A 576,716-nucleotide genomic window follows, 5' to 3' on the forward strand; every position below is an offset into this window, starting at 1 on the left:
TGGATGGCAGCACCAACAGGAGCGGGCACCTCCCAGATGGCATCCTACAATGCAAGCCCAAGAATGGAGGTGACACTACTGCCTCGCCACTTGTCTTACTACTTCACAAAGGACGCAGGCCTGCGGCAATCAATGTCCAACAGGGTCTGGTGATCACAAAAGACAGTCACTCACGGTTTCACAAATGCATGCAATCACATTTTCTTTTCTGGTTTCTGATGTGGACAGTGTTAATAAGGTGGAGTTTGTAATAATTTGTCTGCAGATTTTAGAACTGGCTTATTCGCCCTCTGTTTATTGAAGAAATGATTGATTCACCTCGTTGAATTCCAAAGAAGCAAAGGGAGTGAAGTGCAAAAGAACTGTTAATTCATTGAAATCAGAATGGCTCAATGAAACAGTAAAAACTGCTACACTGAAAGCTCATGAGGTCAGGAACGTGCAGCTATGAGAAATATTCATGAACAATACAGAAAATGGTGCTACCAGCATGTATTGCTGTGGTGCAAAAGTTGCTGGAGAACTTGCAAGTGGGAATAAGTGGAGTGATATTTGGAAACTTGACTTTTGAAAGCGTCATTTAGCAAGCAAATCACATACGGATGGTGGGCAAAAGCTCCAGCGAGAAAATCCTTCATTACTCACTTTCGGCCTGATACACATGTTTTGTGAGAGTGCAGATGAGCGAGAGTGAAAACGATAAACCCAGAGGAGATCGAAGTTTTTTTGACAGTGTTTTGTGGGCTGTTAAAATGATTACCTCTATATATAAAATTCAGTGCCCACATATTGTTGTTACTGGGCGAAACATTGCACAGCACAAGATTTTAATGTGTCTAGTCACTACAAATTAGAGGGGACATTGCTCCCCAGGACTGTGTGTTCAGCCTATTGCTGGCACGTGTACTGCTAGGTACTGCTCAAACCAAATCATCAAGTTCGTTGATAATATAACAGTCGTTGGACTCATCAATGACAACAATGGGACGGAATACATAGAGAAGGTACAGCGGCTGGTTGAGCACAACAACTTGAGTCTCAGTGTGGGCAAAACCAAAGAGATGATTGTGGACTTTAGGAAGGTACAGACGGACTACTCCTTACCGTTCATACATGTCTCTTCTATGGAGAGAGTCAGGAGCACCACGTTTGTGGGAGTGCAGATAACAGACTGTTTCACCTGGTCCCTCAGCACCACCTGTTTGGTCAAGGCAGCACAGCGGCGCCTCCATTTCCTGAGGAGACTGAAGTGAATGAGGCCCGCCCCAGCAAATTCTAACCGATTATTACAGGAATACCATCAAGAGTGCCCTGACCAGCTGCATCACCATCTGGTACGGGAATGACAAGACATCTGACCACAAAGGATTACAATGACTGCTGAGTGGATCACTGGGGTATCTCTTTCACCCATCAGAGATATTTATCAGGAGCGCTACGTACGCAGGGCCCTTAGCATATTTAATGATCCCTCCCATTGATTGACAGGAGGTACTGTAGCATTAGGTCAAGAACTGTTAGGATGGGAACCAGCTCTACCATAGGCCGTAAGATGACACCCAAATCTCATCAGGTACAAAGCGCCAATGGTGATATGGTGTTTTCTTTTTAACGTGTTGTAAGTGCGCCTGATTATTTATTAATGGTAGTATCACCTTATGTGTTATGTGTGTGAGCTTTATGTTCAGTGGTGTGTACCTTGTTGTGGAGGAACGTTATTTTGTTCGGCTATATGCATGTGCACAGCTGAATGACAATAAACTGAAAGTTGAACACAAAGGACGCGTAAACTGTTGTTTTTAAGAAGTTCAAGCTGATCAGTTATGAGAATGGTCGTAAATCCATTCTTGTAAACATGTCCCTGATGCACCATCAATAACTCTCTGAGACGAGAGGCGAGATATAGGCTTTTATTGGCTGGAAGAAAGAACAAGTAGCAATTGACCACCACACTGCATCCTGGAGACTGAGGCCGGGGCGGTGTCTCCAATTGCCTTTATACCGGGATCCGTGGGAGGAGCCATGGTCACTGGGAGGAGCCACAGGAGCAGTCAGCGGGGGGGGCGTGTCCAGACAGGTATATGTAGTTCACCACAGTCCCCTTGTTCGTAATGATATCGCTGATTTCCTTTACTTTTAGAAAGAGAAGCAGTGGAGTATATATAATTTAAATTGTAAAGGTAATTGTTACTTTCAGGAAGCTACTGGTGTCACATGGTCAACTGTTCCCTGAGCTGTAATTATGTATGCAGAAGCCTCCTAAACAAAGCACTTGCCACTGTGGGTCAGATTTCCCCTGATTGTTTATATATAAGCTTTTCTCAACGCAACCAAAACAGAAATTTGATCCAGCCCTTCTGTTTCTCATGTTGCTACAATATAAATTCCCAATATTATCATCTTTAAATAGTCTATCCATTATTCTCCTATTCTTGATGGGACTCATCTACTCATATGCCTCCTTTCCTATTAACTCATCCAAAGTCATAATGCCATCTTATTACCTTAGTTAAAACCTTCAGTGAGATGCATATTTACTAACCCAGATTCAAGAGTTAATAGTTTCCTGAATGCCTCATTATGTTTGACATTTGTTTATCCTGTGGAATCTGCTTTCTTAATATATTCACGGGGAGAATGCCTTCACTTATGACAGCTGAAGCACAGAAATGGTTCACTTCATCCATCTCTCCATAGTAATTTGTGAGAAACTAATCAACGTTGATGAACATTTTACACAAATATTTTATAGGCTGTCAAATATTTAAGAAGTAATTTGAATCATATTAGACTGTTCGTGACAATAAAGCCCTTATCAAGTATGATTCATGACACTGGGGGAGTAAACCAATTTACTGTCCAGATTACAATCCGTAACTTCATATAATAGGACCTGCCTCATATAATTGCTTCATTTGTGTTTTTAATCAAGGATACAAAACATTTACTCTTATGTTAACTTAGCTAAATATGCACTCTGTCACTTAAGTTCACAACAGTGGTCTTAATTTCATTTTCCACATGGTAGTAAATCAGTGAAAGTAGAAAATAATTACTTTTGTGGTTAATACCTGTACATATAATCCTCTGAGATGATGATGGGGATGGAAGCTAGTAGTGGTAAAAGAACGAAATAGTGTTGGAGACAATTTCCTGCCTGCCAATTCAATATGTTGCTTATGAGATTCCTGCAAGTGGTGACACAATTGAGCCCAGTGGTGGAGAAGGCATAAGTCATGCCTGGTTTCAGCATTTGAGGCATTAAGTTGGAATGGAATATTACAGCTGCACAAGGCACTGATGGAAGAATGCGTGCTGTTCTGGTCACCTAACTGTAGGAAGGATGTGATTAGGGTAGAAATTCACAGAAAAGATTCATAAGGATGCTGCCACGGCTGAGGCCTAGAGGTATGAAACAAAACTGGGTAGGATGAGGGTTTTTCCTCTGATGTGTAGAAGAATGAGAGATGACCTTATCAAGCTTTATAAAATCATGTGTATTGGTAAGGTACTGTAGATGGCCATGGTCTTTTTCCTAAAACAGAGTCTAAAAATCGAGGACTTACATTTAAGAAGAGAAGGGAAACACTTGTAGGTGACTAGAGGAGCAGGCTTTTCTTAAAGAAGGTGGTAGGTATATGAAATGAGCCCCCAGTGAAATTGATAGATGCAGGAACAATGTTCAAAAGACTTAGGGAATGGTTCATGAAGGGCGCTTGGCTGGCATGACTAGTTGGCCCAAAGGGCCTGTTTCTGCTATTTAACTCTGACTATAAATAAAGCCTGCCGTGGCTCTGGAAGTCAAGGCAAGTACCCTTTCAGCATTTAAGGGGCGTCAAGGCAAGTACATGGGACACCAAGGTATGTGGTCCAATTTCTGGAAAATGGGATTGTTGCGCATAACTTGTCAACATGGGCTTACAAGTTGGTTTGAGATTGTATGACTCCATGATTCTATGGCCTTCAGTATTGCCTGAATAAAAGAATAATGAGAATACTGTTGATCTTTGAGCATCATTTAAATGTTGTGCTTGAAAGTTTTGTATTTAAAACTTTAACATCAACTCTCAATTGTTATTTTGATATTTAAAAAAAATTAATACAATTCATTTTCCTCAGTGAGCTCTAGAATTGCTTTTTCAGAAGAGGTGAATACATTATGGTTTGGAGAATTAAGCTGGAGCAACATCCCAGGTGATTGTTTGGTTGCGGACAAAGCAGCGATTTCAATGTAACTCAGCTCATAAATGATTTAAACAAAAATCTCTCTCCACTGGATTGCAAACATTTAAATGTACTAATTGGGAACTACAATGCCAGCATTCAATTAAAGTTGGCATTACACCAGAGGTACAATTATATGTAATTTGTAAATATTTGTAAGAAAAGAAAACTTACAATATTCCGAATTTCAAGAAGTATAATAGTGTCTTTTCAAAAATAATGTTTACATGTTAATCATTTTGGAAGCTCAACTCGACCAGCTGTGATTAGTCTCAGCACGATATTCAACATTATAATTTTCTATATATACAGTAATTTTCCACTGTTCTTTGCCTGTAGGTATGGTGACAAAGGAGTGGAAGGTTGTTGATGCTGTAACAATGTGAAAAAAAGAATATAGTGACGAGGTAGTTTCTGACCTTTACATTGGGAAATTTGTTGGGAAAAGTTCTGAAGGACAGAATATATCAGCATTTAGAGAAATATGGGTCAGCATGGATTTGCTGAACAAAGGATTATCTGACTAACCTTAACTGCATTTGTTGAAACATTAGCAATGTTCCGACCATGAAGATAGAGCCTTTGTTCAGAATGAAGTACAGAAGACTCTAAATGTTTTTCTGAAGCAAAAAATGCTAGCAGACAGGGCTAAAAGGTGTTTAAAAGGCAAAATTCATACTGGCCTTTATTGGAAGGGTTGGAGTTCAGAAGTAGTTATGATTGTCCAGTTGCTAGTGGACTCAATCACAAGCTGCTGTAAAAAGCCACCTTGTAGACATTCTACAAGTTCCTTCCCTTGGGTTTCAGCACCAACCTGATTTTACCAATTGACCCACATATTGAAATTCCCCCATGAACATTGTAACATTTCTCTTTTTATACATTTCTCTCTATCTCCCGTTATAATTTGTACCCCACATCCTTGCTTCTGTTCAAAGGCCTGCATACAAGTCCCATCAGTCTCACTGCGACTAGTGGTTTATTTTTATTCTTACGTTTCTAATGACACAAAATGAGACCAGTCCATTACGTCTACTCCAGCTCCCTTAATTTTTCTCACACATGCCCATCTTTCAAGTTCGATTTAGTAATCAACAGGTCATATTCGAAAGACAGACCAATTAGTGTTGTTTTTCTTTCATTTCTTGTGTTCATGACTTTGGATTATTTTAAACTTTTGGCTTCACAGTTGGCCTAATTCTTAAATGCATTCTGCATTTTCTGGTCAGGAAGGCAGGTAAGTCATGTGACTTTGTGGTCAGAGATGGGCAATAAATAAAGGCTCAGATTCAGAGATAATTGAACATGATATCTGCAAATCATAAGGTCTCATTTTGTTTCGGTATTTTGGAATGAACAGTTTCTGCTTATTAGTCTTCCTTTTTCACAATGCATCTCACTTGTTCAAGTGTTCTTTTTTCATTTCTGATTTTACCTTCCTGGTCTGTTCAAGTTGTTGATCATTGTCAGTGAGAGAAATACTTCCCAATGCTCTTTCAACTTGCCCTTCATAACCTGAACTTGCTGCTCTGGTGTATCCAAAAGAATTGTTCTGGGTTTATATTCATTATTCCGTTATGTGTCTTGAATAACTCAATAATTTTTTTCTCTAAAATAACCCTTGGCAAACTGATCAAGTTGTATCACACACCTCATCCCTCTTACACTAGGGATCAACCTTGTTCTGCTCTGCTGCTCTGCTGCAATATGTTTCCTTATGTTGCTATGGCGAAAGCTTTATACCCTGTGGGTACAGCATTACTGCTGCATCCTAGAACTTCATCATGACTTCTGATGATTTTGACCACTAATTTAGGGAGTAGTTTCCTGCTGCTTTACCAGCTAGTTAACTTCCCAAGCACTTTACCCTGTCAGAGAGGATGTGGGTTCCTAAAGCACAGGTGTCTGTGTTGAATTTTGTTTATCATTGGTTATTTTGATCAAAAACTCATTCGTGTCCTATGTTTCCTCCCAGACAGGTACCACCTATAAGTACTTGAATTGAGTTCATACCATTAATGCACTACTGAATTCAACAGATAAGTGTAGCCTTTCGTACTTCTGCTGATTTATCATCCACCCATCTGTAACATTAGTTCAGTTTTTCTCTCTTCATAGATGCTGTCTGATCTGATGAGTATTTCCAGCATTGTCTAAGAACTGATGCATTTCACAGTTCCATTGTGTTCTCAGAATCAGAGAGCACTACAGCACAGAAACATGTCTTTCGGCCCATCTAGTCTATGCTGAATTGTTATTCTGCCTGGTACCCCTCCCATCCAGGTTCTTGTCTGAACTTATCCTGAACATTGCATTTGAAGCTGCATCCACCACTTACATTGGCAGTTTGTTCTACACTCTCACCACCCTCTGAGCAAAGAAGATTCCCCTCAGAATCCCCTTCAATATTTCAACTATGACATCCAGTTCTAGTCTTAACCAACCTCAGTGGAAAAAGCCTGCTTGCATTTACTCTATCTATACCCCTCATAATTTTGTATACCTCAATCAAATCTCCCTTCACTCTTCTGTACTCCAGGGCATAAAGATAGAATTGTTCAACTTTTCCCTATAACTCAGGTCCTCAAGTAGCAATGTCTCTCATTTCTCTTTTTTCTAGCAGCCAGCACTGAAAACAATTACATTATCTAGAAAATCTTCGTCTCTGCTAAGTGAGAGATATTTTCTTTCAAACTTTCCCACTCTCTACAAATTAAAACATACTCTTCTTTCTCATTTACGCAATTCTGATAAGTTTATTGTTTAGGTCATTCACCGTTTAAGTCAATTTTCTCAATTGACCTAAATGTTTCCTCTGTTTATGCTTCTATAGGTGTTCCCTGATCCACTGACCTTTGCTGACATTTTCTGCTTGCCTTTCTTGTTAACATGCTAACAAAACCTTGGATTTGAATGTGAGAGAATCAAGCCACAATTTGGACAAATTACCCTTAAATCTACTTTTTTCTTCAATTCCTTTTAGGCCCTACAATGTTAAACAAGTAGAACTAGGAATCTACTTAGGAAGGAGCAATCTCAGACCTGTTCTTAGGGAATGGGGTGGCAATCGTGGAGCACCTTGGCTCCAGTGACCACAATCCTATTAGTTTCATAATAGTTTGGGGAAAAGAGGGAATGGGTAAATAGGTTGGGCACATCTGCATAAGTTTTGAATCCAATAGGTGGCTTCCTTTCTCATGTTCTAAAAATAAATGTCCCAAAAAATGTTTTTTGTAATTTAATTTATGTAGTTTTTAAAATTAATTATCTTGGGATTTTCACGATTTTTGCATTCTAACTTAACTTTCAATGATTAGTTTCACATATTGGCATCAAGTTTAATACTGCTCTGCACATTCCTGCTTGTGACATTATCACATAAATCCAATGTAAATTGCATGGAAGCTGCCACAAAGCACAAAGTACTGATGTTCTTCAGCTGCAGCACAGGCTGCATGTGGGAAAAACGGCAAAAGCAGTATGCAACAGACAGCTGAACAACTACCAGATCAGATCAAAGTCGTGCAGCCTGCTGCATCTTGTGGAGAACAATTAAACAACTTCTAGGAAAGAAAAGGCTTGGTTGGTATTTCCTTCTCAGAACTGGCTGTTCCTCTGGCTAAGCTATTCCAGTGTAGTTACAACACTGACATCTAATCAGTATTGTAGAATATTGCCCATGTCTGTCCTGCTCACAAAGAAGCAGGTCAAAACCAATCTTACTAATGAATGCCCAACCATTCTACCTTCAGCCACCGTACTCTATGATATAAGAAGCACAGAGCTGCACTGGACAGACTGCAGAGGAGATTCACCAGGATGATGACTGAATTGGAGGACTTTAGTTATAGGGAGAGATTAGTTAAGATCAGCTTGTTTTCAATGGAGTGAAGGAGGATGCGTGGTAACGTGATGGAAATATATAAGATTATGATTAGGGTGAATAAGTAAAAACTTTTCACCCTCCTGATAGGGGAATCAGAAACAAGAGGGCTTAGGTTTAAAGTGAGAGATAGGCACTTTAATGAAATCTGACTAAGTTTACTACACAACAAGTCTTTGATATCTGAAATATGCTGCCAGAGGAAGGGGTTGGATTGAATACATTCACCATTTTAAAAAAAGTATTTTAAAAAAAGTAATGATGCAGCTCTATAAAACTCTAGTTAGGCCACACTTGGTGTACTGTGTCCAGTTCTGGTCGCCTCACTATAGGAAGGATGTGGAAGCATTGGAAAGGGTACAGAGGAGATTTACCAGGATACTGCCTGGTTTAGAGAGTATGGATTATGATCAGAGATTTAGGGAGGTAGGACTTTACTATTTGAAGAGAAGAAGGATGAGAGGAGACATAATAGAGGTGTACAAGATATTAAGAGGAATAGACAGAGTGGACAGCCAGCACCTCTTCCCCAGGACACCACTGCTCAGTACAAGAGGACATGACTTTAAAGTAAGGGGAGGGAAGTTCAAGGGGGATATTAGAGGAAGGTTTTTTACTCAGAGAGTGGTTGGTGCGTGGAATGCACTGCCTGAGTCAGTGGTGGAGGCAGATACACTAGTGAAATTTAAGGGACTATTAGACAGGTATATGGAGGAATTTAAGGTGGTGGGTTATATGGGAGGCAGGGTTTGAGGGTCAGCACAACATTGTGGGCCGAAGGGCCTGTAATGTGCTGTACTATTCTATGTTCTATGTTCTTGTATTTAGAGGGATACTTGAATAGGCAATGCACAGAAGGGTGTGGTCCTAATGTGGACCTATGTGATTAGTGTAGATGGGCCAATAGGTCAGCATAAAATGGTGAGCTAAAGGACTCAGTTCCATGCTGTCGAAATCTATGATTCAAAGTGTTGGAATATGACATTTACAGTGCAATCAAGTGGCACTCGCTCACCAATAATGTGTTTATCGATGCCATATTTTATCATAGCCTTGACTCAGACATGGATCAAAAAGCTGATTTCCAGAGCTAAGCTGAAAATAAATGCTCTTGACATCAATGGCAGCTCTTAACCGAGTGTGGTGTTAAGGCATCCTGTTAAAAATGAAATCAATGTGCATCAAACATTCCAATAGATGGAGTAATTTCTCACATCAAGGAAGATGCTATAGTTGTTGGAAGTCAATTATCCTAGCCCCGAGACATCACTACAGAACTTCCTCAGAATATCCAAGGCCTTTTCATTTTCTGCCACTTTCCTCTGTTATAAGGTCAGAATTGTGAATATTAGCTGATGATTGTACTGTATTCAATGCCATCTGCAGCTCCTCAGCAAGATGTACAGCCCACAGCTACAAGCAGCAAGATCTAAGTAATACATTTGGACTAATAAATGGTATGCTACTAAAGTACCTGGTAATCACTACTTCCAACAAAAGAGAAATTAACATTCAATAGCATTACTATCCCTAAGCCATCACCATCAACTAACAACTCAGCTGAACGACTGTGGCTGAACATCCCGTGGTGAGTGACTATCTGAAGCTCCAAAGTCTTTCCAGAACAGCAATGAGATAAAAGTCCTCCACATCCCTGAGAGTGCATCTCCAACAGCACTCAAGTAGCTTATAATAGCCAAAACAAAGTAGCCAGCTAGATTGTCACCCTGTCTATAACCATAAACACTTATTCCTTCCATCGTCAATGCACAGTAGTTAAAGTATATGCCATCTATAAAAGGCACCGTTGATACTCACCTAAGGAACTCTATCAACACATCCTAAGCCCTGATCTCTATCACCAAGGACAAGAGCAACAGCACATAGGAACACCATTATGTCCTGATTTCCCTCCAAGTCATACATCTTCTGGGCCTCTGTACTTCCCTTAAGAGGGTTAATGACACCTAATGGCGCCTGTTCCATCATCGTCCACACGAAGCATAGGGGTCGCTCTCACGCGATGCTGATACCCTGGCCGTGGACCTCCCTGTCAATACCACCCACTCCCAGAAGGCACATGAGGGATGCTGCCAGTGTCACAGTAGTTTGATACCTCACGACTTTGGTGGGACTAGACATTGTCTTCCCCAGACGTATGCAGCCAAGGAAACCAGGTGTTTCACTTTACATTCCAACTCTCATAGAAGAAGATGGAGCTTAGTTATGATGTCACTAAACAGTGACTCCTTTGCTTGCAGCTTCGGGAACAGTTCTATTTCCAACTTTAATATCTCTATTTTTCCCTTTCAAAGTACTTTTGAAGACCCTGACCCGGAGTTACAAGCTGATCACGGTTCTTTGCGGGAATGGGACCTGCTCTCGGGGTTCCATAACTGGCCATTGTTCGGTACGCCAAAGGTTCGGCCTAAGATTCCGTCTCAGATTTGAAGCATAGGATCTCGGGGCTCTGGAGATGGGCAGATCGAGGGTCAGTGTCATGACAGGCGACCCGTGTGTCATCGGGGGAGTCAAAATACATATGGCCGTGTGCCTGGAGACCCAGGACCTATTCAGGCACAGAACTCAAAAAAAAGCAATGTAACGGATTTTTAACATCGTAAACCAGCGAGTTGTTTGTTATGTCTCCCTGCTCACTGGGAAAATGAGGACACCTCTTTCGCCCTTATTAGGGAGAGAGAGAACCTGCGGTATGTCAAATACCGGATGAAACGCCAAGTCTTTGGGGTGACTGCAAGTCTGTGTCTTTGCTATTGCTTTGCTCACGGTTTAGTGCTCGGTGGCAGTGCCGATGCTTTTCCTTGCCAGTGGGGGAAGGGAGGATCATTGCTTGCTGCCGCTTATGCACAGAAGGGAGAGGAGTTGGAGCGGGGGGACCTTGGGGTTCTAACATTTAACTGTCGTACATTCTTTGGAGCACTCCTCTGTTTTCATGGATGGTTGCAAAGAGAAAGCATTTCAGGATGTATCTTGTATACATTTCTCTGACATTAGATTGTACCTTTGAACCTCTGCAATTGGATCCTCAGCTTTATAAACGGAAGACACAATCTACAGGGATTAGTGATAACACTTCCTCCTCGATGATGATCAACACTGGTGCACCTCAGGGATGTGTGCTTAGCCCAGTGCTCTACTCTCTCCATACCCATGACAATGTGGCTAGGCATAGTTCAAATCTCATCTATAAATAAGCTGATGTTACAACCATTGTTGCCAGAGTGTCAGATGGAAACAAGAGGGCATACGTGAGCAAGATATGCCAACTAGATGAGCGGTGTCACAGCAGTAATCTTGCACTCAACGTCAGTAAGACCTAAGAACTGATTGCGGATTTCAGAAAGGATTGCGGATTGCGGATTGCGGATTTCAGACAATAGACAATAGGTGCAGAAGTAGACCATTCGGCCCTTCGAGCCTGCACCACCATTCTGAGATCATGGCTGACCATCTACTATCAATACCCGGTTCCTGCCTTATCCCCATATCCCTTGATTCCCCTATCCATAAGATACCTATCTAGCTCCTTCTTGAAAGCATCCAGAGAATTGGCCTCTACTGCCTTCCGAGGCAGTGCATTCCAGACCCCCACAACTCTGGGAGAAGAAGTTTTTCCTTAAGACGAGGGAACATGAGCCAATCCTCATAGAAGGATCAGAACTGGACCGCGTGACCAATTTCAAGTTCCTGGGTGTCAATATCTCTAAGGATTTAACCTGGTCCCAACATATCGATGCAGCTACGAAGAAGGCAAGACAGAGGTTATTTTTAATTAGGAGTTTAAGGAGATTTGATTTGTCACCTAAAAGACTCAAAAACTTCTGCAGATGTACAATGGAAAGTATTCTGACAGGCTGCATCATTGTCTGGTGTGGGGTGGGGGCTACTGCCCAGGATCACAAGAAGCTACAGAAAGTTGTAAAATTATTCAGCTCCGCCATACCTATCAGCCTTTGTAGTATCAAAGGCATCTTTAAAAATGGCGCCTCAGAAAGGCAGCGTACGTTATTAAGGACCGCCATCGCGCAGAACATGCCCTCTTCTCATTGTTACCATCAGAAAGGAGGTACAGAAGCCTGAAGGCACACACTCAGCGATTCAGGAGCAGTTTCTTCCCGCCTGCTATTTAATGTCTAAATGGATATTTAACCCATGAACACTACCTCACCTTTTTAATATTTCTGTTTTTGCACTACTATTTTTAATTTAACTAGTTAGCATACATAGACAGTACTTATAAAATGTATTCACCCCCACATGGAAGTTTTCATGTTTTATTGTTTTACAACATTGAATAACAGTAGATTTAATTTGACATTTTTTGACATTGATCAACAGAAAAAGATTCTTTTGTGTCAAAGTGAAACAGATCTCTACAAAGTGACATAAATTAATTACAAATATAAAACACAAAATAATTGATTGCATAAGTGTTCACCCCCTTTAATATGACACAGCAAGTCATCACTGGTGCAGCCATTTGGTTTTTTAGAAGACAAATAATTAGTAAAGGTGACCAAGCTATAAATAAACCTGTGTGCAGTCAAAATATTTAAATTGATTGTAGTAAAAATACACCTGTATCTGGAAGGTCCATAGAAACATCGAAAACCTACAAGACAATACAGGCCCTTCGGCCCACAAAACTGTGCCGAACATGTCCTTACATTAAAAATTACGTAGCGTTAACCACAGCGTTAATCAATGCTCCATGTACCTATGCAGGTGACTCTTAAAAGACCTTATCATTTCCATCTCCACCATTTGCGTCGGCAGCCCATTCCACGCACTCACTACTCTCTGCGTAAAAAAACTTACCTTTGACAGCTCCTCTGTACCTACTTCCAAGCACCTTAAAACTGTGCCCTCTTGTGCTAGCCATTTCAGCCCTGGGAAAAAGCCTCTGACTATCCACAATCAATGCCTCTCATCATCATATACACCTCTATCAGGTCACCTCTCATCCTCCGTCGATCCAAGGAAAAAAGGCCGAGTTCACTGAACCTATTCTCATAAGGCATGCTTCCCAATCCAGGCAACATCCTTGTAAATCTCCTCTGTACCCTTTTATGGTTTCCACATCCTTCCTGTAATGAGGTGACCAGAACTGAGCACAGTACTCCAAGTTGGGTCTGACCAGGGTCCTATATAGTTGCAACATTAGCTGAACCACCTCACACTTATCTGGGTTAAACATCTGCCACTTCTCAGCCCAGTTTTGCATCCTATCAATGTACTACTGTAACCTCTGACAGCCTTCCACACTATCCACAATACCTCCAACCTTTGTGTCATCAGCAAATTTACTAAACCATCCCTCCACATCCTCATCCAGGTCATTTATATAATTCACAAAGAGTAGGGGTCCCAGAACAGGTCCCTGAGGCACACCACTGGTCACCAACCTCCATGCAGAATATGACCCATCTACAACCACTCTTTGCTTTCTGTGGGCAAGACAGGTCTGGATCCACAAAGCAATATCCCCTTGGATCCCACACCTCCTTACTTTCTCAATAAGCCTTGCATGGGGTACCTTATCAAATGTCTTGCTGAAATCCATATACACTACATCTACGGCTCTACTTTCATCAATGTGTTTAGTCACATCTTCAAAAAATTCTATCAGGCCCATAAGGCACAATCTCCCTTTGAAAAAGCCATGCTGACTATTGCTAATCATATTTTCCCTCTCCAAATTTTCATAAATCCTGACACACAGAATCTTCTCCATCAATTTACCAACCACTGAAGTAAGACTCATGGTCTATAATTTCCTGAGCTACCTCTACTCTCTTTCTTGAATAAAGGAACAACATCCGCAACACTCCAATCCTCCAGAACCTCTCCCGTCCCCATTGATGATGCAAAGATCATCGCCAGAGGCTCAGCAATCTCCTCCCTCTCCTCCCACAGTAGCCTGGGGTAATCTGTTTCTTTTTAAATCTTTTTATTAATTTTCAAACATAGGCATAACAACAAAGGTAATACAGAGAGATTGGGAATACATAGTTAATGAACAATATATACAAGTATAAGCTATAGGTAACACAAATGTATTAAGCATCCCAAACTCTTAATGTAGTTAATATAATGGGAAAAATATGCCAAAAAGAAAAACCCCAAATCAAAAATTTAAAAAAACTAAACTAAGCAAACCTAAACTTGACACTATTGATTATATCTGTTGTAATATAATAGCCCAGCTTTGTTTAGTTTAGGTAATCTTGTCCGGTCCCGGTGACTTATCCAACTTGATGCTTTCCAAAAGCTCCAGCACATCCTCTTCCTTAATATCTACATGCTCAAGCTTTTCAGTCCACTGTAAGTCATCCCCACAAACACCAAGATCATTTTCTGTAGTGAAGACTGAAGCAAAGTAATCATTAAGTACCTCTGCTAACTCCTCTGGTTCCATACACACTTTTCTATTGTCACACAAGATTGGTCCTATTCTCTCAAGTCTTATCCTCCTGCTCTTCACATACTTGTAGAATGCCTTGGGGTTTTCCTTAATCCTGCCTGCCATGGCCTTCTCATGGCTCCTTCTGGCTCTCCTAATTTCATTTTTAAGCTCCTTCCTGCTAGCCTTATAATTTTCTAGATCTCTATTATTACCTAGGTTTTTGAACCGTTCATAAGCTCTTCTTTTCTTCTTGACTAGATTTACAACAGCCTTTGTATTCCACGATTCCTGTACCCTACCATCCTTTCCCTGTCTCACTGGAACATACCTATGCAGAACTCCACGCAAATACCCCCTGATCATTTGCCACATTTCTTCCGTACATTTCCCTAAGAAAATCTTTTCCCAATTTATGCTTCCAAGTTCCTGCCTGATGGCTTCATATTTCCCCTTACTCCAATTAAATGCTTTCCTAACTCGTCTGTTCCAATCCCTCTCCAATGCTATGGTAAAGAAGATAGAATTGTGATCACTATCTCCAAAATGCTCTCTCACTGAGAGATCTGACACCTGACCAGGTTCATTTCCCAATACCAGATCAAGTACAGCTCTTCCTCTTGTAGGCTTCTCTACATACTGTGTCAAGAAACCTTCCTGAACACACCCAACAAACTCCACCCCATCTAAACCCCTCACTCTGGGGAGATGCCAATCAATATTTGGGAAATTAAATTCTCCCACCACAACAAACCTGTTATTATTACACCTTTCCAGAATCTGTCTCAATATCTGCTCCTCGATGTCCCTGTTACTACTGGGTGGTCTATAAAAAACACCCAGTGGAGTTATTGACCCCTTCCTGTTCCTAACTTCCACCCACAGAGACTCCGTAGACAATCCCTCCATGACTTCCTCCTTTTCTGCAGCCGTGACACTATCTCTGATCAACAGTGCCACGCCCCACCTCTTTTGCCTCCCTCCCTATCCTATCTGAAACATCTAAAGCCTGGCACTCAAAGTAACCATTCCTGCTTCAGAGTCATCCAATTCCAAGACACTGAATATTCCTCAGAGTACTGTTCAGTTAGTCATCAAGAAATGGAAAGAATATGGCACAGCTGTAAATCTGCCTAGAGCAGATCTGTCCTCAAAAACTGAGTGACCGTGCAAGAAGGGGACTAGTGAGGGAGGACACCAAGAGACCCATGACAGCTCTCGAGGAGCTTCAGTAACTGAGATGGGTTGAGACTGCACATGGCAAAAGAAAAAAACTTCACATGAAATCTTGGCTAAAATTTGCCAGAAGGCTTGTGGAAGACTCTGAAGACAGCTGGAAGAATGTTCTACAGTCTGATGAAACTAAAATTGAACTTTTTATCATCAGAATAAATGCTACGCTTGGTGTAAGCCAAACACCGCACATCACCAAAAACACACCATTCCTACCATGAAGCCTGGTGGTGGCTGTGGGAGTGCTTCAATGTAGCAGGTCCTGGAAGGTTTGTGAAGGTAGAGGGTAAAATGAATGCAGCAAAATACAGGGAAATCCTGGAGGAAAGCCTAATGGGGTCTACAAGAAAACTGTGATCTGGGAGAAGATTTGTTTTCCATCAAAACATCACCCCAAGCATAAAACCAAAGTTACACAACAATGGCTTAAAACAACAAAGTTAATGTTCTGGTTTGGCCAAGGCAGAGTCCAGATGTCAATCCAATTAAGAATTTGTGGCTGGACTTGAAAAGAACTTGAGCAGTTTTGTAAAGAAAAATGGGGAAAAATTGCAGTGTCCTGATATGCAAAGCTCATAGAGACCTATCCACACAGATTCAAGGCTAAAATTGCTGCCAAAGCTGCACCTGCTAAATATTGACTTGAAAGGAGTGAGCAGTTATGCAATTAATTATTTTCAGTTTAATAATTGTAATAAAATTAGATCAATTTGTAGAAATTTGTTTTCACTTTGACAGGAAAGAGTCTTTTCTGTTGATCAGTGTCAAAAAGCCAAATTAAATCCACTGTGATTTAATGTTGTAAAACATTAAAACATGAAAACTTCTAGGGGGAGGGGAATACTTCCTATAGGAACTGTATATACTTACTGTAATTAATTAATTTATTAACTTTCTATATTTATCATGGATTACGTTGTACTGCTGCCACTGTGTTAACAAATTTCACAACATATGCCGATTATATTAAACCTGATTCTGATTCCTTGAAATACATTATTAGTCCTACATGATCACTGGATCTATATCCTGCAAGTACTCCCATGGTGACACTGTGGAACTACCTTGAAAAGAAGCACTGCAGCAGCTCAAGAAGATAGTTCAACACCTTCACAAAGGCGGTTTGAGATGGAGAATAAATGCTGGTCTTCCCAGAGTTTTTTTTTAAGCTCTACAAATGAATAAAAATACATCATAAACCAAAATAACTTTGCTTTTCCTTCAGCAAGGAAGCGAAAGAATAAATAAGTTAGAAGTTGACTCTCATAATATCTTTATGCAGCTTGTAAAGCATGAATCATGATTTGTGAAAGTTAAAAATCTCCATCTTTTGCATATCAGAGTATTAGGTTTTGTTTCAGTGTCTGTAAAATGTGAATCTCTGTGAAGCCAAAAGCCAAAGGTTGATCTTGACTTCTTGATCTAAGAGAAGAGTGAACATCAAAATAGCTTCCTGTTATTCTGCAAAGAATACAGATTTATTCTAAGCTCTTATACTGCTGAATGCCAGCTTCAGTCACTACTGCAACAAAGCTACAGGGTGAGAACTGTGGATAATGTCAACTGTTCTGAGCAGAATGTCTCATCTGTTTAAAGGAAGGTAATTCCCATGTTGTTACCTACATACTGATAAGCATGAAAGTGTTGTACAAACTGACCAATTCAGAAGGCTCAGTCTGTCAGTTTACTCTGCTACTGGCTTCCACATGTTCCAACCTTATCTTGTTGAGATTCCTCATCATTGCCCCTGCATCTTGTCCCACTTTAGAATCTGACACTGAATCCAATACCTCATCAATTTCAAGGGGTATTGTACTGTTTCAGATAAGGAGATAAAAAGTTCAATAAATTAACAGCAAATTGTTTTATAATTGTTTAATTTTTATTTATTATTTATATCCTTTTTGTGTCTTCAGTTAACTTGTTAAGGTGTAGATATGGGCTACTCAGTAACTGGAACCCACTCCACCATCAAATAGCTGATCTGATTATCAATAACACTATATCCATTTGCTTATCAAGGATCAAGGATCATATAAAACTCAAAGGTTTTGCTTTCAACAACTTTTAAGGAAGAGGCTTCTAAAGAATATTGTCTTTCTGAGAGAAACCATTTTCCCCTCAAATCCTCCTTAAATGAGTTATCTCTTACTTTTAAATAGTGACCTCAAGTTCTAGATTCTCCCACAAGAGGGAACATCTTCTGTACATCTCCCCTCTCAAGATCCATCAGGATCCGATATGCTTCGATCAGAACCCCTCTCATTCTTCTACGTTCCAGCAGTAAAATTGCACTTTGTCAGTGTGGTAAACTATGTATACCTGTCTGGATACGCCCCTCTGCTGACTGCTCCAGTGGCTCCTCCCACAGACCCCTGTATAAAGGCGATTGGGGCACTACTCCTCCCTCAGTCTTCGACATGTTGTGCTCCCTTTTTGCTGTTAATAAAAGCCTATTGTTCACTTCCAGTCTCCTAGAGTTATTGATGGTGCATCAGTCAGCCTTTCATCTTCAGATAACCAGCCCAATCAGGCAAGAGTCTAGTGAACTCTCACTGAACTGCTTCGTATGTGTGTGCATCTTTCCTTAAATATGTTCAAGTTCCAGTTTGAGTTTATTGTCATTCAACCATACACATGGTACACTGGAAAAATAAACAACGTTCCTCCGGACCAAAGTGCACAACACTGTACATATAGCTCATGCATGTAATACATAAGTAATATTACCAGAAATAAATCAACAAATAATAATGTATATTTACAAAACAAATAAAAATGTAAACAGTATAACGCAACTGAGATTATGTGAAGGAAACCGAACAGGAGAAACAAATAAGAAGACTAAATGATGCATATAGTCCTCCAAGAGCCCTATGTAACTTAAACATGACATTCACATTTTTGTATTCACTGCTCCCAGGAATAAATAATAATATTTTGTTGGCTGTTTAAATGTTCATATTTAATTAGAATATTGGACATAGAACAGTGCAACACAGGAACAGACATTCAGCCCACAATATTCCGTTCAACAAATTGCATAATGAATCAAATGGTTAATGAAACTAAACCCCTCTGCTGACACAATGTCTACACCCTTCCATTTCTTGCACATCCATGTGCCTACCATAGAGTCTCCTGATTTTTCCCTGTGTCAGTACACTACCAATCATGTACAAGGACATCCTTTGTTTCTCAGAAATCTGCACTCTCCCACAATTTAGATCATATGTTTATATTTTATTTATTCCAGCCAAAATGGACATTTTCATGTTTCCCTCAGTTCTTTGCCCATTCTCTCTGTCTATATCTCCTTGTAGTCCCCTTATGTTCCTTTCTCAGCTTACTTTCCTGTTTTGAATGTCTTCAGCGAATTTAGTAACCATGCCATAGATTTAATAATCTATATAACTTGAAAAAAGTTGAAGCTCCAGCATTGATCCCTGTGACACGTCATTTGTTACATCATGCCAATCTGAAAGAGACCCATTTATGGCCAGTGTACGTCTGTTGTAGGACAAGCAATTTTCTATCCACCTCCTCCTCGAATTTTTATTTTCTACAGTAAACCTTGATGTGACACCTTATCAAATGGCATCTGGAAATTTAAGCATCAAGGCATCTACCTGTTACTTTTTATCACTTGTGAATGTTACTTCTTCAAATAACCCTGATAATCAATACTTACTTGTAATGATTTTCTTCAATTCAAAGGTTCAAAGGTTCAAAGGTTCAAAGGTCCAATTTAATGTCAGAGTAATGTATAGAATATACATCCTGAAATGCTTTTTCATTGCAAACATCCATGTAAACAGAGAAGTGCCCCAAAGAATAAGTGACAGTTAAACATGAGAACCCCAAGGTTCTCCACCCCAGCTCCCCCCCCCCGTTTGTTGTAAGTGGCAGCAAGCAACGATCCCACCCCAGCAAAAAAAAAACAACAACGAGCACAAGCGTGAGCTAGGCGATAGCAAAAACGCAGACTTGCAGTTACCCCAAAGACTATCACAATTCATCCAGTATTCTCCCCAGGTTCTCTCTCTACCTAATCAGGGAGAAGGAGGTGTCCCCCATTTTCACAGCCAGTGGGAGATATAACAACAACCTGCTGGTTACGATGCTAAAACGTCCGTTTTGTCGCTTTTTACAGGCTCTGTGCCTGAAGATTGCAAAGATCTCGGGCCTTGGAGTCCACAACATAAGATTTTCCGGCCTCCACAACGACAAACGAGACTCCTGTCAGGACACCGATCCTCAATCCACCCGTCTCCAGAGTCCTGAGATCTTAGGTTTCCAAATTCAAGCCGGACTCTCATGCCAAACCTTTGGCATGCTGAATAACAATGGCTGGTCCCAAAACCCCAAGAACGGGTCCCATTCCTGCAAAGAACCGAAGTCAGCGTGTAACTCCAGGTCAGGGTCTTCAAAAGAACCCTGAAAGGGAAAAATAAAGATATTAAAGATGGAAATAGAAGTGTTTCTGAAGATGCAAGCAAAGGAGTCACCATTTGGCACCATCTTAACTCCGCCTCCAACTCCAATTTTAATAGTTTTTAGATGTGATTTTAGTGTTTGTTGAGACTGCGCACTGGAATCCAGATTCTTGAGTCAGCAAGGTTGTCTTCTGCATTTGCATTGGGTATACGGATGCATAGAAAGAACAGGAGCAATTCCATATGGAAGTGGGAGATAGGGAAAGGACCAGGCCAACAGAAATATCTCCATAGATTAAGATTAAACAGATCAATGAGCAGAGAAGACCCAACGGGGAAATGGTTGCTCAATGGCACTAATCTTCTCCTAATTGTTGACAGAAATGCCCTGTCACTATTACACAATGCAACACAACAAAAATCTCTCATAATTGCCAAGGTTTCAGCTGAAGGTGATGGAATCATTTTTTTCTTGCAACATTATATAAAAGAAGTTTCAAGTTAAGACTTGTGGCTGGGTCATTTGAGATACATGTTCTCCTACCATTGATCCCATGGTACAAAACACAATCTGCTGAAATAACTAGCGGGTCAAGCAGCATCTGTGGGAGGAAAGAATTTTTCAACATTATGGGCTGAAACCCTGTATCTGGACACCTGATTATTTGATGCTCCAGATTCTAGCATCTGCCGTCTCGTGTATCTTCATTGACTTCATGGTGTTAGTCTTCTCCCAGCTAGGTTCTGCTTTAAGACCTCAGAGTGGATCCTTGTCTCTGGATTTTCATATGCAAAGATTGTTCTATTACATGCTACATCTTGACAAAGAATATTTTGTTAGTGGGTAATGCAGACCTCCTGCACTGCGTCACTTTAACAGGACTCGAGGTGCTAGAGAATGTGTCATTCAATACTTCTTCTACCAATTACTGCAATAAGAAACCATGATCAAGTACATGACGTGTCATGAATGTTTGAATCATGCAAAATAGATTGTCATAGGATCCCTGTAAAAATCATAACAGTTTCAGCTCAGATCTTCACTTCAAGTAGTTCACTTATTCAGTAGCCCCTTAGATCATTTCTAATAGATCCAAATTCCAAATCAACATTACACAGAAATCTTTATATTCTACTTCAACTACAGCCTGAATTTGTGGCTTCATTTTTTCAGATGATGTTTAAATCATTTTCTTCTCTGCTGGAATGAAAAGTTCCCACAGCATTATTTTAAATAAGAGCAGAAGGATTAACCCCAGAATCTCTCAGTTTATTCAATGCTGAATACTCCTATTGTCCAGTAGATTATTTGGTTATTTTTGCATTGACATTTATAGTGCAGATGTTGTTGCTTTTCCTACTTTGCATCAGTGACTTCATTTCAAAAGTTTACAATTGGAAATAAAGTGCCTTCGGACATCCTAATAGAGCACTGAAGGGTGCTAAATTAACAGGAGTTCTTTTCCATAAAGGATTTCTGCTTTGTCACAAAACTTTATTGCTTAAGATTTGTCTTTCTTTATTTAATACTCTTAAAATGTAAGCAATAACTTCTATTGATTCTGAACGCATAAGTATGTCTCATACCTATATTTCATTTGGTATGCTGCAATGAATGCTTAATGTATCTTTAGTTAAACATCCAAGCTTTGGTAGTTCTTATTACTCACTTTTACTATTGCATCTGTGTGAGCAATATGGTATAGGACTTACAGAGAAATGGCTCAATGTATGTCATATGCTGTATGTTTCAATGACCCTTGGAAAATCATCCATGTCTATGAGAAACAGTATAATAATTAAGGTGTGCTTGATATAATGATTGGGAATGCCATATCACATATTCTGGGAATGCAATAAAGATACTTCATATATATTTTCTTTGTGCACAGCTTTTGATGCTTTAGAAAGTGTTTGTTGGGTCAATGCTGCAGGAAGATCCCCTTACTTTCTTTTCATGACTATATACTACAAGTGAACAGTTGTCATGGTGAAATTTCTATGGAATGTTCAGTTATAACATTAATCTTGCATGATGAACATACTCTACTTTTTGAAGGAGGTGGTATTGGAATCTCAATGTTCTTGTTTCTCAAGAGAATCAATTTTTTGGGAGTGAAGTAGAGTAATGATTGCTTCTGGCTTATAGTATCCTCACTGTGGAAACCACCGCAGCACTGCTGACATAATTTCTACCATAAGGAGAGATAGAGGCATGTAATAACACCATGTGAATTTTGGAACATTGAAAGGGCTCTAGGGCCATGTTACCCCGAGGATGCCCATTACTGGGTACTTCCAGGCCAACACTATCTTGCAATCAAAACATTCTGTGTGTTTATCATGGTTTTCCATCAATAAAGATTAATTCAAAATGTCCTTGTCTCTGAAAATTAATTACAAAGGAACTATCCTTTGGAAACTATCAATTTCCAATTTTCATATATGGTCAACCAATGCAATTTTCCCAGTCTCAAAACCACAGTCATGCTGAGGAAATAATACATTTGAAGAACTTCTGCAGCAGTCACTCTATCTCACCATTTGATAAGAATGTGTGGAGTGAGCAACAAAAATGAAAACTGTATCACCTTTGCACTTGATGTACATAAATTGTACACATTTCCCCATTGGACATGGGAGTGCTAATGCATGAGCTTTCCTTCGGGGCAATTTAGTGAGCTTGCAGTTTTTCCTGAAAATGGTTGTGGTTTTTCTGATGAGAACATGAAGCTCTTCATCCTGGGAGTGGTGTAACCTGCATGGCAGAAGTTTTGATTGCTTTGAACAAGTTCTCATTTTGAGTGATTAATGGATCATCAGAAAACCTAAATCCCAAATATATCCTTTGTACTATGAGTCAAGTGATATGCTCTTCAAGGCAATCCTTCGGTTTTTGTAGTCAATCTTTATCATGAAGTAAATGGCAACAACATCAATAATTAATTCTGAAGTTCTGTTGTTGTGAGATAAGAAATTGTATGGTTGGTATTAGAATCATTTTAAGAAAATAATAGGTTGGAACTTTTGTAACATGAATGTTGTCTTATCAGTAGGTGAGGAATAAAGATTTTGAACATTCTGCGGTAATATTGCTGAGATATTAGAGTTGTTTGGACAGTTTATTCCACTGAAGAAGAAGAATGGTTTTGGAGCTCTATTGTTAACAATCTCTTTTTCTATTGTTGGTTGATAAGAATTAAGAATGCTTATATTGTGAATATTTCAATTGATTTTTAAAGACTTACCCTGTGAAAACCATTCATTGTGATGAATTAATACTATTAATTCATATAATAATTACACTTTATCATAATGGTTCACATCCACATTTATTCACATACCGTTTTTTTACAGAGAGGCTATACTCACCCATTGTATTGTGCTTGAAATGGAATTACTGCTGGATTCATTTAACATTTTCTGGTTAGCAATCAAAACTAGTTTTCTTTTCTGTTGTATTGATTACCTCTACCTTGGCAAACAATATTATTTGTAGAAAGAGAAGAAAATAAACTAGGCTATTGATAGATTTCATTGCATCTCCCAACTAATTGCAAGTTACAATGATAATGGACTAAACATATTTATCAATCTCTAGATTAATCAACCTACATTGATAAAATCACAGCAACGGACTGAAGTAAAAAGTTGCAATTAATCTGTCAGGACAAATCTTTTTCTAAATGGTGTGTGAGAGAGTCTAGAGTGGTGACTTCCCTCCTGCTGGACAATATAACCCATAGTGTATATCTATAGAAGGATTAGAAGAACAGAGAGATTTGGTGGTAAACGCGACAATTCTTTAAAACTGACTGAATAACTTAAAAAGTGAGTTAGAATGATGAATCCTGGGCTTTATAAAGAAAGAACTAAAAATGATGAAAAATTAATGAACCTTGTAAAACTGAGCACAAAAAGAGTACTGAATCCATTTCTGGACCCCTCACTTCAGGAAAGATGGAAGGCTCTTACTATGTTTTGTAACTCCAGAAACTAATCGACAGAAAAACACGGGAGCTGCAGATACTTGTTTCTTTCCGTCCATGAAGCGCGCACGTATGAAGCAGTGGCATAATGCCAGACAGTGGTGAATCTGTGAAATCCTTTGCCACAGGCAAAGTTGAGGAGGGCAAGACTTTATGTATATTTAAGCCAGAGGTTGATAGGCTCTTGATTGGTCAGGGCATGAAGGTATACAGGGAGAAGGCAGTAGATTGGGGCTGAGAGTAAAAATGGATCAGCCATGATGAGATGGCTAAGCAGACTTGATCGGCTAAATGGCCTAATTCTGTTCCTATATCTTTTAGTCTTATAGCCATTCATGTACTTCTTACATATAACCCAAAATCAATTAAGTAAGTTGTTACGAACCCCGTAGCTGGCTCACTTACCAGCAAAGATAGAGAGGTCCGCTGAAGTCTGATGGTACTATTTTTAAACATTTTTATTTATAAAGGGGCACAAAAGTAAGGTTAATACAAACATTCAGATAATCTACGTCGTCAATACTCAATCTAAAGCGCGGGTATAGTAATAATCATCGATAAGAAGTGGCTCTATCATTTTGTCTAGGGGTAAAAATATTGTCCAATGGAAATATAAAAGTCTCGCAAGTTCATGCAGGCTTTAGCCTTTTGGGGACTGCTGGGTTTCACTTGTTGGAGAGAGAGAGAGATTTTTGGTGAGAAAAGAAACTTGCCCAATCTTTAGGACGCAAACCGTTGAATCGGGAACGTGGGTTCCCCGTTGTTAGTTGGAAGTCCTTTTCGGTGTTATCAGCCACCCGTTCCCCAGGCCAGGGGAAACGGAGCACACGTGGCTTCCGAATAGCTTCCCGTTATCACGGGAGCGATGAGCGATGGTGTCTCCTTCTGGTGTGTCGCTAGGGGACTGCCCCCTGCAGCCCCTCTTTTATCTTGACTTGCAGGGTTGTAGATGTCAATCAGGGTGGGGTGATGCAATCCCCCCGCCCACATTGCCCGAGGGTGTGCACGTAGCCCAGTCCACAAAGGTGTCTCCAAGAAACAATGGCCAAATCCGTTGCTTTGTCCTGCTGAGGATTCTCTCTCATTTCCTGGGTCCAAGACCCGAATTAATAGCGATCTTGCGATTCTCAGGAAGGAGGGGGCTGGGATCATAACAAAGCTAAGAAATCTTTATCAAACAATATATTTACAATATTACTGAAATATTAAATACACTCCACTCCACCCTGCTTAGCTATAAATATGCTAGAAATATAGAATGCATCTCAACTCAAACATGTAATGTATTTCTCTCTAATCATCTGTATATACCCTGTATACCATACAATACGACTAAGAGATGGCCATCCATAGCATAGCAAATTTTAAATGGTCCCATCAACTGGCTGTGGAGGATTTCTTACTCTAGTGAGATAACATCTTTTCTGACAAAGAGGATTACTCTGCTTGGCAGGTGAGACTTGTGGCTCTGCAAACCTTGGTCTGATGGAATGCACCCTCGGGTTCTGAAGGAGGTAGCTGCAGAGATTGCGGAGGCATTAATAATGATCTTTCAAGAATCAATAGATTCTGGCATTGTACAAGATGACTGGAAAATTGCAAATGTTACTCTGCTATTTAAGAAGGGTGAGAGACAGCAGAAAGGAAACTATAGACCTGTTAGCCTGACATCAATGGTTGGGAAGATGTTGGAATCATTAGTGATGAGATTACGGAGTACCTGAAGGCACATGATACAGCATGGTTTCCTGAAAGAAAATCTTGCCTGACTTACCTGCAATTTTTTGAGGAAATTACAAGCAGGATAGACAAAGGAGATGTAGTAGATGTGGTGTACTTGGATTTTCAGAAGGCCTTTGGCAATGTGCCACACATGGGGCTGCTTAGCAAGATAAGAGCCCATGGAATTACAGGGTAGTTACTAGTATAGGTGGAGAATTGGCTGATCGGCAGAAAGCAGAGAGTGGGAATAAAGGGATCCTATTCTGGCTGGCTGCTGGTTACCAGCGGAGTTCCACAAGGGTCAGGGTTGGGACCACTGTTTTTTATGATGCATGTCAATGATTTGGACTATGGGATTAAATTTGTGGTTAAATTTGTCAATGATACAAAGATAGGGGGAGGAGCAGGTAGTGTTGAGGAAACAGAGACCTGCAGAGTGACTGAGATAGTTTAGGGGAATTGACAATGAAATACAATGTTGGGAAGCGTATGGTCATGCACTTTTGGGGAGGAAATAAACGGGCAGACTATTATTTATAGATGGGGAGAAAATTCAAAATGCAGAGATGCAAAGGGACTTGGGAGCCCTTGTACAGGATACCCTAAAGGTTTACCTCCAGGTTGAATTGGTAATGCAGAATGCGAATGCAATGTTGGCATTCATTTCTAGATGTATAGAATATGAGAGCAGGGATGTGATGTTGAGGCTCTATAAGGCACTTGTGAGACTACACTTGGAGTATTGTGTGCAGTTTTGGGCTCTTTATTTTAGAAAGGACATACTGACATTGGAGAGGGTTCAGCGAAGATTCATGAGAGTGATTCCAGGAAGAAAAGGGTTACTGTATGAGGAACGTCTGGCAGCTCCTGGGCTGTATTCCCTGGAGTTCAGGAGAATATGGGGGGGATCTCATAGAAACACTCCAAATGTTAAAAAACCTGAACAAATTAGATGTGGCTAAGTTATTTCCCATGGTAAGGAAGTCTAGCACAAGGGGACATGACTTCAAAATTGAAGGATGTGGAGAAATTACCAGTCAGAGAGTAGTGAATCTGTGAAATTTGTTGCCACGAGCGGCTGTGGAGGCCAAGTCATTGGGTTCATTTAAGGCAGAGATAACCAGGTTCTTGATTAGCCAGGGCATTAAAGGTTAAGGGAAGAAAGCCAGAGAGTGAGGATGACTGGAAGAATTGGATCAGTCCATGATTGAATAGCAGAGCAGACCCGATGGACCGAATGGCCTACTTCTGCTCCTTTATCTTATGGAATGGTGTTAAAACAATCTCAGATTCTGGGGCTTCCTCTGTGGTGGTTGAAGGGTGCCAGTACCTCCAGCTGAACTCTGTCTTTTTGTGTGTTTTCCCCTAGCCGTCACACTGTGTTTTTGTATTGCCATGCGCTCTTTTCTGTTTTCATGCCCCATGTGCTCCTGCTCCTGTCCCTGCCCCTGCTCTACTCTGGCCCCTGTATCATTGAGTACTCCACCCCTCACCTGTTTCTCATTATTACCTGTATTGCTGCCACCTGTGTCTCATTGTGCTCCACCTATCATCTGCCTCTCTGTTTATTGCTCAGTGTATTTTAATCCTGTGTTTTCACCTGCTTGTTGCCAGAGTGTTTTCCTGAGCCTATCCAATTCATATCTAAACTCTGTCTTTCTGAGTATTAATCCTGCTTGTTTATCTCGCATGTTCTGGCTTTTGATTCTGATTTTTGGATTTTTTTGAACTCTGCCTGAACTTTGACACTGACTTTGTTGCCTCTCTGGATTTATTACTCAATAAATATCACAGTGTGCACAGTACTTGGTCTGCAATAGGGTCCCTGCTCCAGTGCCCTGACAGAAGGGGTTTACTCTGGGACTGCAGGAAGTGGTTCTGAACATGTTGGCATTCAGAAAGTGCATGGCCAGCTGCTTGATCTGCTGATTTACCCCAGGCCACCAGACAAAGCTTCAAGCCAATGCTTCAATCACTCATAACATGTGATATGACTGCACCTATGCCATAAGGCAAAGTGTCACAGACAAGCTTCGTTAGATGATGTGGATCATAATGTGTCTGTTGTGTGTCTGCCATCACCTTTTGTTTTGCCTTTTGGGAAGCCACCTCACACTGCTTTGGCCATTACTATTTCTTCTCGATCTGTAGCAATGGGGTGTGGCACAATAACCAGGTTTAGTAGGAAACTGTTATAGTAATTGACAAATCCTAAAAAGGATTGTGATCCTAAAAAGGGCTACAACTGAGACATCTCCTTTGGCATTGGGGCATCCATCACTGCTTGAATTTTTCTCAGTACACTTGTGAAATTCTTGTGTGTCAATGGTGAGACCACAGTAAGTGATGCTTGGTTTAAAGAATGCAGACTTGCTACATCGTGCTCTGAGCTCATAGTGTTCCAATCGTTTTAACATTGTCTTGAGATTTTGGAGATGTTCCTTGACATCCTCAGCTGTAACAATGATGCTAGACAGGTAACATTGAGTGCCCGGACAGCCGAGCAGCACCTGGTCCATAGTTTTCTGCCAGAGCAGATGCAGATGTTATTCCAAAAGTTAGCCTATTATAGAAATAATATGGAGTAAGTTTTGGTGAGAAACACTGGACTGTTTTTCGATCTCGAATTGTAGGTAAGTCTCAGCTAAGTCCACTTTGCTGAGGTGTTTCCCACTAGAAAGTTGGCAAAGTTGACCTTTATCCTGGGAAGAGGTTGTTCATCAACTTTTAGTCTTGAGTTGATGGTGACGTTAAAATCAACACAGATCCTAAAAGACCCATCCTTCTTGGCTACTGGGACCACTGGCATTGCCCATCGGCTCCACTCAACCATGAAGAGAATTCCTTCAGCCTCCATGCAATCTAGCTCACTGGCTACTTTATCATGTTGGTATAAGGAACCAGATAGTTTTGTAAAACTTGAGTGTACACTATTTTACCCTTGATAAGTTTGAGTTTTCCAATGCCATCCTTGAACACTGCTGTACATTATGTAGTACCTTTCTTAAATCACTTTCAGCTGACTCTACTGCAGGGGATGTGGCATGCAAATGTTGGATAGATCTTGAATCAAGATGTAATTGTCTCAGCTGATCGCAGCCCCACAATGCTGGCTCTCCTGCTTTTACCACATACGAGTCCAATGTGGCTTGTTGGTTATTGTATCTCACTGTTCAAAATGTCTTTCCAACAGAACTTATCTTTCTCCAGTATAAGCGCATAGTTGGATATCTGCAGGCTTCAGTTCAGTGCCTTTGAAATGCTGTTCAAACTCGTTTTGTAGATTGACTGAAAGTGTCCAATTCCATTTTAATTAATTAGCTGTTCACTCCTGGTGTAAGCCATATTGCTTGTCTCCTGTTATCTTTCACATTGTAAATCTTAAGGCTACACTGTCCTGTATCATTCTCAGTATTATCAGAATTTTCATCAACAGCATGTAGATTAGTGCTCGTTTTGAAATTGCAACTTGACTTTTTTATCTTTGTCTCTTCCCTGTGCAGTCTATTTATTTTTGTCTGCCCAGCATACTCTTTGTATGTGTCCTACTTTGATGCATTTTCTGCCCGTTTTTTCCTTTAAACCTATATTCATCTGGTGTGCATGAGCCCCTGCCACAACAGTAACACATTTTGTTCAGCCAGTCGTATTTCAGTTTAGATGATACAATTTTGATCACACTCACTTTCATTCCTGACTTCAACTCACTTGTATCCCCAGCTACTGTATCCAATGATACAGCAATTTAAACTGACCGATTAACTGAGAGTTGTGCTTCAGTTAAGAGCTATTTTTGGAAGTGTTCTTGTAAGATTCCACAAACTAAATGATTTTTCAGTGCATCATTAAACCCATCACTGAACTGACAATGCTTGGACAATCTCTGCAAGTCAGCCATATAATCTGAAATGGACTTCCCTACCTTTTAATTTCACTTATGAAAACTAAAGTGTTCTGCAGTCAGCTATGTTTTTGGTTCTAAATGTTCCTGTAGTACATTCAAGATATCAGCAATGCTCATTTTGGCTTGTCTGGTTAGAGTAGTTAAACTTCTGAACAAACTGTTTGCTTTGCCATCTATTATACTCAGGAACATTAGTACTCATTTTCCATTGACTATTTCATTTGCTTCAAAATACTGTTCAATTTGTTCAGTATACATTAACTAGTTATCTCTTGTGCAATCAAACGTGTCCATCTTTCCAATGTAGCCAGCCATTTCTGCTTTTTTTTGATTATCATCACCTGGTGCTCTCTGTTTATGAGCGCATTGCTTGTTAATTTCGTCCCTTTTCTGACTTTTTTTTTCTACCCGGCAATCTCTCTTGCCTTCCGAAGAAACACATGCTGCCTTATTTTTTTAACTCAAACATATCTTTCCCCTTTGAAGAAAAATGTGCTGCACTTCAATATGTAGTTAGTTGTTATGGGTTTGTTTTAAAACTTACTCTTCACTACTGTTGGAATTTGTAATTCTAGAAAGTAATTAAAAGAAAAACATGGAAGTCAGGTATACTTGTGTATTTATTTTATTTATTGTGGTGCGCACATATGATGTGGCAGTGTAATGGTGTATACCATTCACATACTTCTCACATATAATCCACAATGAATTATGTAAACAAACAAGGAATGCTTAATCAAACAATATATTTATAATATTACTGAAATATTAAATATACTACAGCTTTAAAGAAACTCTGGAAGGCATTTACCAGAACAACTTCTGCAACCAGGGGCTTTCGTTGTACAGAAAAGCTATAAAAGCTGGAGTTTATATCCTTGGAAAGTTGTGAAGAGATCAGATAATGGTATTAGTCATGGTATCAGATAATGGATGGCACAGTAGCATAGTGGTTAGAACTATGCTTTATAGTGTCAGCAATCAGTGATCTGGGTTCAATTCCCACCGCTGTCTGTTAGGAATTTGTACGTTCTCCCGTGACCATGTGGGTTTCTCCTGGGTGTTCTGGTTTCCTCTCACATTCCAAAGACGAATTAGTAAATGTGGACATGCTACGTTGGCGCCAGAAGCATGACAAGAATTGTGAGCTGCTCCCAGCACATCCTTGGATTGTGTTGGTCATTGACACAAACAATGTGTTTCACTGCATGTTCCAATAATTCAACGTACATGTGACCAACTAAGCTGATCTTTAAATCCCTAAAATTGCAAAAGGTATAGATAGAATAAAAGGAGTTTGATATAAACTACCAAGTTTAGAAGTGGAAGCAGATTCCTTTGTGGTATTCAGAAGGGAACTGAATAAATATCTGTAAGGACAGAATTGATGGGGCTAAGGTTAGAGGCCAGGGGAATGGTATTGGTTAGATTGCTTTTGACAGGTGAAATGGCCTCCTTTGTCTATAGCTATTCTGTGATTCCCTGATTCTATTAATGTGAATTAAGATATACAATGTGAAGAGAAAATGCCAATCATGTTGTCAGGTTCCCTATGTTATACATTCATTTGCTTTCTTTGCAAATGGCCAATGGATATTAACTAAACTTGCACTAATACCCCAAATATTATGATGCCCAGGGTGATTTGCAACAAAAACAATTCCAAATAGCATTCCCATTGTCCAAACAACAGACACCCAAAGAAAACTGATGCTACTGATCCGATTTCATGTACGCCATGACTCATATTAGCACATCACAAATTATTATTTTCTGAATGAAATTAAAATAATTTGTAATGGAATTTTTTAATCCTGCCTCTTTCAAAAGTTTATTCCATAGATTGACCTCACTATATCCTCACTCAGACATAGTCTTCATAGAATGGACTTGAATTTCCTCCCTTCAAGTGGATGTTATAAACTTAGCTTCTGTTTTCTGGAAAAACAAAATAACTGTCACAGTCTATATTATCAAGTCTCTTTAGGATCATAAAAATAGCAATCATAACTCCCCTCAGCATTTCCAGTGAAAATTTGTCCAATTTATAGAATTGCTCCACATAACCCAACATCTCCATCACCTCAATCATTCTTGTTGCTATTGTCTATATCCTATCAATAGCTTCAATATCCTCTTCACACTGTGGTAAGCAGAACTATATACAGCACTCCCTAAACTGAGCAAAATTATAATGACCAAAGTGTTCCTGGGCTCAAAATGACTGATTGGTGTCAGAGGGCCATATGTTTGAAAATGCCAAAAAAAAAAACAAATCAATTTGCTTTTAATACACTGTAATGTGTGGAAAACAATGAATTATATTTATAAAAGATCCAAGTTATAAGGTTAATGCTCATTGTACTTTGGAACAGCTTTGCAAAGCATTTGAAGAACAGTGTGGGAGTGGAATAAGAATTTCAAACTGAATTTCTGTGCATTTTAGCAACTGAGAGCTAGCCAACAGAGCTAGTTTGAGCTGTTATTTGGAAACCTCTGTAAAATTCATTATGAGTTCAGCATTTGAAAATAACAGATGCTAACAGCCAGCTGATTTTTACACATAGAATATTTATAAATTATTATGAACTAATATCAGGAAATAGTAGCATATTCACTTCTCAGCCAATTTATTATTGTGCTTCCCTTCCTGAAAATTTTATAAATGTTAATTTTCACCAATTTCTGCAATTCTTGGACTGCGCTATACTGTAGGAGAAGGTAATTATTGTTTTAATTACCCCAGAAGTTGATGGAATGGAAGCTAATATTTGATAGGTGATGACTGTTAAATCAAATAACACAATGAAATTTGGAAATAAATTTGTTAAAAAGCTGTCAAAATTCTGATGTGTTGTTAATATATTAGATATACATGTATCTTTCTATATGCACCTGATCGTTCCAGTGATGGATTGTAATTCCACCATATTACTCCAGAGGGCAGCTCTAATCTCATTGCTCTGATTATTACCTGTTACTCATCGCAGAGCTACAATTGTTTGTTAATTTTCCTTATGAACACAATTGAATTTACAAATATTGCTGTGTAAATTTAGTCATGTTTGAATTTTTTTTTATATTTGACAGATCAGAATGGGTTTCAAATATTCTATTATTTCAGAACTCAAAGAAAGACCATAATTTTGCAGAGCCATCTGCACCAGTGGCACTGGTAATATGCTGTTAGTCTTTTGGTAAGAATCAATAGCAAAATAGCCTTTAGATTTGATCCACTTCTACAACATTAAAAATAAATGAATTTACCCTTCATCTGGATTCAACTGATGCCACCTGGGCCTTGTTCACATTCTTCAGTCGAGGTAAAAGCAGCCACAGGGCTTTTAACTCGTGATACCCAAAAACTCCTCCCATGCAATACAGAAAAAGCTGCCGATGATTGTAAATTGCCGAGCATCAAAAATAAATCAAAAGACTAACTCACCTGTCTCCATTTCTGTTTCTCCTACTTGGAAAATGAGTGCATCGCTGTTGGAAGGAAGAGGAAAATTGACTCTTGTCCATAACATTGACTTTCTCTGTGTTCTTGCTTGGGATGTAATGTTAAAGTTGTACAAGGCATTGGTAAGGCCAAATTTGGAGTATTGTGTACAGTTCTGGTCACCGAATTATAGGAAAGATGTCAACAAAATAGAGAGAGTACAGAGAATATTTACTAGAACGTTACCTGGGTTTCAGCACCTAAGTTACAGGGAAAGATTGAACACGTTAGGTCTTTATTCTTTGGAGCGTAGAAGGTTGAGAGGGGACTTGATAGAGGTATTTAAAATTATGAGGGGGATAGATAGAGTTGACGTGGGTAGGCTTTTTCCATTGAGAGTAGGGGAGATTCAAACAAGAGGACATGAGTTGAGACTTAGGGGGCAAAAGTTTAAGGGTAACATAAGGGGGAATTTCTTTACTCAGAGAGTGGTAGCTATGTGGAATGAACTTCCAGTAGAAGTGGTAGAGGCAGGTTCAGTATTGTCATTTAAAGCAAAATTGGATAGGTATATGGACAGGAAAGGAATGGAGAGTTATGGGCTGAGTGCAGGTCAGTGGGTTAGGTGAGAGTAAGCATTTGGCATGGACTAGAAGGGCTGAGATGGCCTGTTTCCATGCTGTAATTGTTATATGGTTATATGACTTCTTAACTAGAGGACGCAAAAGAAAACTGCATGGTGACAGGGAGAATACATAAACTCCGTTCAAAGCCAGGACTGAACCCAGGTCCCTGGTGTGGTGAGGCAGAAGCTCTAGTAGCTGTGCTTCTATGCTGTCCAGAAGGGAAAAGGAAAGGTTGTAGCAAGTTTTATTTCTTTTTAAATATTTATACATTGTTTTAGGCTTTTTTCTTATTGAGAACTGTTTTATTTATATTTTAAGACTGCTTCTTACTTTTAAAAATGTGTAACAGTTTAAAAATTTTTTTTGCACATAATCATTGTCACAACCTTAATAATTTTGACAAGTAAGGATGATGGGAACATGCAAACTGAATGGGAGTTTTACAAGTGAGGGAGAAGGGGTGGGAGTGTGTAAACTGAGGAGGATTTCGATAGATGAGGCTCCTTCTGATCTGTCCACATCACAACCTAAAAACCTACAATCAATGTTTTAGGAACAGCTTCTTCCCCTCTGCCTCTACAAGAAGAATTTTTAAAATTTTAAATAACCAACCCCTTCCCTTGAAACTATGTGCCTCTGTTAGAGACCCTTGCACTAGTTAAATCATCCCAACATCTACCGTTATGTTTAAATTAGATCAACCCTCATTCTTCCAAATTCCATAGAATTAAGACCCAACCTTCTAGACACCTTAATAGAAAATTCCTCTCATCCCAGGAATTAGCCTGGTGAATCTCCTCCGGACTAACTCCATTGCTGCCATGTTCTTTAAAAGATAAGATAATGGAAACAGTGTGGAGAACTCCTCACCTGAGCACAGGCAGTGGACCCCACTCAGAAATATTGAGGTTATAATGTTAATCATAGTACAACACTGACATGAAGTACACCAACCTAATCTCAAAGTTTCACTCTGGAACTCCCAGTTCTGGAATAATTCCCTTCTGCTGAAATCAACCAATGGTACTTTCTGTGTCATTTTGAGGCTCCTGTGTCTACTTTTTTTGCTGCTTTTGCTTCCCCCCTCCCCCCAAAGATTGAACAAGATGACTTTGTTAAACATGCAGGTCTTCACATTTTCCGTCCTTAGCATCTTAATAGCTATGAAATGAGCTTCAAGATCACTCCTTATATGAAGTTCAGATGCAGGATCTTGTTGATTCTTGCAATGTTTTCTGCTTTCATTTTTCTAATATATGTCTGCATTTTAAAGTGGTTTGCATTCTGCAAAACTTATGTAGCACTGATGCAGCGTCCTCAAGCAAAATGTGTAAATATTGTATAAATTGTCTCTGATGTTCACATATCATAAAAGATATTTTGTTCTAAATTTTCATTACAGATTCATCTGAACTTACATTTCTCTGAGTCCACTGAAATAGTTTGGAGCCCATGGCTTTTAATATAATTTTCATGGACCCAATCAATAAGTGGCCAAGAATAACTACTCTTGGAGAGCACTGAAGTATGGCTGCAGATGCTAGTAATGCTTCATGTCAATATGTTAAAATACTGTGCTTGCTTCTGTTGCTGGTAACAGTTTCATACAGAAATGAAACACACCTAAAATGAGAAATAAACCTTAAAAAGCTGTAAGTGCAGAGTAGCTCAATTAGCAACTGTTCAGAGAAAAGGAAACAAAAAATGCTTTATATGAAAAACCCCAACTAAACTCTACAAACCTCTCCAAGCAGACTTTTTTTCTAATGACCAGTAAATTCACACTTCTCTGCTTTCTCTACAGGTTTCCAACATTTTCTGATTTCTGTATATTTCTTCACTACGTTGTTGATTGGATTGAATTGATTCTGATAAATGTGCAGTAAAAATACACTCATTCTGCTATATTAGATACAGGAGCTACTGAGTCGCCACGGAGTGTATTTCTGTATGTCGATGGTTTTCTGCTGCTGTAACCCATCCACTTCAAGGTTCAACATGTTGTGCATTCAGAGATGCTCTTCTGCACACCACCGTAGTAATGTGAGGTTATTTGAGTGAATGTCACCTTCCTGTCAGCTTGAACCAGTCTGGCCATTCCCCTCTGACCTCCCTCATTATCAAGGCATTTATTATCCACAGAACTGCAGCTCACTGGATGTATTTTGCTTTACACACCATACTCTGGAGACTTTAGAGACTGTTGTGTGTGAAAATCCCAAGAGATTAGTAGTGTCGGAAATATTCAAACTGTCCCATCTAGCACCAACAATCATTTCACGGTCAATGTCACTCAGATCACATTTCGTTTCCACTCTGATGTTTGGTCTGAATGATAACTGAACCTCTTAACCATGTCTGCAAGATGTTTTGCATTGAGTTGGTGAAACATGATAGGCTAATTTAGATTTTTGCATTATTGTGCAGGTGTACATGTATACTTAATAAAGAGGCTACTGAGTGTCTTAAACAGAAAATAAGTTGTATGAAAATCTAAAGGCACTGCTTGTTGTCTTCACATTCATCTGAAAGTGCATTGAGGAAGCAGTGACTCAGAGCTATGTGTAACACACTGGAGTAGAGAGAGCTGGTAGACTGGCAGACGGAGTGGACTTGGAGCGAGGGTGGGCTGGTCAACAACGCTCAGAGGAGAAGGTCGATGGGGAATGAGTGGATGGAACCGTGAGCTCCAACATGTGCATTAGACTGTTTATTAAAATGGGCCCTTTTACTTTTTATTTTCTTTACTAACCCTATAGTCTGATTAAGATTTATAAAGTTCAATTGTTTAATTGCATATGGTGTACCATCTCATATTTTGCAGTTCGGATTTGTAACCAGGCAACATGTCACGCAGCATCCACACAAATGAGATTCCTCAGTTTGGCTAGGCCAGAGGCTGTCTTCCCCTAGACACATGCATGCTGGCCAAACCTGAGGGTGTGGTGAACTACATATACCTGTCTGGACATGCCCCCTGCTGACTGCTCCTGTGGCCCCTCCCACTGACCGTGGCTCCTCCCACAGACCCCGGTATAAAGGTGATTGAAGCCTGAGCCTGGCCCTCAGTCTCCAGGATGTAGTATGGTGGTCAACTACTGCTTGTTCTTTCTTCCAGTCAATAAAAGCCGATGTCTCGCCTTCACGTCTCAGAGAGAGTTATTGATGGTGCATCAATTTTATTGACTGGAAGTTTTAAAACATGGAAAGTATTTTACGTCCGGAAAAATTGGATTTGGACCCCCAAGCCCCTGAAGCAGCGCTTGCCTTTGAACTCTGGCTTGCATGCTTCCAATCATACTTGGAGGAGGTTAGTGCAACTGAACCCGCTGTTATGCATCGAATTCTCCTCTCAAGGGTCACCCCGAAAATTTACTCACTTATCAGGGACCTGCCGACCTACCAAGGGGCACTGGACGCCCTCAAAAGACAGTACCTGCGGCCGGTGAACACCATCTACGCAAGACATCGCTTAGCTACGCGATGACAGCGGGCTGGAGAGTCGAGCGCCGAGTTTCGCTGAGTCCTACAGACACTCGTGCGAACTTGCGACTGCAAAACTCTCACGGCAGAACAGCATGCAGAGCTCCTCATACGAGACGCCTTCGTTACGGGGATCAGGTCAGTGTACGTGCACCAGCGGCTGCTGGAAAATGCCGATCTTACCTTACGCTCAGCGATTGAGACGGCTGACACGCTGGAGGCTGCTCTGCACAACGCTGACGCTGTCCAGCCGCGTGATCCCCCACCGGTTCTGTGGACACCTCAGACCCCGTCGCCACCGGTTCCCGTGAGCGAATTCGCCAACACCGCTGCCAGTCGTGATTCCATGAACTCCCCGAACCCGACCACAGCTGCTGCCAGTCGCAAGCCCGCGCAGTGTTACTTCTACGAACTCGAAAAGCACCCCCGAAAATGCTGCCCGGCCCGAGAAGCGACCTGTTCCAGCTGCGGGAAGAAGGGCCATTTCGCCAAGGTCTGTAAGTCTAAACCACGAGCGGGGTTGGGCAGCGCTGCGTGTGAGGCATGGGGGCCGCCATCTTGGTAGCCGCCATCTTGCCTGCCCACCTCGTGCGAGGCATGGGGGCCGCCATCTTACATGCCCGGAAGGGGGCAGCCATCTTTGTCGGCGCCAACATGCCCCGCCCCCTACCCACCGGTGCTTACCGGGCACCAAGACGGCAGTTCAACTCTGGCCTCCATAACCCTCGACCAAAGCGCCCCACACCAGCTTGCAAGGTCAATGATGGACATCCTGGTGGAGGGGCACAGGACTAGCTGCCTGTTTGACACGGGCAGCACTGAGAGTTTTATTGACCCAGACACGGTGCAACGCTGCGGACTCGTGACACGGCCGGTAAGCCAGAGGGTCACCTTGGCTTCTGGGTCGTATTCCACAGACATCCGGGTGGGTTGTGTAGCAACATTGGTGGTGCAGGGCACAGAATATCGGAACTTTGCGCTACTGGTCATGCCTCAACTGTGCGCACCTGGGCTATTGGGGCTGGACTTCCAGAGCCACCTTGAAAGTGTGACTATGACATATGACGGGCCCCTCCCACCACTCACTGTCAGGAATCCTCAGTTTTGTGAGACTTCGCCATATACCCTGCTACTGACCACACCCACACATCCCACCCAGCACCATGCCGACAGCTGCGTTACCGACACCACTTGCAGCCTCTCCACCCTCAAGATCCCTCCCCCACCGCTGTTCACCAACCTGACCCCCGACTGTAAACCTGTGGCAACTAAAAGCAGGAGGTACAGCGCGGGGGACAGGGCCTTCATTCAGTCAGAGGTGCAGCGGCTGCTCAGGGAGGGGATCATTGAGCCAAACACAAGCCCTTGGAGGGCCCAGGTGGTTGTTGTTCAGACCGGGCAGAAAAATAGGAATGTCGTGGACTATAGTCAAACCATCAATAGGTTCACGCAGCTTGACGCGTACCCCCTACCCCGCATCGCGGATATGGTCAACCAGATAGCTCAGTACAAGGTGTACTCGACAATAGATCTGAAATCCGCTTATCACCAGCTCCCCATCCGCCCAGAGGACCGCCCCTACACCGCCTTCGAGGCGGGCGGCAGGCTCTATCACTTCCTGCGCGTCCCATTCGGTGTCACAAATGGTGTCTCGGTCTTCCAGAGGGAAATGGACTGGATGGTGGACTAGTGCCAACTGAAGGCCACATTTCCCTATCTGGATAACATCACCATCTGTGGTCACGACTGGCCGAATCACAACACTAACCTCCAACAATTTTTCCAAGTGGCCAAAGCCCTGAACCTTACTTATAACAGGGACAAGTGTGTGTTCGGAACCACCCGACTCGCTATCCTTGGGTATGTAGTGGAGAATGGGGTCATTGGCCCTGATCCAGACCGTATGCGCCCCCTGTTAGAACTCCCTCTTCCCACCACCCTCAAAGCCCTCAGACGGTGCCTGGGCTTCTTTTCCTATTACGCCCAATGGGTCCCTCATTACGCAGACAGGGCCCGCCCCCTGGTCAAGTCTACCACTTTTCCTCTCTCTGCCGAGGCCTGCGCGGCCTTCAGCTGCATTAAAGGGGACATTGCCAAAGCAACGATGCATGCGGTGGACGAGACCATTCCCTTCCAAGTAGAGTGTGACGCCTCCGATTTCGCGCTTGCCGCTACCCTCAATCAGGAAGGCAGGCCAGTAGCATTCTTTTCTCGTACCCTTCAAGGCCCTGAAATTCGGCACTCGGCGGTGGAGAAAGAAGCCCAGGCCATAGTGGAAGCTATTAGGCACTGGAGGCACTATCTCGCCGGCAAAAGGTTCACCTTGCTGACCGACCAGCGCTCGGTTGTGTTCATGTTCAGCAACCAACAGCGGGGCAAAATCAAAAATGATAAAATTTTGCGGTGGAGAATGGAACTCTCCACCTACAACTATGATATCCTGTACCGGCCTGGAAGGCTCAATGAGCCCCCTGATGCCCTATCCCGGGGAGTGTGCGCCAGCGCACAGCTCGACCAGCTATACGCCCTCCATGCACATCTTTGCCACCCGGGGGTCACCCGATTTTACCATTTCGTGAAAGCCCGGAACCTGCCGTACTCCCTGGATGACATCAGGACGATGACCAGGGACGGCCAAGTCTGCGCTGAGTGCAAACCGCACTTCTACCGTCCTGAAAAGACGCAACTTATCAAGGCCATCCGCCCCTTTGAACGACTGAGTGTTGACTTTAAGGGCCCCCTTCCCTCCACTGACCGCAATGTCTACATTCTCAATATTATCGACGAGTACTCGCGGTTCCCCTTTGCCATCCCCTGCCCCGACACCACTACCACATCCGTCATAAAAGCCCTGCGCCAGCTCTTCACTCTGTTCGGATATCCCTGCTATATCCACAGTGATGGAGGGTCCTCCTTTATGAGTGACGAGCTGCACCAGTGCCTGCTGGCTAGGGGCATTGCTACTAGTCGGACCACGAGCTAAAATACCTGGGGAAATGGACAGGTGGAGAGGGAGAATGCCACAGTGTGGAAGGCCACACTTTTAGCCCTTAAGTCAAAAGGGTTGCCGGTCTCTCGATGGCAGGAGGTCCTCCCTGAGGCACTCCACTCTATCCGCTCCCTGTTATGTACATCCACCAATGCCACCCCTCACGAGTGCCTATTCTCTTTTCCCAGGAAGTCTGCCACTGGGACCACCCTACCAGCTTGGCTGACGTCTCCAGGGCCAGTGCTGCTCCGGAAATGTGAGGAGCAATAAATACTCCCCGCTGGTCGAGAGGGTTCACCTTCTACATGCGAACCCCCAGTATGCCTATGTGGTCTTACCTGATGGGCAGGAGGACACGGTCTCCGTCCGCGACCTGGCGCCCGCAGGAGCAGCAGACCACTACCCCGAACACGCCACTGTAACTATGAACCCTGTACCCGAGGTGACACCACGCACACCGAGCCCTACACAGACTCCTCACGACACTCCTATACTGGGCGTATATTCCAGGCGCCTCGCACACGCATGAGGGATCACTGATGCCTAGTGGGCTGACACCTCCAGTTAGGCCAGAACCAGCACAACCACCGTCTCCGGTGCAATCACCACCGGCACCTGTGCAATCACCACCACCGGCACCTGTGCAATCACCACCGGCACCTGTGCAATCACCACCACCGTCATCTGTGCAATCACCACCACTGGCACCTGTGCAATCACCACCACCGGCACCTGTGCAATCACCATCGGCACCTGTGCAATCACCACCACCGGCACCTGTGTAATCACCACCACAGGCACCTGTGTAATCACCACCACCGGCACCTGTGCAATCACCATCGGCACCTGTGCAATCACCACCACCGGCACCTGTGCAATCACCACCACCGGCATCTGTGCAATCACCACCACCGGCATCTGTGCAATCACAGCCGGTGCTACGTAGATCGCAGCGACAGATTCGACCACCTGATAGACTTAACCTGTAAATATACTTGTAAGAAACTTCGCCCCATGGGGACTCTCTTTTAAAACAAAGGGGGGCGGTGAATGTGGTGAACTACATATACCTGTCTGGACACGCCCCCTGCTGACTGCTCCTGTGGCCCCTCCCACTGACCGTGGCTCCTCCCACAGACCCCGGTATAAAGGCAATTGAGGCCTGAGCCCGGCCCTCAGTCTCCAGGATGTAGTATGGTGGTCAACTACTGCTTGTTCTTTCTTCCAGTCAATAAAAGCTGATATCTCGCCTCACGTCTCAGAGAGTTATTGATGGTTGGCTAGGCCAGAGGCTGTCTTCTCCTAGACACATGCATGCTGGCCAAACCTGAGGGTTAATATTCCTTTGCTTTCTCATCCTTGCACCTTCAGAATCAGGTTTGCCGTCAGTGACATACAGTAAGCCATGAAATTGGTTGTTTTACAGCAGAGGTACAGTGCAAGACGAGAAACATTGCCACCAGATACAAAAACAAACAAAATGAGAAAAAGGGGATTAGAGTTCACAGGTTCATGGACCATTTAGAAATCTGAATGTTCTGAAAATATTGAGTGTGAGTCTTCAGGCTCCTCTACCTCCTCCCCAATGGTAGTAAGTAGAAAAGGACATGTCCCTGAAGGTGATGGATGCCACCCCCTTGATGTTCTGCCTCCTGAAGATGGTGGGAAGGGTTGTGCTCATGATGAGTTTAAGACCCTTTGCAACATTCTTTGATCCTGTGCATTGAAGGCTACATACCATGTGGTGATGGAACCAGTAAAAATGCTTTCCACTGTACAACTGTAAGCAACTGCAAGGGTTTTTGGTGACATACCATATCTCCTCAAACATGGAATGAAGTGTAGCCACTGCCGTGCTTTCTAGTCAGGATAAATCCTCTGAGATGTTGACAGATTCTGCTGTTGGTGAACTTATAGAGGGCATGCATACTGTGCCTAGCCACACAGCCTTGAGTGTAGCGATAGTAGAGTAGTGGGCTGAACACACACCCCTAATGTGTTCTTGTGTTGGTTGTCAGTAAGGAGCAGACTTTATTACCAACCTGTACTGACCGTGGTGTCACAATAAGGAAGTCAAGGAATCAGTTGCAGAGGGAGGTGTAGAGGCCTGGGTATTGAAACGTGTTAATTAATAATGAGGGGATACTGGTGCTGAATGCCAATCTGTAATCGATAAACTGCAGCCTGATATATGAGTTCCTCTTGTCCAGATGGTTCAGAGCAGAGTGAAGAGCCAGAGAAACTGGAGCTGCTGTTAATGGCATTTGGAAAATTGTAGTGGGTCCAGTTCTTGGCACAGGCAAGAGTTAATTATAGCCATGACCAAACTCTCAAAGCACCATTAAAGTTGATTTAAGTGCGACTGGGCAAAAGTCATTGAGACAGCTCACCCTTCTGTTCTTGGGCACGGTGACGACTTCTGTCTTTTGAAGCAGAAGGGAGCATCCACCTGCAGCAGCGAGAAGTTCCAGCTGCACCCTGTTGCTCAGACATAAACAAGACCTAATACCTAAAATTAATATGGACATCTCAGCAGAGAACCTGCCAGCCAGCTGCCAGGTCATTTGAAGAAATAATTTATCTGAATGCTGCATTGCTCTTTGAACATCAAGCTCATTTTTGTATTTTACAGCCTGTTTCTGCTTATTAATTCTTTCCTGACAACTGCGTTTTCTACAATAAAGCCCAAGTACTTTTTTATAAACTATGATTATGGCGGTGCCCTTCTTTCTGGTGATAATAGGCATGCAGCTGTTATAACTGAGTATTTTTTATGCTTTTCAATGTATTTGCCAAGAATGAAAAGTATGATCGGGACTACTCAGATTGAGGACTCATGACTGCGCTGCCAGATCCAGCTCAACCCACAATATCAGGATTACTGATAATACAATGGCTTTTGACCTCATCGGCAACCATGATGAGTCAGCACACAGAGAGGCTTGTCAAACGGTGTGAGAACAACAATCTGAGTCTCAGTGTGGACAGGACAAAAGAGATGATTGTGGACATCAGGAAGGCACAGGCTGACCGCTCTACATTGCACGTCAATGGCTCTGCCATGGAGAGAGTGAAGAGCATAAAGTTACCTGGTGTTCACATAATGGACCATCTAACCTGGATCCACAGCACCTCCTCATTGGTCGAGAAGTCACAGCAGCGCCTGGACTTTCTGAAGAGATTGAGGCACGCAAGGCTCTCCTCACCATTCTAACAACTTTCTGTAGGATTTCCATTGAGAGTGCCCTGTCTGTGGTACGGAAGCTGCAAGGCATCAGACTGCAAGACCTTACAGAGGTCAGTAAAAACCGCTGAGGGGATCACTGGGGTCTCCCTCTCCACTGCTTGTGACCTTTACTGGGAGCATCATATACAAAGGGCCCAAAGCATTCATGAGGACCCCAACCACCCATCCCACTATCTCTTTGACCCCCTGTTGTCAGGAAGGAGGTACAGAATCATCAGGACTAGAACAGCTGGATTGAATAACAGCTTCTTGTCTCAGGCTGTTGGACTAATGAATACCTTGCACCACCAAAGGTTTGTCACTAGGAAAGTGAGCTATATACTGTCTACCGTTTACCTGTGCCGTGCACCACATGCAATTTGAATTATATTTTAATGAACTTATTTGAGGTGATGTTTTGCGTGCTGCTTGTGATTTATATTTTGTGGGCGCACCGTGGTCCAGAGGAACAATGTTTTGTTTGGTTGTGCATGTACAGTCAGGTGACAATAAACTTGAACTTGATTCTGATCACCTTTGGGAGTACAGTATGTTGCTAGGCTATCTTAGTTTCACATTTAATCCATTATTTAACATAAATGTATTATAATTTGTAAAGGACCTTACTGGAATAGCTTTCTGATTGGCATTTTATCTAAACCTATAGTAGCAAGTTAAACCAATTGAGTTACCCACATTGCTGTATTTACTTTTGAGTTTCAATGATGACTATTTACAGTACCCATCAAAGAAGGTATCCAGTTCCAATTACTACCATCAATAATTCAATATGTTTCATTTGTGACATTCAACACTGTGTTATGAGCTCGACACAGCCTCTTTAACATTGCACTTACTGTCTGGTTGCTGTGATCACGGAGTTTCTTTTTAATTACTTTAATTTCTTTTCTCGTCCTCGGTGTAAAAAAAATTCAAAATTGTTTTGGTACTTCAGACCTGTGTCTAAATGTGGGATTTTTGAGATAAGAAAGTGAAAAGTGCCACAATGTTTCCAGCTGAGTTACATTAGTTCATTCTCAGCATTAGGAGTATTATCCATTTTAAGTCAAATTTAAGGCACTGAATTATTTCTTCACAGGACAGGGAGGATGTCAGGACCACTTTAACTGAGAGGTACAAATCCTGTGTCTAAAGAACTGAAATGAATGGGAACTTCCATCACCTTGGCCGCGTTGCATCCTGCCAAAAAAAACCCATGAGCTCAATGAGGAGGGCTATTGGTCGGCAGATAGGATATTGGGCAATAGGAGACATTAAATATGGAACCTGAATGGTCTCTATTACTTGAAAGTGGTTGGAAAAGATAATATCTTCCAGTGGAGGAAAAAAATATGAAAGCTATGGTTCCAGAGGAAAATCCTTAGTTCTTCTTGATGAAAAAAAACTGGAAAAAAAATGCTGTGTAATGTTTCAGAACGCTCCTCGGATTCTGGTTAGCTCTGCTCAGGCTGTCAGCTGAGCCCAATTAAACCGCTGGATAAAAAATTCAAAGTTCTAAGTAAATTTATTATCAAAGTACATATATGTCACCACACCCTACCCTGAGATTAATTTCTTATGGTAAATACAAAGAAATCTATTAGAATCAATTAAAAAAACACACACAATAGAGACAGACAAACAACCAATGAGCAAAAGACAAAAAACTATGCAAATACAAAAAGAGAAAAAAATATCAATAATAGATAAATAAGCAATAAGTATCAAGAACATGAGTTGCAGAGTCTTTGAAAGTGAGTCCACAGGTTGTGGAACCAGTTCAATATTAAGATGAGTGAACTTGAGTGAAGTTACCCCTCTGGCCCAAGACCACCCAACTACTTGCTAGCAGCAAACAAAACAAAGAAAGCTACTAATTTCTTTATTGATTACACTTTTTCTGATAAATGATCACTGCAATCAATAGCCTGCAACTTCCCTTTTGGAGTTGAGATTTTGAACCACATTTACAACCTGGCATGATTGTGGAGTGAACTGCAGTCTGGCGGATGCAGCATGGCTGCGATGTGGCATGTATGGGCTGAATCAAAACGGTTTGGCCCAGGCATGAGAGCGGGGACTGAGCCAGTGTTTGGCCGTTGCTGAAGCAGACTTGGAGGTGATTTGGTGCAGCAAGGTGTGTGGAGACGAAGTCTGAGGGAGAGGAAAGACGCGAGGTTTGATCAATTTAAGTACAGGGCCGAATTGGGGAGGCAGGGTCCAGGCCTGAGAGCCAATTGAACCAGCAGGGCCTGGGTCTGAGAGCAAGGAATGACTCAGGACCTTGGACGTTCTAAGCGCTGGGCCAGAATGAAAAGGTCAAGGCGTTGGGGCCAGAGACAAGGGATGGCTAGTTCAGCTTGCAACTCCGTGAGGTTTACTTGATTCTGTGCAGAGCTGAGGCTGTGACTTGCAAAGAACAGACTCCTGAATTGGCTGTGGACTCACTTTCATGAAATTCAGTTCTGAATGCTATCTGCTACTTCTATTATTTGTAAGATTTGTTTTTTTTTTGTATGCACATCGGGTGTTTGACGGTCTTAATCAATTTTTAATGGGTTCTATTGAGTTGTTCGTTTTGTGGTGCCTGTAAGGAGACAAAGCCCAAGGTTGTATATAAATACATACATTGATAATAAATGTACTTTGAACTTCGATGGTTGAGGGTAAATAACTGTTCCTGAACTTAGATAATTCAAAGAGTTTTAATTTTAATTGAAAATTTGTTAACTATATTCCCATCATTTTATTCTTAATATCCCTCTGGTTCTTTATGTTACGACTTTTAGATTAAAACTCTTTCATCCAAGCCATTAGTGGTAAAAATCAGCAAAATCAAATGACTCAATCATCTTGGTTGTACCTTACGCTTTCCCTTGAACTGTTTACATTGAGTCAAGTTGCAACAGCAATAATAGAGTAGCAGATGACCTATCCAATGGATTTGGGTGAAATTAATCCAGGAAGACTTGATGCCAATATGACAAACCCACGATGGATGTAATTTTAACATTAAGACATTTAACAGTCAGTTAAGTTTGAACTAAGATTTTAGCATAATAACAGCACCCCCACCTCTAAGTGGGAATGTAAAGTTTCAAATCTGCCATACAGACTATCACTCAAATGGGAGTCAGGAGACCAGTTTTGAATTCTGGGTCAGTATTAAATGATATATCTGCATCTGGTTAGTGTGATGTTTATGGGTGTAGATGTTTATGAGGACCTCCAATGTAGAAGTTTAATTCTCCTATTGATAAAGGAGTTTTTTTAATCAGTCTGTGAATCCTTTGCACTGCTCCTGAAGGTGAAAGTGCAGAATCGTAAGACACGGGGACAGAATTAGGCCATTTGGCCCACTGACTCTGCTCCGCCATTCCATCATGGCTGATTTATTATCCCTCTCAACTCCCTTTTCCTGCTTTGTAATCTTTGATGCCCTGATCATCAAGAACCTCTCATCCCCTGTCTTAAATATACCCAATGACTTTGCCCCCACAGCTTTCTGTGGCAATAAATTCCACGGATTCACTATGCTCTGGCTAAAGAAATCTTTCCTCATCTCTGTTCTAAATGGATGGTCCTCTGTTCTAAGGCTATGCTCTCTAGATTTAGACTCTCCCATTTTGGAAACATCCTCTCCACATCCACTCTATCTGTCTGGGCATTTCAATATTTGATAGGTTTCAATGAGATCCCCACTCATTCTTCTAAACCCCAGTGAGTAAAGGACCAGAGCTACAAAATGCTCCTCATGTTAACCCTTTCATTCCTGGGATCATTCTTGGGATCCCCTTCTTGACGCTCTCCAATGCCAGCACATATTTTCTTAGATAAGGGGCTCAAAACTGCTAACAGTACTCCAAGTGCAGTCTGGCCAATGCTTTATAAAGCCTCAGCATCACATCCTTGCTTTTGTATTCTAGTCATCTCAAAATGAATGCTAACATTGCATTTGCCTTTCTTACTACCAACTCAACCTACAAGTTAACCATTCTTCCAATCTGCCCAAGTCCATTACCTAACCCTCCACCTATCTTTAGTCTACCAACTTGGCCACAAAGCCATCAATTCTCTCAATCCAAATCATTGACATATAATGTAAAAAGAATCAGTCCCAACACTGACACATGGGGAACACCACTAGTCACCAGCAGCCAACCAGAAAAGGATCTCTTTATTCTTACTTTTTGCCTCCTGCCAATCAACTGATCTTCTACCCATGCTAGTATCTTTCCCATAATACCATGGGCCCTTACCTTGGCAAGGAGCCTTATGTGCAGCGCTTTGTCAAAGGCCATCTGAAAATCCAATTCATCAACATCTACTGACTCTCCTTTGTCTATGTAAACATATGAAGTGACATCTATTTTATTCAAACAGCAATCTGAGAGTGACCTCAAATATCCATGCCAATTTCTCAAGCACTTTATTATGCAGATAGATCATGGAACTGACTGTAAGTAGGGTGTACTTATGCAAATATCTGCATGTGTGTCAGTATTTACCTTTGATTCCATTTGTTCCCAGATAACAAAATTATGATCTGAAACTATGTCTATAAAGCTAGTTCTGTAAACAGAACCCAGGAGGTAAATCAAACATAAATCATACTGAAAAATTTAGACCTCTGAAATATTATTGATGAGTAATAGTCTGCCAGAAGTGAAAGAAAGATGTAGTGTAATATAAGCTGTTTTTCTGGATTAAAGATCTCAGAGTACTTCACACATTAATTGGTATGAAATAGAATGACTTTTTATGTGTCTGTCACAGCAACCAATCAAAACACAGTAAATCTCACAAAATCTCATTTAACAGTGTTTTCAGTAAGATTTATTAATCATTCATCTAAATATGCACTACCTTCCCCCTTCCATTCCCCACCATGCCTTCCAACCAACCATTCCCCACATTGGTTGACAGATCCTGCTATTTACATGCAGCTGTGCCTTTTTGTGATTACTGGGAAGGGAAGAAATTCATTATTACCTGTCAGCCAAACAGCTTCCTTTAATAATGACCATTTTTATAACTAATAAAATAAGGATACTGAAAAAAAATTCAGGCTTTCTGCCCCTTCTCTCTCAGTCCTGAAGATGGGTCTTGGCTGAAAATGTCTACTGTTACTTTTTTCCATAGGTGCTGCCTGACCTGTTGAGTTTTCCAGCATTTTGTGTGTGTTGCTGTAAAAAACAATATATTTATGATGATTTTTTGGGCTGGACCCAAAAATGCCTAAAAATTAATTATTGACTCTTGGATCTCAGGGTAACCACTGGCAGATTTGTCTAGGTTTATGGATCAGAATTTGCCAAGTACTTAAAAGACCAGAAATCGTTAAGACAAAGACTTCAGGTAATTGCAGAGAAACTCAGAAACAGGTCGAGTTTTCCTGTCATTGTTCAAGTGTTGGCTACACGCCCACAACAAAATCAGAAGCCTGTTGGTTTAATCTGCTGTAGAGTAAATCAGCCTGACATTTCAGAGTGCTGCTCTTAGAGAGTTGCACTGTTTGGGTAGTGTCTTTAATGAAACTGCAAACTGAGTGCTTATCTGTCTTCTCAAGAAAGATCTACTGTCACACTTCAAAGATAACTGGAGAATTATTCATATTCTCAGGCAAACATTTATCATAAAAGCAGGTAACATGACACTCCCTGCCTTAACAATACCCAACTTTGACTCATACATTGACTCCTACCGCCTTCCTTGTTAGAATTGTATTTCTCTTCTATTACCAAAATACTTCAGAGGTACCTCAATGACAATAAAGCACATCAGGATGTACTCTTGACACATAAAGAGCTGTAAATATGCAAATATTTTGCTTTAATTTAGTGCAGAGTGAAAAACTGCAATTTATGCTAATGCCTTTATTCTGATAATATTAGCAAATTGGAGAAAAGATAGCCACATGGCTAAATTACAGATGATTTATATTAGAAGCTGCTGCTAGATTTTTATTTTATGTTGTATATTATTTGTTTCTGAAATGTTTAATTTATCATCATTTGATTATGCTGTTCATTTTTGTTATGTAAAATGCTCCTATATAAATCGCAGAGTCTGTGTAATCATGGAAATGTTAATTCAGAAAACAAAATGCTTTCTAAACAATGAAGTATCAAAGAACAAAGATGTTTTATAATTGGGTTAAATTGGCCATTCAACTGGAATGGGAAAATGCAAACATTAATATGGATGGCTAAACTCTTTTTGTTATTCAGGGTATAAAAATGATTGAGGGTTATTGAAGTGGATTTTTCCAGCTCTCTCTCAAATGCACAAAATAGTATTACCAAAATGTCACATCAGTAGCAAGTTATTAACTCAAATTGATCTAGTTAAACAGAAATTAGAGACAGCTGAAATACGAAGTATAATCTATGAAGGCATAAAGGTAAAACAGTCAAAAAGAATAGTGTTAAATGAATTAAGGTATTTGATGGAAAGGTCAGTCAAAAGGTTGAGAAGACGTATCTTAAAAATTATAATGGTAGCCTTAGTATTAATGTTACTTATTTTGTTTTACAGAGTCAAGATTAGTCTGCACTGAATACACATTTATAACTTTTTATTGCCACTGTAGGTAAACTAAAACATTTAAAACTTCTGCAGTCACTAACAGCAGTAGGTGGCTGAGCTCGACAGATTAGTAAAATTGCAGGTTAGATTTTTCTAATTTGCTTTGAATTAGTTGATGTTCATTGAAGTGACTTGCCCCTTAGAATTCATGACTGGGAAAAGACAAATTGTATATTGTACTCATTCCTGATTGCTCTGTGGCAAACTCAAGTCAACTGTGGTTGTATGGTTGCTTTAGAAGAACTAGGATTTCTTGCCAATATGCCAACCCTACCCCAATACAATTTCCCCCACCCAACACAGACACAGACACACACACACACACACACACACACACACACACACACACACACACACACACACACACACACACACAGCTACAACATAGTAAAATAATGCAAAATTGTGAGTACAGTTATCACCTTGATAGTCCTCTTCAGAATGCCTTAAAGGTTAACTTGAAGGTTGAGCCACTGGTGAGGGAGAATGCAAAATTAACATTCATTCTGAGAGGACAGGAATATTAAAGCAAGAAAGTAATGCTGAGGCTTTATAAGCCATTCGTCAGACCATACTTGGAGGATTGTGAGCAAAATTGGTCCCCTTATCTGAGAAAGACTATGCCGGCATTGGAGAATGTCCAGAGCAGCTTCACAAGAACGATCTCAGGAATGAAAGGGTTAACATATGAGGTGAATTTGGTGGTTCTGGGCTTGTACTCACTGGTGTCTAGAAGAGTGAGGAGGCAGGATCTCATTGAAACCTATTGAATACTGAAAGGCCCAGAGCAGACATGGAGAGGATGTTTCCTAACAGGAGTGAGTCTAGGACCAGAGAGTACAGCCTCAGAATAGACATCCCTTTAGAATGAAGATATGGAGGAATTTCTTTACCCAGGCAGCGTCATATCTGTGGAATTTATTGCTGTAGATGGTTGTGGATGCCAAATCATTGGGTATATTTAAAGCAGAGGGTGATTGGTTCTTGATTAGTCAGGTTATCAAAGGTTATGAGGGGAAGGCAAGAGAATGGGGTTGAGAGAGATAATAAATGAGCCATGATGGAATGGCCCCGAATGGCCTAATTTTCCTTCTATGTCTTATGGTCTTATAAATTTTGGACTTCTGTCAAATGTTAAATGAAATTACTTAACCATCAATCCTCAATATTATTGTAACATAGCATACAGGAGGAATGGATTTTAACAATTCAGTGCTATTGCACTCTATGGCAGTTTGCTCAAGTTATTCAGCTGACCTTCACTGGGTGTACTTTAGCGTTCACTTGTCCATCGTCAGGCCAAATAAGAGGGCTTTATATTGCATCATCTCTGCAGGAGGCAGCACTTTGCATATGTTATTTGGCAGAGCATTTGGCTTCCTTACCACCAACTCAACCTGCAAGTTAACTTTTAGGGAATTCTAAAGGGACGCCCAAGGTCCACCTCACTGCTTTGCATTTCTCCAAATAGACTTTGGGGAACTGTACATTGAAAAATCCAATTAATCACATCATTCAACGATTCAAAGATTCAAAGCACATTTATAATCGAAGACTGTATAAATTATACACCTTGAGATTGGGTCCCATTTCATCACACCAGCAGGGCAAAGACACACAACAGCCAGATCAATTCACAACCTCAGAGCCATGGAGAGCGGAATGAATATTTGTGGGAAAATAAGCGAAATCAGCCTGAACTTCACCTCCGTCCATGGCACTCAACCTTCCAGTCTATCAGTATCAGCGTTAAAATTGTCCAAGCACCAGGTAGTGCCACTCTCTAGGTCCTGGATCCTGGCACCACTATAGGTTTGGGCCGTACAGTCTGAAGCCGCTATCAATCTCACCAAATCGTTTGGAGCGATCCAACCTCGTACCTGGGCTAAGTGGACGGGCATCAAATCTTCTGCATTGTCTCCTTTCCAAAGCACTCACCCCACGTCTGGCTGCAACACCACCAGCTCTGTCTGTGACTCTGGTTTGAACATGTTGCGCCTTGCAATGCCCCAGCATGACTCTTTCCCCAAACCAGCCTCACCTCCACCTGCCTCCTCACTGTCTGTGGCGATAGTTCCCCACAATTTGCTTCAGAGGAAATGTTACAAGTAACGTTTATAGTCAAATCTCTAGCCTTATGATCTACCAGTAAGTTGCCACACATCTTCAGTGGTCCCATCTTAAACCAGCAGTTTCACTGGCCTGATGAATGTGGACAATTTTAGGGCAAAGGACAGTTGCAGTGACCAGATAAGGTTAACGTCAAGCAGTGTGGCCTGGACTGTGGTCAACTGAGCAAAATACTCATGAAGATGTCTTCTGGCAGTGTCTTTGGGGAGTCTTGTTCTCCAGTCAGCAGCAAGATATTGAAGCCCAAAGAAGGTGTAGGAGTCCAGGGTGGACTGCAATTGTGAAATCCGTATGAAAAGACAAGTGCAGAGGCCATTGGCATTGTGGGTTTCTATTTGGATTATTTTCTGCTGGAATAAATTTTAATAAATAATATAAATTTTGTCATTTAAATTATATAATTTGCACAGGTGATCATAAGGACTTGACATTAGCTAACAATAAGATAATTTAATATCTTATGTGAAATATTGCAACAATAAAATCATGTAAGTGAGTTTTACAACGGAACTTAAAGGCAGCTTTGTAAATGTGGCCAGCATTAATCAATTGGAGAAAATCTAACTTTTGTCATAATGGCAATAAGCCATGAAACAATATTAAATCCATGAATTAAATAGCTTTATAGCCTCTATCTTAAAATTATTTTCCTTGTTTTCAAATTTCTCCTAAAACTTGACAGTCTAAATTTCTCCAGCTCCCATTCTGCAGGATAAATATGTCATTGATTTTAAATTGCTCAAGCAATTTTGACTTTACCTGCTTTTGTATTTCTGCATACTCACCATTCTCTGTGTGATTACATTGCCCTTTTCATCTTTTCCCTGTCACCTTAAATCTCTGCCCTCTAGTTTTAGACTCTTGTACCCTGGGAAAAGACTGTGACCATTCAACAAATACATGCCCCTCAGATTTTACATACCTTTCTGAAGTCACCTCCCAGGGAAGGTGATGCAGGGAAGAAAGCCCCAGCCTACCTGGTCTCTCCTTATGACTCAAGTCCTCCAGTGTACCATCATCTTTGTGAATCTTTCCAGCTTAATAACATCCTTCCTTCAGCTGAGCATCCACAAGCACACACAACACTCCAAATGCAGTATCACAAACATCTTATACTGTCCTAACATAATATCCCAACTCTTGTTGTCAATACTCTGAATAATCAAGACAAGCATGCTGTTGTGACAAACTAAATGGACCTAATCAGGAGATAAAACAAATCTCTATTCAATACTGCAGCCTTCCTGGAGAGCATCACGAATAGTCACCTGACACATTTTATACTTTTTAAACACAAAGGTAACAGTAAACAGTTAACTACTGTTTTACAAACATGAGAAGATCTGTAGGTGCCAGAAATCCAAAACAACACACACAAAATGCTGGAGGAACACTGCAGGCCAGGCAACATGGATGTTTCAGGCTGAAACTCTTCATCAGAACTAGAGTTTTAATGGCAATTATCACCTACTTAACTTTAAAATTTTGAATATAGACAGGTTGCTTTGCAGAATTACATAATTACAATGGTAACAAATCCCAACTAGCAGACCCCCTTTGAATATTCATGTACTGGTTAATAGTCTAAGAATCAAAATCAGAATCAGGTTTAATATCACCAGCACGTCTTGTAATTTGTTGTTATGTGGCAGCAGTTCATTACAATGTATAATAACAAAAACTGTAAATTACAGTAAGAAGTGTGTGTGTGTGTGTGTGTATATATATGTTAAATAAGTAGTGAAAAAAGAGAAAAAAATAGTCATGTAGTGTTCATGGGTTCAACATTCATTCAGAAATCTGATAGCTGAGGAGAAGAAGCTATTCCTGAATCATTGAGTGTGTGCCTTCAGGCTCCTGTACCTCCTCCATGATGGTAGCAATGAAAAGAGGGCATGACCCGGGTTATGGGGATTCATAAAGAAGGATGCCAACTTTCTGAGGCATCACTGTTTGAAAATGTCCTGAATGCTGGAGAGACTAGTGCCAATGATGGAGCTGACTGAGTTCGCAACTTCCTGCAGCTTCTTTCAGTACTGTGTAGTGACCCCCAAACCCAACACATCGACTTTCCCTTTGTAGATGCTGTCTAACCTACTGAGTTCCTCCAGCATTTTTTGTGTGTGGAAGTATCTCTTTGACTCTGTTGTAATGACAGATAGCCTTAGATAACCTCCTAAATAAAGTGGTGGTGGAGAAGGCTGAGGATGGATCAGTGTGGGAATGGGGAAAGAAATTGAAAAGGCATGAAACGGGGAACCCAGGATGGTCTTTGCAAGTAGACTGTAGACAAAGCAAGGATTCATGCAAACCTTTTCTAACCTCTCCTAACCTAAAAGAAAGGATGCAATGCTAAGGCTTTATAAGACATTGATTGGACCAAAATGGAATACTGTCAGCAGTTTTGGGCCCTTTATCAAAGAAAGGATGTGATGGCATTGGAGAGGGTCCAGCAAGGTTTTATGAGAATGATCCAGGAATGCAATTATTAATATGAGGAGCATTTGGTGGCCCTGGGCCTGTACTTGCTGAAATTTAGAAGAATGAGGAAGGATCTCATTGAAACCTATCAAATATTGAAAGACCTAGATAGAGTGGATGTGGAGAGGATGTTTCCTATAATGGCGGAGTCTAGGGACAGAGGTCATAGCCTCTGAATAAAAGAATGTCTTCCTAGAACAAAGATGAGAAGGAATTTAGGCAGAGGGTGGTGAATCTGATGATTCATTGCCATAGATGGCTGTGGAGGCCAAATCACTGGGTATAATTAAAGTGGAGGTTGATAGGTTATTGATTGTGAAGGACATCAAAAGCCATGGAGAAAAGGCAGGAAAATGGGTTGACAGGGATAATAAATCATCTATTGTGGAATAGTGGCACGGACTGGATGGGCCAAAGGGGCTAATTCTGCTACTATGTCTTATGGTCTCATCAACTGCATTCTGTGCACCCGTTGATCTATATCAGCAGACCGTGTGTCGACTGTGCAACTGTGTTGCAGAGTACCTCCACTCCCTTGGCCACCCAGAGCACCCAGCTGCAAAGTATTTCAATTCCACACTAATCTGTGAGTCCCTACACAAATAACACCTCGTATTCCATCTGAGTAGTCAACATTTGGCTTTCCAACTTTAGGTAACACTTGCACCCAGTGTGTTTTCCCTTTGCTTCCAACCCCCACCTCTAACCTTCCATTTCTGTTCCCTTTTCCACCCACCCTCCAGCTGTGATGATATTGGGTTTGCTGACAGCAAAGTTCTAAACTCAAACAAAGACCTTAAGCCCCATCGTGTATAAATAGCCATGAGTGCCCTTACTGAGGGGAGATTACACTGTAGCTATCCAATCTTCAAGACTAGTTCACTTCCCTGTTTATTCTCCATGGTGGGTTTAGCTGCCAAGACCCACTATTTGAGTGAAGAGTCCCTCCTCTCTACTAAGGAGAAGATACTTTCAGCTAACAAAGCAGTTTAAAACACAGTTCATTTATTTTCAGTGATTTACATTTAAATCCAATCAACACTCTTAAAACACATTTAAAACTCACAGAGGAATTCTATCTTAAATGTTTCCAAATTACAAACAATTTCTAAAACACAAAACAAAATGATTTCTGAAACTCAGGTACAATTCCTATGAACTAAGAAGACATACCAACGATGCAGGCAAAGAAATCGTCTGCTATTGAAATCAAAACCAGAGGAATGAATTCTAATTCACCATGTCTCTTTAATGTTTTTTGATGTTCCTTAACCATTTCTAATCAGCCTGAATTGCTCTCTACATTTACACAGTTTCTCTTCCATGTGACTGACTTCACACATATGATATTTTCTTAGATGCCCTTTTTACACAAACGGTCTTAAAGCATCTTGGAGACATAGTCACCAGCTAATGCTGTCAAGATAACTTCTTTGAGTACATAAAACTTCAAACAATAAACAGCTGCTGTGTTTAGAAAGCGAGCTTAGCATACATGAGCAAGAGGCATAACAGGTCTAAAGAAGAAAATATGTTTTCATATTTCTAATTCTGTGTAGAGAAGACTTATATTCTCTGTCTAATTACAAGAGAAAATAGGAGAATCTGGTGGAAACCTGGCAGATCTGCAGAGGTAGGCACCTCCCAGACTCCACCCAACTAACAGGAGTCACCTGTCACTCATTTCCAACTCATCACCTGCAGCCTATTTCAACCCAGCTCTCATCCACAGGCCTTTGTTCACCCATCGATCAGTTAGCCTCAACCAGTTGCTCCTAGCCTTCAGTTATCTTGTTGTATGTGGTGTTTAGTATCTGTTCTCTCTCCTTTTGTGGCTGCTTGTGGCTTGTTATTTTTACTGAACTGTCTGCTCTGCTTGGCTTTTGGGACAAGCCTCCTCTACACTTCCTGACAGAATGGGTAAGCCAGCGATAGATACAGCACAGTTTGCTTACCTAAAGTAAGTCGTCCACTGACACAGGTACATGATTCAGAAGCACTGGGAAACTATTATTTGCTTGTCACTCTCAATCAACTCTCCATCTCAGTACAGCAATCCCACGCCAGTTAACCTCCTCCCTTGGAGGCCTGATTCCAGTGTCCAAATGGCTCAATGGATCAACCAGATGCCACATCTCCTGTCCCAGTGTTTCATATACTTTGAGCTCCAGTCATCCCTGTACTTTATGGACCAAGCCAAGGTTGCCTTTCTCATCTCTCTCTTGACTGAGTGAGCTCTGACGTGGGCTGCCACTAACTGGGACAGTAAGATCCCCATTTGCAACAGATATGAGGATTTTACCACTGAGATGCGCCAGGTTTTTGACCACCTGGGAAGTGGAAGGGAGGCAGCAGATCGCCTGTGCCAAGGCTTACCCTCGGTAATGGATTACACTGTGGTTTTCAGGACCCTCGCAGCGGAATGTGGCTGGAATGCAGAAGTGCTGATGGCACATTACCATCCCAGACTCTTGGAGCATTTGATAAACAAACTATATACAAATACATTGAAAAATATCTAGCTGGGAAATGCCCACTGACTTCGAAAGCCTCATCACTCTGGCCCTCCATATTGATAAGCGTCTTATGGAATGACTCTCCAAATCACCAACCAGCACCCTAGTTCTGTTTCCAAAACCATTTCAGGTCACAGGACTCAGACTCCAAAGCCCATGCAATTAGTGTCCATTCAATTCATCCTTAACAATTCATCTAAAATTCTTCTCTTCTTGGGTTACCCCTGACTAGCTCTCCACTCACAACCATCACACTGCCTGTTCAGGCGGTTCACTGCTGAGTTGGAGACCCACTTGCCAGACCACCTACCTGCAACCTCACCGCATAAATCCATGGAGTTTTCAAATATCTCTCCTCTTCTTCCCACTTGCAAATTCTCCAGCAACTTTTGCACCATGACAATACATGCTGATAACACCAGTTTCTATATTGTACATGAATCTTTCTCACGGTTACACGTTCCTGACCTCATGAGCTTCTGGTGTAAAAGTTTTTACTGTTTCATTAAGCCATTCTGCTTCAAATGAACTCTCAAACTCAACCTCAGCAAACTCCCAGATGAATACTGCAACTTAGCCATTGCCTTCAGTGAAAGGGAAGTCAGTACCCTGTTGCAGATCATCACCCTGATCATCCTGTATCTTGAGAACCAGAACCAGATCCACCAGGACCTTCTCCAACCAACGCACCTGACCTGCTGCACTCTGAGGCACTTCAGTCAGTTCTCCTCACCGCTCTCTGGCCATCTAGGTACACGACGAACTCCGGACCTTCTGCGATGCAAGGCCCACCATGATTGCAGAGGTCCATCATCTCATCACTGTCTGCCTTCACTGTGTCCAGTCTAATATTCCCTCTAATTTGTAATGACCAGTGTGCACAATAATTTTGTGATCTCCTCTGGGTTTGATCAATTACACTTTCATTCATCTGCATTCTTACAAAACTTACGTAGCCAGCTATAGCGGGTAATGAAGCAATTTCTTACCGGAGCATTTGCACACCGTCTATATGTGATTTGCTTGGTAAATGATACTTTAAAAAGGCAAGTTTCCAAATGTCACTCCTCTTTTTCCCACTTGCAAATTCTCCAGTAAATTTGCACCACGACAATACCTGCTGATAACACCAGTTTCTGTATTGTACATGAACATTTCTCGTAGCTGCACGTTCCTGACCTCATGAGCTTTCAGTGTAGCAGTTTTTACTGTTTCATTGAGCCATTCTGATTTCAATGAATTAGAAGTTCTTTTGCACTCGTGCCCTTTGTTTCTTTGGAATTCAACATGGTGAATCAATAACTTCTTCAAAAAGCACAGTAGAAATAAGCCAGTTCTAAAATTTGCAGACAAATCAGTACAAACTCCATATTTCCAACATCATCCGTATCAGAAACAAACTGGAAAAGGGAATGTGATTGTGTACAATCATGAAATACACTTAACATGCCAAGAAGGTAGAGGGTGACAACCTGTTGTGCACAGTTTAAACTCCTTTGTGTGCTAGTAGCAAAAGATGTGTGCATGTGTACACCTTAGAGGGAATGTTGCTCCAAGCCAATTCCTCCAACCAGTGGAACTCTGTCCTCCTGCAGCACCTACCTGTCCCTCGAAGCCCATGGTCCCAAATTGCAATGGATTTCATTTTGGGGTTGCCACCTTCCAATGGAGCCATGGTGAACATGACGGTGGTGGACCGGTTCTCCAAGGCAACCCACCATTGCCCTTCCCAAGCTTCTGTCAGCCACTGAGATGGCAGTCCTGGTTCTCCAATATGTAGTTCACCTCCGCAGTTTCCCTCAGGACATTCTGTCCGACCAGGGCTCACAACTTATCTCCCGCTTCTGGCAAGCTTTCTGCTCCCTCCTCCACACCTCATTGAGTTTGTTCTCTGACTATCATCCACAAACCAAGAGAGCTAATCAACAAGAGGGAAGTTCCTGCGATGTTTCACCACCTTTAACCCTTCCATATGGAAGAAGTATTTTCTCTGGTCCAAACAGTCCCACAATCTACACGCCTCCTCTGCCAGGGGAATGTCAACCTTTGAAGTGCTTCAAGGCTACCAAAACCCATTGATACCTGTGAAGGAGCAAATGGTGGAGGCCCCATCTGCTAGTGCCTGGTTTGCTGCTGCTGGAATGCTTGGAAGAGGGCACAGAGGGCCATCATAGCTACCAGCTGCTCCTACTGCTGCCAGGCAAAATGCCATTGTTGCCCAGCCAGGGTACTCTGGCCTGGGGACTGCATGTGACTGTCCACCATGATCTGCCCCTGTGCACTGACTCCCGCAAGTTCTTGCCCTGGTTCGTTGGGAGATGAGGCTGAGTACAGGGCTATGGTGGGAAACATTGTCACATTGTCAAACTTTTTTACAGTCATAAAAACTGACTGTAAAAGCTTTTATAGATACGTGAAAAGAAAAAGATTGGTCAAGACAAATGTAGGTCCTTTACAGTCAGAAACAGGTGAATTGATCATAGGGAACAAAGACATGGCAGACCAATTGAATAACTACTTTGGTTCTGTCTTCACTAAGGAGGACATAAATAATCTTCCGGAAATAGTAAGGGACCGAGGGTCTAGTGAGATGGAGGAACTGAGGGAAATACATGTTAGTAGGGAAGTGGTGTTAGGTAAATTGAAGGGATTAAAGGCAGATAAATCCCCAAGGTCAGATGGTCTGCATCCCAGAGTGCTTAAGGAAGTAGCCCAAGAAATAGTGGATGCATTAGTGATAATTTTTCAGAACTCCTTAGATTCTGGATTAGTTCCTGAGGATTGGAGGGTGGCTAATGTAACCCCACTTTTTTAAAAAAGGAGGGAGAGAGAAACCGGGAAATTATAGAACGGTTAGTCTGACATCGGTGGTGGGGAAAATGCTGGAGTCGGTTATCAAAGATGTGATAACAGCACATTTGGAAAGAGGTGAAATCATCGGACAAAGTCAGCATGGATTTGTGAAAGGAAAATCATGTCTGACGAATCTTATAGAATTTTTTGAAGATGTAACTAGTAGAGTGGATAGGGGAGAGCCAGTGGATGTGTTATATTTAGATTTTCAAAAGGCTTTTGACAAGGTCCCACACAGGAGATTAGTGTGCAAACTTAAAGCACACGGTATTGGGGGTATGGTATTGATGTGGATAGAGAATTGGTTGGCAGACAGGAAGCAAAGAGTGGGAGTAAACGGGACCTTTTCAGAATGGCAGGCAGTGACTAGTGGGGTACCGCAAGGCTCAGTGCTGGGACCCCAGTTGTTTACAATATATATTAATGATTTAGACGAGGGAATTAAATGTAGCATCTCCAAGTTTGTGGATGACAGGAAGCTGGGCGGCAGTGTTAGCTGTGAGGAGGATGCGAAGAGGATGCAGGGTGACTTGGATAGGTTAGGTGAGTGTGCAAATTCATGGCAGATGCAATTTAATGTGGATAAATGTGAGGTTATCCACTTTGGTTGCAAGAACAGGAAAACAGATTATTATCTGAACGGTGGCCGATTAGGAAAAGGGGAGATGCAACGAGACCTGGGTGTCATTGTACACCAGTCATTGAAGGTGGGCATGCAGGTACAGCAGGCGGTGAAAAAGGCAAATGGTATGTTGGCATTCATAGCAAAAGGATTTGAGTACAGGAGCAGGGAGGTTCTACTGCAGTCGTACAAGGCCTTGGTGAGACTGCACCTAGAATATTGTTTGCAGTTTTGTTCCCCTAATCTGAGGAAAGACATTCTTGCCATAGAGGGAGTACAGAGAAAGTTCACCAGATTGATTCCTGGGATGGCAGGACTTTCATATGAAGAAAGACTGGATCGACTAGGCTTATACTCACTGGAATTTAGAAGATTGAGGGGGGATCTTATTGAAACGTATAAAATTCTAAAGGGATTGGACAGGCTAGATGCAGGAAGATTGTTTCCAATGTTGGGGAAGTCCAGAACGAGGGGTCACAGTTTAAGGATAAAGGGGAAGCCTTTTAGGACCGAGATGAGGAAAAACCTCCTCACACAGAGAGAGGTGAATCAGTGGAATTCTCTGCCACAGGAAACAGTTGAGGCCGGTTCATTGGCTCTATTTAAGAGGAAGTTAGATATGGCCCTTGTGGCTAAAGGGATCGGGGGTATGGAGAGAAAGCAGGTACAGGGTTCTGAGTTGGATGATCAACCATGATCATACTGAATGGTGGTGCAGGCTCGAAGGGCCAAATGGCCTACTCCTGCACCTATTTTCTATGTTCCTATGTTTCTATGGTGCGAGCAGAATCATCTGCAGCTTAATGTGAAAATGACTAAGGAGCTGGTGGTGGACCTGAGGAGGGCTAAGGCTCTGGTCACCCCTTTTTCCATCCAAGGGGTCAGTGTGGACATAGTGGAGGATTACAAATACCTGGGGATACGAATGGACAATAAACTGGACTTGTCAAAGAACACTGAGGCTGTCTACAAGAAGGGTCAGAGCCATCTCTATTTCCTGAGGAGACTGAGATCCTTTAACATCTGCCGGATGATGCTGAGGATGTTCTACGAGGCTGTGGTGGCCAGTGCTATCATGTTTGCTGTTGTGTGCTGGGGCAGCAGTCTGAGGGTAGCAGACATCAACAGAATCAACAAACTCATTCGTAAGGCCAGTGATGTTGTGGGGGTGGAACTGGACTCTCTGACGGCGGTGTCTGAAAGGAGGATGCTGTCCAAGTTGCATGCCATCTTGGACAATGACTCCCATCCACTCCATAATGTACTGGTTAGACACAGGAGTACATTCAGTCAGAGACTCATTCCACCGAGATGTAACATTTAGCGTCATAGGAAGTCATTCCTACCTGTCATTCCATCAAACTTTACAACTCCTCCCTCGGAGTGTCAGACACCCTGAGTCAATAGGCTGGTCCTAGACTTATTTCCACTTGGCATGATTAACTTATTATTAGTTAATTATTTATGGTTTTATATTGCTATATTTCTTCACTATTCTTGGTTGGTGCGGCTGTAACAAAACCCAATTTCCCTCAGGATCAATAAAGTATGTCTGTCTGTCTGTCAATACAATCACTCAGTTACTCCAGCTGCTGCTGTCCCTCGGGATCACACCTACTTTCCACGTGCTCTCCCTCAATCCCATTGTCCACGCTACCCACCTGAGCCTGCACCTCCAGAACCAAAGATGGTGGAAGGTGGTCCAGTGCATATGATTCACCAGTTGATGGATTCACATCATCGTGGGCAGGGTGTGTAGTATCTGGTCGACTGGGAAGGGTTTGGATCGGCAGAGAGGTCTTGGGTGCTGTACTGCTTAATCCTGCATCGACTGCTCATTGAGGAGTTCTACGCGGCCCATCCAGATCACCCTGGGCCATCGGGTGCCGGCCGTAGGAGTGGGGGTTCTGTCAAGCAGGCATCTCCCAGTCTCCACCCAGCTGACAGGAATCACCAGCCACTTTTTTCCAACTCACCATCTGCAGCGTGTTTAAACCCATCTCTCATCCACAGTCCTTGCTCACCCATTGAATCAGTCAGCCTCAGCCAGTTGCTCCTAGCCTTCAGTTACCTTGTTACCCGTGGTGTTTAGTATCTGTTCTCACTTATTTTGTGGCCCCTTGTGGCTTGTTACTTCTGCAGTCTATTATTTAAGTTAAGGCTCATTGCTGGATTGTCTTCACTGCTCTGCTTTTGGATCAAGTCTCGTCTATATTTGCTGACACAACCTGAACAGTCACCAACAACTCCACCAGCCAGCATCTGATCAGGACTGAATCTGAGTCCCTGTCATTGGGAGCTAGCACCAACTGCTGGACAACTGTTCTCTCATTTGCCATTTTCAAAGAGGTAAGATCTTTAAGAATTTGTGTCACCAAACATCCTACTCAGATCCTTAAGCTCTGTTGTTTCTGTGACATAACATCATTAACTGAAACCTTGATCCAAACTTTCTCTTTTCTGTGATACTGGCTGACCTGCTTCATGTTCAAATGTTAGAGCTCCAACATTTGCTGTGTTTGTCTTTCTGTTTTATCTCTCATATTTTCTACATTTCTCTCAAAATCGTTGAGGTGTTGCTCTATTATCTTGACAGATATTTCAATAAGTTCTGCCTGAACTCTTTGCTTCCGGCTCAGAATTTGTCCAGTTTAACATGGACAGTGTCTAACTCTGCCTTACTTTGCTCAGTGACTATTTTGTGTCTATCCCATTCAAATACTAAACTGAACTTGATCCAATCAGGATCACAATTAGATTTATGCACTGTGATGCTGTGAACTAAATACTGAAAGCTATTAAGAGCATCAAAAGTATTAGAAGATCCATTAACCATTCAAAGATATCAGTGGAATCAATAATAGTGAGCAGATCATGGTGCACTGTCATCACGAGTTTGCTTTCTATATATGTAATTTACTATCATAACTTTTCACATAATATCTTTCACTAATGACTTAATGGAAGTTGGAAGTTATTGCCAAAAGAGATTCTCCAGATGCTCAAAACTTTGAGCAATCCATCCAAAATACTGTGGAACTCAGCAAGTCAGACAACATCTATGGAGGGAAATTATCGGTTGATATTTCTGGCCTGGATCCTTCATCAGGACTGGGAAGGAAGGAGGCATATGTCACAATAAGAAGGCAGGGTACTAGCTGGCAGGTGATAGATGAAGCCACATGAGGAGAATGATGTAAGAAGCTGGGAGGTGATAGGTGGGAGAGGTAAAGGGCTAAAGAAGAAGGAGTATAGTAGGAGAGGATAGCGGACCATGAAATAAAGGGAAGTTGGTGAGAAACCAGAGGGAGGAGGTGATGGGCACATGAGCATATGGGAGGAGAGGAGCAGGGGAGAGAGGGTTACAAAATAATAAGTTGGAGGTTATTATTTAGTTATATCGGACATCAAAAAGGAAAAGAAAAAGAAAACAGACCCAGTCACTCGGAAAATGGAATCATAAGCTGGTACATTTTTCAATCTGCTACAATAGCCTCTTCACATCATTGGACTGGACACAGACCTGTGCATGGGCCAACAATGACAGCTTGTAGTTTTGTATTTTCCCACAATGAAATAAAATAGTCTTCTCATTAAACCGTCTTTCGGGTTTGAGGATAATTGCTTCTACTCTATTTCTGTGACAACTGGGGTGACTGATTTGGACAATGCACAAATCCCAGACTCTTAAAGGGCAGTAATGATTATGTCAATGTCAAAGCATCTGAACATACCAGCAATGACAGAAGAGCAATAATCAAATCTGTTATTACTGGAATTGTTCATGAAGATCTTTATGTTCTACATGCTGGACTTCAATTGAAGAGTAGAAGTTGCTTACATATACCATAGGAGACATCAATGCTTTTCTATTGATGGTACATGTATGGGCACTGGTGGCATTCAATGTTTGGGCACTAGACATGTACACTCTTGCCTTCTCTCTTTCTCACACACATACACACCAATAAGCCTTTGCTGACAGCTTCTCCTCGCTCTCTCTTTCACAGTATTTTTATTCAGAAGAAAAAACAAGATTTACAGAGTGCAACACATAGATACATCTCAACATAAAGTGTTTACATTCATATATTATAATAAAATTAATCAAAATATTATAGCACATCACATAAAGGTATACCACTCCGTAATCAAAAATTTGAAGATAGATCATACATCATAAAAGAAATTTTTTATATTAAAAAAAATGTCAACCCCCTACCAACTACCAAAGAAAAAAGCTAATGGATGATAATGGATAATTAGAAAAAACACATATTCGCTTAAGAGAAGATAGAAATATACAACGTTTGTGCATAAAGGTCTGCACTGTTAAGCTTTATAAATTGGAAAAGTAATTTAGGAAAGGTCCCCAGATATCATTAAAAGATTGTTTCGAATTTAAGACTGAGCGTCGGATCTTCTCTAAATTTAGATAAGACATAATATCACGTGCCATTGAAGATGTGTAGGAGGGGTAGACTCCTTCCATTTAAGCAAGATTGCTTTCCTTGCTAAAAGAGAGGTAAAAACTAAAGCCTGTAGGTTAGGAGTATTTAAAGCTATGTCTTCATTTGCAATAATACCAAACAAGGTGGTAAGGGGATTTGGGTCACCTTGCTCTCTCCACTTCACCTTGACAAGATGTACTACAGACCACCACTTCATGGTCATACAATAGGCCCTTCAATCCTGTGGTGAACTACATATACCTGTCTGGACTGCTCCCGTGGCTCCTCCCACAGACCCCTGTATAAAGGCGATTGAGGCCTGCGCCCGGCCTCATTCTCCAGGATGTAGTGTTGTTCATTCTTCCAGTCAATAAAAGCCGATATCTCGCTTCTTACGTCTCAGAGTGAGTTATTGATGGTGCATCAAATCCACTGAGCCCACACCATCAACACCTATTCAGAACAGTTCATTTTTTTATTTTCCCTATGTTTCCATTAACTTAACCCATCTGTTCACCTCATATTCTACTACAGGCTGGGGACAATTTGCTGTGGCTAATTAACCTAACAATCTGAATGTCTATGGAATGTTGGAAGCAACCAGAGAACCACACAGAATCACAGAGAGAACAAGTAGACTCTACACAAACAGCACCAGAAGTCAGGTATTACTCTTGGTTGCTTGGAGCCATGATACATTCTAACAGGAACCAAATAATGTGCTGGGGATTTTATCCCAGTTTAACTCGTCTGGCTTGGAGTGTCGGATGTACTGAATTTGTGTTCACAGAAACAGGTGAATGCAGAGAAAAGTAACACAAATCAAACATTTATTGCAAAAGAAACAAACTGCTAAAGCTGGAGGAAATCGGGGGGGGGGGGGTGGGGAGCAAAGTCCGTGGGGCAAAAGGGGCGTTGACATTTCGGACTGAAAGCCTGCATCAGGAATCCACTGTCTCCGGTGTCGCCACGAACGTTATTTTGAAAGTGCTCGGAACTGCCCAATTCACGAGCCAGTTTGGACCGAAGTCAAGAGGTTGGGTTTGATGTGCGCAAAATGCCGGTGGACGGCGCTGTCGAGATTCGATAGGCTGAAGGCGCCTCTTGCATGTGCGGCACATTCTTTGACGGGCGTTTACACTAACCAACCGGCGACGGGAAGTGGTGCGGCGTGGCGCGGCGTGGCGTGGCGTGGCGTGCGGATTGTAAGTGGAGGGGGCTGCTGGAGCGGGGTGCTACCGGAGGGGGCTGCTGGAGCGGCGCGGTGCTACTGGAGGGGGCTGCTGGAGCCGCGCGTAGCAATGCAAGTGAAACAGGGAGACAGAATGTTTTGGGATCTCTTTTGAGTCGAGTGTAGGATCTGGAGTGTCGGGGACCACCCCCCCCCCCCACACCTGCAATAGCAATAAAAATGAAAAATATATGCTGGCGAATGAGTCCTAGCGTTGATTCTTTATGTACACTTTGCACTGACAGTCCTGCTCTGGAAATTATAGCTTGTTCGTGATCTGTGACCCTCAGGTGCATCTCGGAGTGTGCATTTCCTGATAAGTTACTGGTGAAAGTGCACTGCTGGCATTCCCTGCAATGTGCCTGCTGTTGTCCCTTAGTTTTGGTCTCCCGATAAGGAATTTACACAGTTGGTACCGTTTTTAGACCTTCCCTTAACTTGCTGAACGTTGCATTAATTCATGACACGTTAAATTTCTGCTTTTATAAAACTGGCAAAAGCAAAATATTCCAGTTATAGCCGATGGCCGATGTGTTTGTCGCCTTTTATTAAACTAACATGTTAGTGTTTTTTGCATGTGTGAAGCATTATCTAACGTAATGTGTTTAGAATGAACTTAGTGTGTTTGTAATGAGCACAATATTTTATATGAATTCCTTAATCACATTATTGAGGGACAATAGAAATTTACTTATAACACAGATTTCACTTTCTGTTCCCTTAGTTCTGCCTGACTTCGAAGAATCAACTTGTCACTTCATTCCCTGGCTCAGCTCAACTCCAGAACTCTCTCCTTCTTGCTTCAGGTCTGCTTATTCTCATAACTTAATTGTTTAAGTACATGGTGAAATTGTTTTCTGACAAGGTTTTAATGTCAAGATTTAGATTTGAGATTTATTGACAGAAGTCAACAAAACTTTAATAAAACTTTTAACTTTAAAGTTAAGTGAGTTTATTGCCATGTCCTTGAATATGGTAAGGTATTGATACAATCAAAAAATTACTTTCAACCATATCAAGGCACGTGGGTTCAGGCATCACCAAATAAATTACTCAGGACAGTGAATAAAGACAAGTCCATAGTATTATAAAAATAAAGACAAGTCCATAGTATTTGAAGAGGTAGTGTTGCACAAGTGGGATTAAGATTGGAGAGGTTGATCCAAGTCTCATATAGCTGTAGGAAAGTGGTGATGTGGGACAAGTCTCCTGCTTGTGGTGAGATCTGGGTGATGGATGGAGGTCCTTGATGATTGCTGCCACCTTCCTCGGGCAGCACATCTCATAGATTCTGTCAGTGGTGGGGAGGGCCTTGTCATGATGCCCCCGACTCTTGGTAGCCTCCTTTGTTGCTGTGTGTTGGAATTGCCTTACCAAACTGTGATACAAACAGTCAGAAAGCCTTCAACAGTAGATATTTGTTAGAATATTTGGTGATAAACGAAATCCTCAAAGTTCAAAGTAAATTTCTTATTGAATGTATATGTCACCATAAGACATTCATTTTTTGCAGCTGTTTACAGGAAAATGAAGAAATACAATAGAACTCATGAAAAACTATGTATAAACAAAGACTGACAAATAACCAATGTTCAAAATAAGTCAAATTGTGCAAATTAAAATAAATGAATGAGACTGAGACATGGGTTGTAGAGTCCTTGAAAGTGATTCTGTAGGTTGCAGAGTCAGAGTTGAGCTGAGTAAAGTTATCCACGCTGGTTCAGGAGCTGAATAGTTGAAAGCTAATAACTGTTCTTGAACTTGGTGGTGTGGGACCTAAGGCACCTGTACCTCCTGCTTGATGGTAGAAACGAGAAGAGAGTGTGGCCTGGAACGTGAGAGTCCTTGATAATGGATATTGCTTTCTTGTGGCAGTGCTCTTTATAAACATGCTCAATAGTGGGGAGGGCTTTACCTGTGATATCCTGAGCTGTATCCACTACTTCCTATACACCTTTCCATTCCTGGGCATTGCTGTTTCCATACCAGGTCTTGAATGCAACCAGTCAGAATAGTCTCCGACGTGCATTTATAGAAGTTTGTCGAAGTTTTAGACGACATACAAAATCTGTGCGAACTTCCAAGAAAGTAGGTGATAGCTGAAGCCAGGTGAAGGTGAGATCGGTGGGGGAGGGGGGAAATTTCTTGCTTTGTGGTTGCTTCTGTGTGCTTGGCCCAACACAGATCATCTGACATGTTAACATCCACAAACTTGGAGCTGCTTATTCCCTCCAACTCTGATCTACCGATGAGAACTAGCATGTGGCCTCTCAACTTCTCCTTTCAGAAGTGAACAGTTTGCAACTGCATGTAGCCTTTATATTTTTTCTAGTTATGTAGGTTAGGCATATAAATTACCAGTGCTGAATATTTGCTGTTTTGTAAGTCACTAGTCTTTGGATTTAAATTAGTGTGTTCACAAACAAGAGGGAAGTGATTTCTTTGTTCCAAGGTGTTGTTGTTGACATCTGCATGGGCCACAGCTATGCCTGTCTTTTCACTGGCTGTGTGGAATGGTCCATGTTCCAAGCCTTCACTAGTAATGCTTCTCTGCTCTTTCTGTGCTCAATTGACGACTGCTTCATGCACCCATGTTGAGCTTGTCACTTTCATCAACTTTGCCTCCAATTTCCCTCCTGCCCTTAAATTCACTTGGTCCATTTCCCAATCTGTCTTTCTCCATCTCTAGAGATAAACTATCCACTGATATTTTGTATAAACCTACTCAATCTCAGAGCTTTTATGATTATACTTCCTACCACCCTGTCACCTTTAAAAATGCCAGTCTCGTTCCTCAGTGCTGCAAGTGTATGAAGTGACACACTTGTCCATTCAGCTTCTCCCTCACCTCCATTCAGGGCCCCAAACTGTTCTTCCAGGTGAGGCAATACTTCACCTGTGAATCTGTTGGGGTCATCTACTATACATGATGAAAACCAATGTGGATTGAAGGACAGCTTTGTCGAGTAACACTCTATTTGCAAAAAGCAAGATTTCCTGGTAGCCAACCATTTTAATTTCAATACCCATTCCCTTTCTGACATGTTGGTCCATGGTATCCTCTACTGCCTTGGTGAGGCCACTCTCAGGTGTTACGTACCCCGTAACTGGGTCACTTACCAGCAAAGATAGAGAGGTCTGAAGTCTGATGGTACTATTTTTAAAAGTCTTTATTTATAAAGGGGCACAAAAATAAGGTTAATACAAACATTCAGATAATATACGTCGTCAATACTCAATCTAAAAGCGCGGGTATAGTAATAATCATCAATAAGAAATAGCTCTATCGTTTGTCTAGGGGATAATATATTGTCCGATGGAAATATAAAAGTCACTCAGTTCCTGCAGGCTTCAGCCTTTGGGGACCACTGGGTTTTCACTTGTTGGAGAGAGAGAGATTTGTGAGAAAAGAAACTTGCCCGGGTCTTTTGATGAGGCCAAACCGTTGAGTCGGGGGAGTTGGTTCCCCGTTGTTAGTTCAAGAAAATCGTTTCTGTGGTACCCGCCACCGGCTCCCAGGCAAGGGAATCGAACGCACGTGGCTTCCTTCAAATGGCTGCCCGCTATTACGGGATCGCTAGCGTGTCTTCTGGTGCGTCTGAGGGGCCGTCTCTACAGCCCCTCTTTTATCTTGACTCGCAGGGTAGTAGATGTCAATCGGGTTGGGGGTGATGCAATCTCTGTCTCAACCAGCCCACTTTGCCCGAGGGCTTGCACGTAGTCTAGTCCCCAATCCACAAATGTGTCTCCAAGAGACAATGGCCAATGTCGTGTTATTGTGCATCGCCGGGGAACGAGGCATCCGGCACGTCTCTCTCCCATTTCCTGGGTCCACTGACCCACCCCCCCCCTTAGTACTCTTGCGATTCTCACAAAGGAGGGCGCTGCGGGCATAACACAGGTTAGAGGAGGAATACTTCATTTTTGCCCTTTACTATTTATCTCCCAACTTCTCACTTCATTTCCCCCCTCCCCTCGCCTCTTGTTCTGGCTTCTTGCCCCTTCCTTTCTAGAGCTGATGATGGGTCTTGGCCTGAAATGCCAATTGTTGATTCCTTTCCATTGGTGCTGCCTGACCTGCTGAGTTCATTCAGCATTTTATATGTGTTATTCTGGATTTCCAGCATCTGCAGAATCTCTCGTGTTTATTGTTTGTCTTAATTTTATTTTGACAAACTTACAATTTGTGTAGTAGCATAAAACATTATTTAAAATGTTAAAGCTTTGAATGTAAATTTAAAAGCTTTAATGTGCTGTTTTAAGAATGAGCTATCATACTGCTATTCAAAATACATTCGTTTTGAATATTAATTCACCGATAACGTATCTCCTTTGGAGATGGTAGCATTTGGAAGCCATGCCGTTGATTTTCTTTTGTCCTCAATCGTTGATGTGAAAGTGGGGGAAATGGTAGTTGTGTTGCTTATGACTTCTGACTGTAAGTATGCTGATTCTGTTCAGGATTCTAACATGATGTTTGATTTCTAATAAGTACCCATTGAGCCATTCAGTCCAACCATGAAGTAGCGGTAAATCACAATTCATCATGCCTCTGACAGATCCAACATGTGTTTTTTCCATTACAGTAAAATGAACCATTTCATTTAACTGTTCTCTTGCTACTAAGATCGTGAAAGAAATTTGGAATCTCAGAATGCTTCAGCATAGTTAAATCTAATAACTATATGATTAAAATTAGGTTTAAGTAATATAGTTTTTAATCCAGATTATTTTAACATCCTGTTAAACAATAACTGCATACTTACAGTCAGGATATTAAGCCTTCCGCCGTTCCATGGAATGCGTGGGTTTTCTCTGGGTCCTCTGGTTTCCACCCACAGTCCAAAGACATATTGGGTAGATGAATTGGTGGTTGTAAGTTGTCCTATGATTAGGTTAGGGTTAATTGGGTTGTCGGGGGTTGCTGGAGTGGTGTGGTCAAAGGGCTGGAAGGGTCTACTCAGTGTTGTATTGCTAGATAGAATGGCCTACTCCATGTTGTATCGCTAAATAGAATAAATAAGATGAACTTTTGAAAAAGTATGGCTTAATTAGGGAGAGCCAGCATAGCTTGGTGTGGGGCCAGTCATGTCCTACTAACTTGATTAAATTTTTTGACAGGGGTGATTGATGAAGGTAAAAATGTAGCTGTTGTGTACATTGATTTTAGTCATGAGATGCTCATCCAGAAGATTAAGATGATGGGATCTATGATGAATTGGCCATGTGGGTTCAAAACTGGCTTGCCCATGGAAGACACAGGGTAGCAATTGAAGCTGGAGGCCTGTGATTCGTGGTGTTCTGCGGGGATCTGTACTGAGACCTCTGCTGTTTGTGATGAATATAAATGACCTGGATGAAAAAGTAGATGGGTTGGTGAGCAAGTTTTCAGGTGATGCAAAGATTGAGGGTGTTGTGAATGACCTAGAGGACTGGCAAAGAATACAGCACGCTATAGATCGGTGGAGAAATAGCAGATGGAGTTTTACTCGGCCAAATGTGAAGTGTCGCACTTTGGTCAGTTAAATGTAAAGCGAAAGACCGTTAACAGTGTTGAGCAGAGAGATATTGGGGTCCAAATCCATAGCTCCTTGAAAGTGACTACGTAAGTTGATCAGGTGGTTCAGAAGGCATATGGCAAGCCTGCATTTGTTAGTCAAGGCGTTGAGTTCAAAAGTCAGGAAGTTTTGTTGCAGCTTTATACAACGGATTAGGCCGCATCTGGACTGTTGCATACAGTTCTGGTCACCCCATTATAGGAAGGATCTCAAGGCTTTGGAGAGGGTGTTGAAGAGGTTTATCAGCATGCTGCCTCAATTAGAGGCATCTGCAATAACGAGGTTTTCCTTGGAGTGACAGAGGGTGAGGGGAGATCTGATGGAGATTAATAAGATTATGAGCTGCATAGACACAGGTGACATTATCTTTTTTCCAGGGTCTAGTACCAGAGAGTATGCATTTAAGGTGATGGGTAATTTCAGAGGAGATGTGAGGGGTAAGTTTCCTTATGTGGAGAGTGATGGGTGGCTCGAGTACATTGCTTGGGATGGGGCTAGAGGCAGATACATTATGGACTTTTAAGAGACATTTAGAATAGGCACATGAATATGAGGAAAATGGAAGAGCATGGACATTGTGTAGAGATTAGTTTAGCTGGGCTATTTGATTTCTTATTTAATTGGTTCGGCACAAGGTTGTGGCCGAAGAGCCTGTTCCAGTGCTGTACTGTTCTGTGTTCTAAGCCAGCAGAACTAGTAAGGAATAAGGTAGCATGTTTTAATATATTGTTCTGGGGCTTCGGGGCACCATAACCATCAAGCAAACCTGAGACAGAGGGTGAGACCACTGATGTCTCATAAATCTTTAATAAACCTATTTGCTAGTATTTGTAATTTGACTACATTTAAATAGAATTTCTTTTCACTAAGTTTTGGAGCATGCTTTTCGTGTTAATGCTTTTGCAGCTTCGCCTGACGGGGATTTGTCAGCATTGAAATTGCTGTGGTTCTTTTTGCAGAGAACACACAGTTCCCTCCTTGGGGCACAGGAGAAAATTGGAAGAGGCAAACTCCAACAAATCAGATGGGATGATACTGATACAGAACTTGATGACTTGTTGCTGAAGCAGTATCTGCACAAGCGAAAGAAGCAATTATTATTAATCATCCAACTTTGTGGACAATTATCATAAATATGAGGCCTTGTGTATCGGCCAGTGATGTATACAGCCACCATTTTGGAATGATGCTTACAAATTAAAAAATGGAATGAAGTTTTCTGATCAATCTATGCATGCGTCTGCCTCATTGACAAGTATTTCCATAATTCACTGGCTCCAGGCTGACTGAGTGAATCTTTTCTTCAGCTGTGAAATGCTGCCTTTCATTGACCACTGCCAGTCAGCCATGATGGAATCACCCTGGGAGCCTTCCGTTGTTCATGAATCCACTAATTAGCACAATATGTTCCCCTCATTCTATTTATTTAATACTGCTATCATATTCTTCTCCAAATTTCTTCTTCTTGCCATCAATTAATTCTTTTCTGACAGTTTCCTCCTTTTCTTCCCTCACTGTTTGCATCAGATCATAACATTGATTGATGATACATCGATACATTTTGGATGTTAAGGGAATTGAGTTGTATGGAATTACTGCAGGAGGGTGGTGGTAAGATAAGAGATCAAACGGGATTCTAATTGGGTGGTTGGTGACATGATCTTTTTTAGCTTCTATTTCTGAGATGCTCTCATAACTAACCTGGGCAGCCTTGCACTTTGAGTAGGTTAAAGATACAAGAGAAGTTCAAATGAGAAAATAGGAGTGGAGTTGAGAAGCATTGATATTGAGAGCCCTTGAAGGGGTAATTTTGAATTACAGGTTATAATTGGAGAGGATAGATGAACCAAAGACTTTATTGATATGTTAAACTGTAGGTCAATGCATAATTTATATATATATATATATATATATATATATATATATATATATATAAATAAGTATATGGTTCTGAGAATATTGGATGTGAAGATTTTCTGCATTCAGTCAGAAGTTCAGAGGATCCCAGTTTAATTGGGACATAGGTTAATCAGGGTGCCCATTTATTTGACAACTCTTATAGAACAAAAACTAACTGAGAAAATATCCAGGATTCCCCTTCATTTATTTAGGATTGTATGCCACTTAATTGGGTCAGGAGAATATTGCCAAACACTTTCTAACTAGCATCAGCCATGTGAATTTGTGTGGCTGTTTGACATTACACTGTGCTTAGAGCGAACATTCTTCAAGTTTTGTCAGTTACGTGCATTTGAGTTCAAAAAGCAGTGATTTTGTCATTGATAGTTGGCAAGAAATAAGCAGCAAGACAATTCAGAATTGTTGTGCTCTCTGTGGTTTTAAGCATTCAGGCTTGGAGAAGCCAGAAACAATTTACCGTAGATTCCGGATTTTAAGCCGCTACTTTTTTCCCACATCTTGAACAGCTTTGAACTCTGCGGCCTTTAATACGGAGCGGCTAATGCATGGTTTTTTTTCATGCCGCCAAAAACATTTTGCCTCGTAACAGTAGACCAATAAAATTGATGAGTAGTTCACAGAGGTCCAATGAAATTGTACGATAAATCAAGCGCACTTTCACAATTAAATTATTGTAAATCAGTCATTTGTACTCCCCCTCATCAACATGGAAAACACTCGAAGAAAAGCATTGTGCTGCCTTTATGGCAGTTATTTAGTTTATAATATTTTCGCTTAGTAATTCATTTGTTAGTTAAAGTTAGAACTGTTTTAACTATATTTGTTTTCTGTACTACATCCCGGGATGCTATGACGTCACACCCGGTTTCGCCGCGTCTTGTGGGAAAAATGCCGGTTTGCGATAAACGGGAAGGCGGGGGGCGAGCGGCGGAGCGAAAACGCTGCTTTTAAGTTAAAGGCGATCAATAACTTTTCCTGGTAGGCTGCAGTATATATATTTTTTACCAGTCGTTAGGAGATATTGGAATGTTGTTCAGTAAAAAAGTATACGCAACGTATATTTAAAAGTAGCCGCGTTACAGGCACGGTTCGAAAAAAAGCATTTGCAATATGTATTTGTTTATGTTACCATATGGATTTAATTAAAAGTTAAAAAATCCTCACGTGTAATATCTTTCTGTGTAAATATCTCATATCACAACGTGGGACACCTGCGGCCGAAAATCCGGTGCGGCCGAAAATCCGGTGCGGCCTGTACAAGTACAAAATTGATTTTCTTTCTAAAATTAGAGCCAGCGGCTTTTAATCAGGTGCGCTCTGTAGTCCGGAATCTACGGTAACCACTTCCACAAGTTAGGACCAATGAAGAATTTGAAGGTACTGCAATCATTTTGAATGTTACAATGAAAATGATGATTTGGAGGATACAATAATTGAAAACATTGTATAAAAGCAGACTATTATCTGCACTAGGTGTCTGTGCTGATTTTATTTACAATTAATCAACACAACGCTGCAGTACACTGGATGAATTCCTCCATCTATAGCTATTAGGAACTAATGTTTTATAGTTCTATAGTATTATTGATAGTGTTCTAATTTGTACTGTATTTCATTTAAATACACAATTTGTTACTCAGTTAAATGGTAGTTTGTCTTTTTTGTACGTTTGTAACAATTTCCATGAAATTAGAAATCGGGACGGCTGTTTAATTGGGCCAAAATGTACTGGTCCCAATGTGTCCCAATTAACTGGAATTCGCTGTATTTTAAGGAAATTTTAACATGGCAGAAGCATGGGATGTAAAGTGCTGCTTATGATGTGCAGTATGTACCATTGGAGTATCTGTGTTACTCGTCTGTTTTATCTTCCTGTTTCTTAAGCGCACTTCTTTGCTGGCTGGTCACCAATATGACATATTTCAAAATACTTCATAAGCACTGCTCGATAATGTTCAATTAAGTACTTTACCTTTATTTATGGAATAAAGTTGGTCTCATTTGGTAAATCCTCTGCTTGAAATGGAGAGCTTCACAAAGTTTTTTTGCCCTTGGCTAAAGTTAACATTTGAGATTCCATAGATGCTGCCTGACCTGCTGAGTTCCTCCAGCATCTTGTGTGTGTTTGGATTTCCAACATTCGCAGATTCTCTCTTGTTTGTAAAATATATAAGAATTGGGTTTATTGTCACTGACATTTGTTGTTTTGTGGCAGAAGTACAGTGAAAGAAATAAAAAAAATCCAGTGATATACAATAATAAATAAATAATGCAAAAGAGGAATAGTGAGGTGGTGTTCACAGGTTTATAAACTATTTAGAAATCTGATGACGAGGGGAAGAAGCTGCTCCTAAAATGCTGAATATGCATCTTCCGGCTCCTGTACTAATGGTAATAATGAGACGAGGGCATGCTCCGGATGGCGGGGTCATTAATGATGGGTGCCACCTTGAGTCACTACATTTTTGGAGGTGCCCTCGATGGTGCCCATGATGGAACTGGCTGAGTCTACAATCCTCTGCATACTCATTTGATCCTGTGCTTTGGAGTCTCCATGGACTGGTGATGCAACCAGTCAGAATGCTGTCCATGTATTTCTGTAGAAATTTCCAAGAGACTTCAGTGACATTGCAAATCTTCTCAAACTCCTAATGGAGTGGAGCTGCTGCCATGCCTTTGTGATTGGGTCAATATGTTGAGCATAGATAGATCCTCAGGTCTTGACTCTCAACAGGAAGCTGTTCATGCAGACACCTCAATGAGGGCTAGTGTCTGTCCTTCGGTGAATTTATAGATGGTGTTTCGGCTGTGCCTAGCCAAAAAGTTTTGAGAGTAGAGCAGCAGCTAAGCACGCATTCTAGATGTGCACCTGTGTTGACCATTAGCAACAAAGGTGTTGCCCATCAATACTAACTCTGATCTCCCAAGGTGGATGTTAAGGATCTCGTTGCAGTGAGAGGTAGAGAGACCTAGATTTTAAGAATGTAAGGACATATGTTCTGAGGCTTGTTGATTAATACTGAATGGATGGTGTTGAACACAGCTGTAATCAAACAGCAGACTGACATATTGCTGCTGTTCGAGTGATCCAAGGCCAAGTGGAGAGCCAGTAAGATTGCATGTGATGTAGAGTTGTAGAGGTAAGCAGATTGCAGCAGTTCCAGGCTCCTGCTCAGGCAGGAGTTAATTCCAACAAGGATCAACCTCTCAAAGCACTTTATCACAGTAGATATGAGTCATTTAGGCAGCTCACCAGTATAATTGATGCCCTTTTGAAGTAGATGGGAAACCTCTGATTGCAGCAATGAGAGTTTGAACAGTGCAGCCATTTGGTTAATGTATACCAACAGACCTGATGATAGAAGTCAGATCACGGTTGAAGTTCAAAGTTCACATGGCTCTGGTAATGCAAAGTGGCAAAAATACTTTGGATTAGTGATATTAAGGAAAACTGCTGTTAAAATAGGATGTCCTAGCTTCAGCCACAGAGATTACCCTTACCTATGAAAGTAAGTACAGTTGAATTACTATATCAGGTTATTGTGGCGCTATTTGATTTATAAATACCTGGACACAGCTTGCTTTGTTGTATATTGTGGGTGTGAATGCTGTTTGTTCTGGTTATTGCTGTTTTGCATTATGAAAATATAGAAAAAGTTGCTGTTTATTCGTGACACCCGCCAAGTGAAGGAAGGAATCTAATTTTTATTAAAGGTCTTTTTGTTGGTGTTCCATCTTTTATGGCCCAATATCTGGAGGAATGTCAGTTAGATAACCTTAACTTAGCATAATAATAACCAATGCACAAACACACAAAATGGAGGAGCACTTCAGGTCAGACAGCATCTAAGGAAGTGAATGAACAGTTGATGTTTTGGTCCGATTCTTCAGGATGCGAAAGGAAGGGGGAAGATGCCAGAATAAAATGGTGGGAGGAGGGGAAAGAAGATAACTGGAAGGCGATAGGTGAAGCCAGGTGGGTAGCAAAGATAAAGGGCTGGTTGGGAGGGAATCTGATAGGAGAGAGGGAAAGAGATGTGGACCCAGGGAGAGGTGATAGGCAGGTGAGAAGAGATAAGAGGCCAGAGTGGGAAATAGAAGAAGAGGGGAGGGGGAGGGAATTTTTTTATATCGGAAGACAAAATTGATATGCATGCCATCAGGTTGGAAGCTACCCAGATGGAATATCACGTGTCATTCTTCCACTCTTATAGTGGCCTCATCTTGGGCCAACAGAAGGCCATGGACCGATATGTTGGAACAAGAATGAGAACTGGAATTAAAATGCTTGGCCTCCGGAAGTTCTGCTTTTGGCGGATGGAGCAGAACTGCTCAACAAATCGGTCCCCTAATTCTCGATGGGCCTTATCAATGTAGAGGAGGCCGCACTGGGAGCACCAGACACAATAGATGTCCTTGCAGATTCAGAGGTGAGGTATTGCCAAACCTGGAAGGACTTTTGGGGCACTGAATGGAGGTGAATGTGCACTTTGGTCACTTGCAGGAATAAGTTGGGGAGGGACGAATGGACAAGGGAATCCTGGATGGAGGGACCCCTGTAGTAAGTGGAGGGGTGGGGAGGAGGTAAACAAATGTTTGGTGGTAGAATCCCTTTGAAGATGGTGGAAATTGCGGAGAATGATGTGTTGGAAGCGGAGGCTCATGGGGTGGTAGGTAAGGACGAGGAACTCTATCACTTAAGGCGGCATGAAGATGAGGTGTGCATGGATGTTAAGGAAATGGAGATGTGTGTGAGGGCAGCAAATTTCTTGCATCTGCAGACTTTCTCATGTTTATAATAATAACCAATGTATACTTTTCTTATCAATTTTTAATATTGGTGAAGTTAGTGACAAATAATTTAAATCTGTCCTCATTGCCTTTTGAATTTACCAGGTGAAATAATGAAGTCAGAAATCTGAGGAATTGAAAGTCCAGTTTCCTGTTGCATTTGATGTGTTGGAATACTAAAGGTAGGCATTTGATAAAGGTCTTCACCTTGAACCCATGTTTGGATGCTCGTGGCAAATGGTTGCCTGTGGTTTTGTTGCCATTCTGCTGTAGCCTTTAAACACCATAGAAATGTAAACAGTATGTGACTGGGATGGGAGGAGAAGATGGAAGTAAAATCCAGGGTAGACAAGAATTAACGCTGTGAAATGTTGTCAGCTTCATTTGTTTACTGAAGTAAAATCTTTACCATTGAGAAAATGCTTTTAGCTTTAAGTAGGGTTACTCTGTTCATTTAAAGAAAAGTCTGTTTTTCTCATGGCTTTGACAGTATAATAAAAATAACATCCATCAATCCAAAATGTATGGCAGTACAGTTTATTAACAAAACAACTTTGTGTCATTTGTACCAAAAATATAGAGACTTGTTTTTGCTCAGAAAAATCTTATTATGTCAAACTTTTTAAGGTACAAATCTGATGCTGAGCTTCAGCCTTGATGGTTATCCTGTGGGTTGTAAATAGTAACTGTTGCTCAGCTCTCTGCCTTTAACTACTATTCAAAATGTGTAACTGGACATTTTGCAATGCAGCTACATATGTTGCATTTGTTTTCAACTTGCATTGTCCTGCCATGGCTAAATTCAATAATTTGAATATAATAATGCATCACTCATAGAACATTGAAGATAGAAATCTACAGCACATTACAGGCCTTTGGCCCACAATGTTGTGCCGACCATGTAACCTACTCTAGAAGCTGCCTAGAATTTCCCAAGTGCATAGCCCTCTATTTTTCTATTTTTCACGTACCTATCTAAGAGTCTCTTAAAAGACCCTATTGTATCCTTCTCTACCACCTGGTAGTGCATTCCACGCACCCACCACTCTCTGTGTGAAAAGATAACCTCTGACATCCCCCTTGTGCCTTCTTCCAAGCACTTTAAAACTATGCTCCCTGTGTTAGCCATTTCAACCCTGGGAAAAAGCCTCTGGCTATCCACGCAATCAATGGCTTTCATCATCTTATACACCTCTATCAAGTCACCTCTCATCCTCCTTTGCTCCAAGGAGAAAATGCCAAGTTCACTCAACCTATTCTTTTAAGGTATGCTCCCCAATCCAGGCAACATCCTTTTACATCTCTTCTCTGTAGTATCCACATCCTTCCTGTAGTGAGGTGACCAGAACTGAACACAATACTCCAAGTAGGACACAGCACTCTAATTAATGCTACTGTTTTGTTTTCCTGAGAAAACATGCCGGGAGTTTTTGTAGGAAGATTCGAAATGTGTCATCTCTTAGGTTCCTTACTCATGGCTGCATGTTAGGATTACAGGGTATCTCAGCAACACTATATTCTGCAGTAACAAAATCCAGTTGAGCATTTAGTAAATTTCCTTGTTCAAACATTTTTGCATACCTGTTATAACTCGGCTCTCCTTAAGATCGTGAAAGTGATTTTTAAAATTCAGTATCTCATATCATTTAGTAGTGAGTTGTGAATTTTATAGGGGTAAATTTCTTTTAACTGTGCTGTAGCATGGAGATTGCTCTGTATCTAGTTTTAAATAAATGGTAGGATTACTAGCCAAGCGACATGCCCTCAAAGTACTTAATTGTTTTTCTATTAGTGATGATCTACTGATGTTAAGGTCAGCATTAATTGCCCATTCTTGATAGTGAACCTTTCGACAGTGCAGCCTGTACAACTTGGTTGGGTTGTACCATAACAGAGTTGCCAGAGCTGTTGGGAGGGTTTAAACTAATTTGGCAGGGGGATGAGAACTGGAGTGATGGGGCTGAGGTATATAAGTCGCTACATAATGTAGTAAGTCTGTGAGGAAAGACAGGCAGATAATAGGGCAAAGTTCCAGTCAATGGGATGAATTGAAGTGTAATGTGTGCAAAATTGAATAGGGTGACTGAAGGTGTTATATTTTAATGCAGGAGAATATGGAATAATGTGGATGATCTTGTAACATAGTTAGAAGTTGGCAGGGATGATGCAGTTGGCATCACTGAGTCATGGCTGAAAAAGGATCATAGTTGGGAGCTTAACATCCAATGGTACCCTTTGTATTAAAAGGACAGGCAGGTAGGCAGAGGAGAGGGGGTGGCTCTTTTGGTAAAAAATGAAATCAAATCCATAGAAACAGATGACATAGGATTGGAAAATGTAGAATCTTTGTGTCTAGATTTAAGGAATTCCTTGGGTAAAAGGACCCTGATGTGGGGTTATATTTAGGCTTTCGATCAATAGCCAGGATGTGGGATACCAATTACAATGGGAGATCGAAAAGGTATGTAAAAAGGGCAATGTAAGAATAGTCAAGGGGGATTTCAATACACAGGTAGGTTGGGAAAGTCAGGTTGGTGCTGGATCCCAAGAGAGGGAATTTATAGAATACCTGCAGGATGGCTTTTTAAGAACAGCTTGCGGTTGAGTGCACTAGGAGAAGGGCAGTTTTGAATTGAGTGCTGTATAATGAACCAGATTTGTTTAGGGAGCTTAAAGTAAAGGAACCCTTAGGAGGCAATGAACATAATATGCTAGAATTCACTCTGCAATTTGAGAGGTAGAAGATACAGTTAGATGTTTCAGTGTTCCAGTAGAGTAAAGGGAATTGAGAGAGGAGCTGGTCAAAGTTGATTGAAAGGGGACACTAGCATGGATAATAGCAGAACAGCAATGGCCTGGATTTTCTCGGGCAGTTTGGAAGGCACGAGATAGATACATCCCAAAGATGAAGAAGTATTCTAAAGGGAGGTTGAGGAAAAGAGAGTGCATATAATACCACAAAAATTTGTGGGAAGTTAGAAGATTGGGAAGCTTTTAAAGCCAAGTGAAGGAAACTAAAAAAAAGTCTCATGAGAGAAATGATGAAATATGAAGGTAATAATATCAAAGAGGATACCAAAGGATATTTCAGATATATAAAGAGTAAAAGAGAGGTGAAAGTGGATACTGGACCATTGGAAAATAACACTGGAGAGATAGTATTGGGATACAAAGAAATTTCAGCCAAACTTAATAAATATTTTGCTTCAGTGTTCACTAGAACACTAGTGAACACTGCAGTACGCTAGAAATTCATGAGTCGGGGGCAGAAGTGAATGTTGTTGCTGTCTCTAAGGAGAAGGTGCTTGGGGACCTGAAAGATCTGAAGGTAGATAAGTCACCTAGATCAGGCGACCTATTCTGGTTGGCTGCCAGCGACCAGTGATGTTTTGCTGGGTTGGTACTTGGATGATGGGATTGATGGCTTTGTGTTAAGTTTGCAGATGATAAAAAGATAGGTAGAGAGGCTGGTTGTGTTGAGGAGGAGGGAGTCTGCAGAAGGCCTTAAACAGATTGGAAGAATGGGCAAAGAAGTGGCAGATGGAATGTAGTATAGGGAAGTGCATGTTTGTGCACTTTGGTAGGCTGTTTTCTAAATGGGGAGAAAATTCAAAAGCCAGAGATGGAAAGGGATTTGGGAGTCCTCGGCTAACTTCAGCTTGAGTCAGTGGTAAGGAATGCAAATGCAATGTTAGCATTAATTTGAGAGGGCTAGAATATAAAAGCAAGGATGTAATGCTGACGCCTTATAAGACATTGTTGAGACCATATTTAGACAATTGTGAACAGCTTTGGGCTCCGTATATAAAAAAAGATTGTTGACATTGGAGAGGGTCCAGAGGAGGTTCGTGAGAAAATTTCAGGAATGAAAGGGATAAAATATGAGGAGTGCCTCTGGGCCTGTACTCACTGGAGGTTAGAAGAATGGTAGGGGGAGGGATGCAGAGTGGGATGTGGGATCTCCTTGAAATCTATCGAATATTGAAAGGCCTCAATAGAATGGATGTGGTGAGAAGTTTCCTGTAGTGGGTGAGTCTAGGACCAGAAGGCAGAGCCTCAGCACAGAGGGACATGGAACAGAGTTGTGGAGGAATTTCTTTAGCCAGAGAGTGGTGAATCTGTGGAATTCATTGCCATGGATAGCTGTGGAGGCCAAGTCACTGAGTATCTTTAAAGTAGGGGTTGATAGGTTCTTGATTAGTCAAAGGTTATGGGGAGAAAGCAGGAGAATAGTGTTGAGAGGGGGGGTAATAAATAAGCCATGATGGGATGGTGGAGCAGACTCGATGGGCCAAATGGCCTAATTCTGCTCCTATGTCTTATGATCTTACAGTCTTATGGGACCAATATGCTTACAGGGTGATTTGCTGGTACTATTGACTAGAGTTTACACCAGTTTGGCAGGATGACAACAACCTCAAAAGGTCATTTGGGAAGGAGAGAAATAGAGTGGAGAAGGGAAGTTAAAAAAGTAGTAAGCAAAATAAATAGATGGCAAAAATAAATTCAAGAAGTCAAAGAGTGCTGAAGTACATAAAAATGTTACAACGAGGTAGATGGATTAATGGCACAAATAAAAGTAAATAGATGCAGAATATCTCATTGTTACTTTAGAAATACAGTAACAAATGGAGCAAAACTGAGAGTTAAATATAAAAACTGTTTTTGTATATGAATGCAAAGGCGTCGCAATTTATTGCCATCATGACTCTGCCTCTGCCTACGTCAACTCCAAATGGCCTTTTCGTTCTGTTTAATTTTGTGTGAATGTCATTAATACACCTAAAAGGCATAGCAAATTAGTTTCTGTGAAGCAAGATAGGGAGCTCCAGTACTTTTATTCCAGAATAATAAAGGAATAGTGTAATGTAACTTACCATACACATGCTTCCTTGACTTTGGTTGGTAGAAGCCGGGGGTTTGGACTCATGTTAAACAACACATGATACACACTGGCTATCAATACTACTAATATTTAAGATGGTGTGTGGGGTCTCATCAAGTGAGCTACTTCTCCATTCTAAAAGTAGGCTATATCCTTTGGTCTTACACTCTCCCACCATAGGAAACACCTCTCCACATCCACTCTATCAAGGTCTTTCACCATTCGATAGGCTTCAGTGAGGTCACCCCTTATTCTTCTGAATTCCAGTGAATACAGTTAGAATACTTTTCCACTAGTGGATTAATGGAAAGAAATAGGTCCATAGCATTTTTCGCAGGCATTTCAGGAAAGTTAGGAATTAAAGGAGCAATAAAGTGTCGGATTTGGAGATATCTGAAAAAATGAGCGTTAGGCAGGTTGAACTTAACAGAGAGCTGCTGAAAAGAAGCGAAGCGATTATCAATGAAAAGATCTTCAAAATGTCTAATGCCCTTCCTATACCAAACATGGAATGCTGAATCGTACGTGGTAGGTAAAAAAAGGTGATTATGTGTGACAGGGCTAGAAACGGAAAACCCCTGGAAACCATAGCATTTCCTGAACTGAGCCTATATACGCAAAGTGTGTCTAACAAGAGGATTAGCTATTGATCTGGGCAGACTACTAGGGAGTGCAGAGCCAAGAAGTGCAGAGATAGATAATTCTTTAGTGGAGCTCAACTCCATTGCCACCCAGTTAGGGCACTCGGGTTGGCCGTGGAAGAAAGACCAGAAGGTAGCACAACATATATTAGCTGCCCAATAATATAAGCGAAAGTTAGGTAAAGCCATGCCACCCTCTTTTTTAGATTTTTGGAGGTGGATTCTATTAATTCTAGAGTGCTTATTCTGCCACAGATATGACAAAATAATAGAGTCTAAGGAATCAAAAAAAGATTTAGGAATAAAAATTGGGATAGATTGAAATAAGTATAAAAATTTGGGGAGAACATACATTTTAACAACATTAATACGACCTACCAAAGACATAGATAGAGGTGACCATTGTACCAGACTCTGTTTTATAGCATATGAAAGTTTGACAAAGTTTTCACGAAAGAGATCTTTAAACTTCCTTGTGACTGTAATTCCAAGATAAGTAAATTGATTATGGACTACTTTAAAAGGGAGATCATGAAATATTAGTTCTTGTGCTTCTTTATTAATTGGGAAAAGTTCACTCTTATGTAAATTGAGTTTATAGCCAGCGATCTGGCTAAACTGGTCAAGAAGTGAAAACATTAGAGGTAAGGATGTAGACGGATTTGAGAGAAAGAGTAATAAGTCATCAGCATAGAGAGAAACTTTATGCTCAACACCCCCTCTCCAAATCCCGGTCAATTTAGGACAGTTTCGAAATGTTATCGCCAGAGGTTCTATAGCCAAATCAAAGAGAAAGGGACTTAAGGGGCATCCCTGACGGGTGCCACGTTTGAGATTAAATACTTGGGATTTCTGAAAATTAGTTAAAACAGAAGCAGTAGGACACAGGTACAGCAATTGGATCCAAGAGATGAAACTTTGGCCGAGGTCAAATTTTTCTAAGACTGCAAAAAGGTAGTTCCACTCTATATGATCAAATGCTTTCTCCGCATCGAGGGAAATAACACATTCAGGAGTCCCAGTTGGAGCTGAGTATAAGATATTAAATAGACGCCGAATGTTAAAAAAAGGGAGACGGTTTTTAATAAAGCCTGTTTGGTCATCAGAGATAATGGGGGGAATAACGGTTTTTAATCTATGAGCCAACACTTTAGCTAAGATCTTTACATCAACATTGAGCAGAGAGATCGGCTTGTACGAGGAACACTCTGTTGGGTCTTTGCCCTTTTTTAAAGGAAGAATAATAGATGCCTCATTGAAAGAGGGTGGCAATTTGCCGTAATTAAACGAGTCAGATAATACTGAAAGTAACTGAGGAGAAAAAAGTGAAGAGAATGATTTATAAAATTCTACAGGGAACCCATCAGGTCCAGGAGATTTCCCTGAGGACAGTGCAGAAATTGCAGAAGATATTTCTTCTGATGATATAGGCGCATTGAGTTTGGCTTTGAAATCAGATGAAAGTGAGGGGATATTCAGATTCTGTAAAAATTGATCAACAGAGATATTGTCATTCAGAGATTCAGAGGAATAAAGCCGAGAATAAAATTTTTAAAATGCGTCATTAATTTCTAAATGATCCGATGTAAAGTCTCCATTCTCCTTCCGGATCTTTGTAATATGTTGTTTGGCTTTGGAACGCCTCAGCTGATTGGCTAGGAATTTACCAGACTTATCCCCATGAATGTAAAAGCGACTCTTGCTTTCGAGAAGTTGGCGTTCGACAGGTTGAGTGGACAGAAGGTTAAATTTAGTTTGGAGTTCAACGTGCTTCTTGTATAATTCAGGGTTCTTAGTTTGGGCATATATTTGATCCAAATCTTTAATCTGGTTAATGAAGTCTGACCGATCTGCACGGGATCTTCTGTTGAGATTTGCTGTGTAAGAGATTATTTGACCCCTCAGATATGCTTTCATGGCATCCCAGACAATCTGGGATGGCACTTCAGGTGATGTATTAGTGTTAAAATAAAAGGTTATCTGATCCTTAATAAATTTTACAAAATCATCATCCGATAATAAAGTTGAATCAAACCACCAGTGTTTATTCCTCTGAGGGAGACCAGGAAAGTTCAGAGAGAGGGTAATTGGGGCATGGTCAGAAATCAGTATACTCTGATAGTTACAAGAGTGGGCAAATGGGATAAGTTGGTTATCGAGTAAGAAATAGTCAATTCTAGTGAAGGTATGGTGAACATGTGAGAAAAAAGAACAATCGCTCTCCGTAGGATGGAGGAAATGCCATATATCAGAGATACCAAAATTAGAGAGAAACGATTGGATAGCTAAGGTAGATTTAGTAGGTGATCTGGTAACAGAGGATGATCGATCCAGTTTAGGATCCAACCAACAGTTGAAGTCACCACCCAGTATAAGAGAGTATGAGTTTAAGTCTGGTAGTGAGGAAAAAAACCGTTCAAATAAGTTAACATCATCAAAGTTGGGGGCATACAGGTTTGCTAGTGCAACTTTAGTGTTATATAGTTTACCAGAAACAATAATAAAATGGCCATTTGTATCAGATATTTTATTATGGAGTTCAAAAGGAATATTTGAGTTAATAAGAATGGAGACTCCCCTAGCTTTAGCAGCAAAGGATGAATGAAAATGCTGACCCGCCCACTTTGACAGAAGCCGGGAGTTATCAAAACAACAAATATGAGTTTCTTGAAGGAAAGCAATGTCAGCTTTGAGTTGTTTGATATGTGATAATACCTTCCTCCTTTTAACAGGGTGATTCAATCCCTTTACATTCCAGCTCACGAATTTAAGTGCACTAGCCATTATCAATTACTAATGCATAAAAGGCAGCAGGCATATAAAAAGTCAAGCAGTACAATAGCAGTCTGGGAGCAGAGATGTAAACATAGATTCGTAAAATCAAAACATATACATGTCCTGAGCAATAAAGAGAAACAATAAATACAGTGAGTGATGTTGGAACTGGAAAATCCACCCCATCCACACAACCCAAAACTAGACGGCTACCAAAACAAGTAGCTAGCTCTACCAAAAAAATTAACCTAAATACAACTTCCAGATTTGTGTCATTAACAACAGTTCCGTATAAATACTATAGCAAATAGTAACTAGTTTATGCACTAGAAAACATAACTACAGATTAGAACACCTTCTGCAGAAATATAAAACTTAATACTGAGAAAATCGGAAGAAAACCAAAACTAACCTACCTGCGAAAAATTATAGAAGAATAATGTAAGAGAAAGGGAAAAAAAAGGTTAAAAAAAAGGAGAGGAAGGGGAAAATTATAAATTCAAGACAAGTATTTATCAACCATTTACAGAGAGGAGAGAAAAAAATTCAGAGATTAGAAAAAAGGGGTGAAGAAAAGAAAAAAAAATATTAAAATATATTTAAAATATATTAATATATTAAAAAAGGAAAAATAAGTCAGCAATTAAACTGTGAACCAACAAACAGGGAGGCCTTCACTAAAGACTTCGAACCTCCAAAACAAGTTAGAGTCAGTTGTAGAACTCTGTAGATAAAGTTATACAAGAATAAAAATAGATTACACACACACCAGATTGTCAACAACCCTTAGAGTTTCAATGAATAATGTCTGAGTGATTCAAGTAAAGTCTGAGTCCAGAGAAAGTAATTTTACTACAAGGAGTACTTATCCACCATTTTAGGAGGTCCGATCGGGTTCCGAAGATGACTGGATAGCCGGAAGACTTGCCACAAATGCTTCAGCTTCCTTCACTGATTTGAACCACTTGTATTTTCCAGTATTAAGCTTGATTCGTAGATCGGCAGGGGTACGAAGAGAGGGTTTGAAACCACGTTCAAAAAGCACTTTCATTGCACCTTTAAACTCAGCACGCATCTTTAAGGTCTGGGGTGCAAAATGTTCCACAAAGCGAATGGTTGTATCCTGGAAAGTAAAAGACCCCCTGCGACGTGCCTCTACAATCAGACTGTGTTTTACCTGGTATTGATGGAAGCACAAGATTACTGGTCGCGGACGGGAGCCCAGAATTCCGGGGGGAATGTAGACTCTGTGTGCCTGTTCGAGCTCAGGCGGGTTCGGAAGCAAATCTTTCCCGAATATCTCACAGAGAAACTTGGCGAAAAACTTCACGGTTGGTCCATGTTCGGTCGCCTCTGGCAATCCAAGAATTCTAAGATTGCAGCGTCTGCTGCGATTTTCGAGATCCACCATTTTGGAAAGGAGTTTGTTACATTTTTCCTCTAAGCTGGAACAGAGAGTCTCCAAGTATCGAACACGACTTTCTAAATCTTCAGAAGTCGAATCGATACGAGATAGGTGTTCGGCATGCTTGTCCACTTTATCGTTGATCTGATCCAGTTTGTCTTCCAACTGTTTGAAAGCGGTTTTAAATTCCTTTAAAATTTCGTCTCGGAGCTTTCCGAGCGCAGCCAGGGTCTCGTCTGAAAGAGCCGGAACTTCCTTTCTCCCGGATTTAGAACTCTTGCTAGACATTGTAAGTTAGATATGTTCACAGGCAAGTAAGAGATACCGAAAAAATTCCTAACTAAGGTTTAAAAAATGGAGACATTTAGTGCAAAGATAGCGACAGTAACGGAACAAAAGTTCGGAGCAGCTAAACAATCGCCATCTTACCGGAAGTCTCACATGCTCTAAAATTAATTGCTTACTTTGCTGTTTAAACCTATCTCGGTGAGAGCACCATGAGTAGAAAACACTAGAAAAGAGGTTACTTTAGAGACTTTGGCTGAAATGTCTCAACAAATGTCAGAGAGACTTGAAAAATTGGATAAACTGGATGACTTGGAATCCAAGTTTGACTTGTTACAGAATACCTTCGACCTGGTTAAATCTGAACTGAAAACGCTTGATCGGAAACTTGGAAGTATACAGCAAACTGTGAATGACCATGAAATTCGTATTAAGCGACACAAAGAATCTCTGCCGGTGTTGCAGAATGATATCGAAGGTTTCAAGAAAATTTCTAAGGAACAACTTAAAAAATACGATGCGTTACTGAAGAAGCTGACAGATTTGGAGACCAGGAACCGAAGGTGCAATATCAGAATTGTTGGGCTTCCTGAAAAACTGGAAGGTAATCAACCTATCAATTTTTGTGCTCAAATGCTGAAAGATTTATTCCCTGATATACTATTGGAACTACCAAAATTTGAGCGCATTCACCAAGTTACCCCGCCTAATTGGGATCCTGCCAAACCTCGCTCTATTATCATTCGCTTTTATGACTATCAGATTAAAGAACAGATCCTTCGTGAATCAAGGAAGAAACGCATATTGCAATTTCGTGATCAACAGTTTCGGATCGTTCAAGATTATCCACCGGAAGTTTTAAGAGCTAGACAGGCTTTTAAAGAGGTCATGTCTGATCTTTTTAAGCTTGGCTGTCACCTTTCTCTCAGAGATCTATGTAAACTCAAGGTTACTACTTCTGATAATAAGGTTTCTTGGTTTACGAAGCCTGAAGAAGCTAAGAAATTTTTACATAGTCTCCATGCTTAAATTCAACCTTGAGTTGCTTTATGCTAAATGTTTTAATTTCAGGTGTTCAATTAAGTAATCGGCACTTTGTTGATAACAAGGTTTCTTGGTTTTACGAAGTCTTAGTCATTTGTTTGATTAAGTAACTGGCACCTTGTTATCTTTCAAACTATGCAAAACATGCAGGCAGACTGCAGCCATTTTCTCTCTTGTTGTTTTCCGCCTTTATATGGGTCCTGTAATGTTACTTTCTCGCAGCTCTTTTTAAACAAAACGTTATACTCTCTCAGTGTTATTTTTATTTTTACCTTCCTTTTAGTAATTTGACTGAAAGTAATTATGTAGGGTATACATGTAGTAATTACTGAGGAATGAAACTATAGGGTGTTTTGCTTTACTTTAAATTCATTCAGATTTTTCCTATCTTTTGATTATTTATACACTTTTCGATCTTTTACTGTTTTTCAATAGTATACAATATTCTATTGCTGGTTTTTGGGTTTTTTTTTCATTATTTTACATTTTGTCATTTTGTTTTTTTTTCTCCCTTGAATGCCTTAAATTAGTCATGTAGGAAGTTAACTAAACCGCTTCCCTTTCTAATTATTTTCTATTTGTTTCTTTACTCATTTTTTTTGCACCCGCGAGTATATGTTGTTTTACTTATTGAGTTTCCTTATTTGATTTTCCTTATCTGTCTTTCCTCTTTACCGAGACTAATACTTATATTTTCCCATGGTTTTTTCTCGTAAATAGCGAACTTATTTACTTTGATATTTTGTTTTTGTATACATATATTTACAATCGTTTATTCAGCACAGCTATACATATATATTTTTTGGAGCCACCGGAGTTTTGAGTTGGGAACGTTAGAATTAGTCTTCAGCCTCCCTTGGCCGATTTTTCTCTTTGGGGGGAGGGAGGGGGGAAATGGGTTCTTCCAGAAAGCTGATCAGAGGTTTTTACTGTTTTATTTATTCACTATCTACGTGTCTCTGATTACCTTTTATACATTACTAAAGGATACTTTTAATATACTCAGCTTTAATGTGAAAGGTCTAAATAACCCTGTTAAACGAAATAAGATTTTCTCGTATATCAGGAAACTTAAAACTCGTATAATCTTTCTCCAAGAAACCTATATTCGTAAAGATGATATTTCAGGCTTTTTCAAAGAATGGAAGGGTATACATTTTCACTCACCCTCTCAATTTAGATCGAGAGGCGTCTCTATCCTGTTTGATCAGAATGTATCCTTTATTCAACATAATATAATTTCTGATACAAATGGGTGCTTGGTTATTGTTTCAGGTAGTCTTGGGAATAAACTAATCGTATTTACGAATGTATATGCTCCAAATACAGATGACTCCTTGTTCTTTGAATGTCTTTTCTCTTTTTGCCTGATTTGAATCGGTATTCCTTAGTGATGGGTAGAGATTTTAATTTTTGGCTTGACCCTATATTAGATCACTCTTCAAGTAAAACCCCTGTCACTAATAAATCAGTCCTACTTTTTAATTCTTTTCTATTTCAATGTGGTATTCTCGAAGTGTGGCGTTTTTTACACCCCCAAGAAAAGGAATATTCATATTTCATTCAGGTTCATCATATGTACTCTCAGATTGACTACTTTTTTATAGATGGAAACTTGCTTCCACTGGTTCGATCCTGTGATGATAAGGAGATTGCTTTGTCTGATCATGCACCTGTGCTTCTGGCTTTACGATTACCTGTTTACTCTGTACCAAATAGAAGTTGGCGTTTTAACTTATCATCGTTATCTGATAAAAATCTTCTAAAGTTTTTGGAAAACCATATTACCGTAGATTCCGTACTACAGAGCGCACCTGATTAAAAGCCGCAGGCTCTAATTTTAGAAAGAAAATCAATTTTGTACTTGTACAAGCCGCACCGGATTTTAAGCCGCAGGTGTCCCACGTTGTAATATGAGATATTTACACAGAAAGATATTACACGTGAGGATTTTTTAACTTTTAATTAAATCCGTATGGTAACATAAACAAATACATATTGCAAATTCTTTTTTTCGAACCGTGCCTGTAACACGGCTACTTTTAAATATACATACGTATCGGTAACACACAAATTACGTTGCGTATACTTTTTTACTGAACAGTGCACGAACAACATTCCAATATCTCCTAACGACTGGTTAAAAAAATATATACTGCAGCCTACCAGGAAAAGTTATTGATCGCCTTTAACTTAAAAGCAGCGTTTTCGCTCGGGTCTAATGCGCTCCCCCCCCCACCTTTCCGTTTATCGCAAACTGGTATTTTTCTACAAGACGCGGCGAAACCGGATGTGACGTCATAGCATCCCGGGATGTAGTACAGAAAACAAATATACTTAAAACACTTCTAACTTTAACTAGAAAATACTAACAAATGAATTACTAAGCGAAAATATTATAAACTAAATAACTGCCATAAAGGCAGCACAATGCTTTTCTTCGAGTGTTTTCCATGTTGATGAGGGTGAGTACAAATGACTGATTTACAATAATTTAATTGTGAAAGTGCGCTTGATTTATCGTACAATTTCATTGGACCTCTGTGAACTACTCATCAATTTTATTGGTCTACTGTTACGAGGCAAAATGTTTTTGGCGGCATGAAAAAAAACCATGCATTAGCCACACCGTATTAAAGGCCGCAGTGTTCAAAGCTGTTCAAAGCGTGGGAAAAAAGTAGCGGCTTATAATCCAGCATCTACGGTACTTTTTTCTTTAAAGAAAATTTTAAAGGAGATACTACTGGTACTATAGTCTGGGATACTTTTAAAGCATATATTCGTGGAGAAATTATCTCTTACTCTACCTATATAAAGAAAAAAGCTGACAAAGAAAGGAAAGAAAGGTCTGACCTAGCAGCGATTTTAAAAGATCTTGATCGAAAGTATGCCCTATCTCCAGATCCAACTATATATAATAAGCGTATTGAAATCCAATCCAAGTATAATTGACTTACCCAATTGAACGACAGCTGTTGAGAGATAAAACTCAATTTTACATTCACGGGGATAGAATAGGTAGTTTATTAGCCAATCGCTTAAAATCTTTTACAGTTAATCATCAAATCACGGAAATTTTTAAAGATAATGGTACTAAGATATCCGACCATTCTGAAATTAACAACGTATTTAAAGACTTTTACCTTAAGTTGTATCAGTCTGACTCTTCTTTAGATGATACCTATATGAATGCTTTTTTCAGTAATATTAACATTCCTACATTGTCTGCTGATAGCCTAACACAGTTAGATCAGCCTATTTCCAATGAAGAAGTGGCTGAGGCTATACGTGCTTTACATTCTGGTAAGACCCCAGAACCTGATGGCTTTCCTGCGGAGTTTTATAAAACTTTCACTACGTTACTTACACCTTATTTATTCTCTGTTTTATCAGAGTCTTTTAAATCAGGTAAACTCCCTCATTCTTTTTATGAAGCTTTTATTTCTCTTACTCTTAAAAAAAAATCCAGCTGAATGTTCTTCATACAGACCGATCTCTTTATTAAATGTTGATGCAAAAATCTTATCCAAAATCTTAGCTCGAAGACTTGAAAATATTTTACCATCTATTATATCACATGACCAGACAGGATTTATTAAAAATCGTTACTCACATTTTAATATACATTGGTTATTGAATGTGATATATTCACCATCCAAAAAAAATATTATCCTTCGATGCAGAAAAAGCCTTTGATAGGATTGAGTGGAATTATCTTTTTAAGACCTTAGAAAAGTTTAATTTTGGGCCTAATTTTATTCATTGGGTTAAATTAATTTACTTGTCTCCTACCGCTCAGGTTATTACTAACTCTCAAATTTCTAAGCCCTTTAAATTACAGTGGGGAACTAGACAAGGTTGCCCTCTTAGTCCTTTACTTTTTGCTTTAGCTATAGAACCCTTAGCAATAGCATTTCAAGAATCTAAGGACATTTCTGGTATACTAAGGGAAGGTATGACTCATAAAATTTCATTATACGCTGATGATATTTTACTTTTTATCTCTAACACTGAAACTTCTTTACCTTCTGTTCTTTCTTTAATTTCCCAGTTTAGTTCTTTTTCAGGATATAAGCTGAACTTACATAAAAGTGAGTTATTTCCTTTAAATGACCTAATGTCATCAAATGCCAAATTTCCGTTCCAAGTTGTTACAAGTCAATTTACATATCTAGGTGTAACAATTACTAAAAACTTCAAGAATTTATTTAAAGAAAACTTAAACCCCTTATTGAATTATGTGAAAAAGACGCTTTCTAAATGGTCTCCTCTTTCTTTATCTCTAATTGGCTGAATTAATTCGATTAAAATTAAGATTCTTCCTAAATTTTTATATCTTTTTCAGGCCTTACCTATTTTTATTCCTAAGACCTACTTTGATTCTTTTGATTCAATTTTAACATCTTATATTTGGACTAACAAGCAAGCTTGTTTAAGTAAAGTTTACCTACAGAGAAATAAAGAGATGGGTGGATTAACCCTACCCAATTTTAGGTTTTACTATTGGGCTGCCAATATAAGGAATATTACTTTCTGGTCTTATTATATTTATCGTAAAGATTGCCCATCATGGGTCTCCTTAGAAGTTAATTCTGTAAAAAATTCCTCTATTGTCTCTCTTCTTGGATCATATTCTTCTTTTTCAGCAAATAAAATAACAGATAACATAATTGTTAAGCAAACTTTAAGGATTTGGTCTCAATTTAGGAAATTTTTTGGTTTAGCAAATTTTTCATTATCATCTCCCATTCTCCTTAATTATTTTTTTATCCCTTCCATGACTGACAAAGTCTTTAAAGATTGGGATGAACTAGGTATTTTTGGGACCTGTTTATCTCAGGATCTCTTGCTTCATTTGACCAATTGTCAACTAAATTTGCACTCCCAAAAACACATTTTTACAGATACCTTCAAATTAGAGATTTCTTACGTTTCCAATTAACTACTTTTCCTATAGGTCCTGATAAAAATTTACTGGATGATCTTTTAAATGTAAAACCTTTTGTTAATGGTTCTATTACCGGTATCTATAACTTGTTGATTGAATCTGGACAAGACATTTTAGATAATATAAAAAAAGCTTGGGAGGATGACCTAAATAGTCAGATTTCTGATGATAGATGGAATAAAATTCTTAAACAGGTTAATAAATCATCTTTCTGTGCTCGTCATTCTCTTCTACAATTTAAAGTGGTTCATAGAGCTTACGTTTCTAAACAGAGGCGGTCCAGTATTTATCCAAATGTTTCTCCACTTTGTAATAAATGCAACTCTGCTGATGCCTCTTTAATTCATATGTTTTGGTTTTGCCCTAAAATTGAAAAGTTTTGGCGGGAAATATTCCATACCTTCTCACAACCTTTTAGGGTCCAATTTGACCCAAATCCCCTTACTGCCTTGTTTGGTATTATTGCAGATGAAGATATAACTTTAAATACTTCTAACCTACAGGTTTTAGTTTTTACCTCTCTTTTAGCAAGGAGAGCAATCTTGCTTAAATGGAAGGAGTCTACCCCTCCTACACATTTTCAATGGCTATGTGATATTATGTCTTATTTAAATTTAGAAAAGATCCGCTGCTCAGTCTTAAATTCGAAACAATCTTTTAATGATATCTGGGGACCTTTCCTAAATTACTTTTCCAATTTATAAAGCTTAACAGTGCAGACTTTTATGCTCAAACGTTGTATATTTCTATCTTCTCTTCTTAAGCGAATATGTTTTTTTTCTAATTATCCATTATCATCCATCAGCTTTTTTCTTTGGTAGTTGGTAGGGGGTTGACTTTTTTTATATAAAAAATTTCTTTTATGATGTATGACCTATCTTTAAATTTTTGATTACAGAGTGGTATACCTTTATGTGTTATGCTATAACATTTTGATCAATTTTATCACAATATATGAATGTACACAAGTTATGTTGAGATGTATCTATGTGTTGCACTCTGTAAATCTTGGTTTTTTTTTCTGAATAAAAATATTGTAAAAAGAAAAAGAAAGAGGACCTAAAACAGAGGCTCTCGAAGCCGCGCAGAGCAGAGAATTTAAGGAAAAGGCGTAAAAAGAAGGAAAAAGCTAGAACAGACTTCTACAAAGATCCCTTTAAATATGTGAAGGGCATTTTCACAAAAGAGAAAAGTGGATCACTGAAAGCATCAAAAGAGGAGGTTGAAAGATATCTGAGAGCCACCCACACTGATGAGCTAAAAGATGAACCGATAGTTGTTCCAGCTGACATCCCACCAATCTCACCCCACAACATCTATTTAACATCAGCCCTCCCAAGCTGAGTGAGGTAAAAGGGCAGTGAAGAAGGCAAGATCGGCATCAGCGCCAGGCCCTAACGGTGTTCCGTATCGTGTTTACAAGAACACCCCGGATGTTCTGAGATTCCTCTGGAGAAACATGAGGGTTGCGTGGGAAAAGCAAGTGATCCCCAAAGCCTGGAGAAGAGCAGGGGGAGTTCTGATCCCAAAAGAAAAGAATTTGTCCACCATTGAACAGTTTCGCCAAATAAACCTTCTGAACATAGAAGGCAAGATCTTTTTCAGTGTGTTGGCACAAAGACTTACAAAATATCTGAAACAAAACCATTTCATTGACACGTCAATCCAAAAGGCTGGCATAGCAGGCTTCTCGGGATGCCTTGAACATACCAGTGTCATATGGCATCAAATCCAGATGGCTAAGAAAGAAAGAAAGGATCTGCATGTCTTGTTCCTCGACCTGGCCAACGCCTATGGATCAGTTCCTCATTCCCTACTGTGGACTGCTTTTGAATTCTTTCAGGTGCTTGCAACAATAACAAATCTGGTAAAACACTACTTCCAGGATCTGCAAGTTTGTCTCACAACATCAGACTTCACCACAGCTTGGCAACCACTGGAAGTAGGCGTCATGGCGGGGTGCATCATCTCCCCATTGGCCTTCACTATGGCAATGGAGCTCATTATCAGAGCCTCAAAATGGGTTGTGGGAGGAAAACGGCTACAGTTTGGTCAAAGGTTACCACCGATATGAGCCTATATGGACGATATAACAATACTGATGACAACTGTCCCCTGCACCAAGAGACTTATGCAGAAGCTTCAGCAAAACATCACATGGGCGAGGTGAAGATCAAGCCCAGCAAGTGCAGAAGCATCTCCATTGTCAAAGGTCAAGTCACGGATCAAAGATTTCATATTGATGGAACACCTGTCCCAACTGTGTCAGAAATGCCAGTGAAGAGCTTGGGTTGACGGTATGATGCTAAGCTCAAGGACACTGAGCAGTTTAAACAACTCAGAAAGGATACCATCACGTACATAGCTCATATCAACAAGACCTTGCTGCCAGGAAAACTCAAGCTGTGGTGATTCCAGTTCGGCATACTCCCAAGACTCACGTGGCCTTTAACAGTGTATGAAATCCCCATCGACAAGGTGGAAAAGCTCGAAAGAGTGATCAGCACACATGTGAAACAGTGGCTTGGACTTCCACGATGCTTAAGTCCTGTTGGACTGTACAGGAATGGCAAATTGGAATTACCAGTTACAAGTCTTGTGGGAGAATACAAATGCACCAAAGCAAGGTTGGTCATTACTCTCACTGAATCTGAAGATACTGTTATTCAAGTAGCCCCCCTGTGTGGCAACAGGGAGGAAGTGGACCCCATCTGAAGCCGTTCAGAGTGTTAGGTCTGCTCTTCACTTCAGGAATGTGGTTGGCCAAGTCCAACATGGGAGAGCCGGTCTTGGGCTCATCCCAAAGGCTCCTCAATGGCACAAGGCAACATCAGTGCAGACGAGACGGCTCGTGGTGGAGGAGGTGAGGAGACAGGAGGAGGCAGAGTGACACGCCAGATCCGTTTCAATGGCCAAGCAGGGCCAATGGACTAATTGGGAGAGCCTGGAAAAGAGGAAACTCAGTTGGTGTGACATCTGGGAGATGGAGGGATCTCGGCTAAGTTTTGTCATCAGAGCCACTTATGACCTCCTACGAACACCCCAAAACCTGAACCAGTGGTGGGGAGAAGACCCCACTTGCTCTCTTTGTCAAGCACCTGGATCACTAACACACATTTTAACAGGATGCACCATGAGCCTCAGCCAAGGGCAGTATACTTGGCAGCATAACCAAGTTCTCAGACAGCTGGCATCAATCTTGGAACAGAGGCAAACCACCGTAAATGCTATCCCACAAACATTGGCAGGAAATATCCACATTACACGATTTGTACCAGCAGGCCAACCTCCAGAGCTCCAAGTAACATCAAAGGATATAAGCATTCTGCATGTTGCTCGGGATTGGAAAATGGACGTGGACTTGGAGAAAAAGCTTGTGTTTCCCCCAGACATTGCGACTACAACACTCCGGCCAGACATGGTCCTGTGGACCACAACAGCCAAGCTGGCATATGTTGTGGAATTGACAGTACCATGGGAAGAGGGTGTTGAAGAAGCTTATGAGAGGAAAAAGACCAAGTACTCTGAACTGGCAACTGAAGCTGCTCAGAATAGCTGGAAGACCAAGATTTTCCTGGTAGAAATGGGATGCAGGGGATTCGTTGCTACATCTACGACCAGTCTGTTGAAGAAGGTGGGGGAGGGGTGTCTCCCTCCCTCTTTCCACAGGGGTCCTGTCTGACAAGTCCTTGTCAAATGCAACAGAAGAAGGCAGCAAGTGGATTTGGATTAAAAGGAAAGACAACAGCTGGGCTGCAAGATGAAGACAGGAGGGTACAGAACTGAGGGGGGTGTATCTGGATCGGCAGGTAGCACCGTTGAGCCCTCTGGAGACGTCATGGGCTTATCAACAAAATGTCAAAGAAGGAGGGTGCCCACCTGATGACCCCGATGACGTAGCTACCCTCCTCATCACCACTGCAAGCCTACTGCCAACATCGAGAGTGCCGACTTTATCATTGGGATTGAAACATCAAGTCCCAGTAGCTCTACTGCTCTACTGACCCTGAGTCGTTTACTATTATAGTGCCTGTTTCATCATTAAGTGAATAGTGTGCTCTCTGTTGCAAGAGCTTGAGTCACTTCTGACATCTCCCCTGAAAGACTGCATCAAATGTTTTTGATGGGCTTGTATACACTGTAATTTAGAAGGATGAGAGGGGATCTGATTGAAACAAATAAGATTATTAAGGAATTGGACACACTAGAGGCAGGAAACATGTTCCCAATGTTTGGAGAGTCCAGAACCAGAGGCCACAGTTTAAGAATAAGGGGTAGGCCATTTAGAACGGAGTTGAGGAAAAACTTTTTCACCCAGAGAGTTGTGGATCTGTGGAATGCTCTGCCTCAGAAGGCAGTGGAGGCCAATTCCATGGATGCTTTCAAGAAAGAGTTAGATAGAGCTCTTAAAGATAGCGGAGTCAAGGGATATGGGGAGAAGGCAGGTTAGGTGTACTGATTGTGCATGATCAGCCATGATCACAGTGAATGGTGGTGCTGGCTCGAAGAGCCGAATGGTCTACTCCTGCAAATATTGTCTATTGCTTTCTGCACTTTTATATCAATAGCATACACAGAAATCCTCTTGTCCATTTTTTTTTAGCATTCTATAATAATAGTTTGGGGTTTGTAAGGTACACTCTGAAAGAGAAATGTTCCTGAGGTAAAAAAGCTTCCTGATCTGTGGCCTCCTTCCCTTCCCATCTCCCTCTACTTGCAGATTGACTTGGTCGCTAAGATTGTCTTGCCTTCTCAGTTAAGGCATACTCAAAGAGGAGTAGGTATTCATTTGCCAGTTTCTCTTCTCACAGATGTGGCCTGATCTGCTGAGTGCTTCCAGCATTTTCTGTTTTTGTTTTAAATTTCCAGCTTTTTTTTTCATTTTCATTATTTGATGATACGACTTGCTCTATTGCTGCATATCTGGGCAACATGAGACCTTGTCACCGTATCATAAATGTGCATTTCCACATTGAGCATCAAAATGGAACCAGTTCACATCCCAGAATGTAGAAATATGCTTAATTTTATTGCCAAAGATCTATAAAGTACAAAGAATTGTGTCCATTCTCCTGGAAATGCCGTGAAAATCTTGAAGCACTAATTGAGCATTGGAGTGTTGTGCATCTGACATCCTCAAGGGTTGCTGTAGTGTAGCTTTGAAATGGATAAAATTAGCTTGGTTAGTGGTAGAATTATAGCTCTAGAATGGGTGTATTGGGAGATGCTTCTGTGGCAAACTATCAACTGTAGGGACTGAGAGAGAAAGGAAAAAAATATTTCTACATGAAGGTAATCAAAACTCTTCATTTTGCAAACAAAACCTCTGGGAAGTTAAACACAGAAGTCAGCATTTGCTAATTCTACAAAGTTTAAAAAAACTTGAGAAATGGTCATATATTTCATAATGTGGGATCAGTGCTTGTCAGATAAACTGATTTTTATGTTGCTAATTGAAGTCCAAGCACTATTTTACTTTCTGGATTTCTTTCCTCTTGATACTTATCACCCTATTTTTAATTTAGATTCTTGCAACTTTGTTGGTATTTTTAAAGAAAACAGGTGGTTTCATAGCAGAAGGTTGTGACATCCGCAGATAATAGTTTCAAAGGAATTTTTTAACTTTCTCAGTTTGACTTTGATCTCTAAAGTCCTTAGTCCATGAAGAATTCAAGAGAAAGAAATAAGATTAATGCATGGTGTCAGACACACTTCTGCTTGGTATGGTTTTCATATTGGACATGCCTCAGAGAAGAACATGATAGCTAATTGATCCAGCTGCATTAAAGGAGAAGGCAAGAAGGCTTGCCTGGAAGAATTTTAAAAATAAATTAGGGTGCTATGGTTATGAACATTCAGAGGCGGTCCTTAATAAGAAATTTGCTTTTCTTTGGTTGGTGGTATAATGAGGGAAAGTAAAGCAGGTAGCGACCGGTAAGGTACTTCAACACAGAATAATGAAAATACTTTTGTTTATATAGAGAATATATTTGTCCACAGTTTTATTGATGTTAATTCAATTTCCTACTTTTGATAAAGTTTGGGGGGGGGGTATTACAGACAAATGAGAAATATTGCAGCTGATAACTTGAATTCTTAACGGCCATGTTGCTGGGTCAATGGTTTTATAGTAATGAGGAGCTTCAATTAAATTTATCAGTACAGAAATTATTCTAGAGAAATTAAGGGAACTAAAAGCTGACAGAATTGATAGCGTATATCTAGGGTTTTAAAATGAAGTGACTGCAGAAACTGAGTTTGTGTTTGAGTTCCCTGCATGATACAGTGGTCTCTGTAAATTGTAGTGATATCAATCTGTTGTTCAAGAGAATACAGATGGAAAAACATGACTTGAGAATAGTTGGTCTGATATCTGTGCAAACATAAATGCCATTTATAAGTAGGTATGTGTTAATATAATGTAGAAAATTATTTTAGGCAGAAGTAGCATAAAATTAAGAATATAAAATGGTATTAGACAAATCATTTGGAGTATTAGGAGGATTTTATTTGCAGCGTAGATTAAGGAACCAATAGATGGTGTGTATTTCCTTATTAAATATTTGGCAATGTTGTATTAAATAAAAGAGGAATTATGTTTGGAGATGGCAAAAAATATTGATAGTGGGTTAGTTTAAAGATCAGAACAGGAGTAAGCCATTTTCAGGTTGGTGGCGTATGACTGTTGAGATGTCATAAAGTTACCACAATAACTGGGATAAGAAGGCCAAGAGCAATATACCAGATATAATTAACCTAAGATGGAAAGTTTAGGGAGGAAGAGCCTGCAAATACAAATCGATATTGAGTGTTAAAGAATGTACTGATGAAATATAGTTCAGAGAATGGTGGAATCCACTTCAGTTGGAAACATAGAGGACTAGGGTATGTTTACATATTGGAAGTGTGAGAATGGTTGACACTCAGAGGCCCTGGATGAAGATGCAAGAATCAAAAAGTTAACATGGCAGGTAATGGGGAGACAGATTTCAGTGTCTCAACTAAGCAGCTGTTTATTGACTGTTGGAGGAAGAATCTAGAAGTCCATGAGCCAGTTCGCATTCAGTGAGTGGAGTTGGAGTTGGAGGGGGTCAGTGACTTTAAATTCCTTGGCATCCTGGGACCATCACAAAGAAGGGATAACAGCACCTTTTTTTTTAGAAGTTTATGTAGATTCCGCATGTGATCTAAAGCTTTGACTAACTTCTATGGATGCACAGTGGTGAGTATACTGACTGGTTGTATCATGGTACGGAAACGCCAATTCCCAGAGTGGTGGATATAGCCCAGTCCATCATTGAACACAGTTACATGCAGCACTGCCACAAGATAGCAGCATCCAAAATCAAGGACCTCCATCACCCAGGCCATACCCTCTTCTTGCTACTACCATCAAACAGGAGGTACAGGTCCTATACTACCAGGTTCAGGCACAATTATTACCCTACAACCATCAGTCTCCTGAACTAGCGTGGATAACTTCACTCACCTCAATGCAGAACTGACTCAATAACCTATAGACTAACTTTCAAGGATTCTGTGACTCATGTTCTCAGTATTATTCATTGACTTTTTTTTATTCACATGATTTCTTTTCTTTTGCACTTTGGCTTTTGTCAGTGTTTATTTATGTATAGTTTTTCATAAATTGTATTGTATTGTGTTATTATCTTCCTGTAAATGCCTGCAAGAAAAAACAATCTCAAGACTGTATATGGCGACATATACATAGTTTGGTTTGTAGATCTCCACTTCACATTAGGCAGCCTCGTAGGATGAGAATAAATCCATTCTGCAGTTGTTTTGTGTGGCTGAGGGGTTCTCTATGAGACTTTGCCACTGGAGTGGCAGGTGGTGCTTGATGGTGCACTGGATGCTTACGATGTCTGATAATCCGCTGTATTTGGAAATCCCGTTGGCTCAGTGTCTGACCTACTGGGTGTTGATCTTGCATTGGCTCTGACATACTGTGGCCCAGGTTGGGCACTCACACTGACACACTGGGGCCTGGTTCCTGCAGCCACTTTAGGCTCACTTGGTTCTAAACAAAGGTTCATACGGTCCCTAGGAAGTTACTCCATCAATTTGCTTACCACCTGTTAACACAAGGATTTCTGCAGATGCTGGAAATCTTGAGCAACGCACAAAATGTTGGAGCAACCTGGCTAATCAGACAGGATTTATGGAGGGGAGTAAAGAAAAGGGTTTCTCGTCCATTGCAATTGATACTGCCTTATCTGCATCTCTTCCATTTCCTGCACATCTGCCCTCACCCAGTCCTCCCATCATCATAACAAGGGATGGTTCCCATTGTCCTTACCTACTACCCCACGAGCCTCCATATCCAGCACATCATTCTCTGTCACTTTCTCACTCCCCATCCCACTGCTTTTATACTGCTGTATAATTTACTGCTGTATGATCTAGGCCTCATATGGAGCCAGTGATCATTAATGGAGAATGTGTGGAGCAGGTTAAGACCTACAAGTATCTGGGAGAACAGTTAGACGAGAAGCTAGACTGGACTGCCAACACATATGCCTTGTGCAGGAAGGCACAGAGGCGACTGTACTTCCTAAGAAGGTTGGCGTCATTCAATGTCTGTAGTGAGATGCTGAAGATGTTCTATAGGTCAGTTGTGGAGAGCGCCCTCTTCTTTGTGGTGGCGTGTTGGGGAGGAAGCATTAAGAAGAGGGACGCCTCACGTCTTAATAAGCTGGTAAGGAAGGCGGGCTCTGTCGTGGGCAAAGTACTGGAGAGTTTAACATCGGTAGCTGAGCGAAGGGCGCTGAGTAGGCTACGGTCAATTATGGATAACTCTGAACATCCTCTACATAGCACCATCCAGAGACAGAGAAGCAGTTTCAGCGACAGGTTACTATCGATGCAATGCTCCTCAGACAGGATGAAGAGGTCAATACTCCCCAATGCCATTAGGCTTTACAATTCTACCGCCAGGACTTAAGAACTTTTTAAAAGCTATTATTAATGCTTTTTGAGATAGTGATTTAGATGCATATCATATTTTTTACTGAGTTAAGTATTGTATGTAATTAGTTTTGCTACAACAAGTGTATGGGACATTGGAAAAAAGTTGAATTTCCCCATGGGGATGAATAAAGTATCTATCTATCTATCTATATAACACCCTTGAGCGCTCGTCCATCCTGACTGATCACCCACCTGGCGCTTATCCCTGCAAGTGCAACAAGTGACACACTTGCCCCTACACCTCTTCTCTTACCTCCAATTCTTTCAGGTTAACTACACTTAAACCATGAGTGTTTGTCGAGGACCTTCCCTCTGTCTGCGGTGGCTTTCTATTTCACTTCAACTTTCCATTCCTATTCTCACATGTCTGTCCATCGCCCCCTCTACTGGCAGGAAGGGGCAAATTCAGGGTGGAGGAGCAACACCTGATATTCCGCCAGGGTAGTCTCCAACCTGATGGCATGGACGTCGATTCCTCCAACTTCAGGTAATTTCTTCCTCCTCCCTTTTTCTGTCTTTTTCCATTCCCCATTCTGGTTACCCTCTTACCCTTCTCCTCACCTGCCCATTACCTCAACTCCTTCTTCCCTTCCATAGTCCATTGACCTTTTAGATTCCTCCATCTTCAGCCCTTTACTTTTTCCACCTATTCCCGCCTAGCATCTCCATCCCCTTCACTGGCCAGCTCTTACTCATTCCCTCCCCCCCCCCCCCCCCCCCATTACCTTATTCTGGCTTCTACCGCTTTCCAGTCCCGATGAAAAGGCTCAGCCCAAGATGTTCACTGCTTGTCCCTCTCCATAGATGTCCTCTAACTTGCTGAGTTCCTCCTACATGTTGTGTGGTTTGTTAACTCAACTAGCCTGTAAATTTATGTTGCTATCCTTTTTATAAACCATGGTACAACATTAGTGATCTTCTAACTCTCCAAGGTCAGTAAGGATTGAAAAACATTAGATAGAATCTTTGCAATTTCCTGCTTTGTTTTTACCTTGGATATGTTTCACCCTGACCTATGATTTATCCACTTTAAAAGACATTCAGCCTTCTAATATCTCATCATTTACTATATTTATTCTGGGCAATGATCCAAACATCCTGCTTACTTACAACATTGTTATGACTACCTTTTTGGTACCAAATAGACCCTACTCTTTCCTTAAATCACTGGTTTTCTTTATGTACTTATAAAATATCTTGGAAACATGCTCTAAATGCAGGAAACCTGGAGCAACAAACAATTTGCTGAAGTAACTCAGCAGGTTGAGCAACATCTTGTTGGGGTAAGAAATCGTCAACTTTTTCAGGTTGAAACAATGCACCTTCAAATTATAGTCATAGAAAAGTATTTCTCTTGGAAAGTTGAAATTGAGCTCACATGCACCACTTGTGCTGACAGCTCGTTCCACACGCTCATGACCCTCTAAGTGAAGAAGTTTTCCCTCATGTTCCCCTTAAACTTTTCATCTTTCACCCTTAACCCAGTTGTAGTCCCACCCTACCTTGGTGGAAAAAGCCTGCTTGCACTTACTCATCTATACCCCTCATAATTTTGTACACCTCTATAAATATCTTGGCCTTTTCTCTTTGAAGTGACGGAGGGTGAGGGGTGACCTGATAGAGGTGTATAAGATGACGAGAGGCATTGATTGGATAGATAGAGGCTTTTTCCCAAGGCTGAAATGGCTAGCACGAGAGGACACAGTTTTAAGGTGCTTGGATGTATGTACAGAGGAGATGTCAGGGGTAAGTTTTTTACGCAGGGAGCAGTGAGTGCGTGGAATAGGCTGCTGGTGATGGTGATGGAGGCGGATATGATAGGGACTTTTAAGAGATTCCTGGACAGGTATATGAAGCTCAGAAAAATAGACGGCTATGGGTAAACCTAGGTAATTTATAAGGTAAGGACATGTTTGGCGCAGCTTTGTGGGCCGAAGGGCTTACCTTGTGCTATAGGTTTTCTATGTTCTATGTTTCTAAAATCTCCCATCAGTCTTCTGTGTTCCAAGGAATAAAGTCCTAACCTTCAGTCCCAGTAAAATCTTTGTGAACTTTTTCTGCACTCTTTCAACCATTTTTACATCTTTCCTGTAGGTAGGTGACCAAAACTGCACACAATACTTCAAATTAGGCCTCACCCACATCTTATACACCTTCAACATAACATCCGATCTCCTATACTCAATACTTTGATTTATGAAGGCCACCGTACCAAAAGCTTTCTTTACAACTCTATCTACCTGTCTACCTTGTGTTTAATGTTACTTCACAAAGTTTTTTATACTCAGCTTTCTTAATTTTGCATTTATTTTCACTCCTACACTTTCATTACTCTTTTATGTTTGCTACTCTATTTTAGTTCTTGCTACTGGACATAAGCTATTCTTATTGTCTCATCTTGCCCTCTGTGTACACTGTCATTTATTACTTATGGATATTTCAGTCCCACTTTTTTTACTTTATGGAACATCTTTATCTGGAAATCTTTAACACCCCCTCTTGAATGCCTTCTATTTCTCTGAGACTGGTTTGCCTTCAACTTATTTTGATGAATCATTTCTCAGACAAGGAAGGTTAACCTTTCTCTCAATTTGGAAACTTTACTCTTATTTTATCATTTAATTTTTCCGTAACTATGTTAATTCTACATGAAAGATCAATCTCACCAAGTGCTCACCTACTGATACTCCTTTCACCTGCCTAGCTTTGTTCCCTGAAACTGGATTCAGAATTGCCATTTTCGCCCTTTACTTTTGAAATTACAATATACCAAATAATGATCTTCTGAGAGTGAGTTTGCAATTCTCTGCCTTCTGTACCTTTTAACACAGATTGTATCCCAATTAATATTAGATAAATAAAAATCTTTCACCATCACCTCTCAAAAGTGTTTTTGCACTTTTCAGAAACTTACATACAGATGTGCTCTTCTAGTTCCCTCAGACTGTTTGAAAGTCTATAGTTTTCTTCTAACAGTATGAATATCATATTTTTGTTCTTGAGTTCAGCTCGTAATTAGGGATCCTTCTAAAATAACTTCCTTTATCATAGTGATTCTCTCGCCAGTGTTGTTTATACTCTGGGAATGCTGCATTAGTGAGTATGGTGGAAAGAAGATATTGCAGATTATCGAACTACATGAAAGGAAGATGGTGTGTGTGGTCAATACAAGTGGTCCCCCAGTTACAGCATTGGCGTTCCCTCTACAGCTATGCGGACTAATGATTGCTCTGAGGAGGACATTTTTACACGGTCCGAAAACTGTGCGCCGCTTTCCTAGTGTTTTATTTTGTAACGTAAATACAAAAAGAGGTTTAGAATGAAAATTGAAAAGTCACATACTTCAGATTTTATGTATTAATTGAAGGGTATAATGAAATACGATATGACAAAGAAAATCTTTCATGTTTTGTAAACTTTTTCTCGTCTTTATTATAAATCAGAATTAGAATCTGGTTTGATATCACCAGCATATGTTGTGGAATTTGTTAACTTTGCAGCAGAAGTGCAATCCAATACTTGAAAAATATAGAAAATAAACTGAATTATACTAAGTACAATATACTGTATGTATATTAAATCATTAAATTGAAATAAGTACACCATATCCTCGTTATATGCGTACCCAGACTATGCGGTTTCACAGTTATGCGAGGAACAGATGTCTCCTTATATGCGTCTAAAACTCACAGTTATGTGAGGAGCCCTGCTTTCCCGCCAATACAAGTCACGTGCGTGTGCCTCTCAGTCTCACTCCCGCCAGTCTCGCATTGGTTTTGTCAAGGTGTGGATGTGCGATCTTGCACTCTTAAACGGTGCAGTGATTTTGTGCTTGAAATATTTAACTATGCCTCCTAAACGTCCAATGTCATGTCCTGGGCCATCAGCTGAGCGGCAGAGAACCACTTTAACCCTTGAAAAAAGGTTGGAAATTATAAACAGTGTGACATCAGTTGAAGGTAACACAATGCGCCAGCCCATCCTAAACACTTGGGCAGCATTCATCGTAATATAACAGTACGTTTTCTGCCGCCGAACACGACATCGCTGATCAAACCACTTGACCAAGGTGTGATCCACATTCAAGGCATATTTTTGTTACGGCGAACTATCTCTCAGATGCTGCAAGCAACAAGACAATTTTGAAAATCCTGGGAGTTTACCAACGGTGAGGGAATGGTGGAAGTCGGAACACTTGGCACAACTGGCAATGGACATGGACTGAAGTTTAGAACAGAGTCAGCATTTCAGTCATTCCCTGCCGTCAACCCTTTTTCTCTACAAGCAAATTTATGCTGAAAAACAAAATGCTGCCAAGCAAACAGCCCTTACCACTTTCTCCAAACCGGTGTCATCTCCTGCTGCCATTCTGTGAGTCTTCCTTCATCCCTTGCTGTGCCTGATATGATCCTGATGACCACAACAACCACTCATCTCCCGGAGCGAACATACCTGCCACTGTTGGTGAGTACTGTACACCCTAGTATGTTAACTTCCTATGATTTATTACATTGCATATTACCTTAAATTGATGAAATATAATACGAATGTTGCCTTGTGGTGCTGCTTTTGTGTTGTATTGGTATGAAAATGTGAATAAATTACAGATAAAACATACTTAGGAAGCCCTCTGGAACACATCCCTTTTTTCTCCATTTAATTAATTATTCACATTATGCGCCAGCTGCAAGGAACGTATCCCCCGCATATAACGAGGGTAGGGTGTAGTACAAAAACAGAAATAAATAAAAAATTAGTGAGGTTCAATGTCCATTTAGAAATCAGATGGCAGAGGAAAAGAAGCAGTTCCTGAGTCACTGAGTGTGTGTCTCAGGCTTCTGTATTTTCTTCCTAATGGTAACAATGAGAGGAGGGCATGTCCTAGGAGGTAGGTGTCCTTAATGATGGACACTGCCTTTCTGAGGCACTGCTCCTTGGATACTATGGAGACTAGTACCCATGATGGAGCTGACTAATTTTACAACCTCGTGTAACTTACTTTGATCCTGTGCAATTGCCCCCCCCCCCCCCCCCCGGGCTCAGTGATGCAGCCTATCAGAATGCTTGCCATGGTAGGGGTTTGTGTTTTAGGTGGCAAACCAAATTTCTTCAAACTCAGAATGAAATATAGCTTCTGTCTTGCCTTCTTTATAGCTGCATCAATATGTCGCGACTGGGTTAAGCTCTCAGAGATATTGACTTGCAGGAACTTGAAATTGCTCACTCTCTAATCACTCTATGAGGATTGGTTTGTGATCCCTCATTCTACCCTTTGTGAAGTCCAGAATCAGTTCTTTGGTCTTATTAACTTTGAGTGTGAGGTTGTTGCTATGGCACCACTCAACTAGCTCGTATGTCTCGCTCCTGTATGCCCTCGCATCACCATTTGAGATTCTGCCAACAATGGTTGTATCATTAGCAAATTTATAGATGGCATTTGAGCTACGCCTAACCACACAGTCATGGGAGTAGAGAGAGTAGAGCAGTGGGCTAAGTACACATCCCCGTCATGTGCCAGGTGGAGATGTTATTTCCAATCCGCACAGATTGTAGTCTTCCGGTTAGCAAGACAAGAATCCAGTTGTTTATAAGCACTGTACATGTTAATTTTGTGTGCAGATGAAAGATATGTCTTAATCCTCATTAGATCTTCTAAATGTTCCACTTCTACTCTGTCTCTGGATTACATTTAATTGAATTAATGATACTGAATCCACGTTTGCAGTCAGCACGAGAAGCTTGAGGTGTTCCAACAATGTCACCAAGAACTGACAGTTTTTCATGTTCTTCGTTTCTATGCACGTAGTTAAATATATCAATTTACATTTTAATTGAACCAGCTTTAACGTTCTCAGAAATTTAAAAATTTGAAAGCACAGTATTGCTGCGTTATTTTTGAGGCAACTCTATTGTCGTAGTTCGTAACAGATAGCTGAGCATATTTTTGCCAGTCATACAACGTTCTCTTTTTCAGATTCAAAATTGGTTGTATTTGTAGTAGCAACAGAGTCAAATGCTTGCCATTCTCTTAACTTATCGTCAGGAAAACTATACTATGACCATAAATTGTTAATTTTTGCTTTTGCATACTGCACTGATTCAATTGTATGCAAGCAGATTTTCTGAAGCAGTTTACAAAGAGATGCCAGATCTTTTACAACATCGTTAAGGGCAGTAAATGCTACTTCATATTATGGATTGGTCAAAACCTTCAGGCACTATTTGATGAGTGGATGGTTACATTCATTAACTTGCTCTTTGAAGTACTGGGTAAAAACTTCATAATTCCTCATTAAACCAGCAACGGCAACATGTCTTGATAGCCATCTTACTTTGTTTAGTTCTCAAAGTGACATAATATCACATTCTGTGGCATTATTGAATTCTTCTAGCTTTCTTTTTTAAACCGATAGTCTGCTGAACATTGTATATATTGTTAGTAGCAGTGTGTCTATGTCCTGCATAATTGATAGTTTTTTCCTATTTGTTGTCTAATCCCAGTTTGTCCCTGTGTGCAATGCAATGTTACTCAGACAGATGCTTTATTTCTCAGTGAAGAATTGCTGCCACACCATTATTCTTTACCAGCACAAAATCACCATCTTTTGAATATCGAGATTGTTGCTGATATAAAACTCTTTTATTGCTTCTACAATAGTAGTATTGTCACATGCAGTAGTTTCAAAATACACACAAACATTTCATTTTCCATCGAAACTTAAAATACGAAATAAACTTTTTCTGAACAAAAACGTCTATTTTCATCACCAATTAGTGTATGGAGAGCCGATTTCTACAATTCTTCTACTATCTGTTTCTGAAATACAAAACTGATGCACTCAACAAATTCAAACACATAGTTCTTGCTGCACGAACTCTGATATACTTACATATTCGGTCACATGCATGAATTTCTTGCACAGAATGCATAGAAACATTGATTTTAACTGCTAAGGTAATGTTATCAATTACCATTTCAACCATTTCAGAGTTAGGCTTTATTTCATGCGTTTTGTTTCATTCTTGCTTCAAGCTCTTTTAGAGTTTCAGTTAACCTGCACAAAATTCCACATTTCTTCTGCTTGCGTAATTTGGTAACTACATACATCTATCTGTATGAATTCGTTTTAAGTAATCAAACTTTTATTCTTCCTATTTGTTGTACTACTACTGAAGTCACACCCAACTTTCACTTCTGCACAAATGGTGTGTACAACATCAGCCGTATCTTAATATGTAAAGATATTGCCATTTCTCTTTGTTTTGGTGCGAAGATGGTCGTTCAGTACCTATGAGTTGCAAAAGCCATTTGCTTTAAATTTTGTACAATGCTTTGTTCTTCAAAACACTTAACCTTCTTTTTCTCGGTCAAAACCTCAGGCAGTATTTGCCTTGCTTTTCAACATCCTTAGGATACTAAAAATAATAATAGTTATTATTTGTGAATACTAAAAATTGAAATTGAAAAATTTAACATGGTAAATCAAAAAATGTCTAATTTTAAGAAAATAACCACCATAATGCAAACAATTTTATTGAAGCAGATTTTTACCTTGTTCTAACTTTTTATTTTAACATTTTTTGTTAGATTATGTTTTTTTTTGAAAGATTGCATATCAGTAAAGTCAATAAAGCCAGTGGTTGTGTCCCAGCTACGGTCTATTTGGTCAGTTTGCTGATTTCAAAATGTGCTTGAATGCTAAGAAATTTTAAGAGAATTTTAATTTAAAATGGTTTGGCACGACAATCACCAATGTTTCATGTTTTATTGTTTGCAGTGGTATTTGGAGCAAGTATTCAGAAAGTTTAATTCTCTGTTGAATTTGCGTAGTTCGAAGCATGATGGATTAAAAAAGAAATATACGGATAACGTATATTCCTGAGTATAATCTGACCCGGAGTATAAACCGACCCCCATTTTCAAGGTTAAAAAAGTGACTTTTTCATGTTACTTTTGTATAGGCTGACCCATTTTGTAGAGGTTTTTGATTTAACCAGAAAAGATCACAAGATCTCACATGCCGGATGCCGGTATTTAGCTTTGCCAGATCCGGACCTTGGAAATTTTGTGAACCATTACCTGCTAAGAAAACAGGCCTACACATTGTAGAATGTTATAGGCAAATTCTTAATAAATAAATCAGGGAGAGAAATTTTGGATTAGGTTTCCAATGGAAAAGAATCCTCTGAAATGTAACCCCCGTGAAACCATTTAGCACCCATTGTAATCTTTTTAAAACAAACACGGGGTGGCAGGATCAGTACGTGTACTCAGTATGGAGCGACTACCATGTACAAAAGATTAAAACAAATGCGATATGATGCTGGCTTCAAGCCTAAGGTTGTTGATTTTGCTAAAGGAACAAATAATTCTGAAGCTGCTAAGAAGTTTAGTGTAAACGAGAAACAAGTGAGAGAGTGGAGAAAGGCAGAGGACACGCTGAGGGAAATGTCAAAGACAAAATATGCAAACTGCGGGAAAACATGCCAGCGGTCAGAACTGGAAGAAGTGAATCACCAGCAATCGTCGGGATACATTGTTACCAGAGAAATGATTTGAGTTCAAGTGTTGAAATAGGACGAAAAACACCGTGAGGTCAGCAAAAATTTCAAAGGTACGCGAAGTTGGTGCACCCGATTTATGAATAGACGTGATCTTGTGTTGAGACAAAAAACAAAGATTGCTCAGAAAATTCCTGCGGGGTGTTGTTTATGTTCAAGAACGCTGCTGGATGGATGAAGCGGGTTGGTTGAAGTGGGTTAAAGAGGTGTGGTGTCGATGTCCCGAAGTTGTCAGGAAGGAAAAGTCACTACTTGTCTGGGGCATGTTCAAAGCGCACTTGTCAGGTGAGACAAAAGCAGCATTGAAAGCTGAAAATACGGACATTGCAGTCATCCCCGGTGGTTTGATGTCCGTGGTCCAGCTACTAGACGTGAGTTTAAACAAACCAAAGAATTGATGCGTCGACAGTGGAACCAATTTGACTCAAAAACAGCCACTAAATACGACCTGTCTTCTGTGTATTCATTTTTCCAAAGTTGGCACCCTCTGTATAAGCCAACCCCCTAATTTTATGGCCAAAATTTAGGGCCAAATTATCGGCTTATACACTGGAATTTACGGTAACTCTCAAAAGGAACAGCATCTTTAAACAAAGGAAAAGAGTTAATATTTCAAGTCAAAGCCCTTTCCAGCATCTACAGTCTTTTGTTTTATAACAATTGTTGAAACAACAGTGGTTTATCAACTTGCTGATACCTTTTGGAAATTTGATTTCTCATATTTTCTCCAATTGCCCTTGTTGCCACTCCTGGAACAGATCTTACATTACTTACCATGTGCAATAAGCTGTATCTACTTCATCTTTAAGTAAGCAATAACAGAATTCAGTGTTCATAAGGCAACCTTGACTCAGTACACTCAATGTAGGGTAAGATTTTATTTTTGAACATTAAGCACGTTACCAAACTACGAGCAGAAATGATAAACGTTGAAATTCTGAAAGAAAAACAATAATGTGGGAAATGTGAAACAGGTCGGGGGCATTTGTGAAGAGAGCAACAAAGTTATTGTCTCAGGTTGCTGACCTTTCTTCAGAATCGTTCCTGATGTTAAACTTTTCCAAAACACCACTCCTCTGGCAGTCAAAGTCTGCACTGCACATTTCAAGTGTCAATGCTGCTAATTTGTAATTCTACAACACTGTTCTGTTATCTGTATATTGTTTGTGATGGCTTTTCAGTCAGCCTGTAGCTAGAGTTGAGTACAGACATTGAGAAATGTCTGCAATTATGCTAGGCCCAAGACCATCTGGGTTGCAGGCAAGTGGTGGCTGATCTTTCTGGTAGACTGTTATAGGACTCTAGTTGCAATGAAAGGCAATGCTAAGACATTCCCAATAAGTGATTGTACACATAGTTTTAAAAATGCATCATTACAGTCATCTGTAGCTGAGCAAATACTCCAATTGTGTCAGATTTTTCTTGTAACTCTGTCAAGTAGTCACTTAGGTTTTTTACAGTGAATTTGTGCACCTGCCTCTCCACAACAGAAATATCATCAGTATGTATGTACAAGCCTTCAAATGTTCTCAGCAATGTGTTCATATGCCTTCAGAATTATTTTTATGTTAAGTGGACCTCATTTCTTTAACGTGTAGCGGTGTGCTACACGCAGCGCTGCAATAACGACACGGAGTCGGTGAGTTGCAGTTACAAAAGAGGTTTATTCAAACTTCGCGGCCTCACTTTAAAGCCTTCCTGATCCCACCCTCCCCGGACGGGAATGCTGTAGGGGGTGCATATTCACAGTCCCGTCCCGCGCGCGGGCTTTTCCCCTTGCTGGTGAAGCAGGCTTGGCGCCCTCTTTGGGACCGGCCTCAATGCCGGCGCGCACCGCTTTGTGAGCCGGTTCGAGTGCGCTGGGAAGTGGGTCGCCACATAACCCCCCCCCCAAAACTGGCGATACACCCCCCAATGTCCACAGTCTGGGTCGGAGTCTGTTTGGGAGGTCTGCCTCTGCGCCACGGTGCCGGAATCTCGACCGGCTGAGCCAAGTCCACGTGGGCCGATTTGAGTCGGTCCACCATGAAAACCTCCTCTTTTCCCCCAATGTCCAGAATGTACGTAGACCCGTTGTTTCTGATCACCGTAAACGGCCCCTCGTAGGGCCGCTGTAGCGGTGCCCGATGTCCGCCCCGTCGTACAAAAATGAACTTACAGTTTTGCAGGTCTTTGGGTACGCAGGTCGGGTTCTGCCCATGCTGCGAAGTGGGTATGGGGGCAAGGTTACCGAGCTTCTCACATAGGCTGCCCAGGACTGCTGCGGGTTCTTCCCTCTTGCCCCTTGGGGTGGTATGAACTCTCCTGGGACGACCAGGGGTGCGCCGTACACCAACTCGGCCTACGAGGTGTGCAGATCCTCTTTGGGCGCCGTGCGGATGCCGAGCAGGACCCAGGGGAGCTCGTCCACCTAGTTAGGCACTTTGAGGCGGGCCATGAGAGCCGACTTCAGGTGATGGTGGAAACGCTCCACTAGTCCGTTCGACTGTGGGTGGTAGGCAGTTATGTGGTGCAGCTGTGTCCCCAAAAGGCTGGCCATAGTTGACCACAGGCTGGAGGTGAACTGGGCGCCTCTGTCGGAGGTAATGTGGGCCGGTACACCAAAGCGGGATACCCAGGTTGCAATCAGTGCCTGGGCACAGGATTCGGAGGTGATGTCGGTGAGCGGGACCGCCTCTGGCCATCTTGTGAACCGGTCCACGATAGTCAGGAGGTGCCGCGCTCCTCGCGACACTGGCAGGGGGCCCACGATATCCACATGAATGTGGTCGAAACGCCGGTGGGTGGGGTGGAACTGCTGCAGCAGAGCTTTGGTGTGCCGCTGCACCTTGGCTGTTTGGCAGTGCATGCACGATCTGGCCCATTCACTGACCTGCTTGCGGAGTCTGTGCCAAATGAACCTGTTGGCTACCATCCGGACGGTTGTCCTGATGGAGGGGTGCGCTAAGTTGTGAATGGAGTTGAAAACGTGCCGCTGTCAGAACGATGGGGCGGGGTTGGCCGGTGGTGACGTCACAGAGTAGGGTCCTCTCACCTGGGCCTACGGGAAGGTCCTGGAGCTACAAACCGGAGACTGCAATCCTGTAACTAGGGATCTCCTCGTCTGCCTGCTGCGCCTCCGCCAGTGCTTCATAGTCTACCCCCTGGGACAGGGCTTGGATGTTAGGGCGGGAGAGGGCGTCCGCCACGACATTGTCCTTTCCCGAGACATGCCGGACATCCGTCATGTATTCGGAGATGTAGGACAGTTGTTGCTGCTGGTGGGACGACCAGGGGTCGGATGCTTTCGTGAACACAAAGGTAAGCGGTTTGTGGTCCGTGAACGCGGTGAAGGGCCTACCTTCTAAGAAGTACCTGAAATGCCGGATTGCCAGGTATAGCGCCAACAGTTCCCGGTCGAAAGCACTGTATTTGAGCTCAGGTGGTCGTAGGTGTTTGCTGAAAAACGCCAGGGGTTGCCAGCGACCCTCGATGAGTTGTTCCAGTACCCCACCGACTGCCGTGTTGGATGTGTCCACTGTGAGGGTGGTAGGGACGTCCATTCTGGGGTGCACTAGCATCGTGGCGTTTGCCAAGGCTTCTTTGGTTTTAATAAAAGCGGCGGCGGACTCCTCGTCCCAGGTAATGTCCTTGCCCTTACCCGACATCAGGGCAAACAGGGGGCGCATGATTCAGGCAGCTGAAGGGAGGAAGCGGTGGTAGAAATTCACCATACCCACGAATTCCTGAAGGCCTTTGATTGTGTTGGGTCGGGGGAAATGGCGGACCGCATCTACCTTGGCGTGCAGAGGGGTTGCCCCATCTTTAGTAATCCTGTGGCCCAGGAAGTCGATGGTGTCGAGCCCGAACTAGCATTTGGCCGGGTTGATTGTCAGGCCGTATTCACTCAGTCGGGCGTAGAGTTGACGGAGGTGGGACAGATGCTCCTGACGACTGCTGCTGGCTATGAGAATGTCATCCAAATAGATGAATGCGAAGTCCAGGTCGCGTCCCACCGCGTCCATTAACCGCTGAAACATCTGTGCGGCATTCTTTAGGCCGAACGGCATGCAGAGGAACTCAAAAAGCCGAAAGGGGTGATGAGTGCCGTTTTGGGGGCGTCGTCCAGATGCATCGGGCTCCAGGAATGCCTGCTCAAACATGAGGCGGGGCTTGTGACCTCCGGCCAGGGACAGCATCTCGTTCATCAAAGCTGACGGTGGCCTGTCTCCCAAACCATCCAGGTGCAGTAAGTGGGCAGCTCGCTTGTGCCGTGAGAGTCCGAAAGTCCTTATGAGCAGGGCTTTGAATTCTGTGTATTTGCCATCCGCTGGGGGCGATTGTATGAACTCCTCAACCTGGGCGGCTGTCTCCTGGTCGAGGGAGCTCATCACGTAGTAGTAACATGCGGCATCCGAGGTTATCTGCCGAACGTGGAATTGGGCTTCTGCTTGCTGGAACCATAGGTGAGGTCACAGCGTCCAGAAGCTTGGCAGTTTTAACAAAACTGCATGAACAGATGCGGCGTCGTTCATCTCCAGTCCAAATATCATTTGGGCCGTCGGGGTCACCAATTGTAGCGGTGTGCTACACGCAGCGCTGCAATAACGACACGGAGTCGGTGAGCTGCAGTTGCAAAAGAGGTTTATTCAAACTTCACGGCCTCGCTTTAAAGCCTTCCTGATTAATGCTGTAGGGGGCGCGTAATCACAGTCCCGTCCCGCGCGCGGGCTTGTCCCCTTGCTGGTGAAGCAGGCTTGGCGCCCTCTTTGGGACCGGCCTCAATGCCGGCGCGCACCGCTTTGTGAGCCGGTTCGAGCGCGCTGAGAAGTGGGTTGCCACAAACGTGCAAATTTGTTGTCAAGAAACTTGTACAAATATTTTTGCCATTTACAAACATTTTGAGTATATTTTTTCTCTCTAAAATTGCACTGTTGGTAGGAGACTTGGTGGTGGTTTTGCAATTCCAGCTAAAAGGGTGTTTAGGAAATGTTCATTACCAGTTATCAAGCTAACTCATTTGTTCGCCTGATTTTTGACTTTTCTTTCACAGGATCTAGGTGTTGCTGGCATGATCAGCATTACCCTTAATTATTCATGATGTGGAGTGGGTGATGCTGCAGTCTATTTCATGATAAGGTGTCGTGTAAGTGGAGCTGGATGTTTTCAGGATATAGCAAAGAGCTTATTTCTGAGATGGTTGAGGCGAAGAATTCCCTCAGGTAATGCATTGTTACAGTCCTCACATTTCGCTCATTGACCCACAATGACTGGAACTATCTTGTGCAGTTGGATGAAGGAATGCAGAGCAAAGCACTCTGCAGGTCAAGTAGTATTTGCAGAAAAGAGAACATTGTAAGTTCTACTTTTTGAGATTTCTTGTAAAACCACCTGGGTAACCAAGCTTTGATTGAATTCTCTTAATATCTTCATCTTAGACTTGGCATCAATTTTGCCTAATTATTCTTCTGTGAAATACCTTGCTGAAATACTTCTGAGATGAAGAACGACTGTATTTTTATTTTTGCACCTGTGCAGAAATGGCTCTAAATAAATAAGCTGGCGTGCAGCTTTCTGGAATAGTAAATATTGCTGGGAACACTTCTGTCCAGTTTGCAGGTTTGAAAGGAAGAGGTCTACTAGGATGCTGCCTGGATTAGAGGGCATGTGATATAAGGAGAAGTTGGACAAACTGGGGTTGTTTTCTCTGGAGCAGAGACCTGAGCGAAGTTTATAACATTATGAGAGACATAGATAGCGGGTATCTTTTTCCAAGGTTGAAACGTCTAGTACTGGAGAACATGTATTTAAAGTGAGGGGTGGTAAGTTCAAAGGAGATGAGCAGGGCAGGTTACTGAGTTTTGGTACCTGGAATGCACTGCCATATTGGTAGTGCAAGCATCTATGACAGGTGCTTGAAAGGCACTTACTGTAGATACGCATATGACTGTACAGAGAACGGCGGGATACAGACATCATGTCATTTCAGTAGTTTTCACAACGTCATGGGCTAAAAGGCCTGTTCCAGAGTTGTCTGTTTAACAACAAAATTATAAAACTGTGAGTAAAAGCAGAAAGTGCTGGAAATGCGCATCAGGTCAGGCCACAACAATGGAAAGAGAAACAGTTTTAACATTTCTGTTAGAAAGCCCTTCATCAGAAATGGGAAAGAAAGAAAATATATTATTTTTAAGTCGAAGAGAGGCTGAGAGAGAGGGATGGGACAACTGATGTTGAGGTTGCTGTGGTGACAAGTTGTTGATGGCACCTTCTGGTTATAGATTAATAAAGGGAGGAAGGGAAAGAGGAAAGAAGCAAGGAACCATTTAGGAGCTCGGAAATGCAGGTGAGGGTTTTAGATCAACTAGAAATTAAGGCAGGATATAGATCAACTGGATGTTGTTATGAATATACCACAGCTCTGAGGGTCCGAAGGGTGCGGGACCAGCCCCCTCCTTCCGGAGAATCGCAAGATCGCTATTAATTCGGGTCTTGGACCCAGGAATTGAGAGACAATGCAACGGATTTGACCATTGTTCTTAGAGGCACCTGTGTGAATTGCAACTCTATAGTACGTGCCAGCTATCAGGGACATGGACACCCTCGGACAATGTGGGGTGGGGATGGCCTCACCCTACCTTGATTGACATTTACAAATCTGCCAGTCATGATAAAAAGGAGACTGCAGGAGGCGGTACTCCAGCGACGCACCAGACGGAGACACCATCGCTCATTGTTCCCGTAAGAACGGGAAGCTGCTCGGGAGCCACATGTGATTTGGATCCCCTGGCTAGGGAATCGAGTGGCTAATAACCCCGAAAAGGATTCCGAACTGACTCCCGTTCCCAATTCCACGCTTTGAGTCCAGAAGGCTGGCAAGTTTATTTTCTCTCTCCAACCCGTGAATACCCAGTGGTCCCTCAAACAGCTAAAAGCCTTCATGAACTGGCGAGACTTTTATATTTCCATCAGACAATAGTTTTACCCCTAGACAAACGATAGAGCTACTTCGTATTGTTGATTATTACTATACCTGTGCTTTAGATTGAGTATTGACGACGTATATTATCTGAATGTTTGTATTAACCTTACTTTTGTGCCCCTTTATAAATAAAAACGTTTAAAAAATGGTACCATCAGACTTCAGCGGACCTCTCTATCTTTGCTGGTAAGTGACCCAGTTACGGGGTTCGTAACAATGTTTAATAAGGACATGTATGAATACTGCATTTTGGAAGGTTAAATGGAAGAAGGATGTATACAGTAAATGGCAAGAACCTTAGGAGAACTGATGAGCATGAATAGGGATCTTGGGCTCCAAGTCCATGATTCCCTGGAAGTGGCAATACAAGTGGATGGTGTGGAAAAAGAAGTCGTAGGGTAGGCGTTCCTTCATCAGTCAAGGGATAGCATTTAAACATTGGCAGATCAGGTTCTAGCTACGTTAAACAATAATCAAGCCACAGTTTGGAGTATTGTGTTCAATTCTTGGTGCCACTGTTATGTTTCCTAGCTGGACATCAGAATTTCTTTAGAAAATATGTAGTAATGCCTGAAGAAACAGCCCAAAAATGAGTTCCTCCAGCAGCTTGCTTTCTGCACCAGGTCCAAGCGCATGCAGTCTCTTGTATCCCTCATTGTGGCGCATGATTAGCCATGATTTGTTGAGCAATTCAATTAAACTCAGACTGATATCTTGTTCTGGTTTTTATATATTCAATATAATGTTGTGTATTTGGGAACATTTAGCATCATGTATTTAATACTTCTGTAATTAACTATTAAGTGATTCTAGCTTGTATTATTTTCCGAATTAAATGAATGTTATTATTCATTATAATTGATTGAGACATCTTTTATGACAATTCAGTGATGCGCCGTAAATAAAATTGAGAAAAAAAAGGCAGTGTACTCTTGCATATGTTTTTTTGTTACTTGCTTCTACATTTTGATCAGCGCTCTAACTGCTGGGCGTGCTGACTGCAGTGCAAAGCCCTGCATTTTCATTGCAGCCAAGTGGAAGGGCTCTCAGTCGGTCGTATCACAGTGGACAAATAAACCTAATATTTCTTTTCACTTACAGTAGATCATTGTGCTTTGTCATTGGATCCAACAGACTTAACAGGAAAAACTAAGGTGTTAAAGCTTCACTTTACCGAATGATTTTTCATGGCCAGGGAACACAATTGAAGGAGGCAAAGACAATGTCTGTATCCACGTCCCTGTGTGCTGTTCTCCTATGCGACAGTTTTGACCCCTGCACCGTAGCAGTTCAAGAAATCAGCTCACCACCACTTTCTTGAGGACAGCTAAGGTTGGGCAACTAAATGTTGGCTCAGACACATCAATTGAATGAGTTTTTAAAAGACTGAATACCGATTGTCATTAACATAGGACTCAGCAGGGTGGGCAGTGGTCTTACTTAGAATTACGAGAAAAAAACAGGTCAGAAATGGGTGATGTAACAGCAATACAAGTGGGCTTTTATTTTTTGGGAAAATAAGAGCTCGCTTTCCTTCCATTGTGGAAGTGCTATAGTTCTCATCAAAACAATTCTTCACCATGAATGATATAGCCATATAACATGATCACAATGTTCATGAGCAAAATCCCAGTATTTGAGTTTCAATATATGAAAACACTAAAAATTAAAGGTTGAATAATACACAAAGTAATTGCATAGGAAGAAAAACCTACTGTATGTGACAAATGGAGGAGGTATGTAAGTAACCTTGTTATTTGCTCAAAACGATGCGTATAGTTAACCCCACAATATTACAAAGTAAGATGACAGGCTTATTTACTAAGAAAATGAGATTGCAGAGATAAGGTATGAACCTGAAACTGGTGAATGCTCAGTATTTTATAATTCACTTTAACATGATGTTTTGATGTAATAATTCTATCTGATGATAATCAGTGATGTTTTACGTGGTTTGCCAATTGTGATTTTAAAGCTTGTACTTTCTTTGAATGTACAACTACAACACAAAAACATATTTATGTCAAATTCTTTTGCCTGATAGGTAATAGAAAATGCAATTGCTGTTATTCTTTGGAGGTAAAAGGCAGTGCTAGCTTTACAGCTTCATGCCGTGAATGGCACTTTTCAGGTAAAATGAAATGAAGTCGTTTGAAAAGTCAGAAGTTTTTCTTTCATTTTAGGTTAAGTATAGTAATTCTGCTAAAGTGCACTTTGCTTTTATCCTCTTGACAAATTAGCACTGTGGAAGAGCAATTTACACTCCTGTTGTCAAATACTGAATATTACTGCCACTGTAAATTGTTGGGAAACAGGGGTTTTTTTGAGCTGCCAATTAACATGTGCACACTCATGAATATGTATAAAATGGATGGTTAATCCATGAATTTATATAATTCAGTAAACGCTTTGGCAGAGATACAATACATGGTAGAAAGAAAATGCAGATTAGTGCATCACTGAAAGGAGCAGAATTCATATCATCGCAAACATTGCTTTTAAATTAATTTTCAGGATCTGAGCAACGATTACCCATCCCTAATTGCTCTTGAGAATGTGGCTGTGAGCTGTCTTGTTGAATTGTGGCCATTCTTCTTGTGAACCTACAGCCCTCAGTGCTGTTGAAGGGGGATTTCCAGGATTTAGACCCAGTGACAGTGAAGGACCAGCAAGGCATTTCCAGATCAGGGTAGTGCATGACCTGGAGGGTAACCAGCAGGCGCTGGTGCTTCTATGCACCTGCATCATTACATGTTGTAGCACTCAAGCATGACATTTTGTCCAACATGTCAATTCTCTGAGCTATTTAATTAGCCCTACTTATCATCTCTGTCACATAAAGTTACTAAAGGAAGGCAAAACAGTGTTGTAACTTTTTTTATGGAATATGCAGTTAGGGGATCAGATTGTTTTTTAACAATAGACCAGTGGTTTTGCGGTTATCATTATTGAGACCAGTTCCTTTACTCCGGATAATGGGAATTTAATTTCCCCAGTGCTTGGGATTCACTGGTCCATGTTTCTGGCAACTGTCCAGGGATTTAACCACTCAACTACTGCTCCTTGTTTGTCAATAGCAATGTTACCAACCAATGGATAAGGAGAAATAAGATCAAAAGCGTAAGGTAGATGAAGGAAAAACCACATTTTTTTTATTTATAAGCTGTCTTAATTTAGAATTCACCATTGGGTTCCAAAGGGCCAGTCGTCAGTTGAGTGGATTTTCAAGTTTTTAAAAATCAAGTGTATAATTTGAATGTGTTTTCTCATTATGGTAACATTTTGAGTAAGTGGTAATCCCAACCTCTTGTATCAATTAACATTGCTGCGTTTCATTACAGCTGTACATCTATTACTGAAGCACCGTCCAAAGTAGTTTACTCAGCAGCAGCGTGACAAGTGTACAATAAGATAGGTCAGTGGCATCTTAGGAAAAATATAATCTCTTTCACTGTCAGTTATGTTTTAAATTACTATACAATTCAATATAATACTTTTATTTGTCCACATTTATTTTAATTGAGTTTATAATTATCTTATAGTGAATATAAGCAAATATGAAGAAAGACCTAATTGCCAACAATACTCAAACACATCCAATGAAACTGAAACAAAATGCAGATTTTGAGAATAAATCAAGTCGAACTTACTAATAACTTATTTGACTTTAAAGATGAGTTATTTGTTTTGACAGGTTAATGCTGAGATCTTTTCGTAGCCCCTGTGAGAAAAAAACGATAAAGCTTTCCTTAACTATTATTTTAGATTTCAGCTTAAAACTTGACTAGTTAAAGTTAAAATTTTCTGGCAGAAATTAAAGATTTTTGTAAATGAAAGTGTCTGTATAAATAGTTCAAAATAGATGCTTGTTGAATTATACAAGGGGTTTATATGATTATAAGAACTGATAGTAAGTACAATTATAGCAAAAAGGGAATTGAGTGATGTAAAATAAGCCTGTCAGGACACAGATACAAGAAGGGGAGAGATTTAAAGAAGACCTGAGAGGGTAGTGACTATCTGACATGAGCTGCCAGAGGTAGTGGTCGATGCAGATAAAAATGCACCATTTAAGAGGTATTTGGATAGGGACTTGGAGGGGAGAGACGTGGAGGGTCATAGGGAAGTGAAACTAACTTGGAGGATGTTGTGGTCGGCATGGGCCATTTGGTTTGAGGGCTTGTTTCCATGCTCCATGACTCTATAAGTTTAAGAAGAATTTCTTGTTATTTCACTGAGTCAATAGAAATTCTAGAGCACTTTAGTGGTTTTCTGATTCTAATAAATCTTATTTTTGTATTTGAATTAGAATTATTTCAGGGCTCAACTATTATAGAACAATAGTTATGAATTTCCCAACTTTGGAAACGTGCCTATCTATTTTCTTCAAGTTCTCTTCAGCTATGTTGAGATGTCAGCTGCGGTGCAGAGATAGACAGAGTGATGAAAAAGGCATCTGGCACTCTTGCCTTCCTCAGTCAAGGCCTCGAGTACATGAGCTGGAATGTCATGTTCCAACTGAACAAATCATCAGTGAGCCCACACTCGGTGTGTTGTGTGCAGTGCTGGTCACCCACTATAGAGAGGGGTATGGTTAAACTGGGAAAGATGCAGGAAAGATTTATGATGATATTACAGAGATTGGAAGCTGGGTAGCTGGAGATATTTTTCCTAAAGCATAGAAGGCTGAAGCTTGACTTCAGAGAGGTATATAAAATCATGAGAGAGGTTGATGTGATGGATGTTCTCAGTCTTTCACCAGAGTGGTGGAAAAAGTAAGGAATATAGATTTAAGGTGAGAGGAGAAAGATTTAAATGGATCCAAGAGAAAGTTTTTCCAACAGAGTTGGGTGGGGGGGGGGGGGTACATTGAATGAGCCACCCATTCATCAGAAAGAATCAAAGTAAATAACTTTTAATATGCATTATTAAACTTGATGGATATAATTTATATTTTTGTTCTTATACTGAAGGTTGCCTTTGCACACACAATGAGCTCAACCTATAAAACGGACATCTCACTCTTTATATGGGCCCTTGGAATTATAGTCTGTCCTTTGAATATTTTTATCAAATATTTAAATAATGGGTTTAGGGTGATGATTTCTGCTAAAGTTGAGGAGGAGGGGGTACAAAAGTGTAAATTCTTATCATTCATTATTTTGATGCGTTCATAGTCTCCAGTTGCTGACCTGCTAACCAGTATGTGTCATAAGGGGAAACATGCTCTTCATATCCATTTTATCAAGACCCCATAGGATCTCATATTTTTCATTTAAGCCTCTCTCCATTCTGAAAACCAAACTTCCCTCATAAGGCAACATGTTCATCTCTGGTCTAATAAACCTTCACTGAACTGCATCCATCATGTAAACATCTGCTGTCAAAAGACCAAAGCTCTACATAGTTCTCTAGATCTGGTTTCACCAGTGTCCTGATAGCAACTTACCCAAGTGAGTTTGCTGCTTTACTGCTGAAATATTGATAAATGAATGTGGTGGGTCACTGTCATATGGAACCTGCTTCTTGCTGCCCGAACCCATTTCACAGAGGGTTGATGAGATTGATGTGTATTGGTAACATTGGGGTATGCAGATAAACAGCTAATTAAATGTTAACAACATTGTTCCAATTCAGATTCATTTATTTCTCATGTGCATGTGGAGAATAGAGAAAATAAGTTCATATTTAATTGTTGTTAACATTTCTGGCATGACTGGATTTAAGATTAGATAAAGATTAGCTTTATTTGTGTCATGTACATTGAAGCGTACATCCAGTGAAATGTGTCATTTGTGCCATCATTTGCGATGGGGGCCATGCTTTCCACACCAACACAGCATGCTCACAGTTTGCTGACCCTAACCCCTAAGTCTTTTTAGAAAATGGGAGGAAACCAGAGCACCCAGAGGAAACCCACATGGTCATAGAGAAAATGTAAAAACTCCTTGCAAACAGTGGTCTGGAATTGATCCCAGATCTTCCAATCACTGGCACTGTAAAGCATTACACTAACCTCTACGCAACTGTGCTGCCTTAAAGACTTAAACATTTAAACGCTGAAACATTTTTAAATGTTGAATCTGTCCTTCTCAAGGCTAAGGCTCTTATGCTACAATGAATTAGTACTTCATGGAAACGATGTGCTGCAAGATCTCTTTTCTGTAGCTGAACTAAAGTCAATAATTTTCTAAAGTGTGTCTTCAAATGATAATCCAGGTTCAGACAGAGTCAGTGCTATCTGAATGATCTGAATGAATGTATCCATTTCCATTGTAAGTGACCTCTCATAGTGCCTCATGAATTCAACTATTAATACTTGAAATTCTTCCCTGAGCAGGTACAGTAAATGTATTTTAATTACACAGTACAGTGGGCCGTTGGTCCAATTAATTATGTTATTCATATTAAGAGGCTTGTTGTCCACAACCCTTCATGCCCATCTTGCCATGTGGAGCGTTGCCCCCTCCCAGTGCATCTTAGAAGTCCTGCTGGACTGCGACAGGTGCTGTCCCTGAGATAGCTGAGTGAAGCCGAAATCACTGGGGGGAGTGTAGATGGGTGTGACTAACCAGGGTGGACTTATTTAATTGAATAGCCACTGCCTGTGCTGTAAACCTTCACTGATTCTGTGGTGATAACTATTAAATTAAAAGCAAATTGATCTCAAGTCAGTCTTTTATTTTTCATTTTCTTCAAATTCTGTGCGCAGCAATCACATTTGAAATCAGTGAGGGCACACATTCCATGCCAGGTCTAATTTGAGGAGCATTTTGTAAGAGTAGCGCTGGGGATGCCAAGAAAAATTGGGTCAATTGCAGGCATCAGATGTGCACTTATGACTTGGTGGTGTAAAAATTTTAAAGGATAAAGTGAGAAAGGCCCTGCCCCGATGAAAGCTACAATTATTACTAAGCAACGCAGTGGTTTAATTATTGGGTTTTGGGGCTTCGGGTTTTTGATCCTCCGCATCAACCCGGCACAGTGGAGAGCGTATTTGGGAGCGGTCTGTTACTGGATCGAACTCAGGAACTTTTATTCCCGAGCCAGCACTGAAACATACGTTCTTAAACGTTTTATATGCGTAGATAGGTAAAATATATACTATATACTAAGACAAACGTTTGACTAACTGATGGTAAATAATACCGGATGTACCTGTTCCAACTTACTTAGAAAGAGAACTTCCGATTTTTTTCGATCCCGTTCCACGATAACCCACGCACATCCTCCCATATACTTTAAATCATCTCTAGGTTACTTATAATACCTAATACAATGTAAATGCTATGTAAAATAGTTGTTATACAGCATTGTTTAGGGAATAATGACAAGAAAAAAAGTCTGTACATGCTCGAATAACAAATACAGGAAGAGCACTTCCGGGTTTTCTTGATTCGCGGATGCGGAATTCGCGGATAAGGAGGGCCGACTGTATATATTTTTATGTTGCTGATGTCTTCACCATTTAAGATCAGGATTTCAGATCAGGAAACCAATCGAGAATTTTTTTTCTGAGCAAAAAGATAACCTAATGTGAATAAGTTACTGAATTGTTCATTTTTGTACAATTAGTTGGTGTTGGCATCACCAAGGTTATATTTATCTGAGGGGGCAGCAGGGAGCTCGGCTTTTATTGACTCAGTTTAATTCATGTACCACCTGTCAACAGTGAAGTCAGAAGGTCCAAGAAGTGAGAGTCTGACTATCCAAGCTGCAACTCAAGAAGGCCGGGTTGTGAGCTGGGCTGCCAAGATGTAAGGCAGCTCACTTCAATCCAAAAACGAATATTTTGTTGAAACAAACACATGAGCAGACCGAGCTTGACTCGCGGATGCAGCCTGTTAGATTTAGTTTAGCTATTCGGGATATATTACAGACCTCTTACTTGAGAGTAAGAGGAAAAAAATATCATAACATAACAAAATAGTTATGTTTTGTAACTCCAAAACAGAAAACTAATTGAAAGAAACACACAGAGTCGGGAATAACATGTATTCTAATTTTGTTTTTACTTTAGCGAAACGCGCACTTATGACGTGGTAGCGTAATGACGTATGCCACTCACATACTTTTGCATATCACCCATTATGAATTATGTAGACAATCATGTCACTCCAAAAATAAGTGTATTATAGCAATAAAGCTCTGATGTGAGTGTTTATGGTGAGAAATGATTTGGACTCTTCTTCAATCACCATCGGAAGGCTGGCTTTAGCTAAGTTGACTCGGTTAAAATGCTTTGCTCCAGAAAGGTTTGCAAAGATATTCTCTGTCCTGGACAAGAGAGTATTGATATATTTTCAGTACTGGGTTGATAGTGACCTTAAAATCATCACAGATCCTGCCAGACCCATTCTTCTTGTCTGCTGGTTACATTGGCATTGCCCGTGGGCTTCACTCAACCTTGGAAAGCATTCCTTCAGCCTCCATGTGATCTACTCACTAGCTACTTTATCACGGATCGTATAAGGAACCGTGTGGCATTTTCATTTAACACTATTTTGCCCTTGATAAGGTTGAGTTTTCCAATGCCATCCTTGAACACTGCTGTACATCATGCAGTACCTTTCTTAATTCACTTTCATTTGAATCTATTGCAGGGGATGTGGCTGCAAAGGGGATCTCCAATCATGTTGTAGTTGCCTCAGCGAATCATGGCCCCATAATGCTGGCCTCCTGTATTTTTTAACAAATACAGCCCAATGTGGCTTGTTGGTTGTTGTATTTCACTGTTACGAATGTCATTCTGCAGGAATTATCTTTTCTCCAGTATAAATTCTTAAATGGATATCTGCAGGACTCAGTTCAGTATCTTTGAAATGTCGTTCATATTAATTTTGTGGAATGACAAGTGTCCAAGCCAGTGTCCAATTCCATTTTAATTAATTTGCCATCCACTTCTAGCATAAGCTATATTACTTGGCTGTTGTTAATTTTCACATTATAAATATCAAGGCTCCCTAGTCCTGTGTCACTCTCATCATTATCAGTGTTTTCATCAACAGCATGCAGATTAGTGCTCTTTGAAACCGCAGCTTGACTTTTTATCATTTTTATTCTTGTGCAGTCCATTTATTTTTGTCTGCCCAACGTGCTGTTTGTGTATGTCTTACTTTCTTGCATTATCTGCAAGTTTTGCATTAAAACCTGCATTGGTCTGGTGTATTTGAGCCCCTGCCACCATGATAACACAATTTGTTTGGCCAGGCAGGGTTTTGTTTAGACATTGCAATCTTGTTCACATTCACTTTAATTCCTGACTTCAACTCAATTGCATCTCTGCTCTTTCCATTGGTACAGCTGTTTCAATTGTTCATTTAACTGAAGTTGTGCTTCAGTTAGGAGCCATTTTGAATGTTTTCTTGTAAAATTCCACAAGCTGAATGATCTCTCAGTGCATCACAAAGCCCATTACTGAACTGACAATGCTCAAACAATCTCTTCAACTCAGCCATGTGAGCTGAAATGGACTTCCCTTTATTTTTATTCTTCTTATGAAACCTAAAACATTCTGCAATCAACAATGGTTTAATTTCTAAATATCCCTGCATTACTTTCACATTATCAACAAAGCTCATTTTGGCTGGTTTAGTTTGAACAGTCAAACTTATAAGCAACCTGTTTGCTTTCCTACTTATTACACCCCACAAAATTGTTCTTTGCTTCTCATTGGCTATTCCATTTGCTTTAAACTATTGCTCAATTCACTCAGTATACATATTCCAGTTATCCCTTGTGCAATCAAATGCATCTGTCTTTCCAATGGAGCTAGCCATTTCAGTTATTTTTTATTTGTGATTATTATCGCATGTTACTCACTGTTCATGAATCTATGAATTTGGTCTTTTTTTTGCCTTTTTTAAAATGTTAAAGTCTTGCTGAGCCTTTTTGTTAACTCAAATAGCTCAAAGCACTTCAACGGTAGGTAGTCATCTCAGGTTCATTTAAAACTTCCTTCCTACTACAGTTATGTTTTGTAACTCCAAAGCATAAAACTAATTGAAAGAAAAAGAGCCGGGAATAAAGTTTGTACTCTGGTATCGTTTTTACTTTAGTGAGATGTGCACTTATGACTTGGTGGTGTGATGGCATATGTCATTCACATACTTATACATATAACTCATAATAATTCATGTAATCAACAAAGATTGCTTAAACAATGTATTTACAATATTACTCAAATATTACTGAAATATTAAATACACAAAAAAATGGTTAAGTTTAAGACCACAAGGAAGGATAAGATCCACTTTGTGTGCACTGTACTGTAGAATTGATGGGCAGAAAGATTGATGTCTTCAACTTAAGAAGTGCATGTTGATTCCTGCTTAGTTATTAGCTTTGCACACTGTTGCATTCAGATTGATGTTCATCATTACCTCATCATTGGCTTTCTGTTCAGGTGCATTCAGATTAAGGACTGACCACGGACCATGAAACTGTCTTGCATTTATTTAAATTAATTTAACTGGAAGAAGATTTTAAAGCTGCACATGCTGTAAATTTGAAAAGACTGAAAATGCTGCAGTAGGTCAAGCAGCCTCAGTGGATAGCAAAAGACAGCTCACTTGAAATTTTTGAATTTAATTGATATGTGTAACCTGCTCTGGCTTAGACATTTTGGTTCAGAATTGGCTTGCTCATGGAAGACATGGTTGTGATTAATGGGTCTTACTTTAGCTGGTGATCCATGACTGGTGTTGTTCTGCAGAGATCTGTTCTAGGACCTTTGCTGTTTGTGATATTTAGATCTTTGAATGAAAACCTGGATGGGTGGATTGATAAGTTTGCAAAATGACACATAAATTAGTGGTGTTGTAGATAATGTTGAAGATTGCCAAAGGATGTGGGGAATATAAGTCAGTTACAAATGTGGGCATAGAAATGGCAGATAGATTTTAGTGGTTTAGCTTTTATTGGCTCAGCTTAATTAATATGCCACCTATTAACACTAAAATTGAAAGGTCTGATAAATGTAAAAGGCAAATGGGAGGTGTTGCACTTTGTGAGATCAAATATTGAGAGAAAATAAACAGTTAAAGACAGGACCTTTAACAGCATTGATGCACAAATTTGACCCAAAGAGGAAATAGGGGCAAATTGGAGCTGAGGAAAGGGGAGGGTGGAGTTAGAGAGAGAGAAAATGAGTGGAGACGAGGAGGCTATAAGATGATAAATAGAGACACAAGGGTGTTGTACATACTGGAATTTGATGTGATAAGTGGAACCAGATGAGAAATGGATGAGTGGCTGATGAAACCAGTTTGGGGAGTTGAAAGGAGATTGAGTAAGTACAGTGTGTGGGTGAGAGTTGAGTGGGACCAGACCGAAGAGGGAAGAGCCTGGCTGGAATAGAAGGTAAGAGTAAAAGGATCACAGAGTGTAGGTTACCTGACAGTTGGTGTTGGTCCTCACCCTGACAGTGGAGAAGATTGAAAACAGATAGGCCAGTGTAGTAATGGGAAGGGGATGCAACTGGGAGCTTGGGGTAGAGATTCCAGATACAGAGCATTTGTTTTGCAAAACAGTCAAATAGTCCCCACCTGGTCTCGCCAGTATCGAAGAGGGTACATTGAGAGCACCAAATGAAGAGGAGATTGGAGGAAGTGCACGTGACTCATTTTAGACCCCTGGATGGTGGTGAGGGAGGAGGTGTATGGACAAATACGGTACTTCCCGGGAATGAAAGGGAAAATGCTTTTGATATAACTCAGTTTTTCTCTCTTTATAGATGCTACCTGACCTACTGGCCATTCCTGTTTTATTTTAGATTTTGAACAACTGCTGTGTTCTGTATCTCATAAACATAAGAGAATCTGCAGATGCTGGAAATCCAGAGCAAGCCACACATAAAATGCAAGAGGAACTCAATATGTCGGGCAGCATTGTTGGAGAACAATAAACAGTTTTGGGCCGAGACCCTTCATTAAGACTGGAAAGGATGGGGGCGTGGGACAGAATAAGAAAATGGGGGAGGGGAAGGTGTAGAAACTGGAAGGTGAGACCAGGTAAGGGGGAAGGTAGGTGGATGGGTGTTGGAGGGTGGTGAAGTGAAAAGCTTAAAGCAGAAGAGTTAAAGATCTAAAGAAGGAATGTGATAGGAAAGGACAGTGGAACATACAAGAAAGGCAAGGAGGTGGGGCATCAGAAGGAGCTGATGGGCACGTGATGAGAAGGGAGGGGATGAAAAAAGAGAGAAGGGAGATAGGGAGGGAAATGTGTAGGTATTTCAGAAATTGATGTTGATAATGTCAGTTTCGAGGCTACCCGGACAGATTATGAAGTGTTGCAAGCAGGGCACATGCTACACCTGCCCCCACACCACCATTCAGGGATACAAACAGTTCTTCCAAGTGAGGTGACACTTCACCTGCAAGTCTCTCGAGGTCATCTAATGTATTTGGTACTCAGGTGTGGCCTCCTCTGCATCACTGAAACCCGGCACAGATTGGAGCCTGGTTCACCAAGCACCTTTGCTCTGTCTGCCACTATAGAAGGGATTTCCTGGTGGCCACCTATTTCAATTTGAATTCCCATTCCCATTCTGACATAATGGTCCATGGCTTCCTCCACTGTCATGGAGAGGCCATTGTCAGGTTGTAGGAACAACACCTGATATTCTAGGTAGTCTCCACCCTAATGGCATGAACAACAATTTTCTAACTTATGGTGAATTCTCCCCCCTTGTCCCTTCTCTCTTTTTCCATAACACTTTTGGACTCCCTTCTTACCCCTTCTGTCCATCATCCCTGGTGCCAGTCCTCCTCTTTCTCTCAAGGTCCACTATTCTTTTCTATCAGATTCCTTCTTCACTCCTTTACCTCTTCACCTATCACCTCAAAGCTTCTCGCTTCATCCCCTTCCCCACCAAAACCCACCTTCCCCCTCGTGGTTTCACCCATCACCTGCCAGCTTATTCTGGTTCTTGCCCCTTCCTTTCCAGTGCTGATGAAGGGTCCTGGCCTGAATCGCCAACTGTTTATTTCTCTCCATTGATAATGTCTGGCCTCTTAAGCTCTTCCAGTATTTTGCGTGTGGTGCTATGTATCTCACTGTTTCATCACTTTTTAAGTCCCTCCTTTATTCTCCTCCATGTACATCACCGTCAGAGAGATTAGCTGTTAATATCAGCAGTCTATTACTTGAACTATTAACAATTTCCCTTGTCACAGATGCTGCCTATCTTGTTCAGTGTTTCCAGCGTTTCCTGTTTTTTCTTTTAGATCCTTAATGCCAAAGGAAGTCACTGAGATTATTTTAATTGCTGTAGAAGTTTAAGATTTGGTAACAAATAATTTTGGGGCAAAGCATAATATTATAGTCTTTGGCAAATAAAGGTGGGGAGAAAGCGGCTTCATGTGCATTCTGAATGAAGGTACTTCAGTTCTTTAATAATGTCATATTTAGCTATACAACATGCAATCTATCTGAACACTGTGAAGGAACTCAACTGAAAAAGTAAATCTTTAAATTTATCTGCTGTCTATGGTGGGTATCCAATAGATGGAACACTGTTAGGTTACATGCCGATGTGTCAAGGTATCTCTAAAAGGGTTCAAAGAATATTGAAATGCAACAGGGTGCCTGTTACTGCTGATGCTGTGAAGTGCTTTTTCATTGTCTTTATTGCACTAATGTATTTGTGCAAAGTCATACAGGTAGTATTTTTTCCATACACAATCTTTTTGTTGACTAGTGAAGTACCCTCATAAAAAAACGTATCTTTTTCTGACCTGCAGTTGTGAAATTTAAATTGTAAATCCATCGTCAATGCAAAGTAAATAAGAGCTTAACCTACGGTATATTTGTGGTGTAGTGTTGCCTTTGTAATCTTCTGTTTGTTCAAATGCTTGCTATTACCATGATTTAAGTTTGAGAATGATGTGTCTACGACTACCCAGAGAATAATTGCAGCTACAATTGCTGAACATTTGAAATTTCAAGATAAAAATCTTGAAATACATCTGTCAACAGCAGCCATCTGGCACAGCAGTTATAAACATCAGCAAAATTATTTTCCACCCTGTTCCGTAACCTTGTGGGTTGCATATTCCTGGGGAAGAACCCTGATTCAGATAGTTGTGTAGAAAGTCATGCAGGGAGCAGGAGAAGGAAACAGGAAGATGAGATAACAGCCTGGTGACACTGTAACACAGATGTGCAAAAACAGTTTATTCTACATTTAGAAAATAGAGCAATACAATCCCAGTGTTAACATGTTGAAATCAAAACCCAAAATGTGACTGTTGTTGAGCATATAAATAATTGTTTGCTAAAGGACCATCTAATAGAATCTCCATCAGTGCAAAATATTAGGCTGCAGAATTTGCAGCCATCTTCACTTAGCAATGCTGAGTTAATGGTCTATATTGGTCTGCCAAATGAGGTCTCCACCATCACAGATGCCAGGCTTCAGCTAATTTGATTTTATCCAAATGGTGAGAGTGCTGGTTACAGCAGATGGAACCATACCATAGATGGAATTGAATGGAAGAAAGCAAATGGCATGTTGGCTTTATTGGAGTTTAGAAACAGGGAATATTGATACAATTGCAGAAGGTATTGGTGAGGCTACTTCTGTTTAGGTATACTGTGTTTTGATGTACATGTGATAAATAAACTGAATCTTAAATGTTCCAGAGTGGTGTGTACAGTTTTGGTCTCCTTATTTAGTAAAGAGTCTATTAGCACTGGAGACATCAGGATAATTCCTGGGTGAGAGAATTGTCATATCATGTGCTGCTAAAGAAGTTGGGTCTTATTGAAACATATAAGGTCCTAAGCTGACATGACCTAGCAGATGTGCAGAGGTTTCCACTGATGGGAATGTCACAAAGGTACATTGGTATAGGAAAAAGGGGCTTTTATTTAAAATCTGCATCGGAAGGAACTTTGGAATGCTCATGCCTGAAGGATTATGGAGACGATAAAGAGAGTTTATTGCAGATATAGATAATTGTAGATGTAGATTGTCGAGGTAGATAATTTTTTTGAAAGATGGGGCATTGTAGGCAATAGAAATTGGCACAGATAAGGAAATGAGGCCTGGAGCAGATGAACCATGATCATATTGAGAGGTGGGGTAGGTTTGAGGGGCTGGATAGTCTATTCCTGTTCCTACTTTCTTGTGTGTTATTGTGTTCTCATATACAATATATTAATGTTTGAGGGAAATACACTAATGCAGGTGTTTTTAGGTGACCTACAGATACATCACATAAGTAAAGACAAAAAAAAGATAGAAGTTGAAGTTTATTATCTTTTCAACCCTATTACATGTATACCACCAAATGAAACAACAATCCTCCAAACCAGGGATTCCCAGCCATCTCTCTGCCATGGACCTTGACCATTAACAGGGATCTGTGGACACCACATTGGGAAATGCTGCTCCAGACCAAAATGCACATCACAGTACATATAACTCACACACAACATACAAAGTAATATTATTAAAAAATCATAAATAATGTGGTGCATTTACCTCACAAGTTAAAAAGTTAACAGTATAGCACTACTTGTGCTTCAAATGTGGTGAGACCTGGATGGTGGCAGGGAATTCAGTGGTCTCACAGTCCGGAGGAAGAGACCGTTTTCCATCCTAACAGTAAAGTTCATGTTCTAGTTTAATTGTTGTGAATTCATACATGAATATAATCAAAGGAAACCGGGTTACTCCGGCACCAAGGCGCAAAACACAATACAAACAGTCGCACACAGCACAAGACACATAGAGCACATAAAAGACAGGAGGCACATATAAGATAATAGTAGAAAACAGTCACACAAAAAAAAGGTCCAAGACCTTTGTCGGGATGCTGTTCATCAACTATAGCTCAGCACTCAACACCATCGTTCCCACAATCCTGATTGAGAAGTTACAGCTCCTGGGCCTCTTCTTCCTCTTCTTTTTCCTCTTCTTCTATATTATGTATTGCATTGAACTGCTGATGCTAAGTTAACAAATGTCATGATACATGCCAGTGATAATAAACCGGATTCTGATTCTGAGTCCATGAATTTTGCAAGTGTCTGCAGTCGAATACAATACAGCTTGTCTTCTGCTGAGCTAACACTGGGGGGCAGCACCGACCCCTTGCCTTAAGCTATGGTACTTTCTGCCTGATGGTCAGGGACAAGAAGATTGTTGGACAGATAGGAGGGATTATTGACAATGCTAAAGACCCTGCAAACACAGTGCTCCTGGTATGTATCTCTGATGGGTGGGAGAGAGACCAGTGATCCTTTCAGCAGTCCCGACAATCCTTTCTATGCTCTTGTGGTCAGCTGCCTTGCAATAAAATGCAGTATGTCAAAAACATTTTTTAAGCAGTTGGTTGTACAGAGTGCAAGAGTTAAAACGTTGATCAGTGTGGAAATTGGTGAGTGATTGAACCTTATTTAATTCAGCACTCAGACATTACAGCTTTAGCTCTAATTTGTATTTTTTAAGTTTTTAGTCAATAGCAAGCTTAGAAGAAGATGAAGAAGTTCAAATCTTCTCTTCGACGGGAGTTCAGTGAGACCCTCACTCACTGCCCACCCTCCGTTATCTCCGCTTCTCTCCGTCTCTTCGACCACATCCTGACCCAGACACGGTACCATAGCCACGTCTCGTTTTTGGGAACGTGTCTTTCATGCTTATCCCCTCCCCCTCCCCCCTTTATCTTCCCTCTGATTGGTTTTCCACCTGGTGCCTCTAGGCCCTACCCCCTCCCCTATCTCTATTACTGGGCTTCGGCCCTCTCTTCCCCCCCATTCCTGATGAAGGGTCTCGGCCCGAAACGTTGGCTACTCTTTTCTCACAGATGCTGCCTGACCTGCTGAGTTCTTCCAGCGTTGTGTACGTATTCTTTGATCCACAGCATCTGCAGTTGTATTTTTGTGTGAGCAAGCTTAGTTAGTTGGTCATGACAATTTCACTGTAAATTAGTAAATACTTTCTAAGTAGTTAATTGAATAAGTGGTAATTACTATTGCTATTATTCTAGCTTGAGTGTGGGTTAAATCTATAAAAGAATAAATAAAGCTTTGCAAATCAACTAAGTCAATTTACAGTGCAATTTTTCAAAGTGTAGTGGTTAGAAATTTGATGCAAGGAGAAAGGAGAGCCCTCTGCTATTTGTTAGTTATATGTAGTTCCAGGTGGGAAACATTGTCTCCTTATGTGTACATACTGTAGATTTGTGCTTGGGTCTGGTGTCCCTCAGCAGCCCAAAGGTGTATGGATTGGTATCGTGAATGGTGTATTTGATGTTACCCTTAGTAAAAGTGGATTCCAGGAAAATCAAGACTGACATATGCGAAAGGAGAGGTTACAGGGACATATCGTACATATTAATGTGCAAATAGGATTGATGTGAATACTCTGAAGGCTGCATGAATTCAAAGGGCCAAAACACCCCAAGTTCATAGAAAATAGAAAAGCTTACGATCAATTTAAAAGTAGTCATGAGTAATTAAAGTAATAAACCAGACTAAATATTAAGTGAAAAGAAATCCTAGCAATTCAAATATATAGAAACATGACTCAATAAGACATCAGTGAAGGGAAGATTCACTAGAACAGTTTGATTCAGTCAGCAGACAGATCTCTTAGATTAGGTGATTGTCTAGATTTGAAGATATCAAGGATATTATTGAAAGTTGGGCAATTATTGGGAGCTGGGACAGTGATGTACAAGCCCTTTGGCATTCTCCAACTGGACTGAGGTACAAGCTGGATAGTAATGAATGGGATAAAAACAATAATGACGAATAAAAGTAATAAGAGTAATTTCATTACATATGATAAAGAGACCATGCAACAGGCAGCATGATGGGAAGAGGTAAGATCATTGTGTTGGATGTTGTTTCCTGCTGCCATCAGCAGCAGTAGCCTTCAAGACCCTGTTACAAGCATAACACAAAAACTAATCTCAATCGAAGTCAATCCGACATGATCATATCTAAATCATTAATGTATGTATTTTCAAAGAAGTCTCTGTCTAATCTGTCACCATGGATAAATAAAAGTGGAAATATGTGTATTTAAAAAGGAGGCAAAATAGGCTGTGGATGTTGGAATCCGCAGCTTACAACAAAATGCTGAAGGAACTCAGTGGCTCAGGCAGCATCTGCAGAGGGGTTTGGACAGTCAGTGTTTTGGATTACGACTGTTTGTTTGCACTGGGTCTTGAACGATCTTAATCCAAGACCTCAATAGTACATTTTGCTCTATGGATGCTGCCTAACCTACTGAGTTCATCCTCCATTTTATTTCTTGCTCACACTTAAAAGGATCTGTACACCCAGTAATACAAAATACCTAGACTTATACATTCAAAGGAAAACAAAGACAATTGGGGAGCAGACTCTCTAAAGGCCTCCCTCCTATCTAATCACTCAAAGCGCTGCATGCTACGAGACAAAAGATCTACAAGATCCCAGCAATAAACCATCAGTCCCAAAAATAACTCTGTCATCTTAAATGATGCTGCAATGGATAACTCATGAAATCATAAAACCATGTACCATTGCGGGAGGCAATTCTGCTTGCAAATAGCTATCAAATAATCCTGTTTATTAATTATTTTTCTCCTCCAAATATTTATCTATTTTCCTTTTTATGGCTGTTATTGAATTTGCTTCCGTCATCCTAGTTAACAGTTCATTTCAAATCCTAATATATTGTTATACTAAGTTTTTATATGTGGCCTATCATTCACCTTAAATAAACTAAATTATATTGCCTCAGACTTTCAACGCTTTAGCCATTAAAGACTTTTCCACTTTGTTTACACTCTTGTTAGTACTTTCATTTAGTACTAGCCAGGATTGACTTCCTTCAGTGTCCATATAGGATGGACATCTGGGCAAGAATGGCTTCAGCTGAGTTTTGCCTGCAATAAGGAGCATGTAGCATTCTCTAAGATGTGGACTTGTAACTTACCTTTCTTGTTTATGAGACTATGAGGTGAAATCTTCCTGTTTTCAAAGTATTTTGATACCTCGGCCATCAATTTAGTATGTAGCCTTTTCCATGCTCGGTGTGGGGATCTGCATTCCACGCACCTGGTTACCATGGTGTCCATTTTCAAAACACTCTGAACCATCCAAAGAATTGTCCAGCTCAGTTTAATTATTGTTGCCTTCAAAGTTTAATAAATATTTTTCACCTTCTGAACTTCTGTAACTGGATGATTACCTGCTTGGAGTGAAAATGTGAAAATACATTCTGTCTATCATCTATATCCCTCCATTCTTGTCATATTGTACATCTTATTTAGAAGCCTTTTAAACTCCACCATGCTGCCTGATTCCAGTACTACACCTGGTGACCTATTACAGGTATCTACCATTATTTGTGTCAAAAAAAACTTTCTCCTCATGTTGCCTTTAAATATTCTCCCTCTAGCCTTAAAAGCAAGTGCTCTGGTGTTTGACATTTCTGTGCTGGAGAAAAGATTCTAAATGTCCACCCTGTCTATACCTCTCATTCTTTTAAGAGCCTCTCTTAGGTCTCTCCTCAACCTCTGACACTGTAGGGATAACAACTCAAGTTTGTCCAAGTGTTCCTTATAGCTCACAGCCTCTAATCTTGGTAGCATCCTTGTAAACTTCTGCTCCCTCTCCACAGTCTCCAGATCCTTCCTGTAATGTGACAACCAGAACTGCACACAATGCTCAAAGCGTGGTCTGACTGAAGTTTTATACAGCTGCAGCATGATTTACTCTTATACTCAACACTTCTAGCAAGCATTCTATATGCCTTCTTTACCCCCTTATCCACTCCGTTGTCACCTTCAGTGAACTATGGACCTCACCCCTAAGAACCCTCTGTACGTCAATGCTATTGTGGAGTCTACTATTAACTGTATTCTTTCTCTTTTCATTTGACTTCCTGAAACCCAACACCTTACATTTGCCCAGATTAAACTACATTTTCTATTTTTCTACTCATATATGTAACCTATCTATATCCACTGCATTCTTTGGTAATCCTTTACATTGTCCATAACACACAAAATGCTGGTGGAACGCAGCAGGCCAGGCAGCATCTATAGGAAGAAGTACAATCGATGTTTTGGCCTGAAACATCGACTGTACTTCTTCCTATAGATGCTGCCTGGCCCGCTGCGTTCCACCAGCATTTTGTGTGTGTTGCTTGAATTACCAGCATCTGCAGATTTCCTCGTGTTTGCACGAATCATAGTGTCATTTTGCTTATCCACCCATCTACATTTTCATCCAAATCAAAGATATACAGTACAGGATACCACAAGCAGGTCTGAGTACCAACCCTTATGGAGCACATCTCATCGTAGCCTTCCACTCCTATGCTTTGTCTTCTACGGGCAAGCTAGTTCTGAACCTATCCTTGCAACTTGCCCTCAACTCTATGCACCTTTATCTTCTGAATCAGTCTACCATGAGGGACCTTATCAGAGTCCATGTAGATAATACCCCTTGAATTACCCTCATCAACCTCAGTTGTCACCTCCTCAGAAAACTTGGTCAGGTTTGTAAGGCATGACCTACCCTGCACAAAGCCATGCTGACTGTCCCTAAGCAGGCCATAGCTTTTCAAATGTGTATAAATCCTATCCCTCAGTCTCCTCTCTGATAGATTCTCTACCAGTGAAATGAGGCTTTCTGGCCTATAATTGCCTGGATTATTCCTGTTTCCATTCTTGAACAAAGGCACACCATTTGCTGTTCTCCAGTTCTCTGGGGCCTTGTTCGTTGCTAGTGAAGTCACAAATACTTTTGCCAAAGTCTTCACAATTTCCTCACTTGCTTCTATCAATATTCTGGGATGTAGGCCATCTGGCTGTGGGGACTTACTCTCCTTAATGCTTTTCAGAAGATCCAGCACCACTTTCCCCTTAATTTCAAAATGTCCCAGGACATTAGCATGCTCCCCTCTGCCTTCACTATTCTCCAAATCCTCCACTATAAATACAAATACAAAGCACGCATATTGTCACCTCAGGCTCAGCCACTTGTTCTCTCTCCAAGCGTAAATTTCATTATTTATACTTAAATGGGCCTATCCTCTCCTTAGTTATCCTCTTTTTCTTAGTTTAAACCTAAAATGCCTTGGGATTCTCCTTGCTCCTTTTCTCTTTTGGACCAAATTTAAGGCCTCTTGGGTCATCCAAAGTTCCCTTGCCTCACCGCCCTTGTGCTTCTTACTGGAACATGCCAATTGTGAACTCTGATCAGCTATTTGTTAAACATCTCCCAGATGTCAGACATGGACTTGTGTGACAGCAGCTGCTCCCAATCGATGACCTTTTGTTTCTGTATTATCCTGCTGTAATTTGCCCTACCCCAATTTAGTACCTTCCTGCAAAATTGCATTTTGTTCTTACTCAAAGCAGAGTTAAAACAAAATGAGTTGTGGCCACTATTCACAAAACGCCCACCTACCATTCCTAAAATGTTCTGTCACTAGGCCTGGCACATTTCTGAAAAGCAGATCCAGTGTGTTTTCTCCTCTAGTTGAACTCTTCACATACTGTTTCAAGAACACTTTTGGATGCTCTGAGCAAATCCCACCATCTAAGCCACTAAAGAAGTTACAATCAATACTGGGGAAGTTAATATCACCCACTCTGACAATCCTGTTGTTTCTGCACCTTTTCAATGCTCTGTCTACATATCTGTTTCTTCACCTTTTGGTGATTATTGAGGGGTTCAGAGTATAATCCCATTAGTGGAATTGCATTTTTCTTATTTTAAGTTTATTCTTCTTACTCATGTTCCTAGCAATGCAATAAGCATATTTCAGCCCATCCATCCCTCTATGTTTAGTAGCCTCAACCCTACCTCCAGTTGTCCCAATGACCCTGCCACTCTGGTTTTAGCACCAGCAGATCTTCCAGTGAAGACATCGGTTCCTCTCCAGAAAGATGCAAACCAACTTGGCTTTCCAGGTCCCACCTGACTTGGAAGAGAACCTAATGATTCATAATTCTGAAGTCCTTCTTCCTGTACCAGATCTGCGTGTTGGTCTGCACTGTATATCTGTTTCTCACTTCAATAGCACGGGTAGTAAATCTGAGAATAAAATCCTAGAAACTCTGCTTATTAACTTTCTACCTAGCTTCTTAAAATATCTTTGCAAGGTCTCGCCCCAGCTTCTACCTAAGTCATTGATACCTATAGACTGCAGTGTCTGGCTGTTCACCTTCCCCTCTCGGATGTCCTGCGAGACATCCTTGACCCTGGCACCTGAGAGGCAATACATGATCCTATCTGCACCCCTTACTTTCGAGTTGCTCTATCACTATCGCTCTGCCTGACTTCTCCCTTCCTCTCTTTGCCTCAGGGCTGACCGTGGTGCTACTAACTTGGTCTGTGGTGAGAGCCTCTGAAAGGTCATTCCCTCTTAACAGTATCCAAGGGGATCTACTTGTTGCTGAGGATAATAGCCCCAAGGTAACTGCACTGTCTACTTGCTCTCCTTACTTCTCCCAATGGTTATCCATCAATCTGTCTTCCGCAGTTGAAGTGTCACCTCTTCACTAAAACTTACATCTGTGATCTCTTCAGCCTCCTGACTGATCTTGAGTTTATCCACTTCCATTTCCAGTTTCATGAGCTGACCTGTCAGGAGCTGCATCGTGAGCTCCTCCATCAGGGAGACTGTGATGTTACATGATTTTCCTGACTACAACTGTTTGCTGAAGGCAAATGACAATTGAGCGAACAGCTGTATGGCTTTAATTGTTTCTTATCCATTTGGGTAGGGGTTGATTAGATCTTCAGCTGAGAATTGTTCATCCTCCTTCATTAATTGCTTTGCCACGCATTGCTTGATGTTTGTGTGAATCATTAACTGTAATTATAAAGACAACAGATTAAAATAATGTGGAGAATTATAGGCTTAAATGTCTAAGGAATGCTAGACAATATTATTTCATATGTGTTCGTAAATTGGAAATGTGATAATTGAGAGACTGATTTTTCTAGTTATGTTAGCATTTAAACATATATTGAATATGTAACAGTACAGCATAGGAACTGACCCCTGAGGCCTGTGCCAACATTGATACCAAATTAATCTAATTCCAACAGTCCTCACATGGTCTATAGTCCCTCCCTTCTCTGCTGGTTCATGTGCCTGTCTAAATTGATTCTGCTGTCTCCATGACCCTTGGCAGTACATTCCAAACATCTACCACTCTCTGTGTCAGAAGAAAACTTGCCTCACAAATCTTTAAACTTTTCCCCTCTTACTTAAACCTGTGCTCTGTTTCATGTTACGTTTCCTTTCCTGGGAAAGAGAGCCTTGACTATTGATGCTACTTTTGCCTCTCATAATTTTAAATATTTCCATCGGGTTTCTCCTCAGCTTCTGAAGCTCCAGAGCAAATAATCCAAGTTTGTTTGTAAAGCTAATATTTGCTAATCCAGGCAGCATGCTGGTGAACCTCTTTTGCATCCTCTTCAGAACTTCCATATTCTTCCTGTAAAGTGGTGATCAGAACTCCACACAATACACCGAATACGGTTTGAAGTTAATAACTCATCGGGGGGGGGGGGGGGGGTCTTGATAAGTTTGTGGCCTAAGGTAGAAGGAGATGAGTTATTAACTTCAAACTTTCTGCACAATCACTCAAAGAGTTGAACTGCATGTGCATGTAACAAGAGCTGTATAACTCATCTCCTTCTACAGTTATGAGTGATGAACAGACCTGATGGACAATGGGGTGCAGAGTTAACCATTCCCCCCCCCCCGAGAACTACGAACTATTGCTGTTGTTATGCTGCTCATGAGAGAGAGATAAAGCCCAGGCAAGAACATAAAGCTACAGATAAGAGAGGGGAGAGAGACTGTTGATTTACTGTATTATGACTCTTCCTGGATTATTTACTTTCCACTACAAGGACTTTGCTCGTTAACATTCCTCAGGAGATAGCAGGAGTGGCCTGATTTGATGGACACGGTCATTCAGAGTTAATGGATAGCTGAGACCCCGTGAGTGGGCATAAAAGACAAGTCTGGAGAGACACCCTTCCGACACACCAGTGGACACTGACTGAGTGTTGGGAACCCACAGAAAGGTGGGGGCTTCAAAGACCGAACCAGGAGATCGGTCAATAAAGCTCACAGTGTTACAGCAGGGCCGGTGGGGACTTGTGTGTGTGTCCACTCATGCCAGAGTGACGAGTCCACCACAGAAGAACGGTCTAGCTGAAGACCAGAGGGGTCATAACTGAATGGCCACAACGATACGACGGATTAAAAAAGCCACAAAAAGGTTTGCCTGCCGCAACTGTTGCTGTTACATCTCGCTCACTTTCTCTCTCTCCAACGATTTCAATACAACAACCATAACTACTTCAGCATTTATGAACTGAACTCTATACTTTCCTATGACAATTCATTTACCCCTAGACATCGATAGAGCTTGTTTATTATTGATTATTATTATTCCTACACTTTTAGGTTTATTACTGCTAACTTGTTTTATATGTATATTTGCATTTTTGATATTGTATTGTGTAGTTTATTACTAAACACCTTTAGTTTGGTATCACCAGACTCCAACGGATTCTTCTTTCTCTGCTGGTCAGACACCCAGTTACGGGGTACGTAACACTACTTTAGGACACAAATTTATCAATCACCCCATGCTGTAGACACTTTCTGGAGGTCCAAGATCTGTATGCTCCACGACTGCTGGACTAAGTGTGTAGGAGGGGACTATGTTGAAAAATAAATGCGCTAGGTTTTCTAAAATTGACTCCTCTACCTTAGGCCACGAACTTATCAGTCACCCCTCGTACATACCAAAGAACAGATGTCCCAACAGTGACGTGTAGTATCATTCGTCACAGGCTCCTCTGCCACTTGCCCTCTGTCTTCTGTGGCTAAGCCAATTTTGAATTCAATGTACACAATCACCATGGATCCCTATGACCTAACTTTCTGGATCAGTCTATCACGAGGGTTCTTGTTGAACACTTTACTAAGGTCCATATATTCAACATCATTCTTCCCTATCAATCATCTTCATTATCTTCTCAAAAACACTTGTATTAGGTTCAAAATAAATGACATCCTTTACATAAATTCATTTTGACGATCACCAATGACCATGCTTTACTAAATGAGTAATTCCTATCCCTAAGTATCTTTTCCAATAATTCCCTTCGATGGTGTAAGGCACACAGGTCTAAAGGTTAAAGAGGATACAAGGATCTCTGAAAAGGCCTTAGCGATCTCAACTCTGAATTCTTAATAACCTGGTATAGATCAGGCCCTGGGGACCTATCCACCTTAAATTTCAATAGATCCAGCACTCATCCTCCTTCATATTAACATTTAGAAAATCAAAATACTCCTTTCTCATCACACTATGCTCAATGCAAAGAACTCATGTGGTATCTCGCCCATTCCATCTAGTTCCTGGTTGTCAAATTCCCTTCTTTGTCCTTGAATGGTCCTCTACTGTCCTGAGTGCTCTTATGCATAAAATAGCTTGGTATTTTCTTTAACCGTGCCTGCCAAGGACATTTTATGCCCCATGTTAGCCCACCTGACCCCCTGTTTAAGTGTTTTCCTGCTTCATTATTTTCTTCAAGGGACCTGTTTTATTTCAGCTTCCTCAACCTTAGACAATGTTGAAGAATTTTAGTAGAATTGCAAACATCACTATTTCAAGATATAAATTCAAATGTAACTGGATTTGAAATGATACGAAGATGAAAGTTACCTCTGTGTGTGTGTTTGGCAAAATATGTTTTTTCCTATAGTGCATGTTGCTGCAATTTTATGGAGTAAGCTCTTGTTACTGAAGTATTGATTCATACATGATCTTATTTATTTATCAGTGCGGCATTAATTCAGTAAACATGTTGTTACTCATTACAGTTTAGAGATTTGAAAGTTGTCCAATAATGTAATCATTATTTTATTTTGTATTTGTTTGGTTGCAGACTAAGAGAGGGAAAACTTACAGGTCTACACTGATGGCTGCCAAAGATGACACATTTATTCCTCTGGACTGTTTACTTCCTACAGGTACTTTTATTTTTCTTCTCAAACAATACATTGTGTGCTTACTAGCACTATTTGTCATTCACTTGATGTTTGTACATGGATCTACCATTTAAAACATATTGAGCTTTTTGCCTGGAGAGAAGAATATGGACTGTTTCTACTGGATGGAATGTGTGGACTGACATTCTCATAAAGTTGACTGTAATGAATCAGAAGTTGTGTGTCCTCCAGTTCTTTTATAGCAATTTATTCAATAGTTTTCTGCCTGTTGATATTTTGACTAATTCTTGAAGGTGTTGAAAGTACATCAGTAGCAGAAATGAAGCATCAAATGAGTGTCATTTCAGACAGTTCTAAATGAAAAATGTCACCATGCTAAATAATCAACTTGTCAACCTCAGGTGACTGAAACTGTGCCCCATAAATATTAAACAACATTGTCCTGAATTATAAATTCAGTTTGTCTTAAAGGATTAAATCAAAATGTCCTAATAAAAAGTGAGGGACAAATGACAGTAGCTTATTAATCTTGTATTCCAATGCAATTGCCACTCATTATCTACAGAACTGCGCATTCTTATTTATTATTGTTTTAATCTATTCTTTATTGGAGAAAAGTAATGTGCTTTTTCTGAAGAGTATGTGCATCCAAGCAAATGGCCTGGACATGCTGAGAGGTAGAGCCTCTGGATTTGGCTCACTGCCCACAGTGCCAAACTACCTGAGCATTGGCTGGGTCAGATGGAGATCTCTGACAGGCTACACCTACCAAGTGCATGGTGAAGCACAACAAGGCCTTGGGCAGTGCACTCAGGCACGTTTTTACAAGGGACATCTTAAAATTCATAAGAGTGTTTTAATGATTTAATTGAAAATTAAAAGGTAATAATATTAATTAAAATTAAAAGGAATAATTACATATATTAAAACAAAGTAAAATAAAAACCTGTCCTCAATTGGATCCAACTATTGAAGAGGTTCCCAATCTTTTTTATGCCATAGACTGAAACCATTAAGCAAGCGGTCCATGGATGTCAGGTTGGGAACCCCTGAACTATTGCTTGCCAGCTCTTGCTCCCACCCCCTCTCCCCACCATTCAGTCCATTTGAAGGGTCTCGACCTGAAACTAGACTGTCCATTTCCTTCCTTACCTGCTGAGTTCCTCCAACAGCTTGTTTATTCTCCTCCAGCTACTGCAGTGCCTTGTGTCTGTTGTTGCTGCTCATAGTCAGTACACGTGTAATTTGATGGACGTGATCAATTAGGGTTTATTGAGGTGTTGCTGTTAAACTCAGGCTGATATCTTATTTCTAGTTTTTATATATTCAATGTGATAAGCTGCAATTGGGAACATTTAGCAGCGTGCAAAGCATTTAATATGCAATGACCCATTAAGTAATGCCAGCGTGTATTATTTTCAAGTATTTGCTTTTTCAAATAATTAAATAAGCAATTTAACTAAACTATGTAATTTAACAATTAACAACAAGTAATTTATAGAAATAACAGGTATTTTCCCATCTGACCTACAAAACTGGGAGTTCCTTTTCAAATGAATGGTGTCTCTGATCTTATGACAGGTTTAGCAAATGTAATACTGGGTAAACCCAGCATATCTGGGCTCCATGGCTCGACACCAAATTAAATCCAGTGATAGAATCGAGAGATAGTTGCAATAGCTTATCTGGCAGCAAGTTCAATGTTAGGGGCAGAAATTCAAAAGGTAATTTTTGTTCAGTTGTTCAGCTGGAAAAGGGTGAATTAAGCTAAATTCATTTCTTTATCTTCAGTTTGTGTATTCCCATGGGTGGCAGTGTGGAGATACGTCTCCACCAATGGTGGTGTAAGGTGCTCCTTCCCTCTGCTACCCTTGGAAAAGGCGGAGCACCTGCTTATCCCCTCCCACCCGATCAGAGTCCCATGAAGCCAAGGCCGCAGGTGGTGGATGGTCGAATGACCAGCGAGTGCGTATCACAAGTCCTGGTTGTGTGACCGCTGACAGCAGACAGACAATCTCTGAAGAGTATTTTATAAACACCGCCCACTAGAAAGTAATGGCAACCCACTTCTGTAGAAAAATTTGCCCAGAACAGTCATGGTCATGGGACCATGAGCACCAAAGCATATGACAAGGCACAAAATGATGATGATGATGATGATATTCCCATATGTGAAAAAAAGAAGTTTTTTCCCCTTATATTTGTAAATTGTGCATGTTCTGAGTTGGTCAGGGCAATGGGCATGGATGCTAGATATTAGGTGAAATCCATGCTGACCATGTGGTAAAAATTAAAGGCTGAGAATTGTTTGTTATCTGTTTGTACATTCATTGATTAGTTAGTTTGAAAATAGAATGGGCAACTACATGAAACTGTTAGAATAAAAATGAAGTTCAAGGCCTAGATTTTGGGTTGGGTTGGGGGGGCAGTGGAGAATAAAATTAATAAGTTAGAAGCATCAAAGCAAGTTCATAAAAAGAGATTTTATTAATGGTTTATAATCATATTGAAGAATGGGATTGAGGGAAAGTGAAAAAGATAAATTCTCTTCAGTGGGACATAGTTTTAATTAAGGTTGTGAACCTTTGATTTAAGAGGAGGCTAAATTAGTGCATTTGGAAAGAATGCATAATTGGTTAGACAAAGAAGAGGAAGTAGTCATGTCTGTGAAAGTACTGGCAGAGAGTGTAAGCTGTAAACTTGATAACTTCATATTCTTACAGTATGTCTTCATGACCCTGACATAAATGGCTGTCTGGAAGTCCAAAACAGCAGTTTGCTGTCTCATTATTCATGAGAGAGCTCAGTGTATCACAAAAACCAGCCTCCCACAATTGTCTCTGTTTTTACTCCCTGCTGCTTTGGGAGAGCAGCCAGCATAATGAAGGAGCCTTCTCACCCAGGGTTGTAGTCAATCTTCTCCATCGCACCCACCCCAACACCCTATCTTGCATTTGGCAGAAGATACAAAAACTTAAAAAACCGTATCACCAAACTCAAGGCCAGCTTCTAACCTGCTATTATCAGATTAATAAAGAGACCTCTTGTCTGATCAGAATCAGAATCAGAATCAGAACCAGACTTTAATCGCCAAGTACCTATGCACATACAAGGAATTTACTTCCGGCAGATGTTGTCTCTCTGCTCATAACAATAATAATGATAAATATAAATAAAAATATAGATTATACATACAGGTAGTGCAATCCAAGTAATAGTTAGCCGACAGTTAACCGGCAGTTAACTGTTCAGCAAAGTGACCGCAGTAGGGAAAAAACTTCTCCAATGCCTATTAGTCTGGACTCTTGATTTCTCATTCCACCTTTTCTTGACTTTATTTGTTTGCTTACACTGCTCTTTGTCTATAACTGTAACACTACATTCTGCATTCTGATTTTCTAATAATACTTTGATGTACAGTGTGGAATTATCTGACTGGATGGCATGCAAATAGAAGTTTTTCAGTAGATGCGACAATAATAATCTAATTACGAAGGAAGGGCATATAAAACAGTAAAGTTTCTGCTCAAAAACTCCCAAAAATATTGTTAACAGGTTGTGGCCCAAGCTGTTTTGTGAGGATAATTTATGTACTGGGAAACCATTTCCCCCCCAATCATATCATGAGTCTGATTCAAGCCAAGTGTTAATCAGATTGTATCAGGGCATGCATTTTACCTCAGAGCAAAAGTAAATATAAACAGACTTCTGCTTCCTGTGCACTAAATCAGCCCTTTAGAAGGAATGTATGAAAGCTGAGCATCAATTGAGATTGCTATCACTGCTTTTGTTGTGTACAATAACAGAATTGTAGACACTGAAGCACTAATACCAAGCTAACAAGTCTACCAATATTTATATCAGTGTATATTGTTTCTCCCCCCCAGAATTCAGTGAAACAAGAATTATGAGTAAAACTTGACAGGAAAAAATCATAATCTAAACATACCTGTATGTTAGAGTATTTTATTGGCACAAGTTCTGCCATTATTCTCTACTTGGTGCATTCTTGATCTTCATTGGAATGTTTAAAGAAAATGTTGAGAAATAGAGAAGTAGAAAAGATGAGAAAAAGAGAAATTGATTTCTATCTTTCACTAGCTCAGAGCAGAATTACAATGGAGTAGCCCTGGAATTGAAATTCAGTCATTTCCTAGTTTATCTTAAAGTATTTAGAAGCACCTTTCTTACTAGCATTTAGGAATTAAAACAGACTCTTGGGCAAATTTTTATGATCAGTTCTATTTCTTCTTGTAATGATACTATTAATCACATATGCGGAATAAACTGTGGCTTTTGTCTGTTTTAAAATATAATTGGAATAAAATAAGCAGTAACTAACAATGTTTTACACATTCTATCTCAACTGACCTAGTTAATTTGCTTAAAGTGCAAAATTTGGATTTACATAAGGTATAGAATTCTAGGTTGTCATAAAATTAATAGAAAGCACATCAGTACAACATATACTGCATTCTCTGATTAAATGTCATATACTATCCAGTGCGAAACACGTCTTGCCTTGATATTGTGAACTGCATCCTGTTATATGTGATTCGAGTAATAAGACTGTCAAAATACTGGGATAGTGGACAGCCTCCTCTGGCTTAGGGCATTAATTGAGTTTAAATATCAATAAGACTGGTATAATTTCTGTGAAGTCTTGTACTAATAAAGTATGCCTGGACTGTAGAAGTTAGTAATTGAATGGTAAATCTTTGTGAATTTTATTCAAATACATCCTTGGAAAATGTGATATGCTCTCAGGCAGATGCATTCAGGAGCAATGGTATTTTTCATTACATCTGATTATGTATGTAAACACACAAGATAAAACCATATGAAGTTCCAAATGAATTACATACTTTTAAAATTTTGCCATCTGTCAAAAGCTGTTAATATCGATGAAATAGTTTATTTGCCATCTTGAACATCAATCCAATCATCCAAAACTTAATTCAAGACAATTTCATAATTACTATACTATAATAAATTATTGTACAATTTGAGCTCATAGGACTAGATGTTTCAATCCCTGTGATAAGCAGATCCTAACTCGGATCACAGCATAGAGATCTTGAGATGGGGCTTGGTGGGTGGCAGACGCTTCCCAGGGGTCATCAGGTGGGCACCCCCCTTCTTAGATGTTTTGTCGGTTTAAGCCCACTACATCTCCAGAGGGCCCATCAGTGCGATCCGGCGTCCCAGGTGCACCCCTCTCCACATCTGGCCACCCATGGGTCATTTTAGGGCCCAGCTGCCGTCACTCCTCTTCATCCATAACCAGTAGCTGCTTTGCTCAGCTGCCTCCGAGAGTTCTTTTAAGCTTGCCGCTGACCTCAGACCCCCAATCCCTTCAGAAATTTGGCCATGGAAGTGGCCACAGACCCTCTGCAGCCCACCTCTACTGGGAAACTCTGTACCTTCCATCCACGCTGCTTAGCATGTGTGGCCAGTTCAGGGTATCTGACAAGTTTCCACTCATACGCTTCACAGACTGCATCTTCCCAGGGCACTTTGAGATTACTACAACCTTCAGACTGCTGGACCACAAGATCAAGTCTGGTCTGAGGATTGTAGTGGCTATTTCTGGGGGAAATATTAGCCTTTTGTCAAGGTTGACAGCCATGTTCCAGTCATGAGCAGGCTCCAGTATGTCTGACACCAACTGTATTGCTGAGGGTGGCTCTGCATGCCCTTGCTAGACAAGGGAGATGGTGGTTTTTCCAGTCATATGGGGCTTAGAGTTGTTATTCAGCCTTTGCTTCTCCACAGCGGACACCAAACGTCTGAGGATCTGGTTGAGCCTGCACGTGCATCTCCCTTGAGTGAGGCTTACTTTGCAAGATGAGAGGATGAGTGTGAGGACTCAGCAGAGTGGAAATCTGGGTCTTCACTGAGCCACTGGTTCAGATTTTTGGGAGTTGGGAGATATCATAAACAGCTCTTTAAGGAAGCTGATCTTTCCTCCTTCCTTTTCCTATAAGTTTTTCCTGCTGAATTTTCTTTTCTCAATGTTTCCCCACCTTGTTCCTTTCCCTGTTACGCCTGAGACACTGCTCTTGCACACCTCATCTGCTCCTGCTGTTGCTGAACTTCCTCCACCACCATAACTCGCCTTTGCTTTTCTGTTGTCATCTTTTGCCAAATGGGCCTACTTCAGGCTGTGCCAAGGCCCCCCTTCCACATTGCACTGGCCCACAAGGTCTGCAAATTTGAGTGCTGCTTTTGCCTGTTTGATTCACTCTGCTGGACACCACTTTCTCCCTGTTAGGGTCCTGGGTGCAGTATCCTGGACAACACTGTCACGAGATTCTGAGAGAGTCATCTCAAGCCTCACCTTGGCACACTTGAACTCTTCAGTCAGCCCCATGGCAGGAAAATCCAGAGCTCCTTTGCCATGCGTAGATGTAACTTAGCGATCTTGGTAGGCCCATCCACTTCTGAATGAAGGAACTAACTGTCCTCTCCAGCTTTTCAACATGAATGATGGGAACTTCCTACAGAGTCAGTGGCCACAACACTTGAAGGAGCAATCCAAACTGAAGGCACCAGAGCTTGAGGTTTCCTGGCAGCAAGGTCTTATCGATGGCTTTGAGCCCTTTGATGATTTCTTCTCTCAGTAGTTTCACTTGATCTGTATCACTGAGGTTTACATCATACCAACACCCCAAGCTTTAAATTGGCATTTCTGACTCAGTAGGATTTACTTTCCTATCCACATGGAACTTGTAGTTAAACAGCCATCCCTTGACTATAGAAATGCTCCTAGACTTATTTGTTTTAATCTTCACTCAGGCCCATTTGATGTTTGAATGGAGCTTATCAAGCAATAGTTTGGTATATGGGATGGTAGTTGTCAGGATGGTTAAATCATCCATAAATGCCACCATTGGTAGTAAGCATAGTCCTGACTTCAGTTGTTCTCCAATTGCCCATTTAAAAACTCCAGTGATTACTTCTATTGCCGTGGGAAAGGCCAGTGGAGAGATGGTGCAACCTGCCATTATGCCTATCCCCACAGGCTGCCAGACTGGTTGAACTCTGCGGCTGTCAGTAAGAATTGAATTGAATTTTTCTTTATTTCTCACATCCTTCACATACATGAGGAGTAAAACTCTTTCCATTACGTCTCCATCTAAATGTGCAATGTGCAATCATAGTAATTTATAATAGTTTATAATAAATAGAACAGTCAATATAACATACAACTAGAGATCTTGAAAGTAGGCTGTGACCAAGGTTGTAGTACATTCTGGTACACGGTAGAATTCAAATGAAGACCACAGGAGGTTATGTAAGACCAACCCAAGAGCGTTGGCTAGGTCTAAGAACAAGTCACAGAGGTCTCTTCTTTCCCTTTTAGCAGTTTGTATTTGATGCCATATTATACTTGTGTGTTCCAAGGTGCCAGAGAAGCCTAGCACCCCTGCCTTCTGCACTCGTGTGTCGATGAAGTTGTTTTCTCCTGATAAGGAGACAACCTTTGAGCTGTGACACTGAAAAATATTGTCTCTTCAACATTTAATAGATTTATTTGCCAAAACTCCAATTTCTGAGGAATCTTTTTCTTCAGGAATTAGAATTCCCCCTGTCCACCACCATGCTCTAGGAAGAAGTTTATTCTTCCAGACCACCTTCATCTGTTTCCATAAGAAGTTCAGGACTCTTGGTGCATTTTTGTAGAGTTTCTACGGAACTCCATTTGGCCCTGGTGCTGAAGTAGCCCTCGCCTGCTTTACTACTTCTATTATCTCAGTATACCTGGTGGGACTGATGTCAAACTGCTGATGCGGAGGGTGGATGGGTGGCATATCTGAAGGTATTGAGATGTGCTCAGCTCTCCGGCTGTCTGAGTATGAGAACTTCAGAACTTCCTTTGACATCTTAGGAGATCCATTCTTCTGCTTTGAAAAAATGCTTTTCAGAAATGTGTAGGGGTCTTATAGAATGTTGTCCGTGTTCTTCTTTCTTCAAAGCCTGAGGTTTTCTGCCCTCCTTAGAGTCGAGAGTTCTGCCTGCTCTTTACCTCCATGGTTGATTTTCTTCACTGTTTCTTCAGTTGCTGTCTCTCCTTAATGAGGCCCTCTATCACCTTTTGTCTCCTTGATTTGGCCTGTGCTGGCAGTTTTGTCTTACGTATTTCCCCCACTCCAAATCTTTCTGCACTGTAGTTGTATATGAGGTCACCCATCCTCTCGGTTCTCTTCTCAGCTGCTCCCTTTAGACCACTGAGGGGTCTGCATAGATCCTTGTCGACCACAGCCCTCTCTTTCTTGTTGCAGGTTTTCAGCCATTTCACACATGGATTTTTCACTTGCAGCTTCTTTTGTGCTGGCTGACCTTGTCTTTCCTGTGAGCAGTGTCTTCAGTGCTGACGTGCTCTTCTGAAACCACGCCTGAGGAACTGATGCTCTGTGGACTATGGGTTCCATCCTGCCACTGAACTTCATTTGACTTACTTGTCCTTTCCTTCAAGAAATACTGGTCGATGCAAGGTCCCAGTCTTGACTCCTTCAAGCGCTTCATCCTGCCCTGGTGAATCTTCATTCCCCTAGCCGATGTTACTTTGGACCAGCCACAGATGCAACTCTCGAGTGTAATTCCAGCTGATCTCACTGACTGGAGTACTATACTGCCTGTGTTTCTCATAGTCAAAGTCATGGCCATGTTCTGTAACCGGAATATCCAACCTTGAGTCATCTTGCTCCCCCACTCACACTGGCTCTGGGGATATCTTTCTTTTTGTAGTTCTTCTAGCCATCAATAGTTGACTGCTATATGCTACTCAGGCAAGAGGAGTCTGCTGCCATGGGTAGCTAGTCCATGACAGCCCCAGTGGGGTCTTCCGCTCCTGTTATCTTTATTTCCAAGATGTCACCTGGACTTTCCCTGGTTGTCAGCTGCTCTTTCACAGCAGCCGCTGATGAATCAGACTTATAGTTTGAGCTCATAGGACTAGATGTTTCAATCCCTGTGATAAGCAGATCCTAACTCGGGTCACAGCATAGAGATCTTGAGGTGGAGCTTGGTGGGTGGCAGACGCTTCCCAGGGGTCATCAGGTGGGCACCCCGCTTCTTAGATGCTTTGTCAATTTAAGCCCACTACATCTCCAGAGGGCCCATCAGTGCGATCCGGCATCCCAGGTGCACCCCTCTCCACATCTGGCCACCCATGGGTCTTTTTAGGGCCCAGCTGACGTCACTCCTCTTCATCCATAACCAGTAGCTGCTTTGCTCGGCTGCCTCCGAGAGTTCTTTTATAGCTTGCCGCTGACCTCGGACCCCCCAGTCCCTTCAGTAGTCTGACCATGGAAGTGGCCACAGACCCTCTGCAGCCCACCTCTACTGGGAAACTCTGCACCTTCCATCCACGCTGCTTAGTATCTGTGACCAGCTCAAGGTATCTGACAAGTTTCCACTCATACGCCTCACAGACTGCATCTTCCCAGGGCACTGTGAGCTTTGAGATTACTTGGTTGGGAGACTGTAGGTCTGACACGGTGGTCAGCAGCACAGGGGCGCCGCAGGGAACCGTACTCTCTCCGGTCCTGTTCACCCTGTACACATCAGACTTCCAATATAACTCGGAGTCCTGCCATGTGCAGAAGTTCGCTAATGACACGGCCATAGTGGGGTGTGTCAGGAATGGACAGGAGGAGGAGTATAGGAAACTGATACAGGAGTTTGTGATATGGTGCAACTCAAACTACCTGTGTCTCAATATCACCAAGACCAAGGAGATGGTGGTGGACTTTAGGAGATCTAGGCCTCATATGGAGCCAGTGATCATTAATGGAGAATGTGTGGAGCAGGTTAAGACCTACAAGTATCTGGGAGTACAGTTAGACGAGAAGCTAGACTGGACTGCCAACACAGATGCCTTGTGCAGGAAGGCACAGAGTCGACTGTACTTCCTAAGAAGGTTGGCGTCATTCAATGTCTGTAGTGAGATGCTGAAGATGTTCTATAGGTCAGTTGTGGAGAGCGCCCTCTTCTTTGTGGTGGCGTGTTGGGGAGGAAGCATTAAGAAGAGGGACGCCTCACGTCTTAATAAGCTGGTAAGGAAGGCGGGCTCTGTCGTGGGCAAAGTACTGGAGAGTTTAACATCGGTAGCTGAGCGAAGGGCGCTGAGTAGGCTACGGTCAATTATGGATAACTCTGAACATCCTCTACATAGCACCATCCAGAGACAGAGAAGCAGTTTCAGCGACAGGTTACTATCGATGCAATGCTCCTCAGACAGGATGAAGAGGTCAATACTCCCCAATGCCATTAGGCTTTACAATTCTACCGCCAGGACTTAAGAACTTTTTAAAAGCTATTATTAATGCTTTTTGAGATAGTGATTTAGATGTATATCATATTTTTTTACTGAGTTAAGTATTGTATGTAATTAGTTTTGCTACAACAAGTGTATGGGACATTGGAAAAAAGTTGAATTTCCCCATGGGGATGAATAAAGTATCTATCTATCTATCTATCTATCTACAGCCTTCAGACTGCTGGACCATAAGACCAAGTCTGGTCTGCGGATTGTAGTGGCTATCTCCAGGCGATATACAAATTGTGATTTATCCAGAGCCAGTTACTAAATACCAGATTAAGCTGGTTGAAAGAGCAAAATGCATCTAGTTACAAAATTTTATGTTTTTCATTTGGATTTTGATTAGCATAAGATTTCCTAGCCATAATTATTAGTTGTATTTTACTTTTTATTGATACAAAGCTCTTTCTTAGTTTCAAAATGTGTAATATTTAAGTAGAACTTAGATTTGATTTTTTTTTATGCCGTGATGTAAATCTTTAGAATTCTGCGTCCTACCTAAGGATGTTTAGTTATTGAGTATTCAAAGACTGAAATTGTAAATTGTACACCAAGGAATCTACAGAATATGGGATTATGCATGAAAGTACAGTTGATATTGTACAACATTTGAAAAAACGTAGTAAGCTAATTGATCATCTGATAAGATCATGGAAGCTCTCAAAAACAAGAGAAAATCTGTAGATGCTGGAAAACCAAGCAACACACACAAGATGCTGGAGGAACTCAGCAAGCCAGGCTGCATCTATGGAAAAGAATACAGTCGACATTTCGGGCCGAGGCGTTTCAGCAGTCCTGCTGAAGGGTCTCTGCCCAAAACATCGACTGTAGTCTTTTCCATAGATGGAAGCACTGATCTTGGGCCCTTCTCCACCTGCTTGCCATTCCTCATAACCCTTGAAGCCCTGGAACTGAAAATCTGCCTATGAATAAGCTCTTCTTGGGCTTCCTGCTGGGTTACTGGTATTGATTATAACTGATGTTTTGATGACAAACTGCCATCTTCTTCAGGGATGGATGGATACCTGTACCTGGCTGGAAGCCCAAGAAGAGTTCATTCGTCACATATGCCAGGAAAGCACAGGATCCATTTTGAAAATCTGTCTGCTCAGATCTTGAATATAAATGATTGCTCGTATGTAGAGTCGAAAAGCTCAACAGTTCATGTCCATCTGAATGAAGAAATCTCTCCTCATTTCCATCTTAAACGGGTGACCTTTTAATAGAAAATGGTAATGTTATTCTAGATTTCACAATCCCCCCTCCCCCCACGCGATCTCCGGTAATCAACTATCTATCTTCTTTAGTGATTGTGATCTGAGTGCAGCTCTACTAAGCTAAAAGGATGAAATCTGTATGCAGTGTTCCATCAACACCTTGTACAGTTGTCTACACTATATTCTGCCTTGGGAAAGCAGCCAACATAATCAAAGACCCTTCTCGCCCTGGTCATTCTCTATACACACTGTTATAACATGACATCCCAGCTCTCGCACTCAGTGCCTAGGCAGTTGAAGGCAAAATGCCATATGCCATCTTCACCACCCTGTCTAATCCTGTTGGCACATTCAGTGAACTGTGTACTTGTAATCTAAGATCCATCTGTTCAACAAAGCATTCACACCATACAGTGTGTATGTTTTGAACTACTTTGCCAACTGTATTGATACAGACTTCTTGAGTTAAAATTTATCTTCCAATTCCATTGCCCACTTTTCTAGTTAATCAATATCTTGTTGTAACCTTGAACAACCTTCTTAACTGTCTACTGTACCTACTAATAATGCCATTCACGGTTTCACCCAACTCATCAATATAAAGCAAAGGTTGATTGTGAGAGGTTTTCAGTAGGCATGTCAGAACCTTTTAAAAGTGAGTTAAGAGTTCAGGGCCCGTGTGTTGCTGTTAGAATAAAGGGCAAGTGTTCAGTGGATGATGAGGGAAACTGAAGTCCTGGTTAGGAAAAAGTGGCAGACAAACTCGCTGTGGCTGCTTTAATAGGTACATCTATACTCCTGCTCGTTGTTGGAAGTATCTAATCAGCCAATCATGTAGCAGCAACTCAATGCATAAAAGCACGCAGAGCTTCAGTTGTTCAGACCAAGCATCAGAATGGGGAAGAATGTGATCTAAATGACTTAGAACATGGCATGATTGTTGGTGCCAGACATTTTGGTTTGAGTATCTTAGAAAGTGCTGAAGTCCTGGGATTTTCATGCACAGTCTCTAGAGTTTCCAAAAACTGTTGAGAAAAGCAAAACAAAAATTCCAGTCAGTGGCAGTTCTGTGGGTGGAAACATCTTTTTAATGAAAGAGGTCAGAGGTTCAAGCTGACAGGAAGGTGACGGTAACTCAAATAACCATGCGGTGACATGCAGAAGATCATCTTTGAATGCACAACACACCAAACCTTGAAACTGATGGACTGCAGCAGCAGAAGACCAGACCAGATTCCACTTCTGTACATAATGTAGTGACCAGAGGGTAAATCATGAAGGTAGTAGGAGTTCACTGCAGAAGGAAATTAGGGGGGCAAAAAAACACCATCAGATGTCCTCAGCAGAAAAGGCAAAGGAGAATCAGAAAACATCCTATTGTAGCGGTGTGCTACACACAGCGTTGAAATAACGACATGCAGTCGGTAAGTCGTTTCGAGACTAGTTTATTCAAACTTTGCGGCACTGGTATTTAATCCCTAGCGCCCACCCTCTCCGGGCGGAAATGATGTCAGAGGTGCATTACCAAAGTCTCCCCCTGCACACTGGCTATTTGTGAGCCGGTTCACCTGCGCAGATAGTGGGTCGCCACATAACCCCCCCCCCCCAGAACCGGCGATACACCCCCCAATGTCCGCAGTCTGGATCAGCCTCTGTTTGGGAGGTCTGCCTCTACGCCGCGGTGCCTGAACCTCGACCGGCTGCGCCAAGTCCACATGGGCTGGTTTGAGTCGGTCCACCGTGAAAACCTCCTCTTCCCCCCCCCAATGTCCAGAACGTACGTGGACCCGTTGTTGTTGATCACCTTGAACGGCCCCTCGTACGGCCGCTGTAGCGCTGCCCGGTGTCTGCCCCTTCGTACAAACACAAACTTACAGTTCTGCAGGTCTTTGGGTACATGGGTCGGGGTCTGTCCGTGCTGTGAAGTCGGTACAGGGGCCAGGTTGCCGAGCCTTTCACGTAGTCTGTCCAGGACTGCTGCAGGTTCTTCCTCTTGCCCCCTTGGGGCTGGTATGAACTCTCCTGGGAAGGCCAGGGGTGCGCCGTACACCAACTCGGCCGATGAGGTGTGCAGATCCTCTCTTTGGGCGCTGTACAAATTCCAAGCAGGACCCAGGGAAGCTCGTCCACCCAGTTAGGTCCTCTCAGGCGGGCCATGAGAGCCGACTTCAAGTGACGGTGGAAGCGTTCCACCAGTCCGTTCGACTGTGGGTGGTAGGCAGTTGTGTGATGTAGCTGCGTTCCCAACAGGCTGGCCACAGCCGACCACAGGCTGGAGGTGAACTGGGCGCCTCTATCGGAGGTAATGTGGGCCGGTACCCTGAAGCGTGCTACCCAGGTTGCGATCAGTGCTCGGGTGCAGGAATCGGCAGATGTGTCGGTGAGCAGGACTGCCTCTGGCCACCTCGTGAACCGGTCTACCATAGTTAGGAGGTACCGCGCTCTTCGGGACACTGGTAGGGGGCCCACGATATCCACATGAATGTGGTTGACCCTCTGGTGGGTGGGTTCGAACTGCTGCAGCGGGGCTTTAGTGTGCTGCTGCACCTTGGCTGTTTGGCACTGCGCGCACGTTCTGCGCGCATTTGGCCGGGTTGATCATGAGGCCAAAATCACTCAGGCGGGAGTAGAGCTGGCGGAGGTGGGACAGATGCTCCTGACGACAACTGCTGGCTATAAGGATGTCGTCCAAATAGATGAACGCAAAGTCCAGGTCGCGTCCCACCGTGTCCATTAGCCACTGGAACGTCTGTGCGGCATTCTTCAGGCCGAACGGCATTCGGAGAAACTCGAACAGGCCGAACGGGGTGATGAGTGCTGTTTTGGGGATGTCTTCAGGGTGCACCGGGATTTGATGGTATCCCCGGACAAGGTCTACTTTGGAAAAGATTCTTGCCCCATGCAGGTTTGCTGCAAAGTCCTGTATGTGTGGCACGGGATAGCGGTCTGGAGTTGTAGCCTCGGTCAGTCTGCGGTAGTCGCCGCATGGTCTCCAACCCCCTGGCTGCTTTAGGCACCATGTGCAGGGGGGAGGCCCATGGGCTGTCGGACCTCCGTACAATCCCCAATTCCTCCATCCTCTTGAACTCCTCCTTCGCCAGGCGGAGCTTTTCCGGGGGGAGCCTTCGTGCGCAGGCTTGGAGGGGTGGTCCCTGAGTCGGAATGTGGTGCTGTACCCCGTGTCTGGGCATGGCTGCCGTGAACTGCGGTGCCAGAATCGATGGAAAGTCCGCCAGGATTCTGGTGAATTTGTTGTCCAACAGCGTGATGGAGTCCAGATGTGGGACCGGCAACTTGGCTTCACCCAGGGAGAACGTCTGGAACTTCTCGGCATGTACCAGTCTTTTCCCTTGCAAGTCGACCAGCAGGCTGTGAGCTCGCAAGAAGTCCACCCCCAGGAGTGGTTGGGCCACAGCGGCCAGTGTGAAGTCCCACGTGAACTGGCTAGTGCCGAACTGCAGCTGCACTGTGCGGGTGCTGTAGGTCCGTATCGTGCTGCCATTTGCGGCCCTCAGGGTGGGTCCTGGCTTCCTGCTGTGTTTGTCGTACCCCGTCGGGGGCAAGATGCTGATCTCCGCTCCGGTGTCGACTAAGAAGCGGCGTTCCGACTGTTTGTCCCAGACATACAAGAGGCTGTCCTGGTGGCCAGCCGCCATAGTCATTAGTGGCAGCTGGCCCTTGCAGGGCGGGCGACAATGGCGGGCTTTTGTGTCCCACCGCTGGTGGTAGAAACACCACTGTTCACTGGCCTCCTCACTCCTGCCTCTGTGTTTTGTGCGCCCCCCTGCCGGGCCTGGTCTGGTCTGCTGTTGGGCGCGTGGCCTGGTAATCTGACCGACGGACACCACGCTCTCCCTCTTGGCTTTCCACAGCACGTCTGCCCGGGCTGCCACCTTCCAGGGGTCGCTGAAATCTGCATCAGCCAGCAGCAGATGTATGTCCTCGGGCAGTCGCTCTAGGAACGCTTGCTCGAACATGAGGCAGGGCTTGTGTCCGTCAGCCAGGGCCAGCATCTCGTTCATCAATGCTGATGACAGTCTGTCTCCCAAACCGTCCAGGTGAAGCAGGCGGGCACCTCGCTCACGCCATGAGAGGCCAAAGGTCCCAATGAGCAGCACTTTGAATGCTTCATATTTGCCTTCTTCTGGGGGCGACTGTATGAATTCCGCAACGTGGGTGGTCGTCTCCTGGTCAAGGGCGCTCACCACGTGATAGTAACGCATGGAATCAGAAGATATCTGCCGAATCTGGAACTGGGCTTCTGCTTGGCTAAACCACACGCGTGGTCGCAGCGTCCAGAAAGTCGGCAGTTTTAGCGAAACTGCGTGAACAGATGAAGAGTCGGTCATCTTTGGTCCAAATCCCGTTTGGACCGTCGGGGTCACCAATGTAGCGATGTGCTAGACACAGTGCTGAAATAATGACACACAGTTGGTAAGTCATTTGGAGACTAGTTTATTCAAACTTCGCGGCACTGGCATTTAATCCTTAGCGCCCGCCCTCTCCGGGCGGAAATGACGTCAAAGGTGCATTACCAAAGTCTCCCCCCGCATGCTGGCTATTTGTGAGCCGGTTCATCTGCGCAGAAAGTGGGTCGCCACACTATAAGTGATAATAAAAGCAAAAGTGACAAAGAAACAGCTACAGGACAAATTCTGCAGATGCTGGAAATCTAAAGCAACACACACAGAATGCTTGAGGAACTTGTGAGTCTGACCAGTGGTGGGCAAGTTGTCAGAGAAGATGCTGAGAAGCAGGATTTATGAGCATTTGGAGAGACATAATCTGATTAGGGATAGTCAACATGGCTTTGTCAAGGGCAGGTCATGCCTTATGAGCCTGATTGAATTCTTTGAGGATGTTACAAAACACATTGATGAAGGTAATGCAAGGCTCCTTCATAAAGTAAGGAGGTATGGGATCCAAGGAGACCTTGCTTTGTGGATCCAGAATTGGCTCACCCACAGAAGACAAAGAGTGGTTGTAGATGGTTTGTATTCTGCATGGAGGTCAGTGACCAGTGGTGTTCTGTAGGGATCTGTTCTGGGACCCTTCCTCTTTGTGATTTTTATAAATGACCTGGATGAAAAAGTAGAAGGGTGGGTTAGTAAGTTTGTTGATGACACAAAGGTTGGGGGCTTTGTGAATAGTCTGGAGAGTTGTCACAGGATACAGCGTGACATCGATAGGATGCAGAACTGAGCTGAGAAGTGGCAGATGGACTAAAACCCAGATAAGTGTGAAGTGGTTCATTTTGGTAGGTCAAATTTGAAGACAAAATATGATATTAATGTTAAGACTCTTGGCAGTGTGGAGGATCTGAGACATCGGTGGGGGAGGGGGGGTTCGTGTCTATAGGATACTCAAAGCTACTGCACAGGTTTACAATATTGTTAAGAAGGCGTATGCTGTGTTGGCATTCATCAATCATGGGATTGAGTTCAAGAACTGTGAGGTAATGTTACAGCTATATAAGTCCTTGGTCAGACCCCACTTGGAGTACTGTGTTCAGTTCTGGTCAGCTCACTACAGGAAGGATATGGATGCCATAGAGAGAATGTAGAGGAGATTTACAAGGATGTTGCCTGGATTGAAGGGCATACCTTATGAGAATAGGTTGAGTGAACTTGGCCTTTTGTCCTTGGAGGTCGGAGGATGAGAGGTGACCTGATAGAGGTTTATAAGATGATGAGAGGCATCGATCATGTGGATAGTCAGAGGCTTTTTCCCAGGGCTGAAATGGCTAACACAAGAGGGCATGGTTTTAAGGTGCTTGGAAATAGGTACCGAGGGGATGTCAAGGGTAAGTTTTTTACACAGAGAGTGGTGGGTACATGGAATGCGCTGCCAGTGGTGGCAGTAGAAGCGGATACAATAGGGTCTTTTAAGAGCCTCTTTGATAGGTACATGGAGCTTAGAAAAATAGAGGGCTATGAAAAAGGGAATTTCTAGGCAGTCTCTAGAGTAAGTTACATGGTCGGCACAGCATTGTGGGCCGAAGGGCCTGTAATATGCTTTAGATTTCTATGTTCTATGTTCATCAATGGAAATAAATAAATAAACAATGAATGTTTTGGGACAAGATCCTTCTTGAGGACCGGAAAGAAAGGGGGAAGATGAAAGAATAAAAAGATGGGGGAAGGGGAAGGAGGATAGATGAAAGCAGGTGGGTAGGAAAGGTAAAGGGCTGGAGAGGAAGGAATCTGAAAGGAGAGGAGAGTGGACTGCAGGAGAAAAGGAAGGAGGAGGGGACCCAGGGAAAGGTGTTAAGCAGGTGAGAAGATGTAAGAGGCCAGAGTGGGGAATAGAAAAGAGAAAAGAGTATTTTTTTTGGGAGGGGAAACCAATATTCATGCAATCAGGTTGAAGACTACCCAAATGGAATATGAGGTGTTGCTCCTCCACCCTGAGGGTGGCCTCATCGTGGCACAAGAGGAGGCCACGGACTGACATGTCAGAATGGGAATGGGACTCAGAATGAAATTGTTTGGCCCCCAATGGAGTTTTGCTTCTGGCCGATGGAGTGGAGGTGCTCGACGAAGCGGTCCCCCAGTCTATGACAGGTCTGACCAATATAGGGAAGGCCACAGCGGGAGCACCAGACATATTGGACAACCCAAGCAGATTCACAGATGAAGTGTTGCCTCACCTAGAAGGACTGTTTGGGGCCCTGAATTGAGGAGAGGGAGTAATGAATGGGCAAGTGTAGCACTTTAACCGCTTGCAGGGGTAAGTGCTGGGGGGAGATTAGTGGAGAGGGATGACTGGACAAGGGAATCAGAGGGGGTTTCAGCGAATGATGTGTTAAATGTGGAGGCTCATGGGGTCATAGATAAGGAGGAACTCTGTCACTTTTACGGCAGAGTAAAGTTGGGGTGAGCATGGACATTCGGAAAATGGAGGAGATGCAGGTAAGGGCAGCATCGATGGTGGAGGAACGGAAACATGTTCTTTGAAGAAGGAGGACATTTCTGACGTCCTGGAAATTAAATCCACATCCTGAAAACAGATGTGGTGGAGGTGAAGGAATGAGAAAAAGGAGTAGCATTATTATAGGAGACAGGTTGAGAAGAGGTATAGTCAAGATATGTATGTTTATAAAAGATGTCAGTCAACAGTTTGTGTCCAGAGATGGAAACAGAGAGATTGAGAAAGGGGAGGGGGTGTCAGAAATGGACCAAGTGAATTTAAGGGCAGGATGGAAGTTGGAGACAAAGTTGATGAAATTGATGAGCTCAGCATGGATGCAGGAAACAGCACCAATGGAGTAATCAATGTAGCGGAGGAAGAATTGGGAGCATTACCAGAGAAGGCTTTGAACATGGACTGTACTGCACTGAAATAAAGGAATACTGTGGTGCCCCAGGAGATGGGCATTGTCTTAAATTAATCCTTCTGAATTGTATTCACCATGGAGGAGGACATGTATGCATGTGAATTCAGGAAGGAGGACAGTGATATCCTAATGCACATGACATAATGAAGGGCAAGATTTTAGCAGACTTGAAACATAAAGGGGGATACATTTCAGTGTTTAACAGGTGTATCTGATGACATTGGCTGAGATTTTCATATTTTTGTCAGTCATGGGTGAGGTACTGGAAGATTGGAGGATGATTAATGATGTGCTTTTGTTTAAGAAGAGCAGTAGGAATAAGCCAATGAACCACAGGCCAGTGAACCTTGCCATAGATCTATTTTTACTTGGAAAGGCAAGGACTGATTACACAGGGTCAGAATGGCTATAGAAGTTGGACATCATGTCTCACAAATTTGACTGAATTTTTTAAGGAGGTGACAAAGTGGATGGAGAAGGGCAAGGGTCACTATTGGCATAGACTTTACATACGTTAGAATGCATACAATATAGGATGAGACAGCAAATTGGATACAAAGTTGGCTTGGTGGTAGGAGGCAGAGGGTGGAAGTGGAGGGTTGCTTTTCAGATCTGACATGTGTAACCAGTGATGTGTGAGGGGACTGGTGCAGAGTCATTTATTAATCATCATATTGATATTACTGATTTGGAAGAGAATTTAGTTGTCATGATTAGTAAGGTGACACTAAAATTGGTGCTGTGGTAGACAGTGAAGAACGTGGTCTAAGGTTACAACTGAATCTAGATCAACATTTTATATGGCCTCAATGTTCTTATTTGACACATTGCTACTTTGAGTTCCTCATTCCTACCAGACTAGTCTACCCCTGCTTAGTAGCACAAGCAATCTTCTCTACTAGAATATTAGTCTCACTCTAGATCAGCTACAACACATACCTCTTGTACAGTTCCACTCTGCTCAGGAAAAAATCCCAATAGTCCAAGTAGCTGAAGCCCCCCTACAAACACCAGCTCTTCAGCCATGTATTCATTTGTCTCATTCTCCTTTCAAGCCCTCACTAGTTTATGGTACAAAAGTACCAAGGTTCATTTTATTGTCAATGTATGCATGTACAATAAAACTCTGATAAACGTCTTCTCCAGATAACAATGAAATACAGAAAAGCCATGGGAGTTGTTGAAGGAAAAGACATTACTCCCCCAAATGAAAAAGAAAAATAAACAAAACTCACAAAGCCCAAACCCAGTTGTACAATAGAGCCCACTGAGCTGCCATGGATCTGACTGCAGCTCTTGCTACATTACTTAAGTAAAGGCCACGTTCTATTTGTTATTCCACTTACTCACCGTGCATGCAGGTTTTAAGTATAACATCTGTGCATCACATTTCCCTTCATCTGTCAGATTTTGCATAATTGCTGAACTTATCCGATACCTTTTTGTGTTACTCTCCCATCCTTTGTATTAGCAGCATGTCTTCACTTGTCATGAATATGGACTGTGTATAGATTGGAGAGCTCAGTACTGATCTGAATGCACCACACTGTTTGCAGCTTACCAACCAAAGTGACCTGTTTATCCTGACATTTTGCTTTGCTTATTGGCCAATTCTCTGTCCATTCATTGCATATTACCCTCAATGTCATGAGCCCTTTGAAATTTCACTCATGTTTTTATTGAATGGCTGTGCAGGTTACGGAATTGTGTTGTCAACTAGTCGTGCCTTTTCTTCATCTTTCCATGAGCTTTTGCAAATGCCTAATGCTACATGAAGAGTTATTAAGAGGTTAAAATTTAATATTTTATTTAACATTGTGGAACATAGAATATAATCATTTATGGAATTATATCCATCCTGGAAATGGCTGCACTGTATCAAAGCTGTCAGCATAGATACCACGTGAAGAAACCACTACATTTAGAAAGAGCAGGTCATGATTTGCTATGTGCAAAATTTATTTCTGTGTGGGGAGGATGCACCCGATAAAAATCTCACTGATTCTTTTCAATTAAAATGAATGGGGGGGGGGGAGTCGGGGGCAGCGAGGAGAATCATGATTAGCATTGTTGGGAATAAAAAAATGATAGCTTCTCCAAGAGCCGAATACTGATAGATTCCCATGGGAATGTTTCTGGGAAAGAAATCCATCAACATGGGTAAAATGATGCAGAATAATGCACTTAGAACAAGAAGTAGCAGGTGATGGTAGGGTGTTATTTGATGGATTTGACTAAGGTATTTAACAAGGTTTGCTGTCAACGTTCACTGTCATTACTTCTTGAAATTGACAGCAACTTATAATATGCGTAATCTAGTTAAATATGAAAATCCCGAATACACGCTAAATGATTCTCTACTGTTGTACAGGTGCTTTTCACCCTTATCCAGGCTGCTAAGAAATAGGAAAATGATGAAAGCATCAGATATGGTATTTAAATTATCCTCACTGTAAGCTACTCTGAGGCCAAATGACATAAGTGAGACTTTCCATGACACTCTTACAAATATAATCTCCTTTCTGTGCATTGTAATTTTTTGAGATGAACATTACAATCAATAACTTTTTAACTTGTAAAACACTTTTGTATTCTTTTGGTTTTTTTAACATTACATATAGGATGCAATTGTTATTTTGTATTCTACAAAATTTTTAACATGTTACTTAGAAATTATATTTTATTGTTCCTGGTTTGCATTGTGTGAGATTAGTTGTTATTTTACAATTTGCTTGGATTAGTTTCTCAGCCAATTTGTATATACAGGTACAATCTTCCTGGATCAGTTGAAGTGACAGTAGCCAATATTGGTAAAGAAGACTTCTTTGTGACAGAGATCAGAAGAGGTTTATGAGAAACTGCTGACTGCAGAATCAAGCCTGTGGCATATATTTTTCAATGCTTTGCCTTCAAAGCAGTGTAAGATATTAGGATTCAAAAGATTGCAGTAATGTTGTTTATAGGTCATCGAGGTACTAAATTCTGAGTGGAAGCTTAAAAGAGTTGAATTTTTTGTTGAAAAGTTTAAAGCAAGTTCATTTAGCCCAATTTCTTTGAAATATTAGGAAGATTCAATGTAATTAATTTGCTGGAAAGATGAGGATAGAATTTTAGAATCTACCTTCTAGACTTGCTGCCTTTTTCCTTACAAGTGACTATCAAATGCTTCAAAAGGAAGATAGCAGAAGCAATCTTACACCTTGATGTAGGTACAGAGTTGGTCATTATCAAAACCTACTTTTTTCCTCAAGGTATCCCTATGATTGGGATGGATACTACTGCCCAGGGCCTTTCTTTTTTGCCTGGCTCAGCTTTCAAACGTAGCAGCAGAAACTTCTGGAGATCAAAGAGTCATGTTAGAATAAGATAAACATCCAATCAATGTTCTTTGTTTAGCATCTTGACATAAATGGGAGCCGGTCTTCAGTTTTTAATGTAAAATTACAAGCAATAATCAGTTTGAAGTGAAGTTTGCAAACAGACACGCTGTCTATAAAATGCAGGATGTTGGTTTACAGCAGCAGGACTGACTTCTCAAGAGTTGCAGTGTAAAGTGACTATTAATTTGGGTTTGTTTCAAACCAGACGTTGTCAGAGTTACTTAGTTCAAAGGAGCTTGCAGACCAGATTGTTATTATCACTTAGCTGATCTGTTACTGTCAAACATTTGATCTGTTAATAGTTGGAAGCTTTGTGTGCTCAAAGAGTCAGCTTCACAGCATTAATTGTGGGTATCAGGAAACACTGTCTCTAGAAGCTTTCAGACCGTTTGTATGAAAAGGTGTATCTATAGAATATTATATATGTGTGAAATCACCCAGCTGACAGAAGCACAGTATAAATGTAGAGAGCAAGTCAGGGTTATTAGGAATGATGAAAAACATCAAGACAAATAACAGAATCACAGGGTGAATTACAACCCATTCCTCTGCCTTTGATTGTTGCGACCGGTGATTCGCTTGTTTGTCTGGTTGGTGTGTCTTTTTAGCTTATATGAATTGTGTCTGTGTTTCGGAAATCTTTTTTTTAAGAAGTTGTTGGTAATTTGGAACTTTCTAAAAGATAAAACTCCTCTGTAGGTTTTAAATGTGATTTAAGAGTTTTGTCAGAACTTAAATGTGTATCACTAAAAATGAATGAACTGTGTTTAAACTACTTTGTTAGCTGGAAGTATGTCCTCCTTGGTAGGGAAGGGTGACCAACAACTCAGTTGTGGGTATTGGCAGCTGAACTCGCAGTGGGGGATAAATTGGGAAGTGAATTAACTTTTGATGAGCAGCTACTGTGGTTATCGTATAACCTCCTTTTGGTGAGGGTAACCTTACCTAATGACAGTATATTGGATAGGGTGCCGGGTCTTCGTTTGAGTTTAGAGCTTTGTGGTCAGCAAACCTAATAGCATCGCATTATAAGAAATATGTACCAATCCCCATAGAAGCTGTTTGTGGGCACTGGGATGCTTTGAGGAAGCGCATGAGTTATTACTACCTACGCTGAAAAATTGTTCCAATTTAACCGAGATTCTCTGAGGATCATACAGGACTTTCAGGCCATTGTATCTAACTGACCGCCAAACACCCATTTATACTAAACCTGCACTAAATCCAGCTTATTCTTTCCACATTCCCATCAAGTCTACCCTCCACTGACTGTGCAGACTCCACACAGACAAAACTGGGCTCAGGACTGAGATTGCCTTACTAACGGTGTCACTGTGCTCCCCAAAAGCTGTGTCTGTTCTTATTCCACGTATTCCTCTTTTGTCTGTCATAAGCTAAAGTTCATTGTAGGACATAAACACAACCATTGACATTGAAAATTGGAGCAAGTGTAGGCAATTAGGCTCTACAAACCCACTTTACCGTTCACAACAAACCGCTGACTCAGAACCTCACCACCAGGTTCCTGCAGTCTTCACTGTCTCCTTGATGCTTTTTGTATCAAGAAGTCTACCTTCCTGCCTCCTCAGAAAGGTTCAGTGGCTTGGCCTCCGCAGGCTTCTAGAACACAGAACAGTGCAGCACAGTGCAGATCCTTGGGCCCGCAATGTTGTGCTCCAAGATCAGTCCAACCCTGCCCTCTCGCTTCGCCCACATATTTTTCTTTCATCTATGTACCTATCTAAGAGTCTATTAAATGTCCCTAATGTATCTGCCTCTACCACTACCCCTACCACTGGGTAAAAAAAATTGCCTTTGACAATCCCTCCTATACTTCCCTCCCAATATTTTTCTCCCAGGGAATAAAGTCTTTAGCTGCCCACTCAATCTATATCTTATACACCTACATCAGGCACTTGAATAAAGGAGATAACTACACTCACTTTCCCATCCATTGAGATAATCCCACAACCAATGATCTCATTTTGAGGACTCTTTGTCTTGTTATTTCATGTTCTCATTACTTATTGCTATTTATTTATATTTGCATTACACAGTCTTCTGCACTCTGGCTGATCTTTCATTGATCCGATTATAGTTCCTATTCTTTTGATTTGCTGAGTTTGCCTAGAGAAAAATAAATCTTGAGGTTGTATGTTGTGACAAATATGTACTCTGATAATAAAATTGGCTTAGATGTTTAAACTTTGATCAATTCATCTCTCACCATCCTTCTTTCCAAAGAGAAAAGCCCTAGCCTGTTTCTGTGGTAGAAAATTCCACAGATTAACCAATGTTTATGCTTCTCAGTCCAAAATATCTAATACACAGTCCTGAGACAGTGACCTCTTATCTCAGCCAGGAAAATTATCCTAAGCAACACACAAAAAATGCTGGAGGAACTCAGCAATTTAGGTAGCATCTACAGAAAAGAGCAAACAGGGAACATTTTGAGTCTTGAAGAAGGGTCTTGACACAAAATGTCAACTGTTTATTCATTTCCATAGATGCTGCCTGACTTGCTGAGTTCCTGCAGTATTTTATGTGTGTTGCTGTGGAGTTCTAACATCTGCAGATTTTCTCGTGTAGGAGAATTATCCTTCAAATATGATTGACATCCATTCTGTCTAATCATTTGAACTTTGTATATTTTATTGAGATTGACTGTCATTCGTCTGGAATCTAGTGAATAGGATCTTCTCAGTCCTGCCATTCCTGGCTGGTGAAACTTTACTGCATTCCCAAAATGTCAACTATATCTTTTCTCAGATAAGGAGAGCAAAACTGCACTGTGTCTTTGGTTTCTCTTGGTGAAAGAGATGATGAAGTTCTATAAACATTGTTCTATAAGTGTTGCTGGTTGCATGTTAAACCATAAGACATAGAGCAGAACTAGTCATTTCAATCTATCCACTCCTCCTTTCTATCATGGTTGAGTTATTATCCCTTCCAACTCTCCAGCCTTCTCCCAGTAAGCTCTGATGCCTGTACTAATCAAGAACCTATCATCCGCTACTTTAAATACACCCAATGACTTGGCCCCCATAGCCATCTGTGGATAAGAATTCCATAGATTCACCATCATCTGGCTAAATAAATTCCTCTTCACCTCTGTTCTAAAAGGATATGCTTCTTTTCTGAAGCTGTGCCCTCTGGTCCTAGATTCCCCACTATAGGAAACATCCTCTCTACATCCACCCTGTCTAGGCTTTTCAATACTCCATAGGGTTCAATGAGATTCCCCTTACTTTTCTGAACTCCAGGAAGTACAGGCCCAGAACCATTAAACTTTACTCATACATTACCCTATCATTCTCAGGAATATCCTGTGGATCCTCTAATGCCAGAACAGCTATTCTTAGATAAGGGCCCAAAACTGCTCTCAATACTCCACGTGTGGTCTGACCAATGCCTTACAAAGCCTCAGCATTATATTCTTGCTTTTATATTCTAGTCCACTCGAAATGAATGCTAACATTGCATTTGCCTTCTTCACCACTGACTCAACCTGAAAGTTAACCTTCAGGGAATCCTGCACAAGGACTCCCAAGTCCCTTTGCACCTCTGATTTCTGAATTTTCCCCACATTTAGAAAATAGTTTGTGCCTTTATTCCTTTCACCAAAGTGCATGACTATGCACTTCCCTACATTATATTCTATTTTCCACTTCTTTGGCCTTTCTCCTTATCTGTATCAGTCCTTTTGCAGATTCCCTTCTTTCTCAACAATACCTGCTCCTCCTACTGTCTCATATCGTTTGCAAGCCTGTCCACAAAGCCATCAATTTTGTCATCCAAATCATTGACATACAATGTGCAAAGAAACAGTCCCAACACCGGCCACTGCAGAACACCACTAGTCATTGACAGCCAAGCAGATTTGGGCCCTTTTATTCTGACTCTTTGTCTCCTGCTAGTCAGCCAATCTTCTATCTATGCTAGCATCTTTCCTGTGATATCATAGGCTCTTACCATGTTAAGCAGCCACATATGCAGTACCTTGTCAAAGGTCTAATGAAAATCCAAGTATAAAACATCTCTATTGTCTATCCTGTCTGTTATTTCCTTAAAGAACTGCAAGATTTGTCAGACAAGGAAACAATGCTGATTTTGATGTCAGGCTAACTGGCTTATCATTTCTGTTCTTTTACCTCCCTCCCTTCTTAAAGAGTGCAGTGCCATTTGCAATTTTCCAGTCCTTTAGAACCATTCTGGAATCTATTAATTCTTTAAAGATTGCTACTAACCTCTTCAGCTGTCTCTTTCAGAACCCTGGGATGTAGTCCATCTAGTCCAGGTGATTTATCTGCCTTCCGACCCTTTAGCTTCACAAGCACCTTCTTCGTAGTATTAGCAACTGCTCTCACTTTCACTCCTGGACACTCTTGACGTATCTGCAAACCTATTTGCAAACTGTTATTTGTCCATATAGCAAAAATGTGAATTGACCTGGTAATTTTCAAGGAAGAAGATTTTGGAATCACTGCAGTTGGGGCCTTACTGGAGTAAATCCCTTAGCATTCAGATGTTGAGCAAAGAGTGATAGTGTTAAACCTATGACAAAGGCACTGTTAGTAGGGACGGGGTGAGGATAGTGCCATTCGATTGGTCCAAGAAAGACGTTCCTATCTTTCACCCAAGACACACAAAATGGTGGGGGTAAGCAGCAGGTCAGGTAGAATATATGGAGGGAAATAAACAGTCAACTGTTTCTCCAGCATCTGCAGAATCCCTTGTGCCAGTCTTGCGGAAGATATCTTCGTGAGGCCTTTGGCTGTCTTCCCGCTCTGCGGTTCTTCTGATTGCTCTGCTGCCTCTATTTCGCTCTTGGTTTTACTACCCTGTCAGGAGGGGAAGCTGTAATATCTTTCCTAATGGTTTTGTGAAATTTAGAAGTTTTAAAAAAATCTTTACCATATGTTGATTTAAAATAAAGAAGCAAGAGCACTGAGTCGATTTTAGTACATATTTGGAGCAAAGTTTAGTTATTAAATATTGCAATTAGTTGTTTTTTGGCCAAATTTAAGATGAGCTCTGTTGCATCCACTTACAGTGTGATTGGTATACTCTGATTTTGGGTGTTAAATAACAGCACCTTTGTTTGCAAATATTATGTGTAGCGTGATAAAACATTGTAATATTTTATGCTGTATGAAGCATTGCAAAAGTTTAAGCTGAAAGAGATGTATTTAAAAGTCATTCAGCTTGAGTGTTTCAGCTTGAAACGCTTTCTGATTAGTGGTAATTATGCCCTAAAAGGCAGACGCAGCACACTGGATGTTGAAGCACTAAATAAAACACTTAGGTTAATTAACAGCAAGGGAAAGATGAATCTCAATGAAAATCAAACACTGCAGATGCTGGAAACCTGACATAAGAACAGAATATACTGGGACTGGCAGCACTCAGGGAAAGAAGAGCAAGTGTTAACAGTTCAGGACCAAGAACCTTCATGTTCTGTTAAAAGAAAAAAACAAGCAATTTAATTTTAATTCGAAGTGCCACAGGAGGAAGAATGGATAGGAATGAGGGAATAGAATAAAGTCAAGTTGCCCTGGGGAACAAGCAATCTGCTAGAGCAACTTAGTGGGTCAAACAGCATCTGTGGAAGCGAAAGAAATTGTTGATGTTTTGTGTCTAAAACTTGCATCAAGTTTGAGAGGTGAGATGCCCAGTATAGAGTGAGGAGGTTGGTGAACTAAGAGCCTGAGGTGATTTTTGGAGTCATGAGGGATTGGGGACTCATTATGAGTTCAGGAGACCACAGAAACTGAGGGGTGGAGAGCTAAAACGGCAGACAATAGGGAGCTCCTTCTGACTGACTGTAGGTGCTCCACAAGTTGGTTGCTGAACCTGTGATTGGCTTTCAAATGTAGAAGAGGCTATGTTATGAAAACTGAATGCATCACACTAGATTGGAAGCAGTGTAAACCACCTACAAAGGTTGCTTGTGGGAGTGAAGAAAGGTAAAGGATCTGTGCAGAATCCCCTACAGTTGTGTGAGGAAGTGCAATAAAACGGGATGATAGATTCAGAAGAGCTGACCAGAGAGTTGTGAAGGAAATATTCCTCTTAAAGTGCTGAAAAGTGAGAGGAGGATGTGTCTGGTAGTGAAATGTCATTAAAGCTCAGAAGCATAACCAACAGAATGTGGAAGGGAAGTTGAGGACAACAGGAAATCTATCCTTGCTCTGAGCAGGGGATGGGGTGAAAGTGGTGATGTGTGATGCAGTCAAGGAAGCTGTCAGCTATGAAGAGAAGAAGCCATGGGTCAGGAAGAAGGAAAGTGGGTCTGGAATGTATATGAATTGTATATGGAAAGTCTTGTCATTGAAGCAAATGTGATGGGGGAAGAGGAACTGGGAGAATGGAATGAAAACTCTATAGAAAGTACAGTGAGGCAATAGAAGCAACTCACCTGTCTCTTCTTTGTTTTCTGTTCTGCAGTCCTGCCTCATGTTATATGTTATCAGATAAAAAGTTTAATGAAAGTGATTATTTTGTGTTCAAACCATGCATTTCTGCCTCATAGCCATCCACGGCTGTGTGTGCAGCAGCAAAGTCAAATCTACAGTGCAAATCAGATTTCAGATTTAGTCCACTTTATGTCACTTGCTCACCTTTTGTAGGTTGTCGAGTCGGCAATGCACATGAAGAAGGGTCTCGGCGCAAAACGTTAACTGTTTATTCATTTCCATAGATGCCACCTGACCTGCTGAGTTCCTCCAGCATTTTGTGTATATTGTTTCATTTAAATCCTGTTCTATTCGTGGGTAGATCATGTCTCATTCTTGTCAAGTAAAAACCAATTTGAAAATTTGTTAGGATACTGCTATTATCTGTGTGTCACGTTTACCTCTAGAAATTATATGGCTCTACCTTTTCTGCCAACTTCACAGAGATTTTCTGCCTCAGAATCAAATCCTACCCTCTGCTTCCCTCAAGATTTTGCATTTTGATCCGGAAACTGAATGCACTGTGCACTCCAGTCTCCAAACCGTTCTGTGTTTGGTTGGATGCCAAAAATCATGAATTTTTAAATTAAGTTGTTCTTTTCCTCTACCAATAATCTCATCTTAAAGAATCTATACCTTGTTACTTATGCTTTCACTAGTTATTCTTGAATAAGGGAACAACATCCGTGGCCCTCCAATCCTCTGGAACCTCTCTGATGATTACTGATCATCACTGATAATGCAAAGATCATTGCCAGAGGATCAGCAATCTCCTCCCTTGCCTCCCACAGTAGCCTGGGGTACATCTTGTCTAGTCTTATCCAACTTGATGCTTTCCAAAAGCTCCAGCACATTCTCTTTCTTAATAATTACATGCTCAAGCTTTTCAGTCATCCCTACAATCACCAAGATAGAAACTTCTATAGGAGTTATAGTCTTTCCTCATTCTGATCAAGGGATTTAGACTGAAAACAGCAACTGCATTTCTTTTAATATTTTCTGCCAGACCTCACGAGTATTTCCAATATTTTCTGTTTTTATTTGAATTTCCTGTCTGTGAAAAATTTCTTTGGATTTCAATCTCCCACTATATTCATTGCTTAACTATTCAGTAAATTAATCTTCCATGCTGAATAAATAAGGAAAAATAAAATTCTTTTCCCCTACATTTTCTAAACTGAGTATTGTAGGACTAAGTGCATAGATGTTATTTGCACATGGATTTAAATGTGTGACAAGAATTGAGGTTTTAGAGAGGGAGTGGGGGTTAGTAACATGAGAAGAAATAACAGTTAAGATGGTGAATAAAGAAAGACAAATGTAATTGTCTAAAGAATGATGTTCCTTGGAATTGGAGAGTTAACAGGGATAGATACAAAGTGATCATCCTTGGAGCAGATGAAACACTAAAATTGATGACTGCAGAGTAATTTAGTGTGGACGTGTATTTTTTCCATTAACTTTGCCTTTTTTCATTTTAGGAAAATTGAAATATTGCCTGTTAATTCTCAATCAGCCAATGGACAATGACCAGTTTCACTGCCTTTGGAGCAAAGGTAGGATTTTGCTTACTGCTAAGGAAACGTGGTTCAGTTACAGAGCAGCAACCAAGTGCTGTGATTCTGCTCAGCAGGAATAGTGCAATGTTAATGTATGCTCAGCAACACCTCCCTCCCTTGTGTAAACGTTAATGATGAGAAACTATGTCCCTCATCCATTTTATGCTGCAGATTGATGTGACCAGTGTAACTATTTGTTATTTTATTTCTTACTAGAGGGATTGTTGAGTCATTCTCTGCTGTAGTAGGTCATTGATTCTGTTCACTTATTCATTTCCTGTTTAATAAATCTATTTGGCATTTTTTGGCCTAAGGCATGGACTAGTCGTTTGTATATTCATCCATCTTCAGAAAAAGGAGCAAAACCATGAGTGCATTTGTTAAATCTTGTATCTGCTAAAAGAGTGAGGGGGATTATCTGTTTAACTGGTGGGCTTCTTACAAATGACTAAAATATTGGATAGGAAAAACATGTTCAGAGTCGCAGGGAGTGAGAACCTGCTGATACGCGTGGTTTAAGCCCAAAATCCAAGCAAAATATTTAGAGCAAAGACTCCAAAGCATATCTATTCAGGTCATGCCAAAAACTACCACAGTTCCTGGCAATTGTTCAAATATTTAACTGTTTAACAGCCTCAATTTGGATCACAAGTATGATTTAACATAGAACAGAGAATAGTACTGCGCAGGAACAGGCCCTGTAGGCCACGATATTGCATTGAAATAATTAAGTTGATGATGCCTAGTTAGTAATCCTTTCTGCCTACACTTTGTACATATCCCTCTATTCTCTGCATATTCATGTGGCAATCTAAGAGCCTCTTAAACGCCTCTGTCACATCTGCCTCCACCACCACCCAGGCAGCTTTTTCTAGGCATCCACCACTCCCTGTGTGAAAATAAACATACTCCACACATCTCCTTTGAATATCCCCCCTCATTTTAAATGCTTTCCCTCTACTGTTACGTTTTGTAATTCAAAACAAGTAAAGTAATTCAAAGGAAGACACTGAAGTGCGAAATGTGAGTCTAATTTCAGGTTTATTTTAGGTGCGCACATATCACGTGGTAGTCTGATGACATATGTTTTCACATATTTAAACATATAATCCATAATGAATTATTTAAACAAGCAAGATATATATACAAGATTACTCAAACATTACTGAAATATCAAACACACAACATCTACTATTACATATTTTGATCCTGGGACAAAAGTGCCAGCTATCCACTCTATCTATGCCTTTCATAATTTTATAAACCTCTCTCAGGCCTCCCCTCAGCTTCTACTACTGCTGAGAAAACAATCCCAAGTTTTTCTAGCCATTCCTAATAGCACTTGCCATCTAATGCAGGCAGCGTCCTAGTAAACCTCTTCTGCACAGAGATTCTTTTTTAATGTAATGATCGTAAATGAATCTATTAGGGTTGGAAAATCTAGAATCTTCACCATCACTTCTTCTCTTCCCCTCCCTTGACAAAGGTATCCAAGTTGTTAGTTGAAGTTTGTGGTACTTGCTAAGGAAGGAATTATGGGAGCATAGCTCAGTAACAATGGGTAGGAGCTTCACTTAGCTGCAGACACTATTGATGCATCTTGCTGAATGTGCAATTTTCTGCACATTTATTGGATGCAAGAAGTTAACCATACACATTTCCTAGAAAGTTATGAATATGGCATTGCATTTTCCATCCTGAAGTGAATAATACCATACATTAGTTGAATGCATTTCAACTGCATTTCCCGTTGGAAAGACAGAAGTAGTAGTGCTGCCAGTTGAAAGAGGCTAATTGGTAGGTGAAAATGTGAGGAGACAAATCTGAAATACCAGCAAAAAAGAAAAAAAACGATGCTGGAATCATGAGGCGCAAGATTAAACTGGCTGATTAGATGACATAGTTCGTTTAAATATTAAACTCCAGAGGTTGTGTTGTGTCAAGTTAGTTGAAGAGAAAATATTCCTCCAGCTTACGTCGACTTTCATTGGAAGAGAATAGAATGCTGGAGATAGAAATGTTAGAATAAGAGTAGGAATGGGAGAAATGGTAACAGGCAGTTGAGGCTCAGATTCGCTTTCATGAAGTGAACAGAATTTTTTCAAAGCAGACTCCCAGTAAAACGAGAAATCTTTCTGAGCATTGCTTGTAAGCTTCTGCTTCATTCGGAAAAACGTTTGGATCCTTGGATGATGCAGAGGGTGAAAAATGTGGCATATTCCTTCTTTCAGCATTGCTTCGGAGCCTAACACCCTTGTGTCTGTTCCAATATGTCAATGATCTTTGTCAGGTACTTCCTGCAATCCCCTCGTTACTTTTACAGGCAATTTCCACACTACACTCACCTTTCATTTGGTCCCTCTTTGATTGTTCCTCCCCTTCTTGTGTCCCATTGATGTATGCATCTGAGCTCCTCTAGAATTTTGTGTATTGTTATCTAAGTTTCATTATAACAACTAGTATCCACTACAAAGAAATAGATCCTCCCAGTTTGTTTCCTGTAGGGGCTTTTTCACAGTCCTTACTTCTTTGTTGCCTCTGTTCTGACAATACACTCTGTGGTTCCTGACCTGCTGAGTGCTTCCTGCATATTCTGCTCATCAGATTTTGAATATCAGGTGATTGGAATTGCTGGAGGTAAAAGACAGATCTTTCTGGTTTACCCAATATGATCCAAATAATTTCTGGGTGAAATAACAGTAAACTTTTTAACTAAATAAAGTATTTTAAGTTGAAGGGAGGGTACAGAAGCCAGAATAAGAAGGTGGAGGGAGGGGGAGTAGTACCAGCTGATAGTGATAGTTAAGACCAGGTGAGGGGGAGGGGTGGAGGATGAAGTAAGAAGTTAGGAATGAAAGAATCTCTTGTTCCTGCCCCTAACTCTCCTAGTAGGCCCATTGTTTCTGCCTGCTTCTGCCCCACTGAACTCATGTTTGCATGCCTGAACCCCTTTTTGTCCCCTTTGGTTGAATTCCTTCCTACCTACATCTGTGACTCTTCGGATGCTATCTATCACTTCAGTCACTTTCATTTCCCTGCTCCCGATCACCTTAATTTCACTATGGACTTCCTGTCCCTGTACACTTCCATCAACATTAGGAAGGCCTCAAAACTCCTTTTTGCTTTTTGGACAAAAGACCTAACCACTCCATCCATCTGGTGGTAAGGACAGAGTGCCCCTTGTCTTATCTACTATTCCACATGAGCACATCATTCTCTATAATTTGCACTATCTCCAATGGTATCCTACCACTAAGCACATTTATTCCCCACTTTATTCCTGCTTTCAATAGGAATCACTCTCTATGGGACTCGCTTATCCACTCATCCTTCCCACTGATATCCCTCCTGGCACTTTTGCCAGCAAACGGGACAAGTGCTACACCTGCTCCTTCTCCTCCTCCCTCACCACTATTCAGATCCTCAAATGGTCCTTCCAGGTGAGGCAACACTTCACCTGTGAGTCTGTCCTGATCATCTATTATATCTGGTGCTCCAGGTGTGGCCTCCTCTACATTGATGAGACTTGATGCAAATTGGGGGTCCGCTTCAGCAAGCAACTTCTCTCTGACCAGCACAAAAGGCAGGATCTCATGGCAGCTATCCATTTCAATTCAACTTCCCAAACCTACTCTGACATGTCTGTCCAGGAGCTCCTCTGCAGCCATGATGAGACAAGCTCAAGTTGGAGGAGCGGCCCCTCATATTCCGTCTGGGTAACCTCCAACCTGATGGCTTGAACATTGATTTCTCCAACTTATGCTAAATACTCCCCCACCCCAACTTCTCTTGTTTTCCTTTCCCCATTCCGGTCACTCTCTCACCCTTAAATTCTCCTGCCCTGCCATCACTTCCCTTTGGTTCCTCTTCTTCCCATGGTCCACTGTCCTCTCCTACTAGGTTCTTTCTTCGGTCCTTTACCTCCTCCACCTCTCACCTCCCAAGCTTCTCACACGTATTCTCTTCCCCACCCACCCATCTTCCCCCTCACCTCGTCTCACCTATCATCTGCCGACTTGTACTCCTCCTCACTGGTAGGTGAGTCTTGAACTAGGGGTCATAGCCTCAAGATTTGGGGAGGTAGATTTAGGATGGAGGTGATGAGGAACTGCTTTTTGCAGAGAATGGTGAATTTGTGGAATTCTCTGCCCAATGAAGCAGTGGAGGCTACCTCAATAAATGCATTTGTATATTTCAGACAACTTGGATAGATTTTTGCATAGTAAGAGAATTAAGAGTTATGGGGAAAAGGGAGGTAAGTGGAGATGAGTCCATGGCTAGATCAGCCATGATCTTTTTGAATGGCAGAGCAGGCTTGACAGACCAGTGGGCCTCCTCCTGCTCCTATTCCTTATATTCTTATGTTCTCTCCCCCACCTTCCCATTCCAGCTTTTTCCTCCTTCCTTTCCAGTTCTCATGAAGGGTCTTGGCCTGAAATGTCAACTGTTTCTTTTCCCCCACAGATGTTGCCTGAATTGCTCGAGCATTTTGTGTGTGTAGCTTGAGCACGTACATAACCACCAATTTTCATTTTGTTTATTATCACTGAGCTAATTCTGTGCACAGACTACAATTTCAGCCATCCTAATTTTTGTTCAGATGCTTGTGGGTAAGATCTTGTCAAATCCTTTCTCAAATGTTATATAAAAACCTCTTGGATACCAAAGCAGCTCACGAGTGATCAACACCAGGTTTGTCGGACCACATGTGTCCCTTTAGAAATCCAATTAACCATTTTTACTTTCATGTTTATCTAAGTGCTTAACCATTAGCCATTGGTGCAGTGAGTTGTGTACAATTGTAATCGACACAACTGGGATATCCTTAACAATTTTACTCACATAGTATCCTTGAAACCCACGATATTTTTCCATTTTAATCATATAATTTTATCATTATCCTTTTAAAGTTAAAGCTTGTAATCATAGATTAATACCACATGGAAAAATGCACTACTGCCCATATATGTCTTTGCTGACCACAATGTATACTCAAGCTGTTCCCAGATCCCATACTTGGCCCATATCCCACCAAACACTTGTCAGCTATATACCTGTCGACATACTTCTTTAATGTATCTAATGTACTTGCCTCAACCACTTCCTCTGGCAGCTTGTTCTATATAAATAACACCTGCTGTATAAATGGTTTGCCCCACTGGTTTTTATTAAACTTTTAATCTATAACCTGAAAACTATGCCCTCTAGATTCCCCAATCTATGCCCTTCATGATTTCATAAATCTATATGAGATATCCCTCAGTTACTTGCATCCCAAGAACAAATCCCAGCCTGTCTAACCTCTCCCTATAACTCTGGCCCTCAAGTCCCGGCAGCATCCTTGTGAATCCTTCTGCATTATTTCCAGTTTAATCACATCCTTTTTATAAGATGGTGACTAAAACTGAAAACAATACTCCGTGTGCCCTCAGTGATGTCTTATACAATTGCAACATAACCCCCCCCCCACAACTTCTTTATTCAATAACTTGTCTGATGAAGTCCAGCAGACTAAAGACCATCTTCACTGCCTTGTCTACCTATGACTCCACTTTAAGAGAACGAAGCACCTGTACTCTTTTCTGCAACACTGTCCAGGGGCTTTCTGTTCACTGGAAAACACGGGGATGTTTAAACTAATAAGTGGGCGGGGGGGGGGGGAGGAGACGAACTGGAAATATAAGGATGGAGTTAAAGAGAATAAGAAAAGTTAAGAAAGACAACAGAATTGACGGGGCAGAAAGCTCAGGAAGGGATTGGAGAATATGGCCAAGTGCAATAGGAGTCAATGTAAGAAGCGAGGGGAGTACTGGATTAAAAGTATTATATATGAATGCATGAAGTATAAGAAATAAAGTGGATGAGCTTGAGGCTCAGTTGGAAATTGGCAAGTATGATGTTGTAGGAATAACAGAGACATGGCTGCAAGAGGACCAGGGCTGGGAAATGAATATTAAAGGGTATACATCCTACTGAAAGGACAGACAGGTGGGCAGAGGGGGTAGGGTAGCTCTGTTGGTGAGGAATGAAATTCAGTCCCTTGCGAGGGGTGACATAGAATCAGGAGATGTCGAGTCAGTATGGATAGAACTGAGAAATTGTAAGGGCAAAAAGACCCTAATGGGAGTTATCTACAGGCCCCCAAATAGTAGCCTGGATATAGGGTGCAAATTGAAGCAAGAGTTAAAATTAGCATGTCGCAAAGGTAATGCTACAGTTGTAATGGGGGATTTCAACATGCAGGTAGACTGGGAAAATCAGGTTGGTACTGGACCCCAAGAAAGGGAGTTTGTGGAGTGCCTACGAGATGGATTCTTAGAGCAGCTTGTACTGGAGCCTACCAGGGAGAAGGCAATTCTGGATCTAGTGTTGTGTAATGAACTGGGTTTGATAAGGGAACTCAAGGTAAAGGAGCCAGTAGGAGGTAGTGACCATAATATGATAAGTTTTAATCTACAATTTGAGAGGGAGAAGGGAAAATCGGAAGTGCCAGTATTACAGTTGAACAAAGGGGACTATGGAGCCACGAGGGAGGAATGAGTCAAAATTGACTGGAAGGATACCCTAGCAGGGATGAAAGTGGAACAACAATGGAAGGTATTTCTGGGAATAATACAGAAGGTGCAGGATCAGTTCATTCCAAAGAGGAAGAAAGATTCTAAGGGGAGTAGGGGGCCATGGCTGACAAGGGAAGTCAAGGACAGTATAAAAATAAAAGAGAAGTATAACATAGCAAAGATGAGCGGGAAGCCAGAGGATTGGGAAACTTTTAAAGAGCAACTGAAAATTACTAAAAAGGCAATACGGGGAGAAAAGATGAGGTACGAAGGTAAGCTAGCCAAGAATATAAAGGAGGATAGTAAAAGCTTCTTTAGGTATGTGAAGAGGAAAATATTAGTTAAGACCAAAGTTAGGCCCTTGAAGGCAGAAATGGATGAATTTATTACAGGGAACAAGGAAATGACAGACGAGTTGAACGGGTACTTTGGATCTATCTTCACTGGGGAAGACACAGACAATCTCCCAGATGTAATAGTGGCCAGAGAACCTAGGGTAACGGAGGAACTGAAGGAAATTCACATTAAGCAGAAAATGGTGTTGGGTAGACTGATGGGACTGAAGGCTGGTAAATCCCCAGGGCCAGATGGTCTGCATCCCAGGGTACTTAAGCAGGTGTCTCTAGAAATCGTGGACGCATTGGTAATCATTTTCCAATGTTCTATAGTTTCAGGATCAGTTCCTGAGGATTGGAGGGTAGCTAATGTTATCCGACTCTTTAAGAAAGGAGGGAGTGAGAAAACGGGGAATTATAGACCAGTTAGCCTGACATCAGTGGTGGGGAAGATGCTGGAGCCAATTATAAAAGATGAAATAATGGCACATTTGGATAGCAGTAACGGTATCGGTCCGAGTCATCATGGACATATGAAGGGGAAATCATGCTTGACTAATCTTCTGGAATTTTTTGTACCTGGACTTTCAGAAAGCCTTTGATAAGGTCCCACATAGGAGATTAGTGGGCAAAATTAGAGCACATGGTATTGGGGGTAGGGTACTAATATGGATAGAAAATTGGTTGGCAGACAGGAAACAAAGCGTAGGGATTAACGGGTCCTTTTCAGAATGGCAGGCGGTGACTGGTGGGGTACCGCAAGGCTCGGTGCTGGGACCGCAGCTATTTACAATAAACATTAATGATTTAGATGAAGGGATTAAAAGTAATATTAGCAAATTTGCAGATGACACAAAGCTGGGTGGCACTGTGAAATATGAGGAGGATGTTAGGAGAATGCAGGGTGACTTGGATAGGTTGGGTGAGTGGGCAGATGCATGGCAGATGCAGTTTAATGTGGATAACTGTGAGGTTATCCACTTTGGTGGCAAGAACAGGAAGGCAGATTGCTATCTAAATGGTGTCAAGTTAGAAAAAAGGGAAGTACAACATGGTCTAGGTGTCCTTATTCATCAGTTACTGAAAGTAAGCATGCAGGTACAGCAGGCAGTGAAGAAAGCTAATGGCATGTTGGCCTTCATAACAAGGGGAATTGAGTATAGGAGCAAAGAGGTCCTTTTGCAGTTGTACAGGGCCCTGGAGAGACCACACCTGGAGTATTGTGTTCAGTTTTGGTCTCCAAATTTGAGGAAGGACGTTCTTGCTATTGAGGGAATGCAGCATAGGTTCACGAGGTTGATTCCTGGGATGGCGGGACTGTCATATGTTGAAAGATTGGAGCGACTGGGCTTGTATACACTGGAAGTTAGAAGGATGAGAGGGGATCTGATTGAAACATATAAGATTATTAAGGGATTGGACATGCTAGAGGAAGGAAACATGTTCCTGATGTTGGGGGAGTCCAGAACCAGAGGCCACAGTTTAAAAATAAGGGGTAGGCCATTTAGAACAGAATTGAGGAAAAGCTTTTTCACCCAGAGAGTTGTGGATCTATGGAATGCTTTGCCTCAGAAGGCATTGGAGGCCAATTCTCTGGATGCTTTCAAGAAAGAGTTAGATAGATCTCTTAAAGATTGCAGAGTCAAGGGATGTGGGGAGAAGGCAGGAACAGGTTACTGATTGTGGATGATCAGCCATGATCACATTGAATGGCGATGCTGGCTTGAAGGGCCGAATGGCCTACTCCTGCACCTATTGTCTATTGTGTATTATAAAATCCTAACTATCTTTGCCCTTCCAAAATGCAATACATTGCACTTATATGAATTAAATTCAATTTCCCATTGCTCAGACCACCTACCCAGCTGATCAAGATAGTGCTGCAATTTTTGATATATTCCTTCACTATCTATGACATCACATATTTTCATATCATCTGCAAATTTGTTAACTGTTCCTCATATTGTCCCATCCAAGTCACTTGTATAGATGACAAATCACAATGATCCCAGTACTGATCCCTGTGCCATACAACTAGTCTCAAACCTCCACTCTGAGAAACATCCTCCCTCCACCACACTCTCTTTCCTACCATTCAGCCAATTTTTATCCCTTTTGCTAACTCACCTTATGTGCCATGTGGTTAAACGTTCCAGCGCAGTCTACTGTGCTGATGCTAATCAAAAACCTTACTGAAATTCATATATACTATTTCTATTACCCTCCCCTCATCGACCTTCCTCATCACTTCATCAGAGAACCCAATCAAATTTGTAAAGCAAAATCTCCCACCCACAAAGCCCTGTCGGCTACCTCTAATCAACCACTGCCTTCGCCCAGAGTGCTTTCCAGCAACTATCTCCCACAGATGTTCAGCTCACAGCCCTCCTGAAACGAAGCCACAACATTTGCTGCCCTCCAGTTTTCTGCCATCTTGCTAGAGGTTAGCACCGTTTCAAGCATATCAGTGAGGGCTCCCGCAATGTTTTTGTGTAGCTTCCAGTACTGTACTGTTAATGGATATACTTCATGAATACAGGACTGATATTTGAGTGCACACAGTATATGGAATAAGGTAGATGACTTTGTCGCGCGTTCAGAGATTGGCAGGTATGAAGTTGTGGCTGAACGAAGATCATAGTTTGGAGTTTAATATCCAATGATACATGTTGTTTCAAAAGGACAGGCAGGTAGGCAGAGGGGTTGAGGAGTGCCTACCCTCATTAAGAGGTGACATGGGATCGGAAGATGTAGAATCCTTGTGGGTAGAGTTAAGAGACCGCAAGGGTAAAAAGTCCCTGGTGGGAATAAAACACAGGCCTCCAAGTGGGATACAAATTACAGTGGGAGATTGAAAAAGCATGTAAAAAGGGCAATGTTACCATGGTGATGGGGGATTTAACATGCAGGTATATTGGGAAAATGTGGTTGGTACTGAATCCAAAGAGAGGGAATTGTAAAATGCCTATGAGATGGCTTTTCAGGTCAACTTTTGCTTGAGCCCCTTTAGGGGAATGGCAATTCTGGATTGGGTGTAGAGTAATGAACCCGATTTGATTCGGGAGCCTAAGGTAAAGGAAGCCTTGAGAGACAATGATCATAGTATGGTAGAATTCACCTAGCAGTATGAGGGGGAGAAGTTAAAGTCAGATGTATCAGTATTACAGTGGAGTAAAGGGAATACAGAGGCATGAGAGAGCAGCTGGCCAAAGTTGATTATAAAGGGACAGTAGTATGGATGATCGCAAAACAGTAATGGCTGGAATTTCTGGGAGCAATTTTGAAGGCACAGGATAGATATATCCCAATGATGAAAAAGTATTCCAAAGGGAGGATGAGTCAACTATGGCTGATAAGTAAAGTTAAATACATCATGAAATGAAAACAGAGCATTGGCCTAATGGCCTAATTCTGCTCTTGTGTCTTATAGAAACATAGAAAACCTAGCACAATACAGGCCCTTCGGCCAACAAAGCTGCGCCAATCATGTCCTTACCTTAGAAATTACCCAAGGTTACCCATAGTCCTCTAATTTTCTAAGCTCCATGTACCTATCCAGGAGTATCTTGAAAGACCCTATTGTGTCTACCTCCACCACCATCGCCGGCAGCTCTTTCCACACACTCACCACTCTCTGCGTAAAAACCTTAACCCTGACATCTCCTCTGTACCTACTTCCAAGCATCTTAAACCTGTGCTCTCTCATGTTAACCATCTCAGCCCTGGGAAAAAGCCTCTGACTATCCACATGATCGATGCCTCTCATCATCTTACACACCTCTATCAGGTCACCCCTCATCCTCCATCACTCCAAGGAGAAAAGGCCAAGTTCACTCAACCTATTCTCATAAGGCATGCTCTGCAGTCCAGGCAACATCTTTGTAAATCTCCTCTGCCCCTTTCTATAGTTTCCACATCCTTTCTGCAGTGAGGCAACCAGAACTGAGCACAGTACTCCAAGTGGGGTCTGACCAGGGTCCAATATAGCTGTAACATTACCTCTCGGCTCCTAAGCTCAATCCCACAGTTCATAAAGGCCAGTGCACTGTATGCTCTCTTAACCACAGAGACAACCTGCGCAGTAGCTTTGAGTGTCCTATGGACTTGGACCACAAGATCCCCCTGATCCTCCACACTGCCAAGAGTCTTACCATTAATACTATATTCTGCCATCATATTTGACCTACCAAAATGAACCACCTCACACTTACCTGGGTTGAACTCCATCTGCCACTTCTCAGCCCAGTTTTGCATCCTATCAATGTCCCATTGTAACCTCTGACAGCCCTCCACACTTTCCACAACACCCCAACCTTTGTGTCATAAGCAAATTTACTAACCCATCCCTCCATTTCCTTATTCAGGTCATTTATAAAAATCATGAAGAGTAGGGGTCCCAGAACAGATCCCTGAGATCCCTTATGGATTCTATTCATTGTTTTACCAACCGATCTCATAGCCCTTCTTTGTCATAAATTTCCCATTGAGTATACTCTGAAACCCTCTATATAGTAGCTGTTATTGTCTGATTTTTATTGCAGTTATAAAGGGTACTCTTTCATGTTATCCTCATCACCAAGATAAGGGATGAACCATGATTGTTGAAGTTTGTTTTTGAATGAAGCCTTTGATATACTATGCCTGAATATACCTAACCTTGCTTTCTGCTATAAATTTCTTATGATCCCATAGAAATATTTCTTGGGAGGTATAATTCTCCATGTGTATTTTTTTTCATTTTATCTATTTTTGAAGCGGTTTTTCGAGCATGTGCCGATGGTGGAGCAAACCAACTCTACGAACACACAAAAGGAATACAAGAAAGGTAAAGCTGTTGTTCCTGTTTTTTCTATTACTTTTCCAATCTTATGTTTAACTGTTTACTGAGTGGCATTCTGCCTGATAATTGAAGTAACAATGGATTCCTTTGTTAGAAAGAAAATAGTTCTGCTTTGATCAATGTGTCTAAAAATGCCAGTCAGAAAGTTAAAGCATAGGCAAGGTAATTATAGTTAATATCGTTCTTCATTTATCTGTCAAATAGGCTTTACTGACATTCACTATTTTTATGGATAAAGACAACAGTCTGATATATATGTGGCTACATGACAGCCGGTCTGATAAATGTTTGTTTCTACAGCTTCAAATAATATTTGAGCACTTAAACTTGTATCTGCAATTTTGTTTCTAAATTATGAATTCATTTTTTCCCATTATTGTGAAATAAATTTTCCTTCAGATGGGAATATGTACAATAAATGTGAAAGCTGATGGATTATGGCATGATATGTGTCAGAGAGGGCTGAAAGTTTGGGAAGATGTCCACTGTGTGTCTAACTTCTTTATATATTTTATGGATATATTAAAATGGATTTGTTGAGTTGGATTCAATTCAGCTGGCAAACCACAGTCCCTGTAAATGGTACTCATCTGGGTCAGGAGTGAATGACTGAACTAGTGCATCGCCAGCATCCAGTGAAATTTAGCAATGTGTCAGCAGTAAGTAAGGCTAGAAGTTGCTCCTGGACAGCTTTTCACAAGAAAGTCATAGATTCTTCTATCAAATCCCTTCAAGTCAAAATAACAGTGTATAGCAGTAGTGATAGGAAACTCGATAGTTAGAGGGACGAACAAGAGATTCTGTGCCACAAAAGAGAAGCCAGGATGGTGTCTTGCCTCCCAGGTGCTAGGGTCCAGGATGTCTCAGAACAGCTGTGGGAAATTCTCAAGATGAAGGGTGAGCAGCCAGAGGTTGTGGTGCACGTTGAAACCAGTGACGTCGGTTGAAAGGGGGAAGAGGTCCTGAGCAGTGAGCAGAAGAGTTCGGAAAAAGGCTAAAAAAAACAGCATCTCCAAGGTAGTAATCTCTGGGTTACTGCCAATGCCATGTATTAGTCAGGGTAGGAATAGGGTGATGGTTCTGATGAAGGAGAGGCTGAGGAAGTTGTGCCATGGGCAGGGTTCTTAGATCAGGAATTCAGGGATTCAGGGATCTCTTCTGGCTCCTAGACAGCCTTTCACAAGAGGAAAGTAATGGATTCCTCTATCAAGTCCTTTAAAGTCAATATAGCAATGTATAGCGATAGTGATGGGATACTTGATAGTTAGGGGAACAGACGGAGATTTTGTGGCCGCAAAAGAGAAGCCAAGGTAGCGCCTTGCTTCCCAGGTGCAAAGGTTACAAAAAGGACAAAAGGGATGTGTTGCACCTGACCTGAGAGGGACCAATATCCTTGTGGGCAGGTTTGCCTGAGCTGATGGGGATCATTTCAACTGAGTTGGCAGGAGATGAGAACCAGAATGATAGGGTTGAGGATGGGGCAATTTCAGGGTATACGAGTAGTTGCAGTGTGTAGTGAAATTGACATGGACAGGCAGGTGACAGGCAAAATTGCAGTCAGTGGGATGTGTTGAAGTGTGACATGATGACAAAATCAAAAAGGGTGATGAATATAGGACTGAAGGTGGTATATTTGAATACACGCAGTATAAGAAATAAGGGAGATGATCTTGTAGTGCAGTTAGAGATGATCAGGTTTGACATTGTGGGCATCACTGAGTCGTGGCTGAAAGAAGATCATAGTTAACATCCAAGGATACGCCTTGTATCGAAAGGACAAACAGACAGGTAGAGGAGGTGAGGTAACTCTGTTGGTAGAAGATGAAATCAAATCCTTAGAAAGAGGTGACATAGGATGGGAAGATGTAGAATCCTTGTAGATAGAGTTAAGAAACTGCAAGGGTGTAAAGACTCTGATGGGAGTTATATACAGGCCTCCAATCATTAGAGAGGATGTGGGATATTGATTTCAATAGGAAATCATGTAATAGAACAATGTTATGATATCCCTGGGGGATTTCAATATGTAGGTATATTGGGAAAATCAGGTTGGTAAGAGGAAATTTGTAGAATGTCTACAAGATGACTTTTTAGAGCAACTTATGCTTGGGCCCACCAGGGGATCAGCTATTCTGGATTGGGTGCTGTGTGATGAACCAGATTTGATGAGGGAGTGATCATAATATGATAAAATAAGAGAATAATACACCCCAAAGATGAAGAAGTATTGTAAAGGGTGGATGAGACAATCATGTGTGACGAGAGAATTCAAAGACAGCATTAAAAGCAAATGAGAGGGCATAAAATATAGATATAGCAATATTTAGTGAGAAGTTAGAGAATTGGGAAGCTTTTAAAGCCAATAGAAAGCAACTACAAATATGAGAGAAAAGATGAAATATGAAGGTATGCTACCCAAAAATATAAAAAGGGATACCCAAAGTTTTTTTCAAATATGTAAAAGTTAAAAGAGAGGTGAGAGTAGATATTGGACCACAGGAAAATGACATGAGACAGGTAGTAATGGACAAAGAAATGGCAGATGAACTTAAGTATTTTGTGTTGGTCTTTACTGTGGAAGACACTAGCAGTAAGTATGCCAGAATTTTGAGAGTGTCAGGAGGCAGAAGTGAGCAAAGTAACTATTACTAAGGAGACAGTGCTTGGGAAGCTGAAAGATCCGAAGATAGATAGGTTACCTGGACCAAGATGGACTACAACCGAGGGTTCTGAATCAGAATCAGGTTTATTTTCACCAGTATGTGTCATGAAAATTGTGAGCTTAGCAGCAGCAGTTCAATACAATACATGATAATATAAAAATGAATAAATAAATATATAGTCAGATAAATAAGCAAATACATTGATTGCAGTAGTGCAAAAGCAGAAATAATAAGGGATAATTGAAAAGATTGTGGAGGCATTAGTAATGCTCTTTCAAGATTCACTAGATTCTGGAATGGTTCTGGAGGACTAGAAAATAACAAATGTCACTCCACTCTTTAAGAAGGGAGGGAGGCAGAAGATAGGAAAATATCGGCTAGTTAGCCTGACTTCAATGATTGGGAAGATGGTGGCGTCAATTATTAGGGACAAGGTTTCTAGGTACTTGGTGGAGTATGATAAAGTAGGCCAAAGTCAGCATGGTTTTCTTTGGGGAAAAATCTGCTTGACTAATTTGTTGGAATTCTTTGAGGAAATAACAGGCAGGATAGACGAAGGAGTGTCAGTGGATATCATTTACTTAGATGTTCAGAAGGCCCTTGACAAGGTGCGACACATGAGGCTGCTTAACAAGATAGGAATCCATGGTATTACAGGAGAGATACCAGCATGGATAGATGATTGGCAGGAGACAAACGTCAGAACAAAGGGGGGCTAATTTGGCTGGTAGCTGCTGAAAACTGGTGTTCTACAGGGATTGGTATCGGGGCTGCTTCTTTTCATGTCATAAGTCAATGATTTGTTTAACAGAATTTATGGATTTGTGCTAGGTTTACAGCCAGTACAAGGATAGGTGGAAAGGAAGTTAGTGTTGAGAAAGCAGGGAGTCTGCAGTAGGACTTGGACAGTTTGGGAGAATGGGCAAAGAACTGGCAGATGCAATAAAGCTTCAGGAAGCGTATGGACATGCACATTGGTAGAAATAATAAAGGCATAGACTATTTTCTAAATGGGGTGAAAATTCAAAAATAAGAGGTCCAAAAGGATTTGTGAGTCCTTGTGCAGGATTCCCTAAAGGTGAAGGAAAGCATATATAATATTAGTATTCATTTGGAGAGGACTAGAATATAAGAGCGAGAATCTGATGCTGAGGCTTATAAGGCATTGATCAAACCACACTTGGAGAATTGTGAGCAGATTTGGGCCCATTATCTAAGACAAAGTGTGCTGGCATTGGAGATGGTGCAGAGGGGGTTCACAAGAATGATTCTGGGTCTGAAAAGGTTAATGTATGAGGAGTATTCGATGGATCTGGGCCTGTACTGGTTGGAGCTCATTGAAACCTATCAAATACTGAATGGCCAAGACAGTGAATGTGGAGAGGATGTTTCCTATGATGGGTGAGTCTAGGACCAGAGGGCACAGCCTCAGAAAAGAGGATGTCCATTTAGACTAGCGATGAGGAGGAATTTTTTCAGCCAGTGGGTGGTGAATCTGTGGAATTTATTGCCATCTGTGGAGGCCAAGCCACTGAGTAGATTTAAAGCAGAGGTTGATAGGTTCTTGTTTAGTCAGGGCTGCAAAGGTCAGCCATGATGGGATAGCTTAGCAGGCTCAATAAGCTGAGTGGCCTAATTCTGCTCCTATGTCTTGTTCTATAAAGGTCTATGATATTCAAAGACAGTTGAGATTTGTCAAATATTAATTTAACCAATTAAAGCGATTAGTTTTCACAATTTTATTAAAATAATATAAAAATAAGTTTTAAAGTATAAACTTGGTTTTCCCTTCAATCCATAGAATAGAATCCATCTTGGCTGAATTTGAGCCAGTCCTTTGATAGATTTCTAAGTGTTTTCTAAGGTAATCACAGCATATTTGGCCTCCACTATTGAACTCCACGTGGAGTTCATTGTTGGTGCTGAATGACCGATGCTAAATAGATGACATAGCTAAATAGATTCTTCCCATCAGATTGTCTGAAATGGCCAAGTTTATCTTTCAATTCATATGTCTCATCTGTTACACAGAAGCATTGAAAATCTACAGCACAATACAGGCCCTTTGGCCTGCAAAGCTGGGCCAAACATGTCCTTACCCGACAAATTACCTAGGTTTACCCATAGCCCTCTATTTTTCTGAGCTCTATATACCTGTCCAGGAGTCTCTTAAAACACCCTATCATATCCACCCCTACCACTGTCACCAGCAGACCATTCCTATCCCTGATAACTCCTCTGTAGATACTTTCAAGCACCTTAAAACTGTGCCCTCTCATGCTAGCCATTTCAGCCCTGGGAAAAAACCTCTGACTATCCACACGGTCAATGCCTCTCATCATCATATACACCTCTATCAGGTCACCTCTCATCCTCCGTCACTCCAAGGAGAAAAGGCCGAGTTCACTCACCTATTCTCAAAAGGCATGCTCCCCAATCCAGGCAACATCCTTGTAACTCTCCTCTGCACCATTTCTATGGTTTCCACATCCTTCCTATAGTGAGGTGACCAGAACTGAGCACAGTACTCCAAGTGGGTCTGACCAGGGTCCTATATAGCTGCAACATTACCTCTTGGCTCTTAAACTGAGTCCCACGATTGATAGCCAATGCACTGTATGCTTTCTTAACCACAGAGTCAATCTGCGCAGAGGAAGATCCCTCTGATCCTCCACACTGCCAGGAATCTTACCATTAATACTATATTCTGGCATCATATTGGACGTACCAAAATGAACCACCTTACACTTATTTGGGTTGAACTCCATCTGCCACTTCTCAGCCCAGTTTTGCATCCTATCAATGTCCCATTGTAACCTCTGACAGCCTTCCACACTATCCACAACACTCCCTAACTTTTTGTCATCAGCAAATATACTAAGTGATCCCTCCACTTCTTCATCCATGTCATTTATAAAAATCACGAAGAGTAGGGGTCCCAGAACAGATCCCTCAGGCACTCAAGTGGTGACCGACCTTCATGCAGAATATGACCCATTTACAACCACTCTTTGCATTCTGTGGGCAAGCCAGTTCTGGGTCCACAAAGCAATTTCCCCTTAGATCCCATACCTCCTTACTTTCTCAACAAGCCTTGCATGGGGTACCTTGTCAAATGCCTTGCTGAAATCCATATACAATGCATCTACTTAGAAAAATAGAGGGCTATGGGTAACCCCAGTAATTTCTAAGGTAGGGTCATGTTCGGCACAAATTTGTGGGCTGAAGGGCCTGTATTGTGCTGTAGGTTTTCTATGTTTCTACTGCTCTAGCATCATCTATGTGTTTAGTCACATCCTCAAAAAATTCAATCAGGCTTGTAAGGCATGACCTGCCTTTCACAAAGCCATGCTGACTATTTCTAATCATATTGTACCTCTCCAAATGTTCATAAATCCTGCCTCTCAGGATCTTCTCCATCAGCTTACCAACCACTGAAGTAAGACTCAGTGGGCTATCTCTACTTCCTTTCTTGAATAAGGGAACAATATCCACAAAACTCCATTCCTCCAGAACCTCTCCTGTCCCAATTGATGATGCAAAGTTCATCGCTAGAGGCTCAGCAATCTCTCCCTGGCCTCCCACAGTAGCCTGGGGTACATCTCGTCCGGTCCTGGTGACTTATCCAACTCATCCACTGTCATACTTGATTGGTCCTATTCTCTCATGTCTTGTCTTCTTGCTCTTAATATAATTCCTCCATGTCTTCCATCTTTTCTATGACCGTGACACTATCTGTGATCAACAGTGCCATGACCCCACCTCTTTTGCCTCTCTCCCTGTCCTTTCTGAGACATCTAAAGCCTAGCACTTGAAGTAACCATTCCTGTCCCTGAGCAACAAGTCTCTGTAAGGGCCACAACATCATAGCTCCAAGTACTGATCCATGCCCTAAGCTCATCTGCTTTGTTCATAATACTCCTTGCATTAAAATAGACACATCTCAAACCAAAGGTCTGAGCGCGTCCCTTCTCGATCACCTGCCTATCCTCCCTTTCACACTGTCTGCAAGCTTTCTCTATCTGTGAGCCAACTGCCTCTTCTTCCTTCTCTTCAGTTTGGTTCTCATCCCCAGTAATCCTTTTTGTACAGGTCACTCCTGCCCCAAACGAAGTCCCAATGATCCAGAAATCTGAATCCCTGCCCCATGCTCCAATCCTTCAGCCATGCATTTGTCCTCCACCTCATTCTATTCCTATACTCACTATCGCGTGGCACAGGCAGTAATCTCGAGATTACTACCTTTGTGGTCCTGCTTCTCAACTTCCTTCTTAACTCCCTGTAGTCTGCTTTCAGGACCTCCTCCTTTTTCCTGCCTGTGTCGTTGGTACCAATATGTACCACGACCTCTGGCTGTTCTCCTTCCCACTTCAGGATATCTTGGACGTGATCGGAAACATCCTGGACCCTGACACCTGGGAGGCAAACTACCATCCATGCTTCTTTCCTGCGTCCACAGAATTGCCTGTCTGACCCCTAACTATAAAGTCCCCTATCACTGATGCCTTCCTCTTCCTTCCCCTACCCTTCTGAGCCACAGGGACAGACTCTGTACCAGAGGCACGACCACTGTTGTTTCCCTCAGGTTGGCCGTTCCCCCCAACAGTACTCAAGCAGGAGTTCTTATTGTCAAGGGGGACAGCCACAGGGGTACTCTCTAGCCTCTGACTCCTGCCCTTCCCTCTCCTGACTGTGACCCACTTGTCTGTCTCCCCAGGCCCGGGTGTGACTATAGCTCCTCTCTATCACCTCCTGACCAGATGAGGGTCATCAAGCTGCATCTCTAGTTCCCTAACACGGTTCCTATGGAGCTGGAGCTCGATGCACCTGCTGCAAATGTGGCCGTCCAGGAGGCTGGAGGTATCCCAGAGTCCCACAGCTGACACCCAGTACAGAACACCAGCCTCATACACAGGCTTCCTGTCTGTATTCTACACAGGCAACCTAACTCACGTCGACCCGTTATTGCCAAAGCCCTGTTGAGCCAAAGCCTTCCTATTCTGTCTCCCTCAACTGTGGCACCAGCTCTATAAAGTGTCCCCCTTTTAAAATCTTCTCGCTGTTCTCACTGCCTGACATCCACATGCTAGCGCAGTCGTGCCCTGATCAAACCGCTGAAGAAATAACCCCATAATTAATGACATGAAATCAAAATGATAATGGAACATCAAGATTAAAAGTCTTCCTTTATTCTGCTTTAATGATTTGAAAGCAACTCAAATTTTCAAGGAGAAGAAATATGCATGCCCAGGGCTCAGCTCAAATAGTACTGGAATGTAACTGATTCTAACTGGAAGAGATATGACATTACCTTCTAATATATTTCATTGATGCTGGTTCTTTTCTTTGGGGTATGTTTAACAAAGTTTGTTATCAGCTACTTAACAGCATATATTCATGTAATTGATAACAAGGATCATCAGCAATTTGTTCAGTGTATTCCTCTTAACTCTAGCACTTTACATGGTTCATTGTGAAATTTTGCCTTGTAAATACAGTAAATAAGTTCAAAAAGTAGTTTAACTTTTGTTATCCTTTTAAATTTTTGACTCTATGAAACAATTACTGCAGTGGTTGTCCTAAATAGTTGGGTTCATGGAATTCAGAATCAGAATCAGAATCAGGTTTATTATCACCAGCATGTGACGTGAAATTTGTTAACTTAGCAGCAGCAGTTCAATGCAATACATAATCTAGCAGAGAAACAATAATAATAAATAAAATAAAAAATAATAATAATAAAAAATAAGTAAATCGATTATAGTATATTGAATAGATTTTTTTTAAATATGCAAAAACAGAAATACTGTATATTAAAAAAATGAGGTAGTGTCCAAAGATTCAATGTCCATTTAGGAATCGGATGGCAGAGGGGAAGAAGCTGTTCCTGAATCGCTGAGTGTGTGTCTTCAGGCTTCTGTACCTCCTTCCTGATGGTAACAGTGAGAAAAGAGCATGCTCTGGGTGCTGGAGGTCCTTAACAATAGAAGCTGCCTTTCTGAGACACTGCTCCCTGAAGATTTCCTGGGTACTTTGTAGGCTAGCACCCAAGATGGAGCTAACTAGATTTACAACCTTCTGCAGTTTCTTTCAGTCCTGTGTGGAAGCCTCTCCATACCAGTCAGTGATGCAGCCTGTCAGAATGCTCTCCACGGTACACTATAGAAGTTTTCAAATGTATTTGTTGACATGCCAAGCCTCTTCAAACTCCTAATAAAGTATAGCCACTGTCTTGCATTCTTTATAACTACATCAATACGTTGGGACCCGGTTAGATCCTCAGAGATCTTGACACCCAGGAACTTGAAACTGCTCACTCTCTCCACTTCTGATCCCTCTATGAGGATTGGTACGTGTTCCTTCGTCTTACCCTTCCTGAAGTCCACAATCAGCTCTTTCGTCTTACTGACGTTGAGTGCCAGGTTGTTGCTGCGACACCACTCCACTAGTTGGCATATCTCACTCCTGTACGCCCTCTCATCACCTCCTGAGATTCTACCAACAGTGGTTGTATCGTCAGCAAATTTATAGATGGTAATTGAACTATACCTAGCCACACAGTCATGTGTATATAGAGAGTAGAGCAGTGGCTAAGCACACACCCCTGAGGTGTGCCAGTGTTGCTCGTCAGTAAGGAGGAGATGTTATCACCAATCTGCACAGATTGTAGTCTTCCGGTTAGGAAGTCGAGGAACCAATTGCAGAGGGAGGACAGAGGCCCAGGTTCTGCACTTCTCAATCAGGTTTGTGGGAATGATGGTATTAAATGCTGAGCTATAGTCGATGAGCAGCATCCTGACATAGGTGTTTGTGTTGTCCAGGTGGTCTAAAGCTATGTGGAGAGCCATTGAGATTACATCTGCCATTGACCTATTGTGGCAAAAGGCAAAGTTCAATGGGTCCAGGTCCTTGCTGAGGCAGGAGTTCAGTCTGGTCATGACCAACCTCTCAAAGCATTTCATCACTGTCGATGTGAGTGCTATGGGCGATAGTAATTAAGGCAGCCCACATTATTCTTCTTAGGCACTGGTATAATTGTTGCTTTTTGAAGCAAGTGGGAACATATGCCTGTAGCAGTGAGAGGTTGAAAATGTCCTTGAATACGCCTGCTGGTTGGTTGGCACAGGTTTTCAGAACCTTCCCAGGTATTCCATCGGGACATTCTGCCTTGCGAGGGTTCACTCTCTTTGAAGACAGTCTAACATCGGCCTCTGAGATGGAGATCACAGCATCATCAGATGCAGCAGGGATCTTCACAGCTGTAGTTGTGTTCTCCCTTTCAAAGTGTGCATAGAAGGCGTTGAGTTCATCTGGAAGTGAAGCATCATTGTCATTCTTGCTATTGGGTTTTGCTTTGTAGGAAATAATGTCTTGCAGTCCCTGCCACAGTTGCCGTGCATCTGATGTCACCTCCAACCTCGTTCAAAATTGTCTCTTTGCCCTTGAAATAGCCCCTCAAAATGGTTAAAAAGGTATATAAAGACAAACTGAGTAACAAATTATGTATCTAAATGAAATACAGAACACATTAGAACACTACCAGTAAGCACTACAGTACCACAAAACAGAATATTAGTTCCTAATACTTATCAATGGAGGAATTCACCCAGTGTACGCAATGTGCAAAATCAGCGCACACACCTTGTCCAGATAATGGACTGCTTTCATACAACGCTATCAACGATTGCATCCTCCAAATCTTTCATTTTTATTGTAACATTCAAGATGATTGTTGATATTTTCAACTTGTAGTGAAATAATTTCATTTTTGCTCCCGGCCGTTTTTGGCATCTCCAAGACCGAATGCTTGAAACCGCAGTGAGCAAAACCGTTCTGAATTATCTTACTGCTTTTGACAACAATCACTGCATTTTGAAAACAAACACATATGTAACTCTCTCACTGTGGTTCGTAACAAACTCAGCCTCGTTAGCTAACCCTGGCTAACAGCCACGTAACGCAGCAATGGGTAACTGAAAAGGCCGCCGTCAATAAGCAACACATGTCTTGGGCTAGTATGATTCGGGTGCAACCAAACAGGAAAGTTGAGCTAAGTTGAGCAAATCAATCCTTACCTCAGCTGAAACCAAAACACTAGACTCTGAAGCTTAACTCACAGAACACACTGCATTTCCAGAAAACTGCTAAAATTCTGTCAAATACATAACAGCTTAGCTGTAAAATACAATTTTAACCAGGGCATTACACATGCAACTCACACAAAATGCTGGAGGAACTCAGCAGGCCAGGCAACATCTAGGACAAGAGTACAGTTGACATTTCGGGCCGAACCCTTTTGGTAGGATGCATCGGATGTTATTTAAAATCTATTTGCTCTAAGCATGCCAGAAATTTGTTTTGATTTGTTTTTGTTCTTTAAGAGCTGTGCAAAATAAGGAGCAGCCTCAATTAACCAATGGACCAATTGACAAGAATCTTCTGTATTTGCAAACTTCACCTTATTTTCATTTCAACTGGACAATTTAAAAGCATTCCACTGTGATATTTGTTTAGCAGTTTGCTTGATGTGTTTGTTCACTTGATGATTTCTTTCCAACATCAGACGTAAGTTCAGAGTAAAATCACTTTTTTATTACAGGATTTTGTGATTGAAGCAGGAATTCAGGGTGTATAACATGCTTAGAATCTAAAGTTAGTAACATCGCATTTGTGAAACAGCCTCAGACAGTGTTAAGGGCAAAACAAGTCTGTGTAGATACTAGTTGGGAATTCAATATTGTATTGGGACTTTGAATATTGCAGTTATTAAATATGATTTGAATTTAGTACAACTGTGCTCCTTTTCAGTACACATTATCTAAATTATCTCCTGAAAATTGCAACTGCAGTTCAAGATGTACTGTAAATAAAAGACAATGACTGATTAAAGCAATTAAATTAGTTGTACAAAAAGGTTAAATCCAGGTGGTGCTTGTGATTGGGTTCCATGTTTCTTCTTAGAGATACAGTATATTTCAAAATTCAAGGTAAATTTATTATCAAAGTACATATACATCACCACGTACAGCCCTGAGATTCATTTTCTTGTGGGTATAATCAATAAATCCAATAAACATAATAGAATCAATGAAAAACTGCACCAACAGGATGGCAACCGGAGTGCAAAAGACAACAAACTGTACAAGTACTGTCCCTGTTACTATTGGGTGGTCTATAAAAAACACCCAGCAGAGTTATTGACCCCTTCCTGTTCCTAACTTCCACCCACAGAGACTCCGTAGACAATCCCTCCATGACTTCCTCCTTTTCTGTAGCTGTGACACTATCTCTGATGAGCAGTGCCACGCCCCCACCTCTTTTGTCTCCCTCCCTGTCCTTTCTGAAACATCTAAAGCCTGGCAGTTGAAGTAGCCATTCCTGCCCCTGCACCTTCCAAGTCTTTGTAATGGCCACAACATCATAGCTCCAAGTGCTGATCCACGCTCTGAGTTCATCCGCTTTATTCATGATACTCCTCGCATTAAAATAGACACATCTCAAACCATCGGACTGAGCACATCCCTTCTCTATCATCTGCCTATCCTTCCTTTCGTACTGTCTCCAAGCTTTCTCTATTTGGGAGCCAATCTCCCTTTCCTCCGTCACTTCAGTTCGGTTCCCAACTCCCAGCAAACTCTTCCCAATAGCCTTAGCAAACCTTCCCACCAGGAAAGGTCCACCCGGGATTCAAGTGCAACCCGTCCTTTTTGTACAGGTCCCACCTGCTGACAAGGCCGTGATTCAGCCAGTCAATATACTCTCTGCACCTATAGAGGCTGGCAGAGTCTTAGATGTTATCCTCAATCTTCGTAAGCTTCCCAGTACAAGCATTGCCGAGCTTTCTTCATAATGGCACTTACGAGCTGCAGTCGATAAAGGGCATCCTGATGTTTGCATCATTGCTGTCCAGGTGGTTCAGGATTGAGTGAAGAGCCAAGGAAATGACATTGGACCTGTTATGCCACTAGGTAAGCTGGAGCAGATCTAAGTCGCTTCTCAGGCAGGAGTTGATATGCTTCATCACCAACCTCTCAAAGCACTTCATCACTGCAGATGTAAGTGCTTCTGGACAATTGTCATTGAGGCAGGTTACCACATTCTTCTTAGGCACAGATATCATTGGTCTGCTTGAAGCAGGTGGGTACCTCAGAATGCCAAAGTGAGAGGTCAGAGATCTCAGTGAACACTCCAGCCAGTCGATCAGCACAGGTCTTTAGTACTCAGCCAAGTATCCCAACTGGGCCAGGTGTTTTCCATGGGTTCACCCTCCTGAAGGATGCTCTCACATGGGCCTCAGAGACTGAAATCTGAGGATCATTGGAGGCTGTGGGAGTTTCTGATGGTTCCTCCATGCTTTGATGGTCAAAGGAGTATAGAAGGCATTGGACGCAAGGAAGGTTGTTGTTTCTGGCAAGAGTTCAATTGTCAGAATTCAGTTTTCAGATAGACGAATGCTGTTACTGCTTATTATGCAGACTTATCTAATAAGTTCTTGTTTTCCTGTCTTGGGGGCTGTCATTCCATCTGTGCTTTAGTTATATTTGCATCTCAGAAATAAAAAAACTTCTGCACAGTTGCCAAGTATTTCAGTTGATAAATACTTAGAAAATGGAACACAGATAAAACCTCTTCTAAAATACATATTCAGAAGGTGTTAACATTTTTAAAGTGCTTTATTGTCAGAAGGGAAAAAATTGCCTAAACACTCCTTTGAAAATTCAGTTTTACATTGGAGGAAACTATTGTTGGACAGAAATATAAATACTGACAACTTCTAGGTTCTGTGATCAATATTCCAAAAACGCATAGATAAATAGAGTGGCTCCTCAGTAATTTCTAACAGATGCAGATTTTGAAAACATTGACAGTCGTTGAAAGAAAAACCAGAAGGAAAATAAACTGGAGCAAATAATCAAGGGAATCAGAATGAAGCACAAGGTTGGATTTGTTGATAACAATGAAATTGATTTATTCCTCTAGCTACCTTACATGATAAAGCCCGCGATGTTTGAAATTCAATGCCGGTAATAAATAATAATACACTTAGAATTAAAGCTAATGTGGCACAATGTGGATATATAATTAAAAGTGATGTGACTGATAGTGAATATTTACAGGGCACTGCTGAGAGATAGACTAAAGACAGATGTGGAGCAAGCCCATGAGACGATTGACTAATTAAATTGAAAGCATTTAAATTAAAGAAGATCCTCAAGGACCTTGTGACACCTCACTATGCCCCCAATTTGCAATTGAAAAAAAAAGTCCTTCTGCTTTGCTTTGGAGCTGGTTAATGAAGCACAGTCATTGATTTGTTTTCAACATATTATCTGCCAATATTACAGCAATGTTGAGTGACACAAGCATGCAGTTAGCAACCACCTGGTAATTAAAAGCTGTATCACTCCACTAAGTGTTTGTAGTCAGTTGGTAGGTGACTTTACAAGCAAGTTGAAAGACGGCAAGCAAGAATGCCTTTTGAGGCTGGCCACTGAAGCAATATAAAGGTGGATAATGAGAACTCAAGGAAGAGTCTGGAGATGGCATTGTATATTGGGCACAGGACAGAATTAGCATGAAAAAATGTAGACTCAATGGCCACTTAATTAGGTACAGAGGTGTTCTTCACAGATGCTGTTCTGCGCACCGCTGGTGTAATGTGTGGATATTTGAGTCACTGTTGCCTTCCAGTCAGCTTGAACCAGTCTGGCTATTCTCCTCTGTCCTCATTCATTAACAAGGCACTTTCACCCACAGAATTGCCCCTCGCTAATTGTTATTTTCTCACACCATTCTCGGTAAATTTTAGTGACTGCTCTGTGTAAAATTGACGTCTGTAAGGGCAATGTATGAGCCCATAAAGCAAAATAGGCACCAAAGTTTGTATACTTAGCAGATAACTAGGACTGGAACACAGGAGTTCTCTGATCCTCCCTGCTTAATGATTGACAGATGGAGCCCACTCTGTTTCTTGGACTCCAAGCACAGATCATTACTTTGGTCCCTTATGGCCCCTAATCCTTTCCTGTTTACCCTCTTGCTCTTATTATACTTAAAAGTACTCGGGATTTTCTATGAGATGAATCATTCCTTTCCATAACAATCTAGAAACTTTCAGATTTATGGTCACTATGTCTGAAATCCTCTCCTGCTGATACTCCAATCACTCTTTGCTTCACCCACTCCCCCTCTCCCAGTTTCACCTTCCTCCCCTACCCCTACCTCTCACACTGACTACTCCACTTCCTTTCCAGTCCTGAAGAAGAGTTTCGGCCCGAAGCATCAACTGTTTACTCTTTTCCATAGTTGCTACCTAGCCTGCTGAGTTCCTCCAGCATTTGGATTTCTAGCATCTACAGATTTTCGTGTCTGTGAATCTTGCCCAGTTATATTCCTTGACTTTGCATCCTGTACTGGCCCTTCTCTAGTTGAATTACATATGTACCTCCTAAATGCACTTTAAACCATCACCAAGTCTGCCGCGTCAAAGCAATCCCGGTTAGTGCAGAGCAACCTAGGGTCAACAGACCTCTTGGTCCATGGCTTAAAAAAGTTTGGGAACCCCTGGATTCGAAGAATTTGAACTTCTCAGCTATGAAAACCCGAATATTTTTACATCTCTGATTTGTTTACGTATCTGCTGCTCTAAAACCTGTTCTGCTGGGCCTGTGGTATATCCCAGCAAATTGATCATCCATAATTTGTTCCTAGGTTTGACTTTATGGCCTAATTTGAAGAGCCGATAATGGAACAAATGCAATTACATGTTGGTCTGATGGAGAAATACCATGAATATATTGAGGGATTACACGTAATAAAACTGTCAATTTATTAGGTTGTAAATTAGTTTTTAAAACTTTAGAAATTGTAGAGAAAATAGACTTCCAAAAATGTTTCAGTACAGAACACGACCAAAACATATGTGTCAATGTGGCTGTCTTGGTTTTACATCTGTCACACTGACTGTCAACATTAGGAAACATTTTAGACAGTCTCTCCTTTGTCAAACAGTAATGATGTACAATTTTAAATTGAATTAAAGAGTGATTGGCACAAATCGAAGAAGAGTTAACCAACTTCAAAATCCACAACCAATCTTCTGTTGAACTGGAAAGATGCTTCTGCTCCTACTTTGATACAATGGTTTTCTCAGGTGATGTTATGTCTTAGTTTAGAGAAAATCAGAAGTCGAACTTTTGATCCTCGATTTGATTTTGAGAAAAGGTGGGGTTCATTCGCTCACTACTATCATCTGATTTGAGTTAAATAATATGGTTTCCTTCCGATTTTTCTTTAAGTGGATTTGAGTTGGCAGATTGATTTTTTTTATGGAAGCTTGTATGATGTGTAGCTCCGGGGTTGTGCTCCCAATGAGTTTTTTTTTCAGTTAGTAGGGTTTTTTTTTCGTTAGTAGGGGTTCTTTTTTTTCCCTTCTTTTTCTTTCAAAAAATATTCTTAACACTTTATTTTCTCTTATTATTATTGATATATTGCTTAGCTTTGTGAATCAGTTATTTGCTAACTTAATTCCTTATTGTACATAATGACATATTGACTTAATGTATCTTTTTTTGTTAATCTTCAATAATAATTAATGAAAAAGATTTTAAAATGAAATAATTTGGAGAGCCTTATTGGATGCTTCCTTTATTACTGCAGTAATGGGGTTATTAATCATATTGTAAAGCTACCTCCGCTTTTGCATCACCAGCTGTCCCCTCACCCTGTCCTGCATAGTGTCATACCCGGAGTCGCTATGTCCTGAGATGCTGATTTGCCAGGCCTCCAATTCCTTCAACCTTTTGTATTGACAAGGTTCCGCACAGAAGGTTAGTTAGGAAGGTTCAATCTTTAGGTATTAATATTGAAGTAGTAAAATTGACTCAACAGTGGCTGGATGGGAGATGCCAGAGAGTAGTGGTGAATAACTGTTTGTCAGGTTGGAGACCAGTGACTAGTGGTGTGCCTCAGGGATCTGTACTGGGTCCAATGTTGTTTGTCATATACATTAATGATCTGGATGATGAGGTGGTAAATTGGATTAGTAAGTATGCAGATAATACTAAGGTAGGTGGCGTTGTGGATAAAGAAGCAGGTTTTCAAAGCTTGCAGAGAGATTTAGGCCAGTTAGAAGAGTAGGCTGAACAATGGCAGATGGAGTTTAATGCTGATAAGTGTGAGGTGCTATGTTTTGGTAGGAATAATCCAAATAGGACATACATGGTAAATGGTAGGGCATTGAAGAATGCAGTAGAACAGAGTGATCTAGGAATAATGGTGCATAGTTCCCTGAAGGTGGAATCTCATGTGAATAGGGTGATGAAGAAAGCTTTTGGTATGTTGGCCTTTATAAATCAGAGCATTGAGTATAGGAGTTGGGATGTAATATTAAAGTTGTACAAGGCATTGGTAAGGCTGAACTTGGAATATTGTGTACAGTTCTGGTCACCGAATTATAGGAAAGATGTCAACAAAATAGAGAGTACAGAGAAGATTTACTAGAATGTTACCTGGGTTTCAGCACCTAAGTTACAGGGAAAGGTTGAACAAGTTAGGTCTTTATTCTTTGGAGCGTAGGAGGTTAAGGGGGGACTTGAGAGAGGTATTTAAAATTATGAGGTGGATAGATAAAGTTGACGTGGATAGGCTTTTTCCATTGAGAGTAGGGGAGATTCAAACAAGAGGACATAAGTTGAGAGTTAGGGGGCAGAAGTTTAAGGGTAACACAAGAGGGAATTTCTTTATTCAGAGAGTGGTAGCTGTGTGGAACGAGCTTCCAGTAGAAGTGGTAGAGGCAGGTTCGGTATTTAAAGTAAAATTGGATAGGTATATGGACAGGAAAGGAATGGAGGGTTATGGGCTGAGTGCAGGTCGGTGGGACTAGGTGAGAGTAAGCGTTCGGCACGGACTAGAAGTGCCAAGATGGCCTGTTTCCATGCTGTAATTGTTATATGGTTATATGTAATCAGATATAAAATAGTTGAAAATTGATTACAAATATTGCATACCTGTATCTTTGAGTCATTCAGTATTTTTACTGGTTTACACAAGTCAGTTTATTAACGTCTTTTTAAAAGTACTCTGTGCTCAAAAGGAAATAAACAATCATGAAATTTTTTTCCACATTTTATTTATTGAGATATAATGTGGAATAGGCCCTTCTGGCCCTTTGAGCCGCGCTGTCTAGCAACCCTTGATTTAACCCTAGCCTATTCACAGGACAATTTACAATGGCCAATGGATCTACCAATCGGTACGTCTTTGGACAATGGGAGGAAACCCACGCACTCACGGGGAGAGCATACAAACTCCTTACAAGCAGTAGCGAGAATTGAACCCTGGTCATCTGCACTGTAAATTGTGATAACTACTACACTACCGTGTATCTTGTAAATTGATCTAAGCCGCTGAGAAACTTGCTTGGTGGGCCTAAAGACTCTCAGAAAACACACTTTGCATTGGTTTTGTGTGTGTGTTTTTTTTCATATTTACTATTCCTTTTTTTAGGATGGGTTGGTTGATTTTGGGTGAGGTTAACAATATTTGCTATGAGGTGGAGATGTTTATCTTTTGGAAGAATGCAACTTTGTTTAAAATATCAAAAGACGTTATTTCAACGTGCTTGTTACGGCGGTTGTGTATTTGATTATGTTCCTAACGTCACACCTATTCACTCTCACGATGATCTGTAGGCCGTACCTGGACTTCTTTAAGGTTCTGAATCATCTTGAATGCCGCAGATTTAGCCCCCAACATAATGTGAATCTCTTGGATCACATAGGGCTTCTAGTTTGAGAAAACTCAGTATATGATGCCAATGCAAATGCAATGTTGGCATTCATTTCTAGAGGTATAGAATGTAAAAGCAGGGATGTGATGTTGAGGCGCTATAAGGCACTTGTGAGACCACACTTAAGAGGATTCTATGCAGTTTTGGGCTCCTTATTTTAGAAAGGATACACTGACATTGGAGTGGGTTCGGAGAAGATTCACAAGAATGATTCCAAGAATGAAAGGGTTACCGTATGAGGAACATCTGGCAGCTCTTGGGCTGTATTCCCTGGAGTTCAGGAGAACGAGAGCTGATCTCATAGAAACATTCCGAATGTTAGAAGGCCTGAACAGATTAGGTATGGCAAAGTTATTTTCCATGGTAGGGGAGTCTAAGACAAGAGGACACAACTTCAGGATTGAAGGACGTCCATTTAGAACTGAGGTGCAGAAAAATTACTTCAGTCAGAGGGTGGTAAATCTGTGGAATTTGTTGCCACGAGCGGCTGTGAAGGCCAAGTCATTGGGTGTATTTAGGGCAGAGATAGATAGGTTCTTGATTAGCCAGGGCATCAAAGGGTATGGAGTGAAGGCATGGGAGTGGGGATGACTGGAAGAATTGGATCAGCTCGTGATTGAATGGTGGATCAGATTTGATGGGCTGAATGGCCTACTTCTGCTCCTATAGCTTATGGTCTTATGTAGTCTCAAAGGAAGGCATTCATCCATGCAGGTCTTGATGAAGTCATTGACGGCCATGGAATAATCATTTTGATCTGAAGATGAATCCCTGAATACAATCCATTCAGATAATTGCATTAAAAAGACTAAAATCAATGCCACAAATAAAGTAATGCCATTTCATTTGCACTGAGCCATTTTGAGAACACTAAAATCCTCACTGTACATACAAATCTTTTCACAGTACTGCTGATCTATAGCAATGGATAATCCAATGCATTAATAAATATTGGATTACTAATTATTTGAATTTTTTTTGAGAAAGTCATAAGCAACAAAAATACGAGCTACATGGAGCAGTAATCTGAAATAGCACTTTTCATTTAATTATTTTGGGGGGTTTGAATTATTTCATCTGAAAATGTGTGTCCTTTAGTAATGAAGTACTTAACCTTAGACAATGATCCCTTGTTCTGTATGGACTGGTTTTGAGTTACACAACCATGCGAATGAGTTTTGGTTGTAGGCATTAGATTCTTTAATAGCATCATCTTTAGAATGAGAGTGCTTTGTACCACTGGCGTAACAGGGAGCATAGAAGAGGTCATTTGGTAAAGCTGTAGGTATAAATATTAAAATATTGCTAATGGCATACTGTACCGGAACTTCTTTTTCAGTATTTGTATATAAGTGATTCTAGTCAGATTAATCCAACTATTTGGATTACTTCCTTTATCCTAAAAAGGTGACAAAGCAATTACTGTATTCTTACATGTTACTGGGCATAACTGTTTGTGTAAATTGTAGTGATTTATACTCTTAGAGAGCAATGATCTGAAAACACATCGGTAAGAAAATTAAATACACTGCTGACTAAGTGATGGGTGTTACGTGAATAGTGCACAGGATTTCGTAATATTTGAGAATCTGATAAAATTTTAAATATGTGTTTAATAGTTCTGTTTTTCTTTACAGTTATATTCCAGATTATTTATAGGCTGCCCAAGTGCTGATTACTATTAGTGTTGGCAAATGCCTTGAGTATACATTGTTGTACTTATGATCATAAAATGTCTCTTAAAATTTTCAAAGGAAAGTATCTTTTAGACTTTGAGCAATTACTGAATTTTGGAGTCAGTGGCAACGGGGTGAGGCTTTTTGCTGAGTGTAATGAGAGCGAGCCACAAAGTTTCAGCAAGCAGTGTAGTATGCTTATCCCCAATTCCTTCACAGTCTGCTGGCAGGCACTTTCTGTAAGCCGTCTGTGATATCTGAGCAACCAATCAAACTGAAGAATTTGGATAGATGGCAAAACTGGAATTTAATGGATCTTTAACCAATTTATTAGAACATCAGTGAAATTTGGGACATAAAGATAGGACTGAGGTAGAAATATCATGAACTTTGAAATAACTCATTCCACAGTTTTTTTTTTGTGCAGTAGGAATCACATCTCAAACATTGAAGCACATATCTGATTAGTGATTTAATCCTGATTGCATGAGTGAATTCCTTAAGAATAATACTGGCACCTGTGGCATTTCCCTTCTTCGTTAGGGTTTTACAGATATGATGAATGTCACAGGTGACAGTGAGTTTTTGACATAATCTCTGTGAAACATTAAAAAAGTTAAAAATCATATTTCAAATAGTTTGTTCTTTTCTTGCAATGAATCATGTCTTTACTGATATAAATGTGAGACTGTCTTTTGTAGTTTAGTGTCAGTTTTAATGTACTATATGTATTTCCTCACTATTTTTAAAATATTCCATTAATTGCAGATTTTTGGAGTGGTTGTAAGGTACAGCAACACTTCTAGTTAAAGGACAAGGTGATGTACAGTTATGAGATAGATACTGTGTATAGAATGACAAAAAAGGATAATTAGCAACAGCATGAATTGATTCTGCAAGGTCGTATCTAATAACAGGATTTTCTGAAAAATGAATCGCATCAAGAGATGAAATTACGTATCCCATTGTTAATGTGACCTCCTTTATGATTTTATAGCTTGATAGCAATGTTAACTGTAAATTGAACACCATATTAAGACACATATGAGATAGTATGCAAAATGTTGCTCATCTCTTGCAAGGTATTTGAACAGCATAATATAACCTTGAAACCTTATTACTGTACTATTCTCAGTAGAAAAATAACTCTTTGGGAAATCACTCTATCAGAAAAACATTACTTTTAAACACATCAATAAAATAAAATTAAAGGTCATTATTTCCATCTTCAGCAGTTGATACAACACAGTTGACTACCAAAAGTCCTTGTCTAATCACAGAGACCCCGTGACTAAGGAAGCACAGCATAGCTCTTCTTCCTCAAGAGGTTAAAGAAGTTTGGCGTGTCCCCTTTGACCCTCACCGATTTTTGTCAGTCCACCATAGAAAGCATCCTATTCGGATGCAATAGAGCTCAGTGTGGCAACTGCCTTGCCTGAGACTGCAAGAAACTAGAGAGCTGAGGATGCAGCTGAGCACGTCACAGAAACTGGCCTCCACTCTATGGACCCTTATCCACAGTTCTCACTGCCTTGGTAAAGCAGCCTGCATAATTGTAGACCCCACCAACTCTGGAAATTCTCACTTCTTGCCCCTCCCAACAGGCGGGCGATATAAAAGCCTGAAAGTATGTACCAGCTCACGAGCTCATGACAGCTTCTATTAAATTGATCCACAGTATGATAGGATTGACTCTTGACCTCACAATTTAGCTCATTATGTCCTTGCACCTTATTGTCTGCCTGCGCTGCTCTTCCTTTGTAACAGTAGCTCTTTATTCTGGATTCTGCATGCTTTCCCTTGTGCTACCTCAGTGCGCAGTTACAATGAAATTACCTGTGTTGATGGCAAACAAAACAATTCTTTCACTGTACCTTGGTAAGTGTGGCAAAATGGAATCAATTTACCAGTTTAGATTAATCTTACTGTCTACTGAACCTTGTACAGCGTCGTTGTTTGTAGTCAACAATGTCCATACTTACCTTGCCTTGATGCCAAGGGTTTATTTTGATGGTTTGAAAGACAAAGGGGTCTCCCAATTTTCCTGAGCGAACTTACCTCTCCCCACCCCAGAATGTCTAAGACAGCATTGCTCCTAACTTTAACATCTGTAAATAGAGGGATTTTAAAAGATTATTAATGTCTCTGATGTTTGGGGACATTTTTAAAGCAACTAAAAATGAAGATTTTTTTGTGAAATGGGAAGAATTTGATTAACATCACCTCTTGAAAAATACTTAAAATATTTTATGAAAAGGACCCAATTTAAAAAGAAAGCCTTCTTTTCCTCTAGTTTATGTTAACAGCCCTACGATTTCCATTGATATTACTGAGATTCTGGATCTCTGAGTGCGAAATTTGAGAGGCCATTTGCTTGTGGTGAATGGCAGGAAGTCTCAGCAAGATGGTTCTGGTACTTCATGTGAAGACCAAGCAAATTGAACAGAAAGATTGGGTATTCTAAATCCATCAGCAAGTTTGGAACTGAGGTGATTAAAATATACATTTGGAAATCCCAGTTTATGTTTAACATTTCATGGTGTAACGTGTAAGGTTTGGGAGTGATAGAACACTGGCTGGAAAACAGGAAACAGAGGAGTCATTAGTGGGACTTCTCTAGTTGGGTAAGTGTAGTAAGTGAGATATGGAAGGGATTGATACTGAAGTGTTAACCTTCATGAGCCGACAACCTGGAATGGATGGTATATCTTCAGATGAATGATTGGACTGGCTAGGCTTGTATCTGTTGGAGTTTTGAAGACTATCAGGGACCTGAATAAAATCATATAAGACCCAAGTGGAGTTGCTGTGGTGGCGTGGCTGTATCGCTAAATAAGTAAACGTGGTCTTGACAGCTTGGATGCAGAGAGCATGTTTCTCTCTCTTGGGAGTTTTAGAATTGAGGATCACTGTTTGAAAATAAGAGAATGGCCATTTGAGATAAGTGATCTTTGTTTTCCACTCATATTGAGGAACTCTTCTTCGAACAGTGGCAAAAGCAGTTTTTGAATATGTTCTAAGTTGAGGTCAATGTATGCTTGATAAGCAAGGTGATGAAAAGTTAATGAGGGTGAAAAGGGTTGTGGAGTGGATTTACAGTCATAGGGAGCAGGCTTAAGTGTCCGAATGGCCAACTGTGGCTTTCAATTAATTAGTTCATATACTCACATTGAAATGGGTAAATGCTGGCGGATCCATTTATAAGCAAGATTTAGGTTCTTGTGTTTATATTGTACCTTCAATATTAGCAATGATAAAACATACCCCAATGCCTCACTAGGATGTTTCAAGCAACATTTCACAGCCTACCACATTAGGAATTGTATTAATAGATATTTTAAAGGAAGGGAATAATGGAAGATGAATTCAGGAAGGGAATTCCACAATCTTGAGGGATGTGGCAATTGAAATTAATTTGTTCGTAACTGAAGTTCTCCTAGGGTGAGCTTTTTGTGTATTTTGATTCAGGCATTATTTATCAGTTTCCTGGTGTGTTTTATTGCTTTGTAATTAAGACCTTTTGGATTTTTATGCAAATTAATCTGATGAGATTTTCTCCCGTAGCTATCATTAAATGATTTCACTGAATCAAATGACTTGATTATAAAAAGTCTCTAAGAACATCAGTGGTAATTTGGTATGTCACAGTAAAAGTTTGTTAACTTTGATTTATGAATCTGTATTCTAAATTTGAAGAAATTTTGTTGGGCTATACTTAAAGGTAAAAGGAACAAAATCACAGCAACACTCCCTGGTTCTAAAGACAAAACCACTGTGTAGAATAAAAACAAATTAAAATAACACTTTCAATGGGTAGATGATAGGCCATTATTTGTGTAGCAGGGCTCCTGGGACTCTGTCAATTAGTTAAGCCCTTACATATTTAGAGTTTTTTTTGTGAGACATTTGCTTACTTAAGATGAGTTTCACTGTGGGAAACCAGGCAGCTGAAACCTGACTGAATCAGACAAGTGCCCCTTCATAATCAGTCAGATAGAAGGATTGTGAAATGAATGAACAGGATTACTGAAGTGGAGGTGTAACTTCAAGTGGCAAATTCAGAAGTAAAAATATCAGTCACAGAAAAAGAATTAGGTAGAGAGAAAAAAGACTATTAAGAACTCATCAAAATGAAAATTTAAATTAATGAGGTGTGAGACATATAATGGTTAATATTATATATAATATATATATAATGGTCAATATAATTGATAGTCATTTATTAAGACATCACTGAAAGGGTATTTGGACTGAAATAACAAGAATTACATTTCTGTAGTGTGTGTTTATAGCTTATATGTGGGGTACTTTTCTGGCATTCAATATCTTTGTAGAAATTCAGAGGGTACGATGGCTTTTTCACAGTCAAAAATTGGAGCAGCACAGATTGGCCTTTGGGTTTTAAGTTTAATAGTGCATGTGCCCTTTGCCTAATGTTGCTTTACCATTCATATCATTATTGTGGCAGCTAATTAAAGTCTAATTATCTGCACTGTAGCAACTGCATACAACTAACTGAGAAATACCACCTTCTAAAAATTCTTGCCCCATTGCTTACCATTTCAAAAAGATCAGACAGTATTTACAAAAACGTTTTTAAAATCATTGAGTAGAATTCAGTTTTGTTCACAGTGAGGTACATAACTATTTTTGAAATGAAAACAAAAAGTGGTGGAGATACTCTGCAGAATGGGAAAACCTGTGGATAAAGGAACAAAGGATGTTGCAGATTTGGTACTTCAGTTGGAAAAGTAAATAACCAGGAATGCTTAAAATTGCTGGGAAGTGAAAGGAGTGGAGAGAACATCTGTGATCAGGTAGGCTCCAAGTGTATCCTCAACACAAGTCCTGTTGTCTAGAAGAAAGCGACGAGTGCTTTTTCAGCCACCTGCCTGCAGGAGTTATAAACGTAAGGAGATGAGTGAGAGTAGTTTGGGCACACATTCCAGTACATATTCCAGTACTTCCAGTACAAGTTATTTTGCCATAATGTGATAGTTACATTCCTAAGGAACCTTGCTTGATTAGGAAGTTATTTATAACAGAAGATGCAGTAGCTGCTTTCAAAGCATAGACTAATGCAGATTATGCAGATTTTACGTTATTTTTTGGAGTCTCAATGATGCATGCTAGTGCAAGTTTGAAATTGAAATGGGAGTTTGTTCAAATGATTTAAAAAGTTTTCAAGTCAAGTCAAGTCACTTTTATTGTCATTTTGACCATAACTGCTATGTAGAGTACATAGTAAGAATGAGACAACGTTTTTCAGGACCATGGTGTTACATGGCCAATGCCATTCGGCTTTACAATTCAACCGCCAGGGGTAAGATATGTTAAAGTGCCGGGGTTAGGACTGAGCTTAAGTTACCATTCAATGTATTTTAGTAAACTATTTAAGAACTTTTTAAAAGCTATTTATTAATGCTTTTTGAGAGGGTGATTTTAGATGCATATCATATTATACGGAGTTAAGTATTGTATGTAATTAGTTTTGCTACAATAAGTGTATGGGACATTGGAAAAAATGTTGAATTTCCCCATGGGGATGAATAAAGTATCTATCTATCTATCTATCTATCTATGACACAGTACAAAAACTAGACTGAACTACATAAAAAAACAACACAGTAAAAAAAAACTACACTAGACTACAGACCTACCCAGGACTACATAAAGTGCACAAAACAGTGCAGGCATTACAATAAATAATAAACAGACAATAGGGCAGTAAGGTGTCAGTCCAGGCTCTGGGTATTGAGGAGTCTGATAGCTTGGGGGAAGAAACTGTTACATAGTCTGGTCGTGAGAGCCCAAATGCTTCGGTGCCTTTTCCCAGATGGCACGAGGGAGAAGAGTTTGTATGAGGGGTGTGTGGGGTCCTTCATAATGCTGTTTGCTTTGCGGATGCAACATGTAGTGTAAATGTCCGTGATGACGGGAAGACAGACCCCGATGATCTTCTCAGCTGACCTCACTATCCGCTGCAGGGTCTTGCAATTTGAGATGGTGCAATTTCCAAACCAGGCAGTGATGCAGTTGTTCAGGATGCTCTCAATACAACCCCTGTAGAATGTGATGAGGATGGGGGAGTGGGGAATGGACTTTCCTCAGCCTTTGCAGAAAGTAGAGACACTGCTGGGCTTTCTTTGCTTTGGAGCTGGTGTTGAGGGATCAGATGAGATTCTCCGCCAGGTGAACACCAAGAAATTTGGTGCTCTTAACGATCTCTACCGAGGAGCCGTCGATGTTCAGCAGGGAGTGGTTGCTCCATGCCCTCCTGAAGTTAACAACCATCTCTTTTGTTTTGTTCACATTCAGAGACAGGTTATTGGCTCTGCAGCAGTCCGTTAGCCGTTGCACCTCCTCTCTGTAAGCTGACTTGTCGTTCTTGCTGATGAGACCCACCACAGTCGTGTCATCAGCGAACTTGATGATGTGGTTTGAGCTGTGTGTTGCAACACAGTCATGGGTCAGCAGAGTGAACAGCAGTGGACTGAGCACACAGCCCTGGGGGGCCCCCGTGCTCAGTGTAATGGTGTTGGAGATGCTGCTCCCGATCTGGACTGACTGAGGTCTCTCAGTCAGGAAGTCTAGGATCCAGTTGCAGAGGGAGTTTGACATGAATGTGATAAAAATGATAACCTCGTTGTTTATTGTGTAGAATAATTATTTTAAGGTGATTTTGATTGTGTGACTGTAACATTTTCTAGTGATGTAATGGTTTCACTGGTTACTATTTGATCTAAAGAATAAGATATGAAATCTAAGTTGTGGATTTAGAACAGTAGAGCACTGTACAGTCTCTTTGGCCTACAATTTTGTGCTGAAATGTTAACCTATCCAAAATCAATTTAATCCTCCCTTCTCACAAAGCTCTCTGTTTTTCTTTCAGTCATATGCCTATCTAAGGGTTTCTTAAGTGTGGGTAATGTATCTGCATCAAGCACCACCTCTAGCAGAAGGTTCCAAGCACTCAACATGCTCTGTGTATAAATTGCACCTCTTACATCTCCCATATACTTTCAATCACCTTAAAAGTACGTCCTCTCATATTAACCACTGCCCTGGAAAAAAATACACAGTCTGTCCGCTCTATCTATGCCTCTTATCACCTATTAGAGGAAGGTTTTTTTACTCAGAGAGTGGTTGGTGCGTGTAATGCACTGCCTGAGTCAGTGGTGGAGGCAGATACACTAGTGAAATTTAAGAGACTACTAGACAGGTATATGGAGGAATTTAAGGTTGGGGGGTTATATGGGAGGCAGGGTTTAAGGGTCGGCACGACATCGTGGGCTGAAGGGCTTGTACTGCGCTGTACTACTCTATGTTCTATGTTCTTATACACCTCTATCCTCCTACACTCCAAAAAGAAAGGCCTTAACTTGCTCAACTTTTGTAATCTCCTCTGCATCCTCTCTAAAGCTTCCACATCCTTCCTATAATGAGGCGACCAGAACTGAATACAATATTCCAAGTTTAATTGCTGCAATGTTACCTCGCTACTCTTGAACTCAATCACCTATTTAATGAAGGCCAACACATGGGCCGACTTAACCACCCTATCAACTTGTGTGGCAACTTTGAGGAACCTATATATTTGAACCCCAAGGTTCCCCTGTTCCTCCACACTGGTAAGAATCCTGCGATTAACCTTGTACTCTTTCTTTAAGTTTGACCTTCCAGAGTGTATCACTTCACACTTTTTTTGATTAAGCGCCATCTGCCATTTCTTAGCCAGCTCTGCAGCCTGACAATGTCCTGGTGTACCTGTGACAACCTTCTACACTATCCACAACACTATTAACTTCATATTATCTGCAAACTGACTAAAATCATTCTTCCTCTTCCTTATCTAAATCATTCATAAAAATCTCAAAGGGCATAATGTCCAGGCAAAATTGAAGGCAGAAGGTAAATATATACTTTGATGTGTTTGTTGTGGCTCAATTAGTAGTCAGCAGATGTTGAATTGTTCTTCTAACACTATATTCTTATATACACAGTATGCTCTTCTGTGCTGGAAAAAATATGCACTCTCTTGGAAAAAAATAATAATTTGAATCTTTTTCATGCCCACTGTTCTTGATGTAGTGAGGTTGTTAGTCCTGGGCTAAAAATTACCCTACTTAACTGTAATCCAGTCCAATGAACCTTGTGCACATTTCTCACCTAGACTTCTACTAATACAGCATTTGGAACACCAAACTCAAAGCCCAGTGGCTACAACTACTGGTCAAATCTATTTAAGTAAAGCATAGATGCAATAAGAAACTCACATTTCTACAGTTATTCCGAAGAGTTATCTCCTACGTCTTTGAGGAAAGCTTTTACATTCGCATGTTTTAAAATAGATATGCAGTGTGGTCACTGTTATGCACTTCAGAAGCATACCGTGCCAAGTTCTGTTGGATTTTTCCAATGGGCATTTTCTTTTCTGCCATCAGGAATCCCCTTCCCTTCCCAATTATTGTATTTTTTTCTTTCATCCATGGGTCTTGTTCGATCTTCTGCCTCTAAATAATTTAGGGTTGTGAGTTTTCTGGAGTAAATAAAAATACAGGCATAATAATGGATGTCACTGGAGAAAGCGAACCAGCTGAACAACTTCTTCAATAGGTTCGACAGCACAATCTCACCCTCACTGCAGAACTCCACACCAGGCTTACTTCCCTCACAGGAAAATATCCACTCACAGGAGACCTGGCCCACGCCCAGGTTTACAGCTGCACAGGTGGAAGGTCAACTGAGGAAGATCTGTACCAGCAAGGCGGCTGGACCGGATGGAGTTTCCCCACGATTACTGAGGGCCTGTGCGACTGAACTGGGAGAACCACTACAGCGCATCTTCAACATGAGTCTAGATCAGAGAAGAGTACCCAGACAGTGGAAAACATCTTGTATTGTCCCGGTACCGAAGAAACCACAACCAAAGGAGTTGAATGACTTCAGACCTGTTGCCTTGACGTCGCACGTGATGAAGACCATGGAGCGGCTGATAATACAGAATCTGAGGCCACAAACCAGGCACGCCCGGGATCCGCTTCAGTTTGCGTATAAGGAGAAGGTGGGAGTGGAGGATGCTATCACGTATTTGCTGCACAAATCACTCTCTCACCTAGATGGGGTCAGTTGTGCTGTGAGGATTACATTCCTTGACTTCTCTAGTGCCTTTAACACCATCCAGCCCAAGATCTTAAAGCACAAACTAACGGAGATGGGAGTAGACTCTCACATGGTGGATTGGATAGTGGACTACTTGACAGATAGACCTCAGTATGTGCGGTTGGGAGACTGTAGGTCTGACACAGTGGTCAGCAGCACAGGAGCGCCACAGGGAACCGTACTCTCTCCGGTCCTGTTCACCCTGTACACATCTGACTTCCAATATAACTCGGAGTCCTGCCATGTGCAGAAGTTCGCTGATGACACGGCCATAGTGGGTTGTGTCAGGAATGGACAGGAGGAGGAGTATAGGAAACTGATACAGGACTTTGTGACATGGTGCAACTCAAACTACCTGCGTCTCAATGTCACCGAGACCAAGGAGATGGTGGTGGACTTTAGGAGATCTAGGCCTCATATGGAGCCAGTGATCATTAATGGAGAATGTGTGGAGCAGGTTAAGACCTACAAGTATCTGGGAGTACAGTTGGACGAGAAGCTAGACTGGACTGCCAACACAGATGCCTTGTGCAGGAAGGCACAGAGTCGACTGTACTTCCTTAGAAGGTTGGCGTCATTCAATGTCTGCAGTGAGATGCTGAAGATGTTCTATAGGTCAGTTGTTGAGAGCGCCCTCTTCTTTGTGGTGGCGTGTTGGGGAGGAAGCATTAAGAAGAAGGACGCCTCACGTCTTAATAAGCTGATAAGGAAGGCGGGCTCTGTCGTGGGCAAAGTACTGGAGAGTTTAACATCGGTAGCTGAGCGAAGGGCGCTGAGTAGGCTACGGTCAATTATGGAAAACCCTGAACATCCTCTACATAGCACCATCCAGAGACAGAGAAGCAGTTTCAGCGACAGGTTACTGTCGATGCAATGCTCCTCAGACAGGATGAAGAGGTCAATACTCCCCAATGCCATTAGGCTTTACAATTCAACTGCCAGGACTTAAGAACTTTTTTTTAAAGCTATTATTAATGCTTTTTGAGTTAGTGATTTAGATGCATATCATATTATTACTGAGTTAAGTATTGTATGTAATGAGTTTTTGCTTCAACAAGTGTATGGGACATTGGAAAAAATGTTGAATTTCCCCATGGGGATGAATAAAGTATCTATCTATCTATCTATCTATCTATCTAACTCATAAGCTGAAAATCTCCTTTTCTGTATTTCAGGTTTTAATAAAAATAAGTTATTGATTAAGACCCAGATTAAATTTTCTCTATATATTTGTTTTAGCCCTGTAATAAGTAAATAAGTTCTTTATTTGTATTTATCAGTATCAAAGGGTGCACAGCTGTTGCCAATCACGTTTGTGTTATCCAGTCTTGTCTGATTGTATGCATCGTAATAGAAACTGAGTGGTTGTTAAAATTGCAAATGAAACCTGATTAAAATGAAGCTTTGGGAATTCCTTCAAACTCTTTTGGAAAACAAAAGAAATGACATTGCAATTCATAACATGAAGGAACTGCTGTGAACCATCTACACTTGGACAGACTGATTGCTGTATGTTGAGGAATATTGCAAACCACTTGTGTGTAGGCTGTAGATGACAATAGTTCAAATAATTAGTGAAAATTAGCTCGGCATGTTGAACTACATGGAGCCTCATGATGGAAATGTAAGTCGAGATACTGTGTAATCTGACCTTTTAGCATATAATTTTAATCATCCTGTTATGCAATAGGTCACTTTGAGAATTGCCTTATTTACTTATTGCTGCCTGTAAGGACTTTGTACGTTCAACCCAAGACCGTGTGGGTTTCCCGCAGGAGCTCCGGTTTCCTCTCACAGTCCAAAGGCCGTACTGGTTGGTAGCTTAATTGGTCAATGCAACTTGCCCGGTGATTAGGCTACAATTAAGTTGTATTAAAATTGCTAGGTGGCACAGCCTGAAGGGCCAGAAGGACCTATTTGGCATTGCATCTCAATCAATCAATCAATCAATCAATAAATAAATAAGTAAGTAAGTAAGTAAGTAAGTGATTCTGAGTATTAAAAATTCAGTTACGGTGAAAATGTGGCAGTAGGAACCTTTTCAAAGGAAAGGATGCTTTTCATCAGTTAATTACTCATCTGTAAACTGTAATAAAGAAGTATTTTTCCAGTAAAAGTACTAGTGTAAATTCACAGCATAGAAAGTAATCTTGATGGGGATAGAAAGTGAATATTTCTCAAGATATTTCTTCTGATTACAAATACTTCATTTAAAATGAAAACCAAACAAAATATATTCAAAATTTGATCATTGTCTAGGTAAACTTGCTATGAATTATTATTTAGAATAAATGCAGCAGTATTGACAATGGGGGGTCATAGAGAATTAGATAGTTAGAAAGATACATTATTGATCCCAAAGGAAATTACAGTGTCACAGTAGCATTACATGTGCCCAGATATACAGATATACAAATATTAGAAGAGAAATAAGAAAGAATAAAAAATAAGTTACTTCAAGCAGTCTAACAAGAGGGGGTCATTCACTTACCCGGCTATAGGTTGACTCATTATAGAACCTAATGGCCAAGGGTAAGAATGACCTCATATCGTGCTCTTTGGGTCAGCTCAGTTGTCTTAGTCTATCACTAAAAGTGCTCCTCTGTTCAGCAAAAGTGACATGCAGAGGGTGAGAAACATTGCCCAGAATTGTCATGATTTTCCATAGGGTCCTTTGTTCTACCACGGCCTCCAGTGTGTCCAGTTTGACTCCTATAACAGAGCCAGCCTTTATAATCAGTTTATTAAGCCATGTTGATGCCATTGCCCCGGCACACCACCACATAGAGGATTGTACTGGCAACAACAGACTGGGAAAACATGTGAAGGAGAGGCCTGCCTACTCCAAAGGATCTCAGTATCCTCAGGAAGTAGTGGTGACCCTGGCTGTTCTTGTACACAGCCTCTGTGTGGGTGCTCCACTCAATTCTGTAATCCAGGTGCACCCCCAGGTACTTGTGGGTCCTCACCACATCCACGTCCTCACCATCGGTAATATGCCAAAACAAAACAAAAGTTAGGAGGAATACAAAGGTTATTTAACATGCGTTATATTATAGAGTAAACAACATATGGCCCAGTTTGCCCAAGCATAACATGCCAATTCCTTTAACATTTCAGATCTGTTTCTATGCCATGCCCTGACACTTTCCCCTTCACCACTACCCTCCAGCTTCTTGTTAATCTTTCCATTTAGCCTGGATTAGGGTATTCCCTTCACTATCTCTCACACTAAACTACACCAAAGGCTTTTCAAAGTAGTTGATACCCTTTCAAAGAGCTTCCCAATTCGAGGAAGCATATTGCAAGTACAAGCAGCATTGAAAACTGCATAGAACCAGTTTATTGTGTAAAGCAGTGCAGAGCTTTGTTGAAATATAGTGTGGTTGGGAAACCAGGGAGTGAAGGGAGTGGGGGTCAATGCCAGTCTGGTTCACTGGTAAGGGCTGCACAAGCATACAATGGTGCTAGGAGAAAAAATAAGTACTTCTGAGCTTATCCAATGAATAATGACTTTTGAATTCCCGCGGATTTTAGTAAAGGTTTGAAAAAATATTCTTTGGATGTATTTTGATGTTTCAGAAATGACAACCACAAATGCAGCATTTGGTGGCCAGTGAAAGCAAGTGACAGCGAGTGCAACGTGGGGGCGCGCTGTTGAGCAGCTTGTCATTGCTTTCTGTGCAACATACTGATTAAATAGAGTGGCAAATGACTGTGAAAGCAGGAATCAAGTATTATAGCCAGTAAATCCACATGATGAGAAGACAACTGAGCGTGGCTTTGCAAGTGGATGCTATCTCTGATATTCAGATCTAGCAGGTTAGAAGGCAGTGAGATTACAGATTAGGTAGTTTGGCATAGAAGCATTAGGAGGAGGAGGAGGAGGAGGAGGAGGCGTGCATCAAGTGGAAGTGTAATGTTGGCCAGAAGAAAGCAGCATCCATCATCAAGGACTTTCTCCTGTTGTGATGACAGGCAAGTTGGAGTGGATCCAGGGCACGCCCTGACTCTATCCTACACCTCGGTTCCTTTGCAGCCACAGTGTTATATTTGATGCTGAGTTAAGTTTGGGGCCTCATGTCTGTGTCTTCTCTAAGATGACTTTCCTCCTATGACTCCAACTCCATTTCTGCTCATCTGTTACTAAAACCCTCAACTGTGCCTTTGCTACCCTTCCCATTTGACAATTGTGATATGTTACTGGCTTTCCCTATACCCACCATAAACCTGATGTCGTCTGAAACTCTCTCGTCTTTGTATTTGTCCCAGGGTCAGGCCGTATAGAACTCAAAGGCAGAGTTTGGAGAAATTTAAAGGAGATGGACATTGACATTGCGGCATAGAGCATAGGAACAGGCCCCTTGGGCCACAGAGTCTGTGTCAACTATCAATCACCCATCTAACCCAATCTTATATAAATAACTTACTTACTATTTACCTCCTATACTTGTCACTCCCCCAGACTTTACTGCTCACCTGCATTCCAGGGGCAATTAAGTGGCAAATTAGCCTTCCAACTTGCAGATCTTTCGGATTACAGGAGGAAACTAAAGCACCAGGGAGAAACCCACAGTCTCAGTGAGAACGCGCAATCTCAACACAGTGAGCGTGCAATCTCAACACAGTGAGCGTGCAATCTCACCACAGTGAACGTGCAATCTCACCACAGTGAGCGTGCAATCTCACCACAGTGAGCGTGCAATCTCAACACAGTGAGCGTGCAATCTCAGCACAATGGAGACGCAATCTCAACACAGTGAGCGTGCAATCTCAACACAGTGAGCGTGCAATCTCAACACAGTGAGCGTGCAATCTCACCACAGTGAACGTGCAATCTCACCACAGTGAGCGTGCAATCTCACCACAGTGAGCGTGCAATCTCAACACAGTGAGCGTGCAATCTCAGCACAATGGAGACGCAATCTCAACACAGTGAATGTGCAATCTCAACACAGTGAGTGTGCATTCTCAACACAATGAACACGCAATCTCAGCACAATGGAGACGCAATCTCAACACAGTGAATGCGCATTCTCAACACAGTGAGCACGCATTCTCAACACAGTGAGCGTGCAATCTCAACACAGTGAGCATGCAAGGTCAGGATTAAATCTGGTTCTGGCACAGTTAGGCAGCTGCTCTACCCACGGTTCCCTACCACCCCATGAGGCATTGCAGACTCATGCACCATCTCAATGTTAAAAATCACTACAGGAAACTCAGTGAAACAAAAACTTTGTACAATTCTGGAGAGATAGGGAACATCAGATCATAAAAACCAGGAGTAAGAGTAGAGCTTCCAGATCTTGACTGATAAGATTTTCACACAGAGAATGGTGAATTTTTGGAATCAGCTTTTGGAATTTTTGGAAAGTTCTGGAGGCAGAGACTTTTACAATGTTTCAATGGCATTTGGACAGGTACTTGGGTAGGAAAGACATAGCAAGATGTGGACCTAATACAAGCAAGTGGAAAGAGCACAGTTAGGCTTAACAGTCTGCATTGACCATGTGGGCTGAAATGGCCTTTCCCTGTGATAGACATTACTATAATTCTATCTCTTAACTCTCTTCGTCTCATTAACCCCTGGCACGTATTCTTGTTGGCTTATCTCAGCTCCCATCTAAGAGAACCATGATTTTAGCTTACTTTAGTTGAATTAAACCCATTATGGTATCATCCTTCCCTATCTTCTGAATGTCCTCGGGAATGATAGCTCTCCAAGATAGTGATACTTCTTCAAAATTGGCTATTTGAGTATCTCATAATTTGATCTCCTCCTTGACCTCACAATCTAACTCAACATGGCCTTACACCTTATTGTCTGCCTGCACTGCACTTTCTCTGTAACTCTAACACTTTAATGTGGATCCTTTTATTATTATTCCCTTGTACTATCTCAGTGCACTATTAGAAAACATTTTTTTTACTGTATCTCAGTACATGTGACAATAATAAGCCAATTTTCCGATGTAGTTGATAGAGGATGTTTTTTACATTGTGTGATTAGATTTCCGAGAGACATTTGTCAAAGTGTCACGTAAAAGGCTGGTGCATCAATTAATAGCACCTGATACCGGAGGAAGTGTATTAGAATGGATTGTAAATTGCCTTTCTTATTGAAAGCAGGGCATTGAAATAAATGGATCCTTTTCAGACTGTAAGGAGGTAATTCATGAAGTACCATAGGGATTAGTACAAAGTGTACTTGCCTGCAGTCGTCCACTAGTTATGTCAATGACTTACAAAAGGAACAGTGTATATGGTTTCCAAATTTGCCAGTAATACAAAAACAGGCAGATTGGATAAAGTTGCTGTTTGTTAGAGAGTTTGAATGAGCGAGTAAAGACTGGCAGATAAAATGTAATGTAGAGTCATGCACTTAAATGCAAATAATCAAATGGCCGCTTATCGTCTAAATGTAGCTGAACTGCAAATGGATGAACCAAAGACGGATCTAAACACTAAGTATACTGCAGATGCTGGCGTCAAAGAAACATGTACAACAAGCTGGAGGTCGGGCAGCATCCGTGGAAACGAACAGGAGAAAGATTTAAAGGTGTCAGGTTTAAAACCAATCAGAGGAAAGATCAAGGGGTGGGGGAGGGGAAGCAGGGAGGGGATAGACAGGAAAGGTGAAGAAAGAATGTAAGGGGAAAGCACTGTGGGTAATAGAAGAAGGTGGAATCATGAGAGAGGTGATAGGCAGCTGGAGGAGGAGGCAGAGTGAAACTGGGATGGGGAAAAGGGAGGAGGAGGGAATTACCAGAAGTTGGAGAATTTAATGTTCATGCCAAGGGACTGGAGACTACCCAGGCAGTATATGAGGCGTTGCTCCTCCAACCTGACTCAGGTATGACCAGCTTTCTCCTTCCCACCCTCCCCCCACCTTCTTTATAGGGCCCCTGCTCCCTCCCTCTTCAGTCCTGACAGAGGGTCTTGGCCCGAAATGTTGACTGTTCATTTCCATGGATGCTGCCTGACCTGCTGAATTCCTCCAGCTTGTTGTGTGTGTTGCTAAAGATGGATCCAGTTCTGGTGTGTGACTCACATAAAGCTAGCAGGCAGGCCCAACGAAGAGTTAAGAAGTCAAGCAACATTTTGTCTGACTGATGCTCAGAGTATGAGGCCTGTACTCCTTGGATTTAGGAGAATGAGTGACCACCATATTCCAACATATAAAATGTAAAAGAGGCTGTACAGCATAGATGTTGAGATGTTTTATGGATAAGAGAGTCTTGAACAACAGGATAAGAGGCCAATTATTTAGAGCAGCGATACAGAGAAATCGTATCTCAGTCTCTGGAGTTCTCTGCCCTGGAGAGTTGTGTAAGCTGGATCATTTAAAGTGCAAGTGGATGGGTTAGATCTGAAACCGAGGAGGGCCAATATCTTTACAGCAGGTTTTCTAGAACTGTTGTGGAGAGTTTAAACTAAATTGCCAGGGGTCTGGGAACCTGAGTGATAGGACTGTTGGTTTACAAGCGGATAGACTGTCAGCAAGGGGAGGTAGATGATACGGCAAAATTGCAGTCAGTGGGATAAGTTGTATTGTAAAGGTGGGACAAAATGGAAAAGGACTGAAGGTGTTATATTTGAAAGCATGCTGTATACAGAATAATGTAGATGATCTTGTAGCACATTTAAAGATTCACAGGTATGACATTGTGAGCATTACTGAATCGTGTCTAAAAGAAGATTATTGTTGGGAGCTTAACCTCCGAGGATACACATTATATTGAAAACTCGTGTAGATAGGCAGAGGAGGAGGAATAGCTCTGTGGGTAAAAAATGAAATGAAATCCTTAGAAAAAGGTGATGTAGGATTGTTAGATGTAGAATCTTTGTGGGTAGAGTTAAGAAACTGCAAGGGTAAAAAGACACCGATGGGTGTTATATACAGGCCTCCACGCAGCAACCAGGATATGCGCTACAGATTATAATGTCAAACACATGTCAAAAGGGCAGTGTCATGGGCGATTTGAGTATGTAGTTAGATTGGGAAACTCAGGTTGGTGCTGGATTCCAAGAGAGAAAACTTGTAGAATGCCTACAAAAATGGCTTTTTAGAGCAACTTCTGGTTGAGTCCACTAGGGGATCAGCTATTCTGGATTGTGTGCTGTGTAATGAACTGAATTTGATTAGGGAGTTTAAGGTAAAGGAATTCTTAGGAGACAGTTATCATAAATATGATAGAATTCACCCTGCAATTTGGGAGGGAGAAGCTAAAGTCTGATGTATCAGTATTACAGACGAGTAAAGGGAATTACAGAGGCATAAAAGAGGAGCTGGCCAAAGTTGTTTGGAAGGGGACACTAGCAGGGATGATAGTAATGCCTGGAGATTCAGGGAGCAATTCAAAGCCACAGGGTAGATACATCCCAAAGAACAGAAAGAAATATTCTGAAGACATGATGATGCATCCATGGCTGACAAAGCAAGTCAAAGCCAAAATAAAAGCACAAGAGAAGGCATATAATAGAGCAAAAGTTAGTGGGAAGTTAGAGGACTGGAAAACTTTTTAAAACCAATAGAAGGCAACTGAAGACTAATAAGGGGAAAAAGGTGAAATAGGAAGGTAATCTAGCCAACAGTATTAAAGAGGGTGCCAGAAGTTTTTCCAGATATAGAAAGAGTAAAAGAGAGATGAAAGTAGATAATGGACCGGTAGAAAATGATACTGGAGGGGTAATGGGGGACAAAAAATGGTGGACGAACTAAGTAAGTATTTTGTATCACTCTTCACTGTGGAAGACGCTAACAGTATGCCAGAAGTTCGAGACTGTCAGTGGGCAGAAATGAGTGCAGTTACTTTACTTGGGAAAACATGGTTGGGAAACTGAAAGGTCTGAAGGTAAATAAGTCACCTGGACCAGATGGACTACATCCCAGGGTTCTGAACGAAGTACCTGAAGAGCTTGTGGAGGCATCAGTAATGATCTTTCAAGAAACACTAGGTTCTAGAGGATTGAAAATTTTCAAATTTCCACTCTTCCAGAAGGGAGGGAGACAGAAGAAAAGAAATTATAGGTCAGTTAGTCTGACCTCAGTGGTTGGGAAGATGTTGAAGTAGATTGTTAGGGATGTGGTTTGGGGGCAGTTGGAAACATATGTTAACATAGGCCAATCAGGGAAAATCTTGCATGGAAAATCTGTTAGAATTCTTTAAGGAAATAACAAGCTGTATAGACAAAGGAGAAACCCTGGATGTTGTGTACTTGAATTTTCAGATGGCCTTTGACAAGGTGCCGCACATGAGGTTGCTGAACAAGATAAGGTATTACAAAAAAGATAGTAGTATGGATCTAGCATTGTCTGATTGGCAGGAAACAAAGAGTGGGAATAAAGGGAGCCTTCTCTGGTTGGTTACTGGTGAGTAGTGTTGTTCGCAGGCGTCGTTATTGGGACCGCTTCTTTTTACATTGTTTGTCAATGATTTGGATGGCAGAATTGATGGCTTTGTCGTCAAGTTTGTGGACAATACTAATGTAGATGGAGGGACAGTTAGAGTGGAGAAGGTGGGGAGACTACAGAAGGACTTGGACAGATTAGGAGAAGGGGCAAAGAAATGGCAAATGGAATACAGTGTTGTGAGTTGTATGTATGATCATGCACTTTGATAGAATAAATAAAAGTATAGACTAAATGGGCAGAAAATTCAAAAATCCAAGGTGCAAAGGGACTTGGGAGACTTTGAGCAGGATTCCCTAAGGGTTAATTTGCAGGTTGAGTAAGAGGTGAGGAAGGCAAATGCAATGTAAGAATTCATTTCTAAAGGACTAGAATATAAAAGCAAGAATGTAATACTGAGGCTTTATAAGTTACTGGTGAGGCCACACTTGGAATATTGTGAGCAGTTTTGGGCCCCTTATTTAAGAAAGGATGTTCTGACATTGGAGAGGGTTCAGAGGATGTCCACAAGAATGATTCCGGAAATGAAAGACATCATATGGTGAGTGATTGATGGAATTTACTAGAATCTGGAAGAGTAATGTAGATCTCATTGAAACCTATTGAATGGGACTAGGTGAGAGTAAGCGTCAGCACGGACTAGAAGGGCCGAGATGGCCTGTTTCTGTGCTGTAATTGTTATATGGTTATATGGAATGTTGAAAGGCCTAAATCAGGTGAACTGAAGAGGATATTTCCTATGATGGGTTGGTCTAGGACCAGAGAGCACTGTCTCAGGATAGAGGGACATCCATTTGGAACAGAGATGAGATGGAATTTCTTTAGCCAGATGATGGTGAGTCTCTGGAATTCATTGCGACAGACCAGGTCATTGGGTGTATTTAAGGAGGTGGTTGATAGCTTCTTGTTCAGTCAGGGCATGAAAGGTCACAGGGAGAAAGCCCAAGAATTGATTGGGAGGGAAGTGGATTTCAGTGGGCTGAATAGCCTAATTCTGCTCCAAATGTCTTATGGTCTTATATTTGATATATTGAGGAAGAGAAGGGTATGGATAAATGGCACAGAAGAGGATTTCAGGCCAGCGTAGATCACTAAATGTACAGAGAGTATTGAAGGCCTTAATGGCCTTCTCCTGCTCCAAGTTATGTGGGCTCTTATGGTCATAGTTGTTTGTTCTAACTATTCAGTTGAGGTCAGAAATGGAGAAAATAAGATTAATTCCCCGTCTCCTAAAAACACCCAAGCAGTTCAGTTTGCTTAATTCGGTTCATTACTGTATCTGCTAATGCTGGTGCTGTTTTAATCCTTCATTTTCAGTGATATATCATTTGATTGCATCCTTAAGTACTGTAAACTAAAACAAGCACTCACCATTCAAAGGTTACTAACAAACATTATAGCAGAGCTTATCTACTCCACACACAAGTAACTAGCTGTTCCTGCAATAAAATACTAGAGCAGGAAGTGGAGCAAGAATAGGAGAATAGATTCCAAATTAGAAAGGAAATGGGTTTTGTAAACCAGCAGAGCAGTAGACAGTAATGAGTTAACAGTCATACAAGGACTAATAGTAAGCTAATAAAGAAATTAGTAAACATGTTGGTTTTAAAATGTATTAATAACTTCACGGAGCTTAGCTTGAAAACAACATATCTAAAGACAATATGCTAAGTTTCATTTCACTATGCTTACAGTAAAATTTTCATTTTCTTAACAATTACTCAATATTTTGAAAGCTATTATGGAGACTGTTACACCTGATTCTGGTTCTTTAATTATAATCTGTTGTGCAACAATATATCCCGGTCTCTTCCTTGGTTGTTCTTAATGATGTTAAGTGCATGCCTTTGGTCGCAGATTCATTGATCAATTGGATCCATCTTCCCTTAATCCACTTCAGGAGAATTTTGCACCATTTTGAACATTTATATGATATCACCTTTTAACTATTTGTAACCTTTTATACCATGAGTATTGTTGAATGATAGATGCATAGAAAAGTGGTTCCCATGCATTAACAAAGAATGAGATACATTCCCTGCATTTCCCATCCATTTGTTCAATGATAATAAATAGAATGGAGTCACGAATAAACAAGTTTGTAGGTGGGTTCAGATTTAATTAAGAAGCAGGCACTATTAATTCAAGTGGTGCATCTTTGAAATGATAAATTAATCGAGAAGCAGGCTTTAGGTAGCTACTAAATCAACAATTTTTTCGTGCAGTGGATGCCAGCAGAAGGGAGCAGCAATTAATCTAGAGTAGGGAGCAGGAAATATTTTAATGTTTTTGAAGCATACAGGGAGCTTGGCACTGGAATAGCTGGTGTGGATTGAAGATCATGATGTAGAATGTGGATGGTGGGAAGAGAAAGAGATGCGGTTTACTTTAATTTGAATGCTGTGCTCGGGAAAGGTATGTGTCAGTTTGAAGTTTTGAAGATAAGTGAAAAGACGTTTGTCCCAGGTTTTAGTTGTAACCTGGTGGTCCTCAGTGTTGATGATGAGTTGAAGATGACAGGCAAGCAGGAGCTCTGTAAAGACTTCCACGTGTATAAGGAACAGAAATGATCAATTTTCTCCAAATAAAAAATAGGTCCCAGCATCTGATATCTTCCTCATGTACGCGCATATACCTGAAGTTAATCATTCCTGTCAAGTTAGTTGGATGAATAGAGTTTTCGAGAGGGAATTTTAGTGGTTGAAGCCTTGGCAGCCGAGGACACTGCTACCTTCTGGCAGCACTATGTGAGAAGGAAGGATTAAATATAAAAGACTACAGTAATACCCTGGTAAATCTTAACTCATCATAATGGAAATCCAGATGGTTTGGCATCTGATTTACCTTGTAATGGCTGCCACTGACTCTCTGAAACTCCCTTCCCACTCACTGGTGGTCCATTTCCCGGGATCCCTTCAAGCTTAGTCCATTCACTGGGAATGTCTGTAAATCTGCTTCTCAACATAACCAAACTCCTGAGTGTACTGGATTATTTTATTTTTATGATTTGAGGTCCTGCACAAATGGCGGCCATACTGCTATGTTTTAAGACCATAAGACATAGAAGCAGAATTAGGCCATTTAGCCCATTGGGTCTGCTCCACCATTCAATTACAGCTGATCTTTTTTTTCCCATCCTCAGCCCCACTTCCTGGCCTTCTCCCCATAACCTTTAATGCCATGTCCAATCAAGAACCTTTCAAGCTTTGCTTTAAATACACTCAACAACCTGGCCTCCAAGATGTCTGTGGTAACAAATTCCACAAATTCATCACCCTCTGGCTAAAGAAATTTCTCCAGAGCTCTGTTTTAAATAGACACCCCTTTATCCTAAGGCTGTGCCCTCTTATCCTAGGCTCTCCCATCATGGGAAACATTCTTTCTACATCTATACTTTCTAGGCTTTTCAACATTTGAAAGATTTCAATGAGATCCCCCACCCCCCTCCCCCCCATCCTTCCAAATTCCAGCAAGTACAGACCCAGAGCTACTAAATGTTCCTCGTATGATAACCCTTTCATTCCTGGAATCATCCTTGTGAATCTCCTCTGAACCCTCTTCAATGCCAGCACATCTTTTCTTAGGGGACCCAAAACTGCTCACAATACTGAAGGGGAGGCCTCAACAGTGCCTTATAAAGCCTCAGCATCACATCCCTGTTCTTTTATTCTAGACCTCTTGAAATAAATGTTAACATTGCATTTTCCTTCCTCACCACCAACTCAACCTGCAAGTTAACTTTTAGGGTGTTCTGCACAAGGGCTCCCAAGTCCCTTTATAACTCAGTTTCTTGGATTTTCTCCCCATTTAGAAAATAGTCTGCACTTTTATTTATTCTACTAAAGTGCATGACCATGCATTTTCCAACATTGTATTTCATTTGCCACTTTTCTTGCCCATACTCTGAATCTGTCTAAGTATTTTTGTAGCCTACCTGTTTCCTCAACACTTCCTGCCCCTCCACCCATCTTCATATCATCTGCAAACTTGGCAACAAAGCCATCTATTTCATCATCTAAAATCAATGATATACAGCATAAGAACAAGGGTTCCCAACACTGACCCCTGTGGAACACCACTAGTCACTGGCAGCCAACCAGAAAAGGATCCTTTTGTTCCCACTCACTGCCTCCTATCAATCAGCAAATGCTCTAACCATGTTGCTAACATTCCCTTAATACCATGAGCTGTTAACTTAGTAAGCAGTCTCATGTGTAGCACCTTGTCAAAGGCCTTCTGAATGTCCAAATATACAACATCAACTGCATCCCCTTTATCTATAATCTCCTCAAAGAATTCCAAATGGTTCATCAGGCAAGATTTTCCCTTAAGGTAACCACACTGACTTTGTCATATCTTGTCCTGTGTTACCAAGAACTCCATAACCTCATCCTTAACATTTGACTCCAACATCTTCCCAACTATTGAGGTCAGGCTAACCGGTCTATAATTCCCTTTAACTCCTATAATTTTCAGTCCTGCAGAAGACGTACAAGACTGCAGTCCTGCTGAAGGGTTTCAGCCCGAAAAGACGACTGTACTTTTTTTCTGTAGATGCTGCCTGGCCTGCTGAGTTCCTGCAGCATTTTGTGTGTGTTGTTTGGATTTCCAGCATATGCAGATTGTCTCTTGTCTACAATTTCCTTTCTGCAGCCTTTTGTATCAAAACATAGCAGTACAGCTGAAAATACAGATAACATTCCAAATATTGATGAAGTGAGTGGCTAAAACTATGAACCGACCAGATGACAGAGGAGTAGAATTATTCAGCCCATAGGGTCTGCCCTGCCAGTTTATCATGGATGATTTATTTTCTCTCTCATCCTCATGTTCTTGCCTTCTCCCTATAACCTTTGATGCCATTTCTAATCAAGAGTCTGTCAACCTCTGGTGTACATATATCCAAAGACTTGGCCTCCATAGCCGCCTGTGGCAAAGAATTCCACAGATATAGCACCCTCTGACTATAGAAATTCCTCCACAACTCTGTTCTGAAGAGACATTTTCTATTCTGAGGCTGTACCCTCTGCTCTTTGACTCTCCACTATTAGAAGCATCCTCTCCATATCCACTTTATCTCAACCTTTCAAAATTCAGTAGCATTCAATGATATCTCCCCTCATTCTTCTGAACTGCAACGAGTATGAGCCAATAACCTTTTTATTCCCAGGAATATCCTTGTAAACCTCCTCTGGGCCCGCTTCATGCCAGCACATCCATTCTGAGCTATGGGGACACATTATTCCAAATGTGAGCTGACCAATGCCTCAACATTGCATCCTTGATTTCACCTTCTAGTTCTCACAAAATGAATGCTAACATTGCATTTGCCTTCCTTACTACTGACTCAACTTGCAAGTTGACCTTTAGGAAATCCTGCACCAGGACTCCCATGTGACTTTGCACTTCCAATTTCTGAATTTAGAAATAGTCTACACCTTTATTTTTTCTACTAAAGGACATGACCGTGCACTTCCCCACACAACATTCCACCTGGCACTACTTTGTCCATTCTCCTAATCTGTTCAAGTCCTTCTTCAGACTCCTGCACCTCTATCTATCACCCACAAAATCCACCACAATGCTATCATTCCATCATCCAATCATTAACATAAAACATGAGAAGCAACAGAATCCCTGTCAACACGGCAGCAGAACACCGCCAGTCACCAGCAGCCAATCAGAAAAGGCTCCCTTTATTCCCACTCTTTGCCTTCTGCCAGTCAGCTAATCTTCTGTCCATGTTAGTATCTTTCCTGTAATACCAAGGGCTCTTATCTTGTTTAGCAGCCTGTTACGTGGAAATAGATTCCTGGATTCAGTAAGTGGGACAGAGGACACTGATTGTGAGTAAGCATGCTAACTTTTCATTTACAAACAAACAGTGAAACACTCAAACAAGTGTCTAAGTCATGAGACCAGGTTCAAATCACCAAGTTGTTTGCTGTTCCTGTTTACCTTATGCTCTTGCCTGGACGACTCAACAACACCTCCCAGATCTATGAGTTTCTCAATCAAGTTGAACAAGGGCAGCAGGTACATGAAACATCACCCCATTTGCAGCTTCCCCTCTATGTCATATATTATCCTGACTTGCAAAGGAACATCTGGGTCTGTTATCATCGCTGCCTCTAAATCTTAGAAATCAATGTCAAAAAATAACTTGGAGCGGGTGGCATCAGAACAAAAGGGCAACGATTCTGGAGCAGTGCTGATGCAGGAAGTCAAAATGCATACTGAACTTTGAATGGGAGCATTAATTGATAGATAGATAGATAGATAGATACTTTATTCATCCCCATGGGGAAATTCAACATTTTTTCCAATGTCCCATACACTTATTGTAGCAAAACTAATTACATACAATACTTAACTCAGTATAAATATGATATGCATCTAAAATCACCCTCTCAAAAAGCATTAATAAATAGCTTTTAAAAAGTTCTTAAATAGTTTACTAAAATACATTGAATGGTAACTTAAGCTCAGTCCTAACCCCGGCACTTTAACATATCTTACCCCTGGCGGTTGAATTGTAAAGCCGAATGGCATTGGGGAGTAATGATCTCTTCATCCTGTCTGAGGAGCATTGCATCGATAGCAACCTGCCGCTGAAGCTGCTTCTCTGTCTCTGGATGGTGCTATGCAGAGGATGTTCAGGGTTTTCCATGATTGACCTTAGCCTACTCAGCGCCCTTCGCTCTGCTACCGATGTCATACTCTCCAGTTCTGTGCCCACGACAGAGCCCGCCTTCCTTACCAGCTTATTAAGACATGAGGCGTCCCTCTTCTTAATGCTGCCTCCCCAACACGCCACCACAAAGAAGAGGGCGCTCTCCACAACTGACCTATAGAACATCTTCAGCATCTCACTACAAACATTGAATGATGCCAACCTTCTAAGGAAGTACAGTCGACTCTGTGCCTTCCTGCACAAGGCATCTGTGTTGGCAGTCCAGTCTAGCTTCTCGTCTAACTGCACTCCCAGATACTTGTAGGTCGTAACCTGCTCCACACATTCTCCATTAATGATCACTGGCTCCATATGAGGCCTAGATCTCCTAAAGTCCACCACCATCTCCTTGGTCTTGGTGATATTGGACAGGTGGTTTGCCTTCTCGTCTGGTCTGGCTATACTTGAATTCAGACCTGCACTGTATCTCACTGTTTTCTGCCCTCTGCGATGTGCTAACCACATAATTAGGAAGAGTAATAAATACAACCTTTGTTGTGATGCCTAAATCTTATTACAGTGCTTTTCAAAAGAAACTACAGTTTCAATGTAATTCATTGACTTCTCTTGGAATATCCTTAAAAGAATGTGAAAGGCACTGTGTAAATATAAGTTTTGTCTTTCTTCTTCGAGCATTAACCATAATCTTCAACCATTATTATTGGAATATTTTGTCAGAGGTGTTAGTTAGAGGACACCCTTGTTCTTACTCACTTTTGAGAATTGATGGTAATAAACACTGTTTTCTGAAATATCCTTGGGGAGATATAATATCTTATTGTGATTAGTTTGGCATGTGTTCTTTTTGTGCCAAAGTTCTCTTGAAAAATTCTGTATGCATTCATTACTCACGTGTAGTAAGGTAAAATGATGGGTTCTTATTGAAATGAACCGTATGTATTGAACTTCTGAAGGTGATGCGTTCTTTTCAACGACTCTTTTAAATTGGACAAGTGTTAGTAGCTTATATTTCTGAAAATTTGCCATGTCGTTCTTGGTAAAGAAGCACTTCCCTGTTTTGTACTAATGTTAATAGACACATTATTTTCCATTTATAATTCCAATTGCTCACTCCAGGCTACATCAGGAGAAAAAAAGGGTGAAAGTTTTATTTCTTCATAAATGTCATGGAATATTTTGATTACATAAATTTTCTTCACATATTAAAAATGAAAATGTGCAATTTGTTTAAAAGATGAGTTGGAGTTTGGACTTCTTGAATGGTGCAGGAAAACAGATGATGAACCAAATGATACGTGTTACACAAGAACATTAGAATAGGAGCAGGAGTGAGCTGTCTGGCCCATCAAGCCTGCTCCACCATTCAATATGATCATGGCTGATCTGGCCATGGACTCAGCTCCACCTACCTGTCTTTTCCCCATAACCCTTAATTCCCCTACTATGCAAAAATGTTCCTTTTTTGTGTGGAAGTTAACTGTTTGCCTATGCTAATTGATTGCGTTTGTTCGCTTGTTTAGATTTCTGCCCAACTTCATCAGTGGCGATTTTGATTCAATTAAACCAGAAGTAAAGGAGTTCTACAAAACCAAGGTAAATTTTATTTATTTATTGAGATACAGCGCAGAATAGGCCCTTCCAGCCATTCAAGCCACGTTGCCCAGCAACCCCTGATTTAAGCCTAGCTTCTCATGGGACCAATTAACCTTTGTCTTTGGGCACTGGGAGTAAACTGGAGCACCTGGAGGCAACCCACATGGTCATGGGGAGAACGTACAAGCTGCTGCACAATTCATCAAGTTCACAGCTGAGGCATTCTCCTGTACTGTCCTCAAATACGTCAGTCCCCTTAATATCCAGTGGACAATGAAGTTAGTGGTATAGTGAACAGTGAGGGAAACTATCTGAGATTACTGGAAGATCTGGATGAACTGGAAAATTGGGCCAAGGAATGCCAGATGGAATTTAACTTGGATGAGTGTTGGATTTTAGAAAGGCATGTGGGTTTCAGATTAGGGGAAATTTCTTCAACTGAGGGTGGTTATCCTGAGGAATTGTCTGGCCCAGAGGACTCCTGAAGCCAGGTCACTGAATATTTTTAAAAGTGAGACAGGAAACATTTCTGGATACAAAAGTCATTAAGATGTATGGGGTCAGAAGAGGAATACTTCATTGGGATTGATGGGTTCTATGATAGCGTAGCGGTTAGCACGATTTTATTACAGCTTGGGGCGTTGGAGTTCGGTGGTCAATTCCGAAATTATCTGAAAGGGAGGCCATACTTTCTCCTCATGGAGAGTGTTGGTTATCTCCAGGTGCTCTGGTTTCCTCCCACAGACCAAAGATGCACCCGTTAGTAGGTTAATTGCTCGTTGTCCTGTGATCAGGCTCGGGTTAGAATTGGGGATTGCTGGGAGGTGCAGGATAGGGCTTGTTCTGTGCCATAAATAATAAACGTTGAACTGTGAACACACTGAATGGTAGAGCAAATTCAAAGGGTAGAGTGTTTTACTGACTCAAATACTGATCCCTCTGTGGTCAAGAATTCCCAAGGTTCAACAGCCTGAGCATGAATACATTTATCCTCACATGATTACTAAATTGCCTACTTATTTTCGGTGACAGTGGCCCATGGCATGAAAGTGCTCGGCGAGGGGAAATACGCTGTTTGTGTCCCTGTAAGAATTTTAAAATTCAATGAGATCTCCTTTCATTCTTCCATGCTCTTAGAGAAGTCAAACTAAATGCTGTCAAACTCCACACATTAACTAAGCTCACCATCCTTGGAATCAATTGATTCAATTATTGCTCATTCTGAAAAACAGATTTTTCCCAGGGGAAAGGACACCAATATTATTCAGACCCAGACTCACTTCAACCAATATAGAGGCTTTGGAGAAGGTCCAGAGGAAATTTTCCTGAATTAGAGAGTATGTTTTATATGGAAAGATTGGGTGAGCTCGGGTTTTCCTGTTTGGAGTGAAGGAGAATGAGAGGTGACTTAAGAGGCATACACTGAGTGGACTGGCACTGCCATTTTCCAAGGATGCAATGGTAATACAAGAGGACATAATTGTAAGGTGATTGCAGAAGAGTATAAGGGCGTGTCAGAGGTAGATTTTTTACACAGAAAATAGTGGGTGCATGGAACACATTGCTGGGGTGTTGGTAGAAGCAGATACATTAGGGATATTTAAGAGACTCTTGAAGGTGTTATATTTGAATGCGTGCAGTACACTGAATAAGGTAGATGAATTTGCAGCACAGTTGCAGATTGGCAGGTATGATGTTGTGGGCATCACTGAATCATGGCTGAAAGATGATTATAGGTGGGAACTTAATGTCCAAGGATACACATTGTAGTGAAAGGACAGGCAGGAAGGCAGGGAAGGTGGCATTGCTCTGATGGTAATAAATGGCATCAAATTATTAGAAAGAGGTGATATAGGATCGGAAAGTGTAAGAAGGTGGATAGAGCTAAGGAACTGCAAGGATAAAAAGACCCTGATGGGAGTTGTACACAGACCCACAAACAGTAGTAAAGGCGTGGCCTACAAATTACAATGGGAGATAGAAAATGCATGCCAAAAGGGCAATGTTACAATAGTCATGGTGGACTTCAATATGCAGGGAGATTGGGAAATCACGGTGGCCAAAGAAGAACATCAGAGAGAGCTGGAGAACAAGCTTGGGCAGAGTAACACACGGGAGATGTGAAGAGGCATGAAGAACATCACTAGTTTCAATCAGGCTAGCTGTGGAGCCTCAGAATGCAGCCGATGAGTTAAACCAATTCTTCAGTAGGTTTGACAATTGTCTTCCTGTTCACATCCCACTCAGCACATCAGCCTAGGTGCTGAGGCACCCAATGCTCCCTCAGCACCTCCCCTCCTCCAGTTCAACACATGGATGAACAACACAGTTTACACTGTCTGCAACCCCTCCTTCCCGTGCAGCTACCATCCACCGACTTCTCGTCATCATGGACTCACCTTCACTACTGAGCAGGTGAGAAGGACTCTGGGGAATCTCAGACACGGCAAAGCATTGGGACCGGATAGTGTGAACCCCAGGGTCCTGAGGGAGAGTGCTGAGCAGCTGTGTGGAGTTCTCCAGCACATTTTCAGTCTGAGTCTCAGCCTGGAAAGGGTCCCGACTGTGTGGAAAACATCATATGCAGTCTTAGTACCCAAGAAGGCCCAGCCAAAGGTCTTGAATGACTACCGTCCAATGGCCTTGACCTCACACATCATGAAGACCCTAGAGAGGCCGGTTCTAACTCACCTCTGACCCCTGGTCAGATCAGCCCTCGATCCCCTGCAGTTTGCCTACCAGGAGCACATTGGAGTCTCGGATGCTGTCATCCACCTGCTGAACAGAACCGACTCCCATTTGGATAAGCAGAGCTGCACTGTGGGGATTATGCTTTTTGATTTCTCCAGTGCCCTCAATACCATACAGGCCTCATTACAGGGGGAAAAGCTCTGTTCAATGCAGGTTGGCAATTCTATTGTATCCTGGATAATGGACTACCTGACCGGCAGACCACAGTTTGTGCAGCTTCAAGAGCTGCGTGCCAGACATGGCTATAAGCAGCACTGGGGCCCCACAGGGAACTGTATTGGCTCCCTTCCTGTTTACCCTGTATACTTCAGACTTTACGTACAACACTGAGTGGTGTCATCTGCAGAAATCCTCTGATGACTCAGCAATAATTGATGTACAAAGGGAGGACAGGAAGATGAATATAGGGCCTGGTGGAGGACTTGGTCAAATGGTGCAAGCTGTATCAGCTGCAGCTCAACAGCAGTAAGACAAAGGAGATGATGATGGACTTCAGGAAGACTAAGCCTGCATTGCTCCCTGTTACTGTGATGGTGAAGGTATAGATGTGGTGAGGACCTACAAGTACCTGGGGGTGCACCTGGATGACAGACAAGTGGAGCACCAAAACAGAGACTGTGTACAAGAAGGGCCAGAGTCATCTCTACTTCCTGAGGAGATCGAGGTCCTTTGAAATATGCTGGCCTCTCCTTCACATGTTCTACCAGTCTGTTGTCACCAGTATAATCTTATATGTGGTGTGTGCTGGGGCAATAGCAACAGCACTAGTGATGCCAACAGGTTCAATAAACTGATTAGAAAGGCTGGCTCTGATACGGGAGTCAAACTGGAGGCCGTGGTAGAACAGAGGACCCTACAGAAAATCCTGGCAATTCTGGACAATATTTCTCACCCTCTGCGTGCCACCTTGGATGAACAGAGGGGAACTTTCAGTAATAGTCTTAAGACAATAGACTGCTCCAAAGAGTGCTATATGAGGTCATTCTTATCCTCTGCCATTAGGCTCTATAATGAGTCAACCTATAGCCAGGAAGTGATGACCCACTCCTGTTAGATGGTTTGAGAAACTTATTTTTTATTCTTTCTTACTTCTCTTCTAATATTTGCATATCTGTGCACTTGTGATGCTACTGTGACACTGTAATTTCCTTTGGAATCAATATAGTAGCTGTCCATCTATCTATCCAAAATCAGGTTGGTGCTGGATTCCAGGAAGGTGAGTCTCTAGTGTGCCAACAAGATGGCTTTTTAGAGCAGTTCGTGGTTGAGCCCACTAGGGGATCAGCTATACTGGATTGGGTGTGTGTAATGAACCAGAATTGATTAGGGAGCTTAAGGTAATAGAAACCATGGGAACAAGCAATCATAATATGATCAAATTCACCCTGAAATTTGCGCAAGAGAAGCTGAAGTCAGATCTATCAGTATTACAGTTGAGTAAAGGGCATTACAGAGGCATGAGAGAGGTGTTGGCCAGAATCGACTGGAAAAGAACACTGGCAGGGATGACAGTAGAACAGCAATGGCTGGAATTTCTGGAAGCAATTCGGAAGGCACAGGGGAAGAAATATCCTAAAGGAAAGATGACACACCATGTTTAACAAGAGAAGTCAAAGCTAACATAAAAGCTAAAAAGAGTGCATATAATAGAGCAAAAATTAGTGGGAAGTCAGAGGATTGGGAAGCTTTGGATACCAACAGAAGCCAACTAAAGATGGAATACAGAAGTAAGCTAGCCAATAATATTAAAGAGGGTACCAGAAGATCCTTTAGATACATGGAATGCATTGAAAGAGGTGAGAGAAGATATTGGACTACTGGTAAACGATGCTGGAGAAGTAGTAGCAGGGGACAATGAAATGGTGGATAAACTGAATAAGTATTTTGCATCAGTCTTCATTGTGGAAGACACTAGCAGTATGGTGGAAGTTCCAAGTGCAGGGATCATGAAGTGAGTGAAGTTACCATAATTAGACTGAAGTTTCTTGGGAAACTAAAAGGTCTGAAGGCAGATAATTAACCTGGACTGGATGGTGTACACCCCAGGGTTCTGAAAGAGGTGACTGAAGAGATCCTTGAGGCATTAGTAATGATTTTTCAAGAATCACTAGATTCTGGAAAGGTTCTGGAAGCCTGAAATATTGCAAATGTCTCTCCACTCTTCAAGAAGGGAGGGAGGCAGAAGAAAGGAAACTACAGGCCAGTTAGTCTGACCTCAGTGGTTGAGAAGAAGCTGGAGTCAATTATTACGGATGAGGTCTCAGGGTACTTGGAGGCACCTGATAAAATAGGGTGTAGTCAGCATGGTTTCACAAGGGAAAACCTTGCTGACAAATTTGTTGGATTTCTTAAAAGAAATAACAAGCAGGATAGACAAAGGAGAATCGGTCTACTTGGATTTTCAGAAGGCCTTGGACAAGATGCCACGCATGAGGCTGCCTAACAAGCTACAAGGCCATGGTATTACAGGGAAAAAATCTAGCAAAAATAAAACAGTGGCTGATTGGCAGGAGGCAAAGTGTGGGAATAAAGGGAGCCTATTCTGTTTGGCTGCCGGTGACTACTGGTGTTCCACAGCGGTCTGTGTTGGGACCAATTCTTTTTATCTTATATGTCAATGATTTCGATGATGGAATTGTTGGCTTTGTTGCAAAGTTTGCAAATAATATGAAGATATGTGGAGGCACAGGTAGTTTTGAGGAAGTAAAGAGGCTACAGAAGGACAGATTAGGAGAAAGGAAAAAGAAATGGCAGATGAATACAGTGTTGGGAAGTGTATTGTCATTGTAGAAGAAATGAAAGGTTGACTATTTTCAAAATGGAGAGAAAATACAAAAAACTGATTTCTTAAAGGTTTCCCTAAAGGTTAATTTGCAGGTTAAGTCTGTGGTAAGGAAGGCAAATGTAATGTTAGCCTTTATTTCAAGAGATCTAGAATATAAAAGCAAGGATGTAATGTTGCAACTTTATAAGCACTGGTGAGGCCTCACTTGGAGTAATGTGAGCAGTTTTGGGCCCCTTAAAAAGATGTGCTGAAATTGGAGTGGGTTCAACAAAGGTTCACAAAAATGATTTTGTGATTGAATGGCTTGTCGTATGAAGAGCCTCATATGACATCCTGTTAGAACGGAGATGAGGAGGAATTTTTTAGCCAGAGAGTGGTGAATCAGTGGACCGTTGCCACAGGCAGCTGTGAAGGCCACCTTTGGATATATTTAAGGCAGAAGTTTACAGATTCTTGATTGGTCGGGGTATGAAGGGATAGAGGGAGAAGGCAAGAGATTGGGAGGAAAATTGGGTCAGCCATGATGAAATGGTTGAACAGTTCCAATGGGCCAAATGGCCTAATTCTGCTCCTGTGTCTTATTGACCTTATGGTCTTATAAGTACATGGATGAAAAAAAAATCAAGAGTTATGTGGGAGAGAAGGTTTAGATTGATCTTGGTTCAGGTTGATACAGTATTGTGCGCCGAAGGGCCTGTATTGTGCTGTACTGTTCCATCTTCTATGTTGTGTATGACTACAGGCTAAAGTTTAAAAAGATTAAAGATTAGCTTTATTTGTCACACACATCATACATTGAAACATAAAATAAAATGAAGTGGAGGCAGCCACTTCTAGCACCAACATAGCATGCTCACAACTTAATAACTTCACGCAAAGCGTCAGGCCCTGATGGTGTACCTGTGCCAACCAACTCTCGGGAGTGTTCAAGGACTTCTTCAATCTCTCATTGCTACAGTTGAAAGTTCCCAACAGCTTCAAAAGCTGACAATCATACCAGCGCCCAAGAGCAGGGTGAGCTGCCTCAACTACCATCACTCAGTAGCACTCACATTTACTGTGATGAAGTACCTTAAGAGGTTGGTCATATCCAGAATCAATTCCAGCCAAAGCAATGACATGGACCCATTGCAATTTGCCTGTCACCACTCTAGGTGTATAGCAGATGTATTCTCACCGGCTCTCCCCTCAGTCTTGGATCACCTGGACAATAGCAATACCTATGTGAGGCTGCTATTTATTTACAACAGCTCATCATTCAACACAATCAAACCCTCAACTGTAATCAATAAGCTTCAAAACCTGGATTCTGTCCCTCCCTGTACAAATGGATCATTAACTTCCTCACCAGGAGACCATCATCTACACAGACTGGAAATAACATTTCCTCCTCGCTAACAATTAACATTGGCACACCTTGAGGATGCGTGCTTAGCCCGCAGCTCTTTTCTCGCTACACCCACAATTGTGCCAGCGACACAGCTTTTGTTGGCAGAATTTCAGATGAGGAGGAGCCATACAGGAGCAAGATAGATCAGCTGGTTGAGTGGTGTTGCAGCAAAACCTTGCACTCAACATCAGTAAGACCAAGGAATTGATTGTGGACTTCAGAAAGGGGAAGTCGAGGGATCACATGGTATGTTGCCAAAGACACTTGCAAATTTCTACAAAGACCAGAAAATCTGCAGATGCTGGAATTACAAGCAACACACACAAAATGCTGGGGGAACTCAGCAGGCCAGGCAGCATCTATGGAAAAGAGTCAACAGTCATTGTTTCAGGCCAAGGCCCTTCACCAGTGGTCTCGTCCCAAAACGTCGACTGTTTACTCATTTCCATAGATGTTTCTTGGCCTGCTGAGTTCCTCCAGCATTTTGTGTGTGTTGCAAGTTTTATGGATGTACGCTACAGAGCATTCTAACTGTGTTGAATCACCAACTGGTTTGGGGTGGTCACTGACAGGATCAGAAAAAACTGCAGAAAGTTGTAAATTCTAGTCTGGGGAGCACTAGCCTGGGCACCTTCAAAAGGCAGTGCCTGTATAAGGTAGCATCCATCGTTAAGGAGCCCCATCACCTAGTACATGCTCTTTCTCATTCTTACCATTGAGGAGGAGGTACAGGAGCCTGAAGTCGCCCTCTACAATTCAGGAACAGCCCTTTCCCCTCTGCTATCAGATTGCTGAATGGACGATGAACCCATGTTCACTACTTCAGTATTTTTTCCTCTCTTTTTGCACTACTCATTTAATTTAATTTTATTTCTATTAATTATTGTAATTTATAGTTTTTGTTATGCTTTGCATTGTACTGCTGCCACAAAACAAATTGCACGACATATGCTGATGATATTAGACCTGATTCTGATTCTGATTCTAACCCTAACCCCTGCATCTTTGGAATAAGGGAGGAAGCCCAGGCACCTAGAGGAAACACGAGCAATCATGGGGTGAACATGCAGGCCCTTTACAGACACTGTCGGGAATTGAACCCTGATCTTCTGCTCACTAGCACTGTAAAGCATTACACTAACCGCTCCCCTACTGTGCCACCCGAGATCCTTCCAACGTCTTAGTAACTATCTACAAGCTGGGCATTAAGACTATTCAACATAAGCACTGGCATTAGCATTGTTATAGGTTATGTTAGTACTAATACCAGTGCTTATTTTAAATTGCTCTTCAAAATTCTATATATGCTCGGGAATGTAATTCATCATGAATAGGCAATTCAGCAGTTCACCAACATAAAGAAAAACTACTCTTGAGAATTGATGTGTCAAATATATTAATTAAAAATCTCTCCTTGTACTGATGTATAATCAATGCAAGAAAGCTTATAGTTGAGACTGTGGAAAAGCACTTTAAAACAGTTGATGGTGCACCAGTGACATCTTATTTTTAGTTCACGCAAAATGTTGCATTTCTGTTAGCAGAGTTTAAACAGGTCCAATCAAATCTTTTCTCATCTTTTTCAATATTTTATCCTCAAATGATGGAATATATTGTACTCATGACAGCTGTGTTGGGGAAAAGGGGAAGTTAAATTTATTAAACCCGACAATACAATTTATAAAGTGGATGGGATTCCATGGGGTTGAAGGAGGTACAGTGATAGATCCCACAACATGAAACCTTGGACATAAGCATAAATGAAAACAACACAAGTTTGTCACATGTATCTCAAGCAAATCTCTGCCAAACCATAAAATTTCATTTTATTCAGGTGGTAACTAATGTAACGCGATGCTCAGGCTGAATGCTTCTACATTCATTTCCAAATTCTTGACTGTCACCAAAGTGGAACAGAAATGTTACTGCACCTAAATTAAAACAGGATCTTCAGGAAATACTCAGTATCTGTGAAAAAAAGAAATACCGTAGATTCCGGATTTTAAGCCGCTACTTTTTTCCCACATTTTGAACAGCTTTGAACTTTGCGGCCTATAATCTGGAGCGGCTAATGCATGATTTTTTTTCATGCCGCCTCGTAAACATTTTGCCTCATAACAGTAGACCAATAAAATTGATGAGTAGTTCACAGAGGTCCAATGAAATTGTACGATAAATCAAGCGCACTTTCACAATTAAATTATTGTAAATCAGTCATTTGTACTCACCCTCATCAACATGGAAAACACTTGAAGCATTGTGCTGCCTTATGGCATACTTAGTTTATAATATTTTCGCTTAGTAATTCATTTTCTAGTTAAAGTTAGAAGAGTTTTAACTATATTTGTTTTCTGTACTACATCGCGGGATGCTATGACGTCACACCCGGTTTCGCGGTGTCTTGTGGGAAAATGCCGGTTTGCGATAAACGGAAAGGAGGGGGGGAGCGCATTACGCGAGCGGCTTTGGATCTGAGCGAACGCTGCTTTTAAGTTAAAGGTGATCAATAACTTTTCCTGGTAGGCTGTAGTATATATATTTTTTACCAGTCGTTAGGAGATATTGGAATGTTGTTCAGTAAAGAAGTATACGCAACGTATTTAAAAGTAGCCGCGTTACGGGCACGGTTCGAAAAAAAGCATTTGCAATATGTATTTGTTTTTGTTACCATATGGATTTAATTAAAAGTTAAAAAATCCTCACGTGTAATATCTTTCTGTGTAAATATCTCATATTACAACGTGGGACACCTGCGGCCGAAAATCCGGTGCGGCCTAAAATCCGGCGCGGCCTAAAATCCGGTGCGGCCTTTACAATTAAAAAATTGATTTTATTTCTAAAATTAGAGCCAGCGGCTTTTAATCAGGTGCGCTCTGTAGTCCGGAATCTACGGTAGATAACATTTTAAGTGATATCAGTTGTACATTCCAACCTTTTCTCAAAAAAAATTTTTACCATTGAAATGCTCATTCTAGTAGAGTCAATCTAGTAGGAATGGGTTCAGACTCTGTTATTTCTACTGTTATTATAGCTTTTATCCCCCTCCTGAACACACATGCAAAGTAAATTAAAATTGGAGTACTGTAGCTGCTGGATCTCTGAAATAAAAACAGAAACTATGAGAAACACTCAGCAGGTGTGGCAGCAGCATCTGTGGAAAGAGGAACATAATAAATGTTTCAGACCCATCACTCATGCATGTATTTGTAGCATAGCTTGTTTTATTTTACCTTTTACAAAGCTTTGCTGGTAGATCTGTCTAGTCTTGAATTCCACCTCATGGGTCCCTTTCTCTGTGAAAAGACCTGGAATGGGAGGACAAGGAGTTGCTGGGAATGGACAAGTAGAATGAAGTGCTACTGGAGGTTGTCATATAATCTTTTCTTCTAGTTTTAAACTATCATGAAAGTAACCATGATAGTTTTGTTCACTACATCAGAAATTATAGTAACATTTTGCTTTCTTCTGCCCTCACCTCCCTCAATTCAAGTAAACATGCAATGTTGGTTCTTTGACCAAGCAACACTACACAATTCATACTCTCCCTCTCTGGCTTCAGGAGAAAAGTTTTAACTAAATTAAACCTCAGTAATTTGAGCAGTGAACAGAGCAGAACCATCTTGTTTTGCCAATAAAAGAAAACATAGATAACATTGATAATATAATTCTTCCAAGTACTACCTTTCTAAAAGCCTTGATAGGAGATGGAATCCAGAACCAATGCTGTCTGTGGGCCTTAAAACAAACTCCATTTCAAGGTGAGGAGTCTCCTAGCTCTAGAGTGCAGGACATTGGATGATGGATCTACAAATCTCCATTCTGTGTTGGAATACATGACAGTTCCACACACACCTGTGGCAGAATTCCTATGCTGTACATCAATAGATGAAACTCACATGGTTACAATTAGAGCCTGATCATCTGTTCTGATGGAATTATGGATTGGCAGAGCACAGAAACAGGCCCGTTCTGACTAACCCATCATTGCCAACCATGGTCATATCCACAATATTCCCATGTGTCTGCATTAAGCCCATGGTTTTTGATTACTTTATTTTTCAAGTAACTGTCCAAATGCCTTTTAAATGTTGTAATAGTATCTGGCTCTATCATCTCCTCTGGTGACTTGTTTCATGTGATCACCATCCTCTGTTTGGAGAAACTTCCCCCTCACATACCCTTGAAATTTCTCCTCTGTCACTTCTTAAACCTGTGCTCTCCACTCCCAGATTCCCCTGTCCTGGGAGGAAGAATTTAGCTATCTATCCTATCTATGCCTGTCTTATCTTTATAAGCCTGTATAACATCCCAGTGAGAAGATTCCAAGCCAAATTTGTCTCTCCTTTCAAAGTCCTCCATTCCAGGGAGCATCACTGCTGTTCTTTTCTGCACTCCATCTCTTTACTCTTCCTGCATTGTAGCAACCAGAGCTACATACAACACACTGAGAGGATGCTTTGAAAGTTTGGTCATGGCCAGAATCAACTCCTGTCTAAATAAGGACCTGGACTTGCTGCAATTTGCCTGTCTCAACAATATGTCCACAGTGGATGCAATCTCACTGGCTCTCCACTCAGCCTTGGATCATCTGGACAAAAGCAATCCCAACCTCAAGCTGCTGTTTATTGACTATAGCTCAGAGTTCAATATAATCATACCCTCAGTTCTAATCAGCAAGTTCCAAAATCTGTGCCTCTGTACCTCCCTCTGCAAGTGGATCCTTGACTTCCTCATTGGGAGACCACAGTCAGTGCAGATTAAAAGTATCATCTCCTCCTCGCTGACAGTCAACACTATTGCATCTCAAGAATGCCCGCTCAGCTCACTGCTCTTCTCTCTCTACACTTACGACTGTGTGGCTAGGCTCAAGTCAAATGGCATCTATAAATTTGCTGATGGCACAACTATTTTTGGCAGAATTTCAGATGGTGTCGAAGAGGCATACAGAGGTGAGGTAGACCAACTGTTGAGTGGTGTCACAACAACAATCTTGCACTCAACATCATTAAGACCAAGGAATTGATTGTGGACTTCAGGAAGGGAAAGTCGAGGGATAAGCAGTGGAAAGGGTGAGCAGTTTGAAGATACTAGGTCTCAACATCTCTGAAGATCTATCCTGGGCCCAACATATTGATGCAATTACAAAGTAGGCACGACAGAGGCTGTATTTCAGTAGGAGTTTGAGTAGATTTGGTGTGACACCAAAGGCTCTTGCAAATTTCTACAGAAGTACTGTGGAGAGCATTCTAACTGGTTGCATCTCAACCTGGTGTGGAGGGGCCACTTCAGAGGATCGGAAAGAGTTGTGAACTCATCCAGTTCCAGCATGGGCACTAGCCTCCTCAGCATTGAAGACATCTTCAAAAGGTGACGCCTCGAAAAGCCGGTATCCATCATTAGGGACCTCCATCACATAGTAGATGCCCTTTTCTTATTGCTCCAGAGTTGGTACAGGAGCCTATAGACACACACTCGAAACTTTAGGATCAGCTCCTTTCCCTCCACCGTTGGATTACTGAATGGACACTACCTCAACTTTTTACTTCCTCTCTTTTTGCACTACTTATTTAACTGATTTTTTAAAAATATATTTCTTGTTGTAATTCATTGTTTTTTATAAAGATATTATTTATTGGAATGTACTGCTGCCATAAAACCACAATTTTCACAACATATTGCAGTGATATTAAACCTGATTCTAATTCTGAGAGGGATCAGTACTGGTAGAGTTGCAACATTACATCCAACTCTCAGATTTGACGAGGATGATGACTGACTCTGTTGGATTCAAAGACTGAGGTACTGGGCTTCAAGCCTCTGCCCCCCATTAGCCCCTGCACCATATTACACCAATAGCAGAAAGAAAAATCTTATTTCTGTCCCTATCTGTTTTACCTAGCAAATATGAATACATTTTCATCAGCAGCAGTCAGGAAAGAAAATGATTATTCCCTGAGAAATTACAGCAAAGAAATGAGATGGGAAAGACAGGCTTTACATTTCAGATCTATGTTTAATTGCAGCATCCACAGAGATCTCACTTTTTACCTGCTTGAGGTTTAGGCACAATAAGTATTAATAAATACAAATTCAAATTATGGTTCTAACACACAAATCAGTTTTGGCCAAGCTCCACCCATCAAAAAGGTCTTTTGTTGCAGCAGTGAGTCACCTCTTTCGAAATGTCATCTCCCACTGTGTCATGTGATTTTAAAACGTGCTATATTTAGCACATTTAGAGATTGCATTAAACATTTCTAAGTTTCTTTATTATTCATGCATAGATGTCACTAGAAGCATCTAAATTCAGTTCCCATTCTTCATTCCACTTGGAAATGTTACAATGGACATCTTATATCACTGTACCCTGTGAGGAGAAAGTGTCGCCACTGTGCTCTGAAGTAGGAAATTTCATGATTTTTCAAGAAGGTGGACAGACAGAAGTCGTGGTAAATTTTGGGACCAGCAACATAGTTAGGAAAAGAGAAGAGGTCCTGAAGAGCGAATATACTATAGGGTGTTGGGTAGAAAGCTGAAAAGCAAGACCTCAAGGGTAAAAAATCTCTGGATTGCTGCCTGTACCACTGGCCGGTGAAGGCAAGAATAGGATGATATGGTAGATAACTGCATGGGTGAGGAATTGGTGCAGGTGGCAGTGTTTCAGATTTCTGGATCATCGGGATCTGTTCTGGGGAAGGTATGACCTGTATGAAAGGACAGGTTACACCTGAACTCAAGGAGGTCCAATATCCTTGCGGGTAGGCTTGTGAGACCTGCTGGGATGGGTTTAAACTAATTTGGGCAGGGGGGTGGAAACTGGAGTGAGACGGCTGAGGATGGGGTAGTTGGTATGCAAGTAAATGCAATGTGTAGTGAGACTGTGAGGAAGGACAGCCAGGTGATAGGGCAAATTTTCAAGCAGTGGGATGAGGAAATGGATTGAATTGACTTTATTTCTTACATCATTCACATACATGAGGAGTAAAAGTCTTTATGTTACATTTCCCTGTGAATGTGCAATGTATAATAATTTGTAATAAATAGTATGCACATTAAGATATACAACAGAACAGTCAATATAGCTTAGGAATACAATTGTATTAGTGTGAATTAATCAGTCTGATGGCCTGGTGGAAGAAGCTGTCCCGGAGCCTGTTGGTCCTGGCGTTAATGTTCCAGCACTGTTTTCTGGATGGTCGCAGTTAGAACAGTTTATGGTTGGGGTGACCCAGGTCCCCAATGATCCTTCAGGCCCTTTTACGCACCTGTCCCAGTAAACGTCCTGAATAGTGGGAAGTTCACATCCACTGCTGCGCTGGGCTGTCCGCACCACTCTCTGCGGAGTCCTGTGATTAAGGGAAGTACATTCCCACACCAGGCAGTGATGCAGTCAGTCAGGATGCTCTCAATTGTTCTCCTGTAGAAAGTCCCTAGGATTTGGGGACTCATGCCGAACTTCTTCAACCGTCTGAGGTGAAAGAGGCACTGTTGTGCCTTTTTCACCACACAGCCAGTAGGTACAGACCAAGTGAGGTCCTCGGTGATGTGTATACCGAGGAACTTAAAGCTGTTCACCCTCTCAACCCGAGATCCATTGATGTCAACAGTGGTTAGCCTGTCTCCATTCCTCCTGTAATCCCCAACCAGCTCCTTTGTTTTCGCAACATTGAGGGTGAGGTTGTTTTCTTGACACCACTGTGTCAGGGTGATGACTTCTTCTCTGTAGGCTGCCTCTTATTATTTGAGATAAGGCCAATCAATGTAGTATCATCAGCAAATTTAATTAGCAGATTGGAGCTGTGGGTGGTGCCACAGTCATGGGTATATATAGAGTAATGAATACAGGACTGAGGGTGTTATATTTAAATGCACACAGTATACGGAATAAGGTAGATGATCTTGTAGTGCTGTTAGATATTGGCAGTTATGTCATTGTAAGCATCAATGAGTCGTATTTAAAAGAAGATCATAGCTTCCAAAGCTTAACATCCAAAGATACAGTTTGTGTTGAAAGGACAGACAGGTAGGCAGAGGAGCTGGGTGACTCTGCTGGTGAAAAATGAAATTAAATCCCTAGAAAGAGGTGACATAGGATTGGAAGATGTTAAAACCTTGTTTGCTGGTGAAAAATGAAATTAAATCCCTAGAAAGAGGTGACATAGGATTGGAAGATGTTAAAACCTTGTGGGTAGAGTTAAGAAACTGCAAGAGTAAAAAGACCCTAGTGGGAGTTTTATACAGCCCTCCAAACAGTAGTCAGGGTGTAGGGTACAAATTACAATGGGAGGTAGAAAAGTGATGTAAGAAGGGCAGTGTTATGATCGTCATAGGAGATTTCAATATTCAGAAAGATTGGAAAGTTAACTTGTTGCTACATCCCAGGAGAGGAAATTTGTAGAATACCTATGAAATGGCTTTTTAGAGCAATTTGTGGTTAAACCCTTTAGGGGAAAGGCAATTTTGGATTGGGTGCTGTGTAGTGAACCAGATTTGATCAAGCAGCTTAAGGTAAAAGAACCTTAGAAGGCACTGGTCATAATATGATAGGATTCAATGTGTAGTTTGGGAGGTAGAAGCTGACGTCAGATGTATCGATACTACAGTGGCGTAAAGGGAATTACAGAGGCAAGAGAGAGGAGCTGACCAAATCTTGGAAGGGGGCACTAGCAAGGATAACAGCAGAGTAGTAGTGGTTGCAGTTTTTGGGGATAATTTGGAAGGCACAGGTTAGACACATCCAAAGAAGAAGTACCGGTACACTAAAGGGAGGGTGAGACCACTGTGACTGATAAATAAAGTCAAATGGAGCATAATCACAAAAGAGAGGGTCCATAATACAGCAAAAATTATTTGAAAAGTAGATTGAGAATCTTTTAAAAACAAACAAGGCAACTAAAAAAAGCAATAAGGAGAGAAAAGATTAAATATAAAGGTAAGCTAGCCAGTAATATAAAAGGGAATACCAAAAGTTGTTTTTTTTTTCAGATATACTGTATTATGAGTAAAAGAGAGGCGAGAGTGAATATTGGACCACCGGGAATTGATGCTAGAGAGTTAGTAATGGTGGAGTAAGTATGGTCTTATAAGATTTTGAATCAGTGGAAAATGAATAAACAGTGACACATTTCTAAATCTGTATGGAATACTGTGAAATGAGCTTGGTGATAAGGATGTCGTAGGCTGTTGAAGTTGCAGCTTTGAGAGGTCCTGTAAAAGCCTCAATGAGTTGCTGTAGTTGTTTGTTGATTCAAACATGCAGTTGAGATGTGTGTTTAACTGGTGTATCGCCACCAACAAATTGGAATGTTTCATCTTGGATGGTCAAACATCTTAGAATTTTTGGAGCTGAATCTATCAGGACCATTGAAGAATATTGCCCCAAACAGCTTTGATGATCTGGGAATACTTCCAGGGGTTAAGGGCTAAGTCAATGGCCACAGTAAACCAAATCTGTGTTTGCTAGGACTTCTTGCGAATGGTCCAGTTAAGTTGTTGATCAATGGTGACTCACAACAATGGCAAAGAAATCTTGCTGTTGCAAAAAAAAAAGTTGTCATTGTCACTGAGCCACATGAAGAGAAAATAAATGCAGGGACTTGATTGAAAACTGTATTCTTTGGCATGGATGCTGCCTGACATGCTGAGTTCCTCCAGCAGTTTGCTTTTGCTCCAGACTACAGCATCTGTAATCTCTTATGTCTCTAAAAGGTTATTAGGACTGATGTCTAAATTCTTTTCAAAGGGGGTGAATTAGATACAAAAAATAAATAAGGCCATGATATCAGCAACTGAAAACACATCAGTGTTCAAAATACAGAATCAAGGAGCTCAGATACCCCAGTGATAAAGCTGCCTGATTTTTGAACTCAACGCCTTCACTAATAAAGACAAGGCATTCAGTTCATCATAATACAGGAAAACAAAGTTACAAACCGGCTTAGACCAAGGAACTGGCTGTCTTTTACCTGGATGGGTTTCACTGAATTGCAGAGAAACAGTACTGTATAACATTAAACAGGCCCTTCAGCCCGCTGTGCGTATGCTGACCATAAAATATTCATCTGTACAAATTCCATCCATCCTTCATTTAGTCCTTTGCCTTCAGTGCCTTGGTAATTCAAGTATTCATTCGGATGCTTCTTAACGATGCTTCATCATTACTGCAACCTTTACTCGCTTTCTCATCTCACAATTGGAGAAGTCCTCCACCCAAATAGTAATGTCATAATGACCAGGTGTTAAGGGTGCCCACTGAAGGATAAATATTGAGAAGGTAACTGAAGTGACTTTTGCTCCTCTCAGTAATGGTTAAGGGATATAATACATTACCATTGTGCTGTAGCGCAATGGCACACCTAACAGAGCCACTGCCTCACAGTTCCACTGACTCGGTCTCACTTTTAACCTTCGTCGCTGTCTGTGTGGAGTTTGCATGTATTCACTGTGACTCCATAGGTAACCCCTTGGTGCTCTGGTTTACTCTCTCACATCCCAAAAATATGAAGCTTGTTAGGTTAATTTGCCACTGTAAATTGCCGCTAGTGTGTAGGTGAGTGGTGGAATCTGGTGGGAGTTGGGCAAAAAATAAATGGGGTAAGATAGGACTTCTGTAAAAATGGGTTGATAGTTGGCACAGACATGATGGGCCGAAGATCATGTTTTTTGTGTGGTATCTCTCTCTTGGATTGAAATATATACACTTCTTTCTTGATCAAACTATTTTCTGTTAGTTAATTGTGGAGCTGCAGTCCTTCGACACAAACAACAGCTTTGAAATTTATGCTTGTTTGAATAAACCTGTTATCAATTATCCTTACTGTTAATGCCTCTAAGCTATGCATTTTTTATTTAATCTGAAAAAAAATGCCTTGAGAATGTCTGAAAAAATAACCCTTTTAATGTGGTCTCTGTTTAGTGATTACTTAATCTCTGTGTTCGGATGATATATTCCATATTTGCCCCAGCAAATTGCTCTTATCAGTTTCCTTCCATTTGCTTTCTTTTGGATTTATTTACCCATTGACTCTCTACTTTGCATACATAATTACTTATGGCACAGAAAAACAAGTTTGCATCTTGTATTTCTAACAGTCTGCTCTAAACAACATAAGGGCTATTGTATCCCAATTATGCAGCAGGTCTTGACTGCAATGTTAATATTATGATCTGTTTGGAAATTTGAAGTGAGTTTTCCTTTTGGCTCAATCTGGTGTGAGCAAAAAAAAAGCCAAAAAGGCAAGATTTTGTTATTTATTTTAACCAGGAATGATTACTGCAATGCTTCAACCTCCCCCTTTACTCCAAAGTTCAAAGTAAATTTTACCATCAAAGTACACATATGTCACCTTTACAACCTTGACGTTCATTTTCCTGTGGCATACACAGCATATCTATAGACTATTAACTATAATAGGGTCAATGAAAGATCAATCAGAGTGCACAAGACACTGTGCAAATGCAAACATAAATAAATAGCAATAAATAGTGAGAACATGAGATAATGAGATATTACCCCATTTTAATGTTCACAGGAAGTCCAGGCAACCAGTTCCACTGTTCGCCAACTCTCAACCAGTGTAACACAAGCTATATAATTTTCCATGGCATCTCACTAATTTCCCATCTTAAGACAGCTGAGAACTGGGCAGCAAGGATTTAATTAAGATGCAGGAACTGAGGAAGCTTGGACCTTATTTCTAAGGAAGTGAATGTTTCCATCCTCACTGCATGCTTGCTCACAACTGACCTGGAATCAAGATTGGGGTCCATATTATTTGTTGTTTAGTAATTCAATCTGTGAATGTGAAGCATCAGATTGCTTTTTCCCACTTCCTCCTCATTCTCATTTCCCTGTTCAGGTCTTTCTGTGGTTTTGAGCTTCATTCAACTGTGATTATAACATACTTTTGCCAATTGTGGTGCACCATCAGTCATTCCAGGGTGCTAAATGTAGCCCATGGGTAAATCTAAGCATTTTTTTAATACTGTGGGTAAGCAACTATGCTGTGTAGCTGACAGACCTGAGCGATGAATTGCCACATTACCAGTTCACAGAGAAGCCCATTATTGTATTTAATCCCTGGCTGTAATATATATCATGCATTGTATCTATTTCTTTACCACATATATCTTTTATTTTTCTAGGAGTGTGAGATCATTGATACAGAGAATCAGGACCTCACTGACTTCACAAAATGTTTGCAGATACTACTTAAGAAAACAAAGGATCAAGGATTGAAGGTAATTTCCAGATATTCAATCTTTAGAGTTGCTTTAAAGCACTCTGTCAAAATTGCCTCAGAGAATTTTCAGATTTAATAACTTTGTTGTATAAAAAAATTCATTCATTAAAGGAAAATAATTAAGTTTTGAACTTTGTCCGGAGTTCACTGCTCACAGCCTTTTTCCATGGATTTATCTGTTCTGGGTTGGTGTCACTGGTCCTACAGATGTTTCTGTGGTTTGTAGAATCCAGACTATGTAACTGAGACATTTGAATGGGATAGAAATAGCTTCTTCCTTCAAACTCTTTCAGAAACCTTTGAAATGTGCAAAACCATGCCCCAGTTTTGCTGAAGATTTCAAGTATTTCACTGTGTTTTTGACATTGTGAAAAAATATTAAACTGCTAAAAATGAAGTAAAAAATTAAAGATTACAAAAATATTGAAAATATTTAAGTAAAAACATTTAAATGTACTTCAATCACTTTTACATTACTAAATACATTAAAGTTAATGCAAATAATTTGTAATTTAGTCACCCTTGTCCGTTTTACATGTTGGCATCACGTTGCCATTCAACTGAATAGAATTGAAATGCAGATTCTAACAATGTTCTGGGACACAGTTGAACTTCATGTGGGGTTCAGCACCAGAGCACATGGACCAAATCACTAGAGGAACACTGATACAGAAAAAGGACTTGGCATAATCCATAATCTTCCAGGCAAGCTAACATATTAAAATTCAAGATGCAAGTTTCAAGATTTTTTAATGTGATTTCCAGAACACAAGTGTAAAGGAAAACAAAATAATTGTTACTCAGGATCCAATGCAGCATAAAAAACACAATAATGAACAAAGCAGAATAAATACAGTATTTAGCTTGTGTACATAAATTGATTGTATGTCCATAAAGCGACACCAGGCACAATAGTGTCTGTACATTGAGTGGCTGTCAGGAAGTTATAAAGCAGTGGTGGAGGGTGGGGGTTAATGGGTGGAGATGTTGATCAGTCTTACTGCTTGGGGAAGGTAACTGATTTTGAGTCTGGTAGTCCTAATGTGAATGCTATGTAGCTCCTCCTTGATGCGAGTGGGACAAACAGTCCATGACCAGGGTAAGGAGAAAGCCTTCATTATGTTACTGACCCTTTCTGTATTTACTGTATCTCCTTGATGGCAGGTGGGCTTGATGTCGGTGAAGCACTGGGCAGTTTTAACTACCTGTTGTGGAGCCTTGCAGTCCACCACCAGGGCAGTTTCTGTGCCATGCAGTGATGCAGCTTGTAAGGATGCTCTCTACTGTGCATGTCTAGAATGACCTGATTATAAATCTACATAGTCCACCTCCCTTCAGCCTCCTCAGAAAGTAGAGGCATGGGTGAGCTTTCATGAATGTGTAGAGAAACATTCATTCAGAAACATTCTGGGACCACGAGAGGCTGTGTGAGATGTGCACTCCCAGGAGTTTGAAACTGCTTGCAGTTTCACTGATGTAAACAGGGATGTGTTCTTCTGACATCAATAACCATCTCCTTTGTCTTGTTAACGTTGAGGAAGCGGTTATTTGCTTGGCACCAGGCTTCAAGTTCTTCCACCTCTTCTCTATAGGCCACCTCATCATTGTTGGTAATGAGCCCCATCACTGATGTATCATCGGCGAACTTGACAATGTGAATAAACTTTTCCTGGGCTTCCCAACGGGTTTCAGCCCGGACCCAGCTGGAAGCCCGAGAGGAGTTTATTCATCATATATGCCTGGAAAGTACTAGATCCTTTCTGACAGTGTGATTGCTCGGGTGTTTGGCCATGTGGTCATGTGTGAGCAGAGTGTACAGCAATGGGCTCAGTGCACAGCCCTGGTGGGGGGGGGGGTGTAACCCATGTTGGGGGTAATGGGGAGGGAAGATTGGTATCAGCTCAGTGGTCCTGCTAGTAGCACTGCTGCTTTGTAGCTTTAATGATCTGGATTCAATGCTAATTTCTGCTCCTGATTATGTAAAGTTCACAGATTCTCCCTCTGACGCTGGGGGGCTTCATCCAAGCTCGAGTGGGATGGTAGGTTAAGTAGCAACTTCAAATTGCCCTATTTGTACAAGCAAGAAGTAAAATTTGAAGGGAGCCAATGAGGAGCATTATTTGCCAGAAGGAAAGCTATGAGGAGTACGAATGCGAGGTACTTATTAATGAACACAAGTGAATCTGCAGATTCTGGAAATAAATAAAAACACAAAATGCTGGCAGAACTCAGCAGGCCAGACAGCATCTATGGGAGGAGGTAGTGACAACGCTTCAGGCCAAAACCCTTCATCCTGTGGGCAAGTGGGCGGGAAAGGTAAAGGGCTGGAGAAGAAGGAATCTGATAGGAAAGGAGAAAGGGAAGGAGGACGGAACGCTGAGAAAGTGATAGGCAAATGAGAAGAGGTAAAAGATCAGAGTGGGGAATAGAGGAAGAGGGGTATGAAAATAAAAATCACAAGAGGAGAAATTGATATTCATGCCATTAGGTTGGAGGCTACCATGATGGAGTATAAGGTATTATTCCTCATTGCTGAAGGTGGCTTCATCTTGGTACAAAAGGAGGCTGTGGACTGACATGTCGAAACAGGAATAGGAATGGGAATTAAAATAATTGGCAACTGGGAAGTTGTGCTGTTGGCAGATGGAGCAGAAGTGCTCGATGAAGCACCAGCCCCCCCCCCCCCCCCCAGTTTATGAGGGGTCTCACCAACGCAGAGGAGGCCACATTGGGAGCACTGGACACAACAGATGACCTCAGAACAGTTGGAAGTGAATGTTTGGGGCCCTGAATAGAGGTGAGGGAGGAGGTGAATGAGCACATGTAGCACTTGGGCCACTTGCAGGGATCAGTGCCAGTAGTGAGATTAGTTGGGGAGGGACGAAAGGACAAGGGAATTGTGGAGGGACCAGTCCCTGCGGAAAGCGGGGGGAGGGTGGTAAAGATATGTTTAGAGGTAGGATACCTTTGGAGATGGTGGAAGTTGCGGAAGATGATATGTTGGATGCAGAGGCTCAGGAGGTGCGGGTGAGGGCAGCATCATTAGTCGAGGAAGAAAAACCCCATTCTTTGAAGAAAGAAGACCTCTCTGATGTCATGGAAAGGAAGGCTGCATGCTGGGAACAGATACACAGAGGTGAAGGAACTGAGAGTTCCATTTTTACAGGACATAGGGTGGAAAGAGGTATTGTCAAGATAACACTGGGAATCAGCAGGTTTATAAAAGATGTCAGTTGACAGTTTGTCTTCAGAGATGGAGACAGAAAGATCAAGAAAGGGGAGGAAGGGGTCAAAAGTCGACCAAGTGAATTTAAGGGCAGAGTAGAAGTTTGAGGCAAAGTTGATAAAATTAACGAGCTCAGCATGGGTGCATGAAGCAGTTGACAAGGTAGTGGAGGAAGATTTGGGGAATATTAGCAGGGAAGGCTTTGAACATGGACTATTCTATGTAGCTAACAAAGAGCCGGGCACAGTTGGGGTCAGGTGGGTGCCCATGGCTGCCCCTCGAATCTGGAGAAAGTGGGAGGAGCAGTAGGAACAATTGGTAAGTGTGAGGACTAGTTCTGTCAGATCGAGGAAGGTGGTGGTGGAAGGAAAATGGTTGGTTCTTTTGTCAAGATTGTAGTGGAGAGCTTTGAGGCCTCCTTGATGGGTGATACAGGTGTATAGGGGGTGAACATCCATAGTGAAAGTGAGGTGGTCAGGGCCAGGGAATTGAAAGTTACTGAAGAGATTGAAAGCATGATTGAAATTTACTGAGGAAATGGAGAACATGATTGAAAGTTACTGAAGAGTTCGAGAGCATGATTGAAATTTACTGAGGAGATCAAGAGCATTTATTGAAACATAAACTATTTTAAAGACCTATTATTAATTGTTATTCAATTAAATACCATGCTGTTTATTTTCCTGGTGACTGAACAATTCATTAAGCATTTTTTCTGTACTGTGGCAAAAACTTTCAGAAATTAACTGTATCAACTCCAAACTAAATTATGAACATTTTGTCGGTGATAGTGATCGCTCTCGAGAAAAGCTTCAATACTCTAGGCCACCTTTCAAAATCAGCAAGGTATTTTAAATGGATAATGAACTGTAATGCTCTGGTTAAGATTTCTACTGCTATGCTGTGAGGTAATTTTATTTTAGCAGTTTTTTTGCAAATGCAGTGTGTCTTGTAGTAAGCTTCTGAGCCTAGTGTTTTGGCTTTAGCTAAAGACAAGGAGCCATTTTGTTCAATTTAGGAATGCTTGTCAGACGATCGCGTTTGTCTTGGTAACATATTGTAACATTTTGCCCAGTGGGATGTCATGAAAGAGAGAGTTGGGCAGGATCAGATTTCTGAAGGATGGTAGTCTGGTTTGGGGTCTTATTTCTCTGGCGAACGATAACATTGTATGAGGCAGTATTTACACAGCATTCGCTGCAAGTCATGTCCATCCAACTTTCCTGTTTGGTTGAACCTAAGTCATACCAACCTTCGATGTATGATGCTGATGGAAGGTGGCCTTCTCACTGCGGAGCCACGTGGCTGTTAGCAGAGTTAGCTAACAAGTCAAGTTTGTATACAAGCCCCAGAGAGAGAGTTACAGATATCAACAGAAATATCTAGTAAGTTTGAGTGTTAAGCTTTCACTCAGAAACAGTGTGTATACTGGGGTGGATTTTTACCCATCCACCCAGGTGCGAAAACTAAATTGCCTTTTAGTGTGTGTTATGAAAGCTGTGTGTTTTTCACTTCCATTGAAACCTTATTAAAAGGAAAAGAGGATAGAGAAGAATTTGGAATTTTACCAGAGAAAATAAAAATGTTACATTAAAAAATGCCAGAGAGCTCTTTTATGTTATTTATTAAGATGGCAGCTTGGTTTGAAACTTGTCCAGGAAAGGACAAAACAATTATTGGCAGTACAGGTGAAAGTAGACAAGCAGATGAAAATGTGATTTGGCAAAAAAAGAAACTGATTAATGTTGCATGAAGGGACAGGAACAGAAGTATATTTCCTTTTCACATCAATTATAGACATCAAAACTTTACACTTGTGTAGAAATGATACCAATATCAAAATGACGTAAGTTGTGGAGGAATGAAGAATCACTAAAGAGGAAGAAGAACCATTCTTCAGCCTTATAAAATGTAAGCCATACATTAGCTTCAGTACTGAATGCAGTTCTGGTCACCACACCATCAGAATTATGGTGTGCGAGGGGTTACTGACAAGATTCATCAGGATGTTGCACAGGATGTTTCAGTTATGGGAGAGACTGGAGAGATGAAGTCTGTTTTTTCTCTGGAGTGGAGGAGATTTAGAGTAAGATTTTTAACTTCAAAGTTCAAAGTACATTTATTCTCAGAGTACGTATTCTGTATACAACCTTGAGGTTCATCTTTTTACAGGCAGCCACAAAGCAAAATAAAAACAATAAAAGCTATTAAAAAAAGACCACCGAACACCCAATTGCATTTTAAAAAAACAAATCATGCAAACAATAAAAGTAAGCAACTAACATTCAGAACTGAAGTTCACAAAATTGAGCCCACAGCCAAGAAGCCAGTCATCACTGCAGCTGATCCAGGACTCATTAGTTGCAGGCCACAGGCTCAATTCAGCGCAGAGACAAGTAAACCTCGCCAAACTGCAAGCTGAACACTGGTGTGTCCCTTGCCCTTGGCCATACACCCTGTTGCTTCAATCTGGCCCAGCACTCAAATTGGTCAATCCTTGCTCTTAGTCCCAGGCCCAGTTTCTTTGATAGGCTCTCGGGCCTGGGACCCGCTGCCTCGAATTGGCCTGTGTCTGGCCTTTCCAATGCAGCCCGGCGCTTAAATTGGTCAAAACTCTGCTCGTTCTCTCGTCTCGAGCCTGGGTCCTGCCGCCTCAATTCGGCCTGTACACACCACGCCACAACTGTCCTGCACCTTCGAGATGTGGTTTATGAAAGTATCATGGGTATAGATAAGGTAGGCTGCAGGAAACTTTTCCCCATTTCAGAAATCGACAGAACTAGAGTATATAGGCTCAGTGTCAAGAGACTTAGAGAGGATCTGAGGGGGATCTTTTGCACCCAGAGAATGGTGAGTACTTGGAATGCATTGCTTGTCTTAGTAGTGGGTCCAAAGCAATTCAGAAGTATTGAAGTAAACATGTGAATCGCATAGGCATGGAAACTAAGGGTTAAGTGCTGGATTAGTAAAAGATCAGTGCCCACCAATCAGTATGGACATTTTGAGCTGACTGGCTTGTGTCCATGCTGTACGACTAGCTCAGTGATACTCAGTGAAACAATTGGCATTTAAAAAAAAAATGAAATGGGGATAACATGAAAGATCATTTTCTGGTGAGCTATATGATTTTGTCATCCAGTATCCAGGAAAGCCACTTTAAATGACCAGAGTATCATCCTCGAACATACTAAGAAATTTTCAATGATGTCCAGCACAAACTCCACAACTACCTTTATTAAGCAAAACTACCAAGTGTTTTTCTCTTCTTGGTACGTGTGAGGAGTAGACAATTACAATGGGAAATAGAAAATAAATGTAGTAAGTATGCAGAAATTTGAGAATGTCGGAGAACGTCAGCACTCCAGTGTTCTGAAAGAAGCAGCCAAAGAGATTTTGGAGGCGTTATTAGTGATCTTTCAGAAATTACTAGATCCTGGATTGTACTGGAACATCGCAATTGTCACTCCACTTCTTAAGACCATAAGACACGGAAAGAAAGAAGAAAGACGACAGATAGTAAATTGTAGTCTAGTTAGCCTGACTTCATTGATTGGTAAGATTTTAGCGTCTATTATTAAGGATAAGGATTTGGGGTACTTGGAGGCACACGCTACAAAAGGCCGAAGTCAGCATGATTTCCTTAAGAGGAGATCTTGCCTGACAAACCTGTTGGAATTCTTTGTGAAAGTAACAAACAAGATAGACAAAGTGTCTGTGGGCGTTGTTTGCTTGAATGATCAGAAGGCCTTTGACATGAGGCTGCTGAATGAAATAGGCGCCCATGCTACAGGAAAGATATAATCACTGATACAGGATTGGCTGACTTACAAAAGGCAAAGAGCGGGAATAAAGGGGGCTGCCAGTGACTGGAAGTGTTCCACAGGGATCTGTGTTCAGTCCATTACTTTTAAAATTATATATTACTGATGTAGATGATGGAATTGATGGCTTTGTGCCAAGTTTGTAGAGTATTCAAAGCTAGGTGGAAGGGCAGGCATTGTTGAGGAAATGGAGTCTGCAGAAGAACTTCAAAAGATTAGGAGGGCAAAGAAGTGGCCGATGGAATACAGTGCAGGGAAGTGTATGGTCATCCACTTTGGTAAAAGGAATAAAGGTGGAGACTATTTTCTGAACAGGGAGAAAATTCAGAAATCAGAGGTGCAAAGGGGCTTGGGAGTCCTCATGCAGGATTCCCTAAAGGTTAACTTGCAATTAAGTCAGTAGTAAGGAAGACAAATGTAATACAACATAGAATATAGAAAACCTACAGCACAATACAGGCCCTTCGGCGCACAAAGCTGTGCCGAACATGTCCTTACCTGAGAAATTACCTCGGGTTATGCATCGCCCTTTATTTTTCTGAGCTCCATATACTTATCCAGGAGTCTCTTAAAAGACCCTGTCATATCCGCCTCCACCACCGTCGCCGGCAGCCCATTCCACGCACTCACCACTCTCTGTGGAAAAGAACTTACCCCTGATATCTTCTTGTACTTGTACACCTCTATCAAGTCACCTCTCATCCTCCGTCGCTCCAAGAATAAAAGGCCGAGTTCACTCAGCCTATTCTCATAAGGCATGCTCCCCTATCCAGACAACGACCTTGTAAGTCTCCTCTGCACCCTTTCTATGGTTTCCATATCCTTCCTTCAGTGAGGTGACCAGAACTGAGCACAGTACTCCAAGTGGGGTCTGACCAGGGTCCTATATAGCTGTAACATTACCTCTCGACTCCTAAGCTCAATCCCATGGTCGATGAAGGCCAATGCACCGTATGCTTTCTAAGCCTCAGAGTCAACCTGTGCAGCAGCTTTCAGTGTCGTATGGACTCGGACCCCAAGATCCCTCTGATCCTCCACACTGCCAAGAGTCTTACCATTACTACTATATTCTGTCATCATATTTGACCTACCAAAATGAACTACTTCAAACTTATCTAAGTTGAACTCCATCTGCCACTTCTCAGCCCAGTTTTGCATCCTATCAATGTCCCGCTGTAACCTCTGACAGCCCTCCACACTATCTACAACACCTCCAACCTTTGTATCATAAGCAAATTTACTAACCCATCCCTCCACTTCCTCACACAAAATGCTGGTGGAACACAGCAGGCCAGGCAGCATCTATAGGAAGAAGCACTGTCGACGTTTCGAGCCGAGACCCTTCGTCAGGACAATGCCTGGCCTGCTGTGTTCCACCAGCATTTTGTGTGTGTTGTTTGAATTTCCAGCATCTGCAGATTTCCTCGTGTTTCCTCCACTTCCTCATCCAGGTCATTTATAAAAATCACGAAAAGTAGGGGTCCTGGAACAGATCCCTGAGGCACACCATTAGTGACCAGCCTCCATGCAGATTATGACCCATCTTAAACCACTCTTTGCCTTCTGTGGGCAAGCCAGTTCCGGATCCACAAAGCAATTTCCCCTTGGATCCCATGCTTCCTAACTTTCTCAATAAGCCTTACATGGGGTACCTTGTCAAATGCCTTGCTGAAGTCCATATACACTACATCTACGGCTCTACCATCATCAATGTGTTTAGTCACATCTCAGAAAATTCAATCATGCTCGTAAGGCATGGCCTGCCTTTGACAAAGCTATGCTGACTATTCCTAATCATATTATGCCTCTCCAAATGTTCATAAATCCTGTCTCTCAGGATCTTCTCCATCAACTTACCAACCACTGAAGTAAGACTCAGTGGTCTATAATTTCCTATAATGTTAGCATTCTTTTCGAGAGGAGGAGAATATAAAACCAAGGTTATACAGCTGAAGTATTAGAAGGCACTTTGTCAAAACACATTTGGAATATTGTGAGCAGTTTTGAACCACCTATGTCAGGAAGGATGTGCTAGATTTGGAGATTGTCTACAGGAGGCATACAAGAATAATCCTGAGAATGAAAGCCTCATATTTCTGGATCATTGGGATCTCTTCTGGGGAAGCTATAACCAGTATAAAATGAACGGGCTGCACCTGAACCCGAAAGGGACCAATATCATTGTGGGCAAGTTTGCTAGAGTTGTTAGGGAGGGTTTAGACTAATTTGGCGGGGTGGGGTGGGAACAGGAGTGATGGGACTGAGATAGGGATATTGGTTTACAAGCTGAGGTACTGGAGAGAGATTTGGGAAAGGACAGGCAGATTATAGGGCAAAATTGCAGTCAGTGGGATGGGTTGCAGTGTAAATGGGGAGAAAATTGGAAAGGGTGATCAATGCAGGACTGAAGGTGCTTATCTTTGAGAAACTGCAAAGGTAAGAAGACCCTGGTGGGAGTTATTTACAGGCCTCTGAGCAGGAGTCAGGATGTAGTCTACAGATTACTGTGGGAGATGGAAAAAGCATGTCAAGAAGGCAATGTCACAATAGTCACGGTGGATTTCAATATGCAGGTAGAATGGGAAAATCAAGTTGATGCTGGATAGCAAGAGAGAGAATTTGTGGAGTGCCTCAAATTGGAACACCTTGTGGTTGAGTCCACATGGGAATCAGCAATTCTGGATCCTGACTACTGTTTGGAGGCCTGTAAATAACTTCCATCAGGGTCTTCTTACCCTTCCAGTTTCTTAACTCCACCCACAAGGATTCTACATGTTTGATCCTATATCACCTCTTTCTAAAGATTTGATTTGATTTTTTCAAATTTCAAATTTCCGACTGCCCTACAAGATCAGCTACCTTATTTTGTGTACTGCATGCAATCACCTTCGGTCCTGTGTTGGTCACCCTTTTTAGATGTGAATATTTGAAGTGTTTATTAATACAAGGAAAGATTTACCAGTTTCACACACAAAATGGAGTAACTCAGCAAGTCAGGCAGCTTCTATGGAGGGGAGTGAACAGAATTTGATTCAGGATGAAATCCTTCATCAGACTCGACTTGCTGAGTTCCTCCAGCATTTTGTGTGTGTTTCTCATGATTTCCAGCATCTGCAGAATATCTTGTGTTTAAGACTTGTCAGTTTGTTGGAAATGATTTTGTTCAATTCATTGCAAAGTTGGGTACAAGTTCAAGAACTGTATCTTTAAGGACATACTGATCGGAATAGTGAATGCTGCTTTTATTGAAGTATCCCAAAACACGTATTCAAAAAATTACTTAGGAGCTTTATTTCTTTCAAGCTATTGATGTGATAAATTAATATTCACAGAAAAATAGGTAGATAATGTCCAAACATAAATTTCCCTTGTGATTAAAACTGACCTGACTCTGTGCCTAGTCACAATAGTTAACCCCATTAGAATCTGTAAGTGCATTCCTTGCATGTAGAAGGATTAGTGATTCCTGAACAACTGATTATAGCTGTTCCTGTGAAATTTTGTAACTAAGTGAGTATGCCTGTTTACAGAACATAGGTCCACCTCAAAGCACCATTTTCTTCAAATGTATTTAGTCCAACTGCATAGTTAAGTGATTAATTCCTGTCCACGTTATGTAAGTGCTTTATTCTCCTATACAAATGTAACAGTATAGACATTTTTTAAAAATCTGATAAAATTAGGTACATTTACAGGAATCAAAATGGAAAATAGATTCAGTGCAGTATCTTTCTTTCTGTAATGGATTATATATTTCTGTTGAGTGTTTGAGCGAAGCTAATCAGTAGTCTATGGGGAGAGAAAAGGCAATTGTATTTTACTTCAGGTTTTGTGAGATGTTTGTGGAGTGAGAATTAAAAGGTTTACTCCATGCGGTAGGGGAACTGGACCCAGAACATGATCTGTGCCTCAATCTAATCAGTAAGAATTCTAAGCAACATATATAAAATGCTGGAGGAACTCAGCAGTCCAGGCAGCATCTATGGAAGAGAGTCAACAGTCAACGTTTTAGGCTGAGACCCTTCATCAGGTCCTGCTTTTCCCTTGTCAGTATCAATTCTACTCTTTTTTTTACAAGATTTCACAAATTAAAAATGCTGATACTTTTTTATATACTTCATAAAAGCATTTATTTTAAAACTAGAACAAAACTAGTTAAAGCTAATTTCATTTTTCTTAGACAAATTTTGGTTTATGCTGAGTTTATTTGTTGATAATATTCTGCATTTATATCAACCAACATTTTGTTTTCCATTTTAAGCTTATCATTGTCAGCTAAGTACTGGGAAAATGACTTAAATCCAACCATTATGGGAAATTTACAATTGTATCAGTAATTTTTGGCATTGCTTGTACTGTGTTCACTGCTTGTATGCAGTTTCCACTATTTTCTCAGGGCTAGGGTTAATATATAGAGCATGGGTACATGTAGGCTATCCCAAGGTTCTGCACAACTTGCTTTAATTATCTGTCACACAACACACTGTTCCATAGAAGCTCAACTTTCAATCAGCACATTACAGCCATCTTAATGTGGGAGTGACTGCACTAATTCCAGATTGTAGTTCACGTATGCCAATGGTGACTTGTTTGACACCTTTATTGATTAGTATAGTCCTTTTATCATCCCCTTTTCTTCAAGCACTGTCATTCTTTTAATTATTTCTCCACCCTTCCCTCTATCATAGACCTTCCTTTCTCTGTTTCCTTCTCTTCTCAATATTTTGCATCTTCAAACTTGGAAATGTTTGAACCTTTTGCACCGGATAACAAGCCATCAGCCTGAAACAGGAGCAGCTTCCCTGCCTGCTGATACTCTCTGCCCTACTGAACATTTCCGGCACTTCTCTTTTAAATGCAGGTTTGCAGCATCTGAAATATTTAGCCTAAAACTAAACCTGAACAATAACCATTAGAAAAATTAATTTGATTCCAGAATTAATTGGCTTGTCATATGAGGAGCGTTTGATGGCTCTGGGTCCGGAATTCGGAAGAATGAGGGATGATCATATTGAGACATATCGAATGTTGAAAGACCTCGATAGAGTGGATGTGGAGAGGATGTTTCCTATAGAGGGGGAGCCTGAGACGAGAGGACACAGCCTCAGAATAGAGGGATGCCCTTTTAGAATGGAGTTAAGGAGGAATTTCTCTTGCTAGAAGGTGGCAAATCTGTGGAATTTGGTGCCTCAGGCTGCTGTGGCCAAGTTCTTTGGTATATTTAAGGTACAGCTTGATAGATTCTTGATTAGTCAGCCATAAAGAGATGCAGGGAAAAGGCAGGAGATTGGGACTGAGAGGTAAGATGAATCAGCCATGGTGAAATGGAGCAGACTCGATGGGCCAAATGGCCTAATTCTGCTCCCATATCTATGGTCGTTTAGGCCAAATGGATTATTCAGTTTTCTGTTTGGTTGTGTACTAACAAGCTGGAATCATTCACTTAGGACAACTTAGGAAGCTTGTTTAAGTTTGAGCTCAAAAATTTTATGTTATATCCCAGAGGCTGTGATGATACTGGATAAATCAAGTAAAGTTTGGATAAATGAATTATGAAATTATGTTTATCCTGTATATAACAGGTAAGCTAGAGCATGATCCCATAAACCTGTCCTGTCATTTATTAGGAGCACATTTGATATTTTGCCTCAAGATCACTTTCCTGCCCAATCACCATGTTATTCCCAGTCTCAGTTTTAAATATAATGACTGGAGTGCCACAGCTCCCTGTGAAGAAAGTCAAAAATAGCTATCCCCAGTTATTCACGATCTATCCCAATAACCTGGCCAATTTGTTTTTTCAAGTTTACTAAAGATACCAAACCAGATGGCATTGTGGACTGTGAGGAGAATGCAGTGTAGTTTTAGGGGGATATCGAAAGGTTAGTGATTAGGACAACAAAGAAATGGTTGTGGGAGGCAGAGGGAGGCTAAGGGATTGCTTCGAGTCAGTGGACTGGGTTGTGCTCAGGGACTCGTCTGTCGATCTGAATGAATACCCCATGGTTGTCACAGACTTTATAAAAGCAGTTGTAGACAAGTGTGTCTCCACAAAATCATTCAGAGTTTTCTCCTACCTGAAGCCCTGGATGACAGCCAGATCAGAGGCATTCAAATCTGGCAGCCAAGAATGTTACAACAGGTCCAGGTATGATTTCCAGAAAGCCATCTTATGGGTGAAATGGCAATTCCCGTCTAAATTAGAATCAACAAGTATGCTTGAACGTTGGGCCAGGCTACAATCCTATAAAGTAAAACCAAACAACATTAGCAACACCAGGGTTTCGCTTCCAGATGAGCTCAACACCTTCGGTGCTCACTTTGACCATCAAAACATGGAGTCCCCAATGATCCTATCATTTCAGTCTCTGAGGCCAATGGGCAAGCAGCCTTCTGGAGGATGAACCCATAAAAAACAACTGGCCCTGACAGGGTACCTGGCCAAGTACTAAAGACCTGTGCTGATCGACTGGCTGGAGTGTTCACTGAGATCTTTGCCCTCTCAAAATGGCAGTCTGAGGTACCACCTGCTTCAAGCAGGCTTCAGGTGCCTCAGAAGAATGTGGTAATCTACCTCAAAGATTATCGTTCAGTAGCACTTTCATCCATGGTGTTGAAGTGTTTTGAGAGGTTGGTGATGAAATGCATCAACTCTTGCCTGAAAAGCAACGTTGATCCACTCCAATTTGCCTTCTGGCATAACAGGTTCACAGCAGACACCAACACATTGGCTCTTCACTCAACCCTGGAACATCTGGACAGCAAAGACTGTTCTTTGTTGATTACCACTCGGCATTCAATACTGTAATCCCCTCAAAACTAACCAATAAGCTTCAGGACCTTGGCCTCAATACCTCCTTGTGCAATTGGATCCTCAATTTCCTCACTTGCAGACACCAGTCAGTTTGGATTGGCAACAACATCTCCTCTATGATCTCATCAGCACAGGTGCACCACAGGGCAGTGTGCTTAGCCCCTGCTCTACATGCTTCACACTTGTGACTGTGTGGCTAAGCACAGCTCTAATACTATATTCAAGTTTGCTGATGACACCACTGCCCTAGCCAAATCAAAGTGGTGACTAATCAATGGATTGCAGGGAGATTGAAAATCTGGATGAATGGTGCCACAACGACAAACTGCTACTCAGAGTCAACAAGACCAAACAGCTGATTAGTGACTTCAGGAGGAGCAAACTAGAGTTCCATGAGCCATTCCTCACAGGAGGATCGGAGGTGGAGAGAGTCAGCAATGTTAAATCCCTCAGTGTTATCATTCCTTCCTTAGGAGTTTGTGAACATTTGGCATAATATCTAAAACTTAGACAAACTTCTACTGGTGTGTAGTAGAGTGTGTGCTGACTGGTCACATCATGGCCTGGTAAGGAAACACCAATGCTCTTGAATGGAAAATGCTATGAAAGGTAGTGGATATGGCCCAGTGCATCACAGGTAAAGCCCTCTCCACTACTGAGCATATTTACATGGAGCGTTGGTGCAGGGATGCAGCATCCATCATCAGGAACCCATGCTGCCATCAAGAAGAAGGTACAGGAAGCTCAAGACCCACACCACCAGGTTCAGGCACAGTTATTACCCCTCAACCATAAAGCACTTTAACCAAATGAGATAACTTCACTCAACATCACTTTCCCCGTCACTAAAATGTTCCCACGACTTATGGACTCACTCTTAAGAACTGTTCATGTGACATTCTTGATATTTATTGCTTATTTTTAATTCTTTCTTTTTTTGTATTTGCACAGTTTATTGTCTTTCGCATACTGGTTGAACACCCAGTTGTTGCGATCTTCCATTGATTTTATTATGGTTATTATTCTATTCTGGATTTATAAATTATGCCCACTAGAAAATAAATCTCAGGGTTGTTTGTAGTGACATACATGTACTTTGATAATACAGATGTGGAAGAACCACTTTGGTTAAAAAATATGCAAGTTGTTTTTTTTTAATGCTGAGAGATTGAAAGCTGTTGGTGTTCGAAGAGATTAGGGTGCTGTTGCACAAAGTTTACTGAATGTTAATGTACAGCAGCAATAAAAGAGATGAATGGTGCATTTGCCTTTATTGGAAGAAGGTTTGAATACAAAAGTAGTGACGCACTGCTCCAATTAGATAGAACCCTGGAGAGATCACATCTGGAGTATTGTGAACAGATATGGTCTCCCTAACCTAGGAAGGCTATATTTGCAATAGAGGAAATGCAGTGAAGGTTCACAAGATTGATTCCAGAGATGGCAGGTTTGTTGCATGAGGCTAGATTCAATCGTCTGGTCCTGTACTCTCTTGAGTTTTAAAACAAGAGAATTATCTCATTGAAATGTACAACATTATTGTGGGCCCTGACAGAGAGGATGCAGTTGGGATATTTACAATCAGCAGTCACAGTCTCAAAAATTTTTTAAAAAGCTATTCAAGAGAAAGGTAAAATGAGATTTCTTCACTTAGCAGGTAGTGAATCTTCAGAACTTCATACCTAAGCTCAAGAGAGAAGTCATTAAATTTATTAAATTTTACTGCAGTTGTTGAATAACTGACAAGTGGTGCCATCATATCACCGCCATATAAAGTTAGGATATATTAACATTATTTGGCTTGTGTAAATGGTTGACAACAAAACTAAAAAGTGGAGAATAAGAACATTCTCATGAGCACTCCAGTGCCTCAGCTAAAATTGCAGTAGAGCTCAATTTTCTAGCTTTTAATTTACTCATGTGGGAGTCATCAATATTCGTGTGTGATGAGATAGGACAACAGAAATTGAACCCTCATACCCTGTAAATGTATGCATTCATGTTAGTCACTCCTACACTATCCTGAAACAATCAGTGCTGTCTGGCCACACTGCAATGCAGAGTCAGTGCTCCAATACACTAGATCGCCAGTTAGCAGCACAGCTGAAATACATTTATTAAATACTTCAATTTGACTGAAATCAGTGGAGCTTTTAATACATTAGCTGGAGAAGATTACATAATTAAGATAATCACACTTTAAGGTGCAAAAAGCTTATTGAATTGCCCAAAATAGTCAAAGTGCTTAATATGTATAAGTGGTGCCTTTATAATTGATGTCTAGGGTAATGGAATGAGGATATGGAAAATTGCTTAGTATAGGTGGCTGCATACCATAAACGTGGGTGATATAATTGCTGGGGACAACATTAAAAAGGGTTCAGAGAGCAAAAGGACTTTGGGGAGGAAGTTATGAAGATATGTTCACAGAATTAAGTCTATTTTCACTGGTTGACAGAAGATTGAGGGAAACATTAAATTCAGTTGTTAAAATAACCTGAATAACTAGATAAAAATTGTGGCAATATTTATTTAATTCAGACTATAAATACAAAATCTGGAACATTAACAAAGAGCTTGTAAGATTTGAAGGAATTTCCCACAGACTAGTATTTAAATATAATAGGGTTCAGAGTAAGAGTTCATCCAATGCCAATTACACAGATCCAGATATTGTTGGTAACCATATAACCATATAACAATTACAGCATGGAAATAGGCCATCTCGGCCCTTCTAGTCCGTGCCGACGCTTACACTCACCTAGTCCCACTGGCCCGCACTCAGCCCATAACCCTCCATTCCTTTCCTGTCCATATACCTATCCAATTTTACTTTAAATGACAATACTGAACCTGCCTCTACCACTTCTACTGGAAGTAAATATCAGTGAGACTGAGATTTTCAAGCAAGTAACCAAATAGGAGCCCCAAATATACTCACCAATGGTACTACATTATCTTTCTAAATCTTTCTGGTGCTGGATGCAAGAGCTCATTTGCACTCTTGAGAAGAAAGGTATGTTCCTTATTTTTAAAGAAATGTTTAGAATTTGTTTTATGTTTTTAAGTTAATGGTTTTAAGTACTTTAGTTGATCATATTGTATGTATTTAAGCAATTATTTCTATTAATAGTTTACATTTGTTTCTTCATGTCAGAGACACTCAACAACATTGAAAGAAACTATCCTCTTTAACAGTGGTAAAGCTTAGGAGAAGGTTCTATTTGCTGTCAAAGCTGATTGGAGAGTTTCCAAAGTAGGGCTTCTTGTTGACAGTTTTGGAGGTCCATCTGCTTGATCAGGATTGCACTGGTGGACTCTGCATCACTTGCCAATCATCAGTGTGATGGGAAGATCACATGACCCCACTCACTCCATGCTTGTAGATGAAGTCATAGCTTTGCCTCACAGATGATGACATAACTACATCTGTGTCCATTCTGAGTGGGAAGTGGCTGAGTCACTTCACAACTACTGTCATCCAAAAACAGTATCAGTCACACCTGAGAAGCAGAGTTTTCATGTCAATCATCTGGGAAGTAGCATGAGTTAGAAGTTTTAAAAAAAAACATGTTTTTTAAAAAACTTAATAAGATGTGTAAGATGTAGCTTATGTCTTAATTATTAGCCAAAATACCTGAACTTCATCAAAGAGTTCAATGAGCAACATTAACCAAACTGTCTTCTACTCCCCAACTCCCACCCCTGGTGTCCCACACTGAGCCATGGATTCTAGAAAACTCTGGGGTCTCATGCCATTGAGACAGCCAACTGAGCTGAAAAGGTCTACCAATGTAAAGGCTGGGAAATCTCACCTCATGTTGACGTTGGGAAGCACAGTGTGGAGGATTGACTTTGACAGTTAGTGGCGGTCATTTTGGTGACCAGTGTAATGGATGGACCTTGACAACCAGTGTTGAGTAGTTCAGTGATGAGTGTGTGGGGCAGACCTCAACAGTGAGTAGTGGTCAGATCAGCAAGCAGTCAGGCTCTTGACTGAAAGTGATGTTGAGTCCTGACAGTTAGTAACATCTTTTCCATGGGTCAGAAAATCAACACTCACATTGAACACCTTGCCCAACAGGCAAGGAACACGGAGGGTCAGCAAGTTAGAAATTTCCACACAATCCACTCTATCCTTTGATTAGAATTTGCATTAAGTGGAATGTTTTTGCAGCCTTGCATGCACAAAAGGTGTTGTACAATTTTTGCATAGCTGTAAGAAGTTCTTCACATAAACCACGTTACAAACTTCAAAGCTTTATAAACCCACAGTTTGATTTATCTCTAAGGAATAATTATTTCTGCTATCATACATTTAAACATTTAGATCATAGAATTACATTAATAAGACAGGACCTCCACAACCGACTAGAATCTATGCCTTTGAAATCACAAAGAAGCTCAGCTTTGAATTTCCTTGCTTCTTGCATTCTCCATTGAGAACTGTAAGTCATTGCTTCTGGCATCATAAATTAGAGTCTTGTTTTATATAAAAGTTTAATATTAGGTCTATATGTTAAGTCCCCGAGATGAGAACAGCAGGAGACAGATGTTAAGGAAAAATTATTAATGAAAATACCTGTCATTTTTGGGGCTAGGTTGATGCTGTGGTCGTACTGGGTGGACTTGGTGGACGTTTTGACCAGATTATGGCCAGTGTGGAAACTCTGTTCCATGCTGTGAAGATAACTGAGTTACCAGTTGTGATAATTCAAGGGACTTCACTGGCATATTTACTCCAACCTGTAAGTATTTAACTGTACCTTTAAATTGTTCCTAAAAGCAAGCTGATTGGCAAAATATCTTCAATAAATTACTGTTTGCCAGGAATTCAGCATCCTGCGTTTTTTCATTGATGACAGTTTTTATAAATAGTGGTAAATTGCTCTTCATGCTCATGCTTTTGAATGGTGTTATCTGTCTATGATCTATGAATGCTATAGCGTAGTCATTTAAGAAAACCAAACCCCTGAAGAAAAAGGTGTAATTCAATAGCCTTTTGTGGAACTGTGTCAAGAATATTGAATCCCTGAATTCAGAGATTGGTGGAGCTGTGGGTGGTGTAAAGGTCTATTAAAGAATAACCGGGAACATGGATGAGTTACAGAAGTGAGCAGAGAGATGGCAGATAGTTTTACAGGGCAAGTGTGAGGTTTTACACTCTGGGGGGTCAAATGAAAGGAGAAAGTATATATTTAATGGTAGGGCCTTAATAGCATTGAGGTACAGGATCCATGGAGTCCAGGTCCATAAATCACCAAAAGCGGCTACGTAAGTGGGTAAGGTGGTAAAGAAAGTGAATGCAATGCTTGCCTTTGGTAGAGCTATTGAGTTTAAGTGTGGCAACTTAAAATTTTAGTCAGACCACACTTGGAGTATTGCATGGAGTTCTGGTCAGCACATTGTAGGAAGAATGTGCAGAATCTGGAAAGGGTGCAGAGGAGATTTACCAGGACACTGTCTGGATTAGAGGCTATAAACTACAAAGGAAGATTGGACAAACTTGGGTTGTTCTCCCCACAGTGTTGGAGGCTGAAGGGAGACTTGATAGAACATATTCTAAAGTATAGTACAGGTCCTTCGGCTCATGATGTGCCCAGATCAATTTAACACTTCTCTCACAAAAAGCTCTCAATTGTTATTTCATCCATGTGTCGATCTAAGACTTTCTTAACTCCCCCTAATATTTCCACGTCTACCACCACCCCGGCAGTGCATTCCAAGTACTCACCTCACTTTACGTAAAAAAAATCCTCTTCTGACAACAACCCTCTACTTTCCTCGAATTCAATTTGTACCTCTGCCTGCCCATATTAGCCATTTACACCCTTGTCTGAGGAGTGGGAGATTGTGGAGAAAATTGGAGACAGGTCCTTGTGGATTTTACGTGTCAAGTTTAAAAAGTGAGCAGGGCCTGTCAGGACTTGTCTGTGGAGCAGAAGATTGCTTGGGTTATTAACAACATAACATGGGCCAATAAAAAGAAGTTGGGTTTAAGCATGTGGAGACAGTGTACCATCTGAGAGTCTCTTTCACATCCACAGAATCTCCTGTCTGCTCCCCTAACTATATGATTTCAGGAATGAAAGGGTTTTCATACGAGGAACATTTGATGGCTCTGGGTCTGTACTCGCTGGAATTCAGAAGGATGAAGGGGGATCTCATTGAAACCTTTCAAATGTTGTAAGGTCTAGACAGAATAGATGTGGAAAGGATGTTTCCCATGGTGGGAGAGTCTAGGACAAGAGGGCACAGCCTCAGGATAGAGGAGCGCCCTTTCAAAGCAAAGATGCGGAGAAATTTGTTTAGCCAGAGGGTGGTGGATTTGTTGCCACATGCAGCTGTGGATGCCAGGTCACTGAGTGTATTTAAGGCAGAGGTTGATTGGTTCTTGATTGGACACGGCATCAAAGGTTACGGGGAGAAGGTTGGGAACTGGGCTCGAGGAGGAGAAAAAAAAAGGATCAGCCATGATTGATTGGCGGAACAGACTCTATGGACCAGATGGCCTAATTCTGCTCCTAAGTCTTTTACTCTTACTTATGGCCTATATCCACCAGTGCTCTTCTCTTCATTTCCTTTTGAGCCACAGAGCCCTTCTCAGTGGGCTCAGACCTGGTTGCTATGGCTTTCCTTTGGATGGATGCCCCTCCCCAACTATATCTAAAAAGGTGGTATACATGCTATCGAGGGGGACCGCTGCAGGGGTTCTGCACTCACCCCATCTTCTCGCCACTGTAATAGTCCCTCATGCCCTTATACATCGCACACATTATCCTTCACACCTTCCACCTTCCTCAAAGAGATCCTACCACCAAACACATATTTACCTCCCTCCCCACCTCCACTTTTGACAGGGATCATTTCCTCTGTCCATTCATCCCTCCCCACTAATCTCCCTCCAGGCACTTATCCCAGCAAGAGGCCGAAGTGCTAAACCTGCCCATTCACCTCCTCCCTCAACTCCATTCAGGGCCCCAAATAGTCCTTGTGCCAAGCTGAGGTCACCCTCAGGGTGAAAGAGCAACAGCTTATATTCTGTCTGGGTACCCTCTAACCTGACGGCATGAATATCGATATCTCCTTCCGGTGAACAACTTCCACCCTCTTCCCATTCCCCACTACTCTGACCATTTGTCTCTTCTTACCTGCCTGTTACTTCCCCCTGGGTCCCTTCCTCCTTCCCTTTCTCCTATTGTCCACTTGCCTTACCTACTGGATTCTTTCTTCTCCAGCCCTTGAACTTTCCTACCCACCTGGCTTCATCTATCGCCTTCCAGCTAGCCTCTTTCCCCTCTCCCCCTCCACCTTTTTATTCAGATATCTTCCCCCTTCCTTCTCAGTCTAGAAGTGTCTCAGCCCAAACTGTTGACTGTTTACTCTTTTCCATGGATGCTGCCTAACCTGCTGAGTTCCTTCAGTGAGTGGTACACTGAACTATCTGATCCCTTTCTCTCTCCTGACAGTTACTCAACTACCTCCCTCCAGCAGTGTAACTGCCTCCTGTAGCTCCTATCTATGATTCATTGTTCATCCAGCTCCAGCTCCAGTTCCCTTACACCGTCTGTAACGAGCTGTACCCAGGCGTACTTTTCACCAACGTAATAATCAGGAACTCTGAGCTCTCCCAGATCTCCCATGTCATGCAAGAGGAGGACACCGCTACCCTGGGATTGATTCTCACTGTTTTAGCTAGGCACTGATAAACCCCAAACAAGGCTCTGCCTCTTCTCACTGAAACCTTTTGAGCCAAAACCTCAGCTCCCCACTCTGCTTCTGTTCTGCTCCCACAATGGCCACTTTGCTCAAACCTAACTTCGGTTTATTGGCCACAATCTGGTGTAAAAGTTCTCCAACGTAGAGTTTTTCTTTAATTATGAGAGGGATAAGGTAGATGGTCAGAATTTTTCCCTGGAGTAGAAATGTCAAACAGCAGAGCACATGACTTTAAAGAGAGAGACAGAATGCATTTTTTCCACAAAGAATGGAATGGATTAAAAGGAGTAGTAGTGGAAGCAGCCAATCTTTTGCACTTTTCTTTATGACATAGATGGAAGCCATTCGACTCATTGAATATGTACCCACTCAGTCACTGGTTCTCTCCATGTTCCCATCAGTTCCACAAGCCACCAAAACAAGAACAATTCATGGTGGCCAATTAGTCTTCCAGCTTTCATATTGAAGGATCGGGTGGCTCGTCCAGGATTGAACAGCTTGTCATATGAAGAGTGTTTGACGGCTCTGGGCCTGTATTCGCTAGAATTCAGAAGAATGAGGGGTGACCTCATTGAAACTTACCAAATGGTGAAAGGCCTTGATAGAGTAATGTGGAGAGGATGTTAACTATGGTGAGAGAGTCTAAGACCAGAGGACACAGCCTCAGAATAGAGGGGCATTCATTTAGAACAGAGATGAGGAAGATTTCTTTAGCCAAAAAGTAATGAATCTGTGGACTTCTTTGCCACAGGTAGCTGTGGAGGCCAAGTCTTTATATATATATTTAAGGCTGAAGTTGATAGATTGGTCAGGGCATGAAGTGATATAGGGATAAGACAGGCGATTGGGACTGAGAGGAAAATTGGATCAGCCATGATGAAATAGCAGAGCACACTTGATGGGCCATTTGGCATAATTCTGCTCCTATATCTTATGGTTTTCTATCTTTGGCAAGTGAAAGCAGCTGGAGGAAACCCATGGTCACATGGAGAATGCACAAAATCCACAAGGCCAGTGCCAGGGGCACAATGGAAATATGGCTGTTGGAACTGTAAGACACTGGCTCAACAAGCTTCCTGATTGGACCACCCCAAAGGGCTGAATTTAATGAGAAATGAGATCCAGGAATACTCTGTTATTCAGTTCAGTAACTCTGCTGCTTCAACTATGTTAGTGATAGACAGTGCAGTTCAAGATTATCAGTCGTGCTAGTATTTCCACTTCAATCTTTAAGGACACCCCCACCTCATGTCCGCTTTTCATTATTACCATCAGGTAGGAGGTGCAGGGCCCTGAGGACTCCCACTTAATGCTTTAGGAACAGGTTCTTCCCCTCCACCATCAGATTTCTGAAGGGTCCATGAATGCTACCATACTATGTTCCTCTCATTTTGCGCCTTTCATTTATTTATTTTGTATTTCTTACTATAACTTTTGATTTTTTTAAATGTACAGAACTGTACTGCTGCTGCAAAACAACAAATTTCATGACATGTCAGTGATAATATATCTGATTCTGATTATCTTCTTTGTCCAATTAGACAATCCTTTGTGTATGAGTGTTTGACCACCTGTGTGAGTAAAATTATCAATCCTCTGTGTGAGTAGATAGTTACTCACACAAAATGTAGTAAAAACTTTCATAGTTGAGCAGAACTGCGGAAAGAAAATCTCAAACAGTGATTGATCTCCAAAGAGATTATTCCCATTGATACCAATGATAAGGTGCAGACTTTCTCTTCAATAGAATCTCCTTGGCTGGTGTCCAAGGCAGGAAATAATGGAGAACAATGAAGTGTAGGATATGCAGTTGCAAGTCATATACCCAGGTGTGCTGTTATGCTGGAAGCTATAACTTTATGAAAACCAGCCTCAAATCATTAGATCCACTAGATTTCATGCATTTTTCATTGTTTTTGCTTCCAATCTTGAAGTCTCCTTTCAAAGGTCACCAATTCATAGGTTCTGCAACCAAGAGGAAAATAGTCCAGCTGCTGGAATATGTTGGAAATGCTCAGAACATCACAAAGTCTGAGGAAATGTTATTGACCTGCAACATTTCTTGTCACAATACTTACTTCCTGCACTGCTGAGTAATTCAAACATTTTCTGTTTTACTGTGATCCATTAATTATTACAAAGGTGTGTAAGTACTTTATAAACAGAGACCTCTCCCTCCACAGTAACTATTCTGTTGTCAATATTGTGTCCTTCTAAAGTATGAAAATCAAGTTATCTGTTAAATTTGCCAGCACCTCGGAATGTGTGGACTTTATTATCAGTAATTTTATTTTCTGGTTTTTGATTGACTATTTCGATGCTAATGTTGTTTTCAAGATTTGTGTCAGATCCCGCTGAATACTGGAAAATTGGTATTGGTTTATTATTATCATGTGTACCAAGATATGGTGAAAAACTTGTCTTGTATACTATTTATACAGCTCAATTATTACACAGTGCATTGTGGTAGAATAAGGTAAAACAATACAGTGTAGAGCCTACCAAAAGGAAGCAGTGCAGGTAAGCAATAAAGTGCAACATCAGAACAAGGTAGATTGTGAGGGCAAGAGTTCAGCTCATCATAGAAGATTGTTCAAGACTCTAGCTGTAGTTCTATTATAAGTTTATGTCCTTATGATTGTTTATGAAAATAGTTAATATTGGAATATAATGGAAGGTTATTGTTACTAATGGAGAAATCTACATGCATTTAAAGTCAGGGCCTCAAGGTTACTAACCTCGAAGTTAAGGAAGTGGATGTCATTTACCTTGGCTTTGAAAAGGCAAGCACGACAGTTTTTCACAGCGAAGTTAGTGAGACAAATCACAGGCAAATGAAACAAATGGAAATGAAGAGAAAATACTTGTGGTGCAAGCAAAGTGTTAACTTATATAATGGCCGGAGACTGCAACTGCTTGTGGCCTCCATACATTCTGTTGCTATAATGATCAGCCAAGCAATTTAGTTTCCACAGAAATGTTATTAACCTGAAATGGTATGGCTTGTTTTTCTCTCCACAGTTGCTGCCTGGCCTGCTAAACACTTCCTACTTGTATTGCATTTCTATAACCACTTTAAACTTGTAAAATACCTCAAGGTACCTCACAAAAACAAATTTAACATTTGTACACTAAGCCACAATGTGAGAGCTAATGTTTGAAAACCTTCTGTCATCCACTTGCTTTACAGGTCTTGTCATTATTTATTGTCATCACAGGTTTTGAATTAAAATAGTATGAAATGTTTTTTCATTGTGCATTGAGAATCTCTGACCCACTTTGATTGCAAAATCAAATCCACACATATAGTAAAATAGAAACTGCAGATACACAAAAGCTGAAATAAGTGTTTTTAATCATCATGTCAGATGCTTATCAGATCAGATAACATCAGTGGAGAAAGAACATCAGTTAGTGTTTCATATTTCAGGTGAGTGAGTCTTCAGTAGATGAAGTGACATTGGCCTGTAATTTAACTTTGTTTCCTTCTCCACAAGTGCTGCCCAACATATGAGTAAATCCTTCATTTTCTATTTTAATTTCACATTTTGCTTTCTATTTGTTATTATCTTTGTCTTGCTTTAGTTCATAAATGCTTGCCAGTGCCAACATTTGTTGCTGTTTTGAGGTTTGCATTCATGATTATGAACTTTCTTAACAACCCTTTTGCTAGTAATTAGCAGACTAAATAAAAATATCTCATCAACATTGCTGATGTTATGTTCTTGTGTTTGCACAAGATCTCCCTGGCCAGTTACCATAGCTATAACTAGCCAGCTCTCCAAGGACTTGCAAACCTTTTTGCTTGATTTTCACCATTTACTTAATGGCTCTCCTTGCCTTCCAGCCATAGGACAAACGTGACACATAAAAGACATTCTTCAAATCTTCATTGCAGTCTTGGTAAAATGTGTGTCAAACTTGAAATGAATGTAAATCGAAGGGTCTTCTCTTTCAACTCAGTTTCTCTAGCAAAGTGCCTGTAGGGCACTGTCAGTATTTCACTGAGGCCTCTGCTAACTTATGTACAACAGTTTGCCGTAAAGTACTTAGAAATAATTTACAACTGGAAGCTTAACTGAAAATAAGAAACACGCTACTTCTGAAAGTTATTGCAGCCACCAGCATGTGAAATGAATGCTAACTGCATTGAGAAAAAAATACTAACATATATGAAGGCACATTTTCAGGGATTTTATACCTAACTCTGCTGCTGGAATGGTAAAACATTTTCACTATTTAAATGTGGATTCACTAAAGAAAGTGTGCTCTTTTAAGAGGATTTAGTTTACTAAGGAGGCCCAACCCTAACAATGCAGCTTCCTGCAGAAGTTTTTTTTCTTAGCTGCAATGCAATTTCATGTATTCTGATTACTCTCTGCCTGATAACTCACTCAGCCATCCCTCAAGTACTAGCAATCTATCCAACTACGGAGTTGTCACAGCTACATCTGATTCTTCCCGTAAAAGCCACTGAATCCAACAGTGAGGGACATAGACACAGGCTGGTTGTTTTACTCCTCCCAAATCTAGAGATGAGGCCCGTTGTTGCATCACAACATTTGCATGAGTTGAGATCTAACCCACCATAGACCAGGACTTGGCCCCTGGGACTATCAGGCTCAATAATTCAGTGAAAAACTGGTTTCACCAGTTGGTTATCATCCTACAGCTGGAGCATCATGGAGAGAAGTACAACTAAATGTAATTTTCCTTTGGCTACAGAATACTGATTCTTTGAATGTATGTCAGTAAAAGTTTTTAAACTTTGAGGAAGTGAGTGGTGTGTGGTAATTAGTGCTACTCCCTCACAACTCCAGGGACCTGCACACTAATTCTCTCATAAACACAGCAGTTCCTGTTAAGGGTTTGCACATTTTCCCTGTGCCTACATACATTTCCACTGGATGTACTGCTTCCTGCAATATCCCAAGGGCCATAGTAAATTACCTCCTAGTGTAAGGAACTGATGTTTGTGAGAGAGAATAAGTTTTAGGGATTGAAAAGAATGGGCTGTTGGGATTGCTGTTCTGGAGCCAACACACAGCCAATGATTTGCATGGCTTCTTTCTGTGACAAATGATAAAGCTGCTTCTACCCGCTTCCTTTCCTTTGTATCGGAGTGATTCATACCGTTCTCTGGATATTTACAGTGCCGTGCAGCTCATCCAAATAGTAATTTTTCATGTGTGATCCTTAACACTGTCAGGAGATGATTTGATCTTGTCAGGTACAGTAATAAAAAGCCACTCCTCATTTCAGGACGATTTACACATGCATATTCTGGGATTAGTCATAAGACAGTTTCCTGCAATTTGCATCCAAAATAACAGCAAAGCTAATTTAGATGGGACCTTAATTCTGAAGGCCTATTAATCATTTGCTTCATGCAAAATAGGCAATATACAGTATGAACATAAAAACTTAAAATAAATAAATTGCCAAGCCAAGCTCGCAGTCTTATTTTTATAGTGGTAGTGATCTTTGGCATTGGAATGTTTTCCTGGAGAAAAGTAAGTTGGTTGTGAAAAATTCTGTTATTTATGATGTGGAATGCAAATCAGGTTTCAGAAGGCAATTATCATGGTTTGAATTGTTTTTTGGCAAAGAGCAGAGGAACATAAATCTTTGATGATGAAGGGTATTTTTAAAGGAAAAAAGCCAAAAATTTCATCTATTTTCAGTGCTTAGTTCAATTTTCAGTTCAATATTTTTAATGTATGGAAATGTTTCCAGTCTGTAGACTGAGCAAAATTGAATTGAATGGCAGTGATGGGTAACTTTTTACAAAATATTTAATAAGTTCAAGTAGGCTACTGCTGTAAAGATAAGCAGCAAAATTTTGATCTACAGAATTTATTGTAAGTCATGCCACTAGCAAACTCTTTGCTAATGATGTAAATACAGATCATTCAATCATTCAGAAGCGTTACTAAATGACATTGTGATGAATTGTTCTGCTTCTGTACAGTTTTTTAATATCTTGCCTCTGTTTAAAAATAACTAGTTTCATTTTGCTGAAAGGCACATGATGTACAAGGTCAAAATTTAGTCGTCGTACAGAAACTAAGCCCTGCCACAAGTCAGGTATCACTACTCTTGCAGTAATGCAGGTGACTGAACAGATGTGATGTGATTTAGGGGAACACAGTAACTTTTAATCAATATCATAGCCAATCTGTTCAGTCAAAGCAATCGACATCTGTCTGCCCAAAAATATGCAGCAAAAAATGTCATTTCTTGTATAAACTCAATAACAGCAGTGCAAATGTTGTACCAGGTAACAGAGCAAAATATGGAAATTACATCCTGTGGATATTTCATGTACATTTCTTGTCTCCAACTCATAAATCTACATTATGTCTGTGTATATGAACAGAATAATGGAAGTACACAAGTTGCTGTCCGGCACTATCAGCTCCTGATCAGCTGACTGGTGAAAAACAGCAGTCTGTGTTCCTCTATGTACAAACTGCACCTCAGTTCTCTGAAGTAAACGGCATCAGAAACAATATTTCACTTGATGACACATCTTCTGCAACTCACATGGGCTGTTTCAAAGTGTAATATTTTAGGAACCTCGGCAGTTCTCTGTAGCACTGCAAGCACCTTGAGTCCTTGAATAAATACCTCTACATAGATAACATCTGACCTCTACATAGATAACATCTGACTGTACAGAAACGAACAGCATCTTCCATTAAAAAGTTCCAATACACTCCACAGGAACACTCCCAAACAAGATTTCATATTTATGAAAGCAAAATTGAGTTAAAGGCACTTAGGAAAGATATTTTGAATAAAACAGTTTTAAAAACCATTTTCAATGGTACACAGCAAGTGCACAAAGAGTATTTCTCACATAATATATACATTGATTTGGATGGGATTCAAATCAGTATATTGACATACACAAAATGAAATTGCTTGCTCATGTGGAGCTCAGTGAGTAAACAGTACATATGGTGGTAATAAATGGAGTGAGGAGTACAAAAAAACTGAAGTGCAAAGATCGTAGAGCAATCTGAAGTAGCAAAAGAAGAAATGTGAAATAAACTAGTAATTAATTCTTGGTACATGTGACAATAATAAACCAATTAGAAAACTTTGTTGCGCTGTCGTCTCTGTAATTTGATTTTTTTCTGGTCTAGGGCAGAACATCTAGGGTAGTAGAAAGTAAAGGAAATGGCCAGGGGCAGATCTTCTTGACAATACTATTAGCCTTCCTGAAGCATCTGTTGAAGCAAAGCAATTCCCTCCTTACCTTCCAAAAATTCATTTAACCTAATACCGTAGCCACTTTCCACAAAAGCGAATTAAACATGCCAGCATGACCCTAGCATCTAATTCTAAATAATCATTTAGCTGGATCTTAACTTTTTGTACTTTCGATCCACTAGCATAATATCCATGTCCTTGCAAAGCTCAGCTTCAAATCCTTTTGTTGGAGGCATCAAAAAAAGTAGAAATGTGTGCTTGTATTTATGGCTGAAGCTGGAGGCTGGTGCACAACAGGAGTCAGTGGGCTGGATATGCTGTAGCTGGGATTCAGAACATGGACTAGATATGTGGCAGGGCTGGAGCTCAGAGTGTGTCCTCAATATGAGGCTGGAACTGAGGTTTGGATTATATATGCTGAAAGTTTCAAACTGTTTTGACAAGCTTAACAATATAAGCTAAAAAAAGCTACATACGTACAGATTGTAATGGTCCATGCTAGATGCTTAAAGGGTATTGTGATGACATTGAGTATATCTGTTCTTGAACCAAATCTTGACAGTAAGTCTTGATTTCTGGTAAGTTGGCAGCACGTTGAGATGCAGCAGCTTCTATGGAGTCAACCAAAGGTGTTACTGTATTTTATGATCGCAAGACCCTACTGGACATTAAGAACTTAAAGTACTATAGGTCTACCCCATCAGTGAGTTGCTTGTTGGTGGTGAAACTGGAGGAGCTGGCCTCATGTTGCTGCCTGTGCCAGAGAGTCATCAGAGTCGGAGTCGAGAAGGAGGTGCACCGTGTAACAGCAAATGATTGTCTTAGTCGCTTTTCCTGCAATCACAAGACCTGTTGGACATTGGTGGTGTGGAATGTTGCAAGTCCAATTCATTGGTTTATTGGCGAATGGTGGTGGAGCTGTGTGGCCTCAGCCATAGCGTGGACTGGGCCCCAAGCTGCAAGGTTGCTTGTTGCAGCTACCCAGTGGGAGGTGTCAGAGTGCCAGAGGCAGGGTGGCGTGATGCCCGTGTTTGAGTCAGTGCTGTACTCTAGTGTTCACTCAGCAGAAGATGAGCTGTATTGTGTTTAATTGTGGACTGCTACAGCATTCATAGACTCAGGGACTTAGACTATACATTTAGTTTTGTGACTGTAGTTTACCGCTATCTTATATGTGCTACATGTCCCTTATGCTGTGTATGACTGTTGGCACTGTGTTCTGCACCTTAGCCCTGAAGTAACACTGTTTTGTTTGGTTGTATTCATGGGTATTCCTGTATGGTTGAATGACAATTAAACTTGAACTTGTAGTTATTTGTCTGTCAGTACACTTACTGTAGGGAGATTCTACTGTATCGACCAAAGACTAATTCACTTCATTCTCTTTTCTGAAGGGGCTGAGCTCCAAATGATCGCTATTTCAAACAGTGGCCCCACCTTCCCAACAATGGAAGAAATGCTTCCAGCCAAGTAACAGATAGAACACGGTTAATTATTTAAATGGGGCACATTTATTGGGATTGTAAATTCTAACTAATTGCAACTCTACAAAGGGTTTTCAAACACAAGTACAATTCTTACGAGCTAGGAAAACACGACTGATTGGGGACAATCGGGTTGTCTGTCACCGAAAGAGGACTCTGGGGAGAGATCCTTCTCAGGTCGTGGCTGTGGAGTGGACTCTGTCTTCACCTTTGAAACTCTTCCTCACCCTTACTGCCTTCTAATATTAATACAGATAATTTTACAATTCTTCATTTTCATTCTCTTTGTGAGTCTTTGTTCCTTTGCAGCTATTTTCCATCCTCATAACCTCGCCTGGCCTTGCCTTGTTGGTAAATTCAGATGCATTTTCCTTGGTCCTCTCATTTACATTATAGAGTGACCTCCAGAGCATTTTCATTAGTTACACCCTGCAATCCTGGAAATAGCCCACATTATTACTCCCTTTTCTATTTGAGAGCCGATCATAATTACACCATAAATAAATGATGCCCTGAGGCCTAATCTTGTGTAACAACCTCATGTCTGGCTTATTATTCAATGTCCTCTCGTCATCTCAGTATCCACGGGCTGTCCAGTAACATCTTCAAGATCAAGTGACTGAACTGTCCAGGCTTATAACCTGATACATAGAGTTTAAGCATATCTCATGTCATAAAACAATCACATTACTAAAAAAAACAACTTTCTTCAGCAATTCCTTCTAATGAAATCCTACTTTTAGCAGAACTGAATTTAAAGTTGTGGCTATCCTTCACCAATATTTTGCTTTCACAGTATTCAAAGTGAAGATAGAACCTTAATGATGTTAAATGACTATCGATTTAAGTAAACAAAAATCCAACCAACACTTACAAAATGTTGGAGGAACTCAGCAGGCCTGGCAGCATCTGTGGAAAAGAGTGAACAGCCGGCATTTTGGGCCGAGACCCTTCGGTAGTATTAGAAACACCAATCCATTGTGGATAATATAATCAGCCAGTAAGTTTGAGAAAGATTTCAGCAGAAATGCCATGATTTATTCTAAGTATTAAATGAGGGATTAATGTCATGAACAGAGTGATACTAATGCTTGGAATTCAGTCATCATTGCAGCACATAACCTCATTGTAAGGAAAAGGAATATTGTAGGATGAGAAAGAGGAAATGCTAGTAATGGAAACTATCCATGCTTGATTTGGAGTCTAAAGGTAGAGATCCTAAATATACATGACATTTTTTTTTTAAGCTACCTTAAAAAAACAGGAGATGTTTCCAAAACTTGAGGAACTGAGTTACGGAGAGAGGTTGTGCAGGTTGGGACCTTATTCACTGGAACGTAGGTGATTTTGTAGAGGTGTAGAAAATCATAAATGGCATAGACAGGGTGAAAGTACACAGTTCTTTTCCCAGAGTTCAGGAATCAGGAACTTGGAGTAAGAGGGGAAACATTTAATGGGAATCTGAAGGGCAACTTTATCACCCACAGGGTGGTGAGTATGTTGAATGAACTGCCAGGGGAGGTGGTTGAGGCAGGAATGTTACCAGGACTTGGAAAGGTACATAGACAAGAAAGGCTTAGGGCCCGAAATGGGAAAATGAGACGATCATTGATTAGAATCTATGCTATCATGTGCACTAGGGCTGTTTCTATGATGTATGATAATGTTATGAGAAGGAGTTAAGCAAATTAGAAATATATCCATTGGAGCATAGGAGACTGAGTGGCGAGGGTATTCAAGGATATTTTCAACCTCTCACTGCTATGGGCAGAAGTTCCCACTTGCTTCAAAAGGACAACAATTATACCAGTGCCTTAGAAGAATAATGTGGGCTGCCTTAATGACTATCACCCAGTAGCACTCACATATACAATGATGAAATGCTTTGAAAGGTTGGTCATGACTAGACTGAACTCCTGCCTCAGCAAGGACCTGGACACACTGCAATTTGCCTATTGCCACAATAGGTTAACGGCAGATGTAATCTCAATGGCTCTCCACACAGCTTTAGACCACCTAGACAACACAAACACCTACGTCAGGATGCTGTTCATTGGCTATAGCTCAGCATTTAATACCATCATTCCCACAACCCTGATTGAGAAGTTGTAGAACCTGGGGCTCTGTACCTCCTTCTGCAATTTGATCCTCGACTAACCAGAAGACCACAGCCTGTGTGGATTGGTCATAACATATCCTCCTCGCTGACAATCAACACTGGTGCACCTCAGTGTGCTTAGCCACTGCTCTACTCTCTATGTACCCATGACTGTGTGGCTAGGCATAGCTCAAATATCATCTGTAAATTTGCCGATGATACAGCCATTGTTGGTAGAATCTCAGGTGGTGACAAGAGGGCGTACAGGAGTGAGATATGCCAACTAGTGCAGTGGTGTCACAGCAACAACCTGGCACTCAACGTCAGTAAGACGAAAGAGCTGATTGTGGACTTCAGCAAGGGTAAGATGAAGGAACACATAACAATCCTCATAGAGGGATCAGAAGTGGAGAGTGTGAGCAGCTTCAAGTACCTGAGTGTCAAGATCTCTGAGGACCCAACCTGGTTCAAACATATCGATGCAGTTATAAAGAAGGCAAGACAGCAACTATACTTCATTAGGAATTTGAGGAGATTTGGTATGTCAACAAATACCCTCAAAAAATTCTATAGATGTACTGTGGAGAGCATTCTGACAGGCTGCATCACTGTCTGGTATGGAGGGGCTACTGCACTGGACTGAAAGAAGCTGCAGAAGGTTGTAGATCTAGTCAGCTCCATCTTGAGTACTAGTCTACAAAGGGAGCGGTGTCTCAGAAAGGCAGCATCCATTATTAAGGATCTCCAGTACCCAGATTATGCCCTTTTCTCACTGTTACCATCAGGCTGGAAGTACAGAAGCCTGAAGGCACACACTCAGCGATTCAGGAACAGCTTCTTCCCCTCTGCCGTCCAATTCCTAAATGGATATTGAACCCTTGGACACTACCTCACTTTTTTAAAAAATACATTATTTCTGTGTTTTGCATGACTTTTAATCTATTCAATATATGTATACTGTAATTGATTTATTTATTATTATTATTTTACTTTTTTTCCCTCTGTATTGTGTATTGCATTGAACTGCTGCTGCTAAGGAAACAAATTTCACAATACATGCTGGTGATAATAAACCTGATTCTGATCTGTTCTGATCTGAGTGGTGACCTTCTCGTGGTGTGTAAAATCACGGAGAGCATTGATAGTGTCAGTGCACAGAGTGTATTTCACAGGGTTGGACAATCAAGAAAAGAAGGACAAATGTTTAAGAAGAGATTTAGGAAGAACTTGAGGGGCAACATTTTACCCAGGGGTGGTGAGTGTTTGGAAAAAGCTGCCAAAGGAAGTGTTTGAGGCAAGATATTAACATTTAAAAGCTACATGAATAGGTACATGGATAGGAAAGGTTCAGAAGGATATGGGCCAAATGCAGGCAGATGGGACTAGCTTAGATGGGTACACTGGTCGGCATGGACCAGTCGGGCTATGGGGAATTGATTCTATGACTTTTTAATACAGTAATGGCAAACTAGCCACTTAGAAAATGGAACATTATGGTGCATCTGCACTGCTGTGCTACTGAACTCAGTACAGAATCCATTGAAAGTTCCATTAAGCACTGAGCTGAAGGGTCAGATACATTTCATATGTAGTGTCTTTTTATGCATTGCTGGTACATTGGATGCAATCTCAATCTTCTGCACAGGGTCACCAATCGACACCAAAGTAAGTGACAGGAAGATTTTTTTGAAAACATTCTTTTAATTAATGTTAATAATAATCAATTTTTGTAACTTTATTGTAGACTTAATTGAATTTACTGTTTTTTTAATTAAAAAAAACAGAAAATGCTGGAATTTGTCAGATAATCAGAACAGCTATGTAGAAATAGTTAATATTTTCAGGACTACAACCTTTCAGATGACAGATCAATTTGAAACATTAACTCTTTACAAATGCTGCCTAACCATCCAAGTAGTCATAAAAATTCTTATTTAACTTCAGATTCCTTGCATTTGCATTTTTTGAACATTTTGATTCTTATGATCTATTTTTGATTGTTATTAATAGTAGTCACTTAAGTGTTTATCAGCAATTTTAAGCATCATTTAAAGAGTGCGGAAACAGCCTTGTGAGAAAGGTGAAAGTAATTACAATATTTAAAAGTCAATTGGGCAGGTGCAGAGGTAGGAAAGGTGTAGAGCAGGGGTTCTCAACCTGGGGTGCATGGACCCCTTGTTTAGTGGTAGAGGCCCATGGCATAAAAAAAAGTTGGGAAGTCCCCGTTTAGAGGGATATAGGCCAAATGCAGCAAAATAGGAAGAATTTGGTTGACATGGATGAGTCAGGCTGAAGAGCTGGAACAGTTCTGTCAGAAACCCATCAGAATCGTCCATTAGCAGAGCCACTGTCTGCACCACCTACCTTAACATTTCTCTGTCTTTTTGCTATGTTCAGTGCTTTTCCTTTGATTTTTACCACGCCCACTACTTTATCTGCAACTGAGAATGTTTTCTATTTTCAGGTTAAATGCTAAGGCCCCAGCACTAATCTCTGGGGACACGTTCTGTCACTGCAATTCAAGAATGCTTCTCTGCATCTGACCTTTCTTATAAGACTCTCTTAAATTCCACGAGGCTCAGTTTTATTTGACAAGCATTGGGACACTCGAAGCTGCTCTGAGCAAAGGTTCTGCGGCAAATGTGTTCAGTTTAAACCAAGATATTGGTCAACCTTGAAAGATCAGGAGGAAAGATTTTAGGCAGATACATAAATTTAGATGCGTTGCTTTATTATTTATTAAATGCATGCATTTTGGATTTAAGCATCTTCGACTGCTCTGCTGCTCATCTGAATACAAAAAGCTCCACTTACTTTGCCATTTATTTTGGTGCAGCAGCAGGCCCGTGTTTCTCACATAGGGAAACCCTGCTTTAATGAGTCTTATTAATGTGCATAATTTCTCATAAAATTGAAGGGAAATTACACAAGGTGAGCAAAGTGACTGGTAATAACTGTAATTAGTACAAATCAGTCAGGCACTCAAAATTGCCATCTGCAAGATTTTGCAAATATAGAAAAGAAACAGTATGCAATACAAATATGCACAAATAGAGCAGCAAGGAAAATGCCAATAGAGACGGCATTTGTTTGTTCCCACCAGGGGACAATGAGGCCATCAAAGTGGAAGATTTACTGTCAGCGTGCCTTGGATTAGCAGCAAAATTACAAGTTTATCACAAGAACGATCCAATAACTGATGGTATGTTTGAGAGCAATTGAGACCTTTTCTATGTCGTTATGTTGCAAAGATGGTGAACTTGATCATTTTTTAAAACCTTTTTAAAGGTCTCTGATTTTTTTTCTGTCTTAAGAGAAAATTTGCCCTGGAGATAAGGTTGCTACAGAGCATTGTCCTTAGATGAGTTATTGGCAAAATGGATCGAGTATATGGAAATAAACTACTAGCATTGTTCCCTCGTTTGGGATGTTAGAAGGCCTGGCTTGTAGGAATAGGTTTTTTTTTTCAGGTGAATAAGCATTTTTTTCAAGAATAATGCTCGCAAGATATTGTGGTTGAGCCCACTTATCACAAACGTCATTAAAATTGTTTGCCATCTCCTAGTAAGCAAACCACACTGTTGCCTTCACAGTGTTGAGGCCCTGAAGTGTCAAACACAAAATATTTACCTCAAAGGTTTCTCATGAAGATACTTGGCAAAATCATCATTCTCAGCAGAGCTTAGATGCTGTGCCATTTTGTCTCTTTCTGTGATGTTCACTTTGTGCTTTCATACTGTGTGTCTTGCAGCTCAGTTTGTCTGAGTCTTTACACTCCATCCTAATGGCCATAAAACTGACAATGTGAACAAATATTTGAAAACTCCTTTGAAGCATCTTAAGGCCAGAGGATGTATGTCTCACATCCAGTCACATAGTTAAATGCCAAATGGCATTAATTAGATCTGCATGGCAGATTTTGCCCCTGTTTATTTAGATAGTTGGCAGTGTACAGCAGATTCCTGCTGGGACTTTATATTAACAATTCATGTGTCCTGATTGCAAAGTTTATAGGCAGTCAGCCATGATTGCTTTGGGCAAATGATCTCTAGATGTTGAAGGCAGTATTCCACTGGGACAATAATAAACTTTTAACAGTTATAATCTGAACACAGCTGGATGTTATAGTCAGTTACACGAGCTTCTTTGAGTCTGAAGATCCTGAGTTCAGGTCCAACTCCAGAGACTGGAGTTAAATGAGAGTGAGTTCTGGAGAGGATGCATCTTTTGGAGATGCTGTCTCACAAATGCAGCATTTGGTTGAGGTCCATTCTCTCTCAGATATACATAGAGAATTTCTAATGGCAGTAATTTAAAGAACAGAAGAGTATTATCCTTGGTGCCTGGCTAGTATGAAAATTGCCTGGCACACTTCCCTTAGTATATGAGTGACTAGGTACCAATCATGTTTCAAGTATTTCACTCACTGGGATTGGGACATAAGAAGGGAGCTTGAGAGGCAGTGTGTATATCCAGGTCTTTTTATTTAAGATTTATTTGTCTTTGGCAGGGTTTTAGGGAGTAGGCCGAAGATAATAATTTGAGCAAAACATTATACCTTTAGTCAACTTTAGTAAATAAGGTTGTAGTGTTTGATTCATTATTCGATTTGTTAACTATCAAGAACAGTTGACCAGAAATTTCCTTCTATAATTTATTAATCAGAACATGAGGCTTTTAAGCAGTTATGTTTTTTTAATAAAAACAGAAGGTGCTCAACATATCTGTATTCCACAGCCCAGGAAGCATCTGAGTTAATGTTTCAGATCAGTAATCTTTTGCTGTTTATCTTATTTAAGTACTCAACAACACTAAGTTAGAATCAGGGGGGCATTAGATCTGAAAGCAGGCTATTCATCTCACTGATCTTGCATTGCCTACAGGTGTCCCCTGCTTTACGCCACTTCACTTTTACAAAAGACCTACATTAGTAGCCTGTTTTCGCATTACAAAGAGGATTTTCACTTTTATGAAAATTTTTCCCATATAAATTAATAGTTCTTCGCTTTACGCCATTTCGGCTTAAGAAATGTTTCATAGGAACGCTCTACCTAAAGGGGTAAGGTGGGGGGACACCTGTATCTGCACGAGCAAGCTAGTCAGCACCAGACCAAAGCTTTTCCCCACAGCCCTGAAATATCTGAAATATATCGAGTTTAATTTTAACAGAAGCAATTCAATCTGCTTCCATCAATTATTTACTGGTAATGAATTCCACAAAAGGATTTCACAATGGAAAATACCGGAGTCACTGTTTCTCTCTATGGTTACTGTCTGCCCTGCTGAGTACTTCCAGGATTTTCTGTTTTTGTTTAAGATTTCCAGAATGTAAAGATTCTGGTTTCTAAATCATGACTATATTTCCTTACATTTAATCTGACTCTTTTGCCAGTCATTGTAAATCCTGAACCTTCCATTCAATTTCGAGTTCAAGTTTAATTGGCATTCAGACGTACATAAATAGCCATGAACACAGCCAAATGAAACAGCGTTCTTCCAGAGCCAAGATGCAAAACACAGCACCAACAGTCACACACAGGACAGGGCACATATAACCCATATAAGACAGCAGTAAACATACAGACACACGCACAAAAAAAATGTAACTCAAGTCCCAAAGTCCATGGATGTTTTCAGCAGAACCAGACTGCAGATGACTATACTCCAGCTTGCCTTCTACCATGTGAAAACTAGGGGGCAGCACTGACAGCAGCATGGACGCTGCACACACTGCCTCCTGTGTCACCTCTCCTGGGCACCTGCAACAGGCATAACATGGCATAAGGCCGGTGTTGGGAATTCCATCGATGGGAATGGGTTTCTTCCATTTGCTAAGTCAAGACAATATTTATCTCTATCAAATCATCTCTGAATTCTCTTTGCTCTAGGCCTAGTCTCAACATCATCAGTCTATCCACATAACTGACATCCCTTGACCATAGAGTATTCTAGTAATTATTTTTCTCAATTTCTGCTGGGCTTTCATATTAATTTTAGTCACTAGGACTGATTGTGGCTAAACTAGTGCTTTATGGTTATTCCCTGCCTGTACAAGGGAGTTACAGGATTTCATGTTCTCTACTGATGATTCACTCAATAGTGCCAACCATTTCCAAAGTGCTCTGGGTGTGTCTGTCTAGGTGCCTCTGCTCCTCCTCTCTCTTTAGACCAGGGACATTTATATTCATAATATTTGGGTTTAAGATGGCACTTAAACCCAAATTTTAGGCAGGTGACAACTAACCGGTGGTTCCCAAAGCAAGAAATACAACTAAATACTTCATTAATAACACATTTTCTGTAAAACCTTGTGTTAAACAATCACCATAAGCAATGAAGTGGCGTGCGAAGGCAAGGCCGATCGAGGATCGAAGTGTGGATATGCGAGGCAGACTCAGAGAGAGGTCGCGGCATGTTCGAGGAGGAGTTCAGACAAGGTGGAGGCACGTTTGAGACTGAGACGGGGCTTCCGAAACAGAAAAGTCGGAGTGGAGGAGAGACAAATTCAGGGCCTGTCCAATTAAACCTGGAGCGAACTTTGACAGATCTAAGCACGGGGCCGATTGGGAAAGGTTGGGTACGAGTCAGAACACGGCAGCAGGATCCAGGTCCAGAGCATATCAAAGCATCAGAGCCCAGGACCTAGAGAGAGGAACACCCCGATGTTTTGATGGATTAAACACTGGGCCAGATGGATTGAAAGGGCTGGGTGTTGGAACCAGAGGTGGGGGTCGGGCCGGTTCTGCTCACTGCTCTACGACCTTTATTCCACTCTTCACTGAGCTGAGGCGCTGGCTGTGCTCTAGCTGTTCCGGGCTCCTCTGCTATGTGCTGAATTGAGGCTGTAGGCCTGCTCCGACCCCCGTGTCTGTGGATTCATTTCATTCCAAATGCGGTTTGCTTATTTTTATTGTTTGCACATTTTTTTTTCTCTCTCTACACATTGGCTGTTTGTCAGGTTCTTTTATGGGTTCTTTGTGGCTGTCTGTAAGGAGACAAACCTGAAGGTTGCATGGTGTGTACATACTTCGATAATAAATAAACTTTGAACTCTATCATAAAGTTTCACTGTGGACTTCTCTGCATTAATTTTAATCCACTATATATCTGAGTATTTCCTTACATCCTTTTGAATTCCATTCCTGTCTCACTCCGTATTTGATAGATTGGAGGTGAAAGTGGAAATGAGATAAACATAAAGCTATTGAGGCATGAAATGTCCCGGCTACCACTGCCTCTATCCTGCCCCCACCCCTCACTAGAATGGCAGAGCGGTGCAAAGCAATATTACTTTTTTATTGTGCAACTTGAAATGATCATAAATGTTGTTTTTATATGTTATTGATGTACAAATACAGCTGACGCATCGATTTTTATAAGGAGTTACAACCAAATTGACTCTTACAGCCAAGTTTCATGAATGACAGCCAAATAAATGTTATTGTCTGTCAATAAGAAAAATGCTTTGACTGAAATGAATTGTCATAAAAGTTTGGGATTCTTTCAGCTACTACAAAACAGTATATTCTCAGCACCATTTAATTACTTTTTAAAAAATTTTAAAAAGCAAAGTTCTTCATGATTATATTGCAAAATATTTTGTTTCCCGGCAGGGTCGCCATAGATTGTTGGTCAACACGGGTCTAGAAGGGAAGTGGTGTGGCCTCATCCCAGTGGGAAATCGGTGCAACAACGTAACAACAACCGGGCTCAAGTGGAATCTGAGTAAGTGTGAACTCATTTCAAACTTTGCTGAAATTTAGCTCCAAAATGCTTTTATCCACATGTGGGGGGGTCTGATACATCAACTGTAATTTTACGCCAACACTTATTGCCTATCTCAGTTATATATGTCACCTCTTGGGTATGAATGTGCTGTTGGAAAAATTTTTACTATGAATTCAGGTTTTGATCATGTGACTATTACAGTATTCACCACTTTTTTGTCTGATTGATGAAACTGTGTGCTAGACATCTGAATCCTGCGTGGTGATAGCATGACAACTATTTTATACAGGTTATTGATTTTTTAAAAATATGAAGTGTTGAAAATACATTTTCTGTATTTAATGTAGTAGCATTTGGAGCTAATGGAAGACTTATAAATGGCAATTAGTTTCAGAATTAAAGTGGGCAAATTTATTGCAAGACATTGTTCCGTGTGAAAAGAAAGAAGATTGGTAGCTTATTTGTAGGTCTGTTTGCTGAACCTGGAGGTTAGGTCACAAATGTTTTGTCACCAGTCGAGATGACATTATCAGTGCATAACCAAATGATGTTTCTGTAGAGTGTTAGTCTGACTCGTTCTGATCGGTTCGCTGTCTCACTGGCTGCTGTTCTCTGCTGGGATGGACAGCTGAGTGATCTCTGCCGGTCTGTATCCCTGGCTATTGGTTGTTGTGAGCTTTAGCTTCATGGGTGTCCGTGGCTCACCCCTTGGCCCCAATCCCACAGACACATAGGTTCCTAAATTGCGTCCTTCTTTGTCTTCATGCACTGAGATGATTGACGGAGGAACGTGCCTTCTTACATTTAGCTGATGTCCATGTAGTGTCTTGGATTGTTTTCCCCTCTCTGTCCTGTGTAGTGTTTGGGACAGTCTCCACATTGGACATTTGTTCTCTCCACATGGGCTGTTGGATCGCTGCGTCTCAAGATGAGTGCTCTGATGGTTGTGCTGGGTTTGTGTGGTTGGAGCAGTGTTGCCGTAATTTCATAAACCTGATGTATCGTAGGGTTAGCCTCTTTCTTGTCTGTTCAATAGGAGCTAAAAACCTACAGTTGCGCAAACCTCAAAAAGAAATAAAGAAGTCACCCTTTCAAAATATTCAAACCGCAATGGCTATCCAAGAAAGCTTCATCAGAATGTGTCTCGTCCAGAGAAACAAGGACGCACGTTTGTCTGGGAAACTACAAAAACCTGGCAGAAGCATAGAGGAAGAAACCAAGATAATTCTTAGAAGCTTGTTTGTCAATGGAAAATTCTAGTAAGAAGCATATTGAACTGTACCCAATTTACAAACCTGTGTATCTGTGGGATTGGTGCCGAGGGGTGAGAAGTGGAGACCCAAGGAACCAACGCTCACAACGACCGTTAACCAGGGATACGGGCCAGCGGAGAGCATTCAGCTATACGATTGGCTGGGACCCAGCAGAGACTTGTGGCCAGCACAACAGCCAACCAATCAGAATGAGTCAGGCCAAATAAACGCGAGCACTCCGCAGGCATGACACTCAGTTGTGCACAGATGATGTCATTTTGGTGACGAAACGTTTGTGACCTAACGTCCAAGCTTGGCCCTACAAACAAATTGTTCTGTGGTTTGGATGGGAATTAGTGCCTTCTGACGGAAATCTAAATTTAATCATTTATTACCCGTGTGACCATCTCGAGCCGCCGTCTTCACTGGTATACCTAACTCCTTATAAAGATTGACAATCTAAGTATGTGATTGATGGTACTGGTGAGCCAGACATTATTGACTGGAAACAAAGAGTAATCAAAAATTCAATTCCGTTTAACAGGGAACATTCTGGGAAGCTAGTATGTACAAAAGCTAATTATTTTTGCATTATCTTAAAAGTAAATCAGCACAGCCACAAGAAGAAGACTTTCAGTTTTCAGAGAAACTGACTGGGAGCCGTAAACCATATTGCTGCCAGCTCATGAAGCCCATTCTGGCTCAGTCATAATGGCAGCAGTGATCCAAGCAGCACTTGACCAGTACAGAACATTAACCTGGGGTTTCCAGTGTAAAAGTAAGGTTTTTACAGTTTCAGCAAAGTTCATGGTGGGAGAGCACAAAAGATCCTAAAAAATTTTGTCTTGATATAACTAATGGTGTGTGTCATTCATGCCATCATTTCCCGGAAAGCCTGTATTTATGTAGAAGATGGCAGCTTATCGTCACCACGGCTACAGGGAAGGATTTAACTGTATAGTGCAGATTGCAGTTGATGCTTTATTGACATGAATCTTCAGAGAACAAAAAAGCTTGACACCTAATTAGTTGACGAGATATTTGTCTCTGTTGTTTGGTGTCTATTTTAAATGAATGAAACAGCTGACTGGCAATGTGCAGATAGTATTTTTTTGTTCAGAGATAGAGCTGACATTTTCTAGGCCGCCTCTCTCCCAGCAACCATGTGCTATGTCATCAATCTAACTTAATGAAGTTTTTCAACTGCACAGCTCAAAAACACGTAGAAAGTTAAAACAAAGTTGTTGTTTTGTTGCATTCAAAAATTACTTCCCACAAAATTAAAATTAGTATTATGTATATGCATAGAGCCCTCAATGCCTTTTAAAAAATTGCTGATACTAAAAATCTATAATATGAACAGAAAATGGTGAAACCTTTAGCAGATCAGGCAGCATCTGAAAAGACCTAAGATATATTAACTTGCCTGCCTGACTTTTTGAGTGTTCTCAAAATATTTTTTAACCTCAATTCCTCTATTTAATACTCATGCATGAAATTTTGAAATATCTTGTAATATGCACCTGAGTGTTTGAGTGCAGTTCACCTGTTTCAAGTGGAAGCAGATTATTGAGAAAGTGAGGATACTGACTCCTGTATTTGTGACTTGGATGGAGTGAGTGGGAAACCTGATCTTGTTTGTAGTTGAAAAATGTACAAAGATCTCATGCAAGTTATCCTCTGCCAGTTGCAGACTTTTGAATGTGTGGATGTGTATTGGATTACAAAAGTAGTTGTGGGTGGACTGGTAAGTTTGCTGGTGACACGAAGATTGGTGATGTTGTGGATCCATGTAAAAGAGTTGCATGATATAGATCAGTCGCAGAGATGACCCGAGAGAATGGCAGGCGGAGCTCAATTCGGGGAAGTTTGCGGTGTTGCACTTGCGAGATCAAATGTATGGTGTACAGGTATCGGTAATAACACCAATGATGTTTGGAGAGGGCCTGGGGGTCTAAATCCATAGCTTCCTGAAAAAGGCCACGCACATTTAATGGATGGTAAAGAAAGCGTATGACATCCTTGCCTTCATTACTCGAGGTATTGTGCCCAACAGTCAGGAAGTTATGTTGCAGTTTTATAAATCTTGAGTATTGCATTCAGTTCAGTCATCCCATTATAGGAAGGATGGAGAGGGTGCAAAAGAGATTTGCCTGGAGGCTGCCTGGATTAGAGGGCATGTGCTATTGTCGTTGCTGATAGTAAAATAACACGTGCACTCTGACGAGTCAAACATCTTTTTCACTTGTGCACAAGGAAAACAGCATGTTTCACCCACACTCTTCTAAAACCAGTATACCCAAAATGTGCTATTTTTATACAGAATTGACTTATCAGCTATGGATATTGACCATTTGGTAACTTGTAAGTTTGAATTCCTTGCTTTCAGAATAAAAGTTCAAAATATTATTATTGAAGTACATATATGTTACCATATACAACCCCGAGATTCATTGTCTCCTGGGCGTTCTCAGCAAATCTATAGAATAGTAACTGTAACAGGATCAATGAAAGATCAACCGGAGTGCAGAAGACAACAAACTGAACAAATGCAAATATAAATAAATAGCAATTAGTAACGAGAACATGAGATAATGAGATAAAGAGTCCTTGAAAGTGTGATAATTGGTTGCGGAAGCATTTCAGTGATGGAGCAAGTGAGTGTAGTTGTCCAGTTTTATTTAAGAGCCTGATGGTTGTGGGGTAAAACTGTTCTTCAATCCGGTGGTGCGAGTCCTGAGACTCTTGTTCCTTCTGTGTTGGCAGCAGTGAGAAGAGAACATGTCCTGGGTGAGTGGATTCGTGATGATGGATGCTGCTTTCGTATGACAGTGTTTCATGTAGATGTGCTCAATGTTTGGGAAGGCTTTACCTGTGATGTGCTGGGCCGAATCTGCTACTTTTTGTAGGATTTTCCATTCTAAGGCATTGGTGTTTCCAGACCAGGTGTGAAACAGCAGTCAATATATTCTCCACTACTTATACATAGAAGTTTATGTAAGTTTTAGATATCGTGTCGAATCTTTGCAAACTCCTGAAGAAGTAGAGGTGCTGCTATGCTTTCTTCACAATTGCACTCCTGTGCTGAGTCCAGGACAGATCCTCTGAAATAGTAACACCCAGGAATTTTAAGTTGCCAACCCTCTCCACCTCTGATCTTCAAAGGAGGACTGGGTCATGGGCCTCTGAGTTCCCTCTCCTGAGGTCGATAATCATTACCTTGCTCTTGCTGACATTGAGTGAGAGGTTGTTGTTATAACACCACTCAGCCAGATTTTCAGTCTCCCTCCTGTATGCTGATTCATCACCCCCTTCGATTTGGCCCACAACAGTGGTGTCATCAGCAAATTTGAATATGGCATTGGAGCTGTGCTTAGCCACAAAATTGGCAGGGGCGTGGCGCAGGTGTAGACACCAGGCAAGGTCATTTGATTTCAAACAGTGGGTTTGTTGATCACTACAGAATATCTTTTTGGTGCCGTTGATATTTTGAAGTTGTCCCTTAGCTGTTGGGTGTTTTTCACATCCTGCCATTATTCTGATCCTGTCTGTCTCGAGCACCTCCTATTGTGTAAAGGGCACTGTGTTTTAGGAAGACCTTTCAGGAAAAGTCTCACTATAGTGGCCTTACTCATCTGGCTCAAGTACACCCTGTCACAGTCATCCCTGCCCATGGCAAGGTTGGTTCCAGCGATCTCACTTCAGGAGTTTCCCTTGTCTGGGCAGACTGCACACCACCACTGTTATCCTCATCTTTAGCCCTTGCCTTGCTGCAACTTTCACACTATAGGGAGAGTTTGGACCAACTAGGATTGTTTTCTCTGGAGTGGCTGAGGCTGAGAGGAGACCTGATAAAGTCTATAAGCTATGAGGGCTATATGTAGAGTAGACAGCTGGTATCTTTATCCCAGCATCAAAGTTTCTGATATTAGTGGTCATTTATTTAAGTGAGGGAGAAAACTTTAAAGGAAGATGCTCTAGGCAAGCTCTTTGCACAGAGTAGAGGGTGGCTGAAATGTACTACCAGGAGTAGTGATGGAGTCAGATAGGATAGAGGTATCTAACAGGCTCTTGGATATGGAGATAATATGTCATTAGCTTATTTAGTTTGGCACAAGATCATGAGCCAAAGGACCGGTTCCTGTTGTGTATTGTTCTGTTTCCATAGATTTGCGGCTTCTTACAGACCTTCAACTCAAGATTGTGTCATTGTAATTTTGTGATGGATTACACAACCGTATGCACACTGTCAATTCAATGAATTGCTCACACTTCAATTTTGCAGTTTTGGGAGAAGGAAAGTCTGATTTCCTTGAACTGTCTTAGTCCCAGGTCAGCAGGCAGCTTGGAAGATGAATCAAAGCCAAACCTGATGGGGAAAAGTCAAAAAAGTTGCATTTTCCAACACTGATACCTCTGGCATAAATGCTTAGTAAGTAAAGAGCTCTAAACAGGAAAGCCAGCTTATTTTGTGATGTGAACCCCTGACCCTTGGTTGAATATGTGTAACTAGAACCATTTTGGATTGTCTGAAGCTTTAAATTGAATTTAAAATATTAAACTTTTTTGTATTTTTGATTCCATTCAAAATTGTTCACCATCAAGATGAGCAACAAGAAACAGTTCATCTTTTATTAGCTTATTATATCCCAAAGCAATCTGACATATATCCACTATTGTAAGTAAGTCACCCAATTTACAAATGGTAAAATCCTACCACGAGTATTGTGACAATGACCAGATAATGTGGGTGGAAAGGGGAAGGGTTTGGTAAATGTGGCTGGAATGACAGGAAGGCAGAACTCTGTTTTGAAGTAGTTCTATGGGTTCTTCAGCATGACTAAACAAATGATGTCTCCAACATGGCAACATTGCCTAAGTGCTGTACTGTAGTTGCAGCCTCTGCGATTGGTTTAGCCCCTTAACCTTCTGATTCAGTGCAGGAATATAACTATAGAGTCATATATGAGGAAAACCACTTGAAAAATAGCTGTAGAAATTTGAGCTTATGGATAGAATTAATGATTACAAATGAATCTCAGCTCCCACGGTGAGACTTCACAGACAATATTCTGTTAATAATAAATATCTATTTGATCAGTTTTTTTTCAGTTTATTGGCATTTTATTGACTTTAGCATCAAAGGTTAGAATCTCCTTTAACTTCCCAGTTACATTAGTATATGTTTTGCTCACAATAAGCTTTACTCAATCTAATCCCTTACACAAGAAATACATAATATTTAGCCCATTCCCATTTTTCTATGAAATGCAATTTCCTTTAATTTAAAACCATCAGAAGATTGTACTAGTAATGGTACTTGAGAGATTAAATGGCCTCCTACTATATTATTAAGTTCTATGATTCTATATTTCTGTTCATTACCAGAAATCGGTTTCTGAACCCTTTGTATATATAAGCTGAAAGCCACAAATATTAATGCTCAGTATGAGATATTAATGGATCTCTAGTAGAGGAAGGTGTTCTTTGATTTATCTTGATGATCAGTACATCTAATAAAGTAATCGCATAGTGTAAATTACCAAATCTTCAGTTTTCTTTGCACTCGTATACTTGTACTTGTTTGTTGTGTTTTTCTGGACTTGATGAGTATGGGAACTACTTAGCAAGTCGTGCAGCATATATGGGTAGAGAAAGGTAGGGTGAATATTTCGGATTGATGATCAACAAATCTATCAATGTGATGTAACTTTCTTTGCTTTGTGGATATGAAGTGACCTATTAACTGTTGACTGCATTTTTGCTTTTAATTCCAATTTCCAGATTGTGCTTATGAAAATAGATCTGGAAACCTCTCTTACTTTCCACACCATGCAGTGCCTCACTTGGGCCCACAAATCCAATTTTACATTAAACTTCGAGTTCCCAGTGGCTTCAGGGAAACTGACCCAAATTGGTTTGCATTTGACTAGAGGCCTGTGATCACCACCGTCCCATACTAGCTGTGCTGTAATGAGAGGGAAAATTGGCCTAACTGGTTGCAAAGAAGAAGTGTCTGGTGAGGCGTCTCTGAAGACCCAGTCCAAGGACCATCTTAACAGACTTCAGAGCTCAAAGTACATTTATTATCAATGTATGTGTACTTTATGCAACCTTGAGATTCACCTCCTTACAGGCGGCCACTAAACAAAGAAACCCCAAAAGAACCCATTTTTTAAAATGCCAATCTCCCAAAACACAGAAAAAAAACCAAATCGTGCAAACAATAAAGGTAGGTAAATAACATTCAGAACTGAAGCTCAGGAAAGTTGAGTCCACAGCTACGAAGCCAGTCACAGCCAATCCAGGAACCTGTTAGTTGCAGGCCACAGCCTCCGTCCAGCACAGAAACAAGTAGACCTCACAAGCAGTGAGCCAAACAACAACCTGTCTCTCTCCTCCGGCTCTGACACCCTGACCTTTTCAAGCTGGCCAAGTCTCTCTAAATCAATTAGACTTCAATAGGAAGTGGGGCTGGGGATGGAGATTCACCTCCTGACTGATTAGGAGGCACCTCTAACAGTTTTTAAGTTACTCAGATGCTAGAGACATTTAAAGATATTAAGATTATTATGAAGATTGGGAATATTTAATTCATTTTAGATCAGAATCAGATTTATTATTACTGATGTAGATGACATAAAATTTGATATTTTGGGGCAGCAGCACAGTGCTAGCACACAGAGTTGGCCATCTCTGGTGCCAGCTAGCAGTTATTAAAAAAGTGCTTAAGAACAAAACAAAAGATTATTGAAGAGATTATTAATTATGTTGAAGTAAAATATAATCAAAACATACCTTTTTTCTTAGATTCAGAATCTCCCTTCCAATGCTTAGGAAACTGAGCAAGAGAGGTCTGTTGTGTCCAGCAATGGATCACAGTGACTGAAGCATTATTTGGAAAATATTATCTATGAGTAAAGCTTGGATAAGCTAAAAAAGTCATTAACCTGGAACATTAACCTTGTTTCTATCTGTACAGAAACTGCCTTATCAGATGAGTATTTCCAGTATTTTCAATTTTAGTTTCAGATTTCCAGCATCTCCAGTTCTATTGTGTTTAGATAAATTCAGGTGGTTTCCTCTAATCGAGGAGATTCAGGTGTTTATCATTATGAGGGGCATAGAAAGGGTAACTGATAGGGCCAACTTCCCTGAACTGAGGGATTAAAAATCAGGGGATTTACAGTAAATTTAAAGTTATTGGTTAAAGGATTAGAGAGGAACTGAGGGGAAGTTATCTTCACCTAAATGATCATAAGGTTCTGGAACACACATTGTGAAAAGATGATAAAAGCAAAGCTACAATTAAGTAATACATGGTTGTGCTGTGACCATGAATCAAGTTTTGAAAAGTGGGATGGTTCTTTTTCCTCTGGCATGGACATAATAAACCAAAGGGCCATCTCTGTGTCATAGGTTTGCTACGATCTATTAGCTTGTCCTAAACCTACGGCAAGTCTGGAACTTCCTTAACCGAGCTGCGTGCTTTGGTTCCTGTTCAGCTTATGGGTTAGTATGACCCCTGGAAGATGTGTTCAGCAGTTCCTTTCCACCCTCCCATTCCATTCTCACTGCTTACAATCTCCACCTATGTGAGATTCTGCAAAGTCGGATTTAGTTTGCTAATTTTGAGCTGTTCCTGCCTCAGTGTTAATACTGTTGTTATTCGGTCATGGAGGTTGGTTAAACATTTTCCCTCTGTAGCTTAACTGAACTCAGTTAATGTCAAAATGTCATATGTAAAGCCATCCATTTTTCATTACAGAATCTGAATAGTATCCATCAGTGCAACTTCCAGACTTCAGCATGGAAGATAAAACAACTTAGAATTACATTACAAAAAAAAACGTAAAGCTGTACAAATTTAATCTATCATTGTCACGAAAAGCGGATGCTGTATCGCAGATTATGTGGCAAAATGCAAAAATGATTTTAAGCTCTTATTTTAAGTTATTAATTGAAACACAATGCAAAATGTTTTAACTGGCTTTGTAGAATACAATTGCTAGATTCGTTTAAATTAATTTAACCTAAGTTTCACTTGAATAATTTCCAATATGGTTAACAGAACTATTAAAGCTCAAAACCATCTTAGCTGACCTTGAAAGAGCATCTATGGTAAATCCCTACAAAATTTAGTCAAAAGTTAATTAGAATTCAGTTTAAACTTACTTATGAGAAAGATCTTCCTTACTCCAGGATAACATATGCAGGATTTATTTGTAAGATGAATATAGTAATTTCACTTTAATTTAGAGCTTCACTTTAATACAGTTCACCATGAAAGTTACAACATAGGACATAGAACATCACAGCATAGGACAGGTAATTCAGCCCACAAAATCTGTGCCGACCATGATACTGAATGAAAGAAATTCCTTCTGCTTCCTTCCTCTATCCATTCATGCCTTGACTAATCAAAAGTCTAGTTACCTCTGCCTTTAACATACATAAAGACTTGGCCTCCACAACTGCCTGTGGCAAAGAATTCCATAGATTCACCACTCTCTAGCTAAAGAAATTCCTCCTTCCCTCCACTCTAATAGGATGCTTCTCTATTCTGAGGCTGTGTCCTCTGGTCTTTGACTCTCCCACCATAGGAAATATCTTTTCGACATCTACTCTACTGAGGCCTATCACCATTCGATAGGTTTCAATGAAGTCACCCTACTACGACCACGTCAACTCAGGCCTGGGGGGCCGGCGTCGGGTATGATGATGGACTCTCCACTCCTCCCTCTCCCTCATCAGTGTGTTCAGTTCATCTACATTAGCTGCGCCGCTGTCTTCTAGGAGCATGTTGACCATAGTCTTGGGAGGGCGCCCAGGGTTCATCCTCCCATGTGATGACTAGGCTGGCAGGTAGCTCAGGCTGGCGTAGACAGTGCCCCGCTAGTTGCAGTCTTCTCGCCTCGATTTTAGTAGTGAGCATCGGTAGGTCGTCATAGAGCTCGACGCTCGTCATGTGCTGTTGCCAATTCACATCAGGAGCCATCCAGTGACTTTCGCATGGTCTTGTTGAGTGTCCACGTCTCGCATCCGTACGTGAGAATGGACTCTATGACTGCTATGAAGATCCTCTTTTTGAGCCCTCTGGTCAGGTTCGACCTCCAGATTTCCTTCATGTCGTTCGTAGCCCTCCACGCCAGCACCTTCTGTATCTTTATGTTCTTCTCCGAACTCATCATTCTTGACTCTAGGTACTTGAAGTCTAAGACTTTCTTAATGGTATCATTCTTTATGGTCTTGAGAGTACCTTCATTGCAGTTGAACACCATGTACTCTCTTTTTAGCGTTTAGGTGAAGTCCAACTTTGTTGCGCTCAATTTCCACTTTTGTCAGTAGCTGTTGTGCTTCCTCCATCTGGTCAGAGAGCAGGACTATGTCATCTGCAAAACTGAGATCTGTGAGCTTAACTGGTCTGACCCTTTTGGTTCATCCTGGTTTTATGGTAAAACCAAGCTTGTCATGATCTTTGGTAGCTTGACATAGAGTGTAATCAAGGATGATTATAAAGATGTAGGGTGCCAGAGTGTCTCCTCGCAGCACACCAGCTAGGAGCTCGAACACTGCTGTTTCTCCATCTGGTGATACAACTTTCGCCATGGTCTCGGTATAGCTGGACTCTATTGCTCTCAGTAGATGGTCTGGCACTCCATAAGCTTTCAGGATCTTCAGCATTTTACCTCGGTGAATGGAGTCAAAAGCTTTGCAAAAATCGATGAAAGTAAGCACGGCTGGTAGGTTGTTCTTCTTGACTTCCTCGATGAATCAACGGAGAGCAAGTATTTGCATTACCGTTGTGCGCTTCTGCTGAAAACCATTCTGATTGAATCTTAGTTCAGGGTCAGTGGCGGTGCGAATCCTGTTCAAGATCATCCAATCGTACAGCTTTGCTAAGATGCAGGTCAAGCTGATACCGCAGTAGTTATCTGTCTTCGTGAGGGATCCAGACTTGGGGACTGGGATAATGTTTGAGAGTGACCACTGTTCTGGTTTGTCGCCTTTCATCAGTGCCGTATTACATATGTCCAGCAAGATGTCGTCCAGGTTGCAGTTCTTCAGGACATCTGGTGGTATCCCATCTGGTCCAGCATCCTGCCCTGTTTGAGTGCATAGTTGGCCTTCTTCAGTTCCTCAATGGTGAATGGGCAGTCATCAATGTCGACTTGCATTAGTACCGTGGGTATGTCCTCTTCTTCTTCCGTGATCGTTGGAGGGCTTCCTAGCAGGTTCTTGAAGTGGGTAAACCATGTCTGGACACGGTCCTCTGCTGTTTTACCACTTATTTGACCTGATGGGGACTTCTTCCGTCTGCTGATCTCGTTGACTAGGCACCACGCTTCTCCGTACTGCTTGTCTTCATTAGCAGCCTCTACCCCTCTAATCCTCTCAGCTAGTTCCTCTTCCTTTAGTCGGTTGTAGGTGGCAAGAAGAAGCCACCCTCATTCTTCTAAATTCTTGGGAATACAGGCTCAGAGCCATCAAACACTCTTCATATGACAAGCCATTCAATTCTGGAATTGTTTTCACAAACCTCTTTTGAACCCTCTCCAGATTCAGCCCATCCTTCCTAAGATAAAGGGCCCTAACCTGCTCACAATACTCCAAGTGAGTCCTCACCAGTGCTTCATAAAGTTTCAATATTACATCCTTGTTTTTATACTCTAGTCCTCTTGAAATAAATGCGAATATTGCATTTGCCTTCCTCATCATAGACTCAACTTTAAGGGAATCTTGTACAAGGTCGACATACCACAGGCTCTCTCTCTCCCTAACGAGGTGTCCCCGTTTCACAGCGAGACAATAGACAATAGGTGCAGGAGTAGGCCATTTGGCCCTTCAAGCCAGCACCACCATTCAATGTGATCATGGCTGATCATCCACAATCAGTACACCGTTCCTGCCCTCCCCATATCCCTTGACTCTGCTATCTTTAAGAGCTCTATCTAACTCTTTCTTGAAAGCATCCAGAGAATTGGCCTCCACTGTCTTCTGAGGCAGAGCATTCCACAGATCCATAACTCTCTGGGTGAAATCGTTTTTCCTCAACTCTGTTCTAAATGGCCTACCCCTTATTCTTAAACTGTGGCCTCTGGTTCTGGACTCCCCCAACATCGGGAACATTTTTCCTGCCTCTAGCGTGTCCAATCCCTTAATAATCTTATATGTTTCAATCAGATCCCCTCTCATCCTTCTAAATTCCAGTGTATACAAGACCAGTTGATCCAATCTTTCAACATATGACAGTCCCGCCATCCCGGGAATTAACCTTGTGAACCTATGCTGCACTCCCTCATTAGCAAGAATGTCCTTCCTCAAATTTGGAGACCAAAACTGCACACAATACTCCAGGTATGGTCTCACCAGGGCCCTGTACAACTGCAGAAGGACCTCTTCGCTCCTATACTCAACTATGATAATAGGTTTCTATACTAGGCTATGAGAGGGGAGACATAACAAGCAACTCGCCAATTTATGATGTTAAAAGTCTGTTGCGTTACTTTTTCCGAGCTCTGTACCCAAAGAACTCGGCTCTCTGGGCACACAGCCAGCAGCCAGCTCGCTGCTTTCGATCTTCTGTGTACTCCCATGTCTCACCAGGCGGCGGCACCGACCTCGAGTCCACCTGCCTCCAGAACCACGAAAATTCAGCTCCCTGAAGGCGCACTAGTCTTCCAGGTTACATCCTTGGAATATTGAGAAGTGGCCGGTCGTGAGGCCCTGTGAGCAGGTCACATTTCTGCAACGAACCAAAGTCAGCGTGTAACTCCAGGTTAGGGTCTTCAAAAAAAACCCTGAAAAGGGACAAAAGTGATATTAAAGATGGAAATAGAGCTGTTTCTGAAGATGCAAGCAAAGGAGTCGCCGTTAGGTGCTGTTATCCCAAGGTCTGCCTTCCAGTTGAGAGAGGTTATCCACTTTGGTTCAAGATCTTGATGGCTGAGGGGTAGTAACTGTTCCCAGATCTGGTGGTGTGAGCCCTGAGGTTTTTTCCTGATTTCCTGATGGCAGCAGTGAGAAGATAGGCATGTCCTGGGTGGTATCCACTACTTTTCGTAGGATTTTCCATTTAAGGGAATTGGTGTTTCTATACTAGGCTATGACGCAGCCAGAGAAAGTACTCACCACCATGCATCAATAGAAGTTTTTCAAACTACTTCCTTCTCATTTTAAAGCTATGCCATGTAGTATTCAATGTTTCCACCCTGGGAAAATTATTGTGACTGTCTACATTATCTATGACTCTCATAATGTTTTAAACTTGTAGCGGGTCTCCTCTCAGCCTCTGACACTCCTGAGAAAGCAATTCAAGTTTGTCCAACCTCTCCTGACAGCTAATTCCCTCTAATCCAGGTAGCATCCTCTCCGAAGCCTCCAGATGCTTCCTGTAAAATTGTCTTGCAACGCTGTCTAGTGAGGCCCCAGCCTGCATGTGTTGACACATATTCCAGCAGCACAGCATGCCCACAATGTTCAGCAGAACAACGTCAGCAACAACAGCAAAACAAGCCCTTTTCTCCCTTCCACACACACTCCTCCAATCCCATCAAGGGTTCCAAATTCCAGTCCCTGGTCCAGAGATTCACAGTCATCGGGTCTCAGACTTTCAGATGTACCAGCTCAGGGGTCTCCCCCTTTGGCTTTGTCTTCTGATTTGCTGTCTTTAGTCTTCAACCTTTGGGCTTTGACTCCAGGACTTTGAGCTTTGGACTCAAATAGGTCTCTGACCCCAGATCTCATCATCCTGGAGGACGGGGGAGGTGGGGGAGGGTTTGTCCCTAGCCTGGACTCACAGACGTCACTCCTCGACTTCTGGATTAACCAACTTTGGGCTCCAACTTTCAATATTGATCCCAGGACCGCGGGGCTTTGGACTCTGGACTCACACGGTCATTTGACCCAAAAGGAGAAATTAGAATCAATCACAACAAGATGATCACGAAGAAATCAAATAGAGAATTCTGGCAAATGTGAGATAGAGCATCTTTGTAGCATAGAGAGCTGTGAATAGTGTGGGTGCAGTGAGGAGAAAATGATTGGGAGCATGAGGAAAACAGCACTTCAGGGTTGTGCTGAATGAAGGAGATGATCAAATGAGCTACAAGAGCAGAGTGGTTTATTTATTAAAATGGTTTGTTTTCTATTGTGCGCTTGATAAATAATTATATATATTTAAATTATTTGCTAAGTATTTTTAAAAAGTTGAAATAATTGAATTATTTCCTTTGGGACTTTGGCAAAATCACTTGCAAGTTTAATCATTTTTGAAAGGAACATTTGATTAGATAGGGAATTAATTACTTTAAAAGTGATAAGCTGCAAAATTGTTTGGAATTATTATTCAGAAGATTGTATACATTTGCTAATTATTTAAATGAACAATGCAATGGAATAGATCCACAGAGAATTTGAAATAAGAATCTCAACTTCCAGTTGTGCAGCAGATTTTCACTTTCAGTGACCAGGGACTTCTCCTTGCAGAAGGCCAGCTGGAAAGAGAAATGTTATTTCCACCATTGGAAACAAATGGTATCTCATGAGGTCTTTGAAGACAGAACAAAAAACACAGCAAGAATGGTAAAAATTCATAAACAATCATGCCTATGAACAAGATCACTAATAGAATGTAGTGGTCTGAATGCAAAATCAAACATAGAAATAGACAGCAGGAGTTAAGTTATTGATCGTTCAACTTTATCGTCATCTGAACGTGTGTATATCTGCACATATATACAACCAAATGAAACAACATTCCTCTGGACCACGATCCACCCACTAAACATATATCACACTCAGCACATTAAACAAATAAGTTAATAAAATATGATTCAAAGTGCATTTATTGTACAGTGCGGGTAAACAGGAAACATCAATCAGTACAGTAAACAGCTTGTTAGAACCTAGAAGAATACAGCACAGGAACAGGCCATTCTGCCCACAATGTTGTGCAGAACCAGCCGAAAAGCAAATCAAAAACACCTAAACACTAATCCCTCCTACCTGCAACATGTCCATGTTCCTCCATCTTCTTTACATTCACGTACCTATCCAAACATCACTTAAAAACCTCTAATGTATTTGCCTCTACCATCACACCAGGCAGCACATTCCAGGCATCCACACTCTCTGAGTAAAAAAATTTACCACTCACATCCCCCTTGAACCTACCCACTCTCACCTTCAATATTTGCCCTCTGATATTAGCCATTCCAACCCCGGGATTGGACATTTCAGACTGGCAGTCCTAGTGACGAGACCTTGGTGGTGTCAGGGTATTCTCACAATCTGAGGGAAGAGGCTGTTGCTCAGACTGGCAGTCCTAGTCCTGATGCTCTTGATGCTTATTTACCTCTTTCTGGCGGCAGTGGGTCAAAGAGGTTGTGGGATGGACAGTAGGGGTCCTCAACAGTCCTTCGTCTGCATTTCTCTCAGTAAATGTCACAAATAGGGGGATAGAGGTCCCAGTGATCTACTCAGCAGCTTTTACTAACCTCTGTAGGGTTTTGTCATCTGATGCTTTGCAGCTTTCATACCACACAATATTGCAGTTTGGCAGGATACCTTCGATGGTGCTCCTGCAGAAAGTTGTTAGAATGGGGGCGCACCTCAATCTCCTCAGAAAAAGTTGAGGCTGCTTTGCCTTCTTGGCTAATGAGGAGATGTTGTGGGTTCAGGTTAGATTGCCCATTACATGCATATTAAGGAAATTGCACACCAATGGAGAGTGGTCAACCTGTACTATTCTGAAGTCCACAATCATCTCTTTTGTCTTGTCCGTGTAATTGTTCTCACACCATTTGACAAGCCTCTCAGCCTCCTCACCATTTCTACTGACGAGGGTAACCGCTGTTGTAGATTCAGTGAACTTGATGATATGGTTTGAGCTGGATCTGGCAGTGTAATTGCAAGTGCGCAGCCTGAGCACGCAGGGTGGCACCACTGTCCCCACAGAGGGAGCTGTGGCTGCATTTTGGTAAGTAATACTGATTGTTTTTTATCAGTGACCCCCTCTAGATCTGGGAACCTTTGTCAACGGAAAGCTATGGTAATGATTTTGTATATCTATCCCTTTTTTAAATGAAATTCACAGGTTGTAGCCATCTGCTGTCTTGCTTTTCCAACTATCCAGAACCTTGACATCGGAATGAGTTGATCTTGTTCCTGCAATTAAGCCCTCCAGATCTGTCTCCCAAAACCCCTGACAACCTACCCTGCCACATCACATGCACAGATATACACCGGCTTTGGAGAGCTGACTGGCTCCCTCCGCTCCCTGGAGCTGTGCTCACTGTAGTTCTATGACACTGGGATTGAGCCTCAATGGATACCAGCTGCTTCAAGGTCATCTGTCACAAGTGATAACGTATGCATTTTTATTACTGGAGTTAGCTTTGGAGTCATGAGGCCTGGATTCTATAATTGTATTGACTGATCAAGTTTGACACCAATATTTAGTGGAGGTCACACCAATATCTGGCATTTATTTAACTTGTGTATTTTATTTAGTAATACAGTGTGGAGTAGGCCCTTCCGGCCCTTCAAACTATGCCACTCCAGCAACACCTGACAAACCCAATTAACCCTAGCCTAATCACGGGAAAATTTACAATAACTTAATTAACCTACCTGGTACATCTTTGGACTGTGAGCGGAAACTGTAGCATCCGGGGAAAACTCACGCATTCCATGGGGATCTCATATAGAGACTTATTACAGAATGGCGCCAGTATTGAACTTCAAATGGTGGAATGTGCCGAGCTGTCATAGCTTCGCACCCATGGTAACGTGGCGCCCGAGGTTAAACATGGAAGCCTGGAAGTTGCTGTTAAGGTTTGCTGGTTTCGCATAAGTTGTTCCTTTCTCCTACATAATTTCAGGAAACTGGTGAACCAACAAAAACATCAAATCTTTATAAATTGTTCTCACTGTTGTGACTGTGACTAAGTCATTGGAGACTGAAATTGGTAAATGTGAGAGATCTTTATTCAACATGACAAGCAGACGTTCTGTTGGAAACTCTCTCTGTGGAATCTCCCTGAACTCCAAGTACAAAACATAGTGATTTTATACTCTTAAGGACAAGGACGGCAGTAGGTAATTCTGCACAAATTCAGGAGTTATGATTACATCATTTGCTTTAAGTATTTTAGTGCCAACAAAGGGTTCCATTGAAGTACATATTAACACTGGGAGCGCATCATAACCGACAAGATACCTCTGAGTATTCCAAAACATGCTAGTTTGGCCGAAGTGATTCACAAGGATAATCTAAAAGCTTCTGAAGGCAGAGGACCCAGAAATCCAAAACTAATACAATGAGAGCTGGCTGTCTGGGCACTCAAGTATTCCAGTTCTTGATAAACAAGCAAATATTTTCATGTGCTAAGTGACAAAGCAATTTTGGCCTGTAAGTTTCCTTGATCTCAGTCACAATGATGCAAAATAACCTGTCTGAAGGTGTCTGATGCCTGGTTTTATACAGTCCAAATAAAATACCTTATTGTCTTGCATTTGACTGGTGCATATGAGAATGTCCCTTGGCTGTGTCACTTAGCAACCTTTATTTCTTGAACAGCTTCTTAACAGTGGACCAGTAGCTTGTGCTCTGTAGACAATACTGTTTGTTTACAAAGCTATTCCTTTAATTTCAAAACTAATTAGTGCTTATAATTACACATGAACAGCTTTTATTTGTTTGAAGATTAGTTCTTGTTTGAATTAACTGTGTGTTACCCCTATGAATCCTGAAAAATGTCCAATTTCAGCAATACCCTGAAAATGGTATTGTTTGCTATACAAGATGTGTGTGAGTTTTCATAATGTACTAATCTATAATTATTGCTTAGCAAACTCTCTGGCTGTAAATAAATATCAAATTGGATAGCTCAGTGGTGCAGTTACTAGAGCTGTTGTTTTCCAGCTCCAGTGGTCCGGGTTCAGTCCCGACCTCCAGTGCTGATTTGTGTGGAATTCTCCCTGTGATGGCTTTCCCCCAGGAACCATGGTTTAGGGTTAGGTTTAGATTGCTGACTGGCATGCTGATCTGTGATTATGAATTGCCCCTCAACATCACGGGGGAGAAGAAAAAGGGAAACGGTGCTGACGGGAATGAGGAGAAAATAAAAAGGTGATTAGTGTCAGTGGATGCTTGGTGGTCAATGTGGACTCAGTGCGCTGAAGATCCGATATTTCTGCTTTATGACTCTATATCTATGAATTGTAATCCCTTCAGCCACCATTCTTATGATAAAGTTATTTTATTTAGCGATACAGCACGGAGTAGGCCATTCCAGCCCTTTGAGCCATGTCGCCCTGCTACCCCACAACCCTGATTAACCCTAACCAAATCACAGGACAATTACCTACCCAGTATGTCTTTGGACTGTGGGAGGAAACCAGAGCACTTGGGGAAAACCCATGCATTCCACGGGGAGGACGTACAGAGAGTCTTTACAGAACAGCACCAGAATTGAACTCTGAACTGCAGAACTCCCTATGTTGTCATAGTGTCATGCTAACCACTGAGATAACGTGGTGCCCAGTTTACTTTCAGAAATCTTATCATAATCCAGCTTCCATTTAAATGGTGTGTATTTTGAAAACGTTGAAAATATTGATTAAAATTGAAAATTTGATTTGCTATATATGAGAATTCTTTAATGCAATTGGCTACTCTGCAAACTTAACAATATCACAGCTTCTGGCACCAGCTGTCCCGCTGAACTGAAGCTTCAAAATGGAAAATGTGGTCTGCACTGCCGAGATCTCAAAATCTTTGTGAACACCTATCCCGGTGGTCTATAAAATCCAGACAGACATTTTGTTTGCTGTCTTTGGAGGAGGTAGTAAAACTGAAGAGTGCAGCTTCAGAAAGCATTGCTGAGTTACATGGATGGATGGTAACAGTAGAGAAATATGCCATGGACACACTGTAAATAAGCAGATTGAAAATGTGCTTTGCATGAGAAATCAGAGCTGCTCCTGCAGGTTTGACATATGTGAGCAGCAGTCCTTCCGAACCTTTTAATCACAGCAGATTTTGCGGTTGTTATTTTCACCGCATGCTGGCTCATTACTCGCATCCAGTGAAACAATAAAAGGAATAAACACCTGCTTATGAGCCTAAGACAGATGCAGTTAGCTGAGTTTGGTAGCTCTACACGGGCTGGATACAGATACACAATGCACAGTAGGGCCTGGTGTAGCGAGCTGAATTCAAATGGAAGAAATTGCTAACTTCAGCTTCAAACCTTCATGGAATAATGATGCATTATGACCAAAGCTTAAAAAATATTTTAAACAAACTTATATGTTTTGTAGAGCAAGTTCATTTCACTAACTGTGATTAGACTCTGGAGTTAGCTAGCAAGAAAATCCTACTGTAGGAGCACTAGTGTTTAAATGAAATGAGATGAGATTGTGACCACACAGAATGGAGAATATAGCTTTGCCTTACAAGGGGAAATAAGTAATGTCAAATCAAGGAAATCTTTGGATATACTGATTTGAATGATGCATTTTGATGAGTGAAGTTTTCTGTTGTGATCAATATTCCACCAATCAATCTTTTGAGTGTTAAGTATCATAGCCCCACTGTAAGGACTATAGGTCAGATTTTGTGATGAGACTAATTATATTCATCATTACCAAATGTAAATGAGATGACAAGCTCCATTGATCACATTGCATGGTTAAATGGGTAAATTAGGATGTTCCTGTGAGAATTGTTGTGATAAAATAGAAACCACAATATAACCATTAAAATACCAAAACATTACTTAAATTTGTTGCTTTTAAAGAAAGGCAGGAACTAATGGAGGATTTTTTATGTTTCTCTATTCTATTCTAAATAACCTTTTGGTAACACATTACTTCCACTGTAAACTGAAGAATAGAAACTCTATCATTCGGCGTTTAAGTATTGATGATTTTTTTATTCCAGATTTTCCCCTTTTTATTGTTTTTCTTTTCAAATTTTTCTCTTTTTTCTTAACTCTGTCTGGCTTTTCCTTCCTTTACTTTGCCTTTGGTACCAAATGAGATGTGAATTCATTATTAAACCTGCTGCTCTCAAGTGCAAGTACTTGAGTTGCTCATCACCTTTTGTTTAATTTGATTGGTTAAGGAGATTCTTTTGTTTCCTCAGTTCACCCAGGTTCCAGATCTTTTCCAACAACAAATCCTTTTGGCATGTTTGTCTGACAGGAATCTCCAGTTTATAAGAAGTATTTGGGCAAGTGGAAATATAACAAGATTCTCTCAAGTTATGATGAAGGGTCTCATCCTGAAACGTTGACTGTTAATTCACTTCCATAGTTGCTGCTTGACCTGCTGAGTTCCTCCAGCATTTTATGTGTTGCAAACAATTCTGTTGCTGACTGTAAAACCTGACCCCCAGTTTCCTACAGGAAATATACAATTCAAAAGAAAATGGTTTGACCATTTTGAGCTATTATTTCTGTTTCACCATTTCAGTGTTGTCACGCTCATGGCTTGTATTCAAGTGACACATTCTGCTGTTATTAGTTATCCCTCAAACATTTCCAAGCAAAGGGGCCAGGTTGAAAGCTCTCTGGCAGGATCCTTCAGCTGCTGTCCTGTAATTGGCAGTTCCCTGAAGGTGCTTAGGCTGCCACGATAGTTGAAAGCTGATAGATCGTAGACTATGCTACCACAGGCTGTGTGCTGAAGTGTAACTTTTATCAGTAGCTGAAATGGAGTCAAAGAGAAAAATCCACACTGGTCTCTCAGTTTTCATCTTATATCTGCTCATTACCCTTATTACTATATTGGCATTTTCTTTGTGGGGATTTTTGTCCCTGAATTCAATTTCTTTTTATACAGAATTTGTCTGTAATGATTATGTATTTCAGTGCATGAGTGGGTTTGAATACAGCAATAGGTGTTAAGGATTTTGGGTTTTTGTTAGAAAGTGCTCTGGTTTTATGACTTTTTAAACAAAAGTTTTAAACAAAATTTGGAAAGTCTGCTCTTGTTTAGTAGCTGTCTATGGAGAAGACAAACCTCCGGGTTATATACTACATACAGCCTTTGATAATAGATGCACTCTGAATCCTTTCAATAACTTTTTCAACGGCTTTTCTGCTGTGTTGCATATTTATCTTGATAATATGGGAACTGATTTAGGAGAATAAACCGACAGAGTTATTGCTTACACAACGTTTTTCATGATTTCTTTCTGTAGAAAAGACCGATCTTTTATTCATCTTTTTCCTTTATATTCAGTCACTTAATTCAACTTATCTAAGCTACTATTCAGCTCTTTTTTTGATATTTTAAGCAACTTTCTACCAAATTGTTTAAAAAAAATCCCTACTTCAATCATGTTTTGTGACTGGAAGTTCCATATTCTAACAACCCACTAGATAACGTGCATTTTTAAAAAATATCTCAAGTTTATGGCATTCTTCCTAATACCACCATTTCAATTCATATCTTCCACACAGTGCCTAGACTTTCTCAAGCTGATAAAATTTATGAGACAGGAGACTACTAACTTTTCATCCTTGATAACTTTCTAATATAATGTTGCTATCCTTTATCCCAGTTTTATTATCGTTCTTACATCAGTTAGGATACAAAAATACACTGTTCCGTCAACATAAGGTATTCTATCAATTCAATGTGACTTTCCTTTGCATTTCATTTCCTGAATTGCAAAATTTAGGATTGCATTTGCTCTTTTTGTCACCTTATCCATTCATTCCACTGAATTTTTCACGTATTACTAATTCTGATCCTTATTTACAAATGATATGGTTGTTCACAGCTTCTTCATTAAATTGTGATGGCTAATTTCTATAGCTGTAGCCTTTACACTTCAATCTGGTGCTTTGCTAAGTTTTTTATTCTCATTACCAGTTGTTCAGTGCCACCAAGTGAAATGTCAATATTATTTGCTTTGTTCTGAAGATTATCACTTTTGTGATTTATGAGAATCTTTTACGGGGTGTAATACTTACCCTTCCCTTGCACAGTTAATTGCATTACGATTTAGGTTTCCCATCTCTCTTTTTCAAAACCTTCTGCACGGGTTCTATTCTACATCATCCCAGGCGTATGGGATGCAATATTTGTACAGTAGGTATTTACAATTGGGTAATGACTCTGTATTCCCCTATTTAATGTTTTACTAGCACTCTGACCCTCCTCTTTATTGCAATCCAACCGTTAGTTAAACACTTTCTTCCCAATGCCAGGGATCTTTTTTAGATCCCAGGAAGGTTCCGTAAGCAGTTTGGGATAATTGGCCAGATAATCCAATTGGCGTTGAGAAATAAATGTTTTCAAAAGTAGTTGGGAAGACTCCTATGTTAATTTGAGAGTAATGTCACAAGAGGTATTATGTACTGTACACCTAATTTGCAGGTTCACTCTCCAATATCACTTCAAAAAGACAGCACTTGTGAGAGTAGCACAGAAAGCAAGCAAACAAACATCATGGACTAGTTACACTTGGCAGCTAATGAAATTCCTGCAATTAGAGTCAAACAGCTGCATTTAATAACCTTGCTGCTGCTTGTAGCATCAGAACAGATTTAAGCATGTCACTGAAAAGAATGCAAAGAAGGGTAACAGAAGAGATATGGCGTGGAATCGACCCTTCGAGCTACACCGCTCAACAACCCCCTGATTTAATCCTAGCCTAATCACAGGAAAATTTACAATGACCCATTAACCTTCCAACCAGTACGTCTTTGGACTGTGGGGGGAAACCCACGTGGTGGCAGGGAGAATATGCAAACTCCTTACAGGCAGCAGCAGGAATTGAAACCGAGTCGCTGATACTGTAAAGCATTATGCTAACCACTGCAGTACTGTACATCCCAAATTTGCATTCTTAGAGGGTATTTTTTCATGCAATGCTGAAACCCATGATGTTGTTGGCAGGGTAGATATCAAAATTAAATTTAAAAAGTCAGAATAAGGGATTCAAAATTTGTTTTATCACTTCGCTCCACCTTTTACACTAGAATCTCTCCTCTTTCTTTCCAGTCTTGACCTGAAACTTTGACTGACCATTTCCTTCCATAGATGTTGCCTGATCATCTGAGCTCCTGTACCTATGTGTGTTGCCCAGATTTCCAGCATCTTCACTCTCTCGTGTTTCAATTTTTTTTAAATATAATGTTGACAAACAGTTTGAGGGTTACATTTGCATCCAACTACAAAAAGCTACACTAATAAATGTAAATGAACGTTGCAATGGCATTGTGTCACCTTGCAGTGAAGGAAGTGGTTTAATAAAAGACTGGGCACTAAACAGTTTCAAAGGTAAAGGCAACATTGATCTAATTCTGGGAAATAAAGGAGAGCATGTATTTGATATAAGGGTAGAACAAGGTAGGGGGCATCATTTTAGATCAGAATGAGGAGGAATTTCTTCAGCCAGAGAGTGATGAGTCTGTGGTATTTGTTGCCGCAGGCAGCTGTGAATGCCAAGACTTTATGTATATTTAAGGCCGAGGTTGATCGATTTTTGATTGGTCAGGGCATGAAGGGACGCAGGAGACTGGGGCTGAGAGAAAAATGGATCAGCTGTGATGAATGGTGGAGCAGGCTCGATGGGCCAAATGGCCTAATTCTGCTCCTATATCTTATGGTCTAACTTGGAAACCTCAATTTTAAATTAGTTGTGGGGGGAGGAAGTGACAGACTGAGGGGGATTGTCAAAAATTAACTTAATGAGAAAAATTCTAATTTATTGAAGATTCGGATAAATATGAAAGAAGTTGTAATGATTGAAATCGAAGGACCACAGATAGCAGTTACAGAGGATAAAATGGATCCTGTATAACAATGAATTGATTAAACACTAAACAGATTCATGAAAAGTAAGCTAAGTCTTGTGATTTTAACACTGTTTATTGGAGTCTAGTTAATTGCATGCCCATGGATTTTTGGAATATATTTGATAATGGTATTAGAGAGCTTCTGGGAGCATTATTAGAGTTTTTGATAAAGAATGGCTAATTGTGAAAGGGGCTGTAAGCAACTTCAGAAAGACAAAATGGATTAGCAAATTGAAATTATATGAAATTCATGGTCATAAGTGTAAGTTAACATTCTGGAAAGAGCAATGAAAGGATATATTCTCCAAGTGATTACATTTTAGAAAGGGTAGAGAAGTAGAAGGCATTGAGCTTTAGATATAAAAATAATTACAGTCGTAAAGTGATACAGGTTTGACAAAAGCATTGGATTCCAGATTTTCTAAATTGCATATTGAGTTTAAAAGTAACAAGGTGATGCTAACCTACACAAACTATTGACTGAGCTGTAATTAAAATACTTTGTATTCAGATTACAGGAGCTGCTTTTAGGAAAGATTAAAATCTTGCTGCACTTCAAGGTAAAAGTCTGTGAGAAAATACCAACAATAAGGAGAGACTAAAGAAACGCCAGAGACTGCAACTGCTGGAGCATCTCAGCAGGTTAAACACCATCAGTGCGGGCTAAAGGATGGTTGACATTTCAGGTCAAGGCCCAGCAATAAGGCTGAAGCGTAGAGGGAAGGTTGACACCGCAAACTAGTAAACTGGTAGTTAATAGTTGGAACCAAGAGAGTTGGAGGATGATGGACAGACATAATCAAATACGGGGGGAGGAGAGGAGAGTTTTGAGAAAGAGGCTGGTGAGTGACAGGTGGAAACTGATAAGGAAAAAATGGAGGAATGGGGGTAGGATAAGGAACAAAATGGGGGAGGGGTAGGAAAAGTAAACCAAGAAAGAAGAAACCCAGGTACAGAGGTGTATGGGTAATGAAGACAGATCCAGGTGGGAGAAAGTGATAAATCTACTCAACAAGGAGGTGGGGGGAATGAAAAAGATGACAAAGAAGGATTGAATCTAAGTAGACCAGAAGGAATGGACACTCTTTGAGACTCCCTGGTCTGTTCAAGCCTCTCCACTCACTCTATCCAGTTCACCTTTTCCATTCCTCCCTCTTAGCTACCAACTACACACCCAAATTACCCACATTCATTACCCTCCACAAACTAATTGCACCTGCTTATCAACCCTCTTTTTAATCAACTCCACTATCATCTTACAGCCTCTGACTGTACCTTTCCCCTCCCCCTCTCCTTACCTGGTTCCATCTGCCAATTTATCCACCATCACCATCCAGCCTTTATTTCAAACCTCTCCTGGCCTCACCTGGTTCCATCTGTGCATCAATCCCTCCTTACCTAATTCCAACTTGTCTCACCCCTCCCCCTCTCTTCTTCATGCTCCCTTCTGCTCTCACAGTCCTGAAGCAAGATCTCGATTTGTAACTTTGACCTTCCCTTTGCCTGCATAGATGCTGCCTGACATGCTGACTTCCTCCAGCAATCTCACGGAGGCCGCTCGGGTTATTTTCACTTTGGGATAGAACTCAGAGCAAAGAAATGAAATAAGTCAAAATATGGAAGGGATATGATCAAGAGATCCAAAAGATCCTGCAGGTACTGGAAATCTTGAGCAACACACACAAAATTCTGGAAGAACTCAACAAGCCAGGCAGCAATATATGGGGTGGGGGGGGGGGGGGGGGTCATGTTTTTGGCCCAGATCCTTAATCAGGCATTTGATAATGTTAGTAGGAAGAAATCAATCCCTGGAAAATATAAATCAAAAATCAACACCATGACAGAAGAGATGAGAATGATTACTTTCTCCCTGGTTAACTGTTGGGAAAGGAGTGGAAATGTAACTGCAGTGTGAGCAGAGAGCATTGTGACTGACAGTACCTATACATTGAGCATTGATGATCAATCATATCAGTATTCCAACCAAGTTACCAACTGCAGCTTTGGCCAACTCAATTCGAAAAGCCACATTAGAGTTTTCTTTTGATAAATGTTACCTACCTGATTCTCCAAGCAAGGAGGAATTCATTCTGAGTGTTGGTCAAAGATTGAGTGTCAGTGTTTAGAGTTCATAGTGTAAAGACCGGAGTATATCTTACATTGATAAGGTATTACTTGACATCAATTAAGCCATAATTAAAAACGTGGATGGTGCCGGAGGATTGGCGTATTGCTCATGTGGTTCCATTGTTTAAAAAGGGTTCTAAGAGTAAACGTAGCAATTATAGACCTGTCAGTTTGACGTTGGTGATGGGTAAATTAATGGAAAGTATTCTTAGAGATAATATATATAATTACCTGGATAGACAGGGTCTGATTAGGAACAGTCAACATGGATTGGTGCATGGAAGGTTATGTTTGACAAATTTATTGAATTTTTTGAAGAGGTTACGAGGAAAGTTGACGAGGGTAAAGCAGTGGATGTTGTCTATATGGACTTCAGTAAGGCCTCTGACAAGGTTCCGCACAGAGGGTTAGTTAGGAAGGTTCAATCATTAGGTATTAATATTGAAGTGGTAAAATGGATTCAACAGTGGCTGGATGGGAGATGCCAGAGAGTAGTAGTGGATAACTGTTTGTCAGGTTGGAGGCTGGTGACTAGTGGTGTGCCTCAGGGATCTGTACTGAGTCCAATGTTGTTTGTCATATACATTAATGATCTGATGATGGGATGGTAAATTGGATTAGTAAGTATGAAGATGATACTAAGGTAGGTGGTGTTGTGGATAATGAAGTAGGTTTTCAAAGTTTGCAGAGAGATTTAGGCCAGTTAGAAGAGTGGGCTGAGCAATGGCAGATGGAGTTTAATGCTGTTAAGTGTGAAGTGCTACATTTTGGTAGGAATAATCCAAATAGGACATACATGGTAAATGGTAGGGCATTGAAGAATGCAGTAGAACAGAGTGATCTAGGAATAATGGTGCATAGTTCCCTGAAGGTGGAATCTCATGTGGATAGGGTGATAAAGAAAGCTTTTGGTATGTTGGCCTTTATAAATCAGAGCATTGAGTATAGGAGTTGAGATGTAATGTTAAAATTGTACAAGGCATTGGTAAGGCCGAATTTGGAGTATTGTGTACAGTTCTGGTCACCTAATTATAGGAAAGATGTTAACAAAATAGAGAGAGTACAGAGAAGATTTACTAGAATGTTACCTGAGTTTCAGCACCTAAGTTACAGGGAAAGATTGCAAGTTAGGTCTTTATTCTTTGGAGCGTAGAAGGTTGAGGGGGGACTAGATAGAGGTATTTAAAATTATGAGGGGAATAGATAGAGTTGACGTGGATAGGCTTTTTCCATTGAGAGTAGGGGAGATTCAAAGAAGAGGACATGAGTTGAGAGTTAGGGGGCAAAAGTTTAAGTAACACGAGGGGGAATTTCTTTACTCAGAGAGTGGTAGCTGTGTGGAACGAGCTTCCAGTAGAAGGGGTAGAGGCAGGTTTGGTATTGTCATTTAAAGCAAAATTGGATAGGTATATGGACAGGAAAGGAATGGAGGGTTATGGGCTGAGTGCGGGTCAGTGGGACTAGGTGAGAGTAAGCGTTCGGCATGGACTAGAAAGGGCCGTGATGGCCTGTTTCCGTGCTGTAATTGTTATATGGTTATATATAATAAATAGAAAGGAATCTCATTTATTTCAGCACGTATGGATACAATAGTATTATTAAAATGCTGGCACTAAACATGGGATCAGTTTGTACTTATGGAGTCAGAAAATCACTGAACAATTTATATTGTCATATTCATAGAAAGGTCACAATTATAAATTAAGCTTATACAGTTAAATCACAATTGGGTTTGTGTGTGCAATGCCACCTTGTGGAAACATTTGAAGATAACTTTTTAAATATTAGTTGCCCTCTGAATACCATATGTTTGAAATACATGGCAAGATATTTTTAAATCCATTTATGATTGTTGCTAACAAGGCCATCCCTAATTGCCCTAGAGACAATAGCAATAAGCAACCACTTGAACTACTGCAATGCAAAAGAATGTCTGAAGTTGACCTTATTAACTTCAGAAACCACAGAATAATAGAGAAATTGTTGTAGGCTATCATTGATAACCACAGGCTTTCTCTCTTGCAGGTTCCCTTCAGAGAAGGGTAAAGGATAAAAACAGATGCTGAATCAAAAAAAATTGATGGAATTATAATCTTGTTCAAAGGTCACTAACTAACAGACACATAACAGATTTTCTTTGCCTTCAGAATTGCTGGCACAGTGGCAATGAGTAAATAGATTTGTGATCCAGAGTTTCTGGGTACTAATGTACTGTTACTAATTTTAAAAGGTAAAATAAGGGGTGAAAGAAGCTTTACTGCTGCCCTTTTATGATGGTCTACTCTGCCAAACTTTCTGATCTTCTACTTGTGTGCCATTTTCCATCTCTATCATCCTGCCTCCTGGCTCTGTTCAAATCCAAAAATCAATCACTGTCTGTTTTAAATGGATGTGATGATTGAGTCTGCACACCCCTCCGGGTTCACCATCTGCTGATTAAAGAAATTTCTCCTAATTTCAGTTCTGGAGGTCCTACCCCTTTTCTAAACTGTATCTGGTCCAGCAGACTTCAGCTAATGGAAACACATTCTCTACATCTAGTCTGTTGAGCCCGCTAAGAATTTTAAATCAATAGTGGGTCTTTGCAGGCAGTTTGCAGTTTGCAGGGAAAGGAACCTCTGCCAAATGTGAGGCTTGTAAAAGTATGATGTCAAGTGTTCAGGGCTTGCACATTCCTGCTGGGGTGAAGGGCAGGATTCAGGAGTCCTGATTAAAAAGAGATTTTGAGATTCAGATCAATATGAAGAGGGAGATATACATTGCATTTAAGCAACTGGGAACTAGTGAACTCGCTGACTGAAGTCTACCAATGCTCTTAAGAGAGATGTTGCTAGGGCAAAATGAGGCTAGAGGGATCTAGCAGGCAAGGTGAGGCACAATCCTGCATGATTTTATAGGTATTTAAAAGGACGGCTAAGTGGAGAATAGGTCTTGTTAAAAATCAGTGTGATCATCTGTGTGTGGATCCAAAAAAAAAGGAGATTTTTAAGGAGTATTTCTCTTCATTGTGGGGGAAACATTGGACACTGGGATAATGGGGGAAATGAATATGTATTGACAGGGCAAGAGATATTGGTGCCTTACAGTGCATGAAGTTGGTGCCAGACCGAGTGCATCTTTGGACCTTGTGGGTAACTGGAGAAGAAATGGCATAGTCTTACAGAAAATCTTACTCATCTCTGACCACAGGAGAGATTCCAGTGGATTGAAAAGTAACTAATTGTTTATAAAGGGTAGCAAAAACAAACTAGAAATTTACAGCCCTGTGAGTCTGATATTGCTAAAGAAAATTCTTAGGGACAGGATCTGTCATCATTTGGAGAGATAGAGATTGATGGTTACACTTAACATGGTTTTGTGCATGGGAAGTGATGCCTGACAAATATCTGGGAGTTCTTCAAGGAAGTAGCCAAGAGAATAGACGAGGTTGGGGCAGTGGATGTTGTCAATATGGACTTACTGAAGGCTTTTGATATGGCCCCTCATCATTGGCTAGTCTGTAAGGTTAGGTCATATGGGATCCAACAGGGAAATAGCTGATTGGATTCATATTTGACTCAAGTTCTAGGAAATTGAGGAGGCCTGTGCAGAATTGTGGGTCATAGGAGACATAAGGACAGGGTGCCAAAAGTCCATCAAATAATATGATAGGAAAGGTGATCAATAGATTGCTCAAAAAGGTAGAATTTAAAGAACATCTTAAGGAAGAAAAGTATTTTCTTTGCTTTAGTATTCGCTATGGAAAAAGATCTTGGCAATTGTAGAGATGACTTGCAGTGGACTGAAAAGCTTGAGAATATAGATATTAAGAAAGAAGATGTGCTGGAGCTTTTGGAAAGCATCAAGTTAGATAAATCACCAGGACCAGATGGGATGTATCCCAGGCTACTGTGGGAAGCGAGGGAGGAGATTGCTGAGCCTCTGGCAATGATCTGTGCATCATCAATGGGGACGGGAGAGGTTCCGGAAGATTGGCGGGTTGCAGATGTTGTTCCCTTATTCAAGAAAGGGAGTAGGGATAACCCAGGAAATTATAGGCCAGTGAGTCTTACTTCAGTGGTTGGTAAGTTGATGGAGAAGATCCTGAAAGGCAGGATTTATGAACATTTGGAGAGGCATAATATGATGAGGAATAGTCAGTATTGCTTTGTCAAAGGCAGGTCATACCTTACGAGCCTGATTGAATTTTTTGAGGATGTGACTAAGCACATTGATTGAGGTAGAGCCATAGATGCAGTGTATATGGATTTTAGCAAGGCGTTTGATAAGGTACCCCATGCAAGGCTTATTGAGAAAGTAAGGAGGCATGGGATCCAAGGGTGCAATGCTTTGTGCATCCAGAACTGGCTTGCCCACAGAAGGCAAGGAGTGGTTATAGACGGGTCATATTCTGCATGGAAGCCGGTGACCAATGGTGTGCCTCAGGGACCCCCTACCCTTTGTGATTTTTATAAATGACCTGGATGAGGAAGTAGAGGGATGAGTTAGTAAATTTTCTGATGACACAAAGGTTGGGTGTGTTGTGGATAGTGTGGTGGGCTGTCAGAGGTTACAATGGGACATTGATAGGATGCAAAAATGGGCTGAGAAGTGGCAGATGGAGTTCAACCCAAATAAGTGTTAGGTGGTTCATTTTGGTAGGTCAAATATGATGGCAAAATAAAGTATTAATGGTAAGACTCTTGGCAGTGTGGAGGATCAGAGGGATCTTGGGGTCCAAGTCCATAGGACACTCAAAGCTGCTGCGCAGGTTGACTCTGTGGTTAAGAGAGCATACAGTGCATTGGCCTTCATCGACCGTGGGATTGAGTTTAGGAGCCGAGAGGTAATGTTGCAGCTACATCGGACCCTGGTCAGACCCCACTTGGAGCACTGTGCTCAGTTCTGGTTGCCTCACTACAAGAAAGATGTGGAAGCCTTAGAAAGGGTACAGAGGAGATTTACAAGGATGTTGCCTAGATTGGGGAGCATTCCCTATGAGAATAGGTTCAGTGAACTCGGTCTTTTCTCCTTGGAGCGACGGAGGATGAGAGGTGACCTGATAGAGGTGTACAAGATAATGAGAGGAATTGATTGTGTGGATAGTCAGAGGCTTTTTCCTAAGGCTGAAATCACTAGCATGAGAGGGCCTAGTTTTAAGGTGCTTGGAAGTAAGTACAGAGGAGATGTCGGGGTGGGTTTTTTATGCAGAGGGTGGTGAGTGTGTGGAATGGGCTGCCAGCGGTGGAGGTGGAGGCAGAAACGATAGGGTCTTTTAAAAGATGCCTGGATGGCTACATGGAGCTCAGAAAAATAGAAGGTAAAGTCTAGGTAGTTCTAAGGTAGGGACATGTTCGGCGCAGTTTTGTGGGCCGAAGGACCTGTATTGTGCTGCATGTTTTCTATGTTTCTATGAAAAGTAATGAGAAAGGATGGTTTTAAGAGAAATGTGCGAGCTTTGCGCCTTGGTAGCTGTTTGTAAAATTAAAGCATTGTTTCATCAGGAGCCATTGAAATCAGCAGACACCACTGATGGGTGAAAAGAGCTTGATATGCATTAGGAACCAGGCAGAAAATCTTTGAACTTCCTCAAGCTGACAAGGTTAGGTTAGCCAGCAGTATGTTGAAATAATTGTTACAAAGGTTACTGTCAGGGCTTTGACAGCATCTGAATAGAGCAGATCCAGAGTCAGGTAAAAAAATGTTTACAATGGGCCATCTGAAAATGAGATCTCGAGCTCATTTTGAACTAAAACATGGCCTTAGTGTTGTGAACCAATTGGCTTATTTTTGGAAAGTTACATGCATGGAATCTCTAGCTCAGAAAGAAGGCTTGATTTTTCCTAACTTTTAGTTGGAGAAAACTGGTTTATCCAGTGCTACGTTTCTATATTTTCCATTCAAGAGCATTGGTGTTTCCATACCAGACCATGATGCAACCAGTCAATATACTCTCCATCACATATATCTATAGAAGTTTGTCAAAGTTTTAGATGCTATGCCGCATCTTTGCAAACTTATAAGGAAGTAGAGACACTTCCATGATTTCTTCATAATTTCACCTACATGCTGGGCCCAGCCTGGTCCTCTCTTGTTTGGATCCATCGACAGAAACTGGCTCATGGATCTCCAGTTTCCTCCTCTGAAGTCAACAATCATCTCCTTGGTCTTGATTACATTGAGTGAGAGATTGTTGTTGTAGCACCACAAAGCCAGATTTTGAATCACCCTTTCATGTACTGATTTGTCACCATCTTTGATTCAGCCAACAACAGTGATGTCATCAGCAAGCTTAAATATGGCATTGGAGCTGTGCATAACCATATATTCATAAGTATAAAGTAGATCAGGGCTAAGCACACCAGCTTGTGGTGCACCTGTGCTGATGGAGATTGTAGAGGTGGTGTTGTTGCCAATCCGAACTGACAGGAGTGTGCAGGTGAGGAAATTGAAAATCCAATTGCACAAGGAGGTGTCAAGGCCAAGGTCCAGAAGATTATTGATTAGCTCAACGGGGATAATAGTAGTGAATGCTGTACTGTATTCGGTAAAGAGTATCCTGATGTTTGCAGCTTTTCTGTCCAGATGTTCCAGGGTTGAGGGAAGAGCCAATGACGTGGCATCTGCTGTGGACCTCTTGTGCCAGTAGTCAAAATGGAATGATATCAAGTCACTTCTCAGGAGGCAGTTGATATGTCTCATCGCCAACCTAAAATCACTTCATCACTGTAGATGTAAGTGCTACTGGACAAATAGTCATCGAGGCAGGTTACCACGTTCTTTGTAGGCACCAGTATAATTGAAGTCTACTTGAAGCACCTTCTTCTTGAAACTTAATAAAGAAAGCCGAGTGCATTGTGGGTAAAGCCCTTCCCACCACTGAGCACATCTACGCAGAATGTTGTCACAGAATGCAGCATCCAGCATAAGGGACCCCACCAACTAGGATGTGCTCTCTTCTCACTGCTGCTATCAAGAATAAGGTACAGGAGCCTCAGGACTCACCACCACCAGGTTCAGGAAAAGTTATTACCACTCAACCATCAGGCTCTTGAATCAGAGGGAGTAACTTCACTTGCCCCATTACTGAGTCCATAGGTTCCCACAACTATTGACTCACTTTCAAGGCTCCTCATCTCATGTTCTCGATATTTATTGCTTATTTATTTTGTATTATTAACACTATTATTTCTTCCTTTCTCTTTGCATTTGCACAATTTCTTGTCTTTTGCACACGGGTTGTCCACCCTGCTGATGAAGGCTTTCATTGATTCTGTTACAGTAATTGGATTTATTGAGTATGTCTGCAAGGAAATGAATCTCAGGGTTGTGTATGGTGATATACATGTACTTTGATAACAAATTTTCTTTGAACTTTGATATTTATGCACTAACATTTCCCAGCTCGATCTAGCCATTGACACTGCAGTTTGGATGATGTCATTTGGGGGGGTTTGTTTATGGGTGCAAACAAGTTTATTGATTCTTCTGCATTTTTTTTTACAGCCATTTATTGCTTTGCTCTCCCCAAGGTAAATCAGATGAAAGGACATGGCAGTAAAGCTAAATGCCACCCAGAAACACTATAATCTCTCCCATTATAGAGACACCCTTTTTAATCGGTGAGCACACACCATCTATATGTTTCATCTGTGTCAATAAATTGCTGATTAATGACTCTATGCATTTTGCAAAAGAAACTATGTTGCTTTTGCTAAATCCAATAGATAAAAAGATTGAAAGGCTTGAAGTTAATAGCAGATATTACTACAAAAGACCATGGAAGCCTTCATGAAAGTAAGTTAACATGCCTTTGACTCAACAAAAACCATCAACAGAACATTACTTCTTGTCCTGAGCCAGGCCCAATATTGGCCAGGTAAAAAAAAACTTGTCCGAAGAGTTTTCTTTTGAGATGTATTTTTAATGAGGAAGGAGAGAGGTAGGCAGACAAAGCAACACACACAAAATACTGGAGGAACTCAGCAGGTCAGACAACGTCCATGGAATAAACAGTCAACGTTTCTGCCCAAGCCCCTTCATCAGGATCAGACAAAGGTTAACAAGGGGATTCCAGAGCTTAGTATCTTGAAAGCAGAGGTTACAGCTGTTAGTGGTACGGCGACTAAAATCATTGAATACAAAGTAGTAAAAAGAGGTATGCAGCATTCTTGCAAAGTTGTAGGGCTGAAAAATTGATACAGGCATGGCAAAGGGTGTCCCCGTGAAGAAAAGGCAAGAGAGTAATATTATTTGACAGAGCAATGGCAAGTGAAATTTAATTTTGGTACATATAATGTGACATATATAAGAGTCTAGACATGATGAATGGTAAACCCAAGAGGGTATTGATAAATGAAGAACATTGAAGTACAAATCCAAGGATCCCTGAAGGTGACAGCCAGGTAGAAAAAATATTGAAGGCATACAAGATACTTGCCTTCATCAGCCGTGACACAGAATGTAAGATCAGGGAGGTTGTGGTACATCTGTGCAAAACATAGCTGAACTACTGTGTAACACACACAGAATCCTAGAGGAACTCAGCAGGTCAGGCTGCATGTATGGAATAAAGTAAGTAGTCAACATTTCAAACTGGACCCAGTCCTGAAGAAGGGCCTTGGCCCAAATCGTTGACTGTTTATTCCTTTCCATAGATGTTGCCTGACTTGCTGAGTTCTTCCAGCATTTTGTGTGTGTTACTCTGGATTTCCGGCATCTACTAAAGAATCTCATGCATTAATAAAATACAATGTTTAGTTCTGTTTACCACACAGTGGGATGGATAAGATTACACTGGAGATAACGCAGAGAGGATTAATCAGGATAGTATGTTTCAGTTACGAGGGCAGACTGAATAGGCAGGGTTGATTTTCAAAAACACAAGAGATTCTGCAGATACTGGAATTCCAGAGCAACCCACACAAAATGCTGGAGGAGCTCAGCAGGGCAGTAAGTGACCGTGGAAGGGAATAAAAAGTTGACGTTTCAGGCCAGGACCCTTCATCAGGATGAAGAGTCATGTCTGATTCCATGATAGGTTTAATTGCATGGACCCTATTTATTGAAGTCATACACCAGCATTAACCATGTGATGTCACCAATGTTCTGTGGCTATGCATTTCCTAAGGCCCTGCTGACAACTCAATCTCACAAAGTGAGAACAAAGTGGCCACAATGAGGGTACGCCAGCTCTCTGGTGTGTATTTTGTGTTGCAGTTAGCACTGGTCAATAGAACAAAAGCATGGTCAGGACAGTGTTCTGGATAAATGTTGTTTTTTCCCATTCCCAGAACAGAATTGTGCATCTATTATGCATGGAAGATGCTGCAGGCCATATTATGTGTGTCTCTGGAAACTCTATGCTAGGAACATTGAATCTAGACCTTGTTTTCGCTGTGTTATCAAGACCATGCCTTTTCCCTACACTTATCTCAGGATGACAACTTTAATTGAATTGAAAATCAAATTTATTTGGGTTATCCACTAACTGATTGCATATTTAGATGGATTATTGTAAGCTAATTAAAATAGTGTCATTGAAACTGCTTATTGTGCCAAACCTGTCAAGTCAGAAAGTAAATTGAACAGAGCAAAATAAATCATATTACAACTCACAGTCAGACATACTGGTTAATATGAATCAAAACATAGAAAATCTCTTGTAAAATTATGTCAATCGATCAGCTACCATTCCATATCTCCAGATGGAATATACAGTGTTGGGAAGTATATGGTCATGCACTTTGACAGAAGAAATCAAAGAGTACATTATTTTCTAAATGGAGAGAAGATTCAAAAATCTGAGGTGCAAAGGGACTTGCGAGTCCTCAGGGAGAATTCCCTAAAGGTTAATTTGCAGGCTGAGTTGGTGGCAAATGCTATGTTAGCATTCATTTCAAGAGGATTAAAATATAAACGCAAAGATGCAATGTTGAGGCTACATAAGGTACTGGTGAAGCAGTGGGATATTCACTTGGAATATTGTGATCAGTTTGGGGCCCCTTATAGAAAGAATGTGCTGGCATTGGTGAGGGTTCAGAGGAGATTTAATGAAAATGATTCCGGGTTTCAAATGTTTATCATATGAGGAGCATTTGATGGCTCTGGGTCTGTATTCACTGAATTCAGAAGAAAGTGGGGTGACCTCATTGAGACCCATTGAATGTTGAAAGGCCTCAATAGAGTGGATGTGAAGAAGATGTTTCTTATATTTGGAGAGCCTAAGACTAGAAGACATAGCCTCCGAACAGACGGACATCCATTTAGCATGGAGATGAGGAGGAATTCATTGCCACAGGCAGCTGTGGAGGCCAAGTCATTGGGTATATTTAAGACAGAGGTTGATAGACTCTTGATTAGTCAGAGCATGAACACATTTGGGGAGAAAGCAGGAGATTGGGGCTGAGAGTAAAATGGATCAGTCATGATGAAATGGCGGAGCAGACTCAATGGGCCAAATGACCCAATTCTGCTCCTCTATCTTATGGTCTTAAAATCTTTATCCAATATTGAGATGAATGCTTTAGGTTACCTGTCCCAACGCAGCTCACTCCAATCAATGCCTTTTGGGATAGTACAGTGATACAGCGAGTAAAAATGTTACCTCATAGCTCCAGTACCCTGGGTCCAATCCTGACCTCTGGTACTGGGGCTTGGGTGTTCTCCCCGTGACCAGATGGGTCCAACCTCCTCCAGTGTAGGTTCATTGTCGAAAGTATGTAAATGAGTGATGACATTTGGTGGTAGAGGGACAGAATAAATGAGTGCAGGGGAATGTGTGGAGAGTAAAATAACACAAATGCGACTGTATATAAAAATAGAAAATACCGGAAAAACTCAGCGGGCCAAGCAGCATCTGTGAAGGCAAAGGGACAGTCAACATTTCATGCCTGACCCTGCATTAGGATTTGTTCCAAATTCCAGCATTGGTGGTTCATTGAGCTTCCTTTGGGCTGTATTCTCATGGAGAAAGAGGCCACAGGCAGAAATGTGATGATGAATTAAGAGACTAGCAACCAGAAGCTTGGGGTCGCTCCTGCTTGTCAGTTGTGCAGTCTGCATTTGGTTTCTCTATTGTAGAGGGGGCCATATTGTGAATGCTGAGAAGATCAGCGGAAGTGCAAATGCTACACTTTGAAAATCAGTTTGGGTTGCTAGATGGTATGCAGGGAGATTATAAAGGAATCTATGCCTAATGGTGGAATTTTATTGAAGATGGGACAGGGTGGGGGTGGTATTATGAAATTAATCTGTATGGAGACTGATGGTGTGGAACTGTATTCTTTCTCTGTCCAGCAGGAGAAGAGGTAAGAGCAGAGGTGAGAGAAGTAGATGAAATGCAGTTAAGGCCTCCGTCACATATAGCTGTGAAATATTATGCCTTTTGGAAAATTAGGGAAGGCAAAGAAAGCACTGGAAAAGTTGAAATTTTATTTAGGGAAGCAATTCAAATTTTAAATTAGTGCAGAAGTATTTTTCTGCTTTTAATGAAATTCCTTGATCTCAGTCGATTTCAATTCTGAATTCATGCACTGTCTTCAGAATTCAAAATGTTGTCAAGCATTGGGTCAGAAATTCCTGTTCATGTTAAACATATTGTGAAGAGGGGCATTCACTGAAATTCAACAAATGTGCCAGATTTTCATGCAGTAAAATGCAGTAAGATGAATGATATGCATTGTTAATGAGCACAATAGCTGGCAATAATTGTAATTCGTACAATATCTCTCTTTTTTTGTAAGAAAAAAGAGTTATTCTGTGATTTACAATTATTTCACAAACTGATGATTTATGTTGCTTAATCATTGGCTTCACAAAACGGCATCTTATTCTGAAACTCACTGGTTTGGAAATGTCTATATCTGGCATTCCTCTGTTTTCATTTTAGCAACAGGTGATCTCAGCTATGAACTAACATAAGATCATGAAGTCTTTGAGCTGAAGAAATAGGCTTTTTGACCCACCACAGCCATGCTGACCTATTTGGCCATCTACATTGATCCTACTTCTCTGCACTAGATCAATATCTCATGGTACCTGGCCTATTTGTTCCAGTAGAAGCGTCTCTTAAACATACTGATTTTTGATTCCAACACCTTCTCTGGCAAAATGTTTGAAAAATGTGAGTTTAAAAAAAATCTTCCTTTCCTCCTTCTTCTCGGCTGAAACGTATGCCCTTTTCTCTTGACATCCCTATTCTGGGAAAAAGACTGACTATCTACTCCATCTATATCTCTCATAATTTTATTTAACTCGATTAAGTGATCCCGCCGTCTCCTTCACGTTTGGGAAATCAAACTCAGCCTATTCAATCAATCAATCTCTCCCCTTCTCCCTCCCTCTCCCCCTCCCCACAGGGGTCTGTGTTGGGACCAATTCTTTTTGTGTTGTACTTCAATGATTTGGATGATGGAATCAATAGCTTTGTTGCAGGGTTTGCAAATGATACGAAGATAGGTGGAAGGCTAGGATTTTTTTTTTGAGAAAATAGAGAAGCTTCAGAAAGACAGACAGATTAGGAGATTGGACAAAGAAGTGGCAGATGGAATACAGTGTCAGGAAGAGTATGGCCATACACTTTGGTAGAAGAAATGTAAGGGTTGACCATTTTCTAAATGGAGAAAAAATACAAAAATCTAAGGCGCAAAGAAATTTGGGAGTCCTTGTGCAGGATTCCCTAAAGGTTAAGTTGCAGGTTGTGTCTGTGGTAGGGAAGGCAAATGCAATGTTAGCACTCATTTCAATAGGACTAGAATACAAGGGTATGCTGAAACTGGAGAGGGTTCAAAGTAGGTTCATAACAATGATTACAGGATTAAACGGCTTGTTATATGAAGAGCATTTGATGGCTCTGGGCCTGTATTCGCTGGAATTTAGAAGAATGAAGGGTGGCCTAATTGAAAACTATCAAATGGTGAAACACCTTTATTGAGTAGATATAGAGAGGATGTTCCCTATGCTGGGAGTGTCTAAAACCAGAGGACACAGTCTCAGAATAGAGGGGTGTCCTTTTATAATGGAGATGAGGAACAATTCCTTAAGCCAGAGAGAAGTTGTGGAGGCCAAGTCTATATGTATGTTCAAAGCAGAGTTTGATAGATTTTTGATTGCTCAAGCCATGAAAGGATACAGGGGGAAAATGTCTATGAAGGTTTTCAGTCATCCAGTCATTGTATATCAAGCAGTAGTAAATCATGGTAACTGGACTTGATGTATTGTCTAGAAGATCTTTTGCCACACATCCGAGAGGTTTCATCTACCTACCATGGATCACAACTGAACAAGCTTCTCAGATGAGTGATGAAAAGTCTTCTAGATAACACAGCAAGTCTAGTTGCCTTGATTTGCTACTGCTTGAGATACAAGGGGAAGGCAGGAGACTGGGGCTGAGGGGAAAAATAGATCAGCCATGATGAAACAGTGAAGCGGACTCAATGAGCCAAATGGCCTAATTCTGCTCCTAATGTCTTATGGTCTTATAACTGAAGCCCTCCATTCCAGGAAACACTCCAGCAAATCTCCTCTGCACTACTTCCACCAGAATCACATTGTTCCAATTGTGTGGTAACCAGAACTATACATAATATTCCACGATAGGTTTGCCATATCTCATTTAATCTTCAGTTCTGTTTCTAGAAATAAATACAACTGCTTGATTGGCTTTCATGATGGACTTGTTATTGATTTTGTTTTTTTCTTGCTCTAATGTCTTGTTTTGCACAGGTTTTTTCTTCATCGCCTTGTATAATTTACATATAACTTGTGTTCTGTTTGTTGTCTGAATCTACACACTTTCACTAGTAGATTTTTCATTGTACCTAAAGTATACTTCACTATACATGAAATATGACAATAAACTTGACTTGGTTTGTAATCCCCATTAAACTCACTCCAAAAAGTTGTACAGAGCATGAATACCACTTTAATGACTTGATTCCCAGTTACAACCAATCAATCACTTACCTGGAAAATAAGTATGAAATTTCCTCTCACTTGTGAATAGAATGAAGAACTAATTTTTTTTCTCTTGATTAATTCTTTCTTGCTCTTAACCTCTTCCTTATTCATCTTCCTCCTCTGTCCTTCCTCTCTCATTTCTCCTTCTTACATCTCAAGGTTAAAGAGAAAAAAACTTCTGTTTACTAAGGTCCCTGATATCAGTTGGCAATTCTTGTAGGAATTCATAAAACCTGAATGTGCAGAAACAACAGGCTTCTGCATGTCTGACACAGTGTACAAATGCCCAATTCCAGTAAAATTTGACAAGTGGTAATCTCAGGCTCCAATAGAAATGAAAACTATTGATCCCTGTCACTTGAGGTTGCTAAATTACCTTTCCTCTCTCATTAAGATGCATTTTTGGGGGACTTCCGGTAAGATGGCGATTGTTTAGCTGCTCCGAACTTTTGTTCCGTTACTGTCGCTACCTTTGCACTAAATGTCTCAATTTTTTAAACCTTAGTTAGGAATTATTTTGGTATCTCTTACTTGCCTGTGAATATATCTAACTTACAATGTCTAGCAAGAGTTCTAAATCCGGGAGAAAAGAAGCTATGACCCCGTCAGACGAGACTCTGGTTGCGCTTGGAAAGCTCCGAGACGAAATCTTAAAGGAATTTAAAACCGCTTTCAAACAGTTAGAAGACAAACTGGATCAGATCAACGATAAAGTGGACAAACATGCTGAACACTTATCTCGCATCGATTCGACTTCTGAAGATTTAGAAAGTCGTGTTCGATACTTGGAGACTCTCTGTTCCAGCTTAGAGGAAAAATCTAACAAACTTCTTTCCAAAATGGTGGATCTCGAAAATCACAGCAGACGCTGTAACATCAGAATTCTGGGATTACCAGAGGCGACTGAAAAGGGATCAACCGTGAAGTTTTTCGCCGAGTTTCTCTGTGAGTTATTCGGGAAAGATTTGCTTCCGAAGCCGCCCGAGCTCGAACGGGCACACAGAGTTTACATTCCCCCCGGAATTCTGGGCTCCCGTCCGCGACCAGTAGTCTTATGTTTCCATCAATACCAGGTAAAACACAGTCTGATCGCACAGGCGCGTCGCAGGGGGTCGCTTCCTTTCAAGGATACAACCATTCGCTTTGTGGAAGATTTTGCACCCCAGACCTTAAAGATGCGCGCTGAGTTTAAAGGCGTAATGAAAGTGCTTTTTGATCGTGGTTTCAAACCTTCCCTTCATAACCCTGCTGATCTGCGAATCAAGCTTAATACCGGGAAATACAAGTGGTTCAAATCAGCAAAGGAAGCTGAAGCGTTTGTGGCAAGTCTTCCGGCTATCCAGTCATCTTCGGAATCTGATCGGACCTCCTAAAATGGTGCATAAGTACTCCTCGTAGTAAAATTACTTTCTCTGGACTCAGAATTCACTTGAATCACTCAGACATTATTCATTGAAACTTTAAGGGCTGTTGACAATCTCTCCCGGGATTTGGTGTGTGTGTAATCTATTTTTATTCTTGTATAACTTTACCTACAGAGTTCTACAACTAATTCTAACTTGTTTTGGAGGTTTGAAGTCTTTAGTGAAGGCCTCCCTGTTTGTCGGTTCACAGTTCAACTGCTGATTTATTTTTCCTTTGTTTTAAATATTTATTTATTTTATCTTTTTCTTTCCTTCACCCCTTTTTTCTAATCTCTGAATTTTTTTCTCCCTTCTCTGTAAATGGTTGATAAATACTCGTCTTGAATTTATAATTTTCCCCTTCCTCTTCTTTTTTCTTTTTCCTTCTTACCTTTTTTTTCCCTTTCTCTTACTTTATTCTTCTATAATTTTTCGCGGGTAGGTGAGTTTTGGTTTTCTTCCGATTTTCTCTGTATTAAGTTGTATATTTCTGCAGAAGGTGTTCTAATCTGTAGTTATGTTTTCTAGTGCATAAACTAGTTATTATTTGCTATAGTATTTATACGGAACTGTTGTTAATGACACAGATCTGGAAGTTGTATTTGGGTTAATTTTTTTGGTAGAGCTAGCTACTTGTTTTGGTAGCCGTCTAGTTTTGGGTTGTGCGGAAGGGGTGGATTTTCCAGTTCCAACATCTTTTTATTGCTTAGGACATGTTTATATTTTGACCTTACGAATCTATGTTTACATCTCTGCTCCCAGACTGCTATTGTACTGCTTGACTTTTTATATGCCTGCTGCCTTTTATGCATTAGTAATTGATAATGGCTAGTGCACTTAAATTCGTGAGCTGGAATGTAAAGGGATTGAACCACCCTGTTAAAAGGAGGAAGGTATTCTCACATATTAAACAACTCAAAGCTGACATTGCTTTCCTCCAAGAAACTCATATTCGTTGTTTTGATAACTCCCGGCTTCTGTCAAAGTGGGCGGGTCAGCATTTTCATTCATCCTTTGCCGCTAAAGCTAGGGGAGTTTCCATTCTAATTAACTCAAATATTCCTTTTGAACTCCATAATAAAATATCTGATACAAATGGCCGTTTTATTATTGTTTCTGGTAAACTATATAACACTAAAGTTGCACTAGCAAACCTGTATGCCCCCAACTTTGATGATGTTAACTTTTTTGAACGGTTTTTTTCCTCACTACCAGACTTAAACTCATACTCTCTTATATTGGGTGGTGACTTCAACTGTTGGTTGGATCCTAAACTGGACCGATCGTCCTCTGTTACCAGATCACCTACTAAATCTGCCTTAGCTATTCAATCGTTTCTCTCTAATTTTGGTATCTCTGATATATGGCATTTCCTCCATCCTACGGAGAGAGATTATTCTTTTTTCTCACATGTTCACCACACCTTCACTAGAATTGACTATTTCTTACTCGATAACCAACTTATCCCATTTGCCCACTCTTGTGACTATCAGAGTATACTGATCTCTGACCATGCCCCAATTACCCTCTCTCTGAACTTTCCTGGTCTCCCTCAGAGAAAGAAACACTGGCGGTTCGATTCAACTTTATTATCAGATGATGATTTCGTAAAATTTATTAAGGACCAGATAACCTTTTATTTTAACACTGATACATCACCTGAAGTGCCATCCCAGATTGTCTGGGATGCCATGAAAGCATATCTGAGGGGTCAAATAATCTCTTACACAGCAAATCTCAATAGAAGATCCCGTGCATATCGAGCAGACCTCATTAACCAGATTAAAGATTTGGATCAAATATATGCCCAAACTAAGAACCCTGAATTATACAAGAAGCGCGTTGAACTCCAAACTAAATTTAACCTTCTGTCCACTCAACCTGTCGAACGCCAACTTCTCGAAAGCAAGAGCCACTTTTACATTCATGGGGATAAGTCTGGTAAATTCCTAGCCAATCAGCTGAGGCGTTCCAAAGCCAAACAGCATATTACAAAGATCCAGAAGGAGAACGGAGACTTTACATCGGATCATTTAGAAATTAATGACGCATTTAACAATTTTTATTCTCGGCTTTATTCCTCTGAATCCCTGAATGACAATATCTCTGTGGATCAATTTTTACAGAATCTGAATATCCCCTCACTTTCATCTGATTTCACAGCCAAACTCACTGCGCCTATATCACCAGAAGAAATATCTTTTGCAATTTCTGCACTGTCCTCAGGGAAATCTCCTGGACCTGATGGGTTCCCTGTGGAATTTTATAAATCATTCTCCTCACTTCTTTCTCCTCAGTTACTTTCAGTATTATCTGACTCATTTAATTACGGCAAATTGCCACCCTCTTTCAATGAGGCATCTATTATTCTTCTTTTAAAAAAGGGCAAAGACCCAACAGAGTGTTCCTCGTACAGGCCGATCTCTCTGCTCAATGTTGATGTAAAGATCTTAGCTAAAGTGTTGGCTCATAGATTAGAAACCGTTATTCCCTCCATTATCTCTGATGACCAAACAGGCTTTATTAAAAACCATCTCCCTTTTTTTAACATTCGGCGTCTATTTAATATTTTATACTCAGTTCCAACTGGGACTCCTGAATGTGTTATTTCCCTCGATGCGGAGAAAGCATTTGACCGTATAGAGCGGAACTACCTTTTTGCAGTCTTAGAAAAATTTGACCTCGGCCAAAGTTTCATCTCTTGGATCCAATTGCTGTACCTGTGTCCTACTGCTTCTGTTCTAACTAATTTTCAGAAATCCCAAGTATTTAATCTCAAACGTGGCACCCGTCAGGGATGCCCCTTAAGACCCTTGCTCTTTGATTTGGCTATAGAACCTCTGGCAATAGCATTTCGAAATTGTCCTGAATTGACCAGGATTTGGAGAGGGGGTGTTGAGCATAAAGTTTCTCTCTATGCTGATGACTTATTACTCTTTCTCTCAAATCCATCTACATCTTTACCTCTAATGTTTTCACTTCTTGACCAGTTTAGCCAGATCTCTGGCTATAAACTCAACTTACGTAAGAGTGAACTTTTCCCAATTAATAAAGAAGCACAAGAACTAATATTTCATGATCTCCCTTTTAAAGTAGTCCATAATCAATTTACTTATCTTGGAATTACAGTCACAAGGAAGTTTAAAGATCTCTTTCGTGAAAACTTTGTCAATCTTTCATATGCTATAAAACCGAGTCTGGTACAATGGTCACCTCTATCTATGTCCTTGGTAGGTCGTATTAATGTTGTTAAAATGTATGTTCTCCCCAAATTTTTATACTTATTTCAATCTATCCCAATTTTTATTCCTAAATCTTTTTTTGATTCCTTAGACTCTATTATTTTGTCATATCTGTGGCAGAATAAGCGCTCTAGAATTAATAAAATCCACCTCCAAAAATCTAAAAAAGAGGGTGGCATGGCTTTACCTAACTGTCGCTTATATTACTGGGCAGCTAATATATGTTGTGCTGCCTTCTGGTCTTTCTTCCACGGTCAACCCGAGTGCCCTAACTGGGTGGCAATGGAGTTGAGCTCCACTAAAGAATTATCTATATCTGCACTTCTTGGCTCTGCACTCCCTAGCAGTCTGCCCAGATCAATAGCTAATCCTCTGTTTAGACACACTTTGCGTATATGGGCTCAGTTCAGGAAATGCTATGGTTTCCAGGGGTTTTCCGTTTCTAGCCCTGTCGCACATAATCACCTTTTTTTACCTACTACGTACGATTCAGTATTCCATGTTTGGTACAGGAAGGGCATTAGACATTTTGAAGATCTCTTCATTGATAATCACTTCGCTTCTTTTCAGCAGCTCTCCGTTAAGTTCAACCTGCCTAACGCTCACTTTTTCAGATATCTCCAAATCCGACACTTTACTGCTCCTTTAATTCCTAACTTTCCTGAAATGCCTGCGAAAAATGCTATGGACCTATTTCTTTCCATTAATCCACTAGGTAAAGGTTTAATTTCAATTATCCGAGATAAACTAGCAGTCTTACGACGGGCCCCTGTGGATAAAATTAAAATGGCCTGGGAGCAGGATTTAAATATCTCCTTATCCGAGGAGAGCTGGGACTCAGTTCTCAAATCAGTTAACTCAACCTCCCTTTGTGCTCGCCATTGCCTCTTACAGTTTAAGATTGTTCATAGAGCCCATATGTCTAAATCTAAACTATCTCGATTCTACGCTGGCATTAGTCCACTCTGTGATAAATGCAAGAGGGGCGTGGCCTCTCTCATCCATATGTACTGGTTCTGTCCTAGCTTGGAGAAATTCTGGAAAGATGTCTTCACTACATTATCGGGTATTCTGAATCAGCACCTAGAACCTAACCCCTTAATTGCTCTGTTCGGTTTTTGGGGCGAGACAGATTTACGTCTGGGTCCGACCAAATGCCGAATACTATCCTTTGCCTCTCTCCTGGCGAGACGCTTGATCCTCCTTAGATGGAGAGATGTTGCCCTGCCCACTCATGCACAATGGCTTAACAACATTATGGCCTGCTTGGACCTCGAAAAAATTCATTATTCAGTTCTTAATTTGGATCTAAAGTTCCATAAGGTCTGGGGACCTTTTATCGAGTACTTTCATAACCTTCCTCTTGACTAGGGTTTTTTTTTTCTTTTTTTTTTCCTTCTTTTCGGTCCCTTGCTTTCAGCTCCCTTTTTTTTCTGGTAGCAGGCATTATTATCCTCTGTTGCTAAGTGTATTCACAGTCTGGGAGTTTGACTGTCCGGACTTATACTCTTTATACTGTGTGGTGGTTGGTCTGGAGTTATTGTTGTTTTTTTCTTGTGTTGTGGGGCTTGGGGAGGACACTAAGCTCACTTGTCTTTAATTTAGGTGCTTTTTTGTTAAATTCTCTTCCTTTGTAGCATATTGTTATTGTATGCTTAATCTTGCACTGTATTAATGCTCCTCATTGGGATTTGGGGTTTTTAATTTTGTAAAATGTTTTGAAAAACCAATTAAAAAATTTTTTTTTAAAAAGATGCATTTTTTTCTGTACAGCATCAGAAATTAAACATTGCATCAGTATGAGGGAGCAATTCTTGGCACATTGGATCGGGATCTGAACATGGATTTTACCACAGAGACGTTAAAATACCTTTAAGTTGTTTCCAACAGCTTTAGTGCAAAGCATCTATAAAATTAAAGATTTCTGAAGGCACTTGTTCAGTGATTTTCATAAACACGAGAAATTCTGCAGGTGCTGGAAATCCAAAGCAACATACACAAAATGCTGGAGGACCTCAGCAAGCCAGGCAGCATCGATGGAAATGAACAAAGAGTCTACTTTTTGGGCCAAGACTCTTTTTCAGGATTGGACAGGAAGGGGAAAGATGCCAGAAGATGGGGGCAAGGGAAGGGGGGTGCTAGAAGTTGAGAGGTGAAGCCAGGTGGGTGGGAAAGGTTAAGGGCTGGAGAGGAAGGAATCTGATAGGAGAGGAGAGTGGACAATAGGAGAAAGAAAGGGAGCAGAGGACTGGTGGGGTGAGTGAAGTGATAGGCAGGTGAGAAGAGGCAAGTTACCAGAATGAGGAATATAAGAAGAAGGGAAATCATCTAGCATTTTGTGTGACTCTTTGATTTTCAGATTGGTTGATAAATTTAATTTGTGGTTAAGTTTCATTCAAGTTATAATCATGCCAGCAGTTTAGGGTTCTTACTGAATGTTCATACCAAGAAAGCATTCATAGTTAATGGATCATTGTTATCATTATTCATGAGAAGAGATTTGACAAACATATGAAAGGTCAGGAAGACAGATGATTCACAAGGATATCTTACTGTTATTTTATATTTTATTTTACTGCATTTATCATATTTGATTAAAGCAGCAACTTGACCTTTTTCCATTCCTCTTTCATTGTTTGTCCTGCAATGCATATTTCAAATTAATTTATGTAAATCAATTATTTAAAATATTAAAGCATGATGCAGATTTTTTGTGAAGTTGTGTGACAATAAATACAAATGCCCCTCATCCAACTCTGGAATTCCAAAGGTATAAGTATCTGTACATCACCTGACCTTTTCCACTGCCATGCGGAATTCACAGCTGATGGTATATTTAAATACATAGATATGCTTTTCCACTGTAATCTTGTGCCTTTAGCCTCAAACAGTATATTGGGTAAGTTATGCTGTGATCATCCAACTTTTTGGATTAAATCTTCCTTTGTGCCCTGAATAATGTCATTTCAATTCTCTAACCACACCCTAAAATTATTTTTATCTCTCTATTTCTATGTTGATTGATAAGTATATGCAGAGCACGAGTGAAATTTTATTTTACCTGCCTTCCACAGTCTCTCCTGATGAAATAGCTAGCAATAACTTACTCCACAAAAAATTTTGCTCTTGTACAAATTCACGTCTTGATTTAGATTTCAAGTTTTCCTACTGCATACACCTCGGCTGAGTCAATCGGTAAGGAAAATTTGCCATTTTATTAGGAAATGTTTGTGTGAAAAATGTGCACAAAAATGTTAGATCATAATAAAAACAAAAAAAATGCACAAAATATTCAATAGGCCAGCACTTGTGGTGAAGAGGAACCGGAGTTAATATTTCAGGTCAAATCTCAGATTATAACTTGGTTTATGTTTTTTCCATGCAAGTAGGTTTCAATCTTTTGTGAACTCTGCAAGATTATAACTAACAGCATTAAGTAGATCTTGAATCTTGATCAACAATTACTTTGTTTAAGGGGCATTAGAGAGACACTTAAAATTTGCAAACTAGAGAAGATGTGATCCTAATGCGGGAAAATGGGATGAGTGCAGTTTGACATAAAAGTCAGCACGTAGGTAGTGTGCTGAAGGGCATGTTTCTATGCTGCACAACTCAGACTCTATCAGAAATGCTGTAAATTCAACATCTCAGCCGGTATCTGTGGAAAGAGTAATAGGGTTAATGTTTCAGGTTAAAGAGCTATCATCTATTTAATAGCTTGATATTTAAATTAATTTTAATAATTCATTTTAAAAATCCCAGTTTTTCTTTTTACCAACATTAGATATTTTTAATTCAGATTAATTCTGCTCAAAGAGACAAAGAGTTAGTTACGTGTATTTCCTTAATGCACTACAGTATTTAAAGAAAGCAAGAGCTTCCAATTGACCTTAACACAGTACTGTATTTGTCAACATGCAGTGGGGAGAGAGTTTGTAAATATAACAGGAGCAAAGGACGTTGGGAATGTTGAGGGTGGGGCGTCACAGGAGAGGTGTGGGACAGGTGGCAGAGAAGGAGCGACAGGGCCAGTGGGTGGCATGAGTGCAGACTCAGCTAGCCCTGAGACACCAGGCATTTGATTCCAAACAATCGGTTTATTGATCATTACAGACTGCCTCTGCAGTGCTTACTGCTCCCTCCCCTCTCCCTTCCCCCTTCCCCTCTCCCTGCCTGCTTCCCATTCTTAGTCCAAATCAGAGCCCCATATCAGAAACAGGTTTATCATCACTCACATATGAGTATGTGACTAAGACTTTTGCAGAGTGCTGTATTTCCTCCCAACGTAGAAGGAAGCTATTTGACCTGTGCTACATTCATCATTCTCATTTCTCCCACTCACTTTCCTCTAACCCATTCTCTCACATATGACCATTAACAAACCCCTGTTTCATGCACCAACCAGCTACACTAGGAGTGATTTACAGTAGCTAACTAACTGAACAACTAGCACATGGCTGGGAGGAAGCTGAAGCACCCGTTCCTCAAAGTTAACGAACGTAGAGCAGGTGTCCAAGATGACGTGCACAAATTTAGTTTCCATGTAGCATGCACCTCAATTCTATAAACCCTCTCATAATTAAAAGATACATAATGATCAATTTTACTGCCAAAGAAACAAATGTTTTTATCCATTCTTTTAAAAAATCATAATTATTTGTTACTAATTCATGAATTAATTGATAATCTCAGCCTAGAATTTCAATGGGTCACAAAAATATTTGAAGATTATTGCCAATTCGAGCACTCGCTCTGAAGAAGTTTTGTCACCCCTGCCCGTGGTAATCTGTACCATCATAAGCAGAAAGGGCAAGTTCTACCTGGACAATGCCGACAGTTAGAAACGGAATCTCTGTTGCTGGAGCAATCAGACCATTGTCTACATGCAATGCTCCTGTGCAACCCACTGGGAATAGAGTTTTATAGAAAGGATAATTAGGGCCATAAATAAGATGTTAAATTCATATACTGGCTAGTCATAAGACATTACAGAAAAGTAATAGCAAAAGAATCAGGGCACATTAAAGAAAGAAAATAGATAATGATTAGAAACTGTGATGTAGTGTGGTAGCGGTATGAATAAAATTGAATATTAAAGAATGAATAAATTAATTGAGAATTAAAGCATGTACATACAAACTAGCTGCTCAGCTAGGTACAGATGACAGACAGGATAGTGCAATGCTCCTCTAGCGGGATATAGGAAGGCAGAGAGACCTCCAGTGTCCCCGATGACTGCAACTGCGAGAAGTGCATCCAGCGGCAACTTCTAACCAACCTCACAAACGAGTTGGAGCTGAAAACGGGATGAACTCCAAATCATTCAGGAGGCTGTAGGGATGATAGATAGGACATAAAGAGAGATAGTTACACCCAAGGTAGGCAACCGTGGCTGACAAGAGAAGTTAAGAACTGCATAAAGCCAAGGAAAGAGCATATAAGATAGCAAAAGTGAGTGGGAAGTTGGGTGATTGGGAAGCTTTTAAAATCCAACGAAAGGCAACTAAAAAAGCTATAGGGGAAAAGAAGAAATATGAAGGCAAACTAGCCGATAATATAAAGCATGAGGTATTCTTGAAAGATCATGACCAATGCATCCGATAGTTCTTCGGCAACCTCTCTCAGGAGGTAGTAATGGGGTATAAAGAAATGGCAGATGACCTTAATAGGTACTTTGCATCTGTCTTCACTGTGGGAGACACTAGCAGTGTGCCAGAGGTCCATGAGTGTCAGGGAGCAGGAGTGAGTGCAATTACTATTACAAAGGAAAAAGTGCTAGGCAAACTCAAATGTCACTCCACCCTTTCAGAATGAGAGAGGCAAAAGCAGGGAAATGATTGGTCAGTTAGCCTAACCTCAGTGGTTGGGAAGTGCTGGAGTCCATTATTAAGGATGTAGTTTCAAGGTACTTGGAGACTAACGATAAAATAAGTCAAAGTCAGCATGGTTTCTGTAAAGGGAAATCTTGCCTAACAAATCTGTTAGTTCTTCGAGGAAGTAACAAGCAGGATGGATGTTATTTACTTGGATTTCCAGAAGTCATTTGACAAGGGGCCATACATGAGGCTGCTGAACAAGGTAAAATCCCATGGCATTACAGGAAAGATACTGGCATGGATAGAGGAATGGCTGACAGCCAGGAAGCAGCAAGTGGAAATAAGGGCGTCTTTTTCTGGTTGGTTGCGGTGACTAGTGGTGTTCCTCAGGGGTCAGTATTGGGACTGGTACTTTTCACATTATTTGTCAGTGATTTGGATCATGGGATTGATGGCTTTGTGGCAAAGTTTGCGGATGATATGAAGATTAGTGGAGGGGTAGGTAGTGCTGAGGAAGCAATGAGATTACAGCAGGATAAAATAAATTAGAAAAATGGGAAAAATGTGGCAGATGGAATACAATGTTGGGGAATGTATGATAATGCATTTTGGTTAAAGGAACAATAGTGTGGACTGTTATCTAAATGGGGAGAAGGTTCAAACATCAGAGGTGCAAAGGGACATAGGAGTCCTCATGCAAGACTCCCAGAAGGTTAATTTACACATTGAGTCTGTGGTAAAGAAGGCAAATACAATGTTGGCATTTATTTCAAGGTGAATAGAATATAAAAACAAGGAGATAATGCTGAAACTTTATAAGACACTAGTCAGGCTGCACTTGAAGTACTGTCAACAATTTTGGCCCCATATCTCAGAAAGGATGTGTTGTCATTGAAAGAGTCCAGAGGAGGTTCACAAGGATGATTCCAGGAATGAATGGGTTAACATATGAGGAGAATTTGGCAGCTTTAGGCCTGTGCTCACTGGATTTCAGAAGAATGTGGGAGGATCATATTGAGACCTACCAAATGTTGAAAGAACCAGATAGGGTGAATGTAGAGAGGATGTTTCCTATGGTGGGGGTATCCAGAATTATTGTGCACAGCCTCAAAATTGTGGAGTGACCTTTTATAAAAGAGGTAAGGAAAACATTTTAACTAGAGAATAGGGAATCTGTAGACTGCTCTGCCACAGACTGTGGTGGAGGCCAAGTCTGTGGGTGTATTTAGGTAAAAAGGAAGTTGATAGGTCAGGGCATCAAACGATATGGTGAGAAGGCAGGTATATAGGGTTGAGTGGGATCAGGATCAGCCATGATGAAATGGCGCAACAGACTCGATGGGCTGAATGGTCTAATTCTGCTCCTATGTCTTATGGCCTGATGGTCTAAGGTGCAGGGCACAGGAAACTGGGTGCCAGTCAGGAAAAGAAAAGGAATTAAGGAGCCAGTGCAGAGTACTGTTGTGACGGAAAATAACTGGTTCTTTGAGTCTCAACAGTAGAGGCCTGGACACACACAGTTTTAATAATAAGGAATTTATTTACAAGGGGAAGTCGGGTCAACGCAAGCAACTACAATACACAGGAAGCGGTGTGGGGACAGGGTATGGTTACACAAACAAAGAACAAGGGAAAAGCGCTACAACAGCTATCTCCCTTGACCTTGGATAGCTGCGGCTCCCTTACCAGGACAAACGATAGACCTTCCCAAGCATAAATCAATGCACTTACCTCCAATGTGGTGGTCTGTAAGAGAGGGCGAGCCAAGGCCAAGTCTCACCTTTTAAAGCATGGGGCTGGGCGCAATAATCCAATTAAGGTGACCAATAATTTAGGTGTGCATTGATTAGTTGGGAGGGACCAAATGTTGATTGGCATGTGATGTGTCCTCCGACCAGCCAGGTGGCAGTGCATCTGTCACGTGGCCGGTATCTCTGGATACAAGTACCCCTGTGGCCATCCCCCTCAACAACAGTTGTAGACTTTGAATAATGTTAGGGCAGTTGGGGGGGGGCCTAATAGAGGAAAATCACAGTGCTTGGGTTTCTGCCACTGAGTCTGCCACCATGACTCAGATGGGAAGGGGGGGGATGTAGAAGAGGCATGCTATGGTGATAGGGGATTTGTTAGTTAGGGGAGTGGACAGTGCGTTGTGTGGGCAATATTGAGATACCCGGATGGTATGTTGCCTCCCAGTTACCAAGGTCCAGATACCTCAGATCGAGTCCTCAGCATTCTCAAGTGGGATGGTGAACAACTAGAAGTTGTGATCCATGTAGGAACCAATGACAGAGGTAGGACGCTTGGTGAGGTTCTGCATTGGGAGTTCAGGGAAGGTAAATAGCAGGACCTCCAAGGTTGTGATCTTACAATTGCTACCCATATCTCATACTAGTGAGGCCAGAATAGGAAGATTATACAGTTTAATACAAGACTAAGGAGTTGGTGTAGGAGGGGGGGCATAAGATTTTTGGATCATTGGGCTCTCTTCCAGGGAAGGTGGGACCTGTACAGTCAGGATGGTTTGCACCAGAGGGGGACTAATATCTTAGCAGAAAGGTCTGTTAATGCTGCACAGTGGGGTTTAGACAATAGACAATAGAGAATAGGTCCAGGAGTGCCTACGAGATGGCTTTTTAGAGCTGCTTGTGGTTAAGAATTTCCTGCATTACAGGGGGCTTAATCTGTTTAATTTCTCCTCATGGGAACAACCCACTTTATTGCTGCATAAGCCTATTCCAAGCTTCAACTGGGAAATGAGACCGCACACAATGTGGTCTCATCAGGGCTTGATAGGATCAAAGGAAACTCTCTCACTTTGTGGCAATGACAGTTGAAGTACCATTTGTCTTTGTAATGGTTGCTATTTCTCCTATTAACCTTCAGCGATTCATGTCCAAAACCAGCCAGGTCCCTCTGAACACCAATGCCTTTGAAGCATTTGAAACAAAAAATCCACCTTTCTAATATTTCTGCCAAAGTTGATGATCTCACATTTTGCACATTATGTTCTATCAGCATGTTTGACTCATTTAAGTCCTCTCTGCATTCTTCTCACAGCCCACACTGTCATCCAATTTTGTGTGTAATGTTTGATATAGGTTTAGCAATACTTGTAACTATACTTTATGCAGCCCTGCCAGGATCCCATATTCTTTATTAATTGCCTCATTAATAGTTTCCTTAAAGGATATGTGCGTGAACGTGCCCAGTGTCTAAGTTCTCAATCCTGTTCAGAATTGTGCTATTTTCTCGCTGACTTCAAAAAATTATTACCATACACTTATCTATGTTGTATTTAATCTGTTACCTCTCCCATAAACCATATATCTTCAGTTTGTTACATTGAAAAGTTTCATAACAACTGCTAGTTTTATAACAATGCCTTGAGCTCTGTGTGAAAAAGAGACCATTCAGGCTGCAGGAAGTGTGAAAGGGGTGTTCCAGAATGGTCAGTGTTGGAAGCACTGGCATTCTTAATTAATACTAATTACTCAGCATTGAAACAAATAGCCCAGAATTGGGGTCACGGGTAACATTTAGGAGGGTCTGGATCCAAGCGACTGCTAGGAATGGAGAACAAATTATGCTGATTCTGAAACAGAAACAGGAAAGCTGAAAGAACTCAGTTAGTCGGGTCGCATCTGTGGAAAGAAAATATTTCAGGTCAGTGACACTTCAGAGTGACCAGACCCTTCAGAGTGACCAGACCAGACCCTTTCTGAAAATATTTCAGGTCAGTGACACTTCAGAGTGACCAGACCCTTTCTTGGTCAGCTGGAGTTTGTTAAATTGTCAGATTTCCCTCCTTGAGGGATGTATATTTTTCACCAAATGTGCAGTTGTGAGATCACCATTGCTCTGAGTCATTTTTATTTTAATTACGGCACTGTAAGATCACTGGCTGCCTGGTGGTATTCAAACTAATTTCTTTGGAACAATAGTCCAAGTGTCCGATATCAGTCTAGCAACTTAATCATTTTGTTCCTGTGCATTTAACTGCTCCGTACCAGGAGAATACTATAGAAATCTAATGAGCCCTTTAACAAAGATGAAATTAATTTACTTGGCATGAAACAATAAAAAAAACTTGATTAAATGAGCAAAGAGATCCACTGATCCAAATGGGCAAAATATTAAAAGGAGTGTCAGCAGAACAAGTAAGCAGAAAGTAATTTGTTAATTCAAGAGTGTCATTGGAACATAGGACTTCATACCATGGAAAGTGGTTGAGATAAGTACCTAGGTACTTCAAAAAGAAACCAAACAAGTACTTGTGGAAAAAAGGAATAGAACGACATATTGACAGGCTGAAAAGAGGCAAATGAAATATAAACACCAGTTCAGGCCATTTGTACAGAACAGCCTATTTTTGTGTTCTGTTGACGATATTTAGCATATTCTCTTCAAATATATCTTGTGAGTTATTTTTCTCAGTATTACCATAACATGGCTTTTACAGATAAGACCATAAGACATAGGAGTAAAATTGAGCCATCTGGCCCATCAATTCTGCTCTGTCCTTTCATCACAGCAGATTTGTATATCTCTCTCAACCCTTTTCTCATACCTTCTTCGCATAACCTTTGATACCCTGACTAATCAAGAATCAATTAACCTCCACTATAAATATACTCAATGACTTGGCCTCCACTGCTGTCTATGGCAATGAATTCCACAGATTCACCATCCGGTGGCTAAAGAAATTCCTCCTCATCTCTGTTCTAAATGGACATCCCTCTATCTGGTCATAGAGTCACCCACTATATGGACATCCTCTCCACATCCACTCCATGTTGGCCTTTCTAATTCAAAGAGATCCTGTCCTCATTCTTCTAAACTCCAGCAAATCCATGCCCAGAGCCATCAAATATTCCTCATATGTTACTCCTTTCTTTCCTGGAATCCTGCTCATGAACCACCTCTGGATCCTCTCCAATGCTAGTACAGTACATCTTTTCTCAGGTAAGGGGTCCAAACCTACTCACAACACTTCGTGACGCCTCAGCAGTGTCTTACAAATCCTGAGCATCATATCCTTGCTTTTATATTCTATTCCTCTCAAAATGAATGCTAACGTTGCATTTGCCTTCCTTACCACTGACTCAACCTGCAATCTTTAGGGATTCCTGCTCAAGGACTCCCAAGTCCCTTTGCACCACTGATTTTTGAACTTTCTCCCCGTTTACAAAATAGTCTATGCCTTTATTCCTTCTGCCAAAGTGCATGACCAATTATTTCCCAGCACTATATTCCATCTCACACTTATTTTCCCATTCTCCCAAGCTAAGTCTATCTGCAGGCTCCCTAGCTTCTGCAATACTACCTGTCCCTCTACCTATCTTTGTATCATCCGCAAACTTAGCCACAAGCTCATCAATTCCATCATCCAAGTCACGGACGTATAATGTGAAAAGAAGCAGTCCCAATACCAACCTCTGCGGAACATTGGTTGGTCATCATCAACCAAACACAATAGGCCCCCTGTATCCTCACTCAGTTCCTCCTGTCAGTCAGCCAGTCTTATATCCATGCTCACATCTTTCCTGTAATAATGTGGGGTTTTATCTTGTTAAGCAGCCTCATGTGCGGCACCTTGTCAAAGGCTTTCTGAAAATCCAAGTAACCAATATTCACTGACTCTCCTTTGTCTATCCTGCCTGTTATTTCCTCAAAGAATTTGAACAGATTTTCCAGGCAAGATACTCCAAATTCTTCCCAACAACTGATGACAGGCTAACTGGCCTATAATTTCCTTTTTTTTGCCTCCCTCCCTTCTTAAAGAGTGGAGTGATATTCGCAAATTTTCAGTCCTCCAGAAACATTCCAGAATCGAGTGATTCTTGAAATGCCTCTTTCAGAACCCTGGGATGTGTTCCATCTGATCCAGGGGACTTGTGCACCTTCAGACTTCCAGTTTTCCAAGCATCTTCTCCTTAGTAATTGCAACTCTACTCATTTCTGCCCCTGAGCCTCTCAAATTTCTAGCACACTGCTGGTGACTTCCACAGAGAAGACTGATGCATAATACTCATAATCATTCTACAGATTTCCTCTCTTGGGATCCAACACCAATCTGATTTTCCCAATCTACCTGCATATTGAAATCCCCCATGAATATTGTAACATTGTCTTTATTATATGACTTTTCTATCTTCTGTTTCAATTTATATCCCACATCCTGACCACTGTTATGAAGCCTATATATAACTCCCATCAGGGTCTTTTTACCCTTGTAGTGTCTTAACTCTACCCACAAGGATTCTATCCCCTCCCAGTCTTATGTCACCTCTATTTAAGGATCTGATTTCATTTTTCCCTACCGAGCTTCTCATACCCCTCTGCCTACCTGACTATCCTTTGGATACAATTTGTATACAGTCGGCCCTCCTTAACCGCGAGTTGCTCATCCGCGAATTCAACCAACTGCAAATCGAGAAAACCCGGAAGAGCTCTTCCAGCACTTGTTGTTCGAAAGTATACAGACTTTTTTTCTTGTCATTATTCGGTAAACAATGCAGTGTAATAACTATTTTACATAGCATTTACATTGTATTAGGTATTATAAGTAATCTAGAGATGATTTAAAGTATACGGGAGGATGTGTGTGGGTTATCGTGGATCGGGATCGAAAAAAATCGTAAGTTCTCTTATGAAGTAAGTCGGAACAGGTACATCTGGTATTATTTAATGTCAGTTAATCTAACGTTTGTCTTAATATATAGTATATATTTTACCTTTCTATGCATATAAAACACTTAAGAACGTACGTTTCAGCGCCAGGCTCAACGGAATGGAAGTTCCTGAGTTTGATCCAGTGACAGATCGCTATCAAGTGCACTCTCCATTCATGCTAGGTTGATGTGGAGGATCAAAAACTCAAAACCCCAAAACCCAATAATAAAACCATTGTGTTGCTTAGTGATAATTGTAGCTTTCATCGGGGCAGAGCCTTTCTCCCTTTATCTTTAAAAATTTTTCCAATCGTTGACCAATGTAGCCTAACTCTTTTCCAGTAACCAATGGCATTTCACCTCTTTCCGATCGCTTTATTATTTCCACTTTATTTTCAATCGTGATCATGATTATTTTCATGAACAGAGACACTGTGGATTCAGAGCTGCACCACCGGGTCCTAATGTCCGCCACACTGAGACATGTTAAATAAGGTCTGAGGTTCCACTGGGTCCTAAGGTCCACCACATTGAGACAGGTTGAATAAGGGACTTGAGCATCCGCGATTTTTGGTCTCCCCGAGGGGTCCTGGAACCAATCCCTCGCAGATAAGGAGGGCTGACTGTACTTTAATGTTAAGCTCTCAACTATGATCTTCTTTCGGCCATGACTCGGAGAAGCTCACAACATCTCACCTTCTAATCTCTAACTGAACAGCTACCCTCATTCTATATACTGTTTGCATTCAAGCATAACACTTTCAGTCCTGTATTCAAAACACACTTTTCAATTATGTCCCCATCATACACCTTACCTCACTGCAATTTTGCCCTATCGTCTGTCTGTCCTTCCTCACAGTCTCACCACACAAGGCATCGAATTGGATATTAACTGCCCCATCCTCAGCCCTCTCTGCATTGCTCTAAAGGGTGCTATATGAGGTCACTCTTATCCTTGGCCATTAGGTTCTATAATGAACACACAAAAAGTGCTGGAGGAACTCAACAGTTCAGGAAGCATCTATGGAAAAAAGTACAGGCCAAGACCCAGATGCTGCCAGGCCTGCTGAGTTCCACCAGCATTTTGAGTGTGTTGTTTGGATTTCCAGCTTCTACAGATTTTCTGTTGTCTATGAGGCTATATAATGAGTCAACCTATAGTCGGGGAAGCGATGATACCTCCTATTAGACTGCTATTAAACTCTGTTTACCAGAGCTCTGTTTAAGCTCTGTTTACCACACCCTGCTATCGTAGACACCCTTTGCAATACTGTGCAATTCTACTGCACTTCTTATCTGGATGGTGTGAATGCATAACATTATTGTAATTCTTGCACTACCATCTCATCAGTATGAACATCTTACTTTTAAGGTAACTTATTTCTTTATTCTTTCTTACTTCTCCCAATATTTGTCTACCTGTGCACCTGTAATGCTACTGTGACACTGTAAGTTTCCTTTGGGATCAATAAAGTACCTATCTATCTATTCCCCTGCCAAATTAGTTTAAACCTTCCCCAACAGCTCTGGCAGACCTGCCCACAAGGATATTGGTCTTTCTCGGGCTCTGGTGTAAACTATTCTTTTACCGCAGGTCATACCTTCATCAGAAGAGATCACCGTAATTCAGAACTCTGAAACCCTGTCCATCTATGCCGTTCCCTCAGATTAGATTAGTCTCTCCATTGATCAGGGTCAACTATGACTGTTGCATCCTAGCTGTCTATGTGAGCTAGGGCAGTATGATATGGAGAGCAAGTTGGTACCTCTGCAGCAGACTCTCCTTCTCCATGCAGCTGATGAATCCAAAGGAACGGCAAAGATGGATAGAGTCTGGCATCAGTGGCATTGCAGGAGTTGCCACTCAGCGTTGAACTCACTGTCGGACTACATTAGGGACTCCAGTTCTGGATTTTTCCTCGGAATATTCCCAAAGCCTTCCTCATGAGTGGGAATAGCCATAAGCAGCGGAGGTTCAAGATCAAGAGTTTTCCTTCTCTTAGCTGAGACACCAACCACAGCTAACAAGTTCCACTCCCTCAGTCACTCATTCATTTGTACTGCCTTCCTATTTCTGCCCTGGCTAGCATGTGGTATTGGGAGATTACTACCTTGGAAGTCCTGCTTTTAAGTCTTTTTCCTAACTCCTTGTACTTATTGCACAGGATCTTTTCATCCTTTCATGGTGCCAATGTGTACTGTGACCTCCATCTTAAACCATTCTAAAACATTCTGGACCCTGGCACCTGGGAGACAAGACATCATCCTGGCATCAATTTCACGGTCACTGAATACCCCGTCCGTCCCCTAACTGTCGAGTTTACAATCACTGTCGCTCTGCCTGACTTGCTGTTTCCCTGCTGAGGCTCCGAGCTGGCCATAGTGCTACTGCTGCTGTGCCCCAGATAGGTCATACACCCCCAGCAGTATCCAAAGGGGTTTACTTGTTGATGAGAGGAATGGCTACATGGAAACCCTGCACTGATTACTTACTTTGGTGGTCACCCACCTACTGTCTAAAGCCTGCACTCTGGATGTGACCACTTCAGTCTCATTTATGAGGTTGTCAGCCTCCCGGATAATCCCAAGTACATTCAGCTCCAGCTCCAGCTCCATTTCCTTGAATTTGTCAGTCAGGAGCTGCAGTTGGATGCGCTTCCCTCAGATGTAGCCATCTATAGTTACCCTGAAATCCCACATCTCAGAGGCGGAGCATTCCGCTGCCTTAATTATCATCCTGACTACACTTGTTGTATCTGTAACTTCTCAAGTTTAAATTTTAGCCTGTGTCTGTTCTCACCAAAGCCTGACCACTCTTAACACTAGCCCACTTGCACAGTGACTACTCCTCTTACACCTTGCTTCTTTCTATTGGCCCTTGATGGCTGCTTAAAAGATCCAAAAAAAACCGAAAAGCCCTGAGCTATTAATGAACCTCACACTGCCTCACACTGCGATTGCAGATCGCTGAAAAGCTCCGAAAGGCTCTGAGCTCTTTTTAAACCTTGTGCTGCCTCACCAATGAACAACTGAAAGATCTGCTTCAGATCCAAAAGATATGAAGCCAAATATTTAAGGAATACATTTGAAATGCATTTCAATGTTCTATTCTGTTTCAAATTTATACCGCAATTGCCTTGCAAGACAACTTGCATTTGCCTTTTATTTTTTACAGAGCAAGCGACAGTGGTGGAACACAGATATCATTGTGGTTCTTTGTTTAGTTCATACTTTATACAAGGCAACCTCATCAATCACACAGCAACTAATTTATGGTAGAAGCTGGCAGGTCTGTCACAAACATACTCATAAGAAATTTGAAACAGTATTACAACTCAAGATTTATGCCTTTAAGGAAAATATAATCAGTATAATACAGTGAATGCAAGTCACTGTCTTCTACAACCAATTATGTGGCCTTGATCATGGATCAAAATTACAGTTTCAGAATGAAGTGAAGCTATATAATTTGATGAGATCTGTCACAAACTCCAAGATAAAACAGAAAACCTTATTGTATTCGCCATCCTCCTTTAGCAGTCTAAGGAAAGTATGCTATTGGTCTCAAAGTGGTCTTACTTAAGGTATTATGAACCTTTTAATGGACCTTCAAACATGTTATCTTAAGAGTAGTGTTGAGAACTGTAATAGTTTAGGATATTGGGGAGGGTTGTGGCCAAAAGTGTTTTTGGGCTCTTAATGTTTCTCCCCAGGATTAGGCTGCAGATTCTATCAATGTATCTATGCCATCTGAACTTGGATATATTTTAGAAAATACATGAGGCATTTCAAGGAATGAATGTGGTACACATAGTAATTATCAGATGGAAATTAGCAAGGGCAAATATTAAATGTTTTCCTGTGGGAGGAGGTAAAAGGACTTTAAATATATACTAATGGGTACAATTTCAAGATGAGTAGTGCATTAGAGAAACTTTAAATATTCAAAATCTTAGAAGTAAAGAGTAGGATGAAGAAGTTGTTATAAATGATAACTTCAGTTTTATTTTGAGGGCTGGAATATAACTTAGTAAGCATGTTCAAATTATTAGAAAACTAATTATGTACAGCTTGCTCTTTCCAAATGTTGAGAGGATATCAAGGTACAGAAGCAAAGAGAGGGTTCAAAAAGTATTGGACTAAATTGACAATAGTATCGAGGAAAAACTGGAAAAAGTAGCTATCTATTAATGCAAAAACTATTAAGAGAGGATGCAGAAGAAAGGAGTCAGTTTCTAATTCAATCGCTTTCACAGTCTCCCAAGTATATTTCCCTTTCTTTCTACCGTTGTGTCTGCACATTGCAGTGACATCAATAGCAGGGAAAAGGCATTGTCATGTTTTTCCTGATGTCTCATCTCTTTCAGCTCACTATTTCATGGCGTTACTTCTTGTTCAATAGCCTGATCTCTAGGGCCAGTCTCTTTATCAGAGATCATTGTGGATAAATCTATATTTCTTCCACTGTACATTAAACATGATGTAATCATTTTTGGCTTTTTCAGAATAGGATCAGGCTTATTTTCACTGACGTATGTCATGAAATTTCTACTGCAGTGCAATACATAAAAATGACTATAAATTACAATAATACATAAAACTCATAAATAAATAATTAGTGCCAACATAGAGTAAGTTAATCTTCATGGACCATTAGAAATCTGATATTGGAGGAAAAGGAGCTATTCCTAAAACATTGAGTGAGGTCTTCAGGAGTACCTTCTCTCTGATGTTAGTAATGGGAAGAGTGCATGTCCTGGATGGCGAGGGCCCTTCATAATGGATGCCTCCTTCTTGGGGCTTACCTTTTGAAGTTGTCCTTGATGGTGGGCTGGCTTGTGCCCATGTTGGACCTGGCTGAGTTTCCAACCTTGTACAGGTTTTTCTGATCCTGGGCATTGGCACTTCCATACCTGACAGCGAAGCAACCAGTCACAATGCTCTCCACAATATCGGTAGAAATTTGCCAGTGTTTGGTGACAAATCCCATCAAATGTAGATGGTGGATGCCTTATTTGTAATTGCATCAATATGTAGGGCCCAGGATAGATCTTCAGAGATGTTGACACCCAGCTACTTGAAGCTGCTCACCCATTTCACTGCTGACCCCTCAATGAGAAATGCCTTGTGTTCTCCTGACTTTCCTTTTCTGAAGTCCACAATCAATTCCTTGGTCTTACTGATGTTAAGTGCAAGGTTGATTTTGTGACACCATTCAACCAACTGATCTGTTTCACTCCTGTGCGGTTCCTTCTCAGAGTCACCATCTGAGATTCTGCCAACTGCAGTTGAGTCATTTGCAAATATATAGATGATGTTTGAGCTATGACTAGTCATACAGTAGTGACTTTGGAGAGAGCAGAGCAGTGGGCTAAGTCTGCATCCTTGAGGTGTGGCTGTGTTAATTGTCACTGAGGGGATGTTATTTCCAGTCTGCACTGACCATGCTTTCCCAGTGAGAAAATCACAGATCTATTGTAGAGGGAGGTACCAAGCCCCAGGTTTGAAATCTTGTTGATTAGTATTGAGGGATTGATGGTGTTGAAAGCTGAGCTGTAATCAATAAACAGCAGCTGATGTAAGTATTGCTATTGTCCTGGTGATCTAGGCCAAGTGGAGAACCATTGAGATTGCATCCACTGTAGATCTGTTGTGGCGGTAGGCAAATGGCTTTGGTCCAGGTCCTTACTCAGGCAGGAGTTAATTCTAACCATGACCAACTTCTCAAAGCACTTCATTACAGTAGATATGAGTAATTCCAGGTGATAGTCGTTAAGGCAGTTCACTCTATTCTTCTTCGGCACCAGTATATTTGATGCCTTTGTGAAGTAAGTGGGAACCTCTGACCTGTGAGTGATTAAAGATGTCCTTGAACATTCCAGCCAGTTAGTTGACACAGGTTTTCAGGGCCCTGCCAGATACACCACTGAGGCTTGACGCCTTCCGAGAGTTAACCCTCTTGGAAGATGTTCCAATGGTAGCCTCTTAAGATAGGGATCACAGGATCACTAATTACTGCAGGGATTCTCACAGGTGTAGTTTTATTCTCCTTTCAAGGCATGCATAAAAGAAGTTCAGCGCATTGGATTTGAAGAACCTCAGACATTTATGATGTTAGGCTTCACCTTGTAGGAGGTATTGGCCTGCAAAACCTGCCTTAGCTTATGTGCATCCAATTTTGTCTCTAATTTCATTTGGAATTGGTTTTTGCTCTTAGGATAGTCTTCCACCTCTGGACTTCTTGTCGAGATCTGGATCACTGGTCTTGAATGCCACAGATCCAGCCCTCACCAGACTGCAAATTTTCTGACTCATCCACAGCTTGTTGTTTGAGGACATACAGTATGTTCTCAGCGGCACACACAATCATCCACACAGGTCTTGATGAAGTTGGTGACAACAGTGGCATGTTCATTCAGACCCAAAGATGAAGCTCTGAATATTGTCCAGTCCACCGATTCAAAGCATTCCTGTAAGTGATCCTCTGCTTCCATTGACCATATCTTTGCAGTTGTCTGTCTCTGCCTGTATGCTGGGTGAAGTACAGCCATGTGATCGGTCTTGCTGAAGCGCGGGCGTGGGATGGCACAGTAAGCATTCTTGAAGGTGTTGTAACAGTGGTCAAGTGTGTTGGCTCCTCTGTTTCTACAGATGATATGTTGGTAGCATTTAATTAAATACTTTTTCAACTTGTTTGAAGAATATCACAGGAAAGCAGCATCCAACAATGAGGACCCACACCACCACGTTCAGGAACAGTTATTTTTCCTGAACCATCATGCTCTTGAACCAGAGTAGATAACTTCTTTCAACTTTACTCAACACAACATTGAACAGAATCCACAACCAATCGACTGACTCCCAAGGGCTCTTCATCTCATGTTCTTGATATTTATTGTCTACTTATTAATATCATTTTGAGTTTTTTCCCCTTTTTTCATACTTGCAGTTTGTTGTCTTTAGCACATTGGTTATTTGTCCATCATTGTTTGTGATTTTTCATTGATTTTCTTTGTATTTACTCTGAAAGCCTGCAAGAAAGTGAATCTCTGTAGTATATGGTGTCATATATGTACTTTGAACTTTGAACTTCTCCCCCTGAAATGATTGGGAAGGCATCATTGCTCAGCTCCTCAGTGCCAGTTTGATGTGGGCCATGGTTGGGGGAGCTGGTGAATGTGCACTTCACATTGTATGAGAGCGGAAAACTCCCTTGGCAGATAAAATGGGTGACCCTTGACCACCAGTTGCCTCAGGTCAGGGGTGCGGGGCTGATCAGAACCACCATGTCTGTGCACCACGGTGAATTGATCATGAAGCGTACCCCACCACCTCTGCCTTTTCCTGAAGGTCGATATGGTGGAAGGTGAAGCTGTCGGGCTGAAGAGTTTTGTCCAGTGTGCTGGGGGTTTGCCAAGTCTCTGTGAAACAAAGTACACACCAGTTCCTGATGTCCCTTTGGTGCTGCACTCTTGCTCTGTGGTCTTCAATTTTATTTATTTTCCAGAGCCTTGCTCTCGCAGATGAAAACTGCACTCACTGCCTGGGTGGTCTGCTGTACCTTTCAACACTTTAACAACTTGCTTCATCTCTTCACCATTTTCTCCTTTGACCTCTCACTGCTACTTTAATCATCACACTACTTCACAATGATCTAAAATAAAGTTAAAATGACTGTCTTCCATGACTTTATCTTACTAATTTATCCACTTTGTCACTGCGTCTTCTGTAGCCTCGGTACCATCTTACAAGACAGTTTACAGATTTACTTTCCTTTTCTCCTAGTGTTAATGGAACCCTATCCGAAAATGTCTGCCACATACTGTACATAGTACACTTCTCATGAACCTGAACAGTAATTAGCATGAGATTATTTTTTTCTCTCTAAAATCTTCAAAGCTGGTCATGGTTTTAAGACAATTTTTTTAAAACCTGCTTTTAAATTTTGTTATTAATGCAGGTGTGTAGAGAGAAGGATTGAAAGAGGAAGGGGAGGAAGACAACGGAAGGGTGCAGTTTTTATGATGGAGTAACAACATACTGAGAGAATGTGTTAGTTCAGCCCAGGCACTGTAAACAATGAAAGAAAGATGAGAGAATTGAAGAAGCTCTGGGATTGAATGGAAAGGTGCAAAATCAAAGAAGTTTCAGGAAGAAAGGCAGAGATGAGAAATTGCAAAACATATCCAGTTTTCATCAGTGTCATTTAAAATTCATCATGCTTCACTTTCTCAACACATCTTTTTGTTTCCATCAAATTCCTGTTAACAGCTTGGTTAGTTTGCTGGCAGCACTTGAAACAGGGATTTGATTTAAATTCTTGGTTTATAAAGTTGGATAAAAGGCTGTTAAATCAACAGAGACTTTTATCCCCACTGTTAGGTGGGTTGTGAGGCACTGATTCATCAGTCTGTCTAGTTCCTGCTTACCACCCTTCTAGCATACTACCTCTGCATTTTTCATCTCCCTCTTACTGCTTTCTGCTCCAAACATCCCACTTGTACTCTCTCTCCAAGCTATATAGCTCCTTACCTCTGGGTAAAAAAGTACAACCAACTGGCCTATTGTCCTGAGCTGATTATCAGAAGATCTGAGTGTTCTATTACCTCAACACTACTTTTCTTTGTCTATTAACATCCCAAATATTCAAATAACTATCAGATTATTCATTGAACGTGTGCAGTAACCAAGCCTCTGAAATCCACTCATATAGGGAATTTTAAAGGTATGCCACACTGTGGCTGAAGATATTTCTGATCAAGATCAGACCAGTATTGTGCAAAAATCTTAGTTACATGCATATAGCTATGATGCCTAAAATCTTTGCACAGTGCTGTATTTGTCAGCAGAGTAGAGAGTGGGTTTGTAAATATGTTGGGAATGGCGAGGGTGGAGCATCACAGGAGGGGTATGGGACATGTGGCAGAGAAGGAGTGCCAGAGTGGTGGGATGGCATGGGTGCAGACACACCCAGCCCTGAGACACCGGACAAGGTCATTTGTTTCCAAACAACTGGTTTATTGATCATTATAGAAGGTCTCTCTGGTGCTTCCTACTCCCTTTCCTCTCACTGCCCCCTTCCACAATAGACACCAATCATGTTTATTCTCACTCACATATGTCATGATTTTTTTGTGTCAGTGGTACAGTGCAATACATTAAAATTACTACAGTACTGTGCAGGTTTAAGGCACCCTAACTATATATATGTGCCCAAGAGTTTTGCACAATGCTGTATTTGAAACTTGAAGTTAAATCTTCTTCCAGTTATTTAGAGCCTTGTTGAAGTTACATCTGAAATATTGTACACAGTTCTGTTCTCCTTAACTAAGGAAGGATATAATGTCACCATAAAAGTTCACCAGATCGAGTCTGGGCTTGGTGAGTCTGTTAAATGAGGAATATTTAATCGAACTGAGCTCGTACTCTCTTGAATTTGGAAGAAGGTGAGCTGATAGATATGAAGACAAAATTCATACTGTACTCTACAGAGTAGTTGCAGTTGACCGAGTCCCTTGCTGGGCTGTCTAGACCAGGAATCAGCATCTCAAAATAGGTGTCAGCTACTCAGGACCAAGATGAGAGTTCACTCAAAGGGCCATGGATCTTTGCATTTCTCTATCCAAATGGCTATGAAGACTCAGTCACAAATAACATTTGAAATAAAGAGGGCAGAAGATGGCTGGCTGTAAAGACAAAACAGATGAGGAATATAAACATCACTGAGTATACTTAGCCATTGAAAAGCACCTTCTCTATGGAATTAATAAACACATGAGCATTTGGTCCACAGTAGCATGCAACCAACATACTACAGTAATCGATGCATGTGCCCAATTCCCAATAAGCTTTGGAAAAGGCTAAGGAAGATTTCTCTGAAAGCTTATTTGAGAAAAATGCTGGTCTGCATCCAAGAAACAAATTGATTCTCAACTTCAGCACCATGGTGGTGGGAGAAGATGCAAGCCTCCAGCAAGGCAGGATCAGCAAGAAGGGACATAGAAGACAAAATGCAGTGAAATCTTTCTTCTAACAATATAAGGTAGGGAACCATCATATCATATTGACATCTTGTTTCATCGGAGTTACAAGCAAAGGTCACCACAATGGAGCAAGCACCGAAAGCTGTTTGAATGCATGATCATCTAAGCAAGGAACCATAAGAATGCCCATGTCACCTGCACCATGACTATCGGACTGAACTCCATCTATTATCTCCACTAACCTACCACATAAACACCGGCATCAATAGAAATGTTGCCACATGAAAATTAATGTCAAAGACCCTGCAAAAATAACTCATCTTAGATCACATATCATAGTCAACCTGTTCACATCCAGCAAGTGTGTGCCCACTACCAGCAGTCTGCCTTGAATTCCACCAAAACTGGCATCTTTGTGATTGGTTTGTTGAAAGCTAACTATTGGAGTTCCAACATGCCTCAAGGGAAAGTGACAGCTTTTTAGCACCTGAAGGCCGAGCTCTAGCAGAAATCTAATAGCAAAGGTTTAGGGTGCAATGGTATCCCAGCTGGAGTTGTAAAATCCGACAATGAGGAGTTTCAGTTACAAATCCACAATCTCATCGGGAGGATTTGGAGACAATGTTAATGTGACCATTTTCAAAAAAAAGACACATTAACCACGATGGCCATGTGCTGTCTACCACAGGGAAAGTCATCAGCAAGAGTTCTCCTCAATCACTTTGGCTGAAGAGCTTCTCTCAGATACACTACGGATTCTTTCCATCCAGAGACACAGTGGACACAATGTTCAGCATGTGACAGATTCAAAGAAAATATAGTAAGTCCTATCAATTATAACATGCTTTGACCTCACAAAAACTTTAGTCTGCAACAATTGGAGGCTGCAGAGAAGTGTCCTCAACTCAACAATAACTGCAAAAACTTCCAAATTATTATAGAAACTTATCTGTTTCGCTAATGTCCATTGGGAAGAAAAAGGATGGAAATCTATTACTCTTACTCACTATGGCCTCAGTTTAACTCAGGGGCAGCAAACCTATGGCACGTGTGCCTAAGATAGCACAGGAAAGTATTTGTTGGTACACACCATGCAGTGTTGTCCTTCAATTCTTTCAACCCCACCCATAATAAAAAGATACATAATGATCATCTTTACTGCCAAATGAAGCAGTGAATGATTTTCTTACAACCCATGAGCAGAGAGATATTTTCACGGGAATAATCTCATGCTGGCTTGGCGCCAACAAGACAGCTATGAGAACTTGTGACATTGGACGATACATTTTGAGATCCTTCCAGACCTGGTGTACAAATCGTTATTTGCTTGGGCCAGTTGGCTTTGGCTCTGCTCTGCTTATATTTTTTCTTCTATTGTTTGTGAATGAACATTATATTCAGAAATAATAACCGTAAATGCTATATGTAGTTTAGCACCTCCATGAATTTTTTTGCAATAAACATATTTATTTTAGTAAAACTATGTTATTTAGCAGTGAGATATTTTAAAATTGTGTTTACCCTTTTCAACATGTTCAGAATGTCTGATACACCAGCAAAGAAACAAAAGTGGTCAAATGATGGGAGAGCAGCAGAGATTTTCATGTGAAAGATTTGGCATGATTAAGAAAGGCGATAAAGCAATATGCATCTTATATTCCAATACAGTGGTGTGCAGGATTTCCTCCGTAAAGGAGCATAAATGGTTCTGTGATAGAAGTGAGCTGGAATACTTTTACTGCTAGTTTGAGGTCTCAAAGATTATAGCTCAATGTGGAAATCCAATCAGTGATGGGGAATATGTGAAAAAATCATGGCTAGAGTGTGCTCCTTTCTTTTTTGATGGATTTCCAGAAAAAAAAATTCAGAACATTAAGGATTTTCCAATGAGCAGAAACACTGTAAAATTAATATGGGAACAAACAGAGCAGAACCACTAATAAAAAATAGCAGTGCATGTAAATTCCTTTCCATTTGTCTTGATGACAGGAGTGATGTTACATAATCTAGGCTAGCCATTATTGTACAATTTGGTAGGGATGATGAAATATATGAACAACTGGTTAACTTGGTAACGTTACTTGGAACACACCACAGGGGTTGAAATGTGTCAGGCAGTAATAAAAGAATTGTCTTTCAAAACCAGCTTCTGAGACAACTGATAGTGCACCCAACATGATCGGTAAAGAGGTAGGTTTTGACATCAACTGATAAACTTCCATTGTATAGTACATGAGGAAGCTTTGTGCACAATAGTTTGTCTTAAGGAACTTGAAGTGAAGAAAATTGTAACCAAAGTAATTAATTTTATTTTGGAGCTTCCTTTGTAAAAAAGCCTGTTTCAGAATTTTCTGAGTATACTGTATACTGTATACACTGTATACTGGATTACTTGTGTACAATAATATTTGTTGGCTCAGTAAAAGTTCTATCCTTAAAAAAATTGTCATATGTTTGGATGAAATTCATCTCTTTTTGATGAATGAAAAATTTTCTTATCAAGAACTGTATGAACTATGGATTTGTAGACTGATTTTTTTGTAGTTTCCTCCTCACATTTAAATGACTTTAACATCAATGCCAAAAATGGCACATTTAACTGTTTCCCAAACTTCAAAAAAATACGATATTGAAATTTCTGAAAAGACAGGTATTTGGAGCCTTCTGATGCAAAGCAGTTAAGGATAAACAATAACTACTGGTGTTACCAGTAACGTCCAAATTCCAAAAGTGGATGAGAAATAAAGTTCTGCTGCCTGCAAAAATTCATTTCCATCCAAAATTTGCTTCATGATTGCCTGCAAGATATAAACAAAACCAGAAGTTCACAGAAGAGTTGTTTTCAGTAAAGACCAGTGCAACACAGCACTGTACAATTGCCTCAGTGTTTATCCCTGTCTTTCTCAACCCAGTGCTGTTTGGTGTGAAAAAGCAGAGTTATGGAGCTGTACAGCCCTACAGACCTCAACATCCATGACAATCTTTTTACCCATCTGCTCAAGCGTCACTTGTATGTCCTACATGTGTATCTTTTAATGTCTTACATATTTAATGACACCAATAAGGTTTTAGTACAAGGAATAACTTTCATAAGTTCATTGCATCAGATTTACTATAACCTCAAAGACAATGATCTGAAAAGATAAGATTCACAAAGCAGCTTTAGATAATCTAAATGATAAAGGCATACTTTTATCGTTTAGAACTGAAATCCATCATTATAAGCAATTAGTAATGCCTTGATTAAAGCAGTTGGTTAAACCTAGAAAGGTGATATATTGGGAATGGGATTTTAGTATTATATAACACTTCACTGGTTTTCTCCATTGTAATTATTTTGTCAATGCTTAAGCGTATACATTATTATTATTAGCTAAAGATTGATCCAAAGCACAATTCAAGGTTGAATTATTCTTCAAGAATCAACTTTACAGGTTTTCTTGGGAAATTTTCTATGTTAAGAAGTATTGGTAGAGTTGATGGGCAGGTGAGAAAGAATTGGTTGCCAAAAAATAAATGGGGGATGATGATGGGATTGCTTTGAGAGCTTGAATAGACTTGATGAGCCAAGCAGCCTCCTTACAAATATCTCACCTTAACCATCTTATTGACTTGTTCCACTACTTTCAATAAGTGGTGGGCAATCAGCTGTTCCTCCATGCATTTCAGTACCCTTCTTCCATTTATTCTGTCGTCTTGTTGCAGATCCCCAAATGCATTACCTCACATTCTCTGGATTTGATTCCTTTTGGAACTGTTCTGCCCAATTGACCAGAATATTAATGTCATCCTGTAGTCTAAAGTTTCCTCATTAGTGACATTCTCGCAAATGGTTTCTGTATCATCCATGGACTTCTTGATCGTGCCTCCTGGATTCGAATCTAACTCATCTGTATACATTAAGAAAGAAAACAGGCACTAAATCCCAAACCCTAACAACTCACCTTCCAGTCATTGAAACACACATCAGTTATTGCCCTCAGCTTGTTGCCATCCTGCCAGTTTAGGATCCTATTTGTTACTCTCTCGAGATTTCATATACCTTTACTTTGTGACTGTTGAATGAACTTTGTCACAAGCTTTGCTGAAAATTTTGTAGCGTGTGATCTATGTAATGTCCCTTTGCCCCTCATGTTCATCAGACATGAGCTTTCTTTATTAAGTTCAGGGCTGAATGCCCCAATTAAACGTGGCTATTCTAGACAGTAGTCAGTACTGGCCCTTAGAAACGATTCCAATAATATTGCTTAGTGCAAAAGTTAATCTAACTGGCTAGTATTTTACTTGAATTATCCTTATTTGACAGTGCAGTGTTAACCATTCTCCAATCTCTTAGCATCACTCTTGTCGCCAGGAAGGACTTCCCTCCTTTTCTCCTTTTAACAGCACGGGCTTGCTGTATATCTGAACTGGGCCTGATTATTTATATACTTTCAAAGATGATAGACCCCTATTAATTCCTCTTGTTCTATGTTTAACCCATCCAACATCCTGAACTTTTTCTCTCTAACTTCTATCATCTCCCTCTTTTGATAGAGGCAAAACATTCATGAAGGATTTTTATATCTTCTACACATGTACAGTATATAGGCTGTCTTTGTGTTCCCTAATATATAACATGCTTTCTTCAGCTTTCCCTTGCTCTCTTTATTTGCTTATAAATTTACCATTGCTGCTTCTCATTAAGAGACATTTCACTGATAGCTGTCACAATTCCAGACGTCTTCAACTCATCTACCTTATTCACTATACTCTAGCATATACCTCAGTACAGCCAGCCTTTGCTCTTTCAGACCCTCTACATAATGTTGTGTCTTCATTTGCATGTCTCTTTTTGTCCCTTACGAATGCTCACTTATCTTTTCAGTCCCTGAATATTGAGGTGCAATGACCTGACCTGTACAGATCGCAGCTTCCCTGGAACATTTCCGGTGCCCAGGTATCAAATGCCCTCCTGCCTGCAGTATTACCCCCACATGTACGTGTAGATTTCTCCTGCTGTACTCACTGCCATGTCTTAGCTGGGCTAATCCATCACTGACTTTCTTCCCCATCGCAGCCTACAACAATACAGACCTCTAATGCCCTTAGATAGCTGTCAGAGAAAGGGAGAGTTACAAGCTGGAGAACTAAGTTTGTGGTGGGAATCAAAGACAGTGGTTTTGAAGGTACAAGACTGCAGATGCTGAAATCTGGACCGATATAGAAAGAGCTGGAGGACCCCAGCAGGTCAGTGAGCATCTATGGAAGGAAATAGACAATTGATATTCTGGGTTAAGACCCTTCAGCTGGACTATACATTTTGGTGGTTTTGGTGTTGCCAGTGTTTGTTTGGTAGGAACCTGTTGCCATGAAATACTTTGTCAGAAAGTACTGTGACAGTTTGAGGAGAGGTGTGGATGAAGCATATCTAGGTATTGTAAGTGTTTATGTGAAAACGGAAAAATCTCCAGTCGTGACTATTGCCCTGGAATGGAAGGTGGCCCTGCCATGCAGAGGGGGCATAGCGTGTTGCAAGATAAAAACACTCAAATATGGCGAATATTCTTTTCCCAGAGCTACAAGTCATCTCTGATGTTAATGAAGTATCTTTCAACACAGAACTGTCACTATGCTTTGATGTGTACATCTAAATTGCAGGTAACCCTGTTGAGTAGTTACATATGATAAGGAATAGACATAGAAATAGGTCATGTGACCCTTCAAACCTACTCCAGTATTTGATGAAATCATGACTGTTCTGACCTTGTTCTCAACTCTTCTTTTCTGTCCTATATTCATAATTCTCCTCTCCACTATAATAAAAAAGTTCTTGGCCATGAATATGTTCAATGACTCAATATCCACAAGTCTAAGTAGAGAATATAAAAATTTCAAAACCATTTAAGAGAAAAATAAATCCTCTTCCAGAATGCTAGCATCCTAGATTTTTTAAAATATTTATCTTTTCCATTTATTCTTCTGAAATGGATAAACACACATCAAATTCCACCAGGGCAGAGTTGATATGGAGATCCATCTGTTGCCCATGCAGTGGGACCCCCGTCTCTATGCTGATGACAGGTCCAGAGGGATGACGAAAGTTGATACAGTTTGCTGCCAGCAGTATCGCAGGAGTTGCCGTGCCAGTACTGGGTACAGCAGTCAGCCGCCTTTGGGACTCTGACTCTGACTCCGGTTTACTCCCAAAGCCTTTCCCATGAGCGGGTATAGCCGCAAGGCAACGGAGGTTTGAAATCGGAATTTCCCTCTCCTAGATGAGCTACCATCCGTGGTTAATGAGCTCCATCTGCCCAGAACAACTGGTTCTAAGGTGCCAGCCTTTGCCCCTTCTCCTGTCAGTGAGAACAGCTCCGCTGGGCATAAGAACCATGCCACGCGTGAAGGCCAGGAGTTGGACTTGGTTGTCAGAGGCTGTTTGAGACGCACGCCATTTGTTTAGCAGTGGGAGCTCGTTCCCACTACCACCCTTCGGCTATGACTACCTTTGGACCTAGAGTCCATCAAAACTACAATCCCTCCAAGCACTTTGGCAACTCAGACTAGTGAGAGAGGGAGAGAGATCGCTCTTGCAACAACGAGAGTGGGAAAGCAGTTTCGATGTTACAGTGTTCTGCATTGATTCTCCGAGTCCCCTGACAGGCTCTCGCTCACCATCTGCAGTCCCAGTACCACCTCACCCTCCCACCTCACAGTGTCCATTCAACTTCATCTCCGGGCAATCCCATGTCCACATTATTTTAACACCAGAAGTAAAGGTACAACAGAATTTCTAAGCTTGCATGTTTAGCAAGGAACTTGACATCCAGAAATATGAGTTTTAATGGAGGCAGAACAAAACTGAGGCAACCAATCTGTCTTCAAGGTTTGTTTCAGATGTGTTTTGTGACCTTGCATTGTTGCAAGATGGTATTGTACAGAGGGGCAGATTAGTAGAGGTTCTTCGTAAAGCCCAACTTCTCCATTGCTTCTGTAATAATGACAGCGGAATTTCGACCCTCCCCCCCCCCTTGCATTAGCCTCATGATAGTATGCAACCCACAATCCTAACCAATATGTCTACAGTAGGGTCGATCACAACACAGTCCTTTGACAAGCATCCTCATGCTAACACTTCTCACAGCAAACCTCACTGGAATGGAGCTGATTTATAACATTTCCCGTGGGCTTGGGAAGAGAAGCAGAATAAATCAATATCCTCTCTACACAGCCCATGATTGCGCTACAGTCACTCAATCCCTCTGGCTGACCCCATCCTTTCATCAAATCCCAGTTTCATCAGGACATGCAATCTTTGATTCTCCCTGGCCCTCTATTTCTACGAACCATTTCCAAATCCACTCTGGCGTTACCAAACAGGTTTATGATCGCACTGGAGCCCCTCCTCCACCCATTTTCCTTCACATCCACCTCCATCAATTGCTAAACCTACCTGACCCTCAGCTGGTCCAATTTCTGAAGAACACCCCATCCCGCAAATAGTTATCAATAACACTTAAGATCCTGAGGAATACTTTTACAGTCTTAGCTTGCCAGTGAGGGTAAATTTGTATTTTTTAAGCTTACATCTTTTTTTTTCTCTCATTTCCTCTGCCTTCCATAGGTTGATATCTTTCAGTTTGCTGTTAGGCAGCTGTTTTGCAGTGTGAGATGGTGCGGAAGGATCAGAGGAAGCCCAGACCTATCTTGTTTTGATTTGGCATCTACCCACATTCAGAATGGCTTCCTGGATTGTGACAAGGAGTAGGAGCCCAAATGATTTTTACATCCATCACCAGAAAATCCCAAGGTAGATATCAGAGCTATTTGTTGCATCTGCCGTCAATTAAATTTGTGCAGATAGGGATTCAACTCATTATTTTTCAGTTATTTAAGTGTATGAATTAGGAACAAAGGTAGCCCATCTGGCTCTTGAACCAACTCCTGCTTTGCAATCCGAGCAACTAAGGGAGCTAATAGTATTGAATGTTGATGATAGGGGGAAAGATAAGACAGTGTATCTTTCAGTATATGTGCCTTTTACTGTTCTCTTTCCCCTTCCCTTGAAACTGCCTCTGTGGTTAGCTTCTCTCTATTTCTGTTTTCCATGACCCTCACTTCCCTTCAACATGCCTCTTTAACTCTTCTTCTCCCTCTTTTTCCTGTTACTCCTCGGCAAGCACACCCCCACCCCCATTCCCCACTATCTAACTCTTTAGGGAAATCTATTAATGATGCAATAAAATTGCATATTTCCTTCCTGTCCAAACCCCTTCCCAGTAGCTTAATTTATTCCAGCAAGCATACCCTTCATAAACCTCTCTCTTTTGATTAACTTATATATCTTACTTTCCATAAACTGATGAGAAACATTTCTGAAGTAACATCATGGCATAATTGATGACACTGTCTTTAATCTTCCCTCTCAAAAGCATACCACAAAATAAAATTAGTATTCATAGGTAAACATTCACAAATGAATCCTTATTAACAATATACCATCTTAAATCATTTGTGTGCCGAAGTTGGAACATGGACCTGTCTGGTATTTACAACTGTTTCCTCAGTTATCCTGCATTCATTCAAATCCATCCAATATTTGATAATTTACAACAAAATCATTAAATTCTCTGCTCCAACCTTCCATTTAACAGCTTTTACTTACGTAATGACCTGGTTAAGATTTCTGCTGCTATGCAGTGAGGTATTTTTATTTTAGCTGTTTTCTGTGAAAGCAGTGTGTCCTGATATTAATAGTGTTTTGGTTTTGGCTAAAGATAAGGAGCCGTGTTGTCCAACTTAGGAATGTTGTGTGTCACATACCCCGTGACCGGGTTACCAAACCAGCAGAAATGGAATAATACGTTGGAGTCTGGTATTACTTTAACTAACGGTGATTATTAGTAAACTAAGTAATACAGTACAATAAAATGCAAATATATAAAACAGGTTAGCAATGATATATACAGAAATGTGGAAATAAGAATCAAAATCGAGCTCTTTCAAAGTCTAGGGGTAAATGAATAGTCTTAAGATGGTGCAGAGTTCAGTTCAGTTCAGTTTAGTTTAAGTCGAGGTAGTTGCTGTTGTACCATTGGAGAGAGAGAGAGAGAGAGAGAGAGCGGGAGGTGATGCCGTTGCAGTCAAACCTTCTGTTGTCTTCTTGTCCTGTTGTGGTCACCGACTGTGACCCCTCCGTACCAGGCCAGACCATTCTTCAGTGCTCAGCCTGTCACCCAGGCGAGGGTGGACACACACACGGTCTGCCTTCACACACTGTGAGCCTCTGACTGATTCCCCCGAATCGATCCTCCAAACCCCCACCTTCCTGTGGGTGCACAACGCTCTTTCAGCCATCTATCAGCTGTCCATCACCTGGTACCGCCTTGCTGTCTCAGCAGGAATCCAGACGAGCAGGCAAAGAAAAGTGTCCTTGGAGTGAAGTAAACAATTATCGAAAAAACCATAATACTAAATCACTCTCTCTCTCATTATCAGCATCTGTGGCAGGTGCCTCCCCCCTCTTCTTCTTCTCTCTCTCGTTAGCAGCATAGTTCACAAGGGGGTCAACTCTGGACTCCATCTCAGCCTGGTTTGCTCATCACACATCACATGTGTCAGCCAATTGTAACTTTCGGCCCAGTGGAAGAGCTGAGTGGGATCAGACTTTGGAAGGACAGAAGTCTGGTTTGGGGTCTTTTGGTGGGAGCGGCTGCTAAACAGGGCACCAGAGAAGATGATACAGAATTCCATTCAAAGGAGAGACCCCTTTGTAAGAAGTTCCCTGTGCAGATGAATGGTCCAAAAGGAGGAGGTTCCAATACTCCTGAGAGCCAGTTCGTTTGAGATGGATTCAAGGGATGTTCGAACTGTGGCTGGTGTCCTTCATACAGAATATGGGTTCAGTGTGTGAGTAAAGCAATACACCTGACTACTCCAGAAATGAACTCCAACATTTATGTGCACAGTAGGCTGGTTTAACTGTAATGGGCACTTTTATTTTTATTTTCTTTTTCTGTAGCTGTTTGTGAAGGGTAAAAATTTGGTAAGTATATTTCCTTTGTAATTTTATGCTGGTGTAAAATCTGTTAATCTTCTGGCAAACAATAGCTTTGTATGGAGCAGTATTTACACAGCATTTGCTACAACCTATGTTGCTTAATTGAAACATCCCAACTTTCCTGTTTGGTTGAACCCCAAATCATACCAACCCTAGAAGTATTATGATAGGTATCCATCTCACCGTGGACTCACATGGCTGTGAACAGAGTTAACTAACAACCCATGTTTGTATACGAGCCTGGGAGGAGGTTACACTTAAATTCTCAATCTGTATCAGGATTCATATTAGAGCTTAGACGCAAAAGGCAAGGAGATGTATTACTCTGTCAGTTGCTGCAACTATGCTTCATTCAAAGCAACCAGAGATAAATTTCCCACAAGCTACAGTATCTCCTTAGGTGACTATAATCACATGAGGTAGATTAATTTTTCAAATTCCTCCTCCCTCTTTTACTTGATAGAATTTTATAATTGTAGAATGGATACAATGTAGAAAGAGGCCATTCAATCTATTGTGTCCAGACCAGTTCTCTACTAGAGCAACAGACTGGCACATTCTCTATAGCCTTACAACTTTGCCTCATCAAATATTTATCTACAGGCTGCAGTTAAACCTACCCTGACATCTGTAGGTAGAGTATTCCAGATTCTAACCACGTGCAGCATATAAAAAAGTCATCATTTCACTTATAATTTTCTGCTTTTTTTTAAGCGCCTCCCTGTGTAGTACATCACTCCTTGTTAGGGTGGGATCAGCATACATGACAATCTTCAAAGCTTCACAACCATATTGGGTGGGAGTTCAATAGATCTTTTACTGGCCATCATTGATTGATCATGCTTTACTGCAACTCTTCATTTAATAAAAAGATTCACAATAAGAAAGAATTCAAATTTTGTAAACTTTCTCCAGTACGTTCTGAGATTCGAATTGCCTTCCAACACACAAGAAAAGAAGCCAAGCTCAATGAAAAGTAAGAAGAAAAGCTATTATTTATAATTGTTAAAAATAGTTGTGAAGAAATAATCTCAGTTGAGTCAGACTTTGGAAGTGGAGCACAACACATGGCGACTGAGAACAAATTTCTACTGCGTCTCATCTGAACTTTTGCTCTGGTATGGTTCAGTTTGACTAATTTCTATTCCCACTGGTTCACACCAGATTTAAGGTTCAGTTTTGGGTTAGTCTTAGAGAGTCTTGTTTTCTCAGATTCTGCACTGTTGAGGGGCAATGAAGCACAAGAATTTGAAAATATGGATGAGATCTTTAATCCTGCGTAGTTTGGATAACTTCTGGTACTGAGGCCCATTTGAGTGTTCAGTACAGCAGAACCTGCTTGTCTCTTTGAGTCTCTCAGCTTTTCCCTTACCGGCTTGGTGTCATTGACTGCGCCACAGCTTTACGACACTAGATACTTTCCATATATCATCCCACACTTTGGGAGCGACCTCCTGACAAATCAATCTCTCAGTTTTTGTGGATGCACATTCGTTATCCTCTATCCCAAGGATCAGATCAGATGTTTTCTCTGTACTCAATATCACTCTGCCCCACACTCTGAATACTTTTCTGTTTACTGCTTTGCTACTATGTATGAGAAAACATTGGAGGACAGTTAGTTCCACAGGCACCAGCCAGCGTACGTCCATTCCTGTGTTCTGCGAGACGTACCCTATAAGTTGAAGGCACAATGTGTCATGTTGAAGTGAATAGACTGCAGCAACAGACAATCATGAACATACACTCAGTGACCACTTCATTAGTTACAGGAGGTATGTAATAAATTAGCCACAGAATGTATATAACCTATTCCATGGTATATCGCTGAGGGCCCTATCGACTATTCCCACTAATCTTTTTTTTCCCTCTCTGTTAATTCTTAATTGGAGGGATCAGAGCTGTAAGATTGTATGATATCTTGGTGTGATCAGCAGGTGTGTGGATTTGTGGCTTGGAAATGTGAACTGATGACACAGGAAGTAGATCCGATGGTGGGAGAGTCTAAGACCAGAGGACACAGCCTCAGAATAGAGCAATGTCCTTTTAGAATGGAGATGAGGAGGAATTTCTTTCATCAGAGAGTGATGAATCTATGAAATTCATTGCCACAGGCAGCTGTGGAGGCCAAGTCTTTGTGTATATTTAAGACAGAGGTTGTTAGATTCTTGGTTGGTCAGGGCATGAAGGGACATGAGGAAAAGGCAGGAGATTGGGGCAGAGAGGGAAAATGGATCAGCCATGATGAAATGGCGGAGCAGGCTGATGGGTCAAATGGCCTAATTCTGCTCCTGTACCTTAGGGTCAATAGACAATAGAAAATAGGTGCAGGAGTAGGCCATTTGGCCCTTCGAGCCAGCACCACCATTCAATGTGATCACTGAATGTCATTAGTGATAAACCCATCTGCTGCTCCTACTATTGCAGGTATTGCATAGAACAGAGAACAAATGGCACTTGCCAGGCCATTCGGCCCATAATGTGCTAGTCAATGCCAATTTATATAAAATGTCTTCCTCCTGAGTATCATCCAAATCTGTCCCTTCCTTTCATATATATCCATGTATCTATAAGCCTTTCAAACTCCAGAAAACTGCCTGCTTCCATTACTATCCCTGGTAGCCCATATACTCTGTGTATATAAGAAAACTTTCCTCTTTACCAATAAACTCCCTTCCCCTCCATTCCTCAACCTTAAAAGCATGTCTTCTGGTGTTAGATATTTCTACCCTGATGTTCATCCTATCTACCGGTATGTCTCTCATAATTTTAGAAACCTCTGTCATGTCTTCCATTAACCTTTAATGCTGTAAGGATAACTACCCATGTTTGTGCAACCTTTCCTTTCAGCTCAGACTCTCTAATCCAGGCAGCATCCTGGTAAACCTCATCTGTATCCTCTCCACAGCCTCCACATCCTTCCTAGAACTGCACGCAGTACCCCCAGTGTGGACTGACAGGGTAACCTGAACTGTACCAGAGTGCTCTGTCTAAAGTTTTATATACTTTAATATCCAAGTTCTATATAGTGTTATAGCTGCAGTATGAATTCCTTACCTACACTCGTCACCTCTATCAATGAAGGTAAGCGTACCATATCCCTTTTTTACCACCTTATCTACTTGCATAGCGACTTTCAGTGAACTAGTGCTATTAAAGGATCTACCGTTAACTTCATTTGATGTCCCAAAATGCATCACTTCACATTTGCCTGATTTAAACTCTATCTGCTGCTTCTCTGCCCAAATCTGTAACTGATCTATATCTTGCTGTAATCTTGGATAGTTATATACACTGTCCAATCTTGACATCATCTGCAAACTTGCTGGTCACCACCCACATTTTCAATGAAATTATTGATATTGACAGAACAATAGCCTTCCACTCTTATTCTCTGCCTTCTATGGGCCACCTGGTTCAGAATGCAAACTTGCAATTCACCCTGGATCCCAAACCTCCCATGTTGGACCTTATCAAATGCCTTACTAAAGTCCATGTAGATAACGTCTGCTGCTTTATCCTTATCAAGCCCCATTATCACCTCAAAAACCTGATCAATTTTTTTTATTAAGGCTTGATCTGCCCTACACAAACCTATACTGGTTGTCCCCAAGGATGCCAGGCCTTTCCAAATATCAATCTATCCTAACCCTCAGTACCCTCTCCAATAGCTTTTCTATCACTGGCCTGGATTATCCCTATTTCCTTTACTGAATAAAAACACAATATTTTCTCTTGTGGGACCTCTCCTGATGTTAGTGAGGTCACCAACATCTTTCTGAACCCCAGCAATCTCCTCACTTGCTTCTTTCAATATTTTGAAATGTATGCCATCAGACCCTGGGGACTCATCCACCTTATCGCCTCTCAGAAGAACCAGCACCACCTCCTCATTAATCTCGAAATGTCCGAACTTATTAGCGTACCCCATTATCTCCCAACGCCTACTCCTCAGTAAATACCAACACAGAGTATTAATTTAGTTCCTCAGCACTTGCTCTGAATCCAAGCACAAGTTCCTTCCTTTAGCCTTAAGTGGACGTACCCTCTCTTTAGCTAACACATAGGAGTCCTGATGAAGGGCTCAACCTGAAACAGTGACTGTTTATTTCTTTCCATGGGTGCTGTCTGTCCAGCTGAGTTCTCCTGGCATGTTGTATGTGTTACTTTCTTTAGTAATCCTCTTTTTCTTAATATAAGCAAAAAATGCCTTTGGATTCTCCTAGATTCAGCTCACCACGGGCATTTCATGGCCTCTTTTGGTCTTTCTAATCACCTGCTTGAGCAGTTTCCAGCTATCTTTATATTCCACAAGGGTCCTGTCTGACTTTAGCTTCCATATACCTAATGTACACTTCTTTTCACTTGCTGACTAAATTTAGGACCTTTTGGATCACTTACCTTACCACCTTTTACCTTATTCCTTACTGAAACATACTGAACCTGATCAGCTGCCTTTAAACAACTCCCACATGTCCAACAGCAGCTGCTCCCAATGAATGCCCTTCAGCTCCTGACTTATCTCTGTTGTAATTTGTCCTCACTCAACTTACAGCAAATCCAATTTTATCCTTATCCATAACTGTCTTAAAACACAATGAGTTGACATCACTATTCCCAAAATGTTCACCCACTATTGACCCTGTCACTTGGCCAAACGAGTTTCCCAAATCCAGGTTTGGTATGTTTTCTCCTCTAATTGGACTTTAAGAACCCCTCTTGGAACCACTGAACAAATCCCACACTATCTAAGCATCTTGTATTAAGGAAGTTTCAAGCTGTACAGCAGAAATTAGATAATCCTACTATGATAACCCTGTTGTTTGTGTGCCTTTTCATAATCTGTCTACATATCTATTCCTCCACGTCTCTGTAGCTTCTGGGGGCCCTGGAGTATAATCCCATCATCACCTTCCTCATTTCTGAGCTCCACTCAAATTGCCTCTGTGTACAAGCCCTACAGAGTGTCCTCTCCGAGTACTGCCATTTCAGTAGTGCAACCCCTTCACCTCTATCATGTATAAAACATTGAACTGCCAATCCTGACCTTGTGCAAGCAGCTGTCTGTAATGCACCAACTTTGTAATTCCATGAACTGATCCAAGGTTCTACCTTCATCCTTCTTTCCCATAATACTCCTAGCATTGAAATGAACAATTCAGCCAACAGTCCCACGTGTTTCTTAACCTACCCCTTGTTGCCTTTACTTTAGTTTTACTTGTCATTACCATTGCCTTGCCCTCATCTCTGCCACCCATTTCTGTGGTTTCCATCCACTGCCACTCTAGATTAAATCTTCCCGAACAGCACTAGCAAACCTCCCAGTCAAGATCATCTCCAGCTGAGATGCAGATCATATTGTTTGGACAAGTCCCACCTGCCCTGTAAAACAGTCCAATGATCCACAAATCTCTCCCTTCTACACCAGTTCCTTAGACACAAGTTAAACTGTGCTGTGTATCTATTTCTCACCTCACTAGCATGTGGCACATGTAAGAATCCAGAGATTTCAGCCCTCAAAGTCATGCTTTTTTAACTTTCTACCTAGCTCCCTAAAATCCTTTTGCACGACCTCATTCCTGCTCCCGCCTGTGTCGTTGGTACCTATATGAACCATAACTTCTGGCTACTCACTCACCCCTCTCAGAATGTCCTGTACCCCCTGCAGGACATGTTTGATTCTCAATTGCAGCCACAGAAACACCAGTCTGCGCCCTCTGTTCCCCTTACCATTGAGTTGCCCTAAAGCTATTGCTCCTTTTCACTTCACCTTTCCCTACTTTGTATCAGAGCCAGGCATGGTGCATCTAACCCAACTACTGCTGATGCCTCTGGAAGGCCCTCCCCTCAACAGTATCCAGAGGGGTATACATGTTATTGAGGGGAATGGGCACAGGGGAACCCTGGAGTGTCTGCCTTCTCCCCTTATTTCTCCAAGTGATCACCGGTTTATCTGTAGCTTGCACCTGAGGTGTGACCACCACTCTAAACTCTCATCTATGATATCCTCCGTCTTCTGGATGATCCTGAGTATGTCCACCTTCACCCCCAATTCCTTTACCTGATCTGTTTGGTGCTGCACAAATGCAATCATCAGGGAGGCAGTGAGGTTTCCTGGCATCTTGCAAGAGGAGCATTCCACTGCCCTGACTCCCATTCTGTCTGCGCTGTCAAAATCCACAGGTTAACAGGAAAATAAAAACCTTACCCGTTCCTAGCTGCTATTTAGTATTGCCACCTGACCGAAGCCTCTTGAGTTAAAGCCTCAGCACCCACTCTCTTAATAGCTGCTCCAAAATGGTTGCAGAGCTCTGCCCGACCTTTCTTTTATTGGTTGAATTGCCACAAAATTAGCCAGTCAGAAACTGCGGCTCTGCTGTGTTGTTGCAATAATGGTCCTATTGACCGTCTGTCTTGCATCATGATGCAATCATGATTCATCTTTCAGCATCCTAACAAGGCAGAAAGGAGAGTCTTCTGAGCTGTACCATTTCATTGTCCATAAAAAAAGACGGTCAGGGTAATGCTATTAATTCAGCCACATTTTGGTGAAAATAGCTGAAAAATAGCAATGTACTGATAGAATCAGGAATCCTGAAAATCTCGTAGGACCGTTCAGTTTTCAAGTACAAAGCTGTAAAGCACAGGAACAGGCCTTAGGCCCAATACATCAATGTCAACCTATTTGTCCATCTACACTAATCACATATTCCCACATTGGAACCATATCCTTCTGTACTTTACCCATCTAAATGTCACCTAAATGCCTCTTAAACCTCACAATTTTATCTGACTCCATCACCTCTCTATGTAAAGAAAAAACCTACCCCTCAGATTACCCCTTAAATTTTCTTTTGAAACACCTTCCTCACACTTTAAACCTAAGCCCTCTTGCTTTTGATTCCCCACCATGAGGAAATAGTTTGAATATTCAATACTTATGTTACATAACATAATACTTCTGTAATAGTTATGTAATATATTATGAAGCAATATGTAATATCCATTATTTGGAGGATTTGGACACAGACCTGTAACTTAACGAAAACCAAACTAACAGCAAAATTACTTGAAAAATTGTTGGTAACAGACACCCAAGGCACTAAAAGAAATGGTACCAGATCATGAAATATACACTAATATCCTTATGATGCACAAAAGTAATATTTTAGAATTGAAAATTGCAAATTATACGAATTGTCATGATGCCAGTACTAAAATACTTCAAAAGAGATATCTAATGGGCCGAGTCTTTTTGTTTCACACCCACACTGTATTTTTAGAGGCAAGTTATGTACAGTGTGTTCCTGGATGCATATGGAATAGATCAATTAAACAGTTTTAAAACCTCACTTCAAAAGAGAAGACACTGAGAGTCGTGTCGAAAGTGATAGGAGAGAATAGGTTGCAGAGCTGAGTGGAATAGCTGGTGTTCTGTATTTTAATAATGTGTTTTGTGACTTACAATATGTTACATTAGTGCATTCATGCACATTGAACTATGGCATCTAATAATTTGATGTTCTATTATGGTGCACTGGTAGAATTATAGAATTTTATAGCTCACACCCATATGGTACTGTCAGTCTAATTATGTGCTTTCACAAGGTTTTTGTGACATGAATTTCACATTACAAAAGTCTTGGAGACCTATGTAATAAAAATGGAATTTAACTTAATAACTTTAAAGCAGTACCCTTGCTTTTAAAACTATATTGCAAGTTGGTTTGAATTTCCAATTGCTTTTTCTCAGTTTATCCATGTTGGAGAGCCAAGGTGACAGGTATTTAATTTCTCAAAACTGCCTAACTGCCATATAATTTTGAGACTGATAGTTATATTGTTTCGTTCAAGCCAATGACCAGCCAGATAGAGCTGCATTCCACACCACAGAGGTTGATACTAATTAAATTTAACATTTCATGAAAGTTCAGCAGGGTGCCATATCCAAATTCTAACCAGTGATCCTGTTGTTATCCTTGGAGAGTGGAAGATATCTTTTGCTTTTGGAATGGAGAAGACTTAGAAACACAAAATTAATTTCAGTCTTCCCAATTTATCATCAAATATGAGTGACAGATTGAACAGTGAGGGTTCACACATAATGAATAACTGTTGAACAGTCTTTGCCTTCAGGAATTGTAGAAACTGATGCAAACCAAAGATGAATCAAAAATGGCAAGTAGTTAAGAATTATTGGGCTGACAATACAGCTCTCTACACCATCATTTAACTTTTACGTTGCTTGTATTCAAAACTAACTTCACAAAAGGTTTTACTTAAGTACATTTAAAAACTTTGAAGATCACTGTGCTTCTTGAACTTCCAAATCTCTCCCCATGACTAACTAATAGTTTCATTAAAATTTGGTTAATGATATGTTGTCAGCCTTTGCATTATTCCTCTTTTGCATTGTTATATGCACAGTATATGTAAATGTTTCTTGGATTTAGTATGCATAAATTTGGAGTAAGCTCATTTATTCAACTATTTACTGTTAATAATAATCCAACCATAATATAACTTAACTGAAGCTGTATAGTTTAATTTATACTTTGTGCTGTAGTTTGAGTGATCTTTCATTACATTAAAATTGAATTTCCAATCTTGTTGATTGTTGGCAAACATAATTAACTGGAAAATAAATGTTTAATTGCTAGGTAATTGGTCAATATCCATCGTTTCCCACTGCTATCCATCTTGGTTTAGTATCATATATTCAAAAGTTGGCTTGTTAAAGAGAGCTTTACACCAACCATATTGAGTTTTATCTCATAAAATTTTTATTTCAATTTGGGAACATAATTTTCACAGGCAAAATTAGAAATTGCATTTGAATGTGATATTCTATTTTTAACCCATGAATATGTACAAAAGTGCTTAGCAGATATTAGTCCGTCATGATCAAAGGGAACCACAGCAATGGGTGGTTAATGTATTCATCTGGTGATCCCAGTTAAAGAAGGTTGATTAGTGTTTTGAATTACTATTGCACAGTGGCAGACTGAAAGTTATAACTAAATATTTAAAAGTAATATAAGCATGTTTTTCAAAATTCCTGCTGCATCAGCTTTGTTGGTTGTAAGGCAACAACAATTTATATAGCCCCATTCAAAGCATCCCAAGACACATTGTCAGTGAGAGGAGTTATCAGGTAAAATGTGACAGCAAACATGGAGAATGGTATCCTAAGGAAGGAAGAGGGGATTAGAGAGGGAATTAAAAGCTTACATTGTCAAGGGCACAGACATCAAAATAAGAGGCAATTTAATTCTGCAGATGCTAGAATTCTGCAATTAAACAAAAAGCAAAATTATTGGAAACACTTATCAGATCAGGGCAGTCTGGATAGAGAGGGAGATAGAATTAATGTTTCAAATCAGAGGAAGAAAAAGTTATGGAAAAAGGAAGATTTAAATCACAGAGAATGGGGAAAGAACAGAGAGAAGAGGAAAGTTTTGTGATTGCATGGAGACAAAGGGAAATTGTTGCTCGTTCAAAGAAAGTGGTAAAGTTTTGGGGAGGTGTAAATGATAGATGCAAATGAAATCTGAAATTATGACAGTAGAGGAACTGAATGTTGGAAATGCAAGGAAAACTTAATTTGTTTGACTTATACATGTTTTCCTAATGCTTTATATTGTTTATTCCAGAGTCTTAAGTATAAAACTTGAATGTACTTGCTAATTAGTTTATATAAAATTCTTGGCTGATAAACTTAAATTCAACAGGCACAATATTACAACCAGTATAGCTGCTGCTTATCAGTTTCAATGACCCAGGTTTATCCTGGACACCCCACCCCCACCCCGTGTTCTCTGTGTGGAGTTTACATATTCTGGTTTTAACTGCATGGATCTCACATTTCCCAAAGTCATACAGGTTGGTAAGTTAATTAGCCACTGGAAATTGTCCCTGCGGTATGGGTGATTGATGGAGTATGGGACGAGGTGATGAGCATGGAGGAGAATGAATTGAGATTAATGTAAATGAGTGCTTGCTAGTCAGTGAAGACTCGGTGGTCGGAAAGGCTTCTTTCCTGTATGGTTTTCTGACTCACAACTCAGGGCCAAAAGTATTTTGGCCAAAATTTTACTCCTACCAACTTTCTCTCTTAAATCATTTACAGCAGGGTGCCAGGTTGATTTGAAAATTTGCCTTTCAGCTGGTTATAATGCAGCAATCTAATTAAATACAATTTGACTCTGAACCCAATTAAAACTAATTCCTATCTTTGATGCAAATGTAATTTTCTATTGTAGATTTAAATATGGTTCAAATGGCAAGTTGTTTTCATTGGAAAATGAAAAATGAATGTCTAATAGTATAGACAAAATAAAAATATTGGGCGTTTGCAATCTTTTGGAGATTGGCTGTTTAGAATTTTTGTTCTAACCTCGAGAAGTACTAATGAACTGATGTTTATCATTTATTATAGATGGAATAATAGTGGCTAACCATGAAGTGCCAGGCATTAATTCATTCAGGCAGTGTTGAAAACATTAGCTGTAAGAGTATAACTTAAGTGATTTATGAACACTACCAGAAGCCTTTGACTGATTTCCTTGTTATATTCCCAGGTAGTCTATTATGATGATCTATTAGTTCTACATTTTGTTTTCTTTTAAGACTGATTTCAGCCCACCCCCTCTTCTCCCTTTCCTATTTTCCCTTCTTAAGTGACTGTTTATTTCTGAGATAAGGTTCAGTGACAGCACAGGAATACTCATTCCAAGTCGCTGGTCTTTCTATGTGACTATGTGCATTTGATCACTCTTTTGTTAAGTATATAAATAACTTTGCACCAATGTCCTCCATCATGTTGTGTAACCCTGCGGACATGCTAAATTGAATAGACTTGGAACAGTTCTGATCGCCCAAAACAGCCACGAGAGCGTAGCAGTTAGCGTTAGCCATTGCAGCTCAAGGCATGGGAGTTCAATTCCGACATCAGCTGTAAGGAGTCTGTACATCCTCCCCATGGAATGTGATCTGAAGAAATGGCTATGAGCACCAAAAATTGTACACCATTTGGTCGCTACCTGCCTTCGATGTTATTACTCACTGCTTAATTGTCTCCATTGCTCTGTGTTTGGGTCAAGCCTTTTCTACATTCCCTTATCTCATAGTGAGAAAGGGTGTTGTGATCATCTCTGCAGGAGTTTCTCGTGGTGGTAGCCTTGACCCTTCAGCTGTTACATCAATGATTTTCCTTCCATCATAAGATCTGAAGTGGCAATGTTTGCTTTACCATCAGTAAACATTGCAGTTCTTTTAGAAATGACGCAGTGCATGTTGCATGCTGCAGAATCTGAACAGCATTCAGCCATGGGCTGAAAATGGTAAATAGCACTCGCAGCGCAAAATCGGCAGTGACGACACAATGTCAGTGTCCTCACTGAGTCTAGCAGGACAGCAGGAGCATGCTTGCCATATGCAGGTTCATTTCCAAGTCACACCCCATCCTGACTTAGACGTGTATAGCAATCATTATCACTAAGTCCAGATATTAGAGCTTCTCATCAAACAGCATCAGCTCAGGAAGGGTCCTCACCACCTTCTCAAGAATTGTTAGAGATGATGGTTTTGCCAGGAATGCCCGAATCCCAAATAACAAACTTTAAAAATATATATAATTTTAATAAATATTAAAGATGGCCTTGATAGAGAATAATATTGGTGATACCAGATAAACTACCTGTTTACTTTCCCAACATTATTATTCCAAGAAATGAAATGTTTTATTTTTGTTACATTTGTATTTTAACTTTCATCAATATGCAGGATGTAATTACTGGAGAATAAAGAATATTACTGGCAATTCAGGTCTCACTTGTCATGGACACGTCATGAACAGAAACAGAGCAAAGCTACGTTTACTTTCCTCCAGTTACTGAGAAGATGTTGCTCTCTTCCATCCTTCCTTCAGTGTTATATCCACAGAACAATTTCTGGACAAGATCTCAAACAATTTATCTCTCCTTCAAACATTTCAAGTTCCTGAAGCAGCAATGAACTTCTACATCTGAATGGGTCGGTATGCCTGAGACCCCACCCGGGACTTACATGACTGACAGTAATGAAAACTGAGCGGAAGCTACCGACACAATGAAGCCCTGAACACCACTGGAGATGGAGGATCTTCACTGGTGCCCTAAACGCCAGTGACATAACAGGCAGCAAATCAGGCATTATAAAACAAAAACAGCAGAGGCTGGAAATCTGAAAAAAAAATGCTGACAAATCCCAGTTTATGAAATTTCACAGACCTAAGTAGCATAACTGCACCTTATGCTTAGTTTTCAGACAGCATATCCAAATTACATATTAAAATGTGACCCTTACATTAGCTTTCCTAATGGTCTTTAAAGTGGTTTCTCCACAACAATCCTGATAGTCAAAGAATGCTGCCGCCCCCACCGTGATCACAAGGGGTGTTTCTGTAAATATGCATATGGTACTATTGAGGTTATATTTCTAGTCTATAAATGTAAAAGCTTGGTCTTAAAAGGAATACAGGGAGAAGGCAGAAGATTGGAGCAAAGAGGAAAGATGGATCAGCCATGATGAAATGGTGGAGAAGACTTGATGGGCCAAATGGCCTAATTCTGCCCCTTTATCTTATGGTTTTATGTTCTTATAAACAGTCCAAATAAAGTAAGTGCTAATCCTGCTATGACATTTTGAAAATGCAAACTTACTTTCAAAGCATCTGGACTTAAAAAATCTTGTGTCTGCAGCTGTCAGAGACTTTTAAATCCTGAACTGGTTAGCGAATGCTCTTTATGGAAGGAAAGGTCTATCCTTAATGAAACTGGATTAGATGTGACTTCAATTGCACACTCATACTCATGAGGCTAACTCTTGACTGTCTTTTGCGGTTAGATATGGCCCTTGTGGCTAAAGGGATCAGGGGGTATGGAGAGAAAGCAGGTACAGGGTTCTGAGTTGGATGATCAGCCATGGTCATACTGAATGGTGGTGCAGGCTTGAAGGGCCGGATGGCCTACTCCTGCACCTATTTTCTATGTTTCTATGTTTCGTGGTTACTGTGTACAGTAGTTCAAGAAGCTGACCTTTCTCAGAGAAATGCCAGCTTTGGCAATATTTCTGAAAACAAATTTCAAAAATGTTTGGTTGAGGACAGAAAATTTCTCAGACTCAATCACAGCTTACTGGTTGTAAATAGCTGAGAACTAAAACCTGAATTGCAATGAGCTAAACACCACATGAGGCTTTCAGCTTTCATTCTATCATAACTTAATTTCTGCAAAAAAGCAAATCATGACTTGTTAACTTCAGTATCAATTAGCGCTGATGAGGTATGTTTGAGAATCTACATGAAAAGTCTAAGTAAAACATTTTTAACCCAAACATTCTATCAAAGTCAATGTCAGTGACTATGGCCGTCATCAGATATTTTAACCTCTAGGACTTTGGTGTTCCTTTGCAGCCTTGCATTAAGTAAATCACAGTGGGGTGTCTACGAGCTATATAAACAAGAATAGCACAGGTGCTGGAAAGTTCAAGCAAAGCTAGAAGAGCTACATGTCCTGAAGAAGTCAGGCACCATCTATAGAATAAAAAATAATACTTCAGTTCAGTAACGCTGCATCAGTATTGGGAAATCTTAGGGATGTAACAAGATTTAAGACTCAGAAAGACAGAAAGAACAAATTGAAAGGTCTGTGATGAGGTTGAAGGAAGGAGGAGAATAATTCATCTCAATTTTCCTGCTCACTCACTTATCCAGAATTTGTAGCACTCCGTCCTCACATATTTTTGTTGTTAAACCTGCTGACCAAGGTGTGTTATCAGTCACTTTAATTCAATATCACAGTTGAACTCTCACCTCCCAGTCTGAGCCCCTACACTACACCTGGGGTGCTTGGTATCCACACAAGAAACAGCACTTGCTCTTTTGGGCGATTCAGCATTTAAACACATTTTAGGAATTCAACATTGGCATAAACTATTCCAGTTTAAGCTTCTTCTATTCCCATTCATGCCTCGCCTGGATTAACATTTTGTTTCATTTTGCCTTATCCCAATTTCATCTGTTAATTTTCACTGCATTCCCCCCATTTAGAAACCATCCATTTTGTTCTTCCCTTTTTTCTGTTTCTGCTTCTGGAAACTTGTAATATATCAACATTTTTCCAGATCCGTTAAAAAATTAGCTATATGATACTGTAACCCTTTTTCTTATGGCAGGTACTTCGCTCCTGATGAGTATTAATAACATTATATGTGTCAGCTATAGATTATTTGGTCATAGTCCTGCCTGTGAGTCAGAATGTTGTGGGTTCAAATATCACTTTAGAAAATAGCATTATCTCAACCAGCACTTCAGAGCAGGATTGGAGAAATCGTGCCTTATGTTCATTTATTGTGGAATAAAAAGTGAAAGCCTTATGTTTAAAAGAAATGACATTCTCTGTAGCACAAGATTCTGCAAATGCTGGAAATCTTAAGCAACACACACAAAATATTGAAGGAATTCAGCAAGTCAGCCAGCAACTATGGGGGGGTGGTGTGAGCATTCAATGTTTTGGGGGGCCACCCTTCATCAGGACTGGAAAGGAAGCAGGTGGGGGAGGAGAGAAATATAAGCTGTCAGGTAGTAGGTGAGACCAAGTGAAAGGGAAGATGTTTAGGTGGGGGAGGGAGATGAAGAATCTGAGAGGGAATACGTGGAAGAGGTAAAGGGCGGAAGAAGAAGGTATCTAGTAGGAGAGGCCATAGAAGAAAGGAAGGGAGGAGGGGAGCCAGGGAGAGGTGATGGGCAGTTGAGGAAAGGAGAAGGAATGAGAGGGTAACCAGAAATGGGAATGGAAAACAAGAGAAGAAAGCAGGAAAGTACTGGACATTAGAGAAATTGGTGTGTATGCCATCAAGTTGGAAGTTACCCAGACAGAATATTAGGTATTGCTCTTCCATCCTAAGTTTGGCCTCGTCATGGCAGTAGTGGGGGCCGTGCACAGACATGTCAGAATGAAAATGGGAACTTGAATTGAAATGGATAGCCACTGGGAAATTGCCTTTTGCAGCTGACAGAATGCAGGTGCTCAGTAAAGTAGTACCCGATCTGTGTCAGGTCTCACTGATGTAGAGGAGGCCGCACTAGGAGCCCTGGAGCACCAGGGTCAGACAGTTGATGACCCTGACAAACTCACAGGTGAACTGTTGCTTCATATAGAAGGATTGTTTAGGGCCCTGAATGATGATGAGAGAGGAGGTGCACTTGAGGAAGATCAATGGGTACAGACAAGTGGACAAGGGAGTGACATACAGAGCAGTCCTTACAGAAAGTGTTGGGGCGGGGGGGATAGGGATAGATGTGCTTAGTTTAGGATTCTGTTGGAGATGGTGGACGTTAAAAAAAATAACGTACTTGTGGGGTGCTGGGTGAGGACAAGAAGGAACCTATCCCTGTTATGGTAGCAGGATGATGGGGTGAAGGCAAATGTGTGAGAAATGAAAGAGATGCAGGTGAGGGTAGCATTGATGGTGGTGGAAGGGAAACGTTCTTTGAAAAAGAGGACACCTTGGATACTCTAGAATGGAAAGCCTCATCTTGGAAAACAGTTGTGGGCAGATTGGAAGTCGGAGGCAAAGTTGATGAAGTTAACGAGCACAGCCTGGATGTTGGAAACAGCACTGATGCAGTTGTCAATGTGATGGAGGAAGTGTTGGTGCCCATTATCAGTGTAGGCTTGGAACGGAGGCATAGATGGGACCCATGCGAGTGCCCATGGCTACATCTTTAGTTTGCAGAAATTGGGAGGAACCAAAGGAGAAATTATTGAGAGCAAGGGCCAGTTCCACCAGACAAAGGATGGTGGTGGTGGAGAGGAACTGGTTAGCTTAGATTTCAAGAAAGAAACCCCTTTGTACAGGGGGTGGCAATGTATAGGGACTAGACATCCATAGTGAAAATCAGACGATCTGGGTTAGGGACTTAAATTTATTGAAGTGACAGAGAGCATGTGAAGTATCGCAGATGTAGGTGGGAGGGAACTAAACCAAGGAGAACAATATAGAGTCAAGGTATTCAGACACGAGTTCAGTGGGCCAGGAACAGGCAAAAACAATGAGCCTATTTGGACAGTTAGTTCTGTGGATCTCGAGTAAGAGATAGAAAGGAGCAGTGTGGGGTATGGGAACTAGGAAGTTAGTGGCAGTGGATGGGAGATCACCCTGGTCGATGAGATTGGAGACAGTGGCCTCGTGCTCTTCCGTGGTGCCTGCAATGTAGCTCGTTAGGTGTGGATTCACATTGCCAAAGACCACCTGTCACCACAGTGTAACGGCAATGGCCTGGCGCACTTGGGACCTTTGCAATGCTGGTCTAATAGAGTCACTGGATTATTGAATGTTACTTTTCTTAATAGCCCACGTGTTTTTAAGTCACTTTATTTTGAGGTTGCATGGTATACATTTTCTGATGAACCAAGTAAATTTGAAGTGGATACAAGAACCAGGCCCTGTTGAGGGGAACGAGAGTGTAGAAACAGGTCCCCAGTGAATGAAAAGGGAAGATGGGAACAGATACACTGATGAGTAGAAAGGGAGCATGGGAACCAGGGCCCCTCTGAATGTAAAGAGACCACAGGAACTGTGGCCCTGGTGGGTAGGAAGGGAGTGTGGCAAACATAAACTGGTAAACCAGATGCCAAACCATTGGGATTTCCAAATAGTCAGATAATGGATTGCCGGAGCTTGGTATCGCTTGTGTCCTAGCCACTATTTATTCTTTAATGAGCATTAGGGTGTAATATTATCCAGTCATGATCACTCAGCTCTTTCCGTCTGCCAAGTGATGCCACGCTTGCCACAGCATGACATGGTTTTCTGGAATGAACTACGTGTCTGTAATACTTCACTTTCTTCAGAATGCTAGCAAAATGTATACTCTTACGAGGTGGATTCAGTCTCTGAATAAAGAATTTTGTACTGATAGTTGAATTCTAAGCAGTAAGTAGATAAATCTAACCACCTCACTGTATTCAATATTAAGTCTACTTGCTTTCTTTGACTTGAAAATGGAAGCTTAGTTCTAGCTCTGTGGTGAATGAGAGAGTCTTCGCGATCTGTACGAACAGGCTCTTGATTTGCTGTACGCAGGTCTGAAACCTAACTCCACACTGTTAAGAGGCTTCCAATGAAAATTAAAAACAAAAGAGATATTTAAAAAGCCACTGTTTCAATATGTTTGCTTTGTCACAAAAATACATTTGACCAATACAGCAGAGCAAGCTCCATGCCTTTATGTAATGCCCCTCCGCTGTTTATTTGACTGGTAATGCATTACAAAAATCACAATGTCCTCAATGTAATAGGAAGCCCAGAAAATGGGGTCTGCATCCTGTCTTCCGATTTCATTGAGCTTGGTTAATGAACTGTATTTTGAAGCCAGAATGACATTTGCAGCTGTCCTCAAAGGAGGTTGTCCACAAAGATCTAAGTTTCCACAATGTGAACTTCCACTTTATCAATATTTCTGCTGACAGAAATTAGTTCAAGAAGATCCCTGGCATTCAGTAGCAATAAAATTGACAATCTGACAGCACAGCCCAACTTAACTGAATTTTGAAAACAACTTCAGAATTCCCATGTTAAATTGCACTGGTTTCAGTTTTACAGTGTTGAAACAATCATTTACTTTTCAGCTGCAAATTTATGTATAATTTGTAATGAAAGTACATTCTGCATATGTGAAATTCACTTTGTTTTTTTCCCATATGTACAGAGCTATTCATTATATCTGAAAATATTCCATTCCAGCTGTGGCTATTTGTAGCAAGGACAGATAAGTTGGAATGCTTTGTATTACTTCAGTTCAAACTCTGCAAAATGGTTCACTATTTCAGAATTAGAAACCATTAGATTACTTTGATTATTAGCATGGATAATTGAAATACCTTTTCAATGATTAATACCTTCAACCCTTCCCACCGGGTAGCTTAGTATCAGTTGGGACATATAGTAAGTTGAGATCAGACTGAAACCAACTGACCAATTGCGACCATAACTAGTGTCCTTATTTTGTGCTGTTTAAGCAAATGAAAGAATACAATAAAGCCCATGGGTATAAATAAATTAAATTTGTAAAGCACGATTAAAACCAGTGTGTTAAAACTTCCTTCTGTTTTAAAACAACAATAAAAAAACCAACTAATCATTTGTAGGCATTCAAAAATTGAATGAAATTTAGATGCATCTATTTTCTGTGCTAAATTTTAAATCTTACACCTGTTACAAATCCAAATATACACTCAGTCCCCACTTTACTAGTAATTACTGTTCCTAATAAAGTGGTCCTGGAGTTGTGTGTTAATGGTCTTCTGCTACTGTAGCCCATCCACTTCAAGGTTCAACATGTGCGTTCATAGATGCTCTTCTACACACCACTGTTGTAACACATGGTTATTTGAGATGCTAACACATTCCTGTCAGATTAAACAATTCTGGCCATTCTCCTCTGACCTCTCACGTAAGGCATTTTCGCTTACAGAGCTGCTGCTCACTGGATTTTTTTTTCACACTATTCTCTGTAAACTCCAGAGACTGTTGTGCATGAAAATCCCAGGATATCAGCATTTTATGAGATAGATAGATGATAGATAGATAGATAGATAGATACTTTATTCATCCCCATGGGGAAATTCAGCATTTTTTCCAATGTCCCATACACTTGTTGTAGCAAAAACTCATTACATACAATACAATACTTAACTCAGTAATAATATGATATGCATCTAAATCACTAGCTCAAAAAGCATTAATAATAGCTTTAAAAAGTTCTTAAGTCCTGGCAGTTGAATTGTAAAGCCTAATGGCATTGGGGAGTATTGACCTCTTCATCCTGTCTGAGGAGCATTGCATCGACAGTAACCTGTCGCTGAAACTGCTTCTCTGTCTCTGGATGGTGCTATGTAGAGGATGTTCAGGGTTTTCCATAATTGACCGTAGCCTACTCAAACTCTCCCATCTTCACCAACAATCATTCCATGGTCAAAGTCACTTAGCTCATATTTCTTTATCCATTGAGATGTTCAGTCTGAACAACAAATGAACTTCTTGACCATGTCTGCATGCTTTTACACATTAAGTTGCTACCCCATGGATGGATGATTAGATGTTTGCATTAACAACAGGTGTACCTAATAAACTGGCTACTGAAGGTATATCTACCCATTTCACAATTTGAGTTTAATATTAGACAAAGAATTTTCACTGCACTGTACAGTGTCAGGGCTTTCTGACGAGTTTGGGATCTCTGGAACAGTTATTTGTGGAGAGTAAGTGTCAGTATTAAAAAAAGCATACGGGACCTGTTAGGACATTCTGCAGAGCTTGAGATCACTGTAGTTACTAGGCACTTGGCATGGACCAACAAAAAGAAGGTTTTAAGCAGAGCAGTCATTGCAGTGTGAAGACACAGAGGGATATTGGAGTCCATGTCCGTAGATCCTTCAGGGTTGCAGCACAAGCTGATAGGATGGTGAGGAAGGTGTAAGGTGTGCTGGCCTTCATTCGTCAGTGGGGTAATAATGCAGCTCTATAAAACTCTGGATATTGTGTTCATTTCTCATCATAAGAAGGATGTGGGCACTTTAGAGAGAATGCAGGGGAGATTTTGGATTAGAGAACATGTCTCATAAGAAAAGGCTGAATCAGCTGTGGCTTTTTAAAAGAAAATAAGAGGTAACTTGATAGAGGTGTATAAAGTAATAGGAGGTATAGAACAAGTGGACAGCTAGAGACTTTTTCCCTTGGTGGGAATGGCTAATACAAAGGAGTCATAATTTTAAGGTGATTAGAAAAAATGTTGGGGGGCGGATATCAGAGGTAAGTTTTTTATACAGATGGTGGTAAGTGTGTGGAGTATGCTGTCAAGTGCGGTGGTAGAGGCAGATACATAATGGACATTTTAAATAGGCACATGAATGAAAGAAAATAGCAGGCTATGAAAGGATTCTTCATTGCTGTGTCCGTAACAATTTTTTTTGACCAGTCAGGCTTGTTAGACCTGAGCTGAACCCCCAATCCTAGAGGTCCGGTGGACTACTCTTAGCCTGACCTCTACCCTATGACCTGTTTGGCATGAGTGACTCTACCAAGAGTCAAAGCATAAAGCCAACATCGCTCTCCATGTCACTGAGGCACACACACCTTCAAACCCTATGACAAAGTGGGGTCCTCTTAGAGATTTAACACCCTGTAATAACAAATTTAATTTTGGCTAAGCCTCTGTGATTTCCCTTTGATCCAGAGTTTGGCCTTCTTATTCATTTAAGAAAAGAGGTTTACTATCTACAGGATCAGGGACCTGAAAGGGGGTGGCAGGCTGGAGCACAAGCATACCTGAACAGATAGTGGCCTGGTGGACCGTGCGAATGGGCAAAGCAGTGGGGCATGTGAGCAGTGAATGAGCAACAGTATCTGGCTGCAGGGAGAATGGAAGTGGGCCACAGAAGGTGAAGAGGTGCATGGTGACGAACACCTCGCTAGGTGGGGTGAAGCATGACTGGTCTGACAAGCCTGACTAAAGCCAGAATGGATGTTGAGGGTGCAGACAAAAGCAGCAGGGGGCAGAAGAAAGCACAGGGGCAGCAAGGTGAACTGGAGTGGAAACCAAGAAGCAGGCCCAGCCAGGCAAAACTCAAGTGCACAGAGGTACAGAGTGAAGCAGCAGATAAACAAGGAAGGAACAGCAGCGATCAGTGGCGGGGTGATTGAAAGTGGACCGGGCAATGTGACAAGTCTATGTGGGTAAATGGGATTACTGTAGAGAAGTGTAAGGGTGGCATAGATATGGCGGGACAAAGGCCCACTTCTGTGCTGTATGATGCTATGACACTACCTTTCAACCTGTCATTGTAGTTTTTTACATAAAGCCATGTTGATATGTAATGCAATAACCTACTTTGGAATATAGTAGACTTATCTCATCATGACTGCCACATGTAGCTGATACTGAATTAATGCATTTTCATATAACACATAAAAGTCAACACTGGGATCCAGCTCGTGCAGGGTAAGAGGCCGTCATAGGTGTTTAAGGTTACCTTTTTAATCAAAAATGTAAAGCGGTGAATAAAATCAAAGTACAATGGAAATTAATTCAACTGAGTAATATAAATATTTGCAAACTGAATGAATTAATTTTAAAGTTTATTTTTAAAATAGAATGAAAATCAATTTAATTAAAGTAGATTAAAATTCAAATGATTAAAATACCAAACTAAAATGCAATACAAATCTCGTCTGAATTTACCTTCTTCCTCAGAGTTTGTGACCCCCGTTAGTAGAATTGGCAGTTGGTATCCAGCCCATCTCTGCACCCAAAGTGCTCTCCTTTTGGACTTTACTGGCAGTCTGGCAGTGGAGAGGAGGTTCAAATGAGCCCAGGACTGATCTTCAAGACATTTCATTGTGCATGTATGGGTGTTCATGGGGTCCTTGAGATTGCATTGTTATTAGCTGCCTAATGCCCCACCAGCTGCAGGTGAGCACCCGCCACCTCAGTGTCTGTACACTCTGGGGTGCTATTATTTGGAGTTGTGGACTGGTTCTGTATGTCAGAGACTGGATTTAATTATTTTTATGTTGGATCTAGTTTGCTTTGTCCTTACCGTAACCTTCCTTGGTGTGGTCAGCAGTAACTCAAACTTCGGGCAGCTGGACACGGTCTTATGCTTCCTCTGTGAGAGCACTTGCCCCTGTCGCTATTCTCTGCCAGGGCTCTCTCAGCATGAAGTTCAGTATGAGGCACAGCTTTGCTGGCATTCACCACTATTGCACTGAAAAATTATTTCTCCACTCCTGTCTATTCCACTTGGAGTATTGTGTGAAGTTCTGATCGTCACACTATAGAAAGCATGTGATTGTGCTCGGGAGAGCGCAGAGGAGATTCATCAGGGTGTTGCCTGGATTAGAGTTACATTTAGCTAAAGGGCAGAAATTGAATAGACTGGGTGTGTTTTCTCTGGAACAGAGAGAGTGTGGGCTAACCTGATGGATGTATATTAAGTTATATAAAACATGGATAGGGCAGTAGTCAAATTCATTTTCTCATGATATGGGTATCCAAAACAAGAACACATAGATTTAAGGTGAGAATAAGGAAGTTTAAGATGGGCCCAAGCGGAATCTGGTACCGTCGCCACGTTTGCACAGGTTCTTAAACAGTCAGTGCACAGGGAGATACGGATCTAATGCGGGCAACTGGAGTTAGTGTTGTTACGTACCCCGTAACTGGGTGTCTTACCAGCAAAGATAGAAGTATCCGTTGGAGTCTGGTACTATTTTCCAAACAGTGTTTATTAGTAAAATATACAAATCAATATCAACAATGCAAATATACAGATAATACACGTTAGCAATACTAAACCTAAAAGTGTGGGTATAATAATAATTAATAACAAAAAAGCTCTATCATTGTCTAGGGGATAATGAATTATTATGGGAAAGTCTAAAGTTCAGTTCAGTTCATGTAGGCTGAGGTAGTTGTTGGTTCTTTTGTTGTATCCGTTGGAGGGAGAGAGAGAGAGAGGGCGAGCAAACAGTGACAGCTACAGTCAGTCAAACCTTCCTTTATGTTTTTGATCCGTCGATGTGTTGTGGCCATTCAGGTATGACCCCTCTGTCCTTTAGCTAGACCGTTCTTCTATGGTGGACTCGTCACCCAGGCAAGGGTGGACACACACACAAGCCCCCACCGGCCTCGCTATAAACACTGTGAGTTAAAATTGACCGATCCTTCGTTCAGTCTCTGATGCCCCACACCTTCTCGTGGGTTCCAACACTTAAGCAGTGCTCACTAGTGTGTCTCCTGGTGTGTCTGAGGGGTGTCTCCCCAGACCTCACTTTTATCCCTACTCACGGGGTCTCAGATGTCAATCAGTTTTGAATGGCTTGACCCATCAAACCAGCCCACTCCGGCTGTCCACTGAGGAATTTTAATGAACAGAATTGTACCAAGTAAACAGCCCTCTCCAAAAGACATAACAGTAAATCAATGGCTCCTCTCCTCTCTCTTATCAGCAGCAGATGTTCCAACTTGTTTTCCTCTTATCTGTGTCTCTCTTTCATTCTCTCTCACGAACAACATGGTAACAGTAACAGTTTGTGATTCTCCCAGGGGAGGGAGGGGACATGGGCAACTCTGTACCCTTCTGTCCATCAGAGTTGTTCATCCTTCGTAACAGTGTAAATGGGCAAAAAGACCAGCGTGGACATGGTGGGCCTTAAGGCCTGTTTCTGTCCTGGGCATTATGACTCTATCCTCCAGCAGAGCAGGCTTGGCATGGGCTTGGAGTTCCACTAATTTCAGGTAGGATCGTTGGACTATGGAATAGGCATAAAAAGGGTAAGGTAAGTATTTTTCAAAAGGTTTATTTTACTTTTGCTGCTGTGTTCTAATTAAGTCACAGGGTTACAGAGCATGGAAACAAGCCTTTACCCAGTGAATTCCTGCTGACCAAGCTGACAATTTACACTTGTCCCAAACTAATCCCATTTTTATCATTCTCTTATTTTGATCACCTCCTCTAGATTCTACCATTCACCTACTGACTAAGGGCAAGCTTCATTAGCCCGTTAATGTATGAACACAGAAGTATTTGGGATGTGGCAGGGAACTCGTACAGTCACAGGAAAAACATGCAAATTCCACATAGACAGTTCCCTAGGTCAGGGGTGAACCTGAGTTGATGGAGCTCTGCCATTGTGTTACCCTTTATATTTTTTTAAAATGTTTTATTTCAGTGATTTGCACTAAAGGTATCGAGAACAATTGTCCAAGCCAATCAATGTGCTTCAGGGTTGTAACGTCAGCCATGGGCCATCTAAGTTGTAGTCGCCACTGAGGTTCGATGAGATCAGCTTTCACTTATAGACGTGGTGAGCTTGAGCTGCTGGAATCGCAAAAGGTCCCAGGCAACATGATCCGTGCTTTCAAGCCCTCATCATTGTGCCAAAATCAATACAAAATATTGGAACGTGAAAATTACCGTAGATTCCGGATTTTAAGCCGCTACTTTTTTCCCACATTTTGAACAGCTTTGAACTTTGCGGCCAATAATCCGAAGCGGCTAATGCATGATTTTTTTCATGCCACCTCGTAAACATTTTGCCTCATAACAGTAGACCAATAAAATTGATGAGTAGTTCACAGAGGTCCAATGAAATTGTACGATAAATCAAGCGCACTTTCACAATTAAATTATTGTAAATCAGTCATTTGTACTCACCCTCATCAACATGGAAAACACTCGAAGCATTGTGCTGCCTACTTAGTTTAAACTATATTTGTTTTCTGTACTACATCGCGGGATGCTATGACGTCACACCCGGTTTCGCGGTGTCTTGTGGGAAAATGCCGGTTTGCGATAAACGGAAAGGAGGGGGGGAGCGCATTACGCGAGCGGCTTTGGATCCGAGCGAACTCTGCTTTTAAGTTAAAGGTGATCAATAACTTTTCCTGGTAGGCTGCAATATATATATTTTTTTACCAGTCGTTAGGAGATATTGGAATGTTGTTCAGTAAAGAAGTATACGCAACGTATATTTAAAAGTAGCCGCGTACGGGCACGGTTCAAAAAAAAGCATTTGCAATATGTATTTGTTTTTGTTACCATATGGATTTAATTAAAAGTTAAAAAAATCCTCACGTGTAATATCTTTCTGTGTAAATATCTCATATTACAACGTGGGACACCTGCGGCCGAAAATCCGGTGCGGCCTAAAATCCGGTGCGGCCTAAAATCCGATGCGGCCTTTACAATTAAAAAATTGATTTTATTTCTAAAATTAGAGCCAGCGGCTTTTAATCAGGTGCGCTCTGTAGTCCGGAATCTACGGTAGTCAGTGGGAAAACAAAACACTGCAGATGCTGGAGAACTGAGATATGAACAGGATTAGCAGGAAATTCTCAGCAAGTCAGAAAACATCTCAGAATCAGAATCAGAACCAGAATCAGGTTTATTATCACCGGCATGTGGTGTGAAATTTGTTAGCTTAGCCGCAGCAGTTCAATTGAATACGTAATCCAGAAGAGAAAAAATACAATAAATAAAATAATAATAGTAATAAATGAACAAGGAAATCAATTATAGTACATGTATATTGAATAGATTTAAAAATGTGCAAAAAACAGAAATATTTAAAAAAGTGCATATTAAAAAAATGTGAGGTAGTGTCCAAAGATTCAACGTCCATTTAGGAATAAGACAGCAGAGAGGAAGAACCTGTCCTGAATCACTGAGTGTGTGCCTTCAGGCTTCTGTACCTCCTACCTGATGGTAACAGTGAGAAAAGGGCATGCCCTGGGTGCTGGAGGTCCTTAATAATGGACGCTGCCTTTATGAGACACTGCTACCAAGATGGAGCTGACTATATTTACAACCCTTCACAGCTTCTTTCAGTCCTGTGCAGTAGCCCACTCCCCCATACCTGGTAGTGACGCAGCCTGTCAGAATGCTCTCCACAGTACAACTATAGAAGTTTTTGAGTGCATTTGTTGACATGCCAAATCTCTTCAAACTCCTAATGAAGCATAGCCGCTGTCTTGCCTTCTTTATAATTACATCGATATGTTGGGACCAGGTTAGATCCTCAGAGATCTTGACACCCAGGAACTTGAAACTGCGGAGAGAGAAAAACATTGTTTTTGTTTTGGATATTTTCCCTTGCATTTCAATGCTTTTTGCTGAAACATTAACTATTTCTCCCTCCACTGTTGCTGCATGATCTGCTGCATAGTGCACACATTTTCTGTGAATTAGCAAATAGACCCATCATATAAATACAATTGCAAAGAAAGCAGCCCCTCTACTTCCTCAGGAGTCTGTAGAGATTCAGCCTGTCATTAAAAACCTTGGCAAACCTCTATAGCTGGGTAGTGGAAAGTGTGCTGACTGGCTGCATTGCGGAGTGGTATGGGAACACTAATGCCTTTGAGTGGAAAATCCTACAAAAGGTAGTTGATTCGGCCCAGAACCGCATGGGTAAAGCCCTCTCAACTATGGAGTACATCTACATGAAACATTGCCGTAGAAAAGCAGAATCCATCGTCAAAGAACCTCAGCACCAAGGCCACGCTCTTTCCTTGTTGCTACCATCAGGTAGAAGGTACAGGTGTCTCAGGACTCGCACCACCAAGTTCGAGAACAGTTGCTACCCCTCAACCATCAGGCTCTTGAACAAAAATGGATAATTACACTCATTCTATTTCAGGTGTTCCCACAACTGATGGGCTCACATTAAGGACTGTTTATCTTGTTATTTTATGCGCACACTATTGTTTGCTATTTATTTATATTTGCATTTGCACATTTAATTGTTCATTGATCCTGTTTACAGTTACTGTTCTGTAGGTTTTCTAAGTACCCGCAGGGAAAAGAATCTCGGGGTTTTATGTGATGACATGTATATATTCTGATAATAAATTTTACTTTGAACTTTGAAATAGAATTTGTTTTCCCTCTGTGCATTAATGCTGATATTGGTATAAATATGCTTGTTAAATCTAAGTGTAATTGTGTTCAGTAGAAAAAGCCACACGTTCTTAATGAACCGCTAATTATAACCTGTTTTCTTAAATCCAAGTATAGCTTAAAGATTATAGATCTTGGTGGGCTATCAAATACTTTTAAAAGATATCAGAGACCACAATTTCTCTAACTTGGTTCAGCCCAAATGGATTCTATTAACTGCATCTTATACTTGCCAGGCACCAATTTACAGTGTGTAATTCAGTTTGCGTTGCCGTACCCTCTCCCTCTCAGATTGCTTTTCCCAACCACCCATGTCTTTTTGCGAGTCATGCCTCATGCTTTGATTCCTTTACTGCCAGTGACATTAGAATTTATTGAAACCCTGCACCCTGTCACTGCTCATTACAGCATGCTTGACATCTTCCAGCTATATTCAATAGTGCGGCTTGTTAGAGGAGAGCAAGGCTCTGGCCATACTGATTCACCCCTTGGTGCTCAGTCCGCCATTCCAGTTCTGTGATTCACTTTAACTTCTGTTTTAGTTTAATAGAGAATTAAAATGCTGTGGGCAAGCTGAGGTATTTAAACAATCATGAAAACTGAAACAACTTCTAAGAATATGACTCCTGAAGCAAACAGCAAAGCAAGAAGAACTTGTAACATACAATGGTACAAAGTACAGCACATTTTCAGACCCTTCAGGCCACCATGTCTACAGCAGTCTAGTTAATCCCATCTGTCTGCATCCCTCTGTTCCTGTCTAAATACTTCTTAAATGTTGCTATCATGTCTGCTTCTATCACCTCCTCTGACAGCACACTCTGTGTTAAAAAGAAAACTTGCCTTATAATTCTCCTTTAAACTTTCCCCCTCTTAAAGCTATGTCCTTTAGTACTTGACGAGGAAAAATACCTATGCCTCTGATAATTTTATACACCCCTCAGCATTTAGTACATTCAGTCAACATTCTGAATGATGAGATTCGGCACATCAACAAATACACTCAAAAACTTGTACAGGTGTACCGTGGAGAGCATTCTATAGGTTATATTGCTGTCTGGTATGGAGGGGCTACTGCAGAGGACCGAAAGAAGCTACAGAGGGTTGTAAATTTAGTCTGCTCCATCTTGGGTTCTAGCCTACAAAGTACTTAGGACATCTTCAAGGAATAGTGTCTCATAAAGGCTGCGTCCATTATTAAGGACCTCCAGCACCCAAGGCATGCCCTTTTCTCACTGTTACCATCAGATAGGAGGTACAGAAGCCTGAAGGCACACACGATTCAGGAACAGCTTCTTCCCCTCTGCTATCCAATTCCTAAATGGATATTGAACGCATGAACACTACCTCACTTTTTTTAAAAATATAGTATTTCTGATTTTTGTATGGTTTTTATCTATTCAATATATGTATACTGTAATTGATTTTACTTTATTGATTATTATTATTTTATTTTGTTCTTTTTTTCTCTGCTAGATTATGTATTGCATTAAACTGCTGCTGCTAAGTTAACAAATTTCACGTCACATGCCGGTGATAATAAACCTGATTCTGATTCTGGAGAACCTCTTCTGCTCCCTTCTCACAGACTCCAAATCCTCCCTATAGTGTGACGAACAAAATTCCACACGGTTCTCCAGATGTGGCTTAACCATGGTTTAATGGTGTTGCAATATGACTTCCTAACCAGTTAAAACTCACCTTGAACTACAATGCCAGGGTAACATTTTCTTCTTTCCCGTCCAGTATGCCCTTCACATGATATACTCTAGTCTGAGAGGCTTCAAACACAACAGCAGAAGGAAACGGGAGCATGGTTTGGCTGTCAGGCTCCTCAAGACTGTCCTGTCATTCATTACTATAGCTGATCAACCACAGGCCCTCAACTCCTCCTCAGTGCCAGATTCCCATAGTCCTTAATTACTTGAATTCTCAAAAATCTACTTAACTCCATTTTAAATATGTTTAATGATCCGACCTCCAAAGCTCTCTGATGAAGGTGCTGGGGAGTAGGTACAGAGGAGATGTCAGGGGTAAGTTTTTTACTCAGAGAGTGGTGAGTGCGTGGAATGGGCTGCCGGCAATGGTGGTGGAGGCAGATATGATAGGATCTTTTAAGAGGCTTTTAGAGAGGTACATGGAGCTTAGTAAAATAGAGGGCTTTAGGTAACCTAGTAATTTCTGAGGTAGGGACATGTTCGGCACAACTTTGTGGACCAAAGGGCCTGTATTGTGCTGTAGGTTTTCTATGTTTCTATGAAGAGATTCATTACCCTCTGTATGAGGAAATTTCAATAGAACCCAGTTTTAAATGACTGGACCTTCATCTTGAAACTAAACCCTCATTCAATACTTGCCAAAACAACTGGAACCATCTCGACATCTACATTGTCATGGACCCATTAGAATCTTAAATTTCAATATGGTCACCCCTCATTATTCTAAACTCCGAACAATATAGGTTAAGCCTATTTAGTCCCTCTTATAGGACAGTACCCTCATCCCAGGAATTAGCTTGGTGAATCCCCTATGGATAGTCCACAATACTGCAATTTTCTTTCCAGGATAAAGACACTAAAACAATGCACAGCTCACCAACACCCTGTACAATATCTCTGTAGTAAAATATCTCTGGTTCTGAATTACAACCTTTTCACAATAAAGGTCAATATGCATTAACCTTCTTACCTACCAGCTGTACCAGCCTGTTAAATTTTTATGATTCATGGTGCAGGCACTGATGTCTCTCTGTACTTCACTGAATGGCTGTCTCTTCCCTTTTAGAAAATAATCTGCTTTTCTGATTCTTCTTCCTGAAGAGCAAGACCTCACATTTTCCTATGTTAAACCCCAAATGTCAGGTCTTCACTCACACACTCACTCAATCTATCCATATCACATCACAGAGCCTAAGTATTCTCATCACAGCACATCCTTTCACTTCTTTCCTTGGCAAACTTAGATTCCCTAAATTCTTCCCTCTCCCCTCCACATTACCTCAGCCCCTCCAGCTTATTAATAATTGAGGGCCAAAAGAAATGATCCCTGGGGTAGTCCACTAGGTATATCCTTTCAACTTGAAATTGCCCTTTTAGTCCAGCTCCACTGTTTACTGTGTGATAAACAGTTTCTAATTACTGCAAACACACTCTTGACGTGTACTAGCCTCAAAGTGCTTTACTGAAGACTAAAATCCACTATATCTACAGGTTCCGCTCATCTGCTCTGCTTATTACATCCTCAAAGAGCTCAAGCAATTTGTTAAACAAGATTTACTTTTTACAAAACTATGTTGACTTACTCTCATTGTATTAAACTTTCATAACTTCAGTGATTTCACCTTTGATATTGACTCTGGCACCTTGCTAGCAATAGGTGTTAAGCTAATTGTTCTGTAGTTTTTATGCCTTTTCTTCTCTTAGTCACTGGAATTATAATTCTGCTGGCTTCCCATTCACTTGCAGCTATTACCCTAGTAGTGGTGGGGAACTGATAAGCAACAACATTTAAAACAGAAAGCTTAATAAATTAAAGCTTCAATTTGAAATTATCAGTCAATTCTATAAAGTTTTACAATACATGCAAGAAATGTAACAGCTATACTCTCTTTTCTGGATTAAAGCCCAAACAACTCAACCTAGGCTTGCAATAGAAGTTAAGAATTATATCATGTTCAAAGAGGAAGCATATACTGTTTCAGAATCAGGTGTGTGTGTGTGTGTGTGCATGTGCAAAAGCTAAATAAGTAGTGCAAAAAAGTTGTGAGGTAGTGTTCATTGGTTCAATGTCCATTCATAACTCTAATGACAAAGGGGAAGAATGTGTTCCTTTATCACTGTGTATGTACCTTCAGGCTCTTGTGCCTCCTCACTGATGGTAGCAATGAGAAGAGGGCTTGTCCTGGGTGATGGGGTTCCTTAATGATGGATGCCACCTTTTTGAGGCATTGTTTCTTAAACATATCCTGGATGCAAGGAAGGGTAGTGGTCATGATGGAGATGACTGCGTTCACAACTTACTGCATTTGATCCTGTGCCTTGCCCCTCCCATACCATACGATGATGCAGGCAGTTAGAATACTCTCCAAAGTAAATCTGCGGAAATTTGCAAGCATCTTTGGCGACATTCCAAATCTCCTCAAACTCTAATGAAATAAAGCTGCTGTCATGCCTTCTTTGTAACTGCATCTATGTGTTGGGCCCAGGATGGATCGTCAGAGATGTTGACGCCCAGGAACTTGAATTTGCTCACTCTTTCCACTTCCTATCCTTCTTTGAGGACTGGTGTGTGAGCCCTCCTCGTGCCTTTTCTGAAGTTCACAATCAGTTCTTTAGTCTTAATGATGTTGAGTACAACGTTGTTGCTGGAACACCACTGAACTACATGATATATCTCGCTCCTCTATGCCCTCTCACCACCCTCTGAAATTCTTCCAACAATTCCAGAAAATGTGGCAGGCCTGAGGATTACTAGATTAGATTTCAGTAAAAAGGACCATGAGCTTGGCTAAGAAGAAAATTATAGTATTAGTAGCTTAAAAATGAGCTGTGATGCTTCAGCAAGTATTTAAAAAGAAGTTATTAGTAAAGCTAAATATACTGTAGGTTTGCTTATTGTCATAAATGGGAGAATTTATAATGGGGAACAAAGAAAAGACAAAGCATTTAGAGAAATACTTTGGTTCTGCCTTCATGCTGGAGGACACAGATGATTTACCTGAAGTATGAAAGAACCAAGAGGCTAAAAATAAAGGATAAATTAAAGCAAAATAACATTAGTACAAAGAAAGTCTTGAAAAATTAATGAGGCTGAAAGCTGATGAATCCCTGAGACTTGATTATCTATATATCCCATAGTGCATAAAAGGGCAGGAATGAAAGTAGTGGATACATTGCTCAATATCTTCCAAAGTTCAACGGAAGGTCGGAGGATGACAAATGTAGTCCCACTACTTAAGAAAGGGAGGAGGGAAAACAGAGAACGTCAGGCCAGATCAGTGGTAGGGAAAATATTAGGGTCTATTATAAAAGATCTGATAAAAGGATATTTACAAAATGTCAGTTGGATGAGACAAAGTCAGTACAGATTTATGAAAGAGCAAACACGAGGAAATCTGCAGATGCTGGAAATTCAAACAACAACACACACAAAATGCTGGTGGAACACAGCAGGCCAGGCAGCATCTAAAGGGAGAAGCGCTGTCGACGTTTCGGGCCGAGACCCTTCGTCAGGACTAACCGAAAGGAAAGATAGTAAGAGATTTGAAAGTAGTGGGGGGAGGGGGAAATGCGAAATGATAGGAGAAGACTGGAGGGGGTGGGATGAAGCTAAGAGCTGGAAAGGTGATTGGCAAAAGTGATACAGAGCTGGAGAAGGGAAAGGATCATGGAACGGGAGGCCTCAGGAGAAAGAAAGGAGGGGAGGGGGGAGCACCAGAGGGAGATGGAGAACAGGCAAACAACTAAATATGTCAGGGATGGGGTAAGAAAGGGAGGAGGGGCATTAACGGAAGTAGAGAAGTCAATGTTCATGCCATCAGGTTGGAGGCTACCCAGCCGGTATATAAGGTGTTGTTCCTCCAACCTGAGTGTGGATTCATTTTGACAGTAGAGGAGGCCATGGATAGACATATCAGAATGGGCATGGGACGTGGAATTAAAATGTGTGGCCACTGGGAGATCCTGCTTTCTCTGGCGGGCCGAGCGTAGGTGTTCAGCAAAACGGTCTCCCAGTCTGCGTCGGCTCTCACCAATATATAAAAGGCCACACCGGGAGCACCGGACGCAGTATACCACACCAGCCGAGTCACAGGTGAAGTGTCGCCTCACCTGGAAGGACTGTTTGGGGCCCTGAATAGTGGTGAGGGAGGAAGTCGCTCCCTACGCAACTCCCTTGTCCACTCGTCCCCCCCATCCCTTCCCACCGATCTCCCTCCTGGCACTTACCCTTGTAAACGGAACAAGTGCTACACCTGCCCTTACACTTCCTCCCTCACCACCATTCAGGGCCCCAGACAGTCCTTCCAGGTGAGGCGACACTTCACCTGTGAGTCTGCTGGTGTGGTATACTGCGTCCGGTGCTCCCGGTGTGGCCTTTTATATATTGGTGAGACCCGACGCAGACTGGGAGACCGTTTCGCTGAACACCTACGCTCGGTCTGCCAGAAAAAGCAGGATCTCCCAGTGGCCACACATTTTAATTCCACGTCCCATGCCCATTCTGATATGTCTATCCATGGCCTCCTCTACTGTCAAAATGAATCCACACTCAGGTTGGAGGAACAACACCTTATATACCGGCTGGGTAGCCTCCAACCTGATGGCATGAACATTGACTTCTCTAACTTCCGTTAATGCCCCTCCTCCCCTTCTTACCCCATCCCTGACATATTTAGTTGTTTGCCTGTTCTCCATCTCCCTCTGGTGCTCCCCCCTCCCCTCCTTTCTTTCTCCTGAGGCCTCCCGTCCCATGATCCTTTCCCTTCTCCAGCTCTGTATCACTTTCGCCAATCACCTTTCCTGCTCTTAGCTTCATCCCACCCCCTCCAGTCTTCTCCTATCATTTCGCATTTCCCCCTCCCCCCACTACTTTCAAATCTCTTACTCTCTTTCCTTTCGGTTAGTCCTGACGAAGGGTCTCGGCCCGAAACGTCGACAGCGCTTCTCCCTTTAGATGCTGACTGGCCTGCTGTGTTCCACCAGCATTTTGTGTATGTTGTTGTACAGATTTATGAAAGGAAGGTTATCCTTTTTAAATCCTACTTGAAGTTTTGAGGAAGTAACTTCTAAATAGATAAGAGAGAATTGGTGAATGATTTTCTAAAGTGACAAATCCCATAGATGAAGTTAGTGTACAAATTGAAACCAAATGGGATTGAGGGTAACATAGTGGCTTGGATTGAAAATTAATTGACAAACAGGAAACATTGAGGAGGAACTTATGGAACACAAACACCAATGGTTTGGACAAGGGAAACAAATATAACATTAAAATTCCTAACAAAATTAAAGTGATTGAGATTGTGAGGAGGATACAGAGACAGAAAAGTGATTCGAGCAAGCTGAGTGACTGGACAAGCATATAACTGGTGCGGTACGAGGTAAATAAATGTTGTTATTCACTTCGATAGGAGGAAAAGAGGAATTCTTATTTCAATTGATGGACAAGGAAATATTGATATACAGTACCAAGGGATTTGACTGTCATTGTACAAACTGTCACTTGTTCAAGTGAAGCAAGCAGTTAAATGCTATGCAAGACTTTTTTGCAAGAGCTTTTAAGTACAGCTCTGATGTGTATCATTTTACGTGCCTTGCATTAATGAGTAAATACTTATAATTGCTTCAAATTATAAAATGCTTTTGTTGACTGATGAAATGGTAAATGCATGAAATAAGCTATTTGTTCTCAAGATAACGGAGCCACCAAAAAGACAAGTTATTTAATATAAAATGATGTACAGCAAGGAAAATAAGGAGGCAAATAAAAGACAGGAAGTAAAGAGCAAGATGAAAGAATATTAAAGTTAATTTATTTTTCTGAAATTATGAGATTTTGCAGTTGCAAAATTAAATTTTCAATGCCAGAGTGCTTATTTGGCATTTATAAGTATTATCATGCCACTTAAAAAAAAGTTCAGCTAATTGCACTGGACAGTAAATGCCAGCATTGCCAGTAATATTCATGTCCCAGGAATGAAAATTTTTTTAAAATCCATCACTGAAATTGTGTGCATAATGAATATGGGTGTTCTCCACCCCTGCCTTTGCTCATCTGCGGTTATAATCCTCATGCTTGAGCTTGTTACATCTGAATTTAATGACAAAAATGCTCTCCTGACTAGTTGGCCATCTTCAACCTTCCAAAACCTGAACCCATCCAAAACACTGCTGTCTAAGTGCTAATTCACAGCATGCCCTAGTCACCTTTCACTCCTATGATTGCTGATCTATATTGGCTCGTACTGAAGCATTCTTCAGTTTTAGATTATGTCCTTGCTTTCTCATTGTCTTTTCACTGCTTGCCATTGTAGCTCATCCAGCCTTATAACCCCTTAAAGTTCTGCCTATGACATCATCTCACCGGTCTCTAAACAGTCAGTAATCTCATCAACGATTAACAATCCCATCCCATCCAAGGTAGAGTCCTTTCTGCTTACGTCTCCCGCACTCACTCTTTCAGATTTACCTCTTTGACCGTGGTATTAGTTTAGTTATCTCTGAAAAAGGAGTTGGGATGTTAGGTTGAAATTATATAAGATATTGGTGAGGGCTAATTTGGAGTATTGTGTGCAGTTCTGGTCACCTACCTACAGGGAAGAGATCAGTAAGATTAAAAGGGTACAGAGAAATTTTACAAGTTGTTGCCAGGGCTTGAAGACCTAAGTTATGGGGAAAGGTTGACAAAGTTAGCAGTTTATTCCCAAGAGAGTTGGGGAATGAGGGGAGATTTGACAGAGGAATGCACAATTATGAGTGGTATTGATAGGACAAATGCAAGCAGGCTATTTTCCACTGAGGTGAGCTGAAACTAGAAATAAAGGTCATAAGCATCAAGGGTGAAAGGTGAAATGTTTAAGGGGAACATGAGGGGGATTTCTTAACTCAGAGGGTGGTGAGAGTGAGGAATACACTGGCAGCAGAATTGGTGGATACAGAATCGATTTTCAACGTTTAAGGAAAACTTGATAGGTACATGGATGGGAGGGGTATAAAGAGCTATGATCCAGTGCAGGTCGATGGGACTGGGCAGATTAATAGTTTAGTATGGACTAGATGGGCCAAAGGGCCAGTTTCTGTGTTGCGTTCCATGACTCTAACCTAAAATTATGATGATATTGTGTGCTCTGTGAAGCATTGCAGGATGATATAGTTTTGTTCAAGACACTACACAGATGCAATTTCTTGTAATGGTGATCACTTATTACTACTCCCTGAGCAAAGGTCAAATTGACCCATACTGCTAGAATATTGGATTTATTTTCAGTAAGCCTGATTTAAATTGACCTGTAGGGAGAAAAATAGATATTGAAATTTAAAATCTGAAGGACTTTCTGTGATGGAAACATAATGAAAAATTCTATTCATCACAGGGATGTCAACTCAGGAGGACAGTTGCCAGGGATAGATAGAAATTCTCAAATTTCTCTTGATTACCCTTGGGAATCAAAGTGCTTCTGCAGAACCCAGCTTCAGAAAATTAAATAGTAGATGATGGAACAGTATAAATGTTCTGAGAGCAAGTGCCCCTCCTGAGGTGAATGGCCTTTCCTTATCCCCTATTTCCTCATGTTCTTCTGCGATGTCCTCAATTATGTTCTGACATGACTCTTATTGGCTACAAAGAAATTATGTAAATTAAAGAAAGGAAGGACAAGCAATACCAACAGGAATGGGAAGAAATAAAGGTCTTTTGAAAATGTTCAAAACTTTTATGGGTCACATGGTTCAGACAGTTGGAAAAGAGAGTTATAGATTGTAAAGAAGTCAGGTAGCAGCAGGAAATTAAAGTAAAACCCAGAAGATTTTGTTAACACATTAGTAGGTTATTACTGGTACGTAATAATGGGGGACATACTGATCTAATTCTATGCCGGCTTCTTTTACTTGTCTTAAAATATGGGGATGAACTCCAGCAGTTTCATTCAGAACTACAGGGCACCGGCAGCTCTTTTCACCAGAATTATTAATGCTAACCATAACATAGAGGAGTATTGTAAAAAAGGTCAATTAGAGAAGTCAACTGGAGAACTACAGTCTACTCAAGGATAGTCAACATGGCTTTGTGAAGGGAAGGTCGTGCCTCACAAGCCTAATTGAGTTTTTTGAAGAGGTAACAAAAGAAATTGATGATGGTAGGGCAGTAGATGTGGTCTACATAGATTTTAGCAAGGCAGTTCATAGATTTTAGCAAGGCATTTGACAAGGTCCTCCACGAGAGACTCATCCAGAAAGTCATGAGGCATGGGATCGGTGGAATCTTGGTTGTTTGGATAAAAAATTGGCTTACAGGAAGAATGCAGGAGGTAGTAGTGGAAGGAAAGTATTCTGCCTGGAGGTTGGTGACTAGTGGAATGCCGCAGGGATCTGTCCTGGGACCCCTGCTCTTTGTGATTTTTATAAATGACCTGGATGAAGATGCGGAAGGATGGGTGAGTAAGTTTGCAGATGACACAAAGATTGGAGGAGTTGTGGATGGAGCTGTAGGTTGTCAAAGGTTACAAGAGGATACAGACAGGATGCAGAGTTGGACAGAAAAGTGGCAGATGGAGTTCAGTCTGGATAAGTGTGAGGTGATGCATTTTGGAAGGACAAACCAGAAGACTGAGTACAGGGTTAATGGTCGGTCACTTAAGACTGTGGATGAACAGAGGGACCTTGGGGCTCAAATCCATACATCCCTCAAGGTCGCTGCACAGGTTGATAGGATAGTTAAGAAGGTCTATGGGATGCTAGGCTTCATTAATAGGAGGATTGAGTTCAAAAGTAGAGAGGTCATGTTGCAACTCTACAAATCTCTGGTGAGACCAAACTTAGAGTATTGAGTTCAGTTCTGGTCACCTCATTATAGGAAGGATGTGGAAGCTATGGAGAGGGTGCAGAGGAGATTTACTAGGATGTTGCCTGCATTGGAAAACAAGTCTTATGAGGCAAGGTTAGCAGAGTTGGAACTTTTCTCTTTAGAGCGTAGAAGGATGAGAGGGGACTTGATAGAGGTCTACAAGATTATGAGAGGCATAGATAAGGTGGATAGCCAGTACCTGTTTCTCAGGGCAACAATAGCAAAAACCAGAGGGCATATGTACAAAGTTGAGGGAGGGAAGTTTAGGGGAGACATCAGCAGTAAGCTTTTTACACATATGGTTGTGGGTGCCTGGAATGACTTGCCAGGAATGGTGGTGGAGGCTAAAACATTTAAGAGGCTCTTAAATACCCTCTTGGAGAGGCACATGGATGAAAGAAAGATAGAGGGTTACAGGGTAGTGTGGGATTAGTACTTTTTTTTAAGGAATATATGGGTCGGCACAACATGGAGGGCTGAAGGGCCTGTACTGTGCTGTAGTATTCTAGTGACTAGTGTCTAGTTCAATAACATACATTGGAAAGGAAATCTGCTATTGTTCCCAATCTGGCTGATCTAGTCCCTGAACATTATCTATCTTCATTAATTTCAAAGCCATCCCCTGGTCCTGATGGGATGCATCCCAGGGTACTGAAGGAATTGGCGGAGGTTATAGTAGACGCGTTGGTAATCATTTATCAAAACTCTAGACTCTGGGCAGGTCCCGGCGGATTGGAAGACAGTAAATGTCACGCCACTTTTTTAAAAAGGATGTAGGCAAAAGACGGGCAACTATAGGCCAGTTAGTTAACGTCTGTAGTCGGGAAAATGCTTGAAGCTATCATTAAGGAAGAAATAGCGAAACATTTAGAAAGGAGTGGTTCCATTAGACAGACGCAGCATGGATTCAGAAAGGGCAGGTCCTGTTTGACAAACTTACTGGAGTTCTTTGAGGACATAATGTGTACAGTGGATAGGCGGGAACAGGTGGATGTCGTATACTTGGATTTCCAGAAGGCATTCGATAAGGTGCCGCACAAGAGACTTATAAATAAGATATGGATGCATGGAGTTGGAGGAAGTGTATTGGCATGGATAGTGGATTGGTTAACAAATAGAAGGCAGAGAGTTGGTATAAATGGGTGTTTCTCTGGTTGGCATTCAGTGGTGAGTGGGGTGCCACAGGGGTCAGTGTTGGGCCCGCAGTGTTTACCATTCACATTGATGATTTGGAAGAGGGGATTGAGTGTAGCATAGCAAAATTGCTGATGACACTACTCTGAGTGGAGAGTCTACAGAGGGATATAGATAGGTTAAGTGAGTGGGCCAAGGTCTGGCAGATGGAATACAACATTGGTAAATGCGAGATCATCCACTTTGGAAGGAATAATACAAGAGCAGATTATTATTTAAATGGTAAAATATTGCAGCATGCTGTTGTGAAGAGGGACTTGGGAGTGCTTGTTCCTGAATCGCAAAAAGTTGGCTTGCAGGTACAACAGGTTATTAAGAAGGTAAACTGAATGTTGTCCTTCATTGCTAGAGGGATTGAATTCAAGAGCAGGGAGGTTACGCTGCAACTATACAGGGTACTGGTGAGGCCGCACCTGGAGTACTGTGTGCAGTTCTGGTCTCCATACTTGAGGAAGGATATACTGGATTTGGAGGCAGTGCAGAGGAGGATCACCAGCTTGATTCCAGAGATGAAGGAGTTAACCTATGAGGAGAGATTGAGTCTCCTGGGACTATACTCTCTGGAATTCAGAAGAATGAGGGGGGATCTTAAAGAAACATACAAAATTTTAAAAGGGGTAGGTAAGATAGAAGTAGGAAAGTTGTTTCCATTGGTACGTGAGACTAGAACTAGGGGACATTGCCTCAAGATTCAGGGGAGAAGATTTAGGACAGAGATGAGGAGAAACTATTTTTCCCAGAGAGTGGTGAATCTGTGGAATTCTCTGCCCATGGAAGCAGTTGAGGCTTCTTCACTAAATATATTTAAGATACAGTTAGGTAGATTTTTACATAGTAGGGGAATTAAGGGTTAAAAGGAAAAGGCAGGTAGATGGAGCTGAGTTTAGAGACAGATCAACCGTGATCTTATTGAATGGCAGGGCAGGCTCGATGGGCTGGATGGCCGACTCCTACTCCTATTTCTTATGTTCTTATAAATGTTGACCGGCAGGAATGCCTACATACCATAAATGCATGCAAAAATTCAAGAATAGCCCTCAGAGAAATACTTTTTCCACAAAAGAATACCATAAACTTAATCACCTTATCAAAATTTTAAAGTCAATTTATTATCAAAGTACATACAATTCAACATATACTACCCTGAGATTCATTTTCTTGTAGGCATTCACAGCAGCACCAAGAAGTACAACAGATTCAATGAGAAACTACACACAAAGACTGAAAAACAACTAATGTGCAAAAGAGTACAAATTGTGCAATACAAAAATAAATACATAAATAATGCTGAGAACATTGAGAGGCGAGTCCATAGGTTGTACGATCAGTTCAGTGCTGAGATGAATGAGGTTCAGTGGCCAGGTGGTTGAAGGGTAATATCTGCTCGTGAACCTGGTGGTGTGAGTCCTGAGGCTCCTGGCATGGCCTGGATGGTGGGTGTACTGGGTGATGGTAGCGCTCCTTGTAGATCTTCTTAATCAGAGAATCAAATTGAAAAGCCTCTCTTTTACAGCAAACATGTTTGTCAATGTTGGCAAATCTAAATGAACAATATGGTAGGAGCATTAATTTTATCTGTTGTAGTGGCAAATTAAAATTCTCTATTACTTAGAATATATGTATTTGAAAAGTAAGATTAGAGCAAATAAATGAATTTCACTTTAAAATAATAGTTGTAACTGAATTTATTCACCATCCTCTCCTGTCACAGTATTTTACACTGTCAAGAAATCAAGCTTAAAGAATTACACTTACACTATAATTATGGTTAACATATGAGGAGTGTTTGGCAGCTTTGGGCCTGTACTCACTATAATTTAGAAGAATGCAAGGAGATCTCATTGAAACCTACTGAATGTTGAAAGGACTACATAGGGTGGACGTGGAGAGGATGTTTTATATGGTGGGGGTATCCAGAACTAGAACGCATAGCCTCAGAATTGAGGGGCACTGTTTAGAATAGAGGTAAGGGGGAATGGTTTTAGCCAAAGTGTAGTGAATCTGTTGAATGCTCTGCCACGGACTGTGGTGGAAGCCAAGTCCATGAGTATATTTAAGGCAAAAGTTGATAGTTTCCTGATTGGTCAGGGCATCAAAGGATATGGCGAGAAGGCAGGTGTATGGGGTTGAGTGGGATCTGGGATCAGCCATGATGGAACGACAGAGCAGACTCGATGGGCCTAACTCTGCTCCTGTGTCTTATGGTATATATCATTTACAGAGCGAATGAATAGACTTCTAATTTTGTGGGACTGACCCATCTGAGCAAAAGTTAATGGAAGATCACTGACATCAGGCAGAATGCTGTCATGGATCCGTAAAATCATTATTTTCTATCAGGAAGTCTTCGTTTTTGCTGGGGTCTCAAGGAGATTGTTAGAGAGGTTCAATTATACAGTTCAGGCATTTATCCTCATCTGAATGGCCCTAACAGTCTTAATGGTACACAATTGACAAGGTACACCTGCTCGTCAGTGTAAATATCTAAGCTGCCAATCATGAGGCAGCAACTCAATACGTAAGAGCATGCAGGCATTGTCAAGAGGTTCATTTGTTGTTCAGACTAAACATCAGAATGGGGAAGAAATGAGATCTAAGTGACTTTGACCATGGAATGATTGGTGGTGCCAGATGGGGTGGTTTGAGTATCTCAGAAACTGCTGATCTCCTGGGATGTTCATGCAAGTGGTCTCTAGAGTGTATAGAGAATGATTTGAAAAACAAAAAATAGGGGGGACATCACGTGATGACGTAGGATCGAGACGCAGGGACCCAGCTCTCCCGTAAAAAGTTAATAAATTAATGTTTAAATGAAGAAAAGTTAGTCAATACTCTCTAAAAGTTGCTTATAAACGACTCCGGACTGTGTCAAGCTATGCCTCAAGGAAAGAAGATGAAGAAAACTAATACCGGGAAGACTACGCAAGTTGGAACAAGAGCGAGGCCCACGTCTACCGAGGAGCCGCGATCTCAGGTACATTGTATCGCCGGTGATACTGAACAGGAGATGGTGGCAACGCTTGCCACTTCCAAAGGAAAAAACCATCGTGAACTGCGCAAACGCGAAGGATGGAGCATGCGCAAACAGGAACAAAAAGGACTACAAAGCCCAGCTACCACTGCAACTGAAAGTGATAGCGAATCGGAGGGAGAATCAAATCTCTCGGAAGGATCAGCTGAAGGAGGTAAAAGTCCTTCTAGAAATATAGAAAAGACTTTGAGGCAAATAATGCGTAAATTAGACACATTAAAAGTAATTAAAAATAACCAAAAAAAACTCGAAAAAAAAATGACCAATATGGAGACTATGCTTGATAAAATGACAAAGAGACAGGAAAAAATGGAAAAAAGAATTACGGACTTGGAAACTACAACGGAAGACATGGTTGAAAGAATGGACAAAATGGAAAAGGAAAATACTGCTTGGACATCAGAAAGAAAACAATTTATGGAAAAAATTGATAAGCTTGAAAATCTCAGTAGACGAAATAATATTAAAATTGTTGGACTTAAAGAAGATATAGAAGGAGAAGATCCAATAAATTTTTTTTCAAAAATGGATCCCTAAAAAATTGAAAATGGAAAGAGAAACTCCAATTGAGATTGAATGGGCGCATAGATCTTTAAGGTCAAGACCTCGAGCTGACCAAAACCCACGATCAATTTTGATAAAATGCTTACGATACCAAGACAAAGAAAAGATCCTGAAGGCCGCTGCCCAAAGTGCCAAAAATAGAAACGGGCCACTGATGATAGCAGGGAAACCAATTCTTTTTTATCCTGATATAAGTTACAACCTGTTGAAGAGAAGGAAGGAATTTAACCCAGCGAAAAAAGCCTTATGGGAAAAGGGTTATAAATTTACAATGCGTCATCCAGCAACACTGATAATTTTTTTGGAGGACGGAAAAATTTTTTTTTCCGTCTATCGAAAAGCGGAGGAGTTTGTACAAGAACTTCCATCTATTCGCTAACTACACATAGAGGCTTCCAAACGTAATGGATTAAAGATGAAGATAGACCCAAGGAACAGAAGTGATGGACATTTATGGATATTACAGAAGAGAAAAGCAAAATTTTAGAAATACTAAATGAGAATAGTATTTTTTTTTCTCTTCTTATACATATACTTTTTTATGTTGCGGGGGAGCTGGGAGGCTGTGGATCGGTTACTGCGGGATTCACGTGTGTAATCATGGCGGTTGCCATGACCCGTACAGCAGAGGGGGGTAATGTTGTGTCTTTTTTCCACAACATTAGTAGGGGGGTATTTTTTTTTTTCCTTTATATTTTAATTTTTTTCTATCTTTTTGCCTGGATGAATGGTGGGGACACACATAGCAACATGGAGATTTTTATAAAGATTTCCCAGGATACCACGAAAGTGGAAAGATTAGGTATTATTATAGATTGAAAAGAAAAAGAACTTTAACATATATTTTAAAAAAAAAAAATGAGAACTCCGTGGAGCATGTGGGGATCTTCCAACATCCAGGCATTTCCTTTTTTTTTCTCTTTCTTATTTTCTTAATAGGGATGTTAGGGGGGAGGGGTTAAGGGGAGGGGGCTGGGTAACACTTTTTTTTCATGCACATTTATTCTGTAACAATTTGAAAACAATAAAAAAAGTTTATATAAAAAAAAAGAAAAACAAAAAATACCCATTAAGCTGCAGTTCTGTGAACAAGAATGCAATGTTAATGAGAGATGTCAGAGGAGAATGGCCAGACTGGTTCAAGCTAACAGGAAGGTAACATAAACTCTGTAACCATGCAATACAACAGTGGTGTGCAAATTATGTAGCCATGCACAACACATTGAACTTTGAAGTGGATGATTGGCTACGACATCCACTCAGTGACCACTCTATAAGTACAGGAGGTACCTAATAAAGTGGCCTCTGAAAATATTTATCACTTAACCATCTATAAGAAAACAGCGTGAAAAATAGCACACATTTTTTAAGTGCAAAAGTCAGTCACAACAGTACAGGACACCGGAAATCTAAGTGCTAGTACAACAGAGGTAGGTGGGCTCTGATTTCTAATTTACAAGATAGAGGGTAATTCTCAGTTAGAAAATAGAAACAGCTTCTTGGTGAACTGCCTCTGCCTTTGTGCTTATTTTGGTAGTGGTAAAACTGTGGATATATAGAGAGTGTGGCGATGAGTCTGTCAGCGATTTATGTCTGTGATAATGTTCTTGGAAGTGTGCTCATTTTTAAAGGTCAATGTAAATTTATTATCAAAGTACTTATATGTCACAATATACTACCCTGAGTCTCATTTTCTTGTGGACTTTCACAGTAAATACAAAGAATCACAACAGAATTATTGAAAAACTGCACAGAAATAATGATGAAATAACAACCAACGTGCAAAAAACAACAAGTGGTTATACTTGCTACAGCCACTTTTATTTGAACGCCAGATTTACTCTGTGCATTGAGGGCCATGAAATCTACACCTCTGCAATACTCTTTTTTGAGTCACACACACAAAATAGTGGAGAAACTCAGCAGGACAAGCAGCATCTATGGAAAGGAATGAAGAGTCGAAGTTTCGGGCTGAGACCCTTCATCAAAACTCAGCCTGAAATGACAACTTTCTGTTCCTCTCCGCAGGTGCTGCCTGACCTGCTGAGTTCCTCCAGCATTTTGAGTGTGGATTTCCAGCAGCTGCAGAATTTCATCTGAATTTTTTTATAATGGTGAAATCAGTTTACATGGTCACACATCCAGGCACTCAGCATGAACCACATTCACTGCAGGTTATCTGGATATGTCAAGTTCAAAATTAATATGCAGCTTCTTCATTTTTGAGGCTTAAAATTGGTTACAATATTTATCAGTTTTTAAGGAGCGGACCAGCATGCTTGCCACCATGTTATTCTTGTTGTTTAGATATACTAGGGATTAGTGAAAGAACAATTTAAATGTACAAAATCCCGAGAATTGTGCAAACTGCTTGGAATCTATGTGAGGCATCTGCTGTGTAGACCTGTAGTGTTTCCTATTCTGCAATGGTCTGAACACTAAATTGAAAGAGTACAGATGCTGGAAATAAGAACTTAGAACTTCTCAGTAGGTCAGGTAGCATCTGAATAAATAAACTTTTAATTTTTTTTCTTGCATTTCTAATCTGCATTATATATACAGGTGTCCCCCGTTTTTCGAACGTTCGCTTTACGACAGCTCGCTGTTACGAAAGACCTACATTAGTACCTGTTTTCACTAACTAAAGAGGATTTTCGCTTTTACAAAAAAAAAGACGCACACTTTATACGTGTGTTTACCCCAAGAAAGACTACAATGACCATGAAGCCTTGTGCGGGCAGTTGTTTGCACATGCGTGTACGTGCCAAATTTTTTTTCTCCAAATCGAATTTGGCTCGCTATCTTCCCAATATTGATAAGTGAAACTGCACCGTATATACAATATTTCTACTTTATATAGGGTGTATATTTATCATATCATTCCTGCTTTTACTATATTTTAGTGTTATTTTAGGTTTTATGTGTTATTGGGTATGATTTGGTAGGTTATATTTTGGGTCTTCGCTTTACAACATTTTGGTTTACAAACGGTCTCATAGGAACACTCTACCTTCAGATTGCGGGGGAAACCTGTAGATTGTGCAGGACTATGGTCTTATCATTGATCTCTTCAGACTTACATTTGTAAGTGAGCCCCAAGCAAATCCACGTCACTTGTGGCGATCTAATGTGAGGGCTCATTCTAAGCTTTCACTGGCAGAATACGTGAATCAAATGGAAAGATGAAAAGTTTCAAGAAATATGCTCAAAGCCTTTTTGAGGGAAGAAAAAATGCAACATTTTCACTTGATCCTGAAACCTCTGGCCCATTGGCATTGGCATTGAAATGGCATTCAGGATGACATTGAGAACCTGGAGTCCATGCATCATAAGGACAAGGAGATCTTGTGTAAATGGTGGAGGGAGCACTTCACTCCACAATCTACTCATTCACTCATTCCACAAACAACCTCCTTCAGGACACATGGAGAAACCTGCAGTTCCAACATGGGTCTCATTAGTCACCTCTGAACCAGAGTGAAAACAAGTCACTCTCAATCCTAAGGGACTGCCTACAAAGACAACTTTCCTATCCATTAGGATTTGTCCTTCTAGTGGCAGTTACAGTTTAAACCATTTATTTGAACCTGTTGTGACATTATTGTTTATATATTATTCCATGTAGTATTCCATTATCTTGTGATCTTATATTTATTGCAGGGTCTTGTATTTTTATTGACCATCAGGCATGTTTCTTTTATTATCAATGTGCCAGGGCAGACACTAATAGGTTTCTGCTATTGATTATGTTGTCTGTTATAACAAATTAATGCTCCTGACTTTTCAGAGACAATTTAATGTGTTCTTCGGCAGGGAGCAACATTGCACAGAGTGTACTTTTCAGCTCTTCAGCCTTACTGACAGACTCAGATGAGATTTGAGTTCATCATTCCTTTAGACTATATCACACACACAAAAGTTAGCTTCTATGCTTCATTTAAAATGAAACTTTAAAATAAACTTTCATATACAATTGGAATTGTAATATAGACATGAATGAAAACAGGATCTAAAAATGAATGTGCAGGGTCTGGAACTGATCATTTCTGGATATCCACAAATGAGTGCCTCACTGGCCCACACACATTCTGCAGAATCATGCTATTCGCAGGCATATTTCCATTCTTTGCAGTCTCTTCCCTTGCATTTCATTTTTCCTCAGATCTCAGTGAACTGTTTCTGATATTTCAGAACAAACGTGCAATGTACTGTAATTTTTTGCTGTTGAGGTGATGGTGTCAGTACAAACTGAGATCATCACTTTTCTGAACTCCACTGTACTTGCTGCAGACACGGGCTGTCTGAAATAGAATGTATTTCATTCTCCTGTTGCAACATCCATCACCCTGCAATGCATAGAATTCACAGAATGAAAGAGGAAGAGAAGCACGTGAATACAGCTGGGAAGAGTAACTGTGAGCCAAGTCTTTTTGATGACATCCTACTTGTGTTTTCTCTGTGAGCGTGGTACAGTGAAACCTGCAGAGCTGCCACAAAGTAGATTTCTGTCACACTTTCCTGATTTATTTTATCTCACGTTCTTCTCCAAAAACAACATAAAAGAAAATTCTAAATCTCCCCCCAAATACAATTCGGCATGCAAATGAGCACACAAATCAGTACATGGAAAAAAATGGTAGATAAGTTTGAGCAGAAATAGGTTATGTTGTCTCTCAAGCTTGCTCAGGCCTTTTGAGTACATTTTTACAACAGCCTCCTACCCTGTATCAACATCCCTTGGCCAAAATTTCTTTGAGCTTGATCTTGTATATTTTCAGCAACTGAACATCTATAGTTCTCTGGAATGGAGAATTCCCAGACATCAAAACATGCCTGAGTACAGAACTTATCCTAAATGAATAACACCTCAACTGAGCACCAGTTCTAAACTCCTCACAATTAATGATGAAGTGAGTATATCCTCCCATGGAGAAAAGCAAACTGTACCCAGTACCCCAATCATTGTCTGACATAAAACAATAACACATTCAAGAACATCCAAAGTTCAAATTAAATTTATTATCAAAGTACTTATATGTCACCATGTACAACCCTGAGATTAATTTTCTTGCAGGCATACTCAGTAAGTCCAAGAAGTATAATAGAATCAATGAAAGACCATACCCAACAAGACAGACAAACAGCCAATGTACAACAGACAACAAACTGTGCAAATACAAAAGAAAAAAAAGAAATAATAATATTAATAATAATAAACAAATAAGCAATAAATATCGAGAACATGAGATGAAGAGTCCTTGAAAGTGAGTCCAAAGGTTGTGGGAGCATTTCAGTGATGGGGCCAAGTGAAGTTATCCCCTCTGGCTCAAGATCCTGATGGTTGAGTGATAATAACTGTCCTGAACGTGATGGTGTGGGTTCTGAGGCTCCTGTACCTTTCTCATTAAGGCAGTAGAGAGAAGAAAGCATGAAGTGGATGATTGGGTTCCTTGATGATGGGTGCTGCTTTCCGAAGACAGCGCTCTGTGTAGATATGCTTAATGGTCGGGAGGGTCTTACCTATGATGGACGGGGCCGCATCCACTACTTTTTGTAGATTATCCTTGCAAGGACGTTGATGCTTTCATACCAGGCTGTGATGCAGCCAGTCAATATACTCGTCACCACACGTCATAGAAGTTTGTCAAGGTTTTAGATGTCATGCCAAATCTTCCCAAATTTCTAAGGTTGTAAAGGTGCCTCTATGTTTTATTTGTAATTGCAGTTTTGTACTGGCCCAGAACAGATCCTCTGAGATTATAAAACTGAGGAATTTAAAATTGCTTACCCTCTCTGATTCCCCCAGTGAGGACTGGTTCATGGATCTTTAGTTTCCTCCTCCTGTAGTCAATAATCAACTCCTTGGTCTTGCTGACATTGAGTGAGATGTTGCTGTGGCACCGCTCAGCCAGCCAGATTTTCAGTCTCTCTCCTATATGCTGACTCATCTCCTCCTTTGATTCAACCAACAACAGTGGTGTCATCAGCAAACTTAAATATGGCATTGAAGCTGTGCTTAGCCTCACAGTCATAAGTGTAAAGTGAGTAGAACAGGGGGCTAAGCACACAGCCTTGTGGTGCACCTGTGCTGATGGAGATTGTGGAGAAGATGTTGTTGCCAATCCAAACTGACTGGAGTCTACAAGTGAGAAAATCAAGGATCCAATTGCACAAGGAGGAGTTGAGGCCAAGGTCTTGAATCTTATTAACCATATAACAACCATATAACAATTACAGCACTGGATACAGGCCATCTCGGCCCTTCTAGTCCGTGCCGACACTTACACTCACCTAGTCCCACTGGCCCGCACTCAGCCCATAACCCTCCATTCCTTTCCTATCCATATACCTATCCAATTTTACTTTAAATGACAATACCGAACCTGCCTCTACCACTTCTACTGGAAGCTCATTCCACACAGCTACCACTCTCTGAGTAAAGAAATTACCCCTCGTGTTACCCTTAAACTTTTGCCCCCTAACTCTCAAATCATGTCCTCTTGTTTGAATCTCCCCTACTCTCAATGGAAAAAGCCTATCCACGTCAACTCGATCTATCCCCCTCATTATTTTAAATACCTCTATCAAGTCCCCCCTCAACCTTCTACGCTCCAAAGAATAAAGACCTAACTTGTTCAACTTTTCCCTGTAACTTAGGTGTTGAAACCCAGGTAACACTCTAGTAAATCTTCTCTGTAATCTCTCTATTTTGTTGATATCTTTCTTATAATTTGGTACTCCAAATTCAGCCTTACCAATGCCTTGTACAATTTTAACATTGATTAGTTTTGAGGAGATGATAGTATAGGATGCCAACCTGGAGTCGATAAGGGGCATCCTGATGTACATATCTTTGCTGTCCAGATGTTGCAGAGCCAATAAAGTGGCATCTGCTGCAGAAGTGTTCTCAGGCAGCAGTCAATATGTTTCATCACCAACCTCTCATAGCACTTCATCATGGTGGATGTAAGTCACTGTATTGGAAGGTAGTCATTGAGGTCGGTTAACACATTTTTAAAGATGTAATTGAATCCTGCTTAAAGCAGGTGTGTACCACAGTCTGACAAAGCGAGGTATTAAAGATATTGGTGAACACTCCAGTCAGTTGATCAGCACAGGTTTGTAGTTCTTGGCCAGGTACCCCATCTGGGCAGGATGCTTTCTGTGGCTTCACCCTCCTGAAAGATGCTCGCATGTTGTCCTCAAAGACTGAAATCGTTGGGGGCTGTGGGTGGTTGTGAAGGTTTGATGGTCAAAGCAAGCATAGAGGGCATTGAACTCATCTGGAAAAGAAGCCCTGTTGTCACATACGTCACTTGGTTTAACTTTGTAAAAGATAATAGCATGTCGAGCATCCTTCAGTGATCCAATTTTAGTCCAGAATTGCCACTTGACCAGTGAGATGGCTTTCCAGAGATCACAGCTGGACCTCTTGTTTCTTACATGGTCACCAGACCTGAATGCCCTGATCTGATCCTCAGCAGATTTCAGAACTCACGGTTCATCCAGGGCTTCTGGTGGGGAAAGACTGAATAATGTTGTGGGAACATACTCGTCTCCAGCTGTTTTTATAAAGTCCGTGAGAACCATGGTGTATTCATTCAGATCCTCTGATGCAACCCAGTACACCAACTCAAAGCGATCTGCGAGTTGCTACTCTGTCATTCGCAACCACTTCTTTGATCTTCTGTTCTTTAGCCTCTGACTGTACGCAGGTAGGAGAAGGACACCAATTCATCAGATTTGCCGAAATGCAGTCTGGGCATGGAATGGTAGACATTCACTAACGTTGTATAGCTGTGGTCTACTGTTTTGCAACCCCTGGTGCTGCAAGTTATATACTGATGTTAATTGGGTGGAGATTTCTTAAAACAAGCTTGTTTGGAGTCCCCAACAATGATTTGAAATGCGTTGGGCTGGAGTGTTTCATGTTTGGTGATGGCAGCATTCAATATCTCGAGTGCCTGATTACCGTCGGCTTTAGGTAGTATGTAAATGATGGTAGGACCACAGTGGAGCACTCTCTTGGTAAGTAGAACAAGTGGCACTTAATCATTAAATTTTCCAGGTTGGGGGGAATAAGAGTTCAGGAGCATTCAGAAAGCTCGATTGCTTTGCTCAGCTGACTTGGGACGTAATTTTGGTGTCTGTTAATGGCTGACTTTTCAGATGTGTGGCTGAGGCATATCCTGCCCTGTCTACATGGCCCAATTATGTTCAATGCTTTAATGGTTCAATTTAATATCAGAGAATGTGTACAGTATACAACCTGATATACTTACTCTTTACAGACATTCGCAAAGCAGAGACAAAAACTCAAAGAATAAATGACATAAAATTGTTAGAACCCCAAAGCCCCCCTCCCACGCAGAAACAGCAGCAAAAGCATCAATCCTTCCCTCCCCCCGCCCCACTTACTCCAGCAAAAGCATTACCTAGGGTTCCCATAGCCCTCTATTTTTCTAAGCTCCATGTACCTAATCAGGGGTCTCTTAAAAGACCCTATTGTATCCGTCTCCACCACAGTCGCTGGCAGCCCATTTCATGCACTCACCACTCTCTGCGTAAAAACTTACCCCTGACATCTCCTCTGTACCTGTTTCCAAGCACCTTAAAACTGTGCCCTCTCATACTAGTCATTTCAGCCCTGGGAATAAGCCTCTGACTATCTACCCGATCAATGCCTCTCATCGTCTTGTACATGTTTTTAGGTCACCTCTCATCCTTCGTCACTCCGAGGAGAAAAGGCTGAGTTCACTCAACCTATTCTCATAAGGCATGCTCCCCAATCCAGGCAATGTCCTTATAAATCTTTTCTGCACCCTTTCTATAGTTTCCACATCCTTCCTGTAGTGAGGCAACCAGAACTGAGCACAGTACTTCAAGTGAGGTCTGACCAGGGTCCTATATAGCTGCAACTTTATGTCTCAGCTCCTAAACTCAATCCCGTGATTGATGAAGGCCAATGCACCGTATGCTTTCTTAACCACAGATTCAACCAGCGTAGCAGCTTTGAGTGTCCATGGACTCGAACCCCAAGATCCCTCTGATCCTCCACACTGCCAAGAGTCTTGCCATTAATGCTATATTCTGCTATCATATTTGATGTACCAAAATGAACTACCTCACACTTATCTGGGTTGAACTCCATCTGCCAATTCTCAGCCCAGTTTTGCATCCTATCAATGTCCCGCTGTAACCTCTGACAACCCTCTACACTATTCACAACACCCCCAACATTTGTGTCATCAGCAAATTTACTAACCCATCCCTCCACTTCCTCATCCAGGTCATTTATAAAAATCACAAAGAGTAGGTGTCCCAGAACAGATCCCTGAGGCACACCACTGGTCAGCGACCTCCATGCAGAATATGACCCATCTACAACCACTCTTTGCCTTCTGTGGGCAAGCCAGTTCTGGATCCACAAAGCAATGTCCCCTTGGATCCCACACCTCCTTACTTACTCAATAAGCCTTGCATGGGGTACCTTGTCAAATGCCTTGCTGAAATCTATATACACTACATCTACTGCTCCTTCATCAATGGGTTTAGTCACATCCTCAAAAAATTCAATCAGGCTCGTAAGGCACGACCTGCCTTTGACAAAGCCATGCTGACTATTCGTAATCATATTATACCTCTCCAAATGTTCATAAATCCTGCCTCTCAGGAACTTCTTCATCCAGTGTTCTTGGGTCCGAGCTGTATAAATCTGGGAAAATAGGAATTTGTGCAGCAAGTGTTGAGATTTGACTCTGCACCACAAAATTCAGGCTATTCCTATTCAAAGTCTAGTGTTTATGTCAGTATATTATTTCCTATTTCCTTTTAAAAGTATGAATAATTTGAACTACATATTTTAGTAGACTTTGCTTATGTTCTTCCCTGAACACATAATGAATGATGTGCATTGACAATATTTTTTGTAGTTTATAGAAGTAATTCATTGTGGGTAGAGAAAATTATGGCCACTTGTCCTTTGAAGAAATTTTTATCTTGTTTCTAGGTAAAGTTATGTTCAATCTGTCACCAAACCTGTCTGTGGCAGTCGAGAAATCATCTTTTGTAGCTGTTGACATTTGATGATCTTATGAAATGATTCGACTTCAATTCAATTTAATGGATACATGGCCCAGCTGTCAGCTACATCAGTAATTGAAGTACGTCCAATTTTACACAGCGGTAATAGAACTGCAAGTGGACGCAATTGCTTAAGAGCATCTCTGAAGTTTAAAATGGACTTGAAGTAGCAGAGGCACTCCAGCAATCAAATTTCCCTCAGCAGTGTAACTGTACGAAATTGTGAGCAGATTGTAGAAATGATGGCACAGGTGGCACGTCTCCAAAACACATAGAGAAGGGTGAAAAGATTAAAATGAATGAGGGGTGGATAATATGGGCTGCCTGATCAGAAAATTCTTCTGATTTGACATGCATAACTGCTGTTGCTGTGGGTGCCTGAGTTTTGGAATAAAAAAATACTAACCCATGTCTCTTTGCCCTTTCGGTTCATTGATTGAGATCAGTCACTCTCATCTGGTATATGTAAAGAATCCTCTGTACATGCCTGGTGTGTAGTACTTTAAGCCACATTGATGCTCTCAGGCCAGGTGCCGATCAATAACGGATAATGGATGATCCAGCTCTACTAATAGTTGTTCAAACCAAAGTGCCTGGCCTTTTTCCTACACTGAACAGTGTCACCTCCTCTGTGAAAATACTCACCCATTTTCCGCATGAAAAAGTAGTCACCAGGAGATCTATCTTGTCCAGTTGCTCAGGGAAGAAAAAATAACCTAACCAGGATGATTTATCCAGGGAACCCGTCATCTAGTCCTGATCAACAGTGAGCACTTACATTCAGTTACTGGCATTGCGAGATCAGCACCCAGCATTAGGTTGAATACGAATCATTCTGCAGCTCCCCAAGAGCTAGCTGATAACTACATTCCTCTGCTGTTTATGTAAATTCACTCAGAAATATTTTCTGGGAAATAATCACATTTTTATTACAATTCAGTGGTATAATTATTGACATATTTCTATAATTTATTTTGGAAGATGCTCACGATCATTTTATGATTTTGCATTCATCATAATATATTTAGTTTGATGATATTCTGTATTATTAATTTTGTTTTGGAGAGAAGCAAATTGTCGTCCTTCTGTAATAAAATTATCATCATCATCATCTCATGTGCTGTGACGTATTGACATGGGCGATCGTGGTCTTATCCATGACCATGATTGTTCTTGGCAAATTTTTCTACAGAGTGGTTGTCATTGCCTTCTTCTGGACAGTGTCTTTACAAGACGGGTGACCCAGCCATTATTACTACTCTTCAGAGATTGTCTGCCTGGCATCAGTGGTCACGTAACCAGGACTTGTGATATGCACCAGCTGCTCATGCAACCATCCAGCACCTGCGACTGTGGCTTCACGTGACCCTGGTCGGGGGAGTGGTGGGGCCAGGAAGGTGCTACACCTTGCCCAAGGGTGATCTGCAGGCTAGCTGAGGGAAGGAGTGCCTTACACCTCCTTTGGTAGAGATGTATCTCCACCCCACCACTCACTGAAATAAATTGTGTCCCTTAAATTTAACATCACCTGGAGTCAGGGTGCAGTGCAGTAAGATTCATAAATACTGATGAAGTTCAATCTTAAAATAATTGCAGATGTAAACAATCTTGTTACCTCTTCATATGGAGGCTTGTGATGTGCCAGTGAGGATATAATTTGGTTTGCTGTTCTAGCTACAAAAAAAACACAACTTGGGTAACTCATTAATGAATCATTCTAAAATTCTGGTTTGGAAGGATCTCAATTAAATCCTTGTACAACTGAATACATTCAATTGAAAGCAATGGGTAATGGTTGTAGATAGAATCCACCTTATCCAAGTATAGGTCTAGCTTCAAAGAATATAATTAATTTTGCTATGAGAAAGATAAAAAATGCTAATTGATGAACAAACTATACTGGTTTGTACTTGGCTTAACATTTGTACAAATGATACTAAAACAATTAAAATTAAAAAAACACTGTCAAGATGACAGGTTGAGATGTTACATAAAAATAATTAGCAGGGAAGTGGATACAACATTTCTGTCCAGATCATAGAACTGTAGAGATCCCTAAGGCAGATGAGATGTTAATTAGCATTTTCTTATATCACAGTGCTTTCCTTGAGAATCTATCTAGTTTACATATTACATATTCTATTTTAAGATCATTATGTTCAAGAGCTTTTTTTTAACTTTCAAAGGGGGCAGAGCTTTTGGTCGAGCTCTCCCAGCATGGAGTCACCCACCAGGATGTCAAGAGGATAGTGTCAAGGGCTCCCATTGTTCTCCAAACCTGTTAAAATGTATGATATACCATATGCATGCCTCTGGCAAGCCTAACATTATCCATCCTTAATTGCCTTTGAGAAGTTGCTCGTGTGCCTCCGCGTTCAAGCTCTGCAGTTTTTCTGGAGAAGGTACTGCTAAAGTACTGATGGATAGAAAAACAAAAAAGCATGGGAACTACTGATCTGTCATCTATTATTAAAGGAATAGCATACTGCCGAATGTTAATAAACTAATAATACAATTAAACTGGAAGCAATGATAGTGAAATACAGTTTGAGCCGTTTATCAAAGTTCTTTGAGGGTGTCACTTGCTTGATGAAGTGTGGTTAGAGCTCCAAAGCATTCACTGAGGTATAGCAAAGAAGTTGACTGCACATTCTGGATTGGCTCAGTGGAAGTGTTCCTCCCTGTGTTGGATGCACCTTTGCCTTTCTGGATCTAGTACGTTGATCGATGCCAGCTAATTTAACTAAATTTTCATTTATACATTTATATTGCAAATTATAGTTTTCATTATTAAGTATTGCAATGTATGCTGCAGCTAAACAACAAATTTCACGACATATGAGAGTAATGTTAAAGCTGACTCTGACTCTGATTCCGTCCTGGGGTTCTGATTCTGATCTTGTCCTGACCTGTCTCCTGTCTGTGTTTGTGAGCGCCTGGAAAGGGGCTTGTCTTGCAGCTGCTGTTACTGTTGTTTGTGTTTCTCCGCTGAACATTGTGGCCATACTATATTGGCGCCAGAATGTTTGGTGACACTTGGTGAGCTCCCCCCCCATTATCATCCTTATGTTGTGTTGGTTGTTAACACCTGCCAAACATTTCACTGGCTGTTTCAATTGTACCTGTGATAAATGAATGGACCTGAATCTGAATCTCTATATCTAAATCAAGCTGATGCGAGCAGTCGAAATCTGCTTGTAGTACATTTGGACGGGAGATTGGATGCAGGACAACTGGCTAATCATTAAGATGGTCCCATATGCACATTTTCATATAGTAAACAACCCTGTTTTTTAAATTCATTTGTTCAACATTGTTAAATTTTTCAACATTGAAATGGGCTCTTCAGCCCACCATTTCCTTGACAACCATCACATCCTCATCTATAATAATCCTCTCTACTAATCCCACATTTACACCTATAAAAGCCACTCATAAAATTTCACTTTTCGATCATAAAATTCTGTATTGCTCAACCAGGAGCTAGCTCAGCTCCCTCTTCCCAAGAAAACAATCACCCAACCTGTTCATAACTGAGATGCAGGCAATAGTGAATCTTTTCTGCACCCTCATCAGTGCGAACACATCCTCTCTACAGTGTAGTGATCAGAACTACACACAGTACTCCATCTGCAGTCTAACCAATATTTCATAACTTCCTTGTTCTTAGATTCTATTGCCCAAGTATCATGCATGCCTTCCCAACCATCTATCTACCTATGCTGCCATTTTCAGGGATCCTTGGACTTGTTCCAAAAGGACCCTCTCTTCCTCTGTACTTTGTTTGCAATAAATGTTCATCTGTTGTATTATGTTCTTGAACTGTCCAGTGATCTTCTAGAAATCTTTAAAGATTTACTAAAAATGTTGCATAACTCAACAAAGGATCACCAAACGTTAGAATTGTCCTTATATTATTACATCGAATAGCACTTATCGTTCTTTTGAATCCTGTGTAGATTATGATTCCTTTCCATAAGAAATTCTTTTTAATTTTTAAATATTTGGATTACATTCAGTTCAGTCAAAATTGTATAAATCAGCATTTCATGCGGTTACAACATACATTAATGTTGGCACTCCCTGTGTGAATAATATTTTGCCATGTTGAAAACAAATTACCGTCATTTAGAATAATTCCACATTTATTTATCACATCATGGCCATATAAATTACAGTTTGTAATTCAACAGCATTTCTCGCATCAGCAACTTATAGGCAGCGCTGACAAAAGATGGAGAACACTTTGTAATCAATTTAAAGCTCAAAATTAAACTTCTGCTTGTAAGTGGCAAGTATTGGATTTGATTTACCAGTAATTACATTGTAATAGATTATTTAAGCACATAGTGCTGTCCAAATGAAAATAAAATTAAACTCTTTTTAATTGATAGTTTGTGTTAGGCAGGAAAAGTAGTGAACATTGATGTATTTGACAAACTATGATATCTGCCAAATGAACTGTTCTGCAATGTTTAAATTACTTGAAGGGCAATTTTTTAAGTTTTATTCAGTGATTCAAACCCAAGTAAGCTATCTCTTCCATTAGCTACTGGAGAATTTTGTTAATTATCTCTGTCCTTGATTTGTCTCCAAAAGATGTGAAATGGGTGCAGCACTATTACTAGGTCCTAAACATATTCCTATTGTAATGATAAGATCTTGTGTTCTCCAGGTTTACTCATCCCTACAGTTGACTTGTTTCTGTAGACAAGTCTCTACCTGCCTATCAAAACAGAATCAAATCGAACCCAGCCATTTCCCACCCTGTCAACAATAAGATCTAACTTGTACTTTTGAAGCAATAAGCAACCTACTGATTGTGTAGCAAAGGCGTTGTCAACCCCCACATCAGGAGCAGGACATCTCTGCCCTGATAGAGTCCCTGATGCAGAGCTTTGACGTGAAACGTTGACAATTCCAAACCCCCATCCCACCCTCCCCCCGCTGTCCACAGATGCTATTTGACAAATAAATTGAAAACCAAATCAAGATGGCTATTGTGCAATTTCTATCTTTCTGCATTTATAGAGCCTTCCTGCATTTTAGTACACAGTCCATCTATCTTGTGAGGAGCTACACACCTTAAGAATGATTAAAAAATACATTTTGATTTGAAGGACAATTTATTGGGGTTTATGGAAAACATTAGGCTTGTACAAGACCTATAAATTTTCAATATTCCAACCACTTGGGTTAATCTTAAAATGGATCTGATTTCCTCTCCAATTTATATCTGGAATATGCGCCAAAAATATACCTACCCGAGAGCAGGTAGCAAGAAGGTCAAGGCAAAATTTAATAAAAATTAATACAATTCAGATCAAATCAAATCAAGTTTAATTATCACTCAAGCCATACATAGATACAGCTGAAGGAGACAGCATTCCTCTGGTGTCAAAGTAGAAAACATTCAAAATAGCGAGTGACATAATTCAACTATTAAGCCAAGAAACATATTCACTAGAAAAACAACGTATTAGTAGTCCAAGACCCTGAGCAACAATTGATGATACAACCTCCCAGCAGTGTACAGATGCAGGCATTCCAGCCTGTCATTCCACCACTCGAATGTGGGAGGCCAGCACTAATGGGTGAAACCAGGTCCCGGCCGAAGTCAACCACGCTGTAGCTCTTCCACGTCTCCCACCTGGTCTGCAGGAGCAGGCAAGCCTGAGGCTTGAGGCCTAGTTCTCTCTACAACTGAGGCTGCACAGCTCCCATGTCAATGGTCCCTCCACCAGACAAGAGTAACAGGCCTTTGGCAACTTACATAATCACTGTTCAGCAGAGTCTTGCGATCGCAAGTGAAGTGTCTAAGACAATCTCCCATGGTTATACTACACCAACTCCAATGCTTCCAAATAGCGGGCAGCAACACGTTCTGCAGCCAGGTCAACTCCTTCAATATCATGACCATCTCTTCCAATATCCTGACCATCTCCTTCAACACCTCGGCCTACACAGCAGCCCAGCTACTCTGATCAACGAGCAGCTCACTGATAGAGTAGCACTGCAGTTCCCAATGTCCTTGGAGTAGAATTTTGTTTTGATTGTAAAAAAGACTAATTTTACAAAGAAAAAAGCATGTTTGGTTGGCTCCCAAGAGACTGCTACATTCACACGTGCCACCATCATACCAGAATTATGCGATGCCTTGACGGGTGACTATGAAGAATCTGTTTTCCGGTTTTCCTTCAAAGAAGGGACAATGTTTAGGAAGCACAGATTTAACCTAATTGGCAAATGGATTTGGACAGGATCTTAGGAAAAAATGTTTCACCTGACAGGTGCCTGGAGAACACTGCTTGAAAGGGTAGTGGAGACAGAAATGGAAGATGTAATTGGATGAGCACTTAAAGAGCAATCACCTGCACAGTTATGAGTCAAGGCTTTGGAACTGTTAGAAAATTAAATAACCAAATGCATCAATTAGTCTCCATATGTGCCTTAAATTTCAATGAACTTCTGCTCAATGTTCTGCCCTAATTATATCCTCTTTATTGGTACAGTTCTGTCACCTCATAACTTACACATTAATGCCAGCAGTGCCAGAGAACTATCAGCAATACTATCAACAGAAGGTTCACTTGATGATCCTGCATTGTGCAATTTATTGAAACGGTGGTGAGGTAGCAGCAGCCATTGCAAACCAAAATCAAATACTACAGGTAACAAACCCCGGAGGCAGTGATTCATCTGTTATGATTCAGAATAATCACACTGAACTTACGCTATTGTGCAAAATAGGTTCAATTCAAGTCAAATTGTCACTTCTTCAGTGGTTTCAGAGGATAAACTGGCTCACGCATTTTCTAAAAATCTGAAATTTCTCATTGTAGCATGCAATTTCTTTAATTGCTGTGAGTTATCAGCTGCTTAGACCGAATCTGTGAACCTGGTTACAAAGATAGTTCCTTCAACCAGGCATGAACAGTGTGATGTGCATCTCATACTGGTTTTAACCAAGTGCATCTGGCAGGTAATTTAATGCCTTCTGGTGCATGAACTGATTCAGAACCAGTTCTTTGTATAATTCTTGAAGGACCATTTTAAGTTGGGAGTTCCTGATGTGAAGTTGATTACACAGTTTCCTAGGTTGAAACTACAACATGAATAATCATTTCCATGTGCATTATATTACATACCTGTTTAGTCAGCTGTCGTTTTTGGTAGTGTAGATTTTTTCCAATGTGTACTACTTCAGAAATGGCTGAGCCATAAATAAATCACATGTACCTTGATATTTCCAATCAAATGTTTGCAGTCTAGTGCAGAATATTGGGAAAATCTCAAAGGAAATTCAAAGCTATTGATCTTTATAATTTTAAAATCATTTCACACGAGAATGAGCTCCAATACTTTTTCAGGTTCTTATCAATTTTAAACAGAAAATTGCTATCATGTAAGTTTGAACAGGTCTGCCCTGCAGTGAAGTCTAGATTTCCATTCAGTGAGATCTTATAAATTATATTTCAGAGTAAAATTCTAAGAAGAAACTACCGGTAGTAAATTCTCGATGGAAGGGAAAGAAAGTTTGCTGCCTTCAAACAGAGTAAAATTATTCTTTTTTAGTGCAAAAGTCAAGTTACTTCTCAAGCAATCTTTTCTGTTTTTATGGACTTTTTCCCACATTGTTATACACTCAGTGGCTACTTTATGAGGTGCACCTACACAACTGCTCATTAATGCAAATATCTAATGAGCCAATAATGCGGCATCAACTCAATGTATACAAGCATCCAGACATGGTCAAGAGGTTCATTTGGTGTTCAGACCAAGCATCAGAATGGGGCAGAAATGTGATCCAAATGACCTCAACCATGGAATGATGGTTGGTGCCAAATGGGGTAGCTTGAGTATCTCGGAAACTCCTGGCTCCTGGAATTTTCATACACAAAAGTCTCTAAAGTTTACAGAGAATGGTATGAAAAACAGAAAATATCCAGTGAACAGCATTTCTGTAGGCAAAAATGCCTTATTAATGAGAGAGGTCAGAGAAGAATGGCCAGACTGGCTTAAGCAGACAGGAAAGTAACAGTAACTCAAATCACCATGCCTTACAACAGTGGTGTGCAGAAGAGCATCTCCAAATGCACAACACATCGAACCTTAAAGTGAATGGGCTAAAGCAGCAGAAGACACGATTGCGCACACTGTATAGCTATCAAATGCAGATATTCCGTTTATGAACATGTTTTCTTCAGTTCTAAAATAATCAGAATCAGAATAGATGTGGAAAGGATGTTTCCCATGGTGGGGGAGTCTAGGACAAGAGGGCACAGCCTCAGGACAGAGTTGCGCAGAAATTTCTTTAGCCAGGGGGTGATGAATTTGTGGAATTTGTTACCACAGGCAGCTTTGGAGGCCAGTTCATTGGGTGTATTTAAGGCAGAGCTTGATAGGTTCTTGACTGGACATGGCATCAAAGGCTATGGGGGAAGACCAGGGAGTGGGGCTGAGGAGTGGAAAGAAGAATCAGCCATGATTGAATGCTGCAGCAGACTCAATGGGCCAAATGGCCTAATTCTGCTCCTGTGTCTTATAGTCTTATTTATCACTTATTTATCACTATCGTGAAATCTGTTAACTCAGCAGCAACAGTTAAATGCAATACATGATAATATAGAAAAAACATAATAAATAAATTACAGTTAAGTGTGTGTGTGTGTATGTGTGTATATATATAGGATAGATTAAAACAGTGCAAAAGCAGAAATAATATATATTGGAAAAAAGTGAGGTAGTGTCCAAGGGTTCCATGTCCGTTTAGGAATCAGATGGCAGAGGGGAAGAAGCTGTTCCTGAATCACTGAGTGTGTGCCTTCAAGCTTCTGTATCTCCTTGCTGAAGCAAATCATTATCAATTGTCCACCAACAATACTTGAATGAGAACTAACCAAGGAGGCAGCAGTCTTTGCAGGCACTAGGGAAGTGAAGTCAGGCCAACGAGATGCCTGGAGTCCATGCCTTATCTTGCCACATTTCTCCCCACCCCCCCCCCCCTTGGTCTTTATTGTACAAGATAACTAGGCCTTTTATTAGCTAGAAATTAGCATATAAACAACAAAAAGTATTTTTCCACAATATTTTGCTGAAACATCCAAAAGTTATGTGTGTGCATGTGTGAGAAATGGATCTTTCACTAGCTATCTACTCTTGCATTACTCAGTATATTCAGAGGGGTGGGAAATATGGTGACATGAACTGAGCAACTCATCAGGGTGAATGATACTTGGAAATGAAAGATGTAAAATCTTTTTTATTATATGTTTTGGAATTGCTGCATAGGAAGGCCATGATTACACTGGAGAGGTTACAGAGGAGACTTACCAGATGTTACCCAGAATAGTGCATTTCAGTTATGAAAAGTGACGGGATAGACTGTGTTTGTTTTCTGATGATTGTTGATAGTTGTAGGTACAAGTTGCCAAAGTTCAAAGTAAATTTATTATTAAAGTACATACACATGTCACCATATACAATCCTGAGATTTGTTTCCTTGCGGTCATACTCAATAATTCCAATAACCATAATAGAATCATGGGCAGACAACCCCTATGCAAAAGACAACAAATTGTTCAAATACAAAAAAAAGAGGAAATAATAAATAGACAGATAGATAGGTAGATAGATAAAGAAAGAAAGCAATTATTATCAAGAACATGAGATGAATAATCCCTAAAAGTGAGTGTAACTGTCTCAGAGACATGTTTCATTGAGATGTTTATTTTGTTTGTCATAAATTCATAATTATTTTATCATCTTAAAATATTTTATATAAGGTTTTATTTAATGTAGAGTGCAACTGATCACATGACCAGTTTAATGGGTCACATAACCAAAGTTTAATAAAAGCATGACTGTGGCATTATGGGTCAGAACCAACATGGAAGCAGAGAAAGACTTGTGGCCCTAAAATAACCTTATTTTGCATGTGGTCCAAGAGGTGCACATGGTAATTGTTTTATATTGTGTATAATGTTGTTGATGTGCCTTTATATGGACAGTGTAATATGTTTTTAGTGAGTTATCTGATTTCAGCACACTTCTGTTGTGCTAACGTGTTTGGGCTTGTTTATCGGTAGGCACTAGCTTGAGAGACTTTAGAAGACTGAGAGATGCATCTTTCAAACCATTTATGACCTTTATTTTCTTGTAGTTTTCACAGTGTCTACTGAAGAAAGAGAGAGAGAAATAATATAAATCTTCAAGGACATCTGTATGTTGCGTGGCCATTATTTAATTGGACCGGTGCAGTTACAGTGAGTCAAGAGGTTGTGGGAACATTTCAGTGAAGTTGAGTGAAGTTATTCCCTCTGGTTCAAGGGCCTGATGGTTGAGGGGATAATAACTGCTTCTGAACCTGGTGGTGTGAGTCCTGAAGCTCCTGTACCTTCTTCCTGATGGCAGCAGCATGAAGAGAGCATAACCTGTGAGGTGGGGTCCCTGATGATGGATGCTGCTTTCCTGCAACAACGCTTGGTGCAGATGTACTCAGTGGTGGGGTGGGCTTTACCTGCGATGGACTGAGCAGCATCCACTTCTTCTGTTCAAGGGATTTGGTGTTTCCATTACCAGGCTGTAATACACCCAGTCAATATCCTCTCCACTGAGCATCTCTAGAAGTTTGTCAAAGTTTTAGATGCCATGCCAAATCTTTGCAAACTCCTAAGGAAGTAAGGCATAGTAGCAAGTGAAAAAGACATGTTGTACTGAAAAATTGACTCTGTCTGACCTGCTGAGTATCTTCTGCATTGTCTGATTGTTATTTCACCTAGAGTATTCTGTTTTATACTATCTGTGGCAAATTTCTTATTTTTCTCACTATGCAGTATCTTGTACTTTCCATTGATTGATCATCTCCTGTTCAAATCTCTGAACTGCTGTTACTGATTCCACTGTTAACAATGCCGTATCATCAGCAACTCTGGCTCCCTTGCACTTATTTTCTGTGTATAACTCACTCATTTAATTGAAAACAGCAGTGGTCTCAACACCAAATGGATCACTAGATACAGGACTTCCACTCTCAGTTCTGACTCTTTTAACACTATTTATTGGCCCAGAATTTCTTAAAAATGTGTAGTTAGTATAATGCTGATTGTTATAGCTGGGGGTGGTAACGGGGTAAGTTCCCACTGCCTATTAAATGCTTCTAATGGCATGTGTCTCAAATAGCCTCTGACAACTAAGTCCAGCTCCTGGCCTTCACATGTGGCTTAGCTACTGAGCCCAGTGGAACCATTTCTACTGACAGGAGGGGCTTAGGCGGGTTACTGGCACCTTAAAACAGTCACTTGAGGCAGCTCATCGAGGAAAAGGAAAACATTGGCTGCCTTGCAGCTATATCCACTCTTGGAGAAGGCTTTGGGAGTAAACCCTGAGCTGGTGTCCCTAGGGCAGTTCCACATTCGGCTCAACACTGACTGGCAAATCGTGTGAAACTACACCAAACAGCATCAGTCCCTGACCTTCCTTTGGACTGATCAGCTGCATGGAGAGGCAGAGCCTGCTGCATGAGACACAGCTTGCTCTCCATGTCCTACTACCTGGCTTGCATATCACATAGACATCCAGGATGCAACATCTATGGTTGACCCCAACCAACGAAGGGCACCATCTAGCACAATACTCCATTTACAGCATAAGCATGGAAGTTACCATGCAAATAACTTACACTGGTTTGTTGCAGCTTCTGGTTCTCCCACACTACCCAACAAAGCTATGCTGGAGATCAGAGACCAGTAGTGTTCAGCTGAGATCAGTGCTGTGACCAATGTTGTTTGTAACTATAAGTGGCTTGGATGAAAATATGGATGGTTGGGTTAATAAGTTTGCAGACGATGTAAAGGTTGCTGGAGCTGTGGACAGTTACTGAAGCTGTCAAAGGGTTCGTAAGGATATAGACTGGTTGCAGATGTAGGTGGAGAAATGGTGGATAGAGTTTAATCTGGGCAAGTGTAAGCTGTTGTATTTTGGGAGGTCAAATACAAGTGGAAATGAAATAGTCAATGCAGGACCCATAGCACCCTTGCTCTACAGAGTGACCTTGTTGTCTTAGTCTATAGCTCATTGAAATTGGCCACGCAAGAAGAATATGGTGGTAAAGAAAGACAATTGCATGTTTTTCTTCATTGGTCAAGATTCAGCAACTAATGTTGCAGCTGTATAAAATTTTGATCAGGCCATACTTGTGTTTTGTGTGCCGTTTTGGTCAACACTTTACAGGAATTATGTAGAAGCTCTCAAAAGGGTACAGAAGAAGTTTCCCAGAATGTTGTCTGGGAAGATGAGGTATGACAAACTTAGGTTGTTTTCATGGGACTGTTGGAGGCTGAGGAGAGCCCTGAGAAAAATTCATAAAATCATTAGATAGGTTAGAGAGTCAAAATCTTTGTCCCAAGACAGAAATTTCATATACGGTACAAGAGGACAGACATTTAAGATGAGGGGGTAAGTTTTTTTTACAGAGATTTGTAGGTGTATGGAATGGGCCTTGAGGGGTAGTGATGGAAGCAGATAAAATAGGGACATTTAAGAGGCTTAAATACACACATATATAATGTGTGTGTGTGTGTGTGTGTATATATATATATATATAATGAATATATAGGGAAAGGAGGATATATGGATCATGTGCAGACAGAAGAAATTTAGTTTGATTTGACATCGTATTTATTACAGGTATCATGAGCCAAAGGGATTGTTCCTATGCCGTACTCTTCTGTATCTTGTGTTTGTGCAAAGATTTTTTTCCATTTCATTATTCTCTCTTTGATTATGAAAATATTTTGAGAGTACTTAGAAGAATGATGTTGCAAAAGTGTGCTTGAAGAAATCCATTGAAAATGCAGTAATCATTCAACATTCAGGGGCATATTTTATCAGTAGTATGTATTTACATAAATACAACATTTAACAATGTGCATCTATAAACAAGTGTTTTAATATTATGTGTTGTAATAAATTTAATCCTTCTGGTAACAACTAAGAATCTTCACAATATTTATCTGTTTGTAAGTGGCTTTCACAATTCATTCTGGATTGCCTCTAATAATCTATTTGTTTTTAAAAAATAACTGCCATCTGAGCACTAAGTCATGCCAATCCTTTTCAGCCATCATCCATACCCTCCCTGGCCTAGATTCTTACACCTGTCTTTAGATATCACCCAGTTTTGACCTCGTGAATCCCCACTTCTTTATCACCTCCTAATGACTAAGTTCTGGCTTTATCTGGCTAAGTTCTATGGTCTGGAATCCCTTACTAAACTTCTCAACCTTTCTACCTCTCCTTCCAGATGGTTCTCAAAACCTAGCCCTCTGCACAAGCTTTTGATTGTATGATCTAATATTTCCCTGGATGTCTCACTACTAATTATCATTTTGTATGATAATTCTTCTGTTCTTAATTCTCCTAGGAAGCACTGAGAATCACAACTTTATAATTAGTATATGAAAATTTACATATCTGCAGCTGCAGTGACAGACAATAAACATTAAAAAGTTAGCATCAGCCATATTTTGTTAATATGGACAGTCATATTACAATGAAAGTAAAATATTCACATTTTAAAGAGAAGCATAGCAATTTGTTTTCAAAGGATTTTGGTGACAGTTGTTTGCAACATCAGTGTTAGATTGATTGCTTTTGATGGATTACTGTGATGTTACATGATTATTTTTACTTAGGAAATATTGCTCATGTGTGACTTCACATGCCAACACATAATTATGACACATCACTTTTGCAACTCTGAATATGGAAGTTTGATTGTAGTGGCACTAATGTATTGTAGTGATGCAGAGCACTGTGGCTGACTTTTGGAGATAAACACATTTACATGACCTCCACATAGATATTTACAACTAATGAGTGTAGAATAACTGGACTGCAGGATTTAGTACATGATTAAACTACTCTAAAGTAGTTCTACTCTTCCAATCTTAAGGATAGTAACCTACAGCATCAGCAATGTCTTTAAAAATTAAACTTGGTACCATAATTGTGTTAATCTGGTACTATAAAACACTCTTCCCATTAAAAACATAACAAGTGCTTTTTATACATTGTAACAGAGCAAAAACTGAGAGTGAAAATGTTAAATAATTAGATAATGTTGGGTCATTCAGTTTTATGCTTCCACTGATGGTGCAATACATCTGTACAATTGGTCTTCTACTCCCAGTTTAAAGGCAGCAAACGTAAAAAAGAGGTGGACAATAGAAAAGATTCAAAAACGTCTTAAAAGCCAACATGAAGAAATGTAACATTGACATCAACAATTGGGAAACCAATGCTAAGGACAGGAAACTCTGGCAAGTCATCATTCGAGAAGGAACAGCAACTTCCAAAGCCAACAGATGTGCAGAATTAGAAGAAAAGAGAAGAAAATGGAAAGAGAGGCAGCAACAACCAAAGCCCGATCTGCCATCTGGAACTAGCTGTCCTGAATGCGGAAGAACTTTCAAAGCCAAGATTGGACTCATAAGCCACTTGATAGCCCATAGATAGATCAACAGAACAAAGACAATCATCCTCAATCTCGCTGGATAGCCACGGCGACGATGACAATTGGTCCCAGTTGAGGCCTTGATCAAAGAGCTTTCGAAATGATTAAGGTCTAGGCTTTGCCCCTTTTGAATATACATCTAATAATTCAAACTCATTAACAATGTCAAAACCTGCCATGAGACACAAATATATTAATCACTGAACAGAGAGGGATTTCTGTACTCTTCCAAATCCTAGACCCAGCCATTTCTCAATAACGTAGATCAAGTTAGCTAGATCAATTTCCTATCCCACAATTCAAAACTAGCAATATTAAAGGACTTGAAAGTGCTGTTTTTTTTTGGTGAAAGCTTTGTGGAGTCAAAATTTAGAACTGTTAAAAACATATATGGAAGTATGTTCTGAAACTGAAAATATGAAGAGAGTCATACAGCTTTGGAAACAAACCATCAACCTTACTGGCCCATGCTGACTTAGATGCCTATCAAATCTTGTCCCATTTGAATTGTCATCAGAGCCCTTAAGTTTGGGATTGTTGGTTGATTTTTGGATAGCAGATTAGAACATCCAGTTATTCCACCTTTGACCTGGGTGAATATACGAGGGCTGATTGATAAGTTTGTGGCCTAAGGTGTAGGAGGAGATGAGTTATTCAAACTTTCTGCATTTTCATTCAGAGTTGAACTGCACTTGCATGTAACTCATCTCCTTCTACTTTAGGCCACAAACTTATCAATCACCCCTGCTGTGGACCACCTGGAGGTCCGAAACGCTCTCATTACATGCACGTGCAGTTCAACTCTTTGAGTGATAATGCAGAAAGTTTGAAGTTAATAACTGATCTCCTTCTACCTTGGACCACGAACTTATCAACCCCTGCTGTGGACCACTTCTAAAGAAGGGATCTGTATGCTCCACGACCGCTGGACTAAGTGTGTAAATGTAGGAGGGGACTATGTTGAAAAATAAATATGCTATGTTTTCTAAGATTGACTCCTACCTTAGGCCACGAATTCATCAATCACCCCTTGTACTTCAGCCTGCCTGACCTAAACTTTGACCTAACTGTGGATTATCCCCAAATATGTGGTAGACCTTCACATATGCCATGTTGCCGGTTTCTTTTATTTCCTTCCCTCCTCATAAAAGTGTTACAACATGAGAATAAGAAGTATACCCTATTAACTCTCACCAAAATTACTCCAGGTGTAGACACAATTGAGATGATTTGGGAAAGCCCTGCAATCTATCACAGTGTCGTAAAGACACAGTCACTACCCCATTGCATCTTAATTGTACTTGAGATTTGAACATAGACACAATAAAACCTACTCTTATATTCCCATAAAATAAAATTAGATAGTGGTCGAGGAGAATGGGATTATATTAGATTTCATTAGCGATTATGCCATGCAAATTTATAAACCAATTAGTAATCTTGTTACTCAAATACATATCATGAACATAGTCAGGTCTTAGTTTAACTACTTACTCTCTTTACCACCAAAACACCTTGGCTTCTTCCATTAACAGCTCCATTAACTGGAAAGCCAGAGATCCTTATGTGTATAGCTGTACATGGGGTTGTACGACCCAAAAAAGGGCTTGCAGCCCACCTATGCTAACCATTTTTGTCTGTTTATGTTAATTTCATATGCCTGCATTCGAGCCATATTCTTTCTGTGCATAGCCTATTCAAATGCCTGCCTAACTGTCTCTTAAATGTAGGAATTATTAGATTTCACCATCTGCTCTGGCAGCATATCCCAGGAATATCCACCCCGTGTAAAAATGCACTTACCCCTCAGATCCCCTTTCAATCCGCTACCTCTCGGCTTAAACCTATACGTTCATGATACTTTTAACATGGGAAGGAAACTTTGACTATCTACCATATTTAAAGAAAAGATTAGCTTTATTTGTCACATGTAATCAAACATCATCGTTTGCGTCAATGACCACCGTCTGAGGTTGTGTCGAGAACAGCCGGAAATGTCGCTATGCTTCCAGCACCAACAAGGCGTGCCAACAACCTACTATCCATAACTCTTTGGAATATATGTGGGAAGAAACCAGAGCACCCAGAGGAAACCCACATGGTCATAGGGAGAGCGTACAAATTCAGGTCAACCCTCAGCCTCCTTCTGTTCCAGGAAAACAAGCCAATCCAATGTATCTCCATAACTAGTCATCCAATCCAGACAACATTGTGGTGAATTTCTCTAGGCTTTGTAGCATGAGGAGGCATCACCAATCACAGAATGCCTAGACTCTAACCTATTTTTTTGTAAGCTCAAATATTGCTAAACTCTGCAGTTTGCACCTCCCACTTAACTGTGTTAGTATTACGCATTACCTCACCAAGGATCGTCCTGGAACCCAGTTCTGAGGCTGAGTAGCCATAGGGTCTTGCATAACATAACCAGCCTAAGACACTACATGCAAAGTTTTTGCCAAATAAGCCCCGTTGTTAGTTTTGCCATTTGTCAAAGGTGCCAGGCTTGTAATGCTTCTGAATGACCTGATATTCAGAACAATAAACAAATTGCAAAGAAAAAAAAATGAAATAATTAAAAAATGTAACTGTGTTCTCAACTTTCTCCCTCAATACTGTTAAATTTCCTTACAGTGAATGAGTTCCTAACAAAAGATACCTGAATATAAATACAGGGAAATTCCAGCAATCTTCTACCCCACCCCCACAACTAGTAAAACAACTGGGAAATCATTGAGTCACTGACAGTATACAGCCAACAAGTTTAGGAGCCATGGTCACATGGAATCTGCTGAGATTCCTTTGAGTTAATAAGGGCAAATCTATGCATTACAGCTGATAAAATCCAAGCAATTAGTCGCATTTCAAATAAGAATGAAAAATATTAATCTACTTATTTTGATTAAACTACAATGGGTGCTTCGCTTAGGTAGCATATTTCAATTAGCAGAATTGTTTTACAGTGCAAGCAATCACTGATCAGTGTTCAATTTCCACTGTCTGTAAGGAGTTTGTATGTTCTGTGACCACATTGTAGTTTAATCAAAGCACTTCATTTTGAGTGCTTTGGTTTCGCCCCACATTCCAAAGACATACTGGTTAGGGTTAGTGAGTTGCGGGTATGCTATCACGGTGCCAGAAGGATGGCAACGCTTGTGGGCTTCCCCCAACACAATCCTTAGACTGTGTTGATCATTAATGGAAAACAGCCCATTTCACTATGTTTGGGGCACCATAATAGTGTTGCAGTTTGCACAACGCTATCACAGCTCGAGGTGTTCAGATTTCAATTCCAGCACTGTCTGTAAGGATGCATGTTCTCTCTGACCTCAGTGCAAAAGCATAGCCGTTACTGAGTCAATTGGTCATTGGAAATTACCCTGTGATTAGACTAGTGCTAACTAGCTGGATTGCTAGGCATTACAGCTCATTGGGCTGGAAGGGCCTGTTCCACACTGTATCTCTCATTAACTAAAACTTGAAGATCAATATGTACAAATATTTCCTGTTCTGCTAACAAAGACTCTTGGAGAAATAAAAATGGAGATTGGGCTGATATTGATTGGTCTTTGAGATATGGCTGGAGAAACCATAGCAGAACATGGTAGGCAGAATGATAGCCACTATATATACCAAACTATAGAGAATGGTACAGTCAGCCACATCAAGACTCAAATCTTACACAGCTGTACACTTTTGGCTGTGATTTGTTATGTAGTGTTACGATTGTGCCACAACTCTGAGGGGCCAAAGGGTACAAAGTAGCCCCCTCCTTTTTGAGAATCGCAGGATCGCTATTAATTCGGGTCTGGGACCCAGGAAATGAGGGAGAGACATGCAGAATCCACAAGGGTTTGGAATGTGTCCTGGCCTCAGCAAGACGGAACCATTGATAACGGCTATTGTCTCTTGGAGACAGAATTGTGTATTGAGTACTGTTCCATTCATTGAAGCCCTCAGGGGATGACCAGAGTGGGCTGGTTGAGGGATTGCATCATCCCAACCTGATTGACATCTGAGACCCGGTGAGTAAGGATAAAAGAGGGTCTGGGGAACAACCCCTTTAGACGCACCAGGAGAAATGTATGAGACCGGTGGGGACTTGTGTGTGTGTCCATCCTTGCCCGGATGACAAGTCTTCCACGGAACGGCCCCGCTAAAGGACGAATACGGATCAAGATCGGATAAAGGAAAGCCAACAAGTTTTTAAAATCTGTCTCTCTCTCCAACCAAAAGGCTGCAGCCTGCATGAACGGAGTGACTTTTATATTTCCATCGGACAATACATATCCCCTAGACAACGATAGAGTTTATTTCTTATTGATTATTATTATACCCGCACTTTTAGATTTAGTATTGACACCGTATATTATCTGTATGTTTGCATTGATATAATTTTTGTGTATTTTTACCAATAAATACTGTTAAAAATATTACCATCAGGCTTCAACGGACTGCTCTATCTTTGCTGGTAAGTGACCCAGTTACGGGGTTCGTAACAAAGTGGGGATCTCGTCTCGAGATTTGATACCAAATTGGAGGGCCAGTGAATCGGGCTTGTAAGTCCAAACTTGGATCTGGTTGCGCAGGTAGCCAGACGGGAAACCAGCAAAGATGGACGTGGATGAATTTATAGAAAACCCGACTCTGGAGGCGCTAGAGGCGGCCACAAAGTCGGACTTGATAAATATTGCAAAAGGACTAAACCTCACAGAGGTGAGGTTGTCAATGAAAAAGCGGGAGGTGCGGAGGGCCATAACTCAGTATTATATTGTGAAGAATGTGTTTTCAGCTGAGGTATTGGAAAATATCCCTGAAAAGGTACCAGCTAGTGGGACGGCTCAGTTAGAGTTGGAGAAATTGAGGCTGAACGCGGAACAGAGGAAGAGGGAGCATGAGCTCCAGCTAAAGGAGTTAGAGGTGAAAAGGGAGCAGGAAAGAGCTGAAAAAGAGCAGGACAGGGCTGAGAAACAAAGGGAGCATGAAATTCAGTTAAAACAGCTGGAAGCAGCTGAAAAGGAGAAGGAAAGAGCCAAGAAGGAGAGGGAGGTGGAGAAACAGAGGCAACATGACTTGGATATGGAGAAGTTAAGGCAAGAGCGAAGAGCTCAAGGGTCAGACCGAGAGGAGCCGTTTAATGTTAGTCGGGAGTTTAGGTTAGTACCTCCATTCGAGGAAACGGATGTTGATAGTTATTTCTTGCATTTTAAAAAGGTGGCAGTGAATCAGAAGTGGCCCAAAGAGCAATGGGTGGTGTTGTTACAAAGTGTGTTAAAAGGGAAGGCACAACGGGCATATGCAGTGTTATCCATGGAGGAGGAAGAGTCTGAGAATTATGAGAAAGTAAAGGAGGCCATTCTTCGGACCTTTGAATTGGTACCTGAAGTGTATAGACAAAAGTTCAGAAATTTAAAGAAAGGGTGGAATCAGACGTACACCGAGTTTGCCTTTGAGAAGGGTGTGCTCTTGGATTGCTGGTGTGCAGCAGAAATAGTGGAAGAAGATTTCTGGCGTCTCAGGGAGTTAATTCTGGTTGAGGAATTTAAGGGTTGTGTCTCGGATGATATCCGGATGTACTTGAATGAGAAGCCGAATAAGTCCATCTCCGAATTTGCTAGGTTCGCAGATGAATATGCCCTAACCCACAAGACAAAGTTTTCCTCAAATAAAAGTTACCAGAGAGACCGTGGGAACGGTAGAGAAAGCCCGCCGGCTGAGGCAGAGGTCCCGCCGGGAGCTAGTGGTAAGATTGAGGAGGAGAGACAAGACAGCAGGAGAGGTCCTGGCTTGACCTGTTTTAATTGTGAAAAGGTGGGTCATATTGCATCTAAGTGCCTTGCTCCAAGGAAGGAGACAGGAAAATGGAAAGCAGCAGTCCCTATAGGATGTGCTGTGGTGATCCGTAAATCGACGAGAGAGCCCCAGGTAGACAGAGTACGAGAAGGGTCTGAGAAATGTATGTCAAAAGGAACCGTGTCTGTGAGAGAGGAAGACACACCAGTTCCAGTGCGGATCTGGAGAGACATGGGAGCTGAACTGTTATTGATTAGCAGTAAGGTACTGGATTTTGGTCGCAAGACAGGAATGGTAGCTTTGAAAGGAATAGGAAAAGGGACAGAAACGGTGCCCTTGCATAGGATCATTATAAATTGTGAGCTGGTATCTGGACCAGTTGAAATAGGGGTGCGATCAGAATTCCCAAGAACTGACGTGGACGTCCTTCTGGGTAATTATTTAGCCGGTGGTAAGGTTTGGTCAGCAATGAAGCTGATGAGCCAGCCTGTAACTGTTGAGGTCCCGCCCGCGCGATCACTCGCAGCGTGTCGAGAAAGGCAGCTGAGACAGAGAGCAGTTTAAATCCGGCCAGTATCGATTTGGCCGAGACGTTTTGACCGACCCTGTACCACGAGGGTTTAGAGGGTGGTAAAACGGAGAATAGTAAACTGAAAAAGAGTAAGGGAGAGGAGGTAGTCCTGCCCTTAGCCAGGATAAAATTTATAGAGGCACGAAGTAAAGATGAGAAACAGATAAGGCTGTTAAAAGGTCCAGGGTTGGACATGGATGATCTGTCTGGTTTGGCAGAACTGTTTGAAGAAGTTGAAAATTCTAAAGGTGTTCCCGATAATGAAATGAGGGCAGTCCTAGATGAAAAGGATGCCATTACCTTGAAGAAGTCTGCTGGGTTGGCAGATGAGATTGTTTCAGCCCGCGGGGTTGAGTTTACTCTGGAAGGGAGTTGCCCAGAGAGTAGCTGGGAGGATCAGGGGAATTTAGAATTTGAAAAGGGTACAGGTATTGAAAGCCTGGAAGAGGCAAAGGTCCCATTTGAGTGTGTTCAAGATGTGGATGCACGTGGTACTGAACCTAGTAATGGAGCTCAGAAAAAGTCTGAGGTATTTGGTCAGATGGACTTGGTTCAGTGAAGAAAGGGTTAACCTTGGTAATAGTGGGAAGTGAGAATTCCCAGTTGTTGGTGTTCGAAGGTGTGTTAAAAGTTAGTGAGGAGATAAAAGGTGGTGAGGTGAATATTATTATTGAAGGAAAAGGGAAAAGTGTAGTTCCTAAATTGAATGAAGAAAATTTAAAGTCTGGATTGATGTCAGAAGCAGCCACCTGGCTACAGACAATGGCTTGGTAACACGGTGCCTGCGAATCAATTACAGGTTGGTTTGGAATGTAAAGGTGCCCCACACGCTATTGTTATTCAAGAGTGTGGTGTGAAAAAGCAGAATTTGAAATGCTGTTTGAACAAAGAGGGATCGCTTGCAGATCTTAAATTGAGAACTAATAGCATGAAGGATCCTAAAGAGAAAACTAGCAACTTGCTTAAACTTAAAAGAATTGTGTGGAAATTCGGAAAATTGTCTAAGTTTGGAATACATTGTTGATAAAATAACTCCTATGAAAGGAGCGGGCGAAAGCCTATTTCGCCATGGTGCACAAGCTCACCACGTGGGAGTTAACTGGAAAAGGGCCAAGGGTTGATGGGATGCCATTTTAACTAACAGGATCCGGTTTTAAGGGATTTCGACAAAGCATGTGAATAATAAAGACAACCCCCATGGAAGATTGACTGTTAAGTTTGAAAGTAACAATAAAGATTAGTATTTGCATGAACTTTTGTAGTATACACGTAAGCTAAGCTCACAACTCTTTAGTTTTTGTTTGCGGAAGAAAAGGAATAAATAAAAATAGGTGGTTATTAGATTGAAGTCTGATGCTACAAGACTTTAGTAAGGTACAAGATGTTAAGATATTAAAGGAAGTGACAATGTAATCGTTAACCGTTTAGATGCTGAATGGAATGTATAACTGTATTACTCTGTAGTGAAAAAAAACTCTTTTGTATTGTGTTAGATTCTGAAATCCTGTAAGACTCTTAATTCATTTTTACCGATGGTAAAAAGGCTTTGAAGGAAGGGGGTGTTACGAATGTGCCACAACTCTGAGGGGCCGGAAGGGTACAAAGTAGCCCCCTCCTTTTTGAGAATCGCAGGATCGCTATTAATTCGGGTCTGGGACCCAGGAAATGAGAGAGAGACATGCAGAATCCACAAGGGTTTGGAATGTGTCCTGGCCTCAGCAAGACGGAACCATTGATAACGGCTATTGTCTCTTGGAGACGGAATTGTGTATTGAGTACTGTCCCATTCATTGAAGCCCTCGGGGATGACCAGAGTGGGCTGGTTGAGGGATTGCATCATCCCAACCTGATTGACATCTGAGACCCGGTGAGTAAGGATAAGAGGGTCTGGGGAACAACCCCTTTAGACGCACCAGGAGAAACGTATGAGACCGGTGGGGACTTGTGTGTGTGTCCATCCTTGCCCGGATGACAAGTCTTCCACGGAACGGCCCCGCTAAATGACGAATACGGATCAAGATCGGATAAAGGAAAGCCGGCAAGATTCTAAAATCTGTCTCTCTCCAACCAAAAGGCTGCAGCCTGCATGAACTGAGTGACTTTTATATTTCCATCGGACAATACATTATCCCCTAGACAACGATAGAGCTTATTTCTTATTATTATTATTATTATTATACCCGCACTTTTAGATTTAGTATTGACGATGTATATTATCTGTATGTTTGCATTGATATTATTTTTGTGTATTTTTACCAATAAATACTGTTAAAAATAGTACCATCAGACTTCAATGGGCCTATCTTTGCTGGTAAGTGACCCAGTTACAGGGTTCGTAACAGTAGAAATATGAAAGAAATGTAAAGTGTGGTGCAGTCAATTATAGAAAGAAATAGACAGCTAGAGAGTGCCATGATTGAAACATATTTATAATATGCAACAAGGATTTTGTAGATGTATTAGTATGTAATGGAAATTAAGGCAAGTAGGTGGTCAGGGATTAATGAGAGTGTCACTGATGAAAAATATTGATGGGTAAAGCTGGGTGATAGTGATTTTCACAAGCAGTTGACTAATGCTGGGTGCTTTTCTTGATTATTGCCAATGTCTGTTGTAAGTACTGTGAGCATTGGCTTGTGAGGCTGGATGATTTCTCAAAGTTGTTCTCAGATGTTTAGCCACTCCATACCCATTTTCCTGTACTGTTCAACCCTAAATGGTTTTTTTAAAAATAGTCCAACAGCACCATCTCCTGGAAGAATACCAATGCACATATAGTCGCATCCTTCTGAAAAATGTGGATACCAAACACTTCATATCCTCAACTGTAACAGCACTGTCCCTTAACTAATTTCCCTGAAGTAATTTCAGAAGCTGCAGAGTGGGCCAAATTGTCAATCTGACATTTGTCTGTTTCTCATCAAGGTGCAAATGTAACCTTCACAACTCAGGGAGAATTTAAATTCAGCACAAGTCTACTCCACATTATCAATCCTTGACTTGCAGGGAAGGTATGGGACCAGGCTCACTAATGTTACTTACATTTCACATATTTGATTTGGAAACTCATGGTAACATCTTTTGGCATAGATTGAGAATAGTTTCATTGTCCCCACCATCAAAACACAACTAAGAAAAGCCCCTTTGGTTTCTAATCAAGCAGAAGATGAGACAATGAAGTCCCAGCAACTACAATATTGTTAAAGAATGCTGCTGGATGGAGTATAGTATAGAAGCTTCTGGATTTCACAATCTTTACAAATGTTCTCTTTTACAGACCATCAAGTACTCCAGTTTGGGAAACTCGTCAGCACCTCCAACACCTATGATGGAAGTGGAATGGTCACAATAGAAACTGATGAACCGCTGCTGTGGACAATGGAAATAAAGAGGCAACTTAAATGAACCACATGTAACTTTGAAATAAAAGAACAGATCGTGAGAGAAAAAACACTCAGTATTATACAAATCAAAATATTTTATTGATAAAACACAAAATATAAAGTGTTCCTTGCTGATCTCCCAACCTCATTTTCTGTCGACATTATTGAGTCAGAAGAAAGGTTCTAACCACCACTGTGAAGAGATTCAAACAATATTCATTAGTTCTCAATCAATTTGAGTGCCAAAAGCAGCTTCACTTTGTAGTCTACAAAATTATTTCATTTATGTTATCTATATAATAGATCAAAATCTATTTTTCTATTAAATTCTCCAGGTGTTGCAAATTCACTTGTCTACAAAATATCAACTAAAACGAGAACACTTGTTGTTGTACAGGCTCCTGAACTGGTAAACATTTTGAAATAAAGTGTAGGTAATTATGGGTAGAAACATCTGCATAATTCACAACCACCAACACTGATTTGGGGTTCACTTTAAGAAGGTGTGTCTGATGTAATGATGTGAAGGTTTCTACCGAGCTCTTTGTTCTGCGTTTGTTGACAATAAAGTTAGATGCTACAGTATTCCTTAAACTTAAAATACCTCTGACGTTTTATTTACAAAAACCTACACTGGTGACCCAGAATAAAGTCACCTGCGCTCATAAAGGCTTCCTGTACACCAACTCAGCTGCAGAAGACTGCAGGTCATCTTTTGGAGCCATTCTGAGCCCCAGCAGGACCCACAGAAGACAAATATGCCCATGAGTGTGTCAACACACCTCCTGCTACTCCACCCGTGGAACATAGGACCCGAGCCGGGTGGCTTGTCTAAGCTCCAGACAGGTTCACAATGCTGGTTTTAATGAATTCTGATGGGGAAGAGGGGCTATGTAGGGTAATGAAAGGGGTGAAAAATATATGCATGATTCACAACCACAGACACTAAGGCTAGGATTCCAGAGGTAAGCTATATCTGACGTGATGATGTTAAGGTTTCGACTGAGCTTTTGGTTGTGTGCTTGTTGACAATAATATTAGTTGCTACAATTTCCCTTTAAACATCTTTGATGATCTTTTATGAAAAATACCTCAAGTCTTTGGTTTCATTTAAAAGTTGTGGATGGTACTTTGAAAAAATTCTGAAACTGGCAGCTGTCAAAACACACCATTAAAATATTATATTTGAAATGAAGGCATATTCTCAAATGACTACTTTCAGTCCAAGAATTATATTTCACACCAATTAGAATTCATATTCTAGAACAGTGGTCAATATAATAAACTTTAAAAAATAGAATATCCAGGACACTTTAATGCCTATATTAGAAAAAAACATGGATCTTTGAATCATGAAAAATATTTATATTTCTATACTGATGCAAACATTAGCAATCTTTTGTAAAACATAACATGGACAGTCCACTATAGTCTAAGCCTTAGCACAACTTTACTGCTCAAATTGTACGTACAAGCAACACATTTAATCAATGATCTATCCACATAAATGACGCAAGTTATTTTTGCTGTTGGACATCTCTAGATTGTTTCCACTGCTTATTTTAATGAAAGATTTAGTAAAAGTTGTCCTCTTTGCTAGTGCTGCAAGTCTCAACATTCTTCATCTTCACTGCACATTAAGCCTCTTGTAGGCAGATCATCTGGCAAATTTTTTAAAATTCCAATTTAAATGAAATTCTTTTCAGTATTAGGAAGCATCTTCAGTAATATGCTGAAAACATTAAGGCAACATCAAAAAATGCAAATTGGGGACACGAGACTGCAGATGCTGAAATCGGGAATTAAAAAGACTGAACTGCTAAGAAAACTCAACACGTCAAGCCAATTTAATTGGCTGGTTATATTTAACTGTATTTTTTAAACTTACCATTTATAATAGTTGCAAAATATGAATTAAAGTTAAATCATTCTCCCCAAATCGCCAAACCATAAAAAATTGTTCTATCAATTCTACTTCAGCATTTTCACAAGCACATATCCAAAGAATGCACATATTCTGTATAAACTGGGTGTTTAAACCAAAGACAACCTTTAGCTCTTGAAAGCCACAATACTTACACAATGATGTTATTAATTGGGATGTGTATGAGCTTCACAAAGAATCCAATGAATCCCATAATGGCAAATCCAATGGCTGTTGCCATGGCAATCTTCTGAAATTCTGTAGTAAGACAGGCAAATGGGAAAGTATCAAAATGAGATCAACTTCTCCAAGCCATTGGATAACTAAAGAGTACAAATGGCTGACTGATAGAATCCAAAAGGGGTAGTTAGCATTAAGGTTAATTTACTGTGCTAATATGTAGATGAATGATCATTCATATCCAACTACATATCTACAATCCAGAGCTAAACCCAGATCAAAATATCTAAATAACATTAATGACAATATTATTTGCACCACTTACTTGGGGAAAAAAATCTGCTCTTTCACCAGTCTAGACTTCGTGACCCAAGACATTAAAGCAGTCATCTCTCAACTGTCCTCTGAAATCGCCTAAGGCCAATCTGATAATAAACATGCCCTGGCATCAGTATTTAACTACTAAAGATACCTTTAGAAAGATTATCAGTTAGCTGATGGAAAGTACTGATGGGATACAATATGAATGTTCTTTTGTACTTTGAGTTAAAAACTGAAAGTGTCATTTAGTTCTCCCCCTCTATAAATGAAAGTTATTTAATACTATTTAATCATAAATCAAATACATTATCTCTATTATGATTTTAACCATATACAATGAAATAAATGCTTCAACACTGAAAAACACACCCAAATATGGCCAAATGCACTAATGTGCAATTTTAATTTTTTATTCCCAAATAATATGGCACTTCAGATTTTCTGCACTCCCAGAAGATTTTTGCCAACAATCAGCAGTATAAATCAACCTTTATTCCTAAAGAAATTTCCTTTTTGGCAATTTGCTATCGACAAAACAATACAATTTGGTGCTACATGTTATGATACCTCTAGGTATTCTATTAAAGAAAGGATTTTTTTTGCACCTTGTTACATTAGACATTTCCAAAATGTAAAAAAAAACACCACTTCATAGGTTTCAGCAAATATCTCCCATATATCTTGAAATATATTTTCGTTCCAAGGTTGCCCTCTCCTTTCTTGTGATTTATTTCAAACAATGTATTCTTACAAATTTTTATTTGTCAAAATACTACAGTTGTGGAAACACCTATACTTTTAAGTTTACAAATATAAAACTACTAGAAAAATTAAGTTTTCAAGTTCAAATTTAATTGTCATTCAACCAAACAGGAGTAGAACGAAACAGAGTTCCTGTGGAGCAAAGGTGCAAAACACAGTACAAAGTCATACATAGCACAGGCGCACATAGCACATACAAGACAGCAATAAAATACGTAGTCAGACAAATGAAGTATAGCCCATGAATATTGCAGCATACAGTTGAACACAATACTGCTCGTCTTCTGCCAAGCGAACACTGGGAAGGACAGCACCGACTCCAACACGTTCACTGCAGCACACCACCTCTGGCAAAGTGCACCGCCTCCACTGCCTTCCTCCCGGACAGCCACAAACAGGTGACACTGCAATTTGAAGCCTGCTCCCTGCCAGACCAAGGCCACACAGCTCTCCTGCTGTCTGCTCCTTAAGGCCGAGACCCTTCTTCAGGACTTGAGAAGGAAGGCGAAAAATACCAGAGTAAAAAGGTGATGAAGGGAAGGAGGCTAGCTGGAAAGAGATATGTGAAGCCATGTGGGTGGGAAAGGTCAAGGGCTAGAAAAGGAAGAATCTGAAAAAGGAGAGTTGGCCATAAGAGAAAGGAAAAGAGAAGGGGATGTGGGGGAAGTGATGGGCAGGTAGGAGAAGTAAAAGGTCTGAGTGCAGAACAGAGGAAAAAGGAGGAATTTGTTTATTAAAGGAGAAATTGATATTCATGCCATTAGGCTGGAGGCCACCCAATAGGAATATGAGGTGCTGCTCCTCCACCGAGGGTGGCCTCATCTTGGGAGAAGAGGCGGCCATGGTCTGACATGTCAGAACAGGAATGAAATTGGGAATTCAAATATTTGGCCATCAGGAAGTCCCGCTTGTGGCGGATGTTGTGGAGGTGCCACTGAAGCGGTCCCCTACTTTACAACTGATCTCACCAATGTCGAAGTTGCCGCACTGGGAGCACCAGATATAATAGGCGGTCCCAGCAGGTGAAGTGTTGCCTAACCTGGAAGGACTGTTTGGGACCCCAAATGGAGGCCAGGCAGAGGTAAATGGGCAGGTGTAGCACTTAAGAGTGCTTACGGGGATAAGTGCCTGGAGGGACAAATGGACAAGGGAATCATGGAAGGAGCAATCCCCGAGGATAGTGGAGGGGGGTCAGGAGGTAAAGATGTTTAGTAGTAGGATGCCTTTGGAGATGGTCAAAATTGCAAAGGATAATGTGTTGGATGTGGTGATAAGGATAAAAGGAACTATCACTGTTAAGGCAGCAGAAAGATAGGGTGATCACAGATTTACGAGAAATGGAGCAAATACGGGTGAAGGCAACATTAATACTAGGAGGAGGAAAACCCTGTTCCTTAAAGAACATCTCTGATGTCCTGGAATGGAAAGCTGAGTCCTGGGAACAGATGCGGCAGAGGCAAAGAATCTGAGAAAGGGAACAGCATTTTTACAGGAGATAGGGAGGGAAGAGGTATCATTGAGATAACTGGGAATCAGTAGGTTTATAAAAGATGTCGGTTGACAGTTTGTCTCCAGATATGGAAACAGAGATCGAGAAAGGGGAGGGAGGTGTCAGAGATGGACCAAGTATCTTTAAAGGCAGGTAGAGAGGCCAAATTGACAAGCTCAGATATGGGTGCATAAAACAGCATCAATGCTGTCGTCAATGTAGCGGAGGAAGAGTTGGGAATATTATCGGAGAAGGCTTCAAACATGGACTATTCTCCATAGCCAGCAAAGAGGCAGGCATAGCTGGGGCCCATGCGAGTTTCCATGGCTACCCCTTGAGTGTGGAGAAAGAGGGAGGAACCGAAAGAAAAATTGTTCAGGGTGGTGACCAGTTCTGCCAGATGAAGGAGTGGGATTGGTTAGTTCTTTTGTCAAGAAAGATGCAGAGAGCTTTTACGCCTTCTTGATGAGGGACTGACTATACATAGGAAGATGAGGCGGTCAGGGCCAGAGAATTGAACGTTACTAAGGAGATCGAGAGCATGAGAAGTGTCACAGATATAGGTGGGAAGGTACTGAACCAAGTGGGATAAAATGGAATCACGATAAGATACAAGTTTCATAGGTGAGGAGCAAGTAGAGACAATAGGCCTACCCATACAGTCAGGTTTATGGATCTTGGGTAGGAGGTAGAAGTGAGCAGTGTTAGGCAAGGGAACTATATGTTTGGTGGCAGTGGATGAGAGGTCTCCAGAATGGATGAGATCAGTGATAGTGTTGGAGACATTTTCTGATGGTCCAGAGTAGGATCCTCTTCACAGGGTAGGTATGGGGTGGTGTCTGAGAGATGCCAACATTTCTCAGCAAGGTAGAGGTCATTACGCCACACCATAGCACAACCTGCTTGTCTCTGGGCTTGATGGTAAGGTTGGAATTGATGCAGAGAGTGGAGGCCAGTGCATTCAGAGGGGTTAATGTAGGGGGAGAGTGGAGTGTTGCCGTCGAGACTGTTTATGTCTCGTTGGCAATTCAATATGAAAAGGTCCAGAGCAGGCACAGAACCTGAGCGGGGGTGGCGAAGAGGAGGACTGTTGAAGACAGAAGGGGTCATTAGCACGTGTTGTGGAATTCTTGCCAAAAAAATGGGCTTGGAGACAGACGACAGAAGAGCTCAATGTTGTGGCTTACATTGAATTCAGAGGTGCAAGTGAAGAGTGAAAGGTGAGGCCCCAAAGGTGAGACACTCCATCTCAGAGGAGGGAAGTTCAGAGGGATATTTCAGTTCTATTCTTGTCTTTTCATACACAATTTATCACTCAAAACCTGTACCTAGTCTCAGAAAAAGCTCAATTCATTAATCCTCAAAACTCAAAAGGAACCCCCGGAGTGGCTTCTATGCATTTTCAGTATTTACACAATGACTAAAGGAACATCTAAACCAACTGTGAACAAACCTTCAGGCTGACAGACGCACAGCCTTAACCACCCTGATGACTAACCAGTATGAAGTTAATTTAAAAAAATTGGACCCCACCATTCTAATCCTCGAATTTTTATAGCCTTTGCCTTATCTTGGCTTCAGACCAGGATATGTAAACAAAGAAAATGCAATAGTACTGTACCTTTCCTATCAGGCTTTGTACACCTTTTCACAAGTCTGATTGAATCTTTCACAAACTGGCGACTGGGCTCCACAAATTGCATTACTTGATCCATTGTGTCCTGTTGGTAAGAAAATGGAAATGTGCCTTTATATAGCAGAAACTAAGGCCCTCACCAATGACCAGTTCAGACTATTTGCGATAACTGCCCTCAACGATTCTGAAACCCAGTTATGCTCAACATTGTGATGGTGGAAAAGCCTGTTTAGAGGCAAAAACAACCAAATTTTTGCTCGGGCTTTAGGCAGGAAAGATGGCCAACCTGGGGTAGCTACTGGAGGAGGAAATGGTAGAAGTTAGACTGGTTACAAATCTGTAAGCAGAAACTTCCAGTCTCATGTTTTGGTCCTCCTGAATGTGTACAGTACAAGGTTGCAATCAACTTTGCTTTCATCTCCACCCCTTCAGGCTCATTTCAAAACCTATTTCATAGATTTCTCTTGCCTCATTTCTGAAAACTGGCTGTCCAACAAGATTTATTGCAAATTTCACCTTTAATAGCCTTTTATATTCTCCCCAGTTTGAGGGAAGGGGAAGGGGGCAGATAAAAATAAAGGTAGGATTAGTGTAAGTAGGAACTTTTATTGGTCAGTGTGGACTTGGGAGGCCCAAAGGACAGCTCCATGATACTCCTCACAACCCAGATGCTGGTCACTCCCCCACACACTCAAGGGTCATTTACAGGGGCAAAATCACCAACCCACACATCTGTGCAGGGGAGGGGAATAGTAGTATATCCTCATGTAGGAAATCCTCATGGTCATAAATTTGCTCAAAGAGTCGAGTCTTTGGAAGACCTTGCTCAATAAACCTGTGCACATCGATTCCTTAAATATACAGATGATTTTTTTTAAATCAGTAAGGAAATTAGGTTGTTGGGGAAAGAGTTAAAACTGTACTTGAGAAAAGCTGGATCTGCTATTATCGTATGGAATAGTTGGGCAAGCTCAAAGGGTCGAATGCCCTACTCCCATCAGTAATTACTATGACTAGCTACCTTATTTGACAATCCAATTATGAATAAAATGCTGCACAAAACACAAGACATTTTATTCAATTACATTAATGTTTATCTCTTTTAAGTTCACTGAAAGCTTGTAAACGGCAGATTACTTCCATGTACTTCGATCATTCCAGAGTATTGACACAAAATGTTACTCTTGCAGAACTTGGGTTTTAACTCAGTACTGAATGAGAACACACAGTGATGATTTAAATTGCAAATAGCAAGATGGAATTATTCAATATCAGAATCCTAGAACATTTCTGACAGTAAAGGGGCCATTCAGCCCATCATGCCAGTTGTTAAAAAGCCACCCAGCTTAGTAGCCCATCAACACTCAGCCTGCAGCCTACACAATTCTTAAAGCATGAAGGATTCTGCATCTTAACACATACTCAGACAGCAAGCTCCAGACTACACGATCCACTGGTTGAAAATAAATTTCACATTTTCCCTTTCCACCTTCTACCAACTGCATTAAACCTATGCCCCCGATTTCAATCTATCCACTAGGGGAAACAAGCCCTCACTGTCGGTCTTGTCCCCGTGTATTTTTTCATACACCTTGAAGTCTTTCAGCCATCCCTTCTGTTTCAAATCTTTTCCCAACGCTGAAATATCCCCATCTTGACAAATCTAACGGAGATGGGAGTAGACTCTCACATGGTGGATTGGATAGTGGACTACTTGACAGATAGACCTCAGTATGTGCGGTTGGGAGACTGTAGGTCTGACACGGTGGTCAGCAGCACAGGGGCGCCGCAGGGAACCGTACTCTCTCCGGTCCTGTTCACCCTGTACACATCAGACTTCCAATATAACTCGGAGTCCTGCCATGTGCAGAAGTTCGCTGATGACACGGCCATAGTGGGGTGTGTCAGGAATGGACAGGAGGAGGAGTATAGGAAACTGATACAGGACTTTGTGATATGGTGCAACTCAAACTACCTGCGTCTCAATATCACCAAGACCAAGGAGATGGTGGTGGACTTTAGGAGATCTAGGCCTCATATGGAGCCAGTGATCATTAATGGAGAATGTGTGGAGCAGGTTAAGACCTACAAGTATCTGGGAGTACAGTTAGACGAGAAGCTAGACTGGACTGCCAACACAGATGCCTTGTGCAGGAAGGCACAGAGTCGACTGTACTTCCTAAGAAGGTTGGCGTCATTCAATGTCTGTAGTGAGATGCTGAAGATGTTCTACAGGTCAGTTGTGGAGAGCGCCCTCTTCTTTGTGGTGGCGTGTTGGGGAGGAAGCATTAAGAAGAGGGACGCCTCACGTCTTAATAAGCTGGTAAGGAAGGCGGGCTCTGTCGTGGGCAAAGTACTGGAGAGTTTAACATCGGTAGCTGAGCGAAGGGCGCTGAGTAGGCTACGGTCAATTATGGATAACTCTGAACATCCTCTACATAGCACCATCCAGAGACAGAGAAGCAGTTTCAGCGACAGGTTACTATCGATGCAATGCTCCTCAGACAGGATGAAGAGGTCAATACTCCCCAATGCCATTAGGCTTTACAATTCTACCGCCAGGACTTAAGAACTTTTTAAAAGCTATTATTAATGCTTTTTGAGATAGTGATTTAGATGCATATCATATTTTTTACTGAGTTAAGTATTGTATGTAATTAGTTTTGCTACAACAAGTGTATGGGACATTGGAAAAAAAGTTGAATTTCCCCATGGGGATGAATAAAGTATCTATCTATCTATCTATCTATCCTCCTAAATCTCCTCAACCACGACAGAGTAATGACACGTTACTTAAAACGTGGAGGCCGGCAAGATAAAGAGCAATCAAGCTCCAGCCACTGGAGACAACTCTGACATCGTTCCATCACCTTTATCAGCAACAATTAAAGGAAGACCTTGCATTTTCTTAGTAAACCATTTTAGTAGCCTGCATACTCACAACTCCCTCGTTCCTTCATACTCCTACAGAAAGCATTTATTGTGCTCCCTCGCTTTGTCGCTTTCCCCCAAAGTATTACCTCACACTGCTCAGGATTAGGCAATAGACAGCAGGTGCAGGAGTAAGCCATTCGGCCCTTCTAGCCAGCACCGCCATTCACTGTGATCATACACAATCAGTACCCCGTTCCTGCCCTCTCCCCATATCCCTTGACCCCCGCTATCTATAAGAGCTCTATCTAACTCTCTCTTGAATGCATCCAGAGACTTGGCCTCCACTGCCTTCTGGGACAGAGCATTCCACATATCCACCACTCTCTGGGTGAAAAAGTTTTTCCGCATCTGTTCTAAATGGCCTACCCCTTATTGGTTGACAAAGGAAGTCAGAGATTGCATAGCATTAAAAAAAAAGGAAATATGACAGCGCTAAGGTGAGTGGGAGGACAGATGATTGGGAAATTTTTAGGGAACAACAGAACTTAACTAAAAAGGCAATACGGGGAGAAAAAATGAGGTACGAAAGCAAGCTAGCCAGGAATATAAAGGAGGATAGCAAAAGCTTTTTTTTAAGTTATGTGAAGAGAAAGAAGATAGTTAAGAACAATGTTGGGCCCTTGAAAAATGAATTGGGTGAAATTGTTATGGGAAACGGAGAAATGGCAGAAGAATTTAATAAGTACTTTAGATCTGTCTTCACTAGGGAAGATACAAGCAATCTCCCAGATGTATGGATAGGCCAAGGACATAGAGTAACAGAGGAATTGAAACAGATTGACATTAGGAAGGAAATGGTGATGAGTAGACTGATGGGACTGAAGGCTGACAAATCCCCAGGTCCAGATGGTCTGCATCCTGGGGTACTAAAGGAAGTGGCCCCGGAAATTGCGGAGGGAGGGAGAAAACAGAGAACTATCGTCCTGTCAGCCTAACATCAGTAGTGGGGAAGATGCTAGAGTCCATTATTAAAGATGAAATAGTGGCATATCTAGATAGCAGTGATAGGATTGGGCCGAGCCAGCATGAATTTACCAAGGGCAAATCATGCTTGACTAATCTATTGGGAGTTTTTCGAGGATATAACTAGGAAGTTAGACAAGGGAGATCCAGTGGATGTAGTGTACCTCGATTTTCAGAAGGCATTTGTTAAGGTCCCACATAGGAGATTGGTGGGTAAAATCAGAGCTCATGGCCTTGGGGGAAAGATATTGACATGGATAGAAAACTAGTTGGCAGATAAAAAGCAAAGGGTAACGATGAATGGGTGTTTCTCGGAATGGCAGGTGGTGACTAGTAGGGTGCCACAGGGCTCGGTATTGGGACCACAGCTGTTTACGATTTACATCAATGATTTAGATGAAGGCATTGAGAATAACATCAGCAAGTTTGCTGATGATACTAAGCTGGGTGGCAGTGTGACATGTGATGAGGATGTTAGGAGAATTCAGGGTGACTTGGATAGGCTGGGTGAGTGGGCAGATACTTGGTAGATGACGTTTAATGTGAATTAAGTGTGAGGTTATCCACTTTGGGAGTAAGAACAGGAAGGCAGATTATTATCTGAACGGTGTAGAGTTAGGTAAGGGAGAAATACAAAGAGATCTAGGAGTCCTTGTTCATCAGTCACTGAAGGTGAATGAGCAAGTACAGCAGGCAGTGAAGAAGGCTAGTGGAATGTTGGCCTTTATTACAAACGGAATTGAGTACAAGAGCAAGGAAATCCTTTTGCATTTGTACAGGGCCCTGGTGAGACCACACCTGGAGTATTGTGTACAGTTTTGGTCTCCAGGGTTAAGGAAGGACATCCTGGCTACAGAGGAAGTGCAGCGTAGATTCACGAGGTTAATTCCTGGGATGTCTGGATTGTCTTGATTGTCTTACGCAGAGAGGTTAGAGAGACTGGGCTTGTACACGCTGGAATTAAGGAGATTGAGAGGGGATCCGATTGCAACATATAAGATTATTAAGGGATTGGACAAGATAGAGGCAGGAAATATGTTCCAGATGCTGGGAGAGTCCAGTACCAGAGGGCATGGTTTGAGAATAAGGGGTAGGTCATTTAGGACAGAGTTAAGGAAAAACTTCTTCTCCCAGAGAGTTGTGGGGGTCTGGAATGCACTGCCTCGGAAGGCAGTGGAGGCCAATTCTCTGGATGCTTTCAAGAAGGAGCTAGATAGGTATCTTATGGATAGGGGAATCAAGGGATATGGGGACAAGGCAGGAACTGGGTATTGATAGTAGATGATCTGCCATGATCTCAGAACGGTGGTGCAGGCTCGAAGGGCTGAATGGTCTACTTCTGCACCTATTGTCTATTCTTAAACTGTGGCCTCTAGTTCTGGACTCACCCATCAGCGGGAACATGCTTCCTGCCTCCAGTGTGTCCAATCCCTTAATAATAATCTTATATGTTTCAATCAGATCCCCTCTCATCCTTCTAAATTCCAGTGTATACAAGCCCAGTTGATCCAATCTTTCAACATATGACAGTCCCGCCATTCCGGGAATTAACCTTGTGAACCTACGCTGCACTCCCTCAATAGCAAGAATGTCCTTCCTCAAATTTGGAGACCAAAACTGCACACAATACTCCAGGTGGGGTCTCACCAGGGCCCTGTACAGCTGCAGAAGGACCTCTTTACTCCTATACTCAATTCCTCTTGTTATAAAAGCCAGCATGCCATTAGCTTTCTTCACTGCCTGCTGTACCTACATGCTTGCTTTCTTGACTGATGTACAAGAACACCTAGATCTCGTTGTACTTCCCCTTTTCCTAACTTGACTCCATTTAGATAGTAATCTGCCTTCCTGTTCTTGCCACCAAAGTGGATAACCTCACATTTATCCACATTAAACTGCATCTGCCATACATTTGCCCACTCACCCAACCTGTCCAAGTCACCCTGCATTCTCATAACATCCTCCTGACATTTCACACTGCCACCCAGCTTAGAGTCATCAGCAAATTTGCTAATGTTACTTTTAATCTCTTCATCTAAATCATTAATGTATATTGTAAACAGCACCGAACCTTGCAGTACCCCACTGGTCACAGCCTGCCATTCCGAAAGGGACCCGTTAATCACTACTCTGTTTCCTGTCAGCCAGCCAATTTTCAATCCATGTCAGTACTCTGCCCCCAATACCATGTGCCCTAATTTTGCCCACTAATCTCCTATGTGGGACTTTATCAAAAGCTTTCTGTAAGTCCAGGTACACTACATCCACTGGCTCTCCCTTGTCCATTTTCATAGTTACATCCTCAAAAAACTCCAGAAGATTAGTCAAGCATGATTTTCCCTTCATAAATCCATGCTGACTCGGACTGATCCTTCTACTGCTATCCAAATGTGTCGTAATTTCCTCTTTTATAATTGACTCCAGCATCTTTCCCACCACTGACGTCAGGCTAACCGGTCTATAATTCCCTGTTTTCTCTCTCCCTCCTTTCTTGAAAAGTGGGACAATGTTAGCCACCCTCCAATCAGCAGGAACTGTTCCTGAATCTATAGAACATTGTAAAATGATTACCAATGCGTCCACGATTTATAGAGGCACCTCTTTAAGTACCCTGGGATGCAGACCATCAGGTCCCGGGGTCTTATCAGCCTTCAGACTCAACAGTCTATCCAACACCATTTCATGCCTAATATAAATTTCCTTCAGTTAATCCTTTACCCTAGTTCCTTTGGCTACTATTACATCTGGGAGATTGTTTGTGTCTTCCCTAGTGAAGACAGATCCAAAGTACCTGTTCAACTCATCTCTCATTTCCTTGTTCCCCATAATAAATTCACCCGTTTCTGTCTATTCACATACCTAAAGAGGCTTTTAACTATCCTCCTTTATATTCTTGGCTAGTTTACCTCCGTACCTCACTTTTTCTTGGCGTATTGCCTTTTTTGTTATCTTCTGTTGCTCTTTAAAAGCTTCCCAGTCCTCCGGTTTCCCGCTCATCTTTGGCATGTTATACTTCTCTTTTATTTTTATACTGCCCTTTACTTCCCTCGTCAGCCACGGCCGCCCCTTACTCCCCTTAGGATCTTTCTTCCTCTTTGGAATGAACCGATCCTGCACCTTCTGCATTAATCCCAGAAATACCTGCCATTTTTGTTCCACTGTCTTCCCTGCTAGGGTATTGTTCCATTGAACTTTGGCCAGCTCCTCCCTCATAGCTCCATAGTTCCCTTTGTTCAACTGTAATACTGACACATCCGATTTTCCCTTCTCCTTCTCAAATAGTAGGTTAAAACATATCATATTATGGTCACTACCTCCTAATGGTTCCTTTACCTCGAGGTCCCTGATCAAATCTGGTTCATTGCACAACACTAAATCTAGAATTGCCTTCTCCCTAGTAGGCTCCAGTACAAGCTGTTCTAAGAATCCATCTCGGAGGCACTCCACAAACTCCCTTTCTTGGGGCCCAGTACCATTCTGATTCTCCCAGTCTACCTGCATGTTGAAATCCCCCATGACAACTTTATCATTACCTTTGCAACATGCCAATTTTAACTCTTCATTCAACTTACACCCTACATCCAGACTGCTGTTTGGGGGCCTGTAGATAACTCCCATTAGGGTCTTCCTACCCTTAGAATTTCTCAGTTCTATCCATACTGACTCTACATCCCCAGATTCTATGTCCCCCCCTCGCAAGGGATTGAATATCATTCCTCACCAACAGAGCCACCCCACCTCCTCTGCCAGTCTGTCCTTTCGATAAAATGTATATCCTTGAATATTCATTTCCCAGGCTCTGTCCGCTTGAAGCCATGTCTCAGTTATTCCCACAACATCGTACTTGCCAATTTCCAACTGAGCCTCAAGCTCATCTACTTTATTCCTTATACTTTGTGCATTCATATATAATACTTTTAATTTGGTACTCCCCTCTCCTTTCATATCAATTCCTATTTCACTTGACCATACTGTATGATCTCCTCTTGAGCTTTCTACTCCATTGATTATGTTGTCCTTTTTAACTTTTCTTATTTTCACTTTCCCTTTAACTCCATCCTTATATTTCCAGTTCATCCCCTCCTCCCCCCCCCCCCCCACTACTTAGTTTAAACACATCCGTGTTGCAGTGGCAAACCTGTCTGCCAGAATGCTGGTCCCCCGCCTATTAAGGTGCAACCCGTCCCTTTTGTACAATTCATCCCTACCCCAAAACAGATCCCAGTGGTCCAAGAATGTAAATCCTTGCTTCCTGCACCAGTTCCTCAGCCACACATTCAGATCCATTATCTCCCTGTTCCTGCCCTCGCCAGCATGAGGAATTGGAAGCAAACCAGAGATAACCATCCTATAAGTCCTGCTTTTCAGCCTTCTTCCGAGTTCTCTGAAGTCCCGCTGCAGAATGTCCTTCCTCTTCTTCCCGATGTCATTTGTGCCCACATGCACTACCATTTCCGGCTGTTCACCTTCACCCTTGAGGATTCCCTGCAATCGGTCCGTGATGTCCTGGATCCTAGCACCAGGGAGGCAACACACCATTCTTAAATCTCACTTGTTGCCACAGAAACCCCTTTCCGCACCTCTTAATACCACAGCTCTTCCTGATGTCTGACTCCTCGGCTCTGTTTCTGCACCAATTTTCGGCTCGCAGACCTGTCCGCCTCTCAGACTGGCAGTATCTTCTGTCCTGACAGCTTCCAAGAAGGTGAACCTGTTTACGAGAGGTACATCCCCTGGGGTCTCCTGTACTTCAAGCATCCTTTCCAACCTCATCATCGCCCCCTTTCTCTCTTCCGGTATCCTCGGTGTAACGACCTCACTGTAGGTCCTGTCCAGAAAACCCTCATTTTCGCGGATAAACCTCAGGTCATCCAGTTCTTTCTTCAGTGCTGCAACATGCTCCTTCAGAAGCTGAATCTGGACACACTTTCCACAGCTGTAGCAGCCGGGGGCACCATCAGTGTCTGTGACCTCCCACATCATGCACGTGGCACACTGAATCAGCTTAGCGGTCATGTCTTCACCCTCTGCAATTGTGCCTGGCGTAGTCTCCTCGACGAAGACTCTCGAGCCAAAGACTAGCACTTTTCACACCAGGCACTTCCCTCGACCAGGCCACTTCCCGACAGGCCTGCCATTTGCCATTAGATTCCATTTGTTACCTTTCTACTCGAATTACATTGCATTCTGCAATCTTTCTGCAGTCTAAAATATTCACACCCACTATCAGCATTACCAATTCTACTTAATCATGCCCCATATTTTAACAAGTATTAAAAAAACACAAGACCCAGAATAGTGAGTCCCATGGTCTAGTCATTAAAAACGCCTATTTACCATTACCAGTGAGACACCAGACTTAAATTATGACATCGTGAAAACTGGCAATACTACAGCACCAGACCTCAACCATAATGGGTCAAATCATCTGACCAACCACACCCTGGACTTCAAAAGGCCACCAGAACTCTGGTTCCTGGGGTTCCTGGTGGAGACCCTTCTGGTTGACTTGAAAATTACTACGATGTAAAGCAAGTCAGTATTACTTCGCCGATAGTTTTTGACAACTGGTACATTTTGTTAACGAAATTAACCACACAAATGACATGAACTCTCGTTAGTTCAGAATATGCCCTAGCAACACTTTGTGGCGTCCAAACGCGCAGGATCGACTACGGATCAATGAAGACAGCTATACCAACCATTCGGCCCTCCCTTCAATCTCACATCCTCCTTGCCAACCCTACATCGTTCCCTTCCTCTTACTTATTCGCTGAACCCCAGCCTTCCCTCTCCCTCTCTTCCTCCTGGATCACACTCTCTCATTATTACCTCGCCCTCTCTTGCCCTCCTTCCCCCCGTTCCCCCCGGGTACCTTTCTAGCGTCTCCGAAGCCCGAAAAGATGTCGCTCCTACCAAGCCGCTGACGTTGCAGAGTGAAAGAACACCTTTCACGCATGCGTGGCGTGAGAACACCAAGCGGAAGGACGTCAGGCGCAACGGGAAATGAAGGTACCTCCCCTTCCACGTGACGGCGGTGTATCCGTCAGCGGTATCAATCGCAGCGTCACCCCGCCCCGCCCCGCCCACATGGGAGTCTCCGCTAATCTCCGGAATTAAAGTTGGTGGTTAAAACTTTCCATCAAATCCAGCTGTAAAATAATCACTGCAGTGCCTGTTGGATGCACCATCAGTTCAATCATTTATTTAGTTTGAAAGCAATAACTTTTAATAGTGTTTTTGGCGTTAGCATGTTCAAATATTTCATAACATAAAGAATAGTTTGTAAATTGGGGAAATAAAGGTTGCGTTAAAGATACTTCTGAAGCTTCGCTTCATCAAAACGCATTTTAGTATTTATTAAGCAAAATGATGCGGCCCTGTATGTATTCTTAAGCTCTACTTCTGCGAGAATTATTTTCACTCGAGTTCCCTGGTTCTGATGTGTCTTGAGCAGCCAATGCAGGGATTTACAGGTTGGATGAGAGGAGTCCGTCCACCCAGGTGAACTAGTCAGCATCATGTGCACCTGTTCTGGTGTGTTGGGTGGGCTTCCATGTTCTTCAGTTGAGGAGAACTCTGTGCCTTTTTGGATGTTCCTTCTCAAGGAATTTAAATTTATTGCTGTATGGCAAGCAGATTTCTTACAGTATGATCATATTATAAAGAAAATGTCAGCTACTTAGTTATGTCCATTGGATTTAAGGGCTTACTTTAATATCTGCAACTTCTCTCCATTTTGAGAAGATATGGGACAGGATTTCCCACAGTCTGTATAGATTTTAGCATTTTTCAAGAAGGATTTGAGAACATCTTTCAACTGTTATCGCCGTCATCCTAGAAATCTTTTGCTATGAGAGACCCTGGAGTAGAACAACTATGTTGGGTATTCAGCATGTGGATATTGTGGCCCAGTCACTGAAACTTCAGTGCAGGGCATGTTGACTCGAGAGAATGCTGACATATGGTTCTGACCATAGAAGATGAAAAAATAAAGCACAGGAACAGGCCCTTCAGCCCATAATGTTCTGTCGAACCAAATATGACAAATTGAGAAACCTTCCAGTTTGTTCGCTTAATCTGGTGTGCCCAGAGAAAGCCATGTATCCCTCAGTCATAGAACACAATAACCTCTTATACAACAACCTTGCCCTCAGGTCCTCAGTTTGTTCTCCACCAACTGCACACTTGCTTAAAAAGGTGTTGGGTAGAGGGCCTTCATCCCTTTGCATCCCAACACTACCTCCTCCATTACTTCAAAACGTCCAAGCCTACTCACACTCTGGGCACTAATCTCCCTATCCTCCACATCTTCCTCCTTGATAAATACTGAAGTAAAGTTCTCAGGAAAGAGCTCAGTCACGTCCTTCCCATCCGCACTTTATGACTTTTCCCATCCTCTTCCTAGTCGTGCTCTTGCCCCTAATGTATATAATATATTGGAGTTCTGACTTTTCATGGCCCATCCTGGCTTTCCTAATTCCCTTCTTGGGTTGTTTCTGGCTTCGTTATAATCTTCCAGGACTTTGTTTGATTCTTGTTTCCCAAAATTTACATCCTTCTTTCTTCTTGACTAAATTCATCACCTTCCTTAACATCTGAGATTCTCTTACCTTTTCAACCTTACCCTTCCTTCTGACTGGAACTTACCTGTCCAGTTGGACTTCAAACACCCTCCACATGTCGGATGTGGACTTGCACAAAACAGCTGTTCCTGATGCTCTTGGAACGTGCCCTGCTCCAGTTTAATACTCTTGCGCAAGGTCCATCTTACCCTTATCTATAGCTATCTTAAAGGGTCACTGTTCCCTAACTTCTCACGCACTGAAAGGTTGGTCACCTGCATAGGCTCATTACCCAACGTCAGATCCAGTACAGCCCCCTTCTCTTGTTGGACTATCTACTATTGATTTAAGAAGCCCTTATGGATGGACCTAACAAATTCTGCCCCGGCTAAACCACTTGCACTAAGAAGACCCCAGTTTATGTTAGGGAAGTTGAAATCCCCCATGAAAACAATCCTATTAATTTTACACGTTTCATTTATCTGCTTAAATACCTGTTCCTCAGTGTCCCGATAGCTATTGGTTCTGTAGTACAATCCCATCAGACTGACTGCACCCTTCCTTTTTTTGAGTTCGACCCATTTAGACTCTAGATGAGTCCTCCATTATGTGCAGCTGTGATATGTCCCCAATTAGTAATGTGACTCCCCTAACTATAGAGTCTCCTATCACTACTGCTCTGCCTGACTTTACACTTCCCCGCTGAACGTCAGAGCCAGACACAGTTGCATGGCCTGGCTGCTGCAGCTGTGCCCTCATAGGTCATTTCCCACCAGCAATGTCCAAAGGTATTTACTTGTTACTGAGGGGAATGGCCGTGGGGAACCCTGCACCTACTGGTTATTCCCCTTGCTTCTGGTGGTCACCCATCTATAAGACCATAAGATATAGGAGCAGAAGTAGGCCATTCGACCCATCGAGTCTGCTCAGGCAGAATCATGGGCTCATCCAATTCTTCCAGTCATCCCCACTCCCCTGCCTTCTCCCCATACCCTTTGAGGTCCTGGGTGATCAAGAACCTATCTATCTCTGCCCTAAATACACCCAATAACTTGCCCTCCACAGCTGCTCATGGCAACAAATTCCACAGATTTACCACCCTCTGACTAAAATAATTTCTCTGCATCTCTGTTCTAAATGGACGTCCTTCAATCCTGAAGTCGTGCCCTCTTGTCTTAGACTTCCCTACCTTGGAAAATAACTTTGCCATAACTAATTAGTTCGGGTCTTTTAACATTCAGAATGAGATGAGGTTCCCCCTCATTCTCCTGAACTCCAGGGAATACAGCCTAAGAGCTGCTAGACATTCCTCCTACCCTTTCGATCCTGGAATGATCTACTATCTGAAGCCTGCATTCTGGGTGTAACCATCTCAGTAAAAGTTGCATCAGTGATGTTTTCAGTCCCCCAGATGGACCTGTGTACATCCAGAAGCAGCTCCAGTTCTCTGACCTTGTCAGTCAGGAGCTGAGGTTGGGTGTACTTCCAGTAGATGTAGTCATCAAGGAGACTGTTTTGTATCCTGAAATCTCACATCTCACAAGAGGGGCATTTCACTGCCTGAACCATCTTGCCTACACTGATCTAAGGACTAAGGGTTTACAGACAATAAAAAAGCTCACCTATTATTACCTGCGCCTTCTCTCTGAAACCTTTGAGTTTCACTCTCACCTAGCTCACTTACTCAACCTCTTCATGCCGCACTTTGGCTCCAACTTATCAATCACAAGTTCTAAACAAAGGATTCTGCATCTTTAGCCTTTGCCAGTTCTCACTGAAGCCTGTTGAGACAAAGCCTGACAACTCTAACACTGGCCCGCTCCCACAATGGCCTCTCCACTTACACCTCCCTTATTTTTATTGCCTCAAATGAAACTCCGTCTCCGCCGCATCTGCTCTCAGGATGAGGCTTTTCTTTCCAGGACGAAGGAGATGTCTTCCTTTTTTAAGCAAAGGGGCTTCCCTTCGTCCACCATCAACTCTGCTCTCAAACGCATCTCTCCCATTTCCCGCACATCTGCCCTCACCCCATCGACCCGCCACCCCACTCGGGATAGGGTTCCCCTTGTCCTTACCTACCACCCCACCAGCCTCCAGGTCCAACATATAATTCTCCGTAACTTCCACCACCTCCAACGGGATCCCACTACCAAACACATTTTTCCCTCCCCCCTCTTTCTGCTTTTCGCAGGGATCGCTCCCTACGCGACTCCCTGGTCCACTCGTCCCCCCCATCCCTTCCCACCGATCTCCCTCCTGGCACTTATCCTTGTAAACGGAACAAGTGCTACACCTGCCCTTACACTTCCTACCTCATCACCATTCAGGGCCCCAGACAGTCCTTCCAGGTGAGGCGACACTTCACCTGTGAGTTGGCTGGTGTGGTATACTGCGTCCGGTGCTCCCGGTGTGGCCTTTTATATATTGGCGAGACCTGACGCAGACTGGGATACCGTTTCGCTGAACACCTACGCTCGGTCCGCCAGAAAAAGCAGGATCTCCCAATGGCCACACATTTTAATTCCACATCCCATTCCCATTCTGATATGTCTATCCATGGCCTCCTCTATTGTCAAAATGAATCTAAACTCAGGTTGGAGAAACAACACCTTATATACCGGCTGGGTAGCCTCCAACCTGATGGCATGAACATTGACTTCTCTAACTTCCGTTAATGCCCCTCCTCCCCTTCTTACCCCATCCCTGACATATTTAGTTGTTTGCCTGTTCTCCATCTCCCTCTGGTGCTCCCCCCTCCCCTCCTTTCTTTCTCCTGAGGCCTCCCGTCCCATGATCCTTTCCCTTCTCCAGCTCGGTATCACTTTCGCCAATCACCTTTCCAGCTCTTAGCTTCATCCCACCCCCTCCGGTCTTCTCCTATCATTTCACATTTCCCCCTCCCCCCTCTACTTTCAAATCTCTTACTATCTTTCCTTTCAGTTAGTCCTGACGAAGGGTCTCGGCCCGAAACGTCGACATCGCTTCTCCCTATAGATGCTGCCTAGCCTGCTGTGTTCTACCAGCATTTTGTGTGTGTTGTTTGAATTTCCGGCATCTGCAGATTTCCTCGTGTTTGCTCCATCCAAGGCTTGTTCTTTTCAAATGGCTCCCACTCTGCAACGATTCCACTCTCTCACTCACTAACTCAAAGGATGACTCACTCCCAGCAAGAGTTGGTCTTTTCAAATGGCTCCTGCCTGTAACGATGAGACTTAACTTACCAAACTATTTGGAGAATTATGGAGAGGCAATATTGGTGCTGCTTCTCTCGTTCTTTGAAGCACCTCCTGTAACCAATCCATGTTTTGGAGGCTAGACAATCGACCAGGTGTGAAGTTGATATTTAATCATTTGCTTCCCTCTGATGGCCAATGGCTCTGCTGATATTGTGGTGAAATACATCACTAAATCTAGTTTTTGATGAGAGGTAGCTCCCAAGATGTAGAATGTTAGTCACATCTTTTATGGTGTAATTGAGGACCTTTATTGTTGGAATAGCAGAACAATGCAAAGTGGGCAGGTTGCAGAGGAACTTTCTCTTACAGTTGTTTAGTCTCTTGTTCCATTCTCTTGTACGCTTCAGTGTATGAATCAACAATACCCTAGACCTCAGCCTCCAATTCTGCCCTGCAGTAGTGTGGCAGATTTTATTATTCATCCTGTATATTCGCACCGATCCAGTGGAAAGCTTGATGGAAGTGAGATGGACTAGTGTAACAAAGGTAAATAGGAGGAAGGTTGCAATGATGACATAATACTGCAGTACCCTAGTCTCCACTGGGAATCGGCTAATTGTGAACCCACTGATTAAAATCAGGATTTTCATTCCCATGTAGCAGGCAGAGACTGGAGAAGAGTTCCTGAAAAGAGCCAAATTTGAAAAGGATTCTCCAAAATCTCTCTTAGTTGACACACAGTAGTTGCTACTACTCTACATTTTTCCTGGGGCTGTCAGACCATGTGGACCATGCCCACTGATGTCCAGATGGACAAGCTCTCTCCTCTGACTCATTAAGTAGCTCTTCGGCCATTGAGCAGTAGCAGGTAAGAAGGACCTTTTCCTGTGACCGACAGCGGGAAGGCCCCACTGGAGATATCACAATCAGAGTTGTTTGCTTTCTTATTATAAGAACCCTTGACCTGCGCTCCTCTTCCCAGATGAGGGAGATGTGTATCCAACAGTTGTTCACACCAATTGTGGCATGCATCCTTTGCAATTCTTATTTGAATTGCTATGCCATCAAACATATAGTTGCTTAAATCAGGTGAAGTTGCCATGAGGTCTTGAGCTTGCCCTTGGATGAAGCAGGATGTTGACTATTCTTCAAGCATTTTGTTGGGGATAGATTTCAGAGATTTTTGAGTCACCTTGAGGCCCTAGTTGGTTGGGGTTGACCATGGAGATTGTGTTCCAGCTGTATAGCTGATACACAAGCCAGGGCAGTATGACATGGAGAGCAAGTCATTGCCCATGCAAGAGGCTCCCCTCTCCATCCAGTGATGAATCCAAAGGAACAGCAGAGATTGCTACAGTAGCATCACAGCAGTTGCCAACCAATGTTGAACTCAATGGAGGATTGCTTTAGGGACTCCATCTCCGGATTTTTCCTCAGGGTATACACAGAAGCCTTCCCATGAGTGGGTATAGCCAGAAGGCAGCGGAGGTTTGAGATCAGAGTTTTCCTTCTCCTAGATGAGTTGCCAATCATGGCAGATGGAGTTCCATCTGTCCAAAGCGACTGGTCTTAAGGTATCAGTAACCTGTCTTCTCCTGTCAATAGAAACAGTTCCGGCAGGCTTACTAGCTCAGCCACTCGTGAAGGCCAGGAGCTGGACTTAGTTGTCAGAGACTATTTGAGACACATGCCACTGGGAGCATTTAATAGGTAGTGGGGGTTTATCCCCATTTACCCTTCCCACGGCTTTAACAACATTAAGGAACTGTGCATTGAGTCGTACATCACTAAAAATGGATTAACTCCCTAGAGTCTGTGCCAACCAGCAAGTGCCCTTTTACTCAAAAATCTGCACTAATTCCATTTAATTCTCTCCATATATTTTCCAACTCTTCATAGATCCTACCACTCGCATAGACGTGAAGGGCAATTTACAGTGTCCAATTAACCTACCACCCCCCCCCCCGCCAAAATTTTTGGGATGCTAGAGGAAACCAGAGAAAATACAGGTTGTCACAGGAAGGATGTTAAAAGCCATGCTTTTACTGATCCTGTGCAGTGGCCCTCCATACCAGATAGTAATTCAATCAGTTAGAGTGCTCTCCATGGTACATCTATAGCAATTTATGAGGATCTTTGGTGGCACACCAAATCGCTCATACTCCTCTCATGAAATATGGCCGTTGTCGTGCCTTCCTTGGAATTGCATTGATATGCACCCAGGATAAATCCTCAGAGAGATTGACAACTTGGAACTTGAAACTGCTCACCCGTCCCCTGCTGATCCCTCGATAAGGAATGCTGTGTGTTCCCGCAACTTCCTTGGTCTTGCTGAAGTTGCATATAAGGTTGTTGCGACACCACTCAACCAGCTGATCTGTCTCATTCCTTATGCCATCTTAGACCATAAGACATAGGACCACAATTAGGTCATTCAGCTCATCGAGTCTGCTCTGCCATTCCATCATGGCTGATCCCAGATCCCACCCAACCCCATTCACCTGCCTTCTCGCCATAATCTTTGATGCCCTGACCTATCAGGAAATGGTCAACGTATGTGCATGGTCTTGGTTTCAACCGCAGTCTGTGGAACAGCATTCCACAGATTTACTACTCACTGGCTAAAAAAAAACTCCTCCTTACCTCTGTTCTAAAGGGTCGCCCTCAATTTTGAGGCTGAACGTTCTAGTTCTGGATACTCCCACCATCGGAAATATCCTGTTTACATCCACCCTATCTAGTCCTTTCAACATTCAGTAGTTTTCAATGAGATCCTCATGCATTCTTCTATATTCAACTGAGCACAGGCCCAAAGCTGCCAAACGCTCCTCCTATGTTAACCCCTTCATTCCCAGAATCATCCTCGTGAACCTCCTCTGGACTCTCACCAATGATAACACATTCTTTCTGAGATATGGGGCCCAAAACTGTTGACAATGCTAAAACTGCGGCCTGACTAGTTCTTATAACAGCTCAGCATTATCTCCTTGCTTTTATGTTCTATTCCTCTTGAAATAAATGCTAACATTGCATTTGCCTTCTTTACAATAGACGATAGACAATAGGTGCAGAAGTAGACCATTCGGCCCTTCAAGCCTGCACCGCCATTTTGATATCATGGCTGATCATCTACTATCAATACCCGGTTACTGCCTTGTCCCCATATCCCTTGATTCCCCTATCCATAAGATACCTATTTAGCTCCTTCTTGAAAGCATCCAGAGAATTGGCCTCCACTGCCTTCCGAGGCAGTGCATTCCAGACCCCCACAACTCTCTGGGAGAAGAAGTTTTTCCTTAACTCTGTCCTAAATGACCTACCCCTTATTCTCAAACCATGCCCTCTGGTACTGGACTCTCCCAGCATCTGGAACATATTTCCTGCCTCTATCTTGTCCAATCCCTTAATAATCTTATATGTTGCAATCAGATCCCCTCTCAAACTCCTTAATTCCAGCGTGTACAAGCCCAGTCTCTCTAACCTCTCTGCGTAAGACAGTCCGGACATCCCAGGAATTAACCTTGTGAATCTACGCTGCATTTCCTCTACAGCCAGGATGTCCTTCCTTAACCCTGGAGACCAAAACTGTACACAATACTCCAGGTGTGGTCTCACCAGGGCCCTGTACAAATGCAAGAGGATTTCCTTGCTCTTGTACTCAATTCCCTTTGTAATAAAGGCCAACATTCCATTAGCCTTCTTCACTGCCTGCTGCACTTGCTCATTCACCTTCAGTGACTGATGAACAAGGACTCCTAGATCTCTTTGTATTTCTCCCTTACCTAACTTTACAGCGTTTACCACAGACACAACCTGTAAATTAACCTTCTGAGAGTCTTGCACAAGGACTCCTAAGTTTCTCTGCACCTCTGAAGTTTGGACCTTCGCCCCATTTAGATAATAGTCCGCACTATTGTTCATTTTACCAAAATGTATTATCAGACATTTCTGAACACCGTATTCTATTCACCACTTTTTTGCCCATTCTTTCAATTTGTCTACGTCCTGCTGCAATCGCATTGCTTCCTCAGCACTACCTACCCCCACCTATCTTTGTATCATCCGCAAACTTTCCCACAAAGCCATCAATTCCATTATCTAAATCATTGACAGAAATGTGAAAAGCAAGTGTCCCAATACTGACTCCCCTGAGGAACACCTGTAGTCACTGGCAGCCACTGGAAAAAGGCCCATTTTATTCCCACTCACAGCCTCCATCCTGTCAGCCATTCCATTATCCATGCCAGTAACTTTGCTGTAACACTATAGGATTTTATCTTGTTAAGCAGCCTCATGTGTGGCACCTTATCAAATGCCTTCTGAAAATCCAAGTAAATGACATCCACTGCCTCTCCTTTGTCCACTTTGCTGTTACTTCCTAGAAGAACTCTAACAGATTTCTCAGGCAAGATTTCTCTTTACTGAGACCATTCTGGCTATGACTCATTTTAACATTAGTCTCCAGGTACATCGAAATCTCATCCTTAATAATAGACTCCAACACTTTCCCAACCACTGAGGTTAGACTAACTGGCCTGTAATTTCCTTTCTCTTGCCCTCCTCCCTTCTTAAAGAGTAGAGAAACCTTATTCCTGTACACTTCCTCTTCACCATCTGAAATACTGCCAACAATAGTTGTATCACTGGCAAATTTATAAATGTCATTTGAGCTGTGCCTAGCCACACAGTTTTGGGTGTAGAGAGAGTAAGGCAGTGGGCTAAGCATGCATCCCTGAGGTGCACCAGTGTTGACTGTCAGTGAGGAGGAAATATTATTTGAGATCCACACTAATTGTGGGATCCCGATGAGGAAGTTAAGGATCCAGTTGCAAAAGGCCCAGGTTTTAGTGCTTGTTGATTAATACTGAGGGTAAGATGGTGTTGAACACTCAGCTGTAGTCAATAAACAGCAGCCTGACATAGGGGTTACGATTGTTCAGGTAATCCAAGGCCAAGTGGAGAGCCAGTGAGATTGCATTTGCTGTTGACCTATTGTGATAGGCAATTTGTAGTGGGTCCGGATTGATTCTGGCCATGGCCAACCTCTCAAAGCCCTTCATCATAATAGATATGATTTCAATTAGGCAATAGTCATTGAGGCAGCTCACCCTGCTCTTGGGTGCTGGTATGATTGTCACCCTTTTGAAGCAGATGGGAACCTCCAACTGCAGCACTGAGAGATTGAAGATGTCCTTTAACGCTCTTGCCAGTTGGTTGGCACAGCTTTTAGCTTTTTAGCTTTTTAGCTGAGCGAAGGGCGCTGAGTAGGCTACGGTCAATTATGGAAAACTCTGAACATCCTCTACATTGCACCATCCAGAGACAGAGAAGCAGTTTCAGCGACAGGTTACTATCGATGCAATGCTCCTCAGACAGGATGAAGAGGTCAATACTCCCCAATGCCATTAGGCTTTACAATTCAACCGCCAGGACTTAAGAACTTTTTAAAAGCTATTATTAATGCTTTTTGAGATAGTGATTTAGATGCATATCATATTTTTTACTGAGTTAAGTATTGTATGTAATTAGTTTTGCTACAACAAGTGTATGGGACATTGGAAAAGAAGTTGAATTTCCCCATGGGGATGAATAAAGTATCTATCTATCTATCTATCTATCATCTATCTATCTTTTCAGAGCCCCATCAAGGCCGGATGCCTTGAAAGATTTCCGACATCGACCTCTAGATGTCACTAGATGTTTCAGGCATTTGCACAGGGGTAGTTTTATCCTCCCTTTCAGAGTGTACATAAAAGGCACTGATCTTATCTGGGAGTGGAGCATCACAGCCATTCATGATGTTAGATTTTGCCCTGTAGGAAGTAATGGCGGCCTACAAACACTGCTGGAGCTGACATACATCCGATACCACCTCTAACTAAATGGGATTATTTTTTCACTCTTAAAATAGTCTTCCATAGGTTGTACCTGGTCATCTTGTATAATTTTGTATAACCAGTTTTGAATGCCATCAGCAGACTATGAATCTCACAGCTTTTGATTTGGGTATGTCAGGTATGATTTCGAAGGCACTCACTTAACCACACAGTTCCTGATGAAGGTGGTGACTACTGTGACACATTCATTCAGATTCAAAACTGATTTCCTGAATATTGACCAGTCTACTGACCCAAAGCAGTTCTCTAGGTTCTTATCTGCCTCTCTTGTCCATACCTTCTTGGTGCTGTTGTCCTTAGTCTCTGCCTGTACGCTGGGAGTAGAAGTATAGCCAGATGATTGGACTTTCCAAAGTATGGGCATGGAGTGACACGGTCAGGGTTCTTGATGGTGGTGTAACAGTGATCAAGTGTTTTGGCTTCTCTGGTTCCACAGGTTGGTGGTACTTGACCAGAAAATTATTCATGCTGGCCTGTTTGAAATCCCCTGCAATGACAGGGAAAACATCAGGTTGTGCTGTTTTGAGACTGCTAATCACAATGCTCAGCTTCTCCAGTGCCCGGTTGACATTGACCAAGTTTAGAATGTACATTGCCACCAGGATTCCAGTAGAAAACTCCCTCAACAGATAAAATATTCGAAACCTGACCACAAGATGTTCCAAGTTGATGGCATGAACATTGATTTCTCCTTCCATAATATTTTTTGTTCCCTTCCCTTTCCTTCTTCTTCTATTCCCCACTCTAGCCTCTTCTCCTCAACTGATGCCCCTCCTTCACTTTCTTCTATGGTCTACTCTCCTCTCCCATCAGATTCCTTCTTCTCCAGCCCTTTCCGTTTCCTACACACCTGGCTTCACCTATCACCTTCTAGCTTGTCCTCCTTACTCTCCCCCCACCTTTGTATATGGCATCTTCTCTGTTCCTTTCCCGTCCTGAAGATGGATCTCAGGCCCGAAACATCAACTGTTTATTCAATTCCACAGATGCTGCCTGACCTGCTGAGTTCTTTCAGCATTTTCTGTGTGTTGCTCAGGATTTCCAGCATCTGCAGAATCTCTTGTATTTATGCTTTCCTTGTTTTCTTTTCCTCAAAGGCCATTAACATTCATTTTTCTATATAACTGACCGGTTCCTTTTTAATGGCCCAATTCACCATGTGATGGTGTTCTTCTTCCAGTTTGACCTTGTAGGAGATGATGTACCCACCACATTGTTTTTTGAGCTAGCAGTCTTTAGCTTGTCTCTAACTCAAACTGGAAATGCCAATGTTAAACTGTCATGAGTGCTGGCCTGTAATAATATTCAGTCGGGTCATTGTTGGGGCAGTCCATTGCATCCCAAAGTTCCAGGCCACAAATTCATTTTAAGGAGTGAAAGATGCCTCTGAATAAATTGTATTTTAAACCTGAGATGGCTATTGCATCTGTGTGACGTGACTATTTTTTTAGAACAGATTTATAAAAGGAGCTACCGAGTAGTCTTGGCAGAGTGAGATTATGGTCCAGATAGAAAGGCGACCAAGGTGATCGGAGAGCAGGTTGCACTGCAGTTGCAGTCACACAGACATATACAAGGAAGTACATACATGTACCAACCCCGACACCTCCTCCAACACATACACACACATCAGCAAACATGCATTCACACATATTACACACATACAGTACAAGCATAAACACATTTGCAGGACTGGGAGATGGGAACGGATACACATGTCCTTGCTGAGCTCCACTTCCTTGCTCCTTTATATTCCCCCATTCTTCCTTAGTCCTCTCTTTCCCTCAACCCAAAATTTGCTATCCTTCAGTACCCTTATAACCTTAATACCTTCTCCCTTCCTTTCTCTGCTACCATCGTTTCCCACTGCAAGTCTTCATGGAGTTCTCAGCATGGTGGAATTCTGAGGGGCCCTCCCAGAGTGAGAATGAATCTCGCCCCATCTGTGAAGGGCACAAAAGGACCCAATACGAGCCTGTAACACTCTGGGAGACAGCACGCTGCATGCATGGTGTGAAACTACAGTCTACTAAAGGACCAGGGTAACCTCTGCTAGGTCACAGACAGTGTGGACATGGACATTTATTTAGCCAACTCACAGAACAAAAGGCCCCCAGGGCTTGTAAGCGGTACAGGGCAGTGATGATCTCTATGTATCGTGGTGCTGGGGATGGTGTGAGTGGACAGGGAGACTGTTCAGGAATGGAAGCAAAGAAAGGGGTGGAGAGCAAGAGGATAGAAGAAAGGGGGTGACGTCTGGCAGAAAGAAAAGAAAAAGACAAATGGTGCTCTGTGCTCAAAAGTAAGTGTAAAACATTTAGTTTCAGATTCATTTATTTATCACATGTACACACAGGGACCACTTTATAAGGAACCCCTTGTACTTAATCAAATGGCCATGAGTGCTGCTGTAACCCATCCACTTTAAGGTTCGATGTGCTATGCATTCAGAAATGCTCTTCTGCACACAGCTGTTGTTACGCCTGGTTGTTTGAATCTTCCTGTTAGCTTGAATAGGTCTGGCCATTCTCCTCTGAGTTCTCTCATTAACAAGACATTTCCCCCACAGAACTGCAGCTCATTCGATGTTTCCTTTTCTTGTTTTTCTCTGTAAACTCTAGAGACTGTTGTGCATGAAAATCTCAAGTGATCAGCATTTTCTGAGATACTCAACCCAACCCATCTAAAACCAACAAACATTCCACAGTCAAAGTCTGATCAAATTTCTTCCCTATCCTGGTGTTTGGTTTGAACTGTAATGCTTACGGAACAGGCTGGTATATGTCTAGGGGAAAAATTCCAGCCGCTCTCCAACCCCGCCTCCCGTATATGCAGGTGCTGTGGAAACTAAGTTAATGCAGCATCGCACACACCATATCAAGCTCACACCAGGTACAGTAATAGAATATACTTTAAAGATTTTACTAGAACTAAATAATTACTAACAATACAGTATATATGAAGGAAAAGAAAAGAAAATAAAAGGCGCCAAAACTTATCGGAGTTCAGTCAGTTTAGTGCACATCGTTGGAGCTCAACCATCAAACCATTCGACCACCCTTCACTTCAGCCGTCCTCCACGACCTCGCACCTGGGACCACCCGAAGTGGTCGACCGAGCAGTGCAGCACACGTCCACCTTCTTCGGCGTCTTCTTCCCCGCTCCCGAAAAGATCGCAAAACCCCAGTTCCCAGACCCACAAGAAAAAAATGACATCCAACCCCACTGGTTAAAAAATGAATACAATCCCCGTCATCAGCAATCCTAAACCTAAACAGTCTGCGAGAAGCTTTGAGAATGCTCTGCCAGATGACACTCTCTCTCCAGTTAGCATAACAAAGAAGCAGTTTTACTTTTAACAAACAAAGAAGCCATTTTGATTAACATACGCAGTACAGAACAATAACTAAACTTCTTGACCATGTTTGCATGCTTTTGTGCATTGAGTTTCTGCCACATGATTGGCTGATTCAATATTTGTATTAATAAACAGGTGTACAGTTGTACTTAATAAAGTTACCATCAAGTGTATATTGAAACATACAGTGAAATGTATCATTTGCATTAACAACCAACACAACCAATGGATGTGCTGTGGGTAGCTCACCTTGCAATACCAACATAGCATGCCCACCATGTTTCAAGTTCAAGTTTAATTGTCATTCAACCATACATGAATACAGCAAAATGAAATAGTGTTACTCCAGAGCCAAGGTGCCAAACACTGTAACAACAGTCATACACAGCACAAGGCAAATAAGACAGCAGTGAAATACAGTCATACCATAGAGGTCAGAGTCCATGAATGTTGCATCTGGAGTGTCTGACTCTGATGCCTTCCCTGGGCAGAGATACTGCAGCTTGGGGCCCAGTCCTCACTACGACCGAGGCCACACAGCTCCGCCGCCATTCGCCAATAAACCAATGAATTGGACTTGCAGCATTCCACACCACCAATCTCCAACAGATCTCCAGCAATAACAAGAAAAGTGACTGAGACGATTACTGATGCCTCTCTGACATAGGCAACATCACAGTCTGCACCAAGTCCAGCTCCTTCAGTCTTCCACCATGGAACAACTCGCTGATGGGGCGACCAGCAGTACTTTCATGTCTTAATGTCCAGCAGGGCCATGCGATCTTAAAAAATATGTTTAAAGAAGACAATAACACCATTGGTTGACCCCATCGAAGCCGCTGCGTCTGAGCACAGCACCATCTCTCCAGAAGTATTGTTTGAATACCAGACATATTGTTTGCGGAGCACTGAAGCAACAACAACAATAAAAGTAAACCAAGCCCCTTACCTCACACACACACACACACACACACACACACACACACACACACACACACACACACACACACACACACACACACACACACACACACACACACACACACACACACACACACACACACACACACACACACACACACACACCGATATGACATTCTCCTTTCTGGCGACCAGGCAAAGCTACTCATGAGGTTCATAACTACGACTTCTTGCCCCCATTCTGTCCTGATGTCTACTCCTGCTCCAGTTCCTTCTGGACTATCATTAGTAAGTTGGAATATGAAATTCATGCTCTGTACTTCTTGGAGAACAAATTTAGATTCTTTTGACCTTTGAGCCAGAAGGAAAATTGATGAAATAATCATGAAGCAAGGGGCATGTGCCAAATGTTTCAAACTATTAATGTCTCTACTTCACTTCTCTCATTGATAAAAAAGCAAGCTGTTGCCACGGCCAGTTTAAGTGATGGTGGTGTTGCATGATTCAGAGAGTATTAGTATAGAGGAAGAATTATTTTAAACTAAAATCAATGGTGATTTTTTCAAATATCTTAACTGCCGTGAACATTGCATCCTCTTTTATACTGCTGTATAAGTTATATGTTCTATATTTACTATTTTAATTATGCAACTCCAGGGCATAACATTCTGTTCAAAGTAGACACTATTTCTAAATTTTGAGGAACATTAATATGATTGAGGTTTCAACAAAGAATAATGCAGAATGTGGAAAATATTCATCAGTATAGAAATAAAATACCTTTTAATACCACCTCCAATGCAATCAAGAGATAAAGGTCCCATAAAAAGATTAATTTTGGGGGTAATTTATCATTGAGACTCTGCGCAGCGTATATTTCTCATAAAATCTATTCAATTCTTTGCCTGAATGAGATTCAGTTGAAGGTAATAAAACAAAAAAAAATTCAAACGTTAAACAGAACTTTCATTAATATGAGTAACATGAAAACAACAGAAGCACATTTCACTGTTGATCTATAGTAAAAAGAATGACCAAAATTGTGGGCCACTAAAACAGATGTAGAAAGACTTATTGAAGTGGAGAAAGAGAGAATTCAATTCTTCTTAGATGAGGAGAAAGAGTATTAAAGAAGCATATTTCAATATTTTTAATTGAAAGTTCTCCAAGGGAATTTTAGATATGTTCACATAAAAATAAACTCTTCTTGGAAATCTGCTGTGTGTAATCCACTCAGTCAGAATTTCAGAACTGTGAACTGGCTCTCCAGGACTGTTAGCATTATAAAAATCAATATATTGGGGAATTATGCACATTCCCACGTTGGAGGTTTCTTCCTTCTGCCATCTGCGTGAGATGATGGGCTATCTGGGACTTTGAGACTTTTTTTTTACCGTGCCCATGGTCTGCTCTTATCAAATTATGGTATTGCTTTGCACTGTTGTAACTGTATGTTATAATTATGTGGTTTTTTTGGTCAGTTAGTCTTGGTCTGTCTTGTGCTTATGTGATATCATACTGGAGGAACATTGAATTTCCCCTTGGGGATGAATAAAGTATCTATCTATCTATCTATCTATCTATCTATCTATTGCTGACTAACACAGTAGTCCTACTGACATATTGGCTCTATTACTGGATTCCTCATGAAATCCAGTGATAGAGCAGAGACTTGCTGATGTTCCACTGCATCCATACTGGGAAACTGCATCTTTAATCTGCACCAAGTCAGACCACATGCATGATTCAAAACCTCACTGATTTCAGAGATGATCAATGGGTAACTTATTTTCTTTCCTTGCTAATTTGTTCACTTTTAATTACTCGTACATTGTAATTTAAAAAATATATATGTTTATGCTTTTTAATTATTTATTTCAAATTTTAATTTGAAATAGATGTCAGGGACATTTAAAAAGTATATTAAACGTCACAGCTGTTTTGTGCAGGCTGTCGAAGCCTTTCCGGGCAAGACCCCCTCTCAGCATCACTGGAGACATCCAGACCACACGTCTTCTCCCTAACTGATCTGTTGTCGCACCACATGTGGGACATGTTGAGGCTTTTGAGTGAGGCGGGGAGTGTATTATTTGTGAGAGAAATTAGATCATTTATGTGGCATGGGCTGAACAGATGAGTAGTAATTTTCCACAGTATCATTGTCACATATTCATATCATGGGATTGTGATTCTGTAAAGAATATAGATAGCTAATGAAGTATAAGCATTCCCTTATGTGACATATAAAATTATTTATCTTCAGAATGCTCTCCACCATACATCTATTGAAATTCATGAAGTCTTTGGTAACAAACCAAATCTCAAACTCCTAACTTTAACTCTTATATAAAACGTGAAGGTATTCATGTGAGTAGAAATGCCAGGTGTTTGCTTGGTCTTAAATATAACTTTTAATATTCATTGCACTTTAGAATTATATCAACAGTCTGGAAAAAATCTGAAGACTGATTATAAATGCCAAAATTTTCATGAAATTTACCTATATTACAAGATATTTATTATGTTGATTATGATTTTAACTTTTTTGTGTCAACTGGAGCAAAAATTACTCTGTTTCACATTCAATTGTATAAATATCACAGAGAACTTTATCAAAAAAGGATTTTTTTTCAACATACTGTATAGGGAAGAACATCTGGATCATGTTATTAGACATAAATATCTTAAATTCTCTGTTGTTGAGATTAATTTTGATGAACTGGTTTGAAGTCTATTCTCAAAGAAGAACAAAGATGACTGTGCACACTTCTTTAAGTGATTATAGACTTTTGATCACTCATGATTAGTCACCTATAAGTCAATGCTTATTGAATCACAGCACTTAATGTGAAGGGTTACCTTAGAAAAATGCTAACAGCCTGATCATGATCAACCCAATACACCAATAGTAATGGTAATGTTTTAAAAGCTGAGTCAAGCTGAGATTTTATAACAAAATTAAAAAGGTTAGGTTAATTTCCAACTAAATGGTTGGTTTGAGAATAAGTATGTCAGAGAGAATCAGTGACAGGGAAAAAATTAGCTCTTGACAGCATAGACTGAGAAGTCAAACAGACTTCTGTGTTGTGAAGAAATGTATATGAAAAATATGAAGTATCCAGATAGAACAATATGCTTTCCTATTTACCATATTCCAAATGGTTGATGACAAACAAAAAGCAAGAAAAACATCAGCTTCATTATAAACTCACCATGGTGCTTGGACATAGCAGTCGCATCACCCTTGTTCTCTTGATTTGGACTTATCAAGAGAGTTTTCTGTCATGATCCTGACTGCACTTTACAAACTGCCAAAGGCAGATGTCAATGCAGCACTAGATATACTGAGTGCCATGATTAACAGACAAGAGACACTCTACCCTAACACCTTTCACATCATTGCCAGGGACTTCAATCAGGCCTGCTTATAGAAATCTCTGCCCAACTACCATCAGCATTTCACTTGCAACACCGAACAGCTCAACATACTTGACCATTGCTACACTATCATCAAGAATGCCTACTGCATTTCAGAAAGTCTGACCATCTGGCTGTCTCCCTCCTGTGTGCGCACAATCAGAGACTTAAGAGCAAGGCACTAGAGGTAAGAACAACCAAGAAGTGGTTTCGGGAGGCAGAGGAGTGGCTTCAGGACTGTTTTGAGTCTTTGGACTGGGCCATATTCAAGGACTCATCAGAGGACCTGAATGGATGTGCCACTGTTGATGCAGGCTTGATTATAAAGACACTGGTGGATGATTGTGACCCCAGAAAGTCAGTCAGAGCCTTCCCAATCAGAAGCCATGAATGAACCAAGAGATTCGAAACTGGTTGAGAGCTACATTAATAACATTCAGGGAAGTACAAGAGGTCTAGATATGACCTCTGAAAAGCCATGTCACATGCAAAGTGGCAATTCCAGACTAAACCTGAATCACAGAAGGACACTTAACGACTGTGGCAGGGCTTGAATGACATTGCCTCCTACTACACAAAACTAAGCAACGTAAATAACAGAAAGATTTCACTCCCAGATGAGCTCAATGTCTTTTATGTTCACTTTGACTGATAGAAAGTGGAGGCACTTTCATGAATTCACTCCCCACAGCCCTATGAGCTCAGTCTCGAAGGCTGACATGAGAGCATTCTTCAGGGGGAATCCATGGAAAGTATCTGGCCCAAACAGTGAACATGGCTGAGCACTGAAGACCTGTGCTAATCGATGACTGATGTGTTTACAAATGTCTTCAGCCTCTTGGTTCTACAGTCTGAGGTACCCACCAGCTTCAAGCAAGCTTCAGTTATACTGGAGCCTAACATGATGTGGTAACCTGTTTCAATGTCTATTGCCCTTCAGTACTTATATCCACTGTGCTGAAGTGTTTCAAGATGTTGGTCATGAAGTATATCAAGTCCTACTTGAGGAGTAACCTATTTCTGTTCTAATTTGCCTGTCATGACAACAGAATATGCCATTTTTTTGGCTCTTCACTCAGATCTGGAACACGTGGACAATGAAGATCACAATTGTCTTCATTGATTACAGTTTAGCATTCAACACTGTCATCCCTCAATACTTATCACTAAGCTCCATGCCTAGACTTTCCATCTCTCTGGGCAACTGGATCTTCAATTTTCTTACTGGCACACCCCAGTTATTAAGGATCAGCAACAACATCTTACCATCAGCACAGATGCACCACAAGGCTGTGTGCTTAAACCCTGCTTTACTCACTCTAAACTTATGGCTGTATGGATAACCGCAGCTCCAATGACCACACTGCTGTTGTTGGCTGAATCAAAGGTGGTGACGAACCTGCATACAGGAGGGAGACTGAAAATCCAATGGGGTAGTAAAGCAGCTGCAACTACTCACTCAATGTCAGAGCTAATTATCAACGGAAGGAGGAAGAAGCCGGAGGTTCATGAGCCAATTTTCATCAGGATATTGGAGGGTCAGTAGCTTTAAATTCCTTGGCATTATCATATTGGAGGAGTGGTCCTGAGATCAGCACATAGGTGCCATCGCAAAGAAGGAAAGCCTTTCCTGATGAAGGGTCTCGGCCCGAAACGTTGCCTACTCTTTTCTCACGGATGCTGCCTGACCTGCTGAATTCTTCCAGCGTTGTGTACGTAAGCCTTTCCTTCTTAGGAGATTGCATTATTTTGGCCTGTCAGCAAAATCTTTGACGAACTTCTCTGGATGCACAGTGGAGAGTATCCTAACTGGTTTCATTAAGGCCTGGTATGGAAACACCAACACCCAGGGATTGAAAAGACTGCAGAATATGGTGGATAGAGCCCAATCCATCACAAGCAAAGCCCTCCTCACCACTGACATGCAGCACCGCTGCAAGAAAGTAGCATACACCATCACAGACAACCTCCATCTAGACCTTGTAGTCTTCTTACTACTATCATCAGGCAAGAAGGAACAGAAGCCTTACGTCCCATATCACCAGGTTCAGGAATGGTTATTATCCTACAATGATCGAGCTCCTGAACCAGCATAGATAACTTCACACATCACAACTTTGAACTAATTCTACATCCTACAGACTCACTGTCAAGAACTCTTTACAACTCATGTTCTCGGTATTTTTTGCATAATTTTGCTTTTTTCATACATTGGTTGTTGTTCGGTCTTTAATAGGTATAGTTTTTCATCTTTGGGATGTTGGAGAAAACAGGGGCAACAGAGAAGCCTACGTGATAACAAAGGACAGTTTACCAAACTGTTCGGAATTCGGTGCTAGGTGATCAGAAATATCCACCTCTCAGGGATATGAAAGTGATTACCTTTGAAGCTCAGCATAAACTTAGTCCCACAGCACTGGCTCCCAGCCTTCACATGCCCTCTATGTGAACAACATCAAATTTCATCTAACCTTGGTGTCGTAAGCAATCGCTGGATGAGCTTCTGATCACAGATCTGCAAAATCACTATGAATATTGATTTCTATTAGCTTAGCACTGTTCAACGCTGTTCGACCTCACACCAAGCACTGTTGTAATGCACTTCTTTCCTTACTTCCATGCTTACACTTCTCCGTCTCTGTACCCTCCTTCACCTCTGAAACACTTTGCTCTTCAAATTCTGCTTTCTTTCAACACTCAGACTTAATCATTCCATCACCAGTACTCAAACTTCACCTACTGAGGCTCCAAGGACTTGATTTCACTTTAAAACTTGTCTGTCTTTCCAGCTTTCTCTCCCCTTTTAAAAAGCTCCTCAAAACCTATCGATCTGACAAAACATATGGTATTTTCTGTCCTAATATTTCCTTGTATACATTTTCAAGTTTTGTTAGGCAAAGCTATTATGTTTGCTCACTTAAGGGCAGTAGATCAGAGTAATTTGTAATTCATGCCATTGATTTTTCATCAGAGTTCTAAAGAAATGCTTTGTTTCTCTCTTTGCAAATACTGTCTGACCTGCTGAAAACTTCTGGCAATATTTGTTTTAATTTCAGTTTCCAGCAACTGCAGCAGTTTGCTTTGTCTAGACTCAGGATTGTTTTTGTTGTTGAAGGTTGTGTGGGTCACATTTTAAGTACTGAATTCAGTAAAGTAGATTTTTCAGTGCATTGATGTAAGTCGACCCTTTCTGAATCCTTTTCTAGTAATTTTTTTTTGTTCATGTATAGAGGAACAGAGTTAACGATAAATTATAATTTTAACCGATGAAATATGGCAGTCCATTCTTTGTTTTTTTTTGTTTTTTTTTAGTTTAGGGTTTTTTTCCTTTCTTTTTATAAATATCTTTTTCATGGTTAATTACTAAGAGATTGGGAGACTAAACTCCATTTGCTATTTGAAATATGTGTTTTTACATGTTAAATGTTATTAATGTAATCCTGATCTCTAGGTACCATTTTCAATATTGATATGTTTATTAATTTGAAATGTAATAAAAAGATTGATTAAAAAAAGCTTTTTCCGTGCACCTGGTTGAGTGGTTGAGTTGTTATGAATGACTCGGAGGAGCTCATGGTCACTCGTAGTCTTTCAGGTGGGTAGTGGGCATGGATTTGAGGAAGTCTTACTGAAGGAATACCTCTCAACCATTCCATCCACGATAATTTTCAAAAGTCACAGATAACTATCGGCACCTACATTCTGCTGATAGGATGGTGAAATTAATTGTTATACTAAGGGTTAAGGTAATATATAGAGGAATCAAGTGAATTTAGGAGTAACTATGAACTGATAACTTTGGCTGGGTGAAAAGTTCTGAGTATGTGGGGGTACCATGAAAAGCTAATGAATATTTATTGTAAACCATACATGAAATGTTGAAATTAAAATAAACAAACTTGAATTGACACCTTTGACTGGATAGTGCTGTAAGATTTGTTGTTTTTCTAAACATGGGATCCAAAGTTCCTTGTGAAGTATTTTTTATTATGTTTTTTTCTGAAACAATATGTAAAAAGAAAAGGAATTGAGAAATAATTGCCAAAAAAGATCTTAATTAACTCCTCGCAGCCAGTGGGATTATCTATGAAGCACAGGAATAGGAATTTGATCAGACATTTAGAGGACACGGGGCAATTAGCATGGTGATGCAAATGACATCTCACTGAAGTTAACCAGACAACCCTTAATAACAATGAATAATAAAATGCAAAAAAGTAAGCTCCCACTGAGTGAAAGTCTTACAGACGTTTTGATGATAAGCCTGAGTTCAAGAGTGTGAGTCACGAGCATCTCTGGGGTGGAAACAAATTCAGTGTTGGAATTTCAATAAGGACTGGGGGATGTTGAAAAAGAAGTCAGGTTATCTTGGATAGAACATGGAAGTTTGGAAGGTGTTTCGCACTGCCACATCACACTTAATTTTGACTCAGAAATATATCCTATGTCAGTCATGGAAATCCTTGGATTCCAACACTGAGAATACTGTCACTACGGAAGTCAACGTTTCAAGACGGCTGCTCACCAGCCATCAACAAACAGTTAGAGATAAATAATAAATGCTGGCTTTTAAAGAATAGTCCATATCCAATTAGTTAATAAAAGTACATTAAGTAAACAAAGCAAACAAATTGTCTCAATCTAGTTCAGGTCCTCTGCTTAGGGCGTATGGGCATAGTGCCTCTTTACAATATGAAACCCCACTGGTTTCCTTGGCTGCGTAAGTCTAGGGAATACACACTCCGGTCTCGCCAAACATGTGAGATTGAGATGGCTCTCCCACCCCAAACCCCAGTCTGTGTAGATGCCAAGAAATAACAGACAGCACACTGCATACAACTAAAGGAATTATATTTACAAACCTTACCTAACTAAAGGGTTAGTGAAGAAAACAAAGTAAAAACAAAAAGGGCCCATTATAGTTAAGCAGTTGGAGCTCATCTTGAACTTCTCTCTGTCACTCACACACTGGGCCCTCGGCCTGCATAAAAGCACACACCATCCTTCAAACGTCACTCGCAATCCACCTCGAACAAATGGGTCTCCCACCGTGTCGTATCCTACGACCCATTCTCCCCTGTGTCTTCTCTCTTTATCTCCCGCCAAACAAAAGCCGCAAGACCAACCTTGGTGTCCCTCACCAAAAAAACCTCCCCCCAGTTCCACCATCCTAATTTGATGGCACACATTCCTCATCATCCCTATCTTCAACAATAACCCAATCAGGCTGAAAGCAGAACAGTTCTGCAAAATGAAATACCTACAGCATAACAGTAAAGATGTGAAGCAGGGTATTACAATATAATTAAACTGAAATTGATTTTCAAATATTTTTAGAGAGTAGATTTTTTGAAACGAGAAGAAAATGCATTCCACTTATAGCACGAGATTGCAGATAAACAAATTAGTCAATGGTCTGAAAGCAGGTAATAAAGTCATTGTTAACAGTTCTGTTGTGATCTAAGTGGTAAAGAGGAAGGAATAAGATTGAGTTGTTGCACATCATGTTCTGTTTGTCTATAGAGAAGTCAAGTAAACAGAAACAGATAATTTATTTTGCTACGATATTGTCTGGTTTCCTATAACACTGCCTGGTTGCCAAATCTATTTAAAATAGGTGCTCCAGTGCTGTCAATGAGTGCCTGCTGTCATTACAGTTTGACAGTTCATCATCAGATCCAACACTGTAAAATTGACCAAATTTGACATCAAAAGAAGCAAGGTGAAATTATTAATTTCTTTATTATCATTCTTTACATTTATAATATAGCAGAAAATATGAGAATTTAAAAGACATGTTTTTTTTGTAATGATAGAAGCATTAGATTATGAGCCTACTGATTTACTGGAACTTTTAAAAGTGGCTAAGTTCTGTTACTTTCAGCCTACCAAATTGTTAAAAAAAAAGAGTTTACAATGTCTAATTAAAACAGCTTTTACAGCAACTTAATCCAGACTTCTAACTGCAAACTGTGCCAGTGATGTGAACAACCAACCATTACAATAACTAGTTCAAAACCTACTGCTAATTAATATTGAGTATTTTATGACTCCCCTTCTCTTTTCTTATATATGTGTAGTTTTCCAGCAGCTCATTTGTATATGTTTTCTAAGTTCATAAATAGGTACTTAATTATCTTCTGCTATTTGTTTTTTATCCTCTTCCACATTGCACTTCCACTGTGCTTCTGCCAAATGTCCACCAAAACTTTGGCAGATATTCCTGGAAAATACCAATTCTTCACTTTTTAATTAGTAGTCTATTTGAGCTAAATAAGTTAAGCGCTGGAATTTTACCCTTAAGAATGGTTTTAAAACTATAAAGATGACTTTCTTTTAAGAATCTCTTCGGTGAAGTTAATTGTAGCTTACAGATACTCTGTTTCTGTATCGATGAACATTTTTAATTGCTGGGCAGTTATCTGCATTCAAATTACTGCCTTTGTTTCATTATACTTCTTTAAGCATGATTTGAATATTTGCCTTGTGACACTTAAGTTGTGATTGTAAAGGAACAGAATGGAAAACCTGCTGAATAATTACAATACTAGTCAATCTCATGTGTCTTTTCTCATAGTGGAATTGAACTTTTGCCATTGTGATGCAAATGTTTTTGGGTTATGAAACGGGAGAATGACATACAGCTCCATGGGAAGAATTTAACGAGGAGTTTTTCGTGAGCCCATCCAGCAAATATCCAGATTCAGATTTATTTATCACATGTACATCGAAACATACAGTGAAGTGCCTCATTTGCATTAACAACCAACACATCCAAGGACGTGCTGGAGGCAGCCACACATTTCGGGTCTGACATAGCATGCCCACTGTACTTGGCAGAACAATATCAAAACACAATACAACAAACAACAAAACCACCACAGCATCAGATGTACATTATTTTAGTGCCCTTAAACATTGCAGCTATATAAATTAATTGACCCTCAATTGCATAAATACATCTTTAAGTGAGCAACAATTTGTAATTCTTATTAATTTTCTAACAAGATGGTGTTTTCATTACTCTGCTCTCTCATTTTGTCAATAAACCCATTTCATCTCCTCTACTTGCTGGAGCTTAGAAGAATGAGGGGGATCTCATTGAAAAGTATCAAATATTGAAAGGCCTAGATAGAGTGGATGTGGAGAGGTCGTTTCTTTAGCTCCAGAGGGCCTAGCCTCTTAATAGAAGGACATACCTTTAGGACAAAGATGAGGAGAAATGTTTTTTAGCCAGAGGGTGATGAATCTGTGGAATTCATTCCAGAGACAGCTCATGTCATTGGGTATACTGAAAGTGACATGTTCTTGATTAGTAAGGATGTCAAAGGTTTATGAGGAGAAGGCAGGAGAATGGAGTTGAGAGGGATAGTAAATCAGCCATGATAGAGTGGCAGAGCAGACTCGATGGGCTGGATGGCCTGATTCCCCTCCTGTGTCTTATGGACAGCCCCACTAACCCCACTTCACCCCTGAATATTTTATCAGACTTTATTTTAAGCTGCAGTTCTGATCAAAAAAGCACTAGAGGTTGAATACAAGATGAGTTTTTGATTTTATTTTTGAGCCAGCTATTATACGTAACGCCATAAATGTAATGCAAGAATTCAGTGGCTTATCTGCTGCTTTGAGAGTGCAGAACAGGAATTATTACTGTTATTACAATGCAATTACATGACACATGGATGGATAGAAGTTGAGACACAGGGATTGACTTATCTACATGGGACAATGGATCATCATCAAGAATCTTCTGAATCATATGGATTAGAATCTGATACAAATTTGTCACTAAATTAGCATGGAATAGGGGTTGTGCACAGACATCCTCATTGCCATTGTTTCTGTGCCAAAACCATTGTGGCATTGATATTGAATCTCTGCAAGGGACAGTAGGAGAGCAGTTGTTGAAAGAGAAAGAGGGCAGTAAACTTCAAAAATGGGGATCTCAACCCAAATGTTACTTTTATGTAGGTGCATAATGTGACGTACCATAATCTGTCTTGGAGAGATGTGCCACTTGAACATCACTGAGACACATAACTTGAATGCGTAGAGAATTGTGATGGGATTAGTAATTACTTCCCACCCCAGGCAATATCCTGGTGAAATTTCTCTGCACCCACCCCAGTTCAGTCACATGACCCGAAAGGCAAACAATACTCCAGCTGTAGTCTAATCAATGTCTTATACATTTGGTGCTAAGATATCACCGTTCCAATTTACAATGTTCCAACTAATGAAGGCAAGTTTAACAATGAGGAGTGTTTGATGTCTCTGGGCCTGTAGTTAATGGATTTCAGTAAATGAAGGGAATCTTGTTGAATCCTATTGATACTGAAAAGCCTGGATTGAGTGGAGATGGGGAGGATATTTCCATTAGTAGAGATTGAGGATCCAAGGCACAGCTTCAAAATAGAGGACCACCCCTTCAAAATTAGGATGAGGAGGAATTTCTCCAGCCAACCAGTGGTGAATCTGTGCGATTTATAGAGGCCAAGAGCAAGGCACAGATTATCACATTATATATATCCTATTTGTGGTGCGTGGCCAAGTGGTTAAGGTGTTGGACTAGCGATCTGAAGGTCGTGAGTTCGAGCCCCAGCCGAAGTAGCATGTTGTGTCCTTGAGCAAGGCACTTAACCACACACTGCTCCAGTCCACCCAGCTGAAATGGGTACCGGCGATAGACTGGCATCCTATCCGGGAGGGGAGTCTCATACTCTCAGTCACTTCACGCCATGGAAATTGGCATAAGCACCAGCCTGATGAGCCCATAAGGCTCGGGACCAACTTTAACTATTATATATTATCATATCATAGCAAATACTCTTTACTTTTTCAACCACCTAATCTACATCAAGATTCCTCTATACTTCTCAATGCCTTATCATTCATTGTGTTATTCACAGCTTTCTCAGGACTTCCAAAATGCATCAGGATTAAATTCCATTTTACATTTCATCACATCAATTCATTAATATAATTCTACAACTAAAAGCTATCTTCCCCAAAACCCCACCACTGACTTCATTCATTTACATCCGAATAGATGCATGTACAGTAATTGTGTGTGTGTGTATATATATATATATAAATATATATATATATATATATATTTATATATATATATATATATATATAGAGAGAGAGAGAGAGAGAGAGAGAGAGAGAGAGAGAGAGAGAGAGAGAGAGAGAGAGAGATGTGATATCTTGGAAAATTTTATCAAAGGTCAATTATACAGACTGACAGGGATTTTCTTCAAAGTTTAAGAATGCTTTTGTACTGAGGAGTGCTAATAGAACAGAGGCCCAATACTGTATATAGGAAGCCCAATCACAAACAAGAAAAAATCTTCAGATGCTTGAAATCCAAGCAACACACACAAGATGCTGGAGGAACTAGGCAACTTCTATGGAACAGCGTAGTCAACGTTTTGGACTGAGATCCTTCAGCAGGACTGGAGAAGAAAAGATGAGGAGTCAGAGTTAGAAGGTGGGGGAGGGGAGGAAGAAACACAAGGTGACAGGTGAAACAGGGAACGGTGGGGTGAAGTAAAGAGCTAGGAAGTTGATTGGTGAAAGAGATCCAGGGCTGGAGAACAGGGCATCTAATAGAGGAGGACAGAAAACCGTGGAAGAAAGAAAAGGGGGAGGAGCACCAGACAGAGGTGATGGACAGGTAAGGAGATAAGGTGAGAGAGGGAAAAGGGAATGGGGAAGGGTGAAGGGAGGGGTGCATTACAAGAAGTCAAGAAATCAATGTTGGTGCCATCAGACTGGAGGCTACCCAGATGGAATATAAGGTGTTCCTCCAACCTGAGTGTGGCCTCATCACGACAGCAGAGGAGACAACAGACTGACATGTCAGAATGGGAATGGGAAGTGGAGTTTAAATGAGTGGCAACAGATCCCGCTTTTTCTGGCAGATGGAGCGGAGATGCACAGTGAAGTGGTCACCCAATCTACGTTGGGTCTCACCGATGTACAGGAAGCCATACCAGAAGCACCGGATACTGTAGGTGACCCCAACAGATTCACAGGTGAAGTGTCACCCCACCTGGAAGGCCTGTTTGGGGCCCTGAATGGTAGCGAGGGAGGAGGAGGTGTAGGGGCAGGTGTAGCACTTGTTCCACTTGCAGGGATAAGTGTCAGGAGGGAGATCAGTGGGGAGCGATATATATATATATAAAATAAAAATGTATCCAAATCAGATTTGAGATTTGTTATGAGGTTTATTCATTCAGTGCTGATGAAGAGTCTGTCTGAAGTGTTAACTGTTACTTCCACTCCAAAGCTGCTGCCTGACTTGCTGAGGTCCTCATGCATTTTGAATGTGTTGCTCAAGATTTTCAGCATACACACAATCCCTTGTGTACAGGTTTTATTATTACCTCCTTCTATGATCTGAAATGCATTGTTTTACTGCAGTAGTACACTGCAAAGAAATTAAATTGCTATGATTTACAAAATAAAGAGTGCATTAAACCTGCTGAGTCTCTTGTGCATTAGTATTTCCATTGCAGTGAATAGTACAGTACAAGCTATTACTCTGGTACTCAAATCCACTTGTAAATGAGGCCAGCATAGTGGAGAGAAAAATAGAATTTCAGCTCGTTACTATTCAGCTTCAGAGAAAAAGTTCAGCATGAACAATAAAAGGAGCATTGAGGAAACAGGTAACTAAAGGGCAATTTAACAGCGCATTGAAACACTTACTTGCTGCAATACTTCCAAACTGTAGCCACGTTCCACAACAAAGTGCGTTCTTGTGGAAGTGCTAAGTTGAGGACTCTCAGAATCCGTCTCGATTAGCCCAATTTGGATGAAAAAGTGAAGCAAAGGCAGTTCAACAGAGTATGCGTTATGATGCAAGCTACTTAAAGGTTACGATGAAGCTTTTGAAAACATTGGTTCAGCCAAAGCTAGCGTATTGCATCCTACTCCCAGCATTGCATTTGCCAAAAGATGAAATAGCCTTGAGAGAGCACAGAATAAATTTTCAGGATGCAATAAGCCAAGCTTATTGTACATTGGACCGGTCGTCAGTTAACATACTATAGCTCAGTATAAAAATACCAGTCTTTAAATGATAATCTCTAATCAGGCAGTACATTCAACCTTTGATTAACTTTTCTAAGACAATATGATAGCCACATTTTTTCAATACTTTGGTTATTTTTCAGACTGTAATTAAGATCTCATAGAAAGTTAGTCTATAGACACAAAGTAGAATTTTAATGCATTAGTTTAGAGCCTATGATTGCTGAACAATAATCTTCCAGCATTGAAGCCAAGGCTCCCAATATTGTTAACAGCATATTATATTCAATGGACTCTCTCACTACCACTAGCATTGATAGGTTTTTAGATTAAATTACACACATAAAAGCTTTTTTAATAACATTAGGAAATCCCATTTCAGCTACTCAAATTTAACTCAAGTGCATTAGAAATTTTCACACTAACTTTTTCAGTATCTGAAGTCAGAGAATGTGGGTAGGATTCAATGAAACCTCTGTCTTCACTAAAGAAGGATACAATGTCAATGTTGTGGTAAAGGAAGAAACTTTGGACGGGATCAGCTCAGTAACAATTAAGGGGGTCAACTTTAAGGTGGGGTAACATGAGATCTATCCAAGATTGCAGAAACAAGGGAAGTGATTTGTGTGATATCAATCTCCGTTTTTCAATCAGCCCTGGCTGCGTAAGTGGAGCCAGAGATGAGAGGACAGTCAATACGAATAAGACGTATATATATTAAATGCATTATTATAGTCTAACTAAATTACCTTCAGCGTGGACAGACTATTGTAATGAATTCTGATGGATGATTTAAATCATCATTCAGAAAAGCATCGATTTGTCAGGGACCGACAACATGTATTTGGTACAGGAACATTGTGTCTGATGAATATGTTTGAAGATATTGAGCAGATAACAGAGGCAGGAAGCATGACTGCTTACATCCTGAGTATTCAGAGGAGCATAGCAACCACACCTGGAACTGTATCCTTCAGTTTTGAAATTTAATGATTTTCTTTCTCTCCACTCCACCTAGATTAGGATTCATATTAAATTCATCATCTAGTGAAACAACTGTTGGTTTAATTTCTTTGATAAAGACATGTGGCAAAGTGGATATTCAATATTTGATTCCCTCTGACCTCGAGTCTAGGACATTCTGAAAATTACTCACCCTCTCCTTCTAAAATGTTCTCAGATTGCTCCAATCTCAGCTCATTTGGAGCTAAAATCTTTATCTGTGCTGTTCTTATCTATGGATTTAATTATTCCCAAATACTCCTACCCTGCAAATATTCTTTCACCCAGCATGCACATCCAGGTCTGTACTGTGACATTTTAACTCTTGGAGCAGCCAGCTGAGGCCTCAGTCCTGTGCTCACAAACTTATGTTGTTATTTTTATGTAATGGTTATTAAATTCTCACCCTAATTTTCAAGCATTTTTATTGGCCAGGTGTGGCCCTCTATTTAGTGGTAATCTCCTCAGGCCCTATAACCCAACACAAGAGTGGCCAGCATATAAGAAGAACTTGAGGAACACTGCAGGTCAATCAGCGTCAATGGAGAGAAATGGATGGTTGACATCACTTCCTATGAGTCAAAACCTAATATCATGAATGGCTGTGATGCTTCACTCCCAGATGAGTTCAATGCCTTTTTATGCATGCTTTGAAAGGAAGAATAAAGTTACACCTGCGCAGATCCCTGTAGTGTCTTCTGACCCTGTGATCTCTGACCTAGAGGCCAATGTCAGAACATATTTCGAGATGGTGAACCTTCACTAGGCATCAAGCCCTGATGGTGTACCTGGTAGAACACTGAAAACATGTGACAGCCAACTGGCAAGAGTGTTCAAGGACATCTTCAGTCTTTCATTGCTGCATTCAGAGATTCCCACCTGTTTCATAATGTTGACAATCATACCAGTGGCCAAGGAAAGCAGGCTGAGCTGCCTCAATGACTATTACCTGACTGCACTCACAGCTACTGTGCTGAAGGGTTGGTTGGTTGGTCAAGGCCAAAATCAGCTGCCTAAGCAAGGACCTAAACTGGCTGCTATTTGTCTATCATTATAATAGGTCTACAGTGGGTATAATATAATTGGCTATCCTATTGGCCCTGCTGTTTATTCATAACAACTCAGCATTCAACACAATCATACCCTCAGTTCTAATCAACAAGCTCCTAAAGCTGGTCCTCTGTATCTCTCTGCAGCTGAATTCTTCTGTTCTTGACCAGGAGACCACAATCAGTACAGTCCTTATCAACAGTCTTCTGTGGAGCATCTGAAGAATGTGTGTTTATCCCACAGCTCTACTCTCTCTACACCTACAACTGTGAGACTAGGCAAAGCTCAAATGCCACCCATAAATATGCCAATATCATAATTATTGTCTGCAGAAATTCGGATGGCAATGTGAAGGCGTACAAGAGTGAGATAGATCAGCTGGTTGAGTGTGTTGTAACAATAACCTTGTTTCTCAATGTCAGTTAGACCAGGGAACTCATTGTGAATTTCAGGAAGGGAATTCAAGGGAACACAAACCAGTCCTCATCAAGGGATCAGAAGTGGAAAGGGTGAGCAGTTTCAAGTTCCTGGGTGTCAACATCTGAGGATCTATCTTGGGGCCAACATATTGATGCAATTACAAAGAAGGCACAGCAGTAGCTATATTGCATTAGGAATTTGAGGAGACTGGTAATCACCAAAGGGTCTCACAAATTTCAATTCTAACTGGTTGCAGCACCACCTGGTCCAGAGGGGGCACTGCACAAGATCGAAAAAGCTGCAGAAAGTTGTAAACTCAGTCTGCTTCATCATAGGCACCAGGTTCCCCTGTATCCAGGATGCCTTCAAAAGGCAATGCCTCAAACAGGTGGCATCAATTATTAAGGACCCCCATCACCCAAGACCATTGCTACCATCACAGAGGAGGTACAGGAGCCTGAAGACACACACAACATTTTAGAAACAGCACATTCCCCTCCGCCATCAGATTTCAGAATAGACAACAAAACCCATGTACGTGACTGCTCTCTTTTTCTTTTCTTTTGTTCTTCTTTTGCATTACTCATTTAATCTAATGTTATATGTGTGTGTGTGTGTGTGTGTGTGTGTGTGTGTGTGTGTGTGTGTGTGTGTGTGTGTCTGTGTCTGTGTGTGATTTATAGATTTTTATTATTATGTATTGCAATGTACTGCTGCCACAAAACAACATGACATACGCCAGTGATATTAAACATGATTCTGATTCTGACTGCCCACAAATACCCAGGAGAGTGCCAGTAGGACAGAAAGCAGCTACTGTGGAATCCGGCAGCCGGACTGAGCCCAATAGGACCCAAACACATGTGTCTGGTTGAGGCAGGATATCAAAAAATCAGCCCGCAGGCTTGGATCAACTTCATCTTGGCTGTAAATATCATCAAACCCACCTTACATAAATGGGTACACTTCAGCCACTTGGATATCCTCCCTAAACTTTATTGACTTTTTCCCTGTCTTTCTTGCTATAAGAAACTCCTTAAAATCAATCTCTTTTCTGCAGATTTATGCAGATGTACAGTGGAGAGTATTCTGTTTGGTTGCATAACTGCCTGGTATGGGGGCTGCAGTGCTTCAAGAGAAGCTACAAGGGTTGTGGACTCCGCCAGTTCCGTCACAGGCACAAGCCTCCCATCTTCAAAAAGGCAGCATCCATCATTAACGACTCTCACCACATGGAACTCTTTGCATTACTACGATTAAGGAAGAGGTGCGGGAGCCTGAAATTCTGCACTCCATGTTTTAGAAACAGCTTCTTCCCCTCTGCTGTCAGATTTCTGGAAGGTTCATGAATACAACCAATATACTGTATGTCTGTATATATTGTAACTGACAGTTTTTTTTATGTCTTGCATTTTATCTGCTGCCACAGAACAACAAATTTCACAATATACGTCAGTGATAATAAACCTGATTCTGATTCTCCTGTCTGTGTGTGCAGACATTTTCATGTGGCTTGGTGTCACATAGTATTTGTTAATACTGTTGTGATGCCTCTTTGGAAAATTTTGCTGTTAAAGGTTCTAAATATACTGTATATATTGTTCAGTTTTTGTTTAAATTTAAAGAGTGTTCATATAAGATAAACGATTCTTAAAAGCACCAACTGGAGCAAAATTCAACATGTTTGGCCACTTCACCAAAGCCCAAACTTGGGGTTAACTCCCAAGAATTCTCTTTTGCTGGGAAGCTAGTTGTCAGCTTGTTGACAAAGCTCAGAGTCCTGCTCAATAAAATTGCCAGCACGACCGACAACATTCCTTTGAGAGCGTTTATTCCTGCTCCCAGGCAAACCAGCTATCAGTTTGTGAATATCCCTGACATTTGCAACCACTCAAAACCAATCAGAAGAGACCAGATTAATAAAAAAATACAACCTTTTAGGACAACTAAAAACAATAAAGTACATTTAAATCAACTCAGCTAAAGTCGTTGTTGTGATGTGAATTAAACTCTTCCCAATTACTCTATGTGCATCGATATCTATGCTATCATCCCTACTGGCTACCTGCTAGACACTAAACAGAGAGATAGCTCCAGAAATTTGACCAACAGTCTTTAAGATGCAGCTTCATCATTCATGTGCCTGCTACCTCCATCTCTGCTGGCTGACTGCTGTTTAATCACATTCTTTATCTTCATTCTCTGGTAACTAAACTCTCCAGTGTTGTGGTGAACTACATATACCTGTCTGGACACGCCCCCTGATGACTGCTCCTGTCACAGGGCTCCTCCCACAGACCCCTGTATAAAGGTGATGGAGGTCTGAGCCCGGCCTCTCAGTCTCCAGGATGTAGTATGGTGGTCAATCACTGCTTGTTCCTTCTTCCAGTCAATAAAAGCCGATACCTCACCTTTACGTCTCAGAGTGAGTTATTGATGGTGCATCAATTTTATTGACTGGAAGTTTTAAAACATGGAAACCGTCTTATGTCTGGAAAGATTGGATTTGGACCCCCAAGACCCTGAAGCAGCTCTTGCCTTTGAACTCTGGCTTGCATGCTTCCAATCATACTTGGAGGAGGTTCGTGCAACTGACCCCACTGTTATGCACAGAATTCTCCTCTCGAGAGTCACCCCAAAAGTTTATTCATTTATCAGAGACCTGCCGACCTACGAAGAGGCACTGGACGCCCTCAAAAGACAGTACCTGCGGCCGGTGAACACCGTCTACGCAAGACATCGTTTAGCTACGGGCCGACAGTGGCCTGCAGAATCGTGCGCCCAGTTTCTCCGAGCTCTACAGACGCTTGTCCGAACTTGTGACTGCAAAACACTCACGGCGGAACAGCATGCGGAGCTCCTGGTACGAGAAGCCTTTGGTACAGGAATTAGATCAGGGTACGTGCACCAGCGGCTGCTGGAAAATGCCGATCTTACCTTACGCTCGGCGATCGAGACGGCCGACACGCTGGAGGCTGCTCTGCACAACGCTGACGCTGTCCAGCCGCGCGATCCCCCGCCAGTTCCGTGGACACCTCAGACCCCGCCGCCACCGGTTCCCACGAGCGAATTCGCCAACGCCGCTGCCAGTTGCGATTCCACGAACTTTCCAAACCCGACCACGGCTGCGGCCAAGCGAAAGCCTGAGCTGTGTTATTTCTGCGGGCTCGAAAAGCACCCCCGAAAACGTTGCCCGGCTCGAGAAGAGACCTGCTCCAGCTGCGGGAAGAAGGGCCATTTCGCCAAGGTCTGTAAGTCTAAACCACGAGCGGGGTCGGGCAGTGCTGCGTGTGATATGTGGGGTCCACCATCTTGCATGCCCGGATGTGGGTGGCCATCTTTGTCGGCGTCAGCATGCCCCACCCCCGACCCACCGGTGCTTACCGGGCACCAAGACGGCAGTTCAACTCTGGCCACCGTAAACCTCGACCAAAGCACTCCGCACCAGCTCGCAAGGTCAATGATGGACATCCTGGTGGAGGGACACAGGACTAGCTGCCTGTTTGACACGGGCAACGCTGAGAGTTTTATTGACCCGGACACAGTGCAACGCTGTGGACTCATGACATGGCCTGTAAGTCAAAGGGTCACCTTGGCTTCTGGGTCGCATTCCACAGACATCCGGGTGGGTTGTGTAGCGACATTGGTGGTGCAGGGCACAGAATATCGGAACTTTGCGCTACTGGTCATGCCTCAACTGTGCGCACCTGTGCTATTGGGGCTGGACTTCCAGAGCCACCTCGAAAGTGTGACTATGGCATATGACGGGCCCCTCCCACCACGTCCTGAAACGGTGCAACTTGTCAAGGCCACCCGCCCTTTTGAGCGACTGAGTGTTGACTTTAAGGGCCCCCTTCCCTCCACCGACCGCAATGTCTATTTTCTCAATATTATCGACGAGTACTCGCGGTTCCCCTTTGCCATTCCCTGCCCCGACACCACTACCACGTCCGTCATAAAAGCCCTGCGCCAGCTTTTCACTCTATTCGGATATCCCTGCTATATCCACAGTGATAGAGGGTCCTCCTTTATGAGTGACGAGCTGCGCCGGTACCTGCTAGCTAGGGGCATTGCTACTAGTCGGACCACAAGTTACAATCCCCGGGGAAATGGACAGGTGGAGAGGGAGAATGCCACAGTGTGGAAGGCCACACTTTTAGCCCTTAAGTCAAAAGGGTTGCCGGTCTCTCGATGGCAGGAGCTCCTCCCTGAGGCTCTCCACTCTATCCGCTCCCTGTTATGTACATCCACCAATGCCACCCCTCATGAACGCCTATTCTCTTTTCTCAGGAAGTCTGTCACTGGGACCACCCTACCAGTTTGGCTGACGTCCCCAGGGCCAGTGCTGCTCCGGAAACATGTGAAGAGTAATAAATACTCCCCGCTGGTCGAGAGGGTTCACCTTCTACATGCAAACCCCCAGTATGCCTACGTGGTCTTACCTGATGGGTGGGAGGACACGGTCTCCGTCCGCGACCTGGCGCCCGCAGGAGCAGCAGACCACTACCCCGAACACTCCACAGTAACTAAGAACCCTGTACCCGAGGTGACACCGCGCACACCAAGCCCTACACTGACCCTTCACAACGCTCATATACCGGGAGTCTCGTACGCGTATATTCCAGGCGCCTCGCACACGCGTGAGGGATCACTGATGCCTAGTGGGCTGACACCTCCAGTTAGGCCGGAACCAGCACAACCACCGTCTCCGGTGCAATCACCATCGGCACCTGTGCAATCACCACCATCGGCACCTGTGCAATCACCACCACCGGCATCTGTGCAATCACCACCACCGGCACCTGTGCAATCACCACCACCGGCATCTGTGCATCACTACCCCCGGCATCTGTGCAATCACCACCCCCGGCACCTGTGCAATCACCACCCCCGGCACCTGTGCAATCACCACCCCTGGCATCTGTGCAATCACCACCACCGGCACCTGTGCAATCACCACCACCGGCACCTGTGCAATCACCACCGGCACCTGTGCAATCACCACCACCGGCACCTGTGCAATCACCACCATCGACACCTGTGCAATCACCATCACCGTCATCTGTGCAATCACCACCACCGGCATCTGTACAATCACCACCACCGGCATCTGTGCAATCACCACCGGCACCTGTGCAATCACCACCACCGGCACCTGTGCAATCACCACCACCGGCATCTGTACAATCACCACCACCGGCATCTGTGCAATCACCACCACCGGCACCTGTGCAATCACCACCACCGGCATCTGTGCAATCACCACCGGCATCTGTACAATCACCACCACCGGCATCTGTGCAATCACCACCGGCACCTGTGCAATCACCACCACCGGCACCTGTGCAAGCACCACCATCGGCACCTGTGCAATCACCACCACCGGCATCTGTGCAATCACCATCGGCATCTGTGCAATCACAACCACCGGCACCTGTGCAATCACCACCACCGTCATCTGTGCAATCACCACCACCGGCACCTGTGCAATCACCACCATCGGCACCTGTGCAATCACCACCGGCACCTGTGCAATCACCATCGGCACCTGTGCAATCACCACCACCGGCATCTGTGCAATCACCACCACCGGCACCTGTGCAATCACCACCATCGGCACCTGTGCAATCACCACCACCGGCATCTGTACAATCACCACCGGCACCTGTGCAATCACCACCACCGTCATCTGTGCAATCACCACCATCGGCACCTGTGCAATCACCACCACCGTCATCTGTGCAATCACCACCACCGGCACCTGTGCAATCACCACCACCGGCACCTGTGCAATCACCACCACCGGCATCTGTGCAATCACAGCCGGTGCTACGTAGATATCAGCGACAGATTCGACCACCTGATAGACTTAACCTGTAAATATTCTTGTCAGGAACTTCGCCATATGGGGACTCTTTTTAAAACAAAGGAGGGGTGAATGTGGTGAACTACATATACCTGTCTGGACACGCCCCCTGATGACTGCTCCTGTGGCTCCTCCCACAGACCCCTGTATAAAGGTGATTGAGGTCTGAGCCCGGCCTCTCTGTCTCCAGGATGTAGTATGGTGGTCACTCACTGCTTGTTCCTTCTTCCAGTCAATAAAAGCCGATACCTCGCCTTTACGTCTCAGAGTGAGTTATTGATGGTGCATCAAGTGGCTATCAGTGGTTACTCTCTGGTCAGTGGTCAGCGTATCAGGCTCACAGGCCCTCTCATGAATGTACAGGAGGGGTTGGGAGGTCTATATTTGAATGGCTGCAAGGATCTCACCCGGTCTGTCCATTCAGCCACTGACAGGACATAGATTCACTCCCCATTCAGGCTGGTGTGACCACCTTCAGATGTACTGTGCAATTTCTTCTCTTTCTCGGTCTGCCATGCCATTAAAGTTGTGGAACCTGATGTCTCTGCTGTAAACTGGATCCCTTCCCATCTATTCTCCCCAATATATTTTCTACTCTACACCTCCAGCAACCAGCCTTCATTGCAGAGTACCGTCACACACACTCAGTGCTCCTCTGCCTCCATGCTTGCTGTAGGTCTGCTTCCATCAACTGTGGTCAAGTCTGATGTAGCCGGCTGGTACTCACCACTCTGGTTCTTTGCAATGACACTGTTACCAAGTACACCAGATCGCTTGCTCTGTCTGTGAGGACAACAGACGGTGCGTCATACAATCTAACCTGAGTGCAATGTTTCCACTGGCTGCTTCACTGGGACTATACACCAGCACAGGCATTATTTCTCCAAAGCACCAGCCGTGGTTCTATCCACCTGGGAGTGAAGCCTGTCCTTTCAACCAGATCCCTTACCATGACTTGGTCACCTGACTGTGGGAGGACTATCTTCTCTCCCTCTGGCCCTCTCTGACCTGCAATAAGTTGCTGCTGCTTTGCTTGCTCCCGGCTCACCCTGGTTACAGTGGTCCTTCACATCCCCATGTAATAATACTAATTTGCAGTTGTAGTTTCTCTCTGTACACTTGTAATTTCTGTTGCTTCTTGTTCTGATGACTTCTCTGTAGGCTGCCTCCTTGTTATTTGAGATAAGGCCATTCAATGTAGCATCATCTGCAAATTTAATTAGCAGATTGGAGCTGTGGGTGGTGACACCGTCATGGGTGTACAGATAGTAAAAGAGGGGGCTTAGGACACAGCCCTGGGGGCTCCTGTGTTGAGGGTCAGAGGGGAGGGGTGAAGGAGCCCACTCACATCACCTAACCGGAAGTCCAGGATCCAGCTGCACAAGGCAGGGTGAAGGTTGAGATCTCTGAGCTTCTTATCAAGCCTGGAGGGAACGTGAACTGCAGTCCAAGTACAGCATTCTCACATAAGCATCCCTCCTCTCGAGGAGTGTAAGGACGATGTGTAGAGCTGCGACTATTGCACATCTATTGATCGGTTTGTGTCAGCAGGCGAATTGTGGGTGGTAGCATGCTGCAGATGCAGTTCTTGACCACCCTCTCAAAGCATTTGCTTACTTTTGAGGTGAGCGTGACAGGACGCCAGTCATTCAGACGTGATACCTTGGTCCATTTAGGTTCAAGGACAACGGTGGATATTTTGAAGCAGGAGGGCACTCAACACTGGGAGAGTAAAAAATCCTAACCCTAACCCTAGTAAGAGAGGAAGAGACTAAAAATGTCTGCAAACACACCAGCCAGTTGTTCCGTGCACGTTTGAGTACCTGCCCTGGGACGCTGTCCGGTTCCGCAGCCTTGTGTCTATTCACTTCTTGGAAACACCTGCATACTTCAGCCTCAGAGATGGCCAAGGTGCAAGTTGCATCGGCCGCTCTCCTTGAGTACTCAGTGTTGGAGGTATCGAACAAAGCGTAATAAAAATTTAGCTCATCTGGGAGAGAGGCAGTGATGTTGGCAGCACCACTGCGTTTAGCTTTGAAGTCTGTGGTGGTGTGCAGACCTTACCATAAGCTGTGAGTGTTGTTGGTGGAGAGTTGTGTCTGGATCTTGCCCCTGTATTGTTGTTTCGCAGCCTTGATGGCTACACATCGTAGTTACATTTCTTGAGTTCCTGGAGGTTACCAGTGGCAAAAGCTCTGTCTCACTTGGTGAGTGCAGTGTGCACAGAACTGTTGATCCAGGGTTTCTGATTTGGATAGACCCTGACCGACTTCTGGGGGACAACATCCTCGATGCATTTCTAGATGAAGCCCGTGATCACCTCCATGAACTTATCACGAAAGACATTCCAGGTGATATCATCGAAGCACTGCTGTAGCATGGAGACTGATTGATTGGATCAACAGTGGACAATTTCTAAACAGCTTTCTCTTGTTCCCTTTGGCTGTGTGGTGAAGAAAGTACAACAGCACTTCTTTCACCTCAGACAGTTGAAGAAGTTCGGCATGAGTCCCCAAATCCTAAGAACTTTCTACAGGGACACAATTGAGAACATCCTGACTGGCTGCATCACTGCCTGGTATGTGAACTGTACTTCCCTCAATCTCAGGACTCTGCAGAGAGTGGTGCAGACAGCCCTGCGCAACTGTGGATGTGAACTTCTCACTATTCAGGACATTTACAGTGACAGGTGCATAAAAAGGGTCTGAAGGATCATTGGGGACCCGAGTCACCCCAACCACAAACTGTTTCAGCTGCTAACAATCCGCGAAACAGTACCGCAGCATTGAAGCCAGGAGCAACAGGCTCCAGGACAGCTTCTTCTACCAGACCATCAGACTGATTAATTCACACTGATACAATAGTATTTCTAAGCTATATTGACTGTTCTGTTTTATATCTTACTGTATATACTATTTATTACAAATTACTATAATTTGCACATTGTACATTCAGGCAGTGACGTAACGTAAAGATTTTTACTCCTCATGTATGTGAAGGATGTAAGAAATAAAGTCAAGTCAATTCAATTCAATTTTTCCGCTGTCCTCCTCTCACTGATGTCCATTCACTCGTTCCTTTTCTGCTCCTTACCATCCCCTTTCTGGTGAACCTTTACTTTAATCACTGATACCTCTTCAGGCAGCTACACTCCTTCTAACAGCTCCCAGGGAACACACACACACACAGTGCTGGAGGAACTCAGCCCAGCCCGTGCAACATCTATGGAAAAGAGTAAAAGTTGACGTTTCAGGCAGAGACCCTTCATCAGGACTGTGCTTGGCTCCCTCTCCTGACATGATTCCCACACATCGCCTTGTCTCTCCTCCCTGCTTGGGCCGCTGTCTCTTTGTGAGCCATGCCAGCTGATTTGCAGGTCACGCGTGTTCACTGTCCCTGCCTTGTCCATCTTATTTCTCTTTTTTCTGAATCTATGATAGTGACTGCCTTACTCAGTGTGTCTATGCCCAGGATAGTACCTTCTTTGGTTAGGCACACCCAAGAATCTACAGGAAGCTGCACTCCCTCAATCTCAAGGCTGGCTTCTCTCACTTCCTGCACTTGTATTGTAAATAGTCTCTCCAGTCGTCGGCAAGGATAGATCAGTTATTGATACTGATGAACCCCTGTCCTCCAACATTTCACATCACTGGCCTTCTAATAAACCTCTTGTGTACATCATGGATGACCTCCACTGGTGATAGAGGTGGCGGTCAGCCTTTTGTCTGACTTCACCAGCTCTATAATGTGGTCAGCAGCCCTGCTGTGGATTCTTTCTGCTTTGCTGAGCGATCTTCACGCTTGCTTTGTCTCTCAGAGCACTGCCTCCAACCCTGGCCTGAGAAGCCATCTCCTTTACCCTCCCGCATCAATACAGCAGTTCTCTGCTACATGCCCCGGATGCTGGCACACAAAGCAAGTTCTCTGTGACGTTACAGCAGCTGCCATCAGTTTAAATTAGTTGGTAAAAGGGTATTGAGGAAAAATTGTCACTCAATGGGTTTTCGAGAACTCACTGCCTGAAAGGTTGATGAACTCTCACTTTAAAATGATCTGATGAACACATGAAGAACCGCAACTAGAGGATGGTAAGAGCTGGGGAATGAGGATAAACTAAGATCCCTGGGGAATGAGAGCCACATGGTCACATACTGACCGGAAAACTCTTTTTATTTTATGATCAAGCATTGGAGCATCATTTTTCACAAATATCCTGTGATCAGGGTATAATCTGTTCAATCCAATGGGCTCCTGTTCAAAGCCCGAGTGTTAGTAAAGTTGCCTTTCCAGTCAGACTTGCCATTGCTCATTGCACTCAGCAAACAACCCAACAATGAACTTTTCAAACTTTAAGTTGCAGCACCTGGGGACCACTTTCAGCACTGGTACTCTCACCGGTGAAAGTAAGTAGGAAGACTCTCTCCCTTAGGCTGCATGTTTGCCTGTAATAAAATCATGCTGAAGAGCTTCCTATTTAATGGGAGTTCACTGACAGAATGCAGAGATGTGAAAGAAAGTGGCTGAGTCAGATATAAAAGCCCAAAGGGCAAAGACAAGAACGGAAAAGATAAACAGAGCTGATGATATGGAAGAAAATACCGAACTGAGGATAAACAAAAAGAATACTGTGGTGGTGCAGCAAGCCTTTGAGTGAGAGAATTTGAATTGTTTCTGATCTTTAATGTATAAAGAAAAACAAAGTCAAGACCAGGCTTATTCTCACAACCATGACAAAATCTGTGATATGACATTGAATTATAGTGTCAGAGAACATGGTACATAGGAAGGCTATTCAGCTCATCAAAGCTCTTCCAGCTCATTGAGAGAGCTATCCAGTATACACACTCCCATGTTCTATTCCCATTGGTCATTTTCTTTGCTTTTCAAACATTCATTCAATTCCCTTCGGAAATGTATTTGCGAGGAAGCTTCCATTAACCCTGAGACCAGTGCATTCCAGATTAAACCAGTTGGCTGCAGTGAAAAATATACTTTCTTCAGCTTGTTTAGGATGAACCTTCCCATTAAATATGGATGTTAGCACTGGGATTTATTCTATTAAGAAATAACATATAGTGTTTGTAATTTACGATAAACTTAAGGAAGGCAGTTATTTGAGTTAGTGGTTCCTGACAATGTAGATTAAGCACAGAAAACAATTGCACTCATTGTGCAGCTATTCAGAAGCTAAGAAAATGAATTAATTTCTGTAAATCACGATCATTGAATGTATTAACCATCTGCAGGTTTTAGATTAGACTCAATATTTGACAGGATGTTGTCAAAACTTTTGGACATCCTTGTACCATACAGAGTAAATTAGGATCCACATTATTAGCTCATAGGATTTAAGACTGTCTAAAAAGAAAACATACAATAATTCCTAAACATTAATAAATTCAACCTCGATTAACTTCTTGTTGGTTTACCTTAAATTTATGAATTTTAAACTTATCTCAGACACATTCTTCAGCGGTGATTATGTTCTTAACTGATATAAAGGAGGACTATCTTCATTTCTTGTTTGTAGCAGTAGTAAGTACAACTCGTAATAGTGTGCTTGTGTTACAGACGGGGAATTTGTTCCACTTTGTGCTCTTATGAAATCTGCCAAAGGTAGATTGGTTCCTGGGTTATAAGAAATCTTCTTTTAAAAAATTGAAACTCATGAATGTTACATATATATATATATATAAAAAATATTAAGGATAGTTTTTTTAAATTCATAAAGCTGAAATATTCAAAACCAATTACATGAAAATGTCTTTCCTCTGAGATATTCTACCCATAATATATTTTATCATCTATACAGTTGCTGCATGCCACCAGAGACAACTTTTGTCTAATTTAGTTGAATGCTTTGAAGAAAGTACCAAGTGCGAAGACAAGGCAACTAAAATGGATACTCAGAGGTAATTTAAGATAGAAACTTGTAAAAAATAAAGTTTATGTTAGGAAAGTTAAAAAGAAACATGAAAACAGAGAGAACTGAAAGCAGGGAATCAGATTAAAATACTCATAGATTGGGAGACAGCCAGTGCAGCATGGTGATGTACCGGTTAGCACAATGCTCTACAGTGCCGGCAACCTGGGTTCAATTCCCACCGCTGCCTGTAAGGGATTTGTACATTCTCCCCGTGACTGCATGTGTTTCCTCTGGTACTCCAGTATCCTCCCACAGTCCAAAGATATACCAGCTGGTGGGTTAATTGGTCATTAAACTAGCTGTGATTAAACTAGCTAGGATTAAACTGGGGGATTGCTGAGCGGCACTGCTCGAATGGACACTTCTAGCTCATTCCATGTTGTATCTCAATCAATCAATCAATATATAAGTAAGTAAATAAATAAAATTGTGATGCAAGAGACTGCAGATACTGGAATCTGGAACAACATATCATGTGCTGGAGAATTTCAGTAGGGGAAATGCGACATTCAATGTTTTCATTCAGGACCCGTAATCCATAATATATAAGAGCAGAATTAGGCCATTTAGCCCATCGAATCTGCTCCACCATTTCATCATGGCTGATCCAAATTCCCTCTCAATCCCAGTCTCCTGCCTTCTCCCCATATTCCTTCATGCTCTGACCAATCAAGAATCATTCAACCTCTGCCTTAAATATACATGAAGACTTGTCCTCTACGCTGCCTGTGGCAAAGAGTTCCACAAATTCAACACTCTCTGACTAAAGAAATTCCTCCTCATTTCTGTACTAAAGAAACGCCCCTCTATCCTGAGGTTGTGTCCTCTAGTCTTAGACTCTACTGCCGTAGGAAACATTCTCTGCACATCTACTCATTCAAGGCCTTTCACCAATCAGTAGATTTCAATGAGGTCACCCCTCATTCTTCTGAATTCTAGTGAATAGAGGCCCAGAGCCATCAACAGTCTGCACCTGCAAGCCATTCAATCCTGGAATCATTTTCATGAACCTCCTTTGAACCCTCTCCAGTTTCAGCACATCCATTCCAAGGTAAGGGGCCCAAAACTGCTCACAATACTCCAAGTGAGACCTCACTAATGTTTTATGAAGTCTCAACATTACATCCTTGCACTTATATTCTCGTCCTCTTGAAATGAATGCTAACATCACATTTGCCTTCCTCACTGCAGACTCAACCTGCAAATTAACCTTTAGAGAATCCTGCACAAGGACCTGTAAGTCCCTTTGCACCTCAGTTTTATTTTGTATTTTCTCTCCATTTTGAAAATAGTCAACCTTTTCATTTCTTCTACCAAAGTGTATGACCATACACTTCCCAACATTGTATTCCTTCTAACATTTCTTTGCCCATTCTCCTAATCTGTAGCCTCTGAACTTTGAATGAATGAATGAATGAATGAAATTAACTTATTTCGGTCAGTACAAACATAACAAAAAGCATAAATATTCTTTAAAACAGACAAAAGGGTGTAGGCTGAAGCTACAGCATATTACGCCTACCCCTCTTACTTATACAACATATTGGCATCAATCAATACATCAAAAACAAAAAAATTCATAATCTTTTAACACAAAATCCAATTCCAAATATCATTTATTTACATTACTCCCATTCACCTTAAATCATGTATCTTATATTTGTTCATTAAATAATTTTTTAAACCTGTTAAGTTTAGTGCATGTTTTTAAATACTTACTACAGCTGTTCCATAGATTCACCCCTCTGACTGAAATACAATGATTTTTTTACATTTGTTCTTATCCTTTGTTTTTGAAATATACATGTTCCTCTCAAATCATGTTGACTTTCTCTCATTTTAAACAACGTCAGTCACCATCAACATGATTCAGTGAGGAGTGCAGAAGACCGTACTGGGAGCTTAGGTAAAGTGAAAGCGAACTGGTGAAGATGCAACTATGCGTCTGTGATACTACGATGCAACTAGGATACGTGGCTGGTAAAGACTATGTGCTGAGCAACACTGCAGCATACAATTGAGCAAGATATACCAGCTAGTTGAGTGGTGTTGCAGCAACACCAGTAAGATCAAAGAGCTGATTGTGGACTTCAGAAAGGGTAAGGCGAGGGAACACACACTAATCCATAAGAAGGAGTCAGAAGTGAAAGAGAGTGAGCAATTTAACGTTCCTGGGTGTTAATATCTCTGAGGACCTAACCTGGTCACAACATCTCGACGCAGCTATAAAGAAGGCAAGACAGCGGCAAGACTTCATTGGGTGTTTGAGGACACTTACTATTGTTACGCCCGTGGCCCCCTCCTTTTTGAGAATCGCAGGATCGCTATTGATTCGAGTCAGGAGACCCAGGAAATGAGAGAGAGACACACAGATTCCTCAATGGTTGGAATGTGTCCTGGGCCTCTGAGATACAAAGCCACGGAACAGGTCATTGTCTTTTGGAGACGGAATTGTGTACTGAATACTGTATGATTCAACGAAGCCCCCCCCCCCCCCCCCCGGCAATGAACTGAGGGGGAGGTTGGTGGAGGGATTGCATCATCCCAACCTGATTGACATCTGAGACCCTGTGAGTCAGGATAAAAGAGGGTCTGTGGGCACAGCCCCTCAGACGCACCAGAAGAAACGCTAGCGATCCCGTATTAGCGAAAGCCGGTGGAAGGCCACGTGCGTCCTTTTCCATTTGCCCCGGAATCGGTGGGCCTTTACCATGGAAGAACGGTTTTTAGCTAACAATGGGGAACTCAACTCCCAACGACTCTCGAAGGATTGACATCATAAAAGGAATGGGCAAGTTTTAACCCGTCTCTCTCTCCAACCAAAAAAAAGCTGCAGTTTGAATGAACTAAAGTGACTTTTATATTTCCATCGGACAATACATTATCCCCTAGACAACGATAGAGCTATTTCTTATTGATTATTATTATACCCGCGCTTTTTAGATTTAGTATTGACGATGTATATTATCTGTATGTTTGCATTGATATTATTTTTGTGTATTTTTATCAATAAATACTGTTAAAAATAGTACCATCAGACTTCAACGGACCTCTCTATCTTTGCTGGTAAGTGACCCAGTTACAGGGTACGTAACACTATGTCAACTAAAACACTTGGAAACTTCTGTGAATGTACATTGGAGAGCATTCTGACAGGCTGCATCACCGTCTGGTATGGACGGGGGAGTGCTACTGCACAGGATTGAAGTAAGCTGCAAAGAGTTGTAAATTTAGACAGCTCCGTCATGTCTACTGGTCTCCATAGTATCCAAGACATCTTCAAGGAGTGGTGCCTCAGAAAGGTGGTGTCCATCAATAAGGACCTCCACCACCCAGGACATGCCTTCCTCACACTGTTACTGTTGGGAAGGAGGTACAGAAGCATAAAGGCACACATTTAGCAATTCAGGAACAGCTTCTCCCCCTCTGCCATTCAAATTCTGAATGGACATTGAAACCATGAACACTACCTCACTACATTTTTATTTCTGTTTTTACGCTACTTTATAAATTTAACCATTTGATATACTTACAGTATATATACTTACTGTATTTCACAGTTCTTTTCTGTATTATCATGTATTGCATTGTACTGCTGCCACAAAATTTCACATCATATGCCGATGATATTAAACCTGATTCTGATTCTCATCCTGATTCTGAATTGTTAACCAAGTGATATCACAACCAATGGATCAGATCAAAACTCTGCTCCCCTGCCACATCTGGTCATGAATAGTGATGGACAACTAAACATCTAATGGCAGGAGGAGGCTCCATGAATATCCCCACCCTCAGTGATGGTGGGGCCTAGCACATAAAGCCAGACACAAGTTTGAGATGTTCTCAGCCACGTGAGCTAGCAATGCTGAGTAATGATTTCTCCTGGCTTCCTTCTGACATCCCAGCAATCACAGGCCTGTCTTCAGCCCATTCAATCCAGTCCACATGATGTCCAGAAGTGGCTGAGAGCAGAGACCACAACATAGGCAACAGGACCAAACAACACACTGGCTAAATTTGCCCCAATTAACCTACTTTCACTTTTTAACAAAGTGATGGAAGGTATCATTGATAACATTCACTGTTGTGAGCCCACCACGCTCAAAATCCTCAGGATTATCACCGAACAAAAATTTAACTGGGCCTGTTAGATATCCTGTGGTGAGTGACATCTGTAAGGCTTATCACCATCAGAAAGATACACGTCTGGAGCCTCTTTGAATACTCTTCATTGCCTGGATTTGAACTTCCAACAAGAAGTCCAACATCCAGGGCAAAGCGGCCTGTTTACTGGAACCCTGTCCACACTCCCTGGAATATTATGCCTTTCACCACTGCTATATGGCAGCTACATTGTATACCATCTATAAAATGTATTAGCGCTCCTCTTACAGGTTAGACTAAATACACATAAAGCCTACATTCTCCACCAAAGCCAGCAAAATTTGTGCAAGTGTCTCACAGTTCCACAGACCCAGGTTGATTCCTGTCCTTGAGAGAATTCTGTGTGAAGTTTGACTTCTCTCCATGACCGTTTAGGTTTTGTTATGTTTTGTAACTCAAAAACATACAATCTAATCGAAAAGAAAACAAGGGAACCCGAAATGAGAGACTAACTTCGTCGTTTACTTTAAATGAGGCACACACATATAATCTGGTGGCGTGATGACATATTCCATTTACGTACTTCTACAGATAACCCACAATGCATTAGGTTTGGTCAAACAATAGATTTACAATATTACTCAAATATTAAATGCACAACACTCTTTCCTGCTTAGCTGTAAGTTCCAACTCAATATAGAGTGTGTCTCAACTTGTATTTAAGTTGGTGCAGTATAGCCATATGTCTTGGACATTTCATTTGAGATCACGGGACTCTGTGGACAGTGATAATGCAAGTTGCAGCTGGCCTGTTACCCTTGTCTGGTGGTGAGACAGATGGCATGGAAGCTGTGTGGCTTCAGTTATAGCAAGGACTAGGCCTCAAGCCTCAGGCTTGCCTGCTGTTGCAGACCAGGTGGGAGATGCGGAAAGATCTACAGCATGATTTCTGAGCTCGGCCGGGGCCTGGTCTCTCCTGTCAGTGCTGCCTTCCCATGTTTGAGCAGTGGAATGACAGGCTTGATTGCATGCATCTGCACACTGCCGGGGACTGTACCATCAATTGCTGGACATTGTTGCATAGGGTCTTGGACCATATATATATATAGTCTATTTTCAAGAGAATTTCTTCTTTGCTCGCTATTTTGAATTATGTTATTCGCTATTTTTAAATGTTTGCTTGCTATTTTGAATGTATTGTACCTTGTCCCCAGAGGAATGCTGTCTCATTCTGCTTAAACTTGTTTTTATTTTGATTTGACTTGATTTGGTATGTGTGTGTATATATATATAGTGGCATGCAAAAGTTTGGGCACCCCGATCAAAATTTCTGTTACTGTGAACAGTTAAGTGAGCAGAAGATGAACTGATCTGCAAAAGTCATAAAGTTAAAGATGAAACATTCTTTTCAATATTTTAAGCAAGATTAGTGTATTATTTTTGTTTTGTACAATTTTAAGAGTGAAAAAAAGGAAAGAAGCAACATGCAAAAGTTTAGGCACCCCAAGAGATTTGAGCTCTCAGGTAACTTTTAACAAGCTCTCAGACCTTAATTAGCTTGTTAGGGCTATGGCTTGTTCACAATCATCGTTAGGAAAGGCCAGGTGATGCAAATTTCAAAGCTTTATAAATACCCTGACTTCTCAAACCTTATCCCAAAAATCAGCAGCCATGGGCTCCTCTAAGCAGCTGCCTAACACTCTGAAAATTTAAATAAATCATGCCCACAAAGCAGGAGAAGGCAAAGATAGCAAAGCGTTTTCAGGTAGCCGTTTCCTCAGTTCTGTTGCAATGAGCAAATGAAGTGAACTCAAGTGCAGGACACAGGCATGGAGACTGAGTTAAGATGCTTACACAGACATGAGCGTTGAACAGCAAACAGGAGGGATCTTGACACGGAGTCTTGACACAGAGAAACGGAGTTTCATAGGGGAACCTTGAAACTGGAGCAAAACTTAGAACACACGGTCCTAAGAGACCGGGAAACATTAATCACCACACGGGTAAAACCAACGATCTGGCAACTAGGGTTTGTAATGCCGGGGTTCTTATGCTGCAGGTCCTGATGGAAACCAGGTGTGCCGTCATCAAAGAGAATTAGAAGCAATTGGTAAATTAACGGTTGGAACCTTGGCACAATCAAAGGAAATGAGAGGAAACTAGGGAATAACAATCAGGACCATGACAAGTTCGTAATATAATTAACAAATAGCTGTTAACAGGAATGGTGGAGGTCAAGCTGAGGTCTGGAAGACCAAGAAAACTTTCGGAGAGAACTGCTCGTAGGATTGCTAGAAAGGCAAATCAAAACCCCCAATTAACTGCAAAAGACCTTCAGGAAGATTTAGCAGACTCTGGAGTGATGGTGCACTGTTCTACTGTGCAATGACATCTGAACAAACATCAGAAGAAAACCTTTCCTGCATCCTCACCACAAAATTCAGTGTCAGAAGTTTGCAAAGGAACATCTAAACAAGCCTGATGCATTTTGGAAACAAGTCCTGTGGACTGATGAAGTTAAAATAGATCTTTTTGGTCGCAATGAGCAAAGGTATGTTTGGAGAAAAAAGGGTGCAGAATTTCATGAAAAGAACACCTCTCCAACTGTTAAGCATGGGGGTGGATCGATCATGCTTTGGGCTTGTGTTGCAGCCAGTGGCACAGGGAACATTTCACTGGTAGAGGGAAGAATGAATTCAATTAAATACCAGCAAATTCTGGAAGCAAACATCGCATCGTCTGTAAAAATGCTGAAGATGAAAACCCCCCATCCTCATCACATTCTACAGGGGCTGTATCGAGAGCATCCTGAGCAACTGCATCACTGCCTGGTTCGGAAATTGTACCATCTCGGATCGCAAGACCCTGCAGCGGATAGTGAGGTCAACTGAGAAGATCATTGGGGTCTCTCTTCCTGCCATCACGGACATTTACACTACACGCTGCATCCACAAAGGAAACAGCATTATGAAGGACCCCATGCACCCCTCATACAATCTCTTCTCCCTCCTGCCATCTGAGAAAAGGCTCCGAAGCATTCGGGCTCTCACGACCAGACTATGTAACAGTTTCTTCCCCCAAGCTAACAGACTCCTCAATACCCAAAGCCTGGACTGACACCTTACTGCCCTATTGTCTGTTTATTATTTATTGTAATGCCGGTACTGTTTGTGCACTTTATGCAGTCCACTGTAGGTCTGTAGTCTAGCATAGCTTTCTCTGTGGTTTTTTTTTATTAGGTAGTTCAGTCTAGTTTTTGTACTGTGTCATGTAAACCATGGTCCTGAAAAACATTGTCTCATTTTTACTATGCACTGTACCAGCAGTTATGGTCGAAATGACGATAAAAGTTGACTTGACTTGACTTGACTTGAGGATGGCTTCTACAACAGGATAATGATCCTAAACATACCTCAAAATCCACAATGGACTACCTCAAAAAGCTGAATGTTTTGCCGTGGCCCTCACAGTCCCCTGACCTAAACACCATCGAAAATCTGTGGATAGACCTCAAAAGAGCAGTGCATGCAAGACGGCCCAAGAAACTCACAGAACTAGAAGCCTGTTGCAAGGAAGAATGGGCAAAAATCCCCCAAACAAGAATTGAAAGACTCTTAGCTGACTACAGAAAGCGTTTACAAGCTGTGATACATGCCAAAGGGGGTGTTACTAAGTACTGACCATACAGGGTGCCCAAGATTTTGCTTCAGGCCCTTTTCCTTTTCTGTTATTTTGAAACTGTAAAAGATGGAAATAAAAAAGTAATCTTGCTTAAAATAGTAAAGAAATGTGTCATCTTTAACTTTATGCCTTTTGGAAATCAGGTCATCTTTTACTCGCTTAGCTATTCACAGTAACAGAAATTTTGAGTGGGGTGCCCAAACTTCTGCATGCCACTATAAGTTATATTTGTATAACTTATATACAACTATTGTAAAAACATCCACAAGATAGTAATTTTTTTTAAATTGTCCCATCCAGACATAAAGATTTAATTGCTGCCAAGGATGTTTTACTCTTGAAGGATAACATCTTTCCTGATAAGAAAGGTCACTCTGCCTGGCAGGTGAGACTTGCAGCTGTGGAAACTCTCTCAGGTTCTAGGGCCTCCTCCGTGGTGGTTGTATGATTTGACTCTGTGACTGCAGTAAGTGGCTCTGACAGTTCAGGGCATCTTTCTTCTTATTTCTTGTTTTTTTTTCTCTGGATCTACTTCAATTCTTGCTTCTTTCTTGGTCACTGCTCCTTTCTCATTATTTTTGTTGCTCTCGATCATTTTCTTTTTCTTTGTCTTGTTTCTTCTCTCTTTCATACCTTTCTCTTTCTCACTCACATTCTTTCTCTCTATCCCTCCACTCCTTTTCAACTTCTTGTTTTTTCTCACCTTCCTTCTTCTCATTTCTTGTGAACATCTCTGAATTTGCTCATTTCTGAAGAAATTATGTCCCGTTTATCCTCTTCTATTTCTATAGCACTTATATCATCTTCCTCTTTCTTTTCCTTTTTCATCTCTAGTTTGTGCATCTTGATTTGGAAAGGTGCATTTAGCTCACTGGATTATTCTCTTATTAATCATTTTATTGCTCCATTATGATCTGATCTCTTCTCTTGGTTTCCTCATCCACAACATCATCTGAAAAATCCTGTTTTTGCATCCCCATTGATTCCTATTGGCCTTCCACTCATCAAAGGACTCAAAGTACTTTGGTCCTTCCATCTACTTTTTTGTCTCGCACTTGAATGAATTTTTTTTCTCCCACTTGAAATTAATGCAATAACCTTAATGCACACAGAGAAAACTCTTGTTCTTTAAACACACAGAGCCCAATGCTTGTAATTTTCCTGAAATTCCTTGAACTAACTCTCTTCCAACTTAAAACCAAGCCATATTACACAAGCAATTGCCTGATTAACATATCAGAAGCTTTCTCAGATATGTTGCCTACAAAAACTGTTGTAGTTGGACCACTGCTTTTGTCATTTTCACAATTCCTCTGAGCAGCATGGTCCTTCCTTGATCCAATATGCTTTCCAACTAGAGTCTCAGATTTTGCCACCAACAAGTATTTACTCTCAGTAGGGCAAATTCATTTTGTACAGCATGGAGTTGTGGCATCATCCACTAACTTTCTTAATCTGCTTTCAGTTGATTCTCTAGCAGGAGATGTGGCATCCAATCAAGTTGTTATTTGCTCAGCCAATCACACACGCACAATGCTAGCCCTTTTGTTTCGACCACATACAACCCCAAAGTGGCTTGTTGGTTGTTGAATTTCACTGTAACTTATGTCGTTCCCACCGGAGTCATCTTTTCTCCAGTATAAGTTCTTAGTTGGATATCTGTAGGCTTCAGTTCAGTATCTTTGAAATTACGTATTTTGTGAAATGACTGAAATAACTGAGTGCCCAATGTCCAATTCCATTTCAATTAATTTGCCCTTCTGCTCTAAGCCATATTTCTTGTCTACTGTTCATTTTCGCATGGTAAATCTTAAGGCTACTCAGTCCTGTGTCATTCACATCACTATCAGATTTTTCATCAACAGCATGCAGATTAGTGCTCTTTTTCAAACTACAATGTGACATTTTATCTTTTATTCTTCCCTGCACAGTCCATTTATTTTTGTCTGTACCACATGCTCTTTGTGTGTTTTTAATTTTGTTGCATTTTCTGCAAGTTTCATCTTTAAATCTGTTTTGGTTTGGTGTGTGCGAGCTCCTGCCACGATAGTAACACAATCGGTTTGGTCAGGCCGTTTTTTAATTAGACGTGGCAATTTTGTTCACACTTACTTTCATTCCTGACTGCAACTCAGTTGCATTTCTGTCTGCTGTTTAGATTGATACAACTATTTCAACAACTCTTTTAAACACAAGTTGTGCTTCAGTCAGGAGCCTTTCTTGAATGCTTCTTTGCATTCTTTTGAATGCTTTCTTGAATGTTCCATCAAGTAGGAGGTACCGAAGCCTGAATGCATACACTCACCGAATCAGGAAGATGCTTCCCTTCTGCTATCTAATTCCTAAATGGACTTTGAACCTGGGAACACTGTCTCACTTTTTTATTATTTCTGCTTTTGCACTATTTTTAATTTAACTATTTTATATTTACTGTAATTGATTTACTTATTTATTTTTTCTATATTATCATGTATTGCATTGTAATACTGCTGCTAAATTAATAAATTTCACAATGTATGCCGGTGATATTAAACCTTAATTCAGCTCCTGATTGTAAGATTCCACAAACTAAGTGAACTTTTAGTTAATCATTAAGCCTATTACCTAACTGATAATGCTCAAACAATCTTTTCATTTCAGCCACGTATGCTGAAATGGACTTACCTTCCTTTTGATTCTATTTATGAAACCTAAAGTGTTCTGCAATCAACAAAGGTTTAGATTCTAGATGTTCCTCTATGCATTCATAATATCAATAAAGCTCTTTATAGCTGGTTTGTTCAGAGCAATTAAACTTCGAAGCAAACTGTAGGCCTTTAAACCCAATGCACTCAGCTTTTCATTGGCATTCACTTTTCATCAGCTGTTGTATTTGTTTTAAAATACTGCTCAATACATTCTATATAACAAAACAGTTATTCTGTTGTGTCCATCTTTCTGATGTAGCCAGCTATTTCTGCTTCTCTTTTAATGATTATTATCACCTGGTACTCACTGTTTATGAAATTCTTACCTTTTCTGCCTTTTTTAATAGCTTGATCGTCTTTTGTTTTACAAAGAAAATATTCTGTGTTTTTTTTAACTCAACTGTTTCTCACTGTGCTTTTTTTATAACTCAAATGTCTCCAGGTAATTCAACAGGGAGGTAGTCATGTCAGGTTCTTTTAAAACTTCCTCAAAGCCGATGTTATGTTTTGTAATTCCAAAACATAAAAGCTAATTAAAAGGAAAACAAGAGAACCCAATTTTTGTCTAACTGCATCTTTTACTTTAAGTGTGGCTTGCACATGATGTGGAGACATGATGACGTATCCCAGTTATGGTAGATAACCCACAATGCGTTCTGAAAACAATGAAGAATGTTTAATCAAACAATATACTTACAGTATTACTCAAATATTAACAAAATATTTAAAACACACTTGATTTCCTCATATCCTAAAAACAAGCTGATGAGTTATTTAAATCCTGTAAATAAACCCTTCATGCAATATAATGGCAAAAATAATGTGATGGTGTTGGTGTGCATATTAGATAGGTAAAGTTGCACAAATACAGGAAAATAAGGAGAGAGGGAATGAAACTAACGGAATTGGTCCTTCGGGAGCCGATATGAACACATTGGATCAAATGGCCTCCATCCATGTCATTATGAGGACAAGAGCAGCTGGCATTCGATCACAGCACCACCTACAGGTTCCTCTCTAAGTCACACTTCATCATAATATAGAAATATATTGCTGGTCCTTCATTGTATTGAGGTTTAAAACTAGGAACCTCCACTCCAGCAACACTGTGGGCAAACCTTCATCAGAAGGACTGCAATGGTTCAAGAAGGTACCACCTTGGTGTTCTTTTATTTCCTCTTCAAAGGTTTCAAAGGTACATTTAATGTCAGAGAAATGTTTACAATATACATCCTGAAATGCTTTTTCTTCACAAACATCCATGAAAACAGAGGAGTGCCCCCAAAGAATGATGTCACAATCAGTGGGGCTCCTAGAACACTAAGCGGCAGCTACTGAATGTCCTGCAGGCACAGCATCAGCTACCAGTCACCAAGCTCATCAAGTCCTCGTGGTGCTCAGGGGAATCTGGTTAAAGATGAAAGCGTTCCATTTAAAGGTAACCTGAAATGTTGTGCATTTCCCCTGATGTCACAGTTATGATATATTGTTGATAGTGAGACAGCTTACAATGAATTACAAGGGGATCTTGATCAGCTAGGAAGAAGGGCTGAAGAATTCAACTTAGATAAGTATGAGGTGATGCATGTTAGACATCCAAACACATTTACCCAGTAAATGGCATGGAACTGGTGAATGGTGTGGGTCAGAGGGACTTGGGGGTACAAGGGCACAATTTGTTGAAAGCAGATACGCCAAGTTGACAGGGTAGTGAAGAAGGTATTACTTCGTAGTGTTTCTTCTCCTAAGCTTCATGTTCTGACTGATGAACGTCAGCAGACTAACATATCTCTTTGATGAGACCACACTTTGACTAGTGTGTACAGTTCTGGTTACCCTGTTATAAGAAAGCCATTATCAAGTTGGAAAGGGTGCAGAAGAGATTTATAAAGATGGTGCCTGGACTAGAGTGCCTGAGATACATTGAGAATTTAGCCATGCTGGATCGTTATTCCTATGAGTGGTGGAGATTGAGAGGTGACTCAAAGAAGTTTTTAAAATCAAAAAAGGTTTGGATACAATAGACAATCATTGTCTTTTTCCCAGGGCCATGGAATACAAAACTTAAGGACACAGATGCAAGAAAACAGGGGAGAGATATAAAAGAGATCTGAGAGATGACTTCACTACATAGGTGATAGCGAGGACCTGAAATGAGCTGCCAGATGAAGTAGTTGGGGTTGGTACAATTGCAACATTTAAGACTTGTGCACTGAGTGGATGAGCTTCGGGGGTTAGGGGCAATTGGGATGAGGAGGTTAGGGGCAACTGGAATTAGGGGGCTAGGGGCAACTGGTCTTGGGGTTAGAGGAAACTGGGACTAGGGGTTGGGGATTAGGGGCAACCGAATGCTGATTCTTGCTTTATTTTTTGCATGATTTGTTTTTTCTCTCTCTATGTGCATTGGGAGTTGATTTTTCTTAAATTGGGCTCCTTTGGGTTCCTTGTTTTGCGGCTTCCTATAAGCAGACAAATCTCAGGACTGTATAATTTATATATACCTTGAAAATAAATGTACATTGAACCTGACTTTGATCTGGGAGGAAGCTGTGATTGACATGGAGCAGTTAGGCCGAAGGGCTTGTTTCTGTACTGCATTACTCCATCGCTCTATAATTCTATGCTTAATCTAATACTTTAAACTTACAGTATTGTATTATTCTGAACATAATATTGAATGTCTGTAAAATTTACTTGAAATCATATATCCAGTAGTTATCTCAAAAGCTAAATTTCCACACTTATGCTTCAGGAAGGACATTGATTAACAACCAGACAGCAAAAGGTAAGAGAAGACCCAGAAAATGGGAAATGGAAGGTAGAAGTAGAAGTCAGGATAAAGAAGTGAATGTAAAGGAACTATTCTTTGATGAATTGTTGTATTGGCTTAACCCTACCACCAAATGCTTTACACTGAGCATGACCTGAATGAGAGTACTGGATCAGTAAACTTAGATTTCATTGTAAGACCATAACAGATAGGAGCAGAATTAGGCCATTCAGTCCACTGCATCTGCTCCACCCTTTCATCAGTGGCTGACGCATTTTTTCCCTCTGAACATCACCTTCCTGTCTTCTCCCAATAAACTTCCACGGCCTGACTGATCAAGAATCTATCAAACTCTGCCTTAAATACACCTAATGACACAGCTTCCACAGCTGCCTGTGACAAAAAATTCCACAGATTCACCACACTCTGGCTAAAGAAATTCCTCCTCATCTCCATTCTAAATGGATGTCCCTCTATTCTGAGGCTGTGCCCCTTGGTTCCTAGATTCATCTTCTATAGGAAACATCCTTTCCACATCCACGCTATCTAACCTTTCAACATTTGACAGGTTTCAATGACACCCCCCCCCCCCACCTCATTCATCTAAATTCCATTAAGTACAGGCCCATAGTCATCAGACAGTCCTCGAACAATAGCCCTTTTATTTTTGGAATCAGTTTCTCATTTTCCTTGTCCTTACTCACTACCCCACAAGCCTCTGTTTTCAGCACATCATTCACTGTAACATCCGTCATCTTCAATGAGATATTACCCCTAAGCACACCTTTTCCCCACACACACCTTCCATTTTCTGAAGGAATCTCCCTCTACGTGACTCTCTTATCCACTCATCCCTCTCCACTGATCTCCCTTGTGGCACTTACCCCTGCAAGCAAGATAAGTGCCACACGTGCTTCTACATTTACACCCTCACCATTATTTGGGGTCCCAAACAGTCCTTCCAGGTGAGGTGACACTTCACCTGCAAATCTATGGGGGTCATCTCCTGTATCCAGTGGTCCTGGTGGCCTCGTCTACAGGATGAGAATCTAAGTAGATTGAGCACCACTTTGCTGAGCACCTTCGCGCCATCTGCCACAAAAGGTGGAATTTACCAGTGGCACAGATTTCAATTCAACTTCCCATCCTCATTCTGACATGTCAGTCCATGGCTTCCTCTATTATCATGATAAGAGCACTCTCAGGTGGAAGGAGCAACATTTGATGTCCTGTCTGGGTGGCTTCAGTCTGATGGCATGAACATCAATTTCTCTAACTTGTGGTAGTCTCTGCCCCCTCACCCTTCTCTCTCTTTCCATTCCTCATTCTGGCTCCCCTCTTACCCCTTCTCTTCTCAACTGCCCATCTTCTCTCTCTGGGCCCCTCCTCCTTCCTTTTCTCCAATGGTCCACTGTCTTAATCTATCAGATTTCTTCCTCTTCAGCCCATTACCCTTTCCACCTATCACCTGCCAGCTTCTCACTTTATCTCCCTCCCCCTCCCACCCATCTTCTCCTACCCCACCTTGTTATTCTGGCTTCTTCTCCCTTCTTTTCCAGTCTTGATGAAGCATCTTGGCCTGAAATATTGATTGATCATTCCTTTCTGTAGATGCTACCTGACCTGCTGAGTTCCTCCAGCATTTTATGTATGTTGCTTTGGATTTCCAACATCTGCAGAGAATCTCTTGTGTTAATAAATGTGGATTTTTAAAATATCTAATAATTCATTATGTTCCAATTGGTTCTTAATTAATCTCCCCAGAAAGAAAGAGATTCGATAATCTTCATCTTGTGCATAAATTTAGAACAGAAAATTTCATATGCCTAAATATGAATGAGGAGATTATGATGCTTTACAGAATTTTTCATTCATGATGGAAAACCTTCTGGGGATCTCTAACCTCTACATTTCAATTCCCAAAGCTCTAATGCAGAAATGCAGATTTAATAAAAAAAAAATTAAATGTAGGTTTTAGTAAATGTGCCGCTGGCAAAAGTAGAACTAATGGCTACAGCATATATTTTTGACCATTGCTTCAATACCAATAGAAATTTTATCCAATTGTTCACAAAGAGAGTAATTAAATTTTTAAGGATTGGGTATATCTAAATGAAATATAGCCACTATACTCAGCAGCATGTTTAGCTTCAAAATGGGATATTTGGGAGTCATTATGTTTCAATCACATAGCACTTCTGTGCACAGATTGAGTTGTAAAATAGAAGTGAATAAAAATAGTTATGTGGATTAGTATTCCTTGGTGAAAGTCAGAAACTATTTCATGTAAATCAATTGTATCAATAGATAAAATATATAGTTTATCCCAAACTACAGCAACATTTTTTCATTTCAATCATTTTTAGCACTTTGTTACTGTAAACTGCTTAGCCACTGACTAAACTTTGCATATATCATTCTTAAATTTTGACATGAAACGTCACGAGAATATCTTGAAATATGAATTTGATTTTCAGTTGAACTTCAGTCCTGTAACATATTGATGTCATTCTATTCAATATTAATTGTGTCTTTTAAAAGAACAAATTAAAACAATATTTCATCAGAATAAATTTTTGCAAAGTAGTATTTTTGCAAGCAATATCATCTGAATTTAATTTCTTTCCTTAAGGGACACTTCGCTTTTTAAAAACAATCAGTATGTAAAATAGTATCGATCCTAGACAATGTGACAAGGATGCCTTTTCTTTCACGAAACAGAAGAGACATGGGAACATCCTTTAAACTAGTCACACTCTCATCCCACTGACCTCATTTGTAGACAGCTAGGAATGTTGCACTTGATACATCTGGATGATTACAACAGTTCATGGTGATTCTGACTTCCAGCAGCACTGTATCACCAAGGAACTGTCAGAATACTGAAAATAATTCAATGCTACAGTGTAGTAAAAGCAAATTAAGAAAATGGGAATGAAAAAAATACATTATTTTAAAATTTAAATAGCTGTCTTATCACCGATCTTGAGATTTTCATTGCTTTGTATAAAATAATGATGACTGGGATATATTGTCAAAATACATTTGATCTTAAAATGACCGTGTACTGTTGCTTTATATGAACAGTGAACATAGCTTAATTTATAAAATCAGCTATGAGATAGTAAAAGTAGCAACCCCAAAATTGGCTCTGCAGAATTATTGCCCAGTTACTGAAAGCACTACACTCATTATCATTTTACAGGGACTGGCTATAATGCAGACAAAGCATACAACCTGCTTCATGTGATTGTCCCCAGAAATCCATTGACATACATGGGATTCTGAATACCATTCCTGCAGAGATGATTCTATTATTAGTGTTTTAGTCAGCTGGCATTAACATTCTTTCTCACTCCTTAGATATTCCTTGTTTCTGCAGGACTCAATATTGAACTCTACAATTTCATATAACTTAGTCTTCCATAAACACAAGAGATTGTGTAGATGCTGGAAATCCAGGGTAACATATACAAGATTCTGAAAGAACTCAGCAGGTCAGGCAACATCTATCATCTATGGAGAGGAATAAAGAGTCAACATGCCAGTCCTTCATCAGGACTGGGTGTTTCTTCCTGTTTGTATCGAGCAGCCCCTTTTGATTCCCATTCCTCTCTGCCATTTGCTTTCTTTCTTTCATTTGCATATTCTGGCCTACTCTGCACATTTGCATAAGGCAAACTATAAATATCACTATAAATATAAATATAAATATCCATAACATTAGCAACACGTAACACAAAAGCGCTCAACTATTTATTCAATGGCTACATTGATTTTATCTATTACAGACCATTGCCTCCCCACTTTCTCTGCTACTTAGCCTAACTTGCTTTCCCTGTATCTCAGTTCTGGTTAAGGATCTTTGTTTTGAAATGTTAACTAGTTTTGTCCTTTCACAGATACTGCTTGACTGAGTTCTTCCATCCGTTCTGGTTTTGTTTCGGTTTCCAGCGCCTGTGGTTTCATTTGTTCCTCTTTGATCAGTTAGTTAGTAGAAAGCCAACATTTATGCATCTCCCATCGCACCTACCACTGTGGAAGCTGTGGAAAGCCAAAGGTTAAGATAATGTCCAGGCAAGGACAGTTTACAGATAATGTGCTGTCAGCTCCGGCAAGAAAGATCATTGAAAAGAGTCACTTCCTTTTGACAATATGGGACTGGAGCCACTTAGCATATCAAGTCACGATAAAGATGGAAATGAAGGATTCTAGAGTGACATTTACTATTAGACAGTTACTTTACTAATTCTGATGTACTGTTGACCTTTAATGCATAGATTCTATTGGTTATTAATACCTATCTTGTCATAGCATGATTGCTGATTGATTATAAAAATAAGGAACTTGAACATCCTCAAGGTTACCAATTGGTTAATATCTGATCCAGCTAATCAATTTCTGTATCAAAGACACTTCTTTGCTCAGAGTTGAGAACAGTTTAGAGACAGTGGTCGGACTTGGCTTCTTGTGCACAAGTAAACAGTGTGACTGAGGCACTACAAGTGTTCAGAGTCCTGTTAATTGTCAACACTAGTTACATGGAGCTTCCACTGAGATGGCTAACCCTTGGCTTTGTGATACAGGTGAATGGAGTTAGGCTGATCAGCCTTAAATCCTGCGTAGCTCATATTTGATCAAAGATTTGAGCCTACAGCTGCAACGCTAATTTCCTCCTGGGTGAAGCAGTCAGGATAGGCCATCACCTTAGTCGTCAACGTAGGAAAGCTGCAGCAGTTTAAAAAAAGTATCTCAGGCTAGGTTGGGTCCTGTAAATGCACAAAAAGAGATGGAGCGCTTTGGGCTGGGTTGAATCCCATGAGTGCATGAAAAAAGGGAATGCCTTGAGACAGATGGATCACATGAGTGCACAGAAAATACAGAGTATGAGCAAGAAAAAGAATTCCAAAGTGTGGATGAATTCACGTGAGTAAATGTGAATGATTAAGAAATTCCTGTCCCGGAACGCCTCGTAGCAAGCATATTGTTCATTATAGACCAGAAAGTATGGCGAAATGGAGTGAGGAAGCTGATAAAGGATTTCTTCCTGGAGGTATGTTTAAAACAGATCATCTAGAGTGCTTGCTGATAGAAAAAGGAAAATGTGTGGAGGTTCTTTCACTCTAGTGAAATGCAGAAACTGTCAGATGAATCCCAAAGAAAGAGCAGAGAAAGTGAACAAAAGTTAGTGAAGGAAAGGACACAGAAAGAACAGGCAAAGAATACTAACGTCTACTTCAATGTTTAAAAAGAAACAACTGGTACCAGAGTCTGAGGATAAACTGATGACTATAACCTGCTGAATGCTTGCTTAGCCCAGGCACTGTTGCAAAAAAGGCCCAAGCCAAATGACATCTTCTGAGTAATCTGCGAGGCCAGTGTAGGCCATTGCCTCCTGAGGGTGTGGTGAACTACATATACCTGTCTGGACACGCCCCCCCCCCCCCCCCCACCCACTGACTGCTCCTATGGCTCCTCCCACAGACCCCGGTATAAAGGCGATTGGGGCCTGAGCCCTGCCCTCAGTCTCCAGGATGTAGCATGGTGGTCAATTGCTGCTTGTTCTTTCTTCCAGTCAATAAAAGCCGATATCCCGCCTCACGTCTCAGAGAGAGTTATTGATGGTGCATCAGAGGGACAGAAGTTCCCAATAGCACTATGGGAGGCAGGAGGGCAGAGAAGTGTAGAAGGGATAAGCTCTAATCTAAAGGAAGTGTTTCTCTCGTACTGTGGACAGGCATGAGACCCATAGTACTGTTCAGGAAGCTGATAGGATGCTAATGAATATTTAGGATGCATGCATATGGCATTTCTCTTTCAATATTTTTATTAGCTTCTGCATAAAGAAATACAGAGTACAGGAAGATAGAAATTATAAGTCAAAACAAAAAAATAAGATAGTACCAAATACATTGTATTAAAAATACAGTTACAATCACAAAACCCTGTATTCATAAAAATTAAATTAAATCATAATATTGAAATATAATAATTTTGTTATACAGAAAAAAAACTAAACCCACTACCAAAGACAGAGCTGTTAAGAAAAGCAAGAAAAAAGGGAAAAAACCCTTATCATATAATAAAATATATTATTAGCCACCATCTGTACTTTACAACAAATCAAAGGTTTTGAAAATAACTCAAAAATGTTCCCCACAATATATAAAACTCTTGATTAGATTCAAAAACTGAACATCGGATCTTCTCTAAATTTAAGCATGACGTAACATCCTGTAACCATTGAGCAGGAGTAGGCGGAACAGCATCCTTCCATTTAAGCAAGAGCGCCCCCTAGCTACAAGAGAAGTAAAAGCCAAAATATGCAAATCAGGTGTCTCCAAAATAAAGTCTTCATATGGCATTGCAAAAGTAATCCAGATTAACCCTTGAGGTGGAGGTGCCCATTTTAATGTTACTGTAAGTGGGTTGCAACCCATTTTAAAGGCAATATACACTCTTACTTGTGTGGGTTCAGAAGAATTAAATAGAATTACGAGTGCTTTACAATATTGCCAGAGGTCTTTGCAATAGCAAAAGATTAACTGTTAAGGGAAATGAAGACAGAATACTTGTGTGAGCACTGGAAACTGCTTGATCTGCTCTACTACAGCCTCTGGGAAATATTGTACATAGTGTTAAAAAATTGCAACAGCCCTCCTATACAATTTGAATGTTATTTTAACTTATAGTTCTGTTTTGTTTTTAACTAAAATGACAGTGACCAGTTTTTGTCTAATCATTCCCAGATTAACTTCCCTGTAAGTTTAGTTTTAACATAACCTATTTTATATGCATTTGGCTCATGTGACCCACTTGTGACTGGTGTTATTTTTGTTTTCAACAGCATAGTTATACTTAGATAATGCTATTCTAAATGTATGGCTTTTTATAATTCTTTGATTCACGTCAACAAACATGGTGATGGTGAGTGGCATGGTAGGGATAAAAGAAGGAGCCATCCACAAAGAGCAAGCTTTGTTTGCAGAAAGACCAGCCACGGGGCTGGAAGAGAACCAAGGCAATTTTGCTAACAATTAGTTTCTGCCTACACCAGCACCACAGACTGTGCATCTTACTTTGAATAGTCTTTTTCCAAACTGTACTGAAGAACTTGTACAGTTATAATTCTGCCTGTAGAGGTGCCTCCTGATGTAAGCCTGCATGTGTCTTTTCTTTCTTGATGGCTTTCTGCTCCCAATCTGATTCTGGGAAAAATTATTGGATATGCAACATGTTCACTTCATACAAGAGCATGAGGTGTCAGTGGCTGAAATGACCTTATGGACTAAAGAATGTTGTGTGCACAACTGTAAAGGATGATGAGTATAATTGAAAATGAATGGAATGTGCAGGATTTCTGACCGTGACAGGAAAGTAACAGAGAACTGCATGATCTGCCAGAGCATAGTCCCAGAAAGATGGTGCTGGTATCTGCCATTGCTGGGCCTTCACACAGAGGGCCATTTGTGCATCTCCAAAAAGATATTATGCAGATACCTAAGTGAATGGATAATGTTACGTTCCCCAGTAACCGGGTAGTTTTCCAGCAAAGGTAGATGGATCCACCGAAGCCTGATGCTACTATTTTCAAACATTTTTATTTATAAAGGGGCACAAACGTATGGTTAATACAAAACATTCAGATCATATACGTCGTCACAACTCAATCTAAAGCACAGGTATAGTAATAATCAATCAGAAATAAGCTCTACAGTTGTCTAGGGGTAATGTAGATATATATCGTTTACTGGATATTTAAAAGTCTTTTTGCGGTCACTGCAGTTCCACCAGCCGCCGTCGGTTGTGGTGTCGCGTTGGTGCACTTTTGTTAGAAAGAGAGAGAGAGAATGAAACATTTACCCGACAGGTTTTCCAACCTGTAGGAGGTAGTCAGAAGTCTCGTTGGGGAATGGACTCTCATCTGTGGCTTCCCCTGTAGCTAGGCTGTTCTTCCATGGTGAGGTCGCCAATCCCAGGCAAGGGAAGGACGCACACGAACCCCACCACCGGCTGTCGCTCTCTAAACGCGGTCGCAGGAATTCTCGCGTATCTTCTGGTGCGTCTGGCGCCCCGCCTCGGCAGCCCACCTTTTATCTGGACTGGCAGGGTTGTAGATGTCCATCAGGGTAGGGGGGCGAGGCAATCCTTCCCCCATCACCCATCTCACATTGCCCTGAGATTTTGCACGTAGGCCAATTCCTTATCCCACAAAGGTTTCTCCCAAGACAATGGCTATGTCCGAGGCTTTTGTCTTGTTGAGCGACCAGCCCACTTTGCCCGAGGGCTTTACACGTGGTTTTGATGAGACAATAGTCAAAGAGTCGCTTTATTCTGCTTCCCTGGGGAACGTGGTCTTCAGCACGTCTCCCTCTCTCTCTTGGGTCATTTGACCCCCCCTTGACTAGGGCTCTTGCGAATCTCACAAAGGAGGGGGCTGGGGTCATAACAATAATAACTATGTACAGTACTGTAATCATAAATTTATTTTAAAAGTTCAACTTGTTATTAGGTGTTTGTTTTCTCAATGCGTAGAAGCTTAATCAACTTGTAGAACTGATGCTGTAACTGCTGCTAAACTTTTATTATGAGAATTTATTCCTAGGTGTGGAGTCCCTGAGAAAATCTCAAGTGATAACAGCCCATACTTCACTGGCGAGGTAGTACAGGAATTGACAAAAACCTTGCAGTATAAGCATCACTTCACGTGCTCTTACCACCTACAATCTACTGTTGCAATGGGGCCCTCAATAGCAAGCTGGCTGAATGGCATGAGGAAACTGGATTGAAGTCACAAAAGGTGCTTTCACTGGTTCGCACGGCATTGTTCAAAACAGCGTAACAGTCTTTTTGCCTTGTGAGATAATGTCGGGATTACCCAAGTGCTTACCAATTTTTTCTCCCCTTTTGGTTAAGCAGGTGGACGTTCATACCATGAGAGAAAGCATGTTGCAAATTGTGTGGCCCTAATACAAACTTTTAAAAGGGTTCCAACAACAGGTACTTGAAGCCCAAGAAGTCATGACGACTGCAAAGTGTCACAGCTACCTGCAGAGAAATTGAGATCTTACAGATGGAAGAATTGCCTTGAGCACCAGTGGGAAGACCCATTTCATATACTGATAACTACAGATAATGCCGTGAACATCTAGGGAAGCCACCTTGGATCCACGTTGTGCCACAAGACCAGAGAACGGGTGGCCAGTAGAACCATGATGACAAGTACTGACTAACTGAACTATTTGGTCAATTTTAAGTGATCACTATGCCTAATAAGTTGAGGGTATTTTTTGTGCCTTCTTCTGCCCAAGTACAGAACTACTTCATGACACTAACACTCCTAATTCCTTTCTTCATCGTACTTATGAATAAGCGTCATGTGCTAACAGGTCAGTTTAGTACATGACTGCTCTAGAGGGCCCGTATATTCAGAGGAATTTGAATTGATTTAAATTTATTTCAGTCTTGTATCCATCCCATAACATGAGGGAGTGAAAATCTTTGTTATGACTCCATCGCAATGTACAGACATGTGAATTTATGGCTTGTAGAAAGAAGCTGTATGGTAGCCTGCTGGTCCTGGTTTTAATGCAGCGGTACCATTTGCCAGGCGGAAGCAGCCGAAATAGTTTATGGTTGGGGTGACTACTGTCCCCGATGATCTTCCAGGCCTTCTTTACGCACCTGCTGCTGTAAATGCCCTCAAAGGAGGGAAGTTCACATTCACTAATGCGCTGGACTGTCCGTACCACTCTCTGCAGTTCTCAGCGATCAAGGTTCGTGCAGTTCCCATACCAGACGGTGATACAGTCAGTCAGGATGCTCTCAATGGTGCCCCTGTAGAAGGTCCTGAGGATTTGGGGGCTCATGCCGAACTTCTTCAGTCACCTGAGGTGGAAGAGAAGCTGTTGTGCTTTTTTTTGTACAGTCCAGGTGAGATCTTCAGTGATGTGTATACCAAGGAACTTGAAACTACTCACCCTCTCAACTGCAGACCCATTGATGTCTCCGTTCCTCCTGTTGTCAATGGAGACAATAGCCCTGAGTTTTATTCTGATATGAAGCTAGGGCTGTGAGGAGAGCACGGGACTGCACTGCCCAAAGAAATGACTCTTGCCAAAGCAACCACTTTGTTGGATGGTGTCATCCTTCCTACAACAGACTGCATAAGCCTCCAGCTTTGCAGCTGCTTCGTAAGGATCTGGGCGAAGTCTGTTATTGCAACCATTGTGGGCTGTGACTAGACTTGGGTAACAGCACATGAAACGTTTATACAACCTTCAAATCCCATTAATAGTACCTACTGCAGGTGCGGCTGCCAGGGGTACCCCCTTCAAAATGAGATCTTTGGCCTGATGCAAAGTCATAGAGGGGTTGTTATTATGTGGTCTATGTGATACTATATATGTACAACCGGCGTATGTGCTCTCTACACACTACTGTGCTAAACCGATATAGAAGGACTATTTTGGAGACAGAGTGTTTCTGGATAGTAGCATCCCTACTTTGGGAACTTGCCTGTGGCTCATGAGAGCATCAATAAGGCCTCAGCATTGGAGAAATCAGCTAATGAGACTGCCTTAGTGCTACATAACAATAGGCAGGCCATTAATGACATTACCACCAAATGGTGGCAATCTGCTCTGTGGCCCTTCAAAATCGATAAGCATTAGACATTTTGCAGGCCAAGGAGGGTCAATAGTTATGCCGTCATTGGCCAGTAGTGTTGCATGCGTACTCAGTAGTCATTTTATTAGGTACCTCCTGTGTTTATCTTCATGGTCTTCTGCTGCTGTAGCCCATCCACTTCAAAGTTCGACATGTTGTGCATTCAGAGATGCTCTTCTGCACACCATTGTTGTAATGTGAGGTTACTTGAGATGCTGTCCCCTTCCTGTTAGCTTGAACCAGTCTGGCCATTCTCCTCTCACCTTTCTCATTAACAAGGCATTTTCACCCACAGAACTGCTGCTCACTGAACGGTGCTTTTTTTGTTTTTCACTGGTCCTCTGTGAAGTCTAGAGACTGTTATGTGTGAAAATCGCAGGAAAATCAGCAGATTCTGAAATATTCAAGCCTTCCCATGTGGCATTAACAAACATTTCATGTTCAAAGTCACTTCAATCATTTTCTTCCCCATTCTGATGTTTAGTCTGAACAACAACTGAACCTCTTGACCATTTCTGCATGCTTTTATGCATTGAGATGCAGCCACATGATTTACTGATTAGATATTTGCATTAACGAGCTAGTATACAGGTGTAGCTAATAAAGTGGCCACTGGGTCTATACCCCTGATATATCCGAGAACAGCACCAATTTACCTGTGCAGGTGCACTGAGAAGCTGATAAGGATGAGAAGATTGGGCAGGAGTTACATCATCACCTGGATTGACTCACTGCTGGAAAGTTGAGACAACTCCATTACACAGTGGGAAATAGAAACATAGAAAACCTACAGCACAATACAGACCCTTCAGCCCACAGTGCTGTGCTGAATATGTACTCACTTTAGAAATTATTGAGGGTTACCAACAGCCCTCTATTTTTTCTGAACTCCATGTACCTATCCAGGATTCTTTTAAAAGTCCCTATCGCATCCACCTCCACCACCATCACCAGCAGCCCATTCCATGCACTCGCCACTCTCTGCATAAAAAAAACTTATCCTTGACATTCCCTCTGTACCTACTTCCAAGCACCTTAAAACTATGCCCTTTCGTGCTAGCCACTTCAGCCCTGGGATAAAGCCTTTGGCTATCCACATGATCAATGCCCCTCATCATCTTGTACACCTCTATCAGGTCCCCTCTCATTCTCTGTCACTCCAAGGAAAAAAGTCCGAGTTCACTCAACCTATTCTCATAAGGTATGCTCCCCTATCCAGGCAACATCCTTGTAAATCTCCTCTGTACTCTTTCTATAGTTTCCACATCCTTCCCCCTATAGTGAGGTGACCAGAACTGAGCACAATACTCCAAGTGGGGTCTGACCAGGGTCCTATATAGCTGCAACATTACCTCTCGGCTCTTAAACTCAATCCCACGATTGATGAAGGCCAATGCACCATATGCCTTCTTAACCACAGAGTCAACCTGTGCAGCTGCTTTGAGTGTCCTATAGACTCGGACCCCAAGATCCCTCTGATCCTCCACACTGCCAAGAGTCTTACCATTAATACTATATTCTGCCATCATATTTGACCTACCAAAATGAACCACCTCATACTTACCTGGGTTGAACTCCATCTGCCACTTCTCAGCCCAGTTTTGCATCCTATCGATGTCCCACTGTAATCTTTGCCAGCCCTCCACACTATCCACAACACCCCCAACATTTGTGTCATCAGCAAATTTACTAACCCATCCCTCCACTTCCTCATCTAGGTCATTTATAAAAATCTCGAAGAGAAGAGGACCCAGAACAGAACCTTAATGCACACCACTGGTGACTGACCTCCATGCAGAATATGACTGGTCTACAACCACACTTTGCCTCTTGGGCAAGCCATTTCTGGATCCACAAAGCAATGTCCCCTTGGATCCCATCCCTCCTTACTTTCACAATAAGCCTTGCATATTCTTGCTGAAATCCATATAAATTACATCTACTGCTCTAGCTTCATCAATGTGTTTAGTCACATCCTCAAAATATTCAATCAGGCTCACAAGGTACGACCTGCCTTTGACAAAGCAATGCTGACCACTCCAAATCATATTATACATCTCCAAATGTTCATAAATCCTGCCTCTCAGGATCTTCTCCATCATCTTACCAACCACTGAAGTAAGACTCATAGTCTATAATTTCCTGGACTATCTCTACTCCTTTTCTTGAATAAAGGAACATCCGCAACCCTCCAATCCTCCAGAACCTCTCTTGTCCCCTTTGATGATGCAAAGATTATTGCCAGAGGCTCAGAAATCTCCCTCACCAGTAGCCTCAGGTATATCTTGTCCAGTCCTGGTGACTTATCCGGGCCTACCAGCCCTGACTAGGAGTTGAGGATGCCATCATCTACCTGCTGAACCGTGTCTATGCCCACCTGGACAAGCCAGCGAGCACTGTGAGAGTCATGCTTTTTGACTTCTCCAGTGCGTTCAACACCATCCACCCTGCTCTGCTGGGTGAGAAGCTGACAGTGATGCAGGTGGATGCTTCCCTAGTGTCATGGATTATTGATTACCTGACTGGCAGACGTGCGCTTGTAACACTGTGTGTCAGACAGAATGGTCAGCAGCACTGGGGCTCCACAGGGGACTGTCCTTTTTCCCTTCTCTTCACCATCTACACCGCGGACTTCAACTACTGCACAGAGTCTTGCCATCTTCAGAAGCATTCTGATGACTCTGCCATAGTTGGATGCATCAGCAAGGGAGATGAGGCTGAGTACAGGGCTACGGTGGGAAACTTTGTCACACGGTGTGAGCAGAATCATCTGCAGCTTAATGTGAAAAAGACTAAGGAGCTGGTGGTGGACCTGAGGAGGGCTAAGGCACCGGTGACCCCTGTTTCCATCCAAGGGGTCAGTGTGGACATGGTGGAGGATTACAAATACCTGGGGATACGAATTGACAATAAACTGGATTGGTCAAAGAATACTGAGGCTGTCTACAAGAAGGGTCAGAGCCATCTCTACTTCCTGAGGAGACTGAGGTCCTTTAACATCTGCCGGACGATGCTGAGGATGTTCTACGAGTCTGTGGTGGCCAGTGCTATCATGTTTGCTATCAGTGCTGGGGCAGCAGGCTGAGGGTAGCAGACACCAACAGAAGTAACAAACTCACTTGTAAGGCCAGTGATGTTGTGGGGGTGGAACTGGACTCTCTGACGGTGGTGTCTGAAAAGAGAATGCTGTCCAAGTTACATGCCATCTCCCATCTCCCAATGTCTCCCATCCACTCCATAATGTACTGGTTAGGCACAGGAGTACATTCAGTCAGAGACTCATTCCACCGAGATGCAACACTGAGCATCATAGGAAGTCATTCCTACCCATGGCCATCAAACTTTACAACTCCTCCCTCAGAATGTCAGACACCCTGAGCCAATAGGCTGGTCCTGGACTTATTTCCACTTGGCATAATTTACTTATTATTATTTAATTATTTATGGTTTTATATTGCTATATTTCTACACTATTCTTGGTTGGTGCGGCTGTAATGAAACCCAGTTTTCCTTGGGATCAATAAAGTATGTCTGTCTGTCTGTCCACAGGGATACTCTCTAGTATCCGACTCTTGTCCTTCCCTCTCCTGACTGTTACCCATTTATCTGTCTCCTGAGGCCCCGGTATGACTACTTGCCTATTGCTCCTCTCTATCACCTCCTCACTTTCCCTGACCAGACAAAGGTAATCGAGCTGCATCTCCAGTCCCCTAACCCAGTCTCTAAGGAGCTGCAGCTTAATGCACCTGGCACAGATGTGGCCATCTGGGAGACTGGGAGACTCCCGGACATCCCACATCTGACACCTAGTACAGAACACCAGCCTCACAGACATACTTCCTGTTTCTATTCTTCACAAGTAATTTACCTCGACTCGACACGTCATCGCCAAAGCCCCGTTGACCCAAAGCCCTCTACTCCAGCGCCCGCTCTATAAAGCTGTCTTCTTTTTAAACTCTTCCCGCCGGTCTAACTCGCTGACATCCAAGCACCTGTGCAGTCGTGCCTCGATCAAACCACCGCAGAAAAAATGATTTCCTTTTAAATTCTTCCCTCTGGCCTAACTGGCTGATATCCACGCACCTCCGCAGTCGTGCCTCAATCAAAACATGTGGACTATATTCTAGTGTGTTGTGATATTTTGTTTAACCTCTTAACTGAGATCACTCTGTGGGGTGAAGGCCCTTTTCATGATCAAACAACCAACTGCCCTTGATGAAATTGTGGAGTTTCAGAGACACTGTACTATTGAAATTCAGTAAGATTTGTGTTGTTCTTTATAGGACAAAAATAGGGGAGTGTGGAAGTTGTGGCAAAGCAAGGGTTAAGGAAATGTCCCTTCTTTTTATTCTGGTGTCTTCTCCCTTCCTTCTCTGTCCTGAAGAAGGGTATTGGCCTGAAATGCCGACTATCTAATCATTTCCACAGATGCTGCCTGACCTGTTACTTTCCTCCAGCATTCTGTGTTTGTTTCATTGGAAGACAGAACCCAGCTTACAGAATCCACAATAATAATACTGACCAAAGTCAGTACATTCACTAAATTGATGGTAGAAGAGAATGAAGCCAATGCAGATCTCATTGAAAAGAAACTTAAATATTTATTATGAAAGTTGAAATTAGAAAAATTCAGTAGCAAATAGTATTACTAAAATGTAAGTATGCTTAGATGATTAGGGACAAAGAGACCCTAAAAGGTTCAAACATGGCAGTGGTAATGGGAAAAGGGATATACCTCAATTTGACATACTATTGAACTTGTCTCTACTTTATTTGTTTGAAACTGTTCCAGAAATTTTCATTGCATTTTGCTTAATTGTCAGTTTTGTTCATTTCTCAAGTTAGTCTGCATAAAATGAATTTCTCTTGGTTTGGCTGTAAATGAAGCAGCAGTCAGGTGCCTAATAATGGTGAGATTGTGGGAAAGGAGAATACTGATAAATGTCAACATTTTTTTATAAACTCAACTCTGCTCTCAAAAGGTTGTGCACGTTATCAGAATGCCAATTTTAACTTCCCTGCAGAAGAGGAGGTGCATGTCCTTCTCACTAATGTATTGCTCTTCACCTGCAACCTAACTTCCTGCTGTGCCACAACTTATGAGAACACAAGTAGGATGCGTGTAGAATTTAGATGCTGGAACTACTCATCAAAGTAGGCAGCATCCATGAGAGAGAAAAACAATTACCATGTAAGATTAATAATCTTTACCCCTAAACTTAATTCTAAGTAGAGCATGCCCCTTGAGGACCACTTTACACGGATGTGACATTGAATGGCACACATTCATACAGCAAAATTTAAACAGAGCATGTGGCTGGTTGAAGCATGCATCAAACTATCAATATGTCACACCACACCCCAGCAACTGGGGTTTTAACATGCATTCTGACAACACTCAAAAAAAAAGCAAATATCCAAAAAGGAAGTAAAAGAACAAATAGCACATAATTATCTAGTGGTGTATAGGGAATTACAGAGGCATGAGAGTGGATATCGGACAGCTGGGGAACGATGCTGGAGGGATAGTAATCAGGGACAATAAAATGAAGAACAAAATGAGTAAGTATTTTGCTTCGGTCTTCACTGTGGAAGGCACTGGCAGTATGGTAGAAGTTCCAAGTTGCAAACAACAGAATATCTGCAGACGCTGGAAATCCAAGCAACACACAAAATGTTGGAGGAACTCCACAAGCCAGGCAGCATCTATGGAATAAAGTACAGTCAACATTTCAGGCCAAACCCTTCAGCAGGACTGGAGAGAAAAAAAGCTGAGGAGTAGATTTGAAAGGTGGGGGAAGAGGAGAGAGAAATGCCAGGCAATAGCTTGGAGGGGGAGGGATGAAGCAAGGAGCTGGGAAGTTGATTGGTGAAAGAGACAGAAGGCCATGGAAGAAAGAAAAGGGTGTGGGGGAGGAACACCAGAGGGAGGCGATGAGCAGGCAAGGAGATAACATGAGAGAGGGACAAGAGGATGGGAAATGGTGAAGGGGAGAGGCATTACTGGATTAGACAGATTAGGAGAATGGGTAAAGAAATGGCAGACGGAATACAGTGTCAGGAAGTGTATGGTCATGCACTTTGGTAGAAGAAATGAAGGTGTTGACTACTTTCAAAATGGAGAGAAAATACAAAAAAAACTGAGGTGTAAAGGGACTTAGGAGTCCTTCTGCAGGATTCCCTAAAGGTTAATTTGCAGGCAGAGTCTGTGGTGAGGAAGGCAAATGCAATGCTAGCATTCATTTCAAGAAGACTAGAATATAACAGCAAGGATATAATGAGATTTTACAAAGCACTGGTGAAGCCTCACTTAGAGTAGTGTGAACACTTTTGGTGCCCCTTATGTTAGAAAGTATGTGCTGAAACTGGAAAGGGTTCAAAGGAGATTCACGAAAATGATCCCACGTTTGAATGGCTTGTCATATGAAGAGCGTTTGATGACTTTGGGCCTATATTCCCTAGAAGTCAGAAGAACGAAAGGTAACCTTATTGAAAACTATCAATGGTGAAAGGCCTTGATAGAGTGGATGCAAAGGAGATATTTCCTATAGTGGTAGAGTTTAAGACCAGAGGATACAGCCTCAGAATAGTGGGGCATCCTTTTAGAACTGAGATGAGAAGGAATCTTTTTAGCCAGAGAGTGGGGAATCTGTGGAATTCTTTGCCACAGGCAGCTGTGGCCAATTATTTATGTATATTTAAGGCAGAGGTCAATCGATTTTGAGGTCAGGGCACGAAGGGATACGGGGAGAAGGTAGGAGATTGGGGCAGAGATGAAAATTGGATCAGCCACAATGAAATGGTGAAACAGACTCAATGGGCCAAATGGCCTAATTCTGCTCCTATATCTTATCTTAACAATTTATGTTTCTACCTACAAGATAAAATGCCAAACATGATATCTGATCCACATGTCAGCTTCTCCCATTACCACTGGCACAGACTGAACGTTTTTAAGGTGCACTGTCAGTTTATGACAACAACTACTCTAGGCAATCGTTACTTTGCATTTCTCCCCATATTTCAAATCAAAGAAATGAGGTGCTAATACACTGTTTATTATTTTTTGCTCTTTTTAATGCTTAAGTAACTTCCTTGTGTGAAAATTTAATGATTTATTTTCCCCAGGGAACATTCATGTCAAAGTGTCGCTCATTCATCTGGCAACCTTGATATTTTTTATCCACTGAAATAGGCAGTGAAAATCTGGAGCCAAACAGATTGCCATTTCCTTAATAATCTTGAAAGGCAGATTTCAGAATATCAAATATGCAACAGAAATGTATTATCTTCAAAGCTCCTAGCAAATCACTTGTATGCCTTTATAATTTACTTTCTCTAAATAACCTTTAAGTCTGCTTTTACAGTCAGTTATACTTTTTATATACTTCAAACATTTCTTCTAAAATGCAAACACCTTAATGTTGAATTTGCCTGCATTTGCACTAGAATAGTTGAATGTTCCCAGCCACTTTAATTATACTTAATTATCTTCACGTGTTAAAAGCTGTTTTGTCCCTTTAGTTCTTTTCATGACAACCATCAATGTCTAAATAACATTGCAATGCTATGCAGCCAGGGATAAGAAATATGCTGTGAATGATATAATCCATGGTTAATGCAAACAGGATTAGAAAATCGGATGTTAATGAACCAATGTGGTTTGAGAATGATGTGGGAGGGACAAGTGGTGGATGGCAGCTGGAAGCGAAGAGAGAAGGAAGCAAAAGGAAGAACAGAGAGGCAGATGGGTGGTAGAGTGTAAAAGAGAGAATGGGGGAGGGAGCTGGAAGTGGGTAAAGTGTGTCAGCAAATAAATTCAATGAGAGAGGGCACAATGTCGAACTTACACTTGCAAAGTAGAGGGAGGTGGGGACGTGGGAAATCAAAACATAGAGGAGAAAGATTTCATAGGGTGGATGGCTGGAGTACCACGGTCAAGGCTGAAGATCTTCCAGGTGGAAATGGGAGCTGTACAGCAGGTTATCTCAACATGGGAATGAAGGAAAATAAAGGCTTGAGATCTCTTGGCACAAAGATACGTTCAGTAAATTGGCTTCTTGTAACTGAGGGCTCCTGTTAGAGTTCAAAGGTGTTGAATTGCCAATTAGATATTTTTTGTGTGTAATACAAATATATTGTGTAATACACACACACATGCATACACATATGTACACATGTGTACATACAGGATATGTAGTTGAATCCTTGGTTTAGTAAATGGGGAGCTGAATGAAAAATTTGCAAACCAACTTGGTTCAGGCAGTCATTCAAAACCATCACTAAAGGCTTCCTGATAATATCTGGTGAGGAATGGATGTGTTTGGCATTCTTCAGTGGAAGTGAGGATTCAGGAGTGGTTAGCCAGCCAGGAAGAACTTGTGCTGCTAACCAAGGTTGAATTTCCATTAGGATACAGTACAATTGGGCTTCAAAACAAACACTATGTAACAAATAAACTGTTCAAAGAAAAATATTGAGAATGAGAAACACGTTTACAAAACTAATTTATTTTGATGATAGGGTCAAAATTCTGTAGTTATTTTCCTGAAGGAAACAAAGCAAGTGGCTCTTTCCCTCGAAGGTGAACTGATGATCCCTTTGAATCGCTGTAGCAGACAGGGAGAATTCCAACACAATTTCAGTGTTTTATTAAAGCAGATGTATTGACCCAGCACTAAACAATAGTCTGGATAGCACGGTGAATTAAATGAAGCATTGACTGGTTTAATGTTTCCAAGTTAAAATCATGTGGCACATTTTCTTACCAAAAAGTGGGTCCTTGAATCTGGCCCTGGTTACCAAGTCGTCGGGTCATACAGCACACAACTGCCTCCTTGTGCAGCCAGCCAACACTGACCATAAACCACCCATTTATATTAATTATACACTGATTCTCATTTATTCACCCCACATTCCCATCAATTACCCCCAGCCTCCTAGATTCTATGCATTGCCTACACATTACAATGCACACAAATTGCTGGAAGAACTCAGCAGGTCAGGCAGCATACATGGAGGGAAATGAACAGATAGCGTTTTGGGCTGAGAACCTTCACCAGGGCTGAAAAGAACAAGGTCGGAAGCCAGAGTACAAGGGCAGGGGAGGAGTGAAGCAAGAGCTGCTGGTGATAATTGATTCTGGGTGAGGGAGGGAAGAAGTGGGAATGATGAGGGAAAGAGTTCTGGGTGATAGGTGGAAAAAGCAAAGGGCTGAACAAAGTGGAATCTGACAGGAGAGGAAAAAAAGTAAGTGGGAGGGGAGTAAGAGGGAACGCTAGTCAATTACAGTGACAAAGTAACCTCCCAATCTGCATATCTTTGGGATGTGGGAGGAATCTAGAGCACCCAAAAAGTAACACACATCGTCCCAGAGAGAAACAGCATACAGATAGCATCCGAGCTTGGGATTGGATGTGGGAAACCGAAGCTCTGAGGAGGTGGCTCTACTAGATATGCTAGTATGCTGTCCTTAAACACCAGGGTGCATCAGGTCAAACATGAGCAAGAAAACCTTTTGATGTTTACTACAAACTAGTTGACCGGAGATGGGGCTGAGGATGGGACAACTGATATACAAGTCGATGCATTGTTTAGTGAGAGTGGACAGGCTGATGATAGGGCAAAATTGCAGTCAGTGGGATGAGCTGACATGTAACGTGAGGGTAAAATCGAGAAGAGTGATGAATACAGGAATGATGGTGTTAGGTTTGAATACAAGCATTACACGCAATAAGGTAGGTGATCCTGTAGCAGAGTTAGAGATTGGCAGGTATGACATTCTGGGCATCGCTGAGATGTAGCTGTAAGAACATCATAGTTGAGAGCTTAACATCTAAAAATTCACCTTGTATTGAAAGGACAGGCAGGCAGGTAGGCAGAGGGGGTGGTTTGGCTGGATCTGTTGTTAAAAAAATAATTTGAATCCTTAGAAAGAAGTGACAATAGGATCGGAAGATGTAGAATCGTAGTTAGAGGTAAGAAGCTTTTGCCCCAGTCTTCACTGTGGAAGACACTAACAGTATGGCAGAAATTCGAGTATATCGGGGGGCAGAAGTGAAATACTTGCTATTAATAAGGAGAAGGTGCTCGGGGAGCTGAAAGTTCTGAAGGTAGATAAGTCACCTTGACCAGATGGACTACACCCCAGGGTTCTGAAAGAAGTAGCTGAAGAGATTGTGGAGGCATTAGTAATGATCTTTCAAGAATCACAAAAATCTGGGATAGACTTTAGAAAAATGAGGGGGGGGGGTCTCATTTAAACCTATTGAATATTGAAAGGCCTAGACAGAGTGGATGTGGAGAGGATGTTTCTGACAGTGGGCAAGCCTAGGACTGTACAGCACAGCCTCACAGTAAAGGGACATCCATTTAGAACAGAGATGAAAAGGAATTCCTTCAGCCAGAGGGTGGTGAATCCAGAAATGATTGCTACAAACAGCTATGGGGGCCAAGTCATTTAAAACAGAGATCGATGGGTTCTTGGTTACTCAGGTTATCAAAGTCATGGGAAGAAGGCAAGAGAATGGGGTTGAGAGGGATAATAAATCAGCCATGATGGAATGGCGAAGAAAACTCGATGGGCCAAGTGGCCCAATTCTGCTCCTTCATCTTATGGTCTCTCTATCCTAATGAATTGGTACTGCTCAAAATTGAACAACAAGCAAACTGCTGGAGGAAGTCAGTGCATGGGTAAAACTATGGGGGAAATAAATTGGGAATAATGCAATATTTCACCCCCACCCTCCCCCCAACACGAGGCTCTTCAACCCAATGTTCCTCCAGCAAATTATTTGTTGCTCCATATTCCAGCACCTGCAGTCCCAATGCTAAATGTTGAACACGTTCTTAAAAAAAACATGAAGGGAAGGCGCCAGTTGATGAGAGCATGAATATGACGGAGTTCACCTCATCTTCAGTTCTCACAGACTCAACTCCTCCCAAAAGTAAAGTGACCCAGGGATGAAAGTTCACCTTGACACTGAGAACAAGCTCAACATTTCAAAACATAATTTAGAAATAGGGAAGCCCTGCTACAACTTACAAAGAACTAATGAGGCTATAGTTGAGGAATGTGCACTGTTTTCGGTCATTTACTTAATAGAAGATATACTGTGACCAGAGGCAGTATAAAAGTGATTCAGTTGGCTAATTCCTGGATTGAAAGATCTGCCCTAAAGATACTAGGTCTATATTCTTTGGAGTTGAGAATGAGGAGTGATCTTAATGAAACAAAGATATACAAGGTGTTTCTACTAGATGGAGAATCTTGAATGAGGAGACATATTTACAAGATTAGGTGATAGTCATTTGAAACCGAGGAGTGTGTGAACATTTAAAATAGAAAGAATATGAGAACTTCCTATACATATAGGGAGTAGTTCGGAAGTAACTACATTTACTAAGAAACTGATAGACAAAAAAATTGAAACACAGTATCCAAGGATACAAAGAAAACCCAGAGCAATGAAGTTAATTTTATTTTACTTATGCAAAGATAAGGCGTGACTGATCTAATGGACTGTTTCTGTGTTTACCCACAGTTCCATTTGTCGTGATTAACTTGTTCACCAGGACTCAAGGTACACTGAAAACCCATGGCAGTTCCAGTATACTTGCAATGCAACATCAGCAGGCAGCTGCCGAAGCTGTCTGATTTTTCTAATTTTCAATTTTAGTGCATATTTAATGTTTGGTCCTCATGCTTGTCATGAGTCAGTGGCTCTCTCAATTGAGATATCTTTCTTTAATGAATAGTTTTCCTAAAATATCAAAAGCTTCTTTCCGGAATATTGATAGCTGCAGCAGTGCAATTTTCTGTGCTATTATCATACATTGCTCGTCAGCTGAATCAAAGTCAGACTAGCAGAAGTCAAGCAGGTCATTTCCACTTATTAATGGTTTCATATGCAGCCCACTGGATGAATTAATTTACCATTGGCAATAAGGTTTCATTCAAGAACTTGGTAAATGGTATTTTAATGGGTGTACAGTAACAATGTAAATTGCTGCGTAATTATCGCCTTGGCATTACTTACACATACAGGAAAAGTTATTCTTGCTGAGGCGAAGGAAAATGCAAAAAAAATCAAGGCAAGAATAAAAACATATTTAAATAAATGAATTAACCTTTAATATGATGATGTGGAAGTTGCATATAGCTTGGGGCAGCTATAATCAAGTGAGACGTTTGAAGTGAGACCACCAGAGATGCCTCTGCTTATTACGCATGTGGTAGTATGTACTCAAGTCAATTGCGTGAGGCCTCTGTAGTGAGACTTTTCCAGAAAGGACTTCCTAAAACATAGCATCCCTTTACACAATAGGGGGTGCCAGAGATGAATGAAATAAAAGGATGTGAGGTATACCCAACAGTTATTGTTCCATTATAAATAAGATCAGTAATGGGATCTCAGACTTGGATTTTGAGCAAATGATACTGGTGGCTCATCTGTCCAAAATGAAATGCAACAGTCATCCTCACCTCACATCAGACACTCAGGATCTGTGGAGGGTTAACATTTGAGGAGAAGAATTGGTCATTTAGCCCATCGAGTCCTCTCTGTCATCATGGCTGATTTGATTTCTTCTCAACCCCGTTGTCCTGCCTTCCCCCCATAACCTTGACACCCTGATTTATAAGTAGCCTATCAACTTTCACATTAAATATACCCACAACCATCTGTGGACATCCCTCCACTCTGAGGCTGTGCTCTCTTGTTCTATACTCCCCCTATAGAAAACATCCTCTCTATATCCACTTTTATCCAGACCTTGCGATATTCGATAGGTTGTAATGAGATCCTCCCCCTCAGTTTTCTAGACTCCAGTGATAGCAGGCCCAGAGCTATCAAATGCTCCTCATATGTTAACCCTTTAATTCTTGTGAACCTCTTTGGGACTGTCTCCACAGCCAGCACATATTGTCTTAGATAAAGACCCCAAAACTATCACAATACCTCAACACACACAAAATGCTGGTGGAACGCAGCAGGCTAGGCAGCATCTATAGGGAGAAGCACTGTCGATGTTTCGGGCCGAGACCCTTCGTCAGGACGCTGTCTAGATGCTGCCTAGCCTGCTGTGTTCTACCAGCATTTTGTGTGTGTTGTTGTTTGAATTTCCAGCATCTGCAGATTTCCTCGTGTTTGCACAATACCTCAAGTGTGGTTTGACCAAATGCCTTATACAGCATCAGCATCAGATCCTTGCTCTTATATTCTAGTCCTCAGAATGAATGCTAACATTGTTTTTTTTACTAGCAACTCAACCTGCAACTCCCAAGTCTCTCTACCCCTTGGATTTTTGAATTTTCTTCCCAGTTAGAAAATAGTTCATGCCTTTATTCCTTCTGCCAAAGTGCATAACCATGCACTTCCCTACATTATATTCCATCTACCACTCTTTGTCCATTGTTCCAGTCCAAGTCCTTCTGCAGACCTCCTGTTTTACTTGCCACTCCACCTATCTTCATATCACCCACAAACTTGGCCAAAAAGCTATCAATTCCTTCATCCAAATCATTGACGTTAAATGTGAAAAGAAGCAGACTCAACACTGACCCCTGTGGCACACTACTAGTCACCGGCAGCCAACCAGTAAAGGCCTCCCTTATTCCCACTCTTTGCTCCCTGCCAGTCAGCCAATCTTCTATCCATGCTAGTACTTTTCCTGGAACATGGGCTCTTAACTTGTTAAGCAGCCTCATGTGCGACACCTTGTCAAATGCCTTCCAAAAATCCAAATAAACAATCCACTGACTCTCCTTTGTCTATCCTGTTGTTTCCTGAAAGAATTCCAAAAGATTTGGCAGGCAAGATTTCCTCTTTAGAAAAGGTGCTGACTTTGGCCTACTTTATCAAGTGCCTCCAAGTACCCAAAAACCTCATCCTTAATAATTGACTCCAACATTCTCCCAACCACTGAAGTCAGGCTAACTGGCCTATAATTTCCTTTCAAACAAACGAGAGAAAATATGCAGACACTAGAAATCCAAGCAACACACACAAAATGTTGTAGGAACTTAGCAAGCCAGGGAAGCATCTATGGAAAAAAGTACAATTGATGTTTCTGGCCGAACCTACATAAACAAATGAGTCCTGCAGAAGGGTTTCGGCCTGAAACGTCGATTGTACTTTTTTCCATTGATGCTGCCTGTCCTGCTGAGTTCCTCCAGCATTTTGTGTGTGAAATTTCCTTTCTTCTATAACTTCCTTTCTTCTGCCTCCCTCCATTCTGAAAGTGTGGATTGACATGCAGTTTTCCAGTCCTCAAGAACCATTCCAGAATCTCGTGATTCTTGAAAGATCTTTCCTAATGCCTCCACAGTCTCTTCAGCTACCTCCTTGAAACACCTGGGTGTAGTCCATCTGGACTGGTCTACCTTCAAGATTTCAGCTTTTCAAGCACCTTCTGCTTAGTAATAACAAGGACATTCACTTTTGCCCGTTGACACTCTCGAATTTCTGGCATACTGCTAGTGTCTTCTGCAGTAAGGAGTGACACAAGATACTTATTAAGTTCATCTGCCATTTCTCTGTCCACACTGCCTCAATTACTACCTCTCCATAGTCATTTTCTGGCAGTCTGATATTCACCCCATTAAGTATGTGCCATTAAATATGCTCCATTAAGATTTCCTTATTCAACCACAAAACCTGGTGATAAATCAAGTGTTGCTAACCACTATCTCAAGCTGAGGATAACACAAGCACAGTCACAGCTAGGTAATTGTCCAGAATTTTTTATTCTACTCCTACATAAACAGATGATGATACAGTCAATTGTACATCTTAAAGCCATAAGTTCAATATATCATATTATATTTATTCAATTTATGCTAATAAAGCATTACAAAATGGCAAATTAATGCAAGCAGGGAAGGTCAGTAGTGTTGGATATAAGGAAAATGCACAATTTTTAAGAAACATTAAAATTAAGACTGAAGGAATAAAAGGAAACAAAGCTGTATATATCCAAGCATATGGCCTACATTGAGTTTATAAATGTAAACAATGTAAATATCACAAGAATGATCATACTTCAGAAAAACTATTGACAGAATTTATGTTATTCTATTATTCAGATACGAGCTCAGGTTTTGCCAATTAAAACAGTACAAATAAACTGAGATTGATACGCAACATATTAATTTCTCACTGCCAGTCAATTTCCAGCATCTGGCAGCTTACTTCCCACAACTTCTTTGCAGTTTCATCATCACAGGCAGCTGCTGAACAAGGTGCAAGATCACAGTCACTGGATTTTGAAAAAAAATGAAAAAGCACACGTTGAAATTTCTGATGTGCATGAAACAGAACAGATTTAATTTTTCATAACCCTATGCAGTGCACATATGAAGTATTCACCCCACCCCCCCAATGGAAATTTTCATGTTTCATTGTTTTACAACGTTGAAACACAGTGGATTTAATTTGCCTTTTTTTTGACAATGATTAACAGAAAAAGATTCCTTTCTGTCAAAGTGAAAACAGAAAAGTGATTTAAACCAAATAACCGACTGCATAAATATTCACCCCCTTCAAGTCAGTACTTAGTAGACACACTTTCGGCAGCAATTACAGCCTTCAGTCTATGTGGATAGGTCTCTATGAGCTTTGCAGATCTAGACCCTGCAATTTTTCCCTTTCTTCTTTACAAGACCGCTCAAGCTCTGTCAGATTGCATGGAGATCATGAGTGAACAGCTCTTTTCAAGTCCAGCCAGAAATTCTCAGTTGGGTGGAGGTTTGGAATCTGACTTGGCCACTCCAGGACATTAACTTTGTTGCTTTTAAGCCATTCCTGTGTAGCTCTGGCTTTATTCTTGGGGTAATTGTCTTGCTGGAAAACAAATCTTCTCTCAAGTCACAGTTCTCTTGCAGACTGCATCAGGTTTTCCTCCAGGATTTCCCTGTACTTCGCTGCATTCTATCTCTACCTTCACAAGCCTTCCAGGGTCTGCTGCAGTGAAGCAACCCCATTGTATGATGCAGCCACCACCATGCTTCACAATAGGGTTGGTATATTTTTGATGGTACGCAGTGTTTGGTTTACACCAAACATAATATTTAGTCTGATAGCCAAAAAGCTCAATTTTTGTTTCATCCCTTCTTCCAGCTGTCTTCAGAGTCTCCCACATGCCTTCTGGCAAACTCTAGCCGAGATTACACGTGAGTTTCTTCTCAACAGTGGCTTTCTCTTTGCCACTCTCCCATAGGGTTATGACTGCTGAAGCACCTGGGCAACAGTTGTAGTATGTGCAGTCTCTCCCATCTCAGCCACTGAAGCTTGTAACTCCTCCAGAGTTGTCACAGGTCTTTTGGTAGTCTCCCTCACTAGTCCCCTTCTTGCACAGTCACTCAGTTGTTGAGGACTGCTTGCTCTAAGCAGATTTATAGCTGTGCCATATTCTTTCTATTTCTTGATGATTGACTTAACTGTATTCCAAGGGATATTCAGTGACTTGGAAATTTTCTTGTATCCACCTTCTGATTTGTGCTTTTTAATAACTTTTCGTGGAGTTTCTTGAAGTGTTCTTTTGTCTTCAAGGAGTAGCTTTTGCCATTCCTGACTCACTAACAGTTGATTCTTCCAGATACAGGTGTATTTTTACAACTATAATTTGAGAAACACCTTGACTGCACACACTGATCTCCAGTTAACTAATTACACAACTTCTAAAACCAATTGTCTGCACCAGTGATGATTTGGTAAAAGGGAGTGAATACTTATGCAATCAATTGAGTCTTATATTTGTAACTAATTTAGATCACTTTGTAAAGCCAAATTAAATCCACTGTGATTCAACGTTGTAAAACAATGAAACATGAAAATTTCCAAGGGAGTGAATGCTTTTTATAGGCACTGTATATCATGAATAAACTTTTCTCTGGCTTTCAGCTGGGTACAGGTATCGGTTCTAAACTGACGTTTCGATGACAAGCTCTGCCATCTTCATCAGGGACGATGCCTCGGTATGTCTAGTCCAGTGGTACAGGTATTTATACCCCCATTGTCAATCCTTCCTGATTGGTTAGTCCTCATCCAATCAGGTTTCTGCAGAAGGCAATCCTATTGCCATTGCAAATGCAATGTTCTGCTGCTGCTGATTTCTCTGGGTAACTCAACCGGATACACCTCCTGTGCTCCTTGATGCGTGTTTCTACTGTGTGTCCCATTCGGCCAATATATGCTGCTCCACATTTACAGGGAATCCTATGAACACCAGCTGTCCTGAGTCCCAGGTTATCTTCGGTCTGCATAAGCTGTGATTTGTGCTTCCTCACAGGTTTGTGGATAGTATTAATCCAGTATTACATCAGGATCCTGGTGATCCTTCCAGAAACCGTGGAAATATGGGGAAGATAGGCAGTAGCAACGGGTTCTTCCACGTCGTTAGGTTTTTCTGTCAGCCCTTTTAAGGGCCCGACTGATTTCCTTCATTTTGTAGGCATTCTGTAGGATGTTGTGTGTAGTTGTTCTATTTCCTCTTGGAGACTCTCTGGTTCAAAATAGTTTTTGCAGGGTTAATCAAAGTAGAAAGAACCGTTCTACATTGTGAGGTATGATGGTGGCTGTTATTGTTGAGGTAGAACTTTGTGTGAGTAGGTTTCCGATAAATCCCATGTCCGAGACTTCCGTCCATTTTCCACGCCAATGGCTTTCGGGACTGGCTGGTGAAGGAGACTACTGAAGTAAAGCTAGAGGAAAAGAATTTTAACAAAGACAAAGGTCTCGCTCTAAGTAAGAACAGGAATTTGATTGTAAACAACGTGGGTCAGCAGAAACCTGGTGAGGACTAACGATGGTTCAGATGCCAGGGGTATAAATACCACCAGACCAGACATGCCCAGGCATCATCCCTGATGAAGACGGCAGAGTTTGTCATCGGAACGTTGGTTAAAATCAATACCTGTACCTGGCTGGAAGCTAGAGAAGAGTTTATTTGTCATATACACTGGGAAGCACCAGATCTTTCTTCATATATATCAGAAATACTTTCCACCATTGACAACTAGATTTACCCGAAAGCTGTAATACTCAATAAGACATTGGTCTATCCAATTATATTTTACGAAGTATGCAGAGCAGCAACATTCAAATGAAAGTAGAACAGCAGATTTATAGCAGGTGCCAATTTTAAACCAAGTTCAATTAATTTTTGAACTATTTTTCCAAACCAGATACTAGAGAAAACAAATATGTAAACAATTACACTTCCTCTAGCAATGGTATTAGTCAAGACAAACTGAAAAATATTGAGTTTGTTTTTGATCCAGACAAGGTAAAGACCCCATATCCTAATCACCAAGATGGTTTACTTTCACCTCTTCATAGCTTTTATCGAAATCATCAGTTTGATCTTCTAGATTACCTTGCCATATTTCATTTAACTTCAATTTATTGAAAACTCAGTGCAACCTATTCCATCCACTTATCTCTTCTGATTAAAACACTCCAACATCAAATTTTAAATCCCAATTGTTTCATGATCTCATCAACTCTTTCCATGTATACAATCAACACTGCAATTTTTCCTTGTTCCTTTGATCCAGTGATTGAAATGAAATGGCTTTAATCCCTAATTTGTTCCATCATTCCAGAATCCCAGGCAACCCACCCTCATTTCAACTACATTGTTAAAGAATTCAGTCCTGTCACTTTTTTCTCCTTTACCTACACCCCACCTCCACAACCCCCTCCCCCTGCCAAAATGGAGATTTTACTCACCTCTGAACTTTCAAGAGACTCAATAATTGATTGTAATTTAAGCAGGAATGTAGTGAAAACAACAAAACACTATTTGCATTCTGCATTTACCTGAAATATTGTCCTGTTTCTTTCTCCAGTCCTGGTGCTATAGCACAATAATTTGTAGTTTTGGCACCATGTTCTGGAGATTTGGTGAAAGGTCGCAGCAATGACAACCCAAACCGGGTTACTGGATTCAAATGCCTGGCTAATTCTGTTCTGACCACGCCTGGATGCAAAGCAAAGACTGACACATTTGTTCCTATTAGGAAAAGTGAAGATAATGCACATGGTAGGACATTATAACACACCCTTGATTGCCATTATACAGTATATTAGTTTTAATACATATTTTCCATTTGCCTAAAAAGTGCAGAAATACAATTTAAAATTGTAACCTAGAGTCATAGAGTTACACAAACTCTATGACCCTGAGAAAGGGTATTTGGTTCTTTTGCTCTATGCTGGTATTCATGAACCCTTTAAGCCTTCTCCAACTTCTCATCAGCTAACCACTGGCATATCCCTCTAGATTCTCAAATAGTGTCTATGGAATTTGGCTCAATTACTTCTTAAGATAGTACAATATATTTTTTAAAATCAGTATTAGGATATAAATGTTCCCCAAATAACTATTTATCAATTATTTTTCATTCTCTGCCCTAGATTTAGTGTTCCCTACAAATTCTTGTCTACTCAATCAAAAATACCATCAAGCTGCCGCTTATTTCTATTTTCAAAGAACTATAGCCTGTGCAATGTTTCATTTTCAAGTTTCCCCTCAGCTTTATCATCCTGGAATTTACTTTGTGCACATTCTCCAATTTAAATATCTTTATATAACAGGGGCTAGAGATATGTACAGTAATGATCAAAGCAAAACTACAAATTTAACATTATTTTTCTTTCACATTTCTATCCCTCAGAAATAAACTCCAGTGCTTGAATAGTCTTTAATTTTATGCCTATTGAAAAGATCTACTCTTTAGCAATTTGTGATCTAGAAGTCTTTAGATTTTTTGCCAAGGTCTTTATGTCTGTCAATGGTTCGAAGGGTCCAGCCATTTGCAGTATACTCTTCACTTGCATCTGAGCTCCCAAAATGCAACATTATCACATTACTCCAGATTATCTTCCATTTTCCAACCACAATTTCCTAACTCTTACTGTATCCTTTAGTAGCCCACCTCACTATCCATAACTCTGCCAATTTCTGTCGCCTACAAAACATAATCACCCCAACACACACAAAGTGCTGAAGGAACTCAACAGGTCACACAGCATCCATGGAGAGGAATAAATAGTCCACATTTTGGGCTGAGACAATTCATTAGGACAACTTACATTTGTGTCCAAATATTATTTATCTGTTGCAGTTAAATGTCATATATATCAGAAGTTATCAGTATTCTAATTGAATCCTGCAAATCTGGTTCTCATAAAGTATCTATATTGAATCAATAATTATAAGTGTTTTTTGTAAATACTGAAGTGCACAAAATAAATTTTACAATATAAAACTTCTGAATGAGTTTAGAGTTTTATACCTGTACAGATACAATAGTATTATTTCCCCAATCATGAATCAACTTCCAACACAAAACTCAAATAATCAACATGCCCATCTTTCAGTTGGATTTGATCTGCATTGTATTATGTTTTGAACATGGAAAGCAAACACTGAATAATGTATTTGAGAGTTTATTGTGTTACGTAACCTCGTAACCAGGTAACTTACCAGCAAAGATAGCGGGATCAGCTGAGTCGGATGCTACTATTTGCAAACGTTTTATTCAAAAAAGGGGCACAAACGTATGGTTAATACAAAACATTCAAAACACAAGCTCGATCGTCGTCTAGGGGTAATGTAGATTTTATATCGTTCGCTGGATATCTAAAAGTCTTTTAGATCACGGCAGTTTCACTTAGTTGCCGGCAGAAGTGTCGCGTTGGTGCACTTTTGTTAGAAAGACAGAGAGAGGGATTTAAGAGTTTACCCGATCGGGTTTCCAACCTGGAGTAGTTCAGTTTGTCGGAGCCTCGTTGGGGAATGAACGCTCATCGGTGGCCTTCCCTGTAGCTAGGCCATCTTCCGTGGTGAAGTTGCCAATCCCAGGCAAGGGAAGGACGCACACGACCCCACCACCGGCTGTAGCTATTAAAACGCTGTCGCAGGAATTCTAGCGTTTCTCCTTCGTGTGTTTCCTTGGTGCGTCTGAGGGTTGTCCCCCCCTCAGACCCTCCTTTATACTTCTTCACGGGATCGCAGGTGTCAATCAAGTTGCAGGTGATGCGATCTCTCTCTCAACCAGCCCACTTTGCCCGAGGGCTTTTCACGTGATCTCCATGAGACAATAGTCAATGTCGCCTTTATTCTGCTTCTCGGGAGAACGTGATCTTCCGCACGTCTCCCTCTCTCTCTCCCATTTCCTGTGTCTATTCAGCACGTCTCTCCCCCTCTTGGGTCAGTTGACCCCCCCTTGACTAGGGCTCTTGCGATTCTCACAAAGGAGGGGGCCGAGGTCATAACAATTGTAACAACAATATTACACACAGCCAAAGAACAATACATCATACTTAAATACAGGCCCCATAGCTCAGTGAGTGCATGCCAACCACTGTAGCCACCCAGCTAGTCCCAATATCCTGCATACACCCTGTACCCCTCTCAGCTCCTTCCCTCTATATATCCATCGAATGTTTCTTAAATGATGCTACTGTTATGTGACTCATCCACATCTTCCAGCAACTCCTTCCAAATACTCACCATCCTCTGCATGAAAGTTGACCCCCAGGTTCCATTTACATCTGTCTCCTCTCACTCTAAACAGATGCCCCTTAATTTAGACTTTATCTATGGAATTGCTTCGAATTATGAGAGGTACAGATAAACCCTCATTCTCCTATGTTCCAAGGGAGAAAGACCTAGACTAGACAACCTCCCAACTTCCAATCTCCATCTCCAAAATGAAGGCTGCAAATTTAAATACCCGATGAATAAATGTTTCACAAATATCAAAAGCAGACTTTGCAAAGTGTAGTCTTTAAAAAAGATCTTTAAAAAAAAAGAAATATCATTGCAATTTGTATTACTATAGGATACTGGTGTTACATGCAAACAATACTCACATTACATGATGGGGTTCATTATTGCAAAATTCAGGTATTTCTTACTGAAAGCATGAAATTTAACTTTACCTTCAAGTTTTCTAGCCAACTCCTTTGTAAATAAAATGTTGGCTAGTTTGCTCTGTGCATAAGCTTTAACTGAGCTGTAGCTCTTCTCGCTATTTAAGTCGTCAAACTGAATTGTTCCCATTTTATGTGCCGTTGAAGAGACATTTATGATTCGAGCAGGACTAGATCGTTTTAACAAATCAATTAGCAAATAGGTTAGCAAAAAGTGACCTGAAAAAAAAGGCAAACATGTTTTAAGTCGTAACAAGCTGAAATGTAAAATCCTTACACCAGCAGGAGCTTCCAAATTAGTTCTTCATTTCCCTCTCCTAAATGAACAAGCATTCTTCAAGTTCTTGGTACTTGGCAATGACTTTACATTTTTTCCCAAAAAAAGATGTAAATACAGTATTTCTTTTCAGCCCCTTCTCATTCTCAGTCAGAGGAATTGTATCATTGAAATGTTTTAAAAGCTTCCCAACAGAAATGAAAACTCAAATCTTTCCCAAATTATTCAAAATATATTTCATACAAATCTGAAACAAACATATAATTTCAGGGAGAAGACAGACACAATAATAATCAAACATTAACTTTCTGTCAATAACACTTAACTGCAAATCTATAATGCTTATTTTATGAAGTTTTTAAAGAAAATTGCTAAGAAGCAAAATATTACAGAAAAAGAACAAAGTATAGATTTTCTGTAGTTAAATTCACCCAAATGATTGACTCCAAATTGTAACTCAAAGCCATCTTCCGTTTTCAAATAAGGACACATCATTACCCCAGCGTTGTTGATCAGAATGTTAACCTGCTGTTGTTCTGAGAGGGGAATACAAGAAAAAAATCTTATAAATGACTTTATTATGCAAATATAACATGTTCAATGTAATAGAAAATACTACTCTTTTTCAATAGTATTACCCATGTAGCATTCAAACACAAATTATAAATTTCTAAATGACAGTTAGCTCTTGTATATCTCTACATAATTAGTACACAAGAAGATTAATTTGTTTGTTCAAAAGCGTGCTTTGAAAGTCATTCTCAACGTGGCTCACCGGGTTACCTTCTGTGTGCCAAGTTCAAATTAGCATGCTCAGTTCATAATTGTCCTATGACAAGTTGTTAATAATGGACACAATACTAAACAATGCTATAGAAGAAGAAGAAAGCCCTTAACTCTGAGTGGAGTCATCAGGACACCGTCATAACGGCTTTTTTTTCGCCGGCTTTCTTATTTTTATGAGGCCGAGTTGCTAGCTCTACGCTCAACCCAGCACGGATGGAAAGCGTGCAAGGGAGCCAGCTGGATTTGAACTCAGCAGCCTTCACTCCGAAGTCCGGCACTGATGCCACTATGCCACCAGCTGGCTAAACAATGCTATAGAACAGTGGTAAAGTGACGGGACTAGCAAACAAGCATCAGGACCATTGATACAGAATCACAAATTTGAATTCCACGATTGCAGCTAGGGAATTCACAGTAACTAAAGATCTGGAATATAGTCATTCAAACCACGAAACTACCAAATTGCTTCACTAATGTCCTTAAGAGATCTGTCACCCTCTCTGGCCTGTCCTACACACAATTCTGTGCTCGCCAATTTGGTTGACTCTTAGTTGCCTTCTCAGCCACTGGACAAATTAACTATTAACCAAAATTCTACCTAAATGATTAGCCTAAAAATGGTATATTCACTGAAAAAAAAGTTATTTTTCCAACAATGCCAGTAAACAGGGACAAGTTTGAACCTGATATTTCTAACAGCTCGGTAGAAACAGGTATAGCTGCTCCAAGACTGCCTTAACTGTCTTAACAACACACCCCCAAGCTGTGAACACCAATCTCCCACATTCCTGACTGTATTCAGCCAACCTTCAGGCCACATTGAAAGATGGGGATCTGGTACTTGTGCTGATGCTCCTGTGCTAGGTGGTTAGGCAGGCACCTGCAATAAATAATTAGTACAATGAAGCCCTGCTTCCAAGATCACGTATAGTTGTTAACAACTTCACCCTAATATCGACAATTCCAAACAGATACCACAAACAATGGGATCTTCTCATTTCTGACCCCAGGAGAAGTGGGTGGGGGGAGGGGCATTTGTACATGAACCAAAATAAAAGTATTGCAGTTGGAAACAAAGTGTACCGTTATTGATTTGCTCTGCAAACTCTCGAATAGATTTGATATCAGCTAAATTCAGTTTCTTCACTACTACATTAGGATTTCCAGTTTCCTCTATTATTTCTTTAGCTGCAGCATCTGCTTTTTCTGTGTCCCTGCATGCCATTATGATGTGGGCTCCTATAAACACAAACATAAACAAGAGCAAATGAGAGAACAGAACAAACAAATGCTCACAGAAACAATTCTTGCCGAATCTGCATAATGTTTCACTAACAGCCAAATATCATATTTCCTTGGATTTGTTTCTTCAGCTCATATGCCTTATTCATCATGCTCCTTGGTGTTTAAGTATATCCATTAAACAGTCAGATATATTATTTTCTGTTTGCTTTCCTGCCTTTAAGCAAAAAAAAATCAATCTGTCTGCTACTTCCAGTCTGCTTTCCTCTCCCCTGAATCAATACTCAGATGCCAGCCCCTGTTAATCATATTTAAACTGCTTTCAATAACACCAAACTGCCCAAGAGCCACATGCTCTGAGTACCATTGAGGTACATAGAGTACCACAGCAACTGGCCCTTCACTTGGCCCAAGATTTTGTGCCAGATTAAATTAGTAATCGAATATCCAACTAAACAAATCCCTTCTGCTTACACAATGTCCATATCCTTCCATTTTTGCACATCCTTCTACCGATCTAAAAGCCTCTTGAATGCCTCTATCATATTTGCCTCTAACATCACTTCTAGCAGTATTTCTCAGGTGCCCACCACTTGGTTAAAAAGAAACTTGGTTCACACATCTCCTTTGTGTGTGAACTTACCCCTTTCCCACCTTAAGTTATGCCCTCTAGTATTAGGCATTTTAATGCTGATAAACAAGATGCTGGCTGTCTTCATCTGCTTCTTATAACTTTATAAACTTCTATCAGATTTCCTCTCAGCCAACACCATTCTAGAGAAAACAATCCAAGTTTGTCCAAACTTTCCTTATTGTACGTGCCATCTAATCTAGGCAGCGTCCTGGTAAACCTCACCTGCACCCTCTGCAAAGCCTCTATCTATTTCCTGCAATGGGGCAACCAGAAATGAATGCAATACTCCAGGTGTGGCCTAATCAGAGTCTTATAAAGCTCCAAAATAACTACCTGGTTCTTGAACTCCGTGCCCTGACAAATAAAAAGCAAGCATGCTGGATGCCGTCTTTACCACCCTACCAAACTCTGTAGCTACTTTAAGGGAACTACTAACCGTGCACTCTCTCTTTACCTTTAATCTTCCAAAGTGCAACTCATATTTGGCTGGGATAAAGTGTGTCTGCCATTTATCACCAGATCTGCAATTGTTCCATATCCTGTAAAAGTGTTACACTAATGCTATGTGTAATTCAACAATTATTCAGGGCCTTGGTGAAATCACACCTAGAATCTCTTAACCTAAAGGAAGCTGCCACAGAAGGATTGCAGCAAAGGTTGATGGACTACTTCCCAGAGTTCTGAAAGAGGAAGGTGAAGAGATTGTGGAGGCATTAGTAAAGAGCTTTCAAGAATCACTAGATACTGAAATGGTTTCAAAGGAGTGGAAAATTGCAAATGTCACTCCATTCTTTAAGACAGGAAGGCAGGTGTTAGAATCTATTATTAAGGAAGAGGTTTTGAGGTACTTGGGGAAATCTTGTCTGACAAATCTGTTGGAATACTTTGAGGAAATAACAGATATGATAAACATAAAGATAGTGGATATTGTTTACCTGGATCTTCAGAAGGCTTTTGACAAAGTGGCACACATGAGGCTGCTAAACAAAATAAGAGCTTGAGCCTTAACAGGAAAGACACCAAAGAGAAGATTGGCTGACTGGCAGAAGTCAAGGAGTGACAATAAGAGGGGTCTTTTCTGTTGGGTGCCAGTTCACTAGCAGCACTCCACAGGGCTTGGTGTTGGTTCCACTACTTTTTATGATGTATGTTAATGATCTGGATGACAGAATTAATGGATTGGTGACCAAGTTTGCAGATGATGTACAAAGATAGGTTGAGGGGCAAGTAGTGCTGAGGAAGCAAGGAGTATGTAAGAAAAATTGGATGGATTAGAAGAATGGACAAAGAAATGGCAGATGGAATACAACATATGACCCTGAACGTTGATAGAAGGAATAAGGACATAGACTATTTTTTAAAATGGAGAAAATTCAGAAATCAGAGTGCAAAGGGACTTGGGAGTTCTAGTGCAGGACCATACACTTCGTTAAAGGTTAACTTGCAGGTTGAGTCGGTAGTAAGGAAGGCAAATGCAATGTTAATATTCATTTTAAAAGGACTAGAATATAAAAGCAAGAAAACAATGCTAAGGCTTTGTAAAGCAATGGTCAGACAATATTTGGAGTATCTTGAGCAGTTTTGCGCCCCTTATCTAAGAACAGAATGTGCTGGCAATGGAGATGGGTTGAGAGGCTCTGGGCCTGTACTCGCTGGAGTTTAGAAGAATGGGGGGGGGGGGGAATCTCATTGAAGTCTACTGAATACTGAAAGGCCTAGAGAGTGGATGTGGAGAGTCTAGGACCAGAGGACACAGCCCTGGAATAGAAAGACATCTTTTTAGAACATGGAATATTACAAACCTTTTCAACCTACTCCAAGATCAATCTAATTCCCTCCCACAGTCTTTCATTTTTCTTTCCACGTACCTATGAATCCCTTAAATCTTCCTAACGTATCCCCTTCTACCACCACCCATGGTAATGCATCCCACACACTTTTACCAATCTGTGTGAAAAAAACAACCTCTGCCTTCCCCCCTATTCTTCCCTCCAATCGCCTTAAAATTATGATCTCTCATAAGCCATTGCCACCCTGGGAAAAATGTGCTGGCTGACCACTCTATCCATTGCCTCTCATTGTCGTAACAGTACGGCACAGTAGCACAGCATTTAGGCAACACTTTGTAGTGCCAGCAACCACAGACTGGCCTTCAATCCCCACTGTTGTCTGTAAGGAGTTTGTACGTTCTAAAGACTAGTGAAGTGTGGGCATACTTGTTGATGCAGGAAGCATGGTGACACTTCAGTGCTGTTCCCAGCACAATCCTCAGAACGTGCTGGTCATTGACACAAATGACACATTTCACTGCATGTTTCAAAGTACACATGGCATATAAAGCTAATCTTTCTTATACACCTCTATCAAGTCACCTCTCATCCTTCTTAGATCCAAAAGGAAAAGCCCTAGCTCACTCAATCTTTCCTCACAAGACATGCTCTCTAATCTTGGTACATCTCCTCTGCACCCTCTAAACTCACACATCTTTCCTTTAATGAGGTGACCAGAACTGAACGTAATACTCCAAGTGCGATCAAACCAGAGTTTTATAGAGCCTCAATATTAGCTCACAGCTTTAGAACAGGGATGAGAAGGAATTTCTTTAGCCAGAGGAATTCATTGCCACAGATGGTTGTGGAGGCCAAGTCATTGGGTGAACTTGCAGAGATTGATTAGTTCTTGATTAATAAGGGTATCAAAGGTTACAGGGAGAAGGTTGGAGAATAGATTTGAGAGGAGATAATAAACCAGCCATGATCAAATGGTGGAGTGGATTCAATGGGTTGAATGGCCTAATCCTGCCCATTTTCCTCATTCTTATGGAAAATGGGTTCAGGGAGACTATTGCACCTGGGGATGGGTCCTAGAATGCCATATTACTCTCAGAATGCTGTTAACAACATACATCAGTGAGAAGGTGAAATTTCTCCAGAGCATGCTGAACCTGTACAGCAGGTTCAGAGAAATGGCAGAAACTAAGATGCTGAAAATTTAAGAAGGAGGATAGATACATTTCTGAACATAAAATAATATATGTATGGGATGGGAGTGCAGGAACATTATATTGTGAAAAAAGCAATATACCACACTCTCACTGGATGGCAGAGTGGCTCTGAACACAAATGCTTCACCATGTTTCTAAGCACCAAGTAGATTACATTTGAATCAAACAATGGTAGTGTATCCACTTATTACAAGTCTTCAAATATTGATTGAAACTGATACTTTATGCAAATTTGCAGCTTTCTTTCCTGCTCCTCCCAATTTAATGTGCTTCTTCCTTGAAAATATTTGTCTCACATCATTTTGTTTATATAGCACATTTGAAACTGGAAAAAAAAAAGCTACCAATGATAAAGTTCCAACTTAACTTGAGGTAAGAAAACTTAAGGCATACAACCACCATTACACCAGGGAATTTGAAGGCAGTGAAGTTTTTTGTACCTCTCTTTGCCAGCTCTTTTGTACTCTCTTTGCCAATTCCAGTGTTTGCACCTGTTATTATTACAGTCTTTCCATCAAGTCTAGCCGTTCTCCAATCTTCATTTGCTCTGTTGATGCGGGGGGGGGGGGGGGGGGAGACACAGAAATCATGGTAAAATAGTAATACTCCAATATTCTCTAAAAGATTCTCCCATCCATCCCTATTTCATGACCTGGCTCAATAAATGTCTGTACACTTTTACAATTTTCTGCACCCCGTTTACTCCTTACTTATATACTTAAATTTGTATTGCCAACAGATGAAATACACCCATTCCTTCATGCATGATATTAATATAGATTGCAAACAGCCAAGTCCAGGCATTCATCCTTGCAGCAACCTAGCAGAAAATGGCTGCCAACCGAAAGTGACCCGTTAACTTCCACATATTCATTAGAAAACAACGGACCTTTTATTACTTGTTAATTTGCATCTGTAGTTCAGAACATGCATGCCAGCGTTAGCCTGGGTCAGCTCCAGTCTTGGGAATTATAATGAGTATTTTGACTTGCTATTCTGCACTGAAAGTACAGTGCTGAAGCACATGACTAAATATCAAAGTCTCCAAATAGTTTTTAGCCCTTTTAATTAATTTGCACAGTAATACCAAAGAACTGTTGACTGTTATGCGTTCCACATTCTAAATAGATGTAGAGTCAAATCTATTATTCAGGCAGATTATTTAATCCGATTCATAATCACATTTTGTATGTTATTATGAAATACTAAATAAGACAACAGATTTGTTTTTGTGTGGCGTTCAAGGACAATAAATATGTAGTTGATATATTTATTCTAAGGCAAAACTGATCAATTTTTGGGTACTGAGGATCTGAAGGATTATGGGAACTGAAGCAAGAGTACCATTGATACAAATGCTGAGCTATAATCTTCACTGAATGATGAAGCAAGTTCAAGGGACATTCTGACTTTCCTTCGTGGTCATGTGACATTCCAATAAAATGGGGAGTAGGTAACGCCACTTTGCTTCTCCGCGACCTTTAGTGAGGTTCTATCACTAGACACCATCTATCCCTGACTTCCCAGCCTTCAAAAGATACTGTCCTTTTTCAACTCTCTCTGGTCCACAAACCATTCCTGTTTAAAGTTCAAAGTACATTTATTATCGAAGTATGTATATGATATACAACCTTGAGACTTGTCTCCTTACAGACAGCCACAGAATAAAGAAACTCAATCGAACCCATTAAAAAAAAGACCCAACATACAAAAATAAATCGTGCAAACAATAAGCATAAGCAAATAACATTCAGGACTGAAGTTCACTAGAGTCCACGGCCATGAAGCCAGTCACTACTGCATCCAATCCAGGAGTCTGTTAGTTGCAGGCCCTAGGCTCAATTCAGCGCAGACATGTAAACCTTGCTGAACACCAGCCCATCTGTCACCTCCAGCCCCAAGATCCTAACTTTTCAATCAGGCCTGGCACTTAAAAATCAGCCAAGCAGCGGTGCGGGTCGATCCTCACTCACAGACCCAGACTCTGCCGCTTTACTACACTCCCGGGCTCGAGCCGCCACCTTGAGTCGGCCCATATCTGACCTTTCCAATCTGGCCTGACACTTAAATTGGTCAAATGTCAGCTTGTTCCTTGCTCTTGGGCCCAGGTTCTACGGCCCTTGTTTCTACTGCTTCAAACCACCTCCAAGCCCACTCCAGCAGCCAAACATCGGGCCATTCCCTTCTCTTGGGCCTGGGCCCCTCCCCCTCAATATGACACTGCAACCATCCTAACTTCAAATCACACTGCAAAAATGCAGGTTTTACAGGGATTTCTAAATCTCAGTGCCGCCCGAAAGGTAAGATGCAGTCTATTGTTTGCATTGATCTTCTTTGGAAAAAGAAGGGTGATTAATTAGTAGTTTGGTTTGTTGCCAGCAAGTCATCGCTGTGTCCTCTTAAACTGGAAATTTCAGGGCACTTTCCAATGTAACCCCTACTCTTCAACCTGCTCCCATCAAGGGACCCAAATGGTAAAGCTGTGATTACTTACACATCATTCAACCTGGTGTGTTGCTTTCGGTCCTTTACACAGGTGGAACAAAAATGCAGATCAAGCGACCACATTGTGAATTTACCTACAAGGGACTGTGCACTTCCAAGCTTTCAGCACAGATTCTCCAACCCATCTATCGACCCATGATCAACACAAGTTTGACGAATTGCTCTTTATCTTGCATATGAGAAGACTGCAGTCTTCAGGATTTGACACTAAACTCAAAAGTTCAGCTATTTTTATAATTGTATCAGAACTCAACAGTTATGTTGCAAATTACTCAAGTGCAATCAAAATTCTGTCACCCTTCTTCCCCAGACACTGTCCAATTTGCTGAAGGTTTCTCACATTCTTCTGCACTCAACTCTCAGTAATAATTCTGATCTGCAACAAGTTTTTACACGTTTCATCTATCTGGTTGATAAACAGCTTGTGTCTTCTCCATCTCAACAATTCAAAACAAACTTATGTTCTCATATCCCCATTTCTGATGGGCTTAAACTTGAACCATTAAATTTTATCTCTCTCCAGAAATGCTCCCTCACCTGCTAAGTGTTTCCAGAATTTTGTTTTATTTCAGATTTACAACTTCTGCAATTCTTTGGTTTTCAATTGTTTCTAAGAGAAGCAGATTCACTCCCTCACCAGACAACAAGATCTGAAGAGGAGGAAACAGATTTTTGCGTTGCATGGAAGAGAAAACTGCTAATATATGCAATTTTTAAATTTTTCACATTGTTTGCATTTTCAGTAGTCATTGATACCGCAGAGACATCCAGCCTGAAAACTTACAGATTTGGAAAGGAATTTAATCTGACTTCCTGTAGGAAGTGTAATGCGCGTACAGTACAGAAAGAACTAAACTAATTCAAATTCACTTCCCTGGAGTAGAAATCAAAGTGGTCAGTAAGATTTGGTCAGATGGGGCTTTAAATGGTTGGCAGCTTACCTAAGAGAAGAAAAACTCTGATCTCAAACCTCCACTACTTTGCAACTATATCCACTCATAGGGGAGGTTTACTCCCAAATCATACTGCCCAGGCTTGCGTATCCAGACAGCTAGAATGCAATACCCATGGTCAACTCTGACCGACAGAGGCCCTCACCTCACAGCATGGGGAAGTAAACCATTCATTTGAACATCATTACATAGCTTCAAGACTGAAAGCTGCAAAAAACTTATTTGTGTAGGGACTCTTGGCTCATCTACCAGAAAGTGTGGAGAATGTATTGCTGAAAATGACCAGGTGCTAAATAATATCACAGAAAATATACAGTACAGGCGGAAGCCATTTTGACCCATTCCATCTGTATCAGTCACACAAAACACTCCATCTCTTAAATTACTGATCAAAAGCAAAAAGCAGCAGACACTGCAAATCCAATCGAAAAACAATAAATGCTGGAAATGCCCATATAGCTTCTGCAGAGACAGCAACAGAGTTGATGACCTTTCCAAAGAAATTTCTACATGAAAGTTATCAATGTGAAATGCTCACTCTTTTCTTTTGTCACATATGCTGAGTCATTGTTTGCTAACAGGCAGCCACAAAACAAGAAACCCAAAAGAACCCAATTAAAGAAAAAAATAATAAAAATAAAAATAAAGATTAACACCCAATACTCAAGCGAGGAGAAAAAAATATACACATCATGCGAACAATTGGAGTGAACAACTACAAATTGAACCAAAAACGGAGTCCTCAGGTCTGAACCCCGGCCAATATCAGGTCATATCAGCTGGTATATCATATTCTTATCAGTTCATAACAGCTGGGGCAGTCTTCTTAGCCTCAGTGCCATAGAAAAAGAGAGAGAGGGGAGTGAGCATCACAGAGAGCGAGCAAAATCATCTGTCACCTCGGATCCCAACACCCTGGCGTCTCAGTCTATCTGGGCAGGCGTTCAAGTTGACCAAACAACAGAACAGCAAAAGGTTCCACTTCCTGGAGAGAAAAGTGAACATCAGGGAAAGTGAGCAAAATTGGCTCTCACCTCTGATCGGGGCCAGTATTTAAACTGTGTAAACAGAGGATTGTACGTCTCACTAGGACCGGGACACCGCTGTAGTGAAAGGCTCCAGGCCTAGACCACGCCACCTGGCAACTTGCACCAGGCCCAGATTTCACCACCCAGCCCAAAGCCACTCTTAAGCTCTTCAAACCAGCTTAGAGCCCAAAGCCATCCAACCTTGCACCCAGGCCAGCTGCATGGACAACATATCACCTCTGCCTGAGCCCTGACTTCTCCTCTTGGTGCCTCGAGTAATCCTAACTCACTCCCAGGCCTGTTGTACTGGCATCAGAGTTCCATCTGCAACAATTCTGCAATACATCATCGCCGCTCATCCCCCCAAACTCACCTCACCATTGCTCACCCCTTCACTGTTTGTGGCAATAATTTAACACAATTTACCACAGAAAAAGGTACTTTTAGTGGTGCTTTTATATAGACTTCTTAACTTTTTGCCTACCAGAAAGCACTTGCACACGTTCAGTACGCCATCTTAACTGGAAGAATCCTTCTCAAATTTGGCTGTCGTCAGATTAGGTGAATTAGTGTCCTAGCCCAAGGCTAACATCAGTACATCAATCACATTGTCAAGGCATTGAGTTCAAGGACATTATGCTATAACTTCATGGAGCTCTGAGGCCACATCTGGAGAATTGCATCCAATTCTGACCCCTCCATTATAGAAAAATGTGGGTGCTTTGGAGAAGAGATTTACCAGGTTACTGCCTGGGTTAAAGGGCACGTGCTTACAATGAGAGTTTGGACAGATATGGGTTGTGTTTTTCATGGAGAGGCAGAAGCCAAGGGGATACACAATAGAAGATTATAAGAGGTGCAGCATGGACAGCCAGTACCTTTTTCTCAGAGTTGAAATGGCCAAAACTAGAGGACATGCATTTAAGGCTAGGGGCTAAGCTGAAAGGAGATGTGGGGGACAAATTTTGTTTTATATCCACAAAGAGTGGTGGGTGCCTGGAATGCACTGCCGGGGTGACGGTGGAGGCAAATACAGAAGAGGTGTTTAAGAAGGCTCCAGATAGGCACATGAATGGAGGAATACAAATGTTATGGGGGCAGAAGGGATTTGTTTAGTTGTTCCTTTCATCACTGGTTTAATTAGTTTGGCACAATATCCTGGGCTGAAGGGGCTCTTCCTTTTGCAGTTTTATAGTCTACTCAACTAGCTCTGTGGGTGCGTCACATCACACACATGCTTCACACTGAGCTACTGCTAGACTCAATTCTTACACTGTTTGAGCTTGAAGGACATTGTCAAATCTCCTTATAATGATTTTATTGCCCTCAACTGCTCAAAGGAAACCCTGGCATCAGACAACTTGAAATGGGTGCATGATCACTCAAGAAGTCAATGACCATTTCAACTGACATGGTGCAACACAGCAGACCTTGTTCTAATGTGAGTGTGCCACGTCCTAAACCACCCTATATACCCCGTACATCAGCCACCCCCTGGGAGGGGCTGAAATAGATCTTCCTCACCTCCAAGCAGCTGCCCAAAAAATACACAGTCACAATTCAGAGACCAGTTTGGGTTTTGAGACAAAATGAACAGGCAGAAAGACCCTGGCTTTAAATGTCAGCTTAAAGATCAGTTCTCCAGCCACATCTTGCAGACCAGGTTTTAGCCCAGGTCCAGATAAAAGGTCTCAATCGAAAACATCGACTGTTCAAGTCAAGTCAAGTCACTTTTATTGCCATTTCGACCATAACTGCTGGTACAGTGCATAGTAAAAATGATACGTTTTTCAGGACCTTACAAAAGGTACACAGTACACAGTACAAAAGTACTGTTTACACAGTACAGTACTGTTCACACAGTACAGTACTGTGTGTACAGTACTGTGTACACAGTACACAGTACAAAAACTAGACTGAACTAAGTAAATAAACACAGAGAAAGCTACACTAGACTACAGACCTACAGAGCTCACGTCCCTCCACAGATTCTACCTGACTTGCTGAGTTCCTCCAGTCATTTTGGAACACCAGGTTCCAGCCTTAGTGCCATCACAGAAAACACTGCTGTAAGCGGGCAGTACCAGATGCGAAGTGTTTCAGGCCTGATGTGCTCGTTTTGAACCAACTAACTACCGAGTTACCAGCAAAAGTGCTACCACTGAGCCTGTCAAAAGCTAGAAGATATAAAACCAATAACAATTTTTATATTAAAAAAAACCCTTTCAGCATGCAAATAACTTATTAAAGTGACAGACGCTGAAAAATGTAGAAATTTAGTAAGTTGGTTTTCAAATTCAAGAGCTTTGCTAGCCAACCCATCAAGTTGGCGAGGTTTGTTATTTTCATGGTTTCCCACACTTCATGCTACTGGGATGCGGAGCACAAACTCCCATTGCTACACTTCGGGCTCATCGTGAAAGTGTTCACGAACTCCCGTTTGCCTGCTGTCACCCACGTTGGCAGACTGTCTCAGCTATACAGTGCGGGTGGGCTTGTCGTGAAAGTGTCCACAAACTCCCGTTTGTTTACCTGTTCTCACCCATGCTGGCAGACTGTCTCTGATCTGCTTCTTCGGGTGACCTTGTCGTTAGCAGGTTCCTTACCGAGGCACCACGGAAGTTGGAGAAGTGGTTACACACACCGAACCGCTCGGACGGCCAATCACATCTCCGCAGCGAGGCGGCACCCAGAGTTCAGTTACTCCCCAAACCGGTGGCGAGCGGTGGTTTTGATTTCTGTTACGTTATGCTGCAGCTTGTTTCCAGCTAAATGGTGCAATATGCATTGGTCGCTAGGGTTTATTATTGCTTGCAGATCGTCACAAAGAACTGGCTGTTACTGACCTCGTGGCGAAGTACAAAACAGTCTTTATTACATAAACCAAGCGGGCTGTCACCACAGTGAAAGCAGTGTTTGTGTGTGTGTGGAGCGGGGGAGGGGAGCCGGCCTATTGATTGCGTCGGCTTGGACCCCAGGCCCCGCGGCGTTTCTGCCTCCAGAGACATCACTTTCCCCCCGACCAAAGCCTTTCAAAAGCCCCACGACCCCCCAGCCCGGGCCAACGCCGAGCCCTCGGTACAGGCAGTGGAGAAGCCGGGTAAGCCAGGCCGCTTCTATGGAGGAGAATAAACGGTAGATAATTAGCTTGGCATGACTGGGTAGGACCTTGGACCATTGTCAAGGGAGTCCAAAGTGACAGAGATCAGGTGGACATTAAAGCACACCCTTAGGTGGATGTATATAGTGGTGTATCTCAGCATGCAACTTGACTCATCCCAATCTGTATTTCCTACTCTCAAACCTGCTTCTCAGTCTCTCTCCTTTCATCCCTTGATGCCCCACCCCCTGGGGTGATGCCCTGCCAATTGTTTGCCGTTCCTTCCCCCTCCCCCATTGAGGCTCCTCACTGTCTCCTGCAGAGTTGTTTCTTCTTATTCTATCAATCCTAGACCCTTTTCCCAAATTGTCACCATTGTCCACTCTCCCTTTCCAGTCCTTGATGTTCTGTGGGCTGTGCTTGGAGGTGAGGCAGCTAATGATGGTGACTTTGGGGCTGCATAGGTGCTGCTATGGGCATCAACACAAGGGAACAAGGCCCCTGAAAGGGATTTCCAGCCTGGGGTTCCCCCCCCCTTCTCAATTCACTACCTTTTCACCTTCCTCTAACCACCCCCCCACTCAACAATTTCTTCCCCCGCCCTGACCTGTCATTCATTCCCCTGCTCCTGGTTCCTCATCCTGCAACCCAGCCTACTCATACAAACTCCTCAGAAAACTTTGTGAGCAACATCTGCCATCCATTTGGTGCTGTGTGAGGCCAGCTGATTGATATACCCTACATACAGGTGGGATGGGGGAGGGGATAGTTCATCAGTGGCCAACAATTCTTGGCCGTTGATGTGCCTTAGCACCAGCCCACAGTAAATTATCCATTTCCAGTCTCACTGTCATACTCGGCCAACAAAAAGCCAAGCAGGCCACAAGTGAACTGAAAGCACCACCAACTGAAAGGAGCAGACATCTCGGCTGAAGTTCTAGAACTTAGGGGAGAGGAACCTCTGTCACAAGTTCCCAATCTCATCTCTTGTATCTGGGAAGCAGAGAACAAGACAGGGTATTTCAAAAATATTGTAAGACAACCTTTGGGAAAGGAGACAAATCTGATTGTGGAAAAAGATCTAATGTTTTTCAGGCATATATGATGAATAAATTCTTCTTGGGTTTCCAGCCAACTGGAATCTGATTGTGTTAACTCTACAAGGATCTCATACTGCAGGTCATTAGCAAGGCAGTCCTCAACTGATTTCCCTCAGAAAAATCAACTGGAATCATCGTCTTCTATGATCATGAACTTCAAGAGAAATGTGGGGAGTAGCATCAGCCCTAATTGTGCAACCTCCCATTCTGACTCCAGCCTTGACCTCCAGGCCGGGTCTTCACATGCTGCTGCCGGAACCCCCACCAACACCCGCAATCCCATCTCTCTCAGGTCCCACCGCCAGCTCTTGGGTCCTCCCTCGGATACTCCATTTTCCTCTCACCTCACCATCCCCAAACCTTCCCTCTCCTCAGGCACTACCAACCCTCTTCCCCCTTCTGATCCCAGCTCTCATCCACGCCAGGTCTTCACTATTCCCTCCAACCTTCCTCTCTCTGAGGCAGAACGTTCTGTCCTCAGGGCCTCACCTTTGTCCCCCTGCACCACACCTCAGTCAGTTCTACGCCTGCCACAACACCGAGCTTTTCTTCTGCCGCCTCCATCTCTGAGCCTACTTCTTTGGCAAGGACTCTCCACCCCGCACCAATAACCCCTTCTCCCGTCTTCAACCCTCCTCCTCCTCCTCCTGGACACCCTGCTCTGGACCTTTTCATTGTAAACTGCAGACGGAACATCCACCATCTCGACTTCAAAAGTCCTCCTCTGTTAGTCCAACCTCACTCCTTCCAAACGCTCTGTTCTCCATTCCCTCCACACTAATCCATCAAACCCGCAGATGAGGGGGGTGCAGTAGTAGTCTGGTGAACTGACCTCTACCGTGCTGAGGCCCAGCAACAATTCTCTTACTTAACCCTCTTTCAGCACCCCACTTAGGAGCACCAGGCCATTGTCTCCCACACCATCACCGACCTTATTAGCTCTGGGGATCTCCAATCTACTGCTACCAACCTCCTAGCTCCCAAGCCCTGCACCTCCTGTTTCTACCTCCTATCCAAGATCCACAAATATGACTGTCCATGTAGTCCCATTGATTTAGCTTGTTCCTGCCCCACTGAACTCGTAACTGCATACCTCAACTGTTTTATCCTCCCAGTTCTGGATCTTTTCAATGATTTCAAGTTCCCTGGCCTGATCAACTTATTTTCACAATGCATGTCCAGACCCTATACTCCTCCATACTCCACCAGGAAGGCCTCTAAGCCCTTGTTTCTTTCTGGATGCCCAACCTGTCCAATTCTCCTCCATTACCACTCAACTCCATCCAGTAGAACTTGTCTTAATAATTTCTCATTTGGCTCCTCTCACTTCCTTCAAACAAAAGCTGTAGTCACGGGCACTCACATGGGCCCCAGCTACGCCTGCCTTTTTGTTAGCTACGTGGAACAGTCTAGGTTCTAAGCCTAGACTGGTGTCCATCCCCCACTTTTCATATGTTACATCAACAACTGCATTGGTGCTGCTTCCTGCACCCATGTGGAGCTCGTCAACTTCATTAACTCCGCTTCTAACTTCCACCCGGCCCTCAAGGTTACCTGGTCCATTTCTGACACCTCCTTCCCCTTTCTGATTCTCACAGGTTCTATCTCTGGAGTCTGCTTGTCTACTGATGTCTACTATAAATGCACAGACTTTCACAGCTACTTGGACTATACCTCTTCCCATCCTGTTACTTGTAAAAACACCATTCCCTTCTCTCTGTCTCCACCGCATCTACTCGCAGTGTGAGGCTTTTCATTCTGGAGTTAAGGAGATGTCCTCCTTTTCCAAAGAAAGGAGATTCCCTTCCTCCACTATCAATGCTGCCCTCAACTGCATCTATTCCATTTCATGCATGTCTGCTCTCACCCCATCCTCCTAACCCCTACCAGGAACAGGGTTCCTCTTGTCCTCACCTACCACCTTACCAGCCTCTGTGTCCAGCACATAATTCTCCAGAACTTCCGCATCTCCAATGGGATTCCACCACCAAGCACATCTTTCCCTCCCCCACCCCACCGCTTTCTGCTTTCTGCAGGGATCACTCCCTATGCAACTCCCTTGTCCATTCGTCCCTCCCCACTGATCTCCCTCCTGGCACGTCCTTACAAGTGGAACAAGTGCTACACCTACCCCTACATCTCCTCCCTCACTACCATTCAGGGCCCCAAACAGTCCTTCCGGGTGAGATGACACTTCTCCTGTGAGTCTGTTGGGGTCATATACAGTGTCCAGTGCTCCCAGTGTGGCCTCCTGTATATTGGTGAGACCTGACATAGATTGGGAGACCACTTTGTCGAGCACCTACGCTTCATCTGCCAGAAGAAGTGGGATCGCCCGGTGGCCACTCATTTTAATTCCACTTCCCATCCCATTCCAATCAATCCATGGCCTCCTCTACTGTCGTGATGATGCCACATTCAGGTTGGAGGAGCAACACCTTATATTCCACCTGGGTACCCTCCATGCTGGTGGTATGAACATCGATTTCTCAAACTTCCGGTACTGCTCCAACCCCATCTCCTTTGTGGAAGTCGAATATGGATGAACTCACTCAGAGGCTGTATAAGTATAAACCCTTTATTCAACACCTCTGGGGTACTTTGGTTAGTCGCTGAAACAGGAACAGACTGTGACTGGTCCTGTTTGGTCCACCAACTAACTGGCAGTTACTCTTGCAGGATAGATATAGTTGCTCAGATACCCCCACGCAGGACCGGCTGGAGCTGGTCTTATCTATTTGCATGAGAGAGACAAAATCATAGCATAGATATAGTGACTCATTAACAAAACAGTCTGGAGCCGATCTTATCTATGTGCATGACTGCACGAAGAGACAAGGACCTTGGAACACTAACTGCCTAACTACAAGAAGAAATATTGCTCAGCATTGAATAGCAAAATTAGCACATCGGTTGATCATCAGTGGTTTCTTGCAGACCATGTTAACCCTTTACATACTTTATACCTTCACCATTCCCCATCCCCCTTTCCCTCTCTCACCTTATCTCCTTGCCTGTTCATCACCTTCCTGTGGTGCTCCTCCCTCCATTTTTCCTTTTTCCATGACCTTCTGTTCTCTCCTATTGGATTCACCCTTCTCTGACCCTGTGTCTCTTTCACCAATCAACTTCCCAGCTGTTTACTTCACCCCTCCCCCTCCCGGTTTCACCTATCACCTTGTGTGTCTCTCTCTCCCCTCCCCACACCTTTTAAAATTACTCCTCATCCTTTTTCTCTCCAATCCTGCTGAAGGGTGTCAGCCTGAAATGTCGACTGTACTCTTTTCCATAGATGCTGCCTGGCCTGCTGAGTTCCTCCAGCATTTTGTGTGTGTTACAGGCATTATAGACAGCCTTTTCATTACCCCCAAAAGCTTTTGCATTTGCAAACATTATCTAATGTTTGAAATAAACATTGGAACAAATAAAACATTAGGAAATTAAAATGTCACAAATAAAATGCCTTTTAAAAAAAAATCTTATATTTTGGAATATACATAGGAAAATATTATAGTCCACATACGTATTCTCTTTTTAAAGTTGTTTGCTAAGCCAAAATTATAGCTTTATGCCCCATTAAAAACTCACTTTGGCTTTCTGTATTTTATCACAGCACTAATTTGAAAGTAACTTAAGGTTACAATAGTTTAAAAGATTGTTTCCAGTGGATTAGGTTTAAAGAGTGAAGACAAGATTTCAGCATTATACATGGACATTCTGAAATTGCTGTTTCATGGAGCAATGAATGGGAACACAGGACATTTCTCAGCTATTCTTAGCCAATAAAAAATAACACTAATAAACATGGAAGATGCTGTAAATTGATAAGAAATTTTGCCTCATCTCAAGCATAAAATAGTATTCGATAGTAATACCAAATCTAAGCCCCTGATTTGGATCTCATCTTTGGTATCTGGTGAGTGTCAGTTTACTTGCATAAGAAGACTGAAATTGTACACAATACTCCAGATGCACTCTCACCAAGGAGCTAAATACCTTCGGTAGGCATTCCTTACCCCCAAATTCAAACTCTCCTGTAATCAAGACCAATAGAACATCTACTTACCTAATTATTTGTTGTACCTGCATATTTATAGAAAGGTGCTGGAAAAGAGCATATAACATCATGAAGGATCCCTGCTCGTGGGCTGTTTGTTCCTCTCCAATCAGGGAGAAGATTGTGTAGCATCCACGCCAGGATCACCAGACTCACAAACAATTAATTTCCCCCAGCAGTCAGGCTGATCAACAACTCCACCCACTAACCCATCCCTCCATATCTCCAACCAACAATACTATACCGTTATCTATCAGTCAACTTATACATAGACGCCGCTCTGCCTAGTGTTACTTTATGGACATAGACTTTTATGTATTTATATGTAGCCCTCAGGTTCGGCCAGCCGTGTTAGTCTAGGGAAGACAGTCTCCGGCCCCGCCAGACGTGTGAAATCTCATTTGTGTGGACGCTGCGTGATGTTTTCCCCAGTTACAAATCAGTACCACGAAATAGCAGACAGTACACCATTTGCAATTAAATGATTTGGCTTTATAATTCTTAATTTGACTAGAGGGTCAGTAAAGAAAAACAAAAACAAAAGTGCCCATTTTAAGGAAACAGTTTGATGTTCACATCGGAGCTCACCATTTCCCGTCCCTTAGTCCTCCATTGATTTCCTCCAAGCGTCGTTGACTCCCAGCCCCTCACTCCAAGTCCACTCTGTCCTGCGGTCTATGGCCTCTCCTTTCTCGCGTCTTCTCCCTTCATTTTTCACCAAATGAAAGACCGCAAATACCTCGCTCTCAGGCACACAACAAGAAAGAACACTCCCCTCACTGGATGGGGCACATTCCAAAGCCCCCATTATCTCTAGCCATAACCCAAACACTGCTGCTTCAGAAAAATCATTACATTAGAATTGAAACCTTTCCCAGGGCCTCACATATATTTATTGTTTTTTTAAAATTATTGTGTTTTCTTTTGTGCTGCATCGTATTCTGAATAACAATTATTTAATTCTACAATCTTGAATTTTGAATTATTTTTTCATGACTTTTCTCTTAATCTTACAATGGTCTTACTTTTTAAGATTAGCTATTTGTGTCTCCTCATCTAAGGTCATATATTTTCTAACTAAACACTACTTAAATAAGTGTGTCTCAACTAGCATAAGAAAAGCTGGTCTCTCAAACAGAAAGTATTGTCACTAGACAGATATATATATATATATGATAGGAAGTTATTCTTGGATGATGTTTTATATCGGAAAGCAAGTTTGAGCTGAATAGCTGACATTACCCGAACTTTGCAAAACGAGAGTCCTAACATGAAATGAGTGTCCTAATAAATTTCCTGCCAATGATAAGACCATAAGACATTGAGTCTATTCCACCAGTCTCTCCTCATCTCTGTTCTGAATGGACAACCCTCTATTCTGAGGCTGTGCCTTCTGCCCCTGGACTCATCCACTGTAGGAAACATCCTCTCCAAGTCCAATGTATCTAGGCCTTTCAATATTTGATCAGTTTTCATGAGATCCTTCTTCATTCTTCTAAACTCCCACAAGTACAGGCCCAGAGCCATCAAACGCTTCTCACATGTTAATCCTTTCATTCCTGGGCTCATTCTCGTGAGCCTCTTTTGGACCCTCTGATACAGGGTTTCACCCTGTAATGGTGACTGTTCCTTTCCTCCAGCAGATAATGCTTGAGTGGCTGAGTTCCCCCGAGCAGACTGTCTGTTACTAAGCCACATTATCAATGCCATGTTCAAACAAAACCAAATAGTTACTGGTTACATTCTGTCTGCATGGCTGCAACTAAAATGCCCATCTCATCATTCCAAAATGGCAAAAAGGATAATGGACTGTTGGTGTTCATTGCTAGAGGGATTGAATTTCGGAACAGGAAGGTTATGCTGAAACTGTACAGGGTACCAGTGAGGTCACACCTGGAGAACTGCATGCAGAGAAATCTCACCAAATTGAATTCGGGGGGAGGGGGGGGGGGGTTGACCATGAGGAGAGATTGACTCACTTGGGACTATATTAGCTAGAATTTAGAAGAACAAGAGGGGATCTTATATATACAGTGCTGTGCAAAAGTCTAATACATGTTAAAAATATCTGTAAAGTGAAGATGCTTCCATAAATAATGAAATGCAGCTTCTAAATATCTGAAAATGTATTATAAAAAGCAGTGAACAGTAAAAAACTAAATCAAATCAATATTTAATTTGACCACTTTTTGCCTTTAAAACTGCATCAATTCTCTAAGGTATACTGTCATGCAGTTTTATAAGAAAATGGGCTGGTAGGTTGTTCCAAGCATCTTAGAGAACTTGCCACAGTTCTTCGGCAAACTTTGGCTGCCTTGCTTGCTTCTGTCTCCCCAGGTAATCCCAGGCAGCCTCGAAGACGCTGAGCTCAGGGCTCTGTGAATACCATACTATCTGAAACTGTACAAAAAATATACTGTGCCTTAGACTTTTGCACAGTACTGTTCATATACAATTGTGAAAGGGATAGAGGCAGGATAGTAAATGAAACTAGAGTTAGGGGAGATAACATCAAGATTTAGGGGAACAGATTTAGGATGGAGATGAGGAGAAACTGCTTTTCCCAAAGAGCAGTGAATCTATGGAATTCTGTGCTCTGGGAAGCAGAAGAGGACACATCATTAAATATATTTAAGACATGGTTAGGTTGTTGCAAGGAAGGGGAATTAAGAGTTATGGGGAAAAGGAAGCTAGGTGGAGACGAATCGATGCCAGATCAGTCATCATCTTAATGAATGGTGGGGCAGACACAAAGTCCAGATGGCCTACTTTTCCTCCTACTTCTGATGCAATGGCATAAGAATGTCATACGTCAGCAATGGCAGAAGTTGAATTCTCTTTCACTGCAATCATATTATCCTGACTAAGGCGTTGATTCCACTCTCACCTTTACAAAGATTGGCTTCTTGTAACCTTGTGAAAGTTATTCTGACTCTGCCGAAAAGCTGTCAACCTGCAACATTGATTTTCTGTACACAACTGCTGCTTGTTGAAGACCTCCAGCATTTTTGTTTCTACTTGAGGAAAGTGGAAGGGTTTAGTGTCTAGGAGCAAGAATCAGAGACAAAATTAACAGTTACTTAGACAAGCGTAGATGGATTAGAAAAAAAAGCACGTATTTGTTAAAAGTAAGCCATGTTCAACTATCCTAATAGGGCTTTCATATAAAATGCAGTGAAGGTGGATGAGGCAAATTTATTCATTGTGTATATATGATCTTTGAATGCACTCAAAAACATTGCACGTGACAGTTTGCCTTCATGAAGAAAGGCTAGGGAATAAAGGTTTGTAGAAGGAGGGATGGAGAATTGGCTAAATATTGGAAAGTAAAGAATGGAGGTGAAAAGTATTTTTTCTTGCCCTCACCTTCCACCCACCAGTTATTCGTGGCCTCACTATCACAGTTATTTCGGAACCAACCCTTTCCCAATTTCTCTGCAAATTAAAACTATTTTGCTTCAACACTTTTAGTTCCAATAAAGGGACTTTGGGCCAAAACATTGTTTCTCTACCCTGCCTAATCTGCTGACTGTTTTGAGCACTTTCCATTTTTATTTCAGATTTCTAGTATCTGCACTTTTTGATCTGAAAAGCTACTTTTGCTTGTGGACTGTGGGAGACTGTACAATGAAGTTCTCCAACGGTCAGTCCTAGACCAAAGTCAAGGTCAAGTTTTATTGCCATATGAATCAGAATCTGGTTTATTATCACCAGCAAATTTGAAATTTGACGTGACGTGACGTGAAATTTGTTAACTTAGCAGCAGCAGTTCAATGCAATACATAATCTAGCAGAGAAAAAATAATAATAATAAATAAACAAGTAAATCAAATACATATATTGAATAGATTTTTTAAAATGTGTAAAAACAGAAATACTATATAGTAAAAAAAGTGAGGTAGTGTCCAAAGATTCAATGTCCATTTGGGAATCAAATAGCGGAGGGGAAGAAGCTGTTCCTGAATCGCTGAGTGTGTGCCTTCAGGCTTCTGTACCTCCTTCCTGATGGTAACAGTGAGAAAAGGGCATGCCCTGGGTGCTGGAGGTCCTTAATAATGGACACTGCCTTTCTGAGACACCGCTCCCTGAAGATTTCCTGGGTACTTTGTAATCTAGTACCCAAGATGGAGCTGACTAGATTTACAACCTTCTGCAGCTTCTTTAGGTCCTGTGCAGTAGCCCCTCCACACCAGACAGTGATGCAGCCTGTCAGAATGCTCTCCATGGTACAACTGTAGAAGTTTTTGAGTGTACTTGTTGACATAACAACTCTCTTCAAACTTCTAATAAAGTATAGCTACTGTCTTGCCTTCTATATGACTACATCAATATGTTGGGACCAGGTTAGGTCCTCAGCGATCTTGATGCCCAGGAACTTGAAGTTGCTCATTCCCTCCACTTCCGATCCCTGTACCCATGTGCATACTGTATATGCATAAATGCAATGAAAAATTTACTTACAGCAGCATCACAGGCACGTAACATCATATAAGCTACGTCACATAAATTATACACATTTGTTTTACCAGAAAACACAATTAGAACAAAAGAAAACAAAATCGGTTTTAGTGCAAAGTGTTCATAGTGTTGCCAGATTGTAGTGATTTGGGCTTTTAAAAATACACAAGAGATTCTGATAATTTTGATCAACACCCACAAATGCTGGAGATATTTTGTTCCGCTGCAAAGTTAACAAATTTCACGACATATGCCAGTGATATTAAACCTGATTCTAATTCTGAACTCAGCAGGTCAGGCAGCATCTATGGAGGGAAATGAGCAGTTGATGTTTTAGGCCGATGCTCTTCATCAGGCCATTCTTAATTTGTTAGATATACTGGTGTACACAAGACATCATTTCCAAATTTGCTGAAGACACAAGACTTGGAGGTGAAATGACTCTGAGGAGGATAATAGTAGACTTATAAGGGATAAAGACAGGCTAGTAGAATGGATGGGAACAAGTATTATATTTAATACTGGGTTAAGGAGTGTTGTACTTCAGTAGGAAGAATAAACAGAGGCAATATAAATTAGAGGACACACTCGCAAAGGTAGTATATGACCAGGATGTTAATGTAAATAATTCAGTGAAGTTGAGAAAGTAACTTGAAAAGTATACAGTATCATGCGCTTCGCAAATATAGGCAAAAAGTACAAAAACGAGGAAGTCTTGAAAAAACTATATGAAACTGTAGAACAGAATTTTTGAAATGATTCTGGAGATGAAAATTTTAGTTCTGTGAATAGATTGGATATGCTGGGGTTGTCCTTGCAACAGCGTGTAAACAGAGCAGAGCTTGAATAAGTTGTTGTGGTTTGGAATATTCTGCTGGGCATTAG

The 576,716-nt window shown here is 41.2% G+C and overlaps 3 protein-coding genes across 17 annotated transcripts; 1 reads left to right on the forward strand and 2 right to left on the reverse strand.

Moving 5' to 3' along the window:
* Positions 1-66,226: 66,226 nt before the first annotated feature.
* tpk1 (thiamin pyrophosphokinase 1) lies at positions 66,227-447,107 on the forward strand. 12 transcript variants are annotated; one of them, XM_073054377.1, is made up of 12 exons: positions 66,434-66,525; positions 67,178-67,259; positions 78,828-78,904; positions 122,561-122,634; positions 145,155-145,239; positions 175,415-175,489; positions 187,140-187,209; positions 234,145-234,217; positions 253,288-253,383; positions 271,848-271,994; positions 293,379-293,490; positions 446,878-447,107. In XM_073054377.1, exons 5-12 carry the CDS (start codon positions 145,188-145,190, stop codon positions 447,003-447,005), a joined length of 753 nt encoding a protein of 250 aa, XP_072910478.1. In that variant the 5' UTR covers positions 66,434-66,525; positions 67,178-67,259; positions 78,828-78,904; positions 122,561-122,634; positions 145,155-145,187; the 3' UTR covers positions 447,006-447,107. The 12 variants fall into 12 exon arrangements, 11 of the variants coding, with proteins under 11 accessions (XP_072910477.1, XP_072910485.1, XP_072910478.1 ...); XM_073054376.1 differs by lacking the exons at positions 66,434-66,525; positions 122,561-122,634 and adding an exon at positions 66,227-66,427; XM_073054375.1 differs by lacking the exon at positions 122,561-122,634.
* Positions 447,061-463,187, reverse strand: sec61g (SEC61 translocon subunit gamma). The gene is made up of 4 exons (XM_073054386.1): positions 463,068-463,187; positions 453,281-453,380; positions 449,063-449,165; positions 447,061-447,176 (listed from the first exon to the last, which is right to left on the reverse strand). The coding sequence occupies exons 1-4, from the start codon at positions 463,149-463,151 to the stop codon at positions 447,167-447,169; spliced, it is 297 nt and encodes a 98-aa protein (XP_072910487.1). The 5' UTR covers positions 463,152-463,187; the 3' UTR covers positions 447,061-447,166.
* Positions 463,188-545,473: 82,286 nt separating this feature from the next.
* Positions 545,474-565,939, reverse strand: LOC140732156 (retinol dehydrogenase 12-like). Of its 4 annotated transcripts, none has more exons than XM_073054388.1 (7): positions 565,649-565,939; positions 559,071-559,177; positions 554,834-554,989; positions 553,396-553,500; positions 552,697-552,906; positions 549,568-549,727; positions 545,474-546,004 (listed from the first exon to the last, which is right to left on the reverse strand). In XM_073054388.1, exons 1-7 carry the CDS (start codon positions 565,660-565,662, stop codon positions 545,902-545,904), a joined length of 855 nt encoding a protein of 284 aa, XP_072910489.1. In that variant the 5' UTR covers positions 565,663-565,939; the 3' UTR covers positions 545,474-545,901. The 4 variants fall into 4 exon arrangements, with proteins under 4 accessions (XP_072910489.1, XP_072910488.1, XP_072910490.1 ...); XM_073054387.1 differs by having other exon boundaries at positions 549,568-549,760; positions 565,649-565,929; XM_073054389.1 differs by having other exon boundaries at positions 549,568-549,760; positions 565,659-565,926.
* Positions 565,940-576,716: the final 10,777 nt, after the last annotated feature.

The sequence above is a fragment of the Hemitrygon akajei genome, chromosome 8 (genome assembly GCF_048418815.1).
Source record: "Hemitrygon akajei chromosome 8, sHemAka1.3, whole genome shotgun sequence".
NCBI classification, from domain to species: domain Eukaryota; kingdom Metazoa; phylum Chordata; class Chondrichthyes; order Myliobatiformes; family Dasyatidae; genus Hemitrygon; species Hemitrygon akajei.

Coding starts and splice junctions, on each gene's coding strand:
- tpk1 (XM_073054376.1), top strand. CDS start 145,188: ATGGCTGCCAAAGATGACACATTTATTCCTCTGGACTGTTTACTTCCT. Junction 175,490..187,139: donor TCACTGCCTTTGGAGCAAAG/GTAGGATTTTGC, acceptor CTATTTTTGAAG/CGGTTTTTCGAGCATGTGCC. Junction 253,384..271,847: donor CAAAGGATCAAGGATTGAAG/GTAATTTCCAGA, acceptor TTTTGGGGCTAG/GTTGATGCTGTGGTCGTACT.
- sec61g (XM_073054386.1), bottom strand. CDS start 463,151: ATGCGTGAAAGGTGTTCTTTCACTCTGCAACGTCAGCGGCTTGGTAGG. Junction 453,381..463,067: donor GCTTCGGAGACGCTAGAAAG/GTACCCGGGGGG, acceptor TCTTACCAACAG/GACACAATGGATCAAGTAAT. Junction 449,166..453,280: donor TACAAAGCCTGATAGGAAAG/GTACAGTACTAT, acceptor GTCTTACTACAG/AATTTCAGAAGATTGCCATG.
- LOC140732156 (XM_073054387.1), bottom strand. Junction 554,990..559,070: donor AAAAGAGCTGGCAAAGAGAG/GTACAAAAAACT, acceptor TTGTGTTTATAG/GAGCCCACATCATAATGGCA. Junction 549,761..552,696: donor GTTGGCTAGAAAACTTGAAG/GTAAAGTTAAAT, acceptor TTTTCCTAATAG/GAACAAATGTGTCAGTCTTT.